Here is a 471,395-nt window from a genome sequence, read left to right on the forward strand (position 1 = left end):
CCAGTTACATGGACTGGAATCAGGCAGGACCCTGGTCCAACAGGGACCTGGAGCAGATTTTAAAAACCCCAAATTGAGTTTTCTCCCAAAGACCAAGAAGTGTTCCCTGATCCCACCCAGGTAGAGTTAGTGTGGCTCTCTCTTTTGTGTTGCTCATTAAATGTTGTACTGCCATTGTCTGTGGACACTTCTGCCTCTACTTCTGTGCCAATCCATTTTGTATCACTGGTACTCACTGTGGAGTGGGGTAGGCAGTAATTATTCATTGAATGGATGGATGAATGGACAGATGGAATAACACACTAACCCCATATGCAGAGGAAAGTCTCAGTAGGCAGATGGGTACTCAGGGAACTGCAGGAAACACCCAGCTTTCAGTTTATTGCTTTTGTTTATTCATTCAACAAACATTTTTGTTGAGCACCTATTATGTGCCAAACTATGAGATGCATGCTATAGGGTATATGAATCCTGGGTAAGGGCAAGGATTCTATAGCCTGACTACCCAGATTTGAATCCTATTGCTAGCACTTACTAGCAGCTTAATAGTAAGCAAGGTACTCACCCTGTGGCTCAGTCTCTTCATCTGTAAAATGAGGAAAATGATAGTACCTACTTTATAGGTTGTTAAAATATTAAATGCATTGATGATTTTAAAGCTTTTAGAGTTCCCTGCACATGTTTTTAGCTTTACTTTTGTATTCTCAGGTCATAGGTCAAATGGGGGAGGGAGGGTGATCAACTGAACCCACAAGAATCTAGGCAGACTAGGTATTAACAGAGGTACAGGCAAAGTTATTGAGGAAGAGGCTGGGGAGGCATTATGGAGCAGGCAGTCTTTGAGCTGAGGCTTGTGGGTTGAGTCTACGTTTGATTCAGCATGCTATGAAATGCACACATTTTAGGGTGATAGTAGTCAAACATCCATTCTCATGTCCTGAAAATTTAGGGTGAATAGGGACCTGAAGGCCACCTGGACTGTTTCCTTTAATGGTCAAGACCCCTGATAAAAGGTCCCAGTTCAAAGACATACAGCTAGTTATTTATTAATAAATCACTCATTCATTCTACAAATATTCACTAAGAACTGTGTGCCAGGCATTAGGGTAGGTGGGGATCTAGGGATCAAAGTATGCATGACCTACCCCAAAGGAGTTCATATTCTCAAATAGTGATAGGCACAGAACAGGAATCCAGATCCCAGCCTGCCAGCCCAGGGCTCCTTCCAATTCCCATCAGAACCTTTCTCAGACTAGAACACTGAGTTCATCTTTTCCAAGAACAAACTCATGAGTTATTTTCCCCACACCATACATATTTATTTATAGACTGTAGGTTCCCTGGGACTGGGCTTTTAAAATCCAGCCTCTATTTTCCCCTCAGAGCCTGGAGCTATCTGAATGCTATGTTTATTTTTAAACAACAGCACTGCCATTGATGACTCACAAAGACTTTTATAATCTGCTCTGAAACCTACCATTGTATATATCTGTCCATGTTATACTGTCTCCCTTCCCAATTTATTAGCCTGAGCTTCATTCTGGCTACCTTCCACTTCCTCCTCCCCTACCCCTATGGATTATTCTCCAACTACACAAGGATTCGTTGATTTTTTGGTCTGAGTGTCTATACTTCCTTAGTCCCACAACTTGCATGCTGAATCTGGCCCCAAACACTTTGAAAGGCTACTTTCTTATCTAGGACAGGGCCTGGGGCAGAGACAGATCACACCTTCCCTCTCTCATCATTCTCAGATATCTTGTATCCATTAGGTACCACAAGCCCAGCACTTGAAGCTGACAAGCTTCTCAAGGGTCCAGAAAAATGTTTAGGACCATTCTTCTCCCCCCGCCCTTTTTTAATTTTATTTATTTATTTTTTTTTACAGAATTCAAAATATAAAAACTATGAAATGGAAAGCAATAAATATTTAACAAATGTCTACAAATGTAAATTTATATCATCTTTGTTAGCTTTTCAATTTAATTGTGACAGTGACTGCCACATATCCCATTCTTTCTTTAATAGATTGCCCAAAATTTAGCTAGGCAAAAGGTGACCCAGCAAAAGACTATATTTCCAAACCCTCTTAAAGCTAGATGTGGTCAGGTGAGTAAGTTCTGGACATGTAAGTACAAGTGATACTTACTACTTTTGGTTGTGCCAAAAGTAGTGATACTTACTACTAGTAAGTACTTACTTACTAGTAAGTACAAGTGATACTACTTTTGGTAGATGTGGGCTTATCTTCATCTTCATAGTCATAGTACTTGAGACTCTTGTGAACCATACATTATGCTACTCATGGAAGATAGTTTGTCCATTTTAATTGCTGAGCAGCATTCCATTATATAAAAATACCACCAAATATCCATTCTCTTATTGATAGACACATGAACAACTTCTAGTTTGGGAGTATGATGAATAAAGTTGCAGTGAATGTAGTTATACAAATCTTTTTGTGGTATAAATGTTTTCATTTATAATGGGCAAATTCCTAGGAAAAAAATTGGGTCATAGCATAGGTGTATATTTAGTTTCATAAGAAATGCCAGACTTTTACTAAAGGTGTTTATATCATTTTATACTGCCAACAACATTGTATGAAATTTCTGGTTGCTCTGCAACTATGTCAACACTTGATGTTTTCAGCGGTTTTCATTTTATCCATCCTAGTGAATGTGTAATATCATTTTGTTGTGGTTTTAACTTACATTTCCTGATGATTAGTGATGTCAAGCACAGGAAACAGTAAACAAAACAAAACAAAACAAAACAAAGAAATAATAAAGAGAACAAGCAGAAAGATAAAATGTCAGGCTTAACCTTTAATATACCAATAATTCCATTAAATCTAAATGGGTTAAATATACCAATTAAAAGATAGAGATTGGTAGAGTACAGGGGTTAAAGCATGACCCAACTATATGCTGTCAATAAGAAATTCACTTTAAATATAATGATAAAGGCAGATTGAAAGTAAAAGGATGGAAAAAGATATATCATGCAAGATTAATCAAAGGAAAGCAGGAGTGACTACAATAATATCGGACAAAGTAAACTTCAGAGCAAAGAAAATTATCAGAGACAGAGCAGAACATTATAAAATGAAAAAAGGATCACTTTGCCAAGAAGACATAGCAATATTAAATGGATATACACCAAACAACAAAGCTACAAAATATGTGAGGCAAAAACTAACAGAACTTAAGTGAGAAATAGGTAAACACAATTATATTTGGAGATTTCAACACCCTTCTCTGAACAATTGGTAGAATAACTAGATAGAAAATCATCAAGGATGTAGAACTCACCAACACCATCTACCAAAAGATGTTAATTAAAATTTAAAGAATATTGCACCCAACAACAGCAGAATATACATTTTTTTTAAATCTTTGTTTTTGAGAGAGAGAGAGACAGAGAGACAGAGTGTTAGTGGGGGAGGGGACAGAAAGAGGGAGACACAGAATCTGAAGAAGGCTCCAGGCTCTGAGCTGTCAGTACAGAGCCTGATGCAGGGGCTTGAACTCAGGAGCTGTGAGATCATGACCTGAGCTGAAGTCAGACACTCAACCAACTGGGCCACTCAGGTGCCCCACAGAATATACATTTTTTAAGCTGCCCACAGAACATATACCAAGATAGACCACATGCTAGGCCATTAAGAAACTTTTTTTTTTAGGGGCACCTGGGTGGCTCAGCCGGTTGAGCATCTGGCTTCAGCTCAGGTCATGATCTCGCAGTTCATGGGTTCAAGCCCCACATCAGGCTCTGTGCTGACAGCTCAGAGCCTAGAGCCTGCTTTGGAATCTGTGTCTCCCTCTCTCTCTGCTCCTACCTGCTTGTGCTCTGTCTCTCTCTCTCTCCTTCAAAAATAAATAAAAACATTAAAAAAAAATTTTTTTAAAGAAACTTTTTTTTTAAGAATTCGAATCAAATAGTGTGTTCTCTGTCCCAGTGGACTCAAACTAGAAATCAGTAACAGAAAGATAACAGGAATACAGTATACTTAGAAATAATACATAAGTCACAAAGGAAGTCTCAAAGGAAATAAAAAAGGATACATTAAACTGAATGAAAAAGATCATACAATATATCAAATTTTGTGGGATATAGCTAAAGTCACACTGAGAAGGAAAAATTTGCAGCACTACATCCATACACTGGAAAAGAGGAAAAATCTAATATCAATTCTCTGAGCTCCCACATGGAAATTATTTGGAAAAGAAGAACAAAATAAATCCAGAGCAAGCGGAAAGAGGGAAATAATAAAGAGCAGAAATCAATGAAATTAGAAACACAAAAACAATGGAAACAATGAAACAAAGAGCCAATTCTTTGGAAAAATAATAAAATTGACAAATTTCTAAAAAGACAAACAAAGAAGAGAGAGAGAACACAAATTACCAGTATCAGGAATGACAAAACGGACATCATTACAGACAACATAAGCATTAATAGGATAATAAGTGAGTACCACAAACAATTCTACATACATAATTTGAAAACTTAGATGAAATAGACCAATTCCTTAAAAAACATAAACTACTATAATTCACCCATATGAAATAGATAATTTAAAAAAATTTTTTTTTAACCTTTATTTATTTTTTTGAGACAGAGAGAGACAGAGCATGAACGGGGGAGGGTCAGAGAGAGGGAGACACAGAATCCAAAACAGTCTCCAGGCTCTGAGCTGTCAGCACAGAGCCCGAAGTGGGGCTTGGACTCACAGACCGTGAGATCATGACCTGAACTGAAGTCGGACGCTCAACCAACTGAGCCACCCAGGCGCCCCTGAAATAGATAATTTTAACAGACCTATAATTATTAATAAAATTGAATTTGTAATTTTAAAACTTCCCAAATCTTCAGACCCAGATGGTTTCACAGAGATTCTAACAAATGTTTAAAAAAAGAATGAAGACAATCTACACAATCCCTTCCAGAAAACAGAAAAGGAAAAATACTTCACAATTCATTTTATGAATCTAGTATTACCCTATACAAAACCAAAGAAGCACAAAAAGGGAAAACTTGAAACCAATATCTGTCATAAACTTAGATGTAAAAATCCTCAGCAAAATATTAGCAAACCAAATAGAATGATGTATAAAAAAAATTATTCACCATAACCAAGTGGGATTTATTCCAGCTATGCAAAGCTAGTCAACATCCAAAATTCAATCAATGATATCTACCACATTAACAGGTTAAAGAAGAAAAAAGCCACAAGATCATGTATCATTGCAAAAAAAAAAAAAAAGCTTTTAACAGGATTCAACACCCTTCATAATAAAAAATAAAATAAAAATTAAAAAAAATAAACCTCTTAGGAAAACATGAATAGAGGGAAACTTCCTCAACTTAATAAAGACCATCTACAACAAGCCTACAACTAACCGTTTATTTAACAGTGAAAGATAAATGCTTTTCCCCCAAAACTGGAAAAAGGCAAGGAGGTCTGTTCTTACTACTCTTATTCAAAGACAAAACAAATCAATTAAATGCATACCCATCAGAAAGGAAGAATATAGAACTGTCTATTTGCAGATGACAAAATTATCTACTTATCTACATAGAAAATCCTAAAGAATCTACCTACAATTCCTAGGGTTAATAAGTGAGTTCAGCAAGGTATCTTGCAGGATGCAAAATAAACATACAAAACTCAATTGCATTTCTATATATTTGCAATGAACACATGGACACAGAAATTAAAAATACAATACCATTTAGAATTACTCAAAAGAGAAATATTTAGCTATAAATCTAACAAAACATATACAGATTTGTATGCTGAAAAGTACAAAATGCTGATGAAAGAAGTCAAAGAAGATCTAAATAAATGGTGAGACATACCACATTCATAGACTGGAAGACCCAATATAGCAAATATGGCAATTCTTCCTGAGTTGATATACACGTTCAATGCAATTCCATCAAGATTTTTCAGATATATACAAGGTTATTCTAAAGTTTATATGGAAATGCAAAAAACTAAAACAATTTAGAATAACTAAAACAATTTTGGAAAAAAGAAGAATAAAGTGGGAGGAATGAGAATATTTGATTTTGAAACTTATTTTATAGTTACAGCAATCAATAATATATGGTATTGGTGTGGGGAAAGACACATAGTTCAATTAGTGTGGGGATCAATCATAGAATCCTGAAATCAGCCCATACAAATGTGCCCAACTCTTTTTTGTGGGTTTTGTTTTGTTTTGTTTTGGGTTTTTTTGCAATCTCTACACCCAACGTGGGGCTCAAATTCATGACCCCAAGATCAAGAGTTGCATGCTCTTCCAACTGAGCCAGCCAGGCGCCCCTGTGGTTTTTTTTTTTTTTAACATAAAACAGTCTTTAGTATAATGACTGAAATAAACAAAACATGATTAAAATAATTTTTAAATTATTTATTTTTTAAATTCCAGTATAGTTAACATAGAGTGTTATAGTAGTTTCAGACGTACAATATAGTGATTCAACAATTCTATGCAATACTTGGTGCTCTTAGTCCCCTTGACCTTATTTCACACATCCTCCACCCCCAGCCCCACCTCCCTTCTGGTAACTATCAGTTTGTTCTCTATAGTTACAAGTCTGCTTTTTGGTTTGTCTCTTTTTTTCCTCATTCATTTCTTCACTCATTCATTCCACATATGAGTGAAACCATATGGTATCTGTCTTTCTCTGACTTATTTCACTTAGCATTATACCCTCTAGATCCATCCATGTTGTTGCAAATGACAAGAGTTCATTCTTATTTTTATGACTGAGTAATATTCCATTGTATATATAGATAGACCACATATTCTTTGTCCATTCATCAATCAATGGACATCTGGGTTGCTTACATATCTTGGTTATTGTAAATTATGCTGTGATGAATGTAGGGGAGCATATATCTTTTCAAATTAGTATTTTCATTTTCTTTGGGTAAATACCAAGTAGTGGAATTACTGGACCATATGGCAATTTTATTCTTAATTTTTTGATGAAACTCCATACTATTTTCCACAGTGGCTGCACCTGTTTGCATTCCCACCAACAGTGCATGAGGGTTCCTTTTTCTTCACATCCTCACCAACACTTGTTGTTTCTTGTTTTTGATTTTAGACATTCTGACAGGTGTGAGGTGATACCTCATTGTTGTTTTGATTTGCACTTCCCTGCTGATGAGTGATATTGAGCATGTTTTCATGTGTGTGATGGCCATCTGGATGTCTCCTTTGGAAAAACTTCTGTTCATGTCTTCTGCCCACATTTAATTGGATTATTTGTGGGTTTTTTGGTGTTGAGTTGTATTAGTTCTTTATATATTTTGGATATTTACCCCTTATTAGATATATAATTTGCAATTATCTTCTCCCATTCAGTGGGTTGTCTTTTTGTTTTGTTGGTGGTTTCCTTCACTTTGCAGAAGCTTTTTATTTTGGTGTGGTCCCAATAGTTTATTTTCACTTTGGTTTCCCTTTCCAAAGGAGACATGTCTAGAAAAATGTTTCTACAGCTGATATCAAAGAGATTACTGTGTATTTTTTCTTCTAGGAATTTTATGGTTTCAGGTATCACATTTATGTCTTAAATATATTTTATTTTTGTGTATAGTGTAAGAAAGTGGTCCAGTTTCATTCTTTTGCATGTAAATGTCCGGTTTTCCCAACACCATCTGTTGAAGAGATTATCTTTTTCCCATTGCATATTCTTGCCTCCTTTGTCATAGATTAATTGACTATATAACCAAGGGTTTACTTCTGGGTTTCCAATTTTGTTCTGTTGATCCATGTGTCTAATTTTTTGTTTTTTTGCCATTACCATACTGTTTTGACTACTACAGCTTTGTAGTATATCTTGAAATCTGGGATTGTGGTACCTCCAGTTTTTTTTTTTCTTTTTCAAGATTGTTTTGGCTATTTTGGCTTTTGTGGTTTCAAACAAATTTTAGTATTATTTGTTCTAGTTCTGTGAAAAATGTTATTGGTATTTGATAGGGATTTATGCCAACTGGTTTTTGACAAAGATGTAAGAGCAATAAATGTTGGAAACAGCCCTTTGAACAAATGGTGCTGGAGCCTGGAATATCCATAGGCAAAACAAAATTTAAAAATAATGACCAAAGTTTCAAAACTTAGGAAAAACACAGGAGAAGGTGATCAGGATCTAGAGGTAGGCAAAGATTAGACCAAAACCACAATCCATGAAGTGAAAAGTAGATAAATTGGACCTCATCACAATTACAACCATCTGCTCTTCAAAAGACCTTATTAAGAGGATGAAAATATAAGCCATAGAGTGGGAGAAGCTATTTACAAACCATTTACAAATCAAAAAGGACTAGTATTTAGAATATATAAAGAATTCTAAAAACTGAACAGTAAAAAAACACAATTAGGAAATAGGCAAAATACATGAACAGACATTTCATTGAAGAGGATATTCAAGTTGAAAATAAACACATGTAAAGATGTTCATCATTAGCCATTAAGGAAATACAAATTAAAGTCACAAAAAAATACCACTACACATCCATCAGAATGTTTCAAATAAAAATAGTGACAATGTCAAATGCTGGCAAGGATACAGAGAAATTAGATCACTCACAGATATATTGCTGGTGGGAATGTAAAATGGAACAACTAGTCTGGAAAGAAGTTTGGCAGTTTTTTGAAAAACTAAACATGCAAGTACATATGACAGCAATTTTACTCCTAGCCATTTATTCCAGATAAATGAAAACTTATGTACACACACACACACACACACACACACCTGTACACAAATGTTTGTAGCAGTTTTATTCAGAATATCTGAAAACTGGAAATAACCTAGCCATTCTTCAACAGGGGAATGGATAAACAAATTGTGGTACATCCCTACCATGATATAATACTCATCAATAAAAAGAAACGAACTATTGTTACATGCAACAACAATCAGAAAATTATGCTGAGAAAAAAAAGAGGAAATTCCAAAAATTTATACATTGTATCATTCCATTTATATAACACAGATTTGTGTTTCACAGGAGTTAAATAGTGCAGATAAAAAAGCAGATCATGAGGGATCCTTGTGGTGATGGAAATATTCTATATCCTGACTGTTCAATGTCAATAACCTAATTATGACATTGGCAAGGCATTACCATTGGGTAAAGGGTCCACAAGATCTCTCTGTATTACTCCTCACAACTGCATGTGAGTCTACAATTTTCTTAAAATAAAAAATTAAATATATATAAAAATATTACCTTTGTGGTTTCTCTCTTGTCTGAACCCCAATTGATGCAATTCATCACACTGGGGAATTTCTCTTCTCTTCCTAGTTCACTCCAGTTTGCTGGGATTTTTAGTCAGGGTATATGTTGATTTTTGCCAACTGCTTTTTTTGCATCTACTGAAAACAATTATATAGTTTTTCTCTTTTATGGTGAATTATACTGATTTTATAACGTTAAACCAACCTTGCATTCCTGGGACACATTACTTTATCATGATGTAATAATCCCTTTATACATTGCTGGATTCAATTTGCTAATATTTGCTTGGGATTTTAATGTCCATATTAGGAAATGTCTTTCAGATACCTAAGGGAGCAATGTTATTAGTTTCTAAAATTAAAAAGATACCTGGGAAAAAATAGTAAAATATTAAAATTTCACAAGGCTGGAGGGTGGTAAACAATAATTTGTTACATTATTGTCTACACTTTCCTGCTTTCTTATTTTTGTTATTTTTTTTTTCTTTTCTATTGAACAGTCCTTGACTGCAGCTTGTAAGATAGATTCAGATGATAGATTGAGGACATAAAAACTGGGTTCTTTTTGCTATTAGGAATGCAGGGATGGGATAGCCTTATGAATCCTGTTTATCTAGCAATGGGCCTAACAGCACATAGTTGCTACTCAGTAAAAGTTTATTGAAGGAGTCCAAGTTTATTTAAATGGCAATCCAATACAGGAGCATCTGGGTGGCTTAATTGGTTCAGCATCCGACTTCACTCAGGTCATGATCTCACAGTTCTTTTTTTTTTTTTTTTTTTTTTTTTTTTAGTGTTTATTTATTTTTGAGAGAGAGAGAAAGACAGAGTACGAGCAGGGGAGGGGCAGAGAGAGAGGGATACACGGAACCCGAAACAGGCTCTAGGCTCTGAGCTGTCAGCACAGAGCCTGATGCAGGGCTTGAACTCATGAACCATAAGATCATGGACTGAGCTGCAATCGGACACTTAACCGACTGAGCCACCCAGGCTCTCCATGATCTCACAGTTCTTTAGTTCGAGTGCCGCGTCGGGCTCTGAGCTGACAGCTCAGAGCCTGGAGTCTGCTTCGGATTCTGTGTCTCCCTCTCTCTCTCTGCCCCTCACCCGCACATGCTCTCTCTCTCAAAAATAAACATTTTTAAAAAATAATAAATAAAATAAATAACAATCCAATACAACATAATGGATGCTGTGGTCCAGACCCACTCTCAGGATCTAGCCAGTAATTTCCCCAGCTTCTGGAAGTAGGCTGCTTATGGTTCATAATTCTTCTCTGGGAATTGCCTTCCACAGAAGGAATGAAACTTGCCAAAAGTTACAGATAGCCTCTATCACTGGTCAATGATAGGATATAAACTACTGGCCCCTGTTCTTTAATTTGGCACAACTCTTAAAGGTCATCCTAGGCTCAGAGTATTCTTTGAGGTTGGCTGAGGCGTCTAAAGCGATTGTTTCAGTTTTTCTCCCTCTGCTATCCTGCTTCCATCACTCTCTCGCAGGCGGGGTCTTGACAGTAATCCCCACCTCTTCCCCGCCATAAAATTTCTGCACGTTCACCTGCTTTTCAGAGTCTCTTCATCGGGCATCTCCACCCAGGACACACACTAGCCTATTTTATATTTTTTTCCTAGCACTTATCAATGTGTGAAATAACCTTGTTTATTCGATGCTTTAATACTTGCTTATTTAAGACTGTAAATCAGGCAACTCCACCCAGGACAGACTTTTTTCCCCATACACTGTGCACCACTGTATCAGGCGCCTAGAGCAGGGCCTACAGAACACAAGCAGACCCTAAATACTGGTTGTTGAAATAAATGAATGGAAGAAACACACCTGACGCTGGGTCTTGGGCTCACAATCTCTCTAGAGCTAGAGGAGCGGCAGCCGGGGAGGGGCCCCGAGTCCCCGCCCCTCCTGGCACGCCCCCCCTTCCCCGGCCGCCGGCCTAGACAGGGGGCGGGACCTCGCAGAAGAAGCTGCTGACGCGATGTTGCAGCCCTTGGTACGGCTGGTGCGGCTAAATCGGCTGCCCTACGCCGAGCTGCTGGCCCTGCAGGAGCGCTGGTTGCGACGGCTGCAGGCCGAACCAGGCAGTGAGGCCCTGTCGGCGGCTGAGGCGGGCGCGCTCCTGCTCTGCGAGCCCGCGGGGCCCGTATACACATCTGGGCTGCGCGGCGGCCTGACGCCGGAGGAAACTGCGCGGCTGCGGGCCTTGGGCGCCGAGGTACGCGCCACAGGCCGCGGTGGCCTGGCCACTTTCCATGGGCCGGGCCAGCTGCTCTGCCACTCGGTGCTAGATCTGCGACGCCTGGGCCTGCGCCTGCGCACCCACGTGGCTGCGCTGGAGTCGTGCGCGGTGCGCGTGTGCGAGCTCCAGGGCTTGCGTGGAGCCCGCGCGCGGCCCCCACCCTACACCGGCGTCTGGCTGGGGGAGCGCAAAGTCTGCGCGATCGGTTAGTGCTATGGGCTAGGGCGGGGCTGGGGGCGGGGCTTGGCAGAACTGGGCCAATGGAGGTGAGGGCAAGCGCGGGCTGGGAGGAAGTGGATCTGGCGCGGGCTTTAATAAATCAAAATTGCCCGCTGCGTTTGAGTTTTTAAGCCTTCTCACGGATCTCATTTTCGCAGCTCTCAGGAGGGCCTTCAATGGTCATTTCCAATATTCATCTTTTTGAGAAGTGAATTGCCATGTTACTTCCAATGAATCACAATGTCTGGACAATAATGAAGCTTAGTAGTTTTCAAAGTTTTTTTTTAAACAACTTAATCTGTTAAAAGACATTTTCTGGAATTTCCATAATTGCAGCAGCTGTGGAGCCACACACTCCTCTCCAGCTTTGTCCCCCTCCCCGATCTGTGCACAACCCCTTGAATGCTCAAAAACAAAGCTGGAAAACCAGTGATCCAGTCCAGTTCCTTCATGTGTACCGAGGGGGATCTTGAAGCCCAGGGAGGAAAGGTATCTACTCTGAGACCCTTTGGCTTGTCTTGCAGGAGTCCGCTGTGGAAGGCACATCACGTCCCACGGCCTGGCTCTGAACTGTTGTACAGACCTCGTGTGGTTTGAGCACATCGTCCCCTGCGGGCTGGTTGGGACAGGCGTCACCTCTCTGAGTGAGGAACTCCAAAGGCACGTCAGTGTGGATGAAGTAATACCATCTTTCCTTGAGGCCTTTAGGGAGACCTACAAATGCACATTTATCTCAGAGGACAGCCCCAACTAAAGGATGTTAATGTTATCACAGCTGGGAGGTTGTGCTTGAAAAGCACCAAGCCTGACTTGGAGTCACTGAAACCCAGATTCTACACCTGGCCCTGTCATTCACTCACCATGAGACTATGAACAAATTATGAGCCCTTAGCATTGTTTCCATATGTGTCCTGGTTTATTTATATCTTCTCATCTACCTCAGATATAGTAGATTTGAAAACATTCTGAAAAGCAACACATGCTATATAAATGTAAGACATTAGCACTGGTATTGACACCATTTTCTCAGCTTAGAGAAACTCAGACGTAATCAGTTCTCAAATATTTATTGCTTCCTAAATACTGTATTTAATTGGACAGTTCTGAGATCCAGTTCCTTTGACTTTATAGGAATCATACCTCTGGATAGCCCAGGTGAAGGTAATGTGGTGGGATGCTTTTTCATTCTCAAGAGATCTAGGTGCTTTCTGCAATGGAAGGAAAAAAGGGAAGGGATCTTTTTTTTTTTTTTTTTAATTTTTTTTTCAACGTTTTTATTTATTTTTGGGACAGAGAGAGACAGAGCATGAACGGGGGAGGGGCAGAGAGAGAGGGAGACACAGAATCGGAAACAGGCTCCAGGCTCCAAGCCATCAGCCCAGAGCCTGACGTGGGGCTCGAACTCACGGACCGCAAGATCGTGACCTGGCTGAAGTCGGACGCTTAACCGACTGCGCCACCCAGGCGCCCTAGGGAAGGGATCTTTAAGGAACAAAATGAGATTTTGCCTTCCTGGGTTGGATTCTCCAAGCCCAATAGCCATTTTTAGTTAGGTAACCTGAGCTAGACCAGAGCCAGGGAAAAGACCAGAGGAATATCTTACGTTATACAAATGTCAAAGGTAGAAGTAAGTTTTCCTTAAGTGAGATACCTCAATTTATAAAGCTGTGTAATTATTCATTGCTATGCAACAAATCACCCCAAAATATAATGGCTTAAAACAATAAACATTGTCTCATATATATTCTGTGGGTCAGGAATTTGGGAGAGGCTTAGCTGGGTGGTTCTGGGTGGAGATCTCTTATGAGGTATAGTCAAGATAACAGCTGGGGCAGCCATCATCTGAAGGCTTGACTGGGATTGGAGGATCACTTTCAAAGATGGTTCACTCTGATTCGTTGGTACTGGTTGTTGACAGGGGGCCTGGGTTCTTCACCATGTGAGCCGCTCCATAGAGCTGCTTTTTCTCCTGGAGCAAGTGATGCCTGAAAGCGACAAGGTGGAAGCCAAAATGTCTTATGACCCAGTCTTGGAAGTTACAGAGTCATTTCTACAGTCTTCTAATACGGGAACCCTACTCAGTGTAGAAGGGACTGCACAGGGTGATGGGAAGTAAAGATCTTTAGGACTACCTTAGAGACTGGCTACCACAGGCAGTTAGGGTGGAAAGATCCTTGAATGAGAAGACAGGTGACCCAGGTTGCAGTCCCAGCTTTTTGAGCAAGTCGTTTACCCTTTCTGCACTTCAGTTTGCCCTACACAAGCACTGTTCAATAGAAATACAATGTGAGCCACATTGTAATTTTATGTTTTCTAGTAGCCACATTAAAAAGGAAAAATAAACAGGTGACATTAATAATACTTTAATTAACCTAATAGACCCCAGATATTGTCAGTATAAAAGTGTTTTACATTCCTTTTCTCCATACTATATCCAGATATTCAGTGTGTATTTTCCGCTTTATAGCACATCTCATTTTGGCGTCATCACACTTCGGCTCTTCAGTAGTCACATGTGGCTAGAGGCTACCACACGGTAAAGTTCAGCTTTAGGTAATATGGTATCTAAAGTCCTTTTTTGAGCTTCCAGTATCCTGTGGCCCCACTGCCTTGGAGAAGAAAGAGGAGTTCTCCCACTTCTGGGGCACACAGTTTATATCAGTTATTGAAGCTGGAAGAGAATTTGGAGGTATGTTCCTGTCTCCTCATTGTACAGAGATGAAACCAAGACTTTGGAAAAAACTTGCTCAAGACCACGCAGTAAGTTAATCACAAAGCTAGGACTGGGTCCCAGATATAACCCCATTTCTCATGCTCTTTTCCTGCTCTGCATACTGACTTAGAGCTCAGGATAATATGCTTTCCGTCATGGACACTTGGTCAGTATTTGTGGATTGCTAGTTTGTCCACCCGTCATTAACCTATATTCTTTCTAGGCCTTTTATTTCCCTCCATGGAGCCAACAGTACTGTTGTAGGAATGTGGGAGGTGAGTAGTAGTTGATAATTACTTTGTAGTATTACTGCCAAGAAGGAAAACAATTATTCCCGGGAAAAGTGGAGTTAGGTTCTCATGATTGGAAGGCTGTGCATAGTGTTGCTCCCCATCTAGTACTCGACTCCCCTCTCTAGCAACCCTAGCAACTGACCATAAAGCCTGATCTTGAATACCTCCAGAGACTGGTAAAGAAACATTCACTCCATTTATTTTTGATACCAGGTACTGTGTTAGCCCTCTTAAGTACATTCTCTAATTTAGCAACTGGATCACTGGGAATCGTTCTGCATGGTGTAGTGACTGAGTTACCTGGCCTTCCTGAGCCTCTGTTTCATTAGGCTCAAGGCTTGGCACAGAATATACAGCGGGAAATGTATAGTAGTTATTAATGTTCACCAAATATTTCAGGCAGGGGGCACCTGGGTGACTCAGTTGAGCGCCCAACTTCAGCTCAGGTCATGATCTCACAGCTTGTGAGTTTGAGCCCTGCATTGGGCTCTGTGCTGACAGCTCAGAGCCTGGAGCCTGCTTCAGATTCTGTGTCTCCCTCTCTGTCTCCCCCTAACCCACTCGCATTCTGTCTCTGTCTCTCTCAAAAATAAAATAAACATTAAACATTTTTTTTAAAAAACATTTCAGGCAGGATGGTACTTTGTGGCTCCCTTGTGGTTGGGTGGGGCCAAGTAACTTGTTCTGATCAATGAGTTATGAATGGAGGGGACATGCCACTTCTGAGCTGGAGCATTGAATTGCTGGTGTCAGACCCCTTGGGGTTTCTCTTTCCCTCTGGAACGGTGACCAACAACATTCAGGATAGCGGCTGCTTCCGGAGGGACTGCAATGAGCAGAGGCCCCTGCTGCTGCTGGACAGGTGGTATAGTTAAGCCACTGAAATGCAGGCGTTGTTCATTACCACAGCATAATCTAGCCTATTCTGACTGATACAATACGTATATAGTAATTAGGAGTCTTGTATTTGCAAATGTAGAAACCCCACTCAAGTTCACTTATGCAAAAATAAATAGATAGATAGATAGATAGATGAATGAAGAAAGAAAGAAAGAAAGAAAGAAAGAAAGAAAGAAAGAAAGAAAGAAAGAAAAAAGAAAGAGTGACAATGGAGGCATTATTGGAAAAGGTACTGGGGAGGGCCTCATAAAATGCAAGGGTAGGTCTGCCACTGGGCTCAAGAACAGAACTGGAGCATGTAGCCCTTTAGGAGCCCAGACAGTCTTTTCTCTCCTATTCCCTGCCAGGCTTTTTGGTGTCTGCTTCATTCTATCTGGCTTCAGTCCAGCTTTCTCTGTTTCCCAGGCTGCATGGTGGAAGATGGCTGCTGCTGCTGCTGTCATCCATTAATATTGGAGTAGTCAAGGAAAACCCCCAGGTTTCTGGCTTGAGCAACAAGGTGGATGCTAGAGGTATTGCTGGGATGGGAAACACTGGGTGGGAACCAAGTTTGGAGAGGAAGAAAGATAACTCATTCAGTTTTAGATAAATCAAGTTTGAAACACTTTTGGGAGATGCAAGTGGAGAGGACCAAGAGGCAGTGGATTTGTGGATCTGGAGCATGGGTGTGATGAGTTATGTTTTAGGTCTGGAGACAGAAGAGGAGGGCAGAAGACTGACAAATGTGAGGCATGGGCGAGGAGGGGCAGGCAAGGAGGCACAAAGGCAGTAGGCAGAGAAATAGTTGGGGGCCCAGAATGAAACAACAGGTAATCTCATTCACTCCTCTGGCAGCAGAGCAGTCTAGGTAGGATTATTTTTTATTTTTTATTTTTATTTTTTTAAATTTTTGTTAACGTTTTATTTATTTTTGAGACAGGGAGAGACAGAGCATGAACAGGGGAGGGTCAGAGAGAGGGAGACACAGAATCTGAAACAGGCTCCAGGCTCTGAGCTGTCAGCACAGAGCCCGACGCGGGGCTCAAACTCACGGACCGTGAGATCATGACCTGAGCTGAAGTCGGCCGCTTAACCGACTGAGCCACCCAGGCGCGCTCCTAGGTAGGATTATTTTAAGGGTGAGAAAACCAAGGCTCAGCAAGGCTAAGTGACTTGTTTGAGGCTATGCAGTTAGTAAGAAGCAGAGTCAGTCCCCGGCTCCCAGGCTGGGTCTCTCCACTCTTCCACAGTAGCCTCTGAAGAGTAAGCATGCCAGGCATCCTGGAAGAGCCAAGCCTTCAAGAACAGGTGGGCTGTGGGTCAGCAGAGCCAAGAGGATGCAGAGCAAAAGGTCAGAGTAGGATTGAGGCCAGGCCTGTGGGATCAGGTCAAGCCACTGCTGTGGGTTCCTGGCTCTTCTTCCTGCCTGGACAGAGCCCACCTCCGGTTTCCCACAGGGGCCCTTCCTCCAGGAAGGAAGCTGAGCGTACGAAGAAGGATATTTAGCACCTCCAGAAGGCCTCTTCTTGTTTGTGCAGAATCTTTTCCCCATAAAGAGATTGTTCAGGGTCTGGTAAATGAGTGTTAAACATAAGGTTGTGACCAGCTGCTGTGTCTGGTTCAACATCTTGTTCCTCCAGTGAGGCTGGCAAGAAACCAAATCAAACCAGCTCTTGGCACTGTGACCCAGTACACCTTACTTCTTGGGGAAAGCCTCTCTCTGAAAGCCCTATGGAAATCAGATCTTTGCAATCTCAGTCTGATTTTCCTTTTTGCCAAATTACAATTTGCCATACATATAACCCTACTGTATTGTAACACCTATAAAATTGAAAAAGAAAACAATACTTGCACTCCCACCTGACACCACATCCCGTCCATTTGCGTGTCTCTAGTACTTTATCATGAACAGACATTTTATGTACTTGTATTTTATGTACTTGTAATTTATGTACTTGTAATTATGTGGGTACAATTATGTACCAAATGTAACCAAACATTACATACATTTTCCCACATTGCTACATAATCTTTATAGTTATATTTTTGAATGTCTTAATTTTGTTTTCATTTTGCTTAAAACTTAGAATTTAATGTTTTTTAAAATATAGGTAATGCATGCACATGGGATAAAATTAAAAAGGTACAAAATGGTAGCACTGAAATTTAAGTCTTGCTCTTATTCTTTTCCCCTGTAAACTCAGTTTCTTTTCTGGAGGCCCAAATGGTGGTAAATTCTTTTTTATATACTTCAGAGATATTTTATGCATCTGTAAGTGTGCATGATTATATATATACATTCTTTTTCATATAGTAACATACTATAGACACAGTATTGCACTTTGCAGACTGTTTCAGATCAATATATAAAGAGCAACCTCATTTTTAAAAGTGACTACAGAGTATTCCACTCAGTGGATTTCCTATGACTTATTTAGCTAGGATCCTATTGAGGACATTTAGGTTATTGCTAATCTTTTGCTTTTATAAACAAGGCTGCAGTGAAAATCCTTATAAAAGTGTGTGTGTGTGTGTGTGTGTGCACGTGCACGCATGCGTGCCTGTCCTTCTGTCTGTGTGTATGTGTTACATCACACATGGTGAGTACATGGGTTGCATTTTTAGAAGTGATTTTCTGAATCAAAGGATATGTGTGTTTTTATTTTAATAGATATTGTCATATTGCCTTCCATAAAAGTTATACCAATTTATACTCCAATAATGTACAAGGGAGATGCCTGAATTTTAAATATTCCAGCATTTTAGGGGCACCTGAGTGGCTCAGTCAGTTAAGCCTCCGACTCTTGACAGCGGCTCAGGTTGTGTTATCGCCGTGGTGAGATGAAGTCCTGCATCAGGCTCTGTGCTATCAAATTCTCTTTCTCTCTCTCTCTCTTTGCCCCTCCCCCACTTGCACTGTCTCTCTCTCAAAATAAATAAATAAGTTGAAGGTTAAATGTTCTAGCATCTTAGGTTTTTTCTCATTTTTGAAATTTTTTTGGTATAAAATCTTTTTAGCATACAACAATGAACCCCCACATACCCATCATGCCCCTAAAGCAGTCATCAACTCATGGCCAGTCTTAGTTTGTCTAAACTAGTACCTACTTCCTGCTTTCTCCCTGGATTATTGTGAAGCAAATCATAGATACCATATTATTTCACCCATAAATATTTCAGTATGTATTCCCCAAAGATAAGGACTCAAAAAAAAAAAAAAAAACCAAACACAGAAAACAAACAAAAAAAAAACAACCCACAATAGCATTATTACACAGGAAAAATACTTCAGTATCAACAAATATTCGATTAATACTCAGATTTCCCCAATTGTTTGCTTTTTTTTTTTTTTACACTTGGTTTGTTCAAATCAGGATTCAAACAAGGTCTGCACACTGCATTTGTCATGTCTCATAAGTGTCTCTTTAGTCTCTCTTCACCTATAGATTACTCCCACAACTTAAAAAAAAAAATCTTTTTCTCCTGTGTTTCCTGAAGATTGAAAGGTGAAACCAGACATTTGATCTGATTCAGGTATAGTTTCTTTTGGTCAAGTTGGCTTCATGGGTGGTGGAGTGTTCTTAAGGCACACAGTATGTTTTTCCTTTTTTTGTAATGATCATTCCCTAGATCCATTAATTTGTTAGGAGTTTATAAAATGTAATACTCTGATTCTGTCATGCCTTCACTTACTAGCTGGAGTATGGTTATAGAACTCAACAAGACCAGTGGCATTAGTGTTGTTATTGACATTTTATTAGTTTTTTAGTTCTTGTCATATTCACTAACAGTCTGTATTGAATACAAAATTATATATAAAAGATTTACTTTTTTTTAACGTTTTATTTATTTTTGAGACAGGGAGAGATAGAGCATGAACAGGGGAGGGTCAGAGAGAGGGAGACACAGAATCTGAAACAGGCTCCAGGCTCTGAGCTGTCAGCACAGAGCCCGACGCGGGGCTCGAGCTCACGGACCTCGAGATCATGACCTGAGCTGAAGTCGGCCGCTTAACTGGCTGAGCCACCCAGGTGCCCCTAAAAGATTTACTTTTATGGTTGCATTAGTTTTTACCGAGTTTAAATCTGAACATATTTAGATTGCCAACACTGACTGCCTCAATAATTTTGGGGGGATCCATACATTATTCAAATTCAGGAGACACAGGTATAAGACTAAAGTGTTAATGTTTTTTGCAGTTTACCTAAATTGTGAGGTTTTCTAATCCAGAGACTGTTTGTTCGTGTTTGTACCCGAGTACCTGGCATGTAAAAGGAAGCAGGTTTAATGTCTATGTTACTGTGAAGAATTTCCTACAGCCTCCACATTTGGTTCTTTTGTTGATGGATATGGATATCAGGTCTGTGAAGCAGTCACAGTGGCCATGCTCACAGCTTCCAGCTCTTTCAGATATGGAGCAGGCAGCTTCCATTCCTGAGTGATTCTGATTGTGAGAAAGTTAGTCGTCACTCTAAACTGAAACTTACCTCTGACACTGTCATAATTCTACCCCCTGCAAGGCCTCCTCTGAGAGTCCTTTCCTGGCCTCATTCTACATCCCCCTCAAAAGGCAGTAACCACAGCGTGTTATAGTTACTTGTTTCCATGTCTGACTGTGAGCTCTCCAGGCAGGGACTGTAGCTGCATCCTCTGTGGCCTCCTGGGGACCTGCCCAGGGCCTCAGGCAGCAGAGGTGCCCAGAAATGGCCTGTTGAGTCAGCAAATGAATTCTATCCCGGGAATGGTCTCTTCTTCATGTTTTCTTTCCTGATTCTTCTGTTCTTCACAGAACATGGCTTCCAGACTCCACACCCCTGCCCTTATCTCAATAGGCTTTAATTGGCTAATGTGCCTTTAATCTGTGTTGCTTGGAATTGAAGATAACATGGCTGGTATGGTCTGGCCAGTGTGAGGTCTGTCAGCCTGTGCTGGGCCTTGAGGAGGATGGATCCGACTTGGTTCCTGTCTTCAGGGAGCTCATAGCTTTGTGGAGGAGACACACCTGTAAAAACAATTCACAATAAACTGTCACAAGTACCATGAGAGAAGTTTGCACAGGGTACTGTGGAAACATAAAAGAAGTGACAGATTTTAAAAGGGAGGAGGGGGGCAGAAAAGGCTCAAGGTGACATTGAATTAGAATTCTAGGTTCTAAGTAAGAAAAAACCCAGCTCAAACTAGCTCAAATGAAAAGAGTATCTTAGAACTCAAAACTAAACAAGTCTGGGGCTAGCTTCAGGCACAGATTGATCCAGGAGGAGGTAGCATGTAAGGGGGGAGTTAGCCAGCCCCCGGAGGAAGGTGCTCCAGGCAGAGAGACTAGCACAGCAAAGGCCTGGAGAGGATAGAGAGCAGGTGGGTATTTGAGGAAATGCAGGTTGTCTTCCTGCCTCTTTCTAGGGTGAACAGCCTGTGTTCACAGCCTCCCCCATATTCCTTCATTCTCCTACTCCCTCCCTCCGCCCCCTGCGTGTAGAGCAGGATAAAGAGGAATGGGGCAGGCTCCCACCCATCAGACTGCTGCCACTGCCTGTACTCTCTCCCACTTGCCCTTCTAGGTGCTCACCACCCTTCTCCACTACCACAGGCCTCCTTGCTCTGGAGCTCCCATCTGCATTAGAGCAAAGGGAGACAGTGGTAGATGACCATAAGGAAGGGAGGGAGTAGGGGCAGAGAAGGATATTTATTTCCTCAGCTCTCTCCCTGCTGGGTCAGCATGGGTTGGGTACAGCCTCTACCAAAAGCCACAGCTCCAGCCTGCTGCCCTCTGCGGTTTCCTGTAACCCCTTCCTCCCCTGCTCTCTGAGCCTAGCCACTGTGTCTCTCTCTCCACCCTGGCTAGCCAGGGAGGTGGCACCATTGCTTGCTGGTTTCCTGAACCTTCCTCATACTCTCTTCAAATTACCCAGTTTCAGGGAGCCGTCTGTTTCCTACCAGAATGCTGACACCCAGCTCTCACCTGTAGCCAGAGGTGGGCTGGGGGCACGCTGGGCCCTGTGAAGTACTGGGTTACTGTGAGGGGATAGCATTACTCAGGTCAACTCCATTCCACCACAGACACCTCTCTCCAGCCTGACCCACAGGGATCCAAGGCTGTGCTAAGCATTTTACACGCTTTATGTCAACTTCACAGCAAATAACAAACCCACAAAGTTGAATTACTGACTGTTTTACAAAGAGGAAAGCGGCTCAGCTGAAGGTTTGCCCAAGTTCACAGTTAGTTAGAGGCAGTCCATAGTTTGAAGTCAAGTCTGGACTCCAAAGGCCTGCACTCCTATGACCCCCCACTCCGCTTTCCTCATAGGTCAAGGGAAAGAACCAAATGAGACAGTTGGTGCTTTTGAGATGCTGAAAAGCCAACACACCTGGTTGGCCTGAGAACTGTGCTATGTCGCATCCCTCCCAAGAAGGCCAGGCTGAGTTTTTGATGGAGCACTGGAAGGTCAGAGCTGGCAGGGGACCCAGAGATCAGACAACCTCATCCCCTCCTATGCCCAGGAGGAAACAACCCCAAAAAGGACAAGTGGTTCCTCTTAGGTCCCACATTCCTGCAGGAACCAGAATTCGAATCCAGACTGTCTGCAGACATCCCGTAAACATATCAGCAAGAAGGATGTAGCATTCCCCTCAGAGAAGAGTTCAGAAAAGAGAAAAACAGTGGAGATTAGGATGGGGGGTGGGGAGGAGCTGATTTCTGGACTATAGGATTTCAGATTTGGGGAATGCAAGGCATGTCAGAGCCCATCTAGAAAATTTCCCCGATCCCCCGTTCATGCTCTGTCTCTCTCTGTCCCAAAAATAAATAAACGTTGAAAAAAAAATTAAAAAAAAAAAAGGGGGGCGCCTGGGTGGAGCAGTCGGTTAAGCATCCGACTTCAGCCAGGTCACGATCTCGCGGTCAGTGAGTTCGAGCCCTGCGTCAGGTTCTGGGCTGATGGCTCAGAGCCTGGAGCCTGTTTCGGATTCTGTGTCTCCCTCTCTCTCTGCCACTCCCCCGTTCATGCTCTGTCTCTCTCTGTCCCAAAAATAAATAAACGTTGAAAAAAAAATTTTTTAAAAAGAAAATTTCCCCGATAGCAACTCTGAAAAGGAAACCCTGCTTGCACACCTCTCCAGTGATGGGAAGCGTATTCTGGCCAGAGGCAGCCTGTTTCTTGTTCCCAGTGAGCGGAGATCTGGGTCCTGTGACTCCCCCATCCCTAAGCACAGTTCTGGCTCTTCTCTCTGGGACCCATAGAACATGTCCGCTCCCTCTGCCCCAGATGTGTGAGCTGTGCTCACAGCACACTTAATCCCCTCTTCTCACTTTTGCATGGCTGTGAATCTCTGGGTGTCCTCCTCCCTCCTCCCTGTCTGCTCACTTAAATGTCCATTTACCCTACTTCCCCTAATAACACCCATATCTTCCTTAGGAATTGTACTCCCACCGACTTTATGTTTATGTGTTATTTTTTATTAAGGTGTAATTGGCATAGAACATCATGGTTTCAGGTGTACAAATAATGATTTGCTCTTCATATGCATTGCAACTTGATCACCACTCTAAGTCTAGTTAACACCTTACATAGTTCCAAACTTTTTTTTTCCAGTGATGAGAAATTTTAAGAACTACTCTCAGCAGCTTTCAAATATGCAACACAGTATTAGTGACTATAGTCACCATGCTGTACATTATGTCCCTGTGACTTGTTTACTTGATAACTGGAATTTGCACCTTCTGAACACCTTCACCCATTTCTCCCACCCAAGTTTATGTGGTTTGAGTAAAGGTGACACGCCTGCCAGCCTCTTTCCCTGGCTTTCTGTGACTGGTGCAGAGATGGGCACTGGGCCTCTTTTAGGACAATACGAGTCAGACCCAGACTTCTGCCAGGAGGGTTGTGGGGGAAAGGAGCTCTTCCTACTGGCTTTGCAGACAGAACAGAGTGTATACATGGAACTGCAGACAGCCATCCTGTCACCACAAAGTGGGATCCTGCCTGAGAAGGGAGCAATAGTGAGAGAAGCAGAGCCAAAAGATTCAAATAGCTTCATGAAGACATCATGTGAGCTCCTGGATCTAGCCATGCCTGAAGTCAGTCCTCTGATTGTTGTAATTACATGAGCCAATAAATACCATTTTCTACTTAAGTCCGTTTGAGCTGCATTTTCTGTCTGTTGCAATTATGACTCCTGACTGAGACACTCACTTCCTCTGCACATCTCAGTCCTAACTTATCCTACTTTCTTCTGCCTTCTTTTATTGTTTAAATCATAAGATTTAAACGTCCATATTCATACCACTATGAACAACATGCCCTCATTAATAGTTATTCTTTATGTAACACTTGCTATGTGCCAGGTACCAGCTAAAGCACTTTAGAAATAATATCTTACTGCAATTCACAGATGTAACTACTTTTATCCCCATTCTACAGATAAGGAAACTAAGACTCAGAGAGGTTAAACTCTCACAGCCAATAAGTGTCAGGGCTAGGATTCAAACCCAGCTCTGTTGGACCCCAGAGGCAGTGTTCTGGACCAGCTGCTTCCCAGGACATAGCATGTGTGAGGGTGAGGTGGGGAGAAGATGCTACAGAGATCTTTAGTTTCCTGACACCACACCATCCCACTCTTGCTGTACCTCTTCCAGTGCTCTCTTCACTGCTCTGTGCTGCTTGCAGAGGCAGGAGAAAAGTGATGCTTGGAACAAGGAGACAAAGTGTTCTGAGGGTCAAACTGACAGGCCAAGAGGAGACAACTCACAGAAGTATGGGCTGCTGATGGGTAATGGCATAAAATAACTTGATGTGACCATTAAGCTTCCTCTGTGTTTCATGCTGTATTTTCCCTGGTAACCCAGGCTTTTAGCACTGTTGACAGATACAATCTGTGCTCACCCTACCTCTGAACCCTTCTTCCCCAACCCACTAGATAGACATTGAGTTATATCCTGTGTATTCTATGGTGGAAAAGACACACCTGGTTCTGAAGGGGCACATGCACTTGAATGTTTATAACAGAGCTATCAACAATAGCCAAAGTATGGAAAGAGCCCAGATGTCCATCAATGGATGAATGGATAAAGAAGAGTGATATATACTACAATGGAGTATTACTCAGCAATCAAAAGGAATGCAAATTTGCCATTTGCAACTATGTGGATAGAACTAGAGGGTATTATGCTAAGTGAAATTAGTCAGAGAAAGACAAATATCATATGGCTTCACTCATATGTGGAATTTAAGATACAAAACAGATGAACATAAGGGAAGGGAAGCAAAACTAATATAAAAACAAGGAGGGGGACAAAACATAAGAGACTCATAAATATGGAGAACAAACTGAGGGTTACTGGAGGGGTTGTGGGAGGGGGGATGGGCTAAATGGGTAAGGGGCATTAAGGAGGACACTTGTTGGGATGAGTACTGGGTATTATACATAGGGGATGAATCACTGGATTCTACTCCTGAAATTATTATTGCACTCCATGCTAACTAACCTGGATGTAAATTTAAAAATTTTTTTAAAAGAAAGAAAGAAAGAAAAAGATACACCTGGACTGTATTCTTGTAGTGCCTACAGTCTGATGGGGAAGGCAGACCCCATGTCAGTACACAGCTAAATAGGAGACTAGGTTGAGTTCTCTGAAGAAAACAAACAGGAAACTGGATTGATAATCGTTCCATTTACTGAGAGAATGAAGACTGAGGGGAGCCAGGGAAGGAAGTCAAGGGTTCCAACCCCAATATGTCATCCAGAGATGTCAAGTAGGTAGTCAGATATAGGAGTCTAGTGCTCAGAGGAGAAGTCTAGTCTAGAGGTTTAAAAAGCATCCTATTATCCTTCCAGGCTTTCTCAGGTTCTATCTCTTCTTGGAAGTTTTCCCTGATAACGTAATTCCTAGTGATCTCCCCTTCATGACATTAATTCATCGATTCATTGATTCAACAAATTCTCAGTAAGATCTACTCTGTGTAGACTCAGTGTTGGCTACTGCCCTCAAGGAGCGTATGTTCTAAGTGTGGAGTCAACATATAAAGTGGACAATTATAAGACAGACTGGTAAGTCCTGTGTTCAAGGGAAGTGCAAGGGGCTGCAGGAGAATGGGCCTGTGTATCAGCCAGGTCCTGCAGGAAGCAAATGGCCATCTCAGGTCAGTAATTTGAGGAGGCTCTATTCAAAGAGGTGGGCAGGGAGTAGGGAAACCACAAGGATCATGAAGTACCCTGGGGATTGAAACATTTGGGCATCATTACCTCCCCAGGCCTGCAGGGGAGAGGGAAGAGGGTGGTTACAGGAACGCGGAAACAAGTAGAGCTCTGAGATAGGGCTGACAGAAGCTGGGAGATTCAGCTGAGGAATGCAGCAAGAGAAACAACAGCAAAATATTTTTTTTTAAGTTAAATATATCAGATGATGTTAAATGTTACTGAAAAACCAGGCAGAGAAGGGGGTTAGGGAGGGCAGCGGTAAGGAGGGACTAGGATTTGTATATGGGATGGTCAGGGAAGACCTCAGCCAGAAGGTGGCACTTGAGCAAAGACTTAAAGGAGGTGTTATCTCCAGGTGAGTCTTTCCCTATCCCCTTCAATCATCCCACCCCACTCCCCTGCCCAACCTGTCCTCAGGTCAGGGCCTTGTCTCCAATTTCTTTGGATTTGAGAGTCCCCTGAAGGCTGTTCTCAGACTATGGTCTCCCTGAGACAGAAACTCTGTTCCATCCTTTCTTTTCTCATCTAATAACAATAGGAGCTGCCACCTATTAAGCACATGCATCACGCTGGACCCAGCTCTGGGCCCGTTACACACATTGGGTCATCTAAGCTTCGTTGCAAACCTGCAAGGCACAGAAAAAGAAAATGAGGCATCTCAGTCCACTTTCCAAAAACCCCTTAGGCACCTGGCTTCTCTAACACGGTTCCTGCTCCATTCTCACTCCAGAGCAGGGGAAGTGGAGGACAGACCTTAAATTTCTAAGGACCAAAAAAGGGAATGAAAACTAGGCATACACTTTATGTCTCCAGTGGGCACAAGGACCAAAGGGTAGAAGTAACTAGGTGGCAATTTTTGTCAAAACGTGAAAACATCCTAACAATCAGAACTTTGACTGCCTCAGAAGCAATGAGCTGCTTGTCACTAATGGTGTGCCAGAGAAGCTGGACAATCTCATGTCAAAAATGAAATGTAGGTGGGGCACCTGGGTGCCTCAGTCCATTAAGCAGCTGACTTCAGCTCAGATCATGATCTCTCAGTCCATGGATTCCAGCCCCACGTTGGGCTCTGTGCTGACAGCTCAGAGCCTGGAGCCTGCTTCAGATTCTGTGTCTCCCTCTCTCTCCGCCCTTCACCCATTCGCGCTCTGTCTCTCTCTGTCTCTCAAAATAATAAATAAACATTTAAAAAAGTTTTAATAAAATATAGGGGATTCTTAGGTGAGGGATTTGACCAGATAACTCCAAGGGTCCTTCCAAGTTAGGTTCTATCACTAAATGATTCTAGAACTCTAAGATGGTGTGATTTTAAGTCTATGATTCTAAAATTTTATTAAAACGAGATAATCCTTATCTTCAAAGAACTTTCAATCTAGTAGATGAGGTGGGCAAATAGTTACTTTTGATAAGCGTAATAAAAAGTCCTATAGAGTAAATGCAAGGCCCTGGCAGAATGGGGAAGGAACCAGGACTGTTTCCTCAAGGCTGATCTTAAGAACCACTCACGTTAGAATCATTGGGAATCTTTTTTTTTTTTTTTAAATGTTTATTTCTGAGCTCCATTCCAGATCTCCTGGATTGGAACTTCTGGTGTGGCATCCAAGTCTACTTTATAAGAATGAGCTCCTAGGTGATTCTTAGGCAGACTGAAATTTGGTACTGCATGCCCAGAGTCAGGATGACTTTTCTGAGAGGTGATAATCGGACTGAGGAAAAGAAGTAGCTGGGTCAAAATACGTAACCACAGAAATAAAATGGCAGTACTGTGTTTTGATAAAGAATAGCAGTTTTGTACAGCATTCCCTCCATGCGGTAGATCTTTTCAAAATGATAGCATTTCTTAAAAACAACCTGAGATTCTGTGATAAGGGCCTCAGATATCCTGGAACAGATCTTTGTTTACAAGGGAGCAAGAGCTGGCCTCAGTTTATTATTAATTAGTCCAAGGTGGGAGGCTGTTAAAGAGGGCTCTGATAAGGACTCCCACAGAGTCCCTGAGAGGCTATTCTCTGCCACTGTCCACTCTGCTGCCCATAGCCTCCTGGTCCTCATTTTCCACCTGCCCCTGGCTGCTTATCTTTTCTGGAGCCTGCAGTGTCATCAGCAAGAAAGTAATAGTGTGAGGGAGGGCCTGGTGGCCACAAGTGCAGGGTGTTCTGGGACATGAGGTACAGCTGGACAACAGTTGTGTGGGCATGTGGGGAGCTGTCGACACGTGGAAGGAGGAGGCATAAGCTGGGTTGAAGGAGAGAAAGTGGCATAGTAGATTCTAAGTCTGAGCTCCACTGCTGGCCTCTCTGTGAGCCTGGGCAAGTCCCTTCCCCAAGCTGGCCTCTGCATTCCTGCCTGGAAGAGACGGTTTGTGTTAGATGATTTCTGCAGTGACCACTGGCTTTAATATTTTGGATGCTACAATCTCATCTGACCCCAACCACCACCGTGTGGTGAAGAATGCATGCCAGGAACCGTACGCATTTTACAGCGAGGAAGCTATGGCCCAGCGCGGGGCAGTGACTTGCCCACCACCACACAGCCACTTAGGAGCAAAGCCTTATTCCTCCAGCATCCAATGTTCAGCCTCGCCTTTTGATCAGTCTCAGGCTGGATAAACTGAAGCAAAGTGAGAGGCATTTGGTCTCCCGTCCAGGAAGCAGGCGCTGCAAGAGACGGAAGGATCGGAGCCCTCGGCTGTGTAAGGCCAAGCAGCTGGGCGGAGGCGCCCTAAGTCAGCCAGAGTAGAAGTGGGTGTGCTGGGGCCGGGCGGGGCTGGGGGAGGAGGCGCCCTGGGGAAGGTTAAAGGGAGCAGAGCGCGGGTCGGGGTGCAGAGCCGAGGGGGCGCGCTGTGTGCTAACTGGCCACCCGAGCGCCAAGGAGTGCTGTGCGGAGGCACTGGGGAGCACAGAGTGCGGTGTCCTACCGACGGACGGGCGCCCCTCAGAGGCTTGCCGAGAGGCAGGTAAGGCGCACTAGCAGGGTCGGGAAAACTGGGTTGCAGCTGAGGGTAGAAGTGAGGAGTCTTCCCGCTTCCCGAGAGAACGCCGACCCGAGGTGCGGAACGGCTCACGTACGGAGCTGATCCTCCCCAGACCCGAGCTGCAGGGATCCCGGGGCCCCACGTGGCGCGGAGCTGGGCTCCTGGCACACCCAACCTGAAAACCATGGGGGCTTGCACCGGCACTCACAGGCCCCCGGACCGCGGCTCGAAAGCTCTTTCCACGTCCACAAATGTGCGTGCGAACACCGGCTGGTCCGCAGCGAGAGCACACGCAGAAACACCCTTCGGGGACCCTGCGTGGTTTTTTTTGCTCTGCCGGAGCTGACTTGCCCATTTGCTACTGCATTGTGTCCTGCACCTGGGGACTTTCAAAGGCACACCTTCTGTTGCTAATAACAGAGGTCTAGGTTGGGAGTCGGGAGACTGGAGTTCCAGTTTACAGGTTGTGTAAACCTGTGCAAGTCCCCTACCGGCTGTATGCCTTGTGCTGTCTTTTTTTTTTTTTTTTAACTTGTTTTATTTTTTATTTTTTTAAACTTACATCCAAATTAGTTAGCATATAGTGCAACAATGATTTCAGGAGTAGATTCCTTAGTGCCCCTTACCCATTTAGCCCATCCCCCTTCCCACAACCCCTGCAGTAACCCTGTTTGTTCTCCGTATTTATGAGTCTCTTCTGTTTTGTCCCCCTCCCTGTTTTTATGTTAGTTTTGTTTCCCTTCCCTTATGTTCCTCTGTTTTGTCTTAAAGTCCTCATATGAGTGAAGTCATATGATTTTTGTCTTTCTCTGACTGACTAATTTCACTGAGCATAATACCCTCCAGTTCTATCCACGTACTTGCAAATGGCACGATTTCATTCTTTTTGATTGCCGAGTAATACTCCATTGTATATGTATACCACATCTTCTTTATCCATTCATCCATCGATGGACATTTGGGCTCTTTCCATACTTTGGCTATTGTTGATAGTGCTGCTATAAACATGGGGGTGCATGTGTCCCTTTGAAACAGCACACCTGTATCCCTTGGATAAATGTCTAGTAGTGCAATTGCTGGGTCGTAGGGTAGTTCTGTTTTTAGTTTTTTGAGGAACCTCCATACTGTTTTCCATAGTGGCTGCACCAGCTTGCATTCCCATGCCTTGTGCTTTCTTTTCCTGGGTCACTACCTGTAGAATGGACCTCTCCGTCTTGTTGCCCCACACTCCGTGTGACATGAGGGGAAAGAGGTCTGGACCTGGGTGGGATTCTCTTACCTAGAAAGTAGATGAGTTCAGACAGACCCTTGTATGAAGGCCCATGAAGAGTATCTCCTCCTTTCCCTCCTCCCCATCTTCACCAATTTGCATATGGGGAAACTGAGGCAGCAGGGAGCTAGCTTGCCTAGGAACATACCAGGACCAGAGAGAAGCAAAACCCAAGCCTCCTCACTTCTAATCCAGGGCTCTCTCCACTTCACCTACGAACGTGCATTGTAAAAGTGTAAGGTCCTCATTTTGTAATGCCATCTATCAACTTGGGTGGTTCCAAATGGAGGAGACCCCTGCCTGAGGCATGGAAACTGCTTTCATATTTTCTTGATTCCTCAAGATGATAACCAACAACGTTCTTCATCCCTCACTCACTTCATACATCTCAAAACACATTTCTATCCATACACTGAATGAGCAGGTGCTCAAAATACCTACTGAGAGGGAATTAAGGCAAAACCCCCATCTTACTGATGGGGAACATGAGGCCCAGAGTGGAGCCGTGACTTCACTGAGACACACAGCTAGACACAGCCAAATAGGGGCAGGTCTCTTGATTCCAATTCCTGTGTGTTCTCCATTAACTATAGGACTACCAAATGGTACCCCTCAATGGAAAGGGACTACAGGGCTGATCAGAGTATGAGAAACAAGGAAGGCTTCTGAAGGAGGAAAGTGTGTCAAGAATCAAGAAGAGTAATAAGAACGTGTTGGCTTCTTCAGAAGATAGAGAACTAAGGCAGCGGGCATGGGGCAACACTTGGTAATCTGGAGGTGGGGGTAGAAAAACAGAAAAGAAAACCAGGTGACCCGACTGCCCAATAATTGTCTCTTATGTTTCTATAATACTTGGCAATTTCTAAAACACCTTCCTCTGTTGTCTCCTCCAGTTCCCATGTGAGGTAAACAGGGCAGGGATAATTATCCCCATCTCATACATGAGTTTCAGAGGAAATAAATGCAGTGCTCAAGGTCACATACCCAAGCATACAGCCAAGATTGGAACCATGAAACACACACATGAAAGGCAAAATCACAGGCTGGGTGACTGGAAATTGGACTGTGTGTGTGCAGTGGTTGGGTGTGTGTGGCCACACCCTGAGTAGGTACACAGGGAAGAGGGTGGCAAAGCCACTGCTAGTGTTTTGGGGCCAAGAATGTTTGCCCTTTGGATTGAATAGGATTCAGGTGCAGGGAACATCTGGGCTTTCAAAGAAGTCTTAGAATTCCTTCTCCTCTGAGTCACTTCCCCACCTGACTGAGACACCTTCTTTTCTTTGAGCCACCCCTTCCCCAGACCAAATCAAATATGTTTTGGCCTGCTCTTGCTTTTTAAGTACTGTAAGCTGTTTTCAAGAATGTCTATGTGTGTACTGGATAGGGGATGGTCTAATAAGAAATGGCATTGATTCATTTATTTTTTTAATCAATTTTTAAAATGTTCAGTTATTTGTTTTGAGAGATAAAGGGAGAGAGAACACAAGCAGGGGAGGGACAGAGAGAAAGGGAAAGAGAAAATCCCAAGCAGGCTCCACACTGTCAGTGCAGAGCCTGATGCAGGGCTCGAACCCACAAACCATGAGATCATGACCTGAGCCGAAATCAAGAGTCAGATGCTTAACCAACTGAGCCACCCAGGTGCCCCTGTTTCATTTATTCTTGAGTGCCTACTATGTGCTTGGGCCCAGGGCATAAAGAAGTATATGAGGCACAGGTCCCTGCCCTCACACCTCACAGCACATAGTTTAGCTTACATACCTACATATATCGATACCTATACATACATACACTTTCAGTACAGCATAGTGCTCTAATAGGGTTTTATGCAAAGCACTTTAGGAACAGACAAGAGGGAAAGACTAATTGGCTAGGGAGTGGGGAAGGGGGTCTCTCAGGAGGGGGTCTATAGAGGTGACATTAGAGCTGGGCCTTTAAGGATGAGTAGGAGTTCACCAGGAAGATAAAAAGAGGAAGGAAACTCCTCTGCTTAAGAAAACAGCATAAGCAAAGGCAAGAGGTGTGCAAATGTGAGGAATGTTTGGAGAATGGTCTGTAACTCAGTACCAGTTGGCACAGGGAACTGGGGAGAGGCAGGGTCATATCCAAAGAAGCTTCAATGACAATCTGAGAAGGTTAGACTTTCCTACAGGCAACGGGGAACTGATACTAGAAAGGTCCGTGGATGTGATACCAATTTGTAATCCCAGTTCACGGGGCTGTGAGACCTTGTGCAAGTGGTTTCCTCAGGGAGGGGGTGCTCTATTTTCCTGTTTAGATGGGGATTGTACTAACAACATAATTATTAAGATCCCTTTCAGCTCAGATTCTATCTCTGTCTCCTTCCAACTCTTTGTTAAGGTCCGTACCTTGAACTCCTCCTCCCACTCCACTGGCTTCCCAGTCCATGTGGTGATAAGATTGCCAGAGGGACCAATGGCAAAATTGTGTGGTCCCAGGGATTGTCTTTGGATCTCCATCTGCTTTGTGTGGCTTTTTCCCCCTCACCTCTCTTTACCACATTTCTAAACACTTAAGATGTTCACTCTGAAAGAGTAGCTAAAACAGAGCAGTGGGAAAACCAAAAGAACCAATGGCGGAGTTTCATTTTTCCCCAGAGAAACCTGAAAGAAAACCTAAGATGCCCAGTTCATCCTTCAGATGACAGCTTTACAGCTCCACCCCCAGGTTAGACACCTTTGAGTTCTAACTCACAGGGATGGGGAGTTGGGGGATGAGGTACCTGGCTGGCTCAGTTGGAGCATGTGACTCGAGTTCAAGCCCCATGTTGGGCATAGAGCTTACTTAAAAAACAAACAAACAAACAAACAAACAAACAAACCAAACGTTTAGGAAGAATCTGTTAAGGTGCAGGAAATAGAAATAGCAATAGAGTGTGGAAGAAGAGAGTGAGCCTGCTTTTTGGGGGATCAGGAGTGGGTCTAGAGCAGAAAGGACCATGGGAGATGAGATTATAAAAGAAGGTTAACTCCTCGTCCAAAACATGCCAACATCCACCCCCCCCCCATCCCTACTAGATCCTCAATTGGTGAGAATCTGCAGTACAGGAAAAAGTATGGAGTTAGAGGATATGATGCTACAGGACACGAGAAGACTGTGTTCCATATGATGCACAACTCAGATGCCAGGGAATGTTGCCATTGGTAGTGGAAAGAGCACCTTAACAGCACATGCCCCCAAAGACCTCCGTCCTCATCAGAGCTCTGCCTGTCACTAGTCGTGTCATTTTGGGCAAGTCACCCTCCCTCTCAGAGCTTCCATTTCCCCATCTACAAAATGGAGGCGTTGGCCTACAATCTAGATTCTAAATAATCTTTACAATCTCTTTCAGCATGGTCAGTTCCTATTAACTGGTCTATCTTCTGTTTCAAGTTAAGAACTCTCCGGAGCAGAGCTCTGTCTGCCCCATTATGAACTTTATAATCAGTGACTATCTTGACAAGGGAAACCAAGGAGCTCAGAAAGAGGAACAAAATTATCATTGTTGCCAACTGCCAATCCTTGGACCTAGAGGCAGTTCACAGAGAACCAACCCATTCTTTATCAGCTTTCTGTCTCTCCTGACCCAGCAATGCCCTTGCACCCAGGCCCTCATTCCTACCCCAACCCAGTACCTAAAGATAATGTAAGAGTGACTTCTTTGCTTCCCCTGTCAGAACCACAAACTTCCAGGTCTATCCAGAGGCCCCAGAAGGAGGATCTGAGGGATCAATGATTTCATGAACTTTTACTGCCCTCACTGAACCCTGCATTGGAGCCCACCCCATCCACCACACTGTCCGTCCACCCTCATTTTCTGCACAGAGTCTCCCTCCTTCCCTGGCTAGATCACCTGGACAGATGAACTGTTAAGAAAAAAAGCCAAAGTCAACTGACTTGACTCTCAGTTTATCTAGGCAGGAATATTCAGTATAACTTAGTCCTTGTCTCAGGTACATCTTTAATCTGTGAGAAAAAAGTCTGCAGCCTTCCTTATCTTGTGATTCAGGGGCTCTAAAAAGACCCCAAAATACCTCTCCCACCAACCTGTCCAATCTCCCATAATCTCACAGTGTGGTTTTGTGATTTGTACCTTTGTGGGATGTTAGAGCTTACTGCAACCTTGCCAGATTACATAGTTAAAGTGCCTTCATTTTATAGATGCAGACAGAAGCTGAGGCCCAGAAAAGGGAAGTCACATGCCCAAAGTCACACAAGTAGCAACTGAACCAAGACAGCTCCTTGGGTTTCCATTTCCTTAACTGTAAGATGAGGGAGGTTAACTAAAGGTTAGACTAAATGGCCTCTGAAGGTCCCGCCAGCCTCTGCTCTGCAAAAATAAAACCGTCACCACCCCTGTGCGGCACCTGGTACCAGATGCTGCAATTTTCTTCTTTAATTTTCACCATGAGTTTTGCTACAGATAGTGCTGATGCTGTGACCATGTATTACCCAGTCTCTCCAAATAGGTTCATTGGAAACATCATTTGTGCCTATGTAAAGTATCAACCCGCTGCCAGCTGCCACCCTGCCACACACATCATTCCCTTGGGACTCAGGCTCTTTGAACCTTTTAGAGACTTCTGTTAAGATACCTGTACCCTTAGGAAAGGGAATATTTTAGTCTGCACTGTTGGCAGCTCCCCGAGCAGGAGTCCACATATTAAACTGAGGTTTATCACAAAGTCACCCAGTAGAGACATTGCGGGCCTGGGGTTGAGGGACAGCAATCAGATGTCCCTTAGCCACTGCACAGTTCCTGTAACTGCAACCCTAGGCTGGTCTGACCCAGCTGCTGCATAAAGGGGAGGGGAAGTGGGGGGGGGGGTGCACAGCAAAGCTATTGCACAACCCTTGGGGCCCCAGCCTTAGGAGATACACCCTGGTTCTGAAGATTTTTCTGTGTGTCTGATTTCTTCCTTCCCTGCCTCCTCCCCTGTTTTCCAGCACTGGGCCTTTCCTTCTCAGCTCTCAGTGTCAACACTGAGACCCCAGATGTGTCCAGAGACACCCTGAAGAAGCTGAGGGGCAGGGGAGCCTTAGGGCACCCACAGGGAGATTTCTGAAGCTGATTCAGAGCCAGAGAATTTGCCTACTATTTGGTGAGTCTTCCAGATATAGGTTCCCCTTCCTCTGCCCTGTCAGTTAAAACTACTTTGCAAAGGATTTCTAAGAAAACTGGTAACAGTGACTGCTCTGGAAAGAGTCCTGGACCACTGGGAATAGGGAGACTTCGTCTTCACTGTATGTACTGTGTATACATACTTACTAGATTGAAACATTTTTTTCACCATAATAAAAGTGTATGCTCAAGCAAGCCTGGAGGGAGGCAGGACAGGGATAATAGTCTTTTGTTGTTGTTTTTAATCATGGTTTAAAAAATACATGAAATTTACCATTTTAACTGTTTTTAAGTATACAGCTCAGTATCATTAACTGTATTCACATCGTTGTGCAACAGATCTCTAGAACTTTTTCATCTTGCAAAGTTGAAACTCAACCCATTGAATAACTCCTGATGATAATCATTTCGACAGATGAGAAAACTAGAGCCAGAACATGGCAAGAAGCCCATTTCTTTCAAAGTGGGATCCTCGCGCCTGTGTGGCTCAGTCAGTTAAGTGTCCAACTTCAGCTCAGGTCACGATCTCGTGGTCCGTGAGTTCGAGCCCCGCATCGGGCTCTGGGCTGACGGCTCGGAGCCTGGAGGCTGCTTCCGATTCTGTGTCTCCCTCTTTCTCTGCCCCTCCCCCATTCATGCTTTGTCTCTCTCTGTCTCAAAAATAAATAAACGTTAAAAAAAAATTCAAAGTGGGATTCTCCAGGCACTCCATCTATCTGTTATCTGCCTGTAAAACTGTCCAAGGCCCCTTCTTCCCTAAGCCATTTCCCACATACCTCTCACAAATCACATCTATGAGATCTTAACTCCTGCCCCCACCTTGTCATCCCCATGGTCCCAGCTCAGGACTCAGTGTCTTCTGCCTGAACTATTTCAGGACCCTTGTCATTAGGCTCCCTGCTTCAATTCTTGCCTCAATTCTTGCCAGTCCGTATGGCAGCCCGACTGTCCTTTCAAAGCATAGATCTCATGACTGTATTCCCTTTTAAAATACTTTTCCATGGCTCTTCCCCAACTACAGGATAAAGTTCCAGCTCTGCAGCCTGGCACTCAAGGCTCTCCATGATCTACTTCAGAGAAGTCTCTCTCTATCCCACGTTCTACGTTGTTTTTTTTTTTTTTAATTTAAATTTTAATGTTTGTTTTTGAGAGAAAGAGACAGAAAATGAGCAGGGGAGGGGCAGAGAGAGAGGGAGACACAGAATCAAAGCAGGCTCCAGGCTCTAAGCTGTCAGCACAGAGCTCAACGTGGGGCTTGAGCTCATGAACCATGAGACTGTGACCTGAGCTGAAGTCAGCTGCTTAACCGACCGAGCCACCCAGGTGTCCCTCTTCTAAACATTCTTGTTGTCATGCTTGTTTACCTCTTTGCTTTTCTTGCCTTCTCTACTTCCTAAAAGCCCTCCAAGGTCCAATTCAAATGCCTCCATCACTGAATACTCTCTGAGCCTTGATCAGAATTTGTCCCTTCTTTCTCTAAGCCCCAGTAGCCCTTGGCTTGTTGCCTTCATAATACATCAGCTGGCAATGTCCCTAAGTTCAGGGACTGTGTTTGATCCTCCCCAAGCTCCCAGCATGAGGCCCTGACTGGCTGAATGATGAGTTGAGCCATTAATTTCATTGTGCTGCTCCTGCTTTCCATTGGTCCATACAAGGGAAGAAGAAGGCACAAATTTCTTACCTGACAATTGAGGTAGTAGATGAGAATCTCTGCCTTCTGGATCTTAACTCCACGAGCCCTTGTTCTCTTTCCCTCCTCCGTCCAGACAAGGTAGTTCAAGTACTACTTACCAGGGAGCCCCAAAGGCCTTGCACGAAATGTAGGCCAGTCCTGGGTGATTGCTGTATTATTTAAATTCTTCCCCCTAACTTCTTCATTCATAGAGTTGTTCATGAATATTGATCATGGTCATAACAGTCATCTTTTGTTTGGAAGAGACCATATGTAATATTCAAGTTTGTTAGTTTCAGTTAGGTTGACAGATCTACCTAGATAAAGGAGGGCTTTGGAACCAGTTAGTGAACTCTGAGTGATTGGCCTGTGGAAAAGTCCCTAAAATAGCCATTTTTACTGGAGACTATTGAAGGAAGAACAGCCAGCCAGTTACTAGGTAGACCCCTGGGGAAACACAACACCCAGCCAGTCTCAGGGTAATCCCCTAGACTTGAGGGAGAGATACAGTCCTGCTGACCAGGAGCATGTGGTCTGCTAATACCCTTATCAATAACAAGAGAATAGCCACACAGTGCCTTACATGTAAGTGCTGGTCAAAAGGGAGGGCCGCAACAATAAAGCTTGTGGAATATGGTTAAAGGATAGAGAGCACTCAATGAAGTCTTCCTGAAAGAAGTGAGTGTGGATGGAGCCTTGCTTAAAGAGAATGACATGATTTTTCAGAGATTAGGATACAAAGTTGTCTTTGGATGTTTTTCTATATCCTGGACTGGATATATCCTGGATATATCCTGGACTGGATGTTTTCTATATCCTGTTTTTAGAGATCCTGGACTAAGGATCTCTAAGAAGAAGGGGAAGGAACATTTATTATACACCAGGTACACAGTGACTTTGTGTCAGAAGGCAGGAGAGTTGAGGTGCCTGTCTCTTCCCTTTCTGGGGTAGGAAAACTCCAAACCAGACTGAGTGTTCCTTTCACTCCCCTGCCCTCACGTTCAACCCTGTCCTTCTTTTCCCTGGTTTCTTCAGTGGTTATCAGCCTCTCCCTGTTTCCCCCACTGCCTCTTTTCCAACATAATTTCCCCTAAATAGCTAGCAATACCTAGAGCATTTGGGACATAATGTGCTTAAGAGATCAAATGACCCAGCCTCTGGCCTCCAGGTAGGGTGAAATTTAAGCCATCCCCAAACTTCTTGTAAATGCTGTCCATGGAATATAAAAAAAAAAAAACTGTGCTGAAGGAGGGCTCTGGGTAATGTCTTCTGATGGTGCCACACAGTCCTGCCGAGAGCTGGCCCAGGAGCCAAAGGAGCTGTAAGCCGGCCATCACAGAGAGGGACTCTGTCTTGGCTCTACTTCCAATATTCTCTGTGATCATGGACAGGCCACTTAATTCTCTCTGGGCCTCAGCTTCCCTTTGTATAAAAATGGAAGGAATTAGAGTAAATAATCCCTAAAGCCCTTGTAGCCTAAAGCTCGGTGATTTATAGAATCAAAAAAAAAAAAAAAAGAAAGAAAGAAAGAAAGAAAGAAAGAAAGAAAGAAAGAAAGATTAATATGGGTTACAATGGTTGAGGAAGGCTTTATTCCACAAGTATTTATTGAGCACCTACTGGGTGCTGTCTTAAGTGCTTGCATATAGCAGTTAGTAAAACAGACATAGTCTCTGCCTTCATTGACCTGGCAGTCTAGTGGAGAAGACAGACAAGTAAACAAATAGGTAGAATAAACTGTGATGTTGGGATTTTCGCTGGGGTTTGAGGGAGTCGGGATGGAATTCAAGCTGCAGATGACAGAAGCTATCCCCTTTCTCTTTTCTGTCACCAACAGAGCGTCCTCCAGTTCTTTGCCCACTTCAATCCCTATTGCTATGGAGACCACCAACGGGACTGAGACTTGGTACAAAAGCCTGCACGCTGTGCTGAAGGCTCTAAATGCCACTATTCACAGCAACCTGCTCTGCCGGCCAGGGCCAGACAACCTGACAGAGAAGCGGCGGGCCAGCCTACCTGGCCGTGATGACAACTCCTACATGTACATTCTCTTTGTCATGTTTCTATTTGCTGTCACTGTGGGCAGCCTCATCCTGGGATATACCCGCTCCCGCAAAGTGGACAAGCGCAGTGACCCCTATCACGTGTACATCAAGAACCGTGTGTCTATGATCTGATGCTAGGGGGCCAGGAATGGCAGAATATTAAGACACCAGAACTCAGTGCTGGACCACATCAGGCCTCAGTGTCCCCATCTATAAGATCAACAAGAGAAAGGGCTAGAAGAAGTCATCATTAGGGTGGGAGGAGAGGGGCTGGGAGACCTGGGCCTTTCGGATAAAGATTTTTTTTTCCAGCAAAAGCAGACTTTTGGGAGCCCCATGAACAAATATATAGAAGTAGCAAAAGATAGTAACCACTACTGGTCCAGTGGCTGGAGTACTGGGAGCTAGGAGCTGGAGGCTGGAGGAAGGAGAAAAGGAAGTTGTAGCAGAAGCAAATGAAACAGGAAGATGCACAGAGGACATGTTTTTTGATGCGCTATCTTCAACGACCATGAAAAGCAGCAGTGATTACCATCTCACAGATAAGAAATGAGTAACGTTACTTATTTATATTTGTTCACATTTTATATTTTTCCAGACATTTAACATTTGTGATTTTATCCCCTGTGAGGGAAGCAAATTAAGTACCATTCTGCCCATCTGGGCCAGAGTAGTGCCATAGCTGGAACGTAGGAGCTCTGGTTTCCTTGCCTAGTGCTCTTTAAACACGGGACAGGATCCAGGCCTGAAACTTACACAATTCTGGGGGTCCCCTTAAGAAAAAGAATTCAAAATAATTTTGCTTTTGCAAATATTACAAAAACATATTGCCATGTCAATACATTACTAGGACCCCTCCCAAGACCCTAAGGAGCCATGCAAGTGCAGGGCCCTGAATGTTAAGGCTCTTTAGTTCCATGATTCGTGCACTTCTCCAGCCAGGTCACAGTGCCCTTCCGAGCCACATCTCCAGTCACTACCTCTAACACAGACTCTTCTGATTTGATTAAACTCTGGGAAGAATTTTCTGACACCAAATTGAAATCTGCTTCTAGAAGGTTATTATCACACCTAGAAGATTACCATATTAAAAGAAGGAGAGCATGCAAGGCAGGTACCTGGTTCAGTGGAAGGATTCTGGTACATGAACTGAGTGGTCATGCCTTTCTCTGATCCTTTTCCCACCTCCTCACAATGAAACAGTTCAACTTGAAAGTCTCTAAGAGCTCTACTAGTTCTGACATTCTGGTCTTCACATACATTAGATTAAAACCATAAAATTGTGTTTGTAGGTCAAAAGCAGCTGAATATCAGTAGTTTTCATATGGTTCAGCCTAATATGTGCAATGTGACGAGTGAATACCTTACAAGCTACAAATCCCCAGCTGGAACCTCGCACTGTTCTGTTTGATTTCTGTTTAAGGGATGTACAAAGGGTCTCCAGAAAGCCCTATTGAAACATACATATTTGTATATAGCAAAAACCCTGAAAGAATATTTTGATAGTAATTATCTCTGAAAAATAAGGATTGTGATTTTCCCTTTTTTACTTAAAAAATTATGTAATATTTGATTTATCTGACCATAAGTATGCTACTTGTATAATCGGTGGGGGGGGGGGGGGGAAGCTACTTCCACCTTGAAAAAATAAAAATAAATGCTTGTGTGTTTCTTGAATGGAAGATACAGAACACATTCATTCCCATGAGCAGTCAGTTGTGTTAACTCCCTGCAAATCTGTGCTGAGCCCCATATGTGCTCAAGCCTTTCCTTAGTTTTTCTTTTTTTTTTTTTTAAATGTTTATTTATTTATTTTGAGAGAGTGAGCATGAGCAGGGGAGGGGCAGAGAGAGGGAGAGAAAATCCCAAGCAGGCTCCATGCTGTCAGCGCAGAGCCCGACGTGGGACTCAGTTCCACACCCTGAGATCATACCTGAGCTGAAATCAAGAGTCAGATGCTTAACTGACTAAGCCACCCAGGCATAGCTTTCCTTAGCTCTTCTTGAAGGAGAAGGTAGAGACCTATTTAAGAAGATTTGACATATGGGAAGAAAACGATTCAGAAGTCTACAGTTGAATGAGACTTTAGAGACCACCCAGTCCAAAGTCCCAAATAGGAAATGGAATCAAGAATAGGAATGAATGGTCAGGCTAGAAGGGTTTTAAGAAATGAGATTGGGTAGATTTTGAGGAGTCAGACAAAGGTAGAATTTGAGCTGGGTTTTGAAAAGATAGGACTGATCTAAGTGGGCACAGCAAAAGAAGACAACAAACCAAGGGAAGCTTGAGGGTAGAAATGTGGTGAAACCACACGCCTAAAGAGAGTGGTTGGCTGGGAAATTGGGCAGGAAGCAGACCCAGTGTGGCAACTCTGGGACTTCAGTGTCCCTAACCATGGTAGTGGCTCTCCTTCACAGAGTCCTTATGCTTACAGGATTAAATAATAGAATAATATGAATTCTTTTGCTTGCAAGTTGCAGAAACCCAGTGTATATTAGCATTAACAGGAAAGAGGATTTGTTGAAGGGAGCATGGAGCAGTCAGTCACAAGTTCAAAAGAAGAGTTACTCCTGAGTAGCACCAGGGCAACTCCTGAGCACCAGGGCAACTCCTGAGCCTAGAACTACTTATTTGCCTGAATTCACAAAGTAAGGGCTCTATATACCTCGTTACTACCCTCCCCACCCTCCAGCTCTACCCCACCCCAAATGTTTGTGAGTTAAGTGGCAATACCCTCTCAGCACATAGGACTTTTTATCGGCACCGGTTCTGCCCTCTGCTGGCCAGATCCCAGAACATCACCTTGAGCCCTCAAAGCAAAACTTGAACAATCCCTCATTCGCCAGACATTTATTGAGGGCCCACTACGTGCCAAGCACTCATCTAGGCACTCTTGGAATACATAAGTAAAAAAGATCAAAGAAACCTCTGCTCTAACACTTAAGAGCATTTATTATATGTCAGGTAGTGGTCTAAGCATTGTATATACATTAACTCATTCAGCTTGTAATACCCATATAACAACGCTTATGAGTAGGTATTCCTTATAATTACTTCAGTAGAGCCCACTAGTTCTTCATCTAACTGCTGTACCACATTCAATCCAACTTTGGCACCATGGTACACCCAACCCAGGGTGTGGATCTGAATTGTCCCTTGAAATGAATGGGAAAGTGATCTGGGGAAATGGTAGCAGGGCACTGACACTGATAGGTTGAGGTTGGGTTCCCTAGAAACAGAATTTGAGACAGGCATTTATTGATGGGGCACTTTTCAGGAAAAACCTTCAAGGGAGAGAAGGAAGTAGATAGGAAAGGGAAAGAACCAAAATGTGTTCTCATGTCCCTGGCCTAATCCTCAGGGAACTGTTCTACATGGCAGGGGCACAAACCACACAGCAGGATTACACCCCCTTGAGGCAAGGGGGATGGCTCTTGATGCCCCCATATAGTCAGTCATTGGTTGTGGACCACCCTGGTTGGGAGGGGGGACAAGAGGAAGGTTGTAAGGAGGATCTCATCAATGGAGGGCAATTCTCTGGAGACAGGTGATGGCTGCTAGAGGGGGTACTTAATCTCGGAGGGGCACTTGATAAGAGCTTAGTAACATGACCACCACTGGCTCCAAGGCAAGTAGGCAAATGAGGTTCCTGCCTGGGCAGCGATGTCCTAACCAAATCTCTATTACTGTGGAAGGGAAGAATGGATTTCGGTGGACAGCTAGTGGTCTTCACCCTACCCTCCTCACTCTTTCCCCCAGGACTGGCCATGAAAGAAAAATGTACAGCCTTGTCAAGAAGAAAGAAGTGCTGTTACTCTGATTTGGTCTCGTTTTTTGGGGGGCGTGGGGGTTGGAACCTTGTGGGTATAACTAAGCCTGTTCTGGCAGTGTGACTTTTACTCATTTTTTCCCCTGGTATTGGTGAATCTTGTCTCATCTCTCTTTGTAATGGCAATATCCAAGATGTTGGTTTAAGCATAAGGGAAATAGACAAAGCAAGGCTTTCAGCCTGTTTCAGGTGCCACTAAGAAACCAAGAATATGATCTGCCTAGATGAAATCAGAGGACCCATCCGTGGCAGTGGTTAAACACTGACAGAGAATGAGCTCCTGGGGAGCAGGAGAGTCAGAAATTAGTGACCAGGAAAAAGTGAAGAAAAACTAGTTTTTGATGTGCAGCCAATCTCTGCTAAGCACTGTGCTGAGAATTTGCATGTTACCTATTTCACCTTCCCAAAATCTCTTAACTTTTTTAAATCCTCATTTAATAGATGAGGAAACAGAAGCTCAGAGGTGAAATAGCTTCTTTAACATTCACTTAATGCGTGAGGCTGTCTAGATTTTATTTTATTTTTTTTTTTAAGTTTTTTTTTTTCAACGTTTATTTATTTTTGGGACAGAGAGAGACAGAGCATGAACGGGGGAGGGGCAGAGAGAGAGGGAGACACAGAATCAGAAACAGGCTCCAGGCTCTGAGCCATCGGCCCAGAGCCCGACGCGGGGCCCGAACTCATGGACCGCGAGATCGTGACCTGGCCGAAGTCGGACGCTCAACCGATTGCGCCACCCAGGCGCCCCATGGCCTGTCTAGATTTTAACACTGACTTGCCTGCATTCAAAGCCCATGTTGTCTCTGATGTGGGAAACAATGGCAGAAGAAAAAAAAAATTAAATTTCCTGACAACTTAACAGCCCATTGACAAGTCCTTGGGACAGGCAGAGTGACCTTCCTCTAGGAGCTCAGCTGCCTCGATGATGACACTTTGCTAAGGGCAAAGGCAATCTTAACATTATCCCAAGCTCCAGGATCCTATAAGTCTACTTAAACATATAAAAATTGCTTTGGAGGGTCACCTGGGTGGCTCAGTCGGTTAAGTGTCCAGCTTCAGCTCAGGTCATGAACTCATGGTTTTTGATTTCGAGCCCCTCGTCGGACCCTGTGCTGACAGCTCAGAGCCTGGAGCCTGCTTTGGATTCTGTGTCTGCCTCTCTCTCTGCCCCTCCCCCGCTCATGCTCTGTCTCTCTCTCTCTCTCTCTGTCTCAAAAATATATAAACATTAAACATTTTTTTATTAAAAATAAATAAATAAATAAAAATTGCTTTGGAAACTTCCTTTATCTCTACCCCGCAAGATATATGTTGACAATCATACTCCAAGCTTACAGCCCCCTGATATACATGTGAAGGGTCTCATGACTGAGTTTTTACTAAACAATAACAAATGATCTCTTCTTAACAGCAGCTAGCCCTTCAAGGTCCTGGAAACCTTGTTTCCAAAATTCCTTAGAGGCTTACTCTATCCCTAAAACCCTCTCCCAACTTGAAAGTATATAATCAGCCACCCATCACAACCCCAGTGCAGCTCTTTCTGCCCAGGGGTCCTGTCCCCATGCTTTAATAAAACCACCTTTTTGCACCAAAGATGTCTCAAGAATTCTTTCTTGGCCATTGGCTCTAACTCCAACACCTCAAACCACATCATCCCCACCATAGCTGGCTCCTTTGAGAGTCACATTAGATCCTTTCTTGAATGTAAACCCTTCTAATCTCCCAGCAGACTGTGGCTGGCCTCTCTGTTCCACCTTCAGGGATCAAGTAGAGCAATCACAATCTCATCCCTGCTCAGCTTCTTCCATCCTCAATCAAGATGCCTCAAAGAGAAGAGAGGACATTGTCATGATTCTATGGGAATAATAAGCCAATTGGGACGGCTCTCGAGTGAGGGTCCCTGAGTCCCCACAACATTGACTCCAGACACTGGGGACAAGGGGAACAGAGACACCAGCCACAGAATCTGCTGGGAGATTAGAAGGAGTTAATCTTAAGAAAGCATCTAATGTGAATCATTGCTGCATCTCCCTTAGTCAGAGACAGGATGGGATTATTTAAGTACATCTGAAAAGAGCTCTGTGGGACAACTGCAGGCTGACAGTTCTGCTTTTGGTTTATTATGTATTCATTCATTCAACAAATATTTATTAGGTACTTAGTTGTAGGTAAAGTGTTTGGGACTAAGAGAACAGCAACAAATAAGGTAGGCATGGTCCCTGCCTTCATGGGGGCAAAGATTAGCTCACCACTTCAGGTTTTCTACCTATAAAAACATTCTATTTCTATGAAGTTTTACTTTGAACCCATCTCTGCCCCTCCCTAACATAGACTGAGGCTACTTTCACCCATCTTACTGCCCGGTTTATGATTCTCTGATCATTTTTACCACGTTGTACTCTTTTGGCACGTCTTTTTCCCTCCAACAAACAATGCAAAGGTGCAGACAGGGACCATGTCTAATGTATCTCTATGCCCCATCAACTAGGATAAAGCCTGGCACAAAGTAGATGCTTAATAAATATTAGAATGGATTAACATTATTATGAGTATTGTGCTACATAAGTTCTCACATGTATATGTACTACCAATCTTTCAAACTATTTCTCTCTCCATTATCTCATTTGGTTTAGAGAATTTTGTTCAGTGGTTTCAATTGAAAGTGAATATGAGAGCACTCTGTAAAATTTAAATGGTGAGGCAGGGCATCTGGGTGACTCAGTCAGCTGAGTGTCTGACTCTTGATTTGGGCTCAGGGTATGGTCTCACGGTTCGTGGGTTCGAGCCCTGCATCAGGCTCTGACAGTGCACAGCCTGCTTGGGATTCTCTCTTTGCCCCTCCCCCACACCCTCTCGCACGAGCACGCGGGCACGCTCTCTCAAAAATAAATAAACATTAAAAAAAAAACTTTAGCGGTGAAGCATTGTTGTTGAGCTCTCTTGCTAGCCCTTAGGCTGGGATAATTTAGGTGACGTACTTAAGGTCATGTAGGAGTGTATGCTAGAATCTGTCTCCTGATTTTCATTTCTGGACTTTTCCTTCCTGCATCAAGGGGAAACTGACAAAAAGAGAGGAACAAAGTACTCAGGAAGCCCATGAATGTGAATGCAAACTCCCACGAGTGGATTCAGGGTTCTGTGCCCAGATCTTTCACATCACCCAGCTGCTGGGAATGTGAGCTGCTCCCCGCTCCCAGCCACATCTCTGTGTGTTGTCCTGGACCACAGATAACTATTTCACCACCCCTCCTGGAGGTGACTCACAACCAATGACAGACTGATGCAGGGATATATAAAGTTCTGGTTCCATGGCATCAGTTTGGGACAATTCAGTTGCCACCTCAACTCCAGACCTCCTCGTTAGGATCAGATGAGGCTTCAGTTGCAACCACTGTGTGAGTTAGCTTCTCCCTCTGTCTACTCCTGTGTCCTCACTTACTGAGGTACCTGCCCCCCAAAACCTGCATGCCACTCTCTATCTCAGCCTGGTTCTAAGGGAATCTTTCCCTGGAGATAGAAATGACAGAGGAATGAGAGGACAGAATATAGATGGGGGCAGTTAGTGGTTCTAACAAAACCAAAAAGAAGATGGGACAGTGATCAGTTCTTTGAATAAGAACTAGAGAACTTGAGAAAAGAGCTTCATGGTCATTGAATAAGAACTAGCCACTAGAGGGCCCAGCACTACAGGTCTAGAGCTCTGCTGCTAAGTTAGAAGCAAAATTCTCATTTTGCCCTTCACTTGGCAGATGCCCACCATAACTATGTGCACTATGTGCACTAAGTGGCCGAACAGTTCCTGTCCTTTTACCTCGTCCATGAACATCAGTGCCCTAGCCTGTTCTAATACCGTTACCAAGCCCTCTGTTCCATTACATATAAACGTACTCCTATAAATCAAGGCTTCGAAAGCCTGTGTTTTTTCCACCCACTGCTCATTGTTCTCAAGGGGTTCAGAAGATCTGAAATGTAGAATTCCAAATGGTTGGTTTGGAAAATTCTCACCCACAAATTGGGAGAATCAGCAACATATTCTCTCTAGTATTGTCCTTTCCCTACCTCCTCTGCTTCCCCAGTTTGGAGTAAAGGTAAGACCTGCAAGCTTAGATGTGAAATATAGTGGCCAAGGGAGAAACAGGTTACAGGAGACTTCACAGAAGACGAAAAAGTTTGAGGCACCTGGGCGGCTCAGGAGGTTAAGCATCCGATTCTTGATTTCGACTCAGGTCATGACATCACGATTCATGAGATGGAGCTCTGCATTGGGTTCTGCGCTGACAACGTGGAGCCTACTTGGGATTCTCTCTCTCCCTTTCTCTCTGCCTCTCCCCTGCTTGTGCACGCACACTCTCTCTCTCCCAAAATAAATAGATAAAAAAATTTTTAAAAAAAGAAAAAGAGGGGCACCTGGGTGGCTCAGTTGGTTAAGAATCCCACTTCAGCTCAGGTCATGATCTCGTGGTTCGTGGGTTCAAGCTCCGTGTTGGGCTCTGTGCTGACAGCACAGAGCCTGGAGCCTGCTTCAGATTTTGTGTCTCCCTCTTTCTCTGCCCCTTCCCTGCTCATGCTCTATCTCTCTCTGTCTCTCAAAAATAAACATTAAAAAAATGGTTTTTAACTTTAAAAAAAAAAAAGAAAAAGCTTGAGAATATGGTGTAATTGATGAATTAAATCAATTAATTTTTTTTTTCTGCTTAGTAAAAAGACATAGAACATTTTCATCTGTACCCTTTTTGGAAGGACAGTTAGTTCTTTGTAGGTTGGGAGGCTTTCTTTACCTCAGGGGAAAAACATTTAGAGGTCCTTTTCCAACATATATATTCTTGAAGGGAAAAAGATGGATTATTTGGGAGGGTGACTCAAAGCCAAGAGGATGAAGGGGTGGTGGGGACCTGCACTTGGCTCTCTCCCAATATTTTTGGCAGTGGTAACTATAAGGATGCCACGGCTTTGGGAGTCATACAGGAACTCTTGGCGGCCAAGTTTAGATTAGAAAGAGTAGATGCCTTGACCAATTGGGCCAGATACATCAGACTACAACACACCTCCCTGAACAGTGAGCTACAACTATGATGGGCTAAAGACACTTCCCCGGGTTTTCTAGGTTGGGGAAGCCCTGAGATTTTGGCATCCCCATAAAAGCTCTGAAATTTTATGTCCCACTAACCTGGTAGGTGAGAGTGAAGCTAAATTTAATTAGATTTGAATTAGAGAAATTAAAATTTGACTTGATTTGATTTAGAAAAAAGTAAAGAGGGGCGCCTGGGTGGCGCAGTCGGTTAAGCGTCCGACTTCAGCCAGGTCACGATATCGCGGTCTGCGAGTTAGAGCCCCGCATCGGGCTCTGGGCTGATGGCTCAGAGCCTGGAGCCTGCTTCCGATTCTGTGCCTCCCTCTCTCTCTGCCCCTCCCCCGTTCATGCTCTGTCTCTCTCTGTCCCAAAAATAAATAAACGTTGAAAAAAAAAAAGAATAGAAAAAAGTAAAGAAATCTAATGTTCTTGCACTCGTTATTGAATAAATTAAATGAGTTCCAATAGTTGGTCCTCTGATATCACAATAGCAAATCTAGTGTGGTCAGGTTTAATAAAAGGATAGTAATAATCCTTTGAGAGATTACCATGTGTTAAGCAATGCATTATTTCATTTAATCCTCACAATGACCTATGAGGTAGACTGAGACAGAGGAGCACAGTGGGTCACCCTAGGTCACATGGCTAGTAAATGGCAGAACCAGGTTTGTTGGATTCCATGTCTGTCTGACTTCTACAGCCACTCATTCCCTGCCATCTAGCCATGTTTTCACTGACATCTAATCCATCACTCCTTAATTCATTTAGCCAGATAGTCACTTAGACAACAAATGATATTAATGCAGTGCTTCTGTTACTGGAACAGTGAGATAGATCTACCAGTAGTTCGAAGAACAAAAGAATCTTAGAATTATAGAATGTTTGCACTGGCAGCTGGTCTAGTGGGAAGAGCAAGAGCTTTAGAGCCCTGTGGGCTAGCTTGGAATCCTGGCTATTCACTCCCTATGTGACCTTGAGTAATTTATTTGACCTCTTTCATTCTCATCTTCTGTATTTGTATATCACAAATAATAGTACACATATATTTTCACTAGACTGATGTGAGGATGAGAAATAATATTAGAGACAACCTTTCTCTTTCTCTCTCCAGATACACAAACACACACGCACAGGATCAGCTACATAATGTATGGGGCCCAGTGCAAAATGAAAATGCAGAGCTCCTTGTTTAAATATTACTAAGAATCAAGATGAGTCAAGAATCAAGATGGTGACAGCAGATGGTAACCATTGATTAAGTCAAGCATGGGGCCCTTCTAAAGTCAGGACCCTGATGGCATGTCAGTGCGTGACACAGAGTAAGTGTGCAATAAATGGTAGTCCTTTTTTCTCTCTAGATCATTGATTTCAAACCTCTCCTTTTGCAGATGAAGAAACTGAAGTCCAAAAATGATGAAAAAGGCAAATTAGTGGCAAAGATGTGACCACAACCCAGACCTCCTCTGTTCCCAGTCAGTAGTCTTTACCTCAGCATTTCCTAAGTGTGTTCTGTGTGGTAATAGATATTCCGTGAATAAAAGTTTCCATTTGTAAGCAAGTTTGAAAAACACTGGACTAAGGCTAAACAGGTATCTTTTGCAGAGCTCTTCAGAGACTTTTCTATGAGCAACATGAATCTTCAAGACAAGGATATAATATGGAACATTCCCTCATAGTATCAATACGGAATCCTTTCTCAAGAGCATATTGGAACTCTTTTGGAAATGCTGTTCAACCAGTGCTGCAGAGCAGTGGAAGTTTCCATGGATTTTGATCTGTGGGGTGTGGTTGTTCTTAGTCTAAATTAGGAACAAATATATTCCTTCCATTAGGCCTTTCTGTCGGCATCTCTGCCCTGGCTGATTTGTAAGCCTGAGGTTATAAAAATAATGAAAACCAGACTCCAGGAAGAGCATACTTGTTTAGAATCACCCAGCTGCATTCGAAGGGACATCACATCCACTCTGCCCTTCCTCCAGGAGCAGGAATATACAGACAAAACATACACATGACCCCCAAATTCCTTCCATTATAAGTAATTTGCTCACAGCCACCACATTTTAAAAGTAACAGCTAAAGGCCCACGTGATGGTACCCAAGAAGCCAGGAAATCATGCTTCTTGTCTTAGCCCCTCCACTTATTATTAGCCATTTGACCTACATGGTTAATTCATCTTCTCATCCTCTTATTTTTATTGAAAACCTTCTTGCGTCAAATTAATTTCTCCCTTCTTTGAACTACCACACATTTGTATTTCGTCTGTGACACTCCTTCCTTCTCCCCAGGCCTTTGAGAATCTCTATGAAACACAGTTTGAGAATCAGCACACTAGATGATCTCTATAGTTCCTTTCAGCTCTGATACTCTGTTATTCACATTTTTATATAGTTTTGCAAGCTCTTGCCTCTACCTCTTAACAAAGGACACTAGCTCCTTGAGAAATGTTCCTCTTAATTCCTGGGAGACTCAGAGAGTGATTCTCACATGCTGTGTTGTTGGGATGCCAGGTGACACTGACCCTTCTGGGGTCCCCAGTGCCAGAACCTATTATATGGATTGTGCAGTGGAGAGAACACCTTTCTCCCCGTATCATGTTATACTTTGTCACATGGGCTTCCAATAGGTATTATTTATGCCCTTTGACTCAGACTTTTATTAAAGCATCTCTTCTATATTTTGCTGATTCCTCCTCACCCCCGTTCCCCTCCACAAATTACTAAGCATGTGCCAATGGTAGGGGTAAGGCTGCATCGAGGCTAGGAAACCAATCTGTGATAAACCTAATGTTGAACTTAGACTCCTCTTTGATTTTGAAGATTCTGTGACTGGATCCACATTGCCTATAATCCTCACTTTCCTTAGGATAAGTTCCCTCCCAGGAGACACCTAAAACCCTCATTAAAAATAGACCTTTGGTGAGTTGGCCCAACTAAGTTGGAAGTGCTGGTTTGGGACCTCCAGGAAGCAGATGGCAAGACAGAGTAAGCAGTCCAAGAGGGGCGCCTGGGTGGCTCAGTCGGTTAAGCATCCAACTCTTGACTTCCGTCCAAGTCAGAATCTCACGGTTCGTGAGATCAAGCCCCGCATCAAGCTGTGCACTGGCAGTGCGGAGCCTGCTTGGGATTCTCTCTCCCCCCCTCTCTCTCTCTCTGTCCTCTCCTTGCTCTCTCTCCCTCTCTCTCTCAAAATAAATAAACTTTAAAAATTAAAAAATAGGGGCGCCTGGGTGGCGCAGTCGGTTAAGCGTCCGACTTCAGCCAGGTCACGATCTCGCGGTCCGGGAGTTCGAGCCCCGCGTCAGGCTCTGGGCTGATGGCTCGGAGCCTGGAGCCTGTTTCCGATTCTGTGTCTCCCTCTCTCTCTGCCCCTCCCCCGTTCATGCTCTGTCTCTCTCTGTCCCAAAAATAATAAACGTTGAAAAAAAAATTTAAAAAAAAAAAAAATAATTAAAAAATAAATAAAATAAAAAAGTGCAATAGAGTTACTGGGGGAAACACCTTGTAAGAGATAAAGGGGAAAGGAAAGAGGAAAGCTTCAGACTGCAATGCAGTTCTGACACCGATGGATGGAGGAGGAAGGAAGCAAGATTGGCCAAGAGCATAATAATAATAATAATAATAATAATAATAATAATAAATAATGCAGCTCTGAGAAAGCTGCAGGGCAGACTGCCCATTAGAGGAACCCCACATTGGGCAGGAAAGGCTTGGCTCTAGCACATCTGCAGTGCCCTGTCACTGACAGGGAGAAGGACAGGGAAAGCATGACTGGTGTATTAACACTGGTAGATTCCAAAGATGCTACAGCTAGAGGCTGTCAGCTAACTACACTCTTCCCAGGAGGCTCTCTGTATGGGAAATCTGAGCAGTGCACTCCCTATGCCTGCCACACTGGACATGCACACACCTGTGTGAATTCAAAAATGGGCATAGTTTAAGCTCAAACTGAGGCCTATTTTACATATTTATGACAAATATTTATTGGACCTATACAAGATATTGCACTCAACACTGTAATACCCCTGCCCTCTCCAGTGGAATGATTGAATCTGGGAAGATTTCAAATAATTGGGTGGGTTTTTATTACCTTTATTGTCAGCAATAGGCATGTATTAATAGCCTCTATTGTATATTAATACTGTGTCAAACGTAGTGCAAAAGAGAACAATCCTTACAGAGCTCAAGGTAGGTTAGCAATCAAATATCCCTCACCCCTGGGGAGCTCAGAGGAGACTTTTGAAGACTTTCCTCGTGCTAATGAATGGATGCTCCAAGGACAAAGGATCCTTTTAGTAGAACTGGCCTTGGAGGTTACCAGAGAGACCTTGAAACTGATCTGGCAGCCTACCAGGTGGCACAAGGGCATGCTCCACCCTCAGGACCCTGCCAGCCAAGATTCAGGATTTGCTGAAAGGCAGGCCCAACACCTGTTGTGGCTCCTGGATTAGAGTCAAAATTTGAGAGACACAAGGTAGGGAAGAGGAAAGAACTGGGAAAGAGGAAATTATAGCTAGAAAGATAAGACGGGGGAGGGGGGGGAGGGGCTTTTCAGAACCATGCCAAAACTCATCCCAAACTAATCACCTGGCAAAACAGATAGTGTCGGGGTGGAAAGAGTACTGGGCCTGACATCTCAGCTCAGTTTCTAACTCCCTGGCTGACCTTTGTCATTCAATGCCCCTCTGGGCCTGTGCTCCTTAGCTGTATGTAATCTGCAGAACTAGGCCAGGCATTCTTTAATGTTCTTCCATTTGAACAGTCTAAGATTCCAACAGCTTCCCTAAATTAATCTCGGAAGAGTCTGCAGAAAGGCATGAAAGAGAAGGGGTACAGAGTGAAAAGAATTTCCAGCGAAGCCAAGAATAATATGATATGATATGATATGATATGATATGATATGATATGATATGATACGATACGATATGATATAATAATTATTATAACAACACAACATAACAAGCATTATGATAGGCAGTAGAGTGTATGAAAGAGGACCAGTAACATCTCTAAAGCGGAGCTAAATTCATGATCGAGACATCCAGGGCATCGAAATGTGACTCTGTTCTATCTTTATATAGAGGTGCAGATGATCTGGGAAGGAAAATAGTTCTCCAGTCAGCTGGCTCTAAAAGATCTAATATTCCCGTACATTTCAACAATACACAAACCCCCAATGTTGCCAAAGCCAAGGAGATGGAACTGTCCCTGTCCTTTACTGAACCTTCAGTTTTCTCTTATAAAAACAAGCCATTCTACTCCCCTTTAAGTCTGCATTTGCTGTTTATCTTCACCTAGATAAGAATGCTGGGAGAGGAAAGCATAGTGTGGGATTTCTTTCAGGTCCAGTATTTTAGGATTCTAAGAGCAACAGGGTTCCAGGTGCCCTTCTCATTTATTTCTCCTACTGAGCTAAGTACCACAGTTTAAAATAAAAAACAAAAAATTGCAGGCAAGGGAATGGCATAATTAGCAGCCAATCAGGAGAAGGCTCCATAATCCACAGGCCTTCAGATATAGTACCTTCCAGACTAGCTCCTCCCGGAGAGGATCGGGTTTTCTCTTGGGGTTTCTTCCTTTTTGAATTAAGCACCACTGAGGGCTACAGTCCAGAAACACAAACTAGTCTCCAGCAAGATAAACAGGTCTAGGGAGATTGTATGACCTGCGGGGAGAGAGTGCTCTAGGTTCCCTGAGAGACCAGGCTAAAGTGAAGGGAAAGGGTATATTGTCCACGAGGATACAAGAGCAGCCACAGGAGGGCCGTGCAGCCTAAATAAATAATGGCCTGTTTGGCAGCAGACCCAATTCTAGGACATGCAGGGGCCTACAGGTAGGGAGTCTGCTAACTCACTTTCGCCCTTTAGATCTCAGCTTAAACATTATTTCTTCTGGGAAGCAGGGTGCCACACACAGTTGTGCAGGTTGCAAACTGCACATACTTAGGGTATGCCAATTACAGCATAGCTATTACAGATTTATATATTTTTATTACAATTTTCTGGCAGCTGGCAGCTAAGTATTTTGAGGAAAGGGCACCTTTTTTTTCTGAGTCCCAAACAGGTAACCATATAAGCTGTCAGTGACCCTTCTGTGGAGCTTTTACTAACTCAGATCGGGTTTAATGCCACTCTTACCTGCTTCAGAAGGACCCTGTACTCTCCCTGTGTTCACATTTACCATACTTTATTATAATTACCTGTTTACTGGTCTATATTCACACTGTTTTATCAGCTTCCTGAGAGAAGAGACTATGTCTTGTTCAACACTGTACCTTGGGCCTAAGAATGGTGCTTGGCTCTAGCACAGGCTCAATGGTATTTATTTGTCTTATATTTATTTATTCTGGGGAGAGTGCAAACAAGGGAGGGGCAAAGAGAGGGGGAAGAGGATCTGAAGCGGGCTCTGTGCTGACAGGTTGACAGCAGTAAGCCCAATGTGGGGCTTGAACTCACGACCTGTAAGATCATGACCTGAGCTGAAGTTGGACACTCAACTGACTGAGCCACCCAGGTGCCTCTCAGTGGTATTTATTGAACTAATGAGCAACATATTCTGAGCCAGTCCGGTGCTCTTGCCCCAGTGGACAGAAAGTGTGGCATAACAGAAACCGTACTAGCCACATCCTGGATTCAAGACCTTGCTCTACCTCTTACATACCATGTGACTTTCAGCAGGTCACTGCACCCCGGTGGCCTTAATGCAAAACAGGGATAACCCTACCCTCTCCACCATGGAGGATTATTGTGAGAAGCAATTTGAAAGTACCACCTGGTAAATTGTAAAAATACTAAGCAGGAGAAGTAAGGGGCTGTTTCAGGAAAGCTGGATCTATGAGGGGCCCAGGACCAGGAGTAGCCTTATCTCTGAACACAGTAAGGAGTCACCTTCAACAGAAAACAAGAGTTTCTGGGTCAAGCAATACTTTTTTGGTTGCTGGGGACAGAAACCCAAAAATGTCAAAAGGCAAATGTATTCCCTCATACAAGGGGAAAGTTGTAACTGGGTTTTCAGGACAAATGGAAACAGGCACAATAATGCCACAAAGTGCTCTGCATTCTCATTCTCCTCCCGCTTCTGCCCATCCTACCCTCCTACTCTCCCAGCCCTTTGCCTTTCTTTCTTGTCAGCCTTAGGGGTACAGCAAAGGACATGGCTACCACTAGCTCCTGACTCCATCTCACAGCTTTGCCACTTTCTGAGAAGGATAAACCCCTTCTCTTCATCCCAATTTGCAAAATCTCCCTTTGCCCTGGCTTGAGTGACACATTGCCTCTGTGCCAAGGGTGAGGGGTACTATGATTTCCACACCTATGGGAACCACATGATTAGAGTGGGGGAATCAGTGTTCAAGCAGAAGGGAGGCTACCGTTCCAAGAAGAGAAGGTGGGTGCCAGCCAGACGAAACAATAGATGTCCACTGCAGTTTTGGTTTCTAAAGATCATTCCCATCCTGAGACCTGAAATGTGACCATTTGCAATCACTTAGCTTTGGTTTGGGTTCTGCTCCTCTAGGCTTATTTTTTCATATACCTTCTCCAAGTTCCTTGCAACAGAAGAAGGAGACCAGAAGGGTGACAAGAGCAGGGAGACAGGCAACTAAGTGAAAAGTTAGAGTCCACTCTCCTCACAAACATTCAATAAATAATCAGAGGAGCAAGCTTAGTTCCCTTTATAGAACTGATCCTACTCAGTTCACCTGCTCAACATCAGATCCTAAAATCCTCTGTGCTTTGGTCAGGTTGGGGCTCAAATGACAATGTTACTGAAATGGAATACTATTCAGCCACACAGACCACTTTCACTTTCTGTTCTGTAGCATTCCTTTCTTGTTTCTTTTCAAATACAGTTGAAACAACACAGGAGTTAGGGGCACTGACATTCTCTACACAAAGATCTGAGTATAACTTTGACTCCCCCCAAATCTCTAACTACTAAAAGCCTACTGTTGACCAGAAGCCTTACTGATAACATAAACAATTACTTAACACATTTTTTGTACATTATATATATTATATACTCTATTCTTACAATAAGCTACAGAAAAAATATATATTTTTTTTAATGTTTATTTTTGAGACAGAGGGAGACAGAGCACGAGTGGGGGAGGGGCAGAGAGAGAGGGAGACACAGAATCTGAAACAGGCTCCAGGCTCTGAGCTGTCAGCACAGAGCCCGATGTGGGGCTTGAACCCACGAACTGTGAGATCATGACCTGAGCTGAAGTCGGATGCTTAACCGACTGGGCCACCCAGGCGCCCCCAAAAATATATATTATTAAGAAAATTGGAAGGAAGAAAAATTACATTTGCAGTACTGTACTGTATTTACTGAAAAAAATCTGCACATAAGTTGTACCCTTGCTGTTCAAACCTGTGCTGTTCAAGTCAACTGTAGTCTAACACACACAGGCTGGAGATGGAGAAATCATCTCAGAGAGGGGATATTTCTTACCAAACACCATATACCAAGGCAGTTAATGGCCAAACCAAGATCAGACTCCATGTCATCTGACACTTGCTTTTCACATAAAATATTTATTTATTTAATTACTTAATTGAAAGAGAGAGAGAGAGCATACACAAGCCAGAAAGAGGGGCAGAGGGAGAGACAGAGAATCCCAAGCAGCCTCCACACTCAGCACGGAACCCAACACAGGGCTTGATCTCACGACTGCAAGATGATGACCTGAGCCAAAATCAAGAGTCAGAGACGTTCAACCGAATGAGCCACCCAGGAGCCTTTGTTTTTCCCAATATACCACCTTTTGTTTTTCTGAACATTTATGACCTGAAATATGAGCTATCCCTTAATCTCACCCTTCTTCCATTCTTTTGTCTCTCTGGGTCACCTATTCAATGCTTTCTCTAGGTCAGTTTTACTATATTACTCTTCAGTCACTTCTAGGTCCCAGTCAACTGCTGTTGTCTTATCCTTAACTGTCGGGAAGGAAATTCCAATAGCAGAGGGAACCCTTCACCCCCCTAATTATGCAGTATTCTCTACACTATTCCTCAATGTGAACCCACCATTTAAACAAACTAGTCTTGCCTTGTGGCAAATTTTCAGGCATCATCTTGGCAAACTCTTAGTTATCTCTCAGATATCCATTTAGATCACTTTGTTTCAGGAAGTGAAATATATCTTATTTGGTCTGTCTCCTCAGTCTGGATCAGAAGTACCTCCTATAAGCACCCATTGTATCCCAAACTTCCCTCAACAAAACATTCATCTCCCTGGACAGTAACTTCCTGCTTACTTTGTCTCTAATTCCCCACTCCATTGTAATTCTATGAGAACAGAAACCATTCTAGTTTCCCTATACTATTATTTTCCCCAGGACCCATCGAAGGGCCTAGCACATGAAAATGCTGCATAAATAGTTACTGAATGAATGACTAGAACTCTGACTCCATGGTTCCTAATTATTTGCATAGTAGTGATCAAATGACAAAAAGAGGTGAATACTTCATAGTTGAACACATTATGTGTATGTCAAGGACTTATGTTAAAAGAACCCTTTGTACCAGCTATCACTATAATAAAAATTTTCTGTTTATAACATGGAAATGAAAACAAAAAAATCAGCAGTCCATGCACAAAACTTCCCAAGACTCTTAAAATGTTTGCTATTGCTACAGGCAAACATCATCACCAGAGTCAAAAACCACCTTTTTGACATTACCCTCACCTCAAGAGTAGTCAGGACTTCCTGCCTCTGGTGTCTTCCTTAGTCTACTTGGTGTCCACAAATGGAGTGCTTGCTATGAGTCAGTCCCTGTTCTAACTTTTTACATGTATCATCTCATTTAATTCTTATAACAACCCTAGGAGGAAGGTTCTATTTTCATTACCTTTTAACAATGGGAATTTCAAGACACAGGAAGGTTCTGTGACTTGCCCAAAGCTATAAAGTGGTCTAAGATTCAAACCCAGCTTTTGCTCTTAATCACTATGCTATAAGATTTTCTTTGTACTGTTTACCCCCTTGACAACAACCTAATTTACACTGGCCTGTTCCTGTTATCCAAACACACCTTGGACTTTCCAACTCCATGCATCTAGAATATCCTTCTATTAAGGATTCAAGATAGATTATCTTATCAAATACTCCTATGTTATCAATAGCAAAGTTGCAGTATGTGTCATAGAAAGATTACCAGCATTGGAACAAGGAGGACCTAAAGCCAAAGCCTGGCTGTCTCAGTCATCTGTGGCTATATAATAAATCACTTCATAATAGCAATTTACTACTTCTCACAGTTATGTGAGTCAGCTGGGCAGTTCCTCTGCTGGGTGCACCTGAGCTCACTCATGGGCCTGCGTTCAGCAGGAGTGTCTGTGGGGTTAGAAGGCTTGTCATGATCTCACTTACATGTCTGGGTTTGCCTGGGCACCTTCCACATGGCCTCTCGCACTCCAGATGTATGGTGGTCTTGGTGACAGGAGCTGAAAACAATTTGTGGCCGTATTTAATTTACCTCACTTCCTAGTTGGTTGACCTTGGGCAATTTACTTTTTCTCTCCTGAGATCAATTTCCTTATCTGTGAAACTGTGAAAGTTAACCCCAGGTGTCTCAGGTTCTCCTAAGTATTAAATGAAATAATACATGTCAAGTACCTAACAAACTCCTTGCCATATAACAACTATTTATTCAATGTTAGTTTCCCTTGCTCTAAATCATTAGTTATTTGACATTTCTAGGGCATGGAGTGAACCCATGCCTTCCTCCCATTCCCCATAATCTCTTTCCAGTCTGCTTAAATCCTATAGTTCAATCAAAATTAAATGCTACTCAAACTTTCTTTAGAAAAATTTACAAAATCAGTAGCCTTCAATAACTGTCTATATTAGTAAATTCCGAAGTTCTGTGCATAAATTAACGGTTCTCAGCCTTTTTTTCATATCCCCATAGAAACAATAAAGTTATATGTGAAATGATTTATTGTTATGCACAATGTATCATTTCTGGCTAGCTGGATATAATTCTACCCTTTTTTCCCCAACTTAAGGAAGCATACCGAAATGTGATGTCTTTATTGTCCTTATAATCTGCTCTAATTTATTTTATAAAGGCAAATAATTTATAAAATTTGCTTCATTATTAGAAACAAATTACTTGCAATGGTTCACTGGTCTAAATCACTCATTTGACCCTAAGCACATGACCCTTTGTTTTTAAATCTTTTAAAGGATATATCCTGTTTTCCTGACTAGATTTAAAACACTAATAAAACCAGACTTTGATTTATATACATTCACACATATAAATAGATGCATTTATACTTAATTTATCTTGTAGTTCTATCAGAGTGCATTAAACATAATAGAAGGGCAATGCATATTTGTCATATACTCGCTGTTGAGGTTTGTGTCAACAATGAGCAGGAAGAGGCTTAGAACAGTGGGAAAAAAAACTGGATGTACAAGCACAGGTTCCAAAGTTTATGTGCCAGCTCTCGGGCTCTGGACCAAGAAGTTACTCGCTTATCCCTTGAACTTCTCTGGTATAATGGCAGAAAACACTGGATGAAGAGAGTGAGGGCCCTTGGGTACTCAAAACTCATTATCTTAGGCCAGTGAGTCCTAAGTGTGTGTGGAGGTTACTTTTTATCAAACTGAACAGGCCTGATCCTTCTCTTCTCTTACTCACTGATATACCCTAGAATGGGAAGGCAAGAGAGAAAGATAAATTTGGACTACATTCTCTTGGTGAGAACTGCAACAGCACCAGACTTTGGGTTTATTCAGTGTAGTTAAATCTTAATAGCTTTGTGCAGTTGCAGGGAGACAGAGCCTTTCTCTATATCTCCACAATTATTCTGATTACCGAGAGCTATTTTTATTAAATTGAACCAAGTTACTGTTTTCACAAAGTAGATTTCTCATCTCCAGGGGACTGGAGAGGGAAATATAGACATTCATAGGGATTATAAGCTCTCTACAGTCTATTTGAAAAACCCACCTTGCCAAATTCCTAACCGTGCAATCATTTCCTTCAATGCTTTTCTTCCTTATCACCATCAACTCATAAAAGTCCTTACGATGATAGGAGTTTGCAGAATGCCTGGAAGATAGCAAAACGTTTGCTGCTTAACTAATCTCCAAGCGCATAAAGGACTGCTCTCTCTGTGATAATTCACACTAACAGTTTGTTATGGTTATATTTATATCTACCACAGTAGGAGACACCAGAAGGTGCTTAATAAGTGCTTTTGGATTGTCTAGAATGACCTGTACATCTTGGTTCTTTTCCGAAGCAGTGGAGAAAACCTGAGAATTTAATCCAACTGTGGCTCTTGGGCGCCCAGAGGGAAGTCTCTTATGAAAAAGAAAGAGGATTAAACCTTAGGGAAGTTGTTAGCAATTTAGCATTTCTGAGTCAGGTGGGAGCATCTAATTTGCTCAGTAAAGAGAGCAACTTCAGCTCCAGGGCGTGGCAACAACAAAGCTATACGAATACATAGCCCTCACATTTATTTAGCCCTTTATTGGTTACAAGATGTTTTCATATCTCTCGTCTCACTTGAGCCCCCGGCAACCTTATCAGGCAGATGTTATTTATCTTAATTTTACAGAAGCAGATGCTAGGGCATAGGTGGCTTATATGACACGCCCAAAGTCACACAGCTAGGAAATGGCACAGCTAGAACAGGTACCAAGATATTCCTAGTTGAATTAATCAGGGCCTTTTCAAGACAGGAAAGAAACTTGACATAAAACAGTTTAAGGGGGCGCCTGGGTGGCGCAGTCGGTTAAGCGTCCGACTTCAGCCAGGTCACGATCTCGCGGTCTGTGAGTTCGAGCCCCGTGTCGGGCTCTGGGCTGATGGCTCAGAGCCTGGAGCCTGTTTCCGATTCTGTGTCTCCCTCTCTCTCTGACCCTCCCCGTTCATGCTCTGTCTCTCTCTGTCCCAAAAATAAAATAAAAAACGTTGAAAAAAATTTTTTTAAAAAATAAAACAGTTTAAGAAGGAAATAAACTTTTGGCTTATAATAGTTAGGAAGGCATAGAAGATATTTCGATGATCTCCCCCCAAGATCTGTTCCCTTTGCTCTCGGTATCTCCCCTATTTGTTTTCATTATCCATGCTCCCCCTCCATCCCTACTGTGGCACCCATGTGCTTTGGGGGAAACTGACCTACTCTTGATTGGAAGAGAAAAAATTATGCTCAGGTTTACACTCAGCACAATCCCACTTCCTGGCCATAGTTATTGGTTCAAGGGTGGGCCTGTGGTATTGTGTGGACCAATGAGAAGCAAGGAGAGGTTTGTTGAGAGTTTTCAGAAAAAGAATTTCCTGAATTTTCTAAGAAAGTATTTGGAAGCAATTGCCTCCCACCAGATGTGAGGGGAATGGATACAAGCCCTTTTACAACTATGTAGATATTCAGACCCTAGAATATGGATGGCACTGTGGATGGCAAACAAGGTCTATGGTACATTGTCAAACTACTAGATCAACTGATTCCAGGGGCGCCTGGGTGGCTCAGCTGGTTGAGTGTCTGACTTCAGCTCAGGTCATGATCTCACTGCTTGAGAGTTTGAGCCCTGCATCAGGCTCTGCGCTGACAGCTCACAGCCTGGAACCTGCTTCACATTCTCTGTCCTCCTTTCTCTCTGCCCCTTTCACACTCATGCTCTGTCTCTGTCTCCCTCAAAAATAAATAGTAAAACATTAAAAAAAAAAAAACCCACTAATTCTGAAGCACAACCTATCTCTGGACTTTGCAGTTTCATAAGCCATGAGCTACCTTAGTATACTTCATGGCAAGTAACAGAAAACTCAACTCAAATTGGTCTAGACACGAACGGGCTTCCTGATACTTGCCTGTTTGCCACGCAGTACATTAATGTAACTGAAGGAATGGAAGGAGGGGTTTGAGAAATGAGGGCTTTGGGGACTGGAATTGATATCTCCATGGCACCAGGACTTTTCCTCTTCATCTTTCATTCTCCTTCTCTCTCATTTTCCTCTACTGCAGACATGCCTCTTCCACTCTGTGGCAAGTAAATAATCATCTGTCACCTCAGCATATGAGTGTGTGTGCTGACAGGAAAGAGAGGCCTTTCAGATTGAATACTCTGAGCAGAGTCTAATGAAGAGATTATACACAAAGATATGGATAGAAATACCACAAAGGATAACGTAAGGCCCCAGAGTTAGAAATTGCTTGATGAGGAGATGTCACTTCTGCAAAACCTATAGGGATGAGGGGAGGTAGCAGTTTCTGGAATCAGAAACAAGAGGTGCCTGGGTGGCTTAGTCCGTTAAGCATCCGACTCTCGGTTTCAGCTCAGGTCATGATCCTATGTTTCGTGAGTTTAAGCCCCGCATTGGGCTTCAAGCTGACAGTGAGGAGCTTGCTTGGGATTCTCTCTCCTGCTCTCTCTGCCCCTCCCCCACGCCCTCTCTCTGTCTTTCTCAAAATGAATAAACTTTTTTAAAAATTAAAAAAAAAAAGAAATCTAAAGGGCTTGTGGAGAGAATCACCTGACATCAATTATATCAAAGGATAAGTCAGATTGCATTCCAATTTCAATCTCCTCCTTCTTTCAGTTACCTGTTGGTGTTCCCCATTGGCCAACCAGACTAGAAGCAGAAGAAAAGAAGCCTGTGGAGGCACTCCATATAGGTCAGCCTCCTGAGGCACAGTGGGCTGTAGAAGGGTGGAAGGCAGACTTAGAGGGGCATATGGAAGACATCCGGTACAACAAAGTTAGCAACCTCTACAGAATGATAGCATTTTTTAAAATTAAGTAATCTCGGGGCGCCTGGGTGGCGCAGTCGGTTAAGCGTCCGACTTCAGCCAGGTCACGATCTCGTGGTCCGGGAGTTCGAGCCCCGCGTCAGGCTCTGGGCTGATGGCTCAGAGCCTGGAGCCTGTTTCCGATTCTGTGTCTCCCTCTCTCTCTGCCCCTCCCCCGTTCATGCTCTGTCTCTCGCTGTCCCCAAAATAAATAAACGTTGAAAAAAAAATTTAAAAAAATAATAAAAAATAAAATTAAGTAATCTCTATGCCGAATGTGGGGCTCAAATTCATGATCCCAAGTCCCATGCCCTACTAACTAAGCCAACCAGGTGTCCTCAGAGCAGTTATTTACGTTATCTAAATATCAATACCAGTAAAAGGAGTCTGGCCCTACTTGGGAGAGTGGCTAACTTCTTGAGTTAATTGTGTAAACATATAAGCAATTCCTTACCCCCAACAAACACTCTGTGGAAGAGTGTATCAGGGAGAGGTTTATTATAAAACATAAATATCACCATGAATGAGCAGAATATTCAGGTCTTACATGGTTTTCCACTGACCTTTTTAATTGATGCAAGTTAAATACAAGCCTAGGACTAACATAAGCATCTCGGATCAGTGTAGCAGTGTTATGGTGGGCAATCACATTATTATTGTTATTGCTATTATTATTATTATTATTAGGTTATGGCAGTATTTTTATTACTACTAAAACAAAGTATTATTATAATTGTTATTACTAACTGTAGCTTAATGGTTAGAAGAAGGACTTTTGGTCATAACAGTAAAAACTAAAAACAACTTAAATTTTCTTATGTTCTCACAATGGAATATTAACCAGGAATGAAAATAGTGCCAACAAAATTTTGGTAACACAGAAAATCCCACAAGATAATATAGACATTAAAATATGTTTATAAAAATAAAAAGTAAATAAAACAATATAAGTGATAAAACACCTCCTCCCCAAAAGCAAACATAAAAACAAAATTTGAGAGGCTGGGTGTCTTTGAGGGGGAGGCAAGGGGATGGGATAGGGATGGAGAACTTAGGAAATGTAAGTTATCTGTTTTTAATTTAGGTGGTAGGTTCATAATCTTCATTTTATTAGTACAGAAAAATAAATGAATACAACTAAGGTTCTTCGCTGGACCAATGATGACAGTGTATCTATCATAAACTGATGATTATATTTAATCCAATACTCTCTACTTAGGAAAAACAACGTTCTTCACCAAGAATAATGTTCATAACATTATTAAAATTTTTCATTTGTAAAAGCAAAAAACTGAAAATAATGCAAATGTCTAACCCCAAAACACCAACTGAAGTTGGTGAATGATTAAACAAAATTGGCACATCCATATAGTGGAATACTAGTCAGCAATGAAAAGAAACAAACTCATATTAAGCACAATAATCTGGAGCACCCGGGTGGCTCAGTCAGTTAAGTGTCCGACTCTTGATTTCGGCTCAGGTCATGATCTATCTCAGGATTCATGGGCTTGAGCCCCATGTGGGACTCTGAGCTGACAGCACAGAGGCTGCTCGAGATTCTCTCTCTCTGCCCCTCCCCTCCTCGTGTGCGCGTGCTCTCTCTCTCTCAAAATAAATAAATAAACAAAACAAAAATCCCACAATGATCTGGATGAATATCAAGGACATTTTTCTTAGTGAAAAAAAGCTAATTTTAAAAGGCTACTCACTGCATGACGCCATTTAATAATATTCTCAAGATGACAAAACTGTAAGATGTGGATGCCAAGAGGGTAGCAGGGTGGGCGCAGAAATATAAAGCAGTAACATTAGGGAGTTCCTTTGTGGTTATGGAACAGTTTTGTATGTTGAATATGGTGGTGGTTACACAAATACACACATAAAACTGCATAGAACTACACACACATACACACACACACACCCCAAAAAACCCAGCATATTATAAAGATACAGTATTCTAAGCATGTTGGTACAGACACATGAATGGACAAAAAGATCAATGAAATGGAAATGTATACAGAAATTAAGTATCTGATAAAATGACATTTCAAGTAGTAACAAAAAGATGGTTTATTTAATAAAAATTATTTGACCTAAATAGATCAAAGATACTGTAAGTAAAAAAAAAAAAAAAAAAAGCAAAATGGTTAAAGTGCTAGGAGAAAACATGAGATAACTCTTCTTAAATAACCAAGGAGAAACTCAGAAAACATAAAATATTTATGTAGATGACCACATAAATATTAAAATAACACACATGAAATCATACAATAAACAATGTAAAAAGCTAAATGACAAGCTGGAAAAAAAAATGTTTGCAAGACATACAACAGACAAAAAAACTGATTTCCTTTAGCTATAATGACCTTTGATAAGAGACAACCAATATACAAATGGGAAAAGACACAAAGGAAAGTTAGTAATAATAACAAACTAAAACACAGCTGCAAAATATATGAAATCTCATTCACAGAGAAAAATTTCTTAAGGTTTATTTATTTTTGAAAGATAGAGAGAGACAGAGCACATACAGGGGAGGCTCCAGGCTCTGAGCTGTCAGGACAGAGCCTGACGTGGGGCTTGAACTCACAAACCATGAGTTCATGACCGGAGCCGAAGTTGGACTCTCAACTGACTGAGCCACTCAGGCACCCCTCATTCACAATTTTAAATATATAAATTTAAAAACTTTTTAAAAAGCTTTATAATAAATTGGAGCACCCGGTGGCTCAGTCGGTTAAGTGTCCAACTTTAGCTTGGGTCATGATCTCCTGCTTCGTGAGTTCGAGCCCCACATGGGGCTCTCTGCTGTCTACACAGAGCCTGCTTCTGATCCTCTATCTCCCTCTCTCTCTGCCCCTCCCCCCTCTCTCTCAAAAATAAAATAAACAGTTTTTTAAAAAATTTAAAAAGCTTTATAATAAATTGTATTGGCCAAGGTTTATGGAGAAAAAAAAGGAACTAATTAACATCTTAGAAGGCCAGAGATCCTAAACCTTACAGGTAATTATCATTTCATTCCTATGTTTATTCATTTAAAAACTCAATACTTAGCATCTGTACATGCCAGGCATTATTGGTGCTGAACATGCAGCAGTGAAAAAAACAGATAAAAAAAAAAAAAAAAACCCTGTGCTCATGAAGCTCACATTCATTCAGGTAAGGAATAGAGAGGCATGCTGAGAGCTAGCTTTGGATGAAGACAGGAGTAAGATAAGAGAAGAAGGTAAAATTTACCTATTTCACAGCTTTACATACGAATCTCCTCCCTCTCAACTGCCTGGCAATATCCTGTCCATCTACTTCTGAGCTCATTTCTAATGAATCCTACCTCCTCCCTGACTTCTTCCTACCCACCCTACACCATAAAAAATATTTTTACAAATTATAAAACAGTATATAATATAGTGTTATATTTTCATTTCCTGTAATGTGCACAATTGTGCCATGAACATTTTAGATGCTCGGTAAATGAATAAAATAATTTTTGTCAAAGGCAGCATGTGGAATATGTAAGCAGTAGAGCTGTTATAAGAGAAAGCAGATGGCTTACAGGGAGGGGGCAGGAGAACAGATGACCAGGTTGCTGTTCCAAGATGCAAAATATACCTCTTATTAACTGTGCAATAAATGTGAATCATCAGTACTGTGTCAGCAAATACGAAATCATTTTCAATAGGCCAGAATGTAGCTAAAAGAAATAATGAAATACAGTAAAGGCAGTTCAACATGCATATCCATTTTTGTTTGACTATTTGGAAAAAAAAGTATTAATAGGTAAGGCTATAAGTACAATGGAAATATATTCAATTAATACTAAGTAAAAATACTGTATGGTCTAAGGATTGCTTTTTAAGCTTTTTATCACCTTAACTTTAATTAACTAAAGCTCTTTTGAAGTAGAACTTACTTAGTCTTTTTGAAATAAAGTATTTTCCCCAATGCTATTATTATAAAGCTTGAACACAACATCCTTGCCTTGGCATGTCATAAAAGCCACTTCTTTGTGTATGCTTGTAATTCAAGCATGCAGTAAAGAGAGACTGCAGAACATTCAGGAATAAAAACTGAGAACAAGAGGAAAAGAAACATAATAAAAAGCCGGGGTTATAATGTTCAAATACATGTTGCTGACAGCCTTAACGAATGTACTTTTCAAAGGTTACATATCACTAAAATCCCTTTTCACCAACAGGAGGCCAGGAAAACAGAGGAAGTAACACAAAAGGCAGATTTAGAATAAAGATGTGGCATTAATTCAAGTCAGCGATAAGTTAGAAAATAGTTCTTGAGCGTTAAATGACTCATAATCAATTTTAGGTGGTAAAATTTTCCAATTCTTATTTTGGGGAACACGTATCGCTCTACCCCTACTTGGGATCACTATTGCAACAGATAAAAAGTCATAAATAAAAATATAAAAATGAAATTTTAAAATTAAAAAATGTTTTAAAAATTGTTTTCAATTTAAAAAAACGGAGTGGTTCTGCATCTGTGATGGGTAAAAGCAGAATAAATTCTGAAACTGTCCCTGTGACAGCCAGAATCCAAGAGATGGCTGTGCCAGGGTGTAATTGGACACAATGAACTGCCAAGAAAGGCATCCTGGGCGAGAACCATTCTTTAACAGTGTGTACCTGTACCAAATTAGGTTAGTTCCACATTAGGCAAAGTCCAACTTGGGCACAACAGAACCTCTTCTAAGTTAGTCTCAGCTTGCCAGTCACCAGGGTCACCTTAGGAGACAATGTTCCTCAACATCCCTTGGCTGTTCCATGAGTTGGGGAAGTGAGAGCAGAAGCAGAAGCAGAAGCAGAAGCCAAAGAAAGCTGCGACTCTGTCACCAAATCCCTTCCCCTGAGGTCACCTCAGCAGGACAGGATCAAGCTGGCTGTGTTCTTCTACTCAAGACACCCTGAGAAGGGACAGGGGACATTGTGGCTACATAAAACTTTTCTGCCCCACTGGCCTTTAAGTTCTCCATGTCTTCCTCTGGTACTCTGCATTGTCATACTCCTCAGCATCACGCCTGTCTTCCTTACAAAATAACATAAAATGCTCAGCACGTACACATCCACCTAGCTCCCAGCTCTCATTGTTCCCTGACCTGAATCTATGTTTCTACACCTATCCCAACTCTTCCTCCTAATCTCAGTCCAGCAGTCAAAACAATCTTTCCTCCCGTGAGCTCTTTGGTTGTCATGGTAACCAAAAGACAAGTGCAAAGAAAGCATCATATAACAAGGCTGGATACAAAATTTGAGCTATCCCCAGGGGACTTGCTGAGACTACCTCATTCCTTTTCATCTTGAATGCACATAATAAATAAACTGCAATCTGTGTGGCTAGTTTTAACCATTTAACCTGATTAATTAAAGAAAGGTGTTGGGGTGGGGGACTGGCTCAACCTGTTTTAAAGAGGCTTATTGCCAACCTTTAAGACAACTTGCTTTAATTGCCACAGGTTTTTTAACACATCATGAAAAAACTTCAAAATGACTCAAAAAGGAATGTAATCAAATCCCACTCACTTCAAACAAAAAATATCCCATTTCTTGATGATAAAGAATGCTTTAAGTAAAAGGTTGTCTGTAGAGCTCCATCTTTGCTTATTTTGCCTTGCTTGAGATCAAGCATAGAAACAGGCGTGCCTGGGTAGCTCGGTTGGTTAAGCTTTTGACTCTTGGTTTCAGCTCAGGTCATGATCTCAGGGTTCATGGTTTTGAGCCCCTGGCAGGCTCTACATTGGCAGCTCAGACCCTGCTTAGGATTCTCTATCTTTATGCCCCTCCCCTACTCATGTCTGTGCTTTCTCTCTCTCTCTCCCTCTTTCTGTCTCTCTCTGTCTCTCTCCTTCCCAAAATAAGTAAATAAACATATATATATATATATATATATATATATATATATATATATATATGAAAAACTTTTCCAAGGAATACATTCTGGCCTTCCTTACTTATCAGTATGTCCATGAGCACATATTACAGGGAAAGCAGACTGCTCTTGGGATAGACTTTATACCAAATACTTGAAAAAGTACTTTATGAGACCAATTACTATTTCCTCTGATATAAAAGTCCATTCTTTCAAAAATAAGAAGTGAGCAACTAAGGTGCCTGGGTGGCTCGATTGGTTGAACATCCAATGGATCAAGTCATGACCTCATGGTTCATGGGTTCAACCCCAAATTGGGCTCAGGCTCTGCACTGGCTACTTGGGATTCTCTCTCTCTCTCTGCCCCTCCCCAACTTGTGCACACATGCATGCACATGCACACACGCGCACCCTCTCCCTCTCTCTCAAAATAAATAAACATTAAAAACAATTGAGCAACTACTAATTGTCATATTAACTCATCTCTTTCAACATTGATATGTAATGTTTTGATGCTCTCCCCCCGGAAATTTTGATGCCACAGTGCAGCATTCAAGAGCCTAAGATAGTATGGCCTCTCTGTCTCTTGCACTCTCCTTTGGTGTATAACACACACACATTCTCTCCCTTTCTCTGTCTCTCTCTCTCTCTTTTTTTCTATCGCTCCCTGTCTTTAGCAGATATTGTTGTAGCGTCTCCATGTGCCAATTCTTCCTATTCTCATGCTGGCAGAGCTCCACTTTTGATTAGATCCCATCTTCCTGCCCAACGCTCTCTAGCTCCAGCTCACCGCAGGAAGGAATTAGGACTGATCTAAGGCACTCGTGTGGTCTCATTCTCCTTGCCAGGGATTGGTTAGGTATGTATCTCATTTGGACAATTAGTTATGAGCAGAAAGCTGCCCAAAACCTCTGTGTTTTTAACCTCAAATTCCATTTATTCATTGCAGGTATATAGGAAAATGATTGAGTTTTGTATAGTAGCCTTATATCCTGGAGCCTTGCTATAATTGCTTATTCATTGTAGGAGGTTTTTTTCTCAATTCTCTTGGATTTTCTACATAGACATTCATGTCATCTGCAATCAAAGACAGTTTTATTTCTTCCTTACTTATCAGTATGTCTTTTATTTTATTTTCTTATGTTATTGCATTAGCTATGATTTCCAGTATGATGTTGAAAAAGAGTGGTGAAAGGAGACATCCTTGCCTTGTTCCTCATGTTAGGTGGTAAGATTCAAGTTTCTCACCATTAAGTATGATGTTAGCTATAGGTTTCTGTAGATATTACCAAACTGAGAAGTTCACTCCTATTGCTAGTTTACTGAGTTTTTATTATAAATTGGTGTTGGGTTTTGTGCAATGTTCTTCCTTCATCTATTGATATAATCATGTGATCTTTCTTCTTTTTCCTGTTTGATGAGATGGATTACATCAAATGAACTTTGAACCAGCTTTGCATACCTGGGATAAATCTCATTTGGTTATGGTGGCATGGTATGTAATTTTTTTACACATTGTTAGATGTGATTTGCTAATATTTTGTTGAAGATTTTCATATCTATGTTCATGAGAGATATTGGTCTACAGTTTTCTTCTCTTAATGTCTTTGTCTGGTTTTGGTAATAGGGTAATGCTGGCCTCACAGAATGAGTTAGGAAATAGTCCCGTTTCTATCTTCTGAAAGAGATTGTAGAGAATTGGTATAATTTCTTCCTCAAATGTCTGAGAGAACTCACCAGTGAACCCATTTGGGCCTGGTGCTTTCTGTATTAGAAAGTTATATATTTTTAGGGGCGCCTGGGTGGCTCAGTCAGTTAAACGTCCAAATTCAGCTCAGGTCACGATCTCACAGTTTGTGAGTTTGAGCCCTGCATCAGGCCCTGTGCTGATAGCTCAGAGCCTGGAGGCTGCTTCAGATTCTGTGTCTCCCTCTCCCTCTGCCCCTCCTCTGCTCATGCTCTGTCTCTGTCTCTCTCTCTCAAAAATAAACATTAAAAAAAAATTTTAAGTTAATTTTTTAACTATTTATTTATTTATTTATTTATTTATTTATTTATTATTTTAGAGAGAGAGAGAGCACACAGGGGAGAGGGGTAGAGGGAGACAGAGAGAATCCTAGGCAGGCTCCATGGTCAGCATGGAGCCCAACGTGGGGGCTCGATCCCACAACCCTGGGATCATCTGAGCCAAAATCAAGAGTCAGATGCTCAACTGACAGCTACCCAGGCACCCCTATTTTAGAAAGTTATTAATTACTGTTGTAATTTTAATTTCCTTAACAGACACAGATTGTGTATACCTTCTTGTGTGAATTTCAGCAGATCTTATCTTTCAAGGAATTGGTCCATTTCACATAAGTTATCATCAAATTTATGGGCTTAGAATTGTTCATAGTACTATTATCCTTTAAATTTTTTTTAATATTTTTATTTATTTTTGAGAGAGAGAGAGACAAAGTGCAAGCAGGGAGGAACAGAGAGAGAGGGAGACACAGAATCTGAAGCAGGCTGCAGGCTCTGAGCTGTCAGCACAGAGTCCAACATGGGGCTCAAACTCGTGAACCGCGAGATCATGACCTGAGCTGAAGTCGCATACTCAACTGACTGAGCCACCCAGGCGTGCCACCCTATTATCCTTGTTTTAAAAAGTAAACTCTACCCCCAATGTAGGGCTTAAACTCATGACCCCAAGATTAAGAGTCACATGTTCTACTGACTGAGCCAGTCAGGTACCCCTATTTATTATCCTTTTAATGTCCATAGAATCTATAGTGATATCCTCTCTTTCATTTCTGATATTAGCAATTTCTGTCCTGTCTCTCTCTCTCCCTTCTTCTTACTTAGCCTGGCTAGCAGTTTTTAAATTCTATGGATCTTTTCAAAGAGCCAGCTTTTGGATTTGTTGATTTTTCTCTGTTGATTTCCTGTTTTAAATATTCTTGATTCCTGTTCTAATTTTTTAATTTATTTTCTTCTGTTTCCTTTAGATTTAATTTGCTCTTCTTTTTCTAGTTTCCTAAAATTAAAGTTTAGATTACTGATTTTAGATTTTCTTCTTTTCTAATATATGCATTCAATCCTATAAAATTCTTTCTAAAGGCTGCTTTCACTGTATCCCACAAATTTTGATAACTTGTATTTTCATTTAGTTCAAAACATTTTAAAAAAATTTTTAATGTTTATTTATTTTTGAAAGAGAGAGACAGAGCACAAGCGGGAGAGGAGCAGAGAGAAAGGAAGACACAGAATTGGAAGCAGGCTCCAGGCTCTGAGCTATCAGCACAGAGCCTGATGCAGGGCTCAAACTCACAAGCTGTGAGATCATGACCTGAGCTGAAGTCAGGGGCTTAACTGACTGAGCCACCCAGACACCCCACGGTTCAAGACATTTTTACACTTACCTTGAGATTTCTTCTTTGACCCATGTGCTATAAGGAAGAATGTTGTTTAATCTCCAAATATTTGGGAGTTTTCCAATTGTCTTTCTGTTGTTGATATCTAGTTTAATTCCATTGTGGTCTGAGAGCAGACATTCCTTCAAATGTGTTAAAGTATGTTTCATGGCCAGAATGTGGTCTATCTTGGTGAATGTTCCATATGTGCTTGAGAAGAATGTGTATTCTGCTGTTGGATGAAGAAGTCTGTGAGAGTCCATTATATCCAGTTGACTGATGGTACTGTTGAGTTCAATTATGTCTTTACTGATTTTCTGCCCACTGAATATATCCAGTTCTGATAGAAGGGCGCTGAAATCTCCAAATATAATAGTGAATTCATTTATTTTTCCTTGCAGTTCTATCAGTTTTTGCCTTACATATTTTGGCAGTCTGTTGTTAGATGTATACACATTAAGAATTGTTATGTCTTTTTGAAGAATTAATCCCTTGATCATTATGTAATGTACTTCTTCAATCTGATAACTTTCCTTGTTCTGAAGTCTGTTCCGTCTGAAAGTAATATCGTTATTTCTTTCTTTTAATTAGGGTTAGCATGGTATAGCTTTCTCCATCCATTTACTCACTTACTTTTAATCTACATGTGTCTTTATATTTAAAGTGGGCTTCTTGTAAATATCATATAGTTGGGTATTGTTTTTGATCCACTCTGAAAATCTCAATCGTTTAAGTGTTGTATTGGACCATTGACATTTAAAGTCATTATATTTATCGTTGGATTAATTTCTAACATATTTGTTACTGTTTTCTATTTGTTGCCCTTGTTCTTGTCCACTCTTTTTCTGCCTTCTGTCATTTTAATTGAGCATATTACACAATTCCATTTTCTCTGTCTCAGCATGTCATTCATATATATATATATATATATATATATACATACATATGTATATATATATATATACACACTTTTTTTTTACTTTTTCTAGTATTTGCCCTATAATTTTCAATTAATCTAAGTCCACTTTCAAATAATCCTACACTGCTTCACGGGTAGTGTGAATACCTTATAACAAAATAATTCTTCCCTCCCTTTCATTGTATCATTGCTATTATTTATTTCATTTATATACATAAATATATATAGTCAAATACTTTGCTGCTGTTACTGTTTTGAACAAACTGTTTTCTGTTAGATCAATTAATATGAAAATTAGGGGTGTCTGGATAGCTCAGTTGGTTAAGTGTCGGACTTTGACTCAGGTCATGATCTCACGGCTTGTGAGTTCAAGCCCCAAGTTGGGCTTTGTGCTAACAGCTCAGAGCCTGAAGCCTGCTTTGGATTCTGTGTCTCCCTCTCTCTCTATCCCCGCCCCCCCACACCCGTGCTCTGTTTCTCTTTCTCTCAAAAATAAATAAACACTTAAAAAAAACAATATGAAAATTAAACCTTTTTTTGAAAAGTAAATGTTTTCATTTTACTTTCACTTTTACTTTCACCAATGCTTTTTTTTTTCTTTTTTGTACGACTTTCTGACCTGTATCATTTTCCTTCTCTCTAAAGAACGTTTAACATTTCCTGCAAGGCAGGTCTACTGGCAACAATTCCTTTAGTTTTTGCTTGTCTGAGAAAGTCTTTATTTCTTCTTCTTCACTTTTTAAAGATTTGCCTGCAAAGAACATAATTCCAGGGTTTTTTTCCTGTCAACACTTTAAATATTTTACTCCACTCTCTTCTTCTGCAAAGTTTTTTTTTTTTTTAATTTTTTTTTTTTAATTTTTTTTTTCAACGTTTATTTATTTTTGGGACAGAGAGAGACAGAGCATGAATGGGGGAGGGGCAGAGGGAGAGGGAGACACAGAATCGGAAACAGGCTCCAGGCTCTGAGCCATCAGCCCAGAGCCCGACGCGGGGCTCGAACTCACGGACCGCGAGATTGTGACCTGGCTGAAGTCGGACGCTTAACCGACTGCGCCACCCAGGCGCCCCCTGCATAGTTTTTTGAGAAGAAGCTGATGTTATTTGTATCTTTGCTCATATATAGGTAAGCTGTTTTTATAATTCTGGGTTCCTTCAGGATTTTTTCTTCATCTTATATTTTCAACAATCTGGATATGATATCCCTAAATACAGTGTTTTTTGGGCATTCATCCTGCTTGGTGTTCTCTGAGCTTCCTGGATCTGTGATTTGGTGTCTCACATTAATTTGGGGGAATTCTCCTTCTTTATCGCTTTAAATATTTCTCCTGTATCTTTCTCTTTCTTCTCTTTCTAATATTCCCATTATGAATAGTATGTCATACCTTTTGTAGTTGCCCCATAGTGCTTGGATATCCTGTTTTTGTCAGCCTCTTTTCTCTTTGCTTTTCATTTTGGGGAGTTTCTATTGAGATATCCTCAAGCTCAGAAATTCTTTCCTCCGCTGTGTCCAGTTGAGGAAAGAAGTCCATCAAAGGCACTCTTCATTTCTGCTACATGTTTTTGATCTCTAGCATTTTTCTGATTTTTTCTTACAATTACCACCTCTATGCTTATATTACCCATCTGTTCTTGCATGCTGTCTCCTTTATTCATTAGAGCCCTTAGCATATTAACAACAGTTGTTTTAAATTTCTCATCTGATGATTCCAATATCCCTGCTGTATCTGAGTCTGGTTCTGATGATTTCTCTCTCTAAGATGTTTTTTGCCACTTAATATGTCTAATAATTCTTATTGATATTTGCATATGATGTACTGGGTAAAAAAAACTGTTTATAAGTGGGTCTTTTGTAACATGGTAAGGTGAAGGGAGAGTAGAAGTATTCTGTAGTCCGATGATTAGTATCAGTCTCTTAAGGAGCCTGTGACTCTGGGTTGTAAACTTCACAAGTACCTTTCAGTCTTCCCCCAACCCTTAAGGGACAGGATAGTTCGAGTGCGTGTGGGTTGGGTATTTCCCTCCCCCCAGGTCAGTTAAGCTCTGATAAAAATCCAGCAGGTTAGCCTCTGGTTAAACAGTTTCTCCTGAGGCAGGTCTTGTTAAGAGCAGATTCTCTGGTGTATTCAAAATGGTCTCTTCCTCCCTTGGCCTGCCAGAAGTATGAGGGATTTTTCTCCAATATTCACTATGAAAACCTGGTCAACCTCCTGGAGGTAAAACTGACAAAAGTATATACCCCCATATGACTGGTCTCCTTGGAGTTTTTGATTCTCAGACTTGGCTACATTGAGCCTCCCGTAATTCATCAATTGTAGTTTAGGTTTTCCAACCCTTGCACTGGTTCCTGAGGTTTCTGCTTGGGGATTTCCATTACAGTAAATTGTGATTCTTCATATAGGCCTGTGTCTCCAGTTTGGGGGCAGCAGCTTGCACTGTGACATCACTTCTCTGATGGATCCAGGAAAGCTACTGATTTTTCAGTTTGTTCAGCTGTTTACTTATGGTTAGGATGCAATGGCATCTTCCAAATCCCTACATGCCTGACTAGAAACCAGAAGTCAGTAGTCATCTTTTGACTGTGAGGCTGAGCACCACACATTTAGGATGACAGAGCAGGAAGATAAAAAGGAGACTGGTCATTAATAATGTCTTTGACTTGCTGCACTTGGATTGCCTTCCTTGGGACTTCTTGTTATTTGGAAAACAAAAATACCTCTCTTTGGTTAAGTCACTCTAGTTTGGTTTTCAATACATGTAGCTGAATGCAATCATAACTGATACATACTTTTAGCCATTTCACTCTTCACTGATATCCCTAACTAGAGGGTGGGCAGGAAAATATGAGTGTGTGTATGTATTACTTGTTCCAGCTTGTGATTTATATAGACTTTTTTAAACAATGAAATCCACAAAAATAATACCTTTTAGTCTTCCCTTTGCCACATAATATGGGGTTATGTTTTCCTGTTGCTTTGAGTCTGGAATGTTTAATTTTCTTTAATTCCTAGAAATTTCCAGGATATATCAGGCTGAGGATATCACATCATCATAAAATCATAATTTCTCTCCTGGAGCCCAGAGCTAACCTCAATAGTTTCAATACCCCTTCATCCATAATATACTATACTATCTGCATATTATAATAGAAGATGGATCTTGTATTTCATCAGGAAATGAAACACTGTTAGAAAACTGACTACAGTCTACCAGTTCTTTCACTAAATAAAGAGAAGATCTCTATAGAGAACAGGAGACCATAAAAAGTGCTATAGCACTTTTATAAAATTTGTAAAAGAATCTAAAAGAATTTAATACATATATAAAATATAATAACTGAAATCAAAACTTCAAAGATGGAACTTCTGGGTTGGTGAACACATCCAGATACTAGGAGGGTGGCATGACCTGAGGACATCAAAACTCCATGCCACCCCATGCCCCCACACTTTGCCCTATGCATCTGTTCATTTCCTGTTCTCTTTTTTAATTTTTTTTTAATGTTTATCTTTATTTTTGAGACATTAAGAGACAGAGCATGAGCGGGGGAGAGGGAGAGAGAGAGGGAGACACAGAATCCAAAACAGGCTCTAGGCTCTGAGCTCTCAGCACAGAGCCTGACACAGGACTCAAACTCACAGACTGCAAGATCATGACCTGAGCCCAAGTTGGATGCTCAACCAACTCAGCCACCCAGGAGCCCCTCATTTGCTGTTCTTGAGTTGGAGGAGGAGAGGCCGTGTGAAGACAGAGGCAGAGATTGGAGTTATGTAGCCACAAACTAAGGAACAATTACAGCCATCAGAAGCTGAAAGTGGCAAGGAAGGATTCTCCATTAGAGCCTTCAGAGGGAGCAAGGCCCTACTGACACTTCAACTTGGACTTTTGGCCTCAAACTCTGAGATATTAAATTTCTGTTGTTTTAAGCCAAGAACAAACAAACAAAAAACCCAAGGTCAAATCACTGTTCTGAAAAGAGGGCTCTCAGACTTGGCTGCACATGGGAAACACCCGAGAAAGCTTAAAAAACAAACAAGCAAAGAAAAAAACACCCTATGCTCCAATCCAGATCAGTTGAGTCATAATCTCAGGGAGTGAGGTCCAGGAATCAGTTCCATAAAATGGTATGCATCCAAGGTTGGGAACCATTACTCTAGATCATGGATGGGCAAACTGTGGCCCACAGGTCAAACATGGCCTGCCACCTGCTTTTGTAAAATAAAGTTTTATTGGAATACATGAACACACAAAAAACCTAAGGCTCAGTTTAGTAAATTAGATTCTGATAAAAAGAAAATTAGGAAACCGGAAGAAGAGAAATAATATAGATTAGAGTGGAAATTAATGAAATAAAGAATAGAAAAGCAATAGAGAAAATCAATGACCCTAAAAGTTAGTTCTTTGAAAAGAGAAACTAAAATTGACCTATAGCTAGACTAACCACCTCCCCCCAAGAGTCAAATTACTAGAATCAAATAAAGGAGGAGACATTATTACTGACCTTATGGGGGAAAAAAGGATTAAAAAGAAATACCATAAACAACTGTATGCCAACAAATTAGAAAACCTTGATGAAAGGGACAAATTCCTACAAAGAAACAGACTAATGAAACTCAAGAAGAAAGACGAGTGAATAGACCTACAAAATGTGAAGAGATTGCATTAATAATCAGAAAACTACCCCAAACTACCCAAAAGCCAAGACCCAAATGATTTTACCACTGAATTCTCTATTAAAAATTAAAGGAAATTTTATGCCAATTCTATACAAACTTTTCCAAAAGTTAGAAGGGAGCACTCATTTTATGAGGCCAGTATTACTCTGATACTAAAACCAGAAAAATATATCACAAGAAAAATACAGACTGTATCTATTATGAATATGGACAGATTAATCCTCAGCAAAATACTAGCAAAACAAATGCAGCAACATATAAAGACAATGATATACCATGAACAAGTAGAAGGCAAGTTTGGTCTAACTTCTAAAAAATCAATTAATGTAACAATTGTAATAATGTAATCAACATAATAAAAGACACAATTTTCATGTACATCTTAATAGATACAGAAAAGCATTTGGGGGCACCTGGGTGGCTCAGTCAGTTAAGCATCTTACTCTTGATTTTGGCTCAGGTCATGATCTCAAGGTTCATGAGTTCGAGCCCTGTGTTGGGCTCTGCGCTGACAGTGCAGAGCCTTCTTGGGATTCTCTCTCTCCCTCTTTCTCTGCCCTTCCCCCACTTGCTCTAAATAAATAAATAAGTAGACAAACTTTTTTTTTTAAGAAAAGCAAGTGACAAAATTCAACCCTCTCTCATGATAAAAACACTCAACTAGAAACAGAAGAGAATTCCACCAACATGATTAAAAGCATCTACTAAAAACCCACAGATAACAATACAAGTAGTAGTGAAAGACTAAATGCTTTCCCCTAAGGTCAGGAACAAGACAAGGATGCCCACTCTTGCCACTTCAATTCAACATTGTACTGGAGGGTCTAGCCAGGGCAAACAGGCAAGGAAAAGAAACAAAAGGCATCCAGATTATAAAGGAAAAAGTAAAACTATTCACAGATGACATGATCTTGCATACAGAAAATTCTAAGAAATTGCATAAAAAAATATCAGAACTAATAAATGAATTCAGTGATGTTTCAGGATGTAATCAATGTACAAAAACCAATTGTATTTATATATACTTGCAATGAACTATCCAAAAATGAAATTAAGAAAACAATTCCATTTACAATGACATCAAAAAGAATAAAATACTTAGGAATAAATTTAACAAAAAAGTGCAAAACTTACATTCTGTAAACCATAAAATATTGTTGAAAGACATTAAAGAAGATCTACAATAGAAAACATCCCATGTTCATGGATTGGAAGACTTAACATTGTTAAGACAGTGATACTCCCCAATCTGCTCTATAGATTCAATGTAACCAATCAGAATCCCCAGCTGAATTCTTTGTAGAAACTAACAAGCTGACTGTAATATTTACTTAGAATTGTGAGGGAGTTAGAATAGTCAAAACAACCTTGAAAAAGAAGAACAAAGTAGGACTCACACTTCCCGATTTCAAAACTTACTACAAAGTAACAGTAATCTAGACATTGTGGTACTAGCACAAGGATAGACATATAGACCAATGGAATATATTGAGAGTCAAGAAATAAATCCATATGTCCATAGTCAACTAATCTTCTACAAGAATGCCAAAGCCATCCAGTAGGCAAAGAGTAGTCTTTTCAACAAATGGAGCTCAGATGGCCACTTACAGATGAGTTTAGATCCCTTCCTCACACCATATAAAAAAGCAATTCAAAATAGATCAAGAATCTAACATAAGAGCTAGAAAAATAAAAGTCTTAGTAGACAACAAAGGGTAAGTCTCCATGACTTTAGAATTTGCAAAGAATTCTTAGATATAAACAACAGAAAAAAAAAAAAAGATAAATCAGACTTCCTCAAAACTAAAAACTTTTGTGCTTCAGATAACACCATCAAGATTGTGAAAAGACAGAGGATGGGAGGGATGGGTGAAATAGGCAAAGGGGGATTAAGAGGTTCAAACTTTCAGTTATAAAATAAGTTATAAAGACAAAAATCACAGCATAGGGAATACTGTCAATAATATTGTATGGTGACAGGTGGTGACTACATTTGTTGTGGTGAGCACTGAGTAATGTATAAAACTGTCAAATCACTATGTTGTACACTTGAAACTAACATAACACTGTATGTCATCCATACTTCAGTAATATAAAAGAATGTGAAAAGACAACCCACAGAATGAAAGGAAGTATTTGCAAATCATTTATCTGATTTGTATCAGGAACTTATATCCAGAAATATAAATAAATCTTACAACTCAATAAAAAAAAACAATTTAAAAAAAGGGCAAAAGATGTGAATAAATAATTCTCCAAGGACGATATACAAATGGCCTTAAGCATATGAAAAGATGTTCAACATCACTAGTCATCAGGGAAATGCAAATAAAAACCACAATGAAATACAACTTCAGTCACTAAAATGGCTAGAATCAAAAAGTGGGATAATAAGAAGTGTTGGAAAAATCTGTGGTAAAACCCTCATACACTGCTGTTGGGAATGTAAATGGTGTCGCCGCTTTGGAAAACAGCCTGGCTGTTCCTCAAATGATTAAACATAAGTTACCACATGATCCAGCCAATCCACTCATAGGTATATACCAAAGAGAAATGAAAACATAGTCTACACATAACTGTACATGAATTTTGTAGCAGCATTACTCATAACAGCCAAAAGACAGAAACAACCCAAATGTCATCAATGGACAAATAGGTCAACAAAATGTAGTATACCCATACCCTGGAATACTATTCAACTGTAAAAAGAAATTAAATACTCATACATGTTGCAACATGTATGAACTTTCAAAACATTATGCTAAGTGAAAAAAGTCAGTCACAAAGACCACACATTATATGATTCGTTTTGCATGAAATGTTCGGGACAGGGAAATCTACAAATATATAAAGCAGATTAGTGGTTGCTTAGGCCTGGAGTGGGAGATTAGGCAATAGCAGGCTGATAGCTAAAGGGCATGAGGTTTCTTTCCGAGATAATGAGAATGTATTAAAAATGACTGTGGTAATGTTTGTGCATATCAGTGAACATAACAAAAAACATGTAATTGTACACTTTAGATGAATTATATCTCAATATATGAATTATATCTCAATAAAGCTGTTTAAAAAAATATACTAAGGCACTCACTCTCTGGCACCAATCCTGCACTTCCACAAACCTGAAAAAGGAGCACCTCCTTAGATTTTGCCCCCCAGGTTCTTTGCCTTGCTTAACCCGAATCTCAGGCGTGCTCTGCATCCTTCCCCCTCACACAAAGATAATCACTTTTTGTTATTATTGTATTCCCTTGGAGTTTTATGCAACAGGGCTAAAAGTTGAAAATTGCTTCTTGACTTTTTTTTTTTAATACAGATTTCAGTAGAGTTTATATCAACTATCTTTGTGAGCAGCAATACTTCTCTTTTCAGAGAAATCACACAGCAGAATGATAGATTTCCTCAAGATTTAAAGTCTTAAGATAGGAGAGTGAGGCAAGAGAGTCCCTGAGGTCTAAGGAATTGGCAAGATTTTAGAGGTGATGGCTATATGGTATACCTAGATAGAGGCTTTCGGGTTCATAGTCTTAACCAAGTTTCCTGGCCACAGCTTATGAATGTTTTGCAAGGAGAAAGCTGTCAGACTTCCAGAAGACCATTAAGACCCTGGGCAATACAGACTGATGTCATGGCGCTTCCGGGAAAGAAGCTGGTGTTTCTTTGGGCCCTGGTTCTGAAGACACCGTCCGGGGGACCGTGGCCCCTTTCTACCCACCCCTCCTTCTGCTTTTTTTCCTTCCCTACTCTGGCAGGATGAGGCGTGCAGGCCTGGGTGAAGGAGTACCTCCAGGCAAATATGGGAACTATGGTTATGCTAACAGTGGGTATAGTGCCTGTGAAGAAAATGAGAGACTCACTGAAAGTCTGAGAAGCAAAGTAACTGCTATAAAGTCTCTTTCCATCGAAATAGGCCATGAGGTTAAACATCAAAATAAATTATTAGCTGAAATGGATTCACAGTTTGATTCTATAACTGGATTTCTAGGTAAAACTATGGGAAAACTGAAGATTTTATCTAGAGGGAGCCAAACAAGTTGCTGTGCTATATGATGTTGTTTTCATTGTTTGTCTTGTCATTTATTGGATTATTAAACTGAGGTGATGCAAGTAAGTGTGAGTTTGGAATTTGTTCCAACTTAACTGTTTGGAGTACCATTTTGGTAAAAAATCAGCATCAAAACATTCCTAATTTTCAAATATTATGACTTTTTCCATTGACAATTACTGAATTGTGCTTGTTTTATAAATCACATTAGGTAATACAGTACTTTTTGAATACTGTTTCTTAATGATTCATTTTTTGCCCCTATTTTCAGGGGTATTGAGATGGCCTGAAGTCAGTCTGGCCCTAACAATTTTTTTTCCTATTGTTTGCCATCAGATTAAATACCGTATAATACTCTGTTGTTAGCATAAATGTACGTTTATGTTCACGTGAAGAAACCCAGCGGGAGAATAACAGAATGCCTGGAGAGCCTGATGCTGAGCTCTTGAGGTAGTGAACAAGTTTGTGATGGAATGCTATATGTCTTTTCCCAAATTGTCATCAACCCTGATAATGTACTCCCCTTTCTCCCTTCATTTGGTTAAAACTATAGGCTGGTTTCCTTTTACCTAACTTTTCCTCAAAATTTTTGATGATATGACTTCCCCTTCTCCTCTGCCCAAGGACCTCATCTTTTACTAAAGCTTGTTATTTTGGCATATTTCTTGTAGGACCCAAAACAAATGTATGCTAGTCTAGTTGTTGTTTCATGTTAACTTTATACATACCATTGACTTGGCTTATAATAATTTTATGATTTTAGCTGCTTTGGTAGGCCATTTGTTTATAATTTGTGATACAATAATGTGAAGCTAAAGTAATTGCTGAGCTCCGAATGGAAATAAAATCAACTGCCTCTGCTTTATTATGTGTTCAAAATAGATATTGAAAGTACTCAGGCATTGAACTTGGGGTTAAGAGTATTGTTGCGTTAATCCAGTATGTTTGTTTGTGGAAAGGAAAACAAAGATGGGTAGAAAGAAGTATTAAAATGTTCTTAAATACTCTGTATTGCTACTGTTTGGGATTTGTCCATTGATGGGCTCTAAAAATAAAATTTTTAATGAAATTAAAAAAAAAAAGACCCTGGACAATACAGATGTTAGCAAAAACTTTGATGAACTAGAGCTATTGACTCTGTTTCCCCAGTACCATACAATAAAGCCTGAGTGAGAGGAGGGGCCCCTGATACTGATGAAAACTTAATTTCTTGCTACCTTGACAGAATGAGAGGTTTGAATCTCTTAATTAGAATTTTAAAAACAATAAATAAATGGCTATTTCTTATACACTTGAGGTTTCTCTTTTTTTTTTTATTTTTTTAATGTTTATTTATTTTTGAGAGAGAGAGACAGAGTGCAAGCCGGGGAGGGGCACAGAGAGAGGAAAACAAAGAATCTGAAGCAGGCTCCAGGCTCTGAGCTGTCAGCACAGAGCCCGACGCAGGACTTGAACTCATGAGCCACAAGATCATGACCTGAGTTGAAGTTGGGTGCTTAACCAACTAAGCCACCCAGATGCCCTGAGGTTTTTCTTCTAAATTTTTTAATTTAGAAATAATTTCAAATGAAGCTGCAAAAATTAAAATAGTACAAAGATTATCCATCTATCCTTTACCCAAATTCACCCGTTGTTAAAATGTCCCCCCATTTGATCTATTATTTGGTATTTATCTAACCATATGTTTACATGTATATTTACATAATACATATGTGTGTGTATATATAACATATATTTGTGTGTGTATATACACACACACACAGTATTTTTTTCTGAACCACTCGAGGGTAAGTTATATACATCATGACCTTAAAATATTAGGTCATATATATATTAGGACCAAGAGAGATATTCTCTTTCATGACCAGAGTTGGTGTTGCCAGATTTAGCAAATAAAAATACAGAACCCTGGGCAAATACCCATAAAAAAGAACAAAATGTTGCCATATGTAACAACATGGATGGAGCTACAGAGTATTATGCTAAGCAAAGTAAGTCAGTCAGAGAAAGACAAATACCATATGATTTCACTCATACCTGGGATTTAAGAAACCAAACGAGCAAGGGGGGGAAAAAGAGAGAGAGAGAGAGAAAGAGATTCTTAATTATAAAGAATAAACCCATGGTTACCAGAAGGGAAGTGGGTGCAGGGGTGGGTTAAATGTGACAGGGATTAAGGAGTGCACTTGTGATGAGCCCTGGGTGATGTATGGAAGTGTTGAATCACTATGTTGTATACCTGAAACTAATATTACACTGTACATTAGCTGAAATTTAAATAAGGACTTGAAAAAAAAGAACCCTGGGCAAATTCCAACAGAAATTAAAGCTTCTGAACTTTCTCTGACTAGGAAAACTGTTATACTCCCTCTTCTGGACACACACTATTCTTTGATTTGATAAGTTGTAGGTCTCTTTAGATACCCCTCAATTCCTAAGCAATAAGCCAAAGATGCTGGGCAAGGTTTCTGGTAACCAGTGTATGTCATAATCTTGATGATAAAATTGAGGGCTGGTTGATTCTGGTGTTGAATTAAAACTTGTATTTCTCCAGTCTTTTATACTTGTGTTATAGAATTCCATCTCTTAGAAGGTCTGTTGATTTAGTAGTGTTTCTCAGAATTGAATTAAATTTAAGAACTGTCTTATAAAAACCACTGCTTATCAAATTTAATATGCATATAAATCATCATTGGCTCCTGTTGAAATACAGATTTTGATTCAGCACAATTGGGATGGGGCCTGAAATTTTGTATTTCTTAATGAGATTCCAGAGGACACCAATTCACTGGTCCTCCTATCAAACTCTGTAGTCAGATCATGGCCACCTATGTCACAATCAATAGATATTTGTTAAATATGTGGGCACTTAGGCCCTATTCCAAAGCACTGAATCAGAATCTCTAGGGCAGTGACCAGGAATACCCTTTTTTTTTTTTTTAAGAGAGAGAGACATGAGGGGGAGAGGAGAAGAAGGAGAGAGGGAGGAAGAGTAGGAGAGAGAGAAGAGAGAGAGAGAGAGAGGGAGGGAGGGAGTGGGAGAGAATCCAAGCTCAGCATGGAGACTGACAGCATAGAGCCTGACACGGGGCTCAATCCCACGATTCTGGGATCATGATCTGAGCCACAATCAAGAGATGGATGTCCAACCAACTGAGCCACCCAGGTGCCCCAGAAATACACATTTTAAATGAATTCCTAGGGAGATTTGAGAACCAGTGATGTATGGGTTTGAAATGCCCTCTACCTTTTTCTCTACTTCTTAATTTTTTGACCTTTAAAGCCCAGTGCTTCTCCCTCCTGCTGCTTGTTGCTTTTACTGACTACCTCAGACTCTGAATTCTTTAACAGTTGTCTGAAGGAAGCATTTTCTCACATACATCTGTCTTCCCAGACACATTTTATTTTTTGAAATAAACAGTTTTGTTATATACTTTCTTGTGGCCTCAGCTCCTAGCATAATGCTTAGCATAGAGTAAATACTTAACATTTGTCATGGACAATAATGGTGACGATAATGAACTATTAATTTCTTTTCAGGACACGTGGTTGTTTCCCAGGCCTTGTGTGATTAAAAGAACCTGCTAATTCCATAAAAGAAACACCCAACTGCTTAGCAAAGACTGTAAATCCCAACCATGGCACGTTATTTTTCAGGAATTGGCACTATGCTCTTTCTGTACCTTGGTAGCTTGGATTTTATTATGGTAAATGGCTTGTTAAAGGGAAGAAAGGAGTATTTTGAATTTATTAGGTCTTTTATCTGTGAACCTTCAAGCACTCTAAAGCTATTTATTAAGTTACTGTAGAGCCAGTAACTGTAAAATATTATTACACCCTCCTTACAAAAAAGCTGACTAGGGAAAGAGCTGTAAGATACTCAGCCAAAATCATAGAGCCATTGTAAGAAGGCCAAACCAAGAAACTGAGCGTCTGACAGGTAAGCCCTGCTCAGCATCTCTCAGTTCGCAAGTTGTGGGACTCTGCAAGGTGAGCGTTCCATAGCAGAGAGGCAAAATAAAAAATTGAAGATTATTTCAAATATCTCATTTCCTCCTCCGTATGCCTATCGTCATTGCTCTTTACCTCTCTTTTGACACCTGGACATCGTTGCTTGTGTTATGGTTAAATGCTGACCCATCCTCCCTCCTTAACTTCTTTGTCTATTTTTTCAGTCATCTTGTTCTCCCTCCTACCCCACTGCAGCAACAGAACTACCAGCTGAAATGTGAGGTTGGCACCCTGGTTCCATTACGAATTTTGCCTTTGAGAAACTCCCTTCACAGGCACAGGCAGTTTCCTCTTTGTTTGTAAATTAGGGCTAGATCACGCCCACCTACCTCACAAGATGGTTGAAGCGATAGAACATGACTGATAAACTGTAAAGCATTAAATGGATAACAGTGGTCCCCTTACTGCATCAATCCTGGCTTAAAATAACTTAATTCTAAGGCCACAATGCGCAGCAGGGTAAGGGCAAGGCGCGTCCGTAAGGAATAGCTTCGAGGCGGATCTTTCTCCTTTGAGGAAAGGGAGAGCGCGCAGCCGCTGGGAGTTGTAGTCTTTGCGGCGGTCTCTACAGATCTCCGGGGAAGAAGAGTACTACAACTCCCGTGAGGTCGTGCGGAAACAGGCCCGTGCATCCTCCCGCCAAGCGCGTACCCCAAGCTGAAGCTGGAGGGAGCAGGGGTCCTGCACGCGCGCCCGGGTCCCCGGAGCGAGCCCTGAAGCAGCGTGCTGGTAGCGGCCTTGGCAGCTGCGAGAAAAGGAGACGCGTGGGAGTGTGTGAGGACTGTTAACAAGGATAAGACGCGTGGCAAGAAGCAAATTAAAAAAAAAAAAAAAAGGCCGCGCCACAACCCATCACACCCCAGTGGATCCTAACTTATGTTACTGCGAAGGCACCGGGACCGTACTCTCCCGCTGGTGCCTCACGCCCCAGGGACTTAAATCAGCTGGGGCGGGAAAGGGTGGGGCCAGTGGCGCGGGAGGCGGGGCGTACAGCGGCGAGGGCGGCGGCGGCGGCCGAGACCCAGACATCTGGGACTGTTGTTGTTCTCTCGCCGCCGGACCGCCTCAGTCCGTTCGCCCAGAAAGAGACCCGGAGCTAGTCTGGTGGGGAGCGGGTGGCCGAATCCCCCGTCTTTCCTGCTTCCGCAAAGCTGCGGCAGGAGCTGGTTCAGACACCTTGCGGTTGGTCTCCGATGCCCTTCAGTGAGGAGGGGGCGTCAGAACCCTGGTGAGCGCATCTCAGCCCCCACCCCCAACTCAGTGTCTTCGCCGGCCCCCAGGCCCTCACACCCCAGTCTGGCTGCCATGGCTGAAAACGCGGAGGGAGACCTGAACTCCAACCTGCTCCACGCCCCCTACCATACCGGTGATCCTCAGCTAGATACGGCCATCGGGCAGTGGCTCCGTTGGGATAAGGTGGGTACCTGTTCAGCCTTGCATCCTTCTGTCCTCCCGCACGCCCGCCCGCCCATGCACAGTCCGCCCTTTCCCGTCCGCACCCGGTGGTCAGCAGGCTGCTGAGAAGATGGCTCAGGCCACGGGGTGGGGGACAGCGGACCCGGGCGTTGCCACCCACGTATGCCTGGGCCGCCTCCCCGGGACCATCTGAGCGGGGATACCTGTGGTCACTTCCTTTTGCAGTGCGCGGAATTGCAGCCTCCCTTTCTCACCCACAGCCCCGCCCTTCAAGTGCATGTCGTCTCTTTAAAAAAAAAAAAAAATATTATTATCGATTATTTATTATTACTTTATCATCATCATGTCGTAAGTTCTACCCTTCGTAGAACTATTTTCTTTCCTCTTTCTTCTCCTTTGACTTCCTTCTCTGCAAACCTGAAAGTGGTTTTTGGTACCCTTTTTAGGTGTCTCTAACCGCTCTCTGCTTTACTTCTGGTCTGGTGTGTTTCCACTTTCCGTCGCTAGGTAGTCGCTGGTGGTTTTCTCTATCACCTTTAGCTCTTGAAAAGGTGAGAGTTCTCTTACCTCTTTATTCCCCTTGCCGGGAGTTATTTTCTGGAGTATCCTGTTCAAAGAATCATGTTTTCCAGGTTTCATATGATGCTCCTGATACGGAATTGTTTCTGCTTTACCCATTCCTTTTCCTCCTCTACTCCCCCCACCCCCTCCAAGTTGTTGGGGTGATTTCATCTTGTGCAGACATATGGGATGGATCTGTGAGAGCCAGAGTTAAAATGCAGCTCTCTCACTTGTAAAAGACGCCACTGGTGACTCCAGCAGAGGAAGATGATCCAAGCTTTTGCTTTGTCAAATGCATAAAATGCATTTGTTGAAGTAGCGAAGGCAGTGTATTTAAAATGGAATTCATAATACTGAATTAAGGAATTAGTATGGTAGTACATGAAATTGTGTTGTACAAAAGAATTTCCTAAAGGATTCACTTTATGAAAAAGTTTTATTTTTACTTTGCTCAGTCATTCATGCATTTAGCAAAAATATGTATTGTGTATTGGGTAATGTTTTCAGAGCCTGTTAGGGCCAGGGAATGAATACTGGTGGTGAGGAAATAGAAAGGGTTCTGCCCTCAACACGCCTTCATTTAGCAGAAAAGACCAACAAATAAGCAATTACAATGAGTTAGTAACTGTTTCTTGGTCATGTGCATCTTAGACATTCTGTTCTTCCTATAGAGTCTAAACCAGTGCTTCTCAAACCTTAAAGTGCTTACAGATCACCTGGGAATCTAAAATGCAAATTTCCGTTTGGTAGGCCTGGGGTAGGGTCTGAGATTAGGCCTCAAGAATGAGCTTCCAGGTGATACCATTGCTGCTAGTCTGTGGACCATACTTGGAGCGGGAAGAATCTCTAGTGTTCTGATTCAAATATCAAATTAAAGAAATAAGTAAGTCCCTTATTACAGAATTTGACCATAAAGATATATTTTTTAAATCAAGTGTGCAGAATTTGTGACATCCCATTAATTACCGTAAGAATGTGTAAAATGCAAATAACTTTAAAGCATAGCATAAGAGCTAAGGAATAGCATACAATAAAATCAAATGTACTACAAACCAACTATATAATGTCTTCAGCAGGGAAACCTACCCAAATTACAAATGAATGATAACTGTATATGTTTAATATAGTTAATTGTTTTTGTTTAAAGCCATCTGCTTTCATTGGTATTTTCAGGAAATGAATGTGGTTGGGCACTTATGTGTCCCTAAAGAGAAAGGAAGACTCATGAAATTTGAAAACACTTGTAGAATTACAACACAATTTAATTTACTAGTAACTACTAAGTATGTCAAGGTTGTTTGACTCCAACAATAGGAATTTGTTTTTCATTGCCATGGATGAGATCTTTTGTTCTCTTTCGGTGCCAGTTTTTTTTTTTTTTTTTAACATTTATTCATTTTTGAGACAGAGCATGAACGGGGGAAGGTCAGAGAGAGAGGGAGACACAGAATCCGAAACAGGCTCCAGGCTCTGAGCTGTCAGCACAGAGCCTGACGCGGGGCTCGAACTCACAGACTGCGAGATCATGACCTGAGCCAAAGTCGGACGTCCAAGCGACTGAGCCACCCAGGTGCCCCATAGGTGCCAGTTTTGACTATACTTTTCCTAATGAGTCTCTTGATTGATTTCTTTTTAAAGATTGGCTGAATGAATCAATATGTATTAATTGTCTATGCCTGGATATTATTGGAATATACTGAAATATAAAAAGACTATAAAATGCATATACACCAAAAAAAGATAACATTAGGGTTGTATTGCTGGCAATTAAATGTTTTATAGGCAGTCCTTATTGGAACAAAAGTAAGAGTGACCTGTGGACTGGGATTATCAAAGGAGACTTTATAAAACCAGGATAAATATAAAAAGACTGAGGTGAGCCTTCACTGAAAATGGAAGAGAGGTTCTTAAATTATATTTAAAGTGCCCTCTCTATGTAAGATATTAGCTAAAAACTTGTGGGAGATACAAACATGAAATAGATGTGGATCATATCTTCAAGCAACATAGAAGGGAAAATAAAACTGAAGCTCGCAAAGGGAACAAGTAGTAAGTGCCTTTAACTGAGGAATAGATCCAAATAATTTAAATAATTATTTAATAAAAATAATAAATAATTACTTAACTGACTCCCCCCATAATGGGAAAGAATGCTTATAATTGGTAAACAAATGTGTATTTACTATAGACTGTGGGTAACCTAGGCTATATATCCCAAGGCACTGAAATTTAGAGTGCAGAAATGTAAAATAATAGATCAAACTTATAGTTTTTATTACATTACACACTGACAGCATAAATAGTCTTTTAGAAGAGAAACTGAGTTTCATACCTGATTAATACCTGTTTAGTGAAAAAAAGGAACCTATCAAAGCTATTGACTATATAGACTATTCCAAGCAGAGACAGAAACTTTGTGTATGTAGAACATTTGTTTCAGCTGTAGTTTAGGGTACATAGAAATTATCAGAAAGGTATGTAGGGATCATAGAAAAGCTTCAGTATGTGTTTATTGGCCTTGAATAAGTAAGAGTGTGGGTAAGTGTTAAAAGGAAAATAATTCCACAAGACAGGGTTTTTACTGGAGCAGTTTGGGGTACTATGGGATGGCATTCTGTTGGTAAATTTACCATAGTCCAGGATCTGACCCTCAGTTTCTATGCTGTCAGACTAATTTGTTAGGCTGTGTTGTCTCAGGATGGATTCGCTATACTCGAAACTGAACCTGATGTCTGAATTCAGAATGAAGTTGTATTTCATTGGTACAGATGTAAAATAAGTAGGTTTGTCTGTAGTCAAGGTATTTTCTAGATGCACCATAAGGAAGTCAAAGATCATGAAATAAAATCACAAGGATTCAGATATATGCCTAAATGTTTAACAGCATTGGCCTGTAGTAAGTAAATGCATCCGTTTCTATGATGGGACTATCTTACCACTGGAACCCAAGTCCATGGATCAAGGTGTTCCTCTTCCTTGCCCAGATGACTCTTCTGTAGTGCTCACTCCCTTCTATGTGCTAGGGCTAACTAAAGCTCCCACTTTCTTCCTACTTCTTTTGATGTTTTTTTTACATCCTATCAAATTACACACAAGTCTTGGCTGGCCTAGAAGCCAGGTTCTCTTTAACATGACAACTATCACCTGTTTCTAATTTACTTCAAACTTTAACTTTTTGAAAGCAGATATAGCCAAAGTATTGAGTACTGCTCAAGTTTGGGTGTTTTAATGTGTGGGTGGGGAGTGGAACAGGACACAGGGCAATGCTATTCAGCCAGTTGGAGCAGCAACGGTTGTATATTGACAAAATGTGCAGGCACAGCTTGGCCAAGGCATTTTGAGAAATAGTGAGTAGAGTACTCTGGTCTCAAAATGTAGGTCTGTGTTGAGAAAGAATAGAATGTAAAGATGGGTTAGGTTAGGTTAGGTTAGGTTAGGGTTATGAAATGCCTGAAAATAGAAATAAAAGACTTCAGTCTAAGCCAGTGATTTTCGGATACCTAGCAGTGAAACATTTGCAAGCAAAATATAGCCCAGTAAAATGGAGGTGAACGAATTCCCTTTTAATCATCATTGTGTGATGGAAAAGACACCCAAGAAGCACCTCTACAAAGGTGGTCTAGTCTAATTTCATGGTATAGAGATCTAAAGAAGTTGTGGAAGTTATCCAGTTTGGGTAGAGCCTGGACCAGAGGTTGGATCTGCCACTTAGTTCAATCCAGTTTTTATAGTAGTAGTTTAGGTTACTTTTTTTGGTTCACATTTTCCTAATACTTAATTTGGTCCTTAAGCAATGAAGAGTACAGAATACATGTGGCTTTATTAATTTTGGGAAATATTAACACTACTACTTGAATTTATTTGTAATGTTTCAAACGTTGTAGAATGATCTAAATCTCATTTGATACAGCAACCTTGCATGGCAGGCAAGCTAGATAGTAGTTTTCCCCATTTTTACAAGTAAAGAAAATTTCAGAAAAGGTAAATGACTTACTCAAGGATGTATGGCTTTTAAGCAGTGGAGTTGAGACTAGAATTTAGATCATTTGACTTTTACTCTAATTTTCTTATCACTGCACTAGATTCTATAACCTGAATATTTAGTAAATGTTAGTGACATCATACACCAGGTTTCAAGGACTTCATTAAAACCATTTTATTGGCCTTTGTAAAACCTGAGTAGGATGTAATTGCAGAATAAATGTCATGGAATTTTTTTAAAGAGCTGAATTTGCGGCTCAACAGTTGCTTTGGTCTCCTTGGCAACAACATTCTCCCTCTGTCTGAGAAATTTAGTACAGATAAATGAAGGTTTGAATTTATTTTCCTTCTTAGAAATGAAATTCATTTTTTCTTTTTCTTTTCAAATTTCTTACATTTTCCCCTCAGTTTCTACCATTTCATATTCACTTCATTTGTATTTATTTCAAAGAAATACATGCTTATGATAAAAAAAAATACAAAAGGGAATATAATAAAAAACAATGTTCCTAACTGCTTCTTCTCATTTTCAATTTGCTCCTTAGAAACCATTTTTAGCTACTTGTTTTTAGTTATTCTCGTGGTTACCATCAAACGACTAAACAATATACTAGTATCACTAGTCCTAGGTTTATTTTATATGTTACTTGGCAAATATATGCTGTAAAAAATCAGAGGTAACTTACATTATTCTCTTCCTCTCCTAAATTTCAATAGTTATGTTGTAGTTATTCTTGTAAGTTTAAATAATGTAATTAGTGCTAACAGTCTGCAGAACAATAAGCCCAACTCACAAATCCAAAGCTCCTAATTGCCCATTTTATTTAAGAGGAGATTGGTAGGGGTGCCTGAGTGGCTCAGTCCGTTAAGCTTCTGACTTCGGCTCAGTGCTCAGGTCATGATCTCACCCTGGGTTTGAGCTCCTGAGATCCAGCCGAGTGTTGGGCTCTCTGCTGTCAGTGCAGAGCCCACTTCAGATCTTCTGTCTCCCTCTCTCTCTGCCCCACCCTTTCAAAAATAAATAAACAACAACAACAAGGGAGACTGGCAGATAACATACATTTACAAAAATGGAGAAAACCTATACCATTTTCACAGAATAACTTATGGATATCAATGACTGACCAAGGATCAAGTTACATAAAACAAGCAGCATTAAAAGCAAGAAAAACAAAGCAATGGCTCCAGAGGGGGGAAAAAAACGAGGTTAATGAGGTACATAGAATTTTAAATTTTTTTAAGTTAAATTTAAAAAGAGAATTCCATCAAATGAGGAAAGCTGCTATGAGAAAGGCATCGAAAATAGGAACGAGCTCTTAGAAGTTAAGAGAAAAATAAATGACTATCCCTCTACCTTTTGCCAAATGCAATAGAAAATATAAAAGCTTAAGTTGAGGAAACTTACAGCAAAAGGAAGTAGGAAATATAAGGGAAGTTGACATGGAGGAACTACCCCAACGTAAAGAAATCTCAGATGACCGTAGTGCCCTAGATCCACATTGGGCTTCAAGAAATGTGTCTTTAAAAAGAGTGCAACATCTATGCATAAATAGTAAAAATCTGGAAGATATTAATGGTATGGTGAAGATGATATGTTTTTCTGGCAACATTTAAAAAAATTGTTTTTAATGTTTATTTATTATTGAGAGACAGAGACGGAGCAAGAGCAGGGGAGGCCGAGAGACAGGGACACACAAAATCTGAAGCAGGCTTCAGGCTCCGAGCTGTCAGCACAGAGCCCATTGTAGGGCTTGAACTCACGTGCCATGAGATCATGACCTGAGCCAAAGTCAGATGCGCTTAACCTACTGAGCCACCCAGGCACCACCACCCTGGCAACAACATTTAAAAAAGAAAAGCAATTATCCAGGGGTCGGTAGAGAGGAAGGGAGGGGAGGAGGAAGGAAGGAAGACCTGAGTAAGCAAGTTATGGTTTGAACAGGAAACCAAAACAGGGCATGATTTTGAACAACTAATTGATAGAGCTTAAGAAAAAAAATCGTTTTGATCTCAATACCTTCAGGAGGTATAGGTAGGTCTGAACAGAAGCAAATTTTATCCACACCCACTACATAGATCCACAATGAACAATATTTAGATGATCTTAACCTTGTGCTTACATATTATTTTCAATTTTGAGGATCAATAAGACGAAACACAAGATTTAATTATTTTTTTATTGTGAAAAAGTACATAACATAAAATTTACAGTCTTACGCATTTTTAAGTGTACAGTTCAGTAGTGTTAATTATATTCACATTGTTGTGAAATGGATCTCTAGAACTTTTTCATCTTGCAAATGTGAAACTGCGCCCATTACATGTCCTCTTTGACCCTCCTCCCAGCCCCTGCTAATAACTAGTGTTCTATCCTGTTTCTATGAATTTGACTACTTTGGATGTCTCATATAAAGAGAATCATACAGTATTTGTCTTTTTATGGCTGGTTTATTTCACTTAGCATAATATCTTTAAGGTTCATCATGTTGTAGCACGTGACAGGATTTCCTTCTTTAAGGCTGAGTAATATGATACACCACATTTTGTTTATCCATTCATCCATCCATGGACATTTGGGTTGCATCCACCCTTGGCTGTTGTGAATAGTGCTGCTGTGAGCACGGACATGCAAATACTTCGTCAAGACCCTGCTTTCAATTCTTTTGTCCTCATACCCAAAAGTGGGATTGCTGGAACAATTTATGTTATCAGCATAAATAGGGTTTTGGCTTATTGTATTTCATTTCATGCTTCTTTCTGTCTTTCAGAAATATGTTGAAATCTCATCTACTCCTCAGTACCCATTGACCCCTTCTCCAGTTCTTTTTGCATTATGGATTTAGTTATTTTGTACCTTTATTGTCATGTAAAAAATTCTCAGGAGGAAGAAGAGACAAGTGCTTGAGGCTTCCATCTTCAACTAAAACTCTCTTTTATTTTTTCAAATTAAAAATGTACTTAAAACTGGAAGCAACCCAGATGTCTTCAGTAGGTGATGTGTAAATAAATTTTGGTATATCCAATTTATTTATTTATTTTGGGAGAGAGAGTGCTCGTGTGTGCATACACACGCATGTGGGGAAAGGGCAGAGAGAGAGAGAGAGAGAGAGAGAGAGAGAATCCCAAGCAGGCTCCACGTGTTAGTGTAGAGCCTGATTCAGGGCTCAACTTCATGAACTATGAGATTATGAGCTGAGCTGAAATCAAGAGTGGGAAGCTTAACCGACTGAGCCACCCAGGCGTTCCAATTCATCGATGTTTTAAAAATGAGTTATCAAGCCACAAAAGAAATGAGCCATCAAGAGACAAAAACACAGTTAAGAAACTTGAAATACATACTACCCAGTGAAAGAAGCCATTCTGAAAAAGTTACATACTGTCTGATGCCCACTATATGTCATTTTGAAAACAGGTAATTTTTGAAAAATGACTGGTTATCAGGGGAAAGGAAGGAGTATATGGAGCACAAGGAATTTTTAGATCAGTGAAGCTATTCTATATGATACTATAATGGTGGATATATGGCATTATGTATTTGTCAAAAGCCGTATGTAAACTGTGGACTTTAGTTCATAATATTGGATCAAGGGCACCTGGCTGGCTCAGTCAGTGGAGCATGGAACTCTTGATCTTGGGGTTGTGAGCTCGAGCCCTATGTTAGGTGTAGAGATTACTTAAAAATATTAAAAATTTTTTGAAAAAAAATGGATCAGTATTGGATCAACTACAGCAAATGTACTGCACTAATACAAGATGTTAACAACATGGAAAACTGGGCTAGGGCATTTATGGGAACTCCCTGTACTATCTGCTTAATTTTCTGTAAACCTTAAACTGTTCTAAAAAGTAAAGTCTAGGGGCACCTGGCTGGCTCAGTGAGTAGCATGTGACTCTGATCTCAGGATCATAAGTTCGAGCCCCATGTTGAGAGTAGAGTTTAAATAATTTTTAAGTTGAAAAAAAAGTAAAGTCTATGCATTAAAAAAAAATATATATATATATGTATGTATATATATATATATATATATATGTATATGTGTGTATATATATATATATATATATATATGTATATATTTGAAAGAAAGGATTTATATTTGAAAGCACCTCCTTCTTTCCCACCTGAAAATTTTAAAATAGGCAGACTGGCTTTTTCTGCCTTTTATTTGGGGGTCTTCTTTGCCCTATTTTAGGATTTTTGTTTAGTTCCTTCAAGTTTTCCACAAGGCCATTAGAAAGCCTATGTGGATATATCTTTGATCTAGAATTATTTCCTTATCTCTTTCTTTCCTCCTATTTGAAAAATCTGAGAGAGCCTGGAGAACCTAATGAAAAGGAATTTGTCTTCATTTGGTTCTTCCAGATTTTACTTGTAAGATACACTGAACTAGCCAAAGAATGTAAGTATTATATTTCATCATCTTAGATTTTCATGGTTACTCCCTGGATTATCTAAATCAGGGTTCTTTCATCCTCTTAGCTTGTTCAATTGTTTTTACATATTTTATATGTCCTGTTTTTTAGAAATATTTTCCCCCAAAACAAAAGGTTTAGTAATTTAGTGCAGATTTTACTAAAATATTTTTTCATGAGTCACTTTATACGTGACTGCTAATTAGCACTAAGGCTACTGCCCTCTGGTGTTGGGAGTGAATGGAGAAAATAATGCTGGTGGAAAATAGACATGTAGGTACTATATCTAATCCTGCATGAGATATTTTATACCAGATAATTTAATGAGCACTGAACCTTACCCAAAAAAACTATGGCATAGCCCTATCTAATGCCCAAAAGAATATGAAAATTGAAAAAAAATAATATTAAAATTATAATATAAATGAAAAATCCTCTGCTTCTCAGATACATAGACCTTTTAGCTTTCAACTCATTAGAAAATCTCTTTAATGTAAATAGTGACTTTATTTTGTGGTTTCTGCTTCAGAATTTTTCTCATCTTATTTGCCCTCTGAAATACTTCATTATTTATACAGGTAAATATTAGAAAAAACCTAAATGCACACCAAAGGGGAAAGGGTAAACAAATTGGAACACTGCAACAGCTGAATAGAATAGGTCGGGGATGAATGGATAAAAAAGTTATGGTATATATTCACCATGGAATATTATTCAGCCATAAAAAACGAGAAAATCGTACTATTTGTGATAAAATGAATGGAACTCGAAGACATTATGCTAAGGGAAATAAGTCAGACAAGAAAGGCAGACACTATGTTCTCACTTACATGTTGAATTTAAAAAGACCCAAAAAACCAAAAGACACACGAAACTCACAGATCAGATTTGTGGTTACCTTATTGGGGGGAGGGTATAGAATTGGAGGAAGGTGGTCAAAGGGTACAAATTTCTGGTTATAAGGTAAGTAAGTACAGAGATGTAATGGACAATTTTATTATAGTTCACACTGCTGTATGATATATAGGAAAAGTTGTTAATAAAGTAGATCCTAGGAGTTTTCATCACAGAGAAATTTTTCCTTTTATTGTATCTATATAAGATGATGGATGTTAACTAAACCTATCATGTAATGTTTTCACAATACCTTCAACCACATGAAGGTTTGGGGCACCAACATGCCATGTAGTCAAAAATCTGCATATAACTTTTGATTCCCCAAAAACTTCATAACCTACTGTTAACAGAAGCCTTACTGATAACATAGTCAATTAACACAGATTTGTATGTTATATGTATTATAGACTGTATCCATACAATAAAGTAAGCTAGACATTTTCTTTTGAAAATGTTAAAATCATAAGAAAGAGAAAATACATTTACATTATTGTACTGACTTTATCAAAAAAATCTGCATATAAGTAGACCTGCTCACTTCAAACTCGTGTTCTTACAGGGTCAGTTGTGTGTGTAAATTAAACCATCATGCTGTACACCTTAAACTTAGTGATGTCAATTATTTCTCAGTAAAAGAGGAACAAAACAAAACAAAAGTAGAGCTGTATGTATTGAAAGAAACTCCAAGATACATTAAGTGAAATAAGCAAGTTATAGAACATCATATGCAATTTGATACCATCTATATAAAATAAAGAGAGAAAGCTAAACTACATTTCTGTGCATATATAGATGCCAGTAAAGGTCTAGAAGGATACATAACAATAGTACTTGCTCCCCCACAGGAGTGGTCTGGGACTAAAGGTAATAGTCAAAATGTCTGTAGCTTTATCTGTATTATTATTATTTTAAACTAGGAAAATATATAGTTACAATTAATAATATTTAAAATACAAATAAAGAACAATTAATGGTCAACTTCTGGGGCTGCTTTTTAAGAGCGATAGGAATTCAAAGTCAGGAAGACTATGTAAGAAGTAGAATTTGACCTGGGCCTGAAAGGAAAAATAGGATAGGAATAGATGATGAATAGGGGGACAGAAAATTTAAGGTGGGAGAAAGAGACGAATAAAATGGAAAATGAAACTGATCAGGAAAGTGAAACTGCACAGTGTGCAAGAACAATGAAGATTCTTTTTTTTAAAACTCAAGTATAGTGTATGTGTTAGACTGCTGTGGCAATTTAGGCTACACAAAGGAAAAAGGCTATCTAGTGTTTATTGAATGATCATGTGCCAGCTGTGTTAATTAATAGATGCTTTCATGTAAAAAAAATCTCTTTTAATCCTTCAAGGATTGTTTGAGGTAGTTGTTATTCTCATTTTTAACCTATATACAAACTTGGGCTCAGAGAAATGAAGAGAGTATTTGAATCCAAAAAGGTTTTGAATTCCTCTGCCCTTTGGGATCTGATTCCCACCATTCCTGACCTTTATTTATATTTGAGGTAACTAGAATTGGACTCTATTGTTGGTTCTTGGGTGATTAATCTGGCAGTATGTAATTAGGATCAGATGGGTTGGAGATGGAGACTCTGAGAATTATGGGTAACAAAGTTTTACATTTGGATGATTACAGAGCCTTCCAAGAAAACTAAAGAAGTAATGAGCCCTTTTAACAATTGTCCTATCCTTTTTAAAAACACAGAGACTGAGAGGCGCCTGGGTGGCTCAGTTGGTTAAGCATCCAACTTCAGCTCAGGTCATGATCTCATGGTTTGTGGGTTTGAGCCCTGTGTCGGGCTCTGTGCTGACAGCTCAGAGCCTAGAGCCTGCTTCAGATTCTGTGTCTCCCTCTCTCTCTGCCCCTCCCCTGATCATTCTCTGTCTCTCTCTGTCTCAAAAATAAATAAAACATTAAAAAAAAATTTTTAACACAGAAAATGATAAACAGCTTCTATTTGGTTACAATATTTTGCCAAGTTTGAATCAGAACTCCTTTTTAAAAAATTAAGTTACAGGTTCAGTTTAAATTCCCATATCTACTTTACATTCTCCTCCATCCTTTCCTCCAAGTAACCAAGGCATATCTAGGAATACTAGAGTTTTGTCTAAATTTCCTGTTTGTTTGAAAAATAGTTTTGTTTTTCATTTAGTCAAGTAAAGATAACCCTGAAAGTTGAACAACTCCTTTAAAAAAAAATCACGTAGTGAAAAATATTTCAATGTCTGAAAACACTCGAATCAAAATTGAAGTATTATATTTTTTATAATATATACTTAATATATAACTTTTGAAAATGTGGACCCTGTTAACTTATCCCTAAATAGTAGCAGAAGCTATAGGGCAAGTCAACAATAAAATAACATCAAATACAGCCTAAGATGTTCTTTCTCTAAGTAGAAATGCCATATTTTACAAAGATAGTAAGTTTCATGTGTGGTTTCTGTAAAGTTAGATTCGTAACAACATAGAATTAGTGTCTTAAATGTTCTCCCCAACATCAAGGAACTTTTACATAGTTATCAGGAAAAACTTAACAGTAAGAGAGCTGATATTATGCAACAGTACAATTCACACCCATGAATTTGTTTTTGTAATTTGTATGTCTTAAAAAAAAAACTCTGCTTCATAAAGAGAATTCAAGTATCTTTCAAGTGTAATTTTTTTTAACATTAAACTATATTTCTCAAATGTTTTATAAAGGGAATTGAAAAAAGCACCTAATATTGTTTGTCATTAATTCATGCATTATAAGGTAAAACCCTGTGTGCATCTGGATTTATGCGTATTTCTTCTACTTTAGTCTCAGCTTTAGAGTTTTTCTATATGGTTTGTTTTTTAGGTGTAATTTACATTTACAAAATTGACAGTAAATTTAATTCTTTTAAGTGTTCCACTTAATGAATTTTGAAAAGTGTATACAGTTGGAAAACCAGCATCACAATCAAAGAGCATTTCGATTACTGCAGAAAGTTCCCTTGTGCCCTTTTGTAGTGAATCCCCTTGCTCCAGCCCCTGTCAACCACTCATCTAATTTGTCCTGTAGTTGTTGTTAATTGAGATATAATTCACATAATGTGAAATAACATTCACCATTTTAGAATGTATATAATTCAGTGGGTTTTAGTATGTTCAAAAGATTGTGCAGTTGTCACCAGTATCTATTTTTTTTTTTAATGTTTATTTATTTTTGAGAGAGAGAGTGGGGCAGGGGGAGGAGCGAGGAGCAGAGGGAGAGGGAGACACAGAATCCAAAGCAAGCTCCAGGCTCCGAGCTGTCAGCACAGAACCCAATGCGAGGCTCAAACCCACAAACCATGAGATCATGACCTGAGCTGAAGTTGGATGCTTAACTGTCTGAGCCACCCAGGTGCCCCACCACTATCTAATTCCCAAACATTTTAATTATCCCAGAAAGAAACCCCGTATCCATTAGTGGTCATTGCCCATTCCTCCATTCCCGCCACCCCCCCCCCCCAGCTCCTGACAACCATTCATCTGTCTAGATTTTCCTATTCTGGACCTTTCATATAAATGGAACCATACTATTGTTTGTGGCCTTTTGTGTCTGCCTTCTTTTACTTGGCACATTTCAGATTTCATCCATGTTGTATCATGAATCAATTGGCTATTTATATATTTTCTTTAGTGAATCCTTTGTCCCTCTTTAAATTGGGTTGTCTTTTTGTTGACTTGTAATAGTTCTTTATTGTTCCTGTAGTTTGCTTTTATAAAAATCATACAATACGTAGGCTTTTTGTGTCTAGCTTCCTTCAGTTAACATAATACTTGTGAGATTTATCCATTTTGTTTTCTATACCAGCAGTTTGTTCCTCTTTATTGCTGAATATTATTCTATTTTATGGATGTACAATAATTTGTTTATTCATTCACCTGTTGATGGACAACAGGCTTTAACTCTTCAGAGTAAATCTACCTTTGAAATTCATTTATAGGTCTTTGTGTGAATATGTTTCATTTCTCTTGGGTAGATTCCTAGTGGAATTACTATTCAGCATTTACTGAGAAATTTTAAAATAGCTATTGGGTGTTGAGTTTTTTCAAATGCTTCCTTTGCATCTACCAAGATGATATTTTTTCTGTTGTTTTTTAAACTGAGACTTTATTGGGGCGCCTGGGTGGCGCAGTCGGTTAAGCGTCCGACTTCAGCCAGGTCACGATCTCACGGTCCGTGAGTTCAAGCCCCGCGTCGGGCTCTGGGCTGATGGCTCAGAGCCTGGAGCCTGTTTCCGATTCTGTGTCTCCCTCTCTCTCTGCCCCTCCCCCGTTCATACTCTGTCTCTCTCTGTCCCAAAAATAAATAAACGTTGAAAAAAAAAAATAAAAAAAAAATAAACTGAGACTTTATTTTTTAAGATCAGTTTCAGTCAAGAAAAGTATGTGTCAGAATACCTAGAGAAAAATAGCAAACATTTGAAATGTTTTATTTTGACTGTCTTTATGGGAAATATTTTTTGTTTAAAGCATAACAGAGACTTAAGTATGACTATATTATTGAACACGTGTGTGTTTTGTTAGAAAAACAATCCAAAAGTTAAAAAAAAGACTATATATATATATACATGTTTTGAAATGAATTAATCATTTTTATCTTTCACACGAATTTTGGCATGTTTAGTATTATACTTAAATGATAATATGTTATATTTAATGTCTTATTTTCTGCTTTTTGAGTAGTTAGAATCTTTATTTCCTGGATATGATTTTTATATTCATTAAATGGTCTCAAGCTTTATTAAGCCAATTATTATTAATGAAATCTCATTTTATATGACAAGAATAGTCATTCAAATTTGTTATCTAAGCCAACTTATGCTAATTTCTACAATGTTTTTAAAGATGGAGAAATTATTTTACTTATATGTGGAATCTGAAAGACAAAACAAATGAACAAACAAAACCCCGGAATAGACTTATAAATACAGAGAACAAACCAGATGGTTGCCAGAGGGTAGAGAGGTGGGAACATGTACAAAACAGGTAAAAGGGATTAAGAAATACAAACTTCCAGTTATAAAATACATAAGTCACAGAGATGAAGAGTATAACATAGGGAATATAGTCAATAATATTGTATTAACATTGTATAGTGACAGATGGTATAACTACACTTATTGTGGTGAGTGAGCATTGTGTAATCTATAGAATTATCAAATCACTATGTTTTAAAACAAATACAACTTTATATGTCAACTATACTTAAATACAAAAAAAAATTTAAGATGGAGAAATTAAATTTAGAATTACACAAAGACTCTTAGATGGGAAAAAATTATTGGTTAGCAAGAGTATATTTTGGACTCTGAGGAAGCATCTGGTTTGGAAAACATGTTCTGCTTCAGGTCTCTAGATTTGGATCTTCAAGCTGGTTGACCCTTAGAAGTAAATGTCAGTTACATTTACCCTTCAGGTTTTCAGATGGCAGTTTCCTATTTTAACTTCTGTTGAGAAATAAACTTAAATATTTTTTTTCTGTAGTTCTATAAAACTGGTATTTGTTGTTTAGGCACTAGCTTCTGTCAGTAACATTTTAAAATGTTATTTACAAGCTTTGCAATTTTAGATATATTTGAGCCACTAAGAAGTCAATTTTGTATATTACCTCACCTTTAGATATATAACAATATTAGGATTTTGATTGCAAAATATATATATATAATATAATAATATTAATAGAGTAGATTCAAGTTGTATAAAAATTATACAATTATTAGGTTTATAAAAGAAGGAGGAAAGAAGATTTATAGGTGAATTCTTCATTGACAAACTTGATTTGTTTTATATGATGATTAATCAGTTTTTTATGTACTTTTATATACATTTATATTTATTGCACATAGATAATACAGAAGCCCCCTAATTATGAACAGAATAGGTTCAGAAAAGCTTGGGTGAATCCAGAGTAATCTTTCATAAATGAATACTAATACTTTCGTTTCATGGCAGGTAGAGTTGGAATGATTTTGGTCTGGTATATACCTTTATTCACATCTATGAAAGTTTGTAAGAGGTTTGTTAAAGGAGGTACTTCTCTTTATATATATAAAGTGCTGCTTTTTTTTTTTTTTAAATCAGTTCTTTCATGTTTTCTTTGAATTTGGGCCTTAAGGACCTATGCTATGGAAAAAACACAACTCCACAGAGTATTATGTAAGAAGACACTTTCTTTTCTTCATTTCAGCCATATAAAGTTGCAGCACTCCATAGGATTAGAACCTAAAGGAAAATTTTGGGTAAACAGGTAACCTTTGAAAATAATGCATGGCTTTAATTCTGTATTCTTTAGCTTACTGATTTCCTACTAAACAATCAGCTTCCTTCCTGATGAAGTATAGAAAATGCTAGTAGTCACTAAAATCTTTTTGGATTTTCTGCAGGATTACTTTTTTGGGGCACTAAAATTATTAGGATTCTAAAATACACTAGTTAAGAGCAACTTTAGTTCGGATTGAATGCATTTACTTTCCAAAAGGAATGTACATTTCCAGAAGGTATGTAAATCAAATAACTTCTCTGCAGACTTACAGTATAATTTTTAGAGCTTTCTTTACCGTTGGCATCACTTGAACCATTTTTTTCTTTCTTTGCTGATTAGTCTGCTCCTATCCTCAAGTAATGAATGCATTGTAAATAAGAGAGCACATTTAGAAAGCAAACAATAATTTGTATTTGAGAAAGCTCCAACATTTGTTTTATTAATAACCTTCTGTGAGTGACAAAAAACAATTTGTGAGGTAAAAAGTATCCATGTAGACCCACAATAGTAGTTTTTCTCAGCCATCAGAGAGAGAGATTTATTTAGTTTTTACCATAAAATAAGTAAAATATAAAATATCCAAACAGTACTAAGGCTGTACAGTAAAGTCACTTTTCTGCCTCAGACCTTATGCCTGGTTTCCCCATCAGAGATAATCACTAGTTTTAGTGTCTTATATTAGCATGGAGTATTTCTGGAATGATGTAAGTATACATATACTTCTTTTTATACAAATTAAAACACATTATGTATGCTTCTGCTTTTCATTTAATGTATCTGAGTTCTATGTGGAAAGAGTTTTAAAAATAATTTGTAGTTCTTTAGAATCTTCATAATATGATAGCTTATAAAAATCATAGTTGTTTGAATATTTTAACAACAAAATAGAAATGTAATTTCATCCTCATGGAAAATGTATGATAATCATGGCTACATAGATTGCCCTTTAGGTGTATTTTTAAACATTTTAACATCAACATCTAATTTAATGTAGTTATGAAATAGTGGAGAAATCTGCATTTGAAGTAGATTTCATTTGCCTGTCACCATAATCACTTAGCACTTTTTACCATAAAAATATACATCTGTCTAATGCATCGTGATTATCCATTTTTATTTTTCTCTAATTTACAGTCTTTTTCAGAAACAGGAATTAGGTTAGGACTGGTTGTAATGTTTATAACAGAGAATGGAATTTTTAGGCCCTACTCTAGTAGCTGTGCAGTTAAACATTAGGAAGTACTCAGTAACCTAATAATATTCATGTCTGGTGGGTCATTTTTGTATCTTATGTAGCTATAATTAAAAGGAATCATATTTGGCTTTATAGTTGGACTTCATTATTATTAGGAACATTATTAACCTGCTCTGCATAATTATTTTGTTGTTGTGAGGTGGTATAGGATTTAGAACCAGACCAACCTGGATTCAAATCCTGTCTAGACCTCCAATGTTAGCTCCATGTTAATAGGCTCTCTAAATCTTAATTTCTTTATTTAACACAGAGGTAATAATACTACCAGTAAGATGCTGCAATTGACATTCTTGTATGAATAAATCTTATTTGAGTAAAGACATTGCTATGGACAGAGATATTTATGGGCCAAAAGGCATATGCAGTTTAAATTTTGGTAGTTGCTGTGATATCATTCTAAAAGGACAATCCTAATTTCTTTTTAAAAGAATTTTAAATCCTAATTTATTTTTTTTAAATAAATAAACTTATTTATTTTTAGTAATCTCTACACCCAACGTGGGGCTCAAACTCATGACCCAAGGTCAAGAGTCACATGCTCTTCCGACTGAGCCAGCCAGGTGCCCTAGACTATCTCAATTTCTATGGCACTAACTGTATGACACTGCCATATACCCTCTACAGAACTGAAACTTTTTAGTCTTCAATTTTGCCATTCTTACACCTATTTTTAAATGTTAGCCATCTTCAAGTCTCTTTGACCTTTGTATCAAATCTGGTAGCATCTTAAACATTGGGAGAATATAGAGTAGCCCAGTTAGTCTTATTGTTTAGATTCTCCTCTTAATAGCTATTCATAGTTTTATGTAGGCTGTGTATTTGTTAGTGTGTGCCATTTATAAAATGGAGATTTCGTGAGCTAAGGTCATTATACGTGTATATACATACACATATACATATGTATATACATATACATACATACACACATATATATAAATTTATATCCATTTTTAGCTGATTATAATTTCAGTTAATCAGAATTTCCATGGCTTCTCATTAGTTTGTGGCATGTACTCTGGTTACTTTAATTCCACTATAACCAGAAAAGCTTTTTGTTTAAATTTTTTTTTTAATGTTTATTTATTTTTGAGAGAGACAGAGACAGAATGCGAGTGGGTTAGGGGCAGAGAGAGAGAGAGACACAGAATCCAAAGCACGCTTCAGGCTCTGAGCTGTCAGCACAGAGCCCAATGCAGGTCTCGAACTCATGAGCTGTGAGATCATGACCTGAGCTGAAGTCGGACGCTCAACCAACTGAGCCACCCAGGTGCCCCCAGAAAACCTTTTTGTTTAAATTATATATTAATATGTTTTTATTTCTTTGCAAGTACAAATCTGTTCTAATATTTAGCACCTTATAGGTGCCTTGGTTTATCATTCTGAATATTCGTTATCATTGTATAGGCCATAGACATAGAAGATCTGAGCTGTTAGTATGGACTAAATCCATACTATATATAGTATGGAAGGGAGAAGTTGTGGTTCACCTTATTTTCATAATATTTGACTCTTTCTCTTATAAGGAAAATACTAGAAAATTCCATTCAAATTTTATTCTTATTATAATTGCACTTCCATTTGAAACTTGCTTGTAAAGTAATAGTTCAGTCAAGAGTATCCATGAGCTTTATGAAAATAAGTTAATGGATGTGATAATGAAATACATAATCCTAAAGTATAGATGTTGGCATGTCCTGCCTCACAAGCCAAGCTTGGACTGAATTTTCATTCTTATTCTTAACCAAGTCCACATTTAACATCTAAGACCTTTTTATGATCACCTTTACTGTAGATACATTGAATGGTTTTCTGTGACTTTAAAGAGCAGAAGGCTTACCTGGTCATTTTGAATCGCAGAGGTTTAGGAAGTAATTGGTAGGCATGTGTTGATGGCTTTTATCCAATAGGTTCCTTATTTCTTTTAAAACTTAAGACAGACTCTAACTTACTTAATGTTGTTTTTGACTAGGAGGCTTATTTGGGTTCCATAGCTCTTAAGTTTATCAATTTGTTAAAAAATTCTTGAGTAGTATTACCAAAAATGCTATGACAATTAGAGATATGTGCATTACCTTCGGTAAGGGTCTGGTTCTTTGGGGGGCTCCGTAGATGACAGGTATTGTTTTATTATACATACTAATATTGATAAGTAGCACTGTGGAACTTATATTTAGAACCTTGTGAAATATGCATAATATTTACTGGCTCCTCAGAAGGGCTTCATATCAGGACTCTGCTTGTGATCCTGATTAAGTCTTAATACTTTTTTATAGAATCCCAAAACAAAAGAGCAAATTGAAAATCTGTTACGGAATGGGATGAACAAGGAGCTACGAGATCGTCTTTGTTGCCGAATGACTTTTGGGACGGCGGGACTTCGTTCTGCTATGGGGGCAGGATTTTGCTATATTAATGACCTTACAGTAATACAGTCAACACAGGTAGGTATTATAAAGTATTATGTATACTTTTTATCACTCTATTTTTTGCTTTATAAATTAGGTAGGCTTTCTAAAACAAAAACAAACTTTATGTCTAGGAAGGTACCTTCTTGTAAGTTAAAAAACCTTGGAACAAATGCTAACCTTTTCTCTTGCACAGAATTTATCTTATAAGTCATTTGTGTATCTTCAAGGTCACAAACTAACTTTCTGATTAAGAGTTCTTATGATTACCATTGTCAACTTCTTGGCATTTACGTTGCATTTGAAATCTTGACAGTTACTTTGCATTTGAAATCAGGACACAGATATTGAGATTTCCAATTAACATAAAGAAACAAATTTAGGAAAAAGAGAATTACTCATTTTGGCATATGGCCATTGATAAAGGTTAACCAGAATATTTGGAAAGTTTAGTTGAAAATATTTCCCTTAAACATGGTTTTCTATATCCATTTGAGAGTTCTTTAAGACAGTGTGTGATGTGATACAATTTATGTCTCCCCATTTTATACAACTTACCCTAGAAACAAATTACTTCTTTTTCTAGTGAAACATTCTCACTGCTTCAAGGAACTATACTTTTGAAGCCAAAATGCATTTAGAATATACTAAAAATAGTTCTGGACTAGAGAATTGCTCAGTAGGCATAATTCTAATCAATACTGTCAAACAGTAAATCATCCTTAGCTTTGTTCTGAGGGAATTCTCCAAAGGCAAAGGCTAGTGCAGAGGATGGAGTAGAAGGGATGATAAGATGACTAGACTACATGGGTAGGATACGTGCCACTTCCCCCATCCCAGACCCCTTTCTTCTCCTCACCCCAAAATTCATCAGTTCACTCTTTTTAATATATTGGTTTCCTCATAAGCTTTCATTTTAAATGAAGATTCCTTGACTTTATAAAAAGGGGTGGAGGAGGTGTTTGAAAATAAATTTCTATAGAAGTGTAAATTTTTACTGGAGTTGAGATTCCATTGTGTGAAAGGGAAAAGCCAAATGGAATCTAATACTTAAGCCCTAGACCTTTTCAGAGTCTAGATAAAGGGGGATAAGACAGATATTTATACCAGAGAATAATAGGATGTTCTGTGAGGTTTTAGGATAGCATCGTTATTATATATAAATTGGGGAAACTAGTCAACGTGGACTATATTAAGCATGCACATGTGTGCACTTACACATACACACACACACACACACACACACACATACACATTCATAGGGAATGTAACCCGTGGACGGGGGGCAAGAGCACCTGGCTCTTGGGGTCCCAAACAAACCAGATTTGACCACTTGCCAATGACAAAATCCAAAGAGAGTGGGGTGGTGGTGAAACAAGACAGGAATTTATATCAGTGATACCAACACCAGGAAGACAGCAGACTAGCATCTCAAAGACTGCCTCCAAAGTGCTGAAAATAATTCCAGGTTTGTATAAGGAAAATGTGGGACAAAGGTAGGGAGGTACTTGCAGGTGGGCAGTGAAGGTCAAGTCGCTCATAGTCTTGTAGTCAATCATGTGGGTCTTGCTGGCTCAGGGTACTCACAGTTACAGTTTCCATAAGGAGATGCTTTGCCAGCATCTTTGCTGAGTTAAGAGATTAGCTGGGAAAAAGAACTTAATCAATTAGGAAATTAGAGCCTAAGGTCAAAATGGAGGTAATTGAAATCCTCTTTGAGGAGCAGGTTGAAAAGAATAATTACACTTGAAAGAGCCATGAAAAAAGGGACCAGAGGTCCCTGGGGCTTCATTTGGTGCCGCCACATAGTTACTTAGCAGTGCCTGCCATCCAGTACTTCAATAAATTAGTATAATTTAGTTTTAGTTGAATGAATCGCCTTGGGCAATTCATTAAATGGAGCTTCAGTCTTACTCTGTCACCTCTTTTTTTGAAGAGATATTGAAAGACAAAAATAGAAAAGGTATCTGCATTCTTTCTTTTTGGGGTCATGAGGATTAAATGTGGCAACACTTTTGATAATGGTTTTAAAGGACTATAAAATACGAAGTGTTATTTTCAGAGATGAAAGCATTTATTGAAGTTATCAAACCATAAGTTAGTTAAATGGTTTTAGTTTATCGTTGTGATATTTTCAGTATTCAGTGCTTCGCTTCTTTTTTTGTCACCAGTGACTGCATATTTTCCTACTTTATGAGATTTTCTTTCTGTGAGATTTTAAAACTAAGGAATTAAGAACGGGATCAGCCATCTTAAGAAATGTTCTGATGAAGGTTTATGTTGCTGATTTAAAATGTTTGTGTCATAAATAGGTCAAATATTTTGGTTGGCTTCAGTCTTATGATTTAGCAAGGCCAAATATGGTCAAAATTCTATTCTCTAGAGCCTTAAGACAAGAAACAATTTCTTTTGGGTCTTCTGACAGTATTTTTTTCTTAGCATACTGACTCTCTTGTCCCCTCGTTTTCCCCTAATGTTTTATGTATCATATTGGATTTAATAGTTACTTAATTGATATTTCTGTGGTATTAAATGAGTCTGAAATTCCAGGAAATAAATGTTTGTCATCTCACATTTGAGGCTTGAACAGTATTGTTCCCAAATCGGTAAACATGAGTATGAAGGCGGAAGCCGGTTCCCTATGAGCCGATAAACTGACCACTACACATAAAAATAATAGATTTTAAGTTGCGGAAAATGCAGGTATTAATCAGGAACTAATCTTTTGTGTTTATCTGCTCCAGGGAATGTACAAATACCTTGAGAGATGCTTCTCAGACTTCAAGCAGAGAGGCTTTGTCGTCGGGTATGACACCCGGGGTCAAGTAACTAGCAGCTGCAGCAGCCAGAGGTACAGCGTTAATTGTTTCAGAGATTAAGTTGGATTGCGATAGCCTTAAAAAAAAAAATTAACAGTAGGATTTCTGAAACAGGAAACTGTCAAATAGAAATGTGATCACATGCTGATGTTTATTTTAGAGATGAAATAGAAGCATTTTAAAAAGAACCCTTAGGTTTTACAGGCAGGATTAAAATTTTTAAATATTTAGAGTTAGTATTTAGAATGGAATCATAGTTTATGTTATGATTTTAATACTTTGGCAAAAGCACCAGGTAGGAGTGATTAAATAAATTGTATTCTCTCATTGTAATCCCATTTAATTAGTTTTAGGTGATTTTCACACATAGTCATGAGATAGTGATACTTTTTTTCAGGGGTTACTATGCAATTGTGTTTATCAGAGTCTCTTATTTCACTTTCCTGCATTCTTTTTGCCCTTTTCAGGTTTTATTTCTTAGTAAAGGAGCCATCAAAAGATGATTAAGGAAAAAGGAGGAAATTAAAAGATCAGTTCTGTTTCTTATTAACTTCCTTTTTAAAAAACCTTATTTATTTAACATTTTTAAGTTGGAGCATGAAGTTTAACTGCTGATTATAAGAATTGGTTATATTAGGCTACTATATGTTCAGAATAATTCCAATATGAAACATTTATCTTGTAGAAGGTTAGGTTTTAAAATCTATGATAAGCTAAGGACTGAGTGAAATCTCCCTCAATTTTTTTTTTAGACTTGCTAAACTCACTGCTGCAGTCTTATTGGCCAAAGATGTTCCTGTGTACCTTTTTTCAAGATATGTTCCTACGCCTTTTGTAGTAAGTGTTTTATATTATTGATTGTACAGTTTGTTGCTGCAAATTAAATTTCTTAAATCAACCAGGATTCAAATATTTGTCATGCTTACAGTTCTATATTAAGTGACATGAAAAACCAAAGGAAGGGAAACAAAGTTTACACTGAGTTTATTTTCATTCAACAAGCATGTGTTGAACCACCAAAGAATTTGATCTATAACAAGATAACAAGTTTTAGCCTATTTCTGTCTTAATGTCTTCTCCTGTTACTCAAAGTTATTCCTATGTCAAATGTGTAAGTAGGTGGAAAGCAAAATGGAATTATGGTGTGACTGTTTTTTCAGCCATATGCGGTCCAGGAGCTCAAAGCAGTTGCAGGTGTGATGATTACTGCTTCTCACAACCGCAAAGAAGACAACGGGTACAAGGTAAACCTTGGACTCTTGATCTTTGCTTATTGTATAGTTCTTATTTTATTTAAATAGTATGTGCTGAGTTATATTTTCATCACTGAGGAGCAGGGTTAGATGTTGGGGACAGGACTATAAAAACATGAAGGCCAGCCCTTGAAGGATGGGTTTCCCTAATGGCCCTATTACTTCTCAACGTGTACTGCTACAAAAATCTCTTCAGTGGTCTTTTTACTTCTAGTATTCTACTGCCTTTGATTTCCCCATCCTATCTCAAACCCACCCTGTCTACATTTTAGAAACAAAGTCATACTGAGAACTGAGAACTTAAAGAATGAATGGGAGTTTGCAGGAGGAAAGCCAGAGGAACAGTACCTTTATCTCACTCTCCTTTTCCTCCAACCTTCTACTGGGACTCCCTGTTGGCTGTAGGATCCATTTGATGTGTCAGCCTCCATGGCAGAAAGCAGGGCAGAGAGGGGTGAAGGGCAGCAAAGAGAGGGTACAACACAGTATTGAGCCAGTGTTCGGGGCTCCTGGGTGATGAGTGCATGATCTTATATTTGTTTTTCTTCTTGTATGGGAGGTCTTCAGGTACACTGAACTCTGTTTTATTAGGGAAAAGAAGATTTAGTACTAATCTATGATTTTGGACCTGGCCAGCTAAATGGGTAGTGTTACTATGCACAGAGGCAGAGAAGAAGCATGATTAATTCAGTTTGGGACATACTAAGTTTGAGGTCTTTGTGGGCCAACCAGGGAGCAACATCCGGTAGGTGACTGGATGTATATGGATCTTCTCTGGGGAGAAATCTAAGGTTAAAGTTACAGATTTGGGGGTTATCATACATATTAGAACATATAAGAATATTTGGAAGTCTTTTAGTTGGGTGAGTGGCCCAGAGACAGTATATAGTAAAAATAGGTACAAAAGGGATCCCCAGGGAACATCAACTTTAAGGAAGGCAGAAAGAAGAGCTGGAGATAGAGGATAGACCAGGGGAGATTAGTGCCATAAAAACCAAAGGGATAAGAAGAGAGTTGCAAGGAAGGAGAAGTCAACTGTCAAAGAGAGCTGAAAACCCAGATCTCTCCTCTGAGCATCAGATCAGATTTCTAAATCCAGCTATCTACCTGATATCCATTGGGATGTCTAATAGACATTTCAGAATTAGTGTCTCTCAAATAGAGGTCTTAATTCCCCCACAACCTGTCACATGCACACCCAAATTTGTTCCTCCCTGAATCTTCCCCACCTCTGTAAATTGACATTATCACCCACCCAAACAAAGACCAAAAATTATTTATTTATTTATTTATTTATTTATTTATTTATTTATTTATTTACTGAGAGAGAGAGAGTGCATGCCATGTGCTCATGAGCAGGAGAAGGGCTGAGAGAGAAGGAGGGAATCCCAACCAGGCTCCACACTTAGCATGGAGCTGATCCTACCCCCCACCCAGGTGCCCAACCAGCGCCCCCCAAAATTATTCTTGATTATTCCTTTTCCTTCACTCCTAACATTTAACCCACTAAAAGATTCTACAGATTCTACATTTAAAATGTATGTTGAGGGGTGCCTGGGTGGCTCAGTTGGTTGAGCGTCCGACTCTTGGTTTTGGCTCAGGTTGTGATCTCACAGTCAGGAAAGGGTCTGCTCCGAGCTGAGCATGGAGCCTGCTTGGGATTCTCTCTCTCCCTATCTCTCTACCCGTCCGCCACTCTCTCTAAATAAGTAAAAAATAAATAAACACACTTTAAAAAATAATAATAAAATTAAATGTATGTTGAATATATTTGCTCTGCTCACTTCTACCTCCACCGTCGTCAAGCACTTTTATCTTATGTCAGAACTATGGCATCCTATCTGGTCTCTTTCTGGTCCCGTTGTTCTCCCTGAAATCCATTTTCCACCAAGCAAGCAGATGATTTTTTTTTAATATGAAAAGGTCATGTTACTTTCCTTCTTAAAATTCTCCAGTGGCTTCTCACTCTTCAAATAAAATCCACACTCCTTACCTTGGGGTTTCCAGGACTCTGTCTCCTGCCTACCTCTTCAACCTCATTTCATTCATTCCTCTCCTGTGTTCACTACATTCCACTCACACTACTGTTTCTTTCTGTTCCTTTGGTCCTCCAGTATACCAAAGCCTTTCCCACCTCTGAGCCTTTGTAATTATTTTTTCCTCTGCTTGGATTGCTCTTCCTTAATCTTGCAGATTTGCTTATTTTCATCCTTCAGATTCCTGCCCACATGTTATTTCCTTGAAGAGACCTTCCCAAGCCATCTTATCTGAAGTGACTTCCCTCAGTGACTTTCTCATCATCTTGTTTATTTCCTTTACAGAACTTATCACTGTCTCTGATTATCTGCTTTCTTTAGGATGAATTGCTTCTTTATTGACTTGTTTGACCTTCCCCAACCCTCTTCCCCAATATAAGCTCAGGGGTGGAAGGACTTCACCTATTATGGTAGTCATTCCTGGTGAACGTATTTGTCACATAGTAGAGCCTCAAAGATTTTTTTCCTTAAAATATAAGCACGATATAAAAAGGATAAAAGTTAAACAGTGTAAAAAGTTAAACAGCCAAAAGTACCTCTCCCATTTCTTTCCCCCAGTACCTCTATTCAGAAGCAAATATTGTTTCTGGTTTTGTTTCCTCCCAGAGATTGTCTATGCGTGTATAATTATATATGTATTTGTCACTCCCACGTTTTTTTCCATAAATGGGAGAGTGTCACTCCCACATTTTTTTCCATAAATGGGCGAGTACTATATAGTGTTCTACACCTTGCTGTTTTTCACACAACAGCATGAAACAGTCTTAGAGATCATTCTCTCAGTTGATCAATTGATAGGTAGATAGGTCTGCCTCATTCCTCTTTAAAAATCTGTATAAACGAATCCTGGTTTATTTGACCAGTCCTCTGTTGAGGAACATTTCATTTGTTTCTGATCTTCTGCTACTCATAAACAGTGCTACAAAGAATGTTCTACATATGTCTTTGTTCATATGTTTAAGTAGATTTGCATAGTCAGTATAGAATAGTTGTTTTTTTTTTAATACGAAATTTATTGTCAAATTGGTTTCCATACAACACCCAGTGTTCATCCCAACAGGTGCCCTCCTCAATGCCCATCACCCACTTTTCCTCCCTCCCACCCCCCATCAACCCTCAGTTTGTTCTCAGTTTTTAAGAGTCTCTTATGGTTTGCCCCCCTCCCTCTCTAACTTTTTTTTTTCCTTCCCCTCCCCCATGGTCTTCTGTTAAGTTTCTCAGGAAGAGTGAAAACATATGGTATCTGTCTTGCTCTGTATGACTTATTTTACTTAGCATAACACTCTCCAGTTCCATCCACGTTGCTACAAAAGGCCATATTTCATTCTTTCTCATTGCCAAGTAGTATTCCATTGTGTATATAAACCACAATTTCTTTATCCGTTCATCAGTTGATGAACATTTAGACTCTTTCCATAATTTGGCTATTGTTGAAAGTGCTGCTATAAACATTGGGGTACAAGTGCCGCTGTGCATCAGCACTCCTGTATCCCTTGGGTAAATTCCTAGCAGTGCTATTGCTGGGTCATAGGGTAGATCTATTTAGAATAGGGGTTAAGACTATGGGTTGGGTTTAAAACCTGCCTCTGCCACTCAGAAGCTTTGTGACCCCAGGCAAGTTCTTTTCTCTGTGCTTTAGTTTCCCCATCTGCAAACTAGGGGGAATAATAGAACCAATGTCATAGGGTAAGAGTGATGATTAAAGGAGATACTGCATGCAAAATGCCTAGTATAGTGTCTGGCTCCAATAAATGCTCAATAAATGTTAGCTGTTGCATCTATTCTTTTTTTTTTTTTTTAATTTTTAATGTTTATGTATTAGAGAGAGAGAGAGAGCATGAATGGGGGCGAACAGAGAGAGAGGGAGACAGAGAACCCCAAGCAGGCTCCACACTGTTAGTGCAGAGCCCAATGCAGAGATCGAACCCGTGAACCATGAGATCATGCCCTGAGCCGAAATTGGGCCCTCAACCGACTGAGCCACCCCAGTGCCCCAATTGCTTTTATTCTTATCATCTTATAGCTGCATTGTCCAATATTGTAGCCACTAGCCACCTATGGCTTTTGAACATTTAAAATACGACTAGTATGAACTAAGATACACTGAAAGTGTAAAATACACACCGGATTTCAAAGGCATAGTAGGAAAAAAGAATGTAAGATGTTTAATTAATTTTATATTGATTATATGTTGAAATGATAATATTTTGGATATATTGGGTTATATAAAGCATATTACAGTTAATTTTACCTCTTCCTTTTTCTCTTTTTTAATGTGGTTACTAGAAAATTTAAAATTACATAAGTGGGCTTGCATTTGTGGCTGACTTTATATTTCTATGACACTGTTGATCTATAGGATAAATTCTGAAAGTGAAATTTTTGAGTCAAAGGGATATGAAAGAAAATTTGTCATTCTCTACTCAAGGTGGTTGTACCAATTGATACTCTCACTAACAATGTATACCTTTCATATTATCAAACTTTTTGGTCTTTACCAATCAGGTGAAAATGTTAGGTTTAATCTGCACCTGTTCTGTGAGTGAGGTTGAGCATCTTTTCACTTATTTACATATTTGTGTTCCATTTCCTGAGAAGTCTGTTAAAGGTTTTGTCCTTTTTTCTCTTGGGTAATTGCTCTTCTTCTTAGTGATTTTTGGGAACTCTTTATATGTGAAAAATAGCTCTTGGTCATCTGTTTTGCAGGTATTTTCCCCCATATCATCATTTGCCTTTTGACTTTATTTATATATTCCATGCATGGTATTATGTTTTTTCCACTTGGGAAAAAATTATTTTGACATTTTTATTGGTATCATATTTCATTTGTAGATTAATTTAGGCAGCTTCAATGTTTTTACAATTTTTATTGAGTCTCTTTATTCATGAACAGGATGTATCTTTCTGTTCTTTCAAGACTTCTATTATATACTCTAGTAACATTTTAAATATTTTTTTAAATTTGTCTATTTATTTTGAGAGAGACAGGGCAAGTGGGAGAGGGGCTGAAAGGGAGGAAGGGAGAGAGTCCCAAGCAGATTCCATGCTGTCAGCACAGAACCCGGTGTGAGGCTTGAACCCACAAAACTGTGAGATCATGACCTGAGCTGAAACCAAGAGTCAGACACTTAACTGACTGAGGCCCCCCTTAAATATTTTTGATAGATTTTTCATATTTCTTTTGAAGTTTGTTCCTGGGTATACTTTGTTGCATGGATTCTTCTGTTACTGAATCACATACGGATACTTTCTGCTGTAGATTCAGAAAACCCACGAAAATGGTTTAAGCTGATAGGAGTTTATTTTTCACACATAAAGTCCAAAGGTAGGTGGCTACTGATAGGGTTCTGTAGCTCAGTGTTGTTGGGCCTGGCATCTCTGCAGTTTTTTGGCCTTTCTCGCCAGTGTGGACATCATATAATGGTTGTAACTCTAGGCATCACATCCATATACAAAGGCAAGAAGAAATGGGCAAGGAGAAAGGCCAGGAGCTTTTTGTCATGTTTTATAAATTTTTATGGTGAGTTTATGAAAGCTATGGATATAGGCTATGGATAGAATCTTTTTTATGGCTTGGACTGTGGGAGGATCACTCAGATTAGTTTTTGGTATTGTTTTTTTAATTTCTTTAGAATCCTCAGGAGTTTCGCTGATGGGGAGCAACTTCTGTGTTAATTTAGACCTCAGATTTGAAAGTGTTTTCATACCCAGAAGAATAGGCATGCTTCTTCATCACCTTTCTAGAATAGTGGGCAGAGCCTCTATACTGTAATTCTACTGATCACAAGGGGTGGGAGGGGAGTCTCAGGTCTCAAATTTCCTGCCTTCCACATGGGTGTTACAACTCAAGAACCAGGGAAATAGTTCCCAAACCCCAGGCAGTCACAGCATTAGCTCACAGCCTCATCACTCTGGTGTTCAATTCTTTCCTTTTTTCCCATTGCCTGGAGTTTTCCCTTTTCTTCTTATGAACTAAGCTATACATTTTAGATAATGTTTTTCCAACTTTAGCTAACATTTTAAGGTGTTTATATTGTGAGAATTTTCATCTAGCCTACCATATTGTTTGGCACAGAGCTTAGTACATAGTTTATATTCAAATGTATTCTTCTTTTCATCATTCAGGATGCAAAAGAGGGTAGTCTTGTCATATATATGGTAGAAGTCAGTATAGATATTTTCTAAGCAGAGTCCCTTCTAACTTTGAGATCCTATGAATTATAGAAATACATTTTCTTGCTTTTTTGTTAACTTCCTAATTTCTTGTTGATCAAGCCACTTGACAAACTGACAGCTTAATGAAATGTATTTTGATTAATACTGAAAACACATATACTGAAATGTATATGCAGTAATTAACATGTTAGTTATCTTTCCTGATCTAGACTTTATCTGGTGTGACATAAATTCTACTTTAATTTATAGCTGATAATTTCTTCTTTATCACAGAACTACTTTATAATGCTAAAATTTTATAGTGTCAAAGTTTATGGATATCCCATAATTTCTTAGATTATCTGTAGTATATAGTTATAGATCTAAGAGTATGATTGAATACTATGGCATATGTATGCATTAATATGTTGTCATAATGGTGCCCTGATTATATTTTACTTGTTATTAAAGTATACTTCTAAAAGAGAAAATAATACATGATCATTTTATTAATGAGTCCCTGAGGAATCTTTATCATCAACATCCTTTCATATTACTTTAGTCCCGTGTTGACAGTTTCTACTTGATTAATTTGGTATGGTTATTTATAAAGCCAAAGATCTCTACTGTAGCAAAAAATATCTGGCCTACATTTCAAGTAATTATAGCTGTATTTACCTATCAACTAGGTTTATTGGGAAACTGGTGCCCAGATCACATCTCCTCATGACAAAGAAATTCTGAAATGTATAGAAGAATGTGTGGAACCTTGGAATGGTTCCTGGAATGATAATTTAGTGGATACCAGCCCACTGAAGAGAGATCCTCTGCAGGACATTTGCAGAAGATACATGGAAGATCTTAAAAAGATCTGTTTTCACAGGTATCTATGGGGGGAATGTAGGATAGTATTACCATACAATAAGATTAATAAAGGAAAGAAATAGGAACAAAAATGTGTTGGCTATGGACTATATGAAGAATATAGCTAAATAGCACTATTCATCATAGTTAAAAGGTGAAAATAACCCAAATATCCAACTAATGAATGGATAAATAAACTATGGTATATCCATACAACAAAATATCATTCAGCTGTAAAAAGAAATATTGATGCATACCACAACATGGATAAACTTTGAAAACATGCAAAGTGAAAGAAGCCAGTCACAAAGGACCACATACTGTATGATTCCATTTATAGGAAATGTCCAGAGAAGGCAAATCTGTAGAGACAGAAACAGAAAGTATATTAGTGATTGCCTATGGCTGGAAAGAATGGGAGCATTAGGGGGTGGTGGCTCTGGTGTACACAATTTCTTTCTGGGGTAATGAGAATGTCCTAAAATTGATTATGGTAATGTTTGAATAACTGAACGTAGTAAAAGCCATTAAATTGTACATTTTAATAGAAGAATTGTATAGTATATTAATTGCTTCCTCATAAAGCCATTAAAAATTATAGCTAAATATATGTATTCTCTGTATGAGATCAGGAAATTTCTTCTAAAATTTGATTTTGCCTTATTTCCATATTTTCTTACTATTCCATAAATAGCTAACACTACTGCTAGAAAGCATCCTGGCTTGCTGAGTTTATTTGCTTTATCCTAAAAAATAGATTTTAGCTTTTTCTCTAACTTATTTTAATTATACCACAAGTACCAAGTTTTGTGATATTGACTGAATAATTCTTTTCCTTTACAGGGAATTAAATTCAAAGACCACCTTGAAATTTGTACATACATCTTTTCATGGGGTCGGACATGACTATGTGCAGCTGGCTTTTCAAGTGTTTGGTTTTAAGCCTCCTATTCCAGTACCAGAACAAAAAGATCCTGATCCAGACTTTTCTACTGTTAAATGCCCAAATCCTGAAGAAGGAGAATCTGTGCTGGTATTTTTTTTCTTTATTTAAATTATTATGAGTGTGTTAAACTTCATCAAATAGATAGAACTCATTTGACAATTCAGTGATTACTTACAAAAGTGGATACCATCTTACTTTACATAATTTAAATTATATTGGAGCCATATATTCTGTTTTATTTGAAATCTCTATAGTGGATATTTCTACTTCTAGGCTTTTTTTTTTTTAAGTTTATTTTTTTATTTTGAGAGAGAGAGGGAGGCGCAGAGTGAGAATCCGAAGCAGCCTCTATACCATCTGCACAGAGCCTGATGCAGGGCTCAGTCTCACAAGCCAGGAGATCATGACCTGAGCCAAGATCAAGAGTCAGACACTTAACCGACTGAGCCACCCAGGAGCCCCTAGGCTTATCTTAAATTTAGCCAAATTATATTCCTTCTAAAATTTATATCAACTAACATCATCCCTCCATTTAGAAATTAAATGAATTTAACATCTTCAATAAAATCCAATGATTTGGCTGTTTCAGGAACTTTCTTTGAGACTGGCAGAGAGAGAAAATGCCCGGGTAGTGCTAGCCACAGATCCTGATGCAGACCGACTGGCAGTGGCAGAACTTCAGGAGAAGTAAGTAAAGCCTGTTATTTAATTAAAAGCTTAAAACTTTGAAAAACAGTTTTTGATTTTAAGTCTTACAGGCTCATCGGAAATAATAACAATAAGAAAATAAATCTCCCAGAAGCCCACTATCCAAAGATAACCCTAGGTTGATATTTTGCCATTTCCTTTCTATATTTTTTCTATTCACATATTTGAGATATGCTATAATTGTTTCTATAAAATTGTTATTATACTATATATATTTTAATATTTTCATTGTCTTCCACTTAATATTGAACTATGAACACTCTTCAGTCCTTAAGTATTGCTTAAAATATTCTTTTCTTTAAATTTTTTAACGTTTATTTTTATTTTTGAGAGAGAGAGAGAGAGAGAGGGAGAGAACAAGTGGGGGAGGGGCAAAGAGAGAGGGAAACAGAATCTGGAACAGGCTCCAGGCTCTGAGCTGTCAGCACAGAGCCCGATGCAGGACCTCAATCCACGAACCATAAGATCATGACCTGAGCCAAAGTCAGATGCTTAACCAACTGAGCCACCCAGGAACCCCTTAAAATATTAATTCTTAAAATGGAGTAATACCCCAACATATTGCTTTATGAATACAGTCATTTTCTAATCTTGGTCCTTTGGGTTGCTGTGGATTTTTATCATTATAATGTTGTGACAAATGTCCTTACACAGACAGGATATCATATTCTAAATTTTTCTCTCATTAAGTAAGAGAATAAAAGTTACGATGTAATAATTTTTCAGCAGACATTGCTGCCATTTCTACCCAAAGTTCACCCCTGGTGAGGTAGAAATGGTACTAAATGTTTTCTCAAAAATCTCATATAATAGTTCTTGGATTTTCCTATGTGAAGGATGGTAATTTGTTTGTATGTCTTAGGGTCAAGAAATTTTAATAAGAAGTTATAAAAGTGTTGAACTGAATTTTCATTCTCTCTCCAGTGGTCATTGGAAAGTTTTCACAGGGAATGAGTTGGCAGCTTTGTTTGGGTGGTGGATGTTTGATTGCTGGAAGAAAAATAAATCAAGAAATGCTGATGTGAAGAACGTTTATATGTTAGCCACCACAGTCTCCTCCAAAATTTTGAAGGCAATTGCACTTGAAGAAGGATTTCATTTTGAAGTAAGAAAAGATAATATCTGTGTGCTACTTTTCTAAATCAATTTCTTTTTTAAAATTACATGAGCTATTACTTAAACCCATTAATCTGACAATTTTTTCAAGTTTATTTATTTTGAGATAGAGAGCACGAGCTGGGGGAGGGGCAGAGAGAGAGAGGGAGAGAGAGAATCCGAAGCAGGCTCTGAGCGATCAGCACAGAGCCTAATGCAGAGCTCAAACTCACAAACTATGAAATCATGACCTGACCTGAAATCAAGGGTCAGATACTTAACCAACTGAGCCACCCAGGTGCCCCTCTAAATCAATTTCTATACGTTCAATTCACCTCCCCACTAAAACTGACTTTTATTGGTTTGATTTATAATCCCCCCTTTTTTCTAATTCTGTTAAAATTGGCTCATCTTTTGACAATTCAGACACCTTGAGCCAAGTTCATCCAGTATGTGAATTTCTGGAACTAAGATAAGATGTTCTTTAAAAATTGAATTAATGCTTATTATTTCATACAACAATACTTGGTTTTCATACTGAGAAAATCTTGCTCCTAGTGACCTCATCAGTAGCATAAACTCCATTCCAAAAAATTGTAGGTATCATCGACCACTGTTTAGGCTCTTCAGGTTCAGTCTTAAGAAAATTAAAACAGTCTTCTAAATTGTAAATGAAGACCCAATGATTCTCCATCCAAAAAAACAAATAATGACTCACTCTCAGCACAGATCTGTAACCTCTGTCTCAGGCAGTTAAGCTGACAGTTTTTAGAGCTTCTGAGACTGATGCCAATTAAATTGCTTTTCCTCTGCCATCTTTGCCAAAATGTCAGTGTAAATGTCACTTCTGGGCCTTTTTTTTTTTTTTTTTTTTAGCCACAGCCAAGCTACAGGTCTTCACATTAATTGGCTGAATAAAATAAAATTATACATGTTTTGGGGCGCCTAGGTGGCGCAGTCGGTTAAGCGTCCGACTTCAGCCAGGTCACGATCTCGCGGTCCGCGAGTTCGAGCCCCGCGTCAGGCTCTGGGCTGATGGCTCGGAGCCTGCAGCCTGTTTCCGATTCTGTGTCTCCCTCTCTCTCTGCCCCTCCCCCGTTCATGCTCTGTCTCTCTCTGTCCCAAAAATAAATAAAAAAAAAAAGTTGAAAAAAAAAAAAATAAAATAAAATTATACATGTTTTAATGAAATAGAACTTTCATTCTCAGGCTTTTAAAGAAATACAAACAGCAAAAGAGCAGAAATTGAAAATTTATTCAAGTTTGAGATTCTGAATTACATTAATGTTAACATTCTCCTTGTTAATATCTATGGCAAAAACAACATACAATGAGCACAAAAGAGAAAAAAGAACCTGATTCTGGAGACCAATATTATAAATTTGCTTCCTTGTGTTGTTGTATGTAAGGAGGTAGCAGAGGTTTTTGGCTTTTATTTTTTTCCACTGAGGAAGTAGAGAGGTGAATTGGGAATCATAAGTTAGTAATGGTCAGCTCTAGAATCAGTGTCTATCACATGCTCTTTCTGTTGACTCTAAAACAGTTCACGTCTTTATTTATTTTTTTAATCTTTCTTTATTTTTGAGAGACAGCAACAGAGTGCAAGCAGGGGAAAAACAGACAGAGAGGGAGACACAGAATCTGAAGCAGGCTCCAGGCTCTGAGCTGTCAGCACAGAGCCTGATGCAGGGCTCAAACTCACCAACCGTGAGTTCATGACCAGAGCTGAAGTTGGATGCTTAACCCACTGAGCCACCCAGGCGCCCCATAAAACAGTTCATGTCTTTATTTATTTTTTTTAATGTTTTATTTATTTTTGATAGAGAGAGAGAGACAGAGCATGCATGGGGGAGGGGCAGAGAGAGAGGGAGACATAGGATCTGAAACAGGCTCCAGGTTCTGAGTCACCAGCACAAAGCCCGTTGTGGGGCTTGAACTCGGGAACAACAAGATCATGACTTGAGCTGAAGTCGGACGCTCAACTGACTGAGCCACCCAGGCACCCCAGACAGTTCATGTCTTTTTTTTTTTTTTTTTTTTCAACGTTTATTTATTTTTGGGACAGAGAGAGACAGAGCATGAACAGGGGAGGGGCAGAGAGAGAGGGAGACACAGAATCGGAAACAGGCTCCAGGCTCCGAGCCATCAGCCCAGAGCCCGACGCGGGGCTCGAACTCACGGACCGCGAGATCGTGACCTGGCTGAAGTCGGACGCTTAACCGACTGCGCCACCCAGGCGCCCCGACAGTTCATGTCTTTAAAGTGAACAGTAGCTCATCAGATGAAAAGTCCTTGAATCTAATTACCAAAGAAAGGCTCAGTAACTCTCTTGGGTTTATTTAGGCCATGGTATTATAGTAAGGAACACTTGGTTCAAGCATATGCTGTGATAATGTTGTAAGTGCATCATTAAAAAGCTTTATGGCCTTCAATTACTCAGGGGGACCAAATCACACCCTTCGTAGGGTGCTCTTATATTAGTACTTATAATACAGTCTAAAAGACAGTTTCTGAGAAGCAGTGTAATTGAATCCTGGCTCTGTCTCATATACGGCATAATCTTGGGCAAATTTACTGAGCCTCTATTTCAGCAACAGAGTTTTTGTAAGCATTTAAAAAGACAGTGATATAGAGCACCCGCTAACAGTGCTTGATAAATAGTGGATGATCATAATAGATGTGCGTATTTATGTTACTTTGTGACTATCTGTATCACCACTTTTAACTGCTGGACTGTATTTGGTGCAAATCACCTATTTGTGTGCTCAATGAATAGTAGTTTATCAGTCGTGGCAATGTGAATCCAAGCATTTCCTGGCTGTATGCTTACCACTTTATAAATCTGTGTGGACCAAACACCGTAACAGAAGATCACTTTGAGAGTGTTATGTGCGTTTAACAATAGGCTTTACTATATTTTTATGAGGAGTCCCTTAACTAGAGTGGCCTTCTGTGCATTTCAGGAAACATTACCAGGTTTTAAATGGATTGGATGTAGGATAAAAGACCTCCTGGAAAATGGGAAAGAAGTCCTTTTTGCATTTGAGGAGTCAATTGGTATGTAGTAAATATTAAAATCTTTGAAATTTGAATGAGAGCATCTTTTTAAATATAGTAATTCTATGGAGAGGGGTTTTTGTCTTCTGGTTTTGCATTTTGTGTTGTAAAAACCATAGAGAACTCAGAAATATGTGGCTGCATTTTTCATCGTGGGAAAAAAAGACCCTTAAAAATTCCCTAAATACCTTCAGTATCAAGGGGTATCATCTATTACTAGGCTCTTAAATTCATTTGTTCTTCTGAAGAAATAAAACTATTGAAATTAGTATTTTTAATTTTTTTTAATGTTTATTTTTCAGAGAGAGTGAGACAGAGCATGAGCAGGGGAGGGGCAGAGAGAGGGAGACACAGAATCCAAAGCAGGCTTCGGGCTCTGAGCTGTCAGCACAAAGCCTGACACGGGCTCGAACTCACGGACTGTGAGATCATGACTTGAGCCGAAGTCAGACGCTCAACCAACTGAGCCACCCAGGCGCCCCTGGAAATTATTTTTCTCAAGTTTACTTATTTATTTTGAAAGAGGGACAGTATGAGTGCAGAGGGGAAGAGAGAGAGGGAGAATCCCAAGCAGGTTCCATACCATCAGCGTAGAGCCAGATGTGGGGCTCGAACCCATGAAACCGTGAGATCATGACTTGAGCCGAAACCAAGAGTTGGATGCTTAACCACTGAGCCACCCAGGCACCACTAAAACTATTGAAATTATTATAGGCTTAAGTTTTCCCCTTTTTTCAAAAATGTGTTTTAATTCTCAGGTTTTCTGTGTGGAACTTCAGTTTTGGACAAAGATGGGGTGAGTGCAGCCGTTGTTGTTGCTGAGATGGCAGCTTACCTGGAAACCATGAACATAACATTGAAACAACAACTGATTAAGGTTTATGAAAAGTAAGTTATGTTATTATGAATTGCTAGTTTCAATTGCTAAATTTCTCAATTTTTTGGTTCTCCTTTTAGATTTCTAAATTTGGTTTTGAAAATAGCCAATCCTTTTTAAAAAGTTCTAAAACTGAACTAAAGACTTCCACTTTCTACATAATACAATAATAGGCTTATCTTTAATATGTACTTTCCTGAAGAGTTATCTGACATCTGATTTTAACACTTTAAATTTTTGTGCAGATATGGTTATCACATTTCAAAAACGTCCTATTTCTTGTGTTATGATCCGATTACCATCAAAAGTATATTTGAAAGGCTTCGCAATTTTGATTCTCCAAAAGAATATCCAAAATTTTGTGGGACATTTGCTATATTGCACATCCGGGATGTTACCACTGGATATGACAGCAGCCAGCCTAATAAGAAATCAGTAAGTACCCATATATATTTTTTTAAGTTTTTTTAACAATTTGTAGTACTTCGTACTATAGTGAAATGGTGGAAGTTCAAGCCTGTGAGTGTCTTGAAACTAGGGGATTCATTGTTTTTCTTCAGAGCAGTTTTTTTTTCAATTTTTTTTTGTTTTTTTAATGTTTGTTTATTTTTGAGAGAGACAGAGTGTGAGCCAAGAAGGGGCAGAGAGAGAGAGACACACACACAGAATCCAAAGCAGACTCCAGGCTCTGAGCTGTCAGCACAGAGCCTGACGCGGGGCTCAAACCCACGAACCGTGAGGTCATGACCTGAGCCGAAGTCTGACGCTTAACCGACTGAGCCACCGAGGTGCCCCATCTTCAGAGCAGTTGTAATCCCAGAGCCTCCCTGCCTCTGATCCTGTCCTCCTCTTTCTCCATGTGGGGAGATGGGAAAGAGAATTAGACAAAAAGAGAAAGGGAAGGAGAGAGGGAGAATGTGTGATGATGCTATATAATGCTGAAAATAAAGTCTAAATGCCTGTTGTTTCAAAGTTCACAATTAACCCCCTTCTATTTGTAACTTCCCTTTTCGACCTTATTCCCTATACCTGTAGCCAAATAGAACAACTTAATAGTTTCTTACATGCATACATTTTTATTAAAAATTTCTCTCTTCTTGCTCAAGCTATTTCCTCAGTCTTTGTTTCCTTCCTATTGCTGCAGGTCCACACCTTAGCCATTATTTAAGACTTCAGACAAATGTCACCTCCTCCACATACCCTCCAGATCCCAAAATTAGATATCTTCCTCCTGAGGTTTCATTATATATGGTGCCTTCCTCTTGTCACTTATCACTTTCTCTTTTATCATTGTGTTGTACATGGCAGATCCATTTCTGATACACCTCTGTGCGTCTCAAGGCTCCTGCCTACGTGGTAGGTGCTCAACAAATATTTAAATGCTATAGATTGCTGATCATATGTATTTGGTTATTGTTATGGTTATTAGCCTAAATTTCCATTTATAATGTCCTGATGTCTCAAGTTGCTAGGGGCATAATATATTTTGGGAAATCTGCAACTTCTTGTGTATAATACAGCTCATAATCCTTTTATGTGTGTATATTCATCTGGTCAGCAAATATTGGTTCCCAGTTGTTGGTATTCTGTATATGTGCAAGGATGTGTGTATCTATTTTTCTGTCTTTGTAAACTACTTGAAGAACCAAATTTTTTGCTTCTTTTTATTTCACTACTGTTGCTGTGCTCAGAGTAGTTCTTGCTGTGATGCTTTTTTCCTATTAACCCCCTTTAAGCTTTATGATATTCATTATTCAAAGTACTTTTCTGTGTGTTCTTTGCAGATGCTTACAACAATTTTATAAGGCAGGTGCTATAGATGTTGTTAATCCCCTAAGGTCACTTAGTAAGTGTCAAAGACTTTGTTAGGTTTTTCTTCACATTTCAGATTGATATTCATGTGTATGTTCAATAGGCATTTATCAGAATCCTTTGGTGCTACAGGTACAGACACACTGGAGATAGAGCAATGACAAAGGCACTGTTTCTACTTTCAAGAGTCTAGTGGGGAAATGGAAGGAAACTGATTACAACATGACAAATGCAACCAGGGGGTGCATAAGGTGCCATGGAAGAGCATAGGAAGGACCCCTGCTCGGATTTGGGAGGCTTATGGAATACATTCTAGAGGACTTTTGGGAGCTGAGTAAGAGTGGGAGTTATCCAGATGTAGGAGGAACAGTGGGTGTTCAGGCAAACGGAGCAGCAGGTGCTAGATCTGGAGGTGAGAAGGTGTGTTCTCCTTCATAGAACCACAAGGAGTTCTCTACAACTGTAGTGGTAGTGTGGAGTTTGAGGCAGAATGGCCTGTGCGGTGTGTGGGTTAGAGAGAGACAAACTCCCAGACGGGAAGATCAGTTCATATGCTGTTTCAGTAATCAAGCTGAGAGATGATGGGAGCCTGAATTTTTTTTATGTTTATTATTTTTGAGAGAGAGATTGAGAGTGGGGTAGGGGCAGAGAGAGGAGGGGGGCAGAGGATCTGAAGCAGCTCCATGCTGACAGCAGAAGAGTCTGATGCTGGGCTCGAACTCACGAACCATGAGATCGTGACCTAAACCAAAGTTGGATGCCTAACTGACTGAGCCACCCAGGTGCCCCTAAATTTAATATAGTAGCAGTGGAGATAGAAAGTTGGGCGAAGTAGAATACACAGGACTTGCTAATTGATGGTCTGTGAGTGAAAAAGAGGAGAAGAAGGTGTCTGTTTTTTTTTTTAATTTTTTGTAATGTTTATTTACTTTTGAGAGAGAGAGAGAGACAGAGTGTGAGCAGGGGAGGGGCAGAGAGAGAGGGAGACACAGAACCTGAAGCAGGCTCTAGGCTCTGAGCTGTCAGCACAGAGCCCATTGTGGTTCTCAAACTCATGAACTGCAAGATCATGACCTGAGCCAAAGTTGGACATTTAACCGACTGAGCCACCCAGGAACCCCAGAAGGTGACTGTTTTAAGCAACTGGTGTATGGTAATACCACTGAGGGAGGGGTTTCATGGAGAGGACCAGGCTCAGGACACCTGGTGAAAGGCACCACTGTCAAACCCATGTCACAGTACAACCCCCACAGGTCCCCCAAGATACCTTCATAGACAGATCTGTGGTCCAGAAAGAGTACAAGTGTTAATCCATATGTTCAATGTCAAAAGTAAAGCTTTATTTCTTTTTTTAACTTCTACATAAAAAGTATACAATTTTTTTGTACCCCAGTAGGTTATTTGCCCTGTCCTCTAGGATATGGGCACTCTGCTTTGGAAGCTATTGATAAACTGTGAAAGTGCTTTGAAATTGTAAAGCACTTTGCAAATGTAGAGGCAGTTTGGACTTTGGTACAAATAGGCCTGGCCTCAGCTTCTTGCTCTGCAACTTTAGCTGATTACCTCGACTAGGTTGTTTACTCTTTTTGAAACTTGTCGGTAAATTGGAAGTAATATTTACTTTGGAAGATTATTCTTGAGGCCTAGAGACCATGTATATAACCCAATGCCTGTACTATTATAAATGTTAAGTACATGGTATATTTATAAATTATTATGTATGTACTCTCCTTTTGTATTTTATGATTCTTTTAAAAATATTTTCAGCTGTAAAAAACACATAACATAATAGGTACCACCATAACTGTTTAAGCATGCAGGCCCAGCAATGTTAACTATATCTGCATTATTTTGCAACAAATCTCCAGAACTTTTTCATCTTGCTAAACTGAAACCCCATACCATTAAACAACTGCCCCCGCCCCCCACCAGCCCTTGCCAACAGCCTTCTACTTTCTGTTTCTATGAATTTGACTCCTTTAGATACCTCATATAAGTAGCGTATGTTTTACAACTCTTGAAAATGAAAAAGGTACTGAGTGTAACTAAGCTGTTGTTAAAACTGTGCATAGGTGCTGCCTGTGAGTAAAAACAGCCAAATGATTACATTTACTTTTCAAAATGGCTGTGTGGCTACTCTTCGGACAAGCGGGACAGAACCCAAGATAAAGTATTACGCAGAGATGTGTGCATCACCAGAGCAGAGGTGAGAATTGATTTTTTAAATATATATATATATATACACATATATGCACATATATAAAGTTTATTGAGATACAATTCACATACTGTACAGTTTACCCATTCAAAGTGTACAATTCAGTGGTTTTTAGTATATTGTGAAATCATTACAATTTTTTTCTCCATGTATTCTTTTTTTTTTCTATTCTCAAATTAGCTAATATAACAGTGTAGTCTTGGCTTCAGTAGATTCCAATGATTCATCATGTATAACACCCAGTTCTCATCCCAACAAGTGCCCTCCTTAATACCCATCATCTGTTTTCCCCACCCTCATCAACCCTCAATTTGTCCTCTGTATTTAAGAGTCTCTTATGGTTTGCCACAATCATTTTTTTTTTTTTACTAACAATTTTAGAACATTTTCATCACCTCAAAAAGAAACACCATCCCCATTAGCAGTCACTTGCTATCCCCCACCCTCTTCACCCTAGGCGGCCACCAATCTACTGTCATTATAGACTAGTTTATTGTGGACATTTCATATAATGGAATCATACAATATCTAGCCCTTTGTGACTGGCATCTTTTACTTAACATGATGTTTTCAAGTTTCATCCATGTTGCATGAATCAGCACTTTATTCCTTTTTTAAAGAAAATTGTTTTCATGGCCTAATGATATTCTATTGTATGGGTTATAAAACTTTTTTATCCATTTTTCAGGCAGTGGACATTTGGGTTATTTCCACATCTTAACTATTAATGAATAGCAGTGCTACAAATATTTGTGCAAAAATTTTTGTGTGGACATGTTTTCATTTCACTTGGGTATATAGGTGGTGTAGAATTGCTAGGTCACATGGTAGTTCTATGTTTAACCTTCAGAGAAACTGTCAGACTATTTTCCAAACCAGCTGCATCATTTAGAAATTGAATTTTTAAATTTTAGTGAATTTTTATTACTGGAAGGTTCTGTGAGCTTTAACTGTTATATGTTGAACATAAAGAAATGATGAACAAATAATTTATTTTCAGACTATTCATTTTTTTAATTTTTTTTTAAATGTTATTTTGAGAGAGAGAGAGAGAGGGAGAGAATGAGCAGTGGAAGGGCAGGGAGAGAGAGAGAGGGAGAGAAAATCCCAAGCAGGCTCTGTGCACAGAGCCCCATGTGGGGCTCAATCCCACAAACTGAGATCAGGAGATGGATGCTCAACCAACTGAGCCACCCAGGCGCCCCGAGAATATTCATTTTTTACATCAAATATGATTTGACTTAATCTGCCTAATTGATTGCCTTTTAAGAGTAAGAATTGTGACTAAATTGACTTTAATAAACATCTTAAATGCTATTTAAACTTACTAAAAGTAGTACCTTGTCACTGATTAATATACTTTTGGGAAGGAGATTTTTTGGAATTGCCTTCAGAGTCCGAGGCACATTATTTTGTATGTTCCTAAGTCTTTGCATTTAAGAGTAGATTTTATTTCCTTTGGGGGCAAAAAGACATCCTGAAGTCATTCAGAGTAGAGTTTAAAGGAAACCAAACTGGGTAATGCTGTATTTGGCTAAAACTAAAGGATGATTATTAAAGTAATAAAAAATGATTGTGAAGTCAGTTAAGAAGAGGCTTTCCTGGAAATCTTTTGGGCAACAACAGTGATGACTTTGAAGCATATATACCTGTAAGTATATATTTATTTTTTAAACATCTCATTTTTCTAGTCACATCTCCCTCTGTACCTGAATCATGCCATGTCATCCCATAATATCTACTGGGTATCCTTCAAAGTTTTCAGGAAGCCATTTTAGCATAACACCTAGTATTGGTGTTCTAGGCCATTAAATTGCCTAACTCAGGAGAAATCTGTAACTCATCCATGTACTGTGTACCAAGGAACTCCCTTTCGTGAACTTCAACTTCAGTTGGTGATAATTGTGTTTTGTGTGTGTGTGATCGTTTCCCCTTTAGTCTTGTTTTGTTTTAACTGAGTGAACTTCCGTTTTGTTAACAAATCGTTTGATCATCCTCTCCGGAATACGTCGTATTAAAATTATAACAATTTAAATGAATTTTAAGGTGATGAAAATGAAGAATTTCAAAACCCTTAATCTTTCTCTTCAGTGACACTGCCTTACTAGAAGAGGAATTGAAGAAACTCATTGAAGCTCTGATTGAGAATTTTCTTGAGCCCAGTAAAAATGGACTGATCTGGCGTTCTGTTTAGTGCACACCAGTACATCATTTCTTTGCACTGGCACATGGAACAGAACAGCAAAGAACTCCATGTGTTGACGTCATATTATCATTCTCTCCCTATCTCCTCTGGCCAAGTATCCTTTTACTTTTATTTTCTTTCTTTTGGTTGGCTGACTAAACAAACTATCAATTTGAAATGCAATGGTCTGGAGAGAAATGATTCAGATTTTTTCATAATCTTGAACAAAAGTCATTTCATTAAAAGTATTATAGTGACACGTTGTTCTTCCTTTAACAGAAAAAAAAAACAATACATAAGTGAGTTTTCTTATTTAAGTGTGATTAAGCTTAGTTCCATATTATAATTGTGTAGAGCACGGTTTAAAAAAAAAAGGCAGATAAATGCTATATAATTGTAGAGTTAGTTAAGGAAATTAATCTATAAAATTGACAAGAAAATGGCATTGCTCCCATAATACTGTGGGAAAGTGTCATTGTTATGTCACAGGTATTGACTTACCAAGTAGAGTATTTGAAATAGGGTATTTGCATTTTTAGCTTAGAACCGATGTTACAATATGTGGTTTCAGCTTCTCTTTTTTCAGGTGCTCTTAATGTAGTGTGAACTTATTGTACGTATTTAAAATTCTGACGTTTACTGAACGTAAAACAATAGTGGCAATGCTCCTAGTGGTTTCGTTCTTGTCAGATTTCTTAGTGCCTTCTCAGGGTATGGTATGAATTAAAACAGTGTTCCTGCACTGAATATAATTTAATCAGCCAATTTTCAGACAGTTGAGGAAATCTTCCAAACTATGTAGGTGCTTCCCCTCTATAGCAAATAAATTTGCCCTTTAAAAAAATCTGATGAATGTAAATAAAAATGTTAATAAAAGCAAACTCAGTGTAACTATACTGAAGGATCTTCATGTTAGAATTCAGGCTCAGTAATCACAGCCTTCAAGTAAAGAAAAAGGAGAACTGAGAAAAGGAGCTCTAAATTTATTTAAATGTCTAACTTTGGAATTACATTTTTATAAGTAGATTTATTCCTTTATCAGATGAAGTAATGCTAATTTTACTAAGAAATAAAATATCCAGATTTTAGGTGTTAGAAAACACTAAAACTACATGTTTTAAAACTAAATTCCAGTTTGTTCTAACATCTTGCTGGCCACTGTAGGATTTCTGATCTCAAGAGTACTCTTTACCAATATGGAAAAAAATTTTGGAAGGTCACTTTTGGTTGATTCCCCAGACTTCTAAAAAAGTCTTAATAGAGAAATACCGTTTAATCTCCTTAAAGTGTATCCTGTCCTATATAACTCACAGAATAATTAAACCCAAGTGCTGTAGTTAAGAGGTAACAATCACAAGGCCTTGTGTGTAATTATACTGAACAAATAGCTAGTGGGATATAACTGGTATTAGAGAATTTACTTCCTAAAAAATAATAATAACATAAAATTTAAACATTTATTAAATAACAGTTTGGTTTATTGCAGCTATCAGCTAACATTTGGTTGAACCCATATAGTCCAAGTATAATTTTCAAATTATTGTATTGCCACTATTGTTAATTTGTTCCTTCCTTTCTTATAGCTAGATCTTGTATGACTGTAGGTAATAGCTAGCTAAGGGTAGAGCACCATACTTCTGAATGACATTGTTTTCAAAGGCTTTGCACTAGGGAAAATATGTATACTTTTTTGCTTTATTGGCTTTAAGGAATGTAGAATGTAACTTAGGAGATAGCCTATATTCTGCCAAGTATTATAAACAATGCTATATATATCAAAAATATGTGTATTTGGCTTTAGTGTCTGTGTTTCCATGACTGAAGAACAAAGTGAAGCTAAAATGATATGATAGCCCATTCATAATCACTAAACCCATGTCATGATTGTCATTCTATTATAAAGAGAACAGTTTGAGTGCTTTAATATAATACAATGTTTAAGTCATCTTAATCAAGGTGAAAAGTTATGAAAGCTTAGGTTATCTCAAAAATTTAAAAATCCAAAGTTAAAATTAACAAAATTTTACAAATGTTCCTGAAATGTATAGATTGAGGGAATTATTAGATTCTAGCCAAGCTCTCAAGTCTATGTAAGCATGGTATTTTAACATGAACTTGACATAGTGGGTATAAAGTGGCCTAATAGAATAAATCAGTAATCCAAGTCAACCAGGAAGGGCAGAAGTGCTGGCCCATGAGTCTCAGCCTTGGGCTCTACATTGTTTAGCTTTTTCTTTATGAATTATATCACAAAAATGAATGCATTCTCCTTGAGTATATAGATCAAAACTGGGCTTCTCTAGAGTTTTGGGGAAAAGGAACAAACTAGTGGGGCAAGGTCAAAGAATACATTGAAAATAAGCAGTAGAAATAAACAAACAATAGAAAAGTCAATAAGATGGCACAGGAACAACTTCTTGTGAAGGGCAAACTAACCTCTCAAAAAGTAGGGAATAAACTGGCTGTGGGCAAGTTATTTAGCTGTGTTTGTTATTATGATGAACAAATAGCGAACCTTTTGCTTTCTTTCCGTTATTAGCAACCACTAAAAAGAAGCCAAGTTTTAGGAGGTGAGAAAAAGTACCCCTCTTACTGATTCAATTCCTGCTAGGATGTTGTGTCTTAGGATCATATGGGAACTGGGGAGGAGAGGACATAGAAGAAATAAAAAGGAATATAATACAAATTGGAAAATAAGACTTGTGAGAAAGAGTTCAAAGAATTAAGATCATTTAACTCTGGAGGGGAGAAAGCTGTTGAGATGTTTAATAAGTCTTCTTAAGTTATTAGTTGAATCTTTTATTGAAAGGCTCAAAGTAAGAAGGAATATATCAAACTATTCTCTATCTTCAATGAGGACAGACTAAAAAAGAATAAGGATCTTTTTTAAAAAAATAAATAACAAATTTATATATTAAGGAATGTACTAAATGAATTTTAAAGGTTCCTTCCAATACTTTTTTTTAAAACTCAGGTTGGGACAATGATGATATCATAGCACTGAAAGTTACATTTGAGTTTTTGCTCCTTATCTAGAAGAATTTAGCTCACAAGAGAGTTTTTGTATATGTTGAGTAGTAGACACATGAGTGCAGTCTCTATTCACTGCATAAAGACCTGCTCGGATATTATTTTTAATTTAACCTGGCAAATAAGTGAGACTTGAACACCATTTTATTCATCTTGAAGACTATATAGCATTATAGGATATTTGAGGGTTTTGTTTTAACTGTATTATTATTTGGGTGTCCTAACTTCAGCAGAGGGGAAGACTCTGTATACTCTGGGCATAATAGTGTGGATCCAGTGGAAAAAGACTGGATACTCTGGGCATAACTTTATATAGGAAATAGACCTCCTATTTCTTAAGGAGGTTGCTTCTGGAATTGATCGAACAAAGGTATTAGCTGGAGTTTAATGGAGAAATTGTTCTATGAACTATGAATTGCTGCTATTGGTATTTCTTTCAGATGTTTTCCACTGATGTTTGTGATGCTTGAAAAATCCAAATTTTGATTGGATAAATTTATTTTATGCCTTTTTCTCTCTACCTCCCTTTTTCCCTAGGTCCCCTCCCACATTTTGTTACTGTGAAAAGCTATTGCCCTATTACCTCACTGATAAGAAATCTTAATTGTATTCATTCAGAATGCTTTAAATGTGTTCATAAACTATGTTTTTTGGACTTTTGGTTATTTTGTTATTATTGTGAGAATATTTAAGACATTGTAAGAAGTAATTTTAAATCTATTTCATAATCTTTTTGGTCTGTCTGGATACTACTATATGTTAATTTATTATAGCCTTTTACAATTCACTTGTTTTTCTGAGATTGCTCTAGAAACTGATGAGGAAAGAGTCATACTAATCAATTGAATGGTCAATTGATCTCACATATTATTTCAGGTTTCCTTGTACTTGGGGTATCTAAAGCACAAAATTTGAGGAAATCGTTTTTCACATTTGTCCCCAAAGCATCTTACCATAAGCCGTAAGAAGTCCCAGGTGGAACGAAGAGGATCTTTCTTTGCAGGACTTAACACAGCACGATTTTCTTTAGTTCCAGGTGGAAACAAAGTTAAAGTTTTCCATTGGTTACTTTAAAAAATTAACCATACTATTACATTCATTAAATGATCTTTTCTCTTTGTTCATTCAAGACTGTGTACTTGAAAAAGAGGACATATAAGAATGAGTAACGTGTCCAAGGTAAGGGCAAACGACATATCTAAAGTTTGCTTCTCAAATTTTTCCACCCTAAAGCAGAAGAGTATAAATACGTGGGGGGAAGGGGCCCAAGCACAAAATCTGAAGTAGTCTACCACTCGTGAAATTTCGTGTTCTGTCTTAAAAACGTAAGTTGAATTTTGCATTCTCCATAATAAAACTGTTTCGACATAAAGATGATTCCTTCAGTCTTCACGGAAACCAGTGCTGCCGGCAAGGAGCACCACATTTAGCACACGGCCTCTCAGTTTTCCCCCTCTACCCTCCTCAATTGCCGCGTCCGCCTGGTGGTACACACACTGACTTTGGGAAATATAGACATAGGACATACCTAGGATATTCCCTGCCTTTTAAAAGCTGAACTTTGAAAGTATTAATGCCAAGTTAAACTGAACTGAAACAGCTCCGTTATCACTGAGCCTTATATAATATTGTCAGAGGTGTTGGCCCATTTGTTTTCATTAACTCATTGGCATTTCTTGACCGAGAAGGAGCACCCAACTATCAGCTCCCTGAGAGCAGAGATCATGTTTTATTAGTTTTTCATACTCACACCCTCCCCCTGCCCCCCAGATACAGTACCTGTTATAGAGTGCCTAGTTGGTGACAGTAGGAATTAGGGGGTTGTATTTTAAAGAAACTAATAGTTTAAGTAAGAAATAATCAAAAATGTTAATTTTCTGATTCAGTTTTTTTAAGCATTTCTCATTGCTGGAATTTATGATAAATCTTCATTAAGCATGCACACCCTTAAATACTGTTTCTTTTGAGAGAGCAGAGCATATTCCTATTTGCAAATTATATATAATGCCTAGTATTTTACACTCAAAGCAAGATGTTGGCCAAGGAGGCTAAGAAGGTATCTATGTAGACTTAATATCACGGGTTATAAGTGCCATTTTGAGCCTAATAGTGCTACCTTCCAAGTGAGTCACAACTAATTTGAAACTATTTGGTATATTTTTGTCCACTGTTATGATTCATCATATATCTTAAAAGAGGCACTCAAACAAGAGTCTGCATCTGTATATATGGTGAGGCCTTTTTGTTTTAGGCTAAAATAAACTCTTTGTATTATGTCATTGAATATGCCAGATAAAATATATACAGTTAAGAATGAATTATTTTTCTGACTTGTGCAGCAGTTGCTCAAAATTGTGCCCTTGTTTTAACAGTTTCTGTCAACATTTTCTCATTTTTTTCCCGATGAAAACACCAGGATGTATCATAAGTACTGCCTGTGAGAATTTGCACTTGAAGTGTTTGTGAGTGGATTTCTTGTGGTTTTAGCAAATGAAGTGTTATCGGTAATAAACAGGCCTCTTTATAAGCATGAGTCTCTGTGTAATTTTTATTATCTTAATTACTGTGTGGTTCATAAAGTTTGCTATCCAAATGGAACATATTTTTGAAATATATGCATGGCATACCTAGAACCTACTTTCAGCCTAAATGAATATTCTAGCTTATTATTCACTAAACATGTTCATAAACTGGTTCATCAGAAGTCCCAGAAGAAAGAGCTAATATTCACGTTTTTTCCATCTTATTTTTCTCTTTCTTTCATTTGACCTAATTTGTCTATTCACCTTAGCATCAGTTAACATAATAAAAAGTTAAATATATATTATAATATATTTGTTATTCCTGGTCCTTCCTTCCTGTCTTCCCTAAACTTGCACTTCCTCATTTCTGTTAGTGATAGGACCATTCTCCTGTCTTTATTTTCCTCTCTTTAATTCTGATTCTAATCATTAAATGGTCTCATCTTGCATGCAGCTTGCTTTAAATTATTTTATCCTTCTGCTTCATTATTTTTTTTTAATTTTTTTAATGTTTGTGTATTTTTGAGACAGAGAGAAACAGACCATGAGCCGGGGAGGGGCAGAGAGAGAGAGGGAGACACAGAATCTGAAGCAGGGTCCAGGCTCTGAGCTGTCAGCACAGAGCCCGACGTGGGGCTTGAACTCACGTACTGTGAGATGGTGACCTGAGCTGAAGTCAGACTCTTAACCAACAGAGTCACCCAGGCACCCCATGCTTCATTATTTCATTTTATAAATATTTATGAAGTTGGAAATATGTAGGTACCAAGGGCCCTCCAGAAGACTACGAAGTAGGAAAAAAGACACAGCAGCCATTTTATTGTTGGAACAGCCTGTTCAGGACACTGTTCCCACGACCCCCAATCCACCAGATCACCTTTATCTATTCCTTATGTCTTTGGATTCAAAGCACTAGAAAGAAGGCCCAGTTGGCTTTTGTGATACTTTGGTGACATGCCTTCCTCCTAGCTGAAACCAAAAACTGATAAGAGAAGAATTTGACCCCCCAGCTTCCTTCTGAATGGTAGTAGGAGGCAGGCCACTGCATTTATACCTTTCCATCAAGACACAATGGGAGAGAGTTAATTGACCGATTGGAAATTATGGGGAAGGCAAAGAAAGAGGGAGGACGCATCAAGCACAGATCAGCTTGAGTGTGCAGAGAACTGTAAAGTGGTTTGCTATTGGCATGTTGAGTAGGGGTGTGAGTGGAGAGAGCCCTGTGTGCTATGCTATGGAGCTTGGACTTCTGTCAGCAGGTGAGAGTATAGAAAGGCATAAGCAGGTCTCTGAGATGGTGGTGTGGGTGGGGAGGTGGTATGAGAGACCCCATCCCTGGTAAGAACCTTAAAGTTCATCTTATCCAACCCTCATCAATTCCCACTATCTGCAGATTTATATTTGAACCTCTCCTGTGACAACTTGCCAAGACAAGTTGTACTCTTTTAAAGAAAGGCCAGTATAGGGGCTTCTGGGTGGCTCAGTTGGTTAGGTGTCTGACTTCGGCGCAGGTCACGATCTTAAGGCTTGTGGGTTCGAGTCCCACGTCAGACTCTGTGCTGACAGCTCGGAGCCCGGAGCCTGCTTCAGATTCTGTGTCTCCCTTTCTCTCTGCCCTTCCCCTACTCATACTCTGTCTCTCAAAATAAACGAAAAAAATTTTTTTTAATTTATAAAAAAAAAATACTAAAGGCCAGTGGAGAGTTCTTTCTTGTGTTCAGCTGAAATATGCATCCCGAAGCTTCTGCCCTCCAATTGTATTTGAAAGATCAATGTGATTCCAAACTGCATCTCCTTTTCACTCCAAATCCCTTTTCCCTCAGTCTAAATATGCACAGTGCAGCTACTGTTCCTTGTATGACCATCCAATTGCCTTCCTGATCACCACGTGGACAGTTCTCAAAAAACTGGATCCAGAGTTAATATGCTACACCAGAAATGGTAGTACCAGCCCAGAGTAGTAAAAGGTGGGATTTAGTCCTGATATGGGAGGGGGCTTTGCCTGGGGCACACCGCGTGACACTTCTTCACTTCGCAAATAACTCCTTTAACCCTCAATTCAAGCATCATGCCTTCCAAAAAGCCTTCACTGCCCGCTTGCCACCTCCCACCCCACCAGCCAAGCTGGACAGGGGCCCTGCTCTATATGGCCATAGCTCCCTCTGCCAGCCTCTGTTACAGCACATCCCACACCAGGAAGAAATGATCTGCTTGTGTATTGGACTCTCCCAGCTCTCCGAAAGCTGGAATTGGCTGACTCAATGCAGTACCCCCAGTGCCCTGAACTGAGCCAAGCAGATGATAAGCCCTCAAAAAAAAAAAAAAAAAAAGGTTCAGCTGAAGTGAACTGAATTGGAATATTGGAATTTGAGCTGAGCTTTTAAAGGCAAGTAGGCTGTGAATAAGCAAAGGGGAGGAGACACACATGTTACATGAGTGTATTCAACTCAAAGCAAAGAAATATGTGAATGAAGACTTGGGAAGTAGGACCACTTGAGATTTGCTAGAGGGCTTCGAGACAGACATAAACTGAAGTGGAAAAAAGTCATAAACTGAGGGGAGAGAAATCAACCTGAGGCTAAATAAGGCATGGGGGAAGGGTAGAAGAGATTTGTTCCCATGTGGGGAGGGAACAGGGGCAGAAAAAAACCAGCAACTGGGTCAGTTTCTTCCAGTCGCTATTCCATTCCCACATATGCATACTCCCCCCTCCCCCCCCCCCCCCCCCCCCCCCCGGTGGACAGGGATCCACGACCCACAAAAGAAACAGTCCCTGCGCAAAGCAAGGAACCCAAATTCAGTGCAAGCATCTCTCTTGACAATTAGAGAAGCCTGAGGGTCGGATCAGGGACCCACTTGAGTCCACGGAGTGGATATCTACAGGACCCAAGTTGTCTTACTCCCAAACTGCTGTTTCCCCGCCACTACGCGCCACCCCCCTCCACTCCCATGACCTGAGGACGGCTAGTTAAAATTCTTTCAATAAATCTTAGTCTTTAGTCAGAAAGGGCCCTTCCTATTTCTATTCCGTTGAAAACTAAGGTCCAGAGAGAAGTGATACCCTGAGTCACAGAGCTGGTCAGAGACAAAACTGGAACTAATAGGTCTCCTGACTGGTAGTCCCTTCTCCTTCCGGTATAAATATTTAGTAACCTGCTGGAAGCAGGACCGTGAATAAGAGGTTGGTAAGATGTCATCCATCTTTATGAAGACAAGAACAGTGACAGTGCAATAGAAGTGCTATAATAGTGGGGCGCCTGGGTGGCTCAGTCAGTTAAGCGTAGGACTTCAGCTCAGGTTGTGATCTTGTGATCTTGTGATCTCACAGTTCGTGAGTTTGAGCCCCGAGTCAGGCTCTGTGCTGACAGCTCTGAGCCTGAGCCTGCTTCAGATTCTGTGCCTCCCTCTCTCTCCCCCTCCCCCACACATGCTCTGTCTCTGCCTCTCTCAAAAACAAATAAACAAAAGAAATGTTGTAAAAGGTGAACACAGAAATGGTGTAGGAGGAGAGAGGGGCAACTGTGTGGGGTCCAGGAGGGGGTCCAAACAATTGCTTAGGACTAGAGTGGAGCCTTGAAGAGAGAACAGGTGTCTGTTGGGCAGAGAAACAAGGAAAGGCCTTGAAGACCCAAGAGACAGCAAGAAAAAAGCAGGAAGAAGCATCCTGGGAAGGCTGAATAATAGGTTTCTGATCTCAGCCATTGGCACTTCTGATTTTATACACTCTTTCTGGGTGAAATGCCCATAGTTCCCACTATTGCTCTGAGAGTATACAGTGAGACAGAGGCAGGATAAGCTCATAAGACATTTCTGTTCAAGAAGGAGAAGCATGAAAGGGGCATAGTCATCCTTAAACAGAGCAATTCTGACTCCAGCTAGATAAACACCAGATGGGGCTCCAGCCTGGGAGAAGGGATATTCCTAATATTCCTTGCTCTGGCCTGCGTTCTGCTCCCTGGGAGTGGCTCCCTAGTCCACTGATCTCTCTGCTTCTTGGCTCCACCCTCTGGACCCTCCCTCCTTGTCCATCTCTTTCCTTAGCTACTTCTGAAGCAGTAGCACATGCGGGGAGCTGGGTAGCAATGGGAATTATTTCTCAGTTCCTTTTAGTTCAAGCTGTTGGTACTTTGGCACGTACAACTCATTTAAAATTTTTGTGGGTTTTCTATGTATCTGATTATGGTCGACTCTATACTCACAACTGTTTTTGAGACATCTCCCTCAATTTTATCACTGCTATTTTGGAATTGGGCTTCTGTGGATATTGCTGTTAGGAAGGATTCCAAGAAGTCTTTTTGTCTAGGAATCTACTAGATATCACTAATTCTTTCAAAGTCTTTACAAAGTGTGTTACAGGTACATCTTTGATATGATCTACATCTCCAGAATGTATTTTCCTGTAATAACCCTATGCTGGCTAGAGAGCCTCAAGATGAAAAAAATTTATTATTTATTTATTTTTTAAATTTTATTTTAGAAAGAGAATGCTCATGAGCAGAAGAGAGGCAGAGAAAGAAAGGAGGGGGGGGGAGAGAGAGAGAGAGAGAGAGAGAGAATCTTAATCCATGCTAAGCATGGAGTCTGACATGGGGCTCAATCCCACAACCCTGGGATCATGACCTGAGCCAAAATCAGACGCTCAACCGACTGAGCCACCCAGGTATCCCCCAAAAAGTTTCATTTTTTAACCAAGTCCTGTCCCTCTCTGTTCTCTCTAAATTCTTTTTGCCGGTTCTTTCTTTAGCTGGTACCTCTCTTCCTGTTACAAGGTTACACAGCTAGGAACACCCAACTGACACTTTCAACACTCTGCCTAGAGATCTCCCTAGCTAACCAAACACTTTCTGAGTATTTTCCCCCAGCTTCCAAGTTGCCATAGGCAACATTTTGGCCAATTGTTTTGCTATTATAAAACACAGATCACCATTTTTTCCAGCCTCCAAACAATTTCCTCACCATTTTTTCCAGACTTCACTGTTTGCTTGCCATTTTTCCAATCTCCACCCATCCCTGATCCCAAAGCCAATGCCATGAATTTGGGGTTTTGTTAAAGGTAAGCATTTCACTTTCAGACACCAGTTTCTGTAATGGTCAACTTTTGCTGTAAAACAAACTACCCCAAAACTATTTATATGTCTCACAGCTTGGCAATTTGGACTGAGATCATCTGTCTGGTTCTTCTGGTCCAATTATCAGATGGGGGTCAGCTGCCAAGTTGATTGGGTGCTGGTTAGTTTAGGATGGCCTCAGCTGGGTTGGCTGAGTTCTGCCTCATGTGGCTCCCATATTTCAGCAGGCTAGCCCAGGCTTGTTCACATGGGTGCCTGGGCAGGGATCCAAAAGGGAAGGTCACAGCATGTAAGGCCTCTTGAGGCCTAGGCTCAGAACTGGTACACATCACTTCTATTGCATTTTATTGGCTAAAGAAAGTAATAAGGCCTTCCCAGATTCAAGGGGAGGAGGAATGCAAGGAGGAATGAAAAGAAATGCAAAATCACATAGTAACGGGTGTGGATACAGGGCAGGATAGGACCATGGCTATTTTTACAGCCCACCATACCTCCTCAGAAGCAGCCTCATCATGAATTTGGTATGCATCCTTCCCTTCCAATCTTTATAATTATGTGAACACAAAAATATTTTTTCCCATCACTGTTATATGTTTTTAAATAAATGACTTCATATATACTAAAGAATTTGTATAATGTAAATGTAAGATACAAAGAATAAAATACTTTTGTAAGAGAGAAACAGAATTTTGGCAATACATTTTACCCTCCCTGTGTATCCTTCCCACCAAACATTCATTTCTCACCTGGACTATGCAATGGCTTCCTAGCTGACTTTTTCTGCCTCCGGTCTTGCTTCATCCAATCAATCAGGTCAACCCACTGTAGTCACAATGATCTCTCAAAACAAAAATCGAATCATATTGCTCCTCTTTTTAAAACTGTTCACTTGTTTCCCATTGGCCTTAGCATAAAACCAAACTCATTAATAGAGTAGGCCCTTCATCATCTAGCTCCTAGTCACACTTCCTGCCTCATATTTGCCATCCATCCCCAAATGTGCCATGCTTTTTCTCTAAACTGATCAATGGGTATTGACCAAAGAAAGTGGCTTCCATAGTTCCCTGTACCTTCTCCTACATGGCATATATCACTGTTGTTGTTGGCCACCAGGCTCCTCTGCTTAATCCTGGGTGCTAAGCACAGCACCTAGAACCATAGGTGCTCACTAATGGTTAAATGAATGCATGAAGAATGAATGGTAGGTTCTGGGGACAAAGAGAACTTCCACCAAAAGCTCCTAGTGTAGGTGGAGAACAGATTTAGATAGATAGACACATAGACAGACAGACAGACAGATAGATCGATAGATCGATCGATCCATCTCTCTGCTAAACAAACAGCAAATAAATGCCTGACAAGGATGGTAAATTTAAGTTAGCTTCTAAGTTCCACCAGGGGGCACTATGGGAATGCCTCAGGTTTCTCCGGAAAAATCAATGTTATTTCCTTGGAAAGACCCTACCTACTTTGGAGGAAATGTAATTTTCAAAGGTGATGCTTGTTTGTTTGTTTTTTGTTTTTGTTTCTGTTTTTTAATAAACTCCCTAGTCAGTCCACTTGAAAGAGCTGTATCTCAGCCATCTGTGAGTTTGAAGGACCGAAGTAACTCCTGTTGGTGTCCACTTTATCATCTGTAATGGTTCTTCAACTTGGAGTCATCACAAGAGCTTTCAAAAACATGACTTAATTTATCTTCCACATCAACTGTTGGCAGCCAGAATAGGGATTGTTGTTATTATTTCCATCTTAAAGATGGTAACTCTAAGGGTCAAGAGGTACCTTAGCTAAGACTTAAATCTGTCTTCCAAATTCAAATGTATTTAACTAAAAGTATATTTAGTTCCAGGCTATGTAAAAGATGATAGAAATACAAAGGCATTCCCTCCAAATGTCTTAGAAGTAAAGACTGTCAAAACTAGAGGGAATTTTGGAAATCACCTAATGAAGTGTCCTCAACTCAAACGTGCATAAAAATCTCCCCAAGAGCCTGTTAAAAATACAGATTCCTTGACTTTCTCCTCCCCCCACCCCCACCCCCACCACAAACACATACATTTTTATTTAACAAGTCTTGGTGGGAATCTTGAAATGGAATTTTTCATAAGAACATCCATTTGTCCCCACCATGGTTCTGATGCAGATGAACTGTGGACTACACTTTTAGAAACATCAATCCACTGGTTTAATCCTTTCATAACAGAAGAGAAAACTCACGAGAAGTGAGTGGAAGTGAGTCCCACAGAAACTGTCCTTGGGTATAGTAAGGGAGGCTGGCCCCGGAACTGATAATGAGCACCTGAAGTAATGATACAAGGAAAGAATGCCCAACCGAGAACTGGAGATTCTGGGTTCAATTTCAGGCTTTACCATCCTGCTAATGAATCACTTAACCTCACTGAACTATGATTATCTCAACTGTAAAATGCAGAACAACAATACATGTTCCATAGACTTACTGTGAGGAAAAAAGGAGATAAATAGCATAAAGGGTTTGGCAGGGGACTGGCACATAGAGGACCCTTGATAAAAGAGATTGGTTGATGGGTTTATTTTGAATGCTCTTTCTACTCCATTTATTCTATTTCTCTCTTTTTTTAAGTTTATTTATTTATTTTGAGAGAGAGAGAGAGAATATGCATGGGGGCGGAGCAGAAAGAGAGGGAGAAAGAATTCCAAGCAGGCTCCACGCTGTCAGCACAGAACCCCACGTGGGTCCGGAACCCATGAACTGTGAGATCATGACCTGAGCCACTATCAAGAGTCAGATGCCTAACCAAATGAGCCACCCAAGCGCCCCTAACTCTAGTTCCTTAAATGAGTAATCACTGTTGCCAGGTATTCCGCTAGGCAGTCCTGCCTACACGAAGCTTGTGATCTAGTGGAGCCGATGGTCATTAATCATAGAGATAAGAAATTACTATTGTAATAAATACTACCAAAGGAAAATATAAACTGCGTTTTAAATAATGTGGGGGTTCAAACCTAATCTTCAGACAAATAAAACGTCCTGAGGAAATGACTCAAAGGATGAGTAGGAATTAGTCAGAAATTATACACGGATCAGGAAAGAGCTTGGCAGGACTGGGAAATGAAAAGGCCAGAGTGGCTGGTGTGGAGTGAGCAGGAGAGAGGGGCACGAAACTAAGGATGATTACTATTTCTGGAAAACTTTCCTTTTATCCTGCCTTGATATTTACGTGAAAATTTTTATCTTTTCCTTCACCCTTTTTTCCATTTCAATTTTTTTCCCACTTTTACACTATAAAGCCTAATAATACTAGTAACATTTCCTCAAAGCTAACAGAGTAGTCCCACCATATCTGCAAGGGATACGTTCCAAGACCCCCAGGAAATGCCTAAAACTGCAGGTGGGACTTGTTTTTCCTATACTAATATACTATGTTTTTCCTATACTAATTTATAAATTAGGCACAGTAAGAGATTAAGAACAGTAACTAATAATAAAGTAGAACAAATATAACAATATACTATAAGAAAAGTTACGTGAATGTGGTCTCTCTCTCAAATTATCTTTTTGTACTGTACTAACCCTGCTTGTGATGATGTGAGATGATAAAATGCCTACATGCTGAGGTGAAGTGAGGTGGAGACATAGGCATAGTGATGGAGCATTAGGCTACTATTGACTTGAAAGGGCATCAGAAAGAGGATCGTCTGCTTCTGGACCCTGGTTGGCCTCAGGTAAATGAAACCACGGAAAGTGAAACTGTGAATAAAGGGGACTACTCTGCACATTTTTCAGTTTCTGATGTTCAGAAATAGGCATTGTCTACTAAGACAAGTTTATAAACAAAAAAACACCTTGCTAAATACCAAACAGGAGCATAAATTGAGCTCTTACAATTAGCTGTGCTTAGAAAGTATCTATTCTATTGTCACATAGTTATTTGTACTGGTAGTATAATTCAGTTACATTTTAGTTCAGTTTTAGTTAAACTTAGAACCCTGTGCTACTCAGAGTGACTTTAAAACTCCTCTCTGATGCAGAATTAAATTAAATATTATAATGAGGGACGTTCTAGTTACGGGAAGATGAAATGGACACATTCTACTGTGTCTCCCCAATGACTGCAGCTATGAAACCTGGACAGAACGCATGGAAATGGCATTTGAGGACTCTGAAAAGTAAATGACAGCAGGTGGATTTGGAAAGAAGACCAGAATTTGAAGCATCACTGAGCTGGCATTAAATTTCCACTTTTCAATCCTCAATGGCCCTAAACCCAGAATTGGGACCCAAGGTGAGGACTGGGAGAGCTGCAGGAGAAACCCACTAGCTCTGGCTCAAGCAAAGAGGAATAGAACTCGCTCACTCAGAGGGGTGAGATCTCACGTTTTCCTTTGTTCTCTCTTTCTCCGTACCCCACACATCTCCCAGGGGCAATCTCACAGTGGTGGCCCCAATGGCAAAGGTGGTAGTGAGGTTCTTGTGGCTGTCTAAAACATTGAGTTATCTTATGTATTACATCTACCTACACTGAAACCATCTTAAATAATGCTGTAATTTTTGTTTTGGCAATCCTAAACAGGGTGGGGAAACCCCCACTGATTTTTTTCTCTCTGCATCCTCCTGCCACTTGGTCCCAGACATATGTAATAATGAGAAGCATACAGCAGAATAGAGTTATTTGAAGCCCAGGTCTTTGGCCAGAGAACCAAAAAGGGAAGTAGCAGTAGGCTGTAAACTATCAGAGAGATTGTAGAGAGGGCGAAGCTCGAGAGATCAACCCCATAATTCCTGGACTCACCCCTTAGCTCTGCAGGCATGGATCTGATGCTCAAGTACATACCATAGACCTAAGAACTGAGGTATGGGATAGACCACTGTCTGGGTCCAAATGTGGCCCACAAATGGGACAAATCTGAATAGTATTGCAAAAACTGAAAACTGAACTGACATTGAACTCATGGCCGCAGAAGGCAGATCAGAACTTGTGACTTGAATCCAACTGAGTTAATTACAAGCTACACAAAAATATTAGTATTTTCTATATCATTTAAATAAGATCTAGGGAGGAGCCAAGATGGTGGAACAGCATGGAAACTTTTTCTGTGTCTCGCGTCCATGAAATACTGCCAGACCAACACTAAACCATCCTAACACACCTAGAAAACTGATAGGAAAATTAACACAACAATCTGCACAACCTGAACCACAGAATTCAGTAGGTACGTGACACAAAGAGCTGAACTTGGGGAGCAAGAAACCCTGAAAGGTAGGGAACCCCTATTGTGAGCAGAGAGAGGATGGAGACTGGGGAGGGGGGAACATACGGGAAAAACACCCCTCCCCAAAAGCAGCTGGAGAGAAAGTGGAAAATTGGAAACAGCTGCAGGGACTAAACTAAAAAGGGAGAAGGGAGAAAGGAGAAAGGAGAGGGTTTAAATTCCATTAAGACTGTAAACAAGGGGAGCGCAAAGGCTGCAACTCCGCAGCTCCATACCTGGCGGTGCTCTGGTGGGAAAGATGAATCCCCAGGAACAGAGTGGGATCCAGGAGGTTCTCGGGCCACACGGAAAAAGCGGTTCCACTGCTGGAAAGACATTTGGTAGAGACTGTTGAAGCCACCTGGTCCCAGCAGACCCTGGAAGGCAGCCACATTCGCTGGTGCTGGGGCAAGGTTGTTGAAGGTGAAGCCTGGTGCCAGATGTGTGTTGCAATTTTCCATGGACCCTGAAACGCTGCGGCTACACTGTCTCACGATCTTTTTCTGGGGCGGGCTGGCACCTGACCGCAGTCTCAGGGCAACAGCAGCACCCGGGTCCAGCAAGCGTTCCTGGGTGCAGCCGACATTAGGCCACTGCTCGGTGAGACCCTCCCGCAGAGGGGCAGAGCAGGTCAAAGCCGCAGTCCTTCGGAAGTAAGGGGCCGGGGGAAAACAGCTACATCTGAGACAAAACTTGGGAGAGAGATACTGCCTGGGGCCTGGTCACGGAGAGTGGAAAAGCGGGGAGTGGATGAGAGCTGAAGACGGAGGACCAGTGCGCGATTGCTGATCCGGGAGAACAGACTGGGTGGCCGGGTGGCGCCATTTTTCACCACTCCGGCGCATGCTCATGCCCACCGACAAGCACCGCAACAATCCACCCCAGTAGGCTAGAAGCGCCATCTAGTGGAGAGTGGAGCTGTTACAGCGGGCCCTGCCCAATTGGGCCAACTTCGCTATTCAAGAGCACAAACCTCACCACTGGCTTAATTTATGGACTATAAAGAGCTACATGGACTGACCTCTAGGGGAAAACGAAGCAACTTCAGTCCTACTTCAATCTGTTAGAGGTTCATCTATTCAAATTTTTTTTTCTCTTTTTCCTTTTTCTCTTTTACAATTCTTTTCTTTTTCTTTTTTTTTTTTTTAATTTTTTTTTCAACGTTTATTTATTTTTGGGACAGAGAGAGACAGAGCATGAACGGGGGAAGGGCAGAGAGAGAGGGAGACACAGAATCGGGAACAGGCTCCAGGCTCTGAGCCATCAGCCCAGAGCCTGACGCGGGGCTCGAACTCACGGACCGCAAGATCGTGACCTGGCTGAAGTCAGACGCTTAACTGACTGCGCCACCCAGGCGCCCCTCTTTTTCTTGAATATAGAAAGAAAAAATTCATTTTTATTTTTAATTTTTATTAAAAATATCTGTCTTTAATTTTTATTACTATACTTTTTACTTTTGTGTGAATTTTTTCAAATTCTACTTTACTTCCATCATTTTATTTTAGTCTACTTCAGTGTACTCACCTTTTCAAATTTTCAAACAATTTCCTTTTTTTCTTTCTTTTTCTTTTTTCTTTTTCATTTCTTTTCTTTTTCTTGAATGCAGAAAGAGAAAAACTTCATTTTTACTTTCAATTTTTTCAAATATTTTTATTTAATTTTTATTACTATATTTTTTGCTTTTATGGAATTTTTTTCGAATTCTTACTCCCATTATTTTATTTCAGTCTACTACAGTGTATTCAATTTTTCAAATTTTCAAACGATTTCTTTTTTTTGTCTTTTCTTTTCTCTTTTTTAAATCTTTTTTCTATTTTTCATTTCTTTTCTTTTTTCTTAAATATGGAAAATGAAAAAAATTTGTATTTCTTTTTAATTTTTATTAAAAATATTTTTCTATAATTTTTTTCTACTATATTCTCTACTTTTGTGTATTTTAGTCTACTTTAGTGTATTCATTTTTTTCAAATTCTCTAACGATTTCCTTTTTTTCTCTCCCCCCTCTTTTTTTGTTTTTTTGTTTCTCTAATCTGTCAAACCACTTTCTACACCCAGACCAAAACACACCTAGAATCTAGCATCATCTATTCGATTTGTGTGTGTGTGTTTTTTTTTAATTTTTAATTTTAATATTTTTTAATTTTAATTTTTTTATTTTAATTTCTCTACCTCATTAATTCCTTTTCTCCCTTCAAAATGAGAAAACGAAGGAATTCACCCCAAAAGAAAGAGCACAAAGAAACGACAGCCAGGGATTTAACCAACACAGACACAAGCAAGATGTCTGAAACAGAATTTAGAATCATGATAATAAGAATACTAGCTGGAGTCGAAAATAGATTAGAATCCCTTTCTGCAGAGATAAAAGAAGTAAAAAATAGCCAGAATGAAATTAAAAATGCTATAACTGAGCTGCAATCACGGATGGATGCAGCAGTAGCAAGGATGGATGAGGCAGAACAGAGAATCAGAGATATAGAGGACAAAAGTATAGAGAATAACGAAGCAGAAAAAAATAGGAAGATTAAGGCAAAAGAGCACAATTTAAGAATTAGAGAAATCAGTGACTCATTAAAAAGGAACAACATCAGAATCATAGGGGTCCCAGAGGAGGAAGAGAGAGAAATAGGAGTAGAAGGGTTTTGTGAGCAAATCATAGCAGAAAACTTTCCTAACCTGGGGAAAGACACAGACATCAAAATCCAGGAAGCACAGAGGACTCCCATTAGATTCAACAAAAACCGACCATCAACAAGGCATATCATAGTCAAATTCACAAAATACTCAGGCAAGGAGAGAATCATGAAAGCAGCAAGGGAAAAAAAAGTCCCTAACCTACAAGGGAAGACAGATCAGGTTTGCAGCAGACCTATCCACAGAAACTTGGCAGGCCAGAAAGGAGTGGCAGGATATATTCAGTGTGCTGAATCAGAAAAATATGCAGCCAAGAATTCTTTATCCAGCAAGGCTGTCATTCAAAATAGAAGGAGAGATAAAAAGTTTCCCAGACAAACAAAAATTAAAGGAGTTTGTGACCACTAAACCAGCCCTGCAAGAAATTTTAAGGGGGACTCTCTGAGGGGAGGAAAGATGAAAAAATATACATATAAATAAATACTAAAAGCAACAAAAGATTGGAAAGGACCAGAGAACACCACCAGAAACTCCAACTCTACAAGCATCATAATGGCAATAAATTCATATCTTTCAGTACTCACTCTAAACATCAATGGACTCAATGCTCCAATCAAAAGACATAGGGTAACAGAATGGATAAGAAAACAAGATCCATCTATATGCTGTTTACAAGAGACCCACTTTAGACCTAAAGACACCTTCAGATTGAAAATAAGGGGATGGAGAACCATCTATCATGCTAATGGTCAACAAAGGAAAGCGGAGTAGCCATACTTATATCAGACAATCTAGACTTTAAAATAAAGACTGTATCAAGAGATGCAGAAGGGCATTATATCATAATCAAGGGGTCTATCCACCAAGAAGACCTAACAATTGTAAACATTTATGCGCCAAATGTGAAAGCACCCAAATATATAAATCAATTAATCACAAACATAAAGAAACTCATTGATAGTAATACCATAATAGTAGGAGACTTCAACACCCCACTCACAGCAATGGACAGATCATCTAATCAAAAAATCAACAAGGAAACAATGGCTTTGAATGACACACTGGACCAGATGGACTTAACAGATATATTCAGAACATTTCATCCTAAAGCAGCAGAATATACATTCTTCTCCAGTGCACATGGAACGTTCTCCAGAATAGACCATATACTGGGACACAAATCAGCCCTAAGTAAGTACAAAAAGATCGAGATCATACCATGCATATTTTCAGACCACAATGCTATGAAACTCGAAATCAACCACAAGAAAAAATTTGGAAAGGTAACAAATACTTGGAGACTGAAGAACATCCTACTAAGAATGAATGCACTAACCAAGCAATTAAAGAAGAAATTAAAGAGTATATGGAAGTCAATGAAAATGATAGCACCACAACCCAAAACCTCTGGGACACAGCAAAGGTGGTCATAAGAGGAAAGTATATAGCAATCCAGGCCTTCCTAAAGAAGGAAGAAAGATCTCAGATACACAACCTAACCTTATGCCTTAAGGAGCTGGAAAAAGAACAGCAAATAAAACCCCAAACCAGCAGAAGACAGGAAATAATAAAGATTAGAGCAGAAATTAATGCTATCAAAACCAAAAAAAAACTGTAGAACAGATCAATGAAACCAGAAGCTGGTTCTTTGAAAGAATTAACAAAATTGATAAACCACTAGCCAGTTTGATCAAGAAGAAAAAGGAAAGGACCCAAATAAATAAAATCAAGAATGAAAGAGGAGAAATCACAACCAACACAACGGAAATAAAAACAATAAAAAGAGAATATTATGAGCAATTATATGCCAATAAAATGGGCAATCTGGAAGAAATGGACAAATTCCTAGAAACATATACACTACCAAAACTGAAACAGGAAGAAATAGAAAATTTGAACAGACCCATAACCAGTAAGGAAATTGAATTAGTAATCAAAAATCTGCCAAAAAACAAGAGTCCAGGGCCAGATGGCTTTCCAGGGGAATTCTACCAAACATTTAAGGAAGAGTTAACACCTATTCTCTTGAAACTTCCAAAAAATAGAAATGGAAGGAAAACTTCCAAACTCTTTCTATGAAGCCAGCATTACCTGATTCCAAAACCAGACAGAGACCCCACTAAAAAGGAGAACTATAGACCAATTTCCCTGATGAACATGGATGCAAAAATTCTTAAAAGATATTAGCCAACTGGATCCAACAGTATATTAAAAAAAGTATTCACCACGACCAAGTGGGATTTATACCTGGGATGCAGGGCTGGTTCAATATCCGCAAAACAATTAACGTGATTCATCACATCAATAAAAGAAAGGACAAGAACCATATGATCCTCTCAATAGATGCAGAGAAAGCATTTGACAAAATACAGCATCCTTTCTTGATAAAAACCCTCAAGAAAGTAGGGATAGAAGGAGCATACCTCGAGATCATAAAAGCCATATATGAATGACCCAATGCTAATATCATCCTCAATGGGGAAAAACTGAGAGCTTTCCCCTAAGGTCAGGAACAAGACAGGGATGTCCACTCTCACCACTGTTATTCAACATAGTATTGGAAGTCTTAGCCTCTGCAATCAGACAACACAAAGAAATAAAAGGCATCCAAATCAGCCAGGAGGAGGTCAAACTTTCACTCTTCGCAGATGACATGATACTCTATATGGAAAACCCAAAAGATTCCACCAAAAAACTGCTAGAATTGATTCATGAATTCAGCAAAGTTGCAGGATATAAAATCAATGCACAGAAATCGGTTGCATTCCTATACACCAACAATGAAGTAACAACAGAAAGAGAAATCAAGGAATCGATCCCATTTACAGTTGCACCAAAAACCATAAAATACCTAGGAATAAATCTAACCAAAGAGGTGAAAAATCTATACACTGAAAACTATAGAAAGCTTATGAAAGAAATTGAAGAAGACACAAAGAAATGGAAAGAGATTCCATGCTCCTGGATAGGAAGAACAAATATTGTTAAAATGTCGATACTACCCAAAGCAATCTACATATTCAACGCAATCCCTATCAAAGTAACACCAGCATTCTTCACAGAGCTAGAACAAAGAATCCTAAAATTTGTATGGAACCAGAAAAGACCCCAAATAGCCAAAGCAATCTTGAAAAAGAAAACCAAAGCAGGAGGCATCACAATCCCAGACTTCAAGCTATACTACAAAGCTGTAATCATCAAGACAGTATGGTACTGGCACAAAAACAGACACTCAGATCAATGGAATGTACCCACAAACGTATGGGCAACTAATCTTTGACAAAGCAGGAAAGAATATCCAATGGAATAAAGACAGTCTTTTCAGCAAGTGGTGCTGGGAAAACTGGACAGCGACATGCAGAAGAATGAACCTGGACCACTTTCTTACACCATACACAAAAATAAACTCAAAATGGATGAAAGACCTCAATGTAAGACAGGAAGCCATCAAAATCCTCAAGGAGAAAGCAGGCAAAAACCTCTTTGACCTTGGCTGCAGCAGCTTCTTACTCAACACGTCTCCGGAGGCAAGGGAAACAAAAGCAAAAATGAACTACTGGGACCTCATCAAAATAAAAATCTTCTTCACAGTGAAGGAAAAACAATCTGCAAAACTAAAAGGCAACCGACAGAATGGGAGAAGATATTTGCAAATGACATATCAGATATAGAGTTAGTATCCAAAATCTACAAAGAACTTATCAAACTCAATATCTAAAAAACAAAGAATTCAGTGAAGAAATGGGCAAAAGACATGAATAGACACTTCTCCAAAGAAGACATCCAGATGGCCAACCAACACATGAAAAAATGCTCAACATCCCTCAGCATCAGGGATACAAATCAAAACCACAAGGAGATACCACCTCACACCTGTCAGAATGGCTAACATTAACAAGTCAGGCAACAACAGATGTTGGCAAGGATGTGGAGAAAGAGAATCTCTTTTGCACTGCTTGTGGGAATGCAAGCTGGTGCAGCCACTCTGGAAAACAGTATGGAGGTTCCTCAAAAAACTAAACATAGGGGCGCCTGGGTGGCTCAGTCGGTTGGGCGTCCAACTTTGGCTCAGGTCACGATCTCACGGTCCGTGAGTTCGAGCCCCGCATCAGGCTCTGTGCTGACAGCTCAGAGCCTGGAGCCTGTTTCAGATTCTGTGTCTCCCTCTCTCTCTGCCCCTCCCCTGTTCATGCTCTGTCTCTCTCTGTCTCAAAAATAAATAAACGTTTAAAAAAATTTAAAAAAATAAACTAAAAATAGAACTACTCTACGACCCAGCAATTGCACTAGTAGGCATTTATCCAAGGGATACACGTGTGCTGTTTCTTTTTTTTTTAATTTTTTTTTCAACGTTTATTTATTTTTGGGACAGAGAGAGACAGAGCATGAACGGGGGAGGGGCAGAGAGAGAGGGAGACACAGAATCGGAAACAGGCTCCAGGCTCTGAGCCATCAGCCCAGAGCCCGACGCGGGGCTCGAACTCACGGACCGCAAGATCGTGACCTGGCTGAAGTCGGGCGCTCAACCGACTGCGCCACCCAGGCGCCCCACGTGTGCTGTTTTGAAGGGACACATGCACCCCATGTTTATAGTAGCACTATCAATAATAGCCAAAGTATGGAAAGAGCCCAAATGTCCATTGTGGATGAATGGATAAAGAAGATGTGGTATATATACTCAATGGAGTATTACTTGGCAATCAAAAAGAATGAAATCTTGCCTTTTGCATCTATGTGGATAGAACTGTAGGGTATTCTGCTAAGTGAAATTAGTCAGTCAGAGAAAGACAAAAATCATACGACTTCACTCATATGAGGACTTTAAGAGACAAAAGAGATGAACATAAGGGAAGGGAAACAAAAATAATATGAAAACAGGGAGAGGGACAAAACAAAAGAGACTCCTAAATATGGAGAACAAACTGAGGGTTGCTGGAGGGGTTGTGGGAGGGGGGATGGGCTAAATGGATAAGGGGCATTTAGGAATCTACTCCTGAAAGCATTGCTTCACTATATACTAACTAATTTGGATGTAAATTTTAAAAAATAAAAAATAAAGTTAAATTACAAATAAATAAATAAGATCTAGACACTTATATATTCAAAATATGTAGCATTTAATCCAAAATTACTCTGCATATGAAGAACTAGGAAAATCTCAAGTGTGAGAGAAGGCAACCAACAGACATCCAGAAAGAGATTAACACAAATGTTGAAAATTGTCAAAGACACAGGGTGCCTGGGTGGCTAAGTAGGCTAAATGTCCAACCCTTGGTTTTAGCTCAGGTCATGATCTTACAGTTCGTGAGATAGAGCCCTGACTCGGGCTCTACACTGACAGCACTGAGCCTGCTTGAGATTCTCTCTCTCCTTCTCTCTCTCTCTGCCCCTCCCCTGCTCACACGTGGTCTCTCTCTCTCTCTCTCTCTCTCTCTCTCTCTCTCAAAATAAATAAATAAACTTAAAAACAAAAACAACAAAAAAAGAAAATTGTTGAAGATTCATAAAGTGCTCTAAGAAGTAAGGATGAACACTCTTTAAATGAATGTAAAGGTAGGAACTATCAACAAAGAAATAGAAGATATAAAGAGAAACTCAATGGAAATGTTACAATTGAAAGTAAAATGGCAAAAGGACAAAACTCATTGATGGACTCAATAGCTGAATAGAAATGACAGCAAAGAATCAGTGAACTTGAAGATAGGTCCATAGAATTTATTTAATCTGAACAACAAAGAAAAAGTGTTTTCTTTAAATTGTTTTTATTTTGTTTTTGAGAGATAGAGAGAGACAGACAGACAGACAGAGTGCAAGCAGGGGAGGGGCAAAGAGCGAGAGAGGGAGACACAGAATCCAAAGCAAGCTCCAAGCTCTGAGCTGTCAGCACATGGGGCTCAAACTCATGAACTGTGAGATCATGACCTGAACCAAGGTCAGTTGCTTAACCAACTGAGCCACCCAGGCACCCTGAGAAAAAGTGTTTTTAAAAAATGAGCAGAGCCTGAAGACCTATGAGGCAGTATCTAATTCATGTCATTAAAATTCCAAAAGAGTTTGTAAAAGTATTTCAAGAAATAATATATGAACATTTCCCAAATTTGACAAAAGACATAGGTCTACATATCTGAGAAGTTCAGTGAACCCTAAACAAGGACCTAGTGAGGTGATGGACTAGAGACCCAGCCATTCACGCCTGTTGTGAGACAGCTCTGAAAGGAGATACTAGCTGCAGCCTCCCTGCCTCTTTTTTTTAGAAAAATTTTTTAATGTTTTTATTTATTTTTGAGAGAGAGAGCACAAACAGCGGAGGAGCAGAGAGCAGAGAGACACAGAATCCCAAGCAGGCTCCAGGCTCTGAACTGTCAGCATAGAGCCTGACGCAGGGCTTGAACTCTTGAACAGCGAGATCATGACCTGGGCCAAAGTCGGAGAGGAAGTCAGTGGGACACCTAACAGACTGAGCCACCCAGGCACTCCCACTCCTGTCACTTTGATCAAAGCTTTGTCAGGCCTCTTTGACTCTTCCTGTGCCCTTCCCTCCTTCCTCTCCCCTTCACAGATGTTGATCTGTAATAAATATCCTGTACCCCAAACTCTGTCTCAGCATCTGCTTCTGGGTGCTGCAACATCAGCGCAAACAGCGTAAGTATAGAGCAGAGACGTGAACCCAGGTATGTGGATCCAGATTCCATGTTCTTAGTGCCTACCAGAGGCAGTTTGCCATAAAACCTAAGCTTCAAGGCCCCTAATGTGCACAAACCCTTTCAGAGGCCCTCGGGTTGGGGGGATGAGGGAGCCTAGCAATGTCTTCACATTGCTATATGAATTTTTTTTTAATTTTTTAAAAATATTTATTTATTTTTGAGACAGGGAGAGACAGAGCATGAATGGGGGAGGGGCAGAGAGAGAGGGAGACACAGAATCCGAAACAGGCTCCAGGCTCCGAGCTGTCAGCACAAAGCCTGACGCGGGGCTCGAACTCACGGACCGCGAGATCATGACCTGAGCCGAAGTCGGATGCTTAACCGACTGAGCCACCCAGGTGCCCCGCTATATGAATTTTTAAAATTTGCCAAAGAAAACTATTTTAACCACAATTGGTAAAGTTGTTTCTTTCTCCTCTGACTTCCTCTCCATTACACTTTCCCTCCTAACACTTCTCTTCATGGTAAGAATGGTGAAATGGCCATGGACCTTTGTTTGCAACTGAGTAGCCATCTTGGCCTGTTTTCTGCCCATAGAAGATTGGGGGTATTGGTAGGCAGAATAATGGCTCCCTAAAGATGTCCATGCCCTAGTTCCCCAAATCTGAGCCTTTTGGGGTGTGATTAAGTTAAGGATCTTGAGATGGGGAGATTATACTGAATTAATCTTGGTGAGCCTGATGTAATCACAAAGGTCCTTAAAAGAATCAGAGAGGGAGATGCGACAGTAGAAGCAAAGTCAAATAGAGATTTAAACATGTTACATTGGTTTTGAGGAAGAAGGAAGGGGCTACAAATAAAGAAATGCAGGCAGTCCATAGAAACTGGGAAAAGCAAGGAATAGATTCTCCTGCCAGAACCTCCAGAAGAAACAGCCCTGCTGACACCTTGATTTCAGCCCAGTGAAACCCATTTCAGACTTTTGAACTCCAGAAATGTAAGATAATAAATTTGAATTTTTCCAAGTCACTAAGTTTGAGGTAATTTGTTACAGCAGCAATAGGAAATGGGTACAGGGGTCCAAAGGCATCTTTTTAAATTTCTTTCCTTCCTCCCTCCCTCCCTATCTTCCTTCCTTCTTCCATCCCTCCCTTCCATCCTTCCTTCCTCCCTTCCTTCCTTCCTCCCTTCCTTCCTTCCTTCCTTCCTTCCCTTTCCTACCTCTCTCCCTCTCTCTTTCTCTCTCTCTCCCCCTCCCTCCCTCCTTCCTTATTTTTTCTCCCTCCCTCTTTCTTTTTTCCTTCCTCCCTCCCTCCCTCTTTCTTTTTCTGTTCCTTCCTTCCTTTCTTCCTTCCTTTTTCTTTCTTTCTTTCTTTCTTTCTTTCTTTCTTTCTTTCTTTCTTTCTTTCTTTCTTTCTTTCTTTCTTTCTTTCTTTCTCTTTACCCCAATCTGGCAGTACTTCTTCTGATAAAATTATCTTAAAACTTTAAAAAAGTTTGTTTGCTTATTTATTTAAGCAATCTCTACACTCAACATGGGGCTTTGAGCTCATGAACCTGAGGTCAAGGAAGTCACATGCTTCACTGACTGAGCCAGTCAAATGCCCCTTATCTGAAAACTCTTGGTGATTTCCTATAAATCTTATTGGAATCCACTCCTTTAGACAAAAGCCACATCTATTTTTCTTTCCAGGCCCTTCTCTCACTTGGTCTGAGAGTCAGGATGCTGTGGTACAACAGTCTTAAGATTCTTAGAAACATTTTTGCCTGGTTGAAATAGTCTGCTTTATAGGGGACACTCAAGGCTCTTAGAGGCTCTCTTGTTTACCAGAGAGAATCTAAATGAAATGCCCTTTCTTTGAAGGTCTGCTAGGCATGCCCTTATATCTTCCTAAAGTCTCAACAAAGAGTCTTTAAAACCATACTTTTGAAAGCTTTTCCTTGAGGTCATGTTTTACTTGTAGTGCCCCGGGCTTGTTCTTTACCCTGCATCACTTCTTTGTTTGAGAAATTTTAGATCCTTGGATAGACAGTTAGACCTTCTATATTTCCTCTAAATTTGGCTTAGAAACTGAGCCATTCCTTGTGTGTTTTTTGTATTTTATTGTAGTCTGCCAGAAGAAGCCAGTTGGCACTTTCATCATTCTGCCTGGAGACTTCATTAGCCAGATTCACAATGTAGTTATTAGAATGTCTTCTGTTTTCACATTGCCTGCAGGACAAGCTTCATTAACTGTTCTTCCAGTACAGAACAGCACTCAAGTGCCCTTTTCTCCAGGCTGTTTTCCTTCCTGTCCTTCGATCCCTCATCAACAGTCTCCTGGAGGCCCTTCCAGATTTTGCTAACAGTCTTTATGAGGGCCTTCAAGACTTTGCTAAAGCCAATGACACATGGTTTAAGTTAAGCTCCATCTTTATTCCCTCACTCAGAGACTGGATGCAGGCTTCCCAAGGAAGTTTGGAAATGGCTTGAGGTAAGGTTGCTCTCTGCTGCAGGACAGACCCCAAGGAGCTGACTACTAGAGACTCTTCTGACTACACTCTCTGGAGCAGTGCATCAAATCCTCCCTTGAAAAGGGATCTGGATGATGCATCTCTGTGTCTTCCGTGAGCAGTGCTATGCTGGAGCTGGCTCATACCTCCTCATGGGAGCCAGTTGTTAACTCTTTACTGTGTTCAGTGACATCATCTCAGTGCCTTGAAAGTGGCCATTGTGGGAGTTTCCACCACAGAAGTTAGCAAATGTCACACATCGGGACTTTTATTGTCCTGGGGAGCCGGTTTACCAGCACACCTCTGAACTAGTCTATACATAATTAACATTGGGTAAGTTATTTATCCTCTCTGTGCCTCAATCTTCTTATTTGTAAAATGGGACTAATAATCCTCCCTATGCCATAGAGTCAGTATGAGAATTAAATGAGCTAAGACATGCAAAATGCTTGGACAGTGCCTAGCACACAGGAAGCACTCAGTAAGTATTGACTATTATTTTTACTCTTGCCGTTGTTATTGCTGTTACTGCCACCTTAAAACTTCCAGTAGATTTTCATAAAGGATAGGCTAACTTTCTTAGTATGTCATGCAATGCAATATAACCTGACAGTTCCAACCACAAGGAACTTTTCATCATTTCTGGAACTCAGACTATGTTTCCATCTCCAAACGTTGGTACATATAGGTACCTTCTGCAAGGAAAGCCCATCCGTCACTTGCCTGTCATCTTCCAGACAATTTCTTTTCATCCTTTTGGACCTGCACACATTGCCTCCTCTGGGAAGCCCTCACCACCACCTATGCATGGCAGGGACTCCCTCCTCAGTGTTGCCCTTGCTCATTGTACAGCCCTCCATTATCCTGATAGCGCTTTATTGTGGTTACTTGTTTATGTCTGTTTCCCCTTGTGAGTCCAGGGTTGGATGTGCCGTTTCTCTGTGTCCTCAGCACAGTAATAGAGGTGCTGAATATTTGTTGAATGAATGAATGAATGAATGAATGAACATTGCCTGGAAAGGTGAGGAAAAGAGTAAGTAGCCTAGTAGGATATAATAGTATTTTTATTTGCTTAAGTAGCCATAGGTATATGGTATGGAGCAATAACCCAGGACCCCAGCGTTTTAGGTGTGATGGGTCCTAGATTTGTCACACCCTGACCCTGATCGCCTTCACCCTCTTTACCAGAGTTCTGCCTGTCTTTCATGATGGCTCAGATTGTCAAGTCTTCCATGAAGTGTTTCTTCCTTCCCTCTGCTCTCCCACAGCTCTCCACCCACATCGTCATTACCAACCACATCATTCACTCTCCTGGATTTCCCCTTAAGAATCCAGTGGTGTTTCTGCATTTCCACCCTCCATCTAGAGGGGTGAATACTCGGGGGATGGCGTTGTTCAGCTATAGACCGGTGAATTCATCTCCCACACCCCCTGCCTCTGTTTCCCCTGAGTGTGAACGGGCCACAGAAGAAGCCCTTCCCGGGGCCGCGTCTTAGCGCGCGGACACGGAGGGCGCAGCAGCCCCCACGCAGGCGGAGGAGCCAGGCGGCAGGCGGGTGGGAGATGGAGAATGACTGCAGGCGTCAGAGCAAAGAAGGGGAGGGGAGGCCCGAGGCGGGGCTGCCGGGCAGGCGAGCGGTCGGGCGGGGCCGAGAGGCGGGCCGGGCGGGAGCGGCGCGCGCCAGGGGCCTGGCGGGACCGTCCGAGGGGACGCGCGCGAGCGCCGGGATGGGCCCCGCGGCGCGGCTGGCGGCGCTGCTGGCTGTCCTGGCGCTCCGGGCAGGGGACCCGACGGGAGCCGCGGCGCGGGGGGACACGTTCTCGGCGCTGACCAGCGTTGCGCGCGCCCTGGCGCCCGAGCGCCGGCTGCTGGTACTGCTGCGGCGCTACCTGCGCGGGGAGGAGGCGCGGCTGCGGGACCTGACCAGGTGAGGGCACGGGTTTGGGGCGGGAGGGAGCCCCAGGGGCGCCGCAGTCGGGGAGACTGAGTCAGAGGGCCAGACCGAGACACCCTGCTCTACGGTGGCGGGCGACTCGGTCTCGTTGTCCCTCTGCGTGGGACCTCAGACTCGATTTGAGACTGGGTAAGAGCCTCGCTAGACCGTGAGACTGAGACACCGTGGCCCAGTGTGACGGTCAGGTCCAGTGTGCGGGACCCCGAGATAGCCCCGAGGTGTGGCCCGAGGCATGAGGTCTTGGCGAAACAGATTGAGTGGGACCCCAGGGACGCTGTGTCACACGGAGTGGAGTCTCGGACTCCGTTGCACACACACACACACACACACACACGCACGCACGCACGCACACACATACTACTAGCACCCCAGAGCCATCCTCACACAGCCAAGTTGATAGCTGTGCAAAAGTGTAGTGGGGTGACTCGGGCTGAGGAGGAAGGACCTCACAAGGCACTGTGTCCAGCTGTGTGGGGCCCCAGGCTCTGTGTCACAGAGACACAGCAAGACTACAAGAGTGAGAGAGAGAAGATACTGTGAGGCTGTAGCCGTGTGTGGTGGCCACGTGACCCAGAGGACTAGTGTTTAGTATGAAGTGATTCTCTGTGACCGTGTATGAGATTTACATGCCTCTGGGACTGCGTGGGCAGCCGCTATGGATATCTCTGTGTCTCTAATGAATGCTGCTTGTACAGCTCACTATATGACTAATGCTTCATGTTCATTAACTCATTCAACACACACGTTTGAGTGCCTGTTGTGAGCCAGGCACTGCTCCAGGCAGTGGGGATAAAATGGTGAACAAGACCCAACCCTGACCTCAAGGAGCTTGGAGTCCATAGCATTTGTCTCCTTTGCTTCAACTCTCCCTTCTCTCCCCATACATAAGAGCTCTCTAAATTCTAAATACAAGGGGCGCCTGGGTGGCTCAGTCGGTTGGGCGTCTGACTTTGGCTCAGGTCATGATCTCGCGATTCATGAGTTCGAGCCCCGCATCAGGCTCTGTGCTGACAGCTCAGAGTCTGGAGCCTGTTTCAGATTCTGTGTCTCCCTCTCTCTCTTCCCCTCCCCTGCCCCTGCTCCTGCTCTGTCTCTCTCTGTCTCAAAAATAAAAAAAATTTTTTTAAAAACATTAAATTCTAAATACAATTCTAAATACAAGGTAACTGACATTTGATATGTGTATCTTGACATCAAGAAAACACTGGGGAGGAGTGCCTGGGTGGTTCAGTCACTTAAGCGTCTGACTCTTGATTTCCACTCAGGTCATTATCTTGCGGTTTGTGAGTTCAAGCCCCGCATAGGGCTGTGTGCTGACAGCTCAGAGCCTGGAGCCTGCTTCAGATTCTGTGTCTCCCTCTCTCTCTGCCCCTCCCCTCCCCCGCTCATGCTCTGTCTCTCTCTCTCTCTCAAAAAATAAACATGAAAAAAATTAAAAAAAAAAAACACTGGAGGAAAAACATACTTGATACTAGAGGATTATGGGTTTGGCACACACAAGCAAATGCTCAGCTGTACTGTTTTTGCTATGAAATCAACACACTCTAGTGCTACACACTGGCATAAAATACTATATAGACTGGAATACAGGTACTGTAATCATGTATTGACTGTCAGTGTCAAACTCTGAAAGATGAATGATTGTATTATGGTACCATGTGTTGGAATAGGTGTTGTGCCTTCTCTGCTTGGGACATTAAGAAGTCTACAGCAGTGGTGTAACCACATTGCTAACTGAATATATTAATACAGCTCTACATCATCTGACTCTCTGCTGAGCCGAGACAACAAAGAGCTGTCTCACAATGTGCTGCTGATAAAACCGAGTTGAGTGTATGTGATAGTAATACCGATTCTGGGGCACATGGGAAGAAGGTGTGTGGGGACGCTATGGCTGTGTAAGAGAGCCCGGGTCGGAGAGAATCAGTTTTTGTATGGAAGTGTGTGTGAAAGATCTTGTTTGTTACTCAATAGTGACTGAATGATGATGTAAGTTGGTATGTGCTTTTAAGTATGTAGCTTGCATATAAGCAGTTAATGCATGTTTAAATTTACTATTAGTTTGAAAGAGTATGAATATACACACATGTACACACACAAAATGTATGTATTCTAACAATAAAGATATTTTCTTTTTTTTTTTTTACCACTTTATCTTTTTTTAATTTACATCTAAGTTTGTTAGCATATAGTGCAACAGTGATTTCAGGAGTAGATTCCTTAGTGCTCCTTACCAATTTAGCCCATCCCCCCTCCCACAACCCCTCTAATAACCCTGTGTTTGTTCTCCATATTTAAGAGTCTCTTATGTTTTGTCCCCCTCCCTGTTTTTATAGTATGTTTTGCTTCCCTTCCCTTATGTTCATTATATTATTTTTTGCTTCCCTTCCCTTATGTTCATCTGTTTTGTATCTTAAAGTCCTCATATGAGTGAAGTCATATGATATTTGTCTTTCTCTGATTGACTAATTTCACTTAGCATAATACCCTCTGTCTAGTTCCATCCATGTAGTTGCAAATGGCAAGATTTCATTCTTTTTGATTGTCGAGTAATACTCCATTTTTTATATATACCACATCTTCTTTATCCATTCATCCACAATGGACATTTGGGCTCTTTCCATACTTTGGCTGTTGTTGATAGTGCTGCCGTAAACATTGGAGTGCATATGCCCCTTTGAAACAGCATACCTGTATCCCTTGGATAAATACCTAGTAGTGCAATTACTGGGTTGTAGGGTAGTTCTATTTCTAATTTTTTGAGGAACCTCCATACTGTTTTCCAGAGTGGCTGCACCAGTTTGCATTCCCACCAGCAGTGCAAAAGAGATCCTCTGTCTCTGCATCCTCGCCAACATCTGTTGTTGCCTGACTTGTTAATGTTAGCCATTCTGACAAGTGTAAGGTGGTATCTCATTGTGGTTTTGACTTGTATTTCCCTGATGATGAGTGATGTGGAGCATTTTTTCATGTGTCTGTTGGCCATCTGGATGTCTTCTTTCAAGCAGTGTCTATTCATGTCTAAAAAATGATATTTTCAATAATTCTTGTCACTCTTCAGAGTTGCAATTAAGTTTATTTATTTGTTTTGAGAGACACAGAGAGAGTGTGGGGGGGTTCAGAGAGAAAGGGAGAGAGAGAGAGAATTCCAAGCAGGCTCCCCACTGTCAGCGCAGAGCCCCATGCGGGGCTCAAACTCACAAATCACGAGATCAGGACCTGAGGCAAAATCAGGAGTCAGATGCTTCACCAGCTGAACCATCCAGGTGCCCCTGGGTCTACTCTATAAAGCAAAATGTTTTAATTTTGTTCTCAGTCCACATGCATTGGAGTCTCGGTTTGTTGGTGGAAATAAAAGACTCTTCTCTTTAATTTGAGATCCCAACATGCTCCCTGCAACCCACGTGCTCCTTCTCTTTATTTCGATGGCTCAGATAGAGATGGGGAGGTTAGAATCCTGATGCTGGGCCTCTCAGGGAACAGGTTCAGAACTGAGAGTTTGCAGTGCTGATCAAAGTGACTGGCAGAGGGGATGGGGGGCAGGGCTCTGATGCTGGTCTCCTTTACTGTATTATCACTATTGTCGTTGTTACAGCTTTGTCACAGAATACTAATCTCATTTGATTCTTACACACAGTGCTTTGAAATAGGTTTGTACTACTCTCTTAAACAAATGAGCCCAGATAATAAAAAAGAATCATGTAAATATGATAAGACTAAAATTTAGTACCTTATCCCAGATAGTAGGGTAGCAAATCCAGGACTAGGACCTAGTTTTTTTTCATGGTTTCTTTCTATCGTGCCATGATGTCCTGACTGCTTGCTTTATCTGATGTGCCGGGACCCAGACCAAGCCCCATAACTCCTGAGGTTTTATGAGCAACTGGTGTACATAGTGGTTAAGAGTCTGGATTCAGGAATTTAACAGACCTCTGTTTGAATCCTTGGCTCTGACTTTGGGCAAGTTCCCCTACCTACATTCTGTAAAATGATGATAATGATAGTACCTACCCCACAGAGTTGTTGGAAGGATTAAGTACCATGTAAAGGTTATTTATCATTTTGCTTGGAATGTAGTAAATGCTTAACAAATGTTAGCTCCAACTGTATGATTTTTATTTTGAGACCGCCTGGTGAACCTAGACTCCGCTTTTGGCTCTAAGCAGTAACTAAGATTGTGAGAGCCCAGATAATAAAAAAGAATCAGAAAAATTCTAGATCCTTTTCTCATATGACTTATGAGCATTTAATTTCACAAAGTTTAGCGTGGTATTTTACAGACTGTCTGTTCTTTAGTCAGTGCTTTAAAACTTAGTGAAATGTTTGCTTTTGAGAACAAGAATTTTGGCAGTTCTTGTTCATTTTCCTATACTCCCAATCTGGTGACCTAATGTAACTTGAGATGTTATTTCTAAGGGACTCAGTTGATATTCTTCTTTAAATTTCTGAATTTAGCAATAAAATATTTTTTGATGTTGAAACTACGTCTTACCCCAAGTTAATGAAGCAAAAATTTTACCAGTTATAGTATATATAATTATATACCGGTATAGTGTAAATACTAGTTTTATATATATAGATAACAGTTGTTGTAGTTTTTAAAAAACTACCAAGATTGAAAGAGTAAAATCAGCAGCAATAATTTTTCTGTTAGGAATTAAACATTCAGGATGTCTCAGAAGAACTGAGACAAAGCCATTTCTGAATTCCCAAGGAGAAACATACTGAATTAAAAAAGCTCATGTATTGCGGTTGGATAACCTATCCAGGCTATGTTTAATGCGGGATTGGATTGCGAATTTTATGTGCACATTCTTGAAGCAAAGGATCTGATTTTCCACTCTCAGCAACATTTGTTAAAGCAAAAAGCCATTTAGGAAACCTTGAGGTTTGAATTCAGCATCCAGTAACTCGGTCTCTGAAAACCAGCTATTTGCTCAAAGGCTGGGAATAAGGCCAACGTTTAGATTCCAAGCCAGTCTCAGATATCTGTTGATAGGTTTTTTTTTTCTTTGTGTGACAGAAAAATGACGTATCTGAACATTGAATTGAATCATGTGGTGCAGTAGAGATCAAACCCCTGCCTTAAATAAACTGACACCGTAATACAAAGTGGGGTGTGAAGAGAACAAGGAGCTAGTGCTTTTGATGTGCTGGAGGACTTGGGGGAAATTTTCACCTCACTGCCTTCCTTCTTTCCTCTGATGCCTATTAAACGTTAGTCCTCAAGCACTAAGTGAAGAATCTATTCAGTTATGGAAAAGATGATGGAAAGAGAGAATAGAATGGTCGTGCCGAAAGAATCCATAGAGATCTTCTAGACTAGACCAGTTCTGTCATTTTAATTTTTTTTAATGTTTATTTACGGGAGCGAGAGAGAGACAGAGCACGAGTGGGGTCGGGGCCGAAAGCGAGGGAGACACTGAATCTGAAGCAGGCTTTAGGCTCTGAGCTGTCAGCACAGAGCCCCACATGGAACTCGAACCCATAAACTGACAGATCATGACCTGAGCCGAAGTCAGATGCTTAACCGACTGAGCCACCCAGGCGCCCCCAGTTCTATCATTTTATAGAGGAGGAAACTGACAGATAGTTGGGGGCTGGGTCGGGATACCTCTCAGGTCTCCTTCCAATCCAACTGTCTATAAAATTACTGCCCCCTCAGCCTCAGTTGTCCTTGGACACTTACTCTTCAGGCTGGACTCAGGCCCAAGTCTCTGCTTGCTTTAAGTGTTTTCGTCTAGCAGTGGAATATCTTCCGCTAAGTAGTTCCATATGGAGCTGAAGCAGGAAATAATGGGCAGTAAAAAAAAAAAAAAAAAAAAAAAAAAAATCCCACACCCTGGAAGCCGGTTTAGTTTTTAAAACCGTAGAGTAGCCACTGTCAAAGTGCACTGTCTCACGATCAGAGACATCCTCGGACTTGACAGAGCTCTCATTTCCTCCCTGGAAATGGGATTCTTGTTCTTAGTTTGTGCTTGAACTCTTGGCTCCCTGGAAGCACCTGGAGGTAAATCATCTTCTGTTTCAGGCTCCATTCCCAGTGGCGGGCTCCACCCTTGAGAAATCCTTAGGGCCGACTCAGCTTCAGAGGAGTGAATCCCTCCACCCTGCCACTCCTCTATTCTTTACTTTCATCCCTTTCTGCTCGCTGAAGTCTTCCACTCTGGCCAAAGGAGTCACACACTCTTGAGCACATTCCTATAAATACGTATCCTTTTCATTTTGCACACACTTTTTTCTTTTACATCCATTGTTGTTATTATATTGTTCTTGAAATTAATAATTTTAAAGACAAGAAAAAACTTAAAAAAATTTTTTTAAATGTTTATATATTTTGAGAGAGAGTGGGAGACACAGAATCTGAAGCAGACTCCAGGCTCTGAGCTGTCAGCACAAAGCCCATTGTAGGGCTTGAACTCATGTGCTGTGAGATCATGACCTGAGCCAAAGTCAGACGTTTAACCAACTAAGCCACCAGGCGCCCCAAAATAAGAAAAAAATTTTAGAGGTTACAGCTGGAACTCTCAGGACTGCCTTATTATAATTGATAATTTAATAATGTTAATTCCAATAGTGTGTTATAAATGGAATAACCTTACTATGCCAGGAAAGGAAACAACTTTTTTTTTTTTAATGTTTATTTTTGAGAGAGAAAGAACGCGGCGGGGGAGGGGCAGATAGCGAGGGAGACACAGAAACTGAAGCAGGCTCCAGGTTCTGAGCTGTAAGCACAGAGACCGACAAGGAGCTCCAACCCAGAAACCTTGAGATCATGACCTGAGCCGAAGTCTGGTGTTTAACTGACTGAGCCACCCAGGCGCCCCAGGAAACAGCATCTTTTGCTTGTGTGAATACTTTGTAGGACATCTGAAGAGAGAAATTAACTAGAAAGATGATCACTTCTGGTCCCACCATTTCTGGCCCTTTTCTTTTTTCTTTTTTTTTTTTTTAATTTTTTTTTTCAACGTTTATTTATTTTTTGGGGGACAGAGAGAGACAGAGCATGAACGGGGGAGGGGCAGAGAGAGAGGGAGACACAGAATCGGAAACAGGCTCCAGGCTCTGAGCCATCAGCCCAGAGCCCGACGCGGGGCTCGAACTCCCGGACCGCGAGATCGTGACCTGGCTGAAGTCGGACGCTTAACCGACTGCGCCACCCAGGCGCCCCTGGCCCTTTTCTACACATGTCGGCAAGCCAGAGAGGCTGGAAGCATGATGGTTGACCCCAGGTTTACATCCCCCATTACAACCATCACCAGTTTCTACGTGGCCTGCTCCCTAAATAGCTTCATTGAATCTATCCCATTTGCAGCCCCCACTGTCATTATTATGGTTCAGACTCTCCTTACTCTTGCTTACAGTTTTGAATTGACCTCCTAACTGGTCTATCTGCCTCTGGTCATTCACATTTCTGAACCCGCTTTCTCACCCTCTCATGAATTTATATATATAAACATGTCAGTGTGTCCGACTCTCACTTAAAACTTTTTGGTGGCTTGTGGGGTGCTCCTCACTTTTCCAGGCTAATCTACCCTATCCTCCAGCAGTGCTGAACAGCTTCTATTCCCCTACCGGTTCTCTCTGTCCCTTCACATAGGTTGAGCTGTCTCTGCCTGCCTCTCCTCCCTTCCTCACTATTTGCAAGTTTTAGTTTATTATGTCCTCTGTAAAACTATCCCTGACTTGCTCTGGCCAAATTAATTACCCCCTCTCCATACGGCCCCCTAAGCCTTGTTCTTAAATCTGGTGTTCATCTGTAATATAATTATTTGTGTCTTATCTACTAGTCTGTGAGTCCTTGAGACCAAGGTTATTGTCTTATTCAAAATTCTGTTCCTAGATCCTAGAAGAGCATATATTAGTCATTCTTTCATAGAACTATTTATTGAATTTAGGTATAGAGTGATGAGAAAAACAGCTATCTTCTTGTTCATGAAATTCTCGAGCATTGGACCCTGTCTTGACTTTGCATCCCCAGCATCTAGCATGGAGTCTGACATCTGGCAAGCAACCATTGTAGACTGACGTATTGAATGAATAAATATATCAAGCCTCTGTGCTCTGGTACATGTTGGTCCCTGTTGACTCAAAAAATATTCTGCCTACAATACAGAGAAGTTGAGCATGGTTTCTGCACAAGGATGCCATATGAATTCATGAAGTGTTCCATATTTTTTGAATCGCTTTGTTGTGCACTTGAAACTAACGTAACACTATGTGTCAACTGTACTCAAGTTAAAAAAAAAGAACTAGGGTGTCTGAGTGGCTCAGTCAGTTAAGCATCCAACTTCAGCTCAGGTCATGAACTCGTGGTTTGTGAGTTCAAGCCCCACATAGGGTTCTGTGCTGACAGCTTAGAGCCTGGAGGCTGTTTCGGATTCTGTCTGTCTCTCACTCTCTGCCTCTATGCTGCTCGCATTCTGTCTCTCTCAAAAATAAATAAACATTATAAATAAATAAATAAATAAATAAATAAATAAATAAATAAATAAATTCTTCCTTTCTTTGTTCTAGTTCCATGGAAACAATAGGGCAAAATCAGCTGAGAATAAACTTCAGAGTCAAATCTGGCTTTGTCACTCACAAAAAGTGTGGCCTTGTTTCAGTTTTCTCTCCCTGTAAAATGGGCATGATAAAAATCTACTCTAAGGGTCGTTGGGGGGGGTTAAATGAGACAATATATTTAGAGCACTTAGCAGGATGCCTAGTAGAGGTAAAGCTCAGTAAGCAGTAGCTATCAAATGTTTCATCCTTTAGGACTCAGATCAAGTGCCATTTCCTCTGGGAAGTCTTCCCTTACACCTTCAAACTCCCACCTGGGTTAGGGGCCCTGCCTACAAATTGCTGTAACATTACATAGCATTGCAAGCTTATGTCTCATAGCAGGTAACACAGTTATTGCAACTAATGGAACAACATTTTTGAGCTTCTACCAGATTCTATGTATTGAATATAAAGCGATGAGGAAAAAAAAAAAAAGATTTTCTGGTTTGTGAATTCCTTGGAACATCTACCCTGTCTTGCCTTTGTATCTTTAGCATCTAGTGTGGTGCCTGATGTTCTGTAATTGACCAGTAGAGACTGACTCATTGAGTGAACAAATGAATGGATCTTCTTTTGTTGTGTTGGTAGTTTTCATATTCTTTGTGCTTATTGGTTAGACTATTACATGAGTCTCGAGGGTGTCATGTTTCATTTTTAACGACTCTAAATGTAGAGTCATACACCATGCCAGCCTTTACTAGGGGCAGTGGCTATCTCAGTAAGTGAGATCATTCTATTCCTCTCTTCCAGATTCTATGACAAGGTGCTTTCTTTGCATGAGGATTCAGCAACTCCTGTGTCTAACCCTCTGCTTGCATTTACTCTCATCAAACGCCTACAGTCTGACTGGAGGAATGTGGTACATAGTCTGGAGGCCAGTGAGAACATCCGAGGTAATGAGGAGGAGGGCTGGAGGGTAAGAGAAGATTCTATCTCCTGACTCTGGAAAGGAGAGAGATTCTGGTGGAATGTGATGAAGGGTAATGAAGTGGGTAGGTATTACTCGATCTTCTCAGCTCTAGAGATTACCAAGGACTAGGTCCCCTTGTTAATATGTTTATATGAATGTACATTAGAAAGCACTTTCATATCCATTATTTCATTTGATCTTCACTACAACCCTATGGAGAAGTACAGGTTATATCATTCTGTTTACGTATTTGTCTGATAATTTCTATTTTATTAAATTGACACTATAATGTGATCTGTAGCAAGGTCAGTTTCCTAATTTATTCTACTTTTGTTTTGTTTTTGAAATATTTCTTTATTAAGATACAAAACAGATGAACACAAGGGAAGGGAGGCAGAAATGATATAAAAACAGGGAGGGGGACAAAACATGAGACTCTTAAATCTGGAGAACAAACTGAGGGTTGCTGAAGGGGTTGTGGGTGGGGAGGCGGGCTAAGTGGGCAAGGGGCATTAAGGAGGGCACTCGCTGGGATGAGCACTGGGTGTTACATAGAGGGGATGAACCACTGGATTCTACTCCTGAAATCATTATTGCACTATATGTTAACTTGGATGTAAATTTTTAAAAAATTTATTTATTTATTTATTTTGAGAAAGAGCAGGGGAAGGGCAGAAAGAGAAGGAAAGAGAGAATCCCAAGCAAGCTCTGCTCTGTCAGCCAGAGACTGATGAGGGGCTTGATCCCATGAACTGTGAGGTCATGACCTGAGCTGAAATCAAGAGTTGGATGCTCAACTGACTGAGCCACCCAGGCACCCCTAATTTATTCTACTTTGACTTGAAGAAATTTTTTGACTTTGGGGAAGTTAAGAGGAAGAAGAGTTGTCCCCACAAAGGACAAGATTCCTGGAGACAGATAGGATGGAACAACACGTGCTTCAGTTTTTACTAGAAAGCTTTTTTTCCTCATTCAGAAGATTGTATTAAGCATCTGCTCTGTGCCAGGAGTTGTGCTTGCCACGGGGAATAAAAACATATAAAACAGAGGCACCTGGGTGGCTCAGTCGGTTAAGCGTCCGACCAGTTCAGGACATGATCTCGTGTTCGTGGATTCAAGCCCCATATCAGGCTCTGTGCTGACCGGCTCAAGAGCCTGGAGCTTGCTTTGGATTCTGTGTCTCCCTCTCTCTCGGACCCTCCTCTGCTCTCTCTCTCTCTCAAAAATAAAAAAAAAAAACCATTGAAAATAAATTAAAAAAATAAAAATATAAACACATACAACATTATCTTTGCTCATGAAATATTTGACTAGGTGATTATGCTTTGCATGTATCAAATGCTCACCACCTGTTTTTTGAAGGGTGGGGTGGATTGATGTTTTTACTGCCCTTACAGCTCTGAAAGATGGTTATGAGAAGGTGGAGCAGGACCTGCCAGCCTTTGAGGACCTTGAGGGAGCAGCGAGGGCCCTGATGCGGCTACAGGATGTGTACATGCTCAACGTGAAGGGCCTTGCCCGGGGTGTCTTTCAGAGAGTCACTGGCTCCGCCGTTACTGACCTGTACAGTCCCAGACGGCTCTTCTCCCTGACAGCAGATGACTGCTTCCAAGTTGGCAAGGTAACAATATTCAGAGAGAGAGCGAATTGTTCAGCTCTAATTTCTCAAGGATGAAATAACTATATCCTGATTGCTTTTACATATTCAGTCCTTCCAGCAAACTTGGAAACTTGGTATTATTCCCCACTTTCAGATGAAGAAGCCGAGGATCAGACAGGGAAATAATTTGACCAAGGTTACACAATTTTAGTAGCAGAAGGAAATTTTGAACCCAGGTCTTGTAACTCCAAATCACATGTCCTTTCCATGATAGCTAAGGTGATCACATATGCCGGCCACTTTTGAGAGTGAAGGGGGTGTTATTAGTTATGCCAGGATGACAGACAAACTGGGACTGAGCTGGGAAAAATGGTCTTGTGGTCATCCTAACAGTAGCACCCTGCCAGCAGATGAACAGCTGGGTGGAGAGGAGAAGCAGGGTCCAAGGGTGGGGAAAGGGATAAGAGGTGGAGATGTGAAGGTAAGATCATGGAAACCAGGCTCCTGAGACTTTCTGGAATCCCTTGCAACATTTCCTAAGCATTTAGAAGTACTAAATTCAAGCAGTGTCAAAAAGCGGAGGCCATTTATTTTAACATTCCTTGAGGAAATAAACTCCAGGAACCTTCCATATGAGATATTTAGCCGATCTTTGATCATAACTTATAAGCACACTTGAGGTCACTTTACAATATACTCTTTGTTAGCCTTTGCCTTAATAAGTAATGGAGTAAATCCTTTTTAATTCCGGAGACGTGTATTGCAGGAAAGTGAATTTTCCCGGCAGACATGAGAGTGGGCCTCAGGTGCCCTGATTTCAAGTTTTGTGGATCAGTCTTCCAAATTAATGTAGGGTGTGTTGCCTCAGCCTCTCTATATACCATTTTTCCTTTTCTAATATTGTGATGGAATCAGAGCTCAACCATCAGGTTCATGGCTAATTTAAATTTAAGCCAGTTAAAATAGTTCTGTGTATGGAACCAATGTGCGCTTCATTTGTGAAGCCTTCATGAGACTAAAACCATATGTTGAAAATTCAGTAAGTCACTTCCTGAAAGCTTTATTGGAAGTCTTAATTTCCGTATTTATTCACTTATTTTAAAAGATAAAACATTTCTAATATAAGAAAGGTATATAAAATAACAAGCAATTATATCTATAACCGGAGATGAAATATGTTTAAATTTTGCAATATTTGTTTCAGATTTTTAAAAAGGAATTTACATAAAACTTAAGGCATTTAAGTTAATATTAAAAAATGAATTTAGGGGCACCTGGGTGGCACAGTCAGTTAAGTGTCCGACTCTTTATCTCAGCTCAGGTCATGACCTCAGAGCTCGTGGATTTAAGCTCTGCATTGGGCTCTGCACTGATGGCATAGAGCCTGCTTGGGATTCTGCCTCTCCTTCTCTGTGCCCCTCCCCCACTTGTGGTCTTGTGGTCTCTCTCTCTCTCTCTTCCCCCCCCCCCCAATGAATAAATAAACATAAAAGATTTTTTTAAAAAAGCATCTGTCCGACTCTTGGTTTCAGCTCAGGTCATGATCTCATGGCTTTTTGGGTTCAAGTTCTATATCAGGCTCTACACTGGCAGTGCAGAGCCTGCTTGGGATTCTCTCTCTCTCTCCCTCTCTCTCTACCCCTCCCCCACTTGCACTGTCTCTGTCTCTCTCAAAATAAATAAATAAACTTAAAAAAGAAAAGAATTTAAGGGCATCTGGGTGGCTCAGCTGGTTGGGCATCTGACTCTTGATTTTGGCTCAGCTCATGATCCCCGGGTTGTGGGATTGAGCCCCATGTCTGGATCCGTGCTGAGCATGTAGCCTGCTTAGGATTCTCTCTCTCCCTCTGCCCCTCTCCCACTCATGCTCTCTCTCTCTAAAATGAAAAATTAGGGGCGCCTGGGTGGCGCAGTCGGTTAAGCGTCCGACTTCAGCCAGGTCACGATCTCGCGGTCCGTGAGTTCGAGCCCCGCGTCGGGCTCTGGGCTGATGGCTCAGAGCCTGGAGCCTGTTTCCGATTCTGTGTCTCCCTCTCTCTCTGCCCCTTCCCCGTTCATGCTCTGTCTCTGTCCCAAAAATAAATAAACGTTGAAAAAAAAATTTAAAATGAAAAATTAAAAATAAAAGCTTTTTAATGAATTTAAATATAGCTCCATAAAGTCCCCCTCCTGTTTCTTCTCACCATTCCCAGCCCCTCCCTTCTGCTCTACCTACCCTTGCCCAGGTGCCCGGTAACCATTGTCCTGAGCCATGCAATATGTACTATCCTGAGTCCAGCTTCTTTCACTCAGCACACTGTATCTGTGAAATTTATCCACCTTGTTGTATTTATTAGTAGGTAATTCCTTTTTTATTGTTGAGTAGTATTCCAGTGTATGAATATATTATCACTAGGAGACTGTTTATTATCCAGTCTCCTAGTGATAGCTACTTGGATTGTTTCCAGCCTGGGCTACTGTGAATAAAGCTACTATTAACATTCTTATGTAAGTCTTTCTGTTTTTATTTCTCTTGAATAAACACCTGGGAGTAGTATTGGTGGGTCAAGGAATAAGCTTCAGCAATTATTAACATGTGGCCAAATTTGTTTCATCTACACATCTCCAATTTCCTCCTCCATGGATTATTTTAAAGCAGATTGGCCTTTCCATTTTCTGAAATCCTTAGTTGTCTAATTGTAATACCTTACTATTTTGTCTGTTGACTCTTGCTAATGATTATTTCCTGATATGGTTTAGTATGTTTAATTGTGAGCTTACTTTTAGCAGGACTTTTTTTCTCCTAAAAGAATCTCTGTGTTTGTAGTTGTAGGAATATCACTCCAGAATGTTCTGGTTTTCTTCTTCCAGGTACTCTAATGGTATCACTGGCCTTAGGTACTATTTTTGGTTTTTTGTTTTTGTTTTTGGAGTACATTATATCTGCATGAATTATTTATTTCATAACTGGAAGTTTGTGCCTTTTGATTTCCTTCACCCATTTCAGTTACTCCCTACTTCCTGCCTGGGGCAACCAATCTGTTCTCTGTATCTATAGATTCAGGTTTTTGTTGTTGTTTGTTTTTTGTTTTAGATTCCACATATATGTGAGATCATATGGTACTAGTCTTTCTTTGTCTGAGTTTTTAAAAGTTTGTTTATTTATTTATTTTGAGAGAGAGCATGTGTAAGCAGGGGAGGGGCAGAGAGAGAGAATTCCGAGAGAGAGAGAGAGAGAGAGAGAAAGAGAAAGAATTCCAAGCAGGCTCTATGCGCTCAGCTTGGAGTCCAAAGTGGGGCTTGAACTCATGTACTGTGAGATCATGACCTGAGCTGAAACTAAGTCGCTTAACTGACTTAACCAACTGAACTACCCAGGCACCCCTTTGTCCGATTTATTTCATGTAGCATAATGCCCTCAAGGTTCATCCATGTTGTTGCAAATGGCAAAGTCTCCTTTTTTATGGCTGAATAATATTCCATTGCACACACACACACACACACACACACCCCACATTTTCTTTATTTGTCCGTTAATGGACACATAGGTTGTTTCCCTATCTTGGCTATTATAAATAATGCTGGCAATGAACATATGGGGTGCATATACCTATTCAAGTTAGTGTTTTCATTTTATTCAGATAAATACCAGAAGTGGAATTGATAAGTCATAGGGTAGTTCTATTTTTAATTTTTTTTTTTTAATTTTTTTTTCAACGTTTATTTATTTTTGGGACAGAGAGAGACAGAGCATGAGCGGGGGAAGGGCAGAGAGAGAGGGAGACACAGAATCGGAAACAGGCTCCAGGCTCTGAGCCATCAGCCCAGAGCCCGACCTGGGGCTCGAACTCATGGACCGCAAGATCGTGACCTGGTTGAAGTCGGACGCTTAACCGACTGCGCCACCCAGGCGCCCCCTATTTTTAATTTTTTGAGGAGCCTCCATATTGTTTTCCACGCTGGCTGTACCAGTTCGCATTCCCACCAGCAGTGCACAAGGTTCTCTTTCTCCACATCCTTGCCAGCACTATTTCTTGTCCTTTTGATAATAGCCATTCTAACAGGCAAGAAGTGATATCTCATTGTGGCTTGGATTTGCACTCACCTTAGATCCATTATTGTATCGATTTATTCACATGAGCATAGGCTCAAGATTGTGAATATTCTAAAGACACACTTTGTTTCCCCTAAACAATACCCAGACAGAAACAAACCAACTTTTTTTTTTTACTGTTTATTTATTTTTGAGAAAGAGAGAGCGTGAGTGGGAGAGGAGCAGAGAGAGAGAGGGAGACAGAGAATCCAAAGCAGACTTCGTGCTGTCAGCACAAAGCCTGACTCTGGGCTGAAACCCAGAAACCGTGAGATCGCGACCTGAGCTGAAGTCAGTCACTCAACCCACTGAGCCACCGAGGTGCCCCATAAACCAACTTTCTTGACTCTGTGACAGTGGGCAGATTTTTTCAGGTCTACCCTTTCCTTTAAGGTATGGTTCTTCGGGGCGCCTGGGTGGCACAGTCGGTTAAGCGTCCAGCTTCTGCCAGGTCACGATCTCGCGGTCAGGGAGTTCGAGCCCCGCGTCGGGCTCTGGGCTGATGATGGCTCAGAGCCTGGAGCCTGTTTCTGATTCTGTGTCTCGCGCTCTCTCTGCCCCTCCCCCGTTCATGCTCTGTCTCTCTCTGTCCCAAAAATAAAAATGAAAACGTTGAAAAAAAAAATTTTAAGGTATGGTTCTTCATGGATTTCGCTTTTATGAGTGTGTCTTCATTCCAACCTAGGTTTGAGGACGTGTCTGGAGGGCTCATATTCTGTCCTCATGTGGGTGTTTTAATTAAAGGTTGCTAAGAACGAGGACTACCACTCACCCCCATTCTAAACAGCTTTAGCATCTGCTCTTAAGCTTGTTGCTTGGGTTCTTAGCTCCTTTTTTGTTTCCTGTACCTGGACATTTTCCATTCTTTCTTGAAAATGTAAAATATTTGTTACATTTTATCCAAAAGTTTCAAGTAGTTTTGGTTAGAGGGATTCTAGTTAGCTCAATCTACCGTATTTTAGGGACTAGGGAAAACTTAAATAAACTGTTAGCAGAAAAAGTTAAGTCATTTTGATTGTTATTCTTTTTTTTTTTTTTTTAAGATTTTATGTTTATTCATTTTTGAAAGACAGAGACAGAGCACAAGCAGGGGTGGGGTGGAGAGAGAGGGGGACACAGAATCCAAAGCAGGCTCCAGGCTGTCAGCACAGAGCCTGACACAGGGCTCGAACTCACAAACCGTGAGGTCATGACCTGAGCCAAAGTCAGATGCTCAACCGACTGAGCCACCCAGGGGGCCCTGATTGTTATTCTTCAACTCAACTTTTTACAAACAGGAAACCTGAGGATCAGAGAAATAACACAACAGATTAATGGCAGACCTAGAATAGCCACTGATTTATTGTTTAGACTGCAGAGTTTTAGTACCTCTAGGCTCTGCCCTGTCTTTCTGCCAGTCTGGAAGTTATACCAGAATTAGATTATTTTGTAAAAGTGCTTCCAACTCTGTTACTTTATAATTCCATGCTGTCTCCAACATCAGCTTCCAGGAAATTCCACCTGCAGTGCTGGTATTATAGTTAACTGTAAACTATTAGGATACAGAAACTAGGTTTAGTACATATTGCCACATTCCCACCTTCCAACATTTAACGTAGAAAAAAATGCATTGAGCTCTTAGAGCATTCCCATGTGGGTCTAATACATTGTGTTGCAATTACTGTTCACTCTCGTGCCCCTCATTTGACTGTAAGCTCTAAGGCTAGGGATCACCAGATACATTGTAAATACTGGGTAAATACTGAATGAATGAATAAATAAATAAATGAAGGAATTCAACCCATTTCTCACATTGTTACTGGTTGTGTCTTCTTAAAAACATGACACTCACAACTCTTACTAGCTTAGCCCATGCTGCCTTTTGTTTTTTTTTTTTTAATTTTTTTTCAACGTTTATTTATTTTGGGGACAGAGAGAGACAGAGCATGAACGGGGGAGGGGCAGAGAGAGAGGGAGACACAGAATCGGAAACAGGCTCCAGGCTCTGAGCCATCAGCCCAGAGCCTGACGCGGGGCTCGAACTCCCGGACCGCGAGATCGTGACCTGGCTGAAGTCGGATGCTTAACCTACTGCACCACCCAGGCGCCCCCCATGCTGCCTTTTGAAGTTCATTTCTTGCTTCTCTTCACCTTAGGCTATAACCACAGCGTCCTACTTGAACACAAGCTTGCTTTGAGTGTCTGTTTCTGCCATTCCCTCATCTTAAAATGTTCTTCTCAATTTCTGCTCCTTGAAATCCTTTTCTTTCTTTGGGGAAGGCCTTCCAGATGCCAGTTCTTCTATGAAGCTTTCTGAGATTCTCAAGTCTCTTCCTTCTCTGCCTCTTGACATATTATGCATATTTCCTTTGAGTATTCATGTCATTCTTTCCAGTATTACAATTAATTGAATTTCTGTATCTCCCTTCTCCCCAGATTATGAATTCTTAAATGCACTCCTTCAATGTGTCTTCTCTACATCTAGAACAATGCATTGGATAGAACGGATGCTAAATAAATAGAATTTAAATGAATTTGAGATGAACACTTGCCTCCTGGTGTTCCATAGGCTCTCTCTCACTCTTTGTCATTTCCTCTCCTCTACCCGTGGATTAAGGTTTAATGATGGTACTTATGTTACCTACAGGTGGCCTATGACATGGGGGATTACTACCATGCCATTCCATGGCTGGAGGAGGCTGTCAGTCTCTTCCGAGGATCTTATGGAGAATGGAAAACAGAGGATGAGGCAAGTTTAGAGGATGCCTTGGATCACTTGGCCTTTGCCTATTTTCAGGTAGGGGAGTAAGTGAGGCTCACCACTTTTATCACAATAAATATAGTGCTTTATATCTGCTTTACAATTTTCTCTGCATTTTCATGTCTCTCAATTTATTTCATCTTCCCAACAGGACCAAATGTGAGTCAAGCAGGGCAGTTGTTTTATTATTTCCATATTTCACATGTGAGTAAACTAAATCTCCAAAAAATTCCTAACTTGTCCCAAAGTTCATAGAGCTGGGATTAGCGCCCAAGTCTGTCTGACTCTTTGTCTGGTGCTCTTTCCAGTGCATTGACCGCTTTAAAATCCTCTTCCATGTAGGAGGCAGGCTCCCATCTGTAGCACAGCAGCTGCATTGACAAATGTCTAACGGGTTCATAGTCAATGTAGATCACTCTTTTGCACTGTCAGCAACTCATATCTCTTCACAGATGTTCTGCCATGATATTGCCAGTACCCAAGGAAGAAGTTTGATTATTACTGTAGGGGCCCAGGGCAGGCTGTCCCAAGATGGGCCACTTTGGCATAACGATTATTTTGAGTTAAAAGTAATCAAAACCAAGCAGATGAAGGAAAAGCTCTCTTTGCCTTCCTGCACATGCCTAAATTTACATTGGAAAGGAGAGCCTGTAACAGGAAGAGAGCTATAAACAGGGACTCCCCTTTACCTTGTTTTTCCAAACAACTCCTTTTACCTTCTTGCTAATGGTCTTTCTCCCCTTTGTGTCCTCTGACCCTACCCCTCTCCTTAGCTCATGTAAGCTTCCTGTTGCCTCATGTCTTTGGAATTCTGTGTCTACGTGGATTCTCCATATGTATGCCTATTAAATTTGATTTTCTCCTGTTAACCAGTCTCATGTCGATTTGATTCTCTGTCCAGCTAGAAGGACCATAGGGCAGAGGAAGATCTTCCTCCCCAAGATTATCCTCTGCCATCTGCAGTGGAGTCCCTCTGTAACTATGACTAGTGGCTGGCTACAGAGCTGGGGTCGTTGGTCCGCAGTGCCAGCTCAGTGCCTCCTCCAGGGGTTGCTTTTCCTTGGCACTTGATCTGTGAGCTGTTGTAGATCCTCCCGCGGAAGCTTATTTCCCTAAATATGGGATCTGCCATCCTTTTATACAGTTAATCCCATTTCCCATCAGAATTGTATAGTCTTCAAGAATAGACTGGAAATATCACTTACAGAGCCAATTCCTGAGAATTTCCAAAGCTAATAAACCATTTCAGCTCCCTACATTCCTTTCTTTTTCCCCCTTTTCCTAAGAAAAAGGAGGAGGACGTGGGTGGTCCAAACAAACCCACATGTTGCTGCCAAAACACGGATTTATTCTCCGTGTAGCAAATGGGCCTGTTCCTCTCATGGAAGTTCCTGGTAAGTGGATCTTTGTTGTAAAACTTTCCAGGATGCTCTTCCTAACTCTCCTACTCAATTTGCTACATATTAAAGCTGAAATAGAATCACTATGGTGCAACAAAGGGCAAGAAAAGATTGAATTTTAATAGAGGAAGAAAATGGAGGATTGACATAGAGACTAGGAGAAGACAAACTAAAGCAGTTTACACTGAGAGACAGAGCTTTAAATGTAGTGCCTGAGTATTAGTTTTGGCTTTTTTCCCCTGTGCTGACTTGGATTTGTCCTCTGCTCACTGGTAGACTCTCCCTTTCCACAATCGCGCTTTGTCTGGTAAATTTTATTCATCTCAGAAGGCATAGCTCAGATGTCACCTATTTTGTGAAGTCTTTCTTAATTCTCCTCAGACTCCTCAGACTTTCCTTCTTTGTGTTCTTACAGCATATTCTCTCACACCTCAATAGTAGAACACATAGGGCATTGTTTCATAGACAATTTATGGTCGCCTCGTTAACCCTTGTAAATCTGGGATAGATGCCCCTCCATGGGGCACTATATAATACTATATATTATACAATAGTTGTTCATGATATGGGTCAGTAAAAAATTATTTCAGTAATTGTTAATAATGATTAAACCACAGGTTCTGAAGTCATACTGACCTGGGTTCAAATTCTGTGAAAATTTGGGCAACTTACTTAACTTACTTAACAACCCGGACCTAAATTTTATTTTCTTTAAGAGGGGAATAATAAATGATGCTGTTAGGAAGTGGGCTGTGGGGGATGGGATAATTCTTCTCTAAACTTCTGAGTTCATGGTTGGGACCTCCCTGTCATAAAAGACAGATTAATCAGAGGGAAAATAACAGCAGTTTATTTCACGTATACCTTCTGTATACATGGGAGATGGGGTTGGGGAATGAGGAACTCTTTGAGGTGTTTGAAGCTGGCACCTTAAATACCATCTCCAGCTAAAGACAATAGGAAGAAAGGTGTAGGAGGAGACCAATTTTGGGAGGTTACCAGGAAAAGCAAACAAGGGTAGGGTTGTTATGCAGATTTAAGTGACTCTTCTCCTTGATAAGATTCTCATGTGATTCTGAGTTAAACTTCTTTTCCAGGTACACGGAAGGAGACACTCTTACAAACGGAGGTTTCCTTTATAAATGTAAATTTCTCTTGCAAAACGGGTAATTTATCTGGTCTTCAGAACTTCTCCTGTGTCTGCCATTTCTCAAAATACTTAGCTCAAAATAATCCTTATGCCAAAGAGGCATATTCTGGGGTGGCCTATTCTGCTCCCCTCCAATGCTCACCTCAAAGAGTTGCCATGAGGATTAAATGAGCTAACACTTGTATATCCCTTAACACAGCTCATGATACACATCACTCAACAAGTGTAAACTATTCTTATATTATACACTACAAGTATATGTTTTCCTCTTTCGTTTAACATTACTTAGTGAACACATTTCCAAAGAAATTTAACTGGGACACCAAAAGTAACTTTGTTCTTGATAAAATATAATTTTCTCATGAAAGAGCCTTTGAGTTTTAAAAATATGTAAAATTGTGTTTTAGTTCTCTTCATCTCAAAAGAGTTTGAAAGGTATAATCCTGAGTTAATAATCTGACATTATACGGTATCAGTCGATTACTTAACTATCCCTGTGTTAAGTATGGAACAGAATAACTAATGGTATTAAATAAGTACAAACAATCTATACGTCCGAGTCCTCTGTGGTGTAGCTTCTAGATGGAATAAAATGCAGCTATTAAAAATGCTGTTTCTCTTGTACAACCACGTTCATAGCAGTATTATTCACAGCAGCCAAGAAGTGGAAGCAATGCAAGTGTCCATTGAGGGATGAATGGAGAAACAGAATGTGGTATATCCATACAATGGAATATTATTCAGCCTTAAAAAGGAAGGAAATTCTGCTACGTGCAACAACATAGATGAATCTTGAGGACATTATGCTAAAAGAAATAAGCCAATCACGAAAACACAAATACTGTATGATTGCTCTTATACGTGGTATCTAGAATAGTCAAATTTATAGAGACAGAAAATAGAATGGTGGTTGCCAGGGGTTGAAGGAAGGAGGCAATTGAGAGTTGGGTACAGAGTTTCAGATTTGCAAAATGAAAAAATTTTGGAGATTGGTTGCACAACAATGTGAATTTATTTAACATTACTGAAATGTACACTTAGAAATGGTTAAGATGATAAATTTATGTTGTGTGTTTTTTACCATATGCAGTCTCTGAAGACTATGAAGTGATATAAATAGTACCCGTGATGGCAATGTAGAGTGAAACAATCAGGATATGAAAATGTGTAACAAATATGACTGTAACTGTGTAAACACTATGTGTCATCTACGTGCCTGGGTTTCAGCAGAGCATTTTTTCCCCTCTCTCTCATGTTTCATATTGCTTTCATATTGCTTCATATTGCTTTTATCATTAAACATGAATTCTTTTAACATGCAAAATTGAAATGATCAGAAGGAATACAAATCTCTCAGTTCATCATCATTCCTTGGGGCCTAGGGAAGTTTCACAGCCCACCTACACTGGGTTCTGTTCCCCAGGTTTGTCTGGAAAGCCCTTGTGAACTTCTGACCACATGCAGCCCCAGGTCCAATGGTGGCCAGAAGAGGTCATTACTATTCAGTGGGAATGTTTCAGGTTCAGTTCTTCTGTTGCCTCCTTCTCACTACCTTCGTAGAGTCTAGGAAGGACTGAGCCTAGAGAACAAATTATATTTTTACTAGGGTTTTTAGAGTTCCTTATTAAGTTTAGTAGTGAAATATGCCAAAATAACAACAGCCCACAGTTGTGTGGTTTTGCATGCTCTAAGATTTGAGGGCACTTTAAGAAAGTTTATTTTCACTTATTTTTCTACCTTCCCTGGTAAGGGTGGTAGTGAGTCATTTGTAAATGAGGAAACTGAGGAGACCTGAGTTGCATTAGGGCTGCAAATCCTGAATTAGGACCAAGAACTTCTACATTTCTAGTCTGCTGCTCATTTCAATGAGTCTTATTGTCTACTTGTGGTAAGAGTATTTTATAGTTTTTTTCTAAAAATCCATTTAATGATTTGGTCAAAGGAAATATCCCCAGTGTAGTTAACTCTTCCTTTTCTTTCTTTCTTTTTGTTTTATAGGCCGGCAATGTTTCGTGTGCCCTCAGCCTCTCCCGAGAGTTTCTTCTCTATAGTACGTAATGATAGAAGATAAGCCACCGCTCTGATTTACTGGGAAATCCCTTCTGCTTCTGGCCTTTAATCCCTGCAAGGAAAAGACAGCTGTGTGTCTTTATTTTTCTAATTTTATGATCCAAGCCACATTTCTGATTTTGGATTGAATCTCACCTATCTATTGATCAGTGCATCAGGGGAAAGTTTTTTGGTTTGTAGAAAAATGCTAAGAAGGTATCAACCTGTCCCTTTCCTCCACCGGCTATACCTTAGTGTTACTTCAGTGGGGAACAAGTCCAGGACTGGGAGCGAATGAAATCAATGAGAGCGCTGTGTGCAGGAGAGTGAGTGACTCCTCGCGGGATAACTCATTTTGGCTGTTTCCACAGCGATATCAGTTCTTTCCTTAAAACCAGAGTTCACTTGGCTATCAAGCATCCTGACCAGTTAGTGCAGGGCTCAGCTTCAACCCTGCTCACGTAGCAAGTCACCAGACTTAAACAGCTTAGCTCTCTACTTGGATATTTTTGCCTAAAATTTTGGGGGAAGTTGGGGGAAGTATCTATCCCAATAAGATATTGAGATACTAAAGTAACTAAATAATCACTATTATATTTTAATATTTATAAACTGTATCACATAGGATTCTGTAATTGTATGTATTTATCGATTTTTAATGAATCCATTTAGTAACATTATTCCATTCCGATAATTGGGCAAACAGTGGGATAAGGAAGTAGCCACATGGTCTGGAAACATGTGAGTAATTACAACAGCCAAAGTGATAACCCAACTCTTCTTTATTTCTTTGTGCTTGATCTATTTATTTTTTATTTTTTTTAATGTTTATTTTTTGAGATAGATTCAGAGTGCAAGCAGGGGATGGGTAGAGAGAGAGGGAAACACAGAATCTGAAGCAGGCTCCAGGCTCCGAGCTGTCAGCACAGAGCCCGACGCGGGGCTCGAACTCACAGACCTGAGCTGAAGTTGGAGGCTTAACCGGCTGAGCCACCCAGGCCCCCCTGTGATTGATCTATTAAAATTCCTGTCTGGGGGCACCTGGGTGGCTCGGTGGGTTGAGCCTCCGACTTCAGCACAGGTCATGATCTTGCAGTTGGTGAGTTCGAGCCCCGTGTTGGGCTCTGTGCTGACATCTCGGAGCCTGAAGCCTGCTTCAGATTCTGTCTCCTTCTCTCTCTATCCCTACCCTGCGTGCGCACACACACACTCTCTCTCCCTCTCTCTCTCAAAAATGAATAAACATTAAAAAAAAAGAATCCCTGTCTGTCCCAGAGAACCAAAACCATGTGCAGTTATAGGTGGATAAGCAGGACACAACAAATTGAGATTACTGGCTCCATTTCTGGCTTTGTAGTATTTTCACTGGGGTTTTGGGCTCATCATTTCCTTTCTTCCAAACTTCATTTCCCTTTTTGTTAAAAAAAAAAAAAAAAAAAAAAGGACGGTAACTTCTGTCCCCTCTCTGCCAGAGTGGTGGTGGTGATAGTTAGAAGCACATTGAGCTCCTCGGAGAAAGATGCTTTGGGAGCATTAGAACAATTCAGCACGTCCTTCTGAGAGGCATTGAAAATCATGCACAGAGGCTAGCAGGTCATGGGTGGCTGCCAACCCATGGGGCATCTTACAGCCAAAGTGGGCACCAACAGGTGGGCACAAATAAGACATAAGACCCCTGTGGGAGCCCAGGCTAGAGCCAAAGTCTAGAACCCCTTTGTCTTATATTACACTGTTCTGTGTCTAGGCCAGTTAGGAATTTTGAAGGATCGAGTAGATTTGGCAATGAATTGGCTTTCACTGCTCCAGGGAAGAATAGGTTGGGGCTCTCTGCTATAGGCTTTGGCTCTCTGGACTTCTCTTTCATGGCATTTATGGGTTTCGTTGTAAGTAGTTATTTAACATATCTTTTCTCCATTAGGCTCTAAACTCTGATAAGTTAGCCTCTAGCACAGTATCCAGTACACGGTAGATGTACACTGAAGATTTTTTGAGTGGGTGAATGAATGAGTGAATGAGTGAAGCTTCTTCCCTATACAGAAAACTTACCATCACGCTATCCGAGAGCGGCCATCCTTAGGATCCCTTGGTCTAACAGTGTTAAGTACCACTTCCCTTCCCAAAGTCCTTTGCACCCGCAGATCTACCAGGCCTAACTCAATCTTCTTGGCCTAACTCAATCTTCTTTAATACCAGGTACTCTTCTGGAGGTGAGGGCCTTACATCCTCCTGTGCCTAGACACAGGAGTTATTCAGGGTGTCCAGTCGTTGGTCATGTGCAACAGGGAAGCTGTAGGAAACCTTGGAAGCACTCCCTGAGACCGCTGTTTGGTAATCTGTGTTATTCCCTGCTCTGATTTCTTCCAGGCCCAGATAATAAGAGGATGTCCAGGAACGTGTTGAAATATGAAAAGCTCTTGGCAGAGAGCCCCACCCGGGTGGTAGCTGAGGCTGTCATCCGGAGGCCCAATGTGCCCCACCTGCAGACCAGAGACACCTACGAGGGGTTATGTCAGACCCTGGGATCCCAGGTGGTTCCTCAGGGAAAGAAAAAGGGGGAACAGGCTTAGCTCGAGAGAGAGAAGGTAGAATTGGAACGATGTGAGGGGAAAAGGCTGATGCATTAAAAATTAAAGCTCATTTGGACAGCCTCAGAGTGACCACATTCTGAATCTCCTGCATGCCAGGTTTTTTATGCCGTAGTTCCCCTATATTGGCTTCTGGTCCTAGACCCTTCATCTCTTATGCTGATTCTAGGCTTTCCTTCTAGCCTACTCACTACCAGATCCCTAGCCTCTACTGCTCCTATGAGACAAATTCCAGCCCCTACTTGCTGCTCCAGCCCATCCGGAAGGAAGTCATCCACCTGGAGCCCTATGTTGTTCTCTACCATGACTTTGTCAATGACTTGGAGGCTCAGAAAATTAGAGGACTTGCAGAACCGTGGGTGAGTGTCCCCAAAGCCTGCCAAGGACTTCTCTTTGTGTCATCACATGCCTGGAGTTCAGGAATGTGAGAACAGGCAGCCTGAACAACTGTACACTTTATCAGGCCAGGAATTCAAAATGCCAACTATTCCATAAAACGAATCAATGGTGAAAAAAAATCACAGTAGTTGTTGCTTCTGGAGGGAGGGGATTGGCTGGGAAAGGGGACAAGGGCATTTTCTGGGGTGTTGAAATGTGCTCTTGATATCTTGTTAGGGATGTGGAGTATGCAACTGTGTGCGTTTGTTAAAATCCAGCAAATGGTACGCTTGAGATCTGTGCATATCATTATATGTAAATTTTACCTAAAAAATTCAAAAGTAAGTATCCTTCCTCCCCAATGTCAATCATTCCACATAATGGGTAGAAATTTCTTTTTTAAAAAGGGCGAGGGGACGCCTGTCTGGTTCAGTTGGAAGAGCATGCAACTCTTGATCTCGGGGTCATGCGTTCAAGCCCCAAGTTGGGTGTAGAGAATACTTAAATATATAAAAAACTTTAAAGAAAAGAGTGAAGTGATGGGCAAGGAATGATATCATAGCGCAGATTTACAGAATTACAGAATGGAAAGATTATCTAGTTTAACTAGATTATTTTATTAAAGAGGAAACTGAGGCCCAGAGAGGGGAAGACACTTGATGAAGGTCACATATGTAGCTAGAGCCAGACTTGGAATTTAGGGGTACATCGATGGCTGCTCTGTTATTCTGCCTTCCTATCTCAGCTAACTCAGGCTAAATTATGTTCAGTAACAAACAGCCCCCAGATCTCAGACACAACAAGACTAAAGGTTTGTTTCTTACATTACGCGTCTGCCTTGGGCTGACTGCAGGCATGGCACAGAACTGTCTTCACTTTGAGACCCAGCCTGACAGAGCAGCCTATGTTTGGGACATTTCCAGTCTCAGAGGAGACAAAAAAGACAAGATGGCAAACTCCTAGCTGGCTCCTCCAGCTTCTGCTTCGAAGGGCCAGACATTAATTCTGTCCCTGTTTCACTGGTCAAGGCAAAGCATGAGGCCACAATGGGTTTAATCATCCCCCAGGAAGTGTGGCAAATATTGAGAGAAATACTGCAGTCTATCTCATTTTTATAAGCACGTTGCCTCTTTATAAATGGCACATTAAGGCTGTCTCTGAATAACTTATGTCATCGTGCCCTTGATGGCATGCTGTTCATCCAGGCAGTTATTTGGCTGTTCACCAACAATACAGAGCCTGCTGTGTGCCACACATTGTCCTGGGTGCTGGACATGCGCAGAGATTAAGTATTGGCTCTTTCCCTTTGGGAGCTCACAGCTTAATGGGGGAAAACAGATATTTACACTATCCTGTGATAGGCGCTGTCATAGAGGTGTATGCAAGGAGCTGTGCTATGGCGGCATCGCAAAGTGAACCTTCCTCTGGGGGAAAAGCAGATGGGAGGGGAGGGAGAAATGGAGACGGCTTCTCTGTGAATGTGAAATTCATCCGAGTAACAAGATGGCAAAGGGTATGGCAGGAAGACAAAACAGTACGTAAGGACCCGGTAAGCAGTGTGTTCAGAGAATGGGGTGAAGCTTGGTGGCGGAAGTGTGCAAGGGATGGGGTCGGAGCTGATTGGAGATAAAGCTACATGGTGAGACGCCATGAGGAAGTGCTGAAAATACCATGCTGAGGAGCTTGGATGCTATCCCATAGGCAGGGGGAGAGCTGTCGGACCGTTTAAACAGGAGATGGGCATGATGAGGCCTGTTGATTTTAAGGAAAATTCTGACAGCAGACATGGATTGGAGGGATAAGAGTAGCAGTAATCATCTCGTCCAGCAGCCCTTCCAGTGAAGTCTGGAATCTTCGTGCAGAAGGCTTGAGAGATTAAGCTCTACTGGTCAGTTGGAACAAAGTATCTTTAGTAGCTTTGGCAGTTTAGGGAACCAGTGGTAGTATCTGGCCAGTAGCTGCTTTTTCCTTAGGACAGGCAGCCCACCCTGCAGTCCTTTGTGGTCAGGTCATCTATCTGGCCTGCACACACTTTGCCACTCTCCCTTTTCCCAGAAGCTGATCTGGAGATGCTGATCCCTGTCTGGTCTTTGGCTTTGCCAGGAATAAGCCTTGGCTTATAGGGTGGGGCTTCTACACGGGAACTGAGCTCAAAGGCTTTGGTGGCTTGTGTCGAATTTAATTAATCTGCTTCCTATCCCAGAGAATGCTCTCTTGTCACTTCTCCCTCTATCCACATCCTACCCATCCCTGAAGACTCAGGTGAAGCCACATGCCCCCCTGGACCCATTAGCCCTGTCACTCTGGTGTACTTTCATGGGTTCTTTCAGTAGGAACTTATTTTTTTCTTCAGAGCATTTCTTGGGGCTACATACAAGAACTTCTCTTTTTTGAACTCAAAGCTTTTGTCACTAGTTGTCTTGTATTTTTTTCATTTATTCTGCCATTTTTGTGTTGTCTAGTATCACTAGCTGTTTCAAGGGTTAGCATCCTGTGTCCTCACCTAGACTGTAAAGTAGGAGGGATTGTATGTCATCTTTCTTGAAATGCCTAGCCCCATATTATGCCCATTGCAGCCAGAGTGATCTTTAAAAAGCTGCCCTTGCTTAAACCCTTTTATGGGTCACTTTAATGTCACTTAATGCTCCTTGGCCTGCCTGCTGCTGACCCCCTCCACAGCATGAGCCCCTTGCACTTGACACCCCAGCCACACTAAACAACTTGCACCTCCATGAACAGGCCATGATCCCACTAGCCTCTGCACACACTCTTCTCTCTGCCTAAATCACTCTTCCCTTGGCCTCTTTTGACCTGTATGATTCTGGTTGTCTTCTGCGCATCCTGGGAAGCCTTCCTGTCCCCCATCAGAAGGGACTACATGCTCCTTCTTAATGTTTGTTTAGTGCCCTGAACTTGTCCATTATGGCCCCACTGCATGACTTATGTCTGCTCCATATGTTGTATTTTCAATGCCTAGCATTGTGCTCAGCACAGAGAATAACCAATAAATATCTGCACCCAAAAGTGAATGACTGTGCTGGTGTACAATAAATGTTAAAGGAATTAAGAGCAAGATGGTTCTTGAATGGGGAGGGAGGTGGAGTGGAGTATCCCTAGGATCTTTCTTTCTTTCTTTCTTTCTTTCTTTCTTTCTTTATTTTTTAACGTTTATTTATTTTTGAGACAGAGAGAAACAGAGCATGAATGGGGGAGGGGCAGAGAGAGAGGGAGACACAGAATCGGAAGCAGGCTCCAGGCTCCGAGCCATCAGCCCAGAGCCCGACGCGGGGCTCGAACTCACAGACTGCGAGATCGTGACCTGAGTTGAAGTCGGATGCTTAACCGACTGAGCCACCCAGGCGCCCCATAGGATTTTTCTTTAAACCACTGATGTTGCCCTAGAAAAACGTAAGGGAGCAACTCCTCTAAGAATGTCTCCTCTCTCCTCTACAAAGGGCTCAGGGGAGGATGCTGGGTGAAGGACTAGACAGAAGCGTTATCAGTCACCTACTGATTTCCTGCATCCTGGTACCATAGAAGGATAGGCTGAGAGGACCTCTCAAGAATGTGCTGTTCACATGCTGCATTTTATTTTTTTTTTTAATTTTTTTTTTCAACGTTTTTTATTTATTTTTGGGACAGAGAGAGACAGAGCATGAACAGGGGAGGGGCAGAGAGAGAGGGAGACACAGAATCGGAAACAGGCTCCAGGCTCCGAGCCATCAGCCCAGAGCCCGACGCGGGGCTCGAACTCACGGACCGCGAGATCGTGACCTGGCTGAAGTCGGACGCTTAACCGACTGCGCCACCCAGGCGCCCCCACATGCTGCATTTTATAGCGAGGGTAATGGGTCCAAGGAAGGGACGAGACTTTTTCAAAGTTGTCTACCTGGGTTAGCAGGAACAATACTATAGAAGCCTCCAAGCAGGGAAAGGTGTCTGTCTTGTGCAGTTCATTGCCCTGTGTTCTGCTCTGAATGCATGTGAAGTGCCAGGCCTGGGTCATTAAGCACAGGACTCTAGTTCATTCATTCATTCATTCATTTCACCAATAGTGAGCACCTACTCCCTGCCAGGCTTTCTCTGGACCCTAGGGACCCAGTAATAACAAAAGATTTGCCATCATGGAGCTGACATTCTGATGACAGATGCAGAAATAGACACATCCTTATGTAAATATTTCTCTTTCTGGGGCGCCTGGGTGGCTCAGTTGGTTGAGTGTCTGACTCTTGACTTTGACTCAGGTCATGATCCCAGGATTGTGGGATCAAGCCCTGTGTCAGGCTCTGCATTGAGCATGGAGCCTGCTTAAGATTCTCTCCCTTTCTCCATCTCCCTCGGGGCACCTGGGTAACTCAGTCAGTTAAGCATCTGACTCTTGGTTTTGGCTCAGGTCATGATCTCACAGCTCGGTTCATGGAATAGAGCCCTGCAGTGGGGGCACTGACAGTGCAGAGCCTGCATGGGATTCCCTCTCCCTCTCTCTGCTCAAGTGCTCTCTTTCTCTCTCAAAGTAGATAAATAAACTTAAAGAATTTAAAATTTATATCTACACATTCAGAACAAAATGGAAACAGTTAAATTAATGACTTTGAACCTGTTTGGGGTTTTTTTCTCTCCCTCTCTCTGCTCAAGTGCTCTCTTTCTCTCTCAAAGTAGATAAATAAACTTAAAGAATTTAAAATTTATATCTACACATTCAGAACAAAATAGAAACAGTTAAATTAATGACTTTGAACCTGTTTGGGGTTTTTCCCCCCCATAATCAAGGCAGTTGCAGCCAAATAGATTTTGATTCTTTGTAGGGAAGGGCTTTGTGGGAATTGTTCAGAGGAGAGGGCTGTGCCCACGGGTGGGGAATTTCCTTGTTAGAGGTGTTCATTTAATTTGACAAACACTGAGTGCTGACCTTAGGCCAGGCCCTGTGCCACTAGGAGACAAAGAAGAGTGAGAAACAGCCTTGTTCTGACCGAACTCACAATCTCAGATACAAAAGGGATTCAAATAGCACTTTATTTCAGTTAACAAACTTTGATCGAGTGCTTACTGGCTACCAGATATGATGCTAAAGGTTATTTTTAACTCAGATTTTTTTTGTCATTTATTATTGCTTATTTTCGAGATTGATAGCTATCACTAAATTTGTAGCATGAGCAAAATAATTTTTCGAGAGAGAGTGCACAAGCATGGGGGAGGGGCAGAGAGAGAAAGAGAAAATTTTAAGCAGGCTCCATGCCCCGTGTGGAGCCTAACACGGGACTCCATACCACGGCCCTGGGAGGATGGCCTGAACGGAAATCAAGAGTCATGCTTAACTGACTGAGCCACCCAGGTGCCTCCCACCTTTTTTTTTTTTGGCATGTGCAAAATATTTCTAAATTAAGGAGGAATTGGCGATTGTTAGGTTTACACTGAAGAGAGGGGCATGTCTATGGAAATGATACAGTCCTTCCCTTCACATCATAACCACTTGTACTTTCTCTTACGTCCTTCACATCAGTTACAGAGATCTGTGGTGGCATCAGGTGAGAAGCAGTTGCCAGTGGAGTACCGCATCAGCAAAAGGTAAGAGAGGTCCTTCCCTGTAGGGACTCTGGTCATCCTTGCTGCCTGTCCTCAGGCCTGTGGCACAACGGAAGGTCAGCGATAGCCATCCAGAGATGCTGCTAGAGAATCTGTAGTTCATGTATTGTATCTGTACATTCTTGTTGAGAGGGAGGAATTTCTACTCCTCTCACCCAAGGGCCTATGACAGGTTATATGGTCTGAGGACTTAACTAGGAGGCCCTTAGGGAAAGACTTGACAAAACTTCTATGCCCCAAACCAGAAAATAAGTGTGTAGTTATTCTCCTAATCAGGATTGCTTTTCCAGAGGATTCAGTCCTGTCCCCATTTGGAATCTGACTTTATAAGATTCCATTCCTGCTTCCTGACTCATATTCAGAGCATGACTTGCCAACATTCAGGCAAGAAGGGTGGCCGGAATCTCTGGACCTGATGGCTTCTAGAGAGGCAGAAGCAGCTGAGATTCCAGCTTTATCTTCTTCCCTCAATCCTTGATTTGCACTGTAAAGACAGGACTTAGGATTGGTAAGAGGATGAGTCCCCATCAGAGCCATGGGAGACAGTGACAACAGCATCCATGGAGAGGACGGACCCAGGATGGGTGAATAGTTTTTGTTTTCTGGGAAGTGAGGTGAATAATGAAAGCTTTGACTCAGAATCATTTAGCTTAACTTCTTTGGTACATTTTGTGACCTTTTATTAGGAGTTGTTTTATAAACTTTGGAAGGTCCATATGGCCTCAGCTTCATTGCTTTTCTAACTTTTATGACACTGTAGGGTCAAAGAGAAAATTCGACCTTCTACTTAGACTCATTGCTTTTAGCAGAGTAGGTGGTATTCTTTTTACTTTTCAGGTAAAGAAACTGAGACCCTCATTACTTCCTCTTTTTTCTCTATCATCACTCTGCATCTGTTTGAATTTTGGTTCTGTCCTCACAGCTGCACTGGAACTGGTCCTTCAAAGGTCACCAGTGAACTCCTAATCACCAAATCACTTTCCTGCCCACCAACCTTCACTGATTATCCAACTACCCACAAAGACCAGTTTTATGACCACGGTGTCCTCAGCTTTTTACATGTCTTGAACTTACTTTTCCAGCCTTGTTTCTCATTACTTCTTTCATAGACCAAATGCTTTCACACTTGTGCATATTCTATATTGTTATACCTCCATGTCTGTGCTTATGCTGTTTCTTCAGCCTGCCTTCCTTCCTTCCTTGCATCCTTCTTTCTGGCAATTGATGTAACTCATTCATTCACAGACATATAGTCATTTCTGGCATCAGATCATTGATGCTCCAACCTGTGATGTGTTTTAGTGCCTGGCTGAAGGACACTGTTGACCCACTGCTGGTAACCCTTGATCATCGCATTGGTGCCCTCACAGGCCTTGATGTCCAGCCTCCCTATGCAGAGTATCTCCAGGTGGTGAACTATGGAATCGGTGGTCACTATGAGCCTCACTTTGACCATGCTACGGTAACTATGGGGCCAATGATCAATCTCCTGGGGTAGGGAACCAGGGTATTAATTGCTCTGAGGCAGAGCCCTTAACATGCTCTCAGGGAACACCAAGTGAAATCTTAGAACAAAGACTCTTGTTGCAGGAAGGTCTGAAAGCCTTGGTTTCAAGCAGACTGCTGCTGACTCATTTCCTTTTGGGCCACAATCACCCCTCTCTAAAATTTGCTAGTGGGGAGAAAAATATGGCTTGTCATGTAGTCTTCTGTCTTGTTTCATCCAGGGACTTCCCAGTGAAGATTGTCCTTTTTACAGTCACTTTCCTTTCCACATGATTTCAACTGCCCATCTTTGTTGATGTGTATTGAGCAAGTAATTTTTAAGGATTAAAAGATCTCTCCAAAATTGATCTATAGATCAATAACCCAAACTTTATCAAAATTAGAAGAAATTATAGAAATTAATAAGCTGATCCTAAAATGTATATGGAAATACAAAGGATCCAGGACAGCCAAAATTTTGAAAAGAACAAAGTTGGAGGACACAACACTACTTGATTTCAAAACGTAATATAGAGCAACAATAATCAGGGCTGTGTGGTATTGATATAAGGATAAACACATAGGTCAGTGGAACAGAACAAAGTCCAGAAATAAACCCACACATGGCCAATTGAATTTTGACAAAGGTGCCACAGAAATTCAATGAGGAAAAGATACTCTTTTCAACAAATGGTGCTGGGACAATTGGGTATCTACTTGCAAAACAACAACAACAACAACAACAACAACTTTAGACTCTTACCTCACACCATATACAAAAATTAACTGAAAATGGATTATAGACCTAAATGTAAAATGCAAAACTATAAAATGTCTAGAAGAAAATATAGAGAAATCTTTGTGACTAGGCAAAGTTTCTTAGGATAACAAAACATGATCCATAAAAGAAAAATTAAGAGTGATAAATTGGACCTCATCAAAATTACAATCATTTGCTTTTCAAACACACCATTAGAAAATGAAAGGACAAATCACTAACTAGGAGAAAACACTCATAAATTGTATACCTGGTAAAAAAAAGTTGTATCCAAAATATATAAAAAACTTATAATTCAGTAATAAGACAACTCAATTTTTTCTTTTATCTCTCTATTTGTCTATGTATTTATCTATCATCTATCTAAGTAAGCTCTATGCCCAATGTGGGCTTATGAGCTTGAATTCATAAGCCCAAGATCAAGAGTTGTGTGTTTTACTGACTGAGCCAGCCAGGCACCCCATAACTCAAATTTAAAAAACGGGCTTATTTGAGGGATGCCTGGGTGGCTCAGTTGCTTAAGTCTTCAACTCCTGATTTCGGCTCAGGTCATGGTCTCACAGTCTATGAGTTTGAGCCCCACATTGGGCTCTGTGCTGACAATGCAGAGTCTGCTTGGGATTCTCTCTCTCCTTCTCTCTGTCTGCCCCCGCCCACCCTATCAAAATAAATAAATAAACTTTAAATTAAATAAATAAATAAATAAAATAATATGTTAAAAATGGGCTTATTTGAATTAATATTATGTATAGGTTAATAATGAAATAGGTTATTTGAATGGGTACTTCACCAAATAAAATAAATGAATGGGTAATAAGCACATAAAAATATGCTCAATGTCATCAGAGAAATAAAAATTAAAACCACAATGAGACAGCACCATACTCCTATTACAGTGGCTCAATAACAAAGACAGATAATATCAAATGTTGATCGAAGTGTGCAGGAGCTCAAATTTTCATACATTGCTGATGGAAATGTGAAATGGTACAGCCATTTTCAAAGATAGTTTGGCAGTTTCTTAAAAAGTTATACATATAGGGGTGCCTGAGTGGCTCAAACATCCAACTTCAGCTCAGGTCATTATCTCATGGTTCATGAATTCAAGCACTGTGTTGCGTTCTGTGCTGACAGCTCAGAGCCTGGAGCCTGCTTCAGATTCTGTGTCTTCCTCTCTCTCTGCCTTTGCCCAGCTTGCACTTTGTCTCTCTCTCTCAAAAATAAATAAAACATTTACAAAAATTAAAAGAAAAAGTTATACATACGCCTACATATGATCCACCTATTCCTCTCCTAAGTATTTTACCCAAGAGAAAAGGAAATATGTCCATACAAAGACTTGTACAAGAGGGGCATCTGGGCAGCTCAGTCGGTTAAGCATCTGACTCTTCATTTCAGTTCCGGTCAAGATCTCACAGTTCATGAGATTGAGCCCTGCACTGGGCTCTGTGCTGATAGCACAGAGCCTGCATGGGATTTCTCTCTCTCCCTGTCTCTCTCTCTGCCCCTCCCCACTCACACACTCTCTCTTTCTCTCTCTCTCTCAAAATAAATTAATTAATTTTAAAAAAGACTTGTATAAGAATGTTTAAAACAGATTTATTGATAATAGCTAAGAATTATAAACAACCCAAATGCTCATCAACAAGTGAATGAATAAACACATTTTTCTATATCTACACAATGGAATACTACTCAGCAATAGAAAGGAATGAACTACTACTGATATACCCAACAATATAGATGAATCTTAAAAACACTATGCTGGGGCGCCTGGGTGGCGCAGTTGGTTAAGCGTCCGACTTCAGCCAGGTCACGATCTCGCGGTCCGTGAGTTCGAGCCCCGCGTCAGGCTCTGGGCTGATGGCTCGGAGCCTGGAGCCTGTTTCCGATTCTGTGTCTCCCTCTCTCTCTGCCCCTCCCCCGTTCATGCTCTGTCTCTCTCTGTCCCAAAAATAAATAAACGTTGAAAAAAAAAAATTAAAAAAAAAAAAACAAAAAAACACTATGCCAAAAAACAAAACAAAACAAAACAACACTATGCTAAGTGAAAGAAGCCAAACAAAAAAAGACTACATATTTTATGAGTCTGCTTATTATGAAATTTCTAGAAAAGGCAAACTATAGAGACAGAAAGTACATCAGTGGTTGCTCAGGGTTGAGGGTGGGATAGGGACTGACTACAAACTGACATGAGGGAACTTTTTAAGCTGGAAAAGTGCTCTAAAATTGGATTGTGCAAGTGGTGCACAACTGGTAAAATTTACCAAAACTCACTGAAAAAAGTACTCTTACAATGGGTGAATTTTGTGATATGTAAATTAGATCTCAGTTAAACTGTTCTATGTCAAAAGAGTGTGTCTCTTTGGCAAATAACTGGGAACTCCAGTCTTATGACTTGGTGTTCCTAGTTCCTACAGAGTAATTATCTGTAATAGTGTATCTACAAATTTCTTTATTTCACTGGAACCGAAGGTACAGTTAACCTCAGATAGTACTTTCACTACTGACAAGCAGTTCTGTTTGATTAGTACAGTTGACCCTTGAACAACTCAGGCCAACCCCTTGCACAGTCAAGAATCTGTGTATAATTTTGACTCCCCAAACACTTAACTTCTCATAGCCTACTCTTGACTGGAAGTCTTGGTGATGACATAAACCATTGATTAACACATATTTTGTATATGTTTTATATACTGTAATCTTACAATAAAGCAAGCTAGATTAAAGAAGAATGTTATTAAGAAGATCATAAGGAAGAGAAAACATGTTTACCGCACTTATTGAAAAAATCTATGTACAAGTGGACCTGCCCAGTTCAAACCCATATTGTTCAAGGATCAACTGTATACAATTCATTTAAATGAGTCTCTGATAAATTAGTAAAAGAAAAACAGTAATTGACTACCTGCCAGCAAGGGTGGGTACTCAACTAGGTGTGGCTCAAGGCTATAGCCCTTCTGTGACACCCCCATTTTCCTCCCTGTATTATGTTAGAATCCTGTTACTGTGGTGCCATGTGCATAAAATAATGATATGTTTTATTTTTGTCCCAGTCACCAACCAGTCCACTGTACAGAATGAAGTCTGGGAACCGAGTTGCAACATTTATGATCTATGTGAGTCTTGCTTTGGAAGGACCAGAGCTTCTTATTTAATGACTATTTATACTGCTTTTATTTTATGGTTTTCAAAACCGTATCAGATACTGATTTTATCTATCTGTCTATCTATACAGCACAAAAATCTCTGAGACTTTTGTGACTTTCAGACAGCATTTTTATTAGGCTCTATAGGAGCTAAAGAAATATAAGTCAGGGTTCCTGCCCGCAAAGAGCTTATACTGCATACACTTAAATATGACCTTCTCATAGGCAGTAATTAGGAAGGGAAGTGGGGTTACATTGAAGGCCAAGAGATTCCTGACCAACACAGGAAGAGAATGTGAGGGTCTCTCTCTTTGAAGTCCCATAGACTAACTGGTGTTGGAAAGCATGGACCCAGAGATGAGGTTGTAGAGCCGTGACAGGAAAGAGGAAAGAGAAATGAGACACCTAAGATTATGGAAGAATAGAGATGCCTACTGAGATGCTCTCTTATGTGCAGTGAAAATTCTCTTTCCTATCTCCCCATAAAATGTTCAGTAAAATCAGCATTAAACCCCCTTAACAAATAAATTGGCCTCCTCTCCTAGTTTCTGACCTGATCCTACAGGAATTGAACCCAGTTGCTATTATCTCACCAACCCCCTTCCCTTCAAATGGTGTGGGTTTACTTCATTCTCTATGGACAAGTCATAATTTCAGTCGTCTGTCACTTAAATTGTAAGAGGTGTATTACTGTTCACTGAAGGCATAAACATATTAGTAGAAGGGCTCTGCATAACACCCAAAGATGAAGTCCTGTTTCAGGCTCACTAGAATAGCAGACACACCCCACCCTAGCATTCCCTCTTTTGTCAGTGCTGTATTGTCTCCACAGTACAGCCAAGAAAGGACTAGAGGCCACACTTTATGGTCTGTAATGCTGGTGATCCCTTTGTGTTTCTTCACGTGACTCAGTTTTCTACTTCCTGCAGAACTGGAAGGCGATCACTTCCAATGTGTCTGGCCTCTAGTGGTTATTCTGAGTGTTCTTATCAGGCAGAGGGACGTCAGCTCTCCAGGCAGGGGGCATGTCTTATTGCCTGCAGCTGGTTGCATCTCTGGTTGATGACTCAAGCTGGCATGGGTGGTCACAGACAGTGATGAATATCGTTATCAACCAAAGAGTAGGACATCTAGGGGCCAGTATCTCCCTGTCCTTTACTTCCCTAATATCTCCTACCACTGGTTCCCTGGTTACAGAGGTCCAGTTACTATGGTGAGGGTAGCATCGATGCAAGAGCCCTGCAATTTTAAATGGCAAAATGCAAGTGTGTGTATATGGGGGCGGGGGGTAGTGAGTGCACACAAACATGTGCATGTACATTTGGGTTTTAAGCATTTGTGACAGTGGATTGGAATGCACTTTGGGTTTGCACAGTGGAATGGAATGCACTTAGAGTTGGCCTAATTCTGGTTCTGCCGCTTGATATATGTGGCCTCAGCACAAACTACATCAATTCTTTGAGCTCGTTTTCTTGTCCTGTGCCTCCCATTGGGTTGTCTTGAGGATCTGATGAAATAACATAAGGGAACATCACTCTATAAAGTTTTATCCAGCATGTTTCTATCATTGTACCCCACAAACAAGCATAGAACCCCTTAAAGGGGCACTGGCATCATGGGACCTAGGAAGTGCTAGGTTATGCCCAATTCTTTCACCTTCAGGTTGGGGAAAAGACCATCATAAACATTTCTAACAAGAAGCATAGCGTTTGTGGAGAACCTAAGAGCTATATTGCAGGGAGAAAATAATGTATAAGATGTACAGAGGACTGAGCTGAAATCAAGTTTGTAATTTGCTGTTCAAATTGGATAAGATCAGTCCCAGTACAAAACAGTGAAAGCTTTAGTCCTACCCCACCGACTTCGCAATCCTGTTCAGGCGCTTCATAGCACACAGGTCAGGTTCTCTTTTCAATTTGTTGGACAAGTCATTCCTTCCCACCATACTGCAAAACCACAGGTACAGGAATGCAGGAAAGTCCAGGTTCCCCCTGTGTAAACCCATAGTTGCCTACAGCAGGAGTTAGAACAGAATCATCTAGTTTGTTGGTTACACAAGGGGCAAATTGTTGCTCTCATCGACCTTCTCAAAGGTCGCTAAGAAATGCTAAAAATCACAGGGAGCTAAGAAATGCTAAAAATCACCACTGCCATTACCAGGTTCTGAAGCACCACGTCAATTCAATTTCTTCTAACAAGTGCCAGCTTCCCAACCCCTGACAGGTGAATGTGGTGGGATCCATGGCTGTTCTGATAGACAGGGCGAGGTAAGGCTGGCACTGTCATGTTGTGCTCCTAGTGCAGCATGTATCAAAAGTATTCAATGCATGCACACACATTCTTGACTCAGTAATACTAATGGTCCAGACTCTTTCCTACGAGAAGAGCATAAGATGAAAAAATGATTTTACTCATTAAGAGTTATTTATAATAGTAAACATTTGGAAATAACCTGAATGTTCAAGGGTGTAGCATAAAGATTGTAAGCAGGGATTCTGTAGTTAGTATTGGCTCAGTTAAATCAGGCTCAGTCACTGAGGAGTCAGGTGACCTTTTGTGAAGTACTTAAGCTGAGACTCAGTTTCCTATTTGTAAAAAGTGAATTATAACAATAACAATTCTAATTTATAGGACTGTTGTGAGGAATAAGTAGGATATCCACGAGGACTTAGTATAATATCTAGCATATAGTCAATGCTGAGTAAATGTCAGTTACTAGTATGTAAATTATAACAATGCCTTTTTTTCCTCGATGATATGATGAGTAATATTTTTAAGTATTTTCCTGTATTTTAAAATTATTTATATATTTGACAATCAGAAAAAAACTTCATATTAAGAGAACATATCCACAATTCTAGAATATACCAGTGGTGAAACTCCTTAGCTGAGGTTACCTAGAGAGAGATAAGTGGTGTGGGAAACATGCCACAGCTGCAGTCAGTGGTTCCTACAATGCCCAACTTTGAAATCTAATTGTTATCTAAACAGTGCTCTGCAAGCCACAGTCATGACCCATTCGTGGGCTGTGAAATTAATTTAGTGGATGTGGTTGGTATTTGAGAAATCTGAACTAGAATAGAATGAAATAAAATGGAAAATAACAAGGGGTATCTCATCTAAGAATGTTTATGAAACTTGTACTTCAGGGGCGTGTGTGTGTCTTGGGTTGTGATAATAAACTAGATTTCTTCCTGAGGGTCTCAAACTTCGAATCTACTTACTGTAGCCCTCAATAAGGATGTTAGCTGGAAGGATAAAGAAACGGGGAATTCCTAAAGGCTTTCCAATTTGTGGCCCTGCAGGCAAACACTGATGCCATTGAGCAGTCTTCCTTAATTCCTAAATTGGGTCATTGTCTCTCAATAAGTATTTCTCCCAGAGCTGAAATAGAGGAAGGAATCTATGTGGAAATGACATCAGATGTCAGGTAGGGCAGAGTTGGATAGTCAGGGGCTATTTCAACGCTGGCTCTTCTCTGGCACTGTAGCTGAGCTCGGTGGAAGCTGGAGGAGCCACCGCCTTCATCTATGCCAACTTCAGCGTGCCTGTGGTCAAGGTGAGTGGGGATCTGGTCCCAGCACACGGTGGTAATAAAAGTGCAGAACTAACACTCGAGCTTTGGTGCTGTCTGTGTCTGCAAGCTTATTCCTGGGAGGGAGGATAAAAAGATGTTTTCCCTTGATTCTCGAAATTAAAGGTAATTCCTCAGTGTGGATGGCCACATGATACTTGTGCCTCTATTTTTTAATTTTATGACTACTTATATTGCAAGTAGCTGGATAACATGTCTGCCTTCTCTATTACAATAAACTCCTCAAGGTAAGAACTCAGTTTTAGTGACCTTTGGGTCCTCTGAACACTGAGGGCCGAAGGCACTGAGGGTACAGAAAAAAACTCATAGTCCTTGTCGTCCAGGATCTCAGAGAAGTTAACAGGCAGGCAGGAACAAAATATGGCAATAAGAGCTATGAAATCACATGAGGCACAGAGGAGGGCCATGTGATAAGAGGTTTTACTCCCCCCCTCCCTCATCCCCTGGTTCAGACCAGTCAAGCTCCCTCACAGCCCCTACCTAATTCAGGAATGAAATGAATATATATAAATGATATCGTGCCTATAAAACACTTAGCACAGTGCCAGGCACAAGGTAAGTACCGCATAATAAAATGCAGAAATCTCTGAATACTCGGGATTGTTGTCTCTTCTGGGCTTGGGAATGCAGATGTTGTCAGTGCATTTGTGAAGCTGTTCATTACTTTGGGTTTAAACTGCTTCTAATGTCCAAGGTTAAACTAAGTGTATAGGAATTGTATAGGGGGGGGAAATCTGTGTATGGGATCAAAAAGAACATATAGCATTTGGAGTCAAAACACCTGGGTTTGAGTCTTGTGCTCCTTCTTGGTTGCATTATTTAAAGCCGCTAAGCCTCAGCTTCCTTGCTGCTAAAGTTGGGAGTTATGATACTGCCTGCTTCCTGGGGGTGTTATTAGTAAGTGCCAAAGGAAGGGTAAGCATCTGAATTAAGTTCTTAATTGTATAAGGAATATTTTGTTCCATTTTGTGGTTTTTCCTGAGTGCCTCTCCTCAGTGATCCCATGACATCACGGGATTCACCTTTCTCCTAGCACTTGCTACACCGTCTTGTTCTGGTTTGTTTTTATGTCTTGTCTCTCCACTAAGACTGTGGGCTCCTGAGAGCAGAATTGGACATGATTTGTCTCTGCATCTTCAGAGCCTGGAGCAGAGAAGGCTCTCAATAAATGATGTATGCATGAATGAATGGGTGAACGGCAACTTACGCCATTTTGTGCCATTTTATGCATGACTTGCTTCCAATCTGCGTGGATAATTTTCTCATTTAATGACATGCATGCATTTGCCTTAGTCATGTACTTCCAAAGGACTGAAATTCTGGGCTTACCCTCTCTGGGGTGGGCCCTTTTGTTTTCAGAATGCAGCACTGTTTTGGTGGAATCTGCATAGGAGTGGTGAAGGGGATGGAGACACACTTCATGCTGGTTGTCCTGTCCTGGTGGGAGATAAGTGGGGTAAGGCCTGCCTTTCTGGGCATAAGAATGGGGCGAGGGGGTCAGAGTAAAGTGAAATAGGGGGTGAATGGAAAATAGCATAGCCTTGTCATTCCAATAGCTTCCTTATAGTGCCACATTATATTGAGATGATCAGGTTGTTGGGTTAGTTGCCCCCAACAGATTGGGAAGCCTTAAAGGACAGATCCTCTTATAGAGAAGCTGTCAGTGAAAGCTTATTGACCTGACCAGACAGGCCTTGCTTTCTGAGCACAGTTGAGGAAAACGGTGCTAAGTTCCAGCCCTCTAATCCAAGGAGAGAACCATCGAGCTACTATGTGTAGCATTTAGTGCTTTCCCGTGAGGAGATGGTCAACCAAGGAAGAGATAAATAAGCAGCAGATGTATTCATGTCATATATGTGACCAAAACTACGTAGTTCTGACGACAGAAAAAGAAATAGACGAGAGACTCTCATGCTGAGATAGGGAATTGCCAGGAGAAGCCACCCCTTTATTCTCATTACTCTGGATTGGCACCAGGGGGAAGGTGGACTTTTAGGAGCTACATGAATAAAGAGTAAGTGACCTTAGTACCCAAGGTTTGAGAATCAGTGTACAGTAGACAGGCCCTGTCAAAGACTTTTTCTAGGGGACAATGTCCTCTTTGCTATTTATCTTTGCTAGAAGCAACATCCTGTGGTCTGTAGCAGGGCTGGGACGAAGATAGGGCAAGTGAGTTGCGTAGGGTGCAGAATGCAAGCGGGTCCTCACACAGCCCTGGGAGCGAGCATCGCTGCTGTCTGCTCTGTTGAGCCTGCTCTCTTCTTCTTCTTCTTCCCTGTTCTCCCCCAGTGGCCAACAAGTGGATACATGAGTATGGACAGGAATTCCGCAGGCCATGCAGCTCAAGCCCTGAAGACTAAAATGTTGGCAGAGAGAAGCTGGTGGAGTCCTGTGGCTTTCCAGAGAAGCCAGAAGCAAAAAGCTAAGCTAGGAGAGGAGAAAGGAGAGCTACGGGAAGAGGGCCTTGTAAGCATTGCTTGTTCCTTGCAAATGGGAGTTAAGGAAGTGATCTGTATCAGGGAACAGAATTTACATGGTTTCTCCTCCAGTCATTGCAGTCAGAATAGAATGGACAGGCAATACAAAGAAGGTAACAAGAAATCCAAAGGGAGAAGTTTCTGGGGCTCAGGCTCTCTATGTTGGAAATAGGACTTACCAACAGTCCCTGGGGTTTGGTCAATGACGGTTCTGCCACTTTGAGCACTGACCACAGGGGCCCAGAAGTGGCAATGAGGACACCTGCAGGAAGGGGCTAGCCTGACTTCCATGGCTTTTTGCCCTTCCCTCCACTGACTTCTGCTGAGCAGGGATTGTTTCTGTGACAGGAGTGTACCTCATATGATATTTTTAAAAAACAGAATGAAGTTTTCTTCTTTTTTTATATGATGATTTTTTAATACAGCCATTAAAAGTGTTTATAAATCATTTTTCACAACCAAGAATATTCTTACATAACATTGAGTAAAAAAATATACATGTATATGTGTGTGTGTGTGTGTGTGTGTGTATCTATATATATATATAATTATGCTATAATCTCAATTTGGCTCACCTCCCACCAATCCCCTCTCATTACATTCCAGACACGTGAAATTCTTTCCATTCCTAAAACCACTATGCTAATTGCCATCAGTATCATCCCCACCTTTCAGGTCTTTGCATTGGCTGCTCCCTCAAATCCCCCCATGGCCAAATTCTTCTTGTTGTCCCACTCTGGGCTCAGTGTCACTTCAGAGAGGGCTTCCCTGACCGCCTGACCCTCCAGTCATTTTCTTTCATGTTAATGGTTTTTATTTTCTTCATGTTTCTCAAATTGCAATTACTCTAGTCATTTAATTGTGGTCAGTTTCCTTCCCTGCAGGCTGTGTGCGTTAGGACTCCACCCTACTTTGTACACGCCTCTATAATAGCCCCCATCGCCCTGAATTTCAATATTTGTTTATTTGCTTTGCTACCTGCACTGAACTCTGTTCTCCTTCTTCCTCCTGGTATCCCCAGAAAGTCTGGTTCAAATAAGTAGGCGTTCAGCAAATATTTTTGGATAAGTGAATAAAAAGGCATCTTTTGAGCTGTGCTTTGGAAGACTGGTAGAATTTTTAAGGTAGAGTCTAATGAGGAGAAGCATTTCCCAGCAGAAGGGCTAGCATGAGCTAAGGCTGTATTGATAAGTAATTGTAATGTCTGAGCAGTTGTGCAGAGAACATTCCAGGCAACTTGGCTCAGGTTCTTTAACAGGGGCGGGAGTGTGTATCTGGCTCACAAAGTAGGCACATGGTTAAGGGATTGGGTGGTTGGATGCTGTGTTGTCTCTGCCCCCTCCCTGCACCATGCACTTCAGGATTTCTGCTTGCTAGAGCTCTGTGGCCCCGAAGGAAAGAGTTCTGATGTGCTGATAGCCAGCTTCCCCCAGGGCCTCGATGAGCACCTGGTCACATCTTTAGTATTTCTGCCGAGTGTGCCAAGATTCTGGAAATCCTCTTACTGAATTACTAAATCTTGTCATGTAGGGGAAGGAATTTTAGCTCTACCCTTCTGTATTCTTAGCTGAGATCTCTGTAATAAAAGATTAATAAGAGAAAAACAGAAGTTTATGAACATGTATATCTCATGTATACATGAGAAACACTGAAGGAAAAATGAGTAACTCCGCTAGGTGGCTTAGAATTCAGGATTAAATATCATCCTAAAAGGGAAAGGGGAGGGGGAGGTGTAGGCCTCTTAGAGGAGATTTTTAGGAAAGATGAATGGGCCCTTAGAATAGATGAGGTATGACAGTTTGTGACAAAGTCTGTCTGGGTGCCATGTCTACTTCTAGTCTCCTCTCCTGCGATAAGAGTCAATCCTTCCCAGTAGCGGAAACTCCCAGAGGGGATTTTTGACAATTGATTTCCTTTTGAAGGATCTGTCTTTAGGCAGTTAAGGGGAGTTCAGAGAAAGCTACTCCCTGCATTTACTGTTTTTCAAGTGCCTACAGCTCAACATCATTAAGATGCCAGAGTAGCATATTTGGGGGTGGCATGGTCTGCTAGCCTCAGTCACATACTGAGGCTCCAGAGGACCGGACTTGAAACAGAAAGCTACTGTCTGTGAGCAACACGGCTCGCCTTTCTTTACAGCTGCAGGGATCAGAGCTGGGCCTTCTCAGAATTGCAGGGCTGGTCTCAGCTAATAACAGCAATGGTGAACTTGGATGAGTTTACTGTACGATGGGCACTGTTCTAAGGCCTTATATGTATCAATGATTTAAATGTTCATCCCAACCCTCGCTACAGTGTTATGGCTGTTTTACAGATAGGGAGGCAAAGGTGGGGTTAAGTAACTTACCCAAGTGCCACAGTCTGGCTCCAAATCTTGTGCTTTGAACCACTACTTTTGCAATTTCTGATATGTGACAATTATCACACATCCTGATCAGGTGACTGAGGCCCAAGAACTGTCTGGCAGATGAAACAAATGCTTACTGAGCATTCCCCAGGGGCAGGCACTAGGCCCAGGCATGCTATGGGGGTGCTGAGAGGTACAGGACACAGTCCCTGGGAGCTAATGGCCAGTAGGGGGATAACACAAATGCATCCAGGGTTAAATGTAAGTTAAGCACAATGTGAAAAGGTTGCACGCAATAAGAGATGAATTATTGAATGCCACAGTCCAGAACTGAAGGGATCACTGTGGCTTGGGGTGGTTGGGATAGCCTCATTTATTTATCCAAATCACATGGACAAGGTGCTGCCTCAGTGCCAGGCCCTTGCTGGCACCAGGAATGTAGAGGGAAATTAGAATGCTGACCCTGTCCAAACCTTCAGATCATCACAAGACAGTGTAGCCACAGGTGGAAACAGGAACACGGCACTGAGAAGCTCCCCCCGGGGGCTTCATGGGAAGGAGAGGCTGACGAAGTCTTGAAAATGCTGAGGGTCTGGAGAGGCGTGGAAGGAGGGGCAGGGCTGTGCAAACAGGGGGGATGCCTGTCTCTAAGCTATGAATAGTACCACCTTACTTTTGGCCAGTATGTTAGTTTTTCAAAACACTTTTAGCACTTTTCTTGAACCTCACCTACCCAGGGAGGAAAGAGCAGGCATTATGGAAAGCAAGGTCTGGAATGGTTAGTGGCCTGCCTGGGGTCATATAACAGGGCTTGGTCTGAGGCCTGGTCCTTTGTCTCCTTCACCAGTGCTTTCCACTCAGTGGTTATCAAAGCTGTGTTCTTTTATCATACCACAACTGGAGAGTGGAAAGGCCTTATTCTTTTATATTTGCAGCAGTCTCTATGCCCTCAGCAACTGACTAGTCCTGCTAGAAAGTGGTGTGTTTTGGGGGCCCAACAGTGCTTAGGGGGTAGGTAGCTAAACCTAGATAGGACTGACTGCTGCTTGGGGCATTGCTTGTTTATAATTTTGATTTCTTGCACCATTCTTCAGCCTTTCTTTTTTTCTTTTTTCTTAACATTTTTTAATGCTTTTATTTATTTTTGAGACAGAAACAGAACGTGAGTGGGGAAGGGGCAGAGCAAGACAGGGAGACACAGAATCTGAAGAAGGCTCCATCCAGGCTCTGATCTGTCAGCACAGAGCCTGACATGGAGTTTGACCTTATCAACCATGAGATCATGACTGGAGCTGAAGTCTGACACTTAACTGACTGAGCCACCAGATGCCCCATTCAGCCTTTTTTCTAACAGCCTTGTCCAACTGAGCTCCTGGCATTGCACTGCGTATCACACACAAGCCTCACTCCAGGGAATATTCTTTTAAGTAAATGATATCACTAGTGACCCCATACAGACCATGTACAGTAGGCCAGGCATGTGCTAAGAACTTGGGTGTACTTGTCTCCTTCAATTCTTACAATGAGATAGGTACTATTATCCCCATTTTGCAGATGAGAGAAACTGAGGCAGAGAACACGTAATTTGCCTGAGGTTACACATCTATACAGCGACAGAAGCAGGATTCAAACTCAGGTCTATCTCCAAAGATCTCAACTAGCCCTCTGTTGTCTGCATTACATGTTATTTGCCTGTGGTTATTTTGCTACCATTGGCAATAATATCTTTTAGAGCCAACGATTTTTAAGAGGAGTTTCTAACCCTTTCCCAGGCATTGAAAGGTCTATCCATTCTGTCTCTAGTGCCTAATGGCTAAGAATCCTATCAGGTGTAGTTGTTTTTTTAAAATCTATTTATTTATTTATTTGTTTAAGTATGTTCCATGGCCAATGTGGGGCTTGAACTCACGTCCTTGAGATCAAGAGTCATATGCTCTACCGACTGAGCCAGCCAGGCACCCCAGATGTAGGTATTTGTTGAATACACAAATGAACCACCTCAATTCCACAGAGCTACAGTGAACACTTATTGTGTGAACAGTTCCACGCTAGGTGCTCCAAGAGAATCCAAGAAAATGAGGAGGCCTGCTCATTGCCCTTAAGGCAAAATGAGCACACACCCAAATATAAGAAAGCTAATTGGATATAATCAAGTGGAAAGCTGTGTGGTGCTACCCTAAGGATCATGGGAGGTGGGAGAAAGGGGAGAACGCTAGACTGGGCGGAGAGGGCTTCCACACTGGGGCCCCAGGAACACAGTGGAGAGAACATGTGTCTATGAAGGGCAGGGACCAGCTACCACCTCACTTGTCCCCCTTTTACACACAAGAGGGCAGGGAGAGCTGTCTGGGAGAAGGAAGTAAATAATTCTGGGGGGCCCTTGTCCAGCAGTGCCAAGGGCAGTCAGCATAAACTGCCCTTTCATGGAACCATTCAAAGAGTCTGCTGTCTGGGGGACTTGGCTGCTCAAGCTGGTAGAGGGCAAAGGAGAGGGGGTAGGGTGGGGAGGAGGGACATTTGTAGGCAGACTGTTGTACACTTAGCAAAACTATGAAATGAGCTAAAAGCTAGGGGGAGAAGACAAACATTTGTGCCAGCTGTTTTATCTCCCTGGTCTTAAAACAATTATCTCTTGGCAAAGGAGGAAAAGGAGGCTCAGAAACAAAACAAAACAAAACAAAACAAAGCAACACAACACACTGACTTCCCCAAATTCACATAGCTAGAAGCAGAGCTGGGATCTGGATCAGGAGTTTCTCCCCACCAGCTGCTTCTAACTAACCTCTTTCTTTCTGGACTTTTCTTTCTTCTTCACCTTGGGATCACCACAGTTTTCTCCCCCTTAGGAAGGAGAGTCTGCTCCACCCCTTTTACCTTTTTCCTTGGTCACATGATCCTTCCCATTCAGCGCTTGATAGGCCTGTTTCCCCCTAAGGTCTGAGTAACCGAGGGACCCTAGGTGAGGGCCAGGGGCACATTTGCATATGAAATGGGTACCTCCAGGGGAAATCAAAGATCATTTCAAAGGAAGGAAGTGCTCAGGAGTGTCTTTGGCTAAGGGTTTGAGAGTAAGGCCCAGATGCATCCCTGTAGATAACTACTCTCTCCATCTTCTTTAAAGTTTGCCACATTTTCAGATGGAGCAAAACTGAAGTACTGACCATTATACCTCCTGTTCATCTGCTTATTACCTCATGGGGCAGGAGGGCAGCAGTCATTTTCCGCACGTGTAAGAGGCCAGCCACTCGCTAGTCTCTGCTTCCAAGGTTTCGCCTGGCTACAGGCTGGGGTTTTCTAGCAAACTCCTGGGAGAGGAAACCAGCTCTAGGAATAAGGGAGCCTCTTGAGTTTACATAACTTTCTGAGCCCTGGACCCAGATTGAGAACGTGTTGATTCTGGCCGCTAGTGGGACAGCCAGCTGTAGAAGAGTTGGCTCAAAAACTCTGTTCCTGTAGGGGAGTGTGACTGCCTTTGCTTTACTCCAGTTTTAGGCTCTCTTCTTGCTTCTCCCTTATTAAAGTCCTGACCTTTTAACTCCCTACCCCCATTTCTTTTTTTTTTTTTTTTAATTTTTTTTCAACGTTTATTAATTTTTGGGACAGAGAGAGACAGAGCATGAACGGGGGAGGGGCAGAGAGAGAGGGAGACACAGAATCGGAAACAGGCTCCAGGCTCTGAGCCATCAGCCCAGAGCCTGACGCGGGGCTCGAACTCACGGACCGCGAGATCGTGACCTGGCTGAAGTCGGACGCTTAACCGACTGCGCCACCCAGGCGCCCCTTCTACCCCCATTTCTGATGACAGACCCCTGACTCCAACTTAAGGGTCCTTGACATCTCACCGTCCAAATCGGTTTGTGTATTGTTCATTCCACCTCCAAAATAATGAGCCTTCTCGGGGCTCCTGGGTGGCCCAGTCGGTAAAGCATCCGACTTGGGCTCAGGTCATGATCTCGCGGTCCTGGTCGTGCGTTGGAGCCCGGCGGCGGCATCAGGCTCTGTGCTGACAGCTCGGAGCCTGGAGCTCGCTTCAGATTCTGTCTCCCTCTCTCTCTGCCCCTCCCCCACCCATGCTGTCTCTCTCTCTCAAAAATAAACATTAAAAAAAAAAAAAAAAAGATGAGGCTTTTCTCTTATCCCTGCAGCCACTGTCCTAGTTAAGCATACCTGTGCCTTTTACCTGTTACAACTGCCTCTTACTGTCTCTTTCCCTGGAGTCTGTAAGTCAACATATTAGAGTTCCTTAACTTCTGAGGACTCCCCATTCTCACCACTCAAGGCCTTTATGTCCTGCCTCCTGCTGACTCCCCTGTCAGCCTGTACTCTAGCTATACTAATCACACTCATCTATCAGTTATCAGACTGACTTTCAAGTATGTTGGGCTTGCGTATGCTGTCCCTTCTACCTGCCTTGTATTTTATTTCCTTTCCTTCTTCACCTCCACCTTGTGACGATGCTTCAAAGCTCAATTCAAATTCTTTCTCAACCTGTTTCCAAAGAGGTTTAGTTGTTCCCTTCCTCTTTATGCAGTGTGGTCACTGTTTCTATAATAGTCTGTCTAGACTATGAGCCCATTTGAAGGGCTTCATTATCTGTCTCCAAAGTCCATTGGAAGCTTGGTACAGAACAGGTGCTCAGGTTTGCTTAATCAGCAAATAAATGCTCCTAACAGGTTTAGAAGAGGGTAACACCAAGAAGTCATTCACATCCAGCTCCCCTTATGCCTTTGAGTCCTCTCAATCTCAAGATTCTCCCCCTACCAATAGATCTATGGCTTCCCCAAAGTTTGCCTATATTCTTTTTTTTTTTTTTTTTTTTTGTTGTTGTTCTCCTTAGACATTCTTTAGTGCGTGTGTGTGACAGAATGGCCTTTGGTTTGGCCCAGACATGCTCCTTCACTCTGTAGCAAATCCTTCATTCAGAGGGTCTGGGTCTCCTCTATTCCTTTCCTGAGTTCATAGTGGTGATCTGCAGGCTTCACAAGGATGTTGTTATGGCCAGCACATAGTAGGTGCTCATTAAAGATATGCTATGTGAACATGTGAATGGTTCCTTCCCTGCTGGGGTGCAATAGAACACTCAGTAGACAAAGATGCTGCCGCCTCCTAGCCATGGCTGTGGGCAAGTCACTTCACATCTCTGAGCTTCAGTTTCTTTACCTTTAAAGTGGGGATAATAATGCCTACACTTCACAAGGATATAAAGGAGATGCATGTGACTAGTACAGAACCTAACACAAAGTTCAACATATTCATTCTCAGTCTCCATCCGTCAAGCCTGAAGAAGTCTCAAATTCCTGGTCATCATCCTCCTGCTATCTTAGTCTGGTATCTAGACCAAAATGACCTCTGCCTAGGGTCCCCTGTATTGTCCAGGAGGCAGTATGGAGAGGAACAACCTAGGTTTGAATTCTGACACCAGCACTTCTGAGCTGTATGAATTTGGACCTGTCTGCCTACTTGTGAAAGGAACATAATGTCACTTACCTCATAGGGCTGCTGTGAGGATTCAATGAAATGAGTGTAAAGTGAATTAGAGGACACCCCAAATCTGATGACTGTTAGGACTTGCCTGGTGAACAGAAGTGCTGATGTGTGTTCCTGAAAACCATGCCTGTGATTGTGCTGCCCTCCTGTGGACAGAGGGCACACAGCCCAGCAAAGGGACCACCCATCCTCACACACACCCGACCAAGGGCTTGGTGGGAGAAATCCCATCACACACAAGGCACTTTTCTTCTTTGCTAGGGAGCTCATGCTTTGTTCTGAAATATTTAGGGAACATCTAAACCAGAACTTCTTAGAATTAATGTGGTTGTTAGAGTGCAGATCAGTTGACTCAATAGGTCTGGGGTAGAGACAAAATCTTTAATAAGCTTCCAGATGATACCGATGCTACTGGTCCCCAGACCACTCTGAGTAAAGGTCTTAAGTACAATATAGCAGTGACATGACAGGAACTATTTATTAAATGCTTAACTTACCCTGTGCCAGTTACTGAGAGAGCCAGGTAACCTATATTAAGTTACATAGTCTTCAAGACTGTGAGGTAGGTACTGCTGATCATTTTTCAGAGGAGGAAACTGCAGCACAAAGAGAGAAAGTACGTGGCTATCTCACACAGCCTGTAAGGGGAGGGCCTTGGGTTCTAATTTAGACAGTCTGGCTCTAAAGCCTAGTAGAAAGAAGACTCCCGAGAGTGTGTAGAGGATGACCAAGGGAGAGAGAGACTATGGTAAGAAACCAGCAAGGGTACTGAGCGAGCTAGCTGACAGATGAGGCCTAAGCTATGGCAGGGGCTGTGGGATGGAAAACAGGAGACAGAAAAGAGCATGGGTATGGGTTTGGTGGTAAGCCAGATATGGGTATAAGAGGGAGTCATCTAGAGAGCTCTGCGTGTCTGGTTTGGACAATGGAGAGATGGTGGTACCTACCACTTACAGAGCAAGGGAACATGGAAGGAAGAACAAGTTTTAGGGGGAAGGTGAGTTTGGTTTCAGGAATGGTTAATATGAGTGGCTTTTTGGTCATCTGGGAGAGATAGGAGGAAGGCAGATCTAAGTATCTAGAGCTCAGGAGATGATCTGGGTTGTGGACAGAGTTCTGGTATTGGCTGATGTGAAGCCATGAGTGCCTGAACTCACGTGAACAGTGCACAAACTGTCCTGTTCTGGGCCAAAGCTGACCATGCAAATAACTGGAAGAATGGGACTGGAATGTGGGTCTCCCTGGCTGCAGTAGAGGCTGGCTCTGCCCATTCCACTGGGATTCTGGATGTGGGGAGGAGGCAGAGCATATGATGCTGATGGGCTTCAGGAAAGGGGTTTCTAGAGCCCTATGGTGACTAAATCCAACAAACTGTCCCCTGCCCCCAGATCAACAGAAATAAGGACAACCCCATGGAGAAAGACAAGATCAATAAACATTGGGAGATATTTATTTTCTTTAAACAAGGTCATAAATAACAAAGAAACAAAGTAGGTCCCAGACTCTGGACCGTGCAGCAGGACAGGGATAGGAAGTTGTTGGGTGGAAAGGTGGAGGGGATTACGCATCACCTAAGACAGTCACAGAAAAGATGGGCTGCAGGAGACTGCCCCTTCCTGCCCTTGGAAATGGCGTGCCTGGGCAGTAGGGGGAGGCCGCAGTGCTGTGATGAGGCAGCCGGAAGAGGGCAAAGATTGAGGATGCTGGGCTGTACTGTTTCTATGAAGAGTGACATGGAAACCACAAATGGTGAAGATAAGCTGTGGGTCTAGAAGAGGCAAGCGGGCACTCTGCACACCTCCAGGGACCAATTATGAAAATGGTTAAATTTGATTCTTAAAAACAACTCCACAGGCTTTGGCCTATGGCTTTGTGCATGGGCTGTATTTAACCTGGGTTGTTCTGTGGCAGGTGAGGGCTCAAGAGGCCCCTGGAGCAGCCTGGCCTCAGCCCAGGACAGGTGCCCAGACATGTGGGAGAGGGACAGTGGGCTCTCCCCAGATGGGAGGCCATGTGCTTGGACTGGCTGGACCTGATTTTCAGGCTGGTTTCTTGTGATGCTATCCAACACCCCTCCCCATTCCTAAGGATGGGATCCTGGCCTCTCTGGGTCTTCCAAGCCTGGAAGAGTAAGACTGGGATAAAAAGGTACCTGACTGGTATTTTATTTGAAAGGAAATATAAGGACCACCCTGTGCATGGTCCATCCCATGAGGTAGGGCAGGACCATACCAAGAACAATCTTAAGGAATGGAGGTCCCTGAGCCTGGGGAGACATTTGGACCCAGGTGCATTGCCTAATACCAGGAATAGGGGCCCAGGGTGGCAGTTCTGATGGAGGCTTCACCCTAGGCAAGGTAAGAAGAACAGGCAGGGGCTACCCCTGAACAGGGAAGGGGTGGGAGCTGGGGAGCCTTGGACTAAGTTGGTCGAGGTTGGTCAAAGGCCCTGGAAAACAATGCTCTTGGCAGGAATACACAAAAGGGTTTGTACATCTGGGGATGCCCGTCTATAGGGAGCCGGTGTCACATGGTCGGGCGGGATGGTGAGGAGGAGACAGCGGCATCACAGTGGCCTCTGGTGCGATGTATTTACAACAGAGCTCAGTGTTGGGGGAGGGACGGATAGCAGGTTACTAACAGCCAGGAAACACACTGTGAAGAATGGAAAGAGAAGGAAAACAAATGTGACCATTACTAGTTTTCTCCTGCTCACACTGTCTCCTCCAGAAAGCCCAGGCCTTCATGATCACAAGGCCCCTGCAGATTGTCCGACCTCCCCACAGCCCCATCTAGGTCTAGACACAGGGTCTGTGAAGTGGTGATATGACCAAAGCTCCAAATGGTCCAGGGGCCCCAGACACTATTATTATCAAGAAAACTAAGTCTTTACTTTTGATTCCTGGTATCCATCGATAGTTAGTTGCTTGAGGGGTGGTTTCGCATAAAGGAGTCACTTGTACCAGGCTCCTGTCATCATTTCCAATGCCGACGCTGCCCTGTGATCCTCACTTCCCAGGCCCTGGCATTTAGAGTTTTCTAATGCAGAACCGATTTCTTTTCTTCAACATTTCTTCTTCAAATTCCTAAAGGTAGGGAACCAGTTCCCCTGGACCCTCACCAAAATTAGGACTTTCCAACTGGCAGGTATGACTCATTGGGTTTGTGGGCTGAGAATCAGGGACATTCTGTAGCACAGATCAGGAGTTCCCTAAGGTGGGGGCCCAGTCTGTGTGGTTTGGGTAATCATGCCTCTCTTACTCCTCCTCCTTGACAGAGTCTAACTATGTCTCCCTAATCAGATGAAGAGCTTCCTAGGGTGAGAGGCACCCTTTTCCCTTTAAACCAGTGGTTCTCAACTGTTAGTGATTTTGTCTTCCTTGAGACATTTGGTAAAACCTAAAGACATTTTTCCTTGCCATAACTTTGAGTGTGTATGTTGGAGTGCTACTGGCTTCTAGTGCGTTAGAGGCTAGGGATGCTGTCAGACATCCTACAATGCACAAGACAGGCCCCCAAATGTCAATAGTACTGAGGTTGAAAACCCAGGTCTGGATCTCTATACAGCTTCCATGGCCTGCCCAGCCTTCCTCAGCAGCAGGGCAGGAGATGGCATACAGAACTTACCTAAGAGCTTGGAAAAAGACGGATTCCCACCCCAGCCTCCTCAGACAAGGGGCACCTCAAGAAGTGGGGGGATTTCTTTAAGAAGTCAGGTGGAGTAGGGACTAGGCATAATTTAATCTCATCTCTGCAACAACCCACTGGACCAAAGCACACAGAAACAATCAACCATGGCTTAACAAAAACACACATACTTGGTTCCATGTTGAGGAGGAAGAAGAAAGGCATGGTGACCCAAACTGGGCAGGGGTAGAGATATTTACAACATTACAAATATCTTTTTGCTGTGGTTGGCCAGCACTGCTGGGCTCTTTAAACCTGTGTTACTTCCTTACCACTGGAATCCACCGATGGGCTCTGCAAACCTGTGCCGGATCAGGAAAGTGGCAACAGCTTCAGCTACCTGGAAAAGGGAGAGATATTCCAGGCTATGTGACATTAACAGTGGGGATCACCTTTAGAGGTCCTGTATGCTTTTTTGGGAAGGTTAGGCTCTATAGTGGACTCATGGGACCTGCTGGATTTGAAATCTAAAGGATCTGAGTCCTGGCAGGGCCAGGGAGACTCTTCCCCACCGTCCTTGCCAGGGATAGCTCCAGAGAAGTCAAGGGGAATGATGTGAAGGCTTATTTATCCCTGAGAATTACAAAGCATCTTATTCCCATAGGAGGAGTACATATTAACTACTAACTATGCCTATAGTTTAGGAGGCAGTTTCTACCCCAATTTTCCCTTTTTACTCCTGGCTTTTGGGGAAAAGAGAGAAGCAGAGCTCAAGATCTTACCCAGAGTGACCTGGGATGAAATGGCAAGGTGTCAGTGGCTCCTCAGCACATACACAGAAAGCTAAGACCATAAGCAGCTGCCAGGGAGAGGTTTGGGGAGATGGTGCAAGTTGTATCTGCATAGGTCCCACAAAAGCTGCTGAGGGCAACACAGGCTAACTCAAGGGTTTGTACTATTTTCTGTGAGAGTCAAGGTTACTCTCACAGCTGTCCTTCGACAGTCACAGAGCATCAGACTCACCTTGTCGGGGGCATCCTCATGGACTGCGTGGCCACACTGGGGTAGGACCTGCATCTGGAACTTTCCTGGAGAGGAAACAAATCCAGGTGATCTCAGTCAGTTAAGCATCTGAGCATATTGGCTCAGGTCATGATCTCACAGTTCGTGAGTATGAGCCCACATGAGGCTTTGCACTGACAGTGTGAAGCCTGCTTGGGATTCTCTCTCTTTCCCTCTTCCTCTCTCCCCTCCCACACTTTGTTTTTCAAAAAAACAAAACAACAACAAAAAAAAACCATAAATAAAATGGCCCTTTCCTTACCAGCTCTGCAGTCTCACAGGCTACACTAGGAGTTCAGAACCTCCCTAACTACTACCCTCCCCAACAGTCTGGACCCAATCACCAAGGTTTGAGGAGAATGTAACCTTAGGCAAATGATTTTCCCTTCATTTTTTCCTTTGGCATGCATTTACTTTGGGCCAGACACACAGGAAGAAACAGTTCCTGTTTTCAGGGGATTTATAGTCTTGTAAGGGAACACAAAAAACAAAATTTTAATGTAGCATGTGGTTCCTATGATAAAAGAGTACACGGAACTGGAAAAACATAGGAAAGGAGGCTTCACAATCAAATAAGGATATAGGAAGGCTTCCCACACAGAGCGGGGAGGGGGGGTGGGAAGTCTATACAAAGGAAAGGAGGATGAAATGGCATTTGCTCCCGGAAATAAAAAGGTTGACATGGAGCTCATGAGAGTTAACAATGAGGCTGGAGAGGAGAGCAAGGACCATACCATTAAAGGTTTTGTAAGCTATGTTAAGGATTTTGAAATTTATTATATCAAGAATAAGTTTCCATTTGAGTGCTTAACTATATGCCAGACTATACTAACCACTTTCTCACACTTGTAGAACATCGTAAGCTCACCATTAATGTGATAGCTATTAAGAGTGAACCAAGATAACTGATAAAGCAAGATCCCAAAGCAGACCAAAGGATATGGGCCCTAAGTAGACAGAACAGACTCTCAGAGCCTAAGTGGCTCTATTACAAAATAAGGCAATATGCTCTGAAGTCCTCTGGTCATCACATTCTAGGATTCTTACTCCAATTACACAGTGCTTTAAAATTTTTTCAAAATACTCTTCTATCCATTTTTTAAGTTGATTCTCAATCTACCCTATAAAACTGAACAGGACAAACACTGAAATTCTTTTCTGAGATAATGAAACTAATACCATGGTTAGTCATTTGTCCAAGTCTGCTTATTTAATCAATAGAGGAACTAAGACCATTCCATTCAGTAAGGCCCAACTTATGCCCATGCTCTTGCTGTAGTCTGCCCCTGGGTGCTCCAGCCTAGTCCAGCCTAATCTCCTCCCTCTTGTATCTCCTAAGGTACTACTACTAACACATATGGATCCAAACAGAGCAGCTTGTGCCCCTCTTGTTTTGTAAGCTTATATTTTATATGCCACTGGCGGCTTGCCTTCCCAAGAGTGTTCCATTTCTGTAAAACAGAGCCTAATATCATTATTTGCTCTATATTCCTAATAGAGCCCAACACAGGGCAAGACATTGAGTAAGTGTTTAGTAAGTCTTAATGAGTAACTGAGCGAATGACCTGATAACACAACTCCAATCACCCTGGGCTTAATGTCTAGGATGCATTTTTTTTGTTCCTACATACTAACAACATTGTACCTGGTAAATAAAATAACGATCATGGGTAATCCTCACAATTATTCTATGAAGTGGGCATATTTCCAAACGCTTCCCTCTAATTTTACAGATGAAGAACCTTATGTTTAGACAGCATAAAGTATTTACCCAAGTAGTATCATGAATGAATGCTAGGTTTCTAGGAATCTATAACTAACTTAGCAGGTTTAAACACAATGCTGGGAAGGCTGTGGTTTGGATCTATGCCAACTTGGCCATTTCTCTTTGTTTTATGGGATGTCCCTCACTTCAGCCATTTACTTTCTATACTCATGGGATGCTTTGAAAGAGAAAGTAGTCTTGGTATAATCCTTACTTACTGGGGAAATAGCAGGAGATCATGAGTACTTCCTGAATATAATGAAGCCATCATTTGTCAGACTTACTTCACACACATTTTCTCAGTTAAATACCAAACAAATGTATTAAGATATAGCATTATTTCCATTTTACAGATGAAGAAACTTGGGATTAAAGAAGTTAGCAATTCATTCAACCACAACACTAGTAACAGTGACTCACCACCCAGGACTGTCTGATTTCAAGGCTGGTGATCAATAACGGTTTCTTTCAAATGCTATTCAGTCCAGATCAACTGCTTTCAGATAGTCTCAGGGGCCATATCTGATTCTTCTGTCTGTCTAGCATTACGCATAGGTCTTAGATAGAAAGACTGCTTAGGAAAGATTTGCTTGAATTGAATTTAAGAAAAGATGTCTAAGCTCAAAATTACCAACATCAGTGCCATAAAACTCACACAGTCCCAGCCCATGGTCTTGCTCCAGGCTTTAGGCTACTTCAGGTAGAGGAAGGGTAGGGGAGAAGTGCCTGGGTCCAGGATGTAATAATCATTCAGGAGCCTTTGAACAACTATTGTGAGGGAATATAGTCCCTTTTACTGTGGAGAGCTTGAAGACAGCTAAAAGAACAATTTGAGCCCATGAACATCCAAGTAGAGATGTCCAACAGGTTTGATATATGGGCCAGGTCTACAGCTCAGGAGAGAGGTATGAATTGGATGTTTAGCTTTGGGAGTTATCAGGGTATAAACAGAAGCCATGAGATTGCCCAGAGAAAGCAGAAAAAAAAGAAGGTCAAGAACAGAATCTGGTTAAGACTGAAAATTTGGCCTTAGAGTTAGCACCTCTTCTTCCCATACCTGAAAAGATGTCAATGCCTATTGACTTCACCTTTACCAAACTTTTCATCTATACTAAAGCAAGAGCCTCCACAAAACTGGTCCTGCAGCCTCCACTTCCATCTGGCCAACACACCTGGACCTGAACACAATATGTCACTTTTCTACTCATTATACCTCATGATCCCTGTGAAGCTGCCATCAACTTTCTCATTTTATAGACTGAGAAATTTTATACTCATTTTATAGGGTGGTAAAATGAGTAGGAAAGAAGCAGTACTCAAAGTCAGTTCTCCCAACCTCAGAGTCTGTGCTTTTACCACCTCACCAGGCTATCTTCTAAACACAGTTTACATCTTTATGCATTCTATTATCCTGGATCTTTTCCTTTCCTATGAATTCCAACAATGATAAAAATACTGATCAGTAGGGGAGCCTGGGTGGCTCAGTCAGTTAAGCCTCTGTGCTGACAGCTCAGAGCCTGGAGCCTTCAGATTCCTTGTCTCCCTCTTTCTCTGCCTGTTCCCTGCTCACGCTCTATCAAAAATACATTAAAACATTAAAATAATTTTTTTTAATTTTTAAAAAAATTTTAAATTTAAAAAAATTTTTTAAAATTAAAAAAAATACTGATAAGTATTCAGAATATCTCCTTTCACAATATTATATATTTATAGGGTACTTTATGGTTTATATTGCTCTCTGCAAAGACACATTCTCATTTTAATCCTTACAACTCTGAGATGTAAATGGTAATTAAGTCCCATTTTTAGATGGCAAAAAAAAAAAAAATGAAGCTCAGAAAAGGGAAATATTTGCCTATAATCAAATAGTGGGTCAGGAATGGATGTTGATGTCAAGTTTCAGGTAACTCAAAGCTCATTAATTTCCACATGACTATGTCCCTTTCTCTGCCCTTAGAGAAAGACCTGGAGACAAAATTTCTTGATGACTTACCTTGCATTTGGCCAATAGTCAGATCCTTATCCAATCTATCAACACCTAGAACAAAATAGGAGAATCTGGAAGTAGCTTACTAGAAAAGGCTGTGCAAAACAGGTTTTGCTATTCAAGTAGGAAAAACTGCTACAAAGTTGTAAACATGATGACATTATCAACTCATGTTAATGCCAATCCCAACTCCTTGAGGGTATAGGCTCACCACATGAAGCTTTCCAGAATGAGGTTCCCTTGCAATCTTTTTGCTCATTTAAACTGGTTTCTGAAAACAGGGTTTTACTTTAAAAATTTTCATTATACTCAGAATATCTTTATACCACTCTAGAAGGCCTTGGGCTTAACCAGGGATTGAAGGCAAGCCAGAATTAAGCTATCCCAGATGAATGCTTATGCTTAGTTAGGTTTAGGGATTTGGTATGGAGAGGAGAAAAGCACAAATGAGTGAGGATGGGACTTCACTTTGGAAGTCACTACCCATTTGATGAGTAGTTTTAACAAGGACATATTCAGATGATGATATACCTACGCTGCTATGGACTGAACTGTGTCCTCCTCCCCCCAATTTTTACGTTAAAGCCCTAATCCACAATGTGACCGCATTTAGAGATATGGAAATAATTAGGGTCAAAATGAAGAAGTAATTAAGGTTAAATGGGGTCATTTGGGTAGGACCTTCCTATGATAGGATTAATATCCTTTTAAGAATAAACACCAGGGAGCTTCCTCTCACTCTCTTCTGCCATATAAGGACATAGTGAGAAAGCAGTTGTCTGCAAGCCAGTAAGAAAGCTCCCACCAGAACTTGACTGTGCTGGTACCCTGATCTCAGACTTCTTCCAGAACTATGAGAAAATAAATTCACTGTTTAAGCACCCAATCTATAATATTTTGTTATGGCAGCCTGAGCTAATACATACACATACACACTTACCAGCCAAGAGCAGCAATTTAGGAATAGGACAACTAAGAAAGAGATTGGATAAGCCTCGGAACCAGCCATCCCAGTATTTTTCTGTTTTCGCCAGTTCAATTCTCCAAGTGTACGGATGGTCTTTCTTGGTCTGGAGGAATAAGAGCAAGTTCTGAGTCTCTGAGGGCAACCCCTGGAGGAACAGAATAATAACTAGGTCCCTGGGAAAAGGAAAGGGAAGGAAACTAGCACTTATTAAGGGCCTACTATGTCCCAGACATTTTCACATACACTTAATCAATTATAACAGTCTTGTGATATAGGTTATTGTTGTAATTCCCATGTTTAAATAACTAGAAGTTTACTTTTTACTTCTATTAATTTCAGTGAACTTAGGAAACTTTCTTAAAGTCACAAAGCTAGTAAATGGTAGAGCCAAGACTGAGCTTCTCTTATATCCATTTGGCGAAAATAACATATCCATCAAAAGAATAATTACATGGGAATGCAAGCTGGTCAGACACTCTGAAAAACAGTATGGAGGTTCCTCAAAAAACTAAAAATAGAACTATCCTACGACCCAGCAATTGTACTACTAGGCATTTATCCATGGGATACAGGTGTGCTGTTTCTAAGGGACACATGCATCCCCATGTTTATAGCAGCACTATCAACAATAGACAAAGTATGGAAAGAGCCCAAATGTCCATCGATGGATGAATGGATAAAGAAGACATGGTATATATATACAATGGAGTATCACTCGGCAATCAAAAAGAATGAAATCCTGCCACTTGCAACTATGTGGATAGAACTGGAGGGTGTTATGCTAAGTGATATTAGTCAGTCAGAGAAAGACACAAATCATGACTTCACTCATATGAAGACTTTAAGAGACAAAAGAGATGAACATAAGGGAAGGGAAACAAAAATAATATAAAAACAGGGAGGGGGACAAAACAGAAGAGACTCCTAAATATGGAGAACAAACTGAGGGTTGCTGGAGAGGTTGTGGGAGGGGGGATGGGCTAAATGGGTAAGGGGCATTAAGGAATCTACTCCTGAAATCATTGTTTCACTATATGCTAATTTGGATGTAAATTTTAAAAAATAAAAAATAAAATTTAAAAAATTAAAAAAAAGGATAATTACAAAAAGCACAGTGCAGTATGAAAAAAATGGTGATGATATACTATTAAGAGAAAGAAGCAGAGTATAACACGTCATCTAAGTGAGCATTACTACTGGAAAAATGTGGTACATAGAGAGAAGGAACTGGAAGGAAAAAGGGAAAATACGTTGATTTGTTAGAACAATTTTTCTTATATTTTGATTAATAATAATGATATAATGTCCCTGCCATAGTTATCTGAAAAAGGAAACCTGACTCAAATATTACAAAATATATCTGTTAATATAGGGGAAGGGAAGGAAAAATAAGATAAATACAGAGAGGGAGACTCTTAAATACAGAGAACAAACTGAGGATTGCTGGAAAGGAGGTGGGTGGAGAGATGGGTTAAATGGGTGATGTGCAGTAAGGAAGGAACTTTTCAAGATGAGCAATGGGTGTCATAGGTAAGAGATGAATCACTGGGTTCTACTCCTAGAGCCAAGACTATACTGTATGTTAACTAGAATTAAAAAAAATCTATATATCTATATCTATATCTATATCTGTATCTTAAATTCTGATATATAGTAGACAGGCACAAAGTATGCACTCATCAAATACAAGCTGAACAAATAAATGATTCTCTATACTTTTCTGGATCACTGAAAATTTGACATATTATAATTGAAATAAACAATTGGGATACCACAGCAACCACAATATGAAAACCTAGAAGTGAACATGAGACAGCAACATACTGTGTTAGAGATCATTAGATGATTAAGATGTCCATACCACCCAAAACGATCTGCAGATTCAAAACAATCCCTATCAAAATCCCAATGACATTTTTACAAAAATAGAAAAATTCATCAAAAATTCATATGGAATCTCAAGGGACCCCAAATAGCCAAAACAATTTTGAAAAATAACAAAATTGGAAGACTCATGCTCTCTAATTTTAAAACATATTGCAAAGCTACAGTAATCCAAATCTCATGGTATTGGTCTAAAGACAAAGAGACCAATGGAATACACTAGACAGCCCAGAAATAAACTCTCACATATATGGCTAAATGATCTTTAACAAGGGTCCAAGATGATTCAATGGAGAAAGGATAGTTTTTTCAAGTGGTGTTGGGAAAACTGAATATCCACATGCAAAATAATGAAGTTGGATAATACACAAATTTAACTCAAATGGATAAAGACCTAAATGTAAGACCTCAAACCATAAAACTTCTAGAAGAAAACATAGAGGAAAGCTTCATGTAGTTTTTCATGACATTGAATTTGACAATGATTTCTTGGTTATAACACAAAAATCAGAGGCAACAAAAGCAAAATTAGATAAATGGACCACATTAAACTTAAAAAACTTCGGCACATCAAAGAACACAATCAACAGAGTGAAAAGGTACAGAATGGGAGAAAATATTTACAAATCATATGTCTGATAAGGGGTTAATATTCAGAATATATAAGGAACTCCTACAACTCAATAGCAAAAAAAAAAAAAAAAAAAAATCAAACAACCTGAATAAAAAAATGAGCCAAGGACATGAACAGACATTTCTCCAAAGAAGATACACAAATGGCTAATAAGTACACAAAAAGATACTTAACATCACTAATCACCAGGGGAATGCAAATCAAAGCCACAATAACATATCACTTTGCACCTATTAGGATGGCTATTATCAAAAAAGACCAAATAACCAGTGTTGGCAAGGATGTGGAGAAACTGGAACACCTGGGGCACGGTTGGTGGGATTACACAATGGTACAACCACTATGAAGACAGCATGGAAGTTACTCAAAAATTAAAAATAAAACTACCATATTATCCAGCAATCTCACTTCTGGGTATATATCCAGAAGAAGTGAAAGCAGGGTCTTGAAGAGATATTTGCAGACCCATGTTCATAGCAACATTACTCACAACAGTCAAGAGGTGTAAACACTCCAAATGTTTATTGATGGATGAATGGATAAACAAAATGTACTATATACATATTATTTAGCTTAAAGAAGGAGATTTTGTCACATGCTACAACACAGAGGAAACATGAAGACGTTTTGTTAACTAAAGCCAGTTACAAAAAGACAAATACTGATTCTACTTCTATGAGGAATCTAAAGTAGTGGAATTCATACAAACAGAAAGTAAAATGGTAGGTATGGAGGAAAAGGGAAATTGTTTAATGAGTATAGAGTTTCAGATATGCAAGATGAAAAAGTTCTGGAGATCTGTTTCACAACAGTGTGAACACTACCGAATTATACACTTAAAAATGATTGAGGTGGTGGGGCGCCTGGGTGGCTCAGTCAGTTGAGCATCCATCTCTTGATTTTGGCTCAGGTCATGATCCCAGAGTAGTGGGATTGAGCCCTGCATTAGGCTCTGTGCTGAGCATGGAGCCTGCTTAGGATTCATACTCTCTGTCTGTCTGTCTGTCTCTGTCTCTCCTGCCCTTCTCCCCTCTTGCGCACAAAAAAAAAAAAGATTAAAGTGGTAAATTTTATGTTATGTATTTTTTAAACCAAAATATAAAAAAGGAAAGAAAAAGATCATGGGGTGGGTAGTCAGGAAACTTGGGTCTTCCAGTTCTCACTAAAGTGCTGCATGGGCAACACTTCCCATTTATGAGCCATTTCTAATAGATTTCCACAGTCAGAGACAGCAAGACCCTCTTCAATGCACAATGTATTTCATGTGCAAATGACAAATTTAAGGTAAGGGAACTTCCAAGGATAATAATACTATAAAAAAATTTTAAAAAAGGAGTTCATCTCAAGTCCTAAAAATGTAAAAATAAAAAATCTGGATAGAATTAAGAGTTGCTCCTGTATTTGGGCTTATGATAATAAATCTTTTCACTGGAGAGGTGGATCATAAAGTTAGTTTAGTTTGATGCCTTCCTCTGACAAATGGTAATAAAACAGATTGATGTAAGAAACAAAATAGATGAACACGGGGTGGGGGGGGGGGGAGAAGAGAGGCAAACCAGAAAACAGACTCTTAACTACCAAGAACAAACTGAGGGTTGCTGGAGGGGAGGGCAGAGGGATGGGTTAAATGCATGATAGATATGAAGGAAGACACTTGGGATGAGCATGGGATGTTATATTATATGTAAGTGATGAATCACTAAATTCTACACCTGAAACTAATATTACACTGTATGTTAACTACTGAAATTTAAGTAAAAACTTGAAAGAAGAAAAAAAAAAGAAAAAAAAAACAAATCGATGTAATGAGATCTAATTGTTGGATAGGAGAAGCAGAAAGCTGGCTACCAATTTTCCTGGTATGTTCACCTGGGCAGGATGCGACTCTCCACACAAGGGCATCAACCACAGGCTTTGCATTATTTTTCAACACCTCACTTGAAAAGAACTTAAGAAGATAGGCTTTGGGTCAGTCAGACCTGACTTAATGCAAATCCCAGCTCCACCATCAACTAATTCATGGTGGGTCCCTTGGGAAAGTTACCTAACTTCTCCAAGCCTGTTTTCTTAGTTATTAAGTGGGCAACACAAAATCTCAAAGGATTGTTGTAAAGATGAACTAAAAATACTCATGTATGTAAAATAAGAGGAACATGGTCTGGCATACAACAAGTAATTAAAACACAAATATGGGATTTTTATAAGAATCTTATAGATCTTAAGAATATGGGATTTCAGGGGCGCCTGGGTGGCGCAGTCGGTTAAGCGTCCGACTTCAGCCAGGTCACGATCTCGCGGTCCGTGAGTTCGAGCCCCGCATCAGGCTCTAGGCTGATGGCTCGGAGCCTGGAGCCTGTTTCCGATTCTGTGTCTCCCTCTCTCTCTGCCCCTCCCCCGTTCATGCTATGTCTCTCTCTGTCCCAAAAATAATAAATGTTGAAAAAAAAAATTAAAAAAAAAAAAAAAAGAATATGGGATTTCAATAATCTTGAAAAAGAAGAACAAAGTTGGAAGACTTACACTTCCTGATTTCAAAACTTACTACGAAGCTACAATAATGAAGACTGTGCACTTGCTTATAAGGATAGACATATATATATATAATGGAACAGAACTGAGAGTCCAGAGACAAAGCCTGGCATTTATGATCATTTGATTTCCAACAAGGAATGCAAGACAAGTAGAGAGGTCTTACCAACAAACGATCCCGAGACAGCTGGACATCCACATGCAAAAGAATGAAGTTACACCCCCAACATCATACTATACACAAAAATTAACTCAAAATGGATCATAGACCTAAATATAAGTGCTAAAACTAGAAAACTCTTAGAAGAAAACATACACATAAACCTTTGTGACCCTGGGCTAGGCAAAACCTTCTTAGATATGGTGCAACAAAACAGTAACTAGTTCTTCAAAATCAAACTTTTGCACTTCCAAGAACATCATCAAGAACATGAAAAGACAATCTGTGTAACAGAAGAAAATATCTGCAAATTAGGGACTTGTATCTAGAATATATAAAGAACTCCTACTATTCAATAATAAAAAGATAAAATACCCTACTGAAAAAATGGGCAAAGGATCTGATTATACATTTCTCCAGAGAGAAAATGGATAGTAAGCCCATGAAAAGATGCTCTACATCAATAGTCATCAGGAAAATGTAAATCAAAACCACAAGAAGATACCACTTCATATCCATTAGGATGGCTATAGTCAAAAAGAGAGACAATATTACAAGTGCTGACAAGGATGTAGAAAACTCATACACTAGTGGTGGCAATATAAAGTGCTGCAGGCATTTTGGAAGATAGTCTGGCTACTCCTCAAATGATTAAACACAAAGTTAGCATCCAGCAATTTCACTTGTAGGTGCATACCCGAGAAAAATAAAAACCTATGTCCACACCAAAACTTGTACACCATTGTTCATACCAGCATTATTCATAGCAGACAAAAAAGTGAAAACGATCCAAATGTCCATCAACTGATGAATGGATAAAAACTGTGGTCTATCCATACAAAGTGTTATTATTCAGCTATAAACAGGAATGAAGCTCTAATATATGCTACAACATGGATAAACCTTGAAAACATTATGCTAAGGTAAAATAAGCCAGTCACAAAAGAGTATATATTAATGATTCCATTTATATTAAATGTCCAGATTAGGCAAATCTAAAGAGACACAAAGTAGATTAGTGGATACGCCTAGGGCTGGGAAGGTTGAGGAGAAATGGGAAGCAACTGCAAACAGGTATGACATTTCTTTTACAAGTGATGAAAAGTGTTCTAAAATTAGATTGGGATGGTTGCACAATTCTGAGACTCAATTAAAAACCACTGAATTGTATACTGTGGGTGAGTTACCTCTCAATAAAACAATTTAAAAAAAGAAGAGATTTACACGTAAAGGAATACCTCCTGAACAACTGAAGTTTATTGCTTTAAGGACCAAAAATTAAAGTTTCCCTTTTCTTTTCCGTATTTTAATCATTTTGTATTAGACATCATCCTCCACCACCAATGTATACCTTGTATTCTTTCACACACCAAAATGGATGCAATAGAACTCTTATGTATGTCTCAGGATCATTTCAAACACCACTTTTTATATTATGTTGTAACATAGATGCTCCTAAGAGGGGCTCTAAATGGCCCCTGGCTACCATACTTTAGAAGTTGTGGCTGTTGCCAACTAATCTTTGACAAAGCAGGAAAGAATATGCAATGGAAAAAAGGTGGTCTCTTTAACAAATGGTGTTGGGAGAGCTGGACAGCAACATGCAGAAGAATGAAACTAGACCACTTTCTTACACCATTCACAAAAATAAACTCAAAATGGATAAAGGACCTGAATGTGAGACAGGAAACCATCAAAACCATAGAGGAGAAAGCAGGAAAAAACCTCTCTGACCTCAGCCACAGCAATTTCTTACTTGACACATCCCCAAAGGCAAGGGAATTAAAAGCAAAAATAAACTACTGGGACCTCATGAAGATAAAAAGCTTCTTCTGCACTGCAAAGGAAACAATCAACAAAACTAAAAGGCAACCAACAGAATGGGAAAAGTTATTTGCAAATGACATATCTGATAAAAGGCTAGTATCCAAAACCTATAAAGAACTCACCAAACTCCACACCAGAAAAACAAATAACCCAGTGAAGAAATGGGCAGAAAACATGAATAGACACTTCTCTAAAGAAGACATCCAGATGGCCAACAGGCACATGAAAAGATGCTCAACGTCACTCCTCATCAGGGAAATACAAATCAAAACCACACTCACATACCACCTCACACCAGTCAGAGTGGCTACAATGAACAAATCAGGAGACTACAGATGCTGGCGAGGATGTGGAGAAACAGGAACCCTCTTGCACTGTTGGTGGGAATGCAAACTGGTGCAGCCGCCCTGGAAAGCAGTGTGGAGGTTCCTCAAAAAATTAAAAATAGATCTACCCTATGACCCAGCAATAGCACTGCTAGGAATTTACCCAAGGGATACAGGAGTGCTGATGCATAGGGGCACATGTACCCCAATGTTTATAGCAGCACTTTCAACAATAGCCAAATTATGGAAAGAGCCTAAATGTCCATCAACTGATGAATGGATAAAGAAATTGTGGTTTATATACACAATGGAATACTACGTAATGATAAAGAATGAAATATGGTCTTTTGTAGCAACGTGGATGGAACTGGAGAGTGTGATGCTAAGTGAAATAAGTCATACAGAGAAAGACAGACATCATATGTTTTCACTCCTGTGTGGATCCTGAGAAACTTAACAGAAGACCATGGGGGAGGGGAAGGAAAAAAAAAAGGTTAGAGAGGGTGGAAGGCAAACCATAAGAGACTCTTAAAAACTGAGAACAAACTGAGGGTCGATGGGGTGTGGGAGGGAGGGGAGGGTGGGTGATGAGCATTGAGGAGGGCACCTATTGGGATGAGCACTGGGTGTTGTATGGAAACCAATTTGACAATAAATTTCATATTAAAAAAAAAAGTTGTAACGGTTTCTGTTGTAGTCATTAAGTTTAATTTGCATTATTAACATTTTCTCCATCATTTTATTTTATTTTTCTTTATTGAGATATAATTGACATATAACATTGTGTAGGTTTAAGGTGTACAATGTGTTGATCTGATACATTTATATATTGCTATACTGTAACACCACAGTGACAGCTAACAGCTCTATCATGTCACATTATCATTTCTTTTTTGTGCTGGGAACAATTAAGACCTAGTCTCTTAGCAACTTATAATAGTATTGTTGCCTATAATTATTATGCTGTGCATTAGATCTCCAGGATCTATAGATCTACTAGTTGCAATAAGCAGTTTCTGTTGTTTGGGGTTTGTGTCCTTCCTCAAGTGTAGATTGTTTTAGCTATACTTCTTATTGCCTCATGTGTCTCAGTCTGCCCTCCTAATAAAAATGCTGGAGTTTATTAAACTGCATATAACTGGGCTTATAAAAAACTGCAAAGAAAAAATGAGCTGGAGTTAAAAATCAGAGGATCTGGATGTGTTTTAGTGCTAACATTTATATGTGACTGTAGGCAAGTATCTGTAACTGACTTATAAAACAGTGATAATATCTATAATGCAGAGCTAAAACGAGAACTCGGGACGATAAATGTGATGCACTTAGTATAGCTTGCAGCACATAAAAGACAAAAAGCAATTGGCAGTTTGTATCAGAGTCTCAAATCTACTAAATATTACTCGATTACCTTGGGCAAGTCTCTTCATCTCTGAGTCTCAGTTTCTTTTTTTTTTTTATTTTTTTTTTAACGTTTATTTATTTTTGAGACAGAGAGAGACAGAGCATGAACGGGGGAGGGTCAGAGAGAGGGAAACATAGAATCTGAAACAGGCTCCAGGCTCTGAGCTGTCAGCACAGAGCCCGACGCGGGGCTCGAACTCACGGACCGCGAGATCATGACCTGAGCTGAAGTCGGCCGCTTAACCGACTGAGCCACCCAGGCGCCCCTCTGAGTCTCAGTTTCTAATTAACATGGGAGAAAAGATCTCTCCTCACCTCACACAGTGTAGGGAAGGCAAATTAGTCATGCATTATTTATGTTTTTGTAAACTCCAAAGAGGTACAACAAATTATTTATTGATCTTAAGGATGACAGAAAGAACCTCATTAAATTAAAAATACTGTTTGATGAACATACAGTTGATGCTTCAACAATATAGGTTTGGACTGCGCAGGTCCACTTATACGCAGATTTTTTTCACTGAAAACAGTACAGTACTGTAAATGTATTTTTTCTTCTTCATGATTTTCTTAATAACATTTTCTTTTGTCTAGCTTACTTTATTGTAAGAATACAGTATTTATACATATAAATATACAAATTATGTACTAATTAACTGTTTATATTATTGGTAAGGCTTCTGGTTAATAGTAGGTTATTGGTAATTAAGTTTTTGGGTAGTTAGTAGTTATACTTGGATTTGACAGTGTGGGGGTCAGTGTCCCTAACTCCCATGTTGTTCAAGGGTCAATGTACTCTCCTCCTTGCTAACAGTAGCATCTCCAAATGTAAAGGAATATGTGGTGTATACCAATTCCATTATTTGCCATTAGTAAAATGTTTATAATCCATCCCAGAAAGTCTGCTGCTCATGCTCACCAACCATTTCCAAGAAAAAAAGTACTCTTTCCCACTATTATCCTCAAATGAAGTGCTCAACAAGTACTCACAGGACATTTGCTATGCACACAACTCCAAGCTAAATAATAAGGAAATTCGTATAGAACATCAGATCCTGTGCTTAAAATACACAGGTTATTTTTGTTGGGAGACAAATTCTCATGAAATTAGAGGACACTGATTATGCATCCTAGAGATGACTACAAGAGACCATAGTATCTCTGAATGTGGTTTATGAAAAACAATTCTATAACTCAGCCATGACTTCAAAAAAGAGTGCTAAGTTATGTCATACAGACTCTCAGTGCTATACTGGAAAGGGTATAAATGATATAAAATGAGGTCAGAAAACATCCCGTAAGAGATATACCTTGAAAGATAAGATCTAATGGGCTTAGCATAGACTAGTAGGAAATGAGATTGTCTCATGAGATAAACCTCAGGAACAGAAGTAATGAGGTGAGAAAGAGCCTGATGAGAAAGCAAGCTGTTTGAGGGGAGGGTATATACTGTGAAGTTTTATGTTCCAATTTGTCAGAGCTATCAACGGTGCCTTATATCCTATAGTTAACCTAAATACCTATAACATCTTCGCCCCCTAAAATATCCAATGGCAAAAAAGGACACGTCACCTCCCCTTCCCTACCCTCACACACTCTGAACCATTCCATACTCCATCCTTCCAAGAATGCCGGCTTTCACTCACCTCCATGTCATCCTCCTTTTTCCTCTTGTTTACTGACTCACTTCCTTCTTCGTCTTCTTCTTCTTCCTCTATGATTCCTTCCACTATAGATTTTGAGCCTTCTGGACTTGTAATTCCTTCACACCTAGGTTTTTTTTTTTTAGAAAGTGATATCATATATCTCTCTATTATATACAAATTATCTCAGAGATACTGATACTTATGGTCTTTTACAATCAAATGTCAGTTAAAATTGACCATGCTTCTGGGAGAAGGAGGATGTGAAACATGTGCATTTTAAAATGTATAGAAGTAGGCCAGGGCTATGGAAGGTCATGGCCAATGTAGGACTATACTCTGAGGGCTGGTTTCCAGTTCTTGCACCAATACTGACCCACAGAAGGGAGTAACCATTCCTTGAGTCATGGTGGCAACAGTTTTACTGGTATTATCTTATATAATTCTCATAACAATCCTATGAGGTAGCCCTGAAAAGTTAAAAAAAAAAAAATTTGTCCAAGATCACCTGGCTCATTAGTACATGAGGCTGGAAGGCAAATCCAGACCCAATTAACATGACAGCATGGTACTTTTCTACTGTACCCTGTTTACAATAGAACAAGTCTCAGACAGAAGGTAAAAAGCCCCCACTTTTAATTGGCTAATAGAAACTGGCAATTACAACAACCATGGGCAGCTGAACCTTGGAGATTAGAACATATGATCCAACCAATTACTGTTGTTTTTCCCTCTAAAAAACAATGTCTGTTATATAATTAGGTAGAAAAATTATTATTATATGACCAGCTGGTACCATAATTCCTTTTAGAAAGAACTTGTTGGAAAAAGTACACTGACAATATTAAAGGTAAAAATCCCAAGAGCCTAGGTAGCAGCTAGTGCTAAGGTCTGTTCTGCATGATAAAGAAGAATCTGTTATTTTGTACTTGATAGGGAGAGTGAAGGGAGAAGAGACAATGAGATAAAAAGAGGTGGATAAACTGAAGGGCCACTGAAACTTCAGTGGTGGATTCTTAACACTTATCACTTCTCCTTCCCTGTCTCCTCTACCAATCTCAGTAAAGTGTATATTCATAAAATATTTTGTCAAGTGGGGGGGGTTTTCTATGGGACTTGAGGTGTCAAATTTCACATCTAGAGTCAAAGTAGTATAACAAAGAAACAATATGTACTTTACATTTCCAAGCTATGGATTAGGAGGTTCAAGGGAATTTCACATAGATCAAGAAGGGCAGGAAGGTTCCATCTGATATCTATGTGACCATTAAAACATACACTATATACACAAGTTTACATATTAAAACACTTAAATTTACATATTAAGTAAAATTTTACAATCACTGAACTACCTGAACATAAGCCATATAACTTCCTCATGAAATGCTTCATCACTACTTAAACAAGTCAGATCTTAAAATATTTAGGCATTAAAAAGTGGGCAGTCTCACAGCTTATTTGAATACTGCATGTGTCTGTCAGATATTACTACTCAAATTGCATTTTTAGGCATAAAATCCATAATATAAGGCTTGAAGTCAAATACACAGGAGACTGAATTTGAGCTGTTATTCACTAGCTGTGTGATCCGGGGAAAACTACTATACCTTCCTGAACTTCTATTTTCTCATCTATAAAACAATACTTATCTTAAAGAGGTACTGTAAAGACTAAATGAGGTAGTGCAAATGAGTTACTGAATCCACATAATGGTCATCAATGGTTACCAACACTCAAAAAAAGGAGATAACCAGACATTACATGCTTCCTATTGGCAGTATGTATTCTCACAAACAAAAAGCCAAAATAACAATAAATAAAGCTGAACCTGACCAAATCTCTGGATCTAACTAACAATTTACAAACAATACAGGGCACACACACACACAAAAAAAACCAAAACCCACAAACAAACCCAAAAACCAAAAACTTGGGGTGCCTGGGTGGCTCAATTGGTTAAACATCTGACTCTGGGGTCTGACTCTTAATTTGATTTCGGCTTAGAACATGATCTCATGGTTTTTGAGACCCTCATAGGGCTCTGTGTTGACAGTGCGGGCCTGCTTGGGATTCTGTCTCTCTCTCTCTGCCCTTCCCCCACTTGCTCGCTATCTCTCTTGAAATAAAAAAAATAATAAAAATTAAAAAAATAATACAGGGAAGAGAGAACATATTAAATTACACCTTCAGGAATCAATCAGCAAATCCAGATTGTGGAAAATTCTACAGGGCAAACAACCAGGTTTCTTCAACAAATAAATCGCAAGGAAAAAAAATGAGACAAAAGTGGAAACTAAATTAAAAGATACTTAAGAGATATAGTCAATTGATATATATCACTTTATTGCAATTCTGACTTGAACTGTAAGAAAGTTATTTGTGAGACAATCAGAAACATGAATACTGAATAGACATTTGATGATATTAAGGAACTATTTATTTTTTTAGGTGTGATAATGGTACTGTGATTGTGTTTAAAGTGTCCTTACCATTGGAATATATTTCAAAAAATGTTGTGCTTAGGGTAAATAAATAGGGGCACAGATGAAAAAAGACTGGCCATGAGTAACTGTTGAAAATAGGCATTATGTACATTGGGGTTCATTGTATTATTCTACTTTTATATATTTGAAAATTTGCATAAGGTAAGGTCTTAAAAATGAGAAGGTGTATATAAAATACCTTGTACCCAGCAAATAGCAGGCATTCAATAATACCATTATCATTTTCATCAACTCCTGTGCTCCCTGTTGTTCCCTTGGGCAACATTTTCTCAATTCATCTAAAGTTCATTTTCTGACTACATAGCAATACCCAGGACTCATGTAACCCTATCCAAGAAGATCAACTGGGCTAAATACTCTTAGCTTAGCCTTAGAATCTGGCTTTCACTCAGGTTATGCTAAAGCTTTTATACTGTAATTTCCTCACAATCAGGTTTGGCTAGGAAGGAGATTATTACCAGAATAAAATGATCACTTCTAGCACTAGAATGGACACTTAATTTTTAATATCCATTCTCTGGGATTTTTTACCTTTTAACACCCAGAGTTACATTAATATGGTAGTCCTGTATTATATAGGCTTTAGGATTTCTTCAAAAAAAAAAAAAAAAAAAAAAAAAAAAAAAAAAAAAAAAAGGAAAGAAAGAAAAGCTATGCTGCTAGCCCAGCTGAGCTCATTTGTCAAAATTATCTAAAATAATAAAGGCATTCAGGATGGTAGGACAGGTGTATAACAAAAAGCAATCTGTAATTCTCTCACCATGTTTCAGTCTCTAAAGAGCCCAATAGGGAAAAAATAAGACCTACTGTTTGACTTGGCCAACCATGGAGACACGGGCCGACTCCAAATTTCGAATTTGACCACTCTTCACACTAGAAAAGTGAGAAGGGAAAGAGGTTATTCAGCAACCATTTTATCACGTCACTAGGGTCAAACGAATAATTCTGCAGATTCTGTGGAACCTACTACAAAGTTGTGTTTGCCAATATAGCTTACTATGGAGATAACCACTACTTCCTACCTGGTTATTATGGCTATAAGCCAAGTAGTAAAAATTAGGTTAAAGACATTCAAGTCATTTCAGTTCTGCAAATATTTACCAGGAGGATACTATGTGCCAGGCCTATGTTCAAGAAGCACCTAATTCAGGGGGGAGAAAGAAACACAGATAGTTTCAGTATAACAAAGGCAAGGTTCAAAGGAATCACTTGATTCTGAATGAAGACATTAAAGAAAGCTCCCCAAAATGTCCTGCCTAAACTGAGGAGAAAAGAAGTTCAGTGGAAGATAAAAGAGGATGGTCTCGCGCTCTCTCTCTCTCAAATAAAATTTAAAAACAGGAGCCTGGGTGGCTCCATTGGTTCAGTGTCCGGCTCTTGGTTTCGGCTCAGGTTGTGATCTCAGGGTCATAGGATACAGCCCTGTGTTAGGCTCTGCGCTGAGCGTGGAGCCTGCTTAAGATTCTCTTTCTCCTTCTCCCCCTTTCCCCAGCTCAAGCTTGCACGCGCTCTCTCTCTCTCTCTCTCTCTCTCTCTCAAAAAAGGGTGGGGGGAGATGGGCAGAGCATTACAGACAGAGGGCACATTGTGAACAAAGGGACTGTGATGTGGAAAAGTTAGTAGGATGAAGACAGAGTGCAAGGAGAAGCAGGGGAAAGCAAAGGAGGAGTGTGAATAGGAGAAAGGGATAGGTGGGCAGAGATGACTTCTTAGAGGGCCTTGCATGCTATGATATAGAATTCAGAAGCTTAGATACTATTTTAATAGATTAGGCCTCTCAGTTATCTACCTACATATGACTAAGGGCCAAGCAAAGCAGCTTCATGTCCAGGGGGAACTGGAAACACTACCTGAAGCAGGCAATCAGAATGCATTTTTTTAAATCTAATTTTTTAGCTTAAAAAATCATGTAAAATTTTAAAGGGCAACCCCTTTAGATAAAGACCTTGCTTCCTATTTTAATGATAGATGTGATCAGAACTATTCATTTTTCTATCCACCAACAGATCCACCAACTGAATTTTCCATCCACCAACTGAACCTGCAGAATCTACAAATCTACCAGTATTTATAAATCACATACTCTCCCTTCATGACTGTTTAATATATGAAACACCTCTTTTCCTATTCAAGGCCAACCTTAGGAACTGGTTCGCATCTCTTCTTGCTATAAATTATTATCCTATGTGTCATCATTTTTTTTCTCTAGCGGATATTATAAAACATCTTTTAAAAACATTCTCAAGCCCACATTCACTACTAGATACCATCCCATTTTTCTGCTCTCCTAGACAACAAAACTTCCCAAAAGTTATCCTAAAAAATAAGTTATCTTACTTGCTTTCTCCATTTTGTCATCTCCTATCCTTTCCCCAACTAATATCCTCAAACATATATTTGGAGGGGGGGTTATCGCCTACTTATTTTCTGTGATTGTCTTTGTCAAGGTCACCTTTACTCATGCCAATTAAAAAAAAATTTTTTTTTTAATGTTTATTTTTGACAGAGAGAGAGACAGAGCATGAGCTGGGCAGGGGCAGAGAGAGAGGGAGACACAGAATCTGAAACAGGCTCCAGGCTCTGAGCTGTCAGTACAGAGCCCAACGTGGGGCTCGAACTAACAGACTGCGAGATCATGACCTGAGTTGAAGTCGGACACTCAACCAACTGAGCCACCCAGGTGCCCCTCAGGTCAATTTTAATGGTCATTTTTTAGTCCTCATCTTAACTGATCTCTCAGCATGTGACACAGATGCTCTCTCCCTCCTTCTATAAACACTTGCTATACTCCTTTAGTTTTCCTTCTATCTCACCAACTGTGACTTTTCAGTTTCCTTTGTTGGATCTTTCTCTTCTTCCCAAGCTCTAAATATTGTGGAGTTTCCCAAGGCTCAGTTCTTGGAATTTTTCTATCAATATCAAATCTCTAGGTGACTGCATTCAATCTTTTGGCTTTAAATATTATCTATGTAATAATGATTCTCCAATTTATCTCTAACTCAGCCTCTTCTAACTAGTATAGACCAGTAACTACTTGACCTTTCTGCTTAGAGGTATAATAACCATTTCAGTTTATCCAAACAAAAATCCTGATTCCCTGACCCTTTACCTGCTCCCAAATCTACTTCTCTTTGTCTCCACCATTCATTTGATTGCTTGGACTAAAAATCTAAAAGTTATCCTTGAATGCTGTGCCTCCTCCTACCCCCACCCCTCATTTCTCTCCTGACATCTGATCTGTAAGGCATTCCTGTCAGTTGTATCTTCAAAATACATTCCAAATACTCTCCTATACTACAATTGCCTCCTAATCAATTTCCCACTTCCATTATCACACCCATCCCTTTCCCTTCCCCTAGTGTTTTCCTCAGAGCAGCCAGAGTGATGAAACCAAAGTGTAAATCCTTATCTGTCCAACTTTTAAAGCCTAGGCTTCTAATGACTATGACCTATTGTCTCTCATTAGGATGACCAAGAAAGCAGAAGTGGGAATTCACTTTGATTTAAATCTTTACTGAATTAAACAGGTTGGCTTTGTATTTCAACATCTTTCTTAAAACCTGGAATATCCACAATAACTATGAGTCATAAACTTGATTCAGATATCCAGCCGAATACAAAATTATGACATACTTCATAGTATTCTTTGATTCTCAGGTTCAAGAAGTGGGATCTAAAAATCAGTGGCTCTTATACAACGCAGAACATTTTAACATGCAACAAACAGAACCCTCATCCTATCCCACATCTGCCACTAGAATCAAGACTCTATCTCTTTTTAAAATTTATTTATCTTGAGAGAAAGAGAGTGCACGAGCGAGGAAGGGGCAGAGGGAGAGGAACAGAGAGAATCCCAAGCAGGCTCCAAGCTGTCAGCACAGAACCTGACATGGGGCTTGAACTCACAAACTGTGAGATCATGATCTAAGTTGAAATAAAAAATCGGAGGCTTAACCAACTGAGCCACCTTTTCTCTTTTCAGAAAAGATCCACCAATACCCTCATGCTGGATTAAGTACCTATCTTCTATAACTTTGTGCTTCCTTCACTGTACTGTGTTTAAATATTTACTTGTTTGTATTCCCAGTTTTTGGATGATAGGAACTAAGTCTGATTCATCTCCAGTTCTTAATCAGGTAGTAAGTAACACATCTTAGGGACTAAAAAACCAAAGTTTACTGAATAAATTTAAAAAGTTATTTGGTGGGGGGGGTCCCTGGAGGGCTCAGGCAGTTAAGTGTCTGACTCTTGATCTCATGGTTCAATCTCATGGTCTGTGAGACCAAGCCCTACATCAGTCTTTGTGCTGATAGTGTGCAGCCTGCTTGGAATTCTCTCCCCCTCTCTCTGCCCCTCCCCATGCTGGCTCATTCTCCCTCTCCAATTATTCCAAAAAAATTATTTGGAATAATTTTCTCACTGTTTGCTCCTGGGGAAGAAGGCAGGGTGCCTCAGATACATGCTGAACTGGCAGCAGCTTCATTCTGAAATGCTGTGGCTGCCAAAGATGGAGAGATCTTTGGTGTTGATGAGGGAACAGGAATCCTGCACCTCAGTAGTGTGAGCAAGGAGAGATAGAAGCAACCTCACCAAACACAAACATCATTTTGGCAAGCCATATTTGGCATGAGACCCTCTGTCTTAGAAAAACTACCTCAGATACATTTACCAGGTCCTTAATTTCCAGCTGATCTCTTTGATTCAATGAACAGATATGTTCTGCCTGCTAAGGCAGCCAGCAGTATGCTGTATGCTATATGAAAGTACAAAAGAAATAGAGGATAACTTCTGCCCTTATGATGTAGGAAGAATCTTAAGACAGGAATGAAAATTAACAATATAAGCATATCCTTTCGGGGAGACTTAAGAGGTAAACAGTACAATATAATATAGACAGAGGTCTTTAGCAATTTAACTGAGGGAGTAATCTGAGTGGTTTGGAGGACTTAGAGAAGGGTTCTGGGAAAGGAACTAGAGATGGATTTTGAAGAAGAGGTAGGAAGAGAGGATACTAAAGTTTTTTATCCGAAGATTGATTTCCTTGGGGGAAGGGCAGTGTTTTACTCATTTCTGAAATTTCATCCTTTAGCACAAAGTGTTTAATAAATATTTAATCAAATAATTGAATTAATGAATAAATTAATGACAAAACAGCCTTTACTTTAGTGGAAGTCATAGCCAATTCAGTGATTTTTATGAAAACTATTTACCCAAAGGGTTTTTATTTACCCAAACCCAAATAAAAACAGAAAGGAACCTATGCCCATCCTCTGTTTCTCCACCATTTTCTCTGGAACACAGAAAGTGAATCCAGAACATGAAGCATCAGAAGTAGAAAAGGCCTTAGAGTCTCATTTAGTCCAAACTCCTACCTCAGAAATGGAGATAGCTAGACAGGAGATAATCCATAATTATTAAAATTGTAGGAGGTACTATAGTGTATTAGAAAAAGGATGGATTTTAGACAACTGGGCCAAGTGTGAAACATTTAAATATTAAAAATAATTCTGCACTTTACATAAATGTTTCCACACATGATATTACAATAAAGCTAAGGCTTGGAAACTGAACTATTCTTTTGAACTTGGTGCCTGAGCTGATGAAAAAGGACAGTTAGAATCTAACATTCAAAATATAGACAATATAGATTTGTGGGTTACCTCCATTCAATGGCATTCTCTAGAGACTTGAAGGTTTTAGGACGACCACGTAAGAAATTCTGCATGCTATTAAGTGCATCCATGGCTGTACCTAGATGTTAAACAAATACTTTAACCACAGCACTTAACATATTTTAAGCATTTACATTTACTGGGCCAACTGTGTATATCTGCCCTCAATGATGGTAGAATTCAGTGATGTTTTGGGGAAAAAAGATGCAGCTTAAAAAAATTCAGAGACTGATGTGATAGCAAGTTTCGAAGATGGCCTCCAGTGATTTTTGCCTCTTGATATTCACTCCCTTGTGTAGTCTTCTCATACTGAATAGGGGCTGACTTGTATAAGCAATCGTATGACTTCTGAGTGGGTCATAAAAGACATGGCAGCTTCTTTTTAACATTAAATATAATTATGGGACATACATACAATTGAAACATTATGTAGCCCTAAAAGATATTTACAAAGAGTTTTCAATGACATGGGAAATGACCATATAATATAGGGTACGGGTGCAATGGGTGAAGGTGTCAAAAGGTACAAACTTCCAGTTATAAAATAAAAAAGTCTTCAGGATATAATGTACAGTATAGTGACTACAGTTAATAGTATATATTGTGTATTTGAAAGTTGCTAAGACAGTAGATCTTAAAAGTGCTCATCACAAGAAAAATAATTTATTATGTGTGGTGATGGATGTTAACTACACATACTGTGGTGATCATTTCATAATATATACACATATTGAATCATTATGTCATACAACTGAAACTAATAAAATTTGTATGTCAATTAAAAAATACTCAGAATGCCTTTGCCACAAAGTAACAGAAAAAACGATATAAAGACAGAGGGACATAGTTCAAGATGAGTAGAGATCAATAAATTAAAATAAGGTAATAATAATCTACCATGGATCTCTTATAAATCAAAGATTTTGATTTAGTCAGTACTAAGAAAACTTACCTTCTACAACATCGATCATACAGAGACCCAGGAGGCTTGGCACTAAGTTAGATGATGCTGTGTGGACTGCAATAGCTCCACCCATACTATGTCCAATCAGCATAATTGGAGGAGGGAGGTCCCCATACATGGCTTCAACCACATTGCCAACATCCCTGCAAAGAGAAGGAAACAAAGCTGGGAATGTTCTCTGACAACACTAAAAATCGTTTTCTTTCCTAATTCCTTTGTTTAGTCTGCAACTAACAGTGCTAAGACAGTAAAGGTCTACTGGGCCATCTTGAAAATATACCTATGTCAATCTCTTAGCATGCCCCCACCCCCACCCCCCGTATCTATTCATGTAGCCACACATTTAGCTCTTCTAATAAACAGGACCAAGAACCCAGGTTTTCTGATTTTCATATACCTTTATTTTAAATGTAAGCTTGAAACTCTGGACAAATAATTTAAGTGCTCTATGCCTAAATTTCCCCAACTATAAAACAGAAAACAATTTTATTAAGCATTCTAACATAGTAAAGTTTAGAGTCACAAGATGAATTGCAGCCCTACTTTATTTTTTATTATGTGGACTTGAATTAGTTATTTAATCTCTCAGGCAGTTATATCTATAAGATGAAGATAAGAATATGATTTACTAAATATATATATGTGTGTGTGTGTGTGTGTGTGTGTGTATATATACACACACATAATTTACTATTCGAGATTAACTGAAACAGTGAATGAAAACTACTTTGAAAAGTATAAATGCTATTCAAAGGTTAATTGTTACTTATAATTTGTCAAGTAAGTTGCTTGAAATATGAACATAAATGTAAGTACAATGTTCTGAGAAACTAGAAAGATGTTCAGAGCTAATTTTTATTGACTTCTGTCTTCGTTTTTAATTGAGTGGATCGGTTAACAAAGTCAAACCTTAAAGCTCTGAAAGTGAGAACTGAAGTAGGAACCTGGGTTTAATTTGCATATAGGCCCTCTTTGCTACAGCAATAGGTAGGTATGGTATGTTTTCAGAGACCACTGGCTCTACTGTCTTCTGGGAGTGGCTGAGTCAGTTAACTTCAAAAGACAGTTTTGTGTTGCTGGGTGTTATTATATACCTCAAGCACCCATATAGTGTTAGCTAAATAGAGCAGATGTGGATATAGGAAACACAGCCTTTCGAATATGATCTCCAAAGTATTTAGAATGGAAAAGTAAATGCTATGAATTAATCTTTTTGTTAAAGTTTATTTATTTATTTTGAGAGAGATAGACACAGCATGAGTTGGGAAGGGGCAGAGACAGAAATCCCAAGCAGGCTCCACACCACCAGCACAGAGCCCAATATAGGGCTCAAACTCATGAAACTGTGAGATCATGACTTGAGGAGAAGCCAAGAGTCAGATGCCTAACTGACTGAACCACCCAGGTGCCCCTCAGAAGAAATTAATCTTAAAAAGTCTCATAAAACAGGGCACCTGGGTGGCTTAGTCAGTTAAGCATCCGACTTAGGCTCTGGTCATGATCTCTCAGTTCATGGTTCGAGCCCCGCATCAGGCTCCGTGCTGACAGCTCGGAGCCTGGAGCCTGCTTCAGATTCTGTGTCTCCCTCTCTCTCTGCCTTCCTCTGCTTGTACTCTGTGTCTCTCAAAAATGAATAAACACTAAAAACAATTTTTTTTAATCTCATAAAACAATTACAGATGTGAATAGGGTAGCTGTAGCACCTGCAGATAATCTGAATGGCAGACAAGGAGGCCCCCAACTTTATAAGTGAAAAAAAATAGTTTAAAAATATTCCTTTGGAGTTAAAGTTAAAACTTTTGGTTGGTAACAATTATAATAAAATAAAAGGATGCTATAGAAGATTATCTAAGTCCAGGTCTCCCTAAAATACTCAGTAACCTAGTTGCAGGGGTTCTGTGATGAAGGTGGACAAGGTCTGAAACAAAGCAACTCCACACTGCATCTAAGCTTAGCAAAAGTGTATTTCATCCAGGTAAAAGGTGGTTACTGATCATCTACTACAAGGAGAAATTTATTCTTATTAAAGTTAGCCAAACTACCAAGATTAGTGCCTTGAGACATGTTCTGAAGTTCCAAAAAAATAAAACAAAGATGAAGAAGCAGACGTTATCTACAAAACTAGCTGTAACTAGATATGCCACAATTTAGGTAGATGCTTTAAAAGGAGATTCTATCATACTTATCAATAATGGGTTCATTTCCTGAGAAGCAACAGACATAAAAGAAAAAGAGTATCAGAGCAACCTGAACCAATTCTTGGTTCTTCTACTTTCAGGGGAATTACATTTTATGTACGGTTGAGATTCCGAAGTTGATACACAAGGGAAAAATCATGCTGTCAGTACTACTTGAAAATTACATTAACTGTCCATTAAATATACCCATTTTGAGATTTTTGTTTCAGAGTGACTGAATTCAGAAATCATATAAATATTTTATTGCTTTGACTATTTCAACAATAATCTAACTTATTAGCTCTTCTGGTTCTTGGTAATCATCTTCAACTGTGCTGGATGGTTTTAGTCATCTATTTTCTTTTTTTTTTTTTTTTAATTTTTTTTTTCAACGTTTATTTATTTTTTGGGGGACAGAGAGAGACAGAGCATGAACGGGGGAGGGGCAGAGAGAGAGGGAGACACAGAATCTGAAACAGGCTCCAGGCTCTGAGCCATCAGCCCAGAGCCTGATGCGGGGCTCGAACTCACGGACTGCGAGATCGTGACCTGGCTGAAGTCAGACGCTTAACCGACTGCGCCATCCAGGCGCCCCAGTCATCTATTTTCATTTTACCTTTCTTGCCAGTTATCAACTGGCAACTCTCAGCTCCAATTCATCCTTCCTTGCATGTTCTCCAAAATTGGATCTGAGGCCTTTAAATATTTTTCCTTTCCAGCTGGCATAATGTTAAGCTTTATCAGTAGAGGGTGCAGGAGAGACACTGCAGAAAGGGTTTTGCTCCTAGTTCATGTAGCATGGTAAGCACTATATAGCACACACAGCTTCCCCAGTGCCCAAATCCTGCAGCACAGGTGGCTTCTCTGGCACACCATCCCCCCAGGCCCAATTTTTCCCTAGTATTATTAAGATAAAATTGGTACATAAAAATGGCAAATAATGTATATAATTTGGTAAGTTGGGATATATGTATACACTTCTTTTACGATCACTATGATTAAGGTAATAAACACTTCCAAAAGTTCCTTTGTGTGTGTGTGTGTGTGTGTCTGTGTGTGTGTCTGTGTGTGCACGAGATAAGAACACTTAACATGATATTTACCCTCCTAACAAACTTTTTAAGTACACGATTATGTCATTATTAAGTATAGGCACCATGTTATATAGCAGATCTTTGGAACCATTCCCGATATTTTTGTTGCAGAGTGCCTCTGGTGAGATACCTCCCTGTGAACAGCTTCCCCTGCACCCTAGAGGGCAGGTATCTGGCCAGTTCTGCCAAAGTGGCATCCAAATGACTTCTCGGTCTTTAGTAAGCCACAGTCATGCCCTCTACAACAGGGTCTAAATCTCAACCTCTTCCATTAGTGTTCTCTGTCAGCCCAAGGTGATAGTTCTCTGCTTCTTATATCTGCTATTCTTCCTTTTTCTTGAAAAGTATTCCAGCTTTACTGAGGTATAACCGATAAAATTATAATATATTTAAGGTGTACAACGTGATGATTTGATATATGAGTATACTGTGAAATGACTCCCACAATCAAGTTAATTAAACATATATTCTTCAGTGTTCTCTTTACTACTTTTTTTTTTTGAGAGCCAGCATGAGAGCAGGGACAGAGGTGGGGAGAGAGAATCTTAAGCAGGCTCCATGCTCAGTGCAGAGCCAGATGCAGATGTGGAGCTTGATCCCACAACCCTAAGGTCATGACCTGAGCAGAAATCAAGAGTTGGATGCTCAACCAACTAAGCCACCCAGGCGCCCCTGTTCTCGTTATTTCTTATTAGCCACTTCTTCATTACTCCAATCCCCTATTATAGTTAATAAGTCTTTATACTAAACTTTCCCTGTTTAAATTACTGTGATTTTTCTTTCCTGATTGTCTCAGACTGATACATTATTAGGCAATGTATCCTTCAGGTCCTCCTTCAATTAATTCTTCAAATTCCTGTAGGACATCATCCAAGTCATCATAACCCTTTGGCAACCTGGCAACTTAGATGATGGATTTCACTTTTTTGTCAACAGTCAGGAAACCTTAAAAATTGTTCACGAATCTTTCAATAGGTATCACCAACATACTTGATTATCTTGGGCTTTATTGTTCTCATATTACAAAGGCATTAGGAACAACTGAGAGAACAGATTCTTAGCTCCCTTCTCATGGTTTCTTAGGCATATGGTCATTGAATGGAATGGTACCATATATTGTTATTTTTCTCTCTCTCTGCCAAGCACCATAGTTGAATGATCACACTTCTGGTCTATTAACTGTGTGACCTCATACAGTTAGTCATTTAATCTGAGTTAGTATACTCATTGGGTAAAACAAGAAAAAAGGATAATATGTACACTACAGAATTAATAATGTAGATAATTAAAATAAATAACTTAATTAAATAAATTATTTATTCTTAATAAGTGCTTAATTTACACTTAATAAAGTCTGGCAGATATCACACAAACAGTATCTGCTATAACAATAAAACTATGACCACATGAGTTTCATTTCTGAAGGTAACACAGTTTACTCTTGAATTAAAGTTGCTAAAGTAAGAAGGGACAAGATATTTTTGGCCAAAGTTGATCAAATACTTGAGAGACCATGTATTAAAGCCGGGTAGTTAAAAGAATCCTGTTTACAATATAGGTCAGTGGTTCCCAAACACCAGTCACAGGACTGGCTGCATTAGATTTCTTTACAGAGCTTTATCAAAATATAAATAAATGCCCAGATCCCCCGGTAGAAGCACTAATTCAGTAGGTCTGGGGTAAGGTCATATCATCTGTATTTCAATCACTTATTAGGTAAATCTGATGAGTGACCATGTTTGAGGCTACTGTACATACTATAGTCCTCTTGTACTTTGAGGCCCAGGGTATCACTAATTCTTCCTTTTAAAAAATTTTTTTAGTGTGTTTTACTTTTGAGAGAGAGAGCAAGGGAGCACAAGCAGGGGAGGGGCAAAGAGAGAGGGAGACACAGAATTCAAAGGAGGCTCCAGGCCCTGGGCCGTCAGCACAGAGCCCAACACGGAGCTTGAACTCATGAACTGTGAGATCATGATCTGAATTGAAGTTGGACTCTCAACTGACTGAGCCATCCAGGTGCCCCTCATTAATTCTTTAATATCTTGTTCTTGTCTCTCTAGGAAGTTGGATAAAGAACGTGGGCAGGAAAACTTAAGAACATCTTACATGGCAGGGTCTTTTGTATACAACCCCCTTTTCAAGCGTAAGTTCCCAATAGATATCCAGATTTTATTCAACTCTGTCAACAGAAGAAAACTTTGCAAAAGACAACAGAAACTAAACTGTGCCTCAAAGAATTTTCAAGTGCTTTATGTGATGACATAATGCTGAATATATCAAGAAAGATGGAGGTTTCTTTCAGGATTAAATACTAAGGAGACACCAAATACAGGGGAAAAACAACAGAAATAAAATTTTATCTATGCTAATTATTGTACAACAGTCTCACTAGGAGAGTAAATAGTTACACTACTATTTATAATAGTAATGGAAGCTAGGTGATGTATAAACAATATTACATTACTTACTTTGCCATTGTTTCTGCAGACAGGTCTTCAGAATTCTTGACTTTTGTTTCACCTAAAAAGAAAATATTTAAAAAAATAAAATTCCCAAAAATACAAATTATAAAAGCAACGGTATTCTCTTTTAAAAATCTCACTTTTGGGAATGAAATGCAGACTTTATGGTTGTGTATGATGGGCTCAGCAAGGATTTTCTATGTTAAAGATGCATCTTGATAATTGGGCACCCTAAGGAAGATGTAACTCCAGTAGCCTAGCAAAGATTTATTTACATTCCTTATACATCATCAGCATCAGAATTTGGTTACATTAAAGGACATTTTCATAGCTAAACAATAACATATATGTGTATTTATAAAATATCTTTTGTAAAAGCTGGAAACTAAGACTTCCCTCAAAGAGCCCAAATGGAATGGACCAGGTTATTCTGTGGCCATATTGAAACTTGTAATAGTTAAGAGTATTCAAAGGGGTTGGCAAATTTATCAGAGTTAGTGACTAATTATGTACATCACTCACCATGACCTCGCAGATCTAAAGCCACAATTCTACACTGAACCCTACTAATGATCGCCGCCTAGGAAGAAAAGAAAATCTGGTTTAGTAAACTTTCCCCATTACCAATGATAACTGTTGAACGAATACCTATCAGAATTCAAGAATCTCAAGATAATCAAAGGAAGACTTTCCTTTTTTTTCTCATTTGAGTATAGTTGGTGTATAATGATACATTAGTTTTAGGTATATAACATAGTGATTTGACAAGTTTATACATTAACTTATGCTCACCAAATACAAGCACTATTACAGTTATCAGTGACTGTATGCTATGCCTTTTATTTCTGTTACTTATTCATTCCATAGCTGGAAGCCTATATCTCCCCCTTCCCTATACCTATTTAGTCCATCCCTCGACCGCTTCCCCTCTCAAACCATCAGTTTGTTCTCTGTATTTATAGCTCTGACTCTGCTTTGTTTCTTCTTTTTGTTTTTAGATTCCACATACAAGTGAAATCATATGGTATTTGTCTTTCTCAGACTTATTTCACTTAGCATAATACCCTCTAGGTTTATCCATGTTGTTGTAAATGTCACAATCTCATTCTTTTTTATGGCTGTGTAATATTCCATTCTTTAACCATTTGGCTTTAACCATTTGTCTAGCAACAGACACTGAGGTTGCTTCTATATGTTGGCTATTGTAAATAATGCTGCAATAAACACAAGGGTGCATATATCTTTTCAAATTAGTGTTGGGTAGTCCACTACCCAGTAGTGGAATTATTGGATCATATGGCATTCTTTTTTTTTTTTTTTTTATTTGAGAGAGTGAGAGAACACGGGCAGGGAGAGGGGCAGAGAGAAACGGGGAGGGGGGGGAAAGAGGGAATCTTAAGCAGGCTCCACACTTAGTGCAAAGCCCAACATGGGACTCGATACCATGACCCTGAGATCATGACCTGAGCCAAATTGGGAATACAAAACTTTTCAATTTAAGTAAAACTAAAAAACTGACGATTCTCTTCGTTTTTGTACATACTTTGGTTCTATCCCCTTTTTTTAAAATTTTCTTTTTTTAAATTTACATCCAAGTTAGTTAGCATATAGTGTAACAATGATTTCAGGAGTAGATTCCTTAATGCCCCTTACCCATTTAGCCCATCGCGTCTCCCACAACCCCTCCAGTAACCGTCTGTTTGTTCTCCATATCTAGGAGTTTCTTCTGTTTTGCCCCCCTCCCTGTTTTTATATTGTTTTTGCTTCCCTTCCCTTACGTTCATCTGTTGTGTGTCTTAAAGTCCTCATATGAGTGAAGTCATATGATATTTGTCTTTCTCTGACTAATTTCGCTTAGCATAAAACCCTCTAGTTGCATCCACATAGTTGCAAATGGCAAGATTTCATTCTTTTTGATTGCTGAGTAATACTCCACACATCTTCTTTATCCATTCCTCTATCAATGGACATTTGGGCTCTTTCCATACTTTGGCTATTGTTGATAGTGCTGCTATAAACATTGGGGTGCATGTGCCCCTTCGAAACAGCACACCTGTATCCCTTGGATAAATACCTAGTAGTGCAATTGCTGAGTCGTAGGGTAGTTCTATTTTCAATTTTTTGAGGAACTCCGTACGGTTTTCCAGAGTGGCTGCACCAGTTTGCATTCCCACCAGCAGTGTAAAAGAGATCCTCCTTGTCCGCATCCTCACCAATATCTGTTGTTGCCTGAGTTGTTAATGTTAGCCATTCTGACAGGTGTGAGGTGGTATCTCATTGTGGTTTTGATTTGTATTTCCCTGATGCTGAGGGATGCTGAGCATTTTTTCATGTGGTGGTTGGCCATCTAGATGTCTTCTTCAGAGAAGTGTCTATTCATGTCTTTTGCTCATTTCTTGACTGGATTATTTGTTTTTTGGGTGTTGAGTTTGGTAAATTCTTTATAAATTTTTGATACTCGCCCTTTATCTGATATGTCATTTGCAAATATCTTCTCCCATTCTGTCGGTTGCCTTTTAGTTTTGCTGATTGTTTCCTTCCTGTGCAGAAGCTTTTTATCTTGATGAGGTCTCAATAGTTCATTTTTGCTTTTGTTTCCCTTGCCTCCAGAGACATGTTGAGTAAGAAGTTGCTGCGGCCAATATCAAAGAGGTTTTTTTTAATATATTAAATATAATTTATTGTCAAATTGGTTTCCAAACAACACACAGTGCTCATCCCAACAGGTGCCCTCCTCAATGTCCATCACCCACTTTCCCCTCTCCCCCACCTCCCATCAACCCTCAGTTTGTTCTCAGTATTTAAGAGTCTCTTATGGTTTGCCTCCCTCCCTCTCTGTAACCTTTTTTCCCCCCTTCCCCTCCCCCATGGTCTTCTGTTAAGTTTCTCAGGATCCACACAGGAGTGAAAACATATGGTATCTGTCTTTCTCTGTATGACTTATTTCACTTATCATAATACTGTCCAGTTCCATCCATGTTGCTACAAATGGCCAGATTTCATTCTTTCTCATTGCCAAGTAGTATTCCATTGTATATATAAACCACATCTTCTTTATCCATTTGTCAGTTGGTGGACATTTAGGCTCTTTCCATAATTTGGCTATTGTTGAAAGTGCTGCTATAAACACTGGGGTACAAGTGCCCCTAATGCATCAGCACTCCTGTATTCCTTGGGTAAATTCCTAGCAGTGCTATTGCTGGGTCATAGGGTAGATCTATTTTTAATTTTTTGAGGAACCTCCACACTGTTTTCCAGAGTGGCTACACCAGTTTGCATTCCCACCAACAATGCAAGAGGGTTTCCGTTTCTCCACATCCTCTCCAGCGTCTATAGTCTCCTGATTTGTTCATTTTAGCCACTCTGACCAGCATGAGGTGGTATCTGAGTGTGGTTTTGATTTTTATTTCCCTGATGAGAAGTGACATTGAGCATCTTTGCATGTGCCTGTTGGTCATCTGGATGTCTTCTTTAGAAAAGTGTCTATTCATGTTTTCTGCCTATTTCTTCACTGGACTGTTTTTCAGGTGTGGAGTTTGGTGAGTTCTTTATAGATTTTGGACACTAGCCTTTTATCAGATATGTCATTTGCAAATATCTTTTCCCATTCCATCAGTTGCCTTTTAGTTTTGTTGACTGTTTCCTTTGCAGTGCAGAAGCTTTTTATCTTGATGAGGTCTCAATAATTTTTGCTTTTAATTCCCTTGCCCTTGGAGATGTGTCGAGTAAGAAATTGCTGTGGCTGAGGTCAGAGAGGTTTTTTTTCCTGCTTTCTCCTCTAGGGTTTTGATGATTTCCTGTCTCACATTCAGGTCCTTCATCCATTTTGAGTTTATTTTTATGCATGGCATAAAAAAGTGGTCTAATTTCATTCTTCCACATGTCGCTGTCCACTTTTCCCAGCACCACTTGCTGAAGAGACTGTCTTTATTCCATTGGATATTCTTTCCTGCTTTGTCAAAGATTAGTTGGCTATATGCTTATAGGTCCATTTCTGGGTTCTCTATTCTGTTCCACTGATCTGAGTGTCTGTTTTTGTGCCATCTATCCTGACTTTAAAATATGACTCTCTTCACCTAAGTCCCTCTTTAAGTCCTAACTCTTCCTCAGTTTTCATGAAACACATAGTAAACACCTCAAAACAATGAACCTCTGAGTTCTACTATTACCTATGATTCTCATCCATATTCGTTGGCTATCTTTTCCCTACTCTAGAAGGAAAATTCTCTAGATAAGGACCATGAGTAAGTATGCATCTTGGCTCAGGATATCACACAAATGTGACATTTAGATCATGAAATAACCCTGAAAGCAGTACAAATCATGAAATCTACCAAATATTCTCTTAAGATAGATACAACATGGGGTGCCTGGGTGGCTCAGTCGGTTAGGCATCTAACTTCAGCTCAGGTCATGATCTCTCAGTTCACAAGTTCGAGCCCATGTTGGGCTCTGTGCTGACAGCTCAGAGCCCAGAGCCTGCTTCAGATTTTGTATCTCCCCCTCTCCCTGCCCCTTCCCTTCTCACACTCTGTCTCTGTCTTCTCCCAGAATAAATAAACATCAAGAAAAATTAAAAAAATAGATACAGTAGTATACACAACCTTGTACCACAGTTAAATAAAAATATATTGAAAAAAATCGTATCATGAGGAGGTACAATTTTTGAAGTTTAAGCAAACCTGGAATAATTGGAGAGCTTCTTCCTCAAATAAACTAGATTCTTTGACAATACATCATAACTAGTGTTAGTAAATGTCATCAACATTTTTTACCTTTTGGGAATATAATGGGTCTAGCCTAACCCTCACATTTTATAAGTGAGGAAACGGAGGCCAAGAGAAAGGAAATTATTTGCTCAGGGTAATAAAACAGATTAGTAGTAAAAACAGAACTAGAATCAAAGTAAGTTACAAATACAGTCAATGTATAACACAAAACAAGTCAAATTTCTTAAGTCACCTTCCCCCTCATTTTATTTCTAAGTGATTACATATATCAGCTTGAATATAGTCTCATTATAAAAGTGTTGAAAATATAGAAAAGTAATAAGAAAGAGAGGAGATAAATCTCTTTGATGTAGCCCTCTGTCATCTTGGTAAAGATGGCTTTTTTTCTTCAGATTTATCGAGATATTACTGACATATTACATGTAAGTTTAAGTTGTACAATGTGATGATTTGATAAATGTGTATACTGCAAAATGATCATCACAATAAGGTTAGTTAAGATTTCTATCCCCCCACATGATTACCATTTACTCTTATGTGTGGTGAGAACATTTAAGATAGACTCTCTTAACTTTCAAGTATATAATAGAGAATAAGCAATTAACAGTATATACATACCACACAGTATGTAATGTAGTATATTAGATCCCAAGAACTTAATCTTATAGCCAAGAGCTTATACTCTTTGACAAATATCTCCCAATTTCCCCCACCTTGCACCCCTTGACAACTAATATTAATATCTATTACTATAAATCTGACTTTTTTAGATTCTGCATACAAGTAAGAACATGAAGTATTATTAGTCTTTCTCTTATTTCACCTAGCATAATATAAAGCCTTCAAGGTTCTCCATGTTGTTACAAAAGGCAGGATTTCCTTCTTTTTTTATGGCTGAATAATATTCGTGTGTATCAGTTTCTTTATCTATTTATGTTGAATGTTTAGGTTGTTTCCATATCTTGCTTATTGTCAGTAATACTACAAACATGGGGTACACATACCTCTCTGAAAGTGTTTTTTTCACTTCCTGTAGATATACATCCAGAAGTGGGATTGCTGGCTCACATGGTAATTCTATTTTTAATGTTTTGAGGAATTCTATACTGTTTTCCATAGTGACTGTACCAATTTATATTCCCACCAACAGCGCACAAGTGTTCCCTTTTGTCTACAGCCTTGCCAACGCTTGTCTCTTGTCTTTTTGATAACAGCCATTCCAACAGTTGTGAGGTGGTATCTCATTGTGGTTTTGATTTGTATTTTCCTGATTAGTGATGCTGAACATATTTTCATGTACCTGTTGGCCATTTGCATGTCTTCTTTGGAAATATGTCTATTCTTTTGCCCATTTTTGTTTAAAAAAAATTTTTTTTAATGTTTATTTTTGAGTAAGAGAGAGAGAGAGAGAGAGCATGAGCAGGGGAAGGGCAGAGAGAGAGGAAGACACAGAATGTGAAGCAGGCTCTAGGCTCAGAGCTGTCAGCACACAGTCCCCAGTGCGGCTTGAACTCATGGGCTGTGAGTTTAACTTACCTAGCCAAAGTCGAACGTTTAACCAACTGATCCACCCAGGCGCTCCAGTCTTTTGCCCATTTTTCAACTGGATTTTTTTTTTTTTTTTTTTTTTTTTTGCTATTGCGTTGTATGGATTCCTTACACATTTTGGATATTAACCACTTATCACATAGACGGTTTGCAAAAATTTTCTCCCATTCCATAGGTTGCCTTTTCATTTTGATGATAGTTTGATGTAGTCCCACTTGTTTCTTTATGCTTTTGTTGCTTGTACTTTTAGTGTTATACCCAAAAAATCATTGCCAAGACCAATGTCTAGGGGTTTTTTTTCTTATATATTCTTTTAGTAGTTTTACAGGTTCAGGTCTCACATTTAAATCTTGAATTCATTTCAAGTTAATTTTTGTGAGTGATGTGAGACAGAGGTCCAATTTCATTTTGTATGTGGTTATCCAGTTTTACCAATACTATTTACTGAAAAGATTATCCTTTCTCCATGGAGTCTTCTTGGCTTCCTTGTCAAATATTAGTTAACTGTATATGCATGGCTTTATTCCTGAGGTCTTCATTCTGTCCCATTGGCCTAAGTGTCTATTTTTATGCCAGTGCCATACTGTTTTGATTACTATAGCTTTGTAATAAAATTTAAAATCAGGAATTGTGATGGCTTCTTCTCAGGATTGTTTTGGCTATTCATTACTTTTGTTGTTCCACTCCAATTTTAGGACTTTTTCTTTTTCCATGGAAAATGTCATTGAAATTTTGACACGTATTGCATTGAATCTGTAGATGGCTTTGGGTAATATGGACATTTTAACAATATTAATTCTTCTGATCCATGAATATGGGGTACCTTTCCATTTATTTGTCTTCTTCAATTTCTTTCATCAATGTCTTATAATTTTCAGTGCACAGATATTTCACCACCTTGGTTAAATTTATTCCTAAGTGTTTTATTTATTTGCTATTATAGGTGGGACCATTTTATTTAGTTCTTTTTCAGATAGTTCACTGTTAGTATATTAAATCACATTTTAAAAATCAGCCAGAGGGGCACCTGGCTAGCTTAGTCATAGAAACGTGCAACTCTTGATTTCAGGGTTGTGAGTTCAAGCCATACATTGGGTGTAGAGATTATTTAAGTAAATAAAATTGTTAATAATCACCTAGAGGGGGGTCTGGGTGGCTCAGTCGATTAAGCGTCCAACTTTGGCTCATGTCATGATCTTATGGTTCATGAGTTCAAGTCCTATATCAGGCTCTGTGCTAACAGCTCATAGCCTGGAGCCTGCTTCAGATTCTGTCTCCGTCTTTCTCTGCTCCTCCCACACTCGTGCCCTCGCTCGCAAATATAAATAGACATTTAAAATTAAAAAAAAAAATCACCTAGAAAATGAATTCTGTTTCTACTTCCATTACTCTAATGAATGAAAAATGGATAGGGGTGTCTGGGTGGCTCAGTCGGTTAAGCATCCAACACATGGTTTCAGCTCAGGTTTCGTGAGTTAGTGGGTTCAAGCCCCACATCAGGCTCTGTGCTGACACTGCGGAGTCTGCTTGGGATTCTCGTTCTCCCTCTCTTTCTGCCTCTCCCCAACTCATGCTGTCTCTCAAATAAACTTAAAAAAATTTTTTAGAAAAGAAAAATGAGTAACTTTAAAAGAGAATAATGGACTGAAATTCTACTGTACTTTGCTATTTGTTCTTGAAAACTAATTTACTAGAGTTATTTAACACATTATGGTGGCAGTAAAGTCTTCAATGCCAAAAAAAAAATCTGTATTTTGGAAATAAAATTAAGTGGCAAAGATTGTGTCAAGTTTGCTTTACTGTTCTATATTAAAAAAAAAAGATAACAACAAAATATGCATTTGAAGGAAGTAACTGTCAATTCCAATTTTAACTTAAAAGCAATAATTTATAATCTTATGTGCCTGTCAGAAAACACTGACAATGTTATAAAATTGATTTTTCCATTCACTTATTTAACAAATCTTTCTATAGCTTATAAAAATCTGGCACCAATTGCATAATGGGGTTGCGGTATGAAAAAGACAGGCAATGTTCCTGTTCTCATGACATGTATATCCTAGTGTGGCAAATTAAGAATAGGAAACAATAAAAGAACAAAGTAAATTCAACACGTTTCATAAGTAATGAAAAAGTGTCAGAGCACATCCATAATAGTCATTCCAGATCTTGTCTCAAATGGTACAACTTTCCCACTTTTGGAATGTTTCAATGAAATGCAGCTATTTAAGAACTAGACTTATCTGACCACTCTTCTTTTCTTTTTTATTTTAGTGTAGTTGATTTATAATGTCACATCAGATTCAGGTATACACCTTAGTGATTTGACAAGTTTATATATTATGCTATGTTCATAAGTATAGCCACCATCTGTCCCATTACAATAATATCATTGACTGCTGACCTTATGCTATGCTTTTTATTCCTGTGACCTACTCATCCCATAACTGGAGACCTGTATCTCCCTCTCCCCTTCACCCATTTTGCCCAGTGTCCCCCTTTCCCTCTGGTAACCAACAGTTTATTCTTGGTACTTACAGTTCTGATTCTGCTTTTTACTTATTCATTTTTTGGCCTCAATTTGTGAGTGGTATCATATGGTATTTACCTTTCTCAGTCTGATTTAATTCACTTAGCATAACACCTTCAAGGTCCATCCATGTTGCCTGAAATGGCAGATCTCATCCTTCCTTATGGTTGTGTAATATTCCTTTGTATACCACATTTTCCTTATCCATTCATCTACTGATGGACTCTTAGGTTGCTTCCATGTCTTGGCTACTGTAAATAATACTGCAATAAACATAAGGGGTGCATGTATCTTTTGAACCAGTGTTTTTGTTTTCCCTAGGTAAATACTTAATAGTGGAATTCTTGGATCATGTTATTTTTGTTTTTAATTTTTTGAGGAACCTCAATACTGCTTTCCACAGTAGCTATACCAATTTACATTCTCACCAACAGTGCCTGAGGGTTCCTTTTCTCCACATCCTAACACTCCTTGTTTCTTGTCTTCTTGATTTTAGTGACTGCAACAGGTGTGAGGTGATACCCCATAGTGGTTTAGATTTGCATCTTCCTGATCATTGGTGATGTTCAGTATCTTTTCATGTGTCTATTGGCCATCTGTATGTCTTCATTAGAAAAATGTCTATTCAGGTCTTCTGCCCATTTTTTAATTGGACTGTTTTTTGGTCAAGTTATAGGAATTCTTTATATATTTTTGGATATTAAACCTTTATTAGATATATCGTTTGCAAATATCTTCTATTCAGTAGGAGACAACCATCCTTTTGTTTTGTTGATGGTTTCCTTTGCTTTCCAAAAGCTTTTTTTATTTTGATGTAGTTCTAATAGTTTATTTTTGCTTTTGTTTCCCTTGACGTAGGAAACTTACCTAAAAAATGTTCAGGGACACCTGGGTGGTTCAGTTGGTTAAGCATCTGACTCCTGATTTCAGATCAGGTCATGATCTCACAGTCGTGAGATTGTGCCCTGCATTGGGCTCTGAGCTGAGCATGGAGCCTGCTTAGGATTCTCTTTCTCCCTCTGCTCCTCCCCACCTCAAAAATATGTTGTTATGACTGAGGTCAGAGAAATTACTGCCTGTGTTCTCTTCTAGGATTATTTATGGTTTCGGGTCTCACATTTAGGTCTTTAACCCATTTTGAGATTATTTTTATGTGTGGTGCCAGAAAATAGTCCAGTTTTCCCAGCACCATTTATGAAAAGACTCTTTCCCCTATTGTATATTCTTTCCCACATTATCATAGATTGACCGTCTATAAGACATTCACATATATATATATGAGGTTTATTTGTGGGGTCTCTATCTTGTTCCATTGACCTATGTGTCTTTTTTTTTTTGAGAGAGAGAGAGAGAGAGTGAGAGCAAGTGGGGAGGGGTAGAGGGGGAGAAAGAATCCCAAGCAGGCTCCATGCCAGTGCAGAGCCCAACATAGGGCTCAATCTCACAACAGTAAGATCATGACCTGAGCCAGCATCAGGAGTCCAGCGCTTAACCAACTGAGCCACCCAGGCGCCACTCTATGTGCCACTCTATGTGCCAGTATCATACTGTTTTGACTACTACAGCTTTGTAGCACATCTTGAAATCTGTAATTGTGATACCTTTCCCAGGATTTCTTTGGCTATTTGGTGTCTTCTGGAGACCCATACAAGTTTTAGTATTATTGTTCTAGTTTTGTGAAAAATGCTGCTGGTATTTTGATAGTGACTGCACTGAATCTGTAGATTGCTTTGGGTAATAAGGATATTTTGACAATATTAATTGTTCCAATCCATAAGCAGGGAGTATCTTTCCATTTGTGTCATCTTCAATTTCTCTCACTAGTGTTTTATATTTTTCAGAGTACAGGTCTTTCACCTCTTTGGTTAAGTTTATTATTTTATTCTTTTTGGTATTAACTGTAAATAGTATTTTTAAAGTCTCTTTTTGTAACTTCACTGTTAGTGAATAGAAATGCTACCGATTTCTGGGTATTTTGTATCTTGCCACTTTACTGAATTCATTTATTACTTCTAGTAGTTTTTAGTGGAATTTTTAGAGTTTTCTATATATATAGTATGTCATCTGTAAACAGTGACAATTTAACTTCTTTACGAATATGGATGCCTCTTATTTTTCTTGCAGGATTGCTGTGGCTAGGACTTCTACTATGTTGAATAAAAATGGTTACAGTGGAATCTTTGTCTTGTTACTGATCTTAGAGAGAAAGCTTTCAGTTTTTCATTACTGAATATGATGTTAGCTGTGGGTTTTCCATATATGGTCTTTATTATGTTGAGGTATGTTCCCTCTAACCCCATTTTGTTGAGTTTTTATCATGAATAGATGTTAGTCTTGTTAAATGCTTTCTCTGCATCTATTAAGATGGTCATGATTTTTATTCTTCGTTTTGTTGATGTGGTATATGATGTTGACTGATTTGTGAATACTGAACCATCCCTGCATCCCAGGGATAAGTCCCACCTGATTGTGCTGAATGATCCTTTTAATTTATTGCTATATGCTGTAAGCTTGTATTTTTTTAAGGACTTTTGCATCTATGTTCATCACGGCTATTGGTCCACAGGCTTTTTTTTTTTTTGTAGTGTCTTTGTCTGATTTTTGTATCAGGACAATGCTGGCCTTGTAGAATATATTTGGAAGCTTTCCTTCCTCTTCTATTTTTTGGAATTCTTTGAGGAGAATGGGTATTAACTCTTCTTTGAATGTCTGGTGGAATTCACTTGTGAATCCAATTGGTCCTGGACTTTTATTTTCTGGTAGTTTTTAGATTACTGATTCAATTTCATTTCTTCTTTTTTTTTAAAGTTTATTTATTTATTGAGAGAAAGCAAGAGTGTGCTCAAGTGGGAGAGAGGCAGAGAGAGAGGGAGAGAGAATCCCAAGCAGGCCCCCTGCTGTCAACACTGAGCATGAGGCAGGGGTTCAAACCCATGAACTGTGAGATCATGACCTGAGCCAAAATTAGAGTCAGACACTCAACCGAGCCACCCAGGTGTCCCTCAATTTCATTTCTTGTAATTGGTCTATTCAGGTTTTCTATTTCTTCCTGGTCCAGTTTTGGAAGACTGTATGTTTCTAGAAATGTATCCATTTCTTCTAGGTTGTCCAGTTTGTCGGCATATGATTTTTCATAGTATTTTCTTATAGTCCTTTGTATTTCTGTGGTATCAGTTGTTACTTCTCTGATTGCTGATTTTACCTATTTGGGTCCTATTTTTTCTTGATGAGTCTGGTTAAGAGTCTGTCAATTTTTGTTATCTTTTCAAAGTACCAGCTCTTGGTTTGATTGATTTTTTTTTCTATTCTTCTAGTCTCTAGGTCTTTTATTTCTGCTTTGATCTTTATTATTTTCTTTCTTCTACTCACCTTGGGCTTTGCTCTTTTTTCTAGTTCCTTCAGGTGAGGATTAGATTGTTTGAGCTTTTTTCTTGTTTCTTGAGATAGGCCTGTATTGCTATATACTTCTCTCTTAGAACTACTTTTGCTGGGGCATCTGGGTGGCTCAGCCAGTTAAGCATCTGACTTTGGCTCAGTCATGATGTCATGGTTTGTGGATTTGAGCTGTGCTGACAGCTCAGAGCCTGGAGCCTGCTTCGGATTCTGTATCTCCCTCTCTCTCTGCTCTTCCCCAAGTCGTATTCTGTCTCTCTCTCTCTCAAAAATAAACATTGGGGCACCTGGGTGGCTCAGTCAGTTGGGCATCCGACTTCAGCTCAGGTCATGATCTCACAGTCTGTGGGTTTTATGGCTTTTACTTCTTGTGGTTAACTTTAAAAAGCCCTGCCCCAACATCATATACATTCTTAAGGTTTTTTTTTTTTTTAATTTGGTAGTTAAATCCATTTGGATTGTTATTTTTATGGTATATTAACTTGTGTTTTATACATGGGTTTATTTCTTGATTCTTTCTGCCGATACCACACTATTGATAGTTTTAGAGTATGTTTTCATATCTGAGAGGGCAAGTCCCTTCACACTTTTTCAAAATTATCTTGGTCATTATCGGGCATTTATTTTTCTGTGTGTATTTTAGAGTTTGTTGATAAAGTCTCATGAAAAACCCAAGTGAGATTTTAACAAGTTTGTCAGAACATACAGGAACATGATTCTGTGAAGTTTAATGTTTTCTCAATAAATATCTTATGCTATTTTTTTTTAAGTAAGGCTTATTCCCAGATTTTATAGTTTTGTTGCTTTCATGAATACGATCATTTTTCCTGTGATATTTCCCAACTTAGAAAAGGCAGATTTTAAGATACTGACCTTGTAAACTAAGGCTTAACTAGTTTTTCAGTTGATTTTCCTTGATATTCTAGAAAGACAATAATATTTGTAAGTAATGACAATTCTCATTCTTTTCAAGTCTTTAAAACTCATTTTTCTTCCTAGTTTTATTGTTTAGCCAGAACCTCCAGTATAATGTTGGAAAAATTACCCCTATCTTGTCCCTGACTTTAAAGGAAAGTGTCTAATATTTCACCACTAAGTATATTTATATAATTTTTTGGTATATAAATTCAATAAAGTTAAGGAAGTTATTCACTTATGGATAAAGAAGATGTGGTATATATACACAATGGAGTATTATTTGGCAATCAAAAAGAATGAAATCTTGCCATGTGCAACTACATGGATGCAACTAGAGGTTATCATGCTAAGCGAAATTAGTCAGAGAAAGACAAATATCATATGACTTCACTCATATGAGGACTTTAAGATGCAAAACAGATGAACATAAGGGAAGGGAAGCAAAAATAATATAAGAACAGGGAAGGGGACAAAACATAAGAGACTCTTAAATATGGAGAACAAACAGAGGGTTACTGGAGGGGTTGTGGGAGGGGGTTGGGCTAAATGGGTAAGGAGCATTAAGGAATCTACTCCTGAAATCATTGTTGCACTATATGCTAACTTGGATGTAAATTAAAAAAAATAAATTAAATTAAAAAACAAAAAAAGAAGTTATTCACTTATTCCCAGGTGCCAGAAGTTTGCAACCTAAGTGGGTATTGTATTTGATCAAGTCCTGTTTTGGGTATCAAGTTAAGTAAGAGATTAATTACACTGATAGATGTTCGTTTTTTTTTTTTTTTTTTTTAATGTTTATTTATTTTTTTTTAATTTTTTTTTTCAACGTTTATTTATTTTTGGGACAGAGAGAGACAGAGCATGAACGGGGGAGGGGCAGAGAGAGAGGGAGACACAGAGTCGGAAACAGGCTCCAGGCTCTGAGCCATCAGCCCAGAGCCTGATGCGGGGCTCGAACTCACGGACCGCGAGATCATGACCTGAGCTGAAGTCGGACGCTCAACCGACTGCGCCACCCAGGCGCCCCAATGTTTATTTATTTTGAAAGAGAAAGAGGAAGACAGAATGAGTGGGAGGGGCAAAGAGAAGGAGAGGGAGAGGGAGGGGGGGGGGAGAGAGAGAGAGAGAGAGAGAGAGAGAGAATGAATGAATCCCAGGCAGGCTCCACACTGTCAGCACAGAGCCTGACGTGGGGCTCAATCTCACGAACTGACCATGACCTGAGCTGAAATCAAGAGTTGGACACTTAACTGACTGAGTCACCCAAGCACCCTTATACTGATAGATTTTCTAATCTATTTATTATTTTACTATACTACTGGATTCAATCTGCTGTTATTTAGGATTCTGCATCTATTTGATAATTGAAATTGAAACTGGCTCATAGTTTTCCTGCATTTTTGTGGCCTAGTTTTAGTATTAGACTGATGCTACATTCATAAATACATTGGGCTGCTTAAAACAGTACCAGTCTAAGTAGTGTTTTTACATGGTGAAAAAAATTAATTGAACTTTCTCCTTTTGGGGAGAAATTAACATTTCACAAGATAGCAAATATTTAGAATTGTGTAATACAAGTATAGTCTTTTAACTAGTCTGCCTCAGTTTGTGTCTCTGGCCCAATCCATTAGCTATAGTAGTATCTTGACTAACACCGTTCAATAACTTATTGCCTATAACTGTGACACTCAATTAGAAGTAGGTAGAGGTATATCAAAATACTCAACTTCCCAGAACTTCCCCGTCTGGATATGTTTGTGATTATTTCAAACTAAACATACTTTACATACCCCTTGCCAATTTTGACATCCTAAGATATACTTATGGATGGGGGAAGTATTTAAAAACAGGTCTCTACAATACCCTGAACTAAAGGATAAGGTGTACTTCCTGATACAAAAGGTCCTCCCATAATTTTTCCCTGTTATCTCTAGGCACCTCTTTCCCTGCTCACTATCCTCATACTCTGTACTCAAGCTACTGATAATTTCCAAAACACACTTCATTGTTACAGTTTTCACTGCTTTTACATTTCTCTCTCCTTGGAATGCTTTCTTTATAATCCAACTTCTATTCAGTCTTCAAAATCTAGTTCAGATGTCTTCTCTCTTATGAAACTTTCCTTATAGTCCCCTCAATCATCACCAGAGTTAATAATTTCCTCCTCTGGTACTTTTTTTTTTTTTTATTTATTTTCAACGTTTTTTATTTATTTTTGGGACAGAGAGAGACAGAGCATGAACGGGGGAGGGGCAGAGAGAGAGGGAGACACAGAATCGGAAGCAGGCTCCAGACTCCGAGCCATCAGCCCAGAGCCTGATGCGGGGCTCGAACTCACGGACCGCGAGATTGTGACCTGGCTGAAGTCGGACGCTTAACCGACTGCGCCACCCAGGCGCCCCTCCTCTGGTACTTTTGTATCTTGTACAGAGATGCTGTAAATTTGTCTAAAACTGAGTGCTTGAGTCAAACACTTTATCAAGAGGCTCACTCACATCTTTTATTTATTCTCACAATTTCCCTATTGACTTAGGTGTTATTATACACATTTACAGACTGAGAAACAAAAGCCTGACAGATTAAGTTGTTTTGAAATTCAAACCCCAATCTGTTTGAGATGAAAGCTTCTTAATTTTTTTGCTGTGTTATTTGTTTACATGTGCCATCTTCATTTTTCCTATCTTCCCCATTAGACTTAAAACATCATATGAACAAGAGGATAGGATGTGTTTAATTCTCTACTGTATCCATACCACCTAACATTATGCCTGGTACAAAGTAGGGATTTAACAAGTTATTTCCTGATTGGTTGATCTTATTAAAGAGTGAACTCTCATATTTTTCTTTTTTTTAAAGTTTGAGAGAGAAAAAGAGTATGTGTGCATACACGAATGAGGGAGGGGCACAGAGAGAAAGAGAGAGAGAGAGAGAGAGACTGAGAGAATCCCAAGTAGGCTCCACACTGTGAGCATGGAGCCTGATGTGGGACTCAATGTCATGAACTGTGAGATCATGACCTGAGCTGAGATAAAGAGTTGGACCCTCTAAACCACACACACCACTGACCCTGACTTTCACCAAGCTAACCCTTACTTATTTTGTTTTTCTTATGAAGCTTATATGCACAAAAGAGCAGCATTAGAACATTTCTTATTGGGGCAGCTAGGTGGCTCGGTTGGTTAAGCATGCGACTTCAGCTCAGGTCATGATCTCACGACTTGTGGGTTCAAGCCCTGTGTTGGGCTCTGTGCTGCCAGCTCACAGCCTGAGCCTGAGCCTGATTTAGATTCCCTTTCTCTCTGCTCCTCCCCCACTCATGCTCTGTCTCTCAAAAAATAAATAAACATTAAAAAAAATCAGAATGTATTTGTTTTCTAGTGCCTTTGCCAACACTGAGAATTAGTTTTGGATAATGTTAATTTGATATCAAAAACAAATGATACCTCCTATGTTAATCATATCTGATTACTAGTGAGGATGAACTTTCTCCTGTTTGTTCTCCATGAATTGTTTCTTCATGTCCTTTGGTGTGGCATATCCTGTGTTTGGGATTCTAACCATGTTATATAACTTCCTTATGTATCAGCCATATGTAAACGGCTTACTAACATTTGACAAAATCTTTAGGATAATTACATCTTTTCTTCCTTCTCAAACAGGATACAATGTACAAAATTTAACCTTTTCTTAATTGCTCAAGACTGATGTTAACTTACTCAAGGAATAACTATTGAGCAACAACTCCCAACACAGGCCCTGTATGCTGTCATATTAAGAGTGAATGAGGCACAGTTCTGTCAAGGATCTCATGATCTAGCACCCCAAATATCAATCACAGTTGTTCCCTGTCTTCTTTTGGTTGTTAATACACTCATCCTCCTGCTATGCTAGTGCCTTTTTGTTTCTATTTTACTACCTTATTTTACCAATTATCATCTGGGTGGATGTCTGAGGGAAATTCTGCTTCTCATGATTATAAGGTACTTGGGCCTGTTCCTGCTGTTTGACATGGCTGCCTACTGGATCATGTTCTAGTGTTTACGAAAATATGACCTCTGGGGTCAAGTCAGTTGCCAGAGCACTAATGTTTACATAGCCATTCTTATTTTTAAAGCACTGTCACATATAAACTCATTTAGCAGGCTGGTACACTGTCAAGAATAACAACAAAAAAGGGCAGGTAAATTTAGCCAGTAAAAGCCCAAGCCATTAAGTTGAGTAGTAGAGAATTTCCTTGATTATATAAGTAAACCAGGTAAACAACTGGGGCATAATGACCTATCTATGAAAAACTTTCACAAAGTTTTGGAATGCTAATAGATGTTTTTAGAAAAAAGGAATTGAGGGGTGCCTGGGTGGCTCAGTCGGTTAAATGTCCAGACTCTTGATTTCAGTTCAGGTCATGATCTCACAGTTCATGAGATCAAGATCCATGTTGATCTGTACTGACAGCACAGAACCTGCTTGGGATTCTTTCCCTTTGCCCATCCTTCACTTGCTGCTCTGTCCCTTCTCTCTCTCGAAAGAAATAAATAAACATTAAAAAAAGAAAAAAGGAACTGAGTGATAGAATACATTTAGAAGACAGTTGAAATGAAATAGATTCACTTAGAAGAACATGCCTAAGGCTTTAGTAATGTACTGATATATAGTGAATTTCTGAGAGATAAGAGAACATCGTATGTAATATTTCTTAAACTCATTTAATCGCAAAAACCCTATTTCATTAATATCTCATGGGATTTGTAATCTGTAGAATACACTTTGGTAAAAGAAGAACTAGAGTATCCTCTACAATAACACGTATAATAGCGTCAGCAGCTATTTATCAATCCCCTCCTCTATGCCAGGCACTTTCCACATTACTTGTTTCTACCTATGAGATATAAATATTTATTATTGATATATGTCAACAAATCACTTATTAGAATATTTATACATGACTTTAAAATTTACAGTTTTCATATTCCATTATTTTACATAATTTTCAAGGAAACCTTGAAATGTAAGACTATTTGGAGAATAAAAGTTTACATGGCTTGCTCAATGGTTTAAGTAGCTTCTTCAAGGATATATTACCAATACTGGCAAAACTGGGACTAGAAATCACATCTTCCAATTCCTACTTCATTTTTCCTTCCCTTAGTGTCAAAAGCAATAGCTGTTTTATAGGGAATCTGTTCTAGCCCTATGCAGATCCCTCATCTCTAAGGACTCTGAACACTCAACTAGGTAACATTAGCTCTGATTTTATATTAGAGTCCTAGGGACTCTTGATATTAACAGATCAAAAGTTCAAAGAATATAGTGAGACTACTATTGGCTTACATAGGTAATTCTCATCAAAATTTTATAAAATCTTGTGACCCACTATCTACTGTCCTTGGAATAAAGCTTTTCCTATCCAAACATTACTTTTTGCCAAATTTCTTACGAGGTAGAGCCTGGAGTCAAGATCCCTAGCAAGTTTCAACTCCGTTGTATGAATGTGACACACCAATTAAGAGGGAGCTTCTTTCCCCTCTGCAGTCACACATTTCTTTCCTTCCATGTCTTGGTGTTAGCTGCCCAGTGACAGTGTACTAGTTTAGAGCAGAGCCAGCCAAGTCATAGTACATGAACAATTTCTGGTGGCTCTGACCACCAGAAGTACAGGGCAACTGGAGTACATTTACTACTACAGCTGCTACATTAGGAACAGGCGTGTGATGCTGTTACTTGTTCGTTCAAGAAACATTCCTTGAGCATACAATTATGTGCCAGGCATAAATAAGCCATGATCTAAACCTCCAAAAAAGCTATCTAGTTGAAGAATGTAAATGATCAAAGCAATGCTATTAAGGACTTGAAATGTGGGTAGTCCAAACTGAGATGTGTTATAAGTGCCTAAAATACACACTGATTTTCAAAGACAGTATAAAAAAATGAAGTGAAATATCTCAATAGTAATATTTATATTGATTACCTGTTGAAATAATACTTTGGGTACAGTGAGTTAAATAAAATATATATTATTAAAAATAACTTCACCTCCTTCTTTTTAGCTATTTTATGTCCCTACTAGATTTTAAATTACATATGTGGCAAAAAAGATTACATCTATGGCTTGCATTATATTTCTATTAGACAACACAGGTGTAGGGAGATGAAAGAGCCTGGCACTTCCGGGCAAATCAAACAGCTATGTCCTAAGGTAGGAGAAAGGAAGTAGCAAATAAGATAGGAATCAGATCATTTAGTAATTTAGTAACAGATGAGTAAGTGCCTATGTTTTGAGAACTATTCCCAATAATCCTGCTGCCAGGAACAAAATGATATGTTCAGGGCCTTCCTAAACTGCATAGCCATCTAGATCCGTTATCTAGTACATCATTCCCACTTGCTCCCATTTTCTGTCCTTCAGACTTCCAGGTGGTAAGTAAAGAAATACGTACATCTGCTTGATATACACAAGAAAAGACGACAATTTCATTTTAGATGGAACGTTGCTAGTATTCTCCTCAGCAGTATCTCTCCTTGCATAGAGTTAAGCATATCAGAAAGATCTAGAACTGGTAGCATTCACACAGATATACATCCTCTACTCTGGACCAGGGTTTACTTCCCAATAGCTCACAAGTACCATTAAAATATAAAGCATTATTATAAAAAAGAAGGAAGGGGCACCTGGGCCACTTAGTTGGCCATAATTCTTGATTTCAGATCAGGTCATGATCTCACAGTTCATGAGAGGGATTCTCTGTCTCCCTGTCTCTCTGCCCATGCCCTGCTCGCTCTCTCAAAATAAACAAACATAAAAATTTTTTCTAAATAAAAATAAAAAAGGAAAATCTTCCAAATATTTATGGAACATCTCTGTGTGTAAAGTACTACACTACACTCAATGAAGGAGAGACAAATAAAGGATAGACATTATATCTAACTAAAGTACCTGAGTAGATTATTTCTGCTTATCTATTACTTAAGTTATTTAGATACAGACCCCTACATATGATCAGGGACAAATTCCATCTCCCTTATCCTAATGCAATATATACACAACATTTTATAAAATATTTGAAGAATTCACGCACTAAGCTCATCCCAGTTAAGAACTTTAAAGAACAGGTGATCTTGGGCCTACCATAACAAATATTTTAAATCAACTCACATCCCTAACCTTCTTATATCAAGCTATATGAGTGAGCACAGAATAAAGAGTTAGGTAAGTCAAATTCATCCAGAAGTAAACAATCGTTGTGATAACATCAACTATTACTATCAACTACTTACTTACCGTGAACACAGCCCAGGATAGGGCAGAATGGCCTCCTCCATGCAGAAGGAGTAGGACAGGACCCTCTGAACCACTCTTGTAAACTCGAAAAGTGTATGAATAGTTAAAGATAACATATCTAAGCATTTCCTCACTGAAGTTTTTGATTATTTTATCATAATACCGACTAGAAAACTCAGGCAGTACAACGCTCTATGCAAAGCTACAGACTTACAAACTTAGAGACACTTAAATACAAGTTTCTGAAACACCAAACCTGTTTTTGAAGGATGGAGCCTGTATGACCACTTTTTCAATGAGCAAACAAAAAAAGATTCCCTTTGCCCTAATGAGGACATAGTCCCTGGTTTCTAGATGCCAAATTGATTCAACTCACTTGATTCATGAAACCTTCCCCTGGGCCCTTAAGAGATACACCAGTTTTAGGAATTTAATTCTTCTTTCCCCACGCATTAGACAATTTTATCCATGTAAGACGTTGGCACAGACTTACAGGTTAAATTTCATGCTATACAAAGAACAGGTAGGGAACAAAAATGAAATAAACAGCAGGGAGAAAGAACATTTTAGAAATTCACATGTCTTCTTAGACAACATTATAAACTTGTTAAAGAATAAGTCATTTTGTAAAGGATATATCCTTGCCAGTTTCATTCTCTACTTCTACATCTTCCATGGACTCAAAGTACTGACTCCAAGAAACAGGGGAAAAGTCTCGCTTTCTTCCGGGGCTAAGGAAAAAAAAAGAGAGAGAGAGTTCAAGTATAGTTATGCATGAAAAGATAAAATCTTGATCAACAAATGCTAAATGTAAATCTGAAATGAAAACTGCAGGCAGGGGTATTTTCTTTTTTTTTTTTTAATTTTATTTTTTAAAATTTACATCCAAAGTAGTTAGTATATAGTGAAGCAATGATTTCAGGAGTAGATTCCTTAACGCCCCTTACCCATTTAGCCCATCCCCCCTCCCACAATCCGTCCAGGAACCATCAGTTTGTTCCCCGTATTTAACAGTCTCTTATGTTTGTCCCCCTCCCTGTTTTTATATTATTTTTGTTTCCCTTCCCTTCTGTTCATCTGTTTTGTCTCTTAAAGTCCTCATATGAGTGAAGTCATATGATTTTTGTCTTTCTCTGACTAATTTCACTTAGCATAATACCCTCCAGTTCCATTCACATAGTTGCAAATGGCAAGATTTCATTCTTTTTGATTGCCAAGTAATACTCCATTGAGTATATATACCACTTCTTCTTTATCCATTCATCCATCGATGGACATTTGGGCTCTTTCCATACTTTGGCTATTGTTGATAGTGCTGCTATAAACATGGGCGTGCATGTGTCCCTTCGAAACAGCACACCTGTATCCCTTGGATAAATACCTAGTAGTGCAATTGCTGAGTCGTAGGGTAGTTCTATTTTTAGTTTTTTTGAGGAACCTCCATACTGTTTTCCAGAGTGGCTGCACCAGCTTGCATTGCCACCGACAATGCAAAAGAGATCCTCGCCGACATCTGTTGTTGCCTGACTTTTTAATGTTAGCCATTCTGACAGGTGTAAGGTGGTATCTCATTGTGGTTTTGATTTGTATTTCCCTGATGCTGAGGGATGTTGAGCATTTTTTCATATGTCGGTTGGCCATCTGGATGTCTTCCTTGGAGAAGTGTCTATTCATATCTTTTGCCCATTTCTCACTAGATTATTTGTTTTTTGGGTGTTGAGTTTGATAAGTTCTTTGTAGATTTTGGATACTAACTCTATATCTGATATGTCATTTGCAAATATCTTCTCCCATTCTGTCGGTTACCTTTTAGTTTTGCAGATTGTTTCCTTCACTGTGCAGAAGCTTTTTATTTTGATGAGGTCCCAGTAGTTCATTTTTGCTTTTGTTTCCCTTGCCTCCAGAGACGTGCTGAGTAAGAAGTTGCTGCGGCCAAGATCAAAGAGGTCTTTGCCTGCTTTCTCCTTGAGGATTTTGATGGCTTCCTTTAGATTTAGGTCTAAATCTAGATTAGGTCTTAGATTTAGGTCTTTCATCTCTTTTGAGTTTATTTTTTTGTATGGTGTAAGAAAGTGGTCTGGGTTCATTCTTCTGCATGTCACTGTCCAGTTTTCCCAGCACCACTTGCTGAAAAGACTCTTTATTCCACTGGATATTCTTTCCTGCTTTGTCGAAGATTAGTTGCCCATACGTTTGTGAGTCCATTTCTGGGTTCTCTATTCTATTCTATTGATCTGAGTGTCTGTTCTTGTGCCAGTACCATACTGTCTTCATGATTATAGCTTTGTAGTATAGCTTGAAGTCTGGGATTGCGATGCCTCCTGCTTTGGTTTTCTTTTTCAAGATTGCTTTGGCTATTCGGGGTCTTTTCTGGTTCCATACAAATTTTACAATTCTTTGTTCTAGCTCTGTGAAGAATGCCTGTGTTACTTTGATAGGGATTGTGTTGAATATGTAGATTGCTTTGGGTAGTATCGACATTTTAACAATATTTGTTCTTCCTATCCAGGAGCATGGAATCTTTTTCCATTTCTTTGTGTCTTCTTCAATTTCTTCCATAAGCTTTCTATAGTTTTCAGTGTGTAGATTTTTCACCTCTTTGGTTAGATTTATTCCTAGGTATTTTATGGTTTTTGGTGCAACTGTAAACGGGATCGATTCCTTGATTTCTCTTTCTGTTGTTGCTTCATTGTTGGTATATAGGAATGCAACTGATTTCTGTGCATTGATTTTATATCCTGCAATTTTGCTCAATTCATGAATCAATTCTAGCAGTTTTTTGGTGTAATCTTTTGGGTTTTCCATATAGAGTACCATGTCTTCTGCGAAGAGTGAAAGTTTGACTTCCTCCTGGCCGATTTGGATGCCTTTTATTTCTTTGTGTTGTCTGATTGCAGAGGCTAAGACTTGCAATACTATGTTGAATAACAGTGGTGAGAGTGGACATCCCTGTCTTGTTCCTGACCTTAGGTGGAAAGCTCTCAGTTTTTCCCCATTGAGGATGATATTAGCATTGGGTCGTTCATATATGGCTTTTATGATCTCGAGGTATGCTCCTTCTATCCCTACTTTCTTGAGGGTTTTTATCAAGAAAGGATGCTGTATTTTGTCAAATGCTTTCCCTACATCTATTGAGAGGATCATATGGTTCTTGTCCTTTCTTTTATTGATGTGATGAATCACGTTAATTGTTTTGCGGATATTGAACCAGCCCTGCATCCCAGGTATAAATCCCGAGGGGTATTTTCTCTTAAAAGAATGAGGAGTTTTCATACAGAAACCATCACATTAAAAGTGTGTCTTAAAAAGTTCAAATATAGATTTAAGAGTAAAAATGTTAGGATTTTAGAAAATTCATTAGCATATTTTAATCACAGATATAATCTGTGTACATATGTCAGAAAACCTAATTCTCTTTCCTTGTTCTTTAAAAAATTTTTTTTTAATGTTATTTATTTTGAGAGAGGGAGAGACAGAATGCAACCAGGGGACAGACAGAGAGAGAGGAAGACACAGAATCCAAAGCAGGCTCCAGGCTCCAAGCTGTCAGCACAGAGCTTGATGTGGGACTCAAACCCATGAACTGTGAGATCATGACCTGAGCCAAAGTCAGATGCTTAACCAACCGAACTACCCAGGCGCCCCTCTCCTTGTTCTTAGTTATAGGCTCATGCCTATCCTCTCAAGTCACTCTAATATCATTCCTGCTATAATAATTTTTAAAAAATTTTATTTATTTTGAGATTGGGGAGGGGGGGAGGAACAGAGATAGATGGGGAGAGAGAGTTCCAAGCAGGCTCTGCACTGTCAGCACAGAGCCCAATGTGGGGCTCAAACTCACGAACCCATGAGATCACAACCTGAGCTGAAATCAAAAGTCAGACATTTAACCAACTAAGCCACCCAGGCACACTCCTGCTATAATCATTTTTGATCACCATTCCTTGTTTATACCTTTAATCCCTCATATTATTTCATGTTGTTTTCATCATCTCCCAACTAATCAGTACACAACCTTCATAAAAGACAAACTGGCAATACCTTGAACTCCTAGGAATTTATCCAAAGATATGGCATATCTATTAATGTAGCATTGTTTTCAATAGAGAAAAATCAGTAACAATTTAAGTATCCATCAACAGGTGATAGATTAAAATAAATTGTGGTACACAGAAATAATATAGTTATAAAAAGATGGAAGGAATTATATACTGATAACATTCTTTGTATATGGATGAGATACACTGTTAAGTATACAAACATGATGCGTTTTACCATTTGGGTAAAAATGGGAAGTATGTGCATATATAATACCTCTGGAAGAATACTGATATAATAAGGATATATTCTGGGAGGGGAACTATATCTGGAAGATGAGAGGGACAATTTTCAATGTATACCCCTTTTAATTTTTGAACCAGAAATTATTTTTAAAAATAAAATTATTTTAAAATAAAACAAAAATAACCAATAAATATCTATTTACAGCCTGTATCTTCAACCTTGGATGAGACACAAGAAAGGAACCTTGAGTCTTATCCTATTTCCACACCTATTCTTCTCAGTAATGGAGGGAATTCAGAATTCTATCAGCAACAAAACATTACCTCCTGCCAAGTATTTTCCTGCATATGCCATGGGGGCAAATGCAGAACAAAGTATACTATAAAACCCCCTTTAAAGACTTAAATTAGTACAAAAGCACTCTAGGTTGACTTTAATACTGTAATTACAATGGAGAAACTGCACAGTTAGGTATTCTTTCAACAGTCAAACATTTATTGAACATCTACACTCTTCTGGCATTGAACAGGTAGTAGTTCTTGATCTATGTAATAACATTTACCAAAGGAACTTTTTTTTTTTTTTTTTTTTTTTAAGAAAGGCAGACTGCCACGTGCAGCGCCTTACTTGGATGTGTCTGGAGTCTTGAAAGCTTGACTACCCGACATTCTCCTACAAATGGACCTTGAGAGCTTGTTTACAGGTTTTAGCAGGGGAGCGCGGCTACTTGTATACCCTTGACTGAAGAACGATCCTCCTCTATCGGGGAAGGTCATCCTCTTCAGCCAAGTGCGCAGCTTCTGGAAGGATGCACATGAAGCGGTGAGGGAGGAAGGGGACACCTGCCTAGCCAGCCAGATCAGCTGAATTAACCCTGGCGATCAATGGGGTGACAGATGTCGCAGCGATATCACCCTCACATCCAGAAAAGCAACTTTTAAAAATACCGATGCTTGGGTTTCACTTCTAGAAACTGATTCAAATGGCTTGACGTGTGGCCTAGGCACTAATTTCTTTTTAATTTTAGAGAGTGGGAGAGAGAGAGCACACACGGGGTAAGGGCAGTGGAAGAAGGAGAGAGAATCCCAAGTAGGCGCCACGCTCAGCGTAGAGCCTGAGGTGGGGCTCAATCTCTCAATCCTGGGATCATGACCTGAGCCGAAATCAAGAGTTGGGACACTCAACCGACTGAGCTAGCCAGGCGTCCCTGCACTGACAATTTTTAAAGATCCCCAAGTTGAGAGAGTTGAGATGCCCAAGTTGCGAGAGTTGAAGAATAAAAAGGTAGAGTAAATGATCTGGAATAAGAGAAGAGTTCAAATTCCTCACAGTTCCTACCATTTTCCAATAATTCCCTGCAAATCTCTAACAATTAGAGTATGTATTTGGGGAAATTCAAATTACCTAAATTCTTTCTGCATTGGATTATAGTGACTGAATAAAATAACATATCTTTCAAAAGAATCTAATACATCTGGGATTTAGTAGTTGCTCAGAAAACGGGTAAAATCCTAACTTCTGATAGAAAAACTGCCTCTGTAGAAGTAATTTCCAATTTCAGCATTGACTTATTTTTTCTGGTTTGCTAGTTGTACTTGAATTCCTACTGGAAAACTAAAAGTAGAACTCTTAATTCTACTGACTCACCCATCACTCACAAATCCACCTACATATATACTAATTTCAGTATAACAACCACACATGGTATGTCAAACATGTTATAATTGATTTTAAGGATCTATGCATGAATTTTTGATGTCTGGACTCAGGGCATCATCACAGTAATAGTATCTAACATTTACTGTGCCACAACAGTGAGTCACTCTGCCAAGTAATTTATAGGCATGATTCCATTTAATCCTCACAAAACTTCAAGTTATTTTTATCCCCATTTCACAGATGACAGATTTAGAGATATAAAGTCACTTGACCAAGGTTATACAACTAACTACTAAATGGCAGTGACAGGATTCAGATCCAGTTCCATCACTCTTAAAAGTCTCTGCTCTTTACCCCAATGCTATATTAATTCTCAGATCCTTTCTTTTCTCTCTCACTCTTTCATTTATGCTTCTGAAAAGTAATAAGGCTTTAGAGTACGTTATCAGAAGTTTCCTTTTCAGGATCTTTGCCAAAGGCCACAGAAACTTTCCAAGTTGGCCAGGCACCAGAGAAGATTACCCGTTAAGGAGAAATTACTTTGTATAAATAGAAATTATTCCTAGGAGGACACCTTCCACTTCTAATTCCCTTCATTAAAAAAAATAATAAAGTTCTAAGGACTACCCAATTTATACCAACATATGAGTAATTCCCATCTGGTTAAAGAGCCAATAATCTATACCTCCAAAGGTTGTTCCTACTCCCACAGAGACTTTCCTGGCATAGTCTTTTGAACATTTGAACACATAATTGTTTATATACTCTGCGAGTTCAGGTAATTTTGCAACCAATGTTAGACATGAAGTAGACAGCAAGATCTCACATCAATCTTTATATTCTAGTCAGAAAGAATACTCTATTTTAATGATGTAGTTTTGGTTTATAAAAATAGTTTGTGGCACAGAAACAGACACCTGCTGTCAAGAAACTAATGTTAACTACATAAATATCTAACATAAGGTAGAGTTAAATGCCCTAAGAGATATAGCTAAAGGAGGGAATAAAGATTACTTAAAAAAAAAACAAAAACATTACTTTTAGCTTAGGAAATAAAAAGAGGTTTCAAAGAAAAAATAACATTTAAGCTATTAAGCTATTAAGTCATTGAAGGACAGACAGAATTTGGACTGATGGAAATAGGGAAGGGTATGGAAGACAACTCCGGCAGAGAGAAGCGCACCAATAAGAACCCAGTATGGTGTCTGCCTGTCATAGTGAGCACTGATAAAAGACAAAACAAAATAGTTAACTGCAACAAGGTGGAAATAAGCAAAACAGTTTTGAAAAACTAAAAGAAACTGATACAACTAAAAGCAGATCATGGAAAAATAATGACATTAGATGCAATAAAGTGGGGAATTCATTTCTTTTTCTGTTATTTGTGTGTTGGGGTTGGTCCCAAAAGCCTGATAGAGTTTCAGTGGTTCAGATTAAAGTATTTTAGAAAGATCAATGTGGTGAAAGGTACAAGATGAATTTGATTCCGGAAAAAAAAAAAAATGTTGCTGCAATAATCTGGTTAGAAGATGGGAGTCTAGACTGGCAATGGAATTAAAAAGGAGGGAAACATAGAAAGACTTTTCAAAAAGGCAATCAACAAATCTCAGGAATGTTCAAGACATGGAAAATGACTGATAGTAGAACCCAAGTCAATTCTGAAGTTTTGAACTAACAGAGATGAATTATTAAGTCCAACAATTGGTAAATAAAAATCTACACTGGGAGGTAAATGTCCACAGAATTTTTTTATGTCAGAATAAAGTTTATTTCAAACCAACATAATAAATGTATAATTTCCTTCCAAGTCTTGTTACCGGAGGAAAGAGTTTGGCAGACACGGAACAAAATGGTACAGTGGGAGACACAAAGGAAATACAATTCCTGCCTAAATCATGCGAATCAAATGTGCTTTTAGATCCTTTGCTATTGTCACAGACTCCATTCAGAAGCTTTATAAACCCTCATTCCAGAAACCAGTGCACATACATATATTCTGCACACAACTGCACTGGCTTCAAGAAGCTCATGTATGAATCCTAAATAAGATCTCTGGGCCTATACTTTGACCATAGCAACCTATTTCTGACAGAAAGACAAAAAATTTAAAAAGGAAGAAAATTATGAGGAAATACCACATTCTTTTTTCTTTTTTACATGTTTATTTCTTCTTAAGAGAGAGACAGAGCGTGAGGGGAGAAGAGCAGAGAGAGAGGGAGACACAGAAAGCAAAGCAGGTTCCAGGCTCTGAGCTGTCAGCACAGAGCCTGACACGGGACTAGAACTCATGGACCATGAGATCATGACCTGCGCCAAAGTTGAATGCTTAACTGACTGAGCCAGCCACCCAGGTGCCCTGAAGTGATACTACATTCTTAATACTTCCTAAACCTAAATAAGTTTTCCATTTGCTACACACTAAAAGTTTGTTTTCATAACCCAGTTCTGCCTTTATTAATTGTGTGACCTTGGCCAAGTCATTTAATTTCTCTATGCCTGAGTTTCTTCATGTGAGATAGGGTTATAATGCCAATTTTATAGGGGTTGTAATGAGGATTAAAGTAGCCTTCTCCCTTGGTTACTCTCAAATTAGCCTGTTCTATTTTTATCATAGAACTAATCATTTCCTAAAATTAGTTTGTTCTTATATTTGTTAGATCACTCCACCTAATTTGCTACTAATGTGAGATCCAGGAGAGCAAGAACGTTCTCCCTTTGTTCACCAATGTACTCTTGGGGTCCGACACATTAATGAATATCTGTTGACAGTAAAAAATGAGCTAATGTGCATAAAGCACTTAGCTTGGTGCCTCAGGAAATTATTTATTATTATTATTATTACTATTATTATCATCATCACCATTGGGCTGAAGCTAATAAAGAGAAGCCTCCTTCCTGAATTCTGATAAGGTTTCCAGTAAAGGGAAATGGAATACTGTGGTACAAGCATGAGAGTAGACATATAGATAGATCAAACAGAACTGAGAGTCCAGAAATAAACTCTAACACTTAAAGTCCATAGATTTTCAACAAAGGACCAAGACAATTCACTGGGGAAAAAAGTCTTGACAATAAATGGTGTTAGGACAATTAGATATTCATATATCAATGAATCTGAACCCCTCCCTTACAACTACACACATAAGTAAATCACCGAGGATCATAAACCTAAATGTAAGAGCAAAAAACCTGCTAGGTCAATCCAGGGCACAGCTGGGATGGTCCATTTCAAGTGGCACCCACAGCCAAGGAGGGCTCAACTTGAAGGTGGAAGGCCCTCACCTACTTTGTAGCACTCCCTGGCGTGGGAGTGAGCATGCTGAACATCTGGAAGTCAAATCATGGAGAGCACTCGAGGCCTGAGTTCCATGCCTACCCCCATCTCTTCATCAGGTCTAAGCCCTTTCCCTGGGGAGATGTTAATCATATTCTACTGCGTAATGCTCATGCAAAACTACTTCCAACCAGCTATGAGGATGAATAGAGAGAACCTGGATCACTACCCAGTGGGGACCACATTACTGGTTTGGACCATGACTCTGCACATGGACCAGAAAAGTACATGGTATCTTAAGCTCACCTTCCTTCTTTGTATCAGTGATGACCGATATATAGATCTTCCATACCTTTGCTTATGGCAGGATAGCTTAAATAGATTGGTCCATGAGGAGGAAAAACCCCACCATATACAGTTTTTACGTTATGGCTGTGTACTGATTATTTAAGTTTAAATTTCATTTCTAGTAATTGTAAGCTTTGTGACCATTAGCAAATCCATCTCTGCCTAAATCTCAAGTGTAAGGTTTGAAAAACAGTAACAAGTAGGCACAAAAATACTTCATAAATGTTAGTTACTGCAGAAATGTTGTTCACAGCTAAGCCACATGGTATACGGATTATACTTTCTTTCTTGCGTGACTTCTTATTTTTTCCAGAACGATTGTCTTTTATTTTGTTTGCTTATTTTTCTTAATGAAATTATCATTGTTTCATAAGAGCTTTTTATAAGCAAAAAATATTAGTGGGCAGTTCACAAAAGAGGAAACACAAATAGCCCATAAATATTATGAAAGGGTTCCCAATTTTGTTCATGGAGACATGAAGTTTTCTTATGTTTATTTTTTAGAGACATGAAAGTTTAAATCAGAGTTAGGTATAATTTCACACCCATTATGTTGACAAAATACAAAGCAAGACAACACTAGGTGTTGGAGAGGATCTAAATCAGATGGAATTGCCGGTAGAAGTATAAATGGGAAAACTATTTGGAAAACAGTGAGTCACCACCTGGTAAAATTGAACAAGTACCCTTCACTCTAGTAGTTTCACTTCACAAGGAAACATCTGCACAGAGGTATTAAGATACATGTAAAAAGATGTTCATAGAAGCATTTCCATAAAGCCAAAGAATAACAAGCAAACTAAGTCTATCACCAGAGGAATATATAAATTGAGATATATTCAGATAACTCAATATGGCACAGCAGTGGGAATGGATATGCTAGAATTATATACAGTAACATGGATGAATTTCAGAAATACATTTAGAGGAAGCAATAAGCATAGAATAAATGCAGTCCATTAATAACAAAGTTCAAGAACAGGCAAAACTAATTATCTTTTTTATGGATATACGCATAGGTGACAAAACTATTAAGAAAAGCAAGAGAATGATAAACATACAATTCAAGATTGTGGGGAGTAGAGGTGCTTTTGGGGAGAGGCAAACAGGCTTTTAAAGGCTAACAATGTTCAATTTCATAAGCCAGGTGGTAGATACATGGGCATTTATTTTATTCTTCTCTGAACTGCACACGCATATTTTAAACCCTTCTGAATGTATATTTCACTATTAACTTTTATTAATGAAAAAAAGCCTTTGAGAAATCTGTAAAACTTCTCTTAATATAATAATGTTAAATAATCTATTAGATCCATTTTTTCTTTGTAAATTTCCATTCTTGGCACCTACCAGTCTCCTCCAAATAGGACTGTTTGCTCTCTGGATATGATGAATTGCTGTCATTTCACCATCATCCTGGGAATTCCTTTTGCCTTTTTCCTGTGCTGAATCCCTGATTCCCATATCCCATGTTTTTCTTGATGCATTCTCTTATTTTGATGGAACACATCCTCTGTTAGCTTCTTGAGAAAGGGAGATAAATTTTGAAACTCTGCATGCCAGAAAATGCTATTATCCCATTTTCATACTTGACTAACAGTTTTCCTAGGTATAGAAATTTTATGTCAGGGACTGTTTCCATCAATGGTAATTAGGAATGTTGATAGAGCAAACTTCAGAAGTGTTGACTAAAATTCTACGTATGTGTGTTCTAGGAATAAACCTAACCAAAGATGTAAAAGATCTGTCTGCATGCTGAAAATTATAGAAAGCTTATCAAAGAAAATGAAGACAAAAAAAAAAAATGAAAAAAATTCCAAGCTCATGGATAGGAAGAATAAATATTGTTAAAATGTCAATACTACCCAAAGCAATCTACACATTCAATGCAATCCCAATCAAAATTGCACCAGTATTCTTCTTGAAGCTAGAACAAACAATCCTAAGATTTGTATGGAACCACAAAAGACCCCGAATAGCCAAAGTAATATTGAAGAAGAAAACCAAAGCGGGAGGCATCACAATCCCAGACTTTAGCCTTTATCAGAAAGCTGTAATCATTAAGATAGTATGGTACTGGCACAAAAAAAGACACATAGACCAATGGAGTAGAATAGAGAACCCAGAATTGGACCCAAAAATGTATGGCCAACTAATCTTTGACAAAGCAGGAAAACAGCATCCAATGGAAAAAAGGTGGTCTCTTTAGCAAATGGTGCTGGGAGAACTGGACAGCAACATGCAGAAGAATGAAACCAGACCACTTTCTTACACCATTCACAAAAATAAACTCAAAATGGATAAATGACCTGAATGTGAGACAGGAAACCATCAAAACCGTAGAGGAGAAAGCAGGAAAAACCTCTTTGACCTCAGCTGCAGCAATTTCTTGCTTGACACATCTACAAAGGCAAAGGCTAAAAGCAAAAATGAACTATTGAGACCTCATCAAGATTAAAAACTTCTGCACTGCAAAGGAAACAATCAACAGAACTAAAAGGCAACCAACGGAATGGGAAAAGATATTTGCAAATGACATCAGATAAAGGGTTAGTATCCAAAATCTATAAAGAATTCACCAAACTCAACACCTGGAAAACAAATAATCCAGTGAAGGAATGGGCAGAAGACATGAATAGACACTTTTTCAAAGAAGACATCCAGATGGCCAACAGACACATGAAAAGATGCTCAATGTCACCATCATCAGGGAAATACAAATCAAAGCCACACTGAGATACCACCTCACATAGGTCAGAGTGGCTAAAATGAACAAATCAGGAAACTACAGATGCTGGCGAGGATGTGGAGAAACAGGAAACCTCTTGCACTGCTGGTGGGAATGCAAACTGGTGTAGCCACTCTGGAAAACAGTGTGGAGGTTCCTCAAAAAATTAAAAATAGATCTACCCTATGACCCAGCAATAGCACTGCTAGGAATTTACCCAAGGAATACAGGAGTGCTGATGCATTAGGGGCACTTATACCCCAGTGTTTATAGCAGCACTTTCAACAATAGCCAAATTATGGAAAGAGCCAAATGTCCACCAACTGATGAATGGATAAAGAAGAGGTGGTTTATATATACAATGGAATACTACTTGGCAATGAGAAAGAATGAAATCATGACATTTGTGGCAATGTGGATGGAACTGGAAGGTATTATACTGAGTGAGACAGATATCTTATGTTTTCACTCATATGTAGATCTTGAGAAACTTAACAGAACTCCATGGGGGAAGGGAAGGGGAAAAAATAGTTACAGAGAGGGAAGGCTCTGTAACTTGAGGCAAACCACAAGAGACTCTTAAATACAGAGAACAAACTGAGGGTGGATGGGAGTGGGGAAAATAGGAGATGGGGATTGAGGAGGGCACTTGTTGGGATGAGCACTGGGTGTTGTATGTAAGCCAATTTGACAATAAATTATATTAAAAATAATAATACATAAAAAATACAATTAATTAATTAGTTAATTAAAATGTGGGTTTTTTTTAAATGTTTAGTTTTGAGAGAGAGGCCGACTGTGAGAGAGGCCGACTGCAAGTGGGGGAGGGGCAGAGAGAGCAGGAGACACAGAATTGGAAGCAGGCTCCAGGCTGAGCTGTCAGCACAGAGACTAACACGGGGTTCAAACTCACTGTGAGATCATGACCTGAGCTGAAGTCGGATGCTTAACTCACTGAGCCACCCAGGCGCCCCTAGGTAGTACAGGCATTTTAACACTATTTTGTTCTTCCAATTTATGAGCATGGAATGTTTTTTCCATTTCTTTGTGTCATCTTCAATTTCTCTCATAAGTGTTCTACAGTTTCTAGAGTACAGATCTTTTACCACTTTGGTTAGGTTTATTCCCAGGTATCTTACGGTTTTTGGTGCAACCGCAAATGGGATTGATTCCTTGATTTCATTCTGCTGCTTCATTATTGGAGTATAGATATACAAAAGATTTTTGTACACTGATTTTGTATCCTGTGACTTTGCTGAATTCGTCCATCAGTTGTAGCAATTTTTTGGTGGAGTATTTTCTACATAGAGTATCATGTCATCTGCAAAATAGTGAAAGTGTGACTTCTTCCTTGCCAATTTGGGTGCCTTTTATTTTTTTGTTGCCTGATTTCAGAGACTAGGATTTCCAGTACTATGTTAAATAACAATGGTGAGCCTGGACATCCCTTATCTTGTTCCTGACCATAGAGGATAAGGTCTCAGTTTTTCCCCATTGAGGATATTAGCTGTGGGTCTTTTGTAAATGGCCTCTATGATGAGGTATGTTCTCTCTAAACCTACTTTGTTGACAGTTTTTATCAGGAATGGACATATTTTGTCAAACACTTTTTCATATAGTTCTTACCTTTTTTGTTAATGTGGTGTATCACATTGATTGATTTGCAAATACTGAACCACCCTTGCAGCCCAGGAATAAATCCCAGATGATCATGGTGAGTAATTCTTTTAACGTACTGTTGGATTAGATTTGCCAGTTATCTTGTTGGGAATTTTTGCATCCATGTTCATCAGGGATACTAGCCTGTGATTCTTCGTTTTAGTGGTTTTGGAATCAAAATAATGTTGGCCTCGTAGAATGAGTTTGGAGGTTTTCTATTTCTATTTTTAGGAACAGTTTGAGAAGAATAGGTATTAGTCTTCAAATGTTTGGTAGAATTCCCCTAGGAAGCCATAAAAGACCCCGAATAGCCAAAGCAATCTTGAAAAAGAGAAGCAAAGCAGGAGGCATCACAATCCTGGACTTCAAGCTGTAATCATCAGGACGGCATGGTACTGGCACAAAAACAGACACACAGATCAATGGGACAGAATAGAAAACCCAGAAATGGACCCACAACCATATGATTAATCTTCAACAAAACAGGAAAGACTATCCAATGGAAAAAAGACAGTCTCTTCAACTAATGGTGCTGTGAAAACTGGACAGCAACATGCAGAAGAATGAAACTGGACCACTTTCTTACACCATACACAAAAATAAATGAAAAAATGGATGAAAGACCTAAATGTGAGACAGGAAACCATCAAAAGCCTAGAAGAAAACACAGGCAGAAACCTCTCTGACATCGGCATAGCAACTTCTTACTAGATATTTCTCCTAAGGCAAGGCAAAGAAAAACAAAAATGAACTATTGGGACTTCATCAAGATAAAAAGCTTCTGCACAGAGAAAATAAAAAACTAAAAGGCAACCAATGGAATGGGAGAAGAGATTTGTAAATGACATATCTGATAAAGAGTTAGTATCCAAAATCTATAAAGAACTTATCAGACTCAATACCCAAAAAACAAATAACGCAGTTAAGAAATGGCCAGAAGACATGAATAGACATTTTTCCAAAGAAGACATACAGATGGCTAACATACACATGTAAAAGATGCTCAACATCACTCATCATCACAGAAATACAAATCAAAACTACAATGAGATATCACCTCACACCTGTCAGAATGGCTAAAATTAACAACACAGAAAACAAGATACTGGCGAGGATGCAAAGAAGGGGGAACCCTCTTACGCTGTTGGTGGGAATGTAAACTGGTGCAGCCACTCTGGAAAACAGTATGGAGGTTCCTCAAATAGTTAAAAATAAAACTACCTTATGACCCAGCAATTGCACTACTAGGTATTTGCCCAAAGGATGCAAAAATACTGATCTGAAGGGGCACATGCACCCTGATGTTTACAGCAGCATTATCAACAACAGCCAAATTATGGAACGAGCCCAAATGTCCACTGACCAATGAATGGATAAAGATGTATACCCACACACACACACACACACACACACACACACACACACACAATGGAATATTACTCAGCCATCAAAAAGAATGAAATCTTACCATTTGTAACACTGTGGATAGAGCTAGAGTGTATTATGTATGCTAAGTGAAACAAGTCAGAGAAAGACAAATACCATATGATTTCATTCATATATGAAATTTAAGAAACAAAACAGATGAACATAGGGAAGGGGGGTGCAGAGAGAAAGAGGTAGGCAAACCATAAGAGACTCTTAACTATAGAGAACAAAAACTGAGGGTTGATGGAGGGGAGGTGGGCAGAGGATGGGCTAAATTGGTGATGGGTACTATGGAGGGCACTTGTGATGAGCACTGTGTTATATGTAAGTGATGAATCACTACACTCTACTCCTGAAACCAATATTATTCTATATGTTTACTAACTAGAATGTAATTAAAAACTTGAAACAAACAAAATAGAAGGCAGAAGAAAGAGAAAAAAAAAACCTTCTCTGATGAAGCTATAACCACAGACAGTTCTCAAATGGACTTGGGCTAAATTTATACCACTTATATATTCTAAGAAGTTTCAAGTTGAGAATTTAAAGTGGACCTAGAGGCGCCTGCGTGGCTCAGTCAGTTGAACATCCAACTCTTGATTTCGGTTCAGGTCATGGTCCCAGGGTCATGGGATTGAGACCCGCATCAGGCTCTGCGCTGAGAACATGAAGCCTGCTTGGGATTCTCTCTCCCTCTCTGTCAGCTTCTTCCCTGCGTGCCTGTGAACTCTCTCTCAAAATAAATAAGCATTTAAAAAAGTTAAAAGAGACAAAGATATAGTAAGCAAATACTAGCCAAAGCAATTTTAGGTTATTCTTTCTCAAAATTTAAGGCATTTTTCCATCTTCTAAGTAAGGTACTACTGTTGAGATGTTTTTACTAAGAATCTTTTTATCCCCCATATTCCTAAATTTCAATCTTAAACTAGAATAAGGTATTTTCTAGAAGATTCCTTAAATTTTCTCTTCTTTTGAATTTATATATACTATACATATTTTCATTCCCAACATATTTCTTTTTCTCTGAAACCAGGTTCTCCCCCCTCCTTTTTAAAAAGAGCATTCTATTCTTGTTTCACAGATGCCATATCATCTCTTGTCTCTCTGACAAGTTTAAGCTTTTTTTTTTTGTTGTTCTATACATTATTGTTTCATTTTCTCATTTTGTTTTGGTATCTATTTTTTGTGTTAGAAGTTTTTCCTGGATGTCTGGTGATTCTATGAGAGAGCAAGGCTTGCTGACTATTGAATATGACTGTCCAGTTAGCAAGTAGATTCCTAGCCTTTTAAGTAGGGGATTTTTCCTCCAAACATCAATATCTGCATGTCTTTTTTTTTGGCCAGTCATTTCTCCAGAGAAAAATCCTCCAATCTCCTGCCTGGGAACATAAGACTAGCCGTTAGCCTTCTGGAAAAAGATCTGAATAGTCTCTTTCATTCACTCATTCAACAAACATTCACTGCGCACCTACAAGATACTGTTTTAGGCACCTGAAATATTTTGGTGAACAAAATAGACAAAACCCCTTACTCTTGTGGTGTTCACATTCCTGTGAAGGCAACATAAGTAAAAATTTGTCAGGTAACAGTAAGTGTCATGGAGAAAAATCAAATCAGGAAGCGAGGAAAATGAATGCCAGGTTGGGAAAACTGTAGTTTTAAATCAGGTGGTTAGGGAAGGCACCTTTAACAATGACCTAAAGGTGAGGGAGCAAGCCATGAGAGCATGTCTAGATGACAGAATGTATACCTTCACTACCTTCACTTAACCCCTATTTTCATCCTGTTGCTTTACTTTTGTGGCCATATGCTTAGCATCTCTGAGTCCAGAGACACCCTGGTTCAATTTCTATAGAAGTTAACCATCACACTGAGGGAAAGAAGAAGATTTTGGCATTTAATGGTGCTTTGTACAGATTTTCAATCAATCCTCCTGTTTTAGCCCACTTTCAGAGGTACTTAGCACCTACAATTCCTGAGCCTTTATGGGTTTATGATACAGATTAGCTTGCACTTTCATTCTTCTACAGGTAGTTTTCAGTTTGCTCTTCTCTGTTAATATTCAACTTGCTATCTTCCTAAATCTTGGTAGCCTATCTTCTATTTGTTCTTTGGTATTACTCCTTTTTCCAAATTACTCTATCATAATTTAATGGGGTTTGGTAAGAGAATAGAGGCAAACAAATGAATTTCTACAACTCTCTGGAGTAGCTATTCCTATTTCACAAATGAGAAAACTAAAACCAAGGGAGATTAAATAACTCATCCAAGACACAGAAAGTAGTGGGCTAGAATCTTATTCTCATGGTTATTTCCTTATCAGTTTTCAATACTACCCTCAAAATAATATTAAGTTCTCCATTCTTGAAATCACCCAAGCTAGCCATGAGTAAGCAGAAATCCTCAGGAAAAGGTGAAAGAGGATTGGTTCCTGTTGTAGGGGTAATGACTGCCAGAGGACCCTAGTAGCAAGGCTGTATACCAGGGAGACGAAAGAGAAAGTCAAGGTTTACAAATGTAGGTGGCAATGAGAGGGAGCAGGAAGGTGCAGTGAGAAGGAAGAATCAAAGACAACTCTCAAGTTTCTCTGATGCCATTCAGAGAATACAAAGAACGGCATTTTAAAGGGCTCTAAGTTACTAAATACTGATTTACCATGTGATTGAAAATCCTACATCCTATTCCTATTAGTTTTCTTTGTTGGCCATTGGAGAATGTTAATTGTTAAATGGGCATCATAGAATCCAAAAATGAAAATAGTACAGCATTTACCACAATGTCCTACATTAGATAGGACAGGATACTTATGGCCCAATAGTTGATGTGGTTTCAAGCAAATGAATGAAAGCTTACCTCATTTAAAACCACTTTCAGATAAGATATTTACTCCATGGGAACTTCCAACCTGCTGAGTCAGATCACACAAAAATATAGTTTATTTTAAATGGATGGATAAAGACAGACTGTTGCAGCACTGAAAGAACTGTAATCTTATACCTCTGATAATAAAGAATTCTGCTTCACTTAGGTTTAGAAAAAGTTAGAAATTTTATTTCCACCCCTTACCCAACCTAATTAATAACTTATTTTTCCAAAATCTTACAAGTAACTAGAAAAAAAGATATGGCAACTTTACTACAATGATCTAGCCTCAAACACCACTGAGATATCAGTAATGAAAACAAGAAAGCAGACAGAATACAAAGCATTTTGATGTTTTACAAGAGCTAATTATAACTGTTTAGTCTTACAATCAATATTTGTAGCTATACTCAAGGATCAGAACTTATACAAGCTACTATTCTGCTTTGACAATATCACAACAGGAAGAAAGCAAGCAGGCTTGGAGTCAGAGTTTAAAAGCCAATAAAATCCATACAGAAGACTCTAATAAAGTATATAGTTCCAGGGCACTTGGGTGGCTCAGTCGGTTGAGTGTCTGACTCTTGATTTCAGCTCAGGTCATGATCCCAGAGTTGGGGGATTGAGCCCGGTGTCAGGCTCTGTGCTGAGCATGGAGCCAGCTTGACATTCTCTGTCTGTCTGTCTGTCTGTCTGTCTCTCTCTGCCCCTCTTCCCTGCTCATGTGCACTCTTTCTCTAAAAAAAAAGGAAAAGTATATAATTGAGAACCAACTGCCATATAACTCCCTTCTCAGACTCAAATGAATGCCATGATGATGTAGAATATAAGACATATTTCATAGGATATTTCATTTCAAGTATATTTAGGGCAACGATTGTAGAGCCTCTTTCCAGTTACAACTTGCTTATATAAGCAACTAATTTAATTCCAATTCAATCAAAGAGACATTTGAGTATGTTTATGGCAGGCCCTGATACACTTCCTGGGCATTTGGGGAAATCAGCATGCTAGAGGTTCCCATTGATGAATAAAAACTTGGTTCTCACCCTCAAAAAGCTGACGCCAGAGAGGAAATAGGTAAGTAAACAGTCATTGTATACTACAGGTATGGCAGAAATAAGTCTAGTGTACCATGAAAATTCACAGAAGAGACTTCCAATCCTGTTTTGGACACTTATGGGAACGAAATCGGGTCAGGGAAGGATTCATAAAGATGATTTCTGGTATACAGATTTTCTTAAATGCTATACAAATCTGAAGTACTATCCTTATTAAATTATGACCTGGATTGGGAAGGTAATTCCTCTAATTACCAAATAAAAGATTATAATCTCCCCATATTCAGTGAGAAATATGTTAGTATAGAGATTCTGCAACTTAAAAATGGGTTTATATTCCAAAGGTTTGCAAAGTAGGTTGTTGGGAAAACTGAACCACATTTTCCCTAATTAACATTATTATGAAATATTGGTAGATTCTCTAGGTAGTTATATCCCCAAGCCTACTTAGCCATAATATGATAAAATGCTATTTGTGATGAAATTCTACTAATAACGATGTAGTTCAAGTGATTAACACAGAAAACTGATTTTAATATAGCTTGAACCATGGTTCTTATGCTTAAGGAAAAGCTGTTTAAAGGGATGAGAAGGATTAAATGAAACTGCTCATGTGTTTATGCTAGACACTTTACAAGCATTATCTAAATTTAATCCTCATAATAACCTGAGCTATACTTTCTTAACAGAATAAAAACAAATACAAATATGAAACCATAGAAGGATATAAGTAGGGCACAAGTTCATTTTTGCATATTGCCAATAATTACAGTTTTAAAATCTCATTTCTAGGGGCACCTTGGTGACTCAGTTAAGCATCCAACTTTGGCTCAGGCCATGATCTCACAGTTCATGGGTTCGAGCCATGTGTCAGGCTCTGCACTAACAGCTCAGAGCCTATAGCCTGCTTCAGCTTCTGCATCTCCCTCTCCTTCTCTGTCCCTCCCCCACTCGTGCTTTCTTTCTCTTTCAAAAAGAAACTTCAAAAAGATAAAATAAAATCTCATTTCTATACTCCACAAATCTATGGTTTTTCCTTCCCATTTAATTCCCTACTAAATTTAGGTTGGACAATTTTAAACTATTGGAAACAATGTCATGTGTCCACTATATTAGAACATTATTCATTCATTAAATGTTTATTGAGCTCCTGGGTGCTAACCATTTTGGGGCAAGTAAATAAAACACAAAAGGAGTATATAATTAAATTAGGAAAGATTAAACAAGTAAATCACAACATGGTTGTTAGTAGAACAGATAAAATACTGTATATACACAGCACTATCAACTGAAAGATGAACAACAATTTTATGTACCACTAAGAAAAAAGCTACCAATTAAAGTATGACACATTTCAAGTGTCTAAGTATGACACTTAGAAGTCATTTTAAATTTCTTGGAAGAGCTCTTTTATACTTACATTGATTCAACATACATCACTTATGGGTATAAATAAAGGAAAATGAGAGCAAAATAAAATACTTAATAGTATTTCTAACCAACTTCTTCACACTGAGAGTCTTATTCTTTTTTTTTTCCCCTAAGTTTATTTATTTATTTTGAGAGAAAGAGAAGAGAGAAAGAATTCCAAGCAGCCTCCACACTGACAGCACAGAGCTTGACATGGGGCTCGAACCCACAAACCATGAGATTGTGATCTGAGCTGAAACCAAGGGTTGGATACTCAACCAACTGAGCTACCCAGGGACCCCTAAAATTAAACACCAGCTCATAAGCTGACTTAACCTTTATGTAGAGAGCTATGTTGCTTTCTGACTCGAACTTTAGAAATAATGCTTAACTCATCTGATTAAAAACCTACTCCTCACAACCATTCAGTTCTCAGTAGTTAAAAGAGTGCTCTACTTTTACCTCCAGAATTTTCTTCCAAGCTACCAACACCTATTTTACAAGTTTTGGTGCTGGTTTTGGTGTTTGTTCATACAACTCAGGAGAACCAAAATAAAGCTGTTACCTTACCAAGAGCAATTGTGAAGACACTATCATTTTAAATATGAAAAGAAATTAAAAAAAAGTATGAATTACAGTAAATAGGTTTCCATTATCTAGCTTTATAATTTAAATGACTATGTATATATCATCTCTTTCTCCTTAAAAACAACTGATGCTAATATTAGCCACGTTAAAATAAAATGTTATTGAAGTATAATTAACATACAATGTTATATTTAGTTTTACCCATATTTTACGAAAATAAAGTGGAGCTTACACTGGTTAAGCAGTATGTAGTAAGGCCAGGAAGGGAATCCCAGTTTGTTGATTTAAAACCTCTATTCTTTCTACTACAAGACAGGAGAAGTACAAAATAAATAGTATTGATATGGGATGGCAAACTGTGGCCTATAGGCAAATCCAGTCACTGCCTGCTTTTGAATAACTCTTGAGCTGAGAGTGGTCTTTACATTTTTAAAAGCTGGGAGAAAAAAAAAAGTAATATTTAATGACAGGAGAAAATTACACGAAATTCAAATTTCGGTGTTCACAAAAAAAGTATTATTGGAACACCATCACATTCAATATGTATTGTCCATGGTTGCTTTCCTCCTACAACAGCAGAGGTGAGTAGCTGCTACAGAAAGTGTATCGTTTGCAAAACATAAAATGGTTACTATTTGGCCCTTTACAGAAAAGTTTGCCAAACTCTGGTATAAATGATAGGTGCTATGAAAGGGCAGAAAATGGAAAGATCACTGCAGGCTGAACGGTCAGGAAATTTTCAGATCTCATTTTATTTTTTTTTTATTTTTTTAATTTTTTTTTCAACGTTTATTTATTTTTGGAACAGAGAGAGACAGAGCATGAACGGGGGAGGGGCAGAGAGAGAGGGAGACACAGAATCAGAAACAGGCTCCAGGCTCTGAGCCATCAGCCCAGAGCCTGACGTGGGGCTCGAACTCACGGACCGCGAGATCGTGACCTGGCTGAAGTCGGACGCTTAACCGACTGCGCCACCCAGGCGCCCCTCAGATCTCATTTTAAATGAATGCTATGTGCCACACGTCCATTAAACCAAATCTTATAAAAACATTTATTTAAGGGACACCTGCGTGGCTCAGTCAGTTGAGCGTCTGATTCCTGATTTTGGCTCAGGTCACAATCTCATGGTTTGTGGGATCGCGTCCTGCGTTAGGCTCTGCACTGAGAGTGTGGAGCCTGCTTAGGACTCTCTCTCTCTCTGCTCCTCGCCCACTCATTCTCTCTCTCAAAATAAATAAACTTAAAAAAAAACATTTATTTAACTGTGCTATTGTAAAAGATGCAAAGAAATAAAAACAAAGGCCCTTGCACTCCAAAACTTTCTATTTTATTGAGGTAACTTAAAAAAAACTACCATGATGGGCGCCTGGGTGGCGCAGTCGGTTAAGCGTCCGACTTCAGCCAGGTCACCATCTCGCGGTCCGTGAGTTCGAGCCCCGCGTACGGCTCTGGGCTGATGGCTCAGAGCCTGGAGCCTGTTTCCGACTCTGTGTCTCCCTCTCTCTCTGCCCCTCCCCCGTTCATGCTCTGTCTCTCTCTGTCCCAAAAATAAATAAATGTTGAAAAAAAAAATTTAATTAAAAAAAAAAAACTACCATGAAAGATAAATTATTATCTTAATTATGGTATTTGCCAACTTAAATTATCATAAAAATTATGATAGATAAATTTGGCATAACAATTTTTTTAAATGCAATACTGAGTAGTAATGCACAATAATTGAGTGGAAATGACAAAGTGTTTTAGAACTCAGAGGAGACACGGAACAAGTGAATGAGTTAGAACAGTCTGAAAGGGGTTCGTGGGTTTTACAGGACTTGAAAACATGAAATCGGAGGCATTGCTAATAAAATAAACTTGGCAATTAGTAAGTGCAAGAAACATTTAGGGAACTGACATTGCCTGGAACATGACTATGGATAGCTTTTAATCGCAGACTGCTTGCTCCCGACACTTTATGGTAGAGTCACTAATGTACAGGTACCACTTCCTTGGAAAATAGTCTTCACTCTTAGACAATAAGGGATAAATTGAGCAAGGGCAGAAAAACCAATCCTATAAAATGCAGGTCTTCCAAAAATAATTTTTAATTGACATTTATTCTCTTACAGTAATAGAATTGCTTTCAGGTTTAGAGAATCACAAAAGAAGAGATAAACTGTTAAATTTTGATAAAATAAAACCAAAACCAGGCATGAATCTTTACATAAAAGAGACTAACTGCAGGCATGAGCTTCTGCCATATAAGTATTTTAAATCTCAAATTAAGACCAGGTATTTGGAAGCACTCACAACACACTTACGTGCCGGTGCTGAAATAAAGTATACATTCTATTATTTCATGAAGTGAAACAAATTTCAGAAGAAAGGGAATGTAGGTTTAGTTATGTCATCTTAATGGAACTGGTGAGGAAATAAGATTGTTCTCATAAAATGAGGCCAAATACGTCTAGGAAAGGTCAGCACTTAAATAGCCAGCATACTTAGGAATCAGGGAAATTAAGACACAACCCCTACCCTTAAGAAGCTCATGGTCTTATAGACAGTAAACCAATAATCACAAGTCAGAAGGATAAGTGTTAAACTACAGAAGGCTACGAGGTCATAGAAGAGATGCAGCTTGGGGCGCCTGGGTGGCGCAGTCGGTTAAGCGTCCGACTTCAGCCAGGTCACGATCTCGCGGTACGTGAGTTCGAGCCCCGCGTCGGGCTCTGGGCTGATGGCTCAGAGCCTGGAGCCTGTTTCCGATTCTGTGTCTCCCTCTCTCTCTGCCCCTCCCCCGTTCATGCTCTGTCTCTCTCTGTCCCAAAAATAAATAAACGTTGAAAAAAAAAATTAAAAAAAAGAAGAGATGCAGCTTGCCTACTACATGAAGATGTCTACTAGGAGATATGACCACCACCAACAAAATTATGATTAATTGCTAAGGAAAGAAAGGAGGGAAGAATAGGAAGAAAGAAGGAAAAAATTTCCCTACATATTTAGAGAATAAGGAATAAGAAAAGTATGTTTTGAGGTGAATGTCTCAAATCCAAATAGGCATAATAACTTCAACATCAACTAGGCTGCTTAAATTTGTTAAGGGAGTTATGAATGAGTCATAAGCTGCACAGTAGCAGTCCTAGTCACTGTTGTCACAAATTCTCTAGTCTAAGAGTATGTGGAAGTAAAAAACTGAAGTTTAATTGCAGTCAGCTATTTAAATCAAGGCATCACTGCTTTTAACAAAAACATGTCTTCATTAGGAACACTTTGAAGGGAATGGAAAGATGGCAACCAGATGGCTGTCTGGGTCATGGTAGTTTGGAGTGTTCATTACTAGTGATAAGGGCATGTTATTAAAGCAGCAGACTTAAAGATTCTCAAAACTACACACTGGATTAGGCTATTAGAGATCATCTTTCTTTATGGAAGGGAAAAATTAGCTGTTTATTATGTGTCAAACAGAATTTTGAGTTCCAAAAGAAAAGTTTCCCCATTTTTTTTAAAAGTAGGCTTCAAGCCCAGTGTGGAGCCCAATGCAAGGCTTGAACTCACGACCCTGAGATCAAGACCTAAGCTGCGATCAAGAGTCAGACGTTTAACCAACTGAGCCACCAAGGCACCCCAAAAGTTTCCCCACTTTATTTTTTTTTAATACGTATTTATTTTGGGGAAAGCGCAAGTGAGGGAAGGGCAGAAAGAAGGGGACAGAGGATCCAAAGTGGTCTCTGTGCTGGCAGACTGACAAGCAGCAAGCCCGATGTGGGGCTTGAACTCACGAACTGTGAGATCATGACTCAAGCTGAAGTTGGACACTCAACTGACTGAGGGACTCAAGTGCCCCAAGTGTCCCCATCTTAAAGACAAGGAAATAGTCTCAAATGTAAAATAACTTGCCCAGAGCCACTTTCAGTAGCACTGGAGTTTGGATTTTAAACTCAAGTATGTCTGGTGTCAAAGTGATCTTGCTACTACACCATGATAGTGAATTCTAGAAAGAGGAAAGATAAAGTGACCAGGGCCACATGACTTATTAGTGACAGAGACAGGAGTTCCACTTACACCGAGAAAAGTCCATAGCAAAGAACACACAGAGACGCATCGTAGAAAAGGAGTCAGAGTAAACAACTTCAGCCTTCTCCTGTGGTTTGGACGACTAGAATTTTCAACATAACCTCTTATTCAATCATCAAAATATATTGGTAGTTATGTGCTTGGGAGTGGTTGTCAAAACTGTTGAGGAACATCTAAGTGTGGCATATAATTGGACCGCCCTTTAAATAGCACTATTAATTAAAACTTTCTTCTCTAAAAGAAACTATTTTATGACATAAAGGAGTAAGTTTTTCCTAACCAACCAGAGATGTTTTCTCAAATCTGACATCAAGTAACATAACAAGGAAGGCTCATTAAGTTTAAAAAACAACAACAAAATCCAATTATCCAATTTTGGGGACACTGAGAAAAAACAGATTTGTCAGCAATAAGCCCAGCAGCAATGGAATAAAGGACATTTACTCAGAAGTGCTCAGGTCAAGGGGCTCAAACCTGGCACAAGGTGGAAAGGGAGACAAAAGAAGAGATCAATTACTTCCTATACCTCTGTTGAGTGAAAACAGTAGAGAATTTACAGTCAAAAGATTAATCTCCCCCACTTGTTAACATTAGGCCTTGGGTTACATGCTGTTTACTGTCTACTCCAGACATTCCTGCTGCACTTCCCACCACTCTCTATTCCCTAGCAGAATTCCAAATTGTTTAGTAACTAGTGGGGAGATTTTGTTATCCTTCCTCCAGACCAGGGGAATGAATCAGAATTGGTCTAAACCAGTCAAAGTAATCCCATTCCCAACTGCCAGTGATTGGTCTTAAAATGGACATGTAAACCAGTTCTGGACCATGAGACTTAAGGGAAAAATTGGCTGGGGAATTTCCCTTTCCAGAAAACAAAACAAAACAAAAGACATGCTTAGCTAGGAAAAGGCCTTTGCTCCAGTTCCTTCCTTTTATTTGGAAAGATGGAATAAAGGTAAGATGAAAGTAGAGTTGCAGCAACCATCTTGCAACCAAAAGGTGACAAGAGAAGGAAAATCCAACATTACTAAGATGGCAAAATTAAGGATGCACAGGGTCCTTACTGATATCATTGAATGACTGAATCAATGCTAGAACTTCCTATTAATAATAAATATCCTTTTGGTTTAAAGCACAATAAACTGTTAACAGCTAATAAGATTATTTCACATTAATGTAATATTGCTAACTTGAATTTGGGAAGTTTTGTAGGACTGTATTTTAAAAACAAACCTACTGAGTTTTATAATTCTATAATAAAATGGAATTTACTTACACATAAGGAATTTATCCCTAGTTTATTTTGTACATAATTAAGTGATACTACATTAGATGAACTTAGGTCAATACTTGGGATCTGAAATATTTTTCCTTCAAAAGGGATTCATACACACTGAAAGACATCATATTTTCTCAAAGACTCAACATCATAAAAATGTTTACTTTGCGTTAATTTACATATTTAATGTAATCTTAATAAAAATATTATACGGGTTTTTTTTCTGGCACTAGTTTAGTTGATTAGAAAGCTTATTTGTATATTATTCAGCCATAAAAAAGAATGAGATCTTGCCATTTGCAACAACATGGATGGACCTACAGGGTATTGTGCTAAGTGAAAGAAGTAAGACAAAGACAAATACCACATAATTTCACTAACATATGGAATCTAAAAAACAAAACAAATGAATAAACAAACAAGAAGCAGAAACAGACCCACAAATACAAAGAACTGATGGTTGCCAGAAGGGCGGCAAATGGGGGGATGGGCAAAATGGGTGAGTGGAGTGGGAGATACAGGCTTCCAGATATGGAATGAATAAGTCACAGGGAATAAAAAGTATAGCATAGGATGGGGCGCCTGGGTGGCGCAGTCGGTTAAGCGTCCGACTTCAGCCAGGTCACGATCTCGCGGTCTGGGAGTTCGAGCCCCGCGTCGGGCTCTGAGCTGATGGCTCGGAGCCTGGAGCCTGTTTCCGATTCTGTGTCTCCCTCTCTCTCTGCCCCTCCCCCGTTCATGCTCTGTCTCTCTCTGTCCCAAAAATAAATAAACGTTGAAAAAAAAAAAAAATTAAAAAAAAAAAAAAAAAAGTATAGCATAGGAAATTATAGTCAATGGTATTATAATAGCATTGTATGGTGATGGATGGTAGCAATACTCATGGTGAGCACAGGGTAAAGTATAGACTTGAGGAATCACTATGTGGTACACCTGAAACTAATATAACATTGTGTGTCAACCATACTTTAAAAAAAAAGTTTGTCTCTAAGAATAAGCAAGTAAAAGGAGCCAGGAAAATCTTAAAAAAGAATGAGGGAGAAGCTACCTCTACCATCTACTAAAACATACTAATAATAACTCTGTAGTTAAACAGGTAGTAGTGGCACATAAATAAAAAAGCAGGCCAGGATGCCTGGGTGGCTCAGTTGTTTAAGTGTCCGGACTCTTGACTCGTGGGTTCGAATCCCTGCTTGGGAGTCAATCTCTCTCTCTCTCTCTCTCTCTCTCTCTCTCTCTCTCTCTCTCTCTCTTCCCCTCCCCCCCCCGCCCCTTCCTTGATGGCACACTTTCTATTTCTCTCAAAATTAATAAAACTTTAAAAAAACGTTAAAAAAAAATAGGAAGACAATGGGATAAAAAAGAAAATAAACAGATCCATATCTATGTGAAAATTTGGTATTTGACAAAGACATCATTTTAATCCATGGGGAAAATGACTAATTTTTATTGAGGTGAAATTCATATAATAGAAAAAGAACATTTTAATAAATGGTGTTACAACTGGAAAACCTGTGGATAAAGATAAAACTGGATCTATCTGTTCCTCACTTTGCACATCAAGATTAACTTAAAATGGATGTAAAAAATGGAACCATTTTTTAGAAAAAAAAAAAAAAAATGAATTCCTTTATAACCTGGGTGAAGGAAATGTCTTTCTGTGATTCAAAATCTAGAAGCAGCACATAGATAGATTTGAGTGCATTAAAATAAAAAAAAAAAAAAACCTTTTTATATAGCAAAATACATTATAAGCAAAGTAAAAAAGCAACTTGGAAAATATTTTTAACACTTAGAAATATCCTGAATACATAGAAAGCTTCAAAGAGCCACTTTGGAAAACAGTTTGGCAGTTTCTTAAAAAGTTAAACATAACTTACCATGTAACACAGCGATTCCATTCTTAGGTGTTTACCAAAGGGAAATCCAAACACATTTCCATACAAAGATTTGTATGTGAATATTCATAGCAGCATTATTCACAATAGCAAAACAAAAAAAAGGAAACTCAAAGTGTTCAGCAACTGACAAGTAAAATTTGCTGTATCTACACAGTAGAATATCATTCAACAATAAAAAGAAATGGTGTATTGATACATGCTACAACATGGATGAATCTTGAAAACATTATACAAAGTAAAAAAAGCCAGTCTCAAAAGGCACTTACTGGGGTGCCTGGGCGGCTCAGTCATTTCAGCATCTGACCCGTGATTTCACCTCAAGTAATGATCTCACAGTTTGTGAGATCCAGCCCTGCATGGGGCTCTGTGTTGAAAGCTTAGCACCTGCTTGGGATTCTCTCTCTCCCTCTCTCTTTACCCTTCCACCACTCGTGTGCATGCTCTCTCTCTCAAAATAAATTTTTTTTAAAGGCCCCTTACTGTATGATTTCATTTATATGCCAAAATAGGCAAATCTATGAAGACAGAAAATCAACAGTGGTTCCCAGGGGTTGGGGGAGGCGGAGGTAACTGGTAGCAGGTAAGTAGTTTCTTTATGGGATACTGAAAATGTCCTGGAATTAGTGACAATGACTGTACAGCCTGAATATACTAAAAACTAATGAATGGTAGGTAAACTTGTAAAAGGGTGAATTGTATGGCATATGAATTTTAATTTTTTTTTAAAAATTAATTAACAAAAACAGAAATACTAGAATTTGCACCTGAATATGTGAGCTTGAGCAAGCTTTGTCCTTTATTTCCCCATTTGTTCGAATGGCTCCTTAAAGCTTTCCCAGGAGGCCTGATGTTCATTATAAATTTAAGAAGTTGAACGAAGGACTATCTAATCAGATACAGATTAAGAAAGCTTAAGGGGAAAAAGTGATATTACAAAAAATTCAAAAAAGAACTTCTACTTCATAAAGAAGCCTTTCTCACAGTTTTCATAAAGAAGAAGCCTTTCTCATGGTTTTCAATATAAAATAATTTACTAGTTATTCTGTAAGAGCTTATGTCAGGAAGCATAAGTGCTTTTCATGTATTATCTCATTCTCATAGCACTCTAAAGTAAGCAGAGATTAAAAGAAAAAAAAAAACAAAAAAAGACTAGAAGAGGTTAAATGACTTGACCAAAGTAAATACTTAAGCTGAGCTTCAAACTCAGATCTCCTTATCACTTTAAAAACAACAATTTCTACACCAAGGTATAACAAGAACTAAAAGTAAAACAAGAACAACAATGGACTAAAAACCCAAAGTCTAGGTTTGAATCTTGTTTCTGCCATTTGATGATTCTGTTTTTTTAGGCAAGTCAAAGAACATTCGAATTTTCTCATTAAGAGAAAATATTACCCCTTGCCCTAATTTACCTCATAAAATAATACAAATAGGCACTAATATATACCTTCCAGTTAAAGTACTGTCGAACTGTTAAGAGATAATTACAGAAATATAGTACTATTGGTAAACCAAAACTATGTTGAAAAATGAATGGTTTTAATAATCTATAGTCTCTCTAATGGTAACAGAATGTACTAAAGCAGTGATTTTCAAAACATACTCCTCTCAAGCACACCAGGTGCGGCAGACTAAACATTTGTGTCCCGCTCCCCCCTCCAAACACAAATTCATGTTAAATCCTAACATCCAATGTGATGGTATTTGGATATGGGGCCTTGAGAGGTGATGAGGTCATGAGAGTACAGCCTTCATGAATGGGATTAGTGCCCTCATAAAAGAGATGCCACAGAGCTTCCTTCCCCCTTCTGTCATGTGAAGACACAGCAAGAAAAATGCCATCTATAAACCAATAAACAGTCCCCACTGGATACAGAATCTGCCGGCATCTTGATCTTGGACTTCCCAGCCTCCAGAACTATCATACATTTCTGTTGTTTATAAGCCACCCAGTCTATGGTATTTTTTGTTATGGGCAACTCTAACAGACTAAAATACCAGTTGCAAGTAGGGATCCCAAATCAGAGTAGCTCCAAAATCTTTAATAAAAAAGTTCAAAACCACTGTTTTTTGGCATCATCTACTGGCTTCTATCAAGGAACAATGAAACCAGGATTTCAGGGCTTACCCAAGAAAAACTGTTGGTGTTCTGAAAAGGGAATAGATTCTAGAGACTAAACGTAGATTAAACCCTGGTTCTGCCACATACTAGTTGGGTGACTGTTAATCTCAAGTCTGAGTTTCCTGACTTATAAACGCAGAGAAATATATACCTTGCAAGGTTGTGAACAGATTAAATAAAATAACGTACAAAAAAATAATAAAGTAATATACATAAAGCTATTACTACAATGACTTTCACAAGGTACCTACTTGAAAAAAAAGTACTTGCTGTTTTTACATTACCTAGTGATACTCTGGAATTACTAAGTCTAATTTGAAAAACTACATTAAGGGAACTCAAGAAAAACCACAAACTCAAAACCACCCTGAATATATGAATACCTCTAAACAAGGTTTAGTGAAATTAAAGGCAAGAGATTATGAAAAACTGTTGAAAAAGTAAGTCATATAAGAGACTGTCAAATGAACAGGTCCAACCTAAAATTAAGAGATAGATGAGAGAATGGAAAATGATGGGTAGATAAGAAAAATGCAAATGAATGAATAGAAGAAGAAATAAAGAAGAATGCTTTAAAATTGGTAGAAGTGAGACTTCATAAATCAAACCTGAGAAAAAAGAAAGACTGAATCCTAGACTATTTGCAACGAAATAAGAAACACAACTCAAATTAAGTATTGCCAGGATAACAACTATGAATCCAAAAAAACATAATGGGTCTCAGAGACTCAAGTTTCAGTCTTTACTGGCCCTACCACTAGGCTTCTACTGCCTTAGTATGAAGAAGAATTGACTTTGTTTTCTTTTTCTAATTTTTTTTTTTTTGAGAGTAAAAGAGACAAAGTGTGAGTTGGGGAGGAGCAGAAAGAGGGGGAAGGGCAGAGAGACAGGGAGACACAGAATTCAAAACAGGCTCCAAGCTCTGAGCTGTCAGCACAGAGCCAATGCAGGGCTCAAACTCATGAACCCTAAGATCAGGACCTGAGCTGAAGTCAGACACTTAACCAACTGAGCCACCCAGGCACCCCGAGTTTGTTTTCTTATTCACAAAAAATATTATCTCCTGCCTCTACGTTTACCTACAGAATACAGAATTCTCTGAATCGTTTCCTCAACTATACAGTGAAACCATTTCAAAGCTCTCTTTTTAGCACAGGGAGAGAGTATATTACCACTAACTTTAGACTCGGCTGAGGCCTGCCTATGTTTCAATAAGGAAATAGAAAAGAAAAATATAGGAAAACAAGCCACCTGAGGAGCACATAAAATTCACCAACACATGCTCTTCTCTTCATAATATTATAAAGAAGCATCTTCCTAAATAAGTTTATTTCCCAGAACAAGCAGTTAACAAAGAAGAGCAAAGCATCTATTTAAAGAGGGTAAGTTGGAGTGCCTGGGTGTTCAGTCGGTTAAACATCTCAGCTCATGTCATGACCTCACAGTCCAGGAGTTGGAGCCCCACACTGGGCTCCAGGCTGACAGTGCAGAGCCTGCTGGGGATCTTCTCTTCCCCTCTCTGCCCCTCCCCTGCTTGTGCTCTTTCTCTCAAGATAAACAAACTTAAAAAATAAAGAGGGTAAGTTACTAACAATTATACAATCTTCTAATCACCAAGTTTTCCCTTTATTTTCTTTTACTGTTTTTCTTTAGTTTTTCACCTTCAGAGAACTTGTTTTAACAAAGTGAGAGGCTGACCTCTAAATTTATCTACAGCATGTATAGTTATTAAAAACCTAATATTTTTATATATTTTTACAGAAGAGGGCTTGTGTACTAAAGGACCAAATTTTAGATTAAAAAAGGCACTAAGACATATATACCAATGATAAATGTTACATTGATTTTATACTCCAGGTTAATTTTCCCAAATAATCTGTCATGGATCAGTTTCCACATCCTCCTTATTCATGTTACAGCCTTACTTTTCTGTCTTTTAACGCCAAAACAATATCCATCTTACCTTCTACGAGGCCTTCTACCACCTCTGTCTATTATGCATCAAATACCTATCTTCTGTCGAGGTTTTCTCACTTTTCTACTGTGCATCATAGTCAGGTCTCCACTTCAATTCTTAGTTTCCTTCCCTGTTTTTTTCAACCACCACCCCCAATTCTCACCACCTCTCTATCCCACTGTTTCAATTTATAGGATTCTCCTTTCTCTTTATTCCAAGGACCTACTTTCACAGTTATGCATCTACTGTCCTCATCTCCTTTTTGATCAGTTTTTGTACATATTACTTCTTTAGCACCTAAGATTCCTTTTCCCTAGTTTTTATTCCAAGTACAGTATATCTATCAACCCATTTCTAGAATCCCAAACACACCCTCTTGGCTACCTCATACCTATTCATTCTTTCTACCCCTTTTCTCTATAGTCACTAGTCTGCAGAATACTATTTGATACCACAAATAACCCTGAAAACCAACTGCCTACTCAACTGTCTCTACTTTCCAGTAACTACCTCTCCCATGTTCAACTCATCCTCTCTTATACCTAAGGTACCCCCTAAACGACACAAGCCATTCAACAACCTAAAATTCCCCAAAACTATCTCTTCAACACAGCTCCTGCCTTCCCAGTAAATGGATTTCCCCAAAACATTATAAGCAGCTACTTTCAATGCTTCATTAATTCTGAGTCTTATCAAACCAGTACATAGCTTCCATCAGACTTATTTGCCTGGCAAAAATCAACTGCCCAAATTTCCTCTTTAAGCTTCCCAGACTATATCTACAGCACTTCCATTCACTAAACCCCGTTCCCAGTCATTTCTCCATCTCTAGAGCCCATGGTCATTCTCTCAGCTCATCACTCCTACCCTTACTCCCTACCCTCACTTCTCAGAACATTCCCATTGCTCTTAACAGTCTAATTGGCTATATTCCCCATCTTTCCTTAGTCCCGTTCTCAGGCTTTCTCAATTCTCCCTTAAAATATCTAATCTAATCAACCCTCACTCCCTGAATCTTCCTCTTACCTCCAAGGACACTCTCTAGAACCTTCTGCTCCCTAGTTCTCTTTCCTTCTCCAATCCTGTCTCAGGTGTTCCCACTTCCCTCAGCTTTTCTAGTATCTAGTTCTTTCCGTCTTCTTACTACTTCCAAATCTTTCCCTAGTTGTTCTCCTAAATTCCCTCAACTTTTCTCTCAGTCATTCCCCATTTTCCTCAACCTTCCCTGGCAGCTATTCCCCGACTTTCCTCACCTCTACCACCTTTCCTCAAACCTCATCCATCCCTTCTTCTGGAGGTGCCTCCTACATCTCTTAAATTACCCTCTCAGCTTCCTCAATCTTTGCCTCATCCCCTCCTTCCTTCAATACTATTTGTCCTCCAATTTCCATTGACTTGGCGCCTCCCCTAGTTCCCAAATCTACGTTCAACACCATCTAAACGTCTCCAGGCCGCCGCCAACATTCTCTCTCATCCTTAGCCTCCCCTGCCGTGCCACTCTAAACGCCCAGAGACACCATTCTCCAATGGCCGGCGCCTGGCCTCTAGGGAGACGGGGTATGGGTCACGTACCCCATTCGCATCTTGGCTCCGCTCTGGCTGCCCCCGCTGCCGGGGAGAGGTGGGCGAGAGGGCAGGCGGCCGAGGTGCATGCTCTTCTCTAGGGCCGACATGAAGTGGAGGCCTCAGGTAGTCAAACAGTAGCCGGAGCTTCGTCCCACGCTAAGCGCGGCCCAACCGGTCACAGCTCGCTCCCCTAGCGACGCCCAGTGCCTTTGGACAGCACCCAGCTACCGGCAGCACCGCCCACCGCCCACCGGCTCCGTAAACTCCACCCCCTCTCCTCGGCGATTCCACCGGAAGTACGCAACAGCCGTTCACAAAGAAAGCTGGGTAACGGAGTCTACGGATCTCTCAGACCAACAGAGAACTCATCGACCCTCGCCGGAAAGACAAGCGCTCCTAAAGGCAATGCATCCTGGGCAATGAAGTCCTCAAAGGGCATATCCCTTTGCGCTTGCGCAGCTGAAGGCGACAGCGGTCAACCTCGTAGAGGTAGTGTAGCAAAGCATCCTGGGTATTGTAGTCTATTTGCGGGAAGAAGGCTTTGGCGCCTTTCCTTTCCACCGCTCCTTTCAGACGGTTAAGAGGAAGAGCTTTTTCTTCCTGCTTCCCAGGCTGCCCAGCGGCTCCGGTTGCCGGGGAACGCAGGCGCCTCGGGAAGGGATGGCGGGAGGTTACGGCTTGGGTGCTGGAGCCGGAGTTCAGTTGGTGAAGAAAAGTTCTGGCTCGTCATGAAACAAAGAAAAGGCCAGGGGCCTGTCGGAGCCCGTGGCCGCAAGAAGAGAGGTAACCTGAGAGACCAAAGGTTGAGGAAAGAATAATAAGGTGGAGTTGGGAGCAAGGTGTAGAGAATTCCAGGGAGACTCCCCCACCCGCCTGTAAAAAGGGTGGGAGAGAAGTAGGAAGGGGGAAATAACCAAGGAATCTGAAGGTTAGAGAGGGCAGTTATCCCTCCAGCGAAAGGGAAGGAAATAGGTACTGAAGTAGGGGGTCAAAGCGGGCTAATAAATGGGGCGAGGTGAGGGCTAAAAGGGTGCAGGCAGGACGCTTCTAAAGAAAGGAAATAAAAAAATTCCAGGATTTTAAAAAACTTTTTAAAGGGAGGTGTAATTGACATGTAACATTATCTTAGCTTCAAGTTGTACAATTGTTTAGATATTCCCGTATATTGCGAAGTGATCAAAACAGTACGTCTAGTTAGCATCCATCACCGTACATACTTACTAAAAGGTTTTTTTCATGTCATGAAAGCTTTAAAGATGTACTCTTTTAGCAACTTTCAAATATACAGTACACTATTAACTATAATTCACTGTGCTGTACTTTTACATCCCTGTGACCTAGGAGTACTTTTGATAGCAAAGTTAAATGTGTGTGTGTCTGTGTGTGGGAGGGTATAGCTTTGGAGTTCCACACGTACTGAAAGAAACATAAGTTGGAGAGGTGGTATGTCAGTAATTCTAATTGGCAAAGATCATGTTGTATGCATTACTGTAAATGTTAGTTGAATGAGCCAAACAAACATAAGACAGTCATGAAGTATGAAGGGCTACAGGCAGGAGTTGGGAAAGATAGTTGTGGAGGAGAGAAAAAGACAGTGGGGAGTGACAAGGTGAGGTAGAGTGCAGGTAAAGGCATGAGGATCTTTGAAGGATCTGAGAGGATGAAAGAGTGTGTAGCAAGAGAAGGTCTTTAGATTGAGGACTCAACCTACTGTCTGAGAACGTATCTCATCCAAGCTTTTTAACGATAACTAAGGCAGTTTTGAGGCAGTGACTTTTCCTGCAAAGAATGATGGGAGGATATGAAATAGAAGCACAGATGTATTCAATGCTAGTGCTCCCTATGTCAAACAATCAAGCATATTTGGTTGATAGGAGGAAAATAAAAATTGAAATAACATAAGAATACCCTTCTTGCTATACCATCTATATATGCAGTAATGCTCATATACACACCTGTGTATTATTTTTATATTGAGACTAGTTATACGTAAAGATTATGGTGGGTCTTTTTCAGCTATAGAGAACAGAGAAGGTGTTCGCTTTAGAAATCCAAAAACTTTTATATAGATTTCTTGATCTGATATACTCCAGTATATTTTCTTGTTAGGCATGACCACTCTCTGAAGGAAAAGAGGAATAGGAAGGTGTGTGTAATATAGGAATGATTTCTTTTTTTTTTTAAGTTTTTAATTTAATTCCAGTATAGTTAACATACAGCGTTATATTAGTTTCAGATATACAGTATAACGATTCAACAATTCTATGCATTACTCAGTGTTCATCATAAGTGTGCTCTTTAATACCCATTACCTATTTCACCCACCCACCGCTCCCCCACCTCTCCTCTGGTAACCATCAATTTGTTCTCTACAGTTAAGAGTCTGTTTCTTGGTTTGTTTCTCTTTTTTTTTCCTCCTTTGTTCATTTGTTTTGTTTCTTAAACTCCACATGAGTGAAATCATTTGCCTTTCTCTGACTTATTTTGCTTAGCATTATACTCTCTAACTCCATCCATGTTGTTGCAGATGGCAAGATTTCATTCTTTTTTATGGCTGAATAATATTCTATTGTATAGATATAAAGGAATAGTTTCTTAAATTTCTTCTAAATCATGGTTAGGAGATAACTATGAATGGAAGAACATCAGGGTCATTAAAGGAAAGTTTTATAGGAAGTCATAATTAAATGCCTTGTTTACATTTATTATCTGTCTGAAATCAGAAGCCAATAAATATTATAAAAGCCAATGAATATTATGAGCCCAGTGCTGGAGTAAAAAATAATGGCAGAATCTGAAGATGATAGTGTCTGTCTTCAATGACTGAATGATGTTGGCCAGAAAGAAAATACAAAATTTAAGGTGGTCTTTATTGAAACGCTTAATCATTTGAGCATTGAGTGAAGGGAGGAGTTATTGCTGTTTCATGTTTAGTGATGGTTTTAAAGTAAGAGAGGTAGAGCTAACATATCTTAAAACCTGAACTTTGCAACAATAAACAACAGTACTTGGGAGAAAAATTTCAACTACTTCTGAGATTTTAAAAACCTATCTACTGTATCATTATATTTGTATTTTTAAAATGGTATCTTTTTTTTATTGAGGTATAGTTGACACACAATGTTATGCTAGTTTCAGGTATACAGCAGTGATTCCACAAGTCTATATGTTATACTGTGCTTACCACAAGCATAACTGCTATCTATCCCCATACAACGCTATTACAATACCATTGACTATATTCCTTATGCTGTACCTTTTATCCCTATGATTTATTCATTCCATACTTGGAAGTGTGTGTCTCCCATCCCCTTCATCTAGTTTGCCCATCCCCCTTCCCCTCTCCCCACTGGTGACTGCCTGTTTTTCCTTTGTATTTCGGGATCTGTTTCTGCTATTTTTTAAGATTCCACATGTAAGTGAATTTGTCTTTCTTTGTCTTATTTTACTTAAGCATAATACTCTGTAGGACCATCTGAGTGGTCTCAAAGGCAAGATTTCATTCTTTTTTTTTTCTTAATATTTATTTATTTTGAGAGAGACAGTGCAAGCGAGGGAGGGACAGAAAGAGAGCGGGAGACACAGAATCTGAAGCAGACTCCAGGCTCTGAGCTGTCAGCACAGAGCCTGACATGGGGCTCAAACTCACGAACTGCGTGATCATGACCTGATCATGACCTGATCATGATCTGGTGGCCACTTAACTGACTGAGCTACCCAAGCGCCCCTTTGTCCTTTTTTATGGCTGAGTAATAACCCATTGTGTATGTGTACCACCTCTTCTTTATCCATTCATCTATCAATGGACACTTGGGTTGCTTCCACACCTTGGCTAGTGTAAATAATGCTGCAATAAACATAGGGGTGGATATATCTTTTTTGTTAGTGTTTGAATTTGGGGGGTAGATACCCAGTAGTGGAATTACTGGGTCATATGGTATTTCTGTTTTTAATTTTTTCTAAATTTTTAATTGTTTCTTAATTTCTTTTGAGAGAGAGCACTCATGCATAAACTGGGGAGGGGCAGAGAGAGAATCCCAAGTAGGCTCTGCTGACAGCGCAGAGATTATGAAATCATGACCTGAGCCGAAATCAAGACTCAGGTTCTTAACCAACTGAGCCAACCAGGAGCCTGTATTTTTAATTTTTTAAGGAACCTCTGTATTATTTTCCATAGTGGCTACGCTAATTTACATTCCTCCCAGTGGTGCATGAGGGTTCTTTTTCCTCCACATCCTAGCCAACACTTATTATTTCTTGTCGTTTTGATTCTAGCCATTCTGACAGGTGAAAGGTGATATCTCATTGTAGTTTTAATTTGCATGAAATGATAGCTTTCAATTAAAGAGGAGTTTGTTTTCACATGTTTTAAGCTGGTATTGTATTCTTTACTTACAATAACTTGAATCAGACCCTGAATATGAATTAGTTATCAAAGTGGCTTAGGTGGGGGTGCCTGGGTGGCTCAGTCGATTGAATGTCAAGTCCAACTCTTGATTTTAGCTCAGGTCATGATTTCATGGTTTGTGAGTTGGAGCCCTATCTCAGGCTCCACGCTGATGTTGTGGAGCCTATTTGGGATTCTCTCTGCCCCCCTCATGTGTATGCTCCCTCTCATTTTCTCTCTCTCTCTCTCTCTCTCTCTCTCTCTCTCTCTCTCTCTCTCTCTCAAAATAAAATAAACTTAAAAAAAAAAAGTGGCTTAAGTGACTCGGTAAGTTATTCTGTGGTTTGGTTTGCTCTTTATAGGATAAATGTTCTCCTGGTAGAGACTAATATTTGTGTGTGTTCTCATTCAAAAAGCAGATTATATGTTTCTATATTTAGTCTGAATTTTGACTTAGTGTTTTTGGATTCCTCCACAGGTTTGAGTGACATTTCTCCATCTACAAGCCTTCCACCTCTGGTTGAAGGCCAGCTACGCTGCTTTCTGAGACTTACTGTTAATAAAGTCATATGGAAGATTGCAAAGCCTCCCACTTGTGTACTTGTCCGAGTGAGATGGTGGGGAGAAACATCAGATGGAACCCTTTTTTGTCCCAGGGACGCATTGCAGACTGAACCAAAAGCTGTCAGAACAACTACACGTTATGCTGTTCGCTGTGGTCCAAAGCAGTTTACCTCTTATCTAACTGGTATGTTTTTGTCTTATCATTTTAGCTTCAGGCCTAATAAATGTGTGTTATGTTGTTAGCAAAGGGTATTATCGTGTACATAGTATCTATGGCATTGTTAATTATTAAGTGAAAGAAGTTTTATAATAGCCACCATTTATTGAGAGTATACTATGTGCCAGCATTTGATACATATTGTTTCTAATCCTTAATAACCCTACAAGAAAAATATTTTCTGTGTTTTATAGGCAATGAAACTGAGGTGTAAAGATAAAATGAATACTCTCTAAGGTTACATAGTTGATAAATGGCAAAACTAGGATTTGAACCAGTTTCGGTCTGATACCAAAACTCATGCACTTTTCACTACCCCATGCTTCTTTAGTAGTAACTGTAGTCTCTGCTCTGGGACTCATGTTAAAGGAAGAAAGGGATAGATAGATAGATAGATAGATAGATAGATAGATAGATATGTCTATGTATAAGCTTTACTAAAAGTACAAGATAATACATGGTAAGTGAGTGGTTTAATGAATTAGTAATATAGGTTTTCATGGAAGGTAAGGATCCCTTTTTAATATTTATTTTTGAGAGAGAGAGAGAGAGAGCATGCACCCATGAGCAGGGGAGGGGCAAAGAGAGAGAGGGAGAGAGAATCCCAAGCAGACTCTGTGCTAACAGCACAGAGTATAACAATTTTTTGTGAACTGATTGGTCCAGTACCTGGCACATTGTAGGTGTGAGTCTTGTAAAAATGTAAAGTTTTTGGCACTGTAGGGAATACAGAAACTTTAGACGTAATCTCTGGTTAAAAGGATCAGTTGAAAAAAAACAAAACTGATACATATGAAATAGTAGTGACCAGTGGCAAACAATAAGTAATTAAATGTCTGATTACTTGGTGCATATAGTAAGTACTATATGAATATTCCATAATATTATCATGGGAACTTGAGAATCATAACTTAAGAACTCACTATCATAAGTTCTCAGGAAACCAGAATCCTACTTCTGTTGTGTACTAACTAGCTGTTTGAATTTAAGCAAGCATTTAATCTTCCTGTGCCTTAATTTTCCCCTTATTAAATTGAAGGGGTTAACCACCAAATGAGCCAATAATAAAATTTTATAAATCTAGTTAAGAAAGAAGCTTTGTTAAAAAAAAAGAGGTTAGAGTGGGAGTGAGCCAAAGCATAAGAGACTCTTAAAAACTGAGAACAAACTGAGGGTTGATGGGGGGTGGGAGGGAGGGGAGGGTGGGGGATGGGTATTGAGGAGGGCACCTTTTGGGATGAGCACTGGGTGTGTATGGAAACCAATTTGACAATAAATTTCATATATTGAAAACAAAAAAAAAGAAAGAAGCTTTGTTGAAGGTAGGATTTGAATAGTAGTTGGATGAGGTGAACCTTGTGATGGCCCAGCTATGGACATGAGTATGATGTGTTTATTAGAAAATGAAGACATAAGAGATCAAACATTAGTTCACATAAATATATGCTCTAACTGAAAACTTGGAAAAGTGTAACTATTTCTTAAGCTATGTGGTAGGTATTTGTTTCTTTATTCTTTTATGTACTCTTTTATATGCATATTTCATTTGAAAGAAAGAAAAGTGCATGGTTCTGGAAGCCATGAGGAAGCAGCCTGGTGGCCAGCCTGACAAAGCCCACACTGGGCCCCAATCATGAGTGGCCACCACTAGGCTTCAGGAGGTGCTAGGTTCATCAGAGCCCTTCTTCTCACCTCCTCTTCTCTACGTAGACTAGGCAGGCTACAGCAAACAGAAGCAGTTGAGTTCTTTTATATCAAAACAGCAAAACACCAAAGAGGAAGTTGAGAGAACTCCACTCTCTCTATTATACAAGCCTTCCTGACACCCTGTAACCATGTGCCTTGCACCAAGTGGAAAATAAACTCCAACCTGCCAGTTAGAAAGAAAGAAAGAAAGAAAGAAAGAAAGAAAGAAAGAAAGAAAGAAAGAAAGAAAGAAAGGAAGAAAGAAAGAAAGAAAGAAAGAAAGAAAGAAAGAAAGAAAGAAAGAAAGAAAATGAAAGATAGAAAGAAGAGGGGCGCCTGGGTGGCTCAGTTGGTTGAGTCCGACTTCGGCTCAGGTCATGATCTCTCAATTTGTGAGTTCGTGCCCCGCATTGGGCTCTGTGCTGACAGCTCAGAGCCTGGAGCCTGCTTCGGATTCTGTGTCTCCTTTTCTCTCTGCCCCTCCCCTGCTCATACTCTGTCTCTCTCTGTCTCTCAATAATAAATAAATGTTAAAAAATTTAAAAAAAAAAAGAAAGAAAGAAAGAAAGAAGAAAATGTATAAGGTAAACTAATGAATATATTGCCACAAATTAGTGTAAAACATGAATAGGTCCAGGTTGAAAAGAGCAAGGCAGTAAAAGAGAGTATATTAATTCCTCAAGTAAGGATAATTTATAGGAACAAGTGAAAATGTTAGCATTTTACAGTTTATAAAATACTTTCAAGTCCAACATCTTCTTTGATGTTTAAAACAATCCTGTGTAGTAGGTAGGGTGGTTTGTTTTATTCCTTTCTTTGTATCTATTTTACCTTATTCCAACGGGAAGTTAGGACAATTACAAATACATGTTAAGGACAGAAAGATTTTTTTTTAATATATAAGAAAATATTTACATTTTAAATCATTAAAAATTTTTTGTTTAAGGTAAATGAAAATACAGTAGGAGGAATGAGAGGAAGCCCCTGGGATTTACTACTATGCATGCAGTGGGTATTCTCATTTTCTGATGAATTTGGGTTTCAGAGTTTAAAAGTGACATACCCAGGGTCACCCTAATGCCAACCCTGATAGTAGGTGCATGTTTTATTTGAAAATAAAATAATTTAAGTAAAAAAGTTTTCTCATACATACCCACCTCCAAAAAAAAAAGAAAGTAAATGAAAAATATCTGTGTATGTTATAATTGTTTCTGATTAGATATGGCTGTGCTGGTGCTGGAAGTAATCACCAAACTTGATCATCTTCCAATTGGTAGAGTTCAGATCAGTGGACTAGCTCAGCTTTCTCCAACCCATCACATCAATGGATTTTTTACCATTGTTTCACCAACATCTAAGAAACTTGGAGAACTCCAGGTAATAATATTTTAATTCTTTGCTGCGTAGAATAAAATTTTTTCAGTACAAATAGTTGAGTCTGTTTGTAGAATGGATAGGTACATGACTCCCATTTATCATGGTAATTCCCACTTCATGCCTTTGTTCATGTTTTTACCCAGTCTTTTTTTTTTTTAATATAATTTATTGTCAAATTGGCTTACATACAACACCCAGGGCTCATCCCAACAAGTGCCCTCCTTAATGCCCATCACCCATTTTCTCCTCTTCCCCACCCCCCCCCCCATCCACCCTTAGTTTGTTCTCTGTATTTAAGAGTCTCTTGTGGTTTGCCTCCCTCCCTCTCTGTTTGTAACTATTTTTTTCCCCATCCCACCCCCCATGGACTTCTGTTAAGTTTGTCAAGATCTACATATGAGTGAAAACATGATACCTGTCCTTCTCTGACTGACTTATTTCACTCAGCATAATACCTTCCAGTTCCATCCACGTTGCTGCAAATGGCACCGTCTTTATAATGTATCTTATCCAAATCCTCTTAGTGCTTTACTACCCATCTGAAGTGCCAAGAGTCCTTCACAGCTCCTACTGCATTCATTCTTCTCTGTACTCTTTATTAAATTTATGACATTAATTATATAATCATTGTTTGGTTACAATCCTACACAATCTCTAAAATTATGTACTAGTCATTTCCCTTTAATTCCCTTTCTTTTTAGTTTCTAGATTCCCTGGGAGGCAGGACATTGTTTTCTACTTTCTGTGTTTTTCCCACAGCTCCTAACATAATGCCAAGCAATAATTGCTTGTTTGACTCATATAAGTGGCATCTTTGATGTGTTCATTCGTGCCTACAACCTTTTTATACAGTATTATGTGCCACTAAGGATACAGAGATAAGAGATGATTCTTTCATATAGTTTTCCAAAGTCACATAGGAGGAAATAGGAGAATAATAAGTAGAATGCTCTGTGATAGATGTTATGCTACATCCTGTACACACAGGATGGTGGAAAGAACATGGAAGGGTCCTTTTCTGAGCGAGACTTTTTGGGAGTGCTTCCTAGAAAGTTCTGAGTATTCAAATCACTTAGAAATTTAATGAATTTTACCTTTTCAAATGTATTCTAAAATACAGAAGGTTAAACAGGTAGAGAAAAGACATACAGCATTATCAAATGTGAGAACTTCTTCTAAAACTATGAGCACAGGAGTGCCTAGCTGGCTCAGTCGGAAGAGCAGGAGACTCTCGATCTCTGGGTCCTGAGTTGGAGCCCCACATTGGGTGTAGAGATTGCTAAAAAAAAAAGCCAAAAAAACAAAAAACAACAACAAGCGCATAAATGTGTTAGTGGAACAGAATAGAGTCCAGAAATAATTCTGGGACGCCTGGGTGGCTCAGTCTAAGTGTCTGACTTTGGCTCAGGTCATGATCTCATGGTTCATGAGTTCAAGCCCCATATCAGGCTCTGTGCTGACAGTTGGGAGCCTGGAGCCTGCTTCAAATTCTGTTGTCTCCCTCTCTCTCTGCCCCTCCCTCAGTTGCGCTGTCTCTCAAAAATAAATAAACATTAAAAAAAAAAAAATTCCAACTGAATGAAAGAATGTAACATTTTCTTTCTCATATTTTTATATATAATGAATTAAAAAATAGTGGCACCTTATGTTAGTAACTTCATAGTGAAGTGAGTATGGCTACTTTTCTGATAATGGTACAGATTTACCTTAGATCTGCAAGACAATTTGGCATTGTGTTTCAAGAGCCCTAAAATTGCCATATATCATTTACCTAAGTAATTCTACCCTTAGGAACTTATCTTAAGGAAATACCATAAAAAGAGAGGGAAGCTATATGCTTACGTCTAGTCATGGAAATACACTTTAAAAAAATTTGTTTTAATGTTTATTTATTTTTGAGAGAGAAAGAGACAGAGCCTGAGCAGGGGAGGGGCAGAGAGAAAGGGAAACACAGAATCCAAAGCAGGCTCCAGGTTCTGAGCAGTCAGCACAGAGCCCGATGCAGGGCTCAAACTCATGAACCACGAGATCATGACCTGAGCCGAAGTTGGATGCTTAACTGACTGAGCCACCTACGCACCCCAGAAATACACTTTTAATGTTGAAAAAATGAAAACAATGTATTCAAAAATATTAAAATTATAGTCTATTAGTAGAATATTTTGTTTCTGTAAAAGACAAAATTACATAATTGTATAGCCTCATGGAAAAATGGATTTTGGATTGATAACAAACAAGAATTAAAATTAAATACACATACATACATGTATTATCAATGACTGGGAAAAAATAAGGAAAATTAAAAGCAGTTTGAGTAGGGACGCCTGGGTGTCTCAGTCGGTTAAACATCCAGCTTCGGCTCAGGTCATAGTCTCACGTTTCGTGGGTTCAGGCCCCGCATCTGACAGCTCGGAGCCTAGAGCCTGCTTCAGATTCTGTCTCCCTCTTTCTCTGCCACCACCCTGCTCATGCTCTGTCTCTCTCTCTCAAAAATTAAAATTAAAATTAAAAAATTTGAAGTGTAGGATTCTAGGTGGGGTTTTTTCCTATTTTTAAAATTGAGATATAATTTGGGGTGTCTGGTGGCTTAGTTGGTTAAGTGTCCAACTCTTGATTTCACCTTAGTCACAATGTGAAGATTCGGTTTGTGGGATCGAGCCCCAGGTCGGGCTCTGTCCTCACAGCATGGAGCCTGCTTGAGATTCCCTCTCCTCCTCTCTCTCTCTCTCTGCTCCTGGCGTTCTCATTTTTAAAAAATAAAATAAAATTGAGATATAATTCCCATAAGATTCACCCTTTTAGAGTAAACAATTCAGTGTTTTTTAATATGTCCACAAGATTTTATAACCATCACCACTATCTAATTCCAAAAAGGAGCACTGTGCCCATTAGCAGTCATACCCCTTTTCACCCTTTACCAGTCCCTGGCAACCACTAATTTAACTTCTGTTTTTAATGTATTTGCCTATTCAGGACCGTTCATATAAATGAAATAATATATTATGTAGCCTTTTGTAACTGACTTCTTTCATGTAGCATGATGTTTTCAAAGTTCATCTTTGTTGTGGCATGTATCAGTACTTCATTCCTTATGATGCCTGGATAATATTCCATTGTATGGATAGGCCACATGTTTATCCATTCTTCAGTTGATGAACATTTGGTTTATTTCCACTTCTTGACCACTGTGAATAATGGCAGCCGCCATAAACATTCACTTACAAGGTTTTTTGTGAACATGTTTTCATTTCTTTTGGGTATATACCTAGGAGTAGAATTTCAGTCATAGGGTACGTATGTTTAACTTTGAAGAACTGCCAGACTGTTTTCTAAGGTGCCTGCATCATTTTTTCCCTATATTTAAGTATCAGTTGCTGCAATAATACTTGTGTGAGTGTTTATTTAAATGTCATTGGAATTTTTGGAAAATTGTATAGAGCTTTACAGACAGAAGTCAGATTTTAAAAGATTATGGAATAAGGAAATAAGTAGCAATTAGAGATTTCTGTTTCCCAAGTAAATGTCAATGAAAAGAGGGAGAGGTAGTGTGATCTAGTGGAAATAGCACTAGAGTTGGACATGAAAAATTGGTTAAAAAGCAATTCTGGTGTTCACTTGTCCTCTCTGAGCTTCCGTATCCTATTTTATAAACTGAATATACTAAAACATTTCCCTCACAGCATTGTTGCAGGGATTGAGATTTAAAAAATTTGGAAACACTTAACATGGTGTTTAGGCATGTGATGGGGACATGGCAAATTTATTTGAATTTGAGAGGACACTAACTGTGGGTAGCAGAATTCAGAAATTTGATCATTACTGTTTTAGAACAGGGGTTGACACACTTTGCCTGGTGTTCCATATCTGGCCTTCTAACTGAATGTGGTTTTTGCATTTTTAAAATGGTTATTTGAAAACTAATATCCAATAAATAAAGCCTAAAATATTTATTCTCTGCCCCTTTATGGAATACGCTTGCTGGCCCCTTTTTAGAGCATGATTTGTTTGTAGACCAAAGAGAAGCAAGTGAAGAAAGAAATTGAAAATAAGAGGATAACTGAGCCAGTATCTTGAAGGTCATGAAGAGAATTAAATGGGAATGAGTTTTTATCATGAACTCAGCTAATAGGGTTACACTGGGGATAGAGGAATTATAACCAGTAGGAAAAGAGGAAGAACATTTTGAAATAGACAAAATTGAAGAAGTTCATTCTGATCGTTTTCTCATCAGCATTTATTGTATGCCTCTCTGCCATGTGTTAGGCACTGTATATTTTGTTAACTTTTTTTTTGTTTTTCTTAGAGATATGCAAAACAATATCTTATATGTATAAAATATAAAAACAACATATAGTGGAATGCCCATTGTCTCCTCACCCAGGCTAAGAATTTTTTTTTTTACGTTTATTTATTTTGAGAGAGCGAGAAAGAGCGCAAGCAGGGGAGGGGTAGAGAGAGAGGGAGAGAGAATCCCAAGCAGGCTCCTCACTGTCAGCACAGAGCCCAATGTGGGGCTTGACCCGAGCTGAAATCAAGAGTCCAAAACTTAACTGACTGAGCTACCCAGGTGCCCCCAGACTAAGAAATATTAATAGAGTAAGTAAAAGGAGCGAGTTTTAGAGATTCATCCGTATTGTTTTGTATATCAGTAGTTCCCTTTTGCAGAGGTATGTTCTATTGCATTGATAATTTCACAGTTGTGGTTTTTTGTTTTTTTTGTTTTTTTTGTTTTTTATCTATTTACCAGTTGGTGGAAATTTGGGTTTTCTTTTTTTGTTTGTTTTTTGTTTTGTTTTGTTTTTATTTTTATTTTTTTTTTTTTACTACTTTTTGCCTGTTATGAATAAAGCAACTCTTTGTGTGGACACTTGTTTTTATTTTCTTTGGAAAATACCCAAAAATGGAATTGCTGAGTCATGGTTAACTTTTTAAGAAACTACCAGACCATTTCCAAAGTGGTTGCATAACTTTACATTCCCATCAGTAGTATATAAACATTCTCCGTATAAACATCTACTTGGTATGTAGTTGCTCCACGTCCTTGCCATTACTTGGTTTGGATAGTCTTTTTAATTTTTGTCATTCTAGTGTTCTACTGAGTAGGTACTGATATCTCACTGTGGTTTTAGTTTGTATTTCCTGATGATTAATATATTGAGTATTTTTTCATAGGCTTTGGGCCATTATCTTCTTCAGGGATTCACAGGCTATATAACCCCCAAGGCAAGTCTGACTCACTCACCACCTATATTTGTAGATAATTTTATTAGAACACAGCCATACTCACTTATCTGCGTGTGGTCTGTTGCACCTTCCACGCTGTAACAGCAATGTAGAGTAGTCCCCCCGCCCACATCTGCAGTTTCTTTTTTGGTGGTTTTAATGTAGTTGACACTTAATGACTGTAGTTGGTGATTTTAATGTAGATGACACTTAATGTCATCATGTGTGCATTTTATCATCTTATCACTAGAATAAAGGTGAATACAGTACAATGAGATATTTTGAACAAGACCACATTCACATAATTTATTTTATTTTATTATTAGCTATTGTAAATCTCTTACTGTACCTAATTTTTAAGTTAAACTTTGTCATAGTTATGTAAGTATATAAGAAAAAAACATATGTATAGGTTCAGTACTATGTGCAGTTTGAGGCATCCACTGGGGATCTTGGAACATATCCCCCGTGGATAAGGAGGGACTACTGTAATTATGACAGAAACTGTATGGCATGCAAAGCCTAAAATATTAATTCTCTGGCTCCTTCACAGGAAAGAAAAAGTAATCAGTATATCTTATGGTTCAGCTTTAAAGAGGGATTCCATATGTAGTCAATTCAAGACTGTTTTGGGGACCAGCAAAGCAGTGATATGACAAGAACTCCCATCACTCACTGCATACACATTTTTTAAAAAGTTTTTTAATATTTATTTATTTTTGAGAGAGAGAGAGAGAGACAGAACGTGATCAGGGGAGGGGCAGAGAGAGAGGGAGACACAGAATCCAAAGCAGGCTCCAGGCTCTGAGCTGTTAGCATAGAGCTTGATGCAGGGCTTGAATTCACAAACCATGAGATCATGACCTTAGTTGAAGTCTGATGCTCAATCGACTGAGCCACCCAGGTGCCCCTGATACTCAGTTTTAAAAGTCATTTTTAAATTAATATTTTACCTTCACATAAAGAGTCAAATAACTCTGTTACAAAAATGAGTCCCTCACATAGACCCATACTTTTCCCAGAGGCAACTACTTTCAACTCCTGCCCCTGATTCTTATGGTATTTACCTCTATAGTTCCAAATAATATGCTTATATTTATGTCACATCTTCATCTCCTCCCCCACCCTCTCAGTTTTCAGGCACTGTCTTCTGACTTCCTAATACAGAAGATGCAAATTTAGCTTAATCCCACATCCTTCTACCTCCCCATCTCCCAACCTGCCCACTCAGTTATACTATAAACATTGATTGTTGATCTAACCAAAATTACTGAGCAACTTTCATGCCACAACAACAAAGTACAGTAGTCTCCCCTATCCGCAATTTCTCTTTGGTGGTTTTAGTGTAGTTGGGAAGCATGTGATGCTCCTTCTGACTTATCCTCAGAAGATCAGTAGTAGCCGATCTCCATGTCACAATGCTTATGTTGTTCATCAAACTTAATGTCATCATGTACGCATTTTATCATCTTATCACTAGAATAAAGTTAAGTACAGTACAATAAGATATTTTGAGCAAGACCACATTCACATAATTTATTATATAAGCAGGTAACATAATATATACATACGTATGATTCTTTTACATTGTAATTGAAGAACAAGTAAATTATAAATTCTTTCATTTTGAAATCAGTTCCTTTGATCTGACTAAAAATATCAGACGTTTTACATTTGGTGGACACTACAGCATTGATTTTTTTAAACCATTTAAGAATAAAATTTAGTTTTTCTTCAGTTTAACAACAAAATAACTGTTTACAAACATGAGTGTTTCCAATCAAGGGCAGAATCTTAGCACAATAATTTTTGAAGTTAGGATATTATTACTAAGACATTCTTTTTTAAAATTTATTTTTATTTTAAGGATAGAGAGAGCACAAGTGGGGGAGAGGAATGGGGGGGGTGCAGAGAATCCCAAGCAGGCTCCACGCTCCGTGAGGAACTCGATGCTGGGCTCAATCCCACGATCCTGAGATCGTGACCTGAGTCGAAATCAAGAGCCAGATGCTTAACTGACTGAGCCACCCAAGCACCCTGAGACTTTGATACCTTAAAGTTCTTATCTTAATACATAATTTCACGTCATAGGAGTATCACTTATTTTATTTGCATTTTAAAAACAAACCTTATTTAAAATCAGTACTTTTCTGTTTATTCCATTTTTGTCCTGCATCTTTTTTACATACTAATTATAATTCTACTATAGGTTGGTTCATAATGCTGTCTTTTGACAGTCACATTTTACCCCCTAACAGTCACTTTTTGTGGGTTTTTTTTTTTTTGCCTTATTTTATCATTAGGAATATTCTCTTCCACGCAGAAATATGCCTTCTCACATTTCTTTTGAAAATCGTGGGTCTCTAATTCTCTCTGGGACAGGAGAAATATTTCACTTTCCTCTTGATTCTGCTGTAAGAAAGACCATAGTCTACAGAACCCAGAGATGGTACAGGAATAGTATAAACTCTATACACCTAACTTTGACAATTTACATGAATTCTTCGAAAACCACAAACTACCAAAAATCACTCAAAATGAAACACCTGGGGCACCTGTGTGGCTCAGTTGGTTGAGCTCTGAGTCTTGATTTCAGCTCAGGTCATGATCCCAGGGTTGTGGGAGTGAGTCCCACATTGGGCTCTGTGCTGAGCATGAGGCCTGTTAAAGATTCTCTCTCTCCCTTTGCCCCACCCCCCCATGTGTGTGTGTTCATGCTCTCTCTCTCTCTCTCAAATAAAAAAAGAAATACATAACCTGAATAGACCTGTAACTATTAAATTGCTTTTGCATTTTAAACCCTTTTACAAAAAAAACCCTCCAGGCCAAGTTAATTTTACTGGCAAATTCTTCCAAACATTTAAAAAAAATGGAAGGGCCACCTGGGTGGCACCATCAGTTAAGCATCCAACTCTTGATCTCGGCTCAGGTCATGATATATCACAGTTCATGAGTTCAAGTCTTGCATTGGGCTCTGTGCTGCTGGGCTGGAACTTGCTTGGGATTCTGTCTGTCCAAATAAAGAAAGGAAGGGGGGTGGGGGTGGGAGGAAGTGCACCAATTTTGCACAATCTTTTCCAGAAAATAGGAGAAAATACTTTTCAGTTTATTTTATGAGTCTTGCACCACCTTGATAGCAAAACTAGAGAAGGACAGTTTAAGATCTAGACCTAAAAATAAACCTAAAAATCCTCAAGAAAATATTAGCGAGTTGGGTCCAGCACTATATAAAAAGGATAATAAGACCATGTCCAGGTGGGGTCTATCCCAGGAATGCAAGACTGTCTCAGTTTTTGAAAATCAACCAGTGTGACAAGCTACGTTAATAATAGAATACTACTAAGTCTGTAAAAAAGGCATGAACTATTGATACACACACGACATAGAGGAACCTGAGAGGCATTACTCTGAGTGAAAGAAGCCTGTCTCAAAAGGTTACATACCATATGTTTTCCATTTATATGACATTCTCAAAAAGCCAGAACCATAATAGTCAAGAATAGATCAGCTGTTGCTAGGGATTAGGGGTGAAGAGAGCGTGTGACTACAGAGGGATAGCTTCAGGGAGCTTTTTGAGATGATGGAAGTGTTCTCTATCTCGATTGTGGTGGTGGTTACATGCATCTATTCATAGGTTAAAATTTATAGGAGTGTATGTACACACAAAAGTGTCCATTTTATTGTAAGAAAGTAAAATTTTTAAAAGCCCCCACAGACCAAATGTGATGATGAACAACAGTTATCAGTCTGCCTCATTGAAATATGGCTGGGGACTTTTCAAATTGGAGCATGTACCCTGACTAAAGCCACTAGTCTACTTCATCTAATTTTTGCCACATTGGAATGGAGACCCAGCATTGTTGGATTTTCTGATTTTCCAAGAGAAGCCAGAATTACTAAATATTACACAAAATCTGGTATTGTCAAGCATTGTTACATAATTTAAAAAAATTTTTTTAAGTGCTGTGTTGACCAGCATAGGTCTGAAAAATAGGCATACTAATAGGCTGTCACTGATGCTGATGTTGTAGTAGATCATCGTGGGCAGCTTAGTGTTAAAGACAGCCTTGAGTCATTGAGAGAAGACTGATGAATGTCCCTAGGGTTGCTCTGTTATGGGTGTGAGACTTTTATGGTAGACTTATGGTATTTGTGGGTGGCATGGGCTTCTGAAGAGATGTGATATATTTAGGTGACAGAATGATGGTCTGGGGATGGTACCAGAACGGAATAAGTCAACTTCCCTCATCCCGGCTAGTAAAAGCAGTAGTTTCCATTGGAGAAGGCTTCAGAGAAATTGGGGCATTTTAAGAAAGGGAATGTTCAGTTGAAGTGGTAAGGAAGTTTGTATGAAATAGAAACCCTACAGGGCTCTGTGAGGGGATTGGCAGAGGAGTGAACACAAGAATGAACCGTGATTGAGGAGGAGTATGACTGAGGTGGACAGGAATGCTAATCTAGGAGGTGAATGTAGGAGTGTATTGGGTACATTATGTGGAAGCAGAGGAGTTAAGAGTGGCAATCTCTTGGATTTGTAGGAATTGCTGAAACATTTTATACCTCTAAAGCTTGACTCATGCTCTTCCCTCTACCTGGAATGTTGTGCCTCAACCTCCCTCAGCCTTATCTGTATCATTCCTATACAAAATTCTAAATCCAGGGGCAGCTGGGTGGCTCAGTCTGTTAAGCGGCCAACTTCGGCTCAGGTCATGATCTCGCGGTCCGTGAGTTCGAGCCCCGCGTTGGGCTCTGTGCTGACAGCTCAGAGCCTGGAGCCTGTTTCAGATTCTGTGTCTCCCTCTCTCTGACCCTCCCCCGTTCATGCTCTGTCTCTCTCCGTCTCAAAAATAAATAAATGTTAAAAATAAATTTTTTTAATAAATAAAATTCTAAATCCAGATGTTTACGTTTCACTTCTGGAAACCATCCCTGGCACTCCTTCCTCACCTCTTCCCCAAGCTCAGACCTCTCTTTCTCATACCATCCGGTATATATCCCTATCTCAGAGCTCACCATCTTATATTAAAATTACTTTTTTTTAAGTTCCCCTATAAAATACCATGGTCCTCTGTGGGTCAGGTTCCATATTTTATTCATCTCTTTGCCTTAGACAGGTAGCACACAGCCTGGCATTGAGCTAGTACCAATAAATATTTCTTGAACAGAGAAGTTAGGTTAGCACATGTTTTAATTATAAGATTGGCATAGCAGGTACCTGGACTTTCTTCTTTCTTTAAGAGCCACTGGTAGTATAGGCCTATGAGCTGTTTTGTGATTGGCTCAGATCTGCTTAGAGAAAAAGCAAAACTCAGTGCCAGATAGCAAGTCATGGTTAAGGCCAGGGACATCGCCTTTATTCTCAGTGTCTTCTTTGTTTCTAAAATACAGTGGCAGCCTTTTGGGAAATGATGAATGGTAAGGGAACGCTTTCTGACATTTACATTTGGGCAGCCAGGATTTTATGTGATGCTATTACAGTGATCACTGCACAGAGTATTTATCCTACTGCATTCCTGTCATTTGTCTTTGTAGAAAATCGTGATGGTGAACAGATTTAAAAGACTTTATGTTACCTGGTTCATGAAAAGAATTCTCCTCATCAGGAGCCAGGTGTATTTTATTGAGTCTGTGCCTTTGCAGTTTCTCTGCACAAATTATTCCATTGACCTTTCCAGAGACATCTTAAAATAATCTAACTGCAACCTTCCCTTATTGTGTTAGGCCATTTATCATTATTTAACTCTGGCTGCTCGAACAATTCCTTCTGCTTTCTCTGTCATTGGAACTGAACTTTCAACATCATTCTTTTATTTTGTGGTATATTCTTCCATTTCTTTCCTAAAGTTTTGCTTTAGGCTGTATTTTTTAGACTCTGTTCCTCCATTAGGCTTTTCAGGGGCTGGAGAGCCATTTAGTAGAGAACCTGAACTCACAGGAATGAGATGATAAAAGAAACTTCAAGTGATTACTTTTCATGTTAGTGTTTTTCCCTCTTCCCCCTGCCTAATCTCCAGCATAGAATTAAGGTCTTATTTTTCTCAAATAACCAACAATAGGGATGTGGAAGGTGTTACTATTCTTTTATTCATCAGACATAATAATTAGACATTGTTAGGCATAATAGACTTGCACACTAAGTGTGTCTTATGCTATTCAGTCCAGACAAAAATGAAAAGAACAAGTCCATGCCTTCAAGGAACTGAGAATCTAATCAGGATAATGAATGAACTAGAAGTTACAAAATACCTCCTGTAAGCCTCCGCTTTTTTTTTTTTTTTCCTTCAAATAGAACAGTATACTTTCCTGACAGAGTTATATCATTCATTACATGAGCTTCTCGGTGTGACAAACTTAGCACACCTTATGGCCTGTAGTAAGTTCAATGAATGGGGCTTATATTGATGGATAGATAAAGAATAAGTGGAAACATGAAGGAAATGGCCATGACATCTCTATCTAGACACAAAGAAGTTTTCACAGAGAAAGTAATACTGCAAGAAATTGCATATACAAAGACATAAGGGAATGAAACATAAGGTACATTTAGAGAACCCTAAATAATTGCTATATCTGGGAGAGAGGGATGGACGAGGGGAGGAAAGTGAGAGGTAAGGCTTCTGAGGTAGGCAGGAACTTGAACTTGATCCTATAAGGAGTGGGGGCCATATTAATCAGGGAGTCTTAAAATTAGTCAATACCAAAGAAAATTTATGATATATTACATGTCTCTTTCAGGTCTCACTTGCTCTGGAGCCTCTGTCAGAAACTTATGACAGCTACAATCCTCTTCCTACCACTGACATGACAGAAAATGTGGTTTTATCTGAGCAGGAATTCAGAGAATATACTGAACCCAACAATACTCAGTTTCTGGTTCCATCAAGGCCTCGTAGGATACCTACCACCAAAATGGACGGAAAAGAGTTAACAGCTAACAGTAGTAGATCAACCACTCCGAGGTAATTACCACAGTCTGTCAGCTAACTCCCACTGTACTGATCATTTCTTTTATCTGTGTTTGGATTAAAGACTGAATGTAGTCATTCATTCAGCAAATAAATATGAAGTACCTACTGTCTGCCTAGGCCAGTACCAATTACTAGGCATAGAAATTAATGAGACAATTCTTATCTTTGAGGATTGCTCACAATCTATTAGGGAGACCAATGTACAGATAAAGAAGTAAGATTAAGTCATACACAGATGCCATGATAGATGTCCATGAGGGAAAGGAGAGAAAGGGTGGTATTTCGTGAAACAGAATGGAGTAAGAGAAATAGATTTTTTTATTTTCTAATTTAAGAGAGATAGTGAGCATGAGTGGGGTAGAGGGGCAGAGGTGGGGAGAGAGACAGAATCCCAAGCAGACTCCATGCTTCATTGCAGAGCCCAATGTGGGGCTTGATCCCACGACCCTGGGATCATGACCTGAGCCAAAATCAAGAGTCAGATGCTCAACCAGGTGAGCCACCCAGGCGCCCTGAAATAGATTTGTCTTTTAAATAATTACGAGGCATTTGTTTTGTGTCTGGCTCTGTGCTGAGCTCTTTATTTCATTGTCTCACTTGAGCCACAACCATACAACTGTAGGTGAAGCATGTATTATTTATTTCATTTGGGAGATCATAAATGAATTTACAAAGTCTAAACTACACTGCTATAAACTACTCATGCACTTTCTGTCTCCGACAAAGTGAAATGTTACCATAATGGGTAATATATTGCTAAAATTCTCCTTTATTTTAAAACAGGGGAAAGGACCACTTGTACTTTGCAGAGAACTCTGATACCATAAAGGATTCTTCATTTGGACTACAACACCATCTTAATTCAGGACAGAGTTTAGAGTGTATGACTCTGAAAGGCAGAGCCCCACGGAAGCAGATGTCCCTTCTTAACAGTTCTGAATTCCAGCCTCAAATTACGACAGTGGCCAAGAGTCAGAGTGACTCGTGCATTATTTCTTCAAACAACCCCCCTACCAAGGACCTTCTTTCAGGTATGTATGTATTTATGAACAAAGACTAAGCTATATTTATTAGAATTACTCTGCCTGTTAGTCAGTCTTCAAAGAGAACCAAGACTTCTGCTTGAACTAAATAGCCAAATAAAAGTGAGTAATCTCACTGACATTCAGAATCTCTCATCATTTAAAGGCAGCTCCATTAAACCAGTAAGTTACTTCTAAATAATTATTGGTGCTTACAACTGTAGGTTTAGGGAAGGAGCCATTTAAAATGAACCTGGATATGGGGGGAAAGCATTTATCATATTATATTATTCCTTATTTTTCCACAAATAATTTAAAGCAAATATGCTTTTTGTCTCATCAGCAGTATTTAATTGTACCACTGTGGAGAGGCTAGTACTAAATCTGTCTCACATTCTGAAAATTGTTGGTCTCAGTGGAAATATTCAGTGCACAACAACTGCTAATCTTAAACCTGGGAATTGAATATGATTTGCAGCCAAACACAAGTAGAAGGAAGTCAGTTTACCTATATAAGGGCTTAAATTGAAATTTAAAAGTCCAAATAGGATTATTTGGGAGTGGTATTATAAAAGCAACTGAGGTCCTTACATTACAATGTAATGCTTCAACCATATATCTCTGTAACATTAGTAGCGTGACAGGAATTTGTTTCCATGCTCACAAGTAAATTTCCAAAGTAGAATGTCTGCAGCATTAGTAGAAAAGTCTTTAAAATAACTATTTGGATACAAAATTTACATTAGTCAGGGTATTTTTTTCATGAAGAAAGATATTTCATTCATATTTTTTGAACTGAAATGTCTGTGATCCCCTATTTTAAAAAATATACTCTGATTATAATCTATTAATGTTAATCTTCAGTGCAATCCTAGGCTACATTAACAAGAATGAATTATCCCAATATACTATACTATACTATACTATCTGCACCTGTCAGCTCACACCTGGAATATTTTCTATAGTCACCAGACTTGGAGAAAGATATTTTTTGCTCATTAAGCAGTTACTTACTTAGTACCTATCATATGTCTGGCATTCTTCTACATGTCAGAATACAGCGATTTAAATTAAAACAAAAACAAAATTCTGCATCATGGACCTTGTATTCTAGATGGAAAGACCAATGACAAACCAGGTAAATAGGTAAGTGTGTAGTGTTAGATGATGATAATGGCAATGGGAAAAAAACAAAGGAAGGCATATGAGAGAAGGGGATTTTAGTTTTACATAGGTTGGCAAAGGAAGGCCTCATTAAAAAAGCAACATGAGAGTAAAGATCTAAAGAAGATGAGTTCCTTCTAAAGAGAGTAACCAGGTTGAGGAAGGGACCACCAAGAGCTATTTAGCCTCACAAAAACAGCTATCATTTATTTTCATTATGTGCTAGGTACTATGCCAAGTACCTTATCCACATAATCTTACAAAAACCCAAGTGAGGTAGGGATTGTTATCCCCATTTAAAAATGAAAACACAGGCTCAGAATTAGGGAGTTCCTGTCCTGTCAAAGGGGGCAGCTGCTCCTCAGCTCTAGTTCATTATTGCCTTTAGACTCTAAGGCAAAGTCCTCTTCTTTATCCTACTGTAGGTTCATTGTTTACCTAGGCCTGCCTTTTTTTCATTTTTCCTTAAATCAAGACTTTTCTGGGGTGCCTGGGTGGCTCAGTTGGTTAAGCGTCTGACATTGGCTCAGGTCATGATCTCACAGTTCATGGATTCGAGCCCAGCATCAGTCTCTGTGCTGACAGCTCAGAACCTGGAACCGGCTTCTGCTTCTGTTTCCCTCTCTCTGTGCCCCTCCCCACTCATGCTCTGTCTCACTCTCTCAAAAATAAACAAACATTGAAAAAATGAAGAAAAAAAAAGACCTTTCTGCTCTACTGTCCAAGCCAAGCAAAATATGACAGGTACAGCACATGGACTGCCAATGTGTAGTCTCTTCCATGAGATTTAATGAGGATCAGTTGTCTTAAAGATGAAACAAGATAGATTGTGACTCAGCCTGAGTTAATAGTATGACCTGTACAGGGGCGCCTGGGTGGCTCAGTCAGTTGGGCATCTGACTTTGGCTCAGGTCATGATCTCACGGTTCATGAGCTCAAGCCTCATGTTGGGCTCTGTACTGATAGCTCAGAGCCAGGAGCCTGCTTTGGATCTGTGTCTCCTTCTCTCTGTGCCCCTCTCCCTCTCACACTCTGTCTGTCTGTCTTTCTCTCTCTCTTAAAATTAAACATCACACACACAAAAAATAGTATGACCTACACACAATAGGAAAGGACAGTTTCAAGAGGTAGTGAATTCTCTATCACTGGAAATGGTCAAGCATGAGCTAGTTCACCTTCTGATGGGACTTTTTCAGATTGTATTGAATTTTCAAGTGGACAGATAGGATGTTTTAAGGCCCCTTCCAACCACAAGATTCTGGAGAACTAAGGTTAAGTGGCCCACTTTAGTCTAAAGTAGGTCTAGAGCTGGGATTCTGAGAGGGACGTAACAAATACTGTAAATGTAAATGTCTTCCTGGTCTTTATTATACTGACATGACACCAGAAAAGAGGTATAGAGCTGAATTGGTGAACTGGCTAGTATTTATGAAACATGAACTGCACATCCTTCTTATGAGAGTTGCATTTAGAATAGATAGCAAGGAGTCAGAACAAAAACCAGAAGCTGTACATCTCCCTGAGTTTAGCAGGGGCTGTGCACATGGCACGTGGAAAATAAACAAGGGAAACATTTGTCCTAAACTCACTTGAATGCCTTTTTTAATTTAGGAAATGATTACTGAGTTGAGGTGCAGAAGGATGCCATGACAGCTCTTATAATGTAGGTACCAGCTTCCCCTTGAGAAGGGGAGATCAGATGTTTTTTAGTTGCCACGTCTTTGACTTTAGAAAAGCTTTTCCAAGAATGGCTGTTTCAACAATGAAACCACATGGAGGCCAATAAATGGACCATCTGTGCTCAGACTTGTCCTACTTGTTTTCCTCAAGGTTTATTTCCTTTTTAAAACCTGCTTTTGGAAAATATCTTAAGTACCTATTCCCATTTAGATATAAATTACTGATTAAGTCACTTTTAAATTATTCCATTCCCTGAGGAATTTTTATTTAACAGGGATAAAAACTTTTTTTTTGAGTTTATTTATTCTGAGAGTACATGTCTGTGCGCACAAGCGAGAGAGGGGCAGACAGAGAGAGAGGAAGAAAGAGAATCCCAAGCAGACTCCAAGTATCTTTTGAGTGATTGTTTTAGATCAATCATTGTTTTGAGTATTGGGGGTACAATGATAAATAATGTATAGTCTTTGACCTTAAGGAATTCAGTCTAATAAAGGAAACAGACTCCAAAGCAGATGTAGTACAATTATGTATGATATAAACAACAGTGGAAGTATTTATTAAAACGTTTTATCAAATGCCTGATATATACTAGGCACTGTATCAGACACTGAGAATATAAAAATCAGCAAGAGCCAATCCCTGGTCTCAAAGTTGATTGGGTGAGATAGACAATTATAATACTGTATGATAAATTCTTTGATGGAATTAAATACCCAGAGCTTTGAGAACATGAAGTATTGTATTTATGGAATTGAAAATAGTTGGTATGGTTAGATCACAAAGTACCAAGGCTATTATTTCTCCAGAAACATTTTGGGTATCAGTAGAAAAACTATTTTTCTACATGGCCCTGAAATCAATTGAAGTTTACTATCAACACTGCTTGTTATTATCCACTTTATTCATAGTACATTTGAGTGTGCCCACCTCATTGAAGAACTTTAAACTGTACTGAGTAAAGCCCAAGTACCAACTAGAAACTAAAAGAAGAATTTTCTGTCACATAGCAATCTTTAGCCAAATTTCCAATGCCAGCAAGTCCATGTTTTCCTCACCCTTTCCCATTGAATAAACAAGACAATCATTTTTTTTGCCTGAGTCTTAAAGAAATTTAAAAAAAAAACAATACTGAACAATTATTGTGCTACCATTATTTACATTAAAAATGTTAATGTATATTAAGTGAAAAGCAATTTCAAAACAGTATACGTATGTTTACAAAAGAGGAAATATATAAATACGTGTGTGTATACATAATTTTAAAAACTATAAGAAATATATCACAATATTAACAATAAGTATTCCTGGGTAGTGACATTAATGGGCATATTAGAGGCTGCCTACATTTCTTGACCTTTGGCTCCCTCCACCTTAAAGTCAGCAAGGATACGTTAAGTCTTTCTCCTGCTTCAAATCTCGGACATCATAACCTACAAAAAGGCAGGGAAAACTCTGCTTTTAAAAGGTTTGGGCAGGGGCTCCTGGGTGACTCAGTCAGTTGAGCATCTGACTTTGGCCCAGGTCATGATCTCTCGGCTTGTAGGTTTGAGCCCCACGTTGGACTCTGTGCTGACAGCTCAGAACCTGGAGCCTGCTTCAGATTCTGTGTCTCCCTCTCCCTCTGCCTCTCCCCTGCTTGTGCTCTGTCTCTTTCTCTCTCAAAAATAAATAAGACAAAAAAAAAGGTTTGGGCAACCAAGATCTCTCTATCTTAAGGTTGACTGATTTGGAACATAATTACAAAATCTCTTCACAGCACTTAGATGAATGTTTGAATCAGAGAGAAGATATGTGTACACCAGAGTTGGGAATCCTGGGGGGAATTATCTTAGAATTCTGAATGGTCGATCTTTATTTTCTTTTAGTTTAGTTGTGTTTTCATTGAACATATGATATTTTGGGTTTTGTTTTGCTTTTTTACTTTTTAAGCTATATTTTGAATTCTTTATACTAACAAATGTTAGATGTTTATGGATCTTGTTTTCCCCCCCTTGGCCTGACTACCATGTCTTCTTTGTTTTTGGAAGCTTTAAAACTCTAGACTAAGAGAGATGGGCACTTGGTGTCTAGTCTCAGTTAACCTCCAAAGCAACTCTGGAACCTCAAGAAAATAATACTTTCCACTGTTCCTTGGAATAATGCCACTGGTCCTAAGCTTTAAAAAGATGTCTAAGGACTAAAGTAGGGTCATATCTAGTATAGTAATTAAAATCATAGGATGTAGGTGCGCCTGTCCAGCTCAGTTGGTGGAGTGTGCAACTCTTGATCCCAGGGTTCTGAGTCTGAGCGCCATGTTGGGTGTGATGATTATTTAAAAACATAAAATCTTAAAAAAAATAATAAAAAATAAAAATCATAGGATGTGAAGTCATACTGGTTATACTGTGTGTATAACTTGGGCAAGTTACTTATCTTCTGTGCCTCAATTTTCTTCATCTGTAAAATGAAGAAAATAATAGTACCTATCTCAGAGACTTCTTAGGAGGATTAAATGAATTAATATATAATATATGTAGAGTAGTGCCCAGCACATGGTTAAGAGTTCAGTAAATTATCATTGCTATTATTGTTGTTGTTGCCTAAGGATAGTAAATTTACTTAGGTAGGTTTTTCTTTTTTTTTTTTTAATATTTTATTTTTGAGAGAGATGGTGTGAGTGGGGAGGGGTGGAGGATCTGAACCAGAATCTGTGCTGACAGCAGACAGCCCAATGTGGGTCTCAAACTCACAAACCACACAATCATGACCTGAGCTGAAGTCAGGTACTTAACCGACTGAGCCACCAGGCGCCCCACTTAGGTAAATTTTTCTTATCAGAAACTCTGAAGCCTTCATCTTGGCTTTTCTATTAACCTGTTGTATGATCTTAGACAAGTCATGGGAATTTTTTGGCATTCTTTTCTTCATTCGTAAAGTATAAATTTGGAATAGATTATCACTATGGCTTATAAATTTTAGCTGGTGTAGTTAGTGTTTTTTGGATAATAGTGACATTATTATAAATAATAGAATTCAGTAAGATATCTAGATACAAAAATAATATATAAATATTATTAACTTTATTATGTACAAATACCAGTTGGAAGAGTCCATGCATTCATATAATGACCCACCACCATATAATGACCCTAGACACACTGACCTCTCTCCAGAATAGACTTCATTTACTGCTGTAATGCCAGCATCTGAAACAGTCCCCATAATAGCTCAGTAAACATTTCTTGTAAAGGGAGTATCCTCAAGAAATTCTCAAGGTGGTGGGGAAGGCAGACAATTCTCAAGCTAGTGGGGTAAGCCATTACAATATACTAGGTTAAGTCTGGTCATAGAAGGAGAGATGCCGAATATTGCAAGTATTACTATTGGATTTTAGATTTTCCATGTTCTGCTTTTGCCCTCTTCAGCTCTGTTAGAACAAGGCAATAAACTGCGTAATGCCATGGTGATTTCTGCAATGAAATCGAGCCCAGATACTAGCATGTTGTTGGATGAAGTTCATCCTCCCATGAAGGAAGATTTCCTCAGAGCCTCAACACAGTAAGTTACAGGGTAAACATGATTCTTAACAGTTCATTTCTTAATTGCTGCTAATGTGTGTTTTTGTTAAGTTATAGACTAAATAATCTTAGAAATGCTCAGCAAATAATTCTTAATGTGGTGGAAAGGAAGCCTAAATAAGGAGTTAAGACACTCAACATCTAGACCTAGCACTGGCATTTGCTAATTTATGTAAATGGCTAAATTCTTTTCTCCCTATAAACTGGCATGCTTATATGTATAATGGGGATACTTTCTCCTTCTCTGACAGAAATCAAATTACATTCTAAGGTAGAAAAGGGTTTTGTAAATTGTGAAGTTTTATATATATTTAAGGTAGTTAAGTCTAAAGTGTGTTCAATTTTATATATTGAACCATCTCCATGTACTATCTCTTAGCTCAGTTAATTCTGATTTAGATTTCTCCTCTATGTTAGCCACTCAGAAAGTACTTTTCCATACCATAGAATCAAAGCCTTGTCTAAGAACCAATTTAAAGACCACATAGAAGATCACCTCCTCCCTCCAACTAAGAGTACATTTTGGAAACATGACACAAAAGCTGACACCAGAGCCATACAACTGCTCTTGGGCAGGTAAGGGCTTTTAACTATCTTTCTTCCTTTTAAATTCATCCTTCAATTCATTGTGTATATTGTTAACAGATTTATCTTCTGAAAGCAACACTTCCTTAGTCAATTGACTTCCAAGTCAATCTCTTGATTATTTGCATACTAAATAAAAATCACTACTTATTACCTACTAAGTAAAAATCCAGTCTTTAGCCTTTTTTCTTAGCTTCACTTACAGAATGGTCTTCCACCTTTCTATTGTTATCTCCCAGTTCTCTCCCCAATACCACTGTTAGGGTATAATTTTCAAAACTCAGATTTTATTTTTCTATTTATATATATATTTTTTAATGTTTATTTTTGGTAAAGAATAAGAGAGCACAAGCGGCGAATGGCAGAGAGAGAGAGGAAGACACAGAATCCAAAACAGGTTCCAGGCTCCAAGCTGTCAGCACAGTGCCTGACATGGGGCTCAAACCCATAAACCGCAAGATCATGACCTGAGCTGAAGTTGGACACTCAGCCAACTGAGCCACCTAGGCACCCCTCAGAACTCAGATTTTAAACAGATACAGCTTAATTCAGGGTCTTATTGTGCCTCTTATTACCTATGTGGCCAACGTAATTAGGCATGAAAAAAGTAAAAGGGATACAAATTGGAAAGGAAGAAGTAAAACTATCTCTATTCACAGATGACACGATCTGATCTGTACAAAATCCTAAAGAATCCACTAAAAAAATAAAATCAGGAAGATTGCAGAATATAAGATCAATATACAAATCAGTCATACTTCTGTATCCTTGTAATGAACAATCCAAAAATGAAATTAAGAAACAATTCCATTTATAATAACATTGATAAGAATAAAATACTTAGGAATAAATTTAACAAGAGAAGTGCAAAACATAAACTCTGAAAACTGCAAAACATTATCAAAAAAAGTTTTAAAAAATGTAAATAAGTGGAAAAAATTCCCATGTTCATGATTCAGTGCAGTCTTTCTCAGAATTTCAGTTGACTTCTTTGTAGAAATTGACAACCTGATTCTAAACTTCCTATGAAATTGCAGGGGACCCAGAATAGCGAAAACAGTCTTGAAAAAGAAAGTGGGAGGATTCACACTACTTCTCATTTTAAAACTTAGTGCAAAGAAGTAGTAATCAAATCAGTTTGGTACTGACATTAGGGCAGATATATAAATCAAGGGAATAAAAATGAGTTTAGAAATAAACCTGGGTTTATGGTCAGCTAATACTCAACAGGATGTTCAGTCAGTGGGAAATAGTCTTTTCAACAAATGCTACTGGGACAACTGGCTAGCCACATGCCAAAAAATGAAGTTGGACCTTTATATCAAGCCATATTTTAAAAAAGATCTCAAAATAGATGAAATAGCTAAATGGAAGAGCTAAAACTATAAAGGTCTTAACAAAAATTGAGGTAAATCTTTATGACCTTGGATTCAGAAATGGTTTCTTCAATATGACATCAAAATCAAGCAACAAAAAAATAGATAAATCAGACTTAATGAAAATTAAAAGTGGGGCGCCTGGGTGGCGCAGTCGGTTAAGCGTCAGACTTCAGCCAGGTCACGATCTCGCGGTCCGTGAGTTCGAGCCCCGCGTCAGGCTCTGGGCTGATGGCTCAGAGCCTGGAGCCTGTTTCCGATTCTGTGTCTCCCTCTCTCTCTGCCCCTCCCCCGTTCATGCTCTGTCTCTCTCTGTCCCAAAAATAAATAAACGTTGAAAAAAAAAATTTTTTTTTAAAAAAAAGAAAATTAAAAGTGTGCTTCAAAGAACATTATTAAGAAAGTGAAAAGACCACAAAATGGAGAAAATATTTTCAAATCTGATAAAGGACTTATATCTAGAATATATAAAGAACTCATACAACTTAATAATTAAAGGGCAAATCATTCAGTTAAAAATATGCCCCCCCCCCCCACCTCCCCAGGGTGCCTGGGTGGCTCAGTAAGTTAAGCATCCAACTTCAGCTCAGGTCATGATCTCACAGTCCATGGCTTCGAGCCCTGAGTCAGGCTCTGTTCTGACACCTCAGAGCCTGGACCCTGCTTCAGTTTCTGTGTCTCCCTCTCTCTCTGCCCCTCCTTGACTCACAGTCTGTCTCTTTCTCTCTCTCTTTTTGTCTGTCTGTCTGTCTGTCTCTCTCTCACAAAAATAAACAAACATTAAAAAACACTTTTTTTAAATATGAACAAAGGATCTTAATAGAAATTTCTCCAAAGAAGATGGTGAAATGGCTAATATACACAAGAAAAGATGCCAACACCATTAGTTGTCAGAGAAATGCATATCAAAATCACAGTGAGATACCATTCATATGCTCTGGGATGGCTAGAATCAAAAAGTCAGTCAGTGTTGGTGAGGATGTGGAGAATTGGGAACCCTCATACACTGCTTACAGCAGTGTAAAATGGTATAGCTACTTTGGAAAATAATCACTTCCTCAAACTGTTAACGTGTAGAGTTACCATTGACCCAGCAATTCAGCTCCTAGGTATACACCCAAGGGAAATGAAAACATAAGTCCATGCAAAAACATGTACTTGAATTTGCATAGCAGCATTATTCATAATAGTTAAAAATGTTCATGAGATGATACATAGGGAAGAAAAAAGTGGGGTATTCATAAATTGTAATATTATTTGGCCAGAAAATGGAATAAGGTACCGATAACATACTGTAGCTTAGATGAACCTTGAAAACATGCTGAGTGAAAGAAGGTTGTCACAAAAGAGAACATATTTTATGAGTCCATTTATATGAAACATACAAAATAGACAAATCTGGAGAAACAAAAAGTAGATTCAGGGGCTTTTTAGGGCTGGGTATGATGGGGGGGTAAGTCATAATAGCTAATGGATACATAGTTTCTCTTTGAGGTGATGAAAATATTTTTAAAGTGTGGTGATGGTTCATATCTGTAAATATACTAAAAACTACTGAACTTCTTACTTTAAATGAATGAATTATATGTTATGTGAATTATGTCTAAATGAAACTTTTTTTTAAAAGAATCTAGCATAAGGTCTGAAAAAAGACACATCAAGATATACAGTCATGAATTTTCAAAATACTGGGTAAAAGGAGACGATCTTAAAAACTTCTAGAAAGAAAAAAAGAAAGGTCATATAAACAGTATCAGAATTGGAATGACATCAGCTACTCCAGAGAATTGACCAAGATGGTGACATAGGAGGCTTCTGAACTCCTGTTCTCCCATGGACACATTGAATGTAAAGCTACGCACAGAGCAGTTCCCTCTGAAAGAGATCCAGAGACTGAGCAATTCCTACATATTGTATGAATGAGAAAATACCATTGAAATGGGTAGGAAAGGCAGTGACTGTTTTGTGTAATATACAGAATTCAATACAAGAAGTCAAGGAAAATGAAGAAACAATATGTAAAGCAAATATGAGTAAATCTGAAGGGATAAATAACAGCAATACAATAATAGCAGAGAACTTTAATACCACATGTTCCACAATGGATAGATCATTCAGACAGAAAACCAATAAGGAAATACTGGACTTAAATGACACAGACCAGATGGAGCTAATACACATATATAGAACATTCCATCTAACAGCTGCAAAATACACACTTTTTTCAAGCACACATGGAACATTATCTGTGATCATATATGGGGCCACAGAACAGTTCTTAATATATTTAAAGAGATGAAAATATCAGGCATTTTTTTTTTACCACAATAGTATGAAACTAAAAATCTCAAGAAGAAAACTAGAAAATTTACAAATATGTGGAATTTAAATGACAGGCTCCTGAACAACCAGTGAGTCAAAGAAATCAAAAGGGAAATCAAAGTAACTTGAGACAGGAAATTGGAAACACAAGCAGATCTAAGAGGAAAGTTTATTGTATAAACATGTACATTAAAAAACAAAGTAGGGTGGCTGGGTGGCTCATTTGGTTGAGTCTCTCACTCTTGATTTCAGATTGGGTCATGATCTCATGCTTCTTGAGATGAAGCCCTGAGTCTCATGTTCATGAGATCAATCCCAAGCTTGCTTGGGATTTTCTCCCACTCTCTCTGCCTCTTCCCTATTAATGCATTCATGCACTCTCTCTGTCTCTCTTTCAAAATAAATAAACTTTAAAAAATAAAATAAAAAATGAGAAAGGTCTCAAATAAAATAACTAAATTTGTACCTCAAAAAACTAGAGAAAAAACAATCTAAGCCCAAAGTTAGCAAAGGGAAGCAAACAAAGATCAGAGTAGAATATGAAATAGACTACAAAGGCAATATAAAAGATCAATGAAACTAAGAGCTGGGGGGTTTTTGAATACATGAACTGGTAGCAGACTGATGCCTTATGATTCCTTATGACTGATGCCACAGAAATACAATCATAAGAGACTACCATGAAAAACGATATGCCAACAAATTGGAAGATCTACAAGAAATGGGTAAATTCCAGGTTATAGGTATTAATTAAGGAGGGCACTTGTGCCTGGGTAGCTCATTCAGTTAATAAAATGTCCAACTTCAGTTCAGGTCAAGGTCTTGTGGTTTGTGGGTTCGAGCCCCATGTCAGAGTCTGTGCTGACAATTCAAGAGTCTGGAGTCTGCTTTGGATCCTATTTCTCCCTCTCTGTCTGCCCCTCCCCTGCTCTCATGCTCTGTCTCTCTCAAAAATAAATAAGCATTAAACAATATTTTTTAAAAAATAAAGGTACTTGTTATGATAAGAACTGGGTGTTATATGTGATGAATCACTAAATTCTTTTTTTTTTAATGTTTTTATTCATTTTTGAGAGACAGAGCATGAGGGGGCGCAGAGGGGGATGCAGAGAGAGAGAGGGAGACACAAAATCTGAAGCAAGCTCCAGGCTCTGAGCTGTCAGCACAGAGCCTGATGTGGGGCTCGAACCACAAGATTATGACCTGAGCTGAAATCAGACCCTTAACCGACTGAGCCACCCAGGGCCCCATGAATGACTAAATTCTACTCCTGAAACCAATATTACACTATATGTTAACTAACTGGAATTTAAATAAAAATTTGAAAAAAAAAATGGATAAATTTCTGGAAATATGCAACCTACCAAATCTGAATCATAAAGAAACAGAAAACTTGAACAGACTGATTACAGTAAGGAGATTAACAAAATCTAAGCTTAGAGTAAACCAAAACCTCCCAAGAAAAAAAATGTCCAGAACCAGATGGCCCCATTAATGAATTCTACCAAATATTTAAAGAGCTAGTACCAATCCTTCTCAAACTCTACCAAAACACAGAAGAGAAGGGAGCACATCCAAACTCATTTTACAAGGCTAGCAGTACTCTGATACTAAAGCCAGACAAGGATACTACAAGAAAATAAAACTATAGGTTTATATCCCTGATGAACAGTTGCAAAAATTCTCGACAAAATAGCAAATTGAATTCAACAGTACATTAAAAGGATTATATAGCATAATTAAGTGGAATTTGTTCCAGGGATACGGGGATGGTTCAACATCCATAGATCAATAAATATGGTATGCCGTATTAACAAAATGAAAGGTGAAAATCATATGATCATCCCAGTAAATGCAGAAAGAGCATTTGACAACATTCAACACCAACATTCAACACCCATTCATGATGAAATCTCTCAACAAACTGGGCATAGAAGCAAGGTACGTCAATATAACAAAGGCCATGAACAACAAGCCCACAACCAACATCATAGTTAATAATGAAACACTGAATGCTTTTCCTGTAAGATCAGAAACAAAAGATGCCTGCTCTCACCACTCCAACATGCCTGTTTAATGGGTCATAGACAGTAGAATACATTCAAAGAAATGTTAATTGTAAAAAAGTATTAAAAGGAGAGGACTGCATTCTAAACAGTGGAGATATTAACTTTAAGGGTGTGTGATGCAGGAGGGAAAAAAGCAAGTAACTGAGTGACGGGAACCTCAGTAAATGATTGCTATGTAAGATACCAAAAAGTAGAACTTCAAAAAGGAACAATGTTCTGGTGCTACAGAGAAGCCATGTGGATTGGGAAGTTGTTAGTTGGGTTTTGGCAGTTAGGGAGTTCTCACCTTTGAGAGAGATTATTAGATTACTATAGATCAGTGGTTCTCAACTGGGGAGCTATTCTCCCCTACTTCCAGCCCCATGAGACATTTGGTGATGTCTGGACACATTTTGGATTATCAAAACTGGGGGAGTACTACAGAGATATGGTGAGTAGAGTTCAGGGATCCAAAATGCACAGAACAGCTCCCAGTGACCAAGAATTATCTGACCCATCATATCAGTAGTGCTAAGTTTGAGAAACCCTGCTGTAGATTAAAAAAAGGTGAGGAAAGGAGCAGATATCTATTGAGCATCTGTTTGTTCCAAGAACTTTAGGAAAATGATCTAACTTGAAGGTAGTAATTATGTGCTGGTTTGGGTTTGTTTTTGTTTTTGTTTTTGTTTTTTGGAAATTAAAGAAGAGGATGGGGCACCTGTCTAGCTCAGTTGGAAGAGCATTTGAATCTTGGTGTTGGGGTCTTCAGTTTGAGGCCCATTTTGAGTGTAGAGATGACTTAAATAAACTTAAAAAAAAAGGAGGGGGGGTAAAATTATAGCAACTAGCATGAATGGGAAGCAAAGTTGAAAGAATTAATAATAAATCAAATGCTTAGCATGTTACCTGGTACATATTAAGTATTTACTAAATATTATTGCTTTTATTATTAATAACCGGTTCATTACCTGGGTGGCTCAGTCAGTTGAGCATCCGACTTTGGCTCAGGTCATGACCCCACAGTTTGTAAGTTCGAGCCCTGCATTGGGCTCTGTGCTAATAGCTCAGAGCCTGGAGCCTGCTTCAGATTCTGGCTCCCTCTCTCTCTGCCCCTCCTCCACTCACACTATATCTCTCTAAAAAATAAACGTTAAAAAAATTTTTTTAAGTAAATTCAATAAATCCATTTACAGATGTTCATTCAGTGCTAGTTACTATACGAGAAACAAAAACAAATGAAATATATACATACTTGTATGCTTATATTTCTTATTAATTTACAAACTTTTTGTAAGTAGGGTTTCTGTTTTACTTATTTCTATATCACACATAGAATTAATCTTGCATAATTAACCCAAAATACACATATTTTTGCTTAATGAAAAAAGGCTTATTTATGAATTCTTCACAAAAACAGCATAAGCATTTAACTCATTAAATTATAGTTGATTCTTTACCTTCTTCTCCCTGTTAGGTCATAAGCAGTGCAAGAATATACAGCAAGTTAGTTAGCCATCTCTGTATCATTCAAGACCTAACAAACACCTTGCCTGGCACATAATAGATGCCCAGAAAAATGTTTGTTAAATAAATGAGATCACAATCAGTGTCAGTAGTGTATTTTTTAAATACTAGCTGTTATCATCCCAGAGGAGGGGGAATACAATATGAAAATACTTACCAGATAGTCCTTTTGTTTAATGTGAGTCTTCTGCTTAACACATTTCTTCTATGTTTAAAACTTAAAAGTTTTTAATTAAAAAAATACAGTTCAACTGAAGCTTCTTTTAAAGTTCTTCTGCTTTGTTTTTCTTATCTCTACAGTGCTGAATTATCCCAAGGTCATTACTGGAATGGGCTAGGCTCTCCTCCAGATTCCCCATCTCCTGGGAGTGATGTGTATTGTAGCAGTGAGCTGAATGACCCTCAGTATGACCAGAGTCTCTTGGAGAGCTTATTTTACACGGTACCTGTAAGTCATTAAACCTGCTGCTTTGGGAATTGAACATGAGTATAATATTATTAGGTGCAGGCATGCTGCCAGACAGAAAGCTATCCATTTTACATATCTCATTTTACAGATGAGGAGACAGGCCTAGTAAAGTTAAGAATTTAGGGGCAACTGGCTGGCTTAGTTGGTAGAGCATGCGACTCTTGATCTCAGAGCTGTGAGTTCAAGTCCCGCGTTGGGTATAGGGCTTAGTTAAAAAAAAAAGATGGGGGTGCCCTGGGTGGCTCAGTCAGTTAAGCATCCGGCTCTTGATCTCAAGCCCCATGGAACCTACTTAAAAAAAAAAAAAAAAATCAACCAGATTTAAGAATTTTGTCCAAGGACACATGTTAGAGCCAAGGTTAAAATTCAAGTTTACCTGAGTTCAAAGCCTATGGTTTTGGTATGTGGCTTCCTTAGACCTCTTCTAAGGAAGAGCTAATGCAGGCATACCCTCAAAACCAACCTCAACTGGTATCTTTTCAAAATATTCCAGAAACACTTCTACTCACAGGTGTCAAATACCTCTACTGACCCTTAAGACATGACATTCTCAGGGCACCTGGTGGCTCAGTCAGTTAAGTGTCTGACTTCACCTCAGGTCATGGTCTCATGGATCGTGGGTTTGAGCCTCATATCGGGCTCTGTGCTGACAACTCAGAATCTGGAGCCTGCTTTGGATTCTGTGTCTCCCTCCCTCTCTGCCCCTCACCCACGTGTGCTCTGTCTCTCTCAAAAATAAATAAATATTTTTTAAAAAGATAAGACATTCTCTTTTCCAGGTAGTTCTAGCATTTTCAAAGTTCTTTGTTATATCAAGCTATATGTTCTATTCATTGATGTGCCCTCTTTTAGAGTCTATATGTAATAAGTCCAATCCCTGTTCCATAAGTAAACATTTATATTTATGAAGATTGCTGTCATACTCCTGATTGTTCTTTTCTCCAGGTCAAAGATAACTGAAAATAGAAGGTAGTTTATATCAGCTCAGTGGTAAGACAAGAGTTACCAAGGTCAGAGGAAACAGGGAGAACTTTAACATGAGATTCTCAGGAAAGGACATTATGCGGATTAGGGGGTTTTAACTGAGACTTGCAAAATAGTGTCTAGAGAAGTAGAGAAAAGATATGAAATGGGAATAGAAAGAATGACCTGTCTAGAGAAGAAATTTGTGCATTGCAAGGGATCTAATTTGAATTGATGAGAAATTTTGTGGGAAAGCCATCATCAATAACGCAGGCTAGCCTATTGCTTTCTGTGACAGCCTTTGAATGTCAGGTGAGGAGGAAATGACATGATCAAGATGGTGGTTTAGGAATGTTAATGTAGGGAGCTAGCTTGGGGGAGAATACGTGGAAGCGAACAGGAAACCACAGACTGGAAACCATTGGGTTATTGGAGGTGTGTATTAGAGGGAGAGCTTGAAAGAGAGTGGCAGCAATGGGGCTGGAAAAGAAGAGATGGATTTCAAAGGCATTATAAATTATTAGGATTTCATGACTTTTTATATTAAAAATCATCACTGATGCTATGTTACTTACAGGATAAGAAGGAAAGGGAATTTATCTTTATTACACATTTTTTAAGGCTTATTTATTTTTTAAATTTTATTTTGAGAAAGATACAGAGAGCAAGTGGGGGAGGGGCAGAGGGAGAGGGAGAGGGAGAGGGAGAGAGACAGAGAGAGAGAGAGAGAGAGAGAGAGAGAGAGAGAGAGAGAGAATATCCCTAGCAGGCTCCATGCTCAGCACAGAGCCCAACTTGAGGCAGGAACTCACAAACTGCAAGATCATGACCTGAACCAAAATCAAGAGTCGGACGCCTAGCCAGCTGAGCCACCCAGGTACCCCTTTATTATACATTTTTGATGCGGTGGGGAATTTACAAGTTATCTATTATTTTTGAGTACTGTGCCAAATGTTTTAAATTCATTATTTCTTTTACTAGCCCTATAAGATAGTGTTGTCTTTTACCTATCATGATATAAACGCTTAGAGATGTTAAGTACTAGTAATTAAATGACAGAAATAGAATTCTTACCCTGGTCTATCTGGGGAAAAGCCTGTATTTTTCCCACTAGACCACATCATCTCATAAGCCATAAGCATGGCATTATTATCTGATCTTGACTTACCTCCCTAACCTCATTTCCCACTTTTGCCCTTTACCCTGTAGTCACACTGATTGTCTCATCACTCCTCAGACATTCTAGCTTTTTTTTTTTTTATCTCTATTTCTTGCTCATACTGATCCTTCTCCTTTGAATGTTGAAATGCTTCTACACATCTGGTTACTTCTCTCTATTCTTTGAAAATAACTGATCACCTCTCTGAAGAAACCATCCTAGATTTCCCCACACAGAATTTATTACCTAAATGTCCACAGGATCTTGCACATACCTCTATCACAGCCCGTGTTATATGAGACAGTTCTTCATGAGCAAGAACATACCTGCATTTTTTTTGTATTACCAGTACACAAAAGCTTGATGAATTTTGAGTACTCAGTACTTAGTGAATAAATAAGTGCATGAATGGCACTAAGTAATCCCCATGCTATTTGAATAGAATAATTTAGAAAAGATTTGTTGATGGAAAGGAGTGAACCAGCAATGCAGTGGAAAAACAAAGGAGTAAGAATGCTCATGTCCTTCCCCAGGGTCAGTGTTTGATGGTCTTAATAGTGAATAATATCCACAGCTTAGAATTCAGCATTATTCACCTGTGTTTTTGGTTCCTAAAATTCTTAGTTTTTAAACAATCTAGTTTATATTTACTCTCTTTTCCTTCAGGCTGTTAGACACTTTTAAATTTTGAATGTCTTGTCTATAACCATTTTTAAAAGCTGGCACTTAATAAAGAAAAACCTAAGAATAAAAAGCTTTGTAATTTCCTCTTGAAAAAGTTGTGCTTTTTCCTTGAAGGACATTCTTATCATGCTTATTTAACTATTGTTACCCTTGTCACAGGTCAATACAATATACACCCTGAGATGCTGAAAAAAGTGAAGTGGAGGTGATAAACTTAAAATGACATTGGATCTATTCTGCATTTATATTAACAAAAAAAAAATTTTGTTAATTTGGATTTTTTTTTATTTTTTTTTAAATTTAAAGTGTCTTCTCTCTTTATTTTGCATTTTGTGATAGAGCTGATCAGTAAATTGTGGTAGCTCCTTTTTCTCCAAATAAAATTTAATTACAGGGGGCTTAGCAACTGGTTCCTCCATTAATAGAATTTGTGATATAATAAACAGTTCATCTTAGCAAGATTAAGAGTAGAATGAATTACTAGTAGTATGGAGTGGTGAAAAAAGATTGAGTCTTTGCATTCATATAGGTACATGACATTGTACCATTTTGCCTCAAATTGTGGTAGAAATACAGGCTTTGGAATCTGCCTTTGGTACTAGATGCATAGTCGGCAGTAAATAAGTAATGATATTATTGAGAATTTGAAAGAAGAATCTGTTTTCATTTATTTTCTTTGAACTGAACTTGTAGGTTTGTTTTTTTTTTTTTAATTTTTTTTTTTCAACGTTTATTTATTTTTGGGACAGAGAGAGACAGAGCATGAACGGGGGAGGGGCAGAGAGAGAGGGAGACACAGAATCGGAAACAGGCTCCAGGCTCTGAGCCATCAGCCCAGAGCCTGACGCGGGGCTCGAACTCACGGACCGCGAGATCGTGACCTGGCTGAAGTCGGACGCTTAACCGACTGCGCCACCCAGGCGCCCCTGTAGGTTATTTTTAAATACCAAGAGAAATGTGGGATTATCTCCCTGGCATTAGTTATCTCTTTAAAAGACTTACATATGTGCAGAGAAGATTTTGATTACTTTTAGAGAAATGTTTTCATTACCAGTTTTTTTTTTAGTGCCTCTCTTTTTGCTTCTTCTCCCCCATAGAAATCGGATACCAGCATCAGTGATTTCTTCAGTGAAGACGATATTGTCTCTTCTAAAAAAATGAACCAGTCAGAAGCTCTTGCCATATCTCCCAAGGTTCTGGAGTCAAATGATAAGTTGAAAAAGAGGGCAGCGGGGAAGAAAAATAGGTGAGCCTCTCCATTAATGTTTATCTAGAGGCAAAAGCAAAGTCAGATTATTTTCACAAGATGTCTTAAAGTAAGTGACTTGTATTTCCCCAACACTATCATATTGGTTAAGTGAGTTACAATAATTCATTAAGTATTACCATCCTTAAAAGTGTAATAATATATGGGAGCCTAGGTGGCTCAATCAGTTGAGTGTCCCACTCTTGATTTTGGCTCAGATCGTGATCCCAGGGTCATGGGCTTGAGCCCACATAGGGCTCCATGCTGAGTGTGGAGTCTGCTTGGGATTCTCTCTCTCTTTCTCTCTCTCTGCCCCCTCCCTGCTTGTGCTCGCACGCTCTCTCTCTCTCTCTCTCAAAAGAAAAAAATTTTTAAGTGTAATAATATGAAAAGATGGATACAGTAAAATGGGTAAGGGAGAAAGCAGAATTCTGGGTTGAATGTGTGCTACACTACATTTATGTGGAAAATATACGTAAAGAAAAATGAAAAGGAGTACACTAAAGTGATGATAGTAGTTATGTTAAAGTAGTGGGTAACTGAAGTAATGTCTGTATTCCTTGTAGAAAATCTAATTCTGTAACATCAATTTTTATACTTGTGTGGAGACAAGCCTTTAGGTTATAAGAATTTTTTTTGTTTTTGTTTTTTGAGAGAGAGAACATGAGCAGGAGAGGGGCAGAGAGAGTAGCGGACAGGATCTGAAGCAGGCTCTGTGCTAACAGCAGCGAGCCTGATGTGGGGCTCAGACTCACAAACTGGGAGATCATGACCTGAGCTGAAGTCGGATGCTCAACCAACTGAGCCACCCAGGTGCCCGGATTACAAGAATGTTTTTTAACATTTTTTGAAATTTCTTTCACTGTGGATTAGGACCAGAATTCTGGTGATTGAAGTCATTTCTCAATCCTCAATAACTTGTGAATTAAGATACTTGCTGCCCTTCTTCTTTCATTTTCTTGCCTATCAAACTAGATTATTTTATGTTGGGCCTCGGACTGTCTGTTTCACTGTCTATATTAACTCCTTGCAGAAATTTGGTTGAACAACAGATATCAGAAACTCCAGAAGATGCCCGAGTGATGACACTAAGTGTGGATAGACTGGCCCTTTTGGGTAGAACACATTCCGTCAGAATTATCATCGAAACAATGAGGGTCCCTCCAGATAGTCTTCAGATGACCTCTGGCAAAAAAAGCTTTTCTGGGAGACCACCTAACGTGACAGCAACAACAAAGCGGTACGTCTCTAATATGGAAGAGCTAAATTTGACATTTCTGCAAAGTGTATCTGATGATAATGATAAATAATTGTATAACATTTTATGATTTATAAAGTGCTTTCATATGAATCAAAAATATAACAAATCCCTCACTAGGTTTTGGGCATGATATTAGGTGAGCATGAGAATAAAGGCAACTAAGACCCTGACTCTGTTGTTACATACTTTATAGTCAGAAAAGAAACACATTTAAATGGCTATCTATATAACACAGGAATATAGGAGCCAAAATAGGTGTGTTATATTTAAAGTGCTGTAGAAAATTTGTAGACTTACTATGGTGATCATTTTCCAACATATACAAAAGTCAAATCATTATGCTATATGCCTGAAACTAATACAATGTTATATGTCAATTATGTGTCAGTAATAGACAGAGAGAGAGAGAGAGCGCAAACTATGGGAGCACAGGAAGTTCTGCCTGAAAGGACTAGTTGAAGGCTTTGAAGAGAAGAGATAGGGCCTCTGAGGATCTGAGGTGCTGAAAATAGGACCTTGAAAGATATGTAGGATTGATCAGACAGTAAATACGTTTGTTATTTGGTTTATGTTTTAATCACCTTTTTTGGTTTTGATTTTTAGCACCTTCTTTGTGGAATATCACTTTCCTGTGGGCTTTTCTAAAGGTGGATTGGGAAAAACAGCTTTGATCACTGAGGTCGTTCGACTTGCCTCCAGTAAAATTACAGATGGAAGTAAGAGACTGGTTTTCTGCTCCTTAGACATTTTGGCTGTGGAAGAATTTTTCAATCCCTAAATACTCATCTGACTTTTATAGTACCATAGAATCTTAGAAAGTATTTTGAGATGAATCTACTCTAATTCCTTTATTTTATAAGTGAGAAAACTGGCCTAGAGGTGCTAGGACTCTTCTGATTCAAGTCAGGAAGTCAGTAACATACCTGAGACTAGAATGCAGAACTCCTGATGCTTAGAGCATGTTTGTTCAACTATTGCCATTTTTCTTCTATTTTTTATTAAAAAAATTTTTTTTAATGTTTATTTATTTTTGAGGGGGGGAGAGAGAGAGAGAGAGAGAGAGACAGAGTGCAAACAGGGGAGAGGCAGAAAGAGAGGAAGACACAGAATCAGAAGCAGGCTCCAGGCTCCGAGCTGTCAGCACAGAGCCTGACACAGGGCTCAAACCCGTGAACCACAAGATCGTGACCTGAGCCAAAGTTGGATGCTTAACTGACTGAGCCACCCAAGCACCCCTCTTTTATTCTTCTTTTTAAAACAGCTTTATCAAGATACAATCACATACTATACAGTTTAGCTATTTGAAGTGTTCATTGAACCCACTGAAGAATTCAATCATTTTTATTATATTCGAAGTGTTGTGTAATCATCATGATCTAATTTAGAACATTTTCATCACTTCAAAAGAAATTCCTTACTCATTAGCATTCATTCCTCATTTTCCTGTCTCCACCCACACCTGCACTAAGCAACCCCTAATCTATTTTTTGTCTATGATTTTACTCTGGGCATTTCATATAAATGGAATCATACAATATGTGATTTTTGTAACTGGCTTCTTTGACTTACCATGATATTTCCAAATTTGCTCTATGTTATGGCATGTTTCAGTACTTTGCTCCTTTTTATGGCTATATAATATTTACTTGTATGGCTATACCACATTTGTTTATCCATTCATCAGCTGATGGGCATTTGGGTTGTTTCTGCTTTTTTGGCTATTGTGGATAATGCTTATGAACATTAGTGTACATGTTTTTGTGTAGACATACGCTTTCATTTCCCTTGGGTATATACCTAACAGTGGAATTGCTGAGTCATATGATAACTGTATGTTTTAACTTTTTGAAGAACTGCCAGTTTTCAACAGCTGCTCCACCATTTTACATTCTCAGCAACTATGTGTGGAGGGTTCCAGTTCTCCACATCTTCTCCAAAACTTGTTGTCTTTCATTATTTTTTATTTTAACCATTTTAGGGATTATGAAGTACTGTCTCACTGTGGGGTTTTGGTTTGTTTGTTTGTTAATTTAAAAAAAAAAACTTATTTTGAGAGAGAGAGAGAGAGAGAGAGAGAGAGAGAGAGAGAGAATCCTAAGCAGACTCTGTGCTGTCAACACAGAGCCCAACGCAGGGCACAATCCCACGAACTGTGAGAACATGACCTGAGCTGAAATCAAGAGTCAGACACTTAACTGACTGAGCCACCCAGATGCCCTTCCCTGGGGTTTTGATTTGTATTACCCTATGATTAATGATGTTGAGTATGTTTTCATGTGCTTACTGTCCATTTGTATATCATGGAGAAATGTTGCAGTCCTTTGGCCATTTTTAAGTTTTTGTTACTGGGTTGTAAGAATTCTTTATACATTCTGGATATAGGACCCTTATGAGAGCTATGATTTTCAAATATCTTCTCCCATTAACAGGCTGTCCTTTCACTTTCTAAAAAGTATCACTTATAGCACAAAAGTTTTAAATTTTGCTGTAGTCCAGTTTAGTTTTTCTTTTGTTGCATGCACTTTTGGTATTGTCTTTTTTTTTCTATTTTAAGTATTTTTACAAAAAAGTAAAAGGCTTAAAAGGGTACTATAATAAACATTTATGTTCCTGTCATCCAAAGTTATATAACTTTCTAACAGATTTTGTGAATATCTTTGCCTTGGTTATTCAATTTAATCCATGATTTGTTCATCAGTGTGGAATTCTTTCTCTGGGAGCTAATTTGAGAAATAAGAGATATGATCCTAGTTCTCCTATACATTCAAGTGACTTTCCTATATGGCATGGTAACATTGGATTTTTAAATTTTTATTTTGTTTCATTTATTTATTTTTAATGTTTATTTATTTATTTTGAAAGAGAAAGATAGCATGAGCAGGGGAGGGGCAGAGAGAGAGGGAGAGAGGGAGAGAGGGAGAGGGGGAGAGAGAGAGACAGAGACAGAGAGACAGAGAGACAGAGAGACAGAGAGAGACAGATAACGAACGAACCCCAAGCAGGCTCCAGGCTGTCAGCACAGAGCCCAACATGGGCTTGAACTCAAGAATCATGAGATAATGACCTAAACTGAAATTGAGATTCAGACACTTAACTGGCTAAGCCATCCAGGTGCCCCTATTTATTATTTTAACTAGATATAATCCATTTACTTGGTTCAAAATCTTTGTAGGCAGTGTTGTAAATTTTATATTATTACTAAGATATTTTATGCATATGTAAGCAAATATGTTTATCCTTTCTCGCCCTCCTATTTTTACCCAAGTATTAGCATACTATATGCACTGTTCTGCACCTTGTCTTTAAGAGTGTATCTTAGTAATTTTTTCATTAGTCCTTTCTGAGTCATAATATTCCATTGTATGCATATGCCATAATTTAAACACCCTTTATTGTGAGGTACCTGGGTGGCTCAGTCACTTGAGCATCCGACTTCAGCTCAGGTCATAATCTCATGGTTCGTGGGTTTGAGCCCTGTATCAGGCTCTCTGCTGTCAGCGCAGATCTCACTTTGGATCCTTTGTCCCATCTTTCTCTCTGTACCTCCCTCACTCGCACTCTCTCAAAAATAAATAAACATTAAAAAAATAAACATGCCTTGATTAATATATCAATATTTAAGTTATTTCAATCTTACTGTTAAAATGGTACCTCAGTAGAATAATTTTGTACATGCATCATTTCTCATTTGATGTGAGTATATCCAGCACAAACATTAAAAATACTTATTTACTCGGGGCGCCTGGGTGGCGCAGTCGGTTAAGCGTCTGACTTCAGCCAGGTCACGATCTCGCGGTCCGTGAGTTCGAGCCCCACGTCAGGCTCTGGGCTGATGGCTCAGAGCCTGGAGCCTGCTTCCGATTCTGTGTCTCCCTCTCTCTCTGCCCCTCCCCCGTTCATGCTCTGTCACTCTCTGTCCCAAAAATAAATAAACGTTGAAAAAAAAAATTTAAAAATACTTATTTACTCTTAAAAACAGCACTTAAAGTAATTTAATATATTTTTACTAGGATGTGTTGGTGTTACTTTCCCCATCACCTTAAAGGAAGAATTAGGGCATTTAAAATTTTTCATATGTTTACTTCTGGCTGAACGCTTAAATTATTGACAGCAACAGAAGCTGTTATGGAGGTTTGTTCAGAGCATTCAGGAATGCCTAATTGATCCTGCTGGTTGAAAGTATGTTTGAGGAGCTTTAATATGCTTAAAACTTATCAAACCCCTATATGCAGAGAAAAATGTTGGATCATTTTCTCAGGTCTTCGCTTCTATCTCCATCTACCTGTGTCACATCTGGTGATTTTCTTAAAATTTCTCTGAGCCTCAGTTTCCCCATCTATAAAATTGAGCTACAGCAAGGGCACATGAGTTTCAGTTAATGTAGTACCTGCAAAGCAAGGACACAAGGGATTGATAGACAGTCAAATGGGATAATGAATATAAAAGCATTAATCTCTAAAATAGTATGTAACAAATAGTAGCTCACGTTTACGGGGCACTAAACTACATGCCAAGAATTCAACTCAGTGTTTTATATACATTAACCATTTAACTGATTTTCATAAAAAAAAAAAAAAAAAAAAACTCAGTCCTTTATGACTGTCTCACTCATAAATTAAAACACAAACACACAACAACAATCAAGTATCTTGTCTAAGATCATACAACTGGCTTATTGGTCAACTAGAATTTGAACCTAGAACATTTTATATTCCAAGCTCTGTGCTCTTAGTCTGTATTGCTTTTCAGTTATTACTGTCATTATTGTTGGCCACGGTAGTTGAGTTCTCCCCATGTCCTTCTGTAAAAGATCATATTGGAAGTGTGGAATAAGCATCAAGCCAGGAATTAGAAGACAGAATTCTAGTTCTGTTTATACCACACACTAATCGTATGACCTTAGGCAAATCACTTTTTTCATCTGTGGGCCTCTCTTAACAGTAACATGGATTGGACTAGGTATTTTCAAGATAACCTTCCAACTCTTATTTTCCACCCTTCCAGCTCTTAAAAAATAACTTCTCTGGGACATTGTTTAGCAATTTATTTACGTGATTTCTTTTTCCATTGTTACCTAACTCGCTTTTTATGGTGGTAAAAACAAAAACACAAGCTTTAGAAACAGTTAAGATAATATAGTGCTAAAAATGTACCTAGATGGTGAGGAAAAATCTGAATGGAATAGTTTTGTTTGTACAAAAAAGACTTTTTGGTATCCACGGTGCTTTTTCATCTATTACCTCAGTCCTTTCAGCACACTGATGAGCTGTGGGTGTTGTCTTACTTCCCTTCTCCTGGTAGGAAAATCGGGGAAACTGGTCTCTTGGGTGTGGGTTTCCTGGGCCCAGACCTTTTGTTCACAGTTCCTGTGTGGATCCAGATTAGAAGACCCAGATCCTGTTTATGAGTACCAAGAGAAGTATACAGAGTCAAGAATTAAGATGGCAAAGATGAGGGACGCCTGAGTGGCTCAGTTGGTCAAGCATCTGACTTTTGATTTTGGCTTAGGATCATAGTGCTGAGATCTGTGCTGACAGTGCTGAGCCTGCTTGGGATTCTGTCTCTCTTCCCCTCCCCAACTCGCACCTGTGTGCACTCTCTCTCAAAATAAATAACTTAAAAATTTTTTTTTTTTGTTGGGGCATCTGGGTGGCTCAGTCAGTTAATCCTCCGACTTCGGCTCAGGTCGTGATCTCTTGTTGTGAGTTTGAGCCCCACATCGGGCTCTGTGCTGACAGCTCAGAGCCTGGAGCCTAATTCAGATTCTGTGTCTCCCCCTTCTCTCTGCTCCTCCCATGCTCATGCTCTGCCTCTTTCTGTTTCTAAATAATAAATAAACATTAAAAAATAAACGTTTTATTTTTAAAAAGTTTTTAAGAACATAGAAAAAATAAAGTTAAAAAAATGATGGCAAAGATGAATAAAATTGATCAGTAGACCAAAATGAGCAGTTTGAATAAATACCAGAGGTAGCAAGTCTCTCTGTAACTGGGCCTTGTGAGGGTTTTCCACATCCATTTTAAGAGTATAGAAGTGAATGAACAGGAAGATCATTTTACAGGTGGTAAATTGTGGTTGAGGTGGTCACTAGCAAGTAACAGAACTGGAGCTGGAACTTACATTCTTTGATTCTAATCCCAGATTACTTTTTTTTTTAAATCTGTTAAAGCCCCATAGCAGTGAGCACAAACTCAAATACTACATTATCCCATTTACACTTGTTATTACAGCAGAAACCCCTTCCCTTCCATCTAAGAGACAGCTTTACCCTGCCTAACAACACTGCCAAGTAACATCAGTACCTGGCACCCTGTGTGAATATGATAGTAGGAGTCCCCTCCCCTAGTCTTCAGCCAGAAGCTAAACTCATTTTTGTTGTTACACTTTTTGATTCAATTCTCTTCATTTATCCCTCATTGTCCCACCTCCAGCCCACCCCCTTCTTTTGTTATACTGCTTACCCACTTGTCTTTTAAAAACAATAAACCATATTACCTTACACCCAGTGAAGATCTCTTTTTTTCGCATCCTGTGCTCATGTGCTTGACATGAATTTCTCATAGCAAAACTAGAGCAACATAGCACTGCTTATCTTCCATGTGTCATACCTAGGGTTTTCTCTTTGTATCTGCTCCTTAAATCCCTATAACACTAACACCTTTAGGAAATTACACGGGCTAGATTTCTGAAAGAGATTTTAGTTAGATCAAAAAGGAGGTGGGTGGGTGGTGTCAAAGCATGGATTGATGATGGCTCCAGTTGGGTAGGCTGCCATGTGCTTATGTGTTTGATTCTCCTTACAGTGGTGAAATTCCAGCAGCGATCTGTGTTTCCAGTACAGTTTGGTGGCCCAATGATAGAACACTGGTGGAATTCCAACCTCACTTTCCAAATTTACACAAAGAAAACCCCACAGAAAAAGGTATCTCAAGTCTTTTTAACCTTTGCCTTACCATTTATACTAAGGAATTAGAGCATACTTAAAATTATATTCCTACCTAAACTAGGAATTTCTCCAGGCTCAAACGGCACTAATAACTTATTTCTAATTTCTGTTTACTATTTGTTACAAGTCAGATATGCTAAAAGCACTACACGAACACACTATCAAATTTAATCATTACAACTCTGTGAATTAGGTACATTATTATCTTTATTTTACAGACAAACTGAGATTTAGTGAAGTTTAGTAACTTGTCTAAGATCACACAAGCTAATAAAAGACAAAGCCAGGCAGAACTCCATCTCAAGTTTTCTGACTTCAGATCCTAAGTTCTTAACCTTTTCACTGTATTCCCTGCTTACAGAGAGGTGACTACTTAGATTGATATAGGTTATTAGCCTTAATTTAAGACTCTATTTCCTATTTCCAGGCAGAATATGTAGAGATCCAAGAAAAGATAATGTGGATAGCAGTTTTGACCAACTTATTCCAAGTTTATCAAATGCACTTGCAGTTGGCACAACATAAATCAATAAACTATGTCATGAACAGTTTTTTGTTAAACAGTAGCCTTTTTAATCTTTGACCTCTTCTTTGGTATGGATCGCATGAGGAATATAGCTTGAGGTTTTTTTGTTTTTTCAGAAGATATAAATAATACAAGATAATTCTACAACCTCAAGACAACCTCTGTAAACATTTCAGTATATTTACATTGAATCATCTAGCTAATGACTTCTTTCTAATAAGAGAATTATACATGTGTTTTGCAGAGAACTTGAAAAAATATTTTTGAAAAGCAAAAATTGTCTATAATCCCATCGCCAAGAAATAACTATTGTTAATATTTGTTTTCCCTTTGCTTTTTCCAAATGAATACAATACATGTGTAAATCTTTGGCAGTATTAGGATAACTTTGTATACAGCGTTTATCCTACTTTTTAAAAAGTTTAACATTATCTTTATAAATATTTGAAGATTTACTATATGTAACTTAATACCCTATTTTACCAAACATCAAAACAGATATTGGTCATATTATTTCAGACTTTTTGTAAACATCATTTTAATGGCTACATATTATTGCATTGTAGCAGTATGGTCTATAATTAATAATTCCTGATTATTGGACCTCTAGTTCTAATTGTTAATTTTTAAGACATTTAAACATTTAAGATATATTTGTGTGTAAGTTTTATATGTGTTTCTTATTTCTTTAGTATAAATTCCCAGAAGCAATTACTAAGCTAAAGAGTATATTTTTTAATTTTTTTTTTTAATGCTTAGTTTTGAGACAGAGGGAGACAGAGAGCGAGTGGGGGAGGGGCAGAGAGAGAGGGAGACACAGAATCTGAAACAGGCCCTGGGCTGTGAGCTGTCACCACAGAGCCTGATGCGGGGCTTGAACCCACGAACCGTGAGATCATGACCTGAGCTGAAGTCAGACACTTAACTGACTTAGCCACCCAGGCGCCCCAAAAGAGTAAATATTTAAGGGGCACCTGAGTGGTTCAGTCGGTTGAGCATGTCTGACTTTTGATTTTGGCTCAGGTCACGATCTCCCAGTTCATGAGATTGAGCCCCACATTAGTCTCTGAGCTGACAGTGCAGAGCCTTCTTGGGGTTCTCTCTCTCCCTCTCTCTCTGCTCCTCCCTCCCCCCAAAATAAGTAAATAAATAAACTTTAAAAAAAAAAGAGTGAATATTTTTATTGCCAAATTTGCAGTCCAGAAGTATGTTGCCAGTTTGTATTCCCAGCTTCACACATACGATAGCCTCTGTTTTTCCATAACCTTGATAGCATGAGATATATTAAGTTTTGTAATTTTACTAGCTTAATGGCAAAAATTTGTATCATCTAAATTTTATTTTTTTATTTTTATTAGTGAAGTTGAAAACTTTTTGTAAAGCATTAACTCTTAAAAAAAAATAATCTTCCAAACTCTTGGTGACTTATGAAACTCTCTATAATCTTCCAGGGAGAAGTAATAAAACCCAGAATGGGGACCAAAATATGACAGAATATAGATTCCCACTTAAAGTTGCCTTCGCCAAATAGTTAAGCTATTTACTTCATAAAGCATGGGTTCTCTTCTAAGCTGTCCTATGTTGTCACTTCAGTTAAAATCTCCCATGGCTTGCCTTTAGTTAACCTGAATTTTTTCTTTCCTTCTCTCAGCCAGAAGTCATTGGATCTGCATCAATGCCTTTACGAAGTGTCATTCAGTCTGAGTTGCTTTCTTTCAGTAACCAGCTTCCAGTGCGACAGGAAAATGGTCAGACTCCACTTGGCCCCCTTAAGGTACATAGATATACATTCAGGTAGTCAGGTATTTACAGAGCATCCATCACTGGCTAGCATGAATAAGAAAATCAGGGCCTCTCCTCTTGCACTTCTGTTAAAATAGGGCACCAGACCAGAAGTAGACCCACAAACGTATGGCCAATTAATTTTTGACAAAGCAGGAAAGAACCATCCAATGGAAAAAAGACAGTCTTTTTAACAAATAGTGCTGGGAGAACTGGACAGCAACATGCAGAAGATTGAAACTAGACCACTTTCTCACACCATTCACAAAAATAAACTCAAAATGGATAAAGGACCTGAATGTGAGACAGGAAACCATCAAAACCCTAGAGGAGAAAGCAGGAAAAGACCTCTCTGACCTCAGCCACAGCAATTTCTTACTTGACACATCCCCAAAGGCAAGGGAATTAAAAGCAAAAATGAACTACTGGGACCTTATGAAGATAAAAAGCTTCTGCACAGCAAAGGAAACAACCAACAAAACTAAAAGCCAACCAACGGAATGGGAAAAGATATTTGCAAATGACATATTGGACAAAGGGCTAGTATCCAAAACCTATAAAGAACTCACCAAACTCCACACCCGAAAAACAAATAATCCAGCGAAGAAATGGGCAGAAAACATGAATAGACACTTCTCTAAAGAAGACATCCGGATGGCCAACAGGCACATGAAAAGATGCTCAACGTCGCTCCTCATCAGGGAAATACAAATCAAAACCACACTCAGATATCACCTCACGCCTGTCAGAGTGGCCAAAATGAACAAATCAGGAGACTATAGATGCTGGCGAGGATGTGGAGAAACAGGAACCCTCTTGCACTGTTGGTGGGAATGCAAATTGGTGCAGCCACTCTGGAAAACAGTGTGGAGGTTCCTCAAAAAATTAAAAATAGACCTACCCTATGACCCAGCAATAGCACTGCTAGGAATTTACCCAAGGGAAACAGGAGTACTGCTGCATAGGGGCACTTGTACCCCAATGTTTATAGCAGCACTCTCAACAATAGCCAAATAATGGAAAAAGCCTAAATGTCCATCAACTGATGAATGGATAAAGAAATTGTGGTTTATATACACAATGGAGTACTACGTGGCAATGAGAAAGAATGAAATATGGCCCTTTGTAGCAACGTGGATGAAACTGGAGAGTGTTATGCTAAGTGAAATAAGCCATACAGGGAAAGACAGATACCATATGTTTTCACTCTTATGTGGATCCTGAGAAACTTAACAGAAACCCATGGGGGAGGGAAAGGAAAAAGAAAAAGAGGTTAGAGTGGGAGAGAGCCAAAGCATAAGAGACTTTTAAAAACTGAGAACAAACTGAGGGTTGATGGGGGGTGGGAGGGAGTGGAGGGTGGGTAATGTGTATTGAGGAGGGCACCTTTTGGGATGAGCGCTGGGTGTTGTATGGAAACCCATTTGACAATAAATTTCATATGTTGAAAAAAAAACAGGGCAGCAGAATTACTGTGAAGAAAATAAACAGTATGATATAATAGTGAATACCTGGGAGGAAATAGACCATGGTGGTCAGAGAAGGTCTCTCTAAGAAAGTAACATTTTAGGTAAGATATGAAGAAGGAGAAGAGGCCACCAAGTAAAAAGCAGAGGAAAGATCATTCCAGAGAAAGGGAATAACACAGGCAAAGGCCGTAAAGCAAGAATGTTGCCATATAATAGTGAGCCAAGAAGGAGAATGGTAGAGAGTAAGATTGGACAGGCACTCAGTAGCCATATCATTCAGAGTTTTGTAGGTCAGCATAGAGTGTAGATTTTATCGTAAGAGCCACGAAAGGACTTTGAAGTATGAGAAAAACATCTGATTGACTTTTTTTTTAAGTTTATTTATTTTGAGAGAGTGTGAGTCAGGGAGGGGCAGAGAGAGAGGGAGAGAATCTCAAGCAGGCTCCTTGCTGTCAGCACAGAGCCTGATGTGGGGCTCAAACCCACAAACCGTGAAATCACGACCTGAGCTGAAGTCGGAAGCTTAACCGACTGAACCACCCAGGTGCCCCTGATTTACATTTTTAAAAGATAACTGTGGGGGGCAAGAAGAAAAATAGGGAGACTGTTGAATTAGTCCAGGAAAGAGATAATTGATGGCTTGGACTAGAGTAGTGACAGGGAACAAGGAGAAAAGTGACTGAGTTTGTGGCCTGGTGGAATGAATTCTGATATATAATTCGTTGGAGAGAGGGTTCTTTCCTTGTATTAAGAAGCTGCAGGATTTCTTAGGTAGCAGAATTTGAATGTGTAGCTTCAGTTGGCTTTGTCTTATTGTCCTGGTGAGCTTTTAAAATCACAGCCAGGGGCACCTGGATGGCTCAGTCAGTTAAGCTTTTGACTTCAGTTCAGGTCATGATCTCATGGTTAGTGAGTTCAAGACCCATGTCAGGTTCTGTGTTGACAGCTGAGAGCCTAGAGCCTGCTTTAGATTCTGGTCTCCCCCTCTTTCTTCCCCTCCCCTGCTCATGCTCTGTCTCACCCTGTCTCTCGGAAAATTTAAAAAAAATTTTTTTTATAAAAAAAACATCTTTTTTTAATTATCACAGCCATACCCATGTCATTTCCATGGCTCTCCATTATCCAAAAGATAAAATACAGGGCTCACTATGTGGCCCTAACATACCACTTGCAGCTTCATTACCAGTAGCCATATCAAACTATGTAAAGAATTAGTAAGGTATCATGATGGTTCATACCTCCATGCTTTTAATCTTGATTTTCACGCTGCTGCCTCCTCTTGAAAGCCCTCTCTGCCGCCTTCCTGGTCTTCTTGATAATAAATACCAGTTAGTTTTAAGGACTTGTGTGATTGTCATTGCAAAAAATTAATATCACATTACTCTTCCCCTATCAAAATTTTATTTTCTGTTTGCCTCATTCATTCTGGACTGCAAGGTTAAAACCAGAAAAGAGGAATTAATAGAACTGATGGACTAGAAATTGTTTCTGTCCTGGTTCTGTTGAGAGAAGTACTGTTGTAGATAGATTGCTGTCCGTATTCAATAGAGTGAAATAACTTTGCTGTGGATTTTAAATAAAGGGAACAGCAAGTCCCCTTTATCCCTAATAACTTCAAACTTAGAGAAAAATTGCAAATATAGAACAAAGAATTCACATACCCTTTACCTAGACTCCCCAATTACTAACATTTGTCACATTTGCTTTATAATTACCTACCTCCTGCCTTTCCTTTCTTCCTGTCTTTCTTTGTCTCCCTATGCACTCTCCCCCACACCCACACACTATTTTTGTTCTGAAGTATTTGAGAATATGTTATAGACATCATGCCTCTTTCCCCCCTAAATTCTTATATTTCCTAAGAACAAGAACATTATACAAAACACTGTACAATTATAAAAATAGAGTTAACATTGATAATGTCTGTAGTCCATATGCAAATTTCACTAATTGTGCCAATACTTCCATATAAAGAATTTTTTTTTCCATTCCAGGATTATCCATTACATTTGTCGTGTCTCTCTAATCTCCTTTAGTCTAGAACAGTTTTGCAACCTTTCTTTGTCTTTCAGTACTTTGATTTTTTTTAAGTGAGACCTTTTATGTGTAGAATGTCTTCCACTGTGGTTTACCTGAATCACTTATTACTATAATGATTGTAAGATGATGATTTTCTAACTCCTCCATTCCTTATGTATTTACTAATTGCATTCTACTATACAGAAGAGTTGTCCCTTCTCCCATGTTTGTTTATATCGGTATAGACTCATGGTTTTTTACATTATTCAGTGTTATTGTCCATTACTATTATTGTTCTTTTTGATGCTCAAATTGTCCCAGATTTGGCCCATGTGAGCTCCTTTGACTGAATTCTGTGTTCTTTTGATATGTCTGCATCCTTTTCTGAGCACATCCTTATTTTCTGGCACAAGATGATGTTCTAGGCTCAGCTTATATTGTTGACAAATCATCTGTCTAGCTTTTCTTAATCCTGATAAGGTAATGTATATACCGACTGTTAGTGTTCCTACTATTATGGTATTTGAGAATGCGTTAATTACTTTCTAATAATCTGATTTGCCTCTAGCTCCAAAATTCTGATTCTGATTTCGGAAGGCCCACTAACTCTCTTCCTTTTGTTTTTATAGGTAACTGTGGAGCTTGTTATACATAACAAGGATTTCACTTGTGTGAATACTAAATTACGTAACAGCACCCAACATGGCCCCCTTTGTACTCTTACAAGTCCAGATAAGACATTATCAGAACCTGGTCAACATGTTACCTGTACTAAAAATCCAGAGAACCTAAATCAAATTCACGAAGAAGTTGCAAAGAAAGTACAGAATTTGATACTCTCCAACCCAAAGTCACCAAGCCCTGTTGTGCCAAATCCTTCAACCTTCATGGCTGTGCCAGCCTCTCACAATTTAGCAAATCAGACAGATGGGTCAACAAAAGAGAGTGCTTTGCTGTTGCATGTGCTGTTGATGGTGGCCGATGGGAAAGATTTCATTACTGGAGAATCTGACAAACCTCCGCCATGCAATGTTTATTTAAATTGCAAACTTTTCAGCACAGAGGAAGTCACCAGATCTATCATCGCATGGGGCACAACACAACCAGTCTTCAACTTTTCTCAGGTAACTTTGTACATATCTTAACCTTCTATATCTATTAGGGCTATATGGAGGTGGGAGACAAGTATGTTTCCCAAATCATAATTCCATTATAACGGAAACCTAGAATGTTCAGACTGGGAGAGACCTTTGTAATTAGCTGGTATGCAGATCCATTCCCACTATGGGATGGGAAGAGGAAAAGACACTATCAACATTTTAAAACTTTTTGTGGCTTCATTTTCTTCTGTCTCAATTGTTGTGGTTTCCCACTGTTTCTTTTGCCTGAGTTATGAATTCTATTCCTTTATCCTTCCTCTAGAACTAAACTTTCCCCTTTCTTTTCTGTATCTCCAAGCTTTTTGTTTTTTTAATTTTTTCTCTAATTTATTCCTCTACTTGTTTTAATACTTATCTGGCTTGATTTCTCTGTAGAATTTGATGCTATTGCTTAAATTATTTCCTGTTTAGGGGAGCCTAGGCAGCTCAGTTGGTTAAATGTCTGACTCTTGATTTTTGCTCAGTTCATGATCTCACAGTTTATGAGGTTGAGCCCTATATTGGGCTCTGTGGTGACAGTGCAGAACCTGCTTGGGATTCTCTCTCTCCACCCCCCTCTCTCTGTCCTTGCCCAGCTTATGTTCTCTTCTCTTGCTCTGTCAAAATAAACAAACTTTAAAAAAAAAAAATCGTTTCCTTTCTTGATTTTTGTAACTCCACTCTCTTATTTTCTTCCTGAATCAACAACAGCTCTTTTTTGGTCTTTGGGACAGCAGGAAAACTAGGAAACGAGTGGTGGCCCCAGCACTTCTTTCTCCCTTTCTTTTACCTTTAATTACTGGTACTCCTCTGCATTACTCTTATTCTTGGCACTGTTCCAAACCAACCCGCTTTTCCCATGGTCACTCCTTCCACTCCCATAGCTTCATCTATTATTTTTATGAAGATAACTTCCAAATCTATACTTCCATGTAGGCCAGACATTCCCTCAGGTTTCTGATCTCTCTATGTAACTGCTGGTCATCATCCCCAAATGTCTCAAAAGCACTTTACACTTGGCACCTAATGCACGGCCTGGCATATCACAGGTATTCAGTAAAGGTATGTAAATGAAAGAAGGAATTCAAATGTGTCTGAATCTGAATTTATTATTCCTTCCAGATCTGTTCCTCCTCCTCCTATCTGCCTTAATTCATATTGTAATCTACTCAGAAACCCGAGCAGAACCTGAAAGGTATCCTTGATTCTTTATTACATAATTATTCACCAAATCCAATAGATGCTGCAAACTTCATTCTCCAGACGAAATCCTCCCACTCAACCCGATTGCTACTGCTTTCATTCAGGCCCTCTTTCTCATTCCAGATAGCCTTCAGTCTAGTCTGTTTCTGGTCTCTCCATGTCCATTCCTTTTTGTACCAATAGGAATGATCTTTCTAAAATATTAACCTGAGTATTTTATTCCCCTGGTTTAGACTTTTCAGTAATTCCCCATAGCCTTCAGAGTAGGTAAGATGTTTAGTTTGGACTATAAGCCCATTTAACAACTGCCTGACTGTACTTCTCCAGTCTCTACTCCTGTCACTCCTCCCTTCACACTAGATAGTCCAGCTATGCTCAGCTACTTGCAGTTTCCTAAATGTTCTTTTTCCCTACCTCTGTGTCTTTTCGTGTGCTTTTCCTCTGCCTTACATTTCCTTCTCACCCTTCATGACTCCTATTAGGTAGAACCTTTTAGACAAGTTAACTTTATTCTGCTTATCCCTGAGAATTTAGTGTTACTTTCTGCCAGCAGCTTTCTCTGAAATCTCTCCTTTGTAGGTTAGGTCGCTATGTTTTAGTTTTTTTAGTTTCACAGAACAGAAATGTGCTCAGGTACCTTATGTAATTGGAGTTTCTTAGATGGATACAAAAGTAGGTCTGCTCAGGATCTCTGCTCTTCTAGTGTCTTTCTGTCATCTTGCCTTACCTAATTTCTGATTTCACCCTTTTTCCTTTCATGTTCTATTGATTTTATCATGGGGCTTATCTCTTCTCTGCTGATGCAGTTATACTGCAGCTTAGGTCACTTCAAATTGGTGGGCCCTTCATTCTGCCATTAAGGAAACAGACTCACTCTTGGCTGCAGATCTCTGCTTCTCTTCGTGACTTTTCTTTCTCTTTCATCTACCAGCTGGCTGGCCAGTTCTCAAATAATTTTACATTGGAAATCCAAATGAATAGTTGACTTGTTATTTACCATTACAGAAGATTGGGCGGAGCTTTTTGCATTAGGCCATTGCATCCAACCAGTGGGCTGGCTGCCCTTTGATTAGGTGCTCAACCCTTGTCTAGTCAGTAGCCATCTTTCTTCCAGAAACATCTGTCTTTCCGCAGGGATTTACAAATAGGTCATTTTGCCTTAGAAAGGCTTGGATGAGGCAGGCAGGCGCAGTCATTGATATGTCTGTGTCCTCAAAGCCCCATCTATATGGCCTTTGTCATCAGAGAACTATTACCATTTTGTATTTGGCCTTAATTGGTCTCTTACACCAGACTAGCTTCTCTTGAGAATACAGAGTGGGTTTTATTTTAATGTCTTCAGTTCCTAGCACTGTGCATGGCTTTCAGTTAGTACTTGTTGAATAAAAGTATAAATGGATCCTTTTTCTCAGGTGTTGGTTTTTGTGTTGTTTTTTTGATTGTTCCTCTCCCCAGGTGATTCCTGTCTCTCTGTCTTCCAAATACCTGGAAAGGCTGAAGAACAATGTGATGGTAATTGAAACTTGGAACAAGGTGCAGAGCCCAGGACAGGACAAGTTGCTCGGGCTGGTGAAACTCCCCCTCCATCAGTTCTACGTGTCATTCAAGTAAATAGGATCTTTTGGAGTATTCTTTACTTTACATCTTTAACTTTGTTTGGACTGAAGAGGAATTCTTTGGGTTTGCAAACATGACTAGCCCAATAATACCTTGGAGGACTTTTCTCATTGTCACCACAGTGGCTGCTCTTTCTATGTTAAAACAGTTCACAGATACTGCTTACCATGTTTTAGGCCCTATGCTAAGAACCTTTCATACATCAAGTCATTTAATCCTCACAACGGTTTTCTAAGGCAGGTAACTTTTATTTCCCCTATTTTACAGATGAGTTAACAGAGGCACAGAGGATTTAAATAACTTGTTATATATATTGTAAGTAGTGGAACCAGGCTTAGAACCCAGAGAGTTCTACTGCTTCACCAAGAAGCTCTACTACCAGAGGTTATCACCTCACAAAATTAATGGTTTATCTCTGTCACAAAAACATGATGATTATTCCCATCAGCTATCTGCATGATTTCTCTACTGAGTATTGTCTTTTGGACCTACAGATTTGATCACTCTACCTCACTTATCACTCAGTCGGGTATTGATTTATCTGGTGGTTATTTCTGTCCTCACTACAGACTGTTAATTTTTTGTTTTGGTTCAAGGTACTGATTTTTAATTATTTTAGCACTGACTTCTTTCCTAAGAGCTTTCTCATGGTGCTGTGTTTTAAATGTTGTGTTTTACATTTTACAGAGAACACTTTAGTGTACACTGTTTCATGTGAGCCTTCCTATAACCCAGGAAGTATTATCATTATCCCCTTTTTACAAATGAGGAAGCTTGTCCTTTGACTTGGAAAAATCAACCTCTCTGGCTTTATTTTCATCATCTGTAAAATGAGGGTGATGATAGACCCCCTGTCTCCCCTGTGGCACAATTGTGACAATCCAGTGAGAAAATAAATGGGTAAGCCTTCTGTGAACAGTGAAATACTTATGATGGTAGCACTGGAGAGCATGGTCAGGCTAAGGAGTGCTACTGGAATCATGCCACTGTCAGCTGTAGGCTTTGGCTTTTTCCCCTTTTTCTGCTTGTGATATTAGTGTAGTCTGGTATTTCCCTTCCCTTCTCATTAGACCCCATTCTTCGCTGACAGAGCATAAAATAATCATAGCTACCGGGTACCTAGCACTTATTGTGTACTAAGTATTGGAGTTGGTATTTTATATTTGTTTCCTCAATTTAGTCCTAACTGCCCTTTGAGGAAGTTTTATTACCTACATTTTACAGAAGACGAAACAGACTTAGAAATGTTAAGTTGATTACTTAGAGTCATCCAACAATTAAGTGGCAGAGCTAAGATTTAGCATGGTCTGATGAGCATTTGGACTTTTTTAATCTGTTAATAGTGGATAATATCAACCTTTGCAGTGTTAGAAGGATTATAGATGGAAGATGTCATTGGTAATATTATCCAAGTCTTATCTGCCAGACACCAAAGTCCATACTTTTTCAAGTTGACCACACTGTAAAATAATGCAATTCAATAAGCTTGTACTGGGATAGTTCTCAGTCCCAGATGCTGGGCTTGGGGTCATGATGATAACAGAGATAAATCAGACACATTCCCTGCTTTCAGATTGCTACATTAGAACTTATCTGCCTGGGAATTTTTATTTGATGAGTTACGGTAGAATGATGTTTTTTCAGACCCCTATTACTTTTCTAGCTGTAGACCCATTTTTAACAAACTGAGAAAATAAGCCAAGTAGGAAATGCAGCAGCAACACTGAGACATGATTGATGGTTATTATTTGCTCATTCGTACTTTCTCTCCCTCTAGAGATCCCAAAATTTCTCGCCTGCTGCTTGATGCTCAGTACCCAGTTGTTGCTGTTGACAGCTACATGCCTGTGATTGATGTGTTCTCAGGCCACCAAAATGGGAGTCTTCGTGTCTTTTTAGCCATGGGTTCTTCAGATCAGATAATGGCACTACAAAGATTAAAGAATGAAGAAGGAACACTTCCACCCTTCAGCCCTAGGCCAGCCCATTTTCTGGACCAGCCGTCTATAGCATCTGTTACTATGGTAGTCACTAACCACTTGATTATTTATAAAAACCATAATCTCATTTTAAGGTATACAACGTGATGTTTTGATATATGTAACACTATGAAATGGTTACCATAATGAAGCCAATTAACGTTATCAGTCACTTCACCTTGTTACCTTTTGGTGTGTGTGGTGAGAGCACGAGATCTATTGTTTTGGCAAATTTTAAGTTCCATAATCTCATTTTATCTTGCATGTTTTAGTGAAACCATTGCCCCAGATCATTATTTCATTAGTGAAAAGAAACATATTTGCACCCTAATACTTGCTGTAGATTAAAGGAATTATTTATTTTTTATGATTTAAATGTATATCTGTGTTCCTCTGAGCTTTTTGAATCTATAAAGAAACTCTAATTGGACAGCCACCTCTTAATCCTCTAATTCACTAACGGTTAATTAATTGCCTTTTAAAAAATTGAGGTGAATGTAAAACTGCATTTAAAAAGTCTTAATTAAAAAAAGATAATCAGGGGTGCCTGGGTGGCTCAGTTGGTTGAGCATCCGACTTCGGCTCAGGTCATGATCTCACAGCTCGTGAGTTCAAGCCCCGCATCGGACTCTGTACTGACAGCTCGGAGCCTTGGAGCTTGCTTCAAATTCTGTGTCTCCCTCTCTCACTGCCCCTAACCCGCTCGCATTCTGTCTCTGTCTCTCTCAAAAATAAATAAACATTAAAAAAAAATTTTTTTTAAGATAATCAAGGGGGGGGAAATGGGGCAGAAGGTTGAGAATGATTCCAAGTGTAAGCCAGCAAATCTTACTCTGTTTCTCAGCCAAATCCAGTTGGAAAGTTGTAGTGAAGTTCCTTGTTTTTCTACCAGTAAATTCTTAAAAATAATTTGTACAGTGTTGGACAATTGAGAAAGCACATTGATACACTTTTTCATGTTTATTTCCCTAACACTACATGAGGTGAGTCATTGTCATTCTCTTTTTAAGTGATGAAACAGAATCAAAGAGGTTATGTTACTTGTCCAGGGTCACATAGCTAAGAATGAGAAAATCACTGTTCAGACACAGGCCTTCTGACTCAAAGTCCAGTCTTCATTCTACTGTGTCATGTCCTACTGTTATCTTACCTTTGGTGTCTTTACTAGCATAGCCAAATCTCAGTTTCCACATGATTTAAGTATGTTATATTTTCTAATCTGAATCTGAATGACAAATGTGATGTCTATGACAGAGAAAGAACTATTAGGAAAATGTCTATGAGTAGGTTATTGTTTATTTGTATGTTATGAACTCCAAACTTTTCTTTACTGTTTCTATTAGATACTAGTGTCTACCAATAGATAATAGTAGCTTTTTAAATTTGACAATGACATAAAAGCACAAACACAGAAAACTTACCTATAATATTCCTAGGTCTATTTTAGGTATTACATATGGCCCTCACTTTGCAGTGTAGACTCAGTTTTCATTAAATTCCATACCAAAAGTTAGAAAATGTTACTCATTATGAGCATAAAAGAACTCTCTGAAAGATTAGATATCTATAAATAAATTGTTTTTCTTCCTATACTCATGTCCCTCATCCATTTCAGCATCTACAGAACTGAATTATTACTGTAATACTGTATGGCCAAATTAAGTAGCTGCTGAGATTGTTTTTCTTTTCTGGGGAATCAAAATGAAAGTTTTCTGTTTCCCTGAGGAAGGTTTTGGAGCAGATACTGCTGATAAATAAAGCAAAGACCTTATGCAGTCTGTTCCAGATTCATGGGATTAATGGTTAGAATGTTAAACACATATACATCATACAATTTTATCTGAATCCTGAATCCCCCCTTTGAATATTCCCAGTTATCAGTTGTCTAGTGTCTGTCGAGGCTGTATAGAGTAGAAGTAAAGAGCCTTAGCTCCAGAGTCAGACTACCTGAGTTCAAACCCTTATTCCACTGTTGTTAGGTATACATGTTAAATTAACTACTACCAGTCAAAGGCTTAGTACAGTGCCTGGCTATAGTAAATAATAAAAACATTAAATTGTTATCAGTAGTAGTTACTTTCAGTAATGGTATAGTCACGACCTCCTTGATTAGTCCTTACCATTAATGAGTAGTCTTGGTGTTATTCCAACCTTCATTAAAAATAGTAAGTAAATTAATACCTGTTTGCTTCACATATGTATTCTTTTTTTTTCAACGTTTATTTATTTTTCGGACAGAGAGAGAGCATGAACGGGGGAGGGGCAGAGAGAGAGAGAGACACAGAATCGGAAACAGGCTCCAGGCTCCGAGCCATCAGCCCAGAGCCTGACGCGGGGCTCGAACTCACAGACCGTGAGATCGTGACCTGGCTGAAGTCGGACGCTTAACCAACTGCGCCACCCAGGCGCCCCTATATTCTTTATACAAGAAGATATTCTTAATGTGTCCTATTCTTAATGTACTAAGAATCAGGAGCTGTTGAATTTTATCAAATACCTTGTTAGCATTTATTGAGATAGTCATGTTTCTTTCCTTTATTCTATTTAATGCACTGAAACATTTATGGATTTCCTAATATTGACCTAGGCTCACAGTCTAGAGTAAATCCAGCTGGATCTGATTACACTGAGCAGTTGTGAGATTTATACACAATGAGAATTAAGTATCTGTTTTAGTATCAGCTAATTATGACTATTTCTTCATCTATACTCAGATTTTGTAGAGAAGCAGGAATATTCTAAGAATATTTTTTTCTTTAAAGCTCACTAGTATCTCTGTTTCATTTAATAGGCAGAGGACCAAAGAAATGGATTGATGGAGCATCACTTTGAGCTCCACGTAGAGAGCGTTAAAGGGCTAGCCCCTCTTCAGGCAACAGTCTGGGGAGAAGCAGATTGTTATGTCCAGTACTACTTTCCAGTTCAAGACTCTCAATCCAGTGTGCTAAAAGGACCTGAGTTCCTTGAAAACGGTAGGTTTAGGAGGTTAGGATTTCTCATTCTTGTATGGTTCTTTAATTGGCTATACTTAGGATTTTTTTTTTTTTTTTCCTGAGTGAATTTTGAGTTCCTAAATGTTTCGAGTCTTACCTGGGTAGTACAGAAGATGGGCTAAGTTTTAATTTTTCCTTTCTTATGTTGTTTTTTATAGCTTTTTATTTTGATATGATTTCAAATTTACAGAAAAGTTAACATAAATAGTACAAAGAACTTCTATATACCCTTTACCTAGATCCCATTATTTATATTTTGCCTGGTCACTCTTATCATCCATACATATACAATTGATTCTCATTATTCAAGGTAGTTACATTCTACATAACATAACAGCGTGAAACACTGAATTAGGGAATACTGAACCATTGCTCTTAGGAGAAATATGTACATATATATCTCACATAGATCATAGTTGTAAATCCTAAAACAACTTATCCTAGTAGATTCTATTTTCTTTATTTTACAAAAGAGAGAAGTGTTAAGTGACTGAGGCTGCCCCAGTAACAATAACATGGTTGGCATTCAGACCCCATCCAACTGGCCCCAAAGCCAGATATTCTTGCACTACACTACACTATACTACACTACCCCCTACCATTTCCATTGTCTCATCATCTCTGAGAGCTAAAACAAGAAAGCAGAGTGTCCCCTTGTTCTAGCTCAGTTGAGAATGATCAAGTCAGGTGGCTCAGATTTTTTTGGCATTCTGAGTATGTCCACATATAACTGCAAAAGCACTGCCAGTATTGATTTTAGGGTTCAAATAAGGAACTTGTATCCAGAATATATAAAGAACTCTTACAAATAATAATAAAAAGACAATCTAATTAAAAAATATTTAGAAAATCTAAATAGACATTTCTCTTAAGATATATAAATGGTGCCAATGAGCACATGAAAAGATACTCAGCATCATTAGTCATTTAGGGAATGAAAACCAAAACCACCACAGAATACCACATCTTTTCACCAAGATGGCAATAATTTTTAAGCAAAAACAAAAATCAAACTAACAAGTGTTGGCAAGGATGTGGAGAAATGGCAACCCTTAGACATTGTCCAGCAACGAAGGGATCTCTTTCTTCTATATTATCATGGAGCCCTTGGGGGACCATAGCTACTATGGAAATAGACCTTGCTAAAAGTAACATAGAAGATACAGGTTCTGGTATCAGGTGCATGATCTATTAACTCTAAGACCTTTGGATTCACTATGTAACTTCAATATGTCCTATCCTGTCTGTTAAGTAGGAATAATAATAGTTGCTTTGTTTTTCTCACAGGAGTTTTGTGAGGATAAAATTGAAATTGAATATTAGCATACTGTCTTGCTACAGATAAAGCACTAAATGTGTTGGATTATTCTGAATTGCTTTTCTTTTCCAAAGGAATCTCTTTGAAGCCTTTCAGATCTGCAACCACACTCTGTGTTCCAGATCCCATCTTTAATAGTGAGCACCATCACTCTCTCCTGTTGCCAGCTGAAGTTCCAGTGCAAAGGCTTCTGCTGAGTGTCTTCTCTGCACAGGGGCCCATGCCTGGAGGTGGAGTCCAGTTTGAAATCTGGTGCAGGTATAATGTGAAACCAGTTTTGTGCCTAGAAAGGAAGTGCACAATCATAGAGCATCCTTCCCTTGACATCGTAGTTTGAATTATAAGGAAGCTTAGCTTGAATTATAAGGAAGCTAAGCAATCCTTTCTACCCTATTTTATATTACCTGGCTTATTGGTGACTCTTCTCCAGATTTCACTTAAATCTGCTACATTATTAGGCTCTTAAGAGCAGTTGTATCTCATGCTTCTAACCACTTGTTACATTTGGAAGTGAAGTTCTATCAGTTTTACCTCCTACTGCTCTTAAATATTTAGTCACTTGTTTTCTTATTACTGCCCTATTTAGTTCAGGCCCTCATCATATCATGCCTAATTTACTGATAGCCTCCTTACTGGTCTCCCCACTTCTAAACTCATTTCTTATAATCTGGTCTTCCAGCTTTTTACAAAGAGTAGTCTTTGTAAAATTTAAATCCATTCATGTAACAGACTTGACATGAATACAGAGGCTCAGCCTCTTTTGCATCCCTGCGCCCAAGAAGTGACAGAGTATAGATTCAAAATAAGAAACAGCATCAACAGGACTAGGGCAGAGTACCATGTACTTGCCAGAAACTTTTCCTAAAAACAGTCAGGTGAATTTAAGTTTCATTTAAAACTGATACAAGAATGGAATGTTTTGGAACTAGAGGGTATTATGCTAAGCAAAATTAGAGAAAGACAAATAGGGGCTCCTGGGTGGCGCAGTCGGTTGAGCGTCCGACTTCAGCCCGGTCACGATCTCGCGGTCCAGGAGTTCGAGCCCTGCGTCAGGCTCTGGGCTGATGGCTCAGAGCCTGGAGCCTGTTTCCGATTCTGTGTCTCCCTCTCTCTCTGCCCCTCCCCCGTTCATGCTCTGTCTCTCTCTGTCCCAAAAATAAATAAACGTTGAAAAAAAAAAAAATTTAGAGAAAGACAAATATCATATGACTTCACTCATATGAGGACTTTAAGACACAAAACAGATGAACATAAGGGAAGGGAAGCAAAAATAATATAAAAACAGGGAGGGTGACAAAACATAAAAGACTTAAAAAAATTTTTTTTAATGTTTTATTTATTTTTGAGAGAGAAGGAGAGACAGAGCATGAGCAGGGAAGTGACAGAGAGAGAGGGAGTCACAGAATCTGAAGCAGGCTCCAGGCTTTGAGCTGTCAGCATGGATCCTGACACGGCTGGAACCCACAAACTGTGAGATCATGACCTGAGCTGAAATCGGACACCTAACTGACTGAGCCATCCAGGCGCCCCCATAAGAGACTCTTAAATATGGAGAACAGACAGAGGGTTACTGGAGGGGTTGTTGGAGGAGGGGATGGGCTAAATGGGTAAGGGGCATTAAGGAATCTACTCCTGAAATCACTGTTGTACTATATGCTAACTAACTTGGATGTAAATTTAAAAAATAAATTAAAAAAAAAAAAAGAATGGAATGTTTTGACAAGAGAAGGAAGTACAGTAGATACTAATGGATGCTTTAAATTTGAGGGACTTAGGCCTGAAGCCATAGAAGAGATTGGTACTGCTCCATTTGGAACCACTTTCACTGGCACCAGGGTGTATGTTCGTAAAAGTGGCTACTCCCAGCAGTCTAAGTCAGATGCAGATATCCAAACAGAAAGCTTGTAGGAAGCTGGCCTTTGTTCTGAACATAGAGTATAATTTATGAAGCTCTTCCTCCACATGATGGGCAATAAATCCAGTCAGATTGGACCACAGCTGTATACCACAAATACAGAGCATTCAGGCTCCAAAGATAACTCGATACCAAAAGCTGATCTCTTGGGCAAATTGAATAATTTATCCACCTAATTCTTCCAACAACAGCTTGTGCTTGTGTGGCTTACAGATACTATTATCCTAACGTGAGAGACCAGATGGTTGCCAGAGGAACCTTGCCATTATCGAGGATCTGTGCCATGGTAACCATGCAGCACCATGAGGATGTGGGAATACAGACCTTTAATCTCCCTTTAACTCCCAGGCTTGAGAACAGGAAGGAACTGAGGAACCAGTCATCAGGTAATTGAAGACTGGTTTGCCCTTCCCTTTTGAAGTCAGTACATGTAAATATCCCTTTTCTCTATAAGTAGTGACTATTCATATTGTGTGAGACCCTTTTAAGAATCTGATGAAAACCATGATCTACCTTCTCTTAGAAAAATGAATATATAAGTGTATTGTATGCAAATTTTGCCTATAGTTTAAAAAATTCACATTTGCAGGAACTCTATTGTTTGTCTCATTTCACCTTTAACTTCAGCAAGCATTTAAGAAGCCTCACAGCATAAATCCTAAGTGTTGTGTAGGTGTATTCAGAGAATTAGTATTCCAAGGCAACATGAGCAGATGTGGGATTGGTGGAATACAGTTAGCATGAACTGGGAATTCACTGTAAAGATGGAAGAGGTTAGGATTTAAAGTTGGAAAAGATTAATTAGAATTTAGACTTTTGAATTACATCCTAATTGCTTCATTAGGATGACCTGCCCTCCAAGTATGTCATCAGATAACTAGAATTAGCCTTCTAAATCAAGTTACTATGTTTGCTAGAGAGTATGCCACAACAGGAGGTTTTTATCTTGCCATGGTTAAGATTGAGTTGTTACTCCTGTCACTGATCAGCTTGTTCTGTTGTTCCTTTTTTTTTTTTAATATATTTTATTTATTTTTATATTATTAGTATTTTTACTTTTTTTAAATGCTTTATTTATTTTGAGAGAGAGAGAGAGAGAGACAGAGTGTGAGTGGTGGAGGGGCAGAGAGAGAGGGAGACACAGAATCCACAGCAGGCTCCAGCCTCTGAGCTGTCATTACAGAGCCCGACATGGGGCTTAAACCCACAAATTGTAAGATTATGACCTGAGCCAAAGTTAGATGCTCAACCAACTTAGCCACCCAGGCTCCCCTTTTATTATTATTTTTTTAATGTTTATTTTTTAGAGAGAGAGAGAGCACACATGCATGCACAAGTGAGGGAGGGGCAGAGAGAGAGGGAGAGAGAGAAAGTCCAAGGCAGGCTCCACGCTCCCAGCATGGATACCCACACAGAGCTCAAACTCACAAACCATGAGATCATGACCTGAACCAAAATCAGATGCTTAACCAACTGAGCCACCCAGGCACCCCTGTTCTCTTGTAAAGCTTTCTCTGAAATGTACGAAGGTAGAATTTTTATAAAAGGATGGCATGTAAAGGATGTTTCAGGTGGTGGTGGTACAAAGGTGATAGAAGTGTAAGTGTGGAAAAGTTTAAAAACGAAGAAAGGCTGGAGTCCATCTCAATTCTATAAGGATAACTGGAAGTTTAAAAAATCTGGAATTAAGTTCTGCCTCTGATAGTTGTGTGATCTTGACAAGCAGTTCAGTCTCTGAGCCATAGTTTCTTGGATGTGAAATGAAAATAGTAACTTTTGTTCTACCTTTTTTAATCTTAAAGTATAATAATTTAAAATGATTCTGGCTATGGACATATTATCTCACTGCTCATGCCCCTTATTGTTCATTAGGATTGTAGGCAATCCTAATGATTGTCTACCAAACCCCAAGTCTGACCAGGACTTGGGGTTTGGTAGAAGAGACACTGTGCCAACTAACTTTTCTTTTTTCCTTTTGTCCTCAATCTTAAGGTTTACTGGATGTGGGCCTAAAATACAGGCGTACTCCAAGAACAGCAGAGGGAGTTCTTGCTGCCCGAGCTGTCTCTATTTCAGTTGAGATAATCAGAGCCTGTGGTCTGCAAGCAGCAGCCAAGTAAGTCCACCTCCTGTTTTTTCATTGCAGTCCACACAGTATATGATGCTCATATATGTAAAACTTCATTTGTACGATTTCCAGTTCAGTAAGCACTTTATTTTTTTCTTTCTCTCTTAAGAAAGCATGTAAGAGTATAAATGAGTAAATCACTTGCAAACTTTACTGTTATTAGCAACTTAGGTCCTTGACTTTGGACAACAGTCTTGGAGCACCTGGCTGCCTCAATTAGAAGAGCATGTGACTCTTGATCTTGGGGTCATGACTTGGAGCCCCACGTTGGGTGTGGAGATGACTTAAAAATAAAATCTTAAAAAAATTAAAAAATTAAAAAAATTAAAAAATAAATTAAAACCACAAACTTATCCTCTACCCGACTTGATCACTTATTTGTAGTCATACCCTACACCCTTAAACCAGGCCAGGGCCAATGACTCTTCTATAATCTCCTATCCAGTCTCTGAGTATCACCTCCCATTTTTCTAGTTTGTTCCCCTTCAGTCTGTTTGCAATACAGAAACCTCTGTATTGTGATCCTCTGAAAACTTAAGTCAGACCTTGACACACCTCTGCTTAAAACCCATCAGTGACTTTCCATCTCATACAAACTACTTAAATGTCTATAAGACCCAACTTGATCTGGCTCCTTATTATGTTTATGACTTCATCTCCTCCTGTTCATCTCCCCTCTGTTTACTGTCCTCCAAACACTGACTTTATTGTTTCTGAACACACCAAGCTCATTTCCCTCTCAGGGATTTTGTCTTGCTGTTTTTTCTGCCTGGAGCACTGTTTCTAAATATAAACAGCATGGCCTTCTCTTATCTCCTTCAGGCCTTTGTTCATACTTCTCTCTACCTTGAGTGTTCTTATTCCTTTTGTCCACTAAACTCCTATTTTCTTTGACTTTGCAGCTTCTTTGCAGCCTTCCTATATGTCTTTCTACACGTAGACAGAATTGGTGCTTTGTCCTTGTCTTTTAGCACCTTGGTTGCAGTTATTTGTTATTTGAATATTCAGTTATTGGTATACATGAGTTTTCTCCAGTAGGCTGTGAGTTCTTCTAATCACTGCTCGAACTCCTCTGTGCCCCCTGCCACCACATAGCATAATTCTAGCGCATATAAAAGGTACCCACTAAGAAAGAGAACTAAGTCATGCTTCTACTGTAGGCTAGCTCACTTTGGACACAAGTTCAAGAAAGAAGGCAAGTGTTCCCTTTTTTCCCTTGCTGTGACTTAGGGTCAGATCATTTGCCTTTAACTTTGCACTCTGTAACTAACAAATTCAATTACTGCCATGCGAGATCTGACACTGAAGCAACTGGTAAAATGTTCAGCCTGGTTAATATTTTCCATCACTGAATTCTCCAAATGGATTTCCAGTAATTGCTTGAGAACATTTAGTGTCAGTGATACCAAGGCAGTTTTTTAACCATGCCATTCCCTCACATTAAAACTTTTGTGATGGTTTTCCATCGTCAGTAGCAGTGGTCTTCTAATTTTAATTGTGCATTCCTACTAACAGAAAAATAAGGGGCGCCTGGGTGACTCAGTCGGTTAAGTGTCTAACTCTTGATTTCGATTCAGGTCATGATCTCATGGATTGTGAGTTCAAGCCCCACATTGGTCTCTGCACTGACAGTGTGGAACCTGCTTAGGATTCTCCTCGCTCTCCTTCTCTCTCTGCCCCTCCCCCACTTGCGCATACGCACGCACACGCTCACTCTCTGTCAAAATGAATAAGCTTCACATACCTAGCATACCCTCTGAATATCTGGTACTTATTCGTGTATAAATCAGCTTCATGTGCTACTATATTATAATACGTTATAAAATCTACAACAGCATATATAAAACTTTAACATATATGATAACAAATATAGAAGTGGTAATATTTTCTTCCTATGCCCAAGTAGGTTATCCTATATATAAACCCCCTAGGTTGTACACACTTGACTTTAGAGACTGCTGGTTCCCAAGATAAACTCTAACCTGCTCAACTTGGCATTCCAAGCCCTTCTTAATCTGAGTCTTGAAAAAAGAATAGGAGTTGTCAAAATACCCAAGAGAGCAGAAAACTATTCTTTTCAAAGAGAAGAACATGTGCAAAGGCATGGAGGCATGAAATTTGTGTGTATGGAATACCTGTTCTGTGTAAGACCCAGCCAAGGTCAGAATTTGTAAATATAGCGTTAACTATTATTTAACTGGCAGAGAAGGACTTAGAGTTTAGATAGTCAGTAGGTCTTGGAGAGACTGCATACTAGATAAGAAACTCAGTAGTCCCTCTTTCTGGGGATCATGGGGAAACTCAAATCAGATGGCAGGCAGTTTGTTGTAAATCCTGCATTTGGTTTGTGTCACCGTTTCAAGAAGGAACGGTAAGAAGCCAGGCCAATTCTAACACTACATTCTTCTGATAGTTTGGGACAGTTCTGTGACAAACACAGTATAATGGAAACAAATTGCACTAGAAACGGGACCCACCCCCATCTCCCACTAGCTGTGCATGATCTTGGGGTAGTTTCTTCACCTCTCTGGGTCTGTTTGTTCATCTGAAAAATGGAAATTATGAATACTTCTCCTGATTTTATAAGGATCAGTGTAAGAATTAACAAATATGAAGTAACTTTATAAACTACCAACTACTATTCAAATAATTAGTTCCATTTGTATAAATAATGTTACCTTTATTAGCCAGTGGAATATAGTAAAATCAGAAATAAGTTTTACATTGCATCTTATTGAAGAAAGGAATTCTTGGTATCCAGAAAGCAGGTGCTCTGAAGTCAACCTTCTCTCATCAAGAGATACCAACCCTCATCTGAAGTGCCAGTGGTCTCCCTGAAAATACATTTTCAATGTCTGTGTAAACAGACCCCTTCTTTCTTTTTCACTTGAGTCTTTTAATTAACCTGATCTTTAACTGAGGATGAGTAGAAATTTCCATGAACATAAATGGGTTCATTGATTTGCTGGTGAAGTACTAGCAAAAAGATAATTGGACCAAAGGAAAAGCAATCACAGTCTAGATATAGACATAGATATATACATATATTTATAGTCACTTGATTGACAGAGATCTTGCTGCACTAGTTTTTAAGTTCCACAAGGGTAAGAAATTATAGCTCTTTCACTCCTATCTGTATATAGCTCTGAGCCCAGTGCATGACACACAGAGAAGATGGTCAGGAAATAATTATTGAATGAATTAATTCAGAATAGCTTTGGGCGCAAACCTTTCTTTCTTATCAATGCTATATCTAAGAGTTTCCTGTTAAGAGCCCTTTCATTGCCCATAACAGGTTCTCTGCTTTGTATGTATTATCTAGTGTAATTTTTACGACACTCCTTGAACATTTTATCTTTGTTTTTTTAGCCATTACTGGCATTTGATCTATTTGCCTCTCATGTTTCCTATACCTAATATATACTTCAGAGTCTGCTGTTGTATAGACATACACCAGTCTCCCATTAATGATCATTTTAGGTTACTTAATTTCATAAGAAATGAAAATATAATAAGCATATAATTATACATACATCTTTAGTATTTGTATCCTTATGCTATCCTCATTTTAGCAAAGAGGACAGTGAAACTTCAAAGAGTTGAATAACTTGTCCAAGGTCACACATTTAATTAAATGATAGAGCCAAGATTCAAGCTCCAAGTTACTACCCTCTACTAATGTACACCAAGTACAGTAAAGAAGGAACACCTCTAACTCTTCTTTGGGGCTGTCAGAAAATGCTTCAAAAAGAGGTACCTCTTTGCCTAAATGTCAATTTTATACCCTTGGGGAAGTTGGGGCAAAGGAGTTTTCCTCATACTATACCCACACACTAAAGACTTGACTGCTCTTTATGAGTGTCAGTTAAAGATGGATAGATTCTGTCTGTACATGTGGAACATATGTACTGAGAAAGAGAAGAGCAACCCCAGAGACATCTGGGAACTGACCTGGCAATCATAGCTGGACTGGGTGTTTTCTTGCTGAGCATATATAATCTCATGGAACACCAGCATCAGACAAAGCTGCTTTGCAACCATGATGAAATGAGACAAAAATAAAATTATTCCATAATCTTATCTAGGAACAAACCAAAACAAGGTCATTATGAAATCACAAAAATACCCAACATCACCCCCATCCTGGCTACAATGAGTGACTGACTGCTGCTGCTTTACCAATCCTAACCTTAGCCTTATTCTAGTTTTAATGTTTATTTGTTTTTAAGAGAGAGAGAGAGAGAGCACAAGGAGGGGAGGGGCAGAGAGAGAGGGAGACAGCATCTGTAACAGGCTCCAGACATTGAGCTGTCAGCACAGGGCCTGACGCAAGGCTCCAACTCGGGAACGGTGAAATCATGACCTAGGCCAAAGTTGGACACTTAACCGACTGAGCCACCCATGTGCCCCTAGTCTTCTCTCCTAGATAAGATTCATTAGAACAACTATCAGGAGCAAAGCTCCACTTCCAGGAACAACGTCTAAATCAACTAACATGAGTCTAGTGCTAGTAGTCCTTTCTGATACTTTCTTACTAAAATTCCCCATGATTTCCCTTGGTGTATGTTCTTTCTCAGTGTAATGAGCAGTAAAGCCAAGTTGTTCAACTACTGTTGCTGCCTGCTAGTCTTTGGCTGAAGGTCAGTGACAGTAAAATGGAGTGTCCCTGGAGAGTGTAACTCTGGTAGACAGATGAATATTGTCTTCCCCCACCTCATACACATACATTATGATATTTAAATAATTAAGAAAGCACACTGTGGCTCTGCCCAAAGCCTAGATAGGAAATATCTGGTGGGTAGTGTTCTTGGTGGCCTCATGGAGATGGTGGAGATGTTTTCTAGGCAGTCCAGCTGAGTTCTGTTACTACCTTCTCATTCCCATCCTTCTCCCTTTACAGGGCTTTGGCTGAGCTGGAACCCGCTCTACAGTTCAGTGCCACAGTTGGGGTCAATGCCTTTGTCACCACTCATCTCTCCTTCCTGCCCAAGGGAGAACAGCGCCGAACCCGCCCTGTAGCTTGTTCCTTCTGCCCTGAGTTCTCCCATCATGTTGAATTTTCATGTAATTTGGTGACTCAGCACTGTAGTGGAGAGGCCTGTTTCCTGGCAGAGCTGTTGGAGTTTGCAGAGGTCACCTTTGCTATTTATCATGAAGATACCAAGTCAGGTGAGCACCAAATGACCCATCACAACCAGAATTAAAAGGGGTGCAGTTTGGGGGCATCTGTGTGGCTCAGTCAGCTAAGCATCTGACTATTGCTATCAGCTCAGGCCATGATCTCACTTTTTGTGATACTGAGCCTTGTATCAGGATTCTGCTTGGGATCCTCTCTCTCCCTCTCTGCCTCCTTCCCATGCACGTGCCCTCTCAAAATAAATAAATAAACATTTAAATAATAATAATAATAATAATAATAAAATAAAAGGGGCTCTGCTTTGAATGATATAGCCTCTCCTAGGAAATACATGTTAAAGTGTTTAGCCCTTTGGTCAGTAGAGCATTAAATAATTTCTCTTTTTTGTTTGATTTAACAGCCACTGATATAACCAGTATTCAGTCAATCAGAGATTATCTGCTTGGAGTAGTAAAGGTTCCTACAAAAGAGCTGCTGGTCAAAAGATCTGGTAAAGATTCTGGATTATCACTTTCTAATCCTACCCCCTCCCCCCATTTGCTTTCCTACAAGAGATCTTGCATGGCTCCCTGCAAGATATGCAAAAGAAAACATGACCCATAATACATGCTTTTGAATTCTCCCAGGTACCTCAGAAGTTTTCTGGTAAGCATTTTAAGTCCTCTCCTAATCATTTAAGAAGTCTTCTAACAAAGCAAAGTAGCTCAAAACTTTGTACTGTCATCTTACTCTAGGAAAGCTGATGATGATGATGTTGATGATGATGATGATGATGATGATGATGATGGTGGTAATACTACAAATAATAAATATGGTGATACCCATTATATTATATAGCATTTTGTGAAATATTTTCTCATACTGTGTGAGCCTCATTATAACCCTGCTTGGTGGGGATACGGGATCTTACTATTTTTATCTTACAAATGAGGAAATTTAGGCTCACAGAATTTAAATGATTTGCCAAAACTGCACAACTTAGTGAGTGGCAGTACTGAAAATAAAATCCAGATTTACCCATTCTTGTTCATTGTACCCCCCCCTCTCACTGAAGAAAGAATAAAGAGCTAAAGGCCCAAAAGAAGACAGCCTTCAAGGCCGTCTGGAAATAATGGTCCTATTCTACTTACTGCTAGCTCAGTGACCTAGACCTTTCTGAGCCTCAATTTTCTTATCTCATGAATGGAGACAGTTAATTCCAACAAGTCTACAAAGTAGGGGCTGGTGAAATTAGGGTATATAAAGAACCTGACGTATAGTGGACATTCAGTAAATGTCACCTTTCCTTCTCTTGCCCATCTTCCTTCCTACGATTTTGTACTTTCCAGAATTGTGTCACACATCTCCCAAGTTTAATTGTGAATTGAAATTTGAGCAATACTCTAATAAACAAGTACTCTCTATGTGCCTACCAGAGAGAAGTCTGTACAACTTGGTATATAGGGTTTCTCACTTATGTCATTTATTTATACAATGTGGTAATTAGGAGAATTTGGGCAGGTCTCTGAGCTTCCATTTTCTCATCTGTAAAATAGGGATTATTATCCCAGTTAACCCTCAGAACTTCACAGCATTATCAGGAAAAGTAAATGAAGTGGTATTTATGAAGCCCTAAGAGTATATCTGACACCCAGTAGATACTCAGTAAATAACTATTATTATTTTGAAATCTAGTGCCTGGTCCTTGGTGTATGTTCACCAAGTAGCAGTTCCTTCAGTGGAAGACCTAGGACTAGGTCTTTTCTAGGGTATTGATAGCACCTTCATAACATTTCACTAAATGATGTATATGTGTTTTAATAGGGATGGCTGAATGAATAGGGACGTAGGCAAGTTTTATTTTCTCTCATTGTATTCCTCCTCTTCTCCATCCCTCGTGTAGCAAAATACTGAATTATACATTTTTAGATTCAGGAGGACTTTTACAGGCCTAATATCCTCATTTGGCTGATGAGAAAATTGAGGGTTGGAGAAGTGAATTGGTGCCATGGATCTTATGAGGCAGGGTTTTGGTGGAGGGGGGTTGTTTTTTGCTTGTTTGTTTTTGTTATTTCTGTTGTTGATGTCTCTTAATCTTTTCTTTTTTTAATTTACATCCAAGTTAGTTAGCATATAGTGCAATAATGATTTTAGGAGTAGATTCCAGTGATTCATCCCCTTTGTATAACACCCAGTGCTCATCCCAACAAGTGTCTTCCTTAATGCTCCTTACCCATTTAGCCCATCCCCCCACCCACAACCCTTCCAGCAACCCTCAGTTTGTTCTCTATATTTAAGAATCTCTTGGGGCGCCTGGGCGGCGCAGTCGGTTAAGCGTCCAACTTCAGCCAGGTCACGATCTCGCGGTCCGTGAGTTCGAGCCCCGCATCAGGCTCTGGGCTGATGGCTCAGAGCCTGGAGCCTGTTTCCGATTCTGTGTCTCCCTCTCTCTCTGCCCCTCCCCCGTTCATGCTCTGTCTCTCTCTGTCCCAAAAATAAATAAACGTTGAAAAAAAAAAATTTAAAAAAAAAAAAGAATCTCTTATGTTTTGTCCCCCTCCTTGTTTTTATATTATTTTTGCTTCCCTTCCTTTATGTTCATCAGTCTTGTATCTTAAATTCCTCATAGGACTGAAGTCATATGATACTTGTCTTCTCTAATTTTGCTTAGCATAATACCCTCTAGTTCTAGCCACGTAGTTGCAAATGGCAAGATTTCATTCTTTTTGATTGCTGAGTAATACTCCATTGTATGTATGTGTGTGTGTGTATGTATATATATGTATATATATACCACATCATCTTTATCATTCATCTGTCAGTGGACATTTGGGCTCTTTCCATACTTTCAATATTGTTGATAGCGCTGCTATAAACATTGCGATGCATGTGCCCCTTTGAAACAGCACTCCTGTATTCCTTGGATAAATACCTAGTAGTGCAATTGCTGGGTTGTAGGGTAGTTCTATTTCTAATTTTTTGAGGAACCTCCATACTGTTTTCCAGAGTGGCTGCACCAGTTTGCATTCCCATGAGCAGTGCGAAAGAGGATGTTGGCCACATCCTTGCCAACATCTGTTGTTGCTTGAGTTGTTAATGTTAGCCATTCTGACAGGTGTAAGGTGGTATCTCATTGTGGTTTTGATTTGTATTTCCCTGATGCTGAGAGATGTTGAGCATGTTTTCATGTGTCAGTTGGCCATCTGGATGTCTTCTTTAGAGAAGCGTCTATTCATGTCTTTTGTCCATTTCTTCACTGGATTATTTGGTTTTTTTTGGGTGTTGAGTTTGATACGTTCTTTATAGATTTTGGATACTAACGCTATATCTGATATGTCATTTGCAAATATCTTTTCCCATTCCTTCGGTTGCCTTTTAGTTTTGCTGATTGTTTCCTTCACTGTGCAGAAGCTTTTTATTTTGATGAGGCCTCAATAGTTCATTTTTGCTTTTGTTTCCCTTGCCTGCGGAGACATGTTGAGAAAGAAGTTGCTGTGGCTGAGGTCAAAGAGGCTTTTGCCTGCTTTCTCCTCAAGGATTTTGATGGCTTCCTGTCTTACATTTGAGCTTATTTTTGTGTATAGTGTAAGAAAGTGGTCTCGATTCATTTTTCTGCATGTCGCTGTCCAGTTTTCCCAGCACCATTTGCTAAAGAGACTGTCTTTATTCCATTGGATATTCTTTCCTGCTTTGTCAAAGATTAGTTGTTCATATGTTTGTGGATCCATTTCTGAGTTCTCTATTCTGTTCCATTGATTTGAGTATCTGTTTTTGTGACAGTACCATACTTTGTAATACATTTTGAAGTCTGGGATTGTGATGCCTGCAGCCTTAGTTTTCTTTTTCAAGATTGCTTTGGCTATTTGGGGTCTTTTCTGATTCCATACAAATTTTAGGATTGTTTGTTCTAGCTCTGTGAATAATGCTGGTGTTACTTTGATAGGGATAGCATTGAATATGTAGATTGCTTTGGGTAGTATCGACATTTTAACAATATTCTTTCAGTTCATGAACATGGAATGTCTTTCCATTTCTTTGTGTTGTCTTCAGTTTCTTTCATCAGTATTTTAGTTTTCAGAGTACAGGTCATTCACCTCTTTGGTTAGGTTTTTTCGTAGGTATCTTATGCTAGGTATTTTTGGTGCAATTATAATTAGGATTGTTTTCTTAATTTCTCTTTCTGCTGCTTCATTACTGGTGTATTAAAATACAATAGATTTTATACATTTATCCTGTATCCTACAAACTTATTGAATTAGTTTATTAGCTCTAACAGTTTTTTGGTGGAGTCTTTCTGGTTTTCTAATGTATAGTATCATGTCATCTACAAATAGTGAAAATTTTCCTTCTTCTTTAGCAATTTGGATGTTTTTATTCCTTTTTGTTGTGTACTTGTCATGGCTAGGACTTCCAGTACTATGTTGAATAAAAGTGGTGAGAGTGGACATCCTTATCTTGTTCCTGACCTTAGGGGAAAAGCTCTTCATTTTTCCCCCAGTAAGGATGATGTTAGCTGAGGGCTTTTTTTTTTTTTTAAACGTTTATTTATTTTTGAGACAGAGAGAGACAGAGCATGAACAGGGGAGGGGCAGAGAGAGAGGGAGACACAGAATCTGAAACAGGCTCCAGGCTCTGAGCTGTCAGCACAGAGCCCGACGCGGGGCTCGAACTCACGGACCGCGAGATCATGACCTGAGCCGAAGTCGGATGCTTAACCGACCAAGCCACCCAGGCGCCCCAGCTGAGGGCTTTTCTAAGTGACCTTTATTATGTTGAATTATGTTCCTTGTAAACGTACTTTGTTGAGGGTTTATCATGAATGGATGTTGTACTTTATCACATGGTTTTTTCTGCACCTATTGATAGGATCATATGGTCCTTAGCCTTTCTGTTACTGATATGATGTATCACATTGATTGATTTGCAGATATTGAACCACCCTTGAAAACCAGGAATAAATCCCACTTGATGGTGGTGAATGATTTTTTCTAATGTACTCTTGGATTCAGTTTGCTAGAATTTTTGAAGATTTTTGTATCCGTATTCATCAGGGGTATTGGCCTGTAGTTTTCTTTTTATTGTGGTGCCTTTATCAGGTTTCGGTATCAGGGTAATGCTGGCCTCACAGAATAAATTTGGAAGTTTTCCTTCCTCTTCTATTTTTTGGATTAGTTTGAGAAGAATATTATTAACTCTTCTTTAAATGTTTGGTAGAATTCACCTGGAAGCCATCTGGTCCTGGACTTTGGTTTGTTGGGAGTTTTTTTTTTTTTAATTTTTTTTTTCAACGTTTATTTATTTTTGGGACAGAGAGAGACAGAGCATGAACGGGGGAGGGGCAGAGAGAGGGAGACACAGAATCGGAAACAGGCTCCAGGCTCTGAGCCATCAGCCCAGAGCCTGACGCGGGGCGCGAACTCACGGACCGCGAGATCGTGACCTGGCTGAAGTCGGACGCTTAACCGACTGCGCCACCCAGGCGCCCCTGTTGGGAGTTTTTTGATTACTGATTCAGTTTCTTCACTGGTTATCATTCTCTTCATATTTTCTATTTCTTTCTCAGTTTTGGTCATTTATATGTTTCTAAGAACATATCCATTTCTAGGTTATCTAATTTGTTGATATATAGTTTTTCATGATATTCTCAAAGTTGTATTTCTGTGGTGTTAGTTGTTATTATCTCTTCTCTCATTTGTGATTTTATTTATTTAAGTTCCCTTTTTTTTCTTGATCAGTTTGGCTAGAGGTTTATCAATTTTGTTGATTTTTTTCAAAGAACTAGCCCCTGGTTTCATTGTTCTTTCTCTTTTTTTTTTTTTTTTTTTTTTTTGGTTTTAGTATCATTTATTTCTCTTCTAATCTTTGTTATTTCCTTTTACTGATTTTAGATTTTCTTTATTGTTATTTTTCTAGCTCCTTTAGGTGTGAGGGTAAGTTGTTTATTTGAGATTTTTTTCTTACTTCATGAGGTAGCCCTCATTTGCTATAAACTTCCCTCGTAGAACTGCTTTTGCTGCATCCCAAGATTTCAGACCATTGTGTTTTCATTTTCATTTGTTTCCGTGTACTTTTTTATTTCTTCTTTTATTTTCTAGTTGAACCCTTCATTGTTTATTAATACTTCATGTTGTTTAACCGGCATATATTTGTACTCTTTGTAGATTTTTTCTTGTGGTTGACTTCTAGTTTCATAAGTTGTGGTCAGAAAAGATGCATAGTATGACTTCCATCTTCTTGAATTTGTTGAGGCTTGTTTTGTGGGTTAATATGTGATCTGTTCTGGAGAATGTTTTGTGTGTACTTGAAAAGAATGTGTGTTCTGCTGTTTTAGGATGGAATGTTCTGAATATATCTGTTAAATCCATCTGTTCCAGTGGATCATTCAAAGCCACTGTTTCCTTATTGATTTTCTGTTTAGATGATCTATCCCTTGATGTAAGTAAGGTGTTAAAGTCTGCTAGTATTATTGTATTATTACCGATTGTTTCCTTTATGTCTGGTATTAACTGTTTTATGTATTTGGATCCATAAATATTTTTTAATGTTTATTTATTTATTTTGAGAGAGAGGATAAGAAAGCACACATGAGCAAGGGAGGGGCAGAGAGAGAGAGAGAAGGAGAGACAGACTCCCAAGCAGACTCCACGCTTAGCGTGGAGCCTGACACAGGGCTCAATCTCAACAAACTGTGAGATCATGACCTGAGCCTAAATGAAGAATTGGGTGCTTAACCAACCTAGCCATCCAGGTGCCTCTGGGTGCATAAATATTTATACTTGTTATATCTTCTTGTTGGATTGTCCCCTTTATTATTATATGGTGTCCTTTGTTGTCTCTTGTTACAGTTTGTTTTAAAGTCTATTTTGTCTCATATAAGTATTGCTACTCTGGCTTTCTTTTGATATCCATTTGCCTTATAGATGTTTCTCCATCCCCTCACTCCATCACCTCAATCTGCAGGTGTCTTTAGGTTTAATGTGAGTCTCTTGTAGGCAGTATATAGATGAGTCTTGTTTTTTTATCTATCCTATTACCCTGTGTATTTTGATTGGAATGTTTAGTCTATTTACATTGAAAATAATTATGATAGATGTGTATTTATTGTCATTTTATTATTTGTTTTATGGTTGTTTCTGAAGATTTCCTCTGATCCTATCTTTCTCTCTTTCATGGTTGATGATTTTCCTTAATGATATATTTGGGTTTCTTTCTGTTTATTCTTTGCATATTTATTAGTGGTTTTTGATATATGGTTACCATTAGGTTTTCATATCACCTCTTCTGCATATAGCAGTCTATCTTAAGTTGATGGTCATTTAAGTTTGAACCCATTGTTGACTCCTCTCTTCTGCACATTTTAGGTATATGTTGTTATATTTTATATCCTTTTAATTTATGAGTTCTTTGACTGATTTTTTACAGAAACATCCATTTTTATGGCTCTTGTGTTTCCTACCTTTATACTGTCACTTTTGGTTTCTTCTTTCCTCAAAGAGTCCCCTTTAATATTTCTTACAGAACTGGTTTAGCGGTTATGAACTCCTTTAGTTTTAGTTTGGGAAACTCTTTATATCTCCTTGTGTTATGAATGATAGCCTTGCTGGATAGAGTATTCTTGGCTGCAGAGTTTTCCCCTCAGCACTTGAATATGTTGTGCCACTCCCTCTGGCTTGGAAAGTTTCTGCTGAAAAATCCTGTTAGCCTTATGGGTTTTTCCTTGTAAGTTACTGTCTTCTTTTGTCTTAATGCTTTAAAATTTTTTTCTTTATCACTATATTTTGCCAATTTAATTCCAATATGTCTTGGTGTGAGTTTGCTTATGTTGATTTTGTTGGGAGTTCTCTGTGCCTCCTGGATCTGGATATCTATTTTCTTCCCCAGATTTACAGAAGTTTTCAGCCATTATTTCTTCAAATAAATTTTCTGCCCCCGCCCCCTGTCTCTCTTATTATCCTGGGACTTCTGTAATATGAATGCTACTACATTTGATGGAGTCATTGAGTTCCCTAAGTCTGTTCTCACTTTGTATAATTCTTTTTTCCTCTGTTTTGTTCAGTTTTATTTCTTTCCATTATTCTGTCTTCTGGGTCATAAATTTGTTCCTCCACTTCTTGAGCTTCTGCTATGTTCTTTTCTTTGTGTTAAGGAAGGTCGCACTCATGTGTTCCGCTCATTTCTCGACTCCAGTGAGTATTTTTATGACCATTACTATATATTCTCTATCAGGAATGTTATTTATATCTGTCTCACTTAGATCTCCAGCCATGGCCCTGTCCTGTTCTTTCATTTGGGATAAATTTCTCTGTCTTCTCATTTTGTCTAAGTCACTGTGCCTGTTTCTGTGTGTTGGGAAAGTCAGCCACATCTCCTGTTCTTGAGGGTCATGATCTTGTGAAGAAGAGGTCCTGTAGTGTCCTGTGGAGTGATGTCCAATATAATTTTGCCCAATGTAAGTATTGCTACTCCTGTTCCCCATGGCTTGGCACTTCCAGGAGTGTCTCCAGTATGTGCTGCGTGTGCTCTCCTGTTTTTTCCTGGTCACTTTATCCTTCAGGCCAGTTGTCTGCAGAGGCTCTCTTTGCCTTTTGTGGGCAGTGTTTGGTCCCTGGCCTGAAGGTGGTGTGCATTTTAACTAGGTGTGCTCTGGTCTATGTGTGAAATGAAACCTGTCACCACTGCCACCCCACAGGAACCCAGCCTCCACAAAACTCCCACGTCGGGAAACACATTGTGAGCAGAGATTTGGGCTAGTCTTCTGGGGCAGGGGGCCTGTGGTGCTGGGACTAAGGCAAGCATGACTGGGAGGGACAGTTGCACCAAAGCAGGGGGAGTGGGGCTTGGTGTAAGCAAGTTAGGTAATGAGTGTCAGCACTGCGTTGGTTCCCTGTGCTTATGCTGAGGGGTGGGGAATGTAAATGACACCAGCCAACTTCTTGTTCCAGAGGCGTCTCTTTGTGAACACTATCTCTCTATCTCTCTGGGACACTCTGAAGTGAGCAAATAACTTTCCCACTATGTGCCCTAGTGTATGTTCCCACACTGTGTTCCCAGGCTGTTTGCCTACCTCCTCTCCAAGAGCAGCCCCAGTGCCCTCTAGGCTCTATCAGAGCCAAGCATGCTGACCTTTCAAACTCCAGGCTTTAAGCCCCACTCATTACAGGAACTCAGGAAATTCAGCCCCTCTTGTCTTCCAAGCCAATTGCTATGGGGATTCATTTCCCCCATAAACTCTCCCGTGCTAATCTATCTCCCTTCCATGTGACCATGGCTCTCCCCCCACCACAACGGCAATAGTTTCTTTCCCAAACTATGTCCCCAACGCTACCTACCTTCTTCGATGTGGCCTCTTCTCTCCCTTTAGTTGTGAAGTTTGTTCTACCAGTCTTCAGGTCAATTTCTGGGGTATTTAGGATGATTTGATAGTTATCTAGTTTATTCATGGGACAAAGCAAGCCAGAGTCCTCCTACTTGGCTGCCATCTTCCAACCCCTCCATTTCACATTTTTTGTAGCACTTCTTTCAAACTCTTCCAAAACCATTATCTCATTTGATGATTAAACAACTTTGTCTGATGTGTAAGGTTAGCACTAATTTTCCCATTTGTCAGGTAAGGAAACCAAGGCTGAGAGAAATTAATGGCTTACCTAGACTGAACTACTAGTTTTGAGATGAGCCTAGGAGAGAACTCAGGTCTTCCAACTCCTAGCCTTTGTTCTTCCATCTGATCACATTGTCTTTCAGTAATCAGATGAAACAAACTCCAGTGCTCTGTGGATATGTTTTCTTTTCTATCTTGGGCCAGGGTGATGGTGGCTCTGAAGTAGGAAGTGAGTATATCTTTTTATTCTTAAAACAATAATTGAAAATCTTATTTTTTTCCATAAGGGATCACAGGATGGTATCCTATCATTTTACCAGAAGATGGGGCCCTGCCTCACTGTTTGGAGCTCATGCAGAAGATTGTGGGTGGCCTAGAACTTTCAGTTTCCTTCACACATCCTGGAGATAGAGAGCGGGTGTTGGAAGCTGCTGAGCTATTGGGCTGGAGCTTTGAGAATAACCTGAAGAATCTTGTCACGATGGATGAAGAGGAGCCAGCCACCGTCACCATATCCACCCCAAGGCTCTGGCTGCCCATGCATTGTGTGCTTCTTGCCGGCCAAAAGCACATTCATAAGAACATACACTGCTACCTCCGCTACAAATTTTATGATCATGAAGCCTTCTGGACCCCTCTCAAGAAGCCTAAAGAATCTACAAACAAAAAGCAGGTCATGGTTACTTTCAAGGCATCCAAAAGAGCAGAAGTCAATAGGGGCCCGTCACTGCTTTGGTATTTCAGGGAAGAGAGGTTAGAGGTCCAAGTGTGGCGGGCTTATGGCAATGACAGTGTGGAGAGGCCCCACCAGACAGACAGTTGGATTGGCTCAGCCTATGTGGACCTGGTCAGACTTGGGGAGAGGTCAGCAAGGACATTAACTGTCAGTGGTAAGTGAGGAACTATCCTCAGCTGTTGTGGTTTGAGTACCTGCTCTATGACAAGCACTATGTGATATACTCCCTAGAATATTGTTCTCAGTCAATAAGTGTAAAATAAAAATGGGTGAACTTAGGGGACTACCTTAAAAAAAATGTATAAGAGCCTATATGATAATCTAGAATGCTCGTTTTTTAAATACTCTGAAAAACATCCCTGCTAATGAGACTAGGATATCCTCCCTGTCTGGTCAGCATATCTTGAAATCATAAAGAAAACCTTCATGGTATTAAACTAGTTCACAAGGCAGAAAGGAAAAAGGTAACATTTTACAAGTGGCATTATGTGCTAGATGCTTTCTTTTCAACTTTTGTTCAGTACTTGATACATATACTTGGCCCTGGGAGTTCAAGATGAATAAGAAATAGTGAGAGAATAGAGTAGTAAATAAACATTTACAGTGAAGAACTATGAAAAGGTATTCTCAGTGGTATTATGGAGCACAGGGATGCAATATCTCTTTGGTTCAAGGATGATACCTCAGTGGAAATGACCCTTGAACTGAGTTTCAAAGGACTTAGGAATAAGCCAAGGAAGGGGGGGGGGGGGGGGAATAATATTCTGAACAAGAAAATAGCCTGTGAAGGTGCAGAGGCATGAAGCAGTTTGACACCTTTTAGGCATTGTAAGTAATTTGGTACTGCTGGATCATAGGATATATAGGATGGGAGATGATAGGAGACGAAGGTAGAAAAGCAAACAAGAGTACTGTACGTTTTTCTGAGAGCTATGGAAAGCTGTTTCAATGGGGTCTGAATAGAGGAGGGACAGTTTTGCCATTTAGAAAAATAAGTCTAGTAACTATAATGAGCAGACTAGATTCTTTATAAACATGATATTTTTTCTTTGGGACACTCCTTGTAAGGTTAGTTGTTATTTTCTTCACTATACAGCTAAAGAAACTGAGTCACAACCCTATTTTAGCTCTATTAGCCTTGTGCTCTAAACCCTGTTGTTGAACAAGTGGCCCAAGCTAAAGAAGGAGAACTGAGTATCTGGGTGATAATTCCGGATTTTCTGGTTCTCTCTGGACCCAGCAGGTGTAATTCTGGCTCTGCTGAGCACCTCATTAAATGCCATGTGCCCTATTTTCTGGGCAAGCCTAGAGTCACTTCAGGGAGCATGCAGAAAAAGTATTTGAAGTAAGCAAAGCTCACCTGAACTAAAGTTTGTAAAGATAGGCTTTTAACTTCACTGTGCTGAAGAAAGGTCTGGAACACTGAATAAACATTTAGGGATCAAACTCAAGCACAAGTACCTCTTTTTACTGAGTGATACCAAAGGCAGGATTTAACTTTTCAGATTGTCCATTTCTCTCATGCTTCTCCACATCCCTTCAGTCTAAGCTTTTTATCCTCTTGTGAAGGGGCTTTGTACAAGGTGTGGCATTTGATGTATTTGTTGGATGAGTCAAGCAGTCCATCCAGTCATTCTTCCAACCGGCCTTCCAAGTAACTGTTAAGTTTCTTGGGGTAAGGATTTGGCTATGTTGTTTTTAGATGACTCCCTTCCTATCACCCTTACTTTCTCCTTGTGATAATGATGATAATTCACACATTGCATCAGAAGAAAAGAGGTTACTTAAAAACAAAAATAAAAAGAACACGGAAAGTTCCATCTTGCTGCTTTCTGTGAATCAAATAGCTCCATTTTCCTGAATTGAAATGAGTCTAATGAAGCAATCTTTGAGATTCTGAAAGAATTCATAGTGCCTTCTGCTTTATAATTAAATCTCATTTTAATATCCAAGAAGTCTATAAGTTCAGATCCCTGGGTTTAAATCTACCACTTTTTGAAAAAGTCACTTTGGTGGGTTACCTAACCCCTCAGATTCCAGCACGTGAAAAACACTCAACAAGTACTAATTCCTCTAATTTTCTTTCTTGCCTCCTTTGCCTCCACCTCCTACTTCACTTCCAAATGATCTTCAGGGCTACTGCCAGAACATATTTAGTTGTTGAAACAGGCTAAATTGAGCACCAGGACAGCTTCCTAAGGAGAAGGCCTAAGGACAAGGGCCAGTAAGGACATGTGGAAGAGAAGACAGGCCACTCCTGCTTTAATAAAAAAATCTTACTTTCAAGAGGCTTCAGAGGTCATCTAAGTCTGCTCGCCCCCAGCACCTAAATCTATTCCACAACAGCTCTGCCTGGTAGTCATTTGGCTGTGACTTCAAATCCAAGCTCTCACTACTTTCCATTAATGGAGATAGTGTGTGTGCTGGGAAGAAAGGAAGGAATACTAGGTTTATACTTCCTTTTACAGACTGGTTTGTTGGGGCATGTAGCCCTGTCAAAGGAGAGAGGACCACAAGCACTCTCAGTCATCTCCTCCAAGGTTAGAGGGTGTTCTTGGTTCCTGCTTGTTTGGGCTTATTCTCCTCCATCCTCTTGCAGGTGTGTATCCTCTGTTTGGACGAAATGCTTCCAACCTCTCAGGAGCTGCCTTGCGAGTTCACGTGGTTCTTTCCTCTCCTTCCCCACACCCTGGGCCTGCTCATGAACTGGATTCTGTGGACTGCAGCAGCCACAGTGAGTCTGAGCAGTTCCCCAGAAGGCATGATGAGATCCAGCGCTCTCCATCACCTGACCACCAGAAGTCTCCTGCCTCCACCCAGGTCCCCTGCAACACCACCACAGGGGAAGTCTGCCCAGCCCAGGAGGGCCCAGATGAGTTGGATGGAACTTTTGCAGTTAGTATCCTGGTGGAAAGAGCGATGCATTTGAGCTTAAAAGGTATGCCCTACTTACTTTTCCAGGAACATCTATCTGACACCTCAGGCCATGGTCCTATCTTCACAAATCTTTCAAATCATGACAGAATCTGTAATAACTGTTAACCATCTTAATCAGTAATTTTGATATTTCTCAAGCCTACAGGTTTAAGCAACATGAGAGCCTTTCTGAACTTAAGTGGACCTTGCCAGTTTTATTAATTTTGCATATCATTAATTCCCCAGTCCAGAAACCTGTCAGCTTAGATACTTCTCTTTCCCTTATCCACCATCAAATCATCAAATCCATTAAATTGTTGTATTATCTCTTAAATTTCTCTGAGGACTCTTTTTTTCTTTCCATTGCTACCAACTCAGGTCCTCTTCATTATGCACTTGGGGCCAAGAGTTCTTAACACTGCATGGCTAAACCCCCCAAAGGCTCCAAGGATAAAAGTCAGGTTGGTGAACTTGAAAAGGAAAATGATTACATCTGAATTTTATTACCCTCAAACTAAAACTTAACATTTCCTGTGATTGTGAACATAGGCAATAGTTGGCAATAGTCACTTGTAATATTAACAGTACCTGTGATGTTGTCAACAATAGAAATCACCTTGAAATGTTTTATCTCAGGACAAAGTCTTCTCCAAGTACAGTCCTTGCTTTGCTATATTAGAGATACTGAGATCCCATTTGAATCACAAAACCAGGAAATAATTTTTGCTTTTTTACTGACCCACCAAAGCAGCCTATTTTTGACAAGTACATTATATAAAAACTGAATTAAGGAAAGCACAAAAAACTTTAATTTTTTTTAAGAATTGTTTTGTTATTGTTATTGCATTGAAAATAGACTTTAAAATACAGAGGTATGAGTTACGTTCCATTTTAGGGTGGGGTGCCTATATTGCAAAAAGTGATACAAGTACAAATACAAGACAATACAAATATACTTACAACTTTTCTATTAGATAAGTTCCATTTTTAAAATATGACTTGGGAAGGTAATTTGACGATAATTTATTGAGCGTCTCCTTCTATCAAGTTCTGTTCTCATTTTTGCACAATAATTATCTCATTTAATCCTTACAACAAGTGCAGTTATGGTGTGAATAGATTGCAGTACCTACCCATTTTCTAAAGATCAAGAAGTTAAAGTGACATGAGTTACACAGTTAATAAACTCTGGGAAGCCACGATTTGAGTCCAGCTATGTCTGGATCTGAAGCCCATGCTCTTTCCTGTATACCATTCTGCATGAGATATGGCTGTGTTTGCCAGTTAATCCTGCCTACACTATGTTTACCAGTCACTCTAGTCCAGGGTGGGTATGTATTGCATGCCCAGTGCCATGCTTACGTTGCAAGAATGGCAGTTCAATTCAGCAAGTAGTAAATCTCTGCTGGGCCAGTGCCAGGTACAGAGAGGGCAGAGCAGATGACACATAGTTTCTGTCCTCTGAGAGCCGATATCCCCGTTAAGAAGACTGGCAACTACACAATTAATGATATATAAAGCAAAATGTTCTGAATGCCAAAAGAGCTCTATAATATATAGAATTTAGAAAGTTTAGAGGGGCATCTGGGTGGCTCAGTCAGTTGAATGTCTGAATTTGGTTCAGGTTATGATCTCACAGTTTGTGCGTTCAAGCCTCAGGTTGGGCTTTGTGCTGACAGCTTGGAGCCTGGAGCCTGCTTCGGATTCTGCGTCCCTCTCTCTCTACCCCTCCCCTGTTCATGTGTACGCGCATGCTCATTCTCTCTCTCTCTCGCTCTCTCTCAAAAATAAATAAGTAAAGATTTTTTTAAAAATTAGAGAGTTTAAAAACAGAGAGATGAGATATGTCTGAGGAATCAAGAGAAGTTTTTAGAATGAATAGGATTTCAGAAAGGTGGAGATAAAACTCCAGGTAGATATTTCAACTTAAACAAAGGTATTAAAGTAGGAAAGTGTATATTCTGGGCTTGCTTAGAGAGGGCATGGGGGATAATATCAGCACTTTATCCTCTGACTGGATCCTCTTTTGGCTAGTCATTGCAGGGGAGTTATGGGAATCATGAAGAAATAGATAAGAAAATTGCTGAGCAGCAGCAAGGGCTCCACTAAGACTAACTGACATGATTTTAGAGTGACTGTGGATGACACAATGGTGATTTTCTTCCAGTAGTATTTGGCTTCCTTTGTGTTGCATCACAACAAACAGCAAGCTATTCCCTGGGCCTTTGTTCACACACCTTTCTCAGCCTGAATTCCTTTCTCCCCTTCCCCAGCTACCAAGTTCCAGCTGGTATCCTGCTCTTCTCCACATTCACCCTGTTCCAGCCATGCTGCCCACCCCCCCACCTTTGCTTTTTCTGGAATACAGACAGACTCCTGCCTGGAGGCCTTTGGATCTGATGTTCCTCTGCTTGATATATTCTTAACTCCTGGTTTGTCTTTATTGAAATAACTTTGTCTCAGAAGGCCTTCCCTGACCACCTATCTAAAATTGTAGCCCCTCCCCAACATTTTCTATCCCTCTTCCCTGCTTTATTTTTTTTTTTTTTAACGTTTATTTATTTTTGAGACAGAGAGAGACAGAGCATGAACGGGGGAGGGTCAGAGAGAGAGGGAGACACAGAATCCGAAGCAGGCTCCAGGCTCTGAGCTGTCAGCACAGAGCCCGATGCGGGGCTGGAACCCACGAACTGCGAGATCATGACCTGAGCCGAAGTCGGACGCCCAACCGACTGAGCCACCCAGGTGCCCCTTCCCTGCTTTATTTTTGTCTACAGCCTTTAACAGTGTGTTTTGTTTACTTTCTGTCTTTTCTAGAAGAATATAAGTCCTACAGAAACAGGGATTTTTCTTTGTTTTGTTTTATTTATGCTAAATCCCCAACACCTAAAACTGCATCTGACACATAAGCAGCAGTAAATGTTTGTTAAGTGGGGAGGTAGATGAATCTGAGGCCTTGGTCAAATGCCCTCTTCTTAACACCTTCTCTGATTTCCTACTTTGCCTCCCCTGCAGCAAAGTTGCTTATGGGGAATTTAACAGAGGATAAGTCACAGGATTAATATATTTATTCCACTGTGTCCTATACAGGGTATAGGATCGTGGCCTTTTACACAGAAAATTTCTGTCACCTCTTCTCCATTCTCAGTGCCACATTGCTTGTTCAGGCTTCAGAAACATGGACTAATGGGATAGCCCTTTTAATGGTTGCTGCTTCCAGTGTTTTCTTTCAGTATCTTTTTCATTCTGCTGTTGAGGTTATATGTCTTGTCAACAAATATGACCTCTCTCAACTTAAAATACTTTGTTGGCTTCGTATCACTTGCACTCTCAGTGACATAGAACACAAAGTGCTGCCCACGTGGCCTAATCAGTCTTTCCAGCCTCATCTTGCACCATTTCTTACAGTCAACAGTTTGTTTTTTGCCAATGCACCATTCTCTCTCCTACTACCAAGCCTTTGACCATGCTCTTTTCTCTTCCTAGAATGCCTTTTTTTCTCTCCTTTTCAACAAACTTAGGCCTCATCCTTCAAGATAGACTAAATGACACCAACACTTTGAAGCCTACTGACCACCTCTCTTAGCACAAAACCTCCCTCTAGATTTCCCAAACTCCCCCATACCACCACCCCCACTCCCACACAGTTGTCTTTCTTCATATTATATATCAGTCTGCGCTGAAGATGTCTATAAATGTGTCTCCCCACTAGCTGTCTGTTCTTTGGGACAGGGACTGTGTGTTTATTTCTGTATCCCAGCACCCTGATCTTCATGATGTAGCTAAGCAAATGTACTAATGTCCTCTTGTTTGTGAATATGATACATAACACCTCCAACATTTTTGGCATGAATTGCAAATCTATAAATCACTTGTTATTTGGCCTCTCTCTGTTTATCCAGGGCAGAGCACTCATCAGGGTGGATATCTGATTTTCAGAGGTCTCTGTTGTCTCTTGATTCTGCCCTCAGTGACAGACCCATATATTCTTTCCTCCCACAAAGTTTATGTGTCAGTCAGGCACTGTGTTTGGTCCTGAGAAATACAGACCTGCCCACCACCTCTCTGAAATGTGCCTTCCAGATGATGATGTAATAGAGTTCTGTAATGGGAGTCAGAGGACTGGGTTCTGGCCCTAGCTAAGTCATTAACTTGCTTTGTGACTTTGAGCAAATGCATTTCTCTTCTCCTCAGCCATGAAATGTGATGGCCATACACGTTCATGTCTAAGATTCCCTTTAGCTCTTATCATCTAAAAACACAGTGCTGAGGGCAACTCATGCCATACTCTCTGATTCAGCTATAATTTGCCAAGCTTTTGTGAAAATCATTTTGCATGCAAGGCTGCATGCAGAAGGTTCAAAAACAGCCCTGAATTAGCCTCAGTAGAGCTTAAACATAAAGCAGCTTTGAACTTTCTGTGGTCTCCACTGTGGTCCTGGTTCTGAAAATAAAAGACCTTTTTTTTTTTTAATTTGAGAGAGAAAGAGAGTGCACATAAGCAGGGGAGAGGGGCAGAGGTGAGGAAGGAGAAAGAAGCCTAAGCAGGCCCACGTTCAGCATGGAGCCCAACGCAGGGCTCACTCCCACAACCCTGGGATCATGACCCGAGCCAAAATCAAGAGTCAGACACTCAACTGACTGAGCCACCCAGGCACCTCTAAAAGAGCTTCTTGAATACTTTTGTTAAAGAAAGCTCTGAGATCCTTTCTTTATGAATCAGCTTCAGTACTCTTCAGATTTGTATTCTTTTACTAGACAAACAGGTTATTGCTGGCCCTGTTTTATAAATAAGGCACTGAGGAACAGAGAGGTAAAATTATTTGGGGTAATCTAAGCTATACTCAGTAGAAACAAAAATTATCTACAGTATCATCAGCCTTTAGAGGCTCTTTTTAACCTACCCAGGCAGGGTTAGGAGCCCCTCTGGGTTCCCACAGCTACCTGCGCTTTTGGTATAGTCTTTCTCTTATTTTGTTTGTGTCTGTTCCCCCCAGATCAGGAATCAAACCTGACCCATGTGGGCACATGTGACAGAGAGGAAGTGTCCGTTAACATTGACTTAATGAAACTACACTCAGTTTTTGTTAATATACAAATTTGGGCATCGCTTGAGGGGAAGGTTTCCATGCATTCATTCCAGGCCAGAGAGAGAGCTCTTAACCAAATAGAGCTAATTAGAACTATTGCAATGACAAAACCCTGGAGTAGGAGCCCTGAAACCTGGCTGGGTCTTCCAAATCCTAGTTAACCAGGTTCGTGATGAGCAAGCCACTTTACCTCTCTGTTCCCTGGTTGCCTCATTTGTGAAATAGGGATAGAGGCACCTATCTTGTGGGATTTTCAGGTATGTTATGAGCATAAGTTTCGTATATAAGAAAGATTTGTAAGCTATAAGGTGTTACCCGAATATAAGGGGTTGTTATTTTAATCTCTGTGAAACGATTATATCTTTCTTGATGCATATATTTACATAAAACACAGGAAATCTAGGGAAAACGGTAAAACTGGTTCATCTCAAGTCCCCTTAACTGCTCTTGATGTGTGTCCCAACCTGTGGGAGGTATAGTGGCTTTCTTCTAGGCTGCCTCCAAAAAAGTGTTTCAGAACTTGACCTTTTCCAGATATGTAAACAGGCCCACCTGAATTTCTACCCATAAGGAGAGAGCCAGGGAAACCTGATAGACCTGCTTTCTCAAGTAATTTGTCACCTGCTGTTTGGCTGAAAGGAGTATTTCTATTCAAGATTGAGTAAGAAACAGTTTTCTTCCAAAATCAAAGCAGTAGTTTTATTTCGAGGCCTTTAGCAGATAAACCATCTTCAAAACTAACAGACGTTTAAAAGGGAGGGGGTGGGGTGGGTGGTATGAGAGTGTTCTGAGCAGTACTAGTAGACATTTGGAATCATAAGTTTATTGCAAGAAGTGTTTTGGGAGTACATGTTCCAGGTGAGGAAACTGATACCCAGAGAGCCAGAATGAAGTACTCATGTCATGGTAAATTAGTGGCAGAGTTCACAGGAACCTAGGGTCCTGCCTCTCAGAACCATAACTGGCCCTCTCTGCTGATCTCTCAGAGCTTTCTGGAGCAGACGTTGTTGTCCTCTGCTGGTGTGTGCATGCTGCAAGCAGATAAGGCAGCTTCTCTCTCCAACCCTGGCAAGTGTCTGTAGACAGAGGTAGAGGCGAGACTGCAAACCTTTAATAAGGGCCTTGGGTCCTCTCCATGCATTCAGGGAACTCTGAGTTTAGTGAGGAAAACCCAGACACAGATTATCACAGGATTTTGTGGGAACTGCCAACATAGAGGCAGATTATCTCTCCCTCACTGTGAGGATTTATGACATTTTATTGGAAGAAATCAATTGAAAAGCTTGAGACTTTCTAAGGAAAGTGGGAGAAAGAGAGAGCAGCTGTGTCAGGGAGCGTTCAGTTGTAGGAAACAGAACGCACTGAAGCCATTTTATATCTTGGATGCTGGGAGGCCCTGTGGTAGTAGTGATAATGTGAGTTTTTTGTTCCTCTGGGTTGCTTAAGTTATGTTTAAGACACACTTCTTCTTTTTTCTTTCCTTCATCTGTAATCCTAAGATTCATAGCAGAGATTCAGAGCTGAAAGTGATCTTGTGGAATACATAGACTCTATATTATACAGAGTCTCAATTACTCAGCACTGTCCAAAAGAACTCTGTACTGTGATGGAGATGTTCTGTATCTTTATTGTCCAGTATGGTGGCCAGTAGCCACATGTGGCAATTGAGCACTTGAAATGTGGCCAGTGCAACTGAGAAACTGAATTTTTCATCTATATTTTCATGAATTTAATTTAAAGTTAAATAGCCACTTGTGGCTAGTGGTTATCTTGTTAGTTCATTTATAGACTATCTAGTATCACCAACTATCTTCATTTTTGTTGGTTTTTTTCCTCATAAATAAATTAAAAATTTTAATGTTACATTTTCTAACTTAAATTGTGACCTCCACAGATAACTGTATTTCTTTGAATAGCAGTTTAGGTAAGTAGGTTTAGGCAGCCTATTGAGATCTTATATGAAAAGTCTGCTCTCTACGTATCACAACTGTAAGGTTGACTTTGTAATGAATGTAATTCAGGACATTCATCCTCCTTGTATGGACTTCACATTCCCCTACCAACATTTGTCAGCTTCTATAAAACAGAGAATCATCTTTTGGGTAAACTGAGATGACTGAAGAAAAACTTCTGCTGTAGGTCCTCATAAGGGCTGGAACACAGCCTGGCAAAATGTGAAAAATACACATTGTCATTTCTGTGTTTGGATTTGGAATGTAAATGGAGGGCCTTAAAGCCTTCACCTTGCCTCCTTACAGTCCCCTCATTCAAATTTACCCTTATATGCTGTTATTCTCCTAGGAAGGAGGAAAAGAAAACCATTTTACTTTGTCTTAAGAGAGAATAAATGACTGAGTGTCCCACACTGGAGACCTGATCTTGTAAGAATTAACACCAGCACAGTACTCAATGTTTTACATTTCTTAACTCTAGTAGAGGCAATGAAGAAAATGGCTGAGAGCTTGGACTCTAGAGCCAGAATACTTGAATTTGACTCTCAGTTCTATTATTTAATAAACATGTGACCACTTAGAATGTTTACTTTCTATGTACCCCAGTTTTTTTATCTATATAATGGGAATAATAATAAAACCTATGTGTGAGGTTATAAAGTCTAAATGAGCTAATACATGTATAGTAATTAGAAAGTACCAGGCACATAGTAAGTAGTGTATAAGTTACCTAATATTATTTTTAATCCTTGTAACAACTTGGGAGGTATAAGTATCATATGCCCCATTTGAGGAAGCTATAGCCTAGATCAGCCTTGCTCAAAGTCACACAGAATGTATATGGCAGAGCTGATAATTGATCATCTGACTTTTAAGTCTCAGGCTTTTTGCAGTTCTACTTTTTTCTCTCAATCCAGTATTTTCCATCATCCCACAAAGTATGAGGTTGATGGGAGAGGTCATTCTTCACTGGGGAATATTTATGAACTGAGCCTTGAAAGGACAGTTTAAGTAGCAGAAAGGATACTGGAAACACTTCAGATATAGGGAATAGCTCAAGTAAAGACCCAAAGATAGGTCCTGCTTATACCTGTATAATGGGAGGCTTCCAGCACATTCTTTCCGGCACCCTAAAGTCAGTCATTCTACTGTGTTCCATTTCAGGGATCCCCTTGACAGAGCGGAAAGTATTGATACCCAGTTGCTGTGTATCCTTTGCAACAGCTGATGAGCCATCTCCTGTCTTCACCCACGTGGTTGAAAACACAGATTCCCCCATCTGGAATTTTCAACAGCAGTCAAGGTTTGTATTTTATGATATTCCATCAGTCTTTTAGAATTGGCTTTTTGTTTCAAGAGACACAACAATATTGAGCAGACTGGGAAAATGATTTTCTTATCAAGCAGTTTTTTAATTCTGGTGCTTATGAATTCACAGCTAGTAATGGTTTAAATATTTTACTGCAGTGGGTTTTTTTTTTACTCTTTTTGAGCTCTTTTGAGCTCAGTACCACTAAAAAATTATTCAGTGAAGACCTCTTATATGCCCCGCTTTGTTCTAAGGACTGGGAATGAAAGATGGTTAAGACAGTCCCTGCTATTGAGGTATTCGTGGTCTACCTGGGAAAATAGACAATAGAATGTGACAAGTGCTGTAAAGGTAGTAAAAAAGAATTCTTGTGCATCTCAGAAAGATTATTTAGGCCAACACAGAAGTTCAAGGAAGGCTTCTTAAATAAGATAATTCAACTGAGTATTGAAGAATATACACAATTTATAGAGGTGAAGAAGGCAGAGCAAACTAACCTCAGTAAAGACTACAGATTATATATTCTTGAAAAAGATTTCTGGTGCAGTAGAAAGAACCTGGGCTTTGCACCAAGAGAGATATGGCATCCAGCCCCATCTCTGTCATTCATTAGCTGTGTGGACAAATTACATTATATCTCTGAGCCTCAGATTCCTCATCTGTAAAGTGGGGTTAATTTTTACAGAGTTATTGTGAGGTCCAAATTAGATGACATTTAGGAAAATTACCTCATGGTACATAGCAGGCACTCAACAAATGTTAGATCTCCTTTGGAAGACTCAAAAGAATTAGAAGGGGAGTCCTGTCAGTCATGTTGGAGTGTGGCTCAGAGGTAAGGGGCTGACATACAGGCCTGATGCTGCAGTGCAAGGCACATCCTCCCTTTTCTTCTGTCACCTGTGTCATCATCATTAAAAGTGTGAGTTCTCGGGGCGCCTGGGTGGCTCAGTCAGTTAAGCATCTGACTTTGGCTCAGGTCATGATCTCACAGTTCATGAGTTTGAGCCCCGCATAGGGCTCTGTCCTGACAGCTCGGAGCCTGGATCCTGCTTCAGATTCTGTGTCTCCCTCTCTCTGCTTCTCCCCCGCTCATGCTCTCTCGTTCTCTCTCTCTCAGAAATAAACATTAAAAAAAAATTTTTTTTAAGTGTGAGTTCTAGTATAACTACTGTTAACTATTGTCTTTATAAAGTTTCTTTCTTATTCACCAACAGTACAACAGTAGCTACACCACATGGTGTCTGATCTGCTATTTTCTCACAGTATTTACATACCTAGCTGAGCCTCAGCACTTGCTCACATGTTCAATGTTTTGAAATTTAAGAGGCTGGCCTGAGTCAGGTGCTAAAACTACAGTGACAACTCAGTACTATCTATGGTGAGCTACCGGAAATTACAGAAATTCTGGCCTTAATGGTCAGGTACTTCATCCAAAATATCAAATCTGCCTTAAAAGGCAGGAAGCCAGAGGGCTAAGCTTCTAAGTGAAGGTGATTTATTCATTCAGAAATTAACTTTATGGGGGCGCCTGGGTGGCGCAGTCGGTTAAGCGTCCGACTTCAGCCAGGTCACGATCTCGCGGTCTGGGAGTTCGAGCCCCGCGTCGGGCTCTGGGCTGATGGCTCAGAGCCTGGAGCCTGTTTCCGATTCTGTGTCTCCCTCTCTCTCTGCCCCTCCCCCGTTCAAGCTCTGTCTCTCTCTGTCCCAAAAATAAATAAACGTTGAAAAAAAAAATTAAAAAAAAAAAAAAGAAATTAACTTTATGGACTTGATGACGTGACATTGACAGTTTCCTAATTTCATCCCCTCACTTTATTTTTTGTTAATCTTTTTTTTAAGTTTATTTATTTTGTGTGTGTGTGAGACAGAGAAAGAGCATGAGTTAGGGAGTGGCAGAGAGAGAGGGAGAGAGAGAATCCCAAGCAGGCTCTACACTCTCAGCAAAGAGCTCAACACAGGGCTGGAACCCACAAACTATGAAATCATGACCTGAGCCGAAATCAAGAGGCGGTCACTTAACCGACTGAGTCACCCAGGCGCCCCCATCACCTCACTTTAAAGTTAAGACTGTGGACCAGGGAGGTTACATAGTCTGTTGGAAGCAGAGGAAAGATGAGAAGAAAAATGAGTAATGGTGCTGTTTACAATTGCTTTCTCACAAAATTGTTTCACTTGATGCTGCTAGGAACCTCATAGGTAGAAAATAATTATCCAATTTAACAGGTAAGAAAACCAGGGCTCAAAAAGTCTGCGTTTCCAGGGTCACTCAAGTGATAATAGTAGAGCTAGAATTCAGAGATGTGTATTTTGACCATGAGCTAGACTTCAGATTTTTGACACAGTATTTCACTTTATCACAACGTCTCTCATTGGTGTTAAACTGGGCTCTCTTCAGTTCCCCAACGGTGTCTAGGGAAGGATAGTAAGTCTCTTGGTTTTCCCTGGATCTCCTGGAACAATGGTACCTGTTTTTGAATTTTCCAAATATTTGTAATTTAAAACTATGTAAGTCACTTCACATAAAATGTATTAGAGATACTCACTGAATTCCACATCAACTTCTTTACCTTGTATGAAAATTGGGCACTTTCCTATTTTGGTGCTTTGCCTCTGGACAATTTGGCTTTGGAGTCAAGCAAACTAGGCTTTAAGTCCCAGCCCTGCCACTCACCAACTCACATGTGACCATGAACAAAACACTTGACCTCTCTTAGCCCATCTGTATCATCTGTAAAGCAGGGATAATAATGCCATGTCTAGGTTTTTGTGCAGATTACATGTATATGAGACACTAGGCACCATGCCTGGTCCAGGGTAGGCACTCAGTAGATGTTCTTTTCCCCTCTTCCTCCCTTCGCACCATTCCCCTTTCAACATTGCATAAAAAGAATCCCTACCTGCTCCAGTAAACTGGCCATTACCTCTTGAGGAACTCCCTTTCCACACCCCCTCTTGTCCTGAGAAACTGAGTCTGAATGTGGCAGATATCATCAGGCAGGGAAGTACTGCATCTGGGAAGCCTGATTTCAAGTCTTGGCAAGTTACTTCTCTCTGAGCTTCTATCCCTCATTTTAACTGTGAAGATAAAAATATATCCTATAAGATGACTATGAAAATGTTAGGAGGGGCGCCTGGGTGGCGCAGTCGGTTAAGCATCCGACTTCAGCCAGGTCACGATCTCCCGGTCCGGGAGTTCGAGCCCCGCGTCAGGCTCTGGGCTGATGGCTCAGAGCCTGGAGCCAGTTTCCGATTCTGTGTCTCCCTCTCTCTCTGCCCCTCCCCCGTTCATGCTCTGTCTCTCTCTGTCCCAAAAATAAATAAACGTTGAAAAAAAAAAAAAAAAAGAAAATGTTAGGAAAGTGCTTTGCAAACTATAAGATATTCTTCAAATCTAAGTTTCATACTGCAGAAGTTAATTCCTACACAGTTAATTTATGGTGGTTGTTTTTCTTAATAGGCTATCAAAAGAGTTTCTTTTGGACCCACAACAAACTCTGGTCTTCAAAGTTTGGCATAAAGGAGGTATGAACTCTATTCTGTGAATATCTATTTGGTTGTGAAAATGAGCTCACATCCTGTTGACAATTCCAAATCCCTTTCTTTTTTTAACCAGGTGAACCCATGGCTCTTATGATATGGGGAATACATGTATATGTTAGAGGGAATCTCACAGAATGCCACATTATTCTCCTATGGAAGTTAAGTCCTTAGAAGCCATATCATTTTATTTGACCGCCTGCTTAGTGCAGAAGTCCAAGTACATTTAATCTTTCCAGTTGTATCTCAACAGTCACAGTGTATAGCCTGCCATACACAAGTGATTTCTCCCCCTTTGTATGATGTTACACCTTCTGTTGACTCTGGCTTATTAACCAAGACCCTAGCATGTTTAAGCAGTACACAAGACTAGAATCTTGTTCTAAGAACCTCCCCAGGATGGAGGTGCTAACATCATGGTCCTTGAACCTCGTTTTAGTCAGCTACCATTATTAAGAGGCATAATTCAACAACATTAAGAGCACAGACTCTGAAGCCACACTCTTGGGATTCAAATACCAGTTCTACCCCTTACAAGGTAGTATGACCTTGGGTGAATGACTTAATTTCTCTATGCTCAGTTTCTTTATTTATAAAATAGTACCTACCTCAGGGGAAGAATTAAATGAGTTCCTGATACTTAGTAAAACCTTCTCAGTTTTTCTTGTTCTTATTAGTGAATGGTAGTATGCTGAGAGCTTTCCAAATATCTAAAAGCAGGTAAAAATATAATTAGTTAAATGTTACAAATGTAACAGCTGAGGCCCAAGAAAGTTTAGGGCTTGACTAAGGTCATATGCCTATTAATCGGTGGAGCCAGGATTTGAACCCAGTTCTGACTGGCTGTACAGCCTTCACCCTTTGTACTTCACCATGCTAGTAAGATTGGATGGGAAAAGTGAGCAGATGAGGACATCCAGTTATGTCACAGTTTCCATGCTTAGAAAATGTTGTCTTAACTAAATCCCTCCTATAAATCTAGCTTCGTTAACATTCTTGCTAGGGCCTTTTACACATTTTTTTACACTATTTGCCAGTGGTAAGTTTGAGAGCTAACCCCAGAGCCTAATAAAGACCTGAGAGTAGTCAATGTGTAAAAGAAATGGACTTACCTGTCTCTCCTCCTGTGCTTTGGTTTGGAAATGAGGCTGTGAATCTGGTTTCAATGATTTATCCCATGCTCCTGCCTTAGATTCACTTATCATGTCCCCCACCCCTACCTAACCTCATAAATGTAGCAGGAACTGATTATAAATGCATTTTCTCTGAACCAACACAAGGAACTTCTGGTATATTTAACTAGGCTCCACCTCCTCCCTGGCTTTCTATTCTTTTCTTTCTCTGAAGTACTCCAGAGATGGTCAAGCAGACTGTGGTTTGCCTCGATTCAGCACTTACTGTAGTGAGAAGAAAAGAGTAAGTTTTGGTCTTATGCAGACCTAGAGTCAAATCTTGGCTCTGCTATTTACAAACTACATGACCTAAGGTAAAACACTTTATGTCTTTGAGCCTTTGTTTCCTTATTAATAAAATAAGGATAATAGTACCTGCCCTACAGGATTTTTATGAGGAATAGAGATAATATTTATAAAGTATTTGGCACATGGGGCACGTGGGTGGCTCAGTCAGTTAAGCATCCGACTCTTGGTTTCAGCTCAGGTCACGGTTCGTGGATTCAAACCCCACATGGAACTCTGTGCAGAGAGTGCAGAGCCTGCTTGGGATTCTCTCTCTCTCTCCCTCTCCCTCTCTCTCTCTCTCTCTCTCTCCCTCTCCCTCTCTGTCCCTCCCCCACTTGCTCTCTATCCTCCTCTCCCAAAATAAATAAGTTAACATTTAAAAAAGTAAAGTATTTGGCACATAATTGGTGCTTAATACATGGAGCTATTTTTATTGCACCTACTATGCTTCAGGTACTGTGCTAGGGCTATTCAGTATAGAGAAGAACAAAATACATTTCCCTATCTTTTGGGACCTCCAGAGAATCCTGTAAAACCCTATTGTAAATGGAGATGGGGAAAATGCCTAGACCCAACGAAGCACACTTATTTAGCTCTGTCTCTCAATGTAGGTAGATGCCTCTCTTCCCTTAACTCCATCCTTTCCACATAGCCTCAGCTATGCAAAAGGTACTCAAACCTGGCCAAGCTGTGTTCAGTAAATATTTGAGTTCCTACTCTGTGCCAGGCACTATGCTAAGTGCTAGGGATTCAAAGATAAAATAAGGCATACATGGTCTCTGTCCTCATGGATAGTATGATTAGGCAAATATATGGTTCTCCAGTAGGGGATATCTAACTCAGACAGGATGTCAGAGAAGGCTTCCTAGAGCACACTTCAGCTGAGAAATGAAGGGGCATGAAATAGTATAGTCAGAGGGAACAGCAAATACAAAAGTCTGGAGTAAAGAACGAGTATGAAGGAAGTTTGAGATCATTAGAACACAAAACTACAAAGAAAGAATGATGGGTTGTCCCACTCAATCTGATAATTAAACTGAGCTCTTCAAAGCTATTGTTTTTCTCAGTGATCACCTTAGCCTGATTCCTTCTCAGGTATGTTTAGATGTAGTGCTTTCATTAGGCAGAACCCTAAAGTTACAATCTATCAAGAACAGGTTATACTTGGATAACCAAACAAAGCAAGATTAGTTTTCATTGCAAAGCTTTAAAAAAAATCTTTGGAGTGCAAATTAATGGTTCTAGCCAATATTCTTCACTCCTGTTGGGTAGGAATAACTTGACTCCTACTCTGGGGAACACAACTTCAAACGTTCTAGAGCCTAAGACTTCAACTTGGAAGTTGAAGGGGTCTTAAATCTGGTTCATTACTTCTCATTGTATATATGAGACTTGAGGTTTAGGGAATTAAAGTAATGTGTTTTCAGTCAAAGCCATACTCAGATTAGCTATTGTAATGCACCTCCTCTCTGTCCCACTCTATGTTGGCCAGGTCATTTGTGTTCTCACTGGATGTTTAGCAACTTCCTCATGATGTAGGAAGATTTACACCAGGAATGGAGAGTGTAGGGAACATAAAGCAAGTGACATTTGGTCTCAGGTTTCAGGTGGGTCCCAGTCCAAAGAAGAGTAAGCTGTCTAAACAAACATTAGACAGTGTGTGATGAGCTCAGTGTCACCAGCAGTGTGCACAAGAAACTTGGAAACTCATGACCACTCCTCTTAAAAATTTACATTCCTTGATTTATTTAGCAAATTGAAAACTAAAAATTGTGTCCTATGTTTGGTAGAATCAGCCTTTAATATTCATTATAGGGAGTGGAGCCTATACAAAAAAAGAACTTATGGAGTGATGGGGGCCTGTTTGTCCCCAGATACTTTCATGTCAGAAATGAGGAACAAGAAGCAATGAGTCAGAAAACAAGAGTCATTGCATGGTTGCTTGTCTATCCAAGAAAGGGTCTTCATACTCATTACGGGCAGCCCCCTTATAAGCTTGAGCCCAAGCTCTTATTTTGTACTGACTACTGATTTTCTAGGGGGTTGGCTTTCTTTTGTGATTTGTGTCACTTTTGTTTTTAATTAAATATAATACATGTGTATGTTATAGAGAATTTGGAAAATACAGACAAGTATAAATGAGAAAATGTAGATATGTAAATCCCTCATAATTCCAAAGGTGATGGTCTTTCAGATGATTTTTTTCAAGACCCATGTCCTGAGGAAAATTCCTGAGACATGATAACGTAGGGAAAAGAATAAGTGTTTCTTATGTTTATGGGTTGTTTTCCAATCGCCTATATCAAGAGGACAGAACTCAACTCTACTAGCTTTTCCCTGCCATACAAAAAGGGAAATCATAATAGTGAAAGCAGGCTGTGGTTCCCAGTCTCTCTCATCCTTATTATCTGTCTTCTCTTCTGATTTTTGAATCACTAAACGACCCCCACCACCGCCCAGTCCTCTGTATCAGCTATTCTCTGTGCAACCTCTAATGTCAGTGGCAAGACATGCCCAGTCACACTGCTCAGCTCTTCTCTCTTCCCCCACAGATGAGGAGAGGGTGATTGGCTTTGCCTCAGTGGACCTCTCCCCACTTCTTTCTGGCTTCCAGTTTGTCTGTGGCTGGTACAACATCACAGACTTCAGTGGAGAGTGCCAGGGGCAGATAAAAGTTGCTGTCTCCCCTCTGGAAAGTTTGATGCACTTCAAAGAAGAAAGACAATCAAGACGTGGGATGGAGACCCCAGGGTCACGGGTACGTATCCTAATTCAAATTCTTAACCAGTAAGGGTTCTACTGAGAAAATCTATAAGAAGATCCTTTACATGTGTTTGGTACTTTCCAGCTTGCAGAACACATTATGTATTTGTGTCTCATGGTGATCTCATGACCTTTTTAGGGTGATAAAAATTTCACAGTGGTGTACATAGTGGAATTACATAGTGGTGATGGATTCACAACTTTGAATATACTGAAAACCACTGAACTGAACACTTTCAAAGGGTGAATTTTACAATACATTAATTATATCTCAATTAAAAAAACTTTTTTAGTTGACACACAATGTTACATTAGTTTCAGGTATACAACATAATGACTTGACAAGTTTATATATAATGCTATGTTCACCACAAGTGCAGCCACCATCTGTCACCATACAATGTTGTTACAATACCATTGACTGTATTCTCTATGTTGTGCCTTTTATTCCCGTGACTTATTCATTCTATGACTGGTAGCCTGTATCTCCCACTCCCCTTAACCCATTTTGCCCTCTCCCTCACCTCTAACAACCATCAGTTTGTTCTCTGTTCCATGTTCTCACAAATGGCCGTATCTCAATTTTTAAATAAAATTATTTGTAGTGTGGAGTTTGAAACATATTGGCTGAAGTTTTCAAAAATTCTATTACATTAAAATCATTAGTCTATCTTATATTTAAAAAAAAAAACAGAAAGAGGGGAATCAACAATAGCAAATACAAAGAACTCTTTTAGGGAGTTTAACTGTAAAAGAAAGAATTTTCAGACTGTCCCAGATGGAGGAACTCTATCAAAGCAAAGATTGTAGGGTTGTTTGGTTTTTTTTACCTCTTTTATCATGGATGTCGGCCCAGGGTCTGGCAGAGTGTGCATCAGTAAATATTGAATATGAATGAATGCATGAGAAAGTGACAGAGTTAAACAGTTTGTGTATAAGAAGGTCTTTTCTTCACACCTACCCTGATAGTCATGAGACAAGAAATACGACAGCCAGATCAGCCTCACATGTAAAATACAATGATATCCAGCCAGGAGTTCACAAACTAGCTGGGGGAGCAGGAACATAAAAACAGATAAAGTAACTAAAAAGCAATCTGATAGCATAGTGTGTAAAATGGGGATAATAATAGTACCTACCTTATAAGATTATTGTGAAGCTTAAATGAGAAAATGCATGTAAATTGCTTAGTACAGCCTTCAACATTGAAAATGCTCAGTAAATTATATTTATCTACATACAGTAAATTTTACAAATTTATTTATACTGCTTTGTTCCAAAAGAATTTGTGGTGACAAGTGTACCATTTTTCTCATTGATTCTACAGATCCCAATACACAGCCCCTTTTCCTTCCCTGCTTCTGGTATGTATGCTGCATTCCCTGGCTGGGTTGCAAGATGGACCCCAGAACAACCTGCTCACACCTCATCAAGGGGACTTGATTTCTCTTCTCCTACGAGGTGAGTGAATTTTTGATGGGAAGAAATAAGAGTCAGAGAGTTGGAAGCATGCTAACTGGCTTGTCATTTCTCTTTCCTTTATTTCTTTTCTTTTCTTTCTTACTTTCTTAATTTATATAATTTTGAGAGAGAGAAAGTATGAGCAGGGGAGGGGCAGAGAGAGAGAAAATCCCAAGCAGCACTATCAGCATGGAGCTGGACATGGGGCTAGAACCCATGAACTGTGAGATCATGACCTCAGCCAAAGTTAGATGCTTAACTGACTGAGCCACCCAGGCGCCCCTCCCTTTCCTTTATTAGAGGAAGAAACCAGAAATTACCTAGATTAGGCAAATCTACAGAGTCAGAAACTAGAGACAGGGAAAGAGCTTTGTTGATCTTCTGTCACAATCCCTAGGAATTCCAGGATCCAATGAAAACAAAATTTTTATAAGATAGGAACTAGAATATTTACTGCTATCAAAAGGTAGCTTCAGTGGAAAGGATACTTTTCTTTTTTCCTCAGAGGCCTTTAACCTTTATCCCTAAAATCAGTCATCAGCTGTGTGAGGTCTTTCCCTTTCCAAACCTAGGAACCAAATTATTTTATAAAAAGCAACTGGCCCATCCAATTGCTTTGCAAAGCCAACCATGGACATGCATATGGATATTGGGGCTAGAGCACATTCCATTCTCTTAAAGGACGAGGTCTAGGAATAACATTGCTGCTTTTTACCCCACTCCCTTCCCGGCCTTAGTGGCATTTGTCATCCCCCTGCCTCCACCAGTCTTTCCTGTGTCTGTCTCCCTACTTCAGGGATAAGACAAGGGATCTTCCCTTAAAATAGCCATTCCTACAGTAGCACTTATGAGTAGATCCTTTATTCCAGAAAGATACTCTCTAACACCAAAGCCCACTTCAGTGCTGTGTAGCTCTCTCTACCTGCTTACCACATAAAGAGTGCCTCTACCCTCTATATAAAGGGATCCCATGTGTCTGTCAAATCCTAAATCACAGGCTTAAATAATTTTTCTGTTATCTATTTTATGGGTGTTACTTTGACCATAACCAGTCCATGAGACATGGATAGGATAAGGGTACTGGTATTAGGATAGAATATAGATCAATGATGAGGACACTATTTAGTAATTGTAAAAGCTAAGTCTAGTGGTTTGCTTTTCGTCCACGTAAAAACATCCCTGTTCCCATCTCAAAAGGACTATATCAAAATGACATATTCTGATCCAGCCAGCCATCTAAAGCTAACCAAATTGTGGTATATTCATACAAAGAAATACTACTAAGAAATTTTTCAAAAGGCAATACTGATACACAACAAAATGAATCTCAAAATATGTTGAGAAGCTAGTACATTGTATCTGATTCCATTTATATAAAATTCTAGAAAACACATACTAATCTATAGCAACAGAAAGCAAATCAGTAGTTATTTAGGGACAAGAAAGGATGACTAGAGCAAGAAAGAGAGAAGAATTATAAAGGACAGGAGGAAAGTTTTAAGTGTGATGGATATGTTCATAATCTTTATGTTGTAATGGTTTCCTTAGAAGTACACATATGTCAAAACTCAATATTGTGGCATGAAATTATGCTATAATTGAACCAAATAACCAGTTTGATACTTCTCCAATAAAGGGTTGTTATTTGGTCAATAGTTTTTCAGTCATGATAAAAAATTATACCCAAAAAAATTACCTCATATTGTATACTTTAAATATGTGACATTCATTATATACCAGTTATACCTTAGTAAAGCAGTTTTCAAACATTTCCACTTCAGAACCCTTTATACTCTTAAAAATTAGTGATAACCTCAAAGAGGTTTATTTAGGTAAATTATATCTATCCATTTTTACCATATTAGAAATTTCAACCAACATTTTTTTTTTTTAGTTCATTTATTTATTTTGAGAGAGAGACAGCACGAGTAGGGGAGCGCAGAGAGAAAGGGAGAGAGAGAATCCCAACATGGCGCTAGAACCCACAAAGCCATGAGATCTTGACCTGAGCCAAAACCAAGAGTCGGATGCCTAACCAACTGAGCTACCCAGGTGCCCACAACCAACACTTTTTATTCTAATATACAAAATCAGTTGTTTATATGAGGCACCTGGGTGGCTCAGTCGGTTGAGCATCTGACTTCAGCTTAGGTCATGATCTCGCGGTTCATGAGTTCAAGCTCCACGTTGAGTTGGAGCCTGCTTTGAATTCTGTGTCTCCCTCTCTCTCTGTCCCTCCCCGCTCTCACTCTGTCTCTCTGTCTCTGTCTCTCAAAAAAATAAATAAATAAATAACCATTAAAAAATAATTTAAAAAAATCAGTTGTATATCTGTACATCAACAATGAATAACCCAAAATGAAATTGAGAAAACAATTCCATTTACAATAGCATCAAAAAGAATAAAATACTTAAAAATAAACTTAACAAAAAAGTGCGGGGAACCTGGGTGGCTCAGTCAGTTAAGTGTCCGACTTCAGCTCAGGTCATGATTTCATGGTTTGTGGGTTCAAGCCCCATGTCGGGCTCTGTGCTGACAGCTCAGAGCCTGGAGCCTGCTTTGGATTCTGTGTCTCCCTCCCTTTCTGCCCCTCCCCGGCACGCTCTCTCTCTCTCTCTCTCTCTCTCTCTCTCTCAAAAATAAAGATTTAAAAATTTTTTAAAGTGCAAAACTTACTCTCTGAAAACTACAAAACATTACTGAAAGAAATTAAAGAAGGTCTAAATAAATGGAAGGATATCCCATGTTCACAGATTAGAAGACTTAATATTGTTAAGATGGCAGTATTCCCCAAATTGATCTATAGATTCAACACACTCCCTATCATAATCCCTTTTGGATTCTTCGTAGAAATGGGCAAGCTAGTCCTAAAATGCATATGGAAGCTCAAGGGACACAGAGTAGGCAAAACAGTCTTGAAAAAGAACGAATTCCTAATTTCAAAGCTTAACACAAAGTTACTGTAAACAGTACAGTGTGCTGCTGGTATAAGGATAGAAATCTAAGTCAGTAGAATATATTGGCAGTCCAGAATAAACCCATATGCCAAAGATGCCAAGATGTCAAAGATGCCAAGATAGTTTAATGAGGAAAGAATAGTCTTCAGAAAATGATACTATATATCCACATGCAAAGGATTGAAGTTGGACCCCTTCTTCACACTGTATATAAAAATTAACTCCAAAAGGATTATATATCTAAATGTAAGAGCTAAAACTATAAAACTCTTAGAAGAAAACATAGGAGGAAATCTTCATGACCTTAGATTAGGCAGTGATTCCTCACATAAGACACCAAAAGCAGAAGCAACAAAAGAAAAAGTACACTGGATTCATCAAAATTAGAAACTTTCATGCTACAAATGATACCATCAAGAAAATGAAAGGGCCACCAACAGCATGGGAGAAAATAATTGTAAAACATAGATATGATAAGGGACTTACTTGTACCAGAATTATAAAGAATTCCTACAACTCAATAGTAAATGGCAAGTAACCCAAGTAAAAATGGACAAGTGGTCTGAATTGACATATGTCCAAAGAACATATACAAAGGGTCAATAAACATATGAAAAGATGGTTAACATCATTAGCCATCAGGAAAATGTAATTGAACCATAATGAGATACCACTTCATACCCACTGCAATGACTGTAATCAAAAAGACAAATATTACAAATGTTGGAGGGGATGTGGAGAAATTGGAACCCTCATACATGGTAGGTGGGATCTTAAAATGGTGCAGCTGCTTTGGAAAACGGTCTGGCACTTCCTTTTAAAAGGTTAAACATAGAGTAACTGTATGATCCAGTAATTCCACTTCCAAGTATATACCCAAGAGAATAAATCATATGTTCATACAAAAACTTGTACGTGTTTGTAGTAGCATTATTCCTAGTAACTAAAAAATACAAACAAAATGTCCATCATCTGATGAGTAGATGAATAAAATGTGATATCTCTATATAATGGAAAATTATTCAGCTATGAGAAGGAATGAATTACTGATACATGCTACAGCATGGGTGAAGCTTAAAAACATGCTAAATGTGGGGCACCTGGGTGGCTCAGTCAGTTGAGTGTCTGACTTCTTTGGCTCAGGTCACGATCTCATGGTTTGTGAGTTTGAGCCCCACATCAGGCTCTGTGCTGACAGCTCAGAGCCTGGAGCCTGCTTCGGATTCTGTCTCCCTCTCTTTCTGCCTCTCCCCCAATTGCACTCCGTCTGGCTCTCTCTCTCTCTGTATTTCTCAAAAAAAATAAACATTAAAAAATAATAATTAAAAAAATGCTAAATGTATGAAGCTAGTCACAAAAGACTGTATGTTGTTATGATTCCATTTACATGAATTTCCAGATTAGGCAAATCTATAGAATCAGAAAGTAGATTGGCAATTGCATAGAGCTGGGAGGTTTGGGTGAGGGTTTGGGGCAGAAGGGGAAGTGTGGAGTGATTGCTGATGTATAGGTATAGAATTTTTTGGGGGGTGATGAAAGTATCCTAAAATTGTGGCAATGTTTACACAACTCTGTGAATATACTAAAAACAATTGAATTGTAGACTTTGGGTAAATTGTATGGGATGTGAATGCTATCTCATTGAAGCTGTTACTTAAAGAGAAGACTGTTATTGCCGAAGTCAAGTTTTTGAATACCATGCTGAGAAATTTGAAATTTGTTTTATAGATTAAAAACAGAGAAACCGAAGCTAGAAAGAAACAACGGTGATTAAATAGTTTAGTACACAAATGCTTAGAACAGTGCTTGTCACATAATAAGGACTCCATAAATAGTGTTGTTCTTACTGTTACCAGACCTGTGTTTTAAAAAAAATCACTCAGGCTGTAATGTGGACAATTTATTAAAGGAGAATGGGTAACACTTAAGTCAGTGGAAATAAACAGAAAATCAACAAGGAAACAGTGGCTTTCAGTGACACACTGGGCTAGATAGATTTAACAGATATATTCAGAACATTCCATCATAAAACAGCAGAATACACATTCTTTTTTTTCTTTTTTTCCATGTTACATGTTTTATTTTATTTTATTATTTAACGTTTATTTATTTTTGGGACAGAGAGAGACAGAGCATGAACAGGGGAGGGTCAGAGAGAGAGGGAGACACAGAATCCAAAACAGGCTCTAGGCTCTGAGCTGTTAGCACAGAGCCCGATGCGGGGCTCAAACTCACGGACCGCGAGATCATGACCTGAGTCGAAGTCGGACGCTTAACCGACTGAGCCATCCAGGCGCCCCTTACATGTTTTATTTTAAAAAGTAAAAGAAAAAATGTAGAACCTTGAAAAAAAGGGAAACTACTAGGAAAAGATTTGTTCATATAAAATATTGTAAAATGTCATTTATTTAAAATACTCCATTTTTTTCAAATTGTTATTTAAATTCTAGTTAGTTAACATATAGTGTAATATTGGTTTCAGGAGTAGAATTTAGTGATTCATCACTTACATGTAACACCCAGTGCTCATCATAACAAGTGCCCTCCATAATACCCATCACCCATTTAGCCCATCCCCCACCCACCTCCCTCCATCAACCCTCAGTTTGTTCTCTACAGTTAAGAGTCTCTTATGGTTTGTTTCCCTCTCTTTTTTTCTCCCCCTCCTGTATGTTCACCTCTTGTGTTTCCTCAATTTCACATATGAGGGAAATCATATAGTATTTTTGTTTGACTTATTTTGCTTAGCATAATACACCATAGCTCCATCTGTGGTCGTTGCAAATGACAAGATTTCATTCTTTTTGATGGCTGAGTAATAGTCATTGTGTAAATATACCACATCTTCTTTATCCATTCATCAGTAAATAGACATTTAGGCTCTCTTTCCATAGTTTGGCTTTTGTTGATAATGCTGCTATAAACATCAGGGTGCATGTACCCCTTTAAATCTGTATTTTTGTATCCTCTGGATAAATAACTAGTAGTGCAATTGCTGGGTCATAGGGTAGTTCTATTTTACTTTTTCGAGGAGCCTCCATACTGATCTACTCTGGAATACACATTCTTATCAAGTGAACATGGAACATTCTCCAGATAGATCATATATTAGGCCACAAAACAAGTCTCAACAAATTTAAAGAGATCAAAGTCATAACATATATTTTTTCCAACCACAACGTTATGAAACTAGAAGTCAACCACAAGAAAAAATCTAGAAAGAGTGAAAATACATGGAAATAACGCTACTGAAAAATGAATGAGTCAACCAAGAAATCAAAGAAGAAATAAAAAATTACACAGAAAGAAATGAAATTAAAACACAAATGGTCCAAAATCTTTGGGATGCAGCAAAAGCAGTTCTAAGAGGGAAATGTATAGTAACACGGGTCTACCTCAAAAAGGAAGAAAAATCTCAAACAACCTAATCTTACCCCTACAAGAGCTAGAAAAAGAACAACAACAAACAAACAAAAAACCAAAACCAGGAGAAGGAAGGAAATAATAAAGACTAGAGCAAAAATAAATGATATAGAAACTAAAAAAACAGTAGAACAGATGAATGAAACCAAGAGCCGGTTCTTTGAAAAAATCAACAAAATTAATAAACTTCTAACCAGATTCATCAAAAAAAGAGAAAGGAAGGATTCAAATAAACAATATCACAAATGAAAGAGGAGAAATAACCAACACCACAGAAATAAAAACAACTGTAAGAAAATATTATGAAAAATTATATTCCAACAAATTGGACAACCTGGAAGAAATGGATAAATTCCTAGAAACATGTCACCTATCAAAACTGAATCAAGATGAAACAAAATTTGAACAGACCAATTAACCAACAAGGAAATTGAATGGATAATCAGCAATCTCCCAGCAAACAAAAGTCCAGGCAGGACCAGACAGTTTCACAGGTGAATTCTACTAAACATTTAAAAAAACTATTCTTCTCAAATTATTCCAAAGAATAGAAGAGGAAGGAAAACTTCCAAATTCATGTTATGAGACCAGTATTACCCTGATACCAAAACCAGATAAAGACACTACAAAAAAAGAGATACAAAAATTCTTAATATTTAGAAACAGAATCCAACAATACATTAAAAAAAGCATTTACCATGATCAACTGGGATTTATTCCCAGAATACAAGGGTGGTTCAATAACTGCAAATCAGTCAACATGATATACCGCATCAGTAAGAGAATGGATAAAAATCATATAGTCATTTCAATAGATGCAGAAAAAGCATTTGACAAAATACAACATCCATTCATGATAAAAACCCTCAACAGAGTGGGTTTACAAGGAACATAGTTCAACATAAAAAGGCCTCATATGGAAAACCCTCAGCTAACATACTCAAAGCAAGGAAAAACTGAGAGCTCTCTCCCTCAGATCAGGAACAAGACAGGATGTCCACTCTCACCATTTTTATTCGATATAGAACTGGAAGTCCTAGCTACAGCAGTCAGAAATAAAGAAAAAGAAATGAAAAGCATCCAAATTGGTAAGGAAGAAGTAAAACTTTCACTATTTGCAGATGACATGATAAAAAAAAAAACCTAAAGAGTCCACCAAAAAACTACTAGAACTGATAAAGGAATACAATAAGGTCGTGGGATACAAAATCAACATACAGAAATCCACTGCATTTCTATACACTAATAATGAAGCAGCAGAAAGAGTAATTAAGAAAACAAAATAAAAAAGAAAACCATCCCATTTACAAATGCAAAACAGTAAATACTTAGAAATAGTAAAATACTTAGAAATAAATCTAACCAAAGGGGTGAAAGGACCTGCACTCTGAAAACTATAAAATATTGATGAAAGAAATTGAAGATAACACAAAGAAATGAAAAGACATCCCATGCCCATAGATCAGAAGAAAAATATTGTTAAAATGTTTATATTCCACAAAGCAATCTACATATTTAATGCAATCCCTATCAAAATACCAACAGCATTTTTTCACAGAGCTAGAATAAACAGTCCTAAAATTTGTATGGAACCAGAAAAGACCCTAAATAGCCAAAGCAATCTTGAAAAAAGAAAAGCAGAGTTGGAGGGAATCACAATTCTGGACCTCAAGTTATATTACAAAGCTATAGTAATCAAAACAGTATGGTACAGGCACAAAAATAGACACATAAGTCCATGGAAAAGAACAGAAACCCCAGAAATAAACCCATAATTAGCTGGTCAGTTAATCCTCAACAAAGAATGCAATGGGAAAAAGACAGTCTTTTCAACAAATTGTGTTGGGAAAACTGGACAGTAACACACAAAAGAATGTACCTGGACCACTTTCTTACACCATATACAAAAATAAACTTAAAATGGATTAAGGGCCTAAATGTGAGACCTGAAACCATAAAAGTCCTTGAAGAGAGCACAGGCAGTAACTCTCTGACATTGGCCATAGCAACATCTTTCCAGATGTGTTCACTTAGGCAAGGGAAACAAAAGCAAAAATAAACTATTGGGACTATATCAAAATAAAAGTTTCTACACAGCAAAGTAAACAACCAACAAAACTAAAAGACAACCTACTGAATGGGAGAAAACATTTGTAAATGACATATTCAATGAAAGGTTAATATCAAAAATATATAAAGAATTTTTACAACTCAACACACAAGAAACAAATACTCCAATTTAAAAATGGGTAGAAGACATGAACAGACATTTCTCCACAGAAGACTTACAAATGGCCAAGAGATACATGAAAAGATATTCAACATCACTCATCACTGGTGAAATGCAATCAAAACCATAATGAGATATCATCTCACACCTGTCCAAATGGCTAAACTCAACAGCACAAGAAATAAGTATTGGCAAGGATGTGGAGAAAAAGGAACACTTGTGCACTGTCAGTGGGAATGCAAACTGGTTCAGCCACTGGAAAATAGTATGAAGTCTCCTCACAAGTTAAAAATAGAACTACGCTACATAGAGGAATGACACTACTGGATATTTACCCAGAAAATACAAAAACACTAATTCAAAGGGCAAATGCACCCTTGTGTTTATTGCAGCATTATTTACAATAGGCAAACTATGGAAACAGCCCAGGTGTCCACTGATAGATGAATGGATAAAGATGTGATGTGATGTGGTGTGTGTGTGCATGCACATGTGTAATGGAATATTATCCAGCTATTAAAAAGAATGAAATCTTGGGGTGTCTGGGCAGCTCAGTCAGTTAAGCATCCGACTCTTGGTTTCAGTTCACGTCATGATCTTGCAGTTGGTGGGATTGAGCCCCCCATTGGGCTCTGTGCTGACAGTGTGGAGCATACTTGGGATTCTCTCTGTCCCTCTCTCTCTGCCCCTTCCCTGTTTGCACTCTCTCTCTCAAAATAAATAAACATTAAAAAATATTTTTAAAAAGAACAAAACCTTGCCATTTGCAATAAGATGGATGGATCTAGAGTGTATGATGCTAAGCAAAATAAGTCCATCAGAGAAAGACAAATACTGTATGATTTCACTCCTATGTGGACTTTAAGAAACAAAACAAATGAACAAAGAGAAAAAAAAAGAGAGACAAACCAAGAAACAGACTCTTAACCATAGAGAACAAACAAATGGTTACCAGAGGAGAGGTAAGGAGGATGGGTAAAATACGTGAAGGGATTAAGAGTACACTCTTGGGGTGCCTGGGTGGCTCAGTATGTTAAGCATCTGACTCTCGATTTCAGCTCAGGTCATGATCTCATGGTTTGTGAGATCAAGCCTTACATCAGGCTGCACGCTGACAGTACAGAGCCTGCTTGGGCTCCTCTCTCTCCCTCTTTCTCTGTCCCTCCCCTGCTCATTCTCTCTCTCTCTCTCTCTCTCTCTCTCTCTCTCTCTCTCTCTCTCTCTAATTAAAAAAAAAAAAAATACATGTAACTTGATGAGGACTGAGTATGGAATTGGTGAATCACTATATTTTACACCTGAAACTAATATAACACTATATGTTAACTACACTGGAATTCACATTTGAAAAGAGAGGGAAAAAATAATAAAGGAGAGTGGTTAAGACTGAAGGCAAGATTATTTGGAAGATAGTTGTCATCTAAGCAAGAATTACTGAAGCCAGGACTGTGGCAATGGGGATGGATTTGCAATATCATTGTAGGAGGGTTATTTGTTGATTGTCACATTAGTTTTCTCATTGGTTGGGAATTTATTTTGGCCCCATTTATTCCTGACAGAAGCAGTACTGCAAGAAGTCAGGCATCACGCCATGAAGAGCACGTACAGAACATCCGCCGATTTCATGAATCCCTGCAGCAGGGAGAGGCAGTTTTGCCACATGATGACAAACTGACCACATTGCCTTTGTCCTCCTCCCACACTTCCATTCTGACTTCTCTCAGGTAAGACCCTGTGCTTAGAAAAGACACAAGAAACCATAGTAAAGCACAAGGTAAATGGGCTATGGCAACCTGCAATACTGCTGTTCTGTCAGCTACCACTGCCCTGGGAGGTGTAGGAGGGGACTTTGTCTGTGTTAGTGTTGCATTGGACCCTGGATCCTCTCAAGATTCTTCACAGATAAATCTGTCTCTACTTGGGGCCTTCCATTCCTTCACCGGCTCTATACTATTATATTATTTCCACTAATACAGGAACTTTAGATTATTCACCAAAGTTAATAATTATACAGCTTCATATCTACTTTACAATTTATAGACCCTCATCCTGCCCACTGTCCTCCTCACAACCACTGAATTCATCCAGATCACCATCTGTCCTGTTAATGCTTCCCTCTTTGTTAATTTAGTCAGCATCTGAGCCACAGAAGCACTGTGAGAATTGAAAGGGCCATTATAGATCATCTGAATCAGCACCTGGGTTATCTAGTAAGAAGTGTGGTCCTGTGAAAAGGTCTTGGCTTCAGAGTCCAACAGCCTTGACTTCCAGTCCTGGCTCTGCCATTCCCAGAAAAGGAAGGAGATAGTCTGTTGCCAGATAATTATAATGATGTGTGATAAGAGCTGCAGGTTTTCTGGCCAAGGGTAGATGGAGGAATGAGTAACATTCTAAATTGGTTTTGGGAATATTTAAAGAAGTCACACTTGAACTAGTCTTTGAAGGAGAAGGTCAACAAATGTGAAGGACGTTCTATGCAGAAAACACGCTGAGACCCAGAGGCTTGAAACAGCAAGTCACGTTTGGAGAAATACCAGCAGTACAGTTAGGATACAGCTGAGCCTAAGATGTAAAGAGCAAGGAAAGTTCTGTAGCACCATCTTGAAGGGCCTTGAATGTCAGCTTGAGTTTGGACTTTTAGAACAAATGATCCTCAAGTGGAAAGTGATGGGGAATGGAGGAAGAGAGTGTGTAAAATTTGAGGAAAAAATATTTGAAAGATTTTATATTTGGAAAAAGCTAAAAAAAAAATTTTTTTAATTATTTGGTTTCTTAAAGCAAACTCAGAAAAGAATTGGCAAAATATTTTTGATTGGTGGAATATAGGTTAAAAAGAATTGAACAGTTATACTATAGACTATGGGAAATTGTTCAAATTTTTGTATTATAAGGAAGTGGTATGTTCAGATTCTCATTTTAGATTCTCAGAGACTGGAGGCTATTTAAGTAAAACCATTAACAGTGTGTCTGCATTTTGTTGGGTCACTCACATAACATATTTTAGAATCTACCAAGAAAGAGAAAAAGAAACTCTCGTGCAGTTCTCTCAGTGTCAGCGCTTTTGACATTTGGGCCAGATATTTTGCTGTAGGGGGCCTGTCTTATGCATTGTAAGAATTTAGCAGCATCCTTGGCCTCTATCTACTAGATACTGGTAGCTCTCCTGCCCCGATTGTGACAACCAAAAATGTCTTCACACATTGCCAAATGTGTTCTTGGGGCCAAATTACCAGGCTGTAAACCACTGCCCTAGAACAATGGTTCTCAAAAGTTAGTGTGTGTCAGAATCACGTGAACAACTTGTTAAAACAGCAATTGTTCTACCCACCCATGCAGTTCCTAATTCAATAGGTCTAGGATAGGGCCTGAGAATTGGCATTTCTAAGAAGTTCTCAGATGATGCTAATGCTGCTAGATCTAGAACCAGGTTTTGAAAACTGCTAGTAGATGAATTCTCTAAAAATGAAGATGAAACAAAATAGCGACTTTGCATTATTACTTCCTTAGATTCACAGAGCCCTAAAACAGTGCTTCTTTTGAGTCACAGCAATCCTATGAGGTCTGCAGAGCAAATATTAATAAACTTTTTTCACAGATAAGAAAACTGCAGCTTAGTATTAGTAGGTTCTATACCCAGAACCTCTGACAAGATCAGTTGGGTTTGCACATTTTCTTTAAAGCTTCACCCAGTTAACATTTGTTTGCATTTTCCTGCTACAAGTGGCAGGTGGCAGACACCCAAATGTAGACACCTAAGTAAACCACTGTGATTTTTTAATTTTATTTATTTTTTTAACTTACATCCAAGTTAGTTAGCATATAGTGCAACAATGATTTCGGGAGTAGATTCCCTAATGCCCCCTACCCATTTAGCCCATCCCCCCTCCAGTACCCTCTGTTTGTTCTCCATATTTAAGAGTCTCTTATGTTTCTCCCCCTCCCTGTTTTTTTATTATTTTTGCTTCCCTTCCCTTATGTTCATCTGTTTTGTATCTTAAACATGTGACATGAAATCATGTGACATTTGTCTTTCTCTAATTTCGCTTAGCTTATATAATACCCTCTAGTTCCATCTATGTAGTTGCAAATGGCAAGATTTCATTCTTTTTGATTGCTGAGTAATACTCCATTGTGTGTGTGTGTGTGTGTGTGTGTGTGTGTGTGTGTGTGTGTATTTATATATATACACACCACATCTTTATCCATTCACCTGTTGATGGACATTTGGGTTCTTTTCATAATTTGGCTGTTGTTGATAGTGCTGCCGTAAACATTGGAGTGCATATGCCCCTTTGAAACAGCATACCTGTATCCCTTGGATAAATACCTAGTAGTGCAATTACTGGGTTGTAGGGTAGTTCTATTTCTAATTTTTTGAGGAACCTCCATACTGTTTTCCAGAGTGGCTGCACCAGTTTGCATTCCCACCAGCAGTGCAAAAGAGATCCTCTGTCTCTGCATCCTCGCCAACATCTGTTGTTGCCTGAGTTGTTAATGTTAGCCATTCTGACGGTTGTGAGGTGGTATCTCAGTGTGGTTTTGATTTGTATTTCCCTGATGATGAGTGATGTGGAGCATTTTTTCATGTGTTGGTTGGCCATCTGGATGTCTTCTTTGGAGAAGTGTCTATTCATGTCTTTTGCCCATTTCTTCACTGGATTATTTGGGTTTGGGATGTTAATTTTGATAAGTTCCCTATAGATTTTAGATACTAACCCTTTATCTGATATGTCATTTGCAAATATCTTCTCCCATTCTGTTGGTTGCCTTAGTTTTGCTGATTGTTTCCTTCGCTGTGCAGAAGCTTTTTATTTTGATGAGGTCTCAATAGTTCATTTTTGCTTTTGTTTCCCTTGCCTCTGGAGACATGTTGAGTAGGAAGTTGCTGCAGCCGAGGTCAGAGAGGTTTTGCCTGCTTTCTCCTCAAGGATTTTGATGGCTTCCTGTCTTACATTTAGGTCTTTCATCCATTTTGAGTTTATTTTTGTGTATGGTGTGAGAAAGTGATCCAGGTTCATTTTTCTGCATGTCGCTGTCCAGTTTTCTTAGCACCACTTGCTGAAAAGACTGTCTTTATTCTATTGAATATTCTTTCCTGCTTTGTCAAAGATTAGTTGACCATATATTTGTGGGTCCATTTCTGGGTTCTCTATTTTGTTCCATTGATCTGAGTGTCTTTTCTTGTGCCAGGACCATACTGTCTTGATGATTACAGCTTTGTAATACAGCTTGAAGTCTGTAAATCCACTGTGATTTGAGAGAGTCATGGCTTCTAATGACAGATTAAGGATCAGCTTTGTATTCTCTCATTTAATTTGGATTTGATGGTAGAACACAGCAGACTGCTCCTAACAAAAGCATAAAACGACTTTCAATTTACTTCACAGGTATTTAGTGTCTATGTAGTGCCAATTATACCAGGCACATTGAGTGTACCAGAGAAATAAAGAAGGTTGAGATATTATCTTCTGTTACCAAATGCTCATGGCCTAGTTTGGGAAACTAATACATGATAAGAAAACTCAGGTGGGGGGCACCTCGGTGGCTTAGTTGGTTGAGCATCTGACTCTTAATTTCAGCTCAGGTCATGATCCCAGGGTCATGAGATAGAGCGCCACGTCAGGCTCCATGCTGAGTGTGGAGCCTGCTTAAGATTCTCCTTCTCTCAAGGCACCTGGGTGGCTGAGTCGGTTAAGTGTCAGACTTCGGCTCAGGCCATGATCTCGCAGTCTCTGAGTTCGAGCCCCATGTCGGGCTCTGTGCTGACAGCTCGGAGCCTAGAGAGCCTTCTTCGGATTCTATGTCTCCCTCTCTCTCTGCCCCTCCCCCGTTCATGCTCTGTCTCTCTCTCATCTCTCTCTCTCTCTCTCTCAAAAATAAGTAAACATTTAAAAAAAAAAAAATTCTCCTTCTCTCCCCTGCTTGTGCTCTCTCAAAAAAAAAAAAAAAAAAAAAAAGTTAAAATAGTATAGGGACAGAGCAAGGGGAGTAGCTTGAACTCAGGCTCCAGCATTCAGAGGTATGAGGCAGAAATGAACCTAGTTGGGACAGGGCCCATCTATTATGGAGAAAGCACAAGATTTGGAGTCCTGAGTTCTGGAGAATGGTAAGAATGAATGTGGCCTCATTCAAAGTTTTTGAACAGATTTTTTTTTTAAGTCATTTATTCATTATCCATTCAGCATTTATTTTGTGACAAGCACTATGCTGGGTACAATAGATATAAAGGAATCAGCACAGAGCTCACAGTACATCAGAGGAAAGAGATGTGAAACAAATGATGTGATTGAAGAGTACAGAACTGTGAGGCATAAAGGAAGACCTCTTAAACCAATTTAGAGGCTCAGAGAAGGCTTGCTTCAAGAAATCACTTACTTGAAAGATCAAGAATGATTGTGAGGTAATCACTTCTCGGCCTTTTGGCTTAGATCAAGTGAAGAATGACTGTGAGGTAGCAAAGGTCAGTGTTAGTCCAGAGTAAGGCCTTAGTCTGTCAGAGTAAGAGGATGTGAAGACTAGATAGGAATGGTAGTCAAGAATGGTTCCCTACAGGAGGGGAGATTTTTCCTGGACATAGAAGAGGAATCTCATTAGCTAGACATAAGGAGTGGAAAGTTGCCCCCAGTAGCCAGATCATAGTCTGAGAGGAACATAAAAGATGCTTGTAATCCCAGTGAATGACCCTTTTGTCCTGTTCTCCCTTTCTTTTTTTTTTTACAGGAGGAATCTGAGTGAGCTAGACCAGATCCAACGGTACTTCAGTCAGAAGCTCACCAAGCCTTTACTTCCCCTCAGTCCTCAGCCTCCTGCCGTCATGCAGTCCCAGGAGACTCATAGGGACCATCCTGGGCTCGGAGCTAGCAGCCTAGACCCTGACAGCGAGTGCCTTCTGGAGAAATCCAATAACCTGGTGTTGCAAGTCAGCTCCTTAATCACAGGTATGGCTCAGGGCACCTCTTGTTGAGGAGTTATGGTCACTGGGTGCTATTCAAAAAACATCCCTCAGGCAAGCCCCTATGACAAATGAGAGACCAACAGCTTTTACTATATTATTTATTTACTGTCTTCCTTTTGAAAGGAGAGATTTAAAAGCATGGCACAGGAAATTGTGAAGTGGAAAGCACATTGGACTGAGAGGCCGGAGACCCAGGTCAGGTTCTTGGTAGGTTTTTGCCCAGACTTACGATTTGACTCAGCATACCTTTTCCCTTCTTGAGGATTCCCTAGCCAAAACAAGATGAGAGTGGATTAGGTGAGCTCTTTAGTAGCAGTTCTTGAACTTGTGCCACTCTACTTTCAGGAAAAAATCAACTATAGACATATTTAAAATTCTAGTTCTCAGAGGCCAGAAGCCTGCATTTTTAGCAGGTACCTCAGATGATTCTAGATATTGGTGGTCCATAGTCAACCCTTTGAAACACCCCTTAAAGCGGTGGTCCTCACTCTGGCTGCATATTAGAATTCTTGAGGGAGCTTTTCAAGATCCAGATGCCCAGGCTGCACCATAGGTCAGTTACAACAGGATCTTTGAGGGTGCAGACCCAGGCATCAGTGTTTTTCATAACTGCCCAGGTAATTCTACTGTGCAGCCCAGACAGAGACTACTATAGAGTAAGTATTTCTCAAAGGTGCCTAAGCATAAGAATCACCTGGGGTACTTATTCTGAAATACAAATTCCTGGGTCTTCTTCCATTCTATTGAATTAGAATGCTGGGTTAAGGCCTGGGAACTTATATATCAGGCACAGTTTGGGGAATTGTGAGAAATCAGTTAGATCAGTACCTTTAGCCATCATTTGGTGTCATTTTTGCTGAAGTAAAATATGTATATTGTACACCGGGATGAATAAGTTTAATTTTCTCTGTTTAAAGTGGAAAGAAGCCACTCATGACTGATATGAAGTACAAACCTTCTTCCTACCCTCTTTCCTAGATGGCTAACCTGTCAGTAGCCAGGGTTTCCAAAGTACATGCTATATTTGGCTTCCATTTGCTTGGAAATATTCAGTCATCTATTTATTGAGCACAAACTCTGCCAGGTACCACTATGTTACTGGTTCCAGGAAGATGGACAAGACAAGCATTATCTTTGCTTTCATCAAGTGTACATTCTATAGTCAACTGAAGAAACTGTCCCCCAGAAAGAAAGGATAAGAGCAGAATGGAGGCTTGTTTGGGGTAGAAGTGAGAGCATACAGAGAACCCCTTTAAATGGGTATATTAAAAGAGGAGAGAGAAGAGAAATGAGGATTGAAGCTGGAGGACCTTGAAGCCAAGTTTGGGAGTTTAATCTTTATCCTGGAAGAAAATGGGGAGTTCTAAGCAAGGTGATGACAGAATGAGAACTGACTTTTATAAGGAGAGGATGAATTTTGAAAGGGAGAGAGGACTAGATCGAAGAAAACAATTTAAAAAAAATTTTTTTATGTTTTTTAAAATTTGTGAGAGAGAGAGAGAGAGAGAGAGAGAGACAGAGCATGAGTGGGGGAAGGGCAGAGAGAGAGAGGGAGACACAGAATCCAAAGCAGGCTTCAGGCTCTGAGCTGTCAGCACAGAGCCCAATGCAGGGCTTGAACTTGTGAACTGCGAGATCATGTCCTGAGCCGAAATCGGACGCTCAACTGACTCAGCCAACCCAGGCACCCCTCGAAGAAAACAATTTAAAAAAATAAACTTCCCCAGCCTCCATCGTGTCTTAGTACACTTTGGAAGAAGTCATTACACAAGTAGGTACCAGTGAATCTTGAGAGTGAGTTACTGATGGGGAGGAGGGGGTCTCATTTATGCCACATCTGTGTGCCAGGTCCTTTGCTGGACTCTAAAAATGCAACATGAATCAGATATGTGGTCTCTGCCTTTAAGAAGCTCACAATCTGATGGGGAAAACATACACAATAGCATCTTAAATGCTTCCTTATAGAACAAAGCTGTATAGCCATCCCATCCAGCTGGTGCACCTAGGAAGGCTTCCCAGAGGAGATGCAGTAGAGCAGGGCCTTGAAGGATGGACTGGTATGTAAAAAGCAGAAAGACACCTCCAAGACAGAAAGGATAGTTCAGGCCAAGGGATCAGGATTGACTAACCTTCCTGGTTCCTGTTCCTGTTTGCAGGTAGAGATGTTCCATTTTCATACATCTACTCACTCCCTTTAAGACATGAAAAATGATAATGTATTAAATTTAGCCAGCACCTCCTATAGGCTGAGCACTCCCATCAGGTGCTATGAGGGAGATGTGACTCCACACCCCGAGAGTCAAATCTGCCTCCCAATTCCTAACATTCTCTTCTTAAATAATAATGTAAACAAACCATTTAGTAGTTCTATTTATTAACTTATTCCCTCCCATTTAATCACAAAAACAATTTGAAATGACTGGTAGTTTCCACTTGTTGTTTATATATGTGCCACAAAGTGTGTGCTCATTTATCTGATGTATTCTTTACTATAACCCTGTGCAAAGGATGGTGTTAATAACATTTTAAAGATAAACAGGTTGAGAGAGGATAGTTTGCTCATGACCACAATAAGTGACAGTAGAGATTTGAACCCAAGACTGACTAGCTCCAAAAACCTCTGATCTTTCCATAATGCCATCCTCCCTCCATTTTCTCTGTAATAAACCTCCCCTACTTTACCAATTGGGTGATAGATTAATTGCTTTTATTTTCCAAGTAAAATATATAGTTTTAATAACTGTCATCAAATAGGTAAATAAGTAGATTCTCATTTTGGTTTTTAATATAGGTAATTACTGAAGTAAATGGAAGCATGAACATGCCTACCAGGACTCCTAGCTCCCAAGAATTCCTGAGCATGAGCAGATAGTCTCTGAAAGCATTTCCACAGATGTAACCACAACTATAATATAGCAGATTAGATTTTGGTCCTCTGATGTTAGAATAAAGTGCTAGAAAGTGTACTGCCTTGAATATAGTTTCACTGACTTGGGTGGATTAACAATCTTTAAGATTTTTCAAAGTCTGATTGCAAGAATACATCTGAAGCTAGAGCCTAGCTTGGGAAAGTTGAGTGGTCTGTGGCCCTACCTTGTAGTAAGAGTGATATCTGTTGCTGTTCAGATCTGCAGACCATCACCAGGAATTCTCAAGCATCTTTGAGTTCTCACCAAGCCAGGAGTAGAAGCGGAGAAGTCCCCACCCTACCAGATGCTCAGGACACAGGGGCCATGCAGGAACGAAAAACAGCTCCCAGTATGTCAGTGGCACAAGTGATGGATGAGGGCAGAAACTGCCTAACTCCCCCTACTCTTGAAGAGACTTCAAGCAGAAGAGGACTGCTCCACGAGTCCCTGGGTCACACAGTACCCGATACAAGGATGCAGAGCAGTGAGGAAACTGAGGCAGACCCAGTCTACAGCGATGAGGACTATGAAGAAGACATCATTGAGCCCAGGACCCTTAATGACATCACCACTGTGACAGACAAAACTAGCCCTTGGTCCAGCTTCATGTCAGACACAAGTGAGATCATCAGCCTTCAGCCTGATGAGGTGCATAGGGAAGGCCCCTCTTGTCCTTCAAAGCCTTTCCCCAGAGAGGAGCTCAAGGGTAAAAGTAGCCCTCTGTCCAGCCCAGGAAGAGCTGTCAACCCCCACCTGCTTAGGCAGGATTCTCCTAGGCAAAGTCTTGTTGCTTGTGAGGGTGAAGCCTCTCAGGCAAGGGATGGAGAGCCTGCCTTAACAGACCCGCAGCTCATCTCACCAGTAATACTCTCAGGAGCCCAACAGAGCAAAACCTCCATGGGACTGAGCTCACCAAGAGCAGATCAGGACCAGGAGCCCAAGCCAGAAGCCCAGACTGAGAATGAAGCTGCCTCCACGGAGCTAAGTGACTCTGCTGATAGCTTTGAGAAATTCCCTCTCAGCCTAGCCTCCCAGAGCAGAAAGGAAAGCCATCAGGGCCTACCCATCAACTGCCCTGACATCCATCAGAAGCAGGCAACATCTGGATCAGAGGTGTCCACAAGGCAGAGTCTCCTGTATCCTTTGGTATTTCCCACAAGTAGCCCCTTACGCCATTTCTAGCATTTTGGATGCTAGCACTTAGGCCAACCTAGTGTGTGCGTGAGTGTGAGCATGAGCAGTGGCCTCCCTCATGGAATGCACTGGGAGATATAGGAAGCTCCTTCCTTCACAAGACTTGCCGGTCCTAATAAGGTGCTATGATGCTACCTTTAACCCCTGCCCTCTGAAGCATAATGTTTTGAATTAGGTTTAAGTGTTAGTAGCACATTCATTGGCCTGGCCCAGCCTGATTTATTGAATTAATCTATTAGGTATTTTACACTTGAAGGCAGGGCTCTGGATGTAAGGAATGAGACCATTAATCTCAGTTGAAATAGAAATGGAGGGTGCAGAGAGAGGGAAAGGGAGAGTACTAGCAGTAATTGAGTATTTACTATGTGCCAGGCACTTTACATACCTTTTCATTCCATCATTGTAAGTCCTGAAGGTATCATCATTTCTATTTTGCATTTAGGGAAACTGAGGCCCAAAGTTATAGTGACTTGCCTAATACTTCATTTTTTCAGAAAAAGGCAAGTAATAACAAGGAGTAATACAAGGAGTAAGACAAGGAGAGAGGAAGTGGGCACAGTTGAAATGGACTTGCCCGACTCCCCCTACCCCCCAGAAGGATAGTGTCAATGGAGAGAAGGGGCACCTGCCATTCCCCCTCTTCCTCCTTTGAAACACAGATGGCCCTGTAATGGGAAAAACTACCTAGACCCATCGACAGCCCTCATATCTGTTGCCTGCCCTGCTGAGCAGATCAGTTCACCTGGCATCCCAACGGCAAGCAAGGGTTACTGCACAGCTACCAGTGAAGGAGGCTGCTTTACTGAAGAGATCTTTCTCTACCCGAAGCCAGGGAGCCTGTTTTTGACCCTTCTAGACCCATTTTCTTATTTGTGTGACTTCAGGCATACAATTTAACCTTTCTGAGCCTTAGTTTCTTCACCTATAAGATGGGGGCAGTAATCCCTTACCCACCAGACTGTACACTCTCTAGGTAGGTCAGGGACCTTGTCTTTTTCTGTGTCCCCAGCACCAGACATTGCACAGAGAAGGGATCAGTAAATGTAGATTGAATTGAACTATCCTAATTTCACAAGATTCCTGAGAAAATCAAATGAGTGTGAAACATTTGTACATACTGTATGATGTGATTCTTATTGCAGAGCAGAGAGAAACTAAAAGGTAGAGGGTAGGGAGTCAGAAAGGCTGAAACTATGAAATGGCTGGAGGGTGAGCACTGAAAGCAGACAACCTCCAGTGGAGTTCCTTCCTAGCCTCACTCAGCCTGGGTTCTGATGATGCTGCCTTTACAGTCAATTTAGTTGTGCTCAGAATACATGGTTTGTGCTGGAGCAGTCACATGTGACCAGGTCCTAAGGGTAGTGCTCTAATTCAGACCTTCCCAAGTATTCATCCTTTCAAAAAATGGGTATTGCCAGGCTTGGTGCTCTCCTGAAGACAGATTTGAAGTAGACTTTACCTTAAGAAGTTCCTATCATGAGGCAGGAGACAGGCAGTGATAGAATTTATTGTTCTAGGTGTTGTGATGAAACCTGGACAAAATGCTAGGGAGCAAGAGGAGGAAGCTGCCACAACACTGGATGTATCCCGGGAAGAGAGACAGTGGAGCTGGACCTCAAAGATGAATAGACATCCTGTAAACAAACGAGAAAATTCTAGTTATAGTGAACTGTGTATGCAGAGGCATAGCCAGGTGAAAGAGCCTAACCTGTGGGGAGCAGTTCACTCTGCTCAGAGTCCAGGGGTACATGAGATGGTGAGCAGTGAGGCAGGGCTACATCTTAAAGAGCCTTTTATGCCTGGCTAATCTAATCTACATCATAGATGGGACAGAATTAGGCGCAAGGAAGAGAAAAACAAATACAAAGTAGACTTAGAGAGTTCTGTTACAAGTTGCTAGGTAAGTGATGTCATTGACTGGATAGGGACTAGCACATAAAGACAGATAGTTTTGGAGGAAGGTACAGATTTCCGTTTTGGACATATGCCTACAAGACATCCAAGAGGAGGCCAGCTATAAAGGTAGGTGTCTCCGGAAATAGATAAGGGGAGCAGGCAGAGCATGGAAAAGGAGAACCACCCACACAAAATGGAGCCTTGAGGATACGCTTCATTCAGTAGATACTTATTAAAAACTTACTATGTCCCAGGTACTGTGCTAGGTGACAGGAACATGACTGAAAAAGAGACGAATAATCTCTGCCCTCTTGGAGCTTAAATTCTAGCATGGAAGAACCATGATAAAACAATTTGAACCAGAACCATATTTAGCTTATTGAACAGAAACAAAAAATTGGAACATCAAAGTAGTCCCCTCCCAAACTGAATCAGTGCTTTGAACAAATATTTTTGGAAACACCATGTTCTCAGCACAGTACTGGGTACATCTAGTACCAGGAAAAGTATAAGATGTGGTACTTGACTTCTAGGGCTCAGATGCAGACTGGGTGAACCAGCTATATCCACAGACAGCCCCTCATGTAGAGCCCTCATTCCTGGATGTTGGCAGAGGACAACTGGGAGGACCAGCCTCCTTCAGTGTCAGGCATCTTCCTCCAGCCTAAGACACTGTCCTTGGGGCCACCTTCCAACCCAACCCTGTCTGACTGGCTTCTAACGGGTCAGTTGTGGCCAGCAGGACCTCAGCAAGTATCATTTAAACGCTGCTGCGTACCAGCCTCATGCAGGGCTCTAGGGAAATAATGAGGGGAAGGAGGGATCACTGAGGTCTAACATTAGGAGAGGAAGGATTTTAACTGACCCTTGCAGAAAGTATAGACTGCGACTTGTTAGGGGTGGGCAGGGCCTTCCAGACAGAAGGCACTACTGTACAAGAATAAGTTGGACAAGTAGGGATGACTAAGGCCAGTGGAGATGCCAGTCTGGCAAGGGGGGCAGATTTCAATGTATCTGTGCCCCTTAACTACCATTATAGCCCGGAACCCATTGTGGTGCCCAACTTCTTTTTGCCTCCTCAGCAGTTGGAGGCCTCCCTGCGGATCCTTTCACTCTCTACAGCTTTGCCACCGCCAGCCACAACAGATCAGGTAAGAGAACAGCTGGCTGACCCCCCTCTCCTAGAGTCCTCATCTCTTCCATGAAAGCATGGGCACAATGCAAAGCTGCCCCAGGCCAGATTCCTGAAAAGGCGGCAGCAGTGGTCACTCTCCAAACTTGTGCTGAGCACATTCTGAGGGCCCAGAGGTGCACGAGGTGCTCAGGAACAGTGAGGAAGTGCAAATGAGTTAAGAGCAGGGCATCATCAGTTAAGATGATATGTGGAAGAAACAGTGCAGAAACATTAAAAATAAGACTCAGCCAAGAAATGAATACTGAGTGCTGTGGGAGCTCCACTAAGCCAAAGGTGGGCTTGAGCAGAGGAAGCTTCAAGCAGGAGATGCAACGTCAGCAAACTGTGACAGATGAGTTAACATCTGGAAGAAGAGAATATCAGAAATATACCTGTTGTTGTTTACAGAACACCTTGTAACCATCATTCATCCGAGCTGGGTGGTTGGAACCCAGGTACAGATCCCAGCTCTCCTCTTTGCTGCCTTGGCACAGCTCTGGACCTTTCTTACACGTGGCAAGAAAATATTAATAATACTATAACTACTTTTGTAATCATTCAGCATATACTTACTGAGTACCTGTATCAGGCATTGTGCTAGGTTCTGAGCATATAGTAGTTAAGTAAGACAAATTCCCTGCTTGTGGAGTACAAACAGTAAACAACAACAAAAAAAATATTGACAGATTGTGATGAGTACTAGGTGTTCTGATAAAGAACAGGGTCTGTGAGGAGGCAGTATTTAAGCTGAAAGATGGTGGTCATGGTGGTGCTTGCTAGACACTGTTCAAAGCACCTTATATTAACTCTTTACATTCAGCAACCTAATGAGGTACATATTTTATCTCTGTTTTTAAAGATGAAGAATCTGAGGCACAATCTAGAGATTAAGTATCTTGGCTCATACAGGTGTTAAGTGATAGAGCAAAAATGGGAACCTAAGCACTCTGGTTTCAAAATCTGTGTTGCTAACTACTATACTTAGAAGGAGCCAGGGGTGCCTGGGTGGCTCAGTCAGTTAAGCATCTAACTTCAGCTCAGGTCATGATCTCACAGTTCGTAAGTTCAAGCCCCACAGGCGCTGACAGCCCAGAGCCTGGAGCTTGCTTCTGTGTCTCCCTCTCTCTCTGCCCCTCCCCCGGCTCGCACTCTGCCTGTCTCTCAAAAATAAATGAAGATTAAAAAAAAAAAAAAGGAGCCAGCCATGTAAGAAACTTGGAGAGGAGTATTCTAGGTGGAGAGAACAGCAAATGCAAAGTCCCTGAGGCTGAAAGAGCTTGGCATGGTCTAGGAACTGACACAGAGCCAGTGGCACTGGAACATAGAAACTGACATAATGAGGCCAGAGGGCCCAGAGCACACAGGACATGTAGCCACGACAAAGAGTTTAGATTTATTCTAAATGCTAAGATATCCTTTGAAGTGTGTTAAGCAGGGGAGTGAGATCTGATTTAAATTTTAAAGAATTCACCCAGGGTGCTGAATAGAGGCTGGGTTGTCTTTCAGATTTGGTAGCATGATGGTCAAGAGTAACTGCAGTGATGTATTGGAGAAAAGAGCCAAAATAGTGCCTGTGTACCAGGCACTTATTCTAAATTCTAGGGGTGAACCAGGCATAAAGCTCTTGCCTCATGGAACTTAAAAAAACAAAAAAAAAAAAGATAATTTCAGAGAATAATACATACTATGAACAAAATATATTAGCCTATTAATTATAATAGCTGACTCATATTTAATGCTTATTATGCAACAGACATAATGCTAAGTGCTTTCATGTATAAGCTCATTTAATTCTCCCAACAACCCAGTAAGATGGGATATTGTTATCCCCATTTAAAAAAAGGAAAATTGAAGCTCAGAATTTTCTATACAGACCACAAGATATTATTTCTATTTTATATAGAAACTGAGACCCATAACAGTTAAGTCACTTGCCCAGGGTCTCCCAAACAATAAGTGACTTAAAACATATGATTTAAAACTCTACGCTTTCCATCACACCACTTTAAAATCATGACCCTTGACTTAAGGTATATTTTTCTAACCGATTTGCCTTTATATGGGTTTCATTTTGTACTTAACACTTAAACATTTTTTATGCTCTTCCAGAGCCTACTTTGATGACCAATTGGGTCAGTCCAGAAACATCTTGAGAGCCTGGGGGATAGTCCTAAAGAAAAGCCATCAGGTGTCTGATCCCTTGACTAGTTTTCCTTCTCCCTCAACTTCCCCAGCACCATTTTGAGGACATCTCATTTATTTGGCACATGGATCAACCTAAATTCTCATACATCTTAGTTTTTATCAGGTTTGTAAATCCTTCCCAAAGGAGAGGAGAGATAACCAGTCCCGACCCAGGAGCTCTGCATCTTTGTGGCCTTTATTCCTACTCTGGTTTGTGGTCACCAGCTCCTCTCCTTCCTCTTGTATATCCCATATGTACCCATCAGGAGTTATGCTAGAGTCACAGACCTTGATCCAGGTACCAAGCACAAGCTTTTGAGCAAGGCACCCATGAAGTGAAATACTGAATCTGCTACTAAGTTAATTAAGGGATCTTGAGCAAGAGACTTGACCTTTGAGTCTCTGTTTCCTTATACATAACATCAGGCTAATGAGTCTTACCTAATAGAATGATGGCAAGAACTACCCTAGAGGAAAAAAGTAGACACTGTTGGTTCCCTTTCCCTCTTCCTCTCCCAGCCAAGTGGGTGAAATGTCAGTGAGTCACACCCCCCAGGAAGGGAGTCTGTGAGCCACTTTGAGCTGTCATCTCTCACCTGCCACACAGACCTGCCGTTCCTTCTTTCATATTTCTGCCTTCATGATGTGCCAACTCCCAGGAATTTACTGTCTTTGATCTATTATAAGATAAAAGTGTGGGAGAGGGAGAAATACGAATTTTCACTTCAATTAAAGGACATGTCTAGTTCTGAGAAGATAACAAGCCTCATATATTTTTCAGCCGTTTTTCTTTCTTGCTCACAGCAAAACTCCATTGTTTGTGTGCTGTTCTCAGGGCCACCTCTCTCCTCAGGACCTCATTCTGGGTCCTAGTTAGGGTAACCAGTCATCACAGTTCACCCAAAACTGTCATATTGAAAGTCCCAGGCCCAAGAAACCTCAGGAGGTTGGTGGTCCTCACTAACAATGACCCTCTCTCACTATTTGATGCATTCAGAGCAGCATATTTTCTGAATCTGGTGCTCTTGGTTGCTACCCAGTGCTTGGTAACCTAGGAATCAAATCAAGTATGTATTTAAGGCACTAGCAAGTAGAGGCACCAAAAGCTAAGAGAAAAAAAAAAAAAAAGTAAGGATTACATGTATTTTTTTAAAGCATTGAAATAGTTACCATGGGATAAATCAGAACTTTGATTCACTTCATTATATTTGTTTTAGATCTAATTGTGAATTTTATTTGGGCAGCGGCACCATAATCTTCTCAGCTTACAGTCTCTGAAGGCCTTAAAAGTGGCCTCACTTTGAAGAATTTAAGACAAGAAATATACTTTTATATTTACCCACATACTATTTCTGGTGTTCTTCATTCCTTCTTCACATCCTGATTTTTTCGCTCCATTTCCCTTCAGCATGAAGAATTTCCTTTAGAATTTCATGTATTGCAGGGGCGCCTGGGTGGCTCATTCGGTTAAGCGTACGAATCTTAATGTAGGCTCAGGTCATGATTTCACAGCTTGTGGGATGGAGCCCCATGTGGAGCTCTGCACTGGCAGTGCAGAGCCTGCTTGGGATTCTCTGTCTCTCCTAGCTCAGCCCCGCTCCCCTGCTCACATGTGCATACTCACTCTCTCTCTCTCAAAATAAATAAACAAACATTTAAAAAAAAAAAAAAGAATTTCATGTATTGCAGACCTACTGGTAACAGCTTCAATTGTCTGAAAATATCTTTATTTTGCCTTCACTTTTTAAGGATATTTCTTCCACTGGATATAGAATTCCAACTTGAATTGTTTGTTTTAGCATTTTAGAGCAATCATTCCATACTCTGACTTACATTGTTTCTGATGAGAAACAACCATCATTCTTATTGTCACTGCCCCAAATGTAATGTGACCTTTATTCTCTGTTTTTAGGGTTTTCTCTGTTTTTCAACAGTTTGACTACAGCGTTCATAGTTGTGGAGGATAGGGGAGAAAGAACACATAGGTCTATTTAGCAGTATTAGCAATGTTTTAGTACTTAGGTTTGGTTCTGTTGATCTTCAAAAACAAAAGAGCCAGTTATTTTGCTGGCTGAATGAGTTTATTCTGGAATAGTAGAGGTCTTGCACTTTGGGAACAAGCAAACTATGGTAAACCATTGGCACATGTGCAAAACAGAGAGGGGCTTGCTTTTATAAAGAGAGAGGAGGAAGCTGGGAGGGGCTTTTCAGCTGAGTTCTCCTTGGCTGAGTTGTTGCTGGGCCAGGAGAATTCTTCCTTTTTCCTGCTGGGGTATGTAAAGTAAAATTACTGTTGAGGAATGCTAGGTCTGCTTCTTACAAGTGACTCCATTTTAAGTGAGGTTTCCTTTATTTTCACAGTTGGGTTGGGTTGTGGGTTCACAGATGTTCATTTTTATTCTGCTTTATAATTTACATATGTTACATAGTTTGTTATGTTACACAGTGAAATCACAAATTTGTATGTAACTAAAATTTTAAGAGTGATTGAATGGTGAAAAATGGAGACACAAGCTCCTGCCATAAATCTGCCTGTGAATGTGGAGCGGGGAAATAGAATAGTGGCTGGAATAGCATAGGCGATAAAGATACAAGGTTTTGTTTTATTTCATATGGGAATGGCTACAGCTTTCTTTATGCTAATGCAATGATCCAATAGAGAAAAGGAGAAGGAGAAGGTGCAGGAGAGGGAGAGAAAATAGAAAAGATGGTCCCTGAGTCAGAGGGGGCATGGGATCCAGAGCACATGTGGAGGTAGCCTTTTGAGAGGAAAAAGAAAACCCACCCTGTAGCATGGAGGAAGATGGAGAAGGTCGAGAAGATGGGTGCTAAAGCAAGTAGGATTAGAAATTTGGCGGTAAGGTTTCCCATTTGATGAAAGCTTCTATTTTCTTATCTTCTGTTCTCTGTAATGTCTCAGGCCCTGTCAGCAAAGTGAGAGTCGGGGAAGGGAGGGCAGGAGCCTTGTCCTGTACCCTCCTTTGGGAATTTCATCTATTCTGCCTCCTCCTAAGGCTGGCCTTGGCCCTGAAGATTGAAGAGAAGCATTTTGAGAGGCTGCTGGGCTCTTCCTAAGGAGTGTCCTAGGACTGCTGTGCTATAGCTAACCTGCTGTAGGGCCAGGCACACAACTCATCCCTGCAAAAGGAAAGAGCTTGTAAGTGCTGGCTCAGCTGCTCTGGCCTCACCATCTAAGGGAAGGCCTAATCCTTCACTCCAAGTTGAAATGGTGCCCCAGAGCCCAGGAACCTCCCAGACAGTCTCCACTTCCAGCATCCGTGAAACAGGTTTTTTTCCTGCTCCTTCCCCAACAGTATAGTCGATCTAGGTCTCTGTGTGACATTAGTCAGTCAAGTCTTCTGATCTTTCTGAGTCTGTTTCCTCATTTGTCAGATGGGATTATCAGGCCTAACAGGGAAGTTGTAGAATGCCAAGTGCCACACAGAGAGGGTATAGAGGCCAGCCCTTGGCTCTCCTAGTCATGACTGCTTCATCTCCGGTTGTCACCTCTTCCAGGAGGGGAGGAAGATGGGAGGACTGCTACACAGTCAACCAGTGGCAGTTTCATATTACTTGTGAATCAGGTTCTGCTGCCTCTGCTTTCTCTTACCTCTCCGGATAAAGTACCTCTTCACTGGGACAGCTTCTTGGTATTTATGTAAAGTTACTTTTTTTGTTGTTTTGTTTTTTGTTTTTTACTGTAAAGTCACTTCTGATTCTGTTTGCTTAACTGCTTGTGGGCAAACTAGTTTTATCAACTTCCTTAAAGGGGAGGAAGGAGGTAGAAGATGAGACAGCAGTATTTTACATCCTGTTTTCCCCAGGTTTATGTCCTTTGCTCTTGTAGATGTTTCTTTGGGAAAATCTCAACCACTCCCAAATACTTCAGTTATTATTTACAGTTTGACGACTCTCAGATCCTTATTTTCAGTCTAGACTTCTTTTCCATGCTACAGACGCACATGGATCCAACTGTATCCTGGCCATCTTTTCCTTGATATACCTCAGACAGTTCACTATGTCCCAGACTTGAACTTGTCACCTTCCTTTGCTTCCCCCACTCTGCCATCTGCATTCCTTATCTCTGTAAACCCAACTACTATCATGTGGCTACTTATGCCAGAAGCATAGATATCATCTTCCCATCCTCTTGCTCCTTTATCCCCCATGACCTGACCGAGAGCCAGTCTGCTACCAAGGTCTGTTAATTCTACCACCTTTTGTATCTACTCGCTTCTCACCATCCCATTATCTAGTCTCAGTCATCTTCCTCGTGTCTCTTTCTGACTAGTCTCAGTCATATCCACTCTTTCATGCCACTGGAAGGGAGAGGGACTCTTCAAGGTTGCCACAAAAACTTTATTTATTGAAAAACCCATATTCTTAAACCACTTATCAAATCTGAGTGCCCAATTTATTTGACCTCAGCGGCATGTAACATAATTGATCTCTCTCCTTTAAACACTTTCTTCACTTGTTTCTAAGGTATCAGTTCCTCTTGGTTCTCCACCTCCCTCATGGCTGCTTCTGCTCAGCTACCTTTACTCATTCTCCCTTATTTCCCCTACTTGGTAATATAGGAGTCACCCAGGACATAGTCTTTATACTTCAGTCTTTGCATTTGCTTTCTAGATGACCCCATCTGATCTCAAAGCTTCAAGTCCCCTCTGTTTGCTGACAACTGCTGATGGTTATCTTAGCTCGCATTTTTCTTGTAAACTCTAGACTCATATGTCCAACTGCCTACTCAGCAGCTCCATTTGGATATCTGAGATACTCGAATGAACACTCACTTCAGATTTTATTCCTCAGATCTGTTCCTCAGCCTTCCCCATCTCAGTTAAGCAGCTACTCTATGCTTCTAGTTCAGTTTTCAGGCCACAACCCTTGGAATCACCTCCAGTGCCTCTGTTTGCAGTCCACCAAGAAATTCTGGCAGCTCTGTCTTTAAAATATATCCAAATCTAACTACAGTAAAACCTTGGTTTGCAAGCATAATTCATTCTGAAAACAAGCTTGTAATCAAAGCACTTGTATATCAAAGTGTATTTCCCCATAATCAAAACTTAGATGATTTGTTCCACAACCCAAAAATATTCATATAAAAATGATTTCAGTATTGTAACATAATACAAAATACAAAGAAAATACAAAATATAAAGAAAAATAAATTAACCTGCACTGACTGTTGAAAACTTCATGGTTGGTGTGAGGGAGACAAGAGAGGAGAGTTATTGTGTAGGACAACTTTCACTATCACTAACAGAATCACTGCTATCTATTGGCTCAGTGGAATATTTTTCTTTTTGGGCAACAGGAACTTATCCAATGACACTTGCTTTTGTCTCCTTTTGAGGAGGCAGTGTGACATTGCATTGTCGTTAAACAGATTCATCACTCACACTGCTACAGCCTTGTTCAGGTTCTTTCTTTTCTACAAAATTTTACACTGTTTTCCACATTTTACACATCTCCCTAATCTCATGTGAAGTGAGGGATCCCTCCGCCTTTTTCTCCTCCTCTGCAGACAAGATGCAGACATAGACTTCTTATAAAATCTTGCAATTTCGGCCACTCGTGTAACTCGTTTATACTTCTTGATGATTTCCTTTACTTAAACTCCACCATAATAATCTCCTTCTTACTGCCTTTCTTTCCAGCCTTTTTCTGCATGGGGGCCACTGTACATGCTCACATGGATGTTGACTATAGTACAGTATTAATAAACTTGTCATATATTGTATTTAATGTAACTGGCAATAAGGCAGCAGAGGAAAGGGTCTCTCTCTGCAGACACCCTGACCTAGAATGAAGCAAAGCATTCCTAAGGTTACTCTTGTATGGAAAAGCAAAGGACGGTCCATGGGTGCTTTGAAGTGACAAAAAATACACTAGTGCCAGTTGTGGGCACCTTCCAACATTCTGAAAAATCACTGATCTCTGCCAAACACTGCGGCCTGAGACCAAGCATCTGAGCATGGATCACCCACAATCCCACAGCGAGAGAGGGAGGAGAGACACAGAACCATTGGCTCAGTTGTGATGTGATGTTCGGCGTCATGTGCTACTTGTATTGCAAGACATTGCTCATTTATCAAGTTAAAATTTACTAGAAAGGTTTGCTTATCTTGTGGAATGTTCTCAGAACAAGTTACTCGCAATCCAAGGTTTTACTGTATTTGTCACGACTCCAGCCATTTCCTCCCTGATCTAAACCACCATTACCTCTTGTCTAGATTATTGCAGGAATCTCCTCACTTGCCTGTCTGCTTCTGCTCTTGCCTCTGGCAACCCATTCCCCATACAGCATCTGTTAACCTTTTAAGATGGTGAATAAATAATGTGACTTCTCTGCTTGGAACCCTCTAGTAACTTCTTATTGGTGACTAGGAGAGCCAGAATTGGGCCTGAGGACATGGAGACCAGAGTGTAGGAAGGTAGTTTGGGCAAATTAAAAAGCCATAGTCCTGAGTTAGGTGCAGGAGAAGACAGAAGGCCCCTTCCCTCAGGACCTCATAGTTCCCCAGGGGAGCCAGCTTTATATCTCAGTCCACCAACTCCATCAAGTGCCTGTCATGCTTAAAGAACAGGACCTGGTACTACAGGCTTTGCCTTCAGAGAGCTGACAGTTCCTAGTGGCCTCCAAACCACTCACTTTCTAAATGATATTAGCCTACAGTAATACTTAAATAAAACAAAACAAAAAGAATGAATATAGGGAAAGGAAGACAGCCACAGGAGTGGCTTGAGTAGAATTCAGCAGAGATGAAGGAAAGGCTTTACAAGCTGTGGATCTGGAGAAAAGAAACCTCTCAGAGAATCAACAGATTTGGCAACCTGGAGGTACAAGCAGTATATGCTAGGGAGGAGGTCAGAGGTAGCGAAAGATTGGACTGAACCAGAATAGGGTAGGATAGGAATCAGATGCAAAGAGCAAAAGTAACCTGTCACCTGAGCCTTGGTCTCTGCCTGCCTACATGGCAGTTCCTTACCATGAGATGGGCCCTGTCTTGTTCTCAGTCTTGCTGTCTAAAGTCCAGGCTCTACACACATCATGAATGAGCCCTCAGATTTTTTTTTTTTACTGCTTTTTTATTTTTCAGAGACAGAGTTGCGGAGGGGCAGAAAGAGAGGGAAACAGAGAATCTTCGCAGGCTCCATGCTGTCAGTGTAATGGGGTTCGAACTCACAAACTGTGAGATCATGACCTGAGCCAAAGTCCAATGCTTAACCAACTGAACCACCCAGGTACCCCAGTGAGCCCTTGGATTAGCCACAGGCATGGGGTCAGGTGCTCTTCCTGAGGAGTGTTGTTCCTGAGGAGTGAATGTAGGAGCCAGGAAGTCAGAGGCAAAGCCAGGCACAAGTGTACCCTTGAGAGCCTTGAGTTGTCTACTGCCCCCCACCCTAGCGTTCTTACCTCCATTCAGCCAGATCCCACAGCATTTTAGACATCACTAGGGATCAAAGTGCTTGGCCAGCTGGGGAGCTGAGAGTCAGCAAACCTGGTTTCTTGCCCTGACTCGGCTGCTGGGTTTCTGAGGAATCTTGGGCATGGTCTCTCCAGAGGCAACACAGACTTAATTTGTGACTATATTTCTCTCTTCTCTCCTACCAGGCAGTTTTGTACAGTGGCAAGAAGGGTGGCCTATGAATCTAGGAAGCCTAAGTTTAAACTTCAGCCACTTATTAGCTGTGGAACCTCCTGGGGCAAGCTATCTAACTTTTCTGTGCTTTGGTTCCTTTATCTGAATAAGGGGCACCTGGGTGGTTCAGTTGGTTGTGTCCGACTCTTGGTTTTGGCTCAGGTCACAATCTCACAGTTCATGAGATTCTTGCGGTCAAGCCCATGTCGGGCTCTGCATGACAGCACAGTGCCTGCTTCAGATTCTCCCTCTCTCTCTCTCTCTCTCTGCCCCTCCACTCACTCACGTGTGTGTTCTCTCTCTCTCAAATAAGTACACTTTTTTAAAAAATGGGCATAAGAGACTTGCCTCCTAGGATTTGTTTTGTGTAGGATTAACTGAGTAAGAGATGTAAAGTACAGTTATTCGTGGCACATAAGAGAGAACTATATGAGTATTAGTTGTTATTTTTATCATCATTATTATTGAAACGTCTTCCCTCTTACGTTGTTCCACTTTGGGGGGAACCGGTAGGATGAAATACTAAGAGATGAGGGTGTGATCAAAAGCTTAGGACCAAGAACTGGAAGCTGGGAAGTTAGGCCCCACAGAGCACCCCTGAAATACGGAGAACAGTTTTCAGGGCTGTAGCAGTTGACTGTGCTCAGTTCAGACCCTGAGTTAGAGGCCCAGGATGACACACCACTCCCACCGGAGGGTGACAGATCCCTAGCCTTGGAAGTCTCTGCCCCGCTGGTCTGTGAATCTGAAGCCTTTTAAGTCCGCTGCTTTTCTCACAGAAGCCCAAGGAATTTCCCTTCTTCGAGCCAGGAGGCATCTAGGAGATGTACAATCCTGGTTGAGAAACCCAGCCTCTACAAAATCATCAGATCACATCAGCAGGGGCCCAAGAGAACTTCCTGAGCCCAGTGTCCTCTCGCCTCAGCCTGTGGTCTGGGCCTGATGGCTGAGATGTCCCTCTTAGGGCAGGAGGCCCTGACATATTGCCTCATTTCTTGGAGCCACTGAGTCCCTAGCCCTCTGCAGGGTGCCAAGAAGAGTCCTAAAGGTCCAAGGGTTTCTGATAAAGGCCACACAAAGCTTTCAGGAGGAGATGAGCTCCCTAGCCAAGGGTGTACAGAAGTCAGGGGAAACAGCCAGAATTGGCTGGTGCCCACCCTGGCCCAGAATGCAGCTTGGCAAGCACAGTGAGGGAAAGGGCCCACAGGACTCTTGGGCGGGTGCTGGGCTCAAGTTGCCTGAGCTACTCTGAGGCCAGAGTCTGGGAGGCACCAGGACCTCTTCCAGGAGTGTCACTTTAACCCTTCCCTCTCAGGAGTCTGGACTTTTGAGCCCTCTCACTGGCAGGGTGTGGCTTCAGAGGGTTGAGAAGTCTTGATTTAGTCAGGCCTCTTCATTCTGTATGGGGGGGAGGGTGTGAGGACTGAGGCCCAGGGTGAGAGAGTGTGGCTCTAGTCCCTGTGGAATAGGCCTGTTGTCAGGGAAGGCTTCTCAGAGGAAGAATAGGGAGAGACCAGGGGGTGGTGAGGAATGGAGCTCAAAGCGTGGAGCCCAGCCACACTGCATTTGGGCTGGGTGATCAAATTTAGGATTCGCCTCTCAGGGATAGGCCCCTGGTCTCTGTCCTGTCCTCACTTCCCCCCTGCTCCTAGTTGCGGCTGCTGAATCTGCTACTCTCTTTTAGCCTAAGGAAGTCCTAGTCCTAGCCTTCAGAGAAGACCCTGGGAGCCACTCCAAGGGAAGGCACCCAGCCAAGGGGGTGAAAGTTGAGCAAGGCAGGCAGCTGTACTGAGCCCTCACTTGTCTCTGAGGCAGCAATCCGTTGGCAAGCCCACCTAGCCAGCCGGAATCAGGGAGCTGTTTACTTTCAGTTTTCAGCTTTTCCAAAAACTTTGCTTCCAGCTCCTAAATCAGTGTTTATGTCACTTAAGGGAACTCCTCTGGAAAAGAACAAACCTTCAGCCCAGATGCCAGCCCCAGAGGTTCATTGGGCAGGGGGCAATAGAGAGGGGAGAGCTAGGCCAGGCCATGCCTAGCACTGGGCATGCCTTAGGAAGGTACAGGACCTTACTTCTACTCTACCCGGAGTGAGGTCTGAGAAGAGCAAGGCCTCATTTTGCTCTCTGTAGCAGGTGTCAGCTTTAGCTCCAGCTTAGCAAGAGTTGTCCCCGGCCAGAGCCTTGGTCACATCTGAATTGCATTTCAGCTTCACAGTAGACCTGAGGTAAGAAGGCCAAACGGTTCTTAGCTCCATCTGGTAATGAAGATACTGAGACCAAGAAAGACTGTGTCTTGGCATCAGGCAAGTGGACAGTTGGGCTTTGGCCACAGACCAGTGTTCATTCCGCTCCACCCCACAGCCTCTTCTCTGAGAAAGTCCCAGAAACACCCTGAAGCAGGGGTGAGTGGGGACACATGCACCTACCACCTTCCTGGGAGCAGGTGCTCTATTCAAGGGCATCCATCGGGGGACTGGAGTGAAGAGAACCCAGAACACAGCAGTTTGGATCAGACCACATTTCAGACCAAAGAAGAGGGCTGGCCCTTCCTGAGGAGCTTTTGGAGAAGACACTGTATCACAGGGACCTGGCCAAAGAGGGACCCACAGGCTGGGAGAAGTTCCTGGGTTACAGAGCACCTCCTCTTACATTATCTGCTCATGTTGATCCATTTTCAGATGAGGAAGCCAAGGCCCAGAGAGAAAGTGACTTACCCAAAGCCACTTGGCTAAGAAGTGGTAGAGCCAGGAGGAGAAACCAACTCCCCAGGACAGAGTTAGCCTCTTGATTTGAGGAAGCCCCAGATTTTCCTGCCACTGTTACTCTTTACTCTGTACATGATGCTTTATTTTCATCCCAGCAGGTTTCTACCTATAACCATGAGACAAACACATCTGACTGCAATAATAGGCTACAGAGGCCTATTCATGTTCATGGCCTGGGTGTCCAGATGCCCGGAAAACAACAGGTCCCCATATTTAAAAGTGGGAGAATTTAATGAGAGAACTGGGTGGATTTGATGGGGGCAGTCTGGGAGCCCCTGCCCTGCTGCTATGCTTGACACCCAGACCACAGTAAAGCCAGTTCTGTCCTTCAGCCTAGGACAGTAATCACCCCCCACCCCATGCCTACATCCCTGTTCACTGGGAAGGTTAAGACAAATAAGGTCAGTTCCTCTCCAGATATTCAAGAACTTCCCCCAGCAAGCATCAGCCCCTTTCTCTAGGTTTGTCTTCTCTCCATACCTGCACTCAGCCAAACCCACCCCCACTATTTTCCTAGCAGTTATTTCTTCATATCTCTGCTTAAGCCAGCCTCTATCTGGAAGACCCTTTCTCGTCTTCTTTTTTCAAATTCCACCTTCATGTTGTTTCAGGTCCCTCTTCTTGAAAGTACCCTTCCACGGACTTTACCCCATACAGAACACCCACTGTCCAGACTTTAAGGCCCTTACAGCCCCTCAGTCTGATGATCCTGCTTCCATGCAGACTCCTCCTGCCTCCCTAGGAAACCTGAGACTCCTGCAAATCATAGGCTATGCAGGAGCGGAGGGTGAACTCAGATCATGGAGCCCAGTCACGCTGCAGTGGGCTAGGTGGTCAAATTTTGGACTTGCCCCACAGGGCTAGGCCCCTGGTCTATGTGTCTTGTCCCATATTCCCCCCTGCTCCTGGCTACAGCTGCTGAATCTGCTACTCTTCTAGCCCCAAGAAAGTCCTCGTCCTAACCTAGAGGAAGGCAGCCAGCAAGAGGGTGAAAGTTGAGCAAGGCAGGCAGCTGTATTGAGCCTGGGGCCCTGTTCTTTTGTGGGCACGTGGGCACGCAGGGCTCCAGCAGGAACATGGGAGTATTTCAGAGGGACAGTTAGTACGTGTAGAGGTAGCCCTACTTCAAGCAATTTCATCTCTGCCCAGTCCCTTCCAAGTTGTGTTTGGGGTAACAGCTCTGATGAAAGAACCTTTACTCCTAGTCAAGATGTTTTTTAGACCCTACTGAGGTCAACAAAAGCCAAATGCTGCTGAGTGTGTGTTCTCTGTCTTTCCACACCCCTGCCCTGCCCAGTACACAGAGCCAAGCCCTGTCCCTGGGCCTGGGCCATACAGATAAGGGCCCCCTAGGTTGCTGGGTCCAGGTGTGGGTGCTGGGTAGTTGGCTGAACCAGCCACACACAATTCAGCTCCAGGGCAGTTGTTGGCCCAGCCAGCAGGTGCAGGCCTGTGCTCATGCTGTGCTATTCTTCCAGTGGAATGACCTCACCCCACCCCCCCAGCTCTGCTGAAACTCTGCCCATTTCAGATATCACCTCTGTGTGAAGCCTCCCCTGTCCATCCTGGCTGTTATGGATTGCCCCTTTCTCTATGCTCCCAAGTTCTAAGCTTCATCTCTGATTGTTAGATATATTGGCGTCTGTCTCTCCTCTAGCCTGAGCAGCCCTGTGGGGACAGGAACCAGGGGTACCTATTGTCCTTAAAAGGTGATCAGGTTGAATGGATCTTAGGCTCCTGAAAGGTTTGCTGAGTCACCAACAAAGGTCTTTTGATGTTCATCTCATGAACTGAGGTACTTGGCCCATCCAGAGATGGAGAACTAGACCCATTAGAGCCTCTCCAAAACAGAATGCTTCTCTCCTGGCAGATGAGGACACAAGAGACAGGGGACCATGCTCTTAGGCCTGTTTTCCCATCTGGCTTACAGAACAAACATCTCCCTAGTCCCCTTTCACTGCAGCAGAGAAAGAAATGGAAAGTAAGATACAGCTGGTGACCCAGAAGATCCATCTGCAGTGTAGCCCTGGGGACTGGAATGGGATTTGGTGTCACCTCTAAATCCTAAATAGCTCATAAAATAACAGGCGTGCATCTTGGGAGTAAAGAGGGGAATATGCAGACTTAAAGTGCTGCTGAGCCCCTGAGAGGATTTGACTTAACCAAGGGCCTGGCACATGGTAGGCCAACAACCACTGGTTCTAGAATGAGTGAATAAGATGTTTGCTGCAAGAGGCAGTCTCCTCCCCATGCAATTTAAACCTCTGGTCACCAAGGCTTGGTCCCACCCATTCACTGGTCTAGCAGTTAACCACGCTCCTGTCTTGGACCTGGCCCAGTTGGAGTCACAAGCATCAGTCCCAGTCCATGTCTTGCAGGAGCACTGGGCGACTGGCCTACCATGGCCTGAGGCATTATGGGGTACGGGTACCTCTCATAGTTTAGAAGAAAGAACTACAAATGTGAGCAAAGGGTGGGTTTCCTTTTTTCCCTTTTAGTCTAGGTCTGCCTAGAAGACAGGGAGCTGTATCTTCTCCACTCTACTGGGCATGCCCAGCCCCTAGCACTGCTTTGTTCTTGGTTCTCAGTTAACCCTACCTGTGAGCTGTCAGTGCTGAGGGTTTGCTCAGGTTGTATACACTCCTTTAGAGGTTAGCATTTAGAATTCCAGGGCAGGCTACATGCTGTGAAGTCAGCCAAGTTTGCCTGTGGTGACAACTCCCATCTCCTTTCAGCACTCTCTCTTCCCCTACTAGGCTTCCACCTCCTCCCTGGGACCTTGCTGTCAGCCAGCTACCTGGGGTGACTTTTCTGTACAGCTTTGAGCTCTTTCAGGTCAGGAACCTGGTACCAAAAATAAAGGGGGGGGGGGGTTGAATGAGCAAAAGAGTAAGTTATAAAGGCATCCAGAAGACCACAATGGCATAACCCAAATGTACATTAAGACCTTAAAGAGGAATTAGTGATACCCTGTCAGCCCAAGGCAGGAAAAGTTTGGTAGCAGGGCCATGGGTATGCCCTATGTCAGTCACCTGGCAGTTCTAGGAACTCCCAGTGGCCATACAGAGAGTGTATTATTCACCAACATCTTCCCCCTGGCAGTTAAATATATTCCCAGGTCACATGTGGAACAATTACAACTCAGAAGACAAATGACTTACCTAGATTCATTCAGCAAGAGAAGGGATGAGGCTTTAAACCTGTCCCGGAGGATACTCCTCCAGAGGCACAGAAAGAGTCTGAGCTAGGGTTCACATCTTGGCTCTGCTACTCCAAACTATGCGACCTTGAGTTTATTTAGCCTGAACTATAGTTTCCTCTCTGTGACCTGCGAATGATGTACCCACCTACAGGGTAAAGGTGAGGGTTAAACAAGATCAAGTACGTGAAGGGCTTTGTAAACCAGTCAGCTCTATGTCAATATTAGCCAAAGGACCAAAAGATGACAGTAATCAAAGTCATTTCTTGGAGGTGCCATATCCTCAATGCTAACCTAGCTGACTTCTTCCTCTCCAGGACAAGAGTGAGGCCTCCACCAGACCCTTGTCTGGAAGGCCTGCTCGTCCCAGACCTAACTCGCTGCCTCCCAACCTGCCTGAAGAAGAAACTCGCAGGATCGCACGGATATTTTCTTCCCAATACTCCCAGAAAGACTAATGCAACCTGAGAGACCGAGGGAAGGACCCACCTGTCCACCTGCCCTCGGCCTTGTCCGGCTTGCATGAGGCACGAGGTCTGCTTCCTTCAGGGCTGTGAGACCCCTGAAACCATCACCAGCCTCGCCCATGGGTGCCTTGAGACCCATCCAGCACAGACTGGAGGAACGTCCCAAACCAGCCCAGTGTCCACCTGCCAGGATTTCAGCTTCTTCCTTCTATAGTGAGGCAAAGGCTAGAAACAAAACGGACTCCAGTGCCCAAGTGGAATCATCCATCTTTTGACCAAGGGACCTGAGCAGGCATCTTTTGGCTGAGAAACTCTTTCCAATGTCCTTGGTAGCCTGCTGCTGACCTGAGGCAACCTTCTGCCTGAATATCATGGGCCACTTTTGCCTTAAAGTGAGAGCAAGGTAGAGGAGGGAGTGAAGATTGTGTGCATCATGCATAGCCAAGGAAATCCTAGGGCCACCTCCATTTGACTTGCTTAGGAATAAGCATATTTTATAGCTATAAATTATTTTATGCTGTGTTAAACTAATCAATAGAAAAGGAGAGGAGAATCACCTCCTTTAGACTTTTTAATCTGATTATCTTAAATTCTAACCATGCTTTTAACTTATTGTTTTTACCCAGCTCTGAAGGTCATTATTCCTACCTGTGTTTGAATAAAATCATATTGGTATTTGTATTTTGTACACAGCTGTCTTCTGGGTTGGCCACTGGACTGGGGTATTAGGAATCCATTTGTGCTCTAACAGCCAGAGGAAAGCTTGAAAACCATAGTCCTTTCAGCTCACCTGGAACTGGGGGCCCGAGTCACCATGAGACTTCTGAACTTCCCTTCCCCAAAGGTCAGATTGGTCCAGATTAGGATGACACCTTTTGCCTCAAATCTATCAGCAAAGTGGAGCGGTCTGCTGGAATAGGTCTCAGAATCCTTGACCTCTCTAGGATGGGTAGCTCTGGCTTAAGATTGTCAGACTCTAAGCATTTGAGCAGCTACTGTAGACGGGGCCTGCGGGGAAGATAAGAAAGGGGCAAAGATATGCAGGGTGGTGACTGGGAGAAAAGGTTGGAAGAGAACTAAAATGGAGGCCCTGCTCTCCCAAGCACAGTGTATTTCACTTAGTCCTCAAAACAACTCTATAACCTACATACCATGATTCCCATTTTAGAAACTGAAACTCACTGAAGTCATTTGCGTCTTTATGTAGCTAGGAATGAATCACCACACAAAACATTTTCAGAGATGTCACAAGGCTTCTGCACACAGGGTATAGCCAGTGAGTGCTCTGAATTGGGGGAATTCATGGAGAAAGACCATGTGGGCTAGAGCAACCAAGGAAGGCTTCCTAGAAGAGTTGAGTCTGCAGATGAGCCCAGAGAGAGAACCAAGAGGGCACTTAGGGCCACACACCGCTAGGGATAGAGAAGAAGCCAGTCTGACCCTGCCACTTCCCTGATGGGTCCCCTCTGGCTTGACTGTCCTCCCATCTGAGACTGTTGCCTCAGCTGTAAAACACAGATAATGCTTCAGAGGGTTGTTGTGAAGATTAAACGAGATGACATTTGTGAAAGTGCTTCGCCCGCACTTGGCACTTAGTGGAAGCTGAGAAAATGTCAGCTCCTCCCACTCCTCCCCCACTGTCCTGGAGCAAACCAGCAGATGGGCAAGCACACCAACTCTGAGACAGGCAAGACGTGCCCTAGGGGGCACAGGGTAATGCAGGAACCCCGAGGAGGCACAGGGTGCCCCCTCATCAGGGAAGTGCCCTCAGACCAAGCTGGTGCCCTTCATTTGTTCATCTCGTCCCCCAGCCTTCGGCCCGCCACTCACCCCCTCCCCAGTGCCTCCTCTCAGGTCAACAGTGGGAGCTTTCAAGGAAGGGGGAAGGGGATGCTCCACCACCCTTGAGGCCACACAGAACCTACAGAGGGGTAGTCGGGCTCAGGCCTGAGGGGTTAAGCCTCAGGTGAAGAATATTCCTTCCAAATCCTGCTGCAGCTCCTGTAAATAACCTGATAGGGGTCAAGTTAGGATAAGGCCACAGGAGGACACTGGCTGCTCCCACCCAGGCGGCTCCTCCTACCCAGTCTCAGGGCAGCCCCCAATGACAAAGGCACCCCAAGGGTCTGAAAACCACCACCTCGACTTACAAAAAGTGTGTTATTTACCAGTATCTTCTCCCTGAAAGTTGGATCCCAGCGTGGGTTAAGGGAATGAGGTACATATCTGACAATAGCTACAGTCCCCCTTGCTTCCCATCAGGCACTTACTGCCTCTGCAGAGCCCTGAAAATGGGTGTTTCTGATCACCAGATGCTGGATGATCCCAGCCCATTGCAGCCAACCTTGGAACTTCAGCCCTATTGGATTCTGGGGACAGGGAGCCAAAGCAGACACACCTGGCCCTGTCCTCAAGAAGCCTCCCAGGCCAGGGGCACCTGGGTGGCTCAGTCAGGTAAGCCTCCAACTTTGGCTCAGGTCATGATCTCATGGTTCATGAGTTCGAGCCCTGCGCTGGGCTCTGTGCTGACACCTCAGAGCCTGGAGCCTGCTTTGGATTCTGTGTCTTCTTCTCTCTGCCCCTCCCCAACTCACACTCTGTGTGTCAAAAATAAACATTTAAAAAAAAATTTTTTTTTTTTTAAAGAAGCCTCCCAAGCCAGTGTAAGCTGAGTCCTCCCTCTGGGTACCAGGGTCCACAGCCTCTTTGAGCTCCTACTGTTTATCCCTCCCCATATACCCACTGCAATTCACCCACCACCTTCAGGTCAGCATTTCCAGCTGGAGCCCAAAACCTGCTTCTTGATCCCAACCTCAGCAGTCCTAGCAGCCCCTTCCCTGTGTTAGAAATAATACAAGTGCTGGGGCACCTGGGTGGCTCAGTTGGTTGAGCATCCGACTTCGGCTCAGGTCATGATCTCACAGCTCGTGGGTTCGAGCCCCGCATCAGTCTCTGTGCTGACAGCTCAGAGCCCTGGAGCCTGCTTCGGATTCTGTGCCTCCCTCTCTCTCTGCCCCAACCCACTCACATTCTGTCTCTGTCTCTGTCAAGAATAAACATTAAAAAAAAATTTTTTTTTTTTTTTAAAGAAAAGAAATAACACAAGTGCCTGTGCTGCTGATGTGAGGGGCAGGGCCTGGTCCAAGGAAGAGGACACAGCCCTGGCTCTGCACTTGACTGTCTGGACTTGTGACCACTTGCCCTGTGGCCAAGTCCAGAAATGGCCTCTGCCCCACCTAGTTAACTCCCTTCCCACCCTCCTCCCCTTCTCCTCTCCTGTCCCCCTACCCTCCTCTTTCCTATGCCACCTGGGTCCCAGGTTCAGATGGGCCTCCCCCTCCCCCTCAGTGCCTACCGATGGAGCCTATGGTAGGAGCTGCTGGGGACCCTCCCTGCTGTGCTTCACACACCTTCCCCAGCTCCCTTTGGCTCCCTTCAGCAGTGTCCATGCTGAAGCCTTCAAGTGTCACGTCAGAGACGGTAATGGTCATGGCACATAGGCCCAGAATATGATGTTACTATAATTTAATTGGACCCTGCCACATACTAGTGGTATGACCTGGGTAACTCCTTGTGTCTCCCTGAGACCCAGTTCTCTTCTCTGTAAAATAAGCAAATGTTAGGATCCTCAGCAATCAAAAGGAATGAAGTACTGATACGTGCTCTAACAACAGATGCACCTTGAAAGTATTATGCTAACTGAAAAAGCCAGTCATAAAAGGCCACATATTGTATGGTTTTATTTATATGGAAGATTCAGAAATCTATAGACAAAAAGTAGATTAGCAATTGCCTGGGGCTAGGTGGAAAGGGAAAAGGGGAGTCTGCTGATGTACCCAGGGATTTGGGGGGGGAGTAAGGGGAGATTGGTGAAAAGATTCTAAAATTGTGATGATGGTTGCATAACTGAACACTAAAAACCATTGAATTGTACCCTTTAAATAGATGTATTGAATGGGATGTGAACTATATCTCAGTAAAGCTGTTATTAAAAAAAAAAAAAAACAACTTAGAATCCTATTAGTATCTACCTCATAGGATTGTAAAAAATAGAAATAACATATGCAAAGTATCTAGCACATAGTAGGCACCAAGAAATGACCATTACTATCATTGTTAATGTTGGGAGGTCCAGGAGAACCCTGCCCAGCCTATCGTGAGTGGCCGTGACCTTTGAATTCTCAGGGGTGACAGGTCCAACCCCTATCCCCATATATACCCTTTATTACCTGAGGTAGCTCTCTCAGCAGCTGGAAGGAGCTGTTTTAAAGAACCTCGAGTCAGAGGAACTAAACCAGATCTGGAACTCTGACCTTTCCCCTCACCGCCCTCCACTCACTGGCCAGCCAAGTCTTGTCAAGTGATCAGGCTGTCAACTAGTTTCTCTAGGGTAAGGTTTCAGGTCAGCTGGAGTGTATAAAGATAGGTGCCAAGACAGAGGCAGCAGAGACAACAGTGAATGGCAAGGGGGCAACGAGGTCCCTGCTGCCGCCTCCTGGGATGGAGCGCTAAGGAGTCTTAAGGAGGCCCTGTGCTTCCCCTCCCCTGGCTGGACTCACAGGTAAGACCCCTTCCTCCACCACCACCGTTCTGCCTTTCACAGCAGCTTACAGAGAGCAGCCGGGAGCTATCGGGGATCGCTAGCCTGGATCACTACAGACCCGGTAGATTTCCTTACGCCCCCACCTCGTCAAGAGGGGGTAACTGCAATGAGGGCACCGTAGCAGGGCTGAGGCTCAACCCCAACCCCTGTGTCACTCACTTCCCCCTTTTTCTGCTGGCTGCCTCCTCTGTGATTTTGCAAATCCCCATAGATAGGAAGTGGCTTTCTCCTTAGTCTGGCCCAGAATCCCCAGACTTCCTCCAGAGCATTAAGTCCTCTCCCCATAAGCATCCTGGGACCCCTGTCCTGAGTAGAGATGATGGGGGCACCTCTGGCCTGAGGCCTGACCCAAGTCGCATAGTGGGAGGTTACAGAACCCAGAGACCTCTACTCGGGTGGCTTCTTCAGCAGGGATGATATGGAGGCTTTGCCAGGAGGGTGAGATCAGGCAGGGCATCTCAGAATGGGGTCCTCTGACCCCTGCTTCAGAGCTGCCGTGGAAAACAGATCCCCAGGGCCCAGCCCAGATCTGAATCAGGATCTCTGGTGTGAAAGGCCTCTGAGAATCCACCCTGTAAACAAGCAGCTCCAGGGATCCTGAGCTCTCCCTGAAGCCTAGGGCTCTGGACAGTGGAACGGGCACAGGTGTCAGACAGACCTGGGCTCCAATCCCAGGCCCATCCCTTCAGTCTTATGACTAGCTGAAGCCTTCAGCAGCTGAGGTCCCTTGTTTATGAAGTGGGAATAATTGTGACAACTACCTTATAGCCTTATAAAGGGACTGAGTTAGTCAATACCTATAAAGCCCTGAGCACTGTGCCTCATGCAAGAAGCACTGAGCAGACATTAACGGCGCACTGCTATGGTAGGCTGTGCAGCTGGAACATCCCATCCCTCAAGTGCCCCCACAAAGACACCAAGAGAAGATTCTGCTCTCAACTTCACCTTTGTCAGTGGCAAAGTTCTGTTGGCTGCTAGGTTTCCTCACGTATCAATTTAGGAGGCTGGAGTAAAGGGGGAAGGAGGCTGGAGAGCAGTGACCTCAGGGCAGCCCCAACCTGAGTCTACTATGGTGGCTTCCCTCTCCACCACAACTTGACCAATGAAAGTTCTAGATCCCTCCCATCAAGGTATGGCTTCTGACTTGTGTCCATGCCTGTCCATTCTGCCTCTCATGAGTGGCTCAGGACTGCCTCTAGAGTAGGCTCCAGCTTCACCCCTGGCCACTGCTCTTGCCTGAATTGAGGCTCCAACATCTTTTGCTGCATCATTCCAACAACTTCCTCACTGCTCTGTGTCTCCGATCTCTCGTTCTGGCCCAGCCTTAACATTTGTACCAGCATGCTATGAACACAGGTCTGATGGTGTCATTCCTCTACTTGAGAGCCACCAACCACTCCCCATTCTCTGCTAGATTCAGTACAGCCCTAGCATTCAAGACCCTCCACCGAAGAACACTGTGGGCTTCTCTGATTTCCCATTTCTCCACTTCAGCAAGTAGGGTTCCTTGGTCAGCTGGCCCTCCCTGGGACCTTCTAGCCATGGGCCATCCCTGTACCAGGCTACACAGAGAAGCAGGATAAATATACCATACCCCGTCCCTGCCTTTGGGGATCCCTATCTAGAGGGGAAACCATTGCAGTTAATGAGTTAATCAACAAGAAGGTGTGGGACTAGAGGCAGTGGGGGCAAAGGAGTTTCTGGACACTTCAGCCTCCCCACCTCCCCCCCCCCAAACCAACCCCCAGGCCTGGGGAAAACGGGCCTCCCCAGGAAGACCCAGCCCATTAGGCAATACCCATGAAGTGCTCCCTGTTGGCCCAGGTACATCACAAGGGACATGGGACTTTGTTCTGAATAAGGAGGGGAACTGGATAGTTTTAAATCAGGGAATTGACACGATCTGACTTCTGTATGCTTGGACACTAGGTTAGGTCCCCATCCAGAAAACCTCCTCCTGCATCTGCCATTTGGGCCTAACATTTAGAATCGATGCATGATTCCCTTTACGGCTCAGTGACCACTAAAATGCATACAGTCATCCTATGTAAATCATACATCAAGTTTAAAAAATAAAAATAAAATTGTAAATGTAACCTCATGCTTGGAAAATAAAAATAACGCATCCTCTTCCTCCGGGCATGATTTAACAGTTGTCCATCCACACTATGACGCAGACTACCAGGCTGGGATCTGCTGGCTGGTGAGTTCCAACCTCAGCCCTTCTTCCTCTATCCCACCTCTTTAACTCCCTGGATGATTCAACACCTATCTGCAAGCTCCTTGAGGGCAAGGGCCAAACATGATCCATTCCATATCTTTCCTTCCCTAGTGCCTACTGTAGTAGTCAAGAAATACCTGATCATTAAGATAGTCACTTATACCTTAGCATGAAATTGAACATCTGTTTCTTCTTAAGAACAGGCTTTTCCAGGGGTGCCTGGGTGGCTCAGTCGGTTAAGCGTCCGACTTCAACTCAGGTCATGATCTCACGATCTGTGAGTTCGAGCCCCGCGTCGGGCTCTGGGCTGATGGCTCGGAGCCTGGAGCCTGCTTCCGATTCTGTGTCTCCCTCTCTCTCCGCCCCTCCCCCATTCATGCTCGATCTCTCTCTGTCTCAAAAATAAATAAACGTTAAAAAAAATTGAAAAAAAAAAAAAAGAACAGGCTTTTCCAGGGAAAGGTGGCAGCAAGCACAAGAGTTTAGGTGCCATGTAGGGGGAGGGCACAGCACAAGGAGAACCAGAATTGCAGATAGCAGTCCTGAAAGAAGACCTGAGTGGTCACCCCTATCTTTTGGCGTCCAATTTATCACTGATGAACAGGTAATATATTATTCTCATTTACCCAGAGGTTAAATGACATATCCAAGGTCCCACCACCCTTAGTAAGCCGTGAAGACAGGGCAGGAGCTCAGGTTTCCTCACCGCAGGATCAGAGTTTTCCTATTGCCCATAGGAAGGCAACGCACACTGTGCCCACCTCATGACTCTATGGGACTGGCCCTGGCTCCAGAGGTGAGGACACAGAAGGGTTCAGGATCCCAGCACACCAGGTGTATGTGCGAGTTGGGCACCAGTGGGGTGACCTGCTAAGAAATGTCATCAGCACCAAAAGCTTGATGCACAGAAGCCCAGGTTATAAGAATGCAGGGCTGCTCATGACAGTCTCCCAAGGTAACCACAGCTAAACCAGGACCTTCAGATATAAATGTGCCCCTGGTCAGCCAGCAGCAGTATGGGCAGCCCAGGACAAGTACACACCAGGAGATGAGGCACGTTCCCTTGGCCCAAGACTGATCCTCCTCTGTCTGAGGCGCTCGTCTGCTTCAGCTGAGAAGGGAAGGCCTCGGGGGTGTGGGGCAGGGGTTGGGGGAAGGGCACGTGCTGAGCCAGGCAGATCAGCAGCCACTGTCCCCAACATTAGCAGCAGGATGTAGCCCTATCTCCCTAGGAGCCCTGGAGAGGCAGAGCAGCAGAGGAGCCCAGGACCCGTTTCCCTCCCTCCTCCACGCAGAACATCAGCCTGGGAATCCCACAGTGTTGGGAGGAAACACCTCTAGTCATAGATTAACCATCTGCAGTGACAGAGAAGGAATCGAAGGCTGGGAAGGATTTTGTTTAAGTATAATAAAAGTATATTCAGGCAGCCTTGCATAAAAAGCCTTCATCCAAGATAACTAGCAGTTTAGGTGAGCCAGGAGGCACATTTATTTTGTTGATTTGGGATAGAAAGACCTGAAGTGGGGAGACTTGGCAGGTTCTCCATACACTTCAGGGGCAGGTCCTTCCCAGGGGGCAGCCTGATGTGAGGGAAGGAGAACAGGGTGTGGCGTGCAGTCAGAATGAGGTCTGGTCCCTACCTGAGCCTCAGTTTCCTCCTCTAAAGGATGAAGATCCACCCAGTCAGTGGAGGGAGGAGGAGGAAGGCGAGGATTGCAAGAGTGAACGGATTCTTAAAAGCCAAATCCACACAGCTAAGCATAGCAATGCCCAGGTTTTTCTCTCGCTAAAACCTCTGCCAGTGCTGAACGGAGCCTGGGGACAGGTGCAGATGGCCCAAGTTCCATCTGCCTCCTCTGGCCTGTCTCCTGCAGCCTCCTCCCTGCACTAAAGCTCAGGGCTACAAAGGGGCCTGTCTCCTTGGACCTCTACTGGGCCCTGGAGGGACCAGACAGAACCTTCTGGGACCATGGTTGGACTAAAGCCTTCAGACGTACCTCCCACAACAGCTGTGAAGTTCCTGGGGGCAGGCACAGCGGCCTGTTTTGCTGATCTCCTCACCTTTCCACTGGACACAGCCAAGGTTCGCCTGCAGGTAGGTGCTTTTTGGCAAGGGTCATTGTTCAGATCAAAGGAGGGGCTGAGTTCTCCACCCCAGCTCCCCTCATGTCTGCCAGCATGCTCTTCCTTACACAGAACCCTGAGCAGGCCACGCACTACTCCACTGTTTCAACCCTACCTCACCATTTCCCCATCACCATCATCCAAGACAAAAAAAATCTTAATTAATCCCTTGGACCCTTCATGGCCTCACAGTAGTCTGTAAACCATAAAGTGTGAAGTAAAAGTAACCATGTGACCTTGGACAAACCATCAACCACTTGTGGGAAAAACAATCTGCCCTCCATGTGCTCTGAGAGTTGAGCACCACACTGTGTATAACAGCTTATGAGCTATAAACTGCCGCACGAGCCTCAGTTATTTTTACTGGGGATGTGATGGCTGTATAATCATGCTTGTTCTTGAAAACCAGCCCCATCAGAGTGCCTGGGTGGCTCAGTCGGTTGAGCATCTGACTTCAGCTCAGGTCATGATCTCGCGGTCTGTGAGTTTGAGCCCCGCGTCGGGCTCTGTGCTGACAGCTCAGAGCCTGGAGCCTGCTTCGGATTCTGTGTCTCCCTCTCTCTCTGCCCCTTCCCTGCTCATGCTCTGTCTGTCTTTGTCTCAAAAATAAATAAAAACATTTAAAAAAAAAAAAAAGAAAAAAGAAAAAAAGAAAACCAGCCCCATCTGCCCCCTCTCCACTCATGTCTCTGCCGGGATGTTCCTCATGTTCCTCAGATCCAAGGGGAGAACCAGGTGACGCAGGCAGCCCGGAGAACCCAGTACCGTGGCGTGCTGGGCACCATCCTGACCATGGTGCGCACCGAGGGCCCCCGCAGCCCCTACAACGGGCTGGTCGCTGGCCTGCAGCGCCAGATGAGCTTTGCCTCCATCCGCATCGGCCTCTATGACTCTGTCAAGCAGTTCTACACCCCCAAAGGATCGGACCGTGAGTGTCTGGTATCTTGTAGACACCGAAGGGGTGGGCAGAAGCATATTCAAGGCTAGTGGGTCAGAGATGAGGGCAGTGCAGACTCAGAGGCAGAGCTGGGGCGTGGGAGGCTGGTAACAGACACTCATGAGGAGGCCGAGCCACTGTCAGGAAAGCTCTAGAAGCCTGGCCTAGAGGAAGAGGCAGGCATCAGGCAAGGGCAGCTCCCCAGAGAACAGCATCAAGTCCAGAGAAGGGCTGGGTGGCAGAACACTGGCCCACTCTCTCTCCTTCTCTCCAGACTCCAGCATCACTACCCGGATTTTGGCAGGCTGCACCACAGGAGCCATGGCGGTATCATGTGCCCAGCCCACGGACGTGGTGAAGGTCCGATTTCAGGCCAGCATACATCTTGGGGCTGGGAGCAGCAGGAAGTACAGCGGGACAATGGATGCCTACAGGACCATCGCCAGGGAGGAAGGGGTCAGGGGCCTATGGAAAGGTAGGTCTGGACTCCAGGCTCAGAGGGCCTTGGGCAGAGCATTCCCTACCCTAGGGCTAGGGCAGAGTACTAGGCAAGGAGAGATCTCCAAGCATGGTGTATTCCAGTGATTCTGAAAGAACAACCCAACCAAAACTGTCACACTGCCCTGCCACAGTACCCCAAATTCAGTTCAACTTGTCAACCTTTCAGCGTGCACAGGCTGCTGTGAGGGAGACAGAAATTAATAGAAGACACTTTCCACAGCCTCGTGGCTCTCACAGACAGAGATAAGCCATGTCGAGGAACAGCATTCCACAGGGGAGGATGTGCTAGGTTCATACAGAGGTGTGGGGCCAGAGGCAGGAGAGGCCATGTAGTCTCCAGGGGTGGTGATGGAAGGTGATGCGGCTCTAGATGTGTGGAGATGGAAGGGAAGGACTTCCCCAGCAAAGCCCTATCAGGGGTGACTACAGGGCATGGAGAAGAAATAGAGGCCGCTAGAGGAGGCAGCTATGAGTTGTCAGGCACAGGGAGGTGCGGTGTGGAGGGGGCTTCTTCAGGAACAAGACTTCAGGATTCCCCGTGTGTCCAAGTGGTGACTTTGACAAATGCCAGAGTCTCTCTCACATGTGGATTGGGGGTCATACTAATCTTTGCAGAAGGAACAGTGACCCAGTGAAGGTTAAGGACAGGACACCTGGTCACAGCCTTATTTGCTATATGCTTTCCCAGAACCCAGCCCTCGTCTATGATATCAGTGGGTTGGCCTTGATGCTCTCCTGGGGCCCCCCAGGGCCACCTTCCATCACTGCTCCAAGAGCCTTGCCTCTCTCTTCCAAAGAAAGACTTCCTTGTCTGGCTTTAGCCAGGTCTCAGGGAAGCTCATTTTAATTTTGATAGGTATTACAGATTATCCTCCAAAATGTGGCTCAAGCAAATATAAGAGGGCCTCTCTGTTTTCTGTCTCTGAGGTGGATATAGATAATCTAAGAGTTGTTAACTCCAGAGAGGAAAATGTAGAATCTGCTCAACTGAGGCAGGCTCCTCCGTGGAGCCTCCCTGGAACGGAACATTCCATTCCTCCCTGGAATGGAACATTCTGCTCCCCAAACTGGGGCCTGTGACCTTGCAACCAGGGAGCCCACATCTCCTATTTTCCACTCATCGGCCCTCACCTCCTCCTTAACAGGAACTTTGCCCAACATCACAAGGAACGCCATTGTCAACTGTGCTGAGATGGTGACCTATGACATCATCAAGGAGAAGCTGCTAGACTATCACCTGCTCACTGGTGAGGCCTTGGGCTCCAGGCAGCTGCCCTCTCACAGCAGGGAGGGAACCTAGAATTACAGAGTGGGCACTACTCAGAGGCACCTGGGTGTTAGAAGGAGCAGAGAGAGGAGCAGCGCCCGATAAAAATGCCCAGTGTAGGAGTGCCTCTCTACTCGCTAGATGGGGTGCTGCCCGATTCATGAATCGTTTAATAGAGCCAATTAGATCTTTTAAAAAATGCCCGGTCCATCATTGTGACAAGTGGGAAAGAGCCCTGGGCGGGGAGGCCAAAGACCTGGCTTCCAGCCAGCACTTCCCACCATGCCTCTTTAAGTAAGAGTCTCCTTCTCTGACTTCATTTTCCTCTAATGAGGTCATTGGGCTGCATAGCCTTCCAGCTCTGGGACAGCCCTGTTCTATTTTGCGAGTACTGTGAGAGGTTTAGACAGCACTATCCTTACACGCGACGAGTTCACAGTTTGGTGAAGGACAAACGATGATGCACATGGGACAGAGAGCAAGTGTGCTGCCATCTCACAGCTCGATATTTGCCCTGCCCTCTCCTGCTACAGACAACTTGCCCTGCCACTTCATCTCTGCCTTTGGAGCCGGCTTCTGTGCCACAGTGGTGGCCTCCCCAGTGGACGTGGTGAAGACCCGGTACATGAACTCGCCCCCAGGCCAATACCGCAGCCCCTTGGACTGTATGCTGAAGATGGTGGCCCATGAGGGCCCCACAGCTTTCTATAAGGGGTGAGCCTCCCCCTTCCTGCTTCCAGCACCTCCTCCCAGAGAACCCGGGCTTGTTTCCTTCCCTCCTTCCTTCTTCCCCTCCTTCCATGTATAATGTGCCTGCCATGGGTCCACCTGGGGACATGGTGGTGAACAGCACAGATGTAAATGCCTCAAAGGAAAAATATAAAGGACTATGGGAGTTAAAAAAAAAAAAAAGTGGACCAAATCTGATTTGGAGAGTCAGGGAAGGCTGCCTGAGAAAAAGAAGTCTAGGCATAGGTCAGAGTGCTTACTGGGCAGGAGAGAAGGAGGGAGAGGTGGTTGGCAATCTTGACTTTTCTCCAACCCACAGTCATGACTCTGGAGCACCACTGATGGCGGCCAAAATGCCCAACACACTTCACATTGTCTTGCCTCTGTGTCTTTGCTTTTACCATTCCCTCTTAATGGAATGCCTTAAATCTTAGCCAAGCTTCAGAACTAGTTCAAATGCCACCTTCTCCCCAGCGCTCTCAGGTCAAATTTTTCCTCCTCCCTGTGAGCTTCAGCAATGCTTCCTTGATATCATTTTTTATGGTATTTACCACCTCCTACTTTGTGTTATAGGATTTGTAAGTTTCAATTATCCCCCATGCTAGATCGTAATGATCACAAACTTAAAATGTCAGAGCCGTGGCTCTAACCCAAATCATCAGATGCTACCTCCCCCCTTCCACCTCCTACCACTGACGCCTTCAGCAGACAGTTTTCTGGTGCCCAACCATAGATTGGACCAAACATGCAATCAGGTTCTCAACCCTGGGAGTGACATAATAAAACTATTTCAGTTGGCAGATTGTTCTTTCCCTGTAAGTGCTTCTATCATTACAATCGATCAGTGGTAGCCACCTGTCTCAGTTCATTCTTTCACTTGGAAAACATTTACTGAGCATCTCCTGTGTGCTGGGCCCTGTGCTTCCCTCAGAGAGCGGCAGACACATGGGTGACATTTATTGAGCATTTACTGATACTGGGCCCTGCACCGTGTGCTGTATAGTAACTCACTGAATCCTTCACAACCCTATGAGGTCAATATTGTTATTTTGCTTATTTTACAGATGAGGACACTGAGGCTTAGGAAGATTCAGTAACTTGTCCTAGGTCATGAAGCTAGAACCTGAAAGAGCTAGGATTTGAACCCAGGTCTGATTCTGGAGTTCATATTCATTGTCTCAGTGCTATACTCCCTGTGGAGCCTAGGCTGAGGGTTCTGGAGAGGCCTTGGGATGAGGTTGTGGTGCCCAAGCTAAGCCCTCCAGAGCCTAGAGCAACCAGCCAGGCAAGGAAGAGAGTAGGGGACATTCCCAGACAGAGGGAGCATCACGAGCAAAGGCACGGAAGCAAGGCTGGCAGGAGAGAGAAGACCTGGAGAGGATCTGCAGAGAGAGAGGCTGAAGAGGGAGCAGGGCCAGGTCACAGGCTCCTCCCTGAGTCTGCGCAGCTAAGGTGGGGACTGTCTCCCAGCTGCACTAACACAGGACAGGCAGGCTCTCTGGAGATTGGCTAAATTTGGTGTCACCCAGTCTTCGCCCTGTGGTGAGCCAGCTTCTAGGTGCCCTGGTGGGACCCCCTCAGGGATGGCCCCTCAGTCTGTAAATAATCCCAGAAACACCCAGCAGCAGGGTGGAGTCAGGTGGTTTTAGTTGAGCTCCTTAACTGCCCTGGGCCTCAGTTTCTTTTGAAAAAGAAACCTGGCAACCATCACAGCTACCTTATAGAATTATAGGAATTAACTGCCTAACACAGAACCTGGCTCAAAATGTGTTTTCTTTCCTTTCCTTTCCTGACTGCAACTTCTGCCTAAATTCCTTCAGCAGAGAAGAAAAAGCCTAAACAGATCTCAGAAAATGCTCACAACAGAAGCCTAGGTCCTTTGGCACTAACACTGTGAATGGGGGGAGCACTGGAGATCTCTTTGGGACTCTTAGTCCACTCCACCTGATGTTTTGGTTGTTTCTCTCATCAGGTTTACACCATCTTTTTTGCGTTTGGGAGCCTGGAATGTGGCGATGTTCGTGACCTACGAGCAGTTGAAACGGGCCTTGATGAACGTCCAGATGCTACGGGAATCTCCATTCTGAATAAGGCAGGGCCGCTTGGTACTTAAACTGGAACAAAGCCAGTTAAGACTTTATTAGAGCAGTGGGTCCATACACACACAAACCCACACATGTTTACAGAACTGTTTACTTGCTGCTAAGTCAAGAAATAGAAGCGGAGGAAGGATTCTGGTCTTCGGTGCTTTGTCTTAAGAACACAGTTGTTTTGCACGGACAAGATGGCAAATAAATTATATTAATTTGGGGGACCCATTAAGTTGGATGCCTAATATTTAGGCAAGAAAAAATAAGCCAAAACATCCATGTGGATAAAACAGAAGTTTGCAAACTATGTCCTTTAAAAAATAAATCTGATTAGATGATGAACGGTAGACAAGAAGGACTGCAAGCATGGGACGGGAGTGACACACGGTACTTGGAAATCAGCTAAGGAATTTGGAAGGACACTGCCAAAGCAACGTAGCTGTGACTGCAGCCTTTGGTTAACCGTGGATCATCAGCCATATGTGTAATGTGTCTGCCCTTCAGAAGCCATTGAGATTCTAGAAAATATGAGACGAGAGAGAGAAAGAGAGAGAGAGAGAGAGGGAGAGAGAGAACCTGGAACCTGTGCCAAAGGAGCACTGCTGGGCCAGCAGGAGGCTGAGGTTTGTAACTGTTCCCTGAGGACACTGGAAAATGAAAAGGGCAGACTCCATCTTCTTTCCTGTAAAATGGCAGTCATAAACCCTTCCTTCCTATCTCACCAAGGATGTTATGAGGATCAAGTGACAAGGTGGACATAAAAGCACTTTATAAAAGCAAGAGCTCTTATATTTACAAGTGTAAACATAAGGATGAGGCCTTGGGAGCTATTTTCTCAGGACAGTAAGGAACTTCCAGGGAAGTTGTTGAAAGGCTGAAAGGTTGTCTAGAGGCTAGACCAAAGGAACGAGGGGCTGGGGGCCCAGGGGTGACAGAGGATGACACGCAGACACCGAAGCCGCACTCCCATGCAGCCCTCGCTTCCCAGCTGGACCGTGAGGCACCTCAAAGGGTGCCAGGCTTGGGGGGAAAGAGGTAGACGTCAGGCTTGACAGCCTGAAGTAGCAGGACTCAAGAGTTCTTTGGAAAATTATTATAATTCAATAAAGGGTGTGGGAATGAGAACAGCTATTTCTTTTTGCCTCCTCTTTCTTGGACAGAATGCCTCTTTATCACCAGGTTCCCTGTTTGTCAGGGCTGGGCCTTTGGCCCCACATGCCCCAACTGCCTTCTGCCTTCCCCAGGCTGGTTGCTAGGCTTTTTAGGGCTTTGGCTTCTCCATCTGTATGTAAAATGCGGGCTTGAACCAGATGACCTCCTTCTGAACTTCACTGGACTTCTTTCAGGTTGATAATGCAGACCCAGAATGTTGGTCTTTTTCTGCTTCTTAGCAGCCTATGTGGGTCTGATGACAGAACTGGGTTCTGTCCCCTCCCCCACCTCACTAGCAACCTAACCACCGGAAATCCTTGTACCCCAGTGTCCTAGCAGAGAAGTGGAAATGACAAGCCCCCACCTTGCAGAAGTGCTCAGCAACATCATCCCTCCCTCTCCACTCTGACCCCCCTGCATCCTGGGAAAAAGCAAATGTCCACTTGCCCTCAGCACTTCCCTAAATTTAAATTATAATTTAGAGATTATCAACATATACGAACTGGAAAGTCCAAACAAAAGCAAAAAAATAAAAATGATTTTTATTTAATGTCTGGTTTGACTTTCAAATAAAACCTATATTTAAATTTTTCTCTTTCTTTTGACTTGACTGGCATGTGCAAATCATTCTTAAATCCCAGGTCTCAGTTTGTAAGTTCCTAGAGGCCAGGAACTATGTCTTCCATGAATTTCTATATAGCAACATTAACACATCCTCTACCCAGAGCAAACTATTCAGATATTCAGATGATGCTGCCAAAAGAGAGAGGGGATCAATTCTACTAAGATATTTTGATTGGGATCAGCACCTTAGTGACCTCTGAGTCCAGACTCTTGGAGAAAGGAACACAAGATTAGTGGGAGATCTTCTACAGTTTCCCAGGTAAAATATTAGATCTCTTTCCCCACTTCTTAAAAGCAGAGGTTGAAACAAATGACCTAAAGCTCTAAAATTTGGTGGTCGTAAGGACTGAGTGAGACAGCTTCCTCTAAACCACACTATGCATGCCCTTCCTAGTCCTGACCCCACTCTCTGCCACCAGGAAGTCATGAATGAGATCTCATAAGAAGGTCAGATCACAATCTGAGACTCACACAGGGAAGCCAGCTTCTTAGCTCTGTGCAGCCATTCCCCACTGCACACCCACAGACACCTACTCCATCAAGTCAGTAAAAGGAAAACTGCTCTTTCTCAAACTCTTCAGGCAAAAATGAGATAGTATGGGCCCCAACAGTCACACTTGTGACATAATGGACAACTGACTTCATATAAATCTTGTAAGTAAAGGTAGTATTTTTTAAAGGAACATTTTATTCAGAAGGAATGAATGTTAAGTAAGGAAATACGATCATATCTCTATGGATGAGTTCATTTGTGTCAAGACACTTTCAAAACTGCTGAATGCTAATATAAAGGACAACCTTCCATGTATGTACAGTATAAGCCACATATTGTACTAAGTGCTGAGATAAACAAGGCCAATCCAGCCTCCAAGGAGCTCGCTGAGGTGGGGGATGGTGGGGCAAGGAAGACAAATAAGCCATATGGAGTGATAAAAGCCACACTAGAGATATGCATAAGGCACCGAAGAGCAGGGACACAGATTAGGGACATCTGACCTGGTTTGGGGTCCAGGAGGCTTCTTGAAGGAAGACACCTACAGGACAATAGGAGTTATCTAAACAAAAGAGGGTGCTTCTGCTAAGGCCCAGAAACAAAGCAAGAACAAGGGGCATCCAAGTTTTGCCAGTTATCAGTACGACTGAGTTGCAGACCTAAACGGAAGCAATGAGAGAGATGGGGACGACAAAGAAAACAGGGACCTTGAAATGTTGTAGAAGCTACATATTATGGACTGAATGTTCGTGTCCTCCCCAGAATTCATAGGTATTAGATGAGGTCATGAGGGTGGGAACCCCATGATGGGATTAGTGTACTTATAAGAAGAGGAAGAGAGACCAGAGCTCTCTATCTCTCCACCACGTGCAGACACCGGTGAGAAGGCTGTCTGCAAGTCAGGAAAGAGGGCCCTCGCTAGGGAACCAGATTAGCTAGCACCCTGATCTTGGACTTGCCAGCCTCCAGAACAATGATAAATAAATCCGTTATTTAAGCCACCAATCTATGGTACTTTGTTATGGCAGCCCGAGCTGACCAAGACGCCACATTAAGGAGTCTGGAGTAACTGGGTAATGTGGAGCCACTCAAGTGTTTTAAGGAGGGAATGAGTAGCTGCACTGTAGAGAATAAATTAATGGAGTGGCTTCTGGTAAGATGAGGCTATTGTTGAAACTCAGGTAAGGGTACTAACAGTGAGAGTTCAATGAACAGAATGGTAATAAAATCAATACTCCTTGGAAAGATTCAACCTGGACACAGTAGTAAGAAAACAGAAGAATGATACGTGTTTTAAACACCATAGAAATATCCTCAATAATATTCCTAGCAAATTATTTCCTGGCCCCTGAACCAAATCGCTTGGGTATTGGCAGCCTCACCATTTCCAGCTCTGCCTAGGAGAGAGCTTTCTGATAATGACCCAAAGGTACAGACCTTGTACCATTTATTGCTTTGCCCACTTCTGTTATCTCTTAGACATACGCTGGGTCTGACATACATGGCAAACTTAGGTGCCCCTCTGATAGAGGCCCACAGCCCTGGTTACACTGTTTACCTGCCTGGCAGTCCCATGAGCCTGTAAATTCTTTGCAGGCATGCATGGGGTCATGTTTACAATTGCATCTCTCATCCTCTGCAGAGTGCCTAAGACATTGCAAAATGGGTTTATAAATGAATTTTTCATTAATTTTTAAAAATACACATAAAATAAAATTTACCATCTTAAGCATTTTTAAATATACAGGTTAGTGGTATTAAGTGTATTCATACTGCTGTGCAACCATCCACCCACAAAACTCATTTTTCATCTTAAAACTGAAACTATCTTCCTACGAAATGTAACTCTCCATTTCCCTCTCCCCCCAGCTCCCTGTAACCATCATCCTACTCTTTTTTTTAATGTTTATTTATTTGTTTTGAGGGGGGAGGGGCAGAGAGAGATAGAGAGAAAGAATTCCAAGCAGGCTCCACGCTCAGCAAAGAGCCCGACATGTGTGCAAGATCATGACCAAGCCAAAATCAAGAGTCAGATGCTCAACTGACTGAGCCACCCAGGCACCCCCGTCATCCTACTTTCTATTTCTATGAATCTGACTACTCCAGGTACTTCACACAATCATATAGTATTTATATTTTTGTGACTGACTTATTTCATTCAGCACAATGTCCTCAAGGTTCATCCTTGTTGTAACAGGTGTCAGAATTTCCTTCCTTTTCAAGACTGAATAATATTCCATTATATGTATATACCATGTTTTGTTTATCCATTCACCTGTTCATGGACACTCAGGTCGCTTCTACCTTTTGGCTATTGTGAATAATGCAACATGCATGTATAATATCTTTTCAAGACCCTGATTTCCATTGTTTTGTGTATATCCCCAGAAGTAGAACTGCTGGATCATATGGCCATTCTATTTTTAAGATTTGAGGAACCATCATACTGTCTTCCACAGTAGCTGTATTCTACATTCCCACCAACGGTGTACAAGAGTTCTAATTTTTCCCACATTCTTACTAACACTTATTTTCCTTTTTTTTTTTAATCATAACCATCCTAATGGATGTGAGGTAGTATCACACCGCGGTTTTGATTTGCATTTCCTTAATGATTAGTGATGTTGAACATTTTTTCATGTGCTTATTGGTCATCTGTATATCTTGTTTGGAGAAATGTCTGTTCAAGCCCTTTGCCCAATTCTAACTGGGCTCTTATTTTTGTTATGGAGTTTTAGGAGTTCTCTATCTATTCTGGATATCAATCCCTTACCAGATAATGTGATTTGCAAATACTTTCTCCTATTGTGTAGGTTGCCCTTTATTCTGTTGATTGTGTCCTTCAATGCACAAAGTTTTTAATTTTCATGAGCTTCAATTTGTCTATGTTCTCTTTTATCACCTGTGCCTTTGGTGTCTTATCCAAGAAATCATTGAAAAATCTAGTGTTGTGAAGTTTTTTCCTTGTGTTTTTTTCTAATAGTTGTATACTATTAGCCCTTACATTTATGTCTTTGATTCATTTTGAGTTAATTTTTACATATGGTATTACATAAGAGTCCAAGCTCATTCTAAAATGAATAATTTTTTAAAAGGTCAAGAAAACTCCTTCCTGAAATATAGCTTTGCTGTTGGCAATCCAAAACACTGAATAATTCTATTTTTACGGGGGTGGAAATCTCTTGAGTATATGAGTGAAGTCATATAAATGGAATGACTATTGACCTTATAACAAAAACCAAATCTAGAATTCCAGTTGTGATACTTTGTAGCTATGAGACATAGGTCAAATTCATAGTCTTTCTGAGCCTCAGATTCTTTATCTATGAAATATGAGAAATGATTTGGCAGAGAGCAAAATCTATAGCTTTGTCAGCTAAAAGTGGTGAACTTTGTAGAAAACAAACTGGATTCCCCATGCGTTGTTGGTGACACTGTACTATGATACAGCCATTTTAGAAATTTTTGAGTTTCTTAAAATGTTAAATATAAACCTACCATAAGATCTAGCTGTCATCCTACTCTTAGGTATTTACCTAAGAGAAATGAAAGCATATGTCCACAAAAAGACTTCTACATGAATGTCTGTAACATATTATTCATAATAGCCAAAAACTGTAAATATCCCAAATCCCTAACAATAATAGAGAGGACAGACACAACATTCATTATCACTATAATAGAATAATACTCAGCAGTAAAAGGGGAACAAACTACTCATACACATATCAACATGATGAGACTCAAAAAACATTATGTTAAGTAAAGAAACTAGACACCAAAGATTACATCTCATTTATATGAAAACTTTAAAGCTTATTTATTTATTTTGAGGGAGAGAGGGAGAGGGAGGGAGGGAGGGAGGGAGAAAGAGAGAGAGAGAGAGAGAGAGAGACTGAGCGAGCATGAGTGGGGGAGGGGCAGAGAGAGGGAGAAAGAGAATCCCAAGCAGGGTTTGTGCTGTCAGCGCAGAGCCCCAGGTGGGGCTCAATCTCACAAACCATGTGATCATGACCTGAGCCAAAACCAAGAGTCAGACACGTAACTGACTGAGCCACCCAGGTGCCCCATTTATATGAAAATTTTAGAAAATTGGGGCACCTGACTGGCTCAGTCGGTAGAGCATGCGACACTTAATCTCAGCGTTGTAAATTCAAGCCCCACATTGGGTGTAGAGATTACTTAAAAATAAAACGTTTAAAACAAATTTACAAAATGCAAAACTGTAGAGACAGAAAGATTAGCGGTTATGTAGGGCTGAAGGTGAGAGAAGGAAATGACTACAAACAGACACAACAGAACTTTTTGGGATGATGAATTGTAGTAATTGTTGTACAGCTATATAAATTTACTAAGAATCAATAAAACTGTACATTTAGCAATAGGTGAATTATATGGTATTTAAGTTGCACTCAATAAGGCTGTAGTGGAAAAGGTTATGCCCTAGTTCACAGCAGTACTATTGTAATAGACAAAAACCAGAAACAACATAAGTGCCCGTCAACAATAGAATGGATAAATTGGATATATTCATATGATGGAATACTATAAAGCAATGAGAATTAACTACAGCTTCATGTACTTTGGATAAATCTCACAAACATAATGTTGAGTAAAAGACACATAATAGTACATAATGTATAATTCCATTTACGTGATATTTAAAAACAGACAAAAAAAATATTTGAAATATGTAGAAATCAAGATAGTTGTGGGGTGCCTGGGTGGCTCAGTCAGTTAAGCATCTGACTACTGATCTTGGGTCAGGTCTTGATCTCAGGGTCATGGGTTCAAGCCCATGTTGAGCTCAAAGCTGGGTGTGAAGCCTACTTAAATAAATAAATAAGTAAATAAAAAGACAAATCAAGATAGTGGTTATTCTTTGGGTGAACAGAGATAGTGAGGTGTTAATGTTTCTTTTTTTAATTTTAATTTTATTATTTTCAGTTTTACTAAGGTATCATTGACAAATAATATTGTTTCTTGAGGTGTGTGCTCATTATATAGGGGTATTCACTTTTTGAAAGTTTATCATGCTATATACACTTACGGTTTGTGCACTGTTTTATATGTATGTTATGCTTCAATGAAAAGTTTACTTTAAAAGTGCACTTAATTTTAAAAACAGTCCACTGGTGATCTCTGAGAAGTGTGTGTGCGGGTACACCTCTGTGTGTCTGTATATCTGTGTGTGTGTGTGTGTCTGTGTGTGTGTGTGTCTGTGTGTGTGTGATGAGATGAGCTGGCCAGGCAAAGATCCGAGGAAGTGTTCCAGGTTAAGGAAACAAGCAGTCCACAGGCCCTATGGGAATAAGCCTGGCGTGTTCAGAGAATGGAAAGAAGGCTGTGTGTGTGGCTGGCATAAAGTGAATGAGATGAATGTGAGATCATTCCTTTATTCATTCATCAAATATGTAAGAGTTGTGCCAGAGGCTGAGAAGTCTGAGGACAGCCAATTGTTTGCAAAGTGTGGCAGAGAAAGGAAGGAGAGGGGAAAAGCCAAGGTAGAAGAAAGTCCTGAAGGTTCCTTTCAATTTACACATGCAGATACATACACACACACACACACACACACACACACACACACACACACACAGTAGAAGATAGGAAAAATTGAAGATGAGGGAAACAGACTACAGAAACAAGGTCCTGGAGAAAACAGTAGAAGACAGAATAATGGGAATAGGTGAGAGGGCTCACTCTGGGAAGGATATGGGAAAGCTAAAAGTAAAACAGTCATAAAGACAAACATTTTGAAATAGAAGCAAAATTAACACATTCTCCCATCTCTCCACTGAAATTTGAGGAATGGCCACATACGGGAATACATTAGGACTTAGAGAGTTATTTATAAAAAAGAGATTTAAACAGTTATTTTTTTCCCTTAAAATATAATTTAATAAAGAAACTGGGTCCTCTGATGCGCTCCTAACACTGTTCTCTGTTTTCTGCCAAGCTGAGCTGTCTGGAGCCTTCACCATGAGGCAGCCCGGGAAATTCCAAAGTGTAAGGTACCAGGCCTCTAGTACGCTCCCCTGAGCTGTCCCAGGGCCCTCACACCATAGACAGAGAGCTCCACATAAGGCATACTGCCCACAGAGCAAGCTGCTAGCCAATAGGTGACAGGGTCTTTAAAATTCACAGAGAAAATGTGCAAAGTAGGTTGTCCTCTACATGTCCACCATCAGTTATGATACAGAAATAGAACATAAACATGTCAAGGAAGATGAGTACAAATACTTTGAGGAGCTATTATACTCTAGACGGTTTCATGCTGTACCTTTACCATTTATTGGATATTGTGGGACTGAGATAATCCCATTTTTGCATTATGCTGAGATGATCAATGACATTTTGAAAACTGAGAAGAGTTATGCTTCATTGTCCAGTTGTCCGGGACTGACTGTCTAGTTTCATGGTGTTAAAAGACAGTAGTACATTGATATTATGAATCAATATGGATCACTACATTTTTTCTTTTTGAAATTTGGGGGAAAGGTCACATCCTCTACCAATAAAGCCAGTAGAAAATCCCATAGAGATATGGTAGGTAACATAAACTGGTCAGATCACAAAAATGACATAAAGATATGAATTTTGCCTGAGGAATATACTACTGTGAAGATTGCTGATTCAGGTCCCCAACTCTCTGGATCAGATTATAATGTGGTACATAGTTTATATAACAAAGGATTTATTTCTTTGAATAAATAAATCAATCTCTGATGACAATTTCATTCTCTTGAAGGTTTTATAATGAACTGAAGTGCCAGATGACTAGGTGATTACTTTGAAACTATGTATGATCTTTCAATAGATAAGCATACTAATGTTGCTGAGCTTGCAAATGTCCTTGAGGGAGACTTATCATTGGTTAAGAATGATGTTTCCATGTATTGCTGATTGGGCTTTGCACATAAGAGACAAGTAATAAATCTGGATCAACTTCATTCATCATGGTGGAATGTAAACAAATTTAAAAGTAGTTTATATCTACAAAAGATACTCCTATCATGGCATGGTGAAGAAGGTAGGAGTCCCGAACAAGAAGCTGTGTCAGCTCTGATATCCATACTACATCCAACTGACACTGTCAGGATAAGCAGTTTGTCTGTCTACAGGATACACAAAGATATTGTTTTCCTATCTGACTCAACTCTTGCCTTTTTAACGATGAGAAATCTTTCACCTAAAGTTGGCAAACTCTATGGGGCACCTGGGTGGCGCAGTCGGTTAAGCGTCCGACTTCAGCCAGGTCACGATCTTGCGGTCTGTGAGTTCGAGCCCCGCGTCAGGCTCTGGGCTGATGGCTCAGAGCCTGGAGCCTGTTTCCGATTCTGTGTCTCCCTCTCTCTCTGCCCCTCCCCCGTTCATGCTCTGTCTCTCTCTGTCCCAAAAATAAATAAACGTTAAAGTTGGCAAACTCTCACATGAGTCTCTGGACAGCTTCCTTAACAGAATTAGAAAAGATTCAAAACACTTAGGAAGGAGAAGTGCAGACTGCAGAAATATTTTGATCAGGCACTTAAAGAAACTGTCTCTGCATCACAGTAACAACCCAATTATGGTTTTCTTCTGAACCTCTTACATTGTAAAAGCCTGATTTGAATTCTACAACTTGAAGCAGAGTTCTACACAAAAATTATAAATTGCTTGTTTCCACAGCTTCTCTAATAGATCAACCCATTGGCAATAGTATTGCTTGGCATTTTATTGTTGCTGTTTTTTAATGTTTATTTATTTTTGAGAGAGAGAGAGTGAGCAGGGGAGGGGCAGAGAGAGAGGGAGACAAAAGATCTGAAGCAGGCTCCATGCCGACAACAGAGAGCCCCATGCAGGACTTGGAACTCACAAATCCATGAACCGTGAGATCATGACCTGAGCCAAAGTCAGACGCTTAACTGACTGCGCCATCCAGGTGCCCCCTGCTCAGCATTTTAGATCCATTATCTAGAAGTCACCACCCAGAAGTCAGATACCCATTTCTTTTACTGTCCCAAAGCATAAGACTTCCAAAACTATCATAGAGATTTCATGGTTATTATTTTTTTAAGTTTATTTATTTATTTTGAGAGAAGGAGAGAGAGGGAGTATGCGCGAGCAAGTTGGGGAGGGGCAGAGAGAAGGGAGAGACAGAATCTCAAGCAGGCTCCACACTGTCAGTGTGGGGTCTGACGTGGAACTCTAACTCACAAAACCGTGAGATCATGACTTGAGCCAAAACCAAGGGTCAGACACTTAACAGACTGAGCCACCCAGGCACCCCATATTTCATGGTTATTATTAAACATTAATAATGCCTTGGAGTCCTAATCCTGAAATAATTCCTCCTTTAGATATGCTCATAATATTGAACAATGGGATGGGAGAAATCTTTCCCATTTGATGAAACAACTACAAGGAGGGTCATGAGTCATGTTAATATGATTGTCTGTAAAGCACTGCAAATGTTAAGGGACAAAATGGGTTTGCAGGGATTTTTGTGGTTATGTTACCATGTTGTATGCTTCTAAACAATTTACAAACGGAAGACTTGGTGATGTTTCTGAGAAGAAAGGAGAACCTGATTTCACTTCCGGCTCAGAGCAAATGAAAGTAGAGAACGATTTGAAATGGTCACTGAGGAAGCAACTACAGATTGAACAACAAAACAGAACTCTGATGTTGCCACAACAGAAGCCCACTGGTTTCTTCTTGATCCGTGCTTTGAAATTCCTGTTTAGCTCTGAATTAATGAGAAAGTTTATAGGAAAACTGCTACACACAAACTTTGCAGAAAAGAAAGCTGTCAAAACAAACAAACAAACAAAAAAACCCCTCCATTCTGGTACAAAACTATGTCTACATGTCCTTAACTTTTCATTCATTCTAGGAAGGAGCTTTAACACTGGATATTCACACTGAAGCCACTTTTTCAAGTTTGCTTTCCCATCTTAGGTTGGTATGGAAGTCTGATTTCCTGCAAATAATGCAATATTTAGAGACGGCATCTTATCAGAAAAGAATAGACAGTCACCTTCCTCAATTCATTTGCAATAATTTTATAACAACAACATTTGTTATTCACACTTGGTGTCTTTTTCTTTCTTAAAGTGTGCTTTATAGTGCCAGTCACTAAAAAGCATCCTGCTGGTGAGGTATAACTTATACTTAAATGATGTTCAAAGTGTTTTGTGGTGTAGTTTGGGAAACATTTGATAGTGTTTGGAATCTTGCTCATTATAGCACATCCTAATGCAACAAAGAGCTACTTCGAAAAAAAAATTTTTGACCCCTAATTTTTTAACAAAGAGCTTTTTAGCAATCAGCACTGTATTTTTTCATCTTGAATCAATCTGCATTTCATTTTATAAATCTAACGATAAACTTTACAGGCTTTATGATGACTGTTGACATTTATAAGCAGTCACTATGAATACTGTGATGGTGATTTTATGTGTCAGTTTATCAAACATAAATCTGGTTTAATTTTATATGTAACAAAATATATAACAAAACCTATGCTTTTGGGGATAATGGGAAAGAGATTTATCTCTTCCTATGAAAAGACTTCTTGGTATTTAGAGTAGAAAGAGTATAAAACAATAAATATCCAGTACTGAGATATTTGATGAGGCATTAAGAATTCCTGTGGATATCTATAAATTATGTGTATCAATTGAACATTGTGGAAGGTATACAAATCAGCAAGTTATGTATAATTTAGCCCTGTTTTATAAGATCTTAACTCAGACTATAAAGATTCACTGACATCTCATGAGAAGTTTTGGAAAACATTTTTTTAACCCATTTAGAATTCATTCAAAGTGCATCAAGCAGTGCTTTAAAGGGTGTTAACATGGTCCAATTTGCATTTTGTTTGTCTTGGTTTTTTCCTTTTTTTTTTTTTTGTATCAGCATTATTGAAATATCATTAACATACCATACAATTCACTCATTTAAAGGGAAAGTCAACAGTTTTTTAGTATATTCAGAGTTGTGCAACCATCACCACAACCAATTTTAGAACATTTTCATCATCCCAAAACAACCACCCTCTCCTTACCCTTTACCTGTCATGCCCCAATGCCCTCCATCCCTCCTAGCTCTATTTTCTGCCTCTATAGAGTTGTCTATTCTGACATTTCATACAAGTGGAAGCATACAATATGTGGTCTTTTGTGACAGGCTTGACTTAGCAAAATGTTTTCAAGGTTCATCCTTATTGTAGCATGTATCAGTACTTCATTCCTTTTTATTGCTGACTAAACATGCATCTTTTAACTCTTAACAGTGTTTTTCTAATTCAACATTTAAAATACAGGATTTGCTGGGGGACCTGAGTGGCTCAGTTGGTTAAGCAACCAGCTCTTGGTTTCTGCTCACGCCATGATCTCACAGTTCGTGGAACTGCGCTCTGAGTTGGACTCCACACTGACAGCATGGACCCTGTTTGGGATTCTTTCTCTCCCACTGTCTCTGTCCCTCCCCAACACTCTCTCTCAAAATAAATAAATAAACTTAAAAAAAGACAACAACAAAAAAATCTTTAATGAATCTTCACTGGCAAGTAACAAACCCTATATATTTTTTTAAGTTTATTTATTTATTTTGAGAGAGTGTGTTGGGGAGGAGCAGAGACAGTGCACACACGCGTGCATGTGCACACACACAAGCAGGGGAGGGGCAGAGAGAGAAAGGGAGAGAGAGAATCCCCAGCAGGCTCCATGCTCAGCACAGGTACTGAGGCAGGCAGGAGCATGACCTGAGCTGAAGTCTGACACTCAACCAACTGAGCCATCCAGGTACCCCTTGATTTTTCTAAAATATGCAATCAGGGGCACCTGGCTGGCTCAGTTGGTGGAACATTTGACTCTTGATCTTGGGGTTGTGAGTTCAAGCACCAAGTTGGGTGTAGAGATTACATAAAAATAAAATCTTTTTAAAAATGCAATCAGGGGAGGAGCGCCTGGGTGGCTCAGTTGGTTAAGTGTCTGACTTTGGCTCAGGTCATGATCTCACGGTTCGTGAATTCAAGCCCCGCGTCAGCTGTGCTGACAGCTCAGAGCCTGGAGCCTGCTTTGAATTCTGTGTCTCCCTCTCTCTCTGCCCCTCCCCTCCCTGCTCATGCTCTGTCTCTGTCTCAAAAATGAATAAAACATTTAAAAAAATGTTTAAAAAATGCAATCAGGAGAGCCTAGGTGGCTCAGTCAGTTAAGCGTCTAGCTCTTGGTTTTGGCTCAGGTCATGATCTTATGGTTTCGTGAGTTCAATCCCCACATCAGGCTCCATCCTGACAGGGCAGAGTCTGCTTGAGATTTTCTGTCTCCCTCTCTCTCTCTGCCCCTCCCC

The 471,395-nt window shown here is 40.2% G+C and overlaps 7 protein-coding genes, 1 non-coding gene and 2 pseudogenes across 18 annotated transcripts; 9 read left to right on the forward strand and 1 right to left on the reverse strand.

Moving 5' to 3' along the window:
* The first annotated feature begins 11,232 nt into the window (after nt 1–11,232).
* Nucleotides 11,233–12,636, forward strand: LIPT2 (lipoyl(octanoyl) transferase 2). Of its 2 annotated transcripts, none has more exons than XM_043580255.1 (2): nt 11,233–11,723; nt 12,262–12,636. In XM_043580255.1, exons 1-2 carry the CDS (start codon nt 11,258–11,260, stop codon nt 12,489–12,491), a joined length of 696 nt encoding a protein of 231 aa, XP_043436190.1. In that variant the 5' UTR covers nt 11,233–11,257; the 3' UTR covers nt 12,492–12,636. The 2 variants fall into 2 exon arrangements, with proteins under 2 accessions (XP_043436190.1, XP_043436191.1); XM_043580256.1 differs by having other exon boundaries at nt 11,233–11,494; nt 12,262–12,397.
* Nucleotides 12,637–28,627: 15,991 nt separating this feature from the next.
* On the forward strand, nt 28,628–40,576 carry KCNE3 (potassium voltage-gated channel subfamily E regulatory subunit 3). Of its 2 annotated transcripts, XM_043580257.1 has the most exons (3): nt 28,629–28,772; nt 35,008–35,162; nt 38,692–40,576. In XM_043580257.1, the coding sequence occupies exon 3, from the start codon at nt 38,732–38,734 to the stop codon at nt 39,029–39,031; it is 300 nt and encodes a 99-aa protein (XP_043436192.1). In that variant the 5' UTR covers nt 28,629–28,772; nt 35,008–35,162; nt 38,692–38,731; the 3' UTR covers nt 39,032–40,576. The 2 variants fall into 2 exon arrangements, with proteins under 2 accessions (XP_043436194.1, XP_043436192.1); XM_043580259.1 differs by lacking the exon at nt 35,008–35,162 and having other exon boundaries at nt 28,628–28,772.
* Nucleotides 40,577–81,101: 40,525 nt separating this feature from the next.
* LOC122482551 lies at nt 81,102–82,542 on the forward strand (annotated as a pseudogene).
* A 3,567-nt stretch (nt 82,543–86,109) lies between these two features.
* On the forward strand, nt 86,110–136,260 carry PGM2L1 (phosphoglucomutase 2 like 1). The gene is made up of 14 exons (XM_043580260.1): nt 86,110–86,883; nt 106,541–106,708; nt 109,417–109,523; nt 110,244–110,328; nt 110,652–110,735; nt 117,625–117,818; nt 118,643–118,832; nt 119,335–119,432; nt 120,378–120,558; nt 123,512–123,605; nt 124,364–124,493; nt 124,728–124,917; nt 128,367–128,500; nt 130,604–136,260. The coding sequence occupies exons 1-14, from the start codon at nt 86,773–86,775 to the stop codon at nt 130,704–130,706; spliced, it is 1,869 nt and encodes a 622-aa protein (XP_043436195.1). The 5' UTR covers nt 86,110–86,772; the 3' UTR covers nt 130,707–136,260.
* Nucleotides 136,261–159,984: 23,724 nt separating this feature from the next.
* Nucleotides 159,985–203,236, forward strand: P4HA3 (prolyl 4-hydroxylase subunit alpha 3). Of its 3 annotated transcripts, none has more exons than XM_043580261.1 (13): nt 159,985–160,249; nt 169,574–169,716; nt 171,131–171,354; nt 178,032–178,181; nt 182,694–182,745; nt 185,109–185,272; nt 185,512–185,688; nt 191,208–191,272; nt 192,593–192,752; nt 196,610–196,672; nt 200,193–200,261; nt 201,657–201,753; nt 202,587–203,236. In XM_043580261.1, exons 1-13 carry the CDS (start codon nt 160,050–160,052, stop codon nt 202,655–202,657), a joined length of 1,635 nt encoding a protein of 544 aa, XP_043436196.1. In that variant the 5' UTR covers nt 159,985–160,049; the 3' UTR covers nt 202,658–203,236. The 3 variants fall into 3 exon arrangements, with proteins under 3 accessions (XP_043436196.1, XP_043436197.1, XP_043436198.1); XM_043580262.1 differs by having other exon boundaries at nt 159,999–160,249; nt 178,032–178,133; XM_043580263.1 differs by lacking the exon at nt 178,032–178,181 and having other exon boundaries at nt 159,999–160,249.
* On the forward strand, nt 168,352–168,455 carry LOC122484547. Its single transcript, XR_006297613.1, has one exon. It is a non-coding gene; the product is annotated as a U6 spliceosomal RNA (small nuclear RNA).
* An 8,800-nt stretch (nt 203,237–212,036) lies between the features above and the next one.
* PPME1 (protein phosphatase methylesterase 1) lies at nt 212,037–300,092 on the reverse strand. 2 transcript variants are annotated; one of them, XM_043580272.1, is made up of 15 exons: nt 299,876–299,987; nt 283,921–283,972; nt 266,325–266,418; nt 265,688–265,780; nt 245,815–245,872; nt 245,299–245,350; nt 239,548–239,702; nt 238,584–238,674; nt 233,731–233,796; nt 230,423–230,546; nt 219,989–220,118; nt 219,055–219,099; nt 215,258–215,322; nt 214,567–214,634; nt 212,037–213,262 (listed from the first exon to the last, which is right to left on the reverse strand). In XM_043580272.1, exons 2-15 carry the CDS (start codon nt 283,923–283,925, stop codon nt 213,244–213,246), a joined length of 1,065 nt encoding a protein of 354 aa, XP_043436207.1. In that variant the 5' UTR covers nt 283,926–283,972; nt 299,876–299,987; the 3' UTR covers nt 212,037–213,243. The 2 variants fall into 2 exon arrangements, with proteins under 2 accessions (XP_043436207.1, XP_043436206.1); XM_043580271.1 differs by lacking the exon at nt 283,921–283,972 and having other exon boundaries at nt 299,876–300,092.
* A 298-nt stretch (nt 300,093–300,390) lies between these two features.
* Nucleotides 300,391–444,003, forward strand: C2CD3 (C2 domain containing 3 centriole elongation regulator). Of its 5 annotated transcripts, none has more exons than XM_043580265.1 (33): nt 300,391–300,652; nt 304,735–305,004; nt 307,943–308,100; nt 320,059–320,282; nt 321,075–321,322; nt 327,562–327,694; nt 328,162–328,290; nt 335,870–336,017; nt 339,942–340,090; nt 341,124–341,330; nt 341,955–342,067; nt 348,155–348,273; nt 350,475–350,597; nt 354,723–355,217; nt 357,891–358,042; nt 359,830–360,076; nt 362,823–363,003; nt 364,417–364,600; nt 366,471–366,643; nt 368,250–368,373; nt 373,286–373,554; nt 373,923–374,012; nt 383,387–383,989; nt 386,435–386,773; nt 394,958–395,096; nt 398,560–398,624; nt 402,652–402,857; nt 404,190–404,323; nt 414,494–414,658; nt 419,655–419,872; nt 423,016–423,934; nt 426,928–427,039; nt 443,173–444,003. In XM_043580265.1, the coding sequence occupies exons 1-33, from the start codon at nt 300,598–300,600 to the stop codon at nt 443,311–443,313; spliced, it is 7,032 nt and encodes a 2,343-aa protein (XP_043436200.1). In that variant the 5' UTR covers nt 300,391–300,597; the 3' UTR covers nt 443,314–444,003. The 5 variants fall into 5 exon arrangements, with proteins under 5 accessions (XP_043436200.1, XP_043436199.1, XP_043436202.1 ...); XM_043580264.1 differs by having other exon boundaries at nt 300,411–300,652; nt 328,132–328,290; XM_043580267.1 differs by lacking the exon at nt 383,387–383,989 and having other exon boundaries at nt 300,411–300,652; nt 328,132–328,290.
* A 3,580-nt stretch (nt 444,004–447,583) lies between these two features.
* UCP3 (uncoupling protein 3) lies at nt 447,584–459,538 on the forward strand. 2 transcript variants are annotated; one of them, XM_043580274.1, is made up of 8 exons: nt 447,584–447,883; nt 450,079–450,128; nt 452,022–452,242; nt 452,989–453,199; nt 453,483–453,683; nt 454,855–454,956; nt 455,510–455,690; nt 457,678–459,538. In XM_043580274.1, exons 3-8 carry the CDS (start codon nt 452,117–452,119, stop codon nt 457,790–457,792), a joined length of 936 nt encoding a protein of 311 aa, XP_043436209.1. In that variant the 5' UTR covers nt 447,584–447,883; nt 450,079–450,128; nt 452,022–452,116; the 3' UTR covers nt 457,793–459,538. The 2 variants fall into 2 exon arrangements, with proteins under 2 accessions (XP_043436209.1, XP_043436208.1); XM_043580273.1 differs by lacking the exon at nt 450,079–450,128 and having other exon boundaries at nt 447,585–447,883.
* Nucleotides 459,539–468,301: 8,763 nt separating this feature from the next.
* LOC122482552 lies at nt 468,302–469,917 on the forward strand (annotated as a pseudogene).
* The last annotated feature ends 1,478 nt before the right edge of the window (nt 469,918–471,395 follow it).

This window comes from Prionailurus bengalensis, chromosome D1 (genome assembly GCF_016509475.1).
Source record: "Prionailurus bengalensis isolate Pbe53 chromosome D1, Fcat_Pben_1.1_paternal_pri, whole genome shotgun sequence".
Taxonomy (NCBI): domain Eukaryota; kingdom Metazoa; phylum Chordata; class Mammalia; order Carnivora; family Felidae; genus Prionailurus; species Prionailurus bengalensis.

Bases quoted from the DNA above. Each gene is read 5' to 3' on its own strand.
- P4HA3 (XM_043580261.1), top strand. From the start codon at position 160,050: ATGGGCCCCGCGGCGCGGCTGGCGGCGCTGCTGGCTGTCCTGGCGCTC. The intron at 178,182-182,693 runs GTAGGGGAGTAA...TTTGTTTTATAG, and splicing joins TGGCCTTTGCCTATTTTCAG to GCCGGCAATGTTTCGTGTGC. The intron at 182,746-185,108 runs GTACGTAATGAT...GATTTCTTCCAG, and splicing joins CCGAGAGTTTCTTCTCTATA to GCCCAGATAATAAGAGGATG.
- PGM2L1 (XM_043580260.1), top strand. From the start codon at position 86,773: ATGGCTGAAAACGCGGAGGGAGACCTGAACTCCAACCTGCTCCACGCC. The intron at 110,329-110,651 runs GTAAGTGTTTTA...CTGTTTTTTCAG, and splicing joins ATGTTCCTACGCCTTTTGTA to CCATATGCGGTCCAGGAGCT. The intron at 123,606-124,363 runs GTATGTAGTAAA...TTTAATTCTCAG, and splicing joins TGCATTTGAGGAGTCAATTG to GTTTTCTGTGTGGAACTTCA.
- KCNE3 (XM_043580259.1), top strand. From the start codon at position 38,732: ATGGAGACCACCAACGGGACTGAGACTTGGTACAAAAGCCTGCACGCT.
- LIPT2 (XM_043580255.1), top strand. From the start codon at position 11,258: ATGTTGCAGCCCTTGGTACGGCTGGTGCGGCTAAATCGGCTGCCCTAC. The intron at 11,724-12,261 runs GTTAGTGCTATG...CTTGTCTTGCAG, and splicing joins GCGCAAAGTCTGCGCGATCG to GAGTCCGCTGTGGAAGGCAC.
- C2CD3 (XM_043580264.1), top strand. From the start codon at position 300,598: ATGAAACAAAGAAAAGGCCAGGGGCCTGTCGGAGCCCGTGGCCGCAAG. The intron at 320,283-321,074 runs GTAATTACCACA...ATTTTAAAACAG, and splicing joins AGTAGATCAACCACTCCGAG to GGGAAAGGACCACTTGTACT. The intron at 341,331-341,954 runs GTACGTCTCTAA...TTTGATTTTTAG, and splicing joins GTGACAGCAACAACAAAGCG to CACCTTCTTTGTGGAATATC.
- UCP3 (XM_043580274.1), top strand. From the start codon at position 452,117: ATGGTTGGACTAAAGCCTTCAGACGTACCTCCCACAACAGCTGTGAAG. The intron at 452,243-452,988 runs GTAGGTGCTTTT...CATGTTCCTCAG, and splicing joins CAGCCAAGGTTCGCCTGCAG to ATCCAAGGGGAGAACCAGGT. The intron at 454,957-455,509 runs GTGAGGCCTTGG...CTCCTGCTACAG, and splicing joins AGACTATCACCTGCTCACTG to ACAACTTGCCCTGCCACTTC.
- PPME1 (XM_043580271.1), bottom strand. From the start codon at position 299,976: ATGTCGGCCCTAGAGAAGAGCATGCACCTCGGCCGCCTGCCCTCTCGC. The intron at 266,419-299,875 runs GTACGTGACCCA...TTTTTTCCTTAG, and splicing joins GGAGCCAAGATGCGAATGGG to CCCCGGAAGAAAGCGAGACT. The intron at 219,100-219,988 runs GTAAGTGTGTAT...ATTTTGTTCTAG, and splicing joins TAAATTGCTGCTCTTGGCTG to GTGTTGATAGATTGGATAAG.